This window comes from Sciurus carolinensis, chromosome 7, assembly GCF_902686445.1.
Source record: "Sciurus carolinensis chromosome 7, mSciCar1.2, whole genome shotgun sequence".
NCBI classification, from domain to species: Eukaryota; Metazoa; Chordata; class Mammalia; order Rodentia; family Sciuridae; genus Sciurus; species Sciurus carolinensis.
In genome coordinates, this window is record NC_062219.1 from 90,068,484 (window position 1) to 90,562,966 (window position 494,483).

At 34.7% G+C, this 494,483-nt stretch overlaps 2 protein-coding genes and 1 pseudogene across 2 annotated transcripts; 2 read left to right on the plus strand and 1 right to left on the minus strand.

Annotated features, from left to right (window-relative positions):
* Window positions 1-9,636: 9,636 nt before the first annotated feature.
* Window positions 9,637-330,890, minus strand: Col19a1 (collagen type XIX alpha 1 chain). Its single transcript, XM_047558644.1, has 51 exons — window positions 330,846-330,890; window positions 318,982-319,108; window positions 305,760-305,834; window positions 304,729-304,828; window positions 269,193-269,316; window positions 267,205-267,480; window positions 263,180-263,260; window positions 259,091-259,216; window positions 258,117-258,170; window positions 237,741-237,785; window positions 235,299-235,343; window positions 185,788-185,841; window positions 176,256-176,309; window positions 174,630-174,665; window positions 150,306-150,359; window positions 117,271-117,324; window positions 95,231-95,284; window positions 87,003-87,044; window positions 81,523-81,585; window positions 76,966-77,001; window positions 76,400-76,435; window positions 76,254-76,307; window positions 75,511-75,564; window positions 74,093-74,146; window positions 73,323-73,412; window positions 72,587-72,631; window positions 72,401-72,478; window positions 70,503-70,538; window positions 70,338-70,391; window positions 70,187-70,240; window positions 68,447-68,488; window positions 65,212-65,316; window positions 65,077-65,130; window positions 64,777-64,830; window positions 60,050-60,103; window positions 58,686-58,739; window positions 56,295-56,339; window positions 54,325-54,375; window positions 54,205-54,249; window positions 53,772-53,798; window positions 50,198-50,251; window positions 45,270-45,314; window positions 42,374-42,418; window positions 42,217-42,279; window positions 37,833-37,868; window positions 37,655-37,699; window positions 34,140-34,310; window positions 32,499-32,565; window positions 16,368-16,496; window positions 9,845-9,922; window positions 9,637-9,764 (listed from the first exon to the last, which is right to left on the minus strand). The coding sequence occupies exons 2-51, from the start codon at window positions 319,070-319,072 to the stop codon at window positions 9,637-9,639; spliced, it is 3,411 nt and encodes a 1,136-aa protein (XP_047414600.1). The 5' UTR covers window positions 319,073-319,108; window positions 330,846-330,890.
* On the plus strand, window positions 329,823-378,346 carry LOC124989270 (polyadenylate-binding protein 4-like; annotated as a pseudogene).
* Window positions 378,347-397,115: 18,769 nt separating this feature from the next.
* On the plus strand, window positions 397,116-493,151 carry Lmbrd1 (LMBR1 domain containing 1). Its single transcript, XM_047559331.1, has 16 exons — window positions 397,116-397,352; window positions 402,848-403,024; window positions 410,160-410,220; window positions 434,474-434,571; window positions 437,013-437,080; window positions 442,742-442,830; window positions 449,692-449,765; window positions 457,025-457,150; window positions 461,625-461,777; window positions 466,217-466,281; window positions 467,031-467,133; window positions 467,682-467,786; window positions 469,358-469,507; window positions 470,862-470,940; window positions 492,418-492,509; window positions 492,682-493,151. Exons 1-16 carry the CDS (start codon window positions 397,278-397,280, stop codon window positions 492,793-492,795), a joined length of 1,629 nt encoding a protein of 542 aa, XP_047415287.1. The 5' UTR covers window positions 397,116-397,277; the 3' UTR covers window positions 492,796-493,151.
* Window positions 493,152-494,483: the final 1,332 nt, after the last annotated feature.

Below are 494,483 nucleotides of genomic sequence, written 5' to 3' on the forward strand. Positions count from 1 at the left end.
AACACCCCCAGCTCCTAGCCCATTTTTAAATTGGACTGTTTGATGTTTTGATGTTTATTTTTTTGAGTTCTTTATATACTGTGGCTATACCATAATTTGTCAGATTGAATAGTTTGAAAATACTTTTCCCATTTGATAGTTGTCTCAATTCTGTCGATATTTTAGATTTTGTTGTGCAGAAGTTTCTTAATTTGCTATAATCTCATTTGTCTAATTTTATTTTTGCCTGTGCCTTTGGGGTCCTATCTGAAAAATTACCTGTACTAACGTCTTGAAGTGCTTTCCCTGTGTTTTCTTGTAGTAATTTTGTAGTTTCAGGATTAACATTTAGGTCTTTTCTCCATTTTGAATTGATTTTTATGTATGTGGTAAGAGGAAGGAATCAATTTTTATTCTTCTGCACACACATATCTAATTTTTCCAGCATCATTTTAGAAGAGACTATCTTCTCCACTGTATGTTCTTAGACACTTTGTTAAAAATCAGTTGGTTGCATGAATGGGAATTAATTTCTGGTTTATCTAGTGTGTTCCACTGGTCTATATATCTTTTGAATCCAGTACTATGATATCATATTTACTATAGCTTTGTAGTATATTTTGAAGTCAGGTATTGTGATACCTCCAGCTTTTTATTCCCCTCAAGATTCTTCTAGTTCTTCTGGGTCTTTTGTGGTTCCATATGCATTTTAAGTGTTTTTTCTATGTCTGTGAAGAAAGTTATTGATAGCTTGATGGGAATTGCACAGACTCTATGGATTGCTTTGGGAAGTTTGGTAATTCTAACTATACTGACTTTGGATCCATGAACATGGAATATCTTTCTTTTTTTGTGTCCCCTAAAGTTTCTTTTATCAAAGTTTTATACTTTTTATTATAGATATCTTTTAACTTCTTTGATTTAGTTTAGTCCTAAATATTTTATATTTTTGGAAGCTTTTGTGAATGAGATTGCGTTCTTAATTTTTTTCATTACGATTATTATTATCATTTTTGGTGCTGGGGCCTTGTGCTTGTGAGGCAATCACTCTACCAACTGAGCTATATCTCCAGTCCTGATCATTATTGATGTATAAAAATGATAGTGGTTTTATATGTTGTTTTTGTATCCTGCAACTTTACTGAATTTGTTTATAAGTTCCAACAGTTTTTTGATTGAGTATTTAGATTTTCTGTGTATAGAATCATGTCATCTAAAAATATGGATAATTTAACTTCTCTCTCACCAATTTGGAAGCCTTTTATTTATTTTTCTTGTCTAATTACTCTTGCCAAAACTCCCAGCACTATATTAAATAAGACTGGTGATTTCTTTCTTTCATCTACTAACTTTTGGGCTTGGTTTACTATTGTTTTTCCAAATTTTTGAAGTGCATGTTAGGTGGTTTATTTGAGGTTTTTATTTTTTAATAGATGCATTTATTGCTATAAACTTCCTTCTGAGTACTGCCTTTGCTGTACCCCACAGATTTTGGTAGGTTGTAATTTTTATTAGTTTCTAGGCATACTTTAATTTCTTTTAAATTTCTTCTACCACTCATTGGTCCTTTATGATCATGTTATTCAAATGTCATGCATTTGAATACTTTTCATACTTCTGGTTGACTCGTGGTTTTATACTATTATGGTCTGGAAGATAACATGATGTGATTTCAGTTTTCAAAAATGCGTTGAGACTTGATTCATGATCTAACACGTGGTCTATCCTGGAGAATGATCCATGGGCTGATGAGAAGAATGTGTATTCTGCAGCAGCTGGGTGAAAGGTTCTGTAATTGTCTGTTAGGTCCATTTGCTCTATAGAATGGCCAACTCTGATGTTGTGTTGTTGATTTATCTGTGTGGATAACCTATTCATTGAGGACAGTGGAGTGTCAAAACCCTCCATTATTACTGTATTAGTCTTCTCTCCTTTGAAAAAGCATGTGTTCTTAACAGAAAGATATTCCTTGATCATTCCTTGTTACTATTTACATATCATTTTGGTTTGTTATTTCATCAACATCTACTTAAACTACTTAATGAACTGAATGAACACTGAATGTTACAGTGTGTGTGAGTGACTTGTCCCAGGCATAGAATAAATAGTCCAAAATAGTCAATATATATTCAGTTTATGGAACTCAATTCTCTCAAGTCAAAGGGTGCAATCCCTAATAGGAACTTTGATATCTTTTTTTTTCTTCTCCTGCACTTCCTATACATGTTAACATCCTATTTTGAGTTATTTGTTCAAATTAATCATCATATAATTAGTTTAGAATGACTTACAGCATCTAGTTATATGCTTCTAGCATAACTTGTACTTAAAGGCACAGATTCCAACTTGGCTGTATGTATCAGGATCATTTACTCAGACTGAAAGGTGGTTTTGCTTCCTGTTTGGAAGGTAATTTTTGGAAATAGAAGTATTTGTCATAGGTCCCTAAAACAATCTTTATAAAAATGATACACTTATTCAGGATCTGTGATACATAATCAAAAAGTACAAGAAATGATCTTTTCACCAAAGTGCATTTATTTTAACTGGAGTAACATAATCACATACAACCAAAGAAAAATTAGATAATCAAATATGTTTCTCAGTTCTATAACATTTGTAAGAAAATTTAAAAAAATAAAATTTCAAAGAATTGTTCACTCAACTGTTTTCCAAACCTGATATATATGTATATATCAAGGCTGTATAGCAAGTTCCACAAGAAGTAACATCGGAAACAACCACTTACAAATAGATTATGAAAAACTATCACATTCCAAATGGTAGGAACAATCCATTAAAAATTTTAGTTAAGTAAAATATTTTACAGAAACACTAGATACTTATAAATTGCAAAGAAAAGTACCCAGCAAATCCTCTCCACAAAAGAGAGCTGATAAATATTGAATTAGACCAAGAATGTCTCTCTAGCAAAATAGAAATCTCCAAATCCTCTTTGAAATATCTTTAAAAGTTGGATGAAGTGTCAACTAGAGCACTTACCAAGAGAGGAATGTGTAAATAATTAAAGTTGGTTATAAACCGGCATGTTAATCAAGAGCAAATGATTTTTTATTTATTTCTAGTCAGTGGTTCTATGGCAGTGAGTATAATATGATTTTCATCCTAAAGATCTGACAGGTTGGGTAAGAACATGGAAATCACTTCCTAGTCTGACTGAGCACACAAATTCATTGGCAGTTTTGGTAGCTGTCTTCTGTCTAGAAGAGTATGAATGAGTAGTCATACCAATTTAGATTCTGACATGAAATACTTTATATTTCAAGCTGCCTAAATTAATATTGCTATTAAATATCATTAATGAGATTTGATTATTTGCAACCTGAAATGAGCTTAATGTAAATTCCTGCTTAAGAAGATCATCTGTGATTTATTCTTTAAATTTTTTTGGCTGTTATAGTTTTTCTGAGGCATAAAATCTGAGTTAAAAAATAAACCAGTGTAGGTAGATAATTATTAGAGATACATAAAATCATTCCAAATATCAAGACAATTACTTTTAAGCATTTGCTAGTAGCCTGGAAAAAAGTAGTGATATAATGGTACTAAAAAAATACTAGCAAATTAATTGATGTTTACAAATGGGCAATGGACATTTATTTTAGATTTCTTTCTTAGGAAACCACTAGTTTTTGCGAAATATAACTCAAGTCCTTTTTTTCACATGGTAAACACTCTTCATTTGTGAACTTAGTCTTTTTTAGTAAAGTTGTGATGTTGAATGTGGTGGTATTAAATACATATAGCTCAGTAAATATTACATCCAAACTGGCTGACTATAATACCATCTGCAAATAGGTACGCTCATATGCTATTAAAATGACTAAATAAGTGTAACATATTTGATAGATCTTGTTATAAGGAAGAGGATGCTGACTGATAATTATTTTTAGACTTAATAAATGACAAAATGCTAAATTTCTGCTTAGCATGACTTCACATCTTGATCTTGAGTCCAGAATAACCGGAGGGAAGAACAAATGAGAAAAAATGGCTCCAAGAAACTTTACTTTTGAGGTTTACTTGAATTTGTCTTTGGCCTCCAAGTTGAAATTTTGTGTATGAAATGACAATATTCCTTAGCACCTAGTTAATTTATCATAAGAGAATCTGAAGATAAGAATAGTTAAGAACTATGTAAATCATTACCCATTCTAAATAGACATATAAATACCCTGGCATGTTTTGATATAATTAATTTCTGTTAAAAAAACATGCTATGTATTTAAATACTTATTGCCTATATTTTTATTCCTAATGATTTAAGAACTTACATTAAGAAAAATTATTGATATTTTTTATCTCACTCAGGATCTTCTATAGCAATGAGTCTCTAGTGATTTTAGTGAGGTCATCACGTTGTTTCTGCTTGTAGTTCTCATATGAAATCATTAGACTAGGCTTTTTATGAGTTACCAGGAGAATAAGTTTTAAATTTATTAGAAGCCAAGCAATGATTCATGTGACAGACAAAACTATGATTACCAGCATGGTATAAACATGAACCCTTCCATAGACCAATTAAGCATTCCCTGGATGCCTGTGGGGCTTACCCTTGATATGCAAATGCTTTTGGAGCTTCACTGTAGTTGAGACCTAACAGAAAGGAATTGAAGTGTGGAGCTTCAGTCACAAGAATCGGGGAGAAGTAGATACGGCATTAATAACATCTCAGAATTCCCTGAATAGGGTAACATCCTTTATTGCTGAGATAGACAACAAGCTTATTATGCATAATGAAGATTTAGGAATCAAGGCCTCAAAGCATTATATCCACTTGGGATTTAGAATGAAACTGTTGCCATTCCACTTAAAATGAGAATAATGAATTAAACCTTAAATGGTTTGATGAGGTAAGATAGAGAACAAACAAAATGGAGGAAAATATGTCACAAATGCTATTTTAAAAATAAAGTTATAAAATATGCCATAATACAATTTGAATTTAAATACATTAAAATGCTAAGATGTTTATCTCTAAAATAAACTTTAAATAACACAGCAAAATAAAATGTAAAAAAGTTACATTGTTACACTCATAAGCTTATTCTGGTCAAGTAACACACACACTTCTGTGAAGTCTTCAACAACCTCCTAAGTTTAGTAAGACCTCCCACTTCATCAGTATTCACTTCTGACACATCATGAAAACAAGTAGCTATTTCCTTGAGCTGCACCATTCACAAATCACTATTGGATCTAAACTTGAATTTTTTTTTTTTTTTTTTTTTTGTCATTTAGGCTTTCTTAGACTTAGCTTTGGTCTTATAAGTGTCTTCCAGTTAGATTTTTTTTCTGTGCTGAGACTACTTGTCTGTATGTATTTTCTCTATGTTCACATGGTGCTTCACTCCATTTATAAAATGATCAGTTAACTCTGACATGATATTTTGAATGAAATGTTCAGATCATAGCTCCAACTACTTCAGAAAATAAAAATGAAAATATTTCTCTTCTGTTTCCTGAGACTTCTAGTAGTTGAACACATTTAATGTAATTAATACCACTTTTACCTGCCAACTAATATATGAATACTATTCAATGAGCTAAGTCACCTTGAAGTACATAGGCATACAAGATACTAGTTAAATTCTTTTCTGTGTCTTCTCCTAGAAACCTAGGTAATCACTGTGAGAAGAGAGGTATAGAATTGGAGTGCACACCTCAACACCAGGTAATGTTCTAATGTACTAAGAAACAATGTGGGGAATCATGGCAAGAAGCACTGTGTCTTAAGCAGGTACAGAAGTGTGAAAATGTTTCAGAACAAGAGCAAGGAGCAAATCTGCAACACTATTCTGAGGACTCATGAAAATAACTTCAGCATCTCACTTAACCTCAGAATTCTCAGTCTCAGAATATTATTGCTAATGTTAGGAAAAAATGATATTTGGAAAAACAATGCTTCAAGTTTATATTGGTAAATAGTGATATATTTCTAGAAAAATACAATAATATACAAATATAATTGCAAAAAAAGTTATCTTCAAGATGAAATTTAGAGGTGTGATTTTATAAATTGTCTACTTGTGATAAGCTAAATGCCTTTTGTTGTCAAAAGAGAGTATCTGTTCTATCTAAAAGGCAAGACGCTTACTTAGGTGTCTTCATATTAATCACTAAAGCAGAAAGGTAGAATACAAAGTTACAAAAGTAAACTTGCACTTAAACTGGGTATATAGATACATGTTTATGTGTATATACACTGAAGAAATAAACAGCAAACCAAAGGCTGCTGTGTCTGCTTCATAAAATACTTAAATTAGAAAAAGCATAAATTAACAAAACAAATAAAACATAAATTAACAAAATATTTACAAATAGCTTTTTAAAAAAGTGCAAAGGGCAAAGATCTGATTTAGTTGAACGTTAAATGGTTCTTTGTCTTTACTTCTGAGCTTGCTCATTTCTGAATGAATAGACTTAAACACCATCTTGTGGACAAAAGGAGGTATGTCATAGGTTCCCAGTAGGTGAGAGAGACTGCAGAAAAGTTAAACCTTATTTAATACCTAAACATATTCACTAGAAATAATATGCCAAATATCAAATGCCAAATTTTACAGACAATGTATTTCAAAATAATTACTTAAGCTCTGTAAGTGGCTAAAATTTTAAATTCTGAACAATGTCATGAAATACAGAAATAAGCACCTGAGGTTATTCACTCAATTGCTTTCAGCAAGGTAAGGAGTTAAGAAGTCGACTGGCTATGTATATGTTATGGTTAGAAGTAATACTGTCCTCAGTTGGGAAGAACAATTAACAAAGGTATTAGTTACTCTTCCTTTTTTCTTTCCATTCCAAAGGCCATAAATACTAATTGAAGTCAAAACTTATTCTTTACACAGAAAGATTTTGATCAAATGAGATTTAATAATTCTTTCTCCCTGTTATGGACATCACTGACATCTATGTGCAAGTAAACAAATATTTTGGAATGGCAAAAATGGTACAGAGAAATTGCAGCCATCAAATTATTTAGAAGAGAATTTCCCACCCTACTTTGGGGCCCAAATTATCCACTTTGTTTTTATTAAAGGATTGGGGCATCTGCCAGATCTCCACTTCATCTACTGTTGTGTTCACTACACCCAGTGTTTTCTGCAACCCTCTTTTGCACATTGTGTGAATACAGCAGAGGCAGGAAAAGTATTTGAAGATAAAAAATAATAGGGTGAGAGTCTTGTATCATGTGAACACAGCCCTGTTTCCCTAGTTATGTCAGACTTAGTTAAATGTCCCTGTACAAAAAACCAATTTGAGTCATTGTGACAGTTCCACTTGGTAGTATGCATCATACAATGTTATATTTTTGTCTCCTCCCCTATTCACATTACCTGAATAAATCCAAATCCTTGAAATAGGAATAAACCAGTCAAGCATTCATGGAGTTTAGAAAAACATTCCTAACTATATAATTCATAAAAAAGGATGCATGGCATATTCTGTAGAATTAAAGTGAACAGAATTTATAAAACAAGAAAATGAATTGCATCTTTTATGTATATGAAAGGATCAACTAAACAAAATACATTGATCACCCATCAGAAAAAGAGTTCATGAAAACATTGAAATGATAAAATAAATATTTTTGAACTAGTAAAGAGGCAAAAAGATAAATGACCTAGTAATATGAAAAAATACTCTTTGAAAACATATAAAACGTTTGACTTTATGACAAATTCAAGTAAATTAATGTGTCAGATAAGTTGTGAGCTTTCATAAAATTCAACGAATTAAAATCTCAAAATATACAGATAGCACCAAATTTTTAAATCTATGTACACTTTTTGGGATAAATTATTATTTTGCCAATGCAATGCATATGCAAAACACATATGCATATTCCAATTGTGTAAGTTTAAACCACAGCACCATTGTTGGTATTGCACAAGAAACAAAATGAAAAAAAAATGTATTTAAAGTTAAAAGCAAAATAACCTTGGAAAATAAAATAAATAAACTTGGAATTGAAATATACAGCAAAATTCAATATGAAACAACTAAATAGTTGTATACGTATGCACAGCCATGTAGACAGTACCTGACCAGCAGTTCATTCGTCGATAATAAAAACCAGTTCAAATCATGGGTGCATTTAAATAAACGCTGTCTTAAATTAGGGATGCTCCACAGGCACAACTCTGTTCACAGCTTTCTCCAATTTCAGTGGGCTTGCTTTGCTAAACTCATTTTTCAACTAACAGACCAAAGCAATCATGCCCAATTAGAATCTGCACTGCTCCTTGAAGAGGCGTGAACTCCTGATTTCTGTGACAGAAGGGCTCTGGTGGTGTGTTCTCAGCATCTGTGGGATCCACCAGCTAGGTTCAGCAACATCCTCATGTGTACTACTCTTGTTTTCGAGACCACGAGTTTCTCAGAATGGTGTATAGATAGGCAATAAGAATACCATGTAGTAAAATGCTTGACCATCACTGTGTCTTTGTTTCCTCTCGGAGGATGTGGTTTTGAGGAGTGTGTTAGCTCTTTCATCTGAGTGCTAGTTGCACATGTGGTCCCATGGCTTTCCTTTGCCGTGCTGAAGCTTCTAGAGAAACATTACTCTCCTTGGGAGGTAGTGGGCTTCACCTTCTTGATATCCATTTGCTGACATCACACATTCATCTACTAGGGAAAGTAGGTTTCTTCTTCAGTTGCTACAAATCTGTCCTTGGTTCTGGTGGCTGGTTCTTGTCTTAAAGTCTGAGGGTCATGAGGTCAAAAGGATAACAGGTACAGGGGCTCAAAGATCTTGTTGAGGCCATTAAAGCTTCACGAATACCAAAGATGGCTCCGTGCCTTCACCAACAAACACCTCTTAGGGAAAATAGCATTCCTCTCCTCACTAAATAAGAACTCAGTGAAGGGGAAACAGAGGGCTAGGCTTTCTTGTGGGACTCTTAAATAATTGGCACTTTGTTCCTTTTTTCTCCCCATGCAGTATGTTTTCATGCCAGTAGTGATTGCTTTGAATTAAGTTCATTATATAAAGAATAAACAAAATCACTTCAGCTCTTGGCTATGGTGAGCTTTTGGGCTTCCTGATAAAATAGTCTCCTGTATTTTTTCCAAAGCATAGTTATAAAGTGAAGCTCTTATTGCCTAAATATTTTTCTGCATAAGTAGGATGGATGTAAGATGGCATAAGAATTCTTGTAAAAGTAATCAAGAAAGGTCAACAGGAGAAATGCACAAGAAAGTTGACAAAATTTTTAGCAATGACACTAAATTTAAATGCTAAGAAACTTCAAGTCTGAAACTTTAGAATTCAGAGATCAAAGGTCAATCACATGTTGACAAGTCTATAAAATTTACATCATCATCAGTCTACCAAATCATATGATGCCTTTTTTGAAGAACTAATGACAAGATTTGCTTGCATGTTTCATATAAAACTGAATAAAAATCAGTATTGATAAGGCAAAATGTGGAATGAATTTGGGGAAAATCCAAAATAGTAATTTGCAATTATTGTAGGAACAGGATTCAAACTTTCACATTTAATATCTGACCTACAGTGAAATTTTAAAAAGAAAAGAAAAGCAGCCCACAAACTGAGAGTTTGGCAGAATTAAGATAGCTCCAAGGGCAAGGAGGTATCACCAGGAACCGAGTCTTCCTCAGGTGTACTCATTTCCCACCTGCCCGCTGATGGGCATGAGACACAGGATGGAGGCAATCTTCTGGGTTACATTTTCCACTGGGTCCTGGGGGGCCCTGGGGTCCTGGGGCACCTGGTGAGCCTGGCAAACCCATAGCTAATGAAATAAAAGACCCTGTTAGAATGCAGAGCACATTCTATCCATTCTCTTTCCCTATAGTCAACATGAATCATTACCTGAAGTCCCAGGAACACCTGGACTCCCTGGCAGCCCAATTCCAGGTTCACCTCTTTCTCCCTTTTGTCCTCGGTAACCTAAGGAAGAGATAAAAAGAGTCAGAAAAAGTAAGAGTGCTCTATGGCAACATAGCACATATAAGAACCATTTTCAGAATCATGATGTTTATGTGATTTCTTCACTTAACATAAATCATGTATCTCTTTCAAATGACAACGACAAGGTGTATGAGTTCTCTTCAACAGGAACTTTGGAGGGTAGGACAGGCTAAATAAAAGAAGCATACTAGAAAAGTTCTGTTTAACATTAGGACAAGATAATACAAGACTCTGGATTTTATTTGATTATCAAATAAAGGAAATTAAAGGAACAAACAGCTCATGATTTCAATAAATGACAGCAAAAGTATATGTGAGTCAGTTCATCTTGAGTCAGGTCTTTGTTCAAATTGCTGACCAGAACAATACAATATATTTTTATAATAAAATTAGAACAGCAACCCCATGTTTTAACCTGGTTTTTTATAACACCAAAGGACCAGGAGATTCAACAATGCTAGAAAACAAGGGAAGATTTAGGGATCATCCCAAGTATACTTCATCATCTTAAGATACTATAGCAAGGTTGTGGGTGTGTAGCTCAGTACTTGCCTAGAATATGCAAGGCCCTGGACTCCATCCCCAACACACACACACCCTTTAACAAAAATGAATTAGGTCTAAGATCTGTGTATATGTTTGTCCTGAACCAACTTATGGTCTTCTACTTTCTAGAAAAATAAAAAGTTCCTGGAGGCAAAAAAAAAAAAAAAAAAGACAAAATCATTTTGATTCTAGAATATGCTTCTTGTTGCCTGACCTAGATATTTCAAAGCAATTTGTACCCTGGGAGCCCTTATTTGTGCTTTATAAAAGCCCCAAACATGCTTATATGTTTTGCATATTGGCATTCATATAATAATTTGAAGAAAAGGCTCTGAGCTGTAAGAGTTTCACAGCTATGGTAAATAGTTTTTATTTTTTATTTTTTCATGCTTATACAATAGCTTAAACATTGTTCCTAGTCCTGAGTAAACACAGCAATCACACAGAACCATGAACATACACAGGAAGGATTTAAGTAGGACAGCATCTCAGTAGGAAACAGTGGGCCCTAAATTGACTGTGTTTTGTCATAAAGATTTGTCATTATAACAGAACATGATGGGAGGAGAAAATTTAAGAAGAGCATGTATATTTTTTTCCCATTGCTGTTGAGAGTTAGACATTAGTTTTGGGGTTACCATGGTCAATTCTGACTTGGCCACACAGTGTACACATTATCTAAATCACAACAGCAATGTAATTACCACACCATTATTTCTTTACTCTATAGGTGTGACCTGTCCATGAATGTGAACATAATGGAATAACAGATAAATAATAAAGAAATATGTTGGCATTTGTATAATAATTTGGAGAAAAGGCTCTGAGCTGTAAGAGTTTCACAGCTACAGTAATAGTTGGGAAAAGCAGGACATTTCACACATTCATATCTGAAAACAATGTTAAAGATGATCAATACAAGCCTAGATACTAGAAAGAACAGGGGCTTGAACATGTGGCACAATATCCTAAGTTGATACTTATTCAAATTTTCAAATTTAAAACAGTTCCAGGATTTAAGTGGCTTTCATTTAGCATATGTGAACCACATGAAAGGCTGAACTTAGGGCCACTTCAAAGCACTTTCTAAATCCATTATTTAAGCATTTCTGGAGTAAAATAACATTTATTGCCTGAGGTTTATTTAATAGTTCAACCCAGGTCTTTGTATCACATAAGGATTGTCAAGCTATCTCAAGCTATCTCAATAAGTACTTAATAGACTAAAAAAAGAGGAAGAAAAATAAGAAAAGATATGTGAATTTTTGATTAACAAGAGGATTATCAATTCCAAATGAAAAATATATCTACAACTAAAAACAAAAAACACCTATTTTTCAAAAGCTAAACAAACTACCAGTTTAGTTTAAATTCAATGTTCAGATTTTAATATAATGCAAAAAATACATTATTCCACATGGATTACGGGGCACATGGTATCACAAAACAAAACAAAAAAAAAAACGATAATTTGTATAATTTATTTGTATAATAAGGTCACATTTACCCTCCTCCTGTCAGCTGTAACAATTTCTTTGTACAAATTTCCCAGTTCATTAGGTTAATAACTACCTGTTAGTAACAGATTAAGCCATTGAATTGCACAAACACAGTAGTGCTTTCTACTTTTGAATTTCCTAATAAGGTTCCAAACTGCTGTAAAGTCATAGGATCTTATTTTATAATTGCTTCATAACGAACTATCAGATAGGAGTGCTAACAAAATCATTACATTTTCTCCTTTTCTAGGATTTAGCCTTTCACTTCTTTAGGGTAGGCCCCTCTTTAAATTTGGAAGAGGCTGGTCTATGTGCAAGCAGACCTCTATTTCCATAGATTTTAAGTACACAGTATGACAGTCTGACACCACTGTAGCTTAGGTAGGAAGGCAGAAACAGAAGAGCAATGTCTGAAAGAATGTAGAGGTATTGGCCATTGGTATAACATGGTGCTTGTAACTTTTCAGGAGGTAGGTTGTATTTATTACCAGTAGGGAGATTTTAGTTTTAACTCCAGAGATTTACTTTTAAAATTACACATCTGTACATCTACATGACTATTGGACAAAGGAGGCCAGAAAAAAGGATATCATTGGCATTTTGGAAGAACAATTCTTCATGTGCTGGGGTGCCTCATGCCTTACAAGTTGTCTAGCTTCCCGGGTTATGGTCTACTAATTGTTGGCATTGCCCCTCAATCATTGTGCCCACACTCACAAAAGGCCCCACTGGTAACAGATTTGAAAGGTCAAATCCATGCCAGTCACATAAACTATCCTATGGGCCACTGGATTACAAATAACAGGTTTTCCTTTATTTATAAGCCAATAATACCTAAATTTTAAAAGTTCAAAAATAAGAACAACTACTCCCATAATATCCCTTTAAAACTGATGGAGGGCACATGGAATGGATGAGTCTTTTCCTCCCTACTAACCCCATGTGTGGGGTTCTTTCTGAAGCAAATAGGACTTTCAAATGTGGTATTTATTCCTCAGTGTTTTCATAGCAGTGGATAAGTAACTGTGCAGTTGTGTTTTAAAATGAGGTTAAGTAAAGTTATTTCTCAAAAAACTCATCCAAGAAAGTAAGTGTCAGGAGAATTTGCCTCTTCTGTTTGTAGAGAAGAACCTGGTTGGATCATGCTTCTCAGGACTTCTTTGATTCTGATGTAGCACATTCTCACTCACTATCAGACCAGGTGCTGCCCACCTGAAGTGCAAACACCATGGCAAGTTCTCTCAAGGCACAGTGAGAAGGCAATAGTCAGACCTCAATGGAATGGCTAAAATAAAACTCTGCAAATGCTTTTGATTTGAAAAAGACAGCAACAATGACCCCTTTGAGAGTTTAGAAAAAATGCAAAAAGGTGACCCAATTGCTCTTATTCACTAAGAAGATCAAGGTGCTGAGAGGGGACCCACAGGATTTCATTATCAGAGTCTCAGTAGGAGTATACCTCCCTTTTTCAACCAGGATTGCATACTTCTATTTGTCACACACTGATTTTCTCATTGCTTTCTACAGTCTCCTGCTTCAAGAATAAGCATAGGAAACTTTATGAGGCCCCTTAACGTGTTTGCCTTTCCCTAAACACAAGAAGCAAATAAAGGACTCCATTGTACATGTTTCAAAACAAACCACTTAATTTTAAATGATGGTTTTCTTTCCTTACAAACACTGAAAGAACCATATGTCTTTTAGAAAATTCATAAAAGCCACCATCAAATAGAATCCACGAGTGGGCAGAACACACTGTCCCACATAGAAGCCCCACTTCCTTTCCCTTTCTGTGCTGTTTCTTACTTCGACCCTTCCTCAAATTCAATTGTGCTGTACCAGGATGAAGAGGAGCAGTCCAGACAACCAAACAGGTTTGCATGGTCACTAAGGAAGTGGTTTCATATGCATTTTTTTGATTTCCCTTTCAAGAAAAAAATTTAAATCTACAGAGCAAAGCTTTGAAGTCATACACATGGCTTCATCTTCTGAGCACTTCATACTTATTTATCCACCAAAGAAAAACCCTTCAGTTTCTTTTGCGTTCCTGTTGAGGTACCAGAAATCAAACAGCAAGAAACCTTGTTTTCTTTTCTTCTTGTTCTTCTACACTTTCACTTTTTTTTCCCAGTAAGATTTCTCTGTTCCTTTAGATGGGATTATCAGTACAGCATTAACCATAGGCAAACTTCTATAAAAATGAATCTCATTTTTCTTTACAATTTCTTTTCTGTAGCATTTCTGAAAATTGAACAAATGATTAAAAGGTTGAGGAGACAACTAATAAGTTGTAGAAGAGATGTATCTATTGTCAGAAACCCCACGGAAGGACAGTAGTTTGATCAATTTTGGTAAACCTTGGTTTTAAAAAATTGGAAATCATATGGCAAAATTCTTCAAATTTAAGAACTGCATCCAAAAGCCCTATGAAAAATCAAAGTGGTCTATAGTGTCTTGTAGGTAGAGTAGCATAGAAATCTCTAGAAAAGGGAGGGCAAGTGGAGCAATGAATAGAAGTTTCCAAAAACGTCATTAATACTGCTGACTTGGAATTGACTGATGGACGGGTTTTCCCGACACATGGAAGGTTCCAGGAGCTGTGTTTGTATAAAACAGGTAACTCCAGTTCCAAAGATGTTTCCCCTGGTCAGTCAGTTTTCCATTCTTCCTGTTCTTTTAGATCACCAATGTTTGAAGAATCTGTCCAAAGTTTTCTTCTGTTGTTATTAGTACTGCTTGCTCTTCATGTGATCTGAGGCATCTTCAGTTGAGTTTTCAAGATCTTCATTCCAGTTCTCATATACTCTGACTTCAAAACAGACCCAACAGGTGAAAGATAATAACCATCCATGAATAGTGGACACACAGAAGGCTATCTCTGATTCCACATTTTGCTCTTTCCTCTAACAATTTGTCAAACATCCCTATGATCTAAGAGAAAGGGAGGATACGTGTGTAGAAAACTAGAGTGATCGTGAAGCTGAGCCTTGAGATCAGATCTTGCGTTCAACTCCCTATTAAACTCACCTGACACTTGTCTTCCAAAATAATCAGATGAAATATGTTTTCTTTTATTAGGAGTTTGGTGATTAGCAAAAGGGCCAGGGGCAACCCACTCTAGCTTGTCCCCTGTGTAACAGGTCAGGAGCTGCAAGTGAGCAAACTAATCAATGACAAGGATAGCCCCAGGAAATAATGATCTTTGCAGACCTGAAAAGCATCTTGTGAGGAGGCAGTTACCTCCAAACGCCACTTGTTATGGAAGAGAGGAGCTGTCTCTGGTGAGTCGAGGGATGCAATCTGGAGTCACCTAGGGAAGAAGCACTGAAAATTCTCTTCCCTCCCCATGTGGCTTACAGAGCACTACCATGGGAGTTGGAATAGTTTCAGGACTTCACCCAGCAGCTCAGAACTGGTTCACTGGTGACTGGGGTCCTGCCACTTTGCTAGGCAGGGTTGCTGGGGTAGGTCTGTGCTTAGGGCTGGCAGGATAGTCCTGTTAAATCTGGAAACCAGTTCACTGGGGTGTCTGCTTTTCTGTATGTCTAGTCATCTCTGTGTGTAACCGGAATGGGGAATGTCATGTCTCTAAGTGGAGCCAGCTGGGGCTAATTTTGAGTACATGGTGACTGAAAATGGATTCTAGAATTCAAACTGACCCTGGTAAACTGCCCCCAGAATCCCTAAGAATAACTTTGTGAAGCTGTCCCTTCAGTTACTCTGGTCTTGCCTTTTGTGGTATGTACTCACTGAATTTGGTATTTCCTTATCAAAATTTGTGACTCTTATAAACCTATGCCTATTTGACCACTTTGCTGACTGCTAACCATATTCTACAATATAACCTTATCAGAATCATTTAGTCAAGCCAAATTTAGGATCATGTCTCTTATCAAGTTGTCGTCAATGGAACAATTTTTTTTTTTTTTTTGCTAATTAAGTTTGGCTTTAATGACTGTAGAAATTACTGAGGGTTCTTTAAAGTTCAAGAGTTGCTATCTCTAAGCTCTATTATAGCAGAAGGATTCTAAAATTTCCTCCAAATATACTTTGGACCAAGGAGACTATTTGTAGTAGAATCTTCTAAGTCTCTCAGTCTCCTTAAGATTCTAATGAGTCTTGTCAACTTAGAGCTAAAAGGAGGTATAAAGAACCATAAGATTCATTAATAATGATATGAAAGCACACATTGCTGTTATTGTTGTACTAAATATTTTTAAAATGCAATTAGAATAGTAGGTAATTAAATTTGAAGTATTTACTTCTAGAAAGTCAAATATTAACAAGTTATTCTATATTTTATATATAAACTGTAATTAGCATCTTATAAACACCGGGGATTAAAATTTGGTAAACAAATATTACACTTGAGGACTTACCTTGGGGTCCAGGGTCTCCTGGTGGCCCAGGTAACCCATCCTTTCCTGGTGGACCAGGCCTCCCATGAGCTTGAGCAGCCAACATTGCTGCTGGTAGCTTGAGCTGGGATAGAAACACAGCCATCCTCTCTTCATTTATGAAAGAAAAAAAATATGTAATAAATATTTTTGTCGATTTTTTTCAAAAGATTCTACATGAAATTTAGAATTCAATTTCAAATTTAAGCACATCTGATTTCTGACTACAAAATATTTTTAAGACATAAAATCAATTACACAGTTGTGTTGCTCAGAGGCTTTGAATTCTCAGGGCTCCTGAAATGAAGTAGGTTAGTGGATAGAACACTAGTCTGAAATCTAATTAACTTCTGGTTATGACTGTGGAGAGAATTTAGGTTCCCATTACAAAATGGTTTTAATAACTTTAAAGCACTTTGCAATAATGTTGTAAATATGTGATGATTTAAAATATGTTCACAGATTGTTTGACACTCCCAAAGTTGGGAGTGAGGGCTGAGTTTTCTTATGAATAGAAAAAACCAGAACTGATAATGTGCAACTAGAGAAATACCATGGCTTCCTAGTTGCTGAGGAAGCCAGCTGCCATGTAGTAAGATCACTCAAGAAGTCCCCCATGGAGAGGAATTGATGTCACTTGCCAACAGTCATGTGTATGCATTTAGAGGCAGATCATCCCCAATCAAGACTTCAAATGGCTGCAGCCCTGAATGATAGCCTTACTGTACCTTCATTATAGATTTGGACCTAGAATGACACAACTAAGCAACCTTCAAGTCCCTGATTCATGGAAAATGTAACTTAAAGAATGTTTATTGTTGTAAACCACTGACATCTGTAGGTGTTTTCTTTTGCAGCAACAGGCAACTCATATGATATATGACCATTGTTATCCTTGAACGAAAATGCATTAAAAATAAAGATTTGTTTATTGAAAATATTGCCATTAGCTCCACATTCACTGACTTCACTATTTAAGCTTTATAGTGGGCAAATATTGTACCTTGTCAATAACTAATTTACTTTTTAAAGAAGACATCTTCTTAGATACCCTTATTATTCACTTCTGGTTAGATTTCTAGTTAATGAACCCTTATTCAATCAGGGTTTTAGAAGGACTCTGATTTGGCCAAAGGGGGGAAAATCAGCATTGGTACAAAAGAGCATCCTCTCTGAATTCTAGCTGTAGGCACAGTGAAAATAAAATACTTTTGTACATTTCTGTGAACCTGAAGAAAGAAGTTAAGAACACACAAGTTATGGGAAACTGGCATTATACAGTACACTTAAAAATGTTGACTAAAGATACAAAAATCTTTTTGTGAGTTAAATACTTTTGAAGTAAGCAATGATGATTTCTCAAGGAATGTGTCATTGTCCTTTATTCACCAAACTGCCTGAAGCCTAACTCTGTTCTTTGAGATCCTGGAGAAAGGATTCAGGTAGGTAGAAAGCACTCAAGGTGGCTCCTCAAGGCCAGCTCGGCCACTATTGGTGGAAGCACCTTTACTGTGGGCACCCTGGGTGGCAACTATTAATACTCAGTTATTAGTCATAGGGTTTTAGATGAAAGCATACATTTTAGTAAGTTGGTATATTCATGAAATTTATAGTATACTGAAAATAAAGTCTAAGGAAATATAAATATGAAAATGGAAGAATTTTCAATTTAAGTTTTTGAACAAGATATATTAACTGAATTTGCTAAATAAAAGCAGGACTTTGTGTTACAGATTTTATACTTTCTGCTTTAAGTGCTCTTGTTCTGTAATCATGGAGAGATGATCATTTAAATAAGAACTATTGTCTGTTTTTATAAGCCCAGGTCCTATAAAGATTATTTGTTGATCTTTAACAGATTAGGAAAAGTCTGATAGAACAGATTAGGGATCAGTTAATATAATTACAAGATATTCCTTCTCATTTACTTTTTTGAATGGTCACTTTAGAATTACACATCATTATTGAATTCTCGGTTATTAATCCCACATAGACCATTATTCAGTTAAATTTTGCCTCCCAAGCATATTCAATATTTTCCTACTATTTGGAATTCATTTTGGTAAAATCATTAATTCAGTTAAGGTCTATTATAAATACAATCTATCACTGGGTTATTTATTTTTTATATGTCACCATATATACATGTTATATACAGGGATATAAGCTTGGATATACACATATATATATATCCAAGTTAATTTGTGGGTAACTAGCTTTAAAATAGAAAACTGGAGGGGGGCATATTAATGATGTTTCTTTTCACACAGTATCTTCAAAAAGCAAAATCTTTCAGTAATTCAAGTGATTTCATTTGTAAAGTGTAGAGACAATTTTTTCAAGAATATGTGGAGTATAATAAGAAATATTATATGTAAAAACACCAGGCTGGGTTTCCTTCAGATAAATCTTCCCAGAAGAGTTTCTTACAGATGAAGTTAGTGGTTGTTTTTTTTTTTTCCTAAATAAAGACCAAATGATGGCAACATACTAGGAACTATAGCTACTGGTTAGAAAGCACACAGGCCAGATCATGCAGACTTTGTAAGAAATTACTTCAATTATCTTCAGTCTTCTCGCTCATTTTAGTTCATTAAAAAGTTGAACTGCAAAGATATGTTTCACTTAGATATCCATCTTTTACAAATTTGATAAATTACTTTGGTTTAACACTTGCTTTCCTATGGACTTTCAATTGAAAAAAAATAGAAACAATGTAGGCCTTTAAACTAGGAAGTTAACTTAAAAATTTTTCATTGAGAATTAAGGGAAAAAATCCCAAAAGATGTTGAACATTAGTTGTATGATCAGAGGTTACTACCCTCGCATCCTAAGTCAGAAAGTAAGCAGAATGGAAACATCACAGATTTAATGACAACTGCAAGACAATGTGGATCTGATAATGCTCATAGCAAGAAATGACATTAAATCATTTGCCTTCTCATAAAATGTTTTCTGCCTGGATGTTTCATTGATGTTAATATATTTCATTCCAGTAAATCAATAGATGAAATGAACATGTAATTAACATGCAATTATAGTGTTGCAAATCATTGTGCATGTAAATTAATCATATATTATAAACCGTTTTCTATAGCATGAACTTCAATGTTCACATTTTGAAATGCATAGTGTTGTTCTGCACTTAATTTATGTATTTGACTATTATTTGAAATGTCTTTGAATGCATTCAATGTCTAAACACAAATATTCACAGTACTAATTTTTTCCCTTTAATGTATGAACTGAATTTACAAGTATTTTGCTTTGGGTGGTTTTTAATATTTTTAGCAAAACAATTTAAATCTAGCTATAAATTATCTGACTTTAAGATACTTTCAGAAACAGACATTTAGCATAAGGCTAATTGCCTCTTCTGAACCCTACCCTAATGCTCTATAATTTAAAATAATATGTTTCTGAGCATCTAAATGAATTGTAAAATCCTGTTATCTTAATTGCCTTTCCTCTGTTTTCAGGGATCTTAAGTCAATTAAACTGTTTTTGGCTATGCTTTCTAATGAGGCAGGAAATTAAAGAGTTTAGATTAGAGGTGTACATAAACCAAACACACACATTCCATCTGCCAAGGCAGAACCACAGCAATCTAACAAACAGACCAGTGGCTTGGCTTCCTTGGAAAAAGACATTAATGTGATGATAAATTACATTATTCAGAGTAGGAAGAGACATTCAGATGTCTTCTGGTTCATGTCTATCTTCTGTTACATAGAGGGAATTCATGACTCTATGAAATTCTTTTTCTCCTACTGCTCAAATGTTTAATTACCCATTTTCTTAGTATAACTTCAATTTATTTTCTTTTGTTACTCCATTATGCAAATAGTAGTTATGGAATATTTCCCTTGGGAAATCAGTCATATACTTGACAATATTGTTATTTCTTAATCTTGAGGTTAAATAACTATTATTTATAGGCTTAATAATCTTGTAAGTCACTTTTTGATTTAATTTTTCAAGGGTTTTCCCATATGTCTCCTAAATATGGAAACCAAAATTACATATAGTTTTCTCTTAAGGGGAAGAAGTATCAGAAGAGTAATTTCTTATGGTATCTAACTTCTTAGTTTCATTTTAATTGTTAATTCAACAGCATCATGTGGATTCACATTTATTTTGTGGTTCATCATTTCCAAAGGTTACTACCACATTTATTTTTGGCACACTTCTTTGCTCCTTTGTAAGCATGTTGCTTTGAAATATTATTATGGGTATAGATGGTGGATTGAACACATGTATTTTTTTTAACCTCCTAAATACCTGATAAACAGTGCTAAGATACTTTTAGAAAGGCATAAATACAAGAATGGGGAGTATATGAAATGAGACAATAGAAACAAAATTTGGGGAGTTGAGAATTTGATGACTGTGTGACGTGTAACTTGGATTCAAACCGAACCTTTATACTGAAAGTTGAGAAACAATCTGACGCCACAAAATCCTTAAGAGGCCCAGGAATTGGCAGTACAACTTCCACGGGAAGTGAGGGTAAAGGAGAACTGGTTGAAAGTTGGTTTTTTTTCAAATCTTTAAATTCCACTTTCTACCCCAAATGGATGGGCAGTTGCCTTTCCCTAGCCCCAGTAAAGCCTGAAGGTTTATCATCTGAAAAGGGCAAAGAGACCATCTCTACATTAGGACCCCAGATGCCACTGAGACTCTGGATTCCATATCAGAGAAAGGAAACTAAGTGTACATTTACATGCTTCCTGCAGAGTTGGTAACCAGGCAGGAAGTGGAAGTGTCTCCATTGAGGAGTCTGAACTCTGAGAGACTTAGATACTGAAATTGAGGTCCCCCAACTTAAAAGTCCAGCTAGTGACCCTACAGTGAAGCCCTGCTGTTCACTCACAACTTTCAATCAAATTTTTAGAACCCACACTTGGGTATGAACAGACAATCAAGGATTATTGTTTGTTGAGGAAATTCTATCAATTGAATGTCAGTCCCTCCAAACCAGGAAGCAATGAGTAAGAAGAAACATACTATGTTGTGGAAAATGTATTTAAAACCATATTTCTGATATGTATATATATATATAAATATGTATATACAGAGGACAGATGTTACAACCCTGAAATAAGAGAACAGGATGATATATATTCACACACATTCATATGTATGTGAAATATATGTATGAAAAATGGAGAAAACATAAGGAATTTCCTGAATGCTGGAAATCTGGAAACATCATTGTACAAGGACAAAACCCTAACCTTCCTTTCTCCCAGTTGCAGTTGTGACCTTGTGAGTCTCAGGCATGTCTAAAGAATGAAAAACGATGTTTGCACACATTCTTGCATAGGTTTGTAAATTATTACTGAATGTTGAAATAAATTCCCATGTAGACTAGGGTGGTGTCTTATCAAGAATTATACTTCTCAGATCTGTTAAGAGCAGATCTGAGAAATATAAGATGTGGGGAGCATCTTTGGCAGCTGCAAAGTCCTCATAAAGTCAAAAGTTTCTAACACATGGAAGGCATCTGTTTCTGCCCTGTGTAGTTACTTTGCTTGCAAAAGACCTTGACCTGTTGGTCAATCAAATTGGAGTTTAATCTAACTTTGAAGTGGATGTATATGTGGGTGTTATCCAACTGGAACCTAGCCTTGAGCCTGGTGGAAAGATACCTCCCTCCATGGCTAGGTTTGGGAAGAGGTATCAGGAAGTTGAAAAAGGGTTTAGTGGCCTGGAAAATAGGCCCAGGTGTGACATCTGTGATTGTTGAATCCAAGGGGTCAAAGGCAATTGAAAAGCCCCATGTTTTGGGTACTGGCATAGGGTTTCTATAGAGGCTCCCATATGAACACCTGGGATAATAAAGTGAGACAGCAGGATCTCCCGAGGACTCTCTCAGGCCCTGCTTTCAGCCTGTGACCTGCTCAACAGAGATAATTGCTCCCAAGGCTGTGGATTGCAGGCGTGCATAGACAGAGCTAAGTATGAGCTGTCATTCACACTGTCTCTTGTGAAATTGCTAAGAGAAAGGGAGGTGGATGGGCACTACTGAACTGTAGCACTTTACTGTGCTACTTAACTGTAACTGTTTTAATATGTGAAAATTAATCTTTGCTTTTAAAGAGAAAGCTTTTTGAAAAGGGGCTGTGACCTTGGAGCACTGATTTGTGAAAATGGAGTTTTTCTTTTTCCTTTTTTGTAAATGGTGTTCAGAAGCCATAGAAAAGGTGACTTTTAAGTGGAAAATCAAATGGACTGAATTGAAATGATCTTGGGACAAATTAACTTAAGTGCTAAATAACTAAATTCTGGGTTTCAGGTATAATTTTGTTTGGGAGAAGACAATTTTGCTGAACTGGTGTCAAGAGAGATAAAAAGAAGAATATCATATAAAGCCTCAGATCTTGGAGTTTCAAGAGAAAAATATTTCCTTTAGGTTCTCTTTGGAATATTGTTGTGAGGCTAAGACATCAGTGGCTTCTGATGGAGCACTGGTTCTTGGGGTCGGGGAATGTGTGCAGTCACTCACCTGGATCTAGCAGGTTGGAACAGACTGAGAGGCAGGAGAAAGAATGGGGAAGAAGCCAGGGAAGAGACTCAGCACCTGCTGTCAGCTTCCAGATAGGGAGTAACTCAGAAGAAGAAGGGGCAGGAACTCAGGCAAAGGATGAAGTCTTAGAGGAGTCACTACTCGGAAAGTGCAAGCTGGTGAGCCTGCCCAGGAGAGATGAACAGTGGCTCAGTTCTCCTGACCTCCCTTCTCAGGAGACCAACAGCCATCAATAGGAGTAACTGCAGAATGGCTTAAGAGTGGCAGCATGGGCCTTCTCTAGGAAAAGTGCCAAGTGTCTTTTGTGCTGCAGGACAGGCTGCCAGAGCCCATGCTTCTATCCAGTGTTCTCTGGACTTACAAAATGAACACCTCCTATATCTCTACACATCTTTTTATACTGCTTGGTTATATTTTCTGGCATTCTTAATCAGTCTTCAAAAAGTTGAACTAATACTGAATTAAGTAAGACTTTGTCTAAAAACTTTTAAGAAATTGAAGTTCAACATCAAAGTTTCCTGAGATAAAAGATAATTAATGATACTAGAGCCCATGGAAATAAGGAGTGAAAGGAGAAATTTGGGTTGCAGTTCCAAACATAATTGCTGGAATTATCCTTTTCATGGTGGAGGTCAACTAAAGGTGTTACTCTCAGGTTTTTTTTTTTTTTTTTTTTTTTTTTTTTTTTTTTTAAGTCTCCACATATGAAAGAGAGAGAGACAGACATAGAGACAAAGCTCGTCACTTGTTTTACTGTGTCTGCCTTATTTTAATATAATGTCCTCCAGTTCCATTCATTTTTCTACAAATGACAGAATTTTATTCTTTACTGCTGAATTTTATTGTTCATGGCTCCACTGCATATACACACATATACATGTATATAATATACATATTTACCCATTCATTTGTTGATGGATGCCTTAGCTGGTTCCATTTCTTAACTCTTTTGAATGCCCCAATAAACATGGGTACACAGGTACCTCCTTTGTATGCCGACTTTATTTCCTTTGGATATATACTCTGGAGTGAGATAGCTACATCATATGGTAGTTATATTTTTAGCTTTTCAGGAACCTCCATTTCCCTAATGGCTTTACTAATTTATACTCTCACCAGTAGTATAAAAGTGTTCCTTTTGCTCTATATTCTCCACCAGCACTTCTTTTGTTTTTGGTAATAGTCATTCTAACTGTGGTGAGATGATGTGTCATTGTAGTTTTGATTGCATTTCCCTGATGGTTAATGATTGGGCATTTTTTCATGTTTATTGATCATTTTTATTTCTTTTGAGAAGTAACTGTTCATGTAATTTACTCATTTTTAAATTGAATAACTTGAGTAAGTTTTTAAATTTATAGATCCTAGATATTAATCCTTTGTCAGATGACTAGCTGGCATATATTTTCTCCCATTCAATAGGTTCTCTTCACTCTGTTGTTTCCTTGCATAAGATTTTTAGTTTCTGTAATTGCATCTGTCAATTTTTTTGCTCCTGTTTCCTGTGACTTCCAATCAGAAACTCATTATCTGTGCCAATATCTTGCAATGTTTCCCTTATGCTTCTCTTTAGTAGTTTCAGGTCTTACATTTCAAGTTGATTTTTGTATAGAGTGAGAGACAGGGGTCATGCTTCAGTCTTTAGGATGTGGTTATCCAGTTTTTCCAAGCACAATTTGTTAAACAGGTTGTGCTTTTTCCAATGTATGTTTTAGTACCTTTGTCAAGACTCAGTTGGCTGTCAATGCATAGATTTCTATATTCTCCATTATTTCCCATTGTTTGTGTGTCTGTTTTTAATGACAATACCAGGTTGGTGTTTTTTGTTGTTGTTATTGTGGGTTTGTAGTATATATTAAAATCAGGTATTGTTATACATCTAGCTTTGATAGTTTTGCTCAAGATTGCTTTGGTTATTTGGAATCTTTGGTGCATTCATATGAATTTGAGGATTGTTTTTGAAGAATTCTCTTTGAAAATGACATTGGAATTTAGATAGTGATTGCTTTGAATCTGTAGATCTTTGGATACTGTGAATATTTTAACAATTTTAATTCTTCCAATTCATGAAATAGGGGTGGGGGATTATATTCACCTTTCAATTCTAATTATTTTTGTAATTTTCATCATAGAGGTCTTTTACTTCCTAGGTTTACTACTAGATATTTTATTTTGTGGCTACTGTGAGTGGGATCGCTTTCTTTGTTTATTTCTAGAGAGTTCTTTATTGGTTTACAAAAAAAAAAAAAAAAACCACACTACTGATTTTTGTATCCTACTGCTTTAATTTATTATCAGTTCTAACAATCTTTTGACTTTGGGCTTTTCTGTGTGTGGAAACATCAGAAAAAATTTGACTGACTTTCTTATTTGTGTGCCCTTTATTTCTTTCTCTTGTCTAATTGCTCTGGCTAAACTTTCTAGTACCATATTGAGTAAGATTGGCAAGAGTGGACACATTGTCTTCTCCTGATCTTAGAGAAAATTCTTTCAGTTCTATCCCATTCAGTATGATGTTTGATATGGGTTTGTTACATATAACCTTTATTATGTTGAGGTATAATTCTTTTTAGCTAATTTGTTCAGAGCTTTTATCATAAAGCAATGTTGAATTTTATCAAAAGCTTTTTCTACAACTATTGAGATGATCATGTGATTTTTATCCTTGTATTTATGGGCTATACTGTGCTTTGCATACATTGAACCATTCTTGTAGCCCTAGAATGAAACCAACTTGATCATGGTGTAAAATCTTTTTGATGTGCTGTTGAATTAAATTTGCCAGTGTTTGGTTGAGGATTTTTGCAACTATGTTAATCAGGGATATTGTTCTATACTTCTCTCTTTTCTTCTGTCTTTGTTGGGTTTTGGTGACAGAATAAAGTTGGCCTCATTGAAAGGGTTCCCTCCCTTTCAATCCTATAGAATAGTTTGAGAAGTATCAGAGTTATTTCTCAAGTTTCATAAAATCCAGCAGTGAAGCCATTCAGTCCTGGAATTTTCTTTGTTGGGAGACTTTTTATTACAAATTCAATCTCAGTACTTTTTAATGGTCTGTTCAGTTTTTAAAATATTCTTTGTTCAATTTTGGTAGGTCATGTATATTCAGAAATTTCTCCATTTCTTCTAGATTTTCCTAACTTACTAGCATATATTTTTTCAAAATAATCCCTAACGATCTTTTGAATTTCTGTAGTATAAATTGTAATGTATACTTTTTCATTTCTAGTTTTATTTGGGTCTTCTTTATTTGGTTAGTCTAACTGTAGGTTTGTCAATTTAGTTTAACTTTTCAAATAACTAGTTCTTCATTGATTTTTGTGTTGTTTTTTAAGACTCTATTTCATTTATTTTTGCTTGACCTTTATTATTTCTCCTACTAATTGTATATACAAATTGTTCTTGTTCCTCTAAGATTTTGAGATGCATTATTAGCTTGTTTTAGATTTCTGTATTTTTTTAAATGTAGGAACTCATTATTATGAACTTCCCCTGTTTTCATTGTTTCCTATAGGTTTTGGTATGTTTTATTTTCATTTTCATTTGTTTCAAAGAATTTAAAAATTTTCCTTTTGACTTCCTCAATGATAACACTATTCAAGAGTGCATTGTTCAGTATCCATTTGAATAATTTCTAAAGTTTCTCATGTTGTTGATTTCCAGTTTTATTCCATTGTGATCAGAAAAGATATAGTATATAATTTCAATTATTAAAATTTAAGAATTGTTCTGTGTCTTCATTCTATTGCAGAGAAAATTCCATGCACTGATGAAATGAATGTGTATTTTGCAGGTATTGTGTTGAATGTTCTGTAAATAACTGGTAAGTCCATTTGATCCATAATGTGGTTTAACTGCTTTTTAAAAAAAAATTTTTTTTAACCTGGTCTAGATGACCTATCCCTTGGTCAAAGTGGGGTACTGAAATTCCTAACTATTATTGTACTGGAGCCTTTCTCTCCCTTTAGGTTTAATAATGTTTGATTTATAAAATTAAGTGCTCTATTATTCAGTGTATAAAAATTTATAATTGTTATTTCTTGATGATTTGACCCTCAATCATTAGTGACTCTCTTTGTCTTTTCTTACTGTTTTTGTTTAAAGTGTGTTTTGTCAGATTTAAATATGGCTTCTTTGTTTTCAGATTCCATTTGCTTGGACTAGCATTTTTCATCCTTTGACTTTCAGTCTGTGTGTCCTTACTAATGTGAATTTCTTGTAGGCAGCATATTGTTGGGTCTTATCTTTGGATCCATTCAGCCAGTCCATATCATTTAACTGAAGAATTAAGATCATCTACATTCACAGTTATTAATGAAAGGTATGGACTTGTACCTATCATTTTGTTTTCTTCCGGTTGTTTAGAATATTCTTTCTCCGAGTCATCCTCTTTTGTCTTTGTGGTTTGATGGTTTACTGTATGGATAGTGTTTCATTCTTTTCTATTTCTTATTGTGTATCTATTCTTCTTGTGGGATGTACATTTGCAAATGCTATTATGATGGTGGTTATTTTTCTTTCACTGCTGAGTTTAGGATTCCTTTAAGCATCTACAAAGGTTAGTCTGGTGCTCATAAATGACTTAGTTTTTGCTTATCTTGGTATGTCTTTATTTATCCAATTCTGAAAGAAAAAGCCTTGCTGGATGTAGTAATCTTTGTTGGCAGCTATTTTTCTTTCAGAATTTGAAGTAATATATCCTCATGGTCTATAGGGATTCTTCTTAAAGATTTTCTGTTAGTCCAATGGGTTTACTTTTAAATGTGACTGGGCACTATTGCAGATTTAAAAATTCTTTGTCTTGTACTTTCTTTTTGCTTTTTTTTTTTTGCAGTACTGGGAATTGAACATGGGCTGCTTTACCACTGAGATACATCCCAAACCTTTTGTTTTATTTTTTATTTGTTCTAATTAGTTATACATGGCAGTAGAATGCCCTTTGATATATCATATGTAGGTGGAGTATAATTTCTATTCTTATTGTACATGATGTAGAATCCTGCCATTTTTATAGTTATATATGTACATAGGGTAATAATGTCTGATTGATTCTACTCTCCTTCCTATCCCCATACCGCCTTCCCCTCTCTTCACTCCCATCAACCTAATCTCAAGTAACTCTATTTTTCCCTAGCCCTCCCCTTATTGTGAATTAGCATCTGCGTATCAGAGAAGACATTTGGCCTTTGGTTTTTTTTGGGAGGGATTGACTTATTTTGCTTAGTATGATGTTCTCCAGCTCCATCAATTTATTGGCTATAATTTCATTTTTCTTTAAGGATGAGTAATATTATATTGTATATATATATATATATAACACATCTTTTTTATCCATTTACCTGTTGAAGGGAACCTAGGTTGACTCCATAGTTTAGCTATTGTGAGTTGTGCTACTATAAACATTGATGTGGCTGCATCACTGTAATATGCTGATTTTAAGTTCGTTGGGTATAGACCGAGGAGTGGGATAGCTGGGTAAAATGGTGGTTCCATTCTGAGTTTTCTGAGGAATTTCCAACCCTTTTTATTTTTATTTTTTATTTTGAGACAGGGTCACACTAAGTTGCTGAGGCTGGTTTCCAACTTGTGATCCTCTTGCCTTAGCCTCCTGAATTGATGGGATTACAGGTATGTGTCACCGCCCCTAGTCGTCCTATACTTTTGACAGTTTGATTATGATATGTTGTGGTGAAGATCATGACCAGAAATGTCTATTTGGGGTTATATGGGTCTTGTACCTGGATGTCCATGCCTGTCAAGAAGCTTTCTGCTATTATTTTATTGAATAGATTTTCTATGCCCTTAATCTTTTATTTTTTTCCTTTTGTATATGCTGATGATGTAGATGCTTGATCTTTTAATTATGTCCCAAAGACCTTGTATGCTCTTTTCATTGTTATTTTATTTCAGCATGAATGTGATATTTCAAAAGACTTGTCTTCAACCTCTGATATTATTTTTTCCACTTGATCTAGTCTTTTGTTGAGGCTTCCAGCTGAATTTATCAAGCTTATAAAGTTCTTCATTTTCAAGATTTATGAAGGGTTCTTTTTTGAAACTTCTTTGCTAAATTTCTCACTCATGTCCTGCATTGTCTTTCTGATTGCATGTCTAATTTTAAATTCTCTATATTCTCTTGGATCTAATTGAGCTTTTAAAAACATCTTTTAAACTAATTTTCAGTCATATCATCCAATCTGATATCTAAGGAATCTGTTACTAGAGAGTTATGACCTTTAGTATCCTATTACCATTTTTCCTATATTTCTTGTGTTTCTATATGGAGCATTGCACATCTGATGAAATGGATTCTACCACTTTTGTGAGAAGGCCTTAGTGACTATCTCCTAAAGATGTGTCTTGGGGTATCAATTTGTTATGCAATATTGAGTTTATTTCCAGTTGTGCAGCACAGTGTAATCTTCCTGCAACTTCATTGACTTGATTAGTGAATCTGAGAATAGCAAATACTGTACTGGATTTGGATAAAAACACCATTTCTGTGGGTTATGCAAGAGTGAGGACACTCTAGCAATTCAGACAGATGTAGTGTAGAGAGTGTATGGTTGTACCCTATGTGATTACCCCTGCAATGGGAGTAGTGGCCTCTATTAGGTGATGGAATTTTTGTAGGCATTGTGGATATTGGCCTTTTTATATGAAAGTGTTTCTGGTATTGGCTGCTCCAGTAGTGATGAGGAGCCTGAGGTTCTTGAACTCTGCTTAGATACTAGTGTGGGCCTAGGTCATTCATGGCCAGAGGCAGGAATCACAGAACCCTCTTTGTGGCACTCATGCTGTCTTGTCAGACAATGTATAGGGGTGACGAATGCAGGGGACCTGTATAGGTGCAATGGCACAAAAAGTTGTTTTTCCTCTCTGCTACTACTATGGGCATGTCTGCCTAGGAGCAGGACCTCAGATCCCCTAGGCTGTTCATGCCTGGAAACATGGTGGTAATTGGGGGCTCTACTCCCATGAAGTTTTTCAGTTGTGCATACCAGGGATGGAGCAGGATTGGGTCACTGCTGGCACTGGACAAAATTCCTCTCAGCTGAGGTGCTTGCAGGAGAATGTGGCTGGTGCCAGGGAAGTTCCTCTCTGAAACTTCTCAGGCTGTGTACTTCAAGGGTGGGAGATAGCTGGATGCTTTTCTTTTAACTGTATTGCCCAGCAGGGATTGAGTAGGACTGGGTTATGACTGGGTAACGTTCCTCTCAGCTGAGATGCTCACAGGAGCCAGGGAGGGTGGAACATGGCCACTGCTGGGCAGTTTATCTCTGGATCTTCTTAGGCTGGGTGTCTTAGGGCTGGGGTTGTGGTAGTGTTGTTCAAAACTGCCTCAACACTGCTCTGTGTGTGGGGAACAGTAGAAACTGAATTTTTTCTCCACTGTGTACAGGATTGTGGGGAGGGTGGTAGGAACTTGCAGGCAGCTGTCTTGTTACTGGTAAGTACCCTCAGGAAACTGTATGTGACTAACCACAGCTCTTGTCTCTGAGGGCAGGCTCCCTGATCCCCCAGTTCTTGTGGGTGGCTGCCTCTGCATCACAATGCACCCCTACTCTACTGTGCAGCCCTCTCAGTGGGTCTATGTCAGGTCACTCCACCCAGCCAGATCTGGCTCAAAAGGCAGCTACCTGCTGAGTAGTGCAGGAACATCTGTGGGGTCCTAGTGATGGGGCCATGTAGAGGTTTCTGACCCTTCAAGTAGTCTAAATTCAGGCAGTAAGTTTCTCTCAGGATGGCTCCTGGCTACAGTACCCTGGGGATTTGCCTGAAGATGAAGTGGATTCTTTCCCAAAACCAGACTACTCTGCCAATTTTAGGCCTCTTATCTATTTAATCTGGAAGTCTGCAAAGGGCCACAAAACTTTCTATTTCCAGGATTGTATCTGAGCTTAGAGGTTTCTGGGACTCTTTAACCCTTATCAGTGTGCACTTTCCCTTGTCCTGCTGTGGAGTAATAGATGGTGGATATTTTATTTATCTTGCTATGATGCTGTACTAGCTCTTATTTTTTTCTGTTCTGTTACTGATGCAGCTAAAAGTCTCAGTGTGACCCTGCTCTATCTCCTGTGAAACAAGATAATGTGCACCCAAACAGTGAGACTTTAGTTTCTAATGCTAATTACAATTAAAAATAATCAGGGTTCATTGTAGAATAGCTGATTCCTTGTTTGGAGCAGAAAAAAAAATGAAGATAGACTTGGGGTTTATTATTTTACTCCTTATGAAATTCAATCTATTTTTGGCTTATAAAGACTAGCAGTGGAAGTAGGAACCAGGAGAGCCAATGTGGATTTAATCGCAAAAGACAAATAATTTCCACTTTATTAATCTTGAGTGATCTTGACGTTTAGCAAATCATTTCACAAAATCATGTGATATCCTTGTGAATAGACAAAGAAATGTATTGAATTTTAGAATAACCATGTGGATTTGGACTACTAAACAATAGACAAATAGATGATTTGCAAGTGGCCAGAAGGAATCCAATGACATTTAGAAAAGCTTAATCCTTGATTCTCAACCTTTAATTCAACATTTCTATCAATAACTAGAATGATGACATGCTTATAAAATTTAGATCTGACACAGTTATGAGGGTTGGCCCACTTGCCCTGTAAGAGTGTTCCAAAAGATACCTTCAGGTTGGAACAAGGCATGAGCATGAATCACTCGAAATTTAATATGAATAACCATAAGATCACATACTTAGTTTTTCAGAATAAACAGTCTACAATGAGAAAACACCTAAATTTAAAAAAAAATCGATAAGGAAGACCTAGGGTTGTTAAACTCAAAATATTAATAGTATGATATGGTTGCTTGGAAAAAAATGTTACCTCGGGCTAAATTAGTGTCTAGAGCAGGGGTCATAAAACTTTCTCTGTAAAGGGCCAGATAGTAAATATTTAATTTTTTACTTGGCTTTACGATCTGTTTCAACTACTCCATTCTGCCTTTTTAGTATGAAAAAGTCAGAGAAAATATGTAAAGGAATAAACATGGCCATGTTCCAATGACTCCTTATTTACAGACACAAATTTGAATTTCAGGTCATTTTCACATATCATGAGAGATTCTTCTTTTGATTTTTAGAACTATTAAAATGTAAAAAAAAAAAATTATGCTTAGCTGCCACCCATATACAAATAGGTGGCAGGTGAGTGTGGTTAGTAGGTATAGTGTTCTGACCCTGATCCAGCTCAAAAGGCTAATCTGCCTTGATGAAAATATTTCTGGTAATAAGGGCTATTTACACACTAAGCTAGTCACGTTTTCTCCATAGAAGAGTAAAATGAAGAGCAAGAGGGACATTGAATAACACCCCGAAAGCGGTCGTAGGAATAGAAGATATTTTACCTGTGTTGCCTTACAAACCAACACAATGCCAAGATATTTCAGGGAGGCAAATTTAACTGAATGCAAGGAAGAATTTTGTGTCAGAGCTGCTCCACCATAAAATGGGCTGCCCAATAGAAACATTTTGCTGTTATCTTTCAAGAATGTTGCTCAGGGGATTCTTCATAGTAGTGGGAATTGGTGAAAATTTAGAAAGGTTATAAAGTAAACCTAACCTTCGAAAATCCTTTGAACCTCTTGATTAATATACTTCTTTATTTCTTCAAATGAAACTGCATCAGCCTAAAGAAGGAAAAAGATGAGTCTATTAAAATAGAGTGTAGCACAAATGAATTAAGAATAGAAATATTGAGTTGGCATGCACACTTGAAACTTTTGTAGAGATACATTTATCAAGCAAAATGCTTTTGGCAATTGACTGTACTGGACAATAAATAACTTGAACAAATTCAGGGAATAAGTTGAAGTGCATAATTGCTTTAAAATCTGTGGATTGGAATGGTATTCAGTGATATGGACACATTTTCTATTAATGGAGAAACTAGCTTCATACAGTTAGGAAAGTTTCTGTTACTTCATTTTATAAAGTTAACCTAAATAGTATTATCTTGATGTTCCTATCTCAACTACAATTCAACTTCTAACCCATTCCTTGCACAGGCAAAGTCCTTATCTAACTGATATTTAAGGATATTATAATATCCTTAAAGGAGAGAACCTGGAAGAGAATTTAAAGTATGCTGGATTATTCTTTAAAATATTTTATTTCTGAAAAAATAAAATTTGCCCACTTCATGACAATTCTATAATTTACATATTATAAGCATTAAATGTATTAAGCAATTTTCTGAATGAAAAATGCCTCTTCTCTATAATTAGTGAACCCTAATTTATAGAAGTTATGGTAGGTGGCCCATCATTCTTCACAAATTCCTTCATCCTGTTTCCACTCTGTGCCTGGGTATGTGGTTATAATAATGTCGTGGATTTTCTCGACACTATGGTGCTAGCTTATTTATACTAGTAACTCAATTAGAATCCAAATGACATGATGGGCTCATATGTTGATGATTTTGTTGGACAGAAGAGTTTCAAGAATGCCCTATTCGATTATCATACTTTCACTATATCTAGGACAAATGAACTTGAATGGATATACCTAATACCAGTTATTGACACAGCACCAAGAGTTCGAGTTATTCAGATTTTATTCAAGTGGAGGTTAGGGTAAAAAGAAAGCACTATGAAGATTGTGGGAATGCTTAGTTTTGTGCTGCATTTGGTATTAGTCTGAGGAAAGGATGTCTTTAACTCCCCTATTTCACTCTAGGATCCTTGTTTCTTCCTGACACAGATGTTTTCAGATTAAACTTCTCTCCGGAATAGCCACCCACCAGTCCTCCTGAGGATGTTGACAAAGATACGGGCTTCTTTAAACATTCTTTCTTGAACTATGGCTTCTCCTTTAAGGCAGATTTGTGGTTCTGATTTTGGACAGAATAGAGTTCTCATGTGAAACAGACATGGTTTCTGTGTTGTATAAGGAGAATCATTACATGATTTGGAGTCAGCCAGACCTGGGTTCAACCTACTTAATGATTCTCTGTCCTTGGGCAACTCGGCTTTGTTTCTGCATTTATAAAAATGGAATGGAAAGACACTCCTCTCAGATGGGTTGTGAAGATCAAGTGAGGCAATGCATGATAAGGCTTAGAAGATCTGGCACGAAACTTCAAATAACAGACCAGTTTAAGAGTATTTTGCATATTTTAAAAAGCATTATTGTTGCTTTCATTATAAATGAGGTACGTGGTTGATAAAAGCTGGGAGCTCCCCAAGGACTCAGCACCACTTACCGGAGGGCCTGGGATGCCTGGGGATCCTGGAGGGCCTTGGTGGCCGGGGGATCCCATGGATCCCTTGTTTCCTGGTGGCCCCATGGGACCTACAGCTCCCTTCAGGCCTGTAAGGCCTGGTTTTCCCCGTTCACCTTGTGGACCTCTGTCTCCTGGGATTCCCTGGTCACCCTGTTGGAGGAAAAAAAAAAAGATCTTTTCTACAACCTCATCAGTTGTGGCTTAGAACAAAGTTTCTGGATTCATAGTGGCATTTATTTACTACTGGACCTTGGATAAGTGACTTAAGCTTTGTGCCCCAGCTTCCTTTCTTACAGGAATATTAATAGTATCTACCAACTAGGCATTGTTGAGAAATACATGAATTAACCCAAGTAGTGCTGGGAACAATGTCTGCACCGTGGAAGCACTCAAGATATAATTGTTAGTGACGAAAAGAGTTGTACTCAGTGCCATCCTGAATGATGGCATTTCAGAAAGTCAATACCAGCTGTCACTTTAGGCCTGGGTCTCCTTCAAAATAATAAAGGAAGATTGCCAGTGGGATCTCATCGCAGATCTTTCATGTAGAAAATCTTCAGGACACTCAAAACCTCTCCTATATAATGAGCTTTCATTTTTTCCCTCTCCCTGCACTCCCTTTTGACCTTTATTAGACTCTTTGGGTTTGTCTTCTCTACTTGTGTCTTATCTGTTTGTGTGTGCACATGTATGTGTTCACTGTGTCCTAAATACAGACAGCTGTGAAGGTGAGAGATGAGAGAGCCTTTGTAATGTTTCAAAGCAGTTGCCTGAACAGGAGGGTTGTCACTGAGATAATTTACTCAATGGCATAAATGAACTACAAGAAAATTTGTTGAGTAAGATGTAAAAAAATTTAGGAACAAGATCATATTAGATGTTCCTGAATTTGATGATGAAGTTTCCTTAATGCCTTTTATGCTGCAATATGTCCACTGCTATATGCAAGAGAAGAAGAGAGTGCACACACAGTGGGTGCTTCAGTTATAGTCTTTCAAATATTTAGTTGCACAATTCCAGGAGGTGATGGCCACACCAAATAAGATGAACTGGTGCTTGAGGTTGCCCTGTATTTCATCACATTAGTCTTTCATTTGTAATTATTTTGCAACAGGACAAACTGTATTGTCTTGGTTTTAAACAATGAAAATAAATGAACAATTATAGACACCTTTTGTGATCACAGGATGAGGAGATAGAAGCCATATACAAAGAGAAAACAGATAACTCTAATATTGGTCTACTGTATCTTAGTTATAAAAATGTATCTGTGTCGTCGCCCGCGGCAACAATTGCGCAGGTATTTATTGGAGGGGCCTGGAAATAAACTATTTTTCCTATATTCACTAATTTATAGAGGAAGAGAGACTTTGAGAGAAAGATAGGCTTTGCTTAGAGGAAGAGAAACTTTGCTTAGAGAGAAAGTTATAGAGAAAGAGAGGCTTCTATGCTTATCAGAGATCTATTTCTTCTTAGTTCTGCTGCTTCTTCTATAAGGTGCGTCCTGCATCCTGTGAACTAAGGGTGTGTCTATCTGAGGTGCTTCTTAGTGATGCGTCCCGCATACTGCGATCTACCTATCTGTGATCTAGAGGTGTGTTCTCAATTATCCGCTCTGTGATCTGCCTTCCCCCGCTGCCTGCTGCTTCTCTCTGCAAGCTGCTTCTATCTGCTTGCTGCCTTTTCTTCTTCCTTTCGGCTAGTGGCTTCTACTCTGCTTCTTTCTGCTAGCTGCTGCTCTTACTGTCGCGCCCCTGCCCACTGCCCACTTATATTCCCTCCAGGAGGCGGAGGGCGGGGCCCCGCCAGTTGGGATCAGGTGAGGAGCCAGCTGTCCTATCACAGCAAGGGTTAAAACGAGCAGGCCCTAGCAGGTGCGCTGGGGAACACACCTGTGCACGCGTTGTGCGCGTGGACTTAACTGAATACGGCCAGTGATAAATCACCTGAGTGTGCTTATGTTAATTAACCTCCTCACTGCCGATGTGAGCATGGCACAGCCCCCAACATATCTGTACAGATACATCAACCCAGCACATGTTGGGAGAAATTTCTGAGATTACTTAAAACAAAAACAAAACTAGCACTCCTTGATCAATGATCACCACTCTAATCATGTGCAAAATAAACATAATATCCAATAAAATAAAACATCTTAGTCATAAAGGTGTTCATTAATCACGATTATTATGAAAATTAGAAAGAAACTAACAAGAAGAAGAGGACTAGTTAAGTGAAATAAGGCATTTCCAAAAAGTAGAACATAAAGCCATTAAAAGGTAGATCTAGATTTATATTTACTGACAAGGACAGTCATTATATATTGGTAGATGGAAATAATTTACAAAACTGTATGAATACATTTCAGAAGACTATTTCTTTATGTTGACATGTACAAAGTATATGCATATTATATGTAAGTATATATATATAAGGGTGAGAGATGAAAATATGTCCAAAGTACCAGAGTTTCTCTTGTAGGGAGACGGCATACTTTTTTTTAAAATTGATATTTTTTTCACATTTCTTTTAGTTAACAATTTTTTAAACCTAAACATGTGCCATAATTTTTTTTTTTTTTTTTTTTTTGGGTGCTGGGGATCGAACCCAGGTCCTTGTGCTTACAAAGCAAGCACTCTACCGACTGAGCTATGTCCCCAGCCCTATCATAATTTTTTTAAACCGAAACATGTGCCACACTCAGCATAATAGCAGCCCTAAATAGAATGACACTGGGTAGCAATGCTCAAGTAACTTGCAGCCGCGGCATGATACCAGTGCTACCTGAACACAACCAGGCTTATTGAAGAAAAGAATGGGATGTTTCAATAACATCAGCAACCCAAATAGTTCCAATAAAAGCAAAACACATAAATGACATTACTACGACTTCGCTACAAGTGCACTTTTCCTTTCTGTTTATCTACCTCCTTACACCATCTTCCTTATTCTCCTTAGTATCCCTGTAGGTCAGGGGTTCTCAGGGCAGTTTTGGTTCCCAGTGGTGATGTCTGAAGACACAATGGTGGCCACATTAGAGAGAAGGTGGTGCTACTGCATCTAGCAGGTAGAGGCCAGGGATGCTGCTGAGCATTCTGCCAAATGCAGGACAGCCAGCAACGTCACTTATCTGCCCCCAAATATTAATAGTGCTGAGGTTGAGAAACCCCTCTCTAGGTAAAAGGAACTATGGGCAACAGTTATAGTAGGCATATGTGTCTAAGACAAGAGGTTGGCAAAACTTTCCAAACTGTAATAGCAAAGTAGAATTAGGTGTGTATAAAGGTGAAAGTGGCAGGTTTACCTACCATGTGACCTGATTCTGGGCCTTTTATCATGTTTTATACCTAGTCTCTACTAGTCTCTTGGGTCACATATACCTCGCCTTTTTCATATTGACCATTTGGAGGTATCTACGTGCATAATTTGTGTAATTAACATGATGGTAGAGTTGTAACTAGTTTGAACAGTGATCACAATAGTAATATACATACACGTTCTCCTTTGGGGCCTCTGTCTCCTGGTTTACCCATGATGCCCTGAAAAACAGATGCCAACATTAAATTCACCACTTGCCAAGATTCTTAATCAATCTGATTGACTTAAATGTTGGTAGATATTCTGGATGCAGTTATGTATTAGAACTTTTATTTTACATGGCATTTTCCATACCTGAGCACCTGGTAATCCATCTTTTCCATTTATTCCCTATAAAGACAGAAATTATCAGTACTTCTAATTTTACAATAACAGACATGAACACAACAAAAGTGTAGAGATTCAAGGATAGTTTCTTAATCATATTTCTTAGATCTTGGTGAGTCAATGTGGTAAAATAGAAAACCAAACCAATGCAGACAACACTGAGTTCAAATTCTGACCCTATCATTTACTAGTTCCATCGACCTCAATAGCATCAGCTGCTTCACTTATAAAGTAAGGAACCTGATAATGGACTTACAACTAAGGATTCAGTAAGAAAACATGAAAAATTAATAGCTCCCTGTAAGTAGTCACCAAAGGTTCTTTGCATATCTATTCTCCTGCTTAGATGCATTCTGGGAGATAAGGTGGTGCCCCATGACACTAGGTGGCTGGTGCATAGAATTTTTTGTTACCTTCTAACAAAATTGTCACCTTCTAACAAAAGAGGGTCTAGTACAGAGGGTCTCTTTTAGTAAACCATCTCAGTTGCTACTGAGGGAATTTCATAACATGGCCAGAGTCTGATTTTACTATGAAATAAACAGTCAGCCAGGGAACAATTGTTATTTTTCAGTTAGAAAATACAAAAGGAAAACTAGAGATCTGTAACCATGGTTTTTGAGACTATTAAATAGTGACTTTTTATTAGAAAACTGGAAGTTTGTTGAACTTCAAAAGGCAGTTCTGAAAATGGTAATAAAGTCCAGGCCTGCTTGAAGATTTATAAGACTTGGAGAACTATTGGCCAGGAGATAGGAGGAGGAAAAGTACTCGGGGTCAAATCAAATACTGAGGGCCCAACAGTAGATGTGTTTTGCAGATTTGATTTGAAGAGAGAGCCATCAAGGTGAGGAACATGATTTCTTGGCCAGCAGGCGATTGCATGGGAATATTCCTCTGAAAAGCCTGAGAGACTTTTATTGTGCTGGGCTGGATTCTGTATGGATGGAACTGCAGACAGCTGCATGTCTTCCCTGCTGTAAATTACACTGAAATCTGTCACAGTTGATAACCCAACAGCAGTCTCTGAACCTCTCTGAAATATCCTGGGAATTATCTAGAGTACTTTAACTAAGAACATATTACCTGAAGTACATGGTTCAAAGAATTTATTACATTCAGGAACACAAGCACTAAAGGTAAAGCTGATTAAGGAGGGGAAGTGAAAGACACAATCGTCACTTGAATAAAAGAAGATAGATCTAGTATAAAAATGTAACTTATGTTTTTAGTAATAAAAGAAATAACTATGTCCCTTTTTGGTCTCTAGTAATTTATCAAAGGTTATCACGAGTGTACCCTTTTGTATATAAAGGTGTTACTCTATCCATGGGGAGTTCTGCTTTCAGAGATTTTTATTTTTTTTTTTAACAACTCCTGGGTATTTGCTTCTCTCCTTGCTTCACTTATTTGGCAGAACCCTATACCTGGGTATAAACAATTTTTTGTTGTCCCTACACATGCCTCTGAGCAGTGACTGACTGATGTGTTCTAAGTATATGATGGCAGACTGCAAGCAACCCCTCTGGTAAATGTTATCCTTCCACTGCCCAATTTGATTTCCTTTCCTTCTGTCCCAAAGTACTCTTTCATATATTTTCCTGTCTCTTCAAAAGCATTACCACTCTACTCCTCATGCCTATCAGATGACTCCAGTTCTTTCACTGGGACAATGAACATGAGAAAGCTCCCTCACCTTCCTACAGTAAATAAGAAAATAAAACCTAGGGCTCACAGTATTGCTGGAGATCATTTGATATTACCCATCACCAGCTTGTTCCATCAACTTAGTACTCCAACTTCTGTATTGTCACCTCCACCGTTCACAGTTAAGGGTGAATAAATAGTCTTCCTAGTTAAGATGAATTTTCACCCTCAAGTAGGTGGGGAGGGCAGACAATCTACTTAATATGTCATGAAAATTTCCCCTCAGCTGAACCTTTCTTATCAAGATAGTAACACTGTAATCTCTCCCATCAATGACCTCCACATTTTTAAATCCGGTGGAAAATTCTCAGCTATCATATTTACTTATTTGTATGTTATCACTTTTTACTTAAAACATTTGGTTCACCTGACACCAGTGAAACTCCATTTGTCTGGTTTTCTTCATATCTCATTGGCTGCAGCTGCCAAGTCTTCTTTGCTGGATCTTCTTAATAGTTGAAGTGCCCTCTTCCCTGCCTAGCCACAGTGACTCCATTTTACCCAGATCCAGGTTTAGATACCCACATTTCTCCAATCCTGACTGCTCCATTAATTATGAATGCATATATCCACTGCATAATTGACATTTCCACTGTCCACTAGTGCTTCAAAATTAATGTGTCCAAAATGGAGAATTCTTGGTTTTATATCCAAATTCTACCTCCAATCTTCCCCATTTTGCCAAATGACACTATCTTCACATGGTTGCTCAGACCCCAAACCACAGCTTTGACTGGTGTGTCCCTCACATTACACTTTCAGTCTAGCAGCAAGTCTTGTCAACCTTTAGTTTACCTCCTAACTCATCCTACCCTTAACAAGCTGGTTTCCAACATCCTTATTTCTTGTGGAGGTGCTTTCTAGAGTCTACTCTCCACACAACAGAGTGAGTCTTAAAATGTAGACTGATCGTTTTTGTTCCATGCTACAAGAGTTCCAATGGGTTTTCATTATTTCTCAGACAAACTCCATTCCGTGGCTTAGAATTCCCTGTGGGCTGGCTGCTGCTTACCTCTCACTCAGTGTATCTCCTGTTCTCTCTTAGTTCTTCTTTGACTTCATGCCATTTGCAGTTCCTTGACCTTACCCAGTTCACTTCTATATTAGCCATTTCTTTTTCCTGAAACAATGTTCTCTCCAAATTCATGACTTGATCTCTTGAATGCTTAAAATGCAGGCTGTCTCTGACCACCTGATTTAAATCATACTGTAGTGCTTCACTCTAGTTACTCTTCTACTTGCAATGATGTGGGTGTATATTTGTTGTCTTTATTCTTATACTAGAAGGCAAACCCCATGAGTTGTCAGCACCCAGAACTCTGCTCAGCATGTAGTGGGTGTTCAAGAATTATTTGTTGAATGAAAAATTATTTTTGGTATAATCCTCTGGGGACCCAATAGCAAGATTTTACAAGATGGGTTACAGGGGTTAGGAATGAGGACTTGACAAGGGGAGGTAAGGAGGCAGGAAATAAAATCAATATTTACCAAGCACTTCCCACAGCCAGGCACTGGGAATCCTTCCATATGTCTTGTCACTTAACTGACTCACAAAATCCTTTGGAGTCATAGTTCAGACCCAAATCTTCTGACTCTAAATTGCATATGCTTTCAATTTTTCATATTGCCTTAGGGGATATGGTGTCAAGGAAAATACCAACCCTGATGTTTCAGAGGTAGTGAACGAGCTTCATGAACCCTGTGCTGTTAATTCACCTTCAGTCTTACCCTTCTCCTAAGTTCCCCTTCCAAAACAGACTAGAGCCAACAAATAAGCAAAAGCAGCAGTGACCATCCATAAAGAATAACTCTCAGAGTGGGCATATCTGATTCATCCTTGTATCTTTTCTCTTGGGACCCAGTGCATCCTTAGCAAACAGCAGGGACTAGATGAATATATGTCAAATAGGAATGATTGTTGCAATGTTGCATCAATATTGTATATCAGTAGTCAAGAGCTCTTTTAGGACACAAGGGGATGATATACTCAGCAGCATTGATTTATGAATGTGTAAGAACAAAGCTCATATGTTTAAGGAGGGATTTTGAGCTTCTATTTTAGTCTTTTTCTTCACATACAGATATATCTGTGAATCTTTGGTTTATTTGTAATTTAGTAGATGATAGGCCATTTTATTTATTTTTTAACTCTGTGAATATTAGACTAAAGAAATAATGAGTACTTTCCAGGCACTTAAAATGAAAGTCTTACTTTTTTTTTTTATCATCGAAACATAAAGATACCATATACAGATCTAGGAAACTCAGTGAGAACCCCCATTCAGCCCCCTGTAGAACCTGCCTCCTTTAAAACTGCTTATTCAAATCTCACAATTTCTTTTTTTTAAAAATTTTTTACAGATTGCATTTTGATTCATTGTACATAAAAGGGGTACATCATTTTGTTTCTATGGTTGTGCATGATGTAGATTAGATTCATACCATTTGTTAATCATAAATGTACATAGGATAATGGTGTCTGTCTCATTCCACCATTTTTCATACCCGCCTCCCTCTCATTTCCCTCTATGTAATCTAAAGTTCCTCCATTCTTAAATCTCACAATTTTTGAGGAGATAGGTAAAGAGGTAATGCTTGGAACATGCCTCAAAATGGCATATTTTAAAAAGTAAAAAATACTTACTGGCTTTCCAGAGGGTCCTTCTGGTCCAGGGAAACCTATATCTCCAATAGGTCCCCTTTCGCCCTATAAACATGTCCAGAGAAAAAAATTAATTGCCAATAAATGTTTTAAAACAGCACGCAAAGACAAAACAACTGTCATAAAAGTGGCAACTTACCGGCTCCCCTGGAACTCCTGGAGGCCCTGGGGTACCAGGCTTCCCCTGATGAAGCAGGTCAGAGATGTGTTAGGAGCCAAATTACTAAAGGATGTCATGGACTCCCTCTCCCCACCATGCTTCTCAAATGCTACCAGGGCAGTAGGTCTTTAAGTTAAAATGGAATTCCTAACAGGACAGAGTCCAGGGCACTCTGCACTCTGTACTGTAGACCAGAGTGCTGTTCTCTGTATATTTGTGTGTGTGGGGGTAGGAGGTGGAATGCTTTTGAAGATATTTAACCAGTGTATCCTCATTATTGGAAATGCCCCTTATGCCCACCTCCCCCCTTTTTTTTTCCTAGCAGCTCATTATTATAGGGAGGAAGGGCACAGAGAGTCAAAGAAGTCTCCTAGGTTTTGAATTTCATAATAGGGTTTTTAGGTTCATAGTAAGATAGCTTTAAAAAACAAAACCAAGCACTTGGTTGGTTTGAAAATTCATGTTTTGTTGAAAAGGAGAGGAAAAGATTGCTTCAACATACTGTGGTATGGAGGATGGACAGTGGGGAGATCCTGAAACAGAGAGACCACTGGGAGGACACTTCTCCCCTGAGAAGTGCCAAAGTGTCCAACCCAGGCCTATGGTGTTGCTCTGGAAGGAACCACCTTCTACCCATTGCACCTAACATGGTTGGGAAAACAGACAAGATGGGGATGTAGGTGTGGGGCTGAGATATGGGAAACCCCAGTAAGTTCTGGGGCATATGAAAAGGAAGCATTTTTTTTCTTCTTGCTGTCTAGAATTCTGGGAGGATACTCTTTACAGTACAGAAATGGCAGAGTAGTGAAGTTAGAAAGACACTGTGTCTGTGGGCCCAAGTTGGGAGATAGGTTAGACCAATGTCCAAAGAATCTTGGTATGGGACATGGGGTTATAGAGTGCTGATGTCTTGAGATATAAGACAAAGGAATTAGGGACGTTGGTGGAAGGCAGCAGCTGTCCCACAGGTTACCAGCAGAGAACTCAGAGAACCTGGGAAGAGCATGCTGACCAGATGGCGCAACCTATGGGCAACACACAGATACCTCCTTCTGTGTGCCCACATGCCATATTGGGAGAAGGTAAAGAGAGAAGCTGTGGAGAAGTCCTTGGACAACCCTGACTACACTGGCAGAGACAGAATGGGCTGCTCAAGAAAGATCAGTACTGGGTGGCCTTGCATCTCAGGTGAGTGACCATGTGTCCAAGTGGGCAGATCCCATCCCTGTTTCAGCTACAATAATCATTTAGAATTTGTATAGCTTTCAAATATAGATAATGCAAAATTTACCATTTTAATAATTTTTAAGGGTAAAATTCACTGGCCCTGAGTACATTAATACTATAATTGTACCACTGTTTATAGAGCTTTTTAACATTTCTGAGCCTTAGTAAGGTCCAGTTATAAAAATAAAAGCACACTTTTAATAACAGTTGCATATTTGCAGTTGTAAAATTTTTACTCCTTCATATTTTTCAATCATTAATGATTTTAATTGTGAGATAGTAAAGCTAATTTTTAACTAAGTGTGTCAGATCTTAGGTAACCAAATATGTGACAGGCCAGCTCCTCATTTCAAACATATTATATCCTTCAGAAATTTGGAATGCCTTTTTTTTTTTTTTTTTTGCCTTTAGAGACTGTTGCACATATTGTAAAGACTTTAACTGGTGTTCAGTAATTTTTCTTTGAAGATGGATTTAATTTAGGGCAATAGCAAAAAGTAATTTGTACTTATACCCAGGTGAATACAGTAGAAAATTAAGTTTCATTATATCACATGGAGGCAAAAACAGGATGTGAACATAGGGGCAATTCCAGAAACAGTCCCAAATATGTTGCTAGGAATGATGATGAGAAAGGAGTGGGGAGAGAATGGGCTATGGAGTTGACTATCAAGAAGAATATTCCTTTTGTTAAAAAAAAAAGTGCTTGCTAAAGAAAACATTTTATTGTTACTTTTACAATTATACAAATATTAATCTTGATATAAAGTGAAATAGGGGATGTCATTTTTCAATAAGGAATATAGATTATAGGTAGGGCTTTATTTAGTGATTCATCAGTTAAAAGGATGAAACAGAGTGACTGGGGCTTTGGTAAGTGGTCAGAGTAGTGCTCTTTCTTCTTTCCCATGTTCCTCTTTCAAACAGTTTTCATTGACTTTCTGTACCACTACACTGGACTTGCCCTGCAGGGGCACCTAGCAAGAGGATAAATGGCCTCTTATTCATAAAGCGTGACCACAAAATTTTAATTAGAGCATCATGAATGAAGATCAGAATGATCCCGAGGGCTGGGAGAAATGATTTCAACCTTTCCTGGAGCACTTCCTATTCATTTGAAAAGACCTTGATGAGATTAAAACATTTGACACTAGAGAGCAACAAAAATGATTGAGAGGACTGAAGGGCGAGTTTATGAGGAAACATTAGCAGTGATAAAGCTCCGCTAATAACACTGGGCTAAGGGATAATTCAGGCAGATTGCAGCTTAATAGAAGGAATTTGAAGCACAGGCCTGGGCCAAGAACTCTGCCTTTTGAAGATTGAGAAACCTTGAAATATGACAAGAATAGAGAAACAAAATAAAATTTTAATTGTGCTCATATGTTAATGCAGTCACAGTTAACTGGGCTTCCCCTCCACCCCACTACCCCACCCCAACAAAAGTGACTTGGGAAGGAAAAAGACAGGAAGAAAATGAATGGAGTAGTCTTGAATTGGGAGAGGGTTCTATTGTTTAAACCAGAGGCTCTAGGAACCATGCTGTAGTTATGGTGTGTGCCCCAATCCTCCTTGATCCCTGGCTGTAGGTTTATTGTGGAGACAGAAACATGAACCTACAAAAATAAATAAGATGATCATAACTCACCGATGTTCCAGCTATTCCTGGAGGACCTGCTGGGCCTCGATCTCCCTGTAGGGATTAAAATAAAAATGGCTACTTAAAATGATACCTATGAAATCTTGTAAATGCTCAAATAATTTGGATTTGGTAAGGCTTTTCTTTGGATCTCATAAATGCTATCAATATTAGCTGGCATGAAGTTAGAGGGTGGAGAGGAAAACAAAATGAGGATCTAATTTCACATGTTGTAGCACCCCCCCAAAAAAAAAAAAACACAGAGAAAATAATGGTCTTAATAAAGACAAGCATTCATGGTATTTCTGTGACCTATTTTTAATAAGATTCCATATATATATATATATATATATAGTTAAAAGTTATCAATATTTTCCACATATTCAAAAAAACCCATTACTATTACTTGAAAGATTAGGTCCATTGAGTATCTTCTACAAAGCTTTTCCTATACTTGTCTCATTGGAGATAGGGTTAGAATAAAAAGATCTCAAACTAAGAATTTGTAGTTCTTATTTGACCAATCAGAAGATTCCTTTAATTGCTCAGAAACACTGACTCAACTCTTTTTCAAGAGGCAATGTGGTATTTTAGATACAGCTGACAATGCTAAAATACTAATGGTTACATATGGGATAATAAAATGGCAATTTCATTGGGTTGAATCTATATTTTTTAAAACTTCATAACTTCATTTAAGGACATAAAAGAAGACTCAATTATATAAAGAGTTTTGTTTTGTTCTTGGAGGGTAAGACAATGTTATAAAGGTGTCATTGCTACCCAAACTAATTTATAAACTTAATGCAATTCTTACAAAATTGTAGTTTGATCAAAAGATACTAAAAGCTCACTTCAGATAATATATAAAATAAAAGAAAAAATTTAATATATACTAGTAATACCAATATTTAAACACAAAATACAGCTATAATAATTGCAATGATGGGATACTGACATAAAGTTAAGCAGAATATCAATACAATATAAATCTCAGAAATAGATCAGCATTTATAATACAATGTTAATAAAGAAAGGGATATATAATTCAACAAATAAAGGCTAATAATTGGGCAGTTTCCTTGAAAAAATTTTGATTCCTGTCTTTATATTCCTTATGAATTCTATATAGATTTATGTAAAAATGAAATTATGAACTATAAGAGCTAACAGATGTATTAGTGACTGGCTAAAATGAAAATGTCATTTTATGTATAAAAGCAAAACAAATAATCATTTGTTACATATTTATTATTTATATTTATAATATGATTAAACAAAAATGAAAGGTGAAGATAAATTAGCATTAAAAACTCTAACCTATATGAGAAGTAATGTCCTTAACATATACAGCATAGCCACAGTCAAAAAGAGAAGAAACTAATAGAAAAATAAAGGCAGCAAAATCTCACCCATATCTTAAAAAGTGGATCTCCTAGAAGTAGATAATAGAACAGTGATTTCCAGAGACAAGGGAGAGGAAGGGTGTTGGAGGAATGGGGAGAGGCTGGGTAACAAATACAAACACACAATCAGGAAAAAGTTCCGGTGTTCTATTGTAAAATGTAGGATGGCTATAGTTAACAATGTGTTGTATATTTCAAAATCGCCAGAAGAATAGATTTTGAATGTTCTTGCCACAGAAATGATAAGTGTTTGAGGTGATGGATTTGCTAATAAACCAGATTTGATCATTATAGACCATATATGTGTATGGAAATATTATACACCTAAATATGTATAATTATTATATAGCTATAATTGTAAAAAACAGGCAAAAGTAATCTTAAGTTTCACTATTTCCTTTAAAATATGGAATTTTCACCTTCGAACACACTGGAACTTCTGCTTGTTGAAATATTGTACATGTGATAAAGATTAATGTTAAGAAGACTTCCCTTTGAAAAGTCCTTTCAATGTTCTGATCTCTCATCTCCTTGGATCACTCTCTAGTAATCTTGCTTCATCTTCTCATAGATAACATTGAAGACCTTGTCAATAAAAATGTCTATACCCCTCCAGATTCTCAATGTCATTCATTACAACTTTGGATCACCATTTCCTATCATAACTCACTGCCCTGAGTACCCTAAATCCCAGACCTCTACCTCTTTTTTTTTTTTTTTTTTTTTTTTCATGAAAGGTAAAATTTAGACCTCTACCTCTTGATGGTACAAATTTTTCATTGTCCTTCACTCCCTCAATGATTTCTCTCTTTCCGTTGCCTAGTTTAAACTCCATGGTCACTTGCATAATTTCTCTCTTATATACCATTAACTTTCTTGTTCCATTCTTGCTACTACTGCTCATTTTTTTCAAAAGCAGAACACTGTTTAAATCCAACTTCCCTACTATCCTGTGGCTATACTTGAAAGCCTGTATGTGGCTGAGGAAGCACATAATCTCAATGACTGGTTTCCCTTCAGTTCATGAACATCAACCTCAGTAGGGCCCCTGGGGCTGCCCAATCATCACACATCTATGGTCTCTGAATCTCTCTCTTTCTCCCTCCACCTCCTACGCCCCCCTCTTCCCGCTAGTGGGTTCTCTCTTTAAATCTCAAACCTCTTTTCCCTATCTCACTCTCAGATTTGATCTTTCTCTTCCATCTCTGAGAAAATTTAAGCAATCTGAAAAAAGATTATATATAGACTCCAACCAATATATCTTCCCACACATCAGCACCTGCCTTCCTGTTTTTCCCACCTGCTTTACCACCTGTTACCATAGATGTTAACCAACCTTTCCATTTATGTACTAGGTCCCCTTCCCTCTAAGCTATTTAAAGATGTTATCCCAGCAATTCTCCTCCCTTTCTCCTATATCATTAGCTCTGTCCTCCACCTTTCTACTGGATTATTCCTTTAGCCTACAAATATTCTAGTATTTCTGTGGTCTTAAAAATTCATATAATAAAACCTGACCCTACTTTCTCCAGAATTGTCTGGCCCATTTGCTTTTCTTTGCAGCAAAACTCCTTGAGCATTGTTTGTATTATATTACTGTATATTTTCTCATTCTCTCTTAAATCCATTCAAATCCAGCATTTGTTTCAACCAATATAGTGAAATAGTCATGATTTCACTGGTCAAGGACATCTATGACCTCTATATGGCTAGGTCCAGCAGACAATTCTTGACCATCCTACTTGACCTATCTGCAAAAAAAGAGACAGGTGACTCTTTTTCCTTGACTATTTTCTTTTGTCTTCTAGAACACCAAGTTTTCCTCCTGTCTCTCCATCACATCTTAGTCTCCATTTCTCATTCCTTCATTTTTTCCTGGACCTCTTAATGATGGAGAACTTCAGGGTTTAGTCCTTGACCTCTTCTCTCTCTCTCTTTTTTTTAATTGGTCATTCTTTTAGTGATACTATTCTGTCTCTTGGCTTTAAGATAGTATGTTTAGGAACAGTCAACTTTATATATCTACTTAAACATCTTTTCCACACTCTATACTATATCATACTGTGTACTCAATGCCTCTGTTAATCGGTAGCCAAGTCAAGGACACTGCCTGGATCTGAGCTGGCCAGTTTTGGCTGTCCATCAGCAGAAGCGGCAGTTGACAGTTTATAGAAATGAAAGCCATGTGATAGACACATGTAGATTTAGCTAGGCTATGCTAGTCAGAAAAGATGTCAGTCAGTTTTTCTGGTGCTGAGCTGGTCAGGGGGTAGGTTACTCTCAGAATGAGGAAGTTCAGGTGCTCTCTGTTTTACCTCTACTTTGCTGACTACTAGGCATCTCCAAATTTGGCCCCATGTCCAGAATTAAACTCCTGTTTGTCCTCAATCACTCCAGGGGGTTCTGCTTGTAGCTTTCCCATTTCAATTGATGACCATTCCATCATGCCAGTTTATTCAAGCTATGAGACTTGGAGTATTCCTTGATTCTACTTTATTTGCTTCTACCTATACCCAATCAATCAGAAAATCCTGTTGGCTCTTTCTTCAAAATATATCTGGAATCTGGCCATTTTTCACCACCTCCACTGATTCTGCTCTCACCTGAGCTGACATCAACTCCCACCTGGTTTCCCTGTTTCTTCCACTGCCCCCAACAGCAGGCTCTCTCATTCTACTCGGAAACCACCAAAAGCTCTGCATTTTACTCAGGGTGAAAACTAAAAGTCCTTACAGTGGCTGATAAAAACTTCTTTATTGATACTTCTCCAAACTACCTGAGGTGAAGGAGTGGTTTATTATTTTCTAATACATCACGGACCACAAGATAAGTCCACTGATCACATGTTTGTTAGGAATTTTAGACAAATTATTAAACACATTTTACAGACTTATTCTAAATTATTTACATACTTGGCACCAAACCCATAACTAAGAGTCTGCAGACTGGCACTGGTCCTCTACTGACCACACTCTGAGTAGTGTTGCTCTCCATGATGAGTCTACTCCTTACTTCTGCCCTCACCTCTCTGGACTTGAGATATGTTGTTTCCTTTCTGGAACTTTCTTTTCTTGCCTGGTGCTGGAGATCTATGCCAGGGCCTTGCATATGCTAGGCAAGTACTCTACCACTGAGCTCCACATCCTTAGCCCTTGAACATTCATTCTTTATATGTGAAGGGACTTGGCTAACTCTCCTTTGCTTCCTCAGGTCTTTGCTCAGATCTTGCCTCTGAGATACACTATTCAAAATCACAAACCCCACCCACACCCTCAAGCATTCCAGAGTTCCCTTAGGCTAGTCCACTTTTTCTTTTCCATAGCACTTGCCAAAGTGTTGTTCAGTTTTATGCTTATCCTTTTAGTTTCTGTATCCAACACTGTACTAGACTATATGTTCCATGAGAACAGAAGTTTTTGTTTTTGTTTTCTTTTACATCTCCCCAAACCTAGAAGAGTGTCTAGTATAAAAGTAGGTGATCAGAAACATTTTTGAATGTTGAATGAATACATTTCTAACTTCTGTGCTTACCTTTACACCTGGAAATCCTTCTAGTCCTGGCAACCCCATTGCACCAGGCTCTCCCTGTTAAACATAATGCAGAAGCAATGATCAGAAGGTTTTTAAGCACTGGTTTCAAAAGCAAAAATATTTTTTGCCTACCCTCTCCAACACTGCCTAACTCCCTCAACACTGATTTGTAATTTAACAGGTAAATAGCTTGCTGTATCTTAAGCAATGTATTATTGCATTTTGTGTCCAAAACTAGTTTGAGAAAAAAGCTATTCTCCAGAGAGGTTTGAGTTTATCTTCTGATTTTTTTTCTGATTAATTATCTAATCAGAACTAATCTCTCTAGTCAGTAATAACTCCAATTTCAATAAGAATTAGAATGAAAGGTTGGGCTTCAATAATGTTTGCCAATTTGTGAGGTTCTGGGCTGCTAGATTGCCAGAGAATAAGACTTTTTAAGAGTGGATGAAGATGGAGCTCTCAAAGTAATTTGTCATCCTTAGTATTCTCTGCAGTTGGACATATGAATGCTTAAGAGGATGACCCCAGGAGAAGCCTCTCCAATGATTTTAAAAGTCACTGCTCAAACCAATGCATCATTTAAAGTGGATGGGAAAGCATTTTCCACAAAACAGAACCTTTTACTTTTTCTAGTGTATTGACCCAGGCTAACTGAAGCCTGTAGGCCCTTGAAACATTTGGGAAAGCTGTGGTTAATTGTTTTAATGTATCTATTAGTGCATTATAGTTATACATAGTACTGGGGTTCATTTTGACATAATCATATATATATGTAATATAATTTGCTCCACTTCAGTCTCCATTCTTTCTCTTCCTCCCTTCTCCTGTTCCCCTCCCTCTACTCCACTGGTTTTCCTTCTATTTATTTATAGTGTTTTTTTTAAAAAAAATTAGTGCTTTATAGATGTACATAAAGGTAAAATTCACTGTGGTATACTCATATATGTACAGAGCATAATTTAGTCAGATTCATTTTATCCTTTCTTCCTTATTCCATCCCTCCTCCCTCCCCTTCAATTCCTTTCTTCTACTCCACTGATCTCCTTTCTATTTTCATGGAATCCCTGCAACTGCTTTTTTCCTTTTTTTTTTTTTTTTTTATTCTCTAGCTTCTGCCTGTGAGAGAAAACATTTGCTCCTTGACTTTCTGAGTCTGGCTTATTTCACTTAGCATGATGTTTTGATGTTTCTTAGTTCCATTTATCAACTGTGGTTGATCTGAAATATTGGGGTTAAATATCAGGGCTTTTCAACGAAGAGGTAGTTTGGGGGAGCTGCTTGATGCCTTCTTGTTAATTAGTTAATGTTAACTGCAATTATTTATTTTTTTAGGACACTGGATGCTTTAAACATAATCACACAGAAAAGCAAGCTTCCAAATTTTATTCTCCATAAATGTATTTTTGTACACATAGTTCTAATCTTCAAAAGTATTAACAAGACTCTAACTTCCATTATTTTGATATTGTACCTAATATATAATACTTAATAAGTGAGCATAGCTTGGTACTTTTTGTGCTTCAGAAAATCCTTTTAAATGCTCACTGATATGTAATCTGTCAATCAGAAAAGTAAAGATTAAGAAGATGCTCAGATTCTATTCTGTATAAGGCTCTGCAAAGGGGGCCTTGGGTTATTGACAAATGAAATATACTGATTCTCTCTGCTTACTTTCTCTATAGTCCTTTGATCACCTTTTCTGTCCTATCAATCAATCAGTATTTGAAAGTAGCTAATAATTAAATATTAAAATCATTTATCAATTGAACACAAAAGGAATGAAATGGTTTGCCTCAGAAGACAAAGGGAGCCAATTAGAAATAGTGATGCAGATCTATAATCATGGGACTTGCACGAGGCTGAAAGAGTACATTTCCCCCTGCCCACCTCAAGGCCTTTCAATTTTCTACTCTGTGACCTACAATTTTCCTGCTCCTGGCTTATGTCTAAGGCATGAGGTATTTTTTTTCTATCCAGGGTAAATGGTGAGAGATTGCAAGAGTTGCAGAGTGGGGCTGATGTAGGACCTGAAAGAGAAATCTGTTTTTTTTTTTTCCCTCCTAGATAAGTCTGAATGTTTGCACAGCATTTATTTAAGTTTGTGGTTCTATATTCATTTTTGTGCTTCATGAAATTCACATCTCTAAAAGCAGGCAATACCCTTCAATTAGTTTTTATTCATTACCTTTTGTTTCAGCTAAGAAACTCAAAAACTAATCTCTTCATATTCTTCTCAAATGCATCTTCATTTCTTTGCCAGCCACATTGCAATGCAAGCAAATTATAACTTATCCTTTATCATAGCACTTAAACTTTCTCACCTTATTCTGCAATTAATGCAAAAACTTAAAAGAATGCTCTAGAAAAGTCAGCCAGAAGTCTAAGTGCAACTTTATTACTCAGAGGGGCTGTTCTGTTTATGACTATGGGAGGCAAAGACCAGGAGGAAATTTTCATCAACATGATGAAAAATAATTAAAATGAGAATTAATGATATAGTTGGTAAAAACAAAGTTACAAATGAAGGTGACATGAATAGCAAAACAAAAGAAACTTCTACATTACAAATTTGGGGTTCAGAATATACTACTAACTAGTTGAAATAATGCTTTTAGAGGAAACAAATTGGCTTTCAATTTATATTGCCCAATAATGAAATATAAGCTTTTTAATGCATCTCCTTTGAAAATATATTTAGATGTACAAAAATTATTTTATAGCTTGTTTCTTTGCAGGTTTAAAATTCACATCTTTATCAAACTGTGCTATTAATAACAGGTCTTTAGATTTTTTGATGTGACAATGAAAATGGTTTGAAAGTTTATTTCATTTTTTAGGTATATTTGAGTTTCAAGTTTATACCCAAAGGTTAAAAGGATATACAAATGCAACATGAAGGATGGAACATATGCTTGAAAAGGACATGACAGGAAAAAATGCCAAGGATTAAAGGGAATCTAATTGAATTTGGCAGAAATTTTACAGTGAGACTTCATGGTTGAGAAAGATGCTGAGAACAATTATCATCCTTTGGGTGGCTGGAGGACAAGATCTCCTTCCTTGCTGAGTGTTAACCTCCTGATATGTTCCACCTAATAAGTGGGTTTGTGACAGCATACATTTTCTACAGAATAATTGCCTAAAACAGTCAAAACAAATAAACAGGCCCTTCCTATTTTTTTGTTGGGGAGATGTCAGATGTATTAAGGAATTTCTTTCTTGCAACTATTTCTCTTCTATAACTTACTTAAAATTGAATCAATCATCAAAAGAGGGCTATTAGAAGAAAATGTTCCATTTATCAAGAGCTTTATATGCACCTAAATCACTGGATGATTTTTAAAACACACTGATAGAAAGAGACGAACCTCAAGGGCAGTGACAACTTCTGGACTAATGCATCTTAAAAAAATAAAAAAAAAAAAACATCGCTGGCGTTTCTTCAGTTGTCTGCTTGTTGCCTGACATGTTAATTGATAAACACCTTAGAAGGCAGGCCATTTTTGCACTTCTGTCCAATGTTAACAAAAATCTATTTTCTAAATGACACAGAACATGGGAACATACATACCGCTGGGCCAGGATCACCTTTTGGGCCCTACAAGAAAAACACAGAAGGTCATTTTTAAAATAATGACTGAAACAAAGTTACAGCATTTTGGCCCAATTTATTTTAATAAATGTAGGGATATTTGCAACTTTTACTTTTGTTCAGATTGGATTTGAAAGAATAAGAAACATAACTTGATGGGACTCCTGTGAAAATGAATGTTTGGACATTGATTTAGTCTTTAGATTTACAGTGAAAATACCACTATGCTAAGTGATATTTTTTGGTATTTTGGCTGTGTGCATTTTTCAATTTTATAATTGGTTTCACTTATTTCTTCCTGTTGTAAAAACTGGTTATATTGTAACATGCATTTTCCAGTGAACTTGGTCAATTCCCCCTCTAATACGGCAGTTCAGCTAAAATGTGCTAGATGATAAACAGCTGTACTTACAGGGGGACCAGGTGGGCCTGGATAACTGGGAACATTCACGCCTCCCTTTAGGAAAAAAATAAAGAATTTATGGTAACCTATAACTAAAAAATGATTTAAAATAATTCCATAGGTAAATACCTGAATTTTATATAAACTGCTCATGCCATTTCCTTCATTGAATGGTACACCCTTTGGAAAGAAATGAAATACAGAATTACTCTAATACTTAGCATATCTACCTTTTATCCCTTTACCAAATGGTACTATCCTTATTATATTTTTTTTAGTTTAAAAAAAGTTTTCCTATTTTAGTGAGTGAGTTTAGTATTATAAGTAAAATACAATGTTTCCATTTTTGGCTTTCCCAAATCAAGTGTAGAGAAAGCAATGCAAAGGAGTGAGAGCTGTACCTGGAGAACAGACACTTTCAGTTGGGGCTTGAATAATGTTCAGGTTTGACAGATGAGACACTAATGCATTCAGAGGAAAATATTATTTGTTCATTAAAATTCAGTTCCTGAATTGCCAATTTACACTAACTGTTTACAGCCTGCTGACCTGCGGGCTCTAATGCGGTAGTGCTGATGAAAATGTGAATAGGGAACAATTTGGCTACTGGAAAGTAATCTTTCTCCCAGTCTCTCCATACCAAATAGAAAATGAAGGTAAATGGGAAGATGATGATATTCACAAGCTGGTGTGGATGTTTCTACAAAAACATATTCTTTAGAACCACGGGGAAGAGGAACTCCCTAACAAAAATTTGACATGTGACTATAAATTCCCTAAGTCATCAATGCTTAGAGAACTTATTCTACCGTTTCTAAAAATCATTGAGGAAATAGTGCATTTGAAAATTTCAGGATCTTTTAGCCTTTTAAAAAGTTTTCATAGGATCAATTATCAAATTCACATCTTTTTATAATTTTTCTCATTTTGTTGTTTTTGAATAAGGTGGGCAGTGATGCTTGGTGAATACAATTTGCAAGCATCTTCAAGATCATAGTGGTAGAATAAAATGCTCCGTCTATTTTTACTTCCTTATTTATTTGACAATTGCTGAATGTATGCTATATTTTAGCATGCTAAGTCCTGAAGAGATTGAGGCTACTGAGATTTCCAGAGGAAGTTTCCCAGATAAATTGAATCTGTCTTGAAAGAGAATTCAGAGTGAAGAGTAAGATTTCTTAAGCCCATTATAAAATCATGAGTCCCTTTCATGAGCTCATGTTGAGAATGGGAAAGAGGATCTGCTCTTCCAATGAGGAGGGAGTATATTTTAGAATTTGAACTCCAAATATTTTTGTTTCTTTGTCAAGGAAGCGTGTAACAAAGATGAACAGGTTTTTTAAAACGGTGCCAATCTCGTGTGCAGAGCGTAAAAACTGCACACAGACGAATAACATAACCTTGCTGTTTTCAGAAAGTCACGGTCAGATTCTGCCCTTTCTCTAGATGTTTGCTGCTTAAATTACTCCTACAGAGAAGGGTGGAAAAGAACATTCGGCCTGGACCTCAGCTCTGCTGTGATTTGAGCATGGACCCACAGGAGGGCAGACTTGCCATGGTGAGAGGCCCCTCTCCTCTCCGCAGCCTCCCTGACAGCCTTAACATCTGTCTCAATCACCAGCATCAAAACCTGGATGGCTCTTGTACATTTTGTTCACCAGGTGCTATAGAAATAGAAATTCCCTGCATTATAGACATCATGGATGGGAATTAACACATATAGCATAATACTCTTTTTTTGTAAATCAATTTGCATTGCCAGAAGGGATCTCTTTTTTTAAATCCCTTTTATTTTCTGTGAACAAGGATTACTGAGGTGAAACGACTCTCCTATGGTCCCCGAGGCAGGAGGTGCAGAGGGAGAGGAAATGCTCTGGTTCCCTAAGTCCAAGACTCATAGTACATAAATCTCAGCACTGCACATCAGGGCTGAGCCAAAAGGAGGGACAAATTGAGTCTCCGATGCTGCACTGGCTATTTGTGTGGATACATAAAACACAGAAGACTTTAATCTTTGATAACATCTGTATGTCTGACCTCTGGTTAATAACTCACAAATAAACACATGGATGTTAAATTTTAAACCTGAAACAACTCACAGGTGGGCCAGGTGGGCCAGGTTTCCCAGGAGGTCCTTCACTGCCCTGCAAGGAATGCACAGATCAAAATGAACAGCTTAGACATTTCTACTCCAGTTTATAAACCAGACTGCTTTCTCAGAGAGCCATTATCTGAAATCCGTAGGACTTGTCATTTTGTTACTGCCTCGCCACACCTTATTCAGCTTGGCTTCTCCTAATCCCAGAAAAAGACATTCCTGCACCACAGGGAAGGTGAAGGTCATCTCCCATGCCCGGTCAGATTCTCACTATGAAACCTGACAAACCAGCTGATCCTGCTCTTGGCTTCCAGGGCAGCTGGGGGAATCTCTCCTCCCTTGAGCACAGGAGCACAGCAAAGTTCCTGTAGCTCTGAGATTGTGACTCACTGGATTAGCCCTCACTTTGAGCCTCACCTCTACCACCTGAACCTTTTGGGAACCAGAGGCATCATCTACATAATTTGTACAAATTAGAAAACCAAAACCCTTGTGCCTATAGGAAGAGGAACTTCTTCCATTTCCTAGGTTAATATCAAACTTTATAACCAAGTCAGACATGTTCTAAGGAACAGAAGTGATGGTGGTTTAGTACTATTTAAGAAAATGGTCCATACAACTTGAACAGACTTCACTTCTCCTACAAGCAGAAGTCTAACTGAAAATGGAATTTGATATAAAGGGATTCAAGTTGAAACTTGAAAGAATGGATTTCACTTCATAGTAAACAGTTATTGTCTCTTGATCTTTAACCAATTGTTCCTGTAACTGCACATTGGTTTTAGAATAGCAGCCTCATAAATTTAAATCCCTCTATTTAAAGGGGAATGGAAATAAATAGTTAATTAAAAATGAATCCAGAGAGCATGAAATATAATGCCCAGGAATTTTGAGGAACTTTAGTCAATTTTCAAAATTTGATGCATTTCATTTCAATACTCACCCATTTTCTAATGTCAAAAGAATCATAAAATTTGTATGCTTACCAATAAAAATAAAGTTTTTCTTGTATCTGCCTAAGAATATGTGAGAATGAACAAGCATATTGTGTCTTTTTCCAAACTGCTTTGATGGTGGTTCTCTCCCTAAAACATAGTCATATTCAACTGACTGCTGGCTGTGTCCTTTGGAGAATTATGTCATAGTTCTCACAAGTCAACAAACAAGGAAAAATATGTGCCTATTGAAAAGACGTTTCCCCCTCTGGCATAATCAAAAGTCATAGTTTCATTCTTACTTGTGCCCCTAAGCCCATCTCAGAGTGGAATTCCCATTAACTTCAAAACAAGTCTATGACTGAATAATTTCCATACAGAACAGAGGAAAAAGGCTGATGGGGTTGGGCAAGCTCTTCAGGATATTACAGAAAAAGAAGTGCTAAGACTAGGGTAAGCACATTGTTTCCTTTAAATTTTGTTGTAATTCTTTTGCTCCTTGATGCCATCATATTTCATTTTGTTCAGGGAACGTGTATCCTGACAAGTGGGTGGAAGACACTTATTTCCCCAATCTGAAGAGTAGCATTATTTCAATCATCTGCTGGCTCTGGACCAACACTGCAGGGCCAATTTAGATTCCAAACCAGGTAAACATGAGAAGTCTTCCTGTCTGGGACTCCTCTACTGCTAGTCCTTCCTTCTGACCATAGCAATATGTTTGCCCAATTACTGGCACTCCCAGGAAAGAGTTCCTTAGTGAATTTCTCCTATGACCTTCTAGGGACAGAACTTCCAGACTGTCTCATCAAGATCTTTGGTTATTGGAATCCTTGTGCTGATAGCCATCCAGGTGTCTGGAGCCTTGGCCCTGATAGGGCCTGAATGTTTGTGTCCCTCCAGAATTCACAGGATGAATCTTCAGGGTAATGGAGGTGGGGCCTTTGGGGGGTAATTAGGTCACAAGCAAGCTCAAGGGAACTTAGTTACTTTTGAACTATGTGAGGACACAGCTGGAAGGTGCCATCCACATAAGGAAGCAAGCCCCACCAAACACCAGATCTGCCAGTGCCTTGATTTCATAGTTTCCAAGTTCTGAAACCATGAGAAATAGATGTTGTTTATGAACAGGCAGTTTATAGTATTTTGTTGTAGAAACCTGAATCAACTGTTGCTGGAACTCCCTTGTACAAACCACCTTACCTATACCCTGGGTCTCTGAATCCAGCTTGGACTTTTCCATATGGCACCCATGATCTATTTATCTTTTCCCCTTAGAACATCTCTCTTGCGTTCAGATGATCTTTCAGACTGATGTCCTTCCAAGTCTATTACAAGAATAGCCACTCCCTACATCATTTCTTCCATCAGATTTTATGGATCTTTCAGTAAACTGTCTCACCTTGTTCCTAACCCAAATTCCAATTTGAATGGTAAATGAGGCTTTTCTGCCATACCTTGTCACCCTTTACTCCCATGGGACCAGGATGTCCAGTTCTTCCCACTAAGCCCTGTAAAACAGAAAACTAAGTTTGTTACAAAAACAACTAAATGGCCAAAGGCTATTGGAAGTTGGTTGCTAAAACTTACACATTTTGAAGGTCATTTGATCCTAATTAAATCAGTTCTACAAGCTTATATTTCTTCAGGCTGATACAGCAGCTGTATCCCGCTGATAAGCCCTTGGAAGGGTAAAATTTGTATTTGTGGTCGCTTTTTCACCTTGGCCATCCACATTTAATGACCTTAATTGGAACCTTTTGATACATTTAAGAATCTAGTCTTGCTGTTTAAATGGCAATTTACATAACATTATGCCTTTCTAAATGAGCTATAATTTTGGTAGCGATCAACATTTTAAATACTCTAAGACAGGGCAGAATTAACAATGTGCATATTGAGTTATGTGATCTGCATTTTACCAGTGGAAAATAAAATTTAATTTTAATTAGGAATAGAATGAGCTATAATTTTCATGGTTCCTCTCATAACTCTTTTTCATAACTTTAAATCTGACTACAACTTAAAGTCAGCTTTGTTCTACATATTTTGGTGAAGGCAAAATGATTGAATTATGGCAAACACATCATTAAAAACATTAAGTTAATGAACATGATGTGAACATGATGACATTCCTAGTGTTGTGGTCAAGATTCTATCTGCAAAGGAACTCTAAGAAGGGAAGAGAGAGAAGTTGAGACATGAACTGGGTAGTTAGATTTAGCAAATTAAAATACATTATTTGTCACAAACTTAACACTTATTTCTCTGAAATTCAAATGTAACTCTGTGTCCTGTCTTTGGCCATTCTAGAACAGTAAGAGAGAACTATAAGAGCAAGCGATTGGGTTTGGTAAATGGGAAAAGAAGAGATTCTGTTCTTGGGAGGTCGGGTAACCACATTTGGGTGTCTGAGGGGCAGCGAAAAGTCCTGACTATCATCCTTGGTCTATATTTTCTTCTAGATAATAAATTCTCAGTTATGTTGCCATCTGGATATCTCTTCTAAGGTTAGTGCCAAAACATAACTAAAAAATAGAATGTTCTTTATATCAAATTTCTATTGCAAATGGAAGTTTAATCTCAGCCAGCTTTCTGGTCTGGTAGAGTTCTGAGGACAAGACTCCAGGATCCTGACCATCCTTAAGTAATACGAAATGAAAATCTGAGATGTTGGATAGTTCTACTTTTCTAGGCAATGACTGGACAATCTACATGGAAGTACAGAAAACAAGAGACAATGAGGAATATTTATCTTGTATGATAAATTTTCTACTCACAGGTATGAGCTGTGAGTAGAAAAGTTTTAGCAAATACTTACAGGGGGTCCAGTAGGACCCATAGCACCTGGAATGCCTGGAATTCCTTGAAGACCCTAGAAGAGATAATTTCTACCATAAAATCTATTATAAGGAAAAAAGCATTTTAATCAAATATTTTTATTATTGAAAATTAAACATATTTTAGCTAAACAAGAACCACAATACATATCCTGTATTAATTTTAATTTTTAAAGAGTAAAGATGATAGGTTAAGATGCCAAGATGTGGAATTTGTGACAGACATACTTTTATCTGTTTAGTGATTCAGCAAGCTTTTATGATCTTACAGAGCTAACCCATTAGCAGTAGCATCACTGAAAATCTCATATTATTACAGCATGGAAATACACATTTCAGATTGGCAGAATACCATCAGAGAAATACATGATTGCACTGAAGTTTGCTTCAACTAGTGGAAAAATAGAATATGTTTTATGATATATTTAGTTTAGCTGGTCGGTTCATTATAAGAAGAAATGTGATTTATTGATGAATTCAAATTTGGAATCCTTTTGTGGTTTAAGCATTAAAAAACCCTTCCCCTCCTTGGGTTTGTAGAATAATGCCAGTTATACTAGATAGGATTTTATTTTATTTTTTTGCGGTGCTGGGGATTTGAACCCAGGGCCTTGGGCTTGCGAGGCAAGCACTCTACCAACTGAGCTATATCCCCAGCCCTACAAGATAGGATTTTAAATGCTGATATATTTATACATCAAAGAAGAATTTGCAAGGTTAGTTAGTAACTTGTGTAATAAATTAATTTTGTCCCTTCACCCATAGAATGAGTTAAGTAAATTCACAAAATCTGTAGTATGAAACATTTTAAAACTATCAAAATCATGATTTAGAAAGCTACTGGATGACATGGAAAATGTCACATAGTGTAGGGCCTAAATTTTTGAACAATTATAAATGTATTTCCTAAAAAATGGGATTGATAAACAGACTTTTATTATCATGGCAAAAAGGTAAATGTCTTATCTGGAAACTTCGATGTTAGGTGTGTTTCAGAATTTTGGATTTTCAGATTTCTTGTAAAGGTAACACAGCACCCACTGAGTATTATGCAACACTCCCAGTGGTGCCTGCGGCAGTGCTTTCTAATAAACATGCAAATATTTCTAAGGCAAAACATGATATTCTGATAGAGTGGGAAAAACAGACTAGCTCCGTGTGAGTTCAGGTCAGAGTTCACTGCCTGAAGAATCTGCTGTAGACTTGGGGAAATTTTCTGAGGCTTTTGAGGTTTGGAATTGTGGATAAGAAATTGTGTACCATAATATTACTGTCAGCAGTCTTTCTTGGGAAGTGGGAATAGAGATAACTTTGATCTTTTTAGTACTTTTGTATATTTCCCAAATTTCCTATAACAAACTTAGATCACTTCTATAATCAGAAAAAGATTTCAAATATCCTTTTGTTATTTCAGATAAACTTGTGATCTATTAAGTTCTAGACTGAAGAGCTAGCGGGTGTAGCTCAGTGGTAAGCACTTGCCTCTCATGCACAAGGCCCTGGGATCTATCCCCAACACTAAAGAAAAGTTCAACTTCAAGAGTGAATGGTTCCACTCTTTGAAGATTTGGTTTCCTTTATGGAGCATTTTTTTTTATTATTACCAAGTCATTTTTTATTATAATATAATTGCTTTCCCTTTTATTGTTATGATGTATTAATTTCTATGTATATTATACATTTTAGATGAAGTGAGCATGGTAAAATCACTGCATATTTATTTATGAGCATTCTGTAGGACTGTGAGATGTCTCAGGTTCTTTGCATCAAAGGTTTCAAGGACCAACCTCAGTCAGGTCTCTCCATCCACTGCCAAATGAGATCATATGTTACTTCAGGTTTATTCATATGATATGAAGATATTTTGAGAATCTCCTTGAATATGCTGGAATTCCTCATGAAATAAATCTTGGGCAAAATCTCATATATGCATGTGTTAAAAAATGTAGACATATTTATGTTCAAGATTTTACCCATCTCCGTGGCAATGCTATGTGTGTACGTGTGTAAGTGTGGACTGTACACATCAGTGTGGTGTACTGGCTCTTTTTATATCCCCACCATTAACTTTATCACTTTATAAAAGAGTTTATACTTTTATCAATGGAAAGGAAAATTTTTCCCTTGGGAATGATACTTTTAAATGACAAAATTATTATTACATGTTATACCATAAATTTATTTATCTCAAAATACCTACATTCCTACATTTCAATAAAATTTTATGTGTACATATACAAGATATGTATTTTTTTTTGTTACTTTTAGTCTCAGTCTAGAGATGCTGAGTGAGATTTTTAGGTAGTATAATTTATAAACTTGGGACTCATTAACCTTTGATGACCACATTAAACTTTAAAATAAACCTCAGTCCATAAAAAAAAAAAAAAACATTCTCAGCAGTCTTTCTCTAAACAAGATGAAATTTTGTAGTAAGGGTAAAAGTTACTATGGGTGCATAAAGGGCAATAAGATAATTTTAGAAGACAAGATGATCATTAAAGAAGACAAATACATATTAAAGAGTAGGACAGTCAATTTAGCATACAGTGCCAAACTTAAATACAAATTAAAATTTATTGCATAGATATTCAGGGATCATTAGAGTCAAGTTATTTCTCTGCTTTGATATTTTGATTTTGCAAGGCCTAGCTAAGTGGCTACTAAGATATTTATTTTTCTGTTGCTTTAGTTTATGGCTAAATGACTGACAATATTTTCTAAACCTTATTTGTCAATTATTATCCTAAAATATCGTAAGAAGATTTGCATTACAAGCAAGAATTCACTTTGATGATAAGACAGAGGTCTGTGCCTATTAGCATAAGTTGCTATCTTGAGATATGCAATAATCTCTGTGAAAAAATGTGGAGGATAATGTTACTCTTCTAAAAGCAGTAAGTAAATAGCCATTTTAAAATAGGCAACTCTTGTAAGTTCCCAAACAGATTAAATTGAAGACATTAAAACTAGAGGTCCTAGTTTTAAAGAGAGTGGCTGTCTCGCTAGATCTTTTCCACTAAGAGTAGAATAGATATTTGAGATTTTGTAAGATTAGAGATTGTGTAGTTAATTTAATAGAGTCTGTTGGCCAGTTGAAACTGCATATGTTCTTGGTCAAAATTTTATTTACTTAAATCAAAAAACTGGAATTTCAGGGAGTATCTGAGTCCATGAAGAAGACAAGATTGTTTGTTCTTATTGATCTTTTGGAGAGAGAAAAGACAAAAGACACATTGCCCTATTCCTCTCAAAGGGTTCAAGTGAGTCAATAAGTTACTTCAGGCTTATTTATATTACTCATGTTAAGAACAAGGAAGAACAATCTACTGAACTTGCTGGAATTCCCTATGTTCCCCATGAGTTTGTACAAAATTTCGTGTATTTCACATCAAAGAGCCCATGAGGTGAGCATAGAAAGCAAAGTAGCAGAGGAATGGTGACACTGGATTTCAGTTCATCAAGATAGCAAAGTACCTTGCAGAATCAAAAATCAACTTCCAGTGAATTTTACTTAGAGTTGTTTATACCCCCCATTTCCAATTATTTCCTCATCCTTTTTTTTTTTTTATTACCTTCTCAATTACATCTAAAGCTTACTTCTTGAATCTAGGCAGTTAAAAGCTGTTGGACTATTAAAATCCATTATTATGCTTATACTTTAGTGAAACCTTCTGTGGAACTTGAGGAAGCAAAAGCTCATTAACTTTTACTTATTTTAAAAACAAAATGCCTTTAATGTTTTATTTATAGATAAAAATTAATGCTATATTTCTCATTCTTTAATTTTTAACTCAGGAAAAAGAAACCAAACCGAGCCTCAAAGTTTTCTAGAACAGAATCAATTTTAATTAAAAATAATAATACATGAGGATAATTTGTAATGTGAAATATAACTCCAACTAAAAAATAGATCTACTTTATACCATTATAATTTTCTGCACTAACATCAAGGTTAATATATGCCAGATGGCTTACTTACTTTCATTAAGAACTATTAGCATCAAAACTGTTTAAACTAACAACAATTCATCATTCTAATTGGTTTTTCTAAGAGTTAATGTGAATTATGCAGGACAAGAATGATATCCTGAGCATCATTGTGGCTTAGAGTCAGAAAATTGTATCATTATCTCAAAAGCACATTTGAATTGAATCTTTAGTCTAGGAGGTGAGAAGCTGATCTAAACTAGTCTACTCAGATCCTTTTGATAATTTATTTTCCTCAAGATTATGGATATTGAGTAGAGAAACAAACAAACCAAGATCATTAAAACTGAATCATGCTACAGCAGTATCCCAGAGAAGTTCTTTGGAGTTTTGGTGCTTCCCTTATTATTGGGCTGGCGCTTCTACTCTTCCTTCAATCCTCTTAGCTACCCTGGTTTCCTTTTAGTAAGTTCCCTCTTCCAGCTTCCCCTTATTCTTATTGTGAGAGAGCTGGAACTGTCATCTGCTACATGGAAACAGAAAACCCATAGGTGACATATTAACTTTGTGTCTTGTCTCTAAACCTGTACCACTGGTAATAAACATGAACATATAATTGTTTTAAGTGAAAGTTTTACCATTTATAAAGACCTACATAGTCATTTTTTAAAAATCAGTTTTGGCATTAATTCTGAGCTATGGAAAAACCGGTGTCTTTCTTCTGTTGAGTCAAGGAAAGAGAATCAGCAATAGGACTTTTAGCAGAGAAGACTCTTACCTCTTCACCTCTCTCCCCAGGTATACCAGGGTAGCCCCGCTCTCCTTTACTTCCCTAGAAAGACAGTGCGTTCAATAAATATACTCAATCATTTTGTTATCTTTTGAAACAATGAAAAAAAAAAAAAACAAAACTCTTATCAGGACACTTGGGGGATGTAATTTGTGCTGGGTCAGGGAACAAATTGATTACAAAGGGCTTTTACCCCACTTTTAACCCATATTTAAAAGTAGTGTAATTTAAAATGGGGATTTCTTTTTTCACCCAATTGAGAGTCCCACAGAAGACAAACTTTCTTACTTTTGGTCCCTCTCTGCCTGGAATTCCTGGAGGACCCCGTGGTCCTATATCACCCTAGAGGACAGAGAAGTAAAAGAACTGAGAGAATGTACCTGTGCTCCACAGGCTCCCTAAACACTCAGTCGGCCTTCTTACCTTCCTGGAGATGGAATCATACTTTCCAGGCTCACCAGGACCTCCTTCATCTCCTTTGTTGCTTTTCAGCCCAGGGACACTGGCTTGGCAGTTGCCACAGAAATTCTAATGAGTATAAAAATAAGGCTACTGAGAGATATTAAAAAGTGAGGTTGGTATATAGAAGAAAGAAACTAGTTCCCTATCTCTCACTCTGCACAAAAGTCAAAGTGAATCAAAGACTTAGGAATTAGACCAGAAGCTTTGCAACTGCTAGAGGAAAACGTAGGGTCAACACTTCATCATATTGGTGTAGGCACTGGTTTCCTTAACGAGACCCTTAATGCTCAAGAAATAAAACCAAGAATCACTAAGTGGAATGCCATCAAATTAAAAAGCTTCTGCAGAGCAAAGGAAGTGATTAAGAGCATAAAGAGAGCATCTACAGAATGGGAGAAAATCTTTGCCAGCTTCTCTGACAGAAGATAATATCCAGAATATATAAAGAACTCAATAAAGTTCAACACCAAAAAACCAAAACCAAGGGCTGGGGATATAACTCAGTTTGTAGAGTTCTTGCTGTCAAGCACAAAGCCCTGGGTTCAATCTCCAGCACCACAAAAAAAAAAAAAAAAAAAAAAAAAAAAAAAGGCAAAAGAACTAAACAGACATTTTTCAAAATAAACACAAATGACCAATAAATATATGGAAAAAATGTTCAGCATCTCTAGAAATCAGGGAAATGCAAGTCCAAACTACACTAAGATTTCATCCCACTCCCAGTCAGAATGGTAATTATCAAGAATACAAATAATAATAAATGCTGGTGAGAAAGTGGGCAGAAAGGTTACACTCATACTTTTCAGTGGGACTGCAAATTATACAACCAGTCTGGAAGGCAGAATGGAGATTCCTCAAAAAAATTAGGAATGGAACCATCAAATGACCCAGCTATTCCACGCCTTGGTATTTATTTTAAAGAAACCTAAAATTAGCATACTATAGAGATATAGTCACAACAATGCTTACAGCAACACAATTTATAATAGCCAAATTATGGAACTAGCCCATATGCCTGTCATTACATGACTAGATTAGGAAAATTTGGTATATATACACAATGGAGTTTTACTCAGCCATAAAAAATAAAAGTATGGCATTTGCCAGTAAGTGAATGGAAATGGAGAATACCATGCTAAGTGAAATAAACCAGACTCAGAAAATCAAGGGTCAAATGTTTTATCTCATATGTGGTAACTAGAGCAAAACAAGGGAAAAGAAGGGGTGGGGGGGATCAGATATCATGAAGATATAGGGAAGATCAGTGGAGTAGGAGAAAGGGAGGGAGAAGAGGTGGGAAAGGGGAAAAATATAAATATACCACAGTGAATTCCACCTTTACGCATATGTAGAAAGTACCAATCAAAAATAAATGAGCAACAGGAAGATTAGTAGAGTAGAGGGAGGAGAACGTCAGGAGAAAGGAGGGGTGGGAAAAAGGGGGGAACAGGGATGCAAATGGAGTAAGTCAAATTTCAGGCATGTATGATTTTGTTAAAATGAACACAACTACCATGTATAATTATAATGCTCTAATAAAATAATAAATTGAGTCTGAAGGATGAATGGGTCTGCTAGAAAGCCTGATATAAATTAGCAGACCAATTAATACTTGTTGAGTGAATAAATAAATACATAATCAGGGGTTTTCAATTAAAAAAGTGAGGTTGATCTGATTTGAGGTTATATCGAATCTCTGTCAGAGATGAGTGATATAGCAATTACAAGGTCACTCTGCTTTCAGAAACTTATACAACTTGAAAAGATGTTCGTTTGGAAGAAGAAAATTTTCAAAGTTGATCAGTAATTTTCTGTGATATTGGTGAGGATTTATTTTAAAAATATCACTCTGATTATGTTTAAATGGAAGGTTCCAAATAAATAAGGAAAGGATCTATAAGTCAAGAAAAAAGACTTGAGTTTCAGTTGCTTAGCAACATATTTAAAAAGGGAGGTGGTATTAAAGTTTGGAATAAACAAGATTACAGGGAACATACAGTCAATAACATAGGTCATTAAAAGGCAAAGAAAAAGCTGGGAAGAAACAAATTAGTTGGAAAACCTTCCACAGGGCTTACTAACATTTTATTTGTCAGTGGAAGCACTCATGTGAATAAGTCACCGGAGTGACCTGGACTTGACTCCAATGTCACATCCAAGAGAAGATCAGAAATCTAAGTGGAATTACCTTTCTGTTGCATTCTCTGTAACCTTTAGCTGGTCTGGAAAGGCTTGAATTTATGTGTCTGAGCTAACAGGATAAACATAAAACTTATCACATAGCTAAAGGAAATGGGTGTGTGAAAAACCCTGTAAAGACTTATTTTTAAACACTGTAGGAATAAGAATATGATCAGGAAAACTCTAAACACCAAATACATACTTAGAACTTGAATCTTTTGATTGATTCAATTCAGTAAATATTTCTGCTGGCTTATTGTGCAAATCATTGTGCTATTCACTCGGAATATAAACTAAATCATACGTACACATCTACAGCCCAAGTGTTTTTGCGTGTGTAGATGTGCACACTATCCATTCATACATAAATAAGGGGTGAACATAAAGGACAAGATTTTCATCTGAGAGTCACTCAGTGTATCACGAAGAAATGATAATATAACCTTATCAGTCCCTCAATCTGTTTTACAGATAAAATATAGGAAGAAAAATTGTAGCAAAATTAATTCTTTATAAGCTATATAATAGGTAGAAAAAATTTTATTTAACAGGATAACAGGTGTTAGGGCAATTGTTAGCTTTGAATTTTATAGCTCATTTTGTAAAATCCCATGACATAAAAAATAGCCTTGTAAGCTAGCTGTTTATTGAGCAGTCCTGGTTTTCATCCTGGAACTGACCAGGGTGATATAGTGAGAAAGGATTAGATTTCACAGTAGTGAGCTAGGGTGGGTAAACACCCATCAAAGGAAAGCTGTGGCTTCAGAGGACAGGGTTATCTCCTCAAGGGGGTTAATGACATTGTTCCTTCCCTGTGGCTCTCAGAGTGCACATCCACCTCCATACCCAAAGGTTAATAAAGAAGAGAATGGGGAAATACAGATTAGTTTTACTATCTTAAAGATGTTCTGCCATTTAAAAACCAGACCAAGCATTAACTCAATTTCCAGTAAATATTTTCTTTTTTCTTTTTTCTGGATATTAAACCATAACTTTTTACATAGCAACAGAATACCTTGAACAAGGCACCGATGTCTCCCAAGAGAGGAAGGGCAATCTGTGGTTAAGGAGAAAAATAAAAAATATATTGTTATATACTGTTACGAGTTGGATCTCGAAGTATCTCTCAAAGGTCAGTTGATGGCGCTATTGGGAGCTGGTGGTACTTTTAAGAGGTGGAAGAAAGTCACTAGGGTGTGACTTTGAAGGGGATACTGGCACCTCAGCAACTCCTTCTCTCTCTCTGCTTCCTGGTCACCTTCAGGTGAACAGCCTCCTCTACCACATGCTTCCCTCCATGATGTTCTATCTTACCACAGGTCCAAAGCAATGGGGTCAAAGGGATATGGATTGAAACTTCTGAAACCATAAGCCAAAATAAGTTTTCCTTCCCTGAAGTTGTTTATCTCAGGTATTTTGTCACAGTGATACAAAGCTGACTAACATGTATACATGTACATAAACACAATACAAAGCAAGAATATAACACAATGTAGATTTTTTTGTTTTCAAAATGTAATGTCAGTTGAGATTCAGAACATGGGGCTTCTAAAGTCTCACTGTCAGGATAATTGGCTCAACATTATGCTTCATGTCAAGAAACAGACTTGACACTGATGGAATGAGAACTATTTTGAGAAACATTCACGATTCTTTCACCATGAACATGCAAACTTATAACTGTTTTGATTCTACATCTCTACATTTTCATGACATGGCAACCTTTGTTACTGGTTTTAATACCACAAAAAGAAAAATAGTTTATTACTAGGAAATTACTCCTCTGCCAAGCACGTTATTCGGCTGTTAGAAACATGAAGAGTACAGGAAAAGTTTGCCTTGTTCTCAAGGAGGTTCAAAAGAGCCTTCAGTTGGAATAAGTGATGGACAAGACAGACACAAAAGGAACTTGGGCTATGTTTTGACCATATGTCTTAAAATGTGCTTTCTAGAGACACTCTATAAACTCAGGTAACACTACAAGATTCCCAGATGAGGCACACACATTCACTTGATTGTGGAGGTAAAGTAAGGCCAGACTATACCTCTGCATGTGTATTACAAAGGAACATAAAGCCCAAACAGTGTGGGAGGTAGAAAGGATTTGTGAGGCTTAGAACTGAGAGGCCAGATTTGGATTTTGTTACACAAAATTCTTAATACAATGTCATGTACCATATGGCCTGTCAAAGTATAACCACTGATTCTGAAGTTATTTAAAGGGATTTCGCTGTCACTCAAAGCAAGGTTTAACCTAAAACAAAACTTTGGGACACACATTTAGTGCCTACACCCATTTTCCAAGAGCCTACTCAAGCCAGTTTTCATAATTTAATCCATCTTCGCATTTTAAAGCCATAGAATCAGTAAATATGTACTATATTGTAAGTAACTTACCTGCAAACTTTCATTTAGAAAAATGAAATTCATTTAGTCAATAGCATTAGAAAGAATAGAAATTGTGGCTATACATTTTATTTCAATTTTCCATGGAACTGAGATATTATATGCTAAGGCTCAGCCTGGGGCAAAATTGTATAGCTGAATTATACCCTTAGGAAATAAGCATTCATCACACACACAAAAATGCTGACCCAGCTTGAATTTTTTTCCCTCTACAAAATAATGGGGATAAACAAAATCACCAAGCAGTCACTGAACATTCTAATTAGTTTGGACAGCAAAATTTGCTTGGTAGGCTGTTGGCTTCTGGGTGCATTAATGATACATAAATCAGGAAAGTCTGTGTACATACCGGGTCACCTGGGGGGCCTGGCAGTCCTGGCTTTCCATCCCTCCCGGGAGCTCCCTGAAAACAGAGGCGTCATGTTCAAATCTTTGCAAGTTGGCATAGTTGCAGATTAAAACAGAGGTGGGGGGAGGGGATAAATAAAGAAGGTTCTTACATCATTTCCTGGAGTCCCTGGAGTTCCTGGCAACCCAGGGAGACCTCGAGGACCCTGGAAAGGGAATAAAATGAAAGTAGTTATTTACAAGAACATTCTTTCAGTAATTTCCCCAAGAAAACAAACTAGATTTGTTTTGTTGGATAACTTAGTTAAATAGCATACCTGAATACCTGGCTCTCCAGTTGGTCCTTGGGAGCCCTATGTAAAATGAGATAAAATGATCAAAATTCTACCAGGAATGCCCATGAATTATCCCACTGAGATAAAAGATGAAGTACTATAATTTACTTAGTGGCCACCAACCACACTCTGGTAACTGTAAAACTGACTACAACTTTGGGTGGTAGATAAACACTTCACCAAAAACCTGTTGCTAAAAACCTCATAATTTTGCTCAGATACCTGGGATGTCTCTCATTCCATCCCACATGGCTGCACACTCAAGAGTGCAGAAGCAGCACATCCAAATTCTAACTGACCATAAACTGACCACCAACAGGGATAACTGGCCAGGGCTGCCTTTCCCTTTCTTCATTCTACTTTGAGTCTTTTCTCTTTGAAGAAATGACCAGAACTAGGGTTTGGTGATGGGAATGGGAAGTAAAGCATCAGTTATTATTTTCTACTTTTAGAAAATTGGAATTTGGAATAACAACAATGAGGCTGAGATGATCAGAGAACATAGGATACTAGTTTTATCCCTATTAAATGTTCATGGACCACTGAATTAGCAATTTACAACTTAAGTGAAGAGCTACTTTCTTAGTAGTTGATTTCAGTAACTGTTCACTGAAACTGTTCTTTCTTATATTTTAAAATATATATTCATATCACTATTATTATCAAAATCTTTGGTTCCCTTTCTATCTATACTGTGTCCCTAGTGATTTTTTCTTTAAACTCAACACCTCCTTAATAAATTCATGATTTGTGTGCACACATACAGATGTATCTGGGTGTATGTGTGGGCATGCTTTGTTGTTGCTTTTACTTTATTTTTTCATCTCAGTGGTTTTTTACATTTTGTTGATATGGTTTGAACGTTTCCTCCAAGGTTCATGTGTTGGAAACTTAGTCTCCAAATTCATTTAATGTTAATTGGAAGTGGGACCTTTGGGAGGCAATTAGGATTAGATGAAGTCATGAGAGTGGAGCTTCCATAATAGTATTAGTAGTTTTATGAAAAGGTGAAAGACCCAAGCTAGATAGCTAGTTCTGTCTTGCCATGTGACACCCTCAGCCATGTTATGATGCAGCAAGAAGGTCCTCACCAGATGCTAGACTTCCCATCCTCCAGAACCATAAGCTAAATAAACTTTTATTCTTTATACATTATCCAGTCTCTGGTATTCTATTATAGCAACAGAAAATGGACTAAAACATTTGCCCTAGAAAATCAAACACCAGTCATATACAACATAACCTATCAGTATTTATGCTTGTTTTTAACTTTCATGACAATGTCAATATAAGGTTGTGATATTGTGATATAATAAAAATATGTATTTGGTCCCTGCCCTTGTTTTCTGGCACAGAGGATCCCAAACCCTCAAATATCTTTAGCAATAGGATTGCTAGAAGAAACTGTAGCATTTCATCTTTGAATCTGGTTTCTGACAGAGAACTCTTAATATCTAGGAATTTCCTGGGTAATAGGAGTATCTTTTGTTCTAATGAGGTGACTCTATATATACTTCATCACTTTAAATATTAACTTCTTAATTAAAAATAAGCAGTGATATTTAATAACCTAATATGAGGCATTTATATCATCTTAAGAACATGTATTTGTACTTTCTAGTATATAAATAAAAGTATAAAGGGTTAAATGATTGCTAATCCAAAAATCAGTGTATCTCTAACCAGCAGCTTAAAGTCAATCAACAGTGAACATTCTGTCTACACTTAATGATGGACCTTCAAATCCCATCAGTCCTTTCTGGATATTGATCATTTGTATTCCCTCCTCTCACCTTTGTTTTCTTTTCTCCTTATTGACATTGGATTTTGTTTAATAATATTGGATTCCACAGTCAAGAGCTCAGCTGAATTCCACTTACTGTTTTGCCAGGAATTCCTGCCCCTGGTGGGCCCATGTCACCTGGGGAACCCTGGACACCTGGCAGTCCTCTTTCACCCTGTGAAATGAGGTGATTCTGTTAGGACAAGACTCAAGAGACATAGCTTTTTATATTATATTTTGCTTATTATTAATTCTTTTTAAATTGGCTATAATATTTTTATACCTTTGGCCCACGTGGACCAGGTGCTCCAGGATTACCATCTAATCCCTAAAAAAAAAAGAAGTAAATACATTTATTTTTTTAAAAAGGTTAAAAATATCTTAGAAAAAGAGGTTTGACTGCTCTTCATTTTACTTGAATGGACCTTGTTTTATAAGAGGAATAGGAATAGGAAACAAATTTTAATAGGCTATGGATTTTGTACAGTTACTTTAAAATATGAAGCTATTATCTCATTAAAACTATTATCATCATTATTAATTAATATAAATGGTTCAAAGAGATGAGAAAAAATGCTTATATAACTGATGATTCAGTTTTCTATGTCCTTGGAAAAGTCTGGATCACAGAGACTTTCTGCAAATGATAACCTGTGGCGACATCTGTAAAACCTCCAGAGGGAAGTATCAGGCAGTTCAGTTTTAAGAGAGTCCACAAAGGCTTATACTTTAAAAGAAGTGTTGTACTTTACTTGGATCCATAGATCTCTAAGGAATCCATGCAGAAGGTTCAGGGGAGTCTATGAATCTTCCAAATCATATGAAAGCATTGTGTGCATGTATATTTCTTCAGAAGAGAGCCTTTCCTTGCATTAACCTTTAAAAGGGTTATAACTGTGATCTAAAGATGTTTCTTCTTTGGCACACTTAAACTTACACTTGTGCTCTAGAACTGGGAGCCCATATGAAGTCATTAATGAACTTACAAGGGAAACATTAGAAAAAGGGCTGGTACTTACTGGTTCCCCTGGTAGGCTTTTTCCTGGAGGACCGGCCTCACCTTTTGGACCTGGAAGCCCAGGAGGGCCTATAATCCCACCTGGATCTCCCTGAGGAATACAAGATAAGATTCTTACTTTGTTGCTCAGGTTCATGATGGCAACTGGGAAAGCAATAGTTTTCACTGTTTCAAATTGTTATCATAACCAGGCAAACCTTATTCAACTGCTCAATAATATTTACCAAGTGCCTAACTCACAGTAGGCACTGTCCTACTTATCTCAAATACAATGAAATTTTGTAGTGAGTTATATTGCAATAAATTTAGCAGTATCATGTAACATAGACATGTATAAATATAGGCACAAAAGGGGCATATCTATTTGTGAGGTTCTTTGGATAATTCTTGTTCTATTTCCTAATAATGATTCAACATAAACATGCTATTTCCACATAGCATTAATATGCTGTGTCCATGGAAATCCTGAAAGATGAAGAGACTTCTGAGATCTATACCAGAATTGGTAGCTGAGCCTGATAGAGTCTCTGAGTCTTGGCATCTTCATGTCTAAGTTGCTTCATTTTGTCATATGTCATTTCTAGGCAAGAATCAGAGCAGCAGCTGGTACACACCCCCAGGGGAACCATTCACATTGTAGTCTATATGCCAAGCTATCCAAGGTATAGCCCCATGAGCCTGTGCTGTCCTCTCACCTCCCCAGTGTCCTTATGATCCTTGGTCTGTTCCTCCTACCTACCTAAAAGAGAATGAGTAAAATGTGAGCTATACCTTTTCTCCTTTGATGCCTTGTTTTCCTGGGATACCATGTTCTCCTGGCAATCCCTAAAAAAATTCACAATTAATGGGAAAGAGCAATGAGAACATCTCTTATGATAATAACATTTACATATGTACATCTTTACTAAGTGTTTTAACATATTATCTACAAGGGAATGGGTTGATTTTGGCTTGGTAGGTAAAAACATGAGTTGAAAATTTGTAACATGTTGTTTCCACTGAAGGCATCTGAATGTAATGGCTAAGCACTAACAACCAAGGAGAACTGAAGTGTCTTAGCCATATTATTGCCAATAAGTGGGAGAAGGATGGTGGTTGGTAGCATCATGCTATGCTTCAATAAGATAATAGGGTGACTGAGAAAATAAGTTTTTACTGTGTTTTGCCAACAGTGGATCTTTCCCTTTTGATTTTACTCTCTTTTCAGCTCCCACCACTATCATTTAATCTCACTTGAGCATCTTGTGGCCCAGAATTTTCTCTCTTTTCCTAAGATCTTTCCACAAGGTACCTCTGCTGTGGTCCATTAATTGGTGTTAGTGGAAGGAGGTAGCAATAAAAAGCTTTGCTCTGTGAATTAGGATGTTCAAAGTACTGTGCACAATAGGAATGTTGATCAATAGACTCTGAAGGCTCAGGCAGTGAGCATGCTGAACACAGAAAGAGGTCCTGGGCTACTCCCAAGAAGCTGGAAAAAGGGGAGATCCTATATGTTGCCTAGAGATAACTAATAGCAGTCAGTCAGTGACAGAGGAGTGGTGGGCAAGGATTTTTTTTCCTTTTGCTTAGGTGTGGGTTGATGGTAAGCTCTTCATTCCCAAGTTGTCAGAAGGGTGTGGAGGTTGTTCAAGGACCAGAACTGATCTGGGGGAAGAAATGGAAAAATGATTTTGAAGAGCATGAAGGTGTGTATGAGAGAGAGAGAGACTCCACTATACCAAGGTTATAATACAGTCTGAAGGTCTTCCTCCAAGTGCATTACATAAATACTTTCAGCCAAAAGACTTCCTTTTTTGAGGGCTCTTGCTAAAAAACAATAGAAGCTTTCAAAGTGTTTTCTGAGATGAAGATTTGAACCAAAAGCCAAACATATGGGAGATTTTTGCTTTCTCTCTTGGTTTTCCTTATTTATTTTGATATTTCCTATCTCATTGACTATAGGTACACCCTTGACTAGCATGTCCAAGATGATAATTTAGTTAAATTGAGTTTCAAAGACAAATTTGTTAGGGTAATGATACTCCAAAGCACCTCATGTGAGTGTATGAAAGGCCCAGCCTTCAGAAGTGGAGACGAACCAGGTCTTTGGGAAATGTAGCATAACTCAATTACAAGATGTTGACATCTTAAAAACCATATCTTAGTTTTAATTTCATTGAATTAATGAAATTAATTGAAACTATACATACTACATCTCCTGGTGGTCCTCTGGGCCCCATGGAACCTTCAGGTCCTTGCTGACCCTATAAGAGAAGGTGATACATGCTATACCTTTCCTTAAAAATCAGAAAGACTGTACTTGAATATTTGTAAAACATGATGTGAGCTTTACCTGCAGAAAGACTATCCATCATTCCACCTTATGTGTAATTACACTGAATTGTGATTTGGGCTTCCAAGATAGTTTCTAGATGTTTTCTTCTAATGGGTCTGTTTTTTTATCAGCAGCTGATAAGTGGGTAACTTGCCCTACCCACTGGCTGAGAGCACATCACGCTAATCTCTCCTACACCTCTCCAAAACTCTTCTTTCTTAGAATATTCCTGCAGAAATTACACATGGGAAACTCAAATACTCAAGGTTGCAGAATTTTGGTTTAGAAATGAATCCTGACTCCAGTTCCTTTTAAGAATACAGCTAAGGGTCATGAATTTAGCTGACATTGTTTACTCTTAAAGCTTTCAAGGATGCTATAGTGACTATGCTCTGAAAAAGAATTTTAAAATTCTCTGAACCAAAAGGCAGTTACTATGTGTACTATGTGTGTAATAAATGCAGCCAGTGGGGGTGGGGTGGGAAATCACCATGGAAACAAGATCAAGTCTCTGAGAACATCTGTGAAGAAAATGAGTGGCATCCCAAAGCACCCTTTAAAATACAGAATGGCTATAAATTCCAGATTATTTCTAATATAGCATTGCTACTTATATACCTTCAGTCCTGGGCTTCCTCTTAAACCAGGGGGACCAGGATCTCCAGGTTCTCCCTAAACATGTGAATGGGAAGAAAAGTTAAATGTTACTATGGTTCTCGCCATCTTATTAAGCTTGTAGACAGAATTGAAAAATTCCAGATCACCTTTATTCCCTGTGATCCTATTATTCCAGGTTCTCCCTGTAAATAAAATAATCACCATATGGGTAACACATAAATTCATATGGGCCTGGACATCTCACATTTTAATTGAATTTCCATTAATTAACACACAATAAAGGTGGAATTTATGGGAGATGTGAAGAAACCAAGGAGGGTTCATTTTACAAGATTTAAACACTTAATCCTAATGAACAACAATTCTTATTTTCTTTCTTCTTTATACCAAAGGGATTATACCAAAGGAGACAATACTGGCTATAATGAGTTTGCTTTCTTATTTTCCATGTCTTTTATAACATGCCTGTCCCTTCACTGGCAGTATAGGGTTAAAGAAAACATATCTAACCCAAACCAAATTGTAAAGTATTATCCCATGACAGCACTTAACAAGGTTTAAGATAAAGTCAAAAAATCACAGAAGAAAAAGTAAAAATGCTCTGGAAGCTTATTTTATCAAATCTATTAGACTCTAAAGTAAACATAACAGAAATCAGAGAGAGAAATCAATGAAGTAGAAAGCCCCAGATAGTGATAAAACATCTACTTACTCTGTCTCCCTTTTCACCCTTTACAAAAGGTTCCCCCTAGGAGACAGGTAGAAAGCAGAATTAATTATAAACACTTTTAGAAACAAACCCTCCAAAGCTGGGAGTGGACAGATCCTGCAGGCCAGGCTCTCACCTCCACACAGTCTGCCTTTGCAGTTGAAAGGGAGCATATGAGAATTTACAAGCTCCTTCACATTCCCAAATGAACACTGAGTTAATCATTCTAACACTATTTAGAGAATCCCCAGTGACTGACAAGTTGAAATGCTGCCCAGGGCCAAAGCTTCCTGGTGCCTGGTGATGATGAGGGATCACACGCACATGTGCAACTGGGGGCAGAAGGCTGTGACCGAAACAAGATGGCGGGCGGAAAGGCGTTTGTGAGAATGCTCCCAACTGGTTAGCTGTGCTTTAAACACACAAAAGCATTAAAAGTACTTTTCCAGTTTTCATTTTTACTTTAATGAAAATGACTCAAAGGGGTTAATTAGGAGGTAAATAATAGTGTGTGGAACTGATAACAGCTCTTACTGGATTGAAGTATGTAGAGCCTGAGGAGCCAGAGAAGCTTTGGGGGCTGCCCCTGTCACTGAGTTGCTATTACTGCCACCCGGTCGTAACCCATAGAGACACATGTGCACACACAGGCTCTCTCTTACTAGCTTCTGATTTGATCTCATTTCATCTTCATAGCTATGCCATGAAAAGGAATTATTGTCCCATTTCAAGGATGAGGAAAGAGACTCACGAAGGTTCGGTAACTCTGAGTTGTCATAGCTCCCTCTATTTCCCCAAATTAGTATTCATTCCACTTTATGTTTTCTAGTTTATCCTGGCTATACCTTTGGGAGTGTAGGGATATGATTAATCTTGATACTCTTAGCACCTCTCGTTTCTTGTGTAGACCTTACATCTCTGGCATCCAAACAAAATTTATTACATAACAGAAGTAAAGTAATGCAGATATAACAATAGTAGCTAACATTTATTTAATTCAATACAATGTATCAAGCACTGTTCTAATCATTTTATATATATTCACATAGTTAATCTTCAGGTATCACTGGGGTTAAGTGCTATTAGTAGAACCATTTATAGATGAGGAAACTCTGGCACAGAGAAGAAAAATTCTTCAAGGTCAAAAGATGGTTCAGGAATTAAACCCAAGCAGCCTGACTTCAACTCCAGTCTTCACTTATTCAGTCTGTCTCATACTATTTGAACTGAGTAAATTACTTTTTTGGTTTGAATTTGGGATGTCCTCCAAAGGCCCATGTGCTAAAGGTTTGTCCATTGTAGCAAAGTTCAGAGGTAGGGCTGGGGAAGGGATTGGATCATGAGGGCTCTAACCTCATGGAGGGATCAATCCATTGATGGATGCCTAGCTGAATGGATGACTGGGAGGTGGTGTGAACTGCAGGAGGTGGGACCTTGTTGAAGGGAGTGGGCCCTTGGGGTTGTGCTTTTGGAGAAAATGTGAGAACCATTTTGGTATACATTACTACTCTCAAAAGTTCTCTTAGGAGCAAGGTACGGTGGCACATGCCTATAATCTCAGCCCCTCAGGAGGCTAATGCAGAAGGATCACAAGTTTGAGGCTAACCTGGGCAAGACCTTGTCCCAAAGTCAAGGAACAAAAAATATCCAGTTGGGAGTAGGTGGCTCGCTTGGTGCTTAGTGGTAGAGTGCCCCTGGGTTCAACCTGGATTCAATCCCCAGTACTCACGAATTGCTATTTTGATTTTTAACTAAATCACTCATTGGAGATAAGCAGTTACTAAATGATCCTCTGTGCCTTTCACCTTGTATCCTGTTGTTGGGGCTATGGGCTCACCTTTTCCCATGTTTCCCACATTCCTTAAAGTTTCATGAAGCTATGTAGCTAATTCTGGCAATAAAATGTAACCAGAAATGACATGTGTCCTTGATGAGGCAGTGAGAAGCCCCTTCATAATTCTCCAGACCCACTTCCCCTACAGGGGTGACGAAGAAGATTGTAGGTGCCAGAAGACAGAGCTGTCTGATGGTGATCAGCCTGTAACTGAGTGTAATGTGAAACAGAACACCTACCCCTCTCTACTGAACCATTCTAGAAAGGAGCCCTAGAGAACTTTTCTTGTACTAAGCCACAGAAATTTCAGGATTAATTTGCTACTTAGCATAACCAAGCTTACACTGACCAATAAACCACACATCTACCCAACATGATGAAATATTCTATTATTGGTTAATTTCTACATAGTCAATCAAGGATTTATTTATATTTTTGCTTTTGGGTTTCATTCTAAAATTCAAGTTAATTTTTAAGATTTGACATGTTAATTAAATATAAGCAAGGGGTCATACTGGTTAGGTCAGTGCTTGCTTATGATCATGTTCTTGATTGTTTAGAGTCACTGTCCTGCTCAAAATCCACACTGAATAAAGTAGCTTGCAAAAGAAAAAAAATCCAGGAGTCTGGTTTTATAGAGACTTGATATTTAGTAGTCCTAGCTCCAACTACTACTATCCAGAGCAAATCACTTAAACTATTAGAACCTCCCTTTTTCTATAAAATCATGGGGTTTAACTAGATGATCTCTTATGTTTATTTTAGCTCCAGTATGTTGCACATCTTGTCATTTTCTGAATTTCCAGTAGAGAGGGACAAATTGCCATTGACAGTTGCTATACAGGATCAGTGGTTCGGAATTAAACTTTGGATAATGACTACTGTTCTGATTGGGCCTTCTGGCTATTATGCAAAGATAAGTCCAGATCCTGTTCTGGAATAAAAAGATTGATACCACAAAGAATTAAACTGCTCTGCATAATTATGTAAAATTTATGGTATTTTATGTGGGAGCAGGGAGGAAGGCAAACAGGATGAATAGAGGTGGTAGATGCTTAAAGGATTAAGAGGGAAGTGGCAAGGAGAAGAGTTAGAAGGAAAGGAAGCTTCTTCCTGGATAAAGTACACTGAAGCAGTCCCAGTGGGGCCAGGGGCTTGCCCTGAACACTAGTGATGGGACAGGAAGCCAGAGGGCATCCTGAGGAGGGAAAGGCCTATCACCCCAGAAACCATGAAATTCTCCAACCCTTGCTTCTCAGAGTGGGTCCTTGAACCATCAGTATCGGCATCATCTCAGAAACTGTGAGAAATGTAGGCTCTACCCCAGATCTATTAAATTAGAACAGCAGGATTCAATCACATATTCCTGTTTGAGAAGCACTGCTTGAACTCATTGAAAGTTTCTCTACTCTGCTCTTTTCCAGTGGAATTTGAGAATATCTTACTGCCAGGTCCTTCTTGATCCACATGGCAATTAAGAGAAAGTGGATGACAGGTGTTTAGGCTTGAAGGGGACATAATGGCCACCTAGAGAAGCAGGTAGGAGAACCTTCAAGTGTGGAGCATGAGGAGTGAGTTGGCAAAGGGAAGGGGTGGTATCCACCAGGTTGCACTTGTGGGAGGAATATTAAATCCTGTTAGGTTCTGCACTGAAGTAGGGAGGTTTGGACTTGGTACTAAGGGCTAGCATGACCCCTGGGGTAAAATAACTGAGGTTCACAGGTACCATTCTGATTTAAAGTTGTCTGGGATAAATTATTGCCATTGCTAAAGGTGCTTAAATACTGGCACTGAAGCATAGGGAAAACCGACTTCCTAACATTAAATACCTTTACCATTGTTCCCTCTTTTTATGCAGGCATTATTAGTGACCTTTTCATTCTTCATCCCCTGGTCAACCAATATCTCTAATTTGCTCTGACGAGGAAATGGGTAAATGATTTAAAAAGATGCATTGCATTTTTAAAAAAACAAAGCCTAATTCTTGCTGATTCTTGAAGGCTGCTTTTTTTTTTTAAATGAAAGCCATAAATTTTCTTTCCTTTTTTGGTGACTAGGTTTTCTCTAATCTGTTTAGGTAGTCCTATTTGAATATAAGAGATGTAGTAGATAGTAGGTTTTTTGTTTTCATTTTTTAATTCCTCACTGAAAAAACTAAGTTTTAAAAGAAACTGGCCATAGCAATATTGAAAAGTGACTTGGAGAAATCTCTTTGCTCTTGCAAAATGTAACTTCAGAAGGTAGACTGAGAGCATTTGTTTGAGTAGATAGATAAATGTTTCTGAGTTTTTATATAAACTACTATCTGTCTTTGCTATTCATTCTAACTATCGTGTTCAGTTACAGCAGGGCAACTTTGTGATTTGAAACCCCGAGTTTAGCTCACCTAGGTGTGATTCATGGTTCTAATACTTACTGGCTATGTGCTCTTGGGAAAGTTGCTTGACCTCTCTGTGCCTCATTTTTCTCACCTGAAGAATGAGGTAATAATAGCTTACCTCATGGAATTTTTTAAAGGATTAAATGAGTTAATTTATGTACAAGACTTAGTGCCTGGCATAGTATATACTTGCTTAAAGATCTGATCATACTGTTATTCACCATGATAGGGTCAAACAAGGTATATGAAAATTGGGGCTGATCTGGAAAAAAAATTTAATTAATTAGGTAATCTTTTTTTTTTTTTTTTTTTATTCTTACTCTGCCCTCCAAGTTAAAATACTTACAGGTTCTCCTTTTTGTCCTTTAGGGCCAACGGACCCTGGAAATCCTGGCAGTCCTGTTTCACCCTTTGAAGGAAAAAGCAGAAGAGAGATTTGCATGAGAGTCCATAGGTACTATTTGACTGTCAGGACCAGAGGGTTGCTTGCTTCCACTAACCATAGAATTTATCTATTACAGTGCAAGAAACAAGGTGAAGTGCTAAATATGGTTAGGCTATTTGCATGAGTGTGATTGTAGGCACGTCAAAAATACCTTTAGATCATTCAGAGATCAATAACATTTTATTATGATATTTAAAATTAATGTAAAAAATGTTAATTATTTTTTCAAGGAATCTACAGGAGAAAAATTCATTTTGTTTTGGGGTATCAAAAAGTAATTTTTTTGTGATTTCAGTTTTCAGGCCCTTTAAAAGACACAATTGCCCAGACTCATTTTATTCTAGACACTTCTTTCTTTTTATAGGCAGGGTGGAGGAGCAGGGGGACACCAGAGTCCTGTGAAGAAAACTGAGTCCTGCTGTCCCCAGTATTTGTCCTGCTTCTTAGATGCCTGACTGTGAACAAAGAAGGCATTCTCATCTGTGTGGTGACAGCAGCAGCTTAGAAATGTCTAGGACGTCCTGGTCGAAAATCTTGAAGAGGGATTTGTATGTGACATATAAAGAGTATTTCCAGAAAATACAATTTGTGAGATAACACTTATGGAAAGGAATTATATCACTAATCGGACTTCAGAGAAATTCCAGCATTGTGTTCCTTCTAGCGTTTACCAAGATCCCTGAATAACCACCTAATTCTTAAACATAGCTGTTAGGAGATATGGAATTCTGATTTTTTTTTTTTTTTTTTTTTTACCTCAAGAGCATTTTTGTAAAATGATATTCACCATTACATTTTTGCATTTCCGGGTACATATACTTCTTGCCATTGTTGTATTTCGTTTTATTTTAACTTACACACAAACACACACACACAGAAAACATAGGGTTGAATATGCCAAACCTTCATATACTAGGCTCTTAAAATGAAAGTTAATTAAAAAATTTACCATCAAAGATAAAATCCTTTGTATTTCCCTCTGTATCCCAGAGGGAATCACTCTCATGAATTTGGTATTTATCTTTCAGTCCATATGTTTGTACTTTTTACTACATTATGTGGAATCATAAACAATGCATATTTTAAGTATGTAAAACAAATTCAATCAATAGTTTTATCATGTATATAGTGGTTTGTGGCTTGTTTTTTTCCCAGTGTCCATTTGTGTTGATATGTGTGATCTTGCTCATAAGGTACATAATCTGCATGACATGCTGATGCGCTGGTGGCCAGGCCTTATGCCAGCCCCACTGATGGTCACTCAGCTTTCTTCTGTCTCTAGCTTTCCTCTGTCATGACCAAGGAGGAAGTGAATGTCCTCTACTTGCCCCCTTGTGTGGAGGTATCTCTGTCTTTATTTTGAAGCCTCAAACAACTGTCTACCTCAAAGTACTTCAACTGCAAATTTATCACAGTCCTCAAATCTTGGACTTATTTCTACAGTTTCTATCACAATCCATCTTTTGGCATTTTGTGGAAAGGATAATCATGATTGTGTTTTTATTAATCAGTTTTTTAGGTTTGTGAAATGTATTTTGTAAGTGTAATCTTGATTCTATTGAAATTTTTAAACCTCAGTATTGATTTTTTTGTATGACAGACTTCCTGTCAGTAATGTTAGAGCCCTATTTGGGAAAGCCAAGAAACCAAATGGAGAAGGAGTCAACGCATGGACTTGTTACTATGCATATTCTATAGCAGGGTTTCCCAAAGTGTGCTCATCTGCACACCAACTGTATAGTTCTTTCTATGTCACATCACCTATACAATCGCGGCTTATTTCTTCTCTAGATTTACTTACATTTTAAATAATATGTTCTTTGAAGCAATACCCATGTAATTTAGAATTTGGCTAGATAGATGTTTTTGTCTTAATACAGAGCAAAATAAAGAAATATTTTTCCTTCTAAATCTCTAAACACCTAGTATAACCTCAGTTTATATTTACACATTGTAAAATATTTTTTCTATAGACAGTAAATTATAACCAAAGTATGGAAAGAATTGGTGAATATTTTAAGGCATCCATTGTTGGGGGTTGAAAGAAGAAATAAACAAGACCTGAATAGGCATTAGAATGACCTTCATGTTACCTATCAGATAGGTGCTAAATTCCCCAGTACATAAGTGTGAAGGGAAAATATGATTAGTAATTAGACACACCTAATAAAATAAAAGGAGAAAGTGGGGAAATGGTCTAGAAATTACTTATAAAAATCACCTCAGCTCAAAAATCAAAGGAGGGTAGGAGTGTTGGCAGAAGAATAAAAGTAATTATATTCAAAGATATTACATATTGGAACAGATGTAAATAGTGCTTCAATGAAACAGCAAGAACAGAATAGGGTGTGATCTGTCCCCAGGCATAGTCCCTGTGTGAGGCTGGGCTTGGAATAATCCTTAGGACCATGTCCTTCATATAAAATTATGCAAACAAAAGTGTTTATACCCAAACCTCAGAAACACATGGGTTGTATTTCATATTAAGAATGAATGTTCAATGATTTATAGATGTGAGTTGAAAGACAAGTAATGAATTTACTGAGCATCAGCAAAGACCATCCTTTGGTTTGATACTTTTGTGCTATTTAAAAGGTCATTTGCTGTTGAGATTCCATCTTGTCCCCCTGATAGTCTGCTCAAAAAAGAAAACAACAACAACAACAACAAAACACTGGCTATTTTCTCAGGAGTCCTTATTCTGCTACCTTGTTCCACTGTCTCTATAAAGCAGCAGCTCTCCTTAAGTTATCTACATATACATGATTCCTTCATTGGATCCTTTCAGCCTCAGGCAAGCTACATTAGCGGAAGTCATTATTTCAATTCTACTGGTCATGTGGAGGTATGGCCTCCATTGCCATTTACTGCCAATATCAAATTGTTTTTCCTGCTGGTTCTCCCTGTCTTAGTATGTTTGATACAGGAAGCAGCTGCTACACTGGAAGTGATTTCTACATACATTCTAAGACTGGTTGAACTTTTCTGGTGCCTCGTTTTGATGTTGGGTTCTGAAGAATAGGTTGTGTAATTCTACTTTGTGATCAGTGCATAGAGAAGTGGCATGTTGTACAGCCACAATAAGTCATGTGTGTGTTTAAGTTACACTCTGGTTAAATCTTTCATTCTATAACACAAGTTGAGTCCATTCTCTGTTGAAATTGTGGTGGCAGATGCAAAGAGCAGCAAGACAAGGCACTGAGGATGGTAACAATTAGTGCCAAACAAAACAAAACAAAACAAAACTAAATAAGACCTCATGAGAGGGAAGAAAGTTTAAGAGAAAAATACCTAATTTTTAGGGAGGGCTTCATATGTGTCTGGAATTGTGCTTTTGGGTAAGTTCATCTCATTTGATTTCATCCTCCCACAAACTCTGATAGCTAAATTGAGGAAACTGATGCTTACAGAAATGAAGTGGCTTTCCTAAGCTGACAAAGCTATTAATGCCACAACCAACTTTTGACCCCAAAGTCCATGCTGGTCCCATCACTCAGTGGCTCTTATCCCTGGCTGCATGTGAGAATCATCTGAAGCACTTTTAAGTGATAGAGCTGTTGGTGTCACCCCAAGGCAAAGTCTCTATGGGAAGGATGGATAGGGCTGGAGCAGGCATTTCCTAAAAGCTCTCCAGGTCATTCCCATGTGCAGCCAGGAATCTGGACCCCTGGAGTCTCCACAGGCATAAAGCAAAAGACCTGTGAGAGCAACTAGAGGAAGTTCTAGAATTTCACTATATTGACCCTTGAGCAACACTGTAATTTTAAAAACAAATATATTGATCCAGAATAGATAAGAAGTGAATGTTAAATAGAGTTCATTTCACTCTCTAGCAACTGTTATGCTTATGTCTTTTAATTTATTTTATGTGTTACTTATAGGCAGAGGCTTTTCCCTATTAATTACAATTTAAAAAATCTTTTCATATGTACATTTATATCAGATACTGTATCAAGTTCCCTGTAGGTTCTTCTAAGTTATTTATTTAGATGGGAAGAGGGAACAGTTATGCCACTGGCTTTGTCTAATTCCACTTAAGATTCTGAAGCAATTAGAAGAGATTTTGAGCACTAGAAAAGGTCCTTAGAGTTTGAAATACACCTGTTTTACAGAATCAAATTTCTCATCAGTGAGGTCTTACAAATTCCTAAGTAACATATGTTTCCTAATGAATATAGCAAAACAGAAGCCAGCTGTTTTGTTTCAAGGAATGAATCATCATTTAAATGCTTTAAAAGTGTCACACTGCTCTCCTTTGCTCAGCTGTTATATGTGACAAGCTTCATGGCTTTCTCTCTGCCCCCTCGCCTGCATGTGTCCAGCAGTAATTGCTTAAAATGTAATGCGTTTGTTATGGTGGGTTATGGTTTCTGTAAGCTATTGGGTTACAGGAAATAATGCTAATGTACTAGCAGTAAAATCCAAGACACACAAGTGACTTGCACTTGTAATCATTTTTTAAATCTCTTTCAGAATGTCAAGGTTTTATTTATTTAATTATTTTGCAGAAAATTTCATTTTCAATGGCTAATCTAAAAGAAGTTCCTAGTTTCTGTTGAGATTCTCTTTTAGCAGTATTTTCTAGTGAGGTATGCATGATCTTTTGAATAGATTGGTTGCACGGCTTTATAATGCACAGAGGTCATATTTTCTTGGATTCATATTGAAATATCCTACCCTCAATCAAGACAGTTTTTACTGGGCGAATGAGTGAAGGTGGCATTCACCAGCCACCTTCTACTTATCTTGGTAGATTTAATGTGCTAGTTTCTTGTTTTCCCGGACAATGGCACATTCACACGGAATCCAAGGTCATGGCAATTTTACAGTCAAAGAGGAGTGAAACATCTTTTCTAGTAGAAAAGTGAATCTGTCATCTTCACAGTTAATAAAATCAAGCTTGTGAATGATTAGAATTAAGTGCAATGGAAATTCAACAGCACTCTCATTTTAAAACTGCTTTTGGGATTATTATTTGGTTAAAACACTGCTGTACAGATTGAAACCCCATTAATAAATGTTCCAACAAAAAAAAGTTCCAGTTTTTGTTTAGTACTTACAAACACATGAGATGGGGCCTGAGACTGAGGCATTTCACCCAAGGGGTCTTTGGACTGTTTTTGCTACCCATGCTATTCACCAAACATCTAATGATAAGCCAAATCCTGGGGCCTAATTTATTTTACCTCATTATAGTTATTTCCCCTTGATCTGTCCCATTTCTTGCAGCCAACTGCTGCTGGGCACTGGTCACTGAGGAGTTGCCTGGTCAGGAGGCAGGTGAAGCTCTTGCTTCCTGCTAAGGGGACCTGACTGCCACAGGGGGCTACAGGTTGGTACAAAACACTGGGTCTTTTAATTCTCATTGAAAATCTTATTACCTTTTCTCCTTTAGGGCCGCCAGCTCCAAGTTCACCATTTCCCTAGGTAAAAATAAAAAAAAAAAAGTAACCAAGAAAGAAAAAAAAAAATGTCCACTCATTTTTAATGCATTCAGTCTTGAAAAGTATAGCCAGTTATTATGTGTCAGCTTTTTATGGATACTATGCGAATTTGACAGACATTTTTGTCTTCCTCAGCTTTGGTTAAATGGTCCTATTAGATGTTCTGATATAAAGCTCAGATGTTGGAAACCCCATCTGTCTTCTCTATGACTTCTCCAGAAGATGGCTTCTAGAGATACTCCACACCCAGTGGGGCAAAGCCTCCCTTCTTCACATTCACACCTGGTACTCTCCACTGACCCCAACTATGACTGAGTTCTCTGCTTTCCCTCTGCTCAAATCTTCTTTGTTGTTCCAAGACCACTAATTTGATTCTTTTCCCTGGGCAGATAACTTTTCCTATTACCATACTGAAAAAATACAAATTTTCAGGCAGCACTTCAAATTCCTGTCACCAAATCTACAAACCCATGCACAAGGACATATGATGGTGGCCAATGAACTGTCCCTCCTTGTATCTTCTATAAGTCCTATGAATCACATGCCCTTTGCCTTTTTGGGATGTTTTCCTCATTAATGTTACCTATTCCCATTAGATGAAATTGGAAAATTTGTGAAAATTAAGCAAATGTAACTAAAACTGGCAAAATTCTTTAATGTTTCTCTTTCTCTCTACCTGATTTACCTTTTTCAGACTTAACACTGAATACACAGTTCCCAGGGTACACATTTCTCTTAAGCTATCTCTCTTCTTTGTTCTTGGACAATTATCTCAAATGGCCCTGAAATATTTTTGTGTGTCCACTGACCAAAATGGCCTTGATGTTCCTGTAACCTGGAGTACACTTTAGACAGGTTCTTTCTGACTCTAAGCCCTGACTTCCCTTTTCTTAAAGCACTTAATTTAGAAAACTTGTGGTGGTAAATCCTTTTCCTACCCTTTTGAGATGGAAATCTTTTTAAAAGCTTCCCCTTGGCTTACCCCTGAAATATCTTTCTCAAGGACCAGGAGCAATTCCTTTGAAACGTAGTCACTAAGAAAGATGTAGTCCAGTTTCTCCACCTCTGTGGGAGGGTGGGAGCCGAACTTCAGCCTTGCCCCACAGTGTAAACCTTGTTCAAAGATGTGACAAAATTTCTTCTTCTTTGGGTAAAACCACAAATACAGTCATCCCTTAGCATCCATAGGGAATTGCTTTTAGCTCCCCTGCCGATACCAAAATCTGTTGACTCTCTAGCCCCTTATATAAAATGTTACAGTATTCGCATACAACTTATTCATATTTTTCCCTATACTTTAAATTATCTTAAGATCACTTAAAATACCTAATGCAATGTAAATAATATACAAATAGCTGTTATATTGTGTTATTTAGGAATAATGACTAGAAAAAAGTCTGTAAATATTCAGTAAAGATGTAATATTTTACAAGTATTTTCCACCCACAGTTGGTTGGTTGAGTCCTCGGATGTGGAACCCATAGGTAAGGAGGGCCAAGTGTATCTTTGTTCTCTCTCTCACTTCAGCACTTTAAAGCTCCCCTTTGTTTCAGTGAAGCTGAGGTCAGGCTGAGTCTGGCCTTTCTCCTCTATTGCAAAATTCTTAAATAACTACTTCCTTGCTTCTTTAACTTTGTCAGCTGAGTTCCCTTTGCTTTGATATCACTTATTCATCTCCAATTTTTACCTAACCTCATAGTAATGTGACTTTGGCCCCAACCACTCCACTGAAGTGACTCTAAGTTGGCAAGCTTTCTCTGCTGTTCAGTGAAACGGACTCTGCATTAATGACCTTTTGGCTGCACCTGCCACTTTCTTAGCTTCTATGATCTCATTTCTTTCTCTTTCACCTCTTTTGTTTTTCCCTCTTTTAACTGCAAATGGGCTTCCCCTGGACTGTCCAGGCTCTCTTCTCATGTGACTCAACACTTTTTCTCAAGCGCTCTTATCTGTCCCCATGTCCCAGGCATCATAAACACAAAGACAAATTTGTATACCCATCATGCACCTTCTGTCTGAATTTTAGATCTGTATATCTAATTTCCTGTTTGATGTAATCATTTGTAAATTCTAGAAGCAATTCAAAGCTGAAGTAAAAATATGCAATAAATACACATATAAGATAAAAAAGAAGAGAGAGTTACATCATACAGATAACATTGGTTAGTCCAGAAGTGGGAGAATGATAATTAATGTCTTCCCAATTTAATTCTGCAGTTTCTCTTTTTAAATAAGCAAGTAATTTTATTTTACAGTTGAAAAAAATCAAGGAAAGAAAGACAACCCGCATTCCATAGAACCCTTCTTCCATAGAACCCTTCTTCCATAGAACCCTTCTTCCTTCAGTCGTTCCTTCAGTCAGGGTGTCATTCCTCCTACCACCCTTTCTTTACTCCTCATGTACAGTCATTCAGTCTCCTTGACTCTTCCCAGATTTCTTCTCTGGGCTATCTGCCTTCATCCTAGGCAGACCACCATCATGTCTCACCAGGATCATTGCATTGGCTCCCTAATTGGCCTTCTGCAGTTCATTCTTATTTCCCTGACACATACATTCTCTACACAAGGTAAGAGAGATACCTTTTCTAGATGTTCTGACTTCTTTGAAAGCCTTAACAGAGGCATCAAACACTCTCCAGCATTATCTGGGCCATTCTTCTCCCTCTGAGGTTCTGGCTACAGTGTTCTTCTTGCAGCTTCTCACATGGACCAAGATCCTTCCATCTCAGCCTCTGGATCACTACTCTTTGGCTTTACTTCTTTTTCTGTACTCCCTCTAGTCTCAACTATTGTAAAGTTCCTTTCATGGTCTCCTCAGTCTTCCAGGTAAGTCCTCTTCTCATACCCTCTCACTGAACATTGTATTTTCCTCTTATAATGCTAATTTTATTTATTTTTTGTGCATACTTAAAAGTTGTTTTTTTTTTAAAAAACCTCTTGCACTAGAATTTAAGCTCCATGAAGACCCAGAATTGAATCCTCCATGCCTATTTAAGTAACTAGCAAAAATGAAGCATTCAATAAATTCTTGTTGAGTAAATAAGTCAATAATTCTAATTCATATGGTTTCCTTTTATTTTCTGATTAAAGATACATGATTTGGCAGAAAAACTAAAAGTACAGAAATGTTTAAACAACAAAAATGCTGTCACCAGTTCAGATCACTATTGCTGTATTTTTGAGACCTTAAAAGTACCTTCCATGTTATTCACATGCTACTCCAATAAGAAATAAGTGGTTTATAATTGATGCTGTTATTGTTCTTATGATAGATGTCCTCTCAGTTTTTCTCTGTAGCTTCATGTTGTTCTACCAACAGGATTCATTGTTCTAAAATCTTGATTTTCTGGAGGTATTTATACCCAGGAAACAACAGGGCCATCTATTGTGTATCAGAGCACCCTATAGTTGCTTTACTCAATAGCTAGGCCAGGAAATCCAACTATTCAAAGGCCATCAGGGGCCTCTGGTTCTGTTATCCACGCCTGAGTTAACACATGAGGCAGATTCAAACTTGAACTTCGGTACCACTTGTTCACTGAAGTGTGATTCTTCTTTCCACCTTCACTAATACTAGAGAGTTACCTGGCTTTACAGAATATTAGAAACCGTTTTTGTGTCTTTGGAGTTGCAGTTCTTTTTCAGATGCTGTTTTGATTTTATTTGATTATTTCAGGTATGCTTGTTGCCATTGTGAAGGTTCTTGTGAGCCTTCAAAATAAATACTTGCACAGTTTTGAATGTGTTTATTAAAAGTTCTTGAGATAAAATGGTGAGAGGTCATGATGTGAGGGCGGGAATCTGCCTGATCATCTCAAGAATTATGGCATGTCAGCACTGTCTTTTGTTCTTTTGGGAAATAGTGAACAGAACTTTGGAACTTATATGTTCAGGCAAGTGGGAGGTCTTGTGCTGCCTTGAAGAGTGTATTCTCTGGAAAGGAGAGAATGTACCTGGACATGTATGGGTTGAAGCACAGGAGACAATCATTTTTGTATGCCCCCAAAACAAATACCAATTTTCTGTGGCTCCACTAGTGTAAGAAACCAATGACATGAACTCTCTTCCACAACATGAGGTCATTAAAAATACCCCAGCTAAGACCTTGGGGAACTTGCTATAATATTCCTTGTATGAAGAGACAAAGTTAAAAAACCAAACCAAAACAAGAAGTTATAAAACTGTGTAACTCCTAGCCCCATTCAAATGTTTAAGTCCTATTCCCCAGTATTTCAGAATATGAACTCTTTTAGGCAATGGTATCATGGCAAATACAACTAGTTAAGCTGAGACTATAATGGAGTAGGGAGGGCTCCTAATCCCATATGACCACATCCTTAGAAAAAGGGAAATCTGGACACAGAGACATGTGCACACACGGAGAATGCCATGTGAATATGATCAAAGAACTACCAGAATACCAGAAGCTAGGAGACAGACCTGGAAATTATGCCTCCCTGGTACCTTCAGAGAGAGCATAGCCCTACTAGCACCTTCATCTTGTATTTACAGCCTCCAAAAGTGTCAATATACTTCTGCTGTTTAGGATACTCAGTTTGTGATATTTTGTTGTGACAACCCTAGCAAGTTAAAACATAAAATGTGGCCTATGAACATTGTACCAACTTGAAATGAGACCTAAGGGTGGCCCAAAGTTCAACTTCTCATTACTTGCAAGAAAACATTGTATCAGTTGTGAAAGGGAAGGGGAGGACCCAGGTAAGTTTTGGGGCTCTCTCTAATCAAACTAAGATCTGAAAGCATCTGGTCTCTGCCCAAGTCCATGATGTTCCCCCAAAGACAGTGTGGCTCTTGGGTCACAAAGAAGGAGAGGGAGGAACTTAGAACTTGGCTTATTGTTAAATCTTCTGGGACCAGAAGCATTGCCTGTAGTATTTCCAATGAAGCCTTTGTTTTATGTGTTCTTGTTGGGCTTAACTCATTGATTGGAAAGACCCCAAATATTTTTTGGATAAAGGTTTTCTGTCCTTTCTAGACTGTGAATATTAAAATGAAGTTATGATTTGACATATGAAAGGAATAATAGACTATTTAGCTAGCAAATGGGTTTTTTTTTGGATCAACAATTTGGAGAAGTGAACACCAGAACTGGTTGCTGGGAGGCATGGCATCAATCTCTAACAGCTGAGACAAAGTGTGGTGATGTAAGGTAACACAACTATGCATTTTCAATGTGTATCTCTGAAAAACAACATCAAATGTGAAATCCACCAGTACTTGGCCGTCACAGATGACATTTTTTTCTCCATGTAGGGAGCTGATGGCTTTAGAAATTGACAGAGCCTATCAAATTTTTATTAAAATCCCCAGAGCTGGAAGAGCAGTTTGCTGGATCATGAGCAGATTTTCCTTAAGGGGAAGAACATGTTCAGCATTGTTGTGTTTTGGCAAACAATCTTGCAGAATGGGAGCAGCTGTTTTGCAAATTATTTTTGTGATGGAGAGGGAAATCTTCTACCTTTTATCCATTGCATTCCCAATGAGCATGCAAAAATACACATGAACACACATATAATCTTTCTGACCTCACTTCTTTGTCTCTATCCCTCTATTCCTCACTGTCCTTTTTTCCTTCTATGGTTGGTTTATACTGTGAAGGGAGAGGAATTCTTGGGCCTGAATTTCCCCCTCCAGGTGACACAAGGAATTTGTAGGTAAAAAGATCAATTCCTGTACAAAAGCCAAAGGGCAAGAGAGGGTTCCAGGGACAAGGGACGAACAGTGGGGTCTTTTAATTTAGAACAGGGATAGGTTGTATATGAGTAGTCTGCTATTCATGGTCCCTGGGGGAGCTGCTTCAGCAGAATCTGGGCTGCATGACTGTTGGAACTGCTGCTAGCTTAGGAGCTAAGGGCCAGGGCTCAAGTGCAGACATCCCATAAATCAATGCCAATTTAAAAGGGAAGATTATTTTAACCTTGGAGTGTCACTTTATATGTCTCAATACATGGTCCATTATTTAATCTCCAGGAAAGTTTTACGCAGGCCCCCCCTTCTTGCTGTGCTCATTTGTTATAGCCAGGCCATCGGGCGTGCAACAAACTGAAAAATGAAACAACTTCAGTATCCAAAAAACAGATGGGGATGGGCACTGAGGACATCACCAAGTGAAAACATGTATCTCGCTCATTGCAGCACAGTTCACCCTTTCCTCTGTGAAGCTCCGGGTGAGGAGGAGGTGGTCACAGTGCAGAAACGTCAGTGTAGGCACTGGAAAGAGGAGGCATCTCCTCTGTCCATCCTGGTGGGACCTTGGTGTCAGAGCTCTAAATGCTCTCAGAAGGAAGCAGAATGAAGTGTTTGGCAAGTTATCTCCGTTAATTCCCCGTGTCTAAAGCTTTCTGATGCATTTTAGTAAATTGCAAAATTTGCGGGGGGGTGAGGGTGAGGGTGGGGAGCTGTGGTCCCTCCTCTTTATCCAGTTATCTTCCAGCTCTAAAGTCACATTCAGAGCACATGTGGACTAGATACTGTGAGCCTCGGAACTGTAATGGCAATAATGGATAGCTGGAGTTCTTTTAAGTGAGACAATAGCCAAGTTGCAAATACTGGTTTGTGACTAACAAGATTCCACTCAGCTGCTATGGTCAGCTCATATTTTTTGAAATGCTACCTTAAAGTTTAAAAATTTAGATTCTCAACTTTAGACTCTAAAATATAAAGGCTCCATATATTTTCATTTAAGGAAAAACTGACTCATTGGTAAGATAAACTATGTACTGAAGTAGTATTGGGAGACCTGTAAAGATACAAGCTTTAAAAGTTTTGCAAATGTTAGCAAATATTTAAGTAGCTGAGTAGCAATTTGGTAAATTTTACACCAAGGGTGAAAGTAATATAGTGTATGTTTTAGTTTTTTCTAGCTGACATTGTGACATGAGAGCCAACTTATTCTCATTATTTTGAAGCATATGTAAGTCCTACTTTATAACTGTAGGTGTCATTACATTGCTTAAGTTTAGATATCGTTTAGCTTACTTTTTTCACTTGTGCCAAGCCCTAATGTTTTGAAAAGGCTTGTACAGACTTATTTAAAAATGTTTAATAAAGAAACATAAAATATATCACAAATATTTCTAATGAAATATAAACAAATGAGAAAAGATAGGATAACCATCTAAAATTTATAAAGCATAACAAATTGTCTACACATTTAATTTTAAATTTGTGAAATGCAAACTATCTAGGTCTTTTTATTAACCTTAATTTGATGAATGAAGAAGTAGAGTTTTTTAATTAATTAGCTCATTGCTTAACATTTTTTGAGCACCAGCTGTATTCAAGGCCTGGTCTGGAACACAGTGTCTTTGGGATTTGTAAACAGAGAGGTGCAACAGTACTCAGAGGAATTTATAGGGAGCAAAAGCAAGAAAACATAGAAAAAAAGACACAAGGGGGACTGTCTCTACTTTTTTCTGTAACACATAATATCAGTGATAAGCCATTGTGCATAAAAGGGCTCTAATCAGTGGACATAATGCATCACAAGAAGTGATCAGATCACAAATATTTGTTATTGAGTGATGAATCCATCAAGGACTTCATTTAGACCTTTGGGTCAGACATGGTTACCAATCCCTGTTCTCTCTCTGTAGCTTCCTTGTAAAATCAGGAGCACAGTGGGCTTGCCTTTGCACTCAGAGACCTCCACATCAGCATTCCACTTACCCCAGTTGTGATGAAAAGACTTTGGGGAAGTTAAAAGTTGCTCCTTCACAGGTGGGGGCTCCTGCTACTGATCTATGGTGTGAGCATGTTTACTTGGGATTTGGGCGCAGCACCTACCAGTTTTGATAAGAAATTCATCACCTGCTGTGAGACCCGGAGCTTCCGGGCAGCAAATAATTGCTTTCTGCCCTTAGAGAAACTAGACAAAGGACATTATCAATGTCTGAACAACTGAACTTTGAATTAAACTCTAATTTATAGAAATAGAACTCTGGGCTTATGATAATATATGGAGTAAAGTAATACACACATACATAAATGTTATTTTTGCAAACAGTTTTCAGTATTGAAAGATGTTTCAATATATTTGATCATATTTCAAGGTCTGAGAAATTAGGATTTAATACGTTTTTTTTCAAAAATATAATACCATAAAATCACAATGTATGCAAGTTGTGGGAAAAGAGAAGTCATACCTTGTTAAAATATCCACCAAGAGTCTGTTGTACTCCTTGTAATCCAGGAGGTCCCTGTATTAGAAACAATTCAAAGACAAATATACAAGCATTTACCAAGACAATGTGCATTTAAGTAACATACTCCTAAGAATCTTTGAAATCATATAGTTAAGAAAAAGGAACATTCTGTTTAGTCAAATATTCTATTCATTAAAAAAATTATGGGGATATTAACTGATCATCAGGTTCCTAAAGATTTTTCTAAGTTAGGTCTTATATGAATCCAAAGAGAGAACCTAAGTGGGAACATGTAACATTTTACCAGAAGGTCAATCTTCAGCATGTTCTTTATTAAAAGGAATTATACCCACAAGAATCTTCCAGGGAAGAAGCTGTAGCTTCATTTTATTTTTTTATTCTTCTCCGAGGGCTTTGATCAATGTGTTATAGAAATGTGTGCCTCCACATGTTATTAACTTAGAAAATATGGGGGAAATATTTTTCTATTGCTTTACAGTTTTGAGTAAGTTGTATGAAAATGGGCTGGACATGGACTCCTGGGCCAGAAAAAGATGTCTTCTATAGAATCTCAGACTTAACACATTTAAATACTGGTCAATTTTAGTTGCCCTGGAACTATTTCCTAAGCATTGTGCTGAGAGCTTGGGGTGGAAAGGAAAGAAGTGAAGACATCTGTCCATCCCTAAATCTTCTAGGGAGGGAAGGAGAGAAGAGTCTTCCAGAGATGACATTTTTGGGGTGAGGACCATAAGAAAACATAAAGCTTAGCATTATTTTAGATTAAATAGTTTGAGCCAGATAGATTTAGCTATCTCAGAAGAGAGGTTGCATATTTTATTTAGACTTTAAAAGCTATGAAGAGAGAAAATATCATAGAGGCAAAGTTCTTTGGAAGGTAAGACACAGGAAGAGGAGGATTGAGCAAACCAACAACAGCATTATACAAGGATTATATTGTTAAAAAGGGAATGAAAGCTTTGAAAAGTGAAAAATTTTAAGGAACAATTACTAGCTGTACTCCTTGATGTAGTAAATGCCTTAGGTATATAGAGAAAAATTAACACTGGCAAACACTTATACTAGATGCTTCTTATCAATGGCTTGTGACTGAAGATCTCTTTTAATATGAAACCCTTGCATTGTGCCACTAAGCCAAAGGACACAAGGATGTGGTGATGGATGTTTCAGAGCCGTTTGGTATAACTCTTGAGAAAATAATGGGCCTCACGAGTAATGGAACTGACTATGATTAGAAAGACAAACGATGCTGTTACCTTGCTGAAATAAAAACAGAGTTAATGTCAGAAAACAATTCTCATGACATTATATTTTTCATGTTATTTTTCCATCAGTCAGCTTTGCGTAAAGTATTCTAGGTCAGTTAGATGAAATAATGAGGAAAGCAATCATTGAATTGGGGGTTGATGCATAGTTTATAGCCAAGAAAATGCAAGTTAATAATTCGCTTTCAAAATTCAGAAGACATGCAGTTCCATACATTTTGATCTTGCTGCAAATATTTGATGAGGCAAGTAGGAATTTTAGTCACCGTAGATAGGAGCATTGACAGGTAGCTTAGGGGTCTATGTATAGCAGGCATTCAGTGAATGTGATAAGGCCCATTAGATCAAAGAACAGTGATGGGGTGGATACACCTAGCTTCATATACATCCTTTCCAGTAAAAAGTGAAAGTCTTAATAGTTAGGGCTCTCAGATATAGCAGAACAATTGATAATACAGTCTCTTGAATAGAAGAATCAATCAAATAAAAATAGCCAACATTTATATAGTGCTAATTGTATGCACAGTTGTATATGGATGAACCCAGAAAATTCCTACAATGACATCAAGAAGAATGCACCATCATCATTATTTATGATTTCCAGATAAAGAAAATGAGAGCTGGAAATTGTTAATTGACTCAAGTTCCTATCACTGGTTAAGTGGCAGGGTTAATATCAGCATTGTGCTCAAGTCTGCTCTCATTTACTCTATCTTAACATAAAGACACACTCTCAGTCTAAAATTGTGCTTTTAGTAATTTTTAAAAATTACAGTATTAAGTTGCCCTAGAGAATATGAATGATCATTCTTCCATGGTCTATGCACCCTACTGAAATTGAAAAAAAAAAATCAACAGAACTTATACTTAGCACTTCTTATGAGCCAGTACTGTGTTTAGGGCAGGAGGGGAGGAAATAAGCACTTTGCCTTTAGATGCAGCCCTACTGTGTAGCTGAGGGAAGGAGACAAGCCCCTTGCATCCTTGCATCTATCTTCATGCATATTCTCAACACATCAGGAGATTATGCCTGAATATTCCAAAACACAACTGTACTCAGAATGAATCCTTTGTTGGGAGAGCAGTAGTCAAGGGACATCAAAAGCAGAGAGCTTTCAAAGGGGGCTCTAGAAGACAGTAAGGAAAAAGCAGCAGAAGAACAAACAGCATGGCAGGGGTTTCATGGCACAGAAAAATTAACTGTGGATGAGAAGAGTATAAACAATAAGATGGCGATAATTTTTAAAGGATTGGATGAGAATTGGGTATGACTCTTAATAGACTGGTTATTTGCCCACGTACTTGTGGAGTGTAGCTGTATCTCATAAACACAGAATACATTCCTCATCTAGAATCTGGATCTTGCTGTTGAGTTTGCCCTTGGGATGGGGTGAGAGAATCTGGGTGGCTCAGTGAAGCTGCTTCCTCTAAAACAATGGCAAGAGCACAACCCTCTCAAAAGAGCCAAGTGCCAATAGAAGAGTTTGAATAATGTTATTCAGATCCCCAAAAGATTAATAAACCCACAAAAGTGACTTCCATATTTTCATATGTTCCTTTCTTGCCATAAAATGTCAAATCCACAAAGTAGGACTCCAAATGGGTTTGATCTGAAGCTTTAGGCTCTACTATTTAATCAGATGATGAGCATTTATGATGACATTTTCTTTCTTACTCTTTTAGTCACTAAGATACTTTGGGTACCATAAATTCCAAGATTAATGTAATAGAGATTTACAGTTAACAGTCCATGTGCAGGCAGTACTTTATGCAAACTCTCCTAGAGGGCTGAAGAAACCCTGCAGAGACTGAAAGGAGACACCAGCATAGAGTGAGAGTTCAGGAAGTATAGGTCTATACTGACTGTAGTTAAGTGTAGCAGTGACTCACCTGGTTATTTTGAAACTGTCAGAAAGAAACAACTTCAATCAAAGCAATGACCATGGATAAACTCTAATACATAAATGCCAAGAGCAGCTCCCTATTTATGGTTACAAAAACAGTACAGACCTTGGGGGTCTTGGAATGAGTAGCTATCCTATAGCTACATCACCCACAGATGTGCTCTTTTTCTATCTTCTGTTCTGATTTGCAACATGGTTGGAGAAGATTCAAGGAGTCATTTGTGTCTAAGTTTAGTAAGAGCTGTCAGTCTTGTGGACTATCAATCAATTCTGAGGAAGCAGAAGTTAAAGATTTGTGCTAAGTGACAGGTCTCCTGACTTCACAAGTGCCACTGTTATTAGTAGATGCTCTAGGGCACTTGAGAGGGAACTTTCTCTGAGGTTTGCATTTATAAAGGCCCATCAAGAAGACAGTGAGATGACCCAGGCCCAACGTAAAGGCCAGCTACAGAAGGCATGTCAGCCTTGGCTAATGCTCTCAGGAGTTCTTCTAAGAAAACTGGTTGAAGGTTTGTCTTGCTCACAACAGAGTATGAGTGTACAATATCTATCTTTTGAGGAATCTCTTTTACTCTACTTGTACTGGATTGGGAATGTTATGGTTTAGTGTGGTATACTCTAAAAGCTCATGTGTGAGACAATGCAAAATTATTGGAGGAGAAATTATTGGGTCATAGCATTAACCTAATCAGCAAATTCATCCCTCATGGGATTAACTGAGGGGTAATTGGAGCTGATGGTTTGCGACTGGAGGAAGTGGTTCACTGGGGGCATGGCTATGGGGTATATATTTTGTATCTGGAAAGTGGAGTCTCTATCTCTGCTTTCTGATCCTGATGTGAGTTGCTTCCCTCTGCCACACTCTTCTGCCATGATATTCTGCCTCACCTCGAGCCCAGAGGAATGGAGCCAGTCTTCTATGGACTAAGAACTCTGAAATCATGAGCCCTCAAATAAGCTTTTCCTCCTCTACGATTGTTCTGGTCAGATCTTTTAGTCACAGTGGTGAAAAAGCTGACTAAAACAGGGAAATACAGGACATTTGAGTTAAAGTGAAGACCACACTATTATAGAGCAGCTTTTAAATATTAATGAATTCCAGGGAGACATACTTGTTCAGAGCCCAACTGTACTGACATGTCTTATCTGAGAGGTCTATAAACCTAGTGTGGATAGAGATCCTGAGGTTGTTTCCTACTGCAAAGAACCACACCTGGTGTGATGAAATGAATTAAGGTATATGTAATTTGGGAAGTACAAACCCTCAGCAATAGCTATAGCAGCATTTAAGAAATTTTTGGCTAAAATCTTGCTGGAGTTAGAAAATAGAAAACCATGATGTCCTCCACCAGAGTTATCAGAGGCATAGCATCAAAATGATGAAGTGTTTGTACCATCATCCCCTTAGTGGGTTTCAGTATTGGCTGCACATTCCCAAAGTTTAAAAGATGGAAAGAGTCCTCTGTTAAAGAAACATACTTCCTTAGACCTGGGCTTAGCTGTACTCTCACTTTTCTGTCAATGCACCTCGTATGCTTAACTCATATTTTTGCCTTTTCCCCCTTCATTATTCTTTGCCGTGGGCTCTATGTGCACACCAGGGTTTGAGTCTTTTGGCTCAGCTCACCCTAGCCATGTAAATCAAGACCCTCAGTCATCTCATATGCTTACTCACTGAACCCATTCCAAAACTATTTTCCTTTCTCCCTTTCCTCTAAAAGCACCCACTAGTCCTTTATAACTTTGCTGACTGAGCCTCCTTGAGCCATCTGGATGCCACTTATCTCTATGCACCATAGCTCTTCAATTTCCTATTAGGAGTTTCTCCCAAGATTCACAAATACATATTTTTAGGTTATATACAACTGCTTTTGGTCCTGTGGGTTTCCAATTAACTTCAGTAATGACCTTTGAAATACCTCTGTGAAGGAAGTTGTAATAATCAACTCTCTTTAAAATATGCTAAAAATAGCTTTGCTTTAAGAACAGATAGGAAGTCTGTTATTGGAAAGTCATTTGGACTCACTTTCAAGAAACAATTCTAAAGTTCTAATGGGTGGTGGAAAATAGAGCAATCAGTAATTATTTTTTTGTACCTGTATTTAAAAAAATTAATTATGAAGCCTAAACTCAGACACAGGAATAGCAATATGAAGCAACATAAAGGTTGGAAAAGTTAAATGTCAAAATGAAATTTTTTCATATGTTTCCATCCATTACACATTATATATAATTAGCAAAGCACATTTACATTAATTATAGTGGCTTGTGTGCATGACTGTACTTCTAGATGGAATGAAAACTCATGAGGGCAGGAGTTTCAATCCTTCTAAACCCATCATAACACAAGTTTGGTACTTAGAAGTTTCGCAATTCACCACTCCACTCCTAGCACCAAATGTTTGCTGAATTCAATGAATCACTGCTCTTACAAGAAAAATTCTGTGAGGAAAGTCAATTTCTTGCTTGTTGGTTTTGGTTTTAGTTATAAATGGTTTCAAACAGAGCAAAGGGCTTGCTGCTTCTAGATTTACAGAAGATAGGACCAACAGATTTAGATTTCTCTAAGAATCTGACTAGCTAATTGAAAGCAAGGCTATATAGTGAGTTCCAGATAAGTTGGAAAAGAGTTCATGGATAGATTTTTGACCAGAATTACAAGGTATAAAGTTGTACTGTAACCCTGAGGGAGGAAAAAAAGTCAATAATGCTCTTTAGATAGAAAATATTTGAGAAATCAATTTTTCCTTTTAGAAAAAGATCCTTTTATTTGTCTTAGTATTTGCTCTAAATGAAAATTTTTTCAGTGTCTCTTGGGATTTCACTTTATAAGTTAAATGGTTATAACAATTATGGATTATTTTTCTGAGAATGCTTCTACTGCAAATTTTTAGTAAGTGAGGAGATGTCAACACCTCTTCTCCCCCATCCACCAAAAAATTTACTAGAAACTCTAAACTTCAAAATATGAGTTCTGAAACCAGAATATTTGAGTGTTTATATTACATCTGCATTTCAACACATTTTCAACACAGTATTTGCCTCGTATTTGAGATTATCCTGGGTCACTTTAGGAAACATGCAGCATATATTATATATTGAGGGAAATTTTAAGGTTCCTAGGAGGAACTCTTTTTCCTCCAAATATCCTTTGAACTATGGTTTATACCCAAAATTCCATAAAGGATCATTCATTTGGTTTTATTACCAAGACATGTTTGATTCACTAGCTAATAGAGTCATGAAATTTGAAATTCTCTCATTTTAAAATAGGTATTTTCAAGTGTTTTTGTTCACATTAAAAATGAGTTGAGACCATTATGTTAAGTGAAATAAGCCAAACTCAGAAGATCAAGGGCTGTATGCTTTTTCTCACATGTGGAAACTAGAAGGAAGAAGGAAAAGAAAGGTGGTAGGGTGGTGGGGGGGAGGGGTGTCTCATGTAAGTAGAGGAAAGGAATTGGGGAGGAGGGAAGGGAAAGGGGAAATACTGAGAAATGATATCGGCCAAATTATATTGTTATATTGTGTGCATGTATAAATATGTTACAACAAATCCTACCATTATATATAACTATAATGCACCAATAAAAATATGGAAGAAAAAAACAAAACAAGAAAAATTCTGTCATATAATTTGAGTGGCTGGAACTGCACTGCCAATAAAGTAGTCCCTAACCACATGTGACTCTAGAAACTTGAAATAAGGATGGTCTGATTGAGATGTGTTAGCAGTATAAAATACACAGGGGATTTTAATGAGTTTGTATAAAACAAAGTAAATTCTCATTAATAACTTTATATTGATTCTATGTTAAATAGTGTTTTGTATCCATTACATAAAATATGCTATTATGATTTTTTAAAAAAGAAAGGAAAATGAATATGTCTGCATATATTTAGGTCAACATTCTTTGATGATGAAATTTATAGTCTTGAACAAAGAAAATCAGGAAGGAGAGAAACAAAGCAGAGAGAAGAAAGTTCCTAAGCAGATGTTAATGAAAGAATCAGGAAAAGTATCAACCCTTTTTCCCTGGAAATGGTAGGCCCTGGAATAAATTCGGGGGGGGGGGGAGACAAAAATAATAAGATGGCAAAAAAGTGATAAAATGGGGTACAGATAACAATAACATTAGCAAATAATAGTTATCCTTGAGAGTAATAGTCATTTTGTGTTGTTATAACAGAATACTTGAGACTAAGAAATTTATAAATAGAAGATAGAGATTTATCTTCTCACAGATCTGGAGGCTGGGGAGTCCAAGATTGAGGCTCTGGCATCTGGTCTGGTGAGGACCTTCTTATAGCATCCTTACATGGCAGAAAGCAGAAGATCAAACTACCAAGCTACAAATGCTATGGAAGGTTTTTTAAAATAAGGCCTTCCTCATTAATAAGATAAGGGCCAAGAGATTTAGATCAATCTAAGAATTTGGCTAGATATTTGAAAATGAAGCTGTAGTAAAGCTTTGCATTAATCACCTCTCAAATCCCCCACCTCTTAATTTTGGAGGTGCACATTAAAATTATAGTATGTACACATATATTATTGCATTTAATTCTTACAACAATCCAACAAGGAAGTATTATCCTTATTTAACACATAACAGAAGGCTAACTATCTTATCCAAGGTCATACAACCAGTAGACAAGAGCTAGCCTGACCCTACTCTGATTAACACTTGATCTTTTAATCATTCACTTATATTGCCTGATAATGAGCGGGTGCTAGAAGAATAAAAGATCACAAGTAAAATATCACAGAATTTCTCAATGAGATAGAGAGTCAATAAGGGCCAAGCAAAGGAAGCTCTGAGACATGGTGTAGATATGTATTTTTAAAGACGTGGAGGACAAGAAGAGATGAAGAGGAAAGCAACCAGAATGGGAGAAGGCAAAGGTTAAAAGAGAAATAACAAGGGCACAAAGAGAAACAAACACTGAGGATTTACATTAGAGAGAGAGAGAGAAGAAGAAGAAAACAAGCAAAATTAGCTGTGGAGGGAAAGGAAGGAAGTCAGCAAGATATTAATCAGCATCTTAAAATAATGTGAGGTTCTAACACCACCAAATATGGGGCAGAGTCTTAGAATTTATGATATGGTAGAAGAAAAATAAAAATAAAAAAATAGTCAAATGAAAAAAGACTAGGTAACTAAGACAGTGATACTACTTGGGGATAATTTTGATGAACATGAAATCACAGTGGATAGTGTGGGGACGTTGTTACACAGAGAAAATGGAATAGCCTTCTAATAAGTACAATAGTGCCACTGTATTCTGTTGCGGAAGGGAGACCTGTCTGTCAGTAGCGTGGGAATTGGAAGGATTTAAGTGATAACAATATACTGGTTTAAACATTCATCAAGGATCTCTTTTGGGGATTTCCCTTACAAAGGGCAATAGAAGTTTGGTTGGCAGCCAGCAGCCTGTGCTCATTCTCAGTGAATCTCTGGAAATTCTGAGCGGTACTGTGATCCATGATCTTCTCACGGAAGGAGGTGTCTAGTTTCTCCTCCCAGTGGCATGTACCTGCACCATTCTTGGAAAGATGGATAGCTGCTAAGGGTCTTGGTGTAAGATATGGCCAACGTCCCCGGTTCAGAAGTTCAGAAGCAGTGTGATTAGCAGGTGAGGAATTGCAGCTAAGGCGGCTTCTGGATCTTGAATGAGAATTTTTCACATCTGCCACTTTGGACATTTTTCAAACTCATTCCTCTGTGTATTCCAGGAAAGTGCTCACTCGAGCTAGGCTTGTCTGCTTCTAGCCTGCATACTGAGCTGTGTAATTGAGGGAACTCAAGCATAGGCAGTTTATGGTTGTATGAATAAGCAAAATACTCAATATGTGACCTGATTGTTTTCCAAAATTGCACAGTCCCTGGTTTCACTTGTCATTTTGGAACAGTAGTGGGAGGACGAGACTGTGACAGTGAATGCATTCAATGAGTATAATTAACCCATTTCATAAAAGCAGATTTTCTAAATTATACTATGGCACTCATATATGTTTAACCCTTTATTTTCCAAGGCAGGAAAACATCACTGTTGAAGGCACATGTTTTCCCAGGTATCAATCTAGTCTGCCTAAACCCCACTGCATTATTGATAAACTGGGAGTTTTCTGAACTGATTTCCATGGTTAGAAAAAAGAATGATTCCTCCCCTAATGCTGCCATTCTGCTTATCCATCCATAAAATGTTTCGAACTCTTCTCTCCCCAGTATGTTCTACAAAAGGAAAATATTATTTGTCAGCTTCCTGCAATATAAGGAGCAGCAGGAGTCTTTAGAGTGCCTTGCCACCCACAGAAGCAACATCAGTGATCCAGTGCAAGGTGATAAAAGCCACAGGGGCATGAAAGCTAGCAAGGATGTGGATGTGAGAAACAAATTATTTGTATCCAGTGGGGTCCCTTGAAGATCACCACCAACAAAAACCACACCTTGGGAACTACTGTGTCTCCGCCTCCTTGTCTGGTCTCAGGAATCTCTCCACATGCCACCCAAATGAGGAAGAAAGTCATCTTACACAGACCCCATGCATGGCCTCCTCCTATCAGAGCTCTCAGTTTGTTTACTGTAATTAAGAGATAACATTCACTTTCTTTAAAAGTATTTGTGGGATGACAATGCTTCTTGCACAGAGAAAATGTGATTTCCAAGGCACGCTGCTGGGACTTAAGATACCAGGCTGATGGCACTGCTCACATACTGCCAAGTTATACAGAGGCCAAGAGCATGTGCAAGATTCAAATAGCTGGGGACATTCAGGATCCCTTCAGAAGAAAGCAAAGTGAAAAATCTGCAGGTATTATTTTGGGGGTGATTGTAGTCTCCACTTTCAACTCACATATCTGATATGTTTGTATGTTGTAATTCACGATAAATCTAGACATGACCAATTCTTGGCTCAAGGGAACTACCATGGTTACAGAAAGTACATGCAGGAAAGGTCCAGGAAAAAATACTCAATGATTTTAGTTTTCACTTAGTCCCTTTTCACAAAGAATTTCAGGCAACAGAGAAAACACTGATGATATCAGTCAGTGAAGAAGTAACTAGTGATCATAACCTTTACTAATCCCACAGGGTGGGTTTCTCATTTTTAAAATGAATTTGGAATATTATGCTGAAAGTTATGATCACACAATCTAATGTTTTGAAATATTACCAATTTGTCATATTTGTCTCACATATTTTTACTATTTAACAAAATCATTACAGACATTCCAGAAGCCAGCTTGGACCTTATTTCCCACCACATTCCCTTCCACATTGAAGGTCCCCAAGACAATGGTGAAAATTGTTACTCCTTTAGTCACACAATTTCTTTTAGTCTTTTCTTCAACCATACCAGATGGTAGTTACTTTTGTGCAGAGAAAACTGCTTGCATGGATTACACAGAGCCCCTTATTTACTGGGGCCCTGAGTTTTCTTGTTAAAATAGTCTTCTTGTCTACTGCACAAAGCTACACTATGATAAAAGGACTATGTAGAGTTATTTTTAGAAACTACACCATCAAATACAAACTATAAGTTTATTTTAAAAATACCTCCCTGTTTGAATAAAAAGTACTCTAATAAATTTGGTTGACTTTTGATTCCTCAAACCTTGGTGTTTACCCAACACAAAGTAATGATGCTTAATTTATGCACTGGCCCAGCTAATTACAAGTTTGGTAACTACATATCAAGGATTTTAAATATTCTGCCCTATCACTGGTATAATAACATAAATTGGTCCAGATGTCTTTAAATTTGCTTTCAAGAACATGATCCTATGAGGATACATAATGGGGGGTGGGAGAGAGGCAAGAATGGAGGAAAGAGGGACTGTACAGAGGGAAAAGAGGGGTGGGAGGGGTAGGGGGGAAGGAAAAAATAACAGAATGAATCAAACACCATTACCCTATGTAAGTGTATGATTGTACAAATGGTACGCCTCTACTTCATGTACAGAGAAACAAGATGTACCCCATTTGTTCACAATAAAAAAAAAAAAAAAGAACATGATCCTACATGAAAAACTAGTTAATGGCTATTTGAAGGTAAAGTCCTTTTCCACCAGAAAATAACCACAATTAATAAAACACTTAGGAAATCAGAAAGTGATTTATAATGTCCCATTGCTGCTGTTCATAGAGAGAGATAAAGAGAAGTAATTAGGAAACCAAACCCAAGTGCTGATTTTTGAAATCTCAACCTGATACCCCCAGCTGTCTCACATGCATGTCTATGTATTCTGTAGTCACACAAGGTGACACTGGAATTTTAGCAATGTTGACAACAGCTGTTTTGTCTGGGACTATGACCCCAGTGGGGGACAAGTGGCAATAAAAATAATTAACTGGCCATGTCTCCATTTACAGATCTTGTGTGTCTATATTTTTAAATCTGAGGATGTCATCTTGTTTTTAATAGGAAATGAAATTATTGTTCCCATTGACTCAAATAAATGGTTTGGTTCATTTTCTCTGAAGATATTATCATTAGAGTGCATGGCCTTTACTCATTTAATAGACAGAAGAGTCGAGTTCTTTGTTGAAAGGAAAACCTAGAATTGTGACAAAGCCTCGATCAAGGCTTCTAGACAGGATGCAAAGAATATGAATTGGATTTCAACAGAGACCTGAGATTTGAAATGCATACAATCACATACAGGATATTTTAATAAGAAATATTTCAGTCAGACATTTTTTTGTCATCTGCTTTATTTAGCACTCCAAAATGTGTTTTGGGATATTAACTTGTTTTGGAGAGGACCTTGCTTTATACAGGAAATAGTAATTTTGAATCTTGAATCTTGAATTCTCAGTTCTGGGTAAATAAAGTTCAAGATGGAAAATATACAATTTGAGGAAAGTGATGCATTATAGGTACTAGTGCATTAGTTCTATGATGTTTGAGGGCTTGCATTTTCATTGTTACAACTGTTCATCTGACCCAGCATGTGGCCTATCAGAAAGGAACCTCAGGGTTAGATGCAGGGACAAAGAAAACACTAACTTATATGTGATGGAATTCTCCATCTTTAATGAAAAGTATAAGTCCAGTGGATTCAGACAAGATTGAAATTAAATGGGCTACAACCAAAGCTTTGCCATTTTTTAAAATGTTTTCTCAGCAAACAAGTCTGTTGCCTATTGTTATGGTTTAGATTTAGGATGTCCTCCAAAAGCTCATATGTAAGAAGATATGAGAAGATTTAGAGAAGAAATGATTGGGTTATGAAAGTCTTAACCCAATTGGTGATGGAATTAATTGAGTGGTAACTGAAGGTGGGTAGGGTGCAGCTGGAGGAGGTGGGTCTTTGGAGATGTGCCTTTCTGGTATATATTTTGTATCTAGTGAGTGGAGTCTGTCTCTCTGCTTCTCCATCATGGTGTGGGCTATTTCCCTCCAACACACTCTTCTGCCATCATGAGGTCCTGCCTCACCTCTAGCCCAGAGGAATGGAGCTGGCTGTCTATGGACTGAGACCTCTGAAATTGAGTCCCCATATAAACCTTTCCTTCTCTACAGTTGTTCTTAACAGATCTTTTAGTCACAGCAGCAAAAAAAGCTGATTAAAACACTGTTCTACTCAAAGATTAAAACATGATGGGCTAAAAATGATATTACCTTCAGGGTAGGTAATTGATTTGAATCAGCAGGAATAGTGATTTCATCACATGAAAAATCAAACAACCAAAATTAAGCACTTCAGATTAACAACAACAACAACAACAACAACAACAACAACAACAACATCTGGTAAATACCAAAGGGAAATGTGATCAGTTGATTATTTTCATTGCCACCTGCATCTCCCCACCACTTCCATTCTTATAAAGCCACCCAACTCCTAAACATTTTCTGGTCCTACTGTTCTCCTAGCTCCTTTATTTTACTAAATGCATCAAGATTTCCCCCACCTAGAGCCTTTTGCACGTCCGAATCTGATTGAACCCTTTTTGTTACCTGCTGAGAGAGCCCTCCCCGGGCTCCCTTGACCACAGCAATGCCTCTTCCTTCCAAATTTGTATCCTATTGCCTAGTTTGCTCCTCTACAGTGCCCCACTGTCAACTGAAATTGTTTTTTCTATTACTTAATTGCTTAGTAATCACTGCTACACCTTCCCCTCCTTATTGCAGAGTGTAAGTTATTAAAGGTAGAGAACTTTTCTGTAGCTTATTTGCTATATTGGCTTTCCAAACCCCTGTATATCCACTGTTTAACAGCAAAAGGAAAATCTACAAGCGTGACAAATCCCTGATCAGATCAAGACTGCTAGACAGGATGCTGAGAATATGAATTAGATTTCTATGGAGACCTGATGAACTTTAAAATGCATTTGGTCACATAAAGGATGTTTCAATAAGAAATATCCATATGTGAAATATGGTAGATTATCAATACATATTTATTGAATACAGTATTTTCCTCCCATCTGAATTCATTGTTTTAATAGTGATTAACATCTGGTAGCTGGTCAATAAGTGTTTGTTAATTTACAGTCTTCCCTCTCACCTGTATCCATTCTAAGTCCTCAGTGGATGTCTAGAAGCTGTAGATAATACCAATCTCTCTAAATTTTTTCTGTACTGGGGATTAAACCCAGGGGAGCTCTACTACTGAGTTACATCCCCAGACCTTTTCCCTTTCCATTTTGATGAAGGTCTCACTGAGTCACCGAGGTTGACCTCAAATTTGTGATCCTCCTGCCTCAGCTTTCCAAGTTTCCAGACACCATGCTTGGTCCAAACTCTAAAATTTAATGCCTTTTCCACCATGCTATAACTTTAGTACTCTGAAGTACAATGGCAAAATTAGCAATAGTTTCTTTTTCCTTCTTCAAAATTTCACAAAGAGAAGATTTGTTCTTGTCATAGATCTCAGAAATCTCAGGTTCCCCTTTTTTCCCCTCTTTATTGAGAAATTTCCCCTTTTACTTGACAGCTTCTCTTTGGAATACTTCAATTGCCAATATCACCGTTCTTGAGCTTTCGGGTCATTATCAAGTAAGATAAAGGTTATATAGTGCGAATTCACTGGACAGAGGTGATCCACATCCTGGGTGGGACAGAGTAGGATGATGTGACCTTTCATCATGCTAATCAAAATGTGGCATTTTTAGAACTTATGAACACTTATTTCTGGAATTTTCCATTTAATATTTTTGAACCATGATTGACCATAGTTCACTGAAACTATAAAAAGCAAAATCACAAATGGGGTCACTTTTGCAAATGAATCCAACTTTATACCCTAAATTTATTATTTTACTATATAAACTGCTATATAATCATACCTTTTGAGACTATGTAATGATTCATGCTTTAAAGGTAAAAGGTGTTCCACTTAAATGAAGTTAAAATTAAAGTAGAAATAACATGATTTTGTATATTTTAAATCAGATCAGTGTTTTAGAAAAGAAGTATAGGTTTAATTGGAGTACACTCCTACTAAATTAATGCTGCAGAGTTTTGCAATGGCCATTTAAGAGGTCCATGATCTAAGTAAGGATTTTTCATCTCAAGTATTATGTTGACATAAAAAATGACTCGAAGAGATGATATGTATATTTAAAGTAAAAGATAAACAGAAAATAAAACAAAAGGCTGAAAATAAAATTTGAAAATTGTATTGATTTATAACAAAGCCTCAAACCCTGAAAAATTTATGTATCTGTCACATCCTTCAAAGGTCTGTGAAGTATCACTTTGCTTAGAAAATTTCCAGTAGAAACAGTAGAGGGCGCTGCTGCCCTATGTTATACATTTCTTGACTTTGTTTTCAACCTAAATTGCTATGCACTGAAATGTGACACATTTGAGCCCACTGCATGGATCTCATACTGCAATAATGAAACAATGCACAAAAACAATACCAGAAAAGAAAGAAAGAAAATCAAAAGCACTGTCTGTAATATAAAGAAATAATAACATTTTAAAATTAATGTGGTCTTTAATAAACGCTCCTCAGAGTGATGATGAATGAGAAATAAAGTTAATGTCAAATGGGTAGGCTAATACATACTTCCTTTAATGGCTCATTAGTTAAATTCTCTGGCTTTTCCTCCTGCTTTGCCTCATTTCCAGCTGCTTTCTGCTCTTTTCTAAAGAAACTAAAAATCAGAATACTTGAAATAAAATAGACATTCCAAGTCTTAAGACTTCCCAAGTCACCTTATCATAATACGAGGCCACTATTTTCCATTGCACATGCTACTGAGAAACCAGAAGGCTTTTTATAAAAGAATTTTATTAGAAAGTATGAGGAATAGTAGTTGAGACTTGAAGAACATCACAATTAAGAAAACAGATCATGGATAAACAAACCACACAAGCAAGCAAGAGGCTGTAAAACTGAGGAGAAAAAATATCACAGAATCTCTAGACCCAAGTTGCTAATGCTTATTTGGGAATAACTTTTCTATCTCTTCAAGAGTGGAATTATATATCTAGAATAAGTATTCCATAGGTAAAGTAATAACTGATTTAAGTAATTTATTGATAGACAATCAAATTTTTGTTAAAGGTTTTTGGTAAAATTTTAAAGAAAAAAAATGGGTTGGTTTCATTACAGATTCAAGAGCAGCTCTTCTGTGCTACAATGTAAATGGGCATTCAGAATGACATTAATGTATCTAAGTTACATTTAGAGAGATTTTCACATGTAGAGGAAAGTTTTTGCACATACATGACATTTTCTCCTTCTAGCAACTATGGGAATTAGGCAGGGCAGGTATCATTTCAAATTAATAGAGAAGGAAATGAAGACATGGAATGTTGGGTAAATTGTCTAGAATGGGCTAGTGAGGGGTTGGATTAGGTTCCTCACTGACATCCTGTACTGTCTCTGTCCTGAAGTAGTATAGTGCCATGGAAAATTCAAAGAATACTTTGTTTATGATGTTTAAGGGTCAATCCAAGTCAAATCACAAACTAGAAACTTGTCTTTGACACTCTTGTCTTTCATCATCACTTGATGAAGGTGAGTTTAGGAATCAGTTCCAAGGTCTTAATTCTGGCTCCTTCTCTTAGACTTGTGTGATGTTGGGCAAGTTATATGATGTTTACATGCATCACTTATCCCATAATAAAGTGAGGATAACTTCTTCACAAGGTATCTGTGAGACTTCCTAGAACATTGGAAGTGTCATATCTAACCAGAGCTGGTTCAATAAACTCTCCTGGTTTAGTCCATCCCTCTTTCTTCTGCACTGTTTCCTCTAGAGTGAGCACTATTTCTTCTCCTAAGAAGTCATTCAGCACTTTGATTCTCTGGGTATCAAATAATTCTTTGACAGTATTATTAATCTAAGATGTCTCTACTTAATGGTTTCCCTCTGCTACGGATTGAATATGTCCCCCCAGATTTCAGGTATTGGAAACTTAACCCTAAAATTCATCTTAATGGCATTTGGAGGTGGGATTTTGGAAGGTCATTAGAATTAGGTCATGAGGGTGGGGCCATAATGCAGTTAATGGCTTTATCGGAGGAGGAAGAGAGACTTGAGCTAGCAACTAGCTCTGTCCCAAGCGTGGTGCTCTCAGGCCTCCCAGATGGTGGCATCATGCTCTTGGACTCCTGGGCCTCCAGAACTGTGTGGTTAGTAAAGCTCTATTTTTAATAGACTACTTGGTCGATGGCAGTCAGTCATAGCAAAAAAACACAGAGTAAGACACTCAGATTTGCAGAATATTTGTTTAGGATAAAATGGCATATTTGGAAAATGTGGGAGCTTTTTCCTTTGTATGATCAGCTTTGTTTTTTAACAGGAAATTGAAAAATACTTTTTGAAAAATACGTTCAACATAAAGGCTCATAGCCAACACTGTTAACCAGTTTAGTTGCTCCTCAGTTACAAGCACTTTGACTAATTTTATTATATGCTGATTACATATGTGTAAATTCCAATAAAGTCTTCTCTAAAGACAAATTTTCCCTAAAGATAATATTGCTATTGAATATGGAGAGCTAATTTGGAGCAATATGTATGACTTTCATGAAATACTGACTCATGAAGACAACTTAATAACGTTAGTTCAATAGAATTACTTTTGTAAATATCCCCTTATAAGAAATTGGCTTTTTCCCTAGGAGTAGTGTTTCATGGAGAAAAAGTTATCCTTTCACACACAAACACACCCATTACCCACATTTCCCCCTCCCCACAATTAGCTAAATAGAAAGTTGTAGGAAACTATTCTTTGTAAACAACTTGCCTTTTTGGTACAAAAATTTCTTAAGAAAGCGAGAAAATTCAAATTTGGCTTCAGAACAAAGAATCATAAGTGGAAGAACTGGTTAAAGCATTTTAATTATGTGAGTTGCTTCAGGCCCGCAGAGACTTTTCCTTTCAGTTCCATTTCTTTTAATCTCCATCGACACTCCCCTAAATAACAACACTACCTTTGATTTAGGGAACACCTCTAAATCCCCAGAGGGAAGAACATTTTCTTGAGGACATTGATCAAAATGTGCTGTTATCAAAGGATTTGTGACTCCTGATAACTCCTATTCCTTGGTTCTTTTCAGACAAATCACACCAACTAGAATAGTTTTCTCCCCTTAACTTTTCTAAAAATGAACTGCTCAGGCATAACATTAAAATTATATAAAATATTCATTCATTTGAGGAATATTTTAATTAATGTTTGATAAAAGAGATAAAATTAAGATTATTTTACATTTCACATAGGCATAAGAAATTCTAACACATGCTTCAGGGATCTCACATGTGAGTCATAACCATCTCCAGTCCCAATTAGAATTTTAGCCCCTACCAACTGTTCTCTTGTTCTCTTAATTGCCTTCCTTTCTGCTGTGAGATAGGGCTCATGTCACACAGGGTACAATGTTGGAAAAGACAAATAAATAGAAAATGACATTTGATCTAAAAATGTCCACAAACAGACTGGGGTTTCTCTTGAAATCTTCCCTTCTCCATCCCCTCCATATATATAATTTATATTTTTCTATATAATGTAAATACCTCCATGGGACTTGCAAATAGAGATAACAAGTACTCTGTTAATACTTTAGAAGTAGTAAATACTATGATAGCTCCAAAGAATCTTGCTTACTTTCTTAGCAGTTCAACTTCAATGTGCCTCTAGAGTGACCTATCAATAAAATCTGGTCATGGGGCTCTCCAGCTTAGAATTCTCATACTTTTTCATGGGTTCGCCTGACATGAAGAGCTTTCCTGTGACCCTACCTGCCCTTGGCTTCACCACTGCTGGCCTCCTGCTCTGTCTCCACTGCATGTAGCTCCCCACCTCCCTTGCCAGAGGCTTAGTACTCTGTTTTTGTCCCCACAAAACAGTACCTAGCTGCCAATAGTACCTAGTACCTAGCATGCTCTCTTCTCCCTTTCTATCTGCTTTGCTATGTAATCCTCCTCAGTCTTTACACTTCGGCTATAAATTCCTATGGAAACCAACCCTAAAAATTAAATTCACTAAATTCTCTTCCTAAACTTAAATCTCCTAGGAGGCAAGGACAATGTCTTACTTGGTTTTGCAAGTCCAGCTGCTAAAGGAGTATTAGGCCCACAGCAAGGCCCTCAATAAACGTTTGTGAAACAGTGGAACAATGTGAATTAGGAACAGTTAGATTTTTTTTTTATGAGCTCATTTCCTTAAAATGTTAGTTATTATGACTTCAAAAGGACTCATTTTGAAGAACTCACTTCATTTCTAGTCATTTGGGAAATAACAGTTCTCTTTATAAAGTATATTATGTTTAGAAAAATTAATGTGAAGGTGGCACAGAAAAATGTGGGGAGCCAATTATTTTACTTTTCTTTTCAATGCTGTCCTCAACCAAGCTCTACAAGTATGGCTGGGTGCTCCATGGGACTTTTTGCAGCACATGATTATACATGTCGTCAATTTAACCTATGATGTGAACAACTTTAAAACATCCAAAAGCTGATGATAACTGTACCCTAAGGTGAAGTTTTGATGATAGTTATATGAGAGCAAAGGTATTTCAGTCAGTCAGAGGCATCAGTCTCAGAATCAGAAAGACTGAGAGATTCTATAAAATACAATTCTTAAACAGAAAATGAGTTGAGTTTAGCCTAATGCTTTTCAGGTATATATATTTTCTACATAAAGTTTTTCCCCTTATGCCTTTAGTTTAAAAAATTGAGTATCTTATTATATTAAAAATGTTAACAAACCACTATTATTTTAAAAAGTTTCTATTCAGGATTTAATGAATACTCTATCAGATCCATAGCTAAATTTAAATTCTAAATTTAATACTTGAAATAGTTCCCCCAAATACTCTGCGAAAAACAAACAAAAAACCTGTGGAACTATTACAAATCCTTTCATATAGTCACTTCTCTTCCTTCCCTTTCTTTCCTTCCCTGCTCCCTCCCTCCTCTTCTCACCCACCCCCCACTTACTTCTTATTTGTAGTACTTGGGTTCGAACCCAGGTGAGTTCTACCTGTGAGTTATATCCTAGTTATTTTCATTTTATTTTGAAATAAGGTCTTGTTAAGTTGTCCATGCTGGCCTCAAATTTGCCATCCTCCTGCCTTGGCCTCCCAGGGAGCTGGAATCATAGGCATGTGCCATCAGGTCCAGGGCATATTTCTTAATCTTCTAAATTCCTGAGTGAACTCATTTTATCAATAGTTGAGAACTCATTCCAGAATTCAGTGTAATCCTCTTCTCATAGACAGTTGGCAAGCTTGTCATAAAGACCTTTGTCATTCAAATTCCTCCCCTGAGACAGCAATTATCCTGTCTTATAAAGGAGCATCATACATTGAGAAAAATGACACCAAGGTCTAATCTTGCCTGTTAGCATTCATCAGCTTTCTTTTTTGAAACAAAAGTATTTGAAATCTTACAATATGTTCTCTATTTTGCCAAAAACATTGGAATAAAAATCAATGAAACTGATACCTTGAAAGACTGAATTCTAGGATATCTAAGTTATATCCCCTTATTTAAATACCATATTAATTGACACAATGCCTTGCTAAGAGTATAATCCACTTGAAAAAATAAAGTGAAATGAAATAAATGACTGGGCACCAATTATGTTCATTTCTGGCACGTGACCAAATCCGAAGCAATACCTAAGGAGCTGGGTGTGGAGTCCTCTTGTAGCAAAGTAAAGTTCTGGTCTTTAAAAAATCACTTATCTGGTCTTAATTGTCTTTTCTTTCTTTCTTTTCTTTTTCCCCCTGGTACTAGGAATTGAATGCAGGGCCTTGCATATACTAGACAAGCCCTCTACTACTGAGCTACATACACAGCCCTTCATTTTCTTACTTACAAAATATATTCATTGGTTTTTTCACTCATTAAATAAATAATCAATCATGAAGATAGAGGAGAACATTTGCAAGGCATGACATTTTTGTGATAGCAACAGAGGATTACACTGCAGATTAGGAAGGAAGGAAGGGCATGGAGGAGGGGGACAATGGCAGATAAAAGGCGAAACATGAAGGGCCCAGAATGGCAGGTAAAAGACATGCATCTGTCTTTCTTGCAGGAATAAGAAACTATTAAGTCATTGTAAGCAAACTAGTTTTGAGTTATTAAGCAATTTTAAGCCATTCAAGTCAGCATGGATTTACATGGTCAGAGTCATGATTTAGAGCTATTACTCTACTTAGACAAGGTAAAGGCAAAGAGACCAGCTGTTCAATGGCCACAAAATATATAGATACAAATTGCCTAGGCCTCAATTAAGGAGGTAGCCAAGAGGATGAAGAAGAGGAGATGGAATAATAAACTATAGGGATACAGGTTTGGCATGATTTAGGGATTGCATATATAGAGGGTGAAGGAGAAAAAAATCTAGAATTAATTTTAGAATTTTTGGGCACACTCCTTTTGTAGTATCCCTAGGAGACTTCCACATGGATACTAAGCCATAAGATGTAGGCCTGGAACACTGGAGGGATATATGGGTAGAATTAAAAGTTTGGGATTTATTAATACATCCAACAGTGATGGGGACAGAAGGAAAGTTGTTGAGAAGGTAGACTGAAGGGATGGCCCTAGAGTTAGGAGAGAAAAATAAATGTTACTAAGTCATGAGAAAAGAGGGGTTCAAAGAGAGAACCATCCACAGGGTAAATTCCTGTGTGACAATGAAGTAAGATGAAACCTGGAAGTTCCCAGGGAATCTAGCAACTCAGAGATGGTTAGTGACAAGGAGTCCACATCACTGGAGTAGCTTGGACACAGACCAGATTCTGGCAGGTTAGAGTTATTAAAAGCACAAGAGATGGAATCCTTTTTTTCCAGAATCTTGGGGTAAATGAAAGAGATAAGTTAACTCTTTTTAACAAGTATGTTCTATGACATTCTACTAATAACACAGCTTTGTATGGAGAAGAGTGGATATGCTTCCCCAGTTTGCCTGTCTTACAACCAGCCTGAATGTTAATTAAGCATTTGAGATTGAGCTCAGTCAGGCTCATAACAGGTTTCAACTGTTTGTACATGTGGCTTGGGGAAGCCCAGTTGTTGGATGACTGTTGAAGATGCTCAGTTGGGGGTGCTCACTTGATCTTGCCCATGTAATAAAGAAGATACATAGTTACTTAAGATATAATTAGAATTTAGCTCATTTTGAAGTGGGAGAGTGTACAGAGAGCTTTCAGCTGCCTTTCTCTCCAGGTTTGGGTGGTGATGGTGGTGGTGTAGGGAGTATGAACTGTTCCTACAAGTGCTGAAGCCAATCATTTTGAGCAGTACAAAGAAGGAAATTATTCTCCACAGGGGAGCAAAAGAGCCCTGAGGTCACACATAGAAGTAAAAATCCAGACAGAATAGGGACAGAAGGACAGGGGACAGTCCTCCTATTGTTTACTCACAGGTGGTCCTGGGGGTCCTGGTTTTCCGGGTGGTCCTGTTTTTCCTCGTCTTCCCTTGAAACCAAAGAAAAACAGATAATAAATGTTGTGATCTCACTTCACTATAATATAAAACAATATTAAATGGCAAAAGGAAAACAGTAAAAATTAACAAAAATTAAAAAAAAAATTTCTAAGTCCATATGATTCTTAAACATCAGGGAATTCTAAAAGCTCTGGATTAGTTCCTAATGACCACAATGAGAAATAAAGTACCTGAAATGAATATACCTTAATCACTGTCTAGCTCTACACTCGAGCAAGTAATGTAAAATATCTGAAAGATGACCTAAGATTGGCATTTTATCTGATGAATTTGCAGTTTAGATGAAATAATAAACGTATCTGTCAACTTAGGTTGTTGCTTCTCAAAGGGGGCTCAGAATTCTAATTTCATAGGAGCTACCTAAGGGTGAAGTAGGTCAATAAACATGCCTATTCTGGGGCTTTACTGGTTAGAAGCTTCTGGGGATGGGAGCTATGAATCTACATTTTAGAATTACTTCAGGTAATTCTTATGCTCACTAAAGTTTGAAAAGCACTGTGCTAAGACTTAATTACATATTCTGTCTGAAGCACATTAACTAGCTCTTTTCTTCCTTTTGGATGGTTAAGCTGTTTTATAAGTGAACTAAAATGTATAATTCTTGCATATTAATCTTCATTATTGTAACCGAATGTTAACTCTACCACTTCAAAACCAGCTAAATTCTAATTGCATCTTAAGTAACTATGTATCTAATATTATTTAAGAGCATCTAGTTACTTGTTATATAATTATTTTCTTAAGCTTTTTTTTTTTAAGAAAGTAAGCTTAGGTTTTAGAAATATACAATTTGAATGAGAAACATTTCTGAGCATGTTGCTGAATATCTTCATTCTAGTTCATTATTAATAACAATTTGATCACCTTATTGATAGAATTTACACATTTTAGGGCTTAGTGATAAAACATAACAGCATTGGGTTGATCTTTCAATGCTTTTTGAGAATCATAAGCATAAACACAGAAAGGTCCTTTTTATTCATTAATTTTCTTACTCTGAAAGTGTCAGGCAAACTTTTACTTAATCTTCTGGCTTTTATCTAAGCTTGGGATGATATAGGAAGTTTAAATGCCAGCTGGGACTGCAGAGTAAACTTCGAGAGGTAAGCAAGCATATACTCTGCAGTGATTGGATGAGAAATGTGCCCACTGTTACTGGAGGCAAGTTAAGGGCATGCCACCAAGGACTTCTCAAAACAGCACCCATTTTCATAAATCATCCTAGCTAATATCTACAGAAGAGAATTTAATTTTTTAAAACTTAAAACAAACATAATTAGAGGTGTTTTTGTGTTCTTTCATTTTAGAGACCTAAACATTAGAGTTCTTTGGGGAACTATAAAATTGGAATGAATATACAGTTTGATATTCTATATATTTAATACAAGTTGTACACCATTTTCTATTCCTGTAGTTTACATTTTCTGAAAATCAACACATTGGGTCTTTTAGTAAATGTAAGTCAATTAGCTTTTGAGGACTAATCAATGATAAAATGTTTACTTAGAAAATGGAAGCACTGTAATTTATTAATTCAGAAGAGCACAAAGAAACTAAATCAATGGTATCCAAGTAAGCGATTGGTTCTTTCTTTAAGCATGCATTACGTTGAGGTAAGTTAAAACCATAGGATCAAGTTCTGTTTACATTCCCCGTTCTTCAGAGGAGACATGTGTATTGATTTGGGCAGGATGTGGGGAAAATGAGGCTAACTATTGGTCAATTTTTACCACAGAGTTAATGTTGAAGACAAATTGAGTGTCAGATATTGTAAAACAACATTGACATGTGTTAAGATGAGGAGCAAAAAGCATTCACAGTTCAGATCCTTGCATCTCTCTGCTGATTTACATGATCATTTAAGTCAGCCTTGCCACTGTCAAGTGTACTGATGTGCATGCCACAAGACTGCAGAGAGAGGGCTGAGTTCATTTACACAACCTTTCTAAGAGTGGATAGCAGGTAGAATATTTGTGAGGATTGTTAAGTTAATGGAACACGTTTGTGCAGATAACTTCAACTAGCACGTATTTTCAATTTAAACCCCATTTCCAGGCCTGAAGTTTAGTAATACTTTGAAGCAGATTTGAGCCATTTTTAAAGATGAGTTTTACAAAGCAACATAGGCACTTAGCTGTGTCATCAAATATATCACAGAACCAGGTAAGGGACTTCAGAAATAGGTAAGGGACTTCAGAAACAGGTCTCAGTGCCCTGTTGAGGGCGCTGTGACAGCACAGAACAGGGATGGATGAAAGAGAAATAGGCACAAGCTCTTGAGTACAACTGGGCTTGAGAGCTCTATTAGAGGCCACAATTTCTATCATCATAATGGTTCAAGGTCGCTCCCAGACATTACCTTCCTTCTCCCTAGAAAGCCCCAGGAATTAACTCCCTTGTCTCATTCCCTGCCAGCAGCACTGAATATAGCTGCACAATCTCCTGCTCCTCCAAAAGTTCTCTCTTTCATTTAAAAGCATTAAGGAAAGGCAAAAGTTTATCTAAGAGTTAGCAGATTCTTGGTAGGATGAATTTTATTATTTAATCAAGACAATTTGAAATATTCTATTCTTAATAATTATGTAATGAGGACATATAATGGGGGGTGGGAGGGGTTAGCATTAGGTTTAGGGTTAGGTTTAGGGTTAGGGATAAGGAGAGCGGTAAGAATGAAGGAAAGAAGGACTGTATAGAGGGAAAAGATGGGTGGGAGGGGTGGGGGGGAAGGGAAAAAAAAATAAACACCATTGCCCTATGTAAACGTATGATTACACAAATGGTATGCCTTGACTCCATGTACAAATAGAGAAACAACATGTATCCCATTTGTATACAATTAAAAAAAATAAATAAATATATAAAAAAAAAATATGTAAAGACCATAGGTAGAACCACAGCTCTCATTCTAGACTAAAATCAGATTCCTCCATTTTTCAGAGGAAAGTGTGATGTGTGAGTCCTTGCTGTCTTCCTCACAAGTCTCTGGGAAATTGGACCAGGACATCTGGGCCCAGGGGCTGTTGACGGTAGAACAGGGAGAAGCCTGTAACGCTGGCAGAAGGAATGGCTGATGTTAGTTTCCACATCTGTTTCCACTGTCTCCAGCTATTTCTCTTCTTTCCAAGGCTTACTGCCGACCCACTCTAAAGGGAGGGAGGTTTTTGTATGCGATTTGCTAAAATTTTGTTGAGAATTTTTGCGTCGATGTTCATTAAGGATATTGGTCTGAAATTTTCTTTCCTCGATGTGTCTCTGTCTGGTTTAGGTATCAGGGTGATATTGGCTTCATAGAACGAGTTTGGAAGGGTTCCCTCCTCTTCTATTTTCTGGAATACTTTGAGAAGTATTGGAATGAGCTCTTCTTTAAAGGTTTTGTAGAACTCGGCTGAGAACCCATCTGGTCCTGGACTTTTCTTTGTTGGTAGGCTTTTGATGACTTCTTCTATTTCATTACTTGAAATTGGTCTATTTAAACAGTGTATGTCCTCCTCATTCAGTTCAGACAATTCATATGTCTCTAGAAACCTGTTGATGTCTTCAAAATTTTCTATTTTGTTGGAGTATAGATTTTCAAAATAGCTTCTAATTATGTTTTGTATTTCAGTCGTGTCTGTTGTGATATTTCCTTGTTCATTCCGAATTTTAGTGATTTGGGTTTTCTCTCGTCTTCTCTTTGTTAGTGTGGCTAAAGGTTTATCAATTTTGTTTATTTTTTCGAAGAACCAATTATTTATTTTGTCAATTTTTTGTATTGTTTCTTTTGTTTCAATTTCGTTGATTTCAGCTCTGAGTTTAACTATTTCCTGTCTTCTACTACTTTTGGTGTTGGTCTGTTCTTTTTCTAGGGCTTTGAGCTGTAGTGTTAGGTCGTTTATTTGTTGAGTTTTACTTCTTTTATTAAATGCGCTCCATGAAATAAATTTTCCTCTAAGTACTGCTTTCCATGATCAAGTGGGTTTCATCCCAGGGATGCAAGGTTGGTTCAACATCAGGAAATCAATAAATGTAATTCACCATATCAATAGACTTAAAGTCAAGAATCACATGATTATTTCAATAGATGCAGAAAAAGCATTTGATAAAATACAGCACCCCTTCATGCTCAAAACACTAGAAAAAATAGGGATAGTGGGAACATTCCTTAACATTGTAAAGACCATCTATGCTAAGCCCATGGCTAATATCATTCTAAATGGTGAAAAACTGAAAGCATTCCCTCTAAAAACTGGAACAAGGCAGGGATGCCCTCTTTCACCACTTCTTTTCAATATCGTCCTTGAAACTCTAGCCAGAGCAATTAGACAGACCAAAGAAATTAAAGGGATACGAATAGGAAAAGAAGAACTCAAACTATCCCTATTTGCTAATGATATGATTATATACTTAGAGGAACCAGGAAATTCCACCAGAAAACTTTTAGATCTCATAAGTGAATTCAGTAAAGTAGCGGGATATAAGATCAATGCACATAAATCTAAGGCATTTATATATATAAGTGATGAATCTTCAGAAAGAGAAATTAGGAAAACTACCCCATTCATAATAGCCTCGAAAAAAATAAAATACTTGGGAATCAATCTCACAAAAGAGGTGAAAGACCTCTACAATGAGAACTACAGAACACTAAAGAAAGAAATTAAAGAAAACCTTAGAAGATGGGAAGATCTCCCATGTTCTTGGATAGGAATAATTAATATTGTCAAAATGGCCACTCCTTGGCCTATACCCAAAGGACTTAAAATCAGCATATTACAGAGATACAGCCACATCAATGTTCATAGCTGCTCAGTTCACAATAGCCAGATTGTGGAACCAACCTAGATGTCCTTCAATTGAAGAATGGATAAAGAAACTGTGGTATATATATACAATGGAATATTACTCAGCCATAAAGAATGATAAAATTATGACATCTGCAGGCAAATGGATGAAATTGGAGAATATCATGCTAAGTGAGATAAACCAATCTCAAAAAACCAAAGGAAGAATGATATCGCTAATAAGTGGATGATGACACATAATGGGGGGTGGGAGGGGTTAGTGTTAGGGTTAGAGTTAGGGTTAGGGAGGGGGGCAAGAATGGAGGAAGGAAGGACTGTATAGAGGGAAAAGAGGGGTGGGATGGGTGGGGGGGAAGGGAAAAAATAACAGAATGAATCAAACAACAACAACAAAAAAAAAAAAATAAAGGGAGGGAGGCAAAAAGTGGGAACTTGGATGTCAGTGGGGGAGGGTGACTGTTCTCAGGTGGCCTTTTGTTCAGAAGCAACTCTGAGAAAGGAGAGTCTGGCTAAAACTCCTAACATATGGAGTGCTGTTTTTCCAGCTTTGTTATAATTGGGCTGATCCAACACTTTCCTGAAAACTGAGGTATAAAGTACAAAACACAGATTCACCCGATTAGTTGTCCTGGAAGCTCAGAGGTGTTCAACATGTCAGTTTCCAGTTTGACAACGGTGAAAAGATGATTAGACAACCATTTAGATATCTGCCTAAAGATCTCAACCCAGTGATGTTCAAACATGATCATGCATCCGAGCACCTGGAGGGCTGGTTGAACTGACTGCTCTCCCCTCTCTGAGCTTCTGATTCAGTAGGTCTGGGGTGAGACCTGAGAATCTGTATTTCTCACAAGTTCACAGTAATGCTGAGGATGTTGTTCTGGGGACCACAGTTTGAGAAAGCTACAGCTCCTATTTTACACTTAATGTCAGGAAATTCTATGGAGCACCTTACATTTTGTAAATACAGCTCAGAGCAAAATGACTCAATTGATTTTGTGAGTATGTGAAACTCTGAGAATAAATTTTTCATTGTCAAGTTCAGAACCACCTGGACTGGAATCCCTACTTTTTCTTTTATAGACACTTTCTGTGCAAAGATTGCTTTGCTGTGAAATGATATTTTATACTTTGCTACAGGTTTCTTGAAGGATTAAAAAAGGGGTCATTTATAAAGTTCCTGTCATGCACACCCATTAGGACGGTTACTACCAAAACCGCAGACAAAAACAAGTGTCAACAAGGATGTAGACTGTCAGTAAGATTGTAAAATGGTACAGCTATTATGGAAAATATTGTAGAGCTTGTCGGATAATTAGAGAACTACCATATCATCTCCCAGTTCTATCCCAAAAGAATTGAAAGTAGGGCCAAGGAGAAATATTTGCACGTCCATGTTCACAGCAGCCTTATTTTCAATAGCCAAGAGGTGGAACCAATTCAAATGTCCATCAATGGATGAATGGATAAGCCAAATGTGATCTTAAAAAAGAAATCCTGCCACATGCTATAACATGGAGAAATTCTGAGGACACTACACTGAAATAAACCAGTCACAGTAAGACAAATGCTAAGTAACTGCATTTATGTGAGATATTTAAAGTATAAACACAAAGCAGTATGGATGTTACCAGGAGGTGGGAAGGAGAAAGGGAGAGATGTTTAATGGGTATAGAGTTTCAGTTTTGCAATATGAAAATGTTCTGGAGATCTGCTTCAAAATAATGTGAATATACTTAACACTATGAGACTGTACACTTAAAAATGGTAAAGATGGTAAATTTTTTATGTGTATTTTTTAACATAGCTAAAACAAACAGCAGTCCTACAGCAATGTCTGGTACATGGTGAAAATAATAATTGTTAGTTCCTTTTTTCCTCTGTCTACCACTTTTTATCCAATTTTCCATTTTCTTCATATAAAAACATCTGATAATATTTAAAGGAAACTATCTAAAATAGTTAGCATCCTTTAAAATGCAATCAACTGTTAACTATGCATATGGAATATTTAAAAATATGTAAATTAGGAATCAAGATGCCCATTAAAAGGGGAAATGAAAAGCAATCAATTATGATTTATTCATAGTATGGAATAGTATATAACAATTAAAATGAATAGAATTTAACCAAACACTATAAACTCTGACTATTTCTCACAAGCATAATGCTGATCAATTTATAAAAGGAACAAAAACAGGCAAAACTAGTCTACACTATTAGAAGTTATAAAGGGTTATCCATATGGGGTGGGGAGTGACTGAAAGAAGTCATCAAAGGGATTTCTTGATGTTCCATTTCTTGAACTATATGCTGATCATACAAGTAAATTTATTTTGTGAGTAAACAACAGGTTGTACCCTTATGGCACATACATTTTAATGAATGCATATTATATTTCAATAAAACTTCCAAAAATAAAACCAGGATCCCATAATGGAATAATTGTATTTAAATGATCTAATGACTTCATCTATCTGCATCTGCAGTATTCAAGGCCGCAGAGGATCACTATTATCAGAAAAAAACCAAAACAAACAAGAAAATGCCAGCCCAAACAGGCTATATAAATAAATGACATCTACAAACTTTCAACAGTGAAAATAACCTGATCCTTCCAGGATGACTTGCAGTAACAGATCATGTGTATCTTAAATTAGACACTTGATTACTTGATTTATAAACACTTAACCCTCCAGGGGCATTACAAAATGAGGAATGCAGGGCTGGGGATATAGCTTGGTGGTAGAGCATGTGCCTAGCATGTGCAAGGCCCTGGTTTCAATCCCTAGAAATGCACAATAAATAAATAGATAGATAGATAAATAGATAAATAAATAAAAGAATGTGAATAGCAGATGATTGGTACTTATGTGACCTGTTTTTGTTTTTTGTTTTGGTGAGGCTGATAAGGGTAATCAGTAATCAGATTTAAATAAAGATCATTGTGTAGACCCTAATCCTACAAGATAAAACACATGTCTCTGTAGTCTCTCTGAATTGCCAGGTTTTATAAATATAGTTGTTTCCTTTAAAATACTTCCCTGTTTCCATGTATATATTTTTCAAGCTCTTAGGCATCAGCTCAGCTTGAACAAGGTATCAAGGAAATGTCAAGGAAGAGGAGACAGGGCCTTGACTGGCACACACAACTGTGAATGAGGTGTTAATTACACAGGAAAACATTACAGACTATCTGGAAAGTTTTAGTTTTCTTTTTTTACATTGTGAACGGAAATAAGATTTATGACTGATGTTGTAAAGAGTTACCACATTTTGAAATCACTAATATGTGCAAAACTGGGAATGGAATACTTGTGTGAGGAATGCATAATATCTCAAGTGCATTTTACATCTTAACAGATATTTAAAAATACATCTATGACAGCCACAGCACTCGTCATAAAGGTCTCGTTACTGCAGGGATCAGACAAGTGGCTCTTGTAAGGACATGGGAAGAGGATGTAATTCAGTAAGCGCAAACAATTTGAAATGGGTTTGGAGCACAGGAAAGATGATTCCATACTGTTGCCTTCTTCATCTAGGTTGGAATCCTAACATTTTCAAATCACTTCATAATTTCCCCATCCTTCTGTCCCTTTCCTTTCTTTTCTTTAAAAGACTTGCATTGATAACTAATGTGCCTTTTCAAAAAAAAAATTAGAAGTTTGTGACATTATTATCTAACCCCTCTGAGCTATAATTAAATAAATGGTAATCTAAATAAAGTAACACTTGATTGAACAGAATTAAAATTTGTCTGGTTGAATATTCTGATAATTCACAATTTAGGTTACTTTGCTGCTGTAATTGCTTTCTTTTACTATTATTATTTTAGATTGATGCATAATATTTGTACATATTTATGGACTAAAGTATAACTTGATATATAATACATGCAGTGATCAAATCAGGATAATTAGTATTTCTATTTCTCAAACATTTATCATTTCTATGCATTGGAAAACTTTAAACTCTTCTAGATATTGCATAGACTATAGTTCCTGCCTGAGCTATCGAACACTAGAACTGGTTTCCTTCCATCTAACGGTACTTAGTATTGAGTTATCCAACTCCTCTCCAAGTCTCTCTCTCAGGCACTCCCTAGCTTCTAGTGACCACTATTCTCTACTTTTATGAAATCAACTTTTTTTTAAAGCTTTCACAATGAGTAAGAACGTGATATTTTTGTGTTCACACTATAAAGTCAGACTTTTTAAGTGCCTCATTTGCTTATCACTTTTCATTTGTAATTTAGGTCTTCCAAGTTCTCCCCTGCTTGCCTGATTTCTGCTTGTCTCACCTCATGCTCAACTCTGACTCTGCAGGCCAACCCAAACTTTCCATTTAGATTTGTTGGGATGCCCTAATTACCCTGCCAAACCACCAACAGCCTCAGTCTCAATTTCTGGCTCTGTTTTCTATGCCTATCAGGTCAATCTCTGCCAACACACTTGACTCATCTTGGTATCATGAGTGGGACAGCAGTAGGGTGTGTCTAAACAATTTCCTGAACATGCTGTGATATATTTTAAAATCCCCGTACTGCATTATGAGGGTGGAAACTGGAAGTGCATTGTGAAAATGTTCTTTCCTACATATCTGGAATGCTCCTAGGCTGGAGAGGGAAGCAGATCTTACACACTGCTTTGCTGAGAACTATGCCAGTCAGCTTACACATCTCCAAAACCAAGCACATTTATAAATAATGCCTCATGAATGTAGAATTTTATCTTTCACTTTTAATAAGGGAACTGTTATACTTTTAGAGCAGACAAAATCAACATGTAGAGGGACAAATAATGTACATAATTCCAGGGGTTGGGGAGGCTGAGGCAGGAAGATCATGAGTTCAAAGCCAGTCTCAGCAACTTTGCAAGGCACTTAGTAACACAGGGAAACCCTGTGTCTAAATAAAATATTTAAAAAAAGGGTTGGGGATGTGGCTCTGTGGTTAAGCACCCTTGAGCTCAATACCAAGTACCAAAAATAAATAAATAAATAAATAAATAAATAACATCCTATTTAGTAGAAATAAATCAAATTCCAGATAGGTCAGAGTCTAGGCCAGTAGAACAAGAACATTACCAGTCAGCATGGAAATATGAAGTCATTAATGATATTTCATATCTTGATTTTAATTAATGTAAAGTTACAGGATATATTTTCAATATTTTTGAGTTGTATACTTTAAAAGACATATATTTAAGGCTGGAATTTCAGAATTGTGTGTTCAATCTGAAGAACTGAATTGACTAGCAATAGTCAAATCCATAGAAACACATTTGCAGTTAATCAATACATGTTTGACAAATGAAAAATAAAAACCAGAGGATCCCTAAGATCAAACTGTTAATAGTCACCTAAATTCAAGATTGTTGCACAATTCTCAATTGAGGTGAATTTAATGGATTAAATTGCATTGGATATTTAAATTTGACTTCAGAAATAAATCTGATCAAAGTTAAGCGAGTACATGTTGTTCAGCAAAAATTTATTGTCTGTGTTTTAAGTACTGGTGTTAGGGGAAAAATATTGAGATGACTAAGACCTGTATCCTGCCTTCAAGGCAGAAGAGCGGAGGGATAATTACAATAATATTTGGATAGACTTGTTTGTTCGGCTATAGGTGAACTCAGGAGTTCCAGTGAAGACGAGTAAGAATTAAGTTCCTTCTCAAAGGTGCTTCCTTCTAATCACTCTCCTCAGCTTTTCCTTTGGAGCAGAGGGGTCATGTGGATGGGAAGGTAAAAGGGAGAAAAAACACTGTATATCCTCAACAAGATGGGAATAGAACACTCTGGAAAGTTCCCTGGACACTTCTGCACCAACATGTCTCAGATGTGTGCATCCTCTTTACTCCTCTTTTCTCACCAACTTTAGATCAAATGTGTTTAGAAGGCATTTCCTAGCCTGTCCCTCCTTTTGCTTGCACAATTGATTTAAATATTGGGAAAATATATTGATGACCTTCAAAAACTGAACATCTGAAGATATACCATTGCACAAATACTGAATTTTTTTCTTTATTAGAGTGCTACTTTTCATTTCCTTAAACTTAACATCTAATGTCAGTTGAAACCATAACTGGATAAAAGCAATGTGGACTCTATTTAATCTACCTTGCTAGGCTCCTGTCAGTTCCAATCCCCAGAATAAGACAGAATTTTGAGAAGACTGGTAGTGCCCCAGTGAGCTTGTCAGCCCCAACTGTGGATCACTAGCCAGATTCCTTTTACATCTCCTTTGACTTTTCCTCTGTTCTCTAGGGAAGTGTCCTTTAGTCAGAAATCCCCAATACATCTTGTTCCCAGCATCCTTGCTACATATAGTACATATGTATATATATATATAAAATTTATACAGCAAAGTTAGCCTTCCAAAATACATAAAATTTCCATTATGATTTTTATTGTGATTTTTAAACTCATTTGTTTACATGCTGTCACTATAATTTTTAGAACATTTTCTCCACTTTCAACCAGCACATACTCTGAGTCATTAATTAATTCAATAAACACTCATGGGGTCCCTAGGATGGGTAGGTATTTTTGTATGTTTTGGAAATACCCTGAATCCTATCCTCACAGAATTTATATTCCAATAGGGATGATAATAGTAGTTAATAACACAAGTTCCCTAGTAAATGCCAGATATCATCCAAAATCATTTACATATATTTAATTATTTAATCTTCAAAATTTCTTTGAGGATTCCCATTTTATGTGGAAAAGAGTGACAAAGTAACTTCTCCAAGGTCATATGGCTAATAAATTGTAGAGTTAGGACTTGAATCTGGACAACCTGGCTGAACACTTTCTGATTATTACCATTATGTTGTATTTAATTGCATATCTAATAGCTAAATCAATTAAGATATGAATTTTTGAAGGATAACAATTATCATAGGTTAAGTTAAAACTGCCACAAACTCATCATTTAATATAGAAGCTCAATAGAATGATTTGAGGTTATCTGACTTAGATTGTTTATGAAAACACTTCCTTACATTTGTGCAGATAATCCAGAGTTATGTGTAAGATATTTTATTGACCTTACATCAACATTTTATATTATTGGATATAATATCTTTTTTTTTCTGATCTTTATCCAGGAAAGACACATGAGGAAGTGAGATCTATTTCATCTCTCACTATGAACGATGGTTTTCAAAATAGAGAAAGCTACATTGTGTAAGTAATCCTACAAGACTTATACAAGGATATTAATAATTTAATGAACTCATACTCAGGGGGAAAATGTTCTTGAAACATGTCAGAATGAATTTTCAAGGGAAAGACCTAATTAGCAGTGTCTGAAGCATATGTCATCACACTTAGAAAATAAGAACTAGTCCCTGTGGACAGAATGGTAAGTTAGATTTCAAAACGTTAACTACTACAGTTAATATGTATGATTAATGAGCAATATGTCAGTTGGCTGGCCTAAGTCAAGTGAAAGACCTTACAGGGAAAAAAAAGTTAAAATCAGACACAGAAATATGCAAATGTAATTTATAGTCTCATTTGTATTATGATCAAGCAATAACTTAGTGTCCTTATGGGAAATGAAGCCATAGTTTAGACATCTTTTAAAATACAAGATAAAAATTTACAAAGATGCCCTAAGATAACTAAAGGTCCCAATGACAACACAAATGAGAATGCTGAGAGGTTAATGAAAGAAAAGCCCTCAATCCTGGATCATGGCTAAGAAACCAACAACTGAAAAAGTATGAATTTAAGGAAAGTTATGCCATTTTCTTTCCCTAACATATTTACCAGATGATTATTTGGAGAAAGTCATATAAAAGAAGCTGTTTTAAATCCATTCCGAACACAAGTAGATGAAATCTATTTGTTGTCAAGACCTTCATAGGCAAAAAGAAAAGCCCAATCACTTTATGAAACTCTAAATGTAAAATTACATGGTACTATTCACATGTTCATTTGGATGGTTGTGCTCCTTAAGATGGAACTTTGTTGTAAATCTTTCAGAATTATCAATAACTAAAACTACAAGAGCTCAAATGGCAAACAATCGAAATTACAGATTTGTTTATTACCTTAATGAGAAACCACCTGCCAATGAAGGACACAAGTGAGGAGGAAAATAAAGAAGCAAAAAAGCAGAAAATGTTGAATCACTGATAAACCTTTGTGTACTTATTAAATACAGGTTAGATATTGGAGTTAAAAGAGAGAATTACACACAGATCCCACCCATGAAGGGCTTACAGCCTGGTGTTAGAATATTTCTCTTCTCTCTGTATCATTCACACTAAAAGATAAGGCAATTTAAAGAGAATTGTAGTTCAACATTATTTCCAGGAATTACAAGTTACATTGAACTTGAACATACATGAATGGCTTTGGATGTCTAAAGTAGCAGTGTTCCTATTTACACATACTTTGAATGTATAGTATACTTGTTGCCTAAAGTCACGTTCTACATTTTAGAAAGGTATATGCTACATTGAGGTATATGTAGATTCTGTTGTATGTTTATGACAAATGTAATTGCTCATTGGCTTAACAATTAAAAATAAGATGGAAAAGAATGTACATTACAAGAAGCCAGAGAACTGAACACTAGAACTTTCTCTTATTCATTAACTTATAAGCAAACCTGACCAAGTTACATAATAGCTCAGCCTCAACTATTTCCACCTGAGAAATCAAAAGGAACTAAAAACAAACCTGTCTAAAGATGGTGGGTTGGTGTATGTGAATATCCATGAGATATTTACTTTAAAAGAAATATCTAAATTTTTAAAGAGATTTCTGTAATTTCCACCCCATCCTTAGACTGTAAACTCATTTGACTCTCCAGAAATATTTACCTATTCTGCCAAGAAGGGTCTTAGCTATTCCCAGAGGAGTGAAATTGCATGTAGGCATGGAGAAGGTGGTCAAAAACATTCACATGTATATATATATACCACAGTTTCTTTATCCATTCATCAATTGAAGGACATCTAGGTTGGTTCCACAATCTGGCTATTGTGAATTGAGCAGCTAGGAACATTGATGTGGCTGTATCTCTGTAGTATGCTGATTTTAAGTCCTTTGGGTAGAGGCCGAGGAGTGGGATAGCTGGCTCAAATGGTGGTTCCATTCCAAGTTTTCTAAGGAATCTCCATACTGCTTTCCAGAGTGGCTGCACTAATTTGCAACCCCACCAGCAATGTATGAGTGTACCTTTTCCCCCACATCCTCAACAACAACTATTGTTGCTTGTGTTCTTGATAATTGCCATTCTAATTGGGGTGAGATGGAATCTTAGGGTAGTTTTGATTTGCATTTCTCTTATTACTAGAGATGTTGAACATTTTTTCATATATCTGTTGATTGCTTGTAGATCTTCTTCTGTGAAGTGTCTGTTCATTTCCTTAGCCCATTTGTTGATTGGATTATTTGTATTCTTGGTGTAGTGTTTTTTGAGTTCTTTATATATTCTAGAAATTAGTACTCTATCCGAAGTGTGTGTGGCAAAGATTTTCTCCCACTCTGTAGGCTGTCTCTTCACATTGCTGATAGTTTCCTTTGCTGAGAGAGAGCTTTTTAGTTTGAATCTATCCCAGTTATTGATTCTTGTTTTTATTTCTAGTGCTATGGGAGTCCTGTTAAGGAAGTCTGGTCCTAAGCTGACATACTGAAGATTTGGACCTACTTTTTCACTGTGGTATATATATATATACACACAACAGAATATTACTCAGCCATAAAGAATGATAAAATTATGGCATTTGCAGGCAAATGGATGAAATTAGAGAATATCATGCTAAGTGAGATAAGCCAATCTCAAGAAACCAAAGGATGAATGATCTCACTAATAAGCAGATGATGACATATGATGGGGGGTGGGAGGGGGGCAAGAATGGAGGAAGGAAGGACTGTATAGAGGGAAAAGAGGGGTGGGAGGGGTGGGGGAAGGGAAAAAATAACGAATGAATCAAACAACATTACTCTATGTAAATTTATGATTACACAAATGGTATGCCTTTACTCCATGTACAGAGAAATAACATGTATCCCATTTGTTTACATACAAAATAAAAAACATTCACATGTAGATCAATGAATCAATTACATTCCTGCAAGATACCTATGAAAAATTAACCCCAAATGTTCTATTTTCAGATTAGCATTATTTTTATTACCTTTTTTTTTTTTCGATGCTGGGGAATGAATCCAAGGCCTTGCCCATGCCAAACACACACTCTACCACTGAGCTATACTCCTAATCCCTAAAATTTAGTATTATTGAGGCCAGCTTATTAGCCTAAGATAAAGGCTTAGATAGCTTATGTCAACATGAATAGGTTAAGGGCAAGAGAGGTCACGGAAATGGTTTTCAAATAATGGTGGGCTGCAGTCACCAGCTATCTTGTTCTTTTCCCCCCTTGGCAATGGTAAGGACTGACAGGATGACTGTCAGGGTTATAAGTGAAGTTTTCAGAATCGACAGTATTTTACTGGAAGAGGTGGCATCCACAGTGTTATCCTCAGTGTTTAATGAAATGAATACTCTAAATTTCACAAAGGACAATGAGGACCCTTACTCAGTAAGTTGAATCCCTTATAACGACCTGCCTGGCTGGGTTCAACCCAGCCCCATTGACTGATTTCCTCTCTTCTCTCATCCCATTCCAGCTACACTGGCCTCCTGAAGCTCCTTGAAAATTTTCCCTCAGAATTTTTCACTTGCCACTTGCCCTGCCTGGGAAATTTCCCCAGAGTTTCACAGGTCTGTTCTCTCACCTCTATGAGATCGTTGTTCAAAGGTCATCTATGCAAGAGGCCCTCTCCGACAATACTCCTTATTCCCTTCCTCTGCTTTCTTCCACTTGGATGCACGTTACCATACAGCACACAAAAACTTATTTATTATTTTACTGTTTGTCTCTGTTAAAGAATGCGAATTCACAGGGGCAGAGATTTCTTTATGTCTATTGCAGAGGTTGGGAAACTTTTCCTATAAAGGGTAAGATAATAGATATTGTAGACTTTGTGAGTCATATAGTCTACACAACTATTCATCACTGATAGAGAGCATGGAAGGATATAATATAACCAAAAGGGCATGAATGTGCTCCAATAAAACTTTATAAAAACAGGTTGTAGACCAGAGTTTAGTCTAAAGTATTTATAACTCTATCCTCAGTGTCTACAACTGTGCCAGGTAAACAACTGGTTCTCAGTATATATTCTTGCTTTTGGACTGAGTTAATAACTAAAATGGAATTCAGTGTAACTTTTTGAAAAGGTACAGAGAAGTGAGGAACTTGTACTAATGAAGAGAACACTGGGATCACATTCATAGCTATACTTTTAGACAAACATCAAACCAAAACTGTGAGATTAATTGTGTCTTAAGAGTTTTTTAGAATCTAGTGATATTTGTGCTGTTATTTTGTTAATGCTGTAACAGACTACATACACATACAAAACTTTGTAAGTAGTTTGAAATTATTTTGCTCAGAAAAATTTAAAAATTCAGATATATAAAAAGAGTAACCTAGCAAATGATTATTTTCACACAGCATAGAAATAGCAACTGGCAATAATTTGCAATATTTTTTCAAGTCCTTTTTTTTTAATAAACAAAATGTTTCAGGTTAAATGAAAATTCTTTTTGAGCACCTCTAGTCCTATTTCCCTTTCCTCTCCAAAGGGATAACTACCATCATGAGTCTGATGTTATCTTTCTGATCCATGATGTTATTCTTCTGATCTACATAATTTGAGATGTATATAACATGTATCTTTTTGTTAGTTTAAACACCTGTCCTAGGGTGTATGTATCTGTAGTTCATTATTTTCAAATCACTATTAATGCTGAATTTCATTGTGTATAGATAGCATTTCCAAATGAAAATATTTTGAAGTACAAAAATATAGAAATACAAAAATTGCAAAACCATTTATCATATTATAGGGCAAAGTCAATTATTTTTTGAGATTGTGCATACTGAAGTCTAGTATTGCTTGTCTTTTACCCAATAAAAGAATTAAAAACCTAAGGAATTCAGTTATTTATCATCATTTTAATTTTCTCTGCTAGAAAAAACAAATGTCATACAAATGTCAATGTAATTATTAACATATGGGCAAGTATTGCATAACATAACTCACTTCCAATATTTTAATTTATCCAGCTCAATTTTAAAACACAACATTGGGTATCAGATGGGAATTCTCTCTAATAACACAATAATAGCAAATATTTTAAAATGGAGTTTAAAATATAAACTTATATAGTTGAAATTAAATCTAGGTCCACTGATCCAAAGTATCAGTTTCTTAGAGCCTTGAAATAGAGTATATTTTTGTGCTTGTAATGGTGACCTTACAAGTACTTTGACATATTTCATAACATCAAGAAACAGAAGGGTAAATAATGAAGAATCCCTATGAAGTATCTGAAGTTCACAAAACATTTTAAAAAGTACCATGTTATCCTATGTTATAAATAGTTTAGTTTCCATGTGCTTCTGGTTTTACAAGCACATATCTGATGGCAAAGAAAAGAAACTCGGAACTGTTTGAGAATATCATTAGAATAAAAAATTATTTTTTTTAGGGGGACAAATATACTAAATACTTATTTCCCTAGAAGTGTATTAAGTGGGAAAGTCCACCAAATGGCACTTCCATAGGATGATACTAACTGAGCCAAAAGGCAGGGTCCAGTTAGCATATAAGGTTCATCTGTGCTAATGAGGAAAAGGCTTTTGAGAGCTGTAGCCTGAACTGAGGCCACAGTTGGTCAATGGGGCTGCGGTTAGTTGGCTAGGCTGGATTTCATCCAGGTAGCTGTTGGAGGATCATACTTCTTTAGAGTACAACCTGGGTAATTGTGGTAGGTAACAAATACAGAAAAATCTCTGAGATTCTAAAAGAAATACTAAAATTTCCATGGTTTTAGTACTAGAGAATTTCATTGTGCTCAAATACTAGAAGTTAGTATTATAAGTGTAATAAAATATTAGCAAGTATGAACATTTGCCATATTAGTATAGGCCCTCTAAGACTACTTTACATATATTTCCCCAATCATTGCTTTGGGCTTTGCATCATTAATTATCATTAACATTATTTTGATTGTAAAATGGAAGAGCTGAGACTCAGAAAGACTAGAAGATAAGTTCCCTGGGTCATTGAGCCAGGCCTTACCTAGAAGTCTCCATGACTCCAAAATCCATGCCCTTAGAGAATGTGCATCGGTAAAGTTATACAGAGATTCACATTTTGTTAATAAAAAAGTCAAGGAACCAGGTCTTCAGACAAGCCACTTCTTCCATTGGCCTAGTTGTTGGTTGCTCTGGCTTCACCAACACCACCCTACTTAAAGCACAGGGAGCCTTTCTGAAATTTTGAGGTTTTTTACTAAGTCAGCTTTAGCCATGCCAAAATTAGGTATATTCATCCTACCTAAAAAAGGAAGAAGAAGGAAACAAAACAAAACAAAACAAAAAACCAAGCCTGGGAGTATAAGCCTAAATTCAGCCCTGGAGTTAGTTATCTTCACAAGCTCTTCCCTGGAAGCCTTAAACTGTGTCGTATTGTTTGTCTGTCGTATGTCTGAATCTATCACATAATTGCCCTTTATGCTGAGCTCTAAGACATTTTAGCTCTGAGTGGTCATACAGTAAATCATCTGTTTAATTCCTTTGTGTTAGGTGGATCTTCAGATCTTTAAAAGATATGTCAGACTATTCTTCTTACTTTACTTATTCACTTTCATTTTATGTTCTTTCCTGCAAGAGTGAGGGAGGGAATGGCTTTGTCCTCTTAGAATATTTTCAGAGATTCCCTTTACAAAAATCACTTTCAGCCCCACTGGTTGTCTTGCCCTATGTATAGACTCCGGAGAACTATTCTAGGTACCCAGGAATAAAGGAGAACAGAGAGTGAAACACGTTAGCCTTACTTTAAATAGGAAATGGCTGTCTGCGTTCTAAGCCCTGTCAGAATACATTGCATAGCTGAGAACTCATTGCATATTTACTGGTTAATTCTGAGAGTTGCCCTGGCCAAGTGCATGTTTGTTTGTTTTTTTTTTTATTACAAGATTTGACAATTTGAAAAGCTAAACTAGCAGAAAAGTAATTCCTTCTAGTAATGAAAGTTTTTGTGGTTATAATTTTAGCTTATCTAGAACCAATACAGCTCATATCAGAGCTTCTCTAACTCAGTTGTGAGGGAGGGACTGGTTTTTAAAATTTCCATTCTGTCAAGGACAGTACTTTTATAAAATACAGTAAATGAACTATTAGAAAAAAAAGGAAAGTAAAAACATACAGAGTGCAACTCCCAATGTTTATTATTGGATTCAGCAGAAATAAAATTATACTTTAATAAATGTAAACAAACAGGGGAAAAAGAAAAAAAAGAAAAAAAAAATTACAAAATCTGTAGCCATTGTTGAAAGTGTGTATATAGGCTAATAAAGATTCTTCATTATATTGGTAACTTTTATTATTTTGCAATAATAATAAAACAAAAAGTTATGAGTGAAACAGTTATTCTCACATTAAGTACCTATATGCACTCTTTGAACAAATAACACATATTTATATGTGAAGTTTTTGATGTAAAAAATGAGCCTGCTTCTTGATTGCTATCATTTCTAACCTATGCTGAATTATAACAACCCTTCTTATATGGGACAACTTTTATCTAAACTGCTTCATAGTTTTGTTTTAATGACATTCAGTATAGCAATAAGTTTAACAGTATGTTGAAAAGATTGGGAGAAGATATTCTGAACTAATTTTAGCAGGCTCAGAAGAATATTCTTTATAACTGTAATTTTAAAAAGTGGAGCGAATGATGCTGTATTTAAAAAATTCATCTTCAATCCTTCATTAGTAGCCAGTTTCAGCAACCTACCCTATGCATTTTTTATTATATTTAAATGATCTCCCAATAAAGTAAATGAATCTAGCTTCCTGGAATTCTCAAAGATGAATCTTCTTTTGCTGGAATATAAGATTTGAAACATTCAACCAGATTTTAAAAATCCTTGATGATAACTTTCACAGATGTATAATATCCAGATCACCACTTATTTTCTTGATAATTATTATAAAGTCATCAAAATATATTACAGTATTCTTTAGAACCTTCAGTTTTGGTTCTTTAGTATTTTTCTGCAATTGAAAAATATGTCACATTCTTTCTTCAAGTGGATGTTTTGATATTTGATAATACCAAAAATACTGAATGTATCAGTGTTACGGTTTGGATGTGAGGTGTTCCCCAGAAGCTCATGTGAGACAGTGCAAGGAGGTTCAGAGGAGAAATGATTGGGTTGTAAGAGTCTTAACTCAATCAGTGACTTAATCCCCTGATAGGGATTAACTGAGTGGTAACTGAAGTGGTAGGGTGTGGCTGGAGGAGGTGGGAATTAAGGCATGGCTTTGGGTGTATATTTGCATCTGACCAGTGGAATCCCTCTCTCTCTGCTTCCTGATGATGTGAGCTGCTTCTTTCTTCCACACTCTTCCACCATGATGTTCAGCCTCACCTCGAGCCCTTAGGAATGGAGCCAGACTTCTATGGACTAAGCCCTCTGAAACCGTGAGCCCCCAAATAAACTTTTCCTCTTCTATAATTGTGCTGGTCAGATCCTTTTAGTCACAGCAGCAAAAAACTGATGAAAACAAATCAGACAAGTAGGCAAGTCTGTCAAACTGTTTAAATTTGTTTTAGATGGGTAAGTCCTTTTCTTAACTTGAAGGAACAATGAGTTCTTTCTTTATTCTAACATTCTTGAAAAAATTTTCCACTTTATGGCAATGGAACCTTATTATGCAATAATATTTGTTGGCAGCCAATTTCTATATAATCACCAAAAATGTCAAATTTAACAATCTTTACAAATTCACAATTTTTATCATGTCATTAAACCTACTGCTTGGTTCAGTGGACATTTCTTTGTTGCAAGGCTTTCTTGATGAAAAAAGTCATGTGCTACATTCTGGAGCAAACAGATCCCTTAATGTGGGTGACTGATTCAGGATGTTTTCCTATTGCTGTAGCTGCACCATCAGAATATATTCCTGTATGAGAACTGAACTCCAAACTATATTTCTTGACAATGTGATCCTTCATAGTTTTCTACAGTGCAGAGCTAGTTACAGTTGTAGGCAAAAAAGCTAAAGAAAAAAATTCTTTAATATTGCCAAAGAATTGTCACATGAATGTTGCCAGTGCATTTATCAAGGTACAATAAATATATTTTGCTACCTTTATTTGTTTCTCAAGTTGCTATTAGTTAGTTTTTGAGCATGTCAAGCAATGGAATCTTTTCTACATATTCATTTAATATTTCTAAGTAAACATATCTGATGTCATTGGTCACAATTGCCTCAGCAATTGTTATGTTTATTTTTTAGTCTCAGCAATCTAAAGAACTATTTCATAAGGCATCTCTAAAGCACGAATGCTTAAATATGCAGTATTGAACATTTGCTTTAATTGGTTTTTTAAATTAATGTTCATTCTTCCAAAAATCCCTTTGGTTTTGAACCTATTTATTTTTGTGTGTAAATGTTGCTTATAGCTTTATGGTTCAATTGCTTTATCAGCCAGTATACAATGGCAAATAACATGCTGAGATTTAATGCTTTGCCATCAATAACTGAACTCAGTAGGTGAATGATCACATGTCTTAGTAAAATTAAAATCAACTATTTTGGTTTTCATTTCTTTAGATTCACTTCCAAGATGCTTATTTAGTTTATTTCTCTTGTTACAAGATATCCAAATGTTTAGTGAAACTTGTTTTGTCATAAGTTAGGGTTAAAAATAAGTTTTCCTTCTTTACCTTGATTAGAAATGTAAATAAATTTAAAAAAATGATCACATCCTCCAGATTCTTGCAGAATACAGTTTACATTCTCACTTTAAAATGTCACAAGTGATGTGGTCATGTGTTCATGACTCAGAGGCAACCTGACTCTCTGAGTCCCACAAAGGATGCACCATGTCCCATTCTACCTGGCAAGTTCATGATCACAGGCTGATTTACACAGAGATACCAAACTGCTATATATAAACATGTATTTCACTTTCTGTACTTAACACAGTCTGGTAGCAGAACTATAGTTGAACATGATTGCACTACACTGAATTGATGATTTAGAGACTCCTGTCTATTTAGAGGGGCTGATCCTCTCAATTCCTCTACTTCCTTATAAATTTCTTGAAGTAGTTGGAAAATAGTCTGTATTATATTTTAAAAGAAAGCAAGCACAAGGTTAGCTATGGGGAAAATAGATAAGGTCAGTCCGTTTTCCTCCGTCCTTATCCCTGGTCTTCTTTCATTGTCCCATAGTTCTCACAGGGATTTTGTAGGCACAGTGTCCATGGTCCCCTTTTGCCATTGGTTGACTCTTCCCCATGTAATTAATGGTGGTTTAGCTCATTTGCAATATCTCTAGAAAATATATTTTGTAATAGAACCAAACTAAGGTTATTTAGCCATAGAATTATTTTTTAAGTCTGTCCTTTTTTTTTTTAAAGAAAGTCTATAAAATGTTTAAAATCTGGTCATGAGCAATAAGATCTGTTCATCTTCCTAACTGTAATCATGCTGAAAGATATGCCTTATTGTTGGAAATGATGTGGCAAAGGAAAAAAAAAAGAGAAAAGAAACAAATTGTTTTTAAGAAAACTCATTTTAGGTAATTAGATTTGAAATTGAATAGTGAAATATAAAAAAAGAATATAGAGGTACAGCATGAGGGAAATAATTAGGAATGTTATAAATCTTAAGAATAAAATATTAAAAATGGAAGTCCCATCTACTAAATGCTGTGGGGAATTCACCTATTTAAGTTTTTTAGCTTCAGTTTTTCTTATATGAGAAATTATCTAATAAAAGTATATTAGACACACTTGAGTCAAGCAATTTTGACAAAATTAAAATGAAAGGGAATAGTGTACCATTTTCAATATTAAATGAGAAGCGTAACTTTTGAATTAGTAATTTTTATGCCATCTCCACTTTACTTTGAAAAGGATTTTATCTCCATGACAACCACAAAGGAATACACCATGTTCATTCCTCTCAGCTGCCAATGAAAAAGATGCTTAGCTCACAGTAAGTTAGCAGTATGGTATACAAAGAATTGTAACTATAACCATAAGGATTTATTGATAAGAGACACAGGCAGGACTACTTATAAGGTAAACCAGTCCCTTGATATTTCCTTGTTTGGGAAAGATACTTAATTAGCATTCTTCAGAAATTTCATATCATTTAAGGAAAAAAATAAATGATGCTTTAGAGATGAGTACAGAGATATAAAATGTGAAAATTGCCAGAAGCAATAAAGATAAGAACAATTTAATTTTGACAATATTTTACCCTGACATCATTTGTGTCACACCAATAAAAGTTTTCTAAGAAGTTAGAATTATATTCTAGCAAAATGGATTTGTAAAACAAATAAATGAATTCAGACAAATGGCAGATGACAGAAATGCTCTTCTAAGATACAGGGTAATTTACAAAATGAAAGATGGGCAGAAAGAAGGGGTAAAATGAAATGACTATAGTTTCACCAGTATTTCAAACAATCTAACAAAATTCTGAAATTGCCATGATAGACTTTTTCTTCTCTCAGTGTCTCCACTTTCTTTTAGGTCAGTTTCTCAACTTTATTCCTCTACTTTTACTATACTGGCTTGGGCTTGCTGTTCATGAAGGGAAAAATTTGTAGTGATAAATTTTATTGACCTGAAAACAATGAACAATCTTGAGAGCAATATCTCTTAGAAATAGCAAAAGTTTTTGTCACTCATACTTACTCTGAAAACTTTTTTCTATATGAGATGACTATGCGATATGCTCTTATTCTCACTATGCCCCCTGAGTTAAGTGCTCATGCTCCTCTGCCCTTCTCATGTGTCTTCCACACAGAGGGGCTGACTCAGGTTTATATGTGAGCCTTGCACTTCAACCTCCTCTGGGTACATATGGGTTATCTACTATGGTTTCCTGTTGTTTGCACTTTCAGCTTCTCTATTCATCAATTTCCTTGCTTTAGCGTATAAATGTTAATTCAAGTATGAAAAGAAAATCTTTTCTTTGACTTCTCCAAATGTGGTCTTAGACCATCTCTCTATATATTCCCCTTTCTGACAGCAATAGAGCAATAGAGCATAATCTGACTTTCTCAATGCATATTATAGTCCTAGAAACTGTGAAATGTCCCACTGCCTCTGCACAGCACAGCCCCTCCTGGAAATTAGCCTCCTTCAAGATCACCAATGGCCTTTCCTCAGGTCCTATCCTCCCTGATAATTTTACCCTCTCACTCACCTCCCAATTCATTCCTACTCTAATTTCAAGATTCTGCCTTCAAGTTCTTTTCTTTTTACAGACTGTCCTTTGGCCACTCCTCCCACTCTGGTAGCTTTGATTATTATTCATAAACTGATGACCTCCTAACAGTAAATTTTGTCCTTTTTCTTATGATCTTAACCTAGGTTTTAAGGGACTGATGCACTTCCAATTGCAAGTCCCTTTTACAGTTCCAATGCTATAGGCTTTAAACGAACTCATCTCCAAAAGAAAGTTTTCCTCCAGTGTTTTCTACTTTGGTTAAGGACACTATAATCATTTCAGATTTGTTATGTCAGGGATCACTTTTGATCCTTAAGTTCATTGGTCTCTTTGCTCAATCATTTGCTCCCCTCAATGTCTGTATCATCTAACCACTTCGCTTGCTTTTATAAGCATGTCTTGAATTTAGCCCTTTTTCACTTATTTATAAGACTGAAAGAATAGATCTATGACCTGCTCCAACATAAAAGACTCTCCCTGTGTCATTGTGAGGTTAGTATTATCAAAGTTATTGTCATGCCTTCACTGCTGCTCAAAAGTCATTAAGATCCCTGTCTTCATGATGTTGAGGATTGTTTTATTTCTCCTCTAGAGGAGAGGCAAGGATGACTTGGTTGGTGCTGGCTGCCTTGGATATTGATTGATACTGGCTTCTACTTGCACATTTCCCAGTGGACGGCTTTAGTCTACAGGGACTGTCATACCTGAAGATATTTATAAGGAAGTTATTATCCATTTCTCACCCAGGGAAGGGGGCATGTAGTTTAGTCCCTTGCTTTAAAGTGGGACAAATTCCATGGTGCTCCAGAATGCCTTATGGGATCGGGCTTAGATGAGATTTCTCTCAAAACCATATTTTGCTGATAATTTCCTCTTCCTTCTTTTCCCCTCTTTACTATTGTACAGGTTTCACTTGTAGAAAAATCTCAAGAATTCTCTGCTTTTAGAGAAACTCAACTAAGGCCAACTTCCATGTTACCTCACACAAAACAGGCTATCAAATATTTCTTGAGTAAATAAAAGGGATCTCAGATATCTCAAAGGGGAGGTTTTTGATCAAATGGCATCATTTTTGCTTATTTTTGCCTTTTATTCTCTACTAATTACTCTTGTCTTTTTCTTTCAGTGTAGAGATTTTGGCTTGATTATATTTATAAATGCTTTGGAAGTTAAACTGGAAATATGATTAAGTCAATGCACAAAGCTATGGAAATGGTTTTGTAAAATATTTGGAACACTGAGCTAAACATGACCAGTTGAAAGTGTGAAGATGTGGCTTTTAATATGACAGAAATAAAAGTGTCATTTTCTTCAATGGTAGCTTCCTCTTTTCATTATGCATTCTAGGGTTTGTTTCTTAAGGTGACATTACTGAATAAAAGTAAAATAACATTATTTAATGCAAATAAATTATATGTATTCATTTTATTGAATTTTATGTGCATTCTAAGGACACCTTTCTTTAGTCACTCTTCTTCATAGTTCCATTGATACATTGCTAACATCTCTGATTCAAGCAATACAAACATCAGGCTTTGCAAATGGTCAAGCTGTGTATTGTTTAGTGATGTTGGAACCATGAATCATACATGATATAATGGTAACAGCATGCTTTATACTATTGTGAATTTAAAAAGCATAATGGACAACACAGTCATGTATATAAACATGTAAGTACAGAACATAATAAAAATGTCAAATGGATATCAAATGTATCCCTAACTATGCATGACAAAAATCCAAGTAAAAGTTTACTGGTTTTTAAGGAAAATGAGGAAAAGTAGTTAAAAGTTATTTTAGCAGAATTCAATAACTACTCCAAATATTATTATGCCCAGAAACTATTAATTAAATTACAACATGAAGAAGACAAATTTCCAACTTTTCTTAGAATTATTGTACCATATTTATTTTTTAATTGTTACTCACCCCTGAGAATTTTAATATAACATATTGATAAAACTAAACTGCTATAAAGTAAAACTTGCTTTTGAAATCCTGTGCTGTTACCTAAGGTAACTCAAGCTACTATGGAGTTTTACAAACGTTGAGAGCTTGATTATTTATTGGAAACATAATTTGCTGACTTTCAAAGTCATTAGGTCATAAAAGTGTTTCATGTTCCAAATGCTTTGCATTTCTGAATACTTATTTGTATTTCACAAATTGATTAATAACTTGTGGATAAATTCTTGGTTTGGCAGTCACCCACATGTACATTCACTGTCTCTCAAATGGATAAATAACTTTCTACTTGACATTTCCCATGGCAAATGCAGCTAATGGTTGCTAAGGTGTTCACTGAGCTGCAGATCCAGTTAAGATGCGGATGCAGGAATGACAGCAAGTTGCCATGCTGGCAGAGTGCTCTCTCCTATTCCCTTCACGTCTCAGAAGTGTTTCTGTGGCTAAGTGGGTAACATTTATAAGACACTTCTACACACACCTGTCACCAGAGTACATTCAAAGTGCTTCTGGCTTAATTCCATAATGTACCTGAGGGTTAAGCTGTGATAAAAACAGATAAATTTAGATTAGAATTTGAAATTATTTGCCTGCAGTCATGAGTTAGTCCAATCTCACAGATGGAAGAGAACAAGTTAGACTCCCAGCCTCAGATCTCCATTAACCAGGCAGTGATGGTTCCCAATTGCTAGTGTAGGATAAGCAGGGCCTGGGGACGAACATGTGCTTTCCAATGTGTGGGGACCCCAAAGTGATCAACTGTACCTAGTTATGCTTGTGCTGTATAATGCACAGTATTAAGAAAAATAAAGGTGGTTTTAAGTCAGTGCTTTGATTAAATTCTCAATATTTTCCATTTTAAAGACATATAAATATATATGAATTTTGGTGCAGGACTACAAAATAGTTATTGCTTCCTATTATATAGAATGAAGAGGATAAACAGCCTTGAAGCCTTAGAGAATTGTTGTATTTTTCTGGACCTCAGTTTCCTTCTTTGATGGACTGAAATGACACTATCATTTCCTTTTGGCTAAAAAATATGACAGTTTGATGTTCCTGAAATGGGTCTCTCCTCCCAAGTTCATCCCTCTGAAGCTCTCAGCCTATCTGGGCCTCAGGAACTGAATGTCTCCACTTTAAAGGAGCCCTCATGAGATGGTATGCTTCTTCCATAGCAAAAAACAGCTCCTGGGCTAATGCACACAAATAAGCAAGCCATTCAGTATCAGCATCATCTTTGAAAAAATATGAAACACATCCTTTTTACTAATCCAAATAATAGAGATAATTGATAGTTACTTTGTCCCAATACAAACAGTGTCATTTGGTTCTTTGTTTAAATGAATGTAAAAATTTCACCTCATTGTGGTTTCACTAATAAGTACTATTGGAACAAAACCATTGGTTACTATCTTTTATTTTTTTTTTCTACTCTCATTGACAGTCTTCCCAGGGCATTTTTTCTCTTCTACTTTAAAGCACACTGCAGAGACCGTTAATTAGAATGAAGATCACCACAATGGACTACAGGCACACTGTCATTAGCTGTGATATTTAACTTTATCTAAGACCTGTTCACACAAAGTCTGCACTACATCTTGTACTGTCTCTTTTCCACCTGATTTTTATTAGACTGAGTGAGAAATTGTCTCCCAACATCTTGTTCTGTTGATATATATTTCCCACCAGAAACAAAGTAAGAGGCGAAAGTAGGGGATTCTCATCCTTGTTCCTCAACTACACTCTTGCAGACATTTGCTTGACATTAATGTGTTTTATCTTCTTTCCCTCCTTCCTGTGTTACTTCATTGCTTCAGCAGCTGTATTTCATCTAACTTTGGGAGCCAATAGTCACCCAAATTCTGCTAGGAAACTCTGCAAATAGGAATGCAGGGATAAGAGCAGATTTGGTCATTTTTATCCATTTTTATCCATATTTGGTTTTGTAAATTCAAGCAAGGTATTGGGAAAGTTATGTATCTCTTGCCTAGGACCTAATCAGGTACACAATTTCTTAGTTGTCCATCTAGAAATGCTAGACTGGCTAACAGAGGTTATCTCTTATAAACTCTCAAAATAATCCCAACACAGATATCCTGAAAAAATATCATGGAAAGTCAGTGGAAAAAGACATCATTTGTATGCTAGGAAGTTTACAACGTGTGCAGGAAACACGAACTACTGGTTGTAGAATCCAGAACCTCTAAGATTTCACCAAAATATACATATTTTATATAATCCAAGTTATTAAAGATGCTTATTTTCCTACGTTTTTGTTCCACTCAGAACTGGAGTTAAAACTATTTTTTTTTTGATTGGTAAAATACCTTCTTGGTACAAGGACACCAGTCATAGCTCCAATGGTGGAGCATAAATTATGGATACACCCACTGTGCATTTTAAAGGTCAGTGCTGGTTTTAATGCATAAAGAAGATGAAAACTTTATATTTCCTTCTCATTTTCTATGTAATTAATCAAACATTTCCTGATGTTGAAATTTATTACTATTTATGCTTTTCTCTGTAAGTTTCCTCCCCACAAATCAAGCCTGTGCAAGGATGTGCAATTGCAAACAATTTGTGGCCTCTATCAGACTCTGAATCTGCTTTGTTGGAACTGTGAGGTGATTTGCATTGTTTTGAAGTTAGCCCCTTGGAATAAACCATCCTGAAGTAAGTAGAAATGTTTTTTTTTTTTTTACTGTATTGTGAGGCAGGTCTGACCTGCTCTTCTGTCTTGCTATATTCTATAACGTTTTCAATGAATATAGCTGGGTTATAGAGGCAAAATTTCCCTTGAAAAATATACTAAATGCCATAAAAACAAATTGTTTTAAGGAATATTTTGCTTGGATGAGTCCTGTAGTATGTGTTGATTTCCTTAGAGCAATGATTTTTAAGTACTTTTTCCTCTAGGGATCAGTAAACGCAGTAATTATTAAAACATAATTTATGTTACTTGTTTTGTCTTACATAAAGCATATAAGCAAATTCAAAAACAAAGCTAGTTGATAAAAACAAGGTCTTGTTTCATGAAACTACTGGTAAATTCATACATGATGAACACAACTTATTTATAAAACAAATTGAGCCCTTGGCTACTCTACAATGAGGATATTGATCTTCATTTCTTTAAGGGAAAGGAAATCATCTATTCCACACTTGTAAGCTTTTATATATTCTTAATTTTAATACCAGACTGGATAAACTCTGGGCCTCATGAAACTTCTGGGGCATTAAAACATAGTAGCATGGACATCCAGATAAAGTTAAGAATTCAGGTAAAAGTTAAATAAAATGGGTTCAGTGAAGCAGTAGTAAAAACAGTGACTTCAACAAATTCTCTTGATTTATTTATTATGTATTCTCTTTAATCAAGTCCTGATATTCTGATGCTGGATGCTTGCTTTCCTGTCTACAAACATCTTTGGGTCACTAATCTGGTGTGGAAGTAATGAAATACCTCATGCCTACTTGGAACACTCCTTATAACAGTTCTGTTGGGTAGGTATTAGTATAATCTCCATTTTCTGAAGTGGGAAACAGGCAGAGAGAGGATGTTGAACTTACCCAAGATCACACCACTAACAAGTGGCAAAGCTGGGATTGAAATTCTGGTAGGTCTGGCCCAGAGTCTGTACAGAGACCTCCACAGTGAGCCTCAAGGTGCTTGTGCTGTGCAAGGTAGACATGCTGCTGTCCTGTCCTACCCATAACTCTGTAGGCTCCCACCTCATCTAAGAATGGGACCCTGTAGTACGCGGTCAATATTTAAAGTTAGTTGAATTCTAAAAATCGTGTTGAACTATAAAATATGTGAAATTTTAAAATGTGCCATCTAAATGTTTCATTTGCAGGACTTCAAAGAGTTAATAAAGGAAAAAGGAAAAAAATCAATATTATATAAAATATTAAAAAAATAGGTTAAGAAAATCAGTGTATAAATTCCAGATGTACATTGTCACCATACATTGTTGAAGAGCAGTTGTTAGAAGAACATTACTACTACATTTTATTAAAATGAACTTCTTATAAGTGAAGATTTAGTGGCTTACAAGACAATGAAAAGATAAAATCAACTAAAATTTGAAACAGAATTCTGGTGTGGTACTTGCAAAATATCACATTCCTATCATACTCATGGAAAAATTTACACAGAGTTAAAGAGAAAAAGAAATCAGTCTATCAGATTCCTTGTGTAATAAAAATAATATTAGTAATATTAACATGTTTCTATAATGTTGGTTATTTTTCAAAGTATAGAGCAGTTGCTATCATCTATTTAATCACTGAGGAAAACCAAGATGTTAATGATTTGTTTAAAATTAAATGTTCTTCTTCAACACATTATGTCTAGAATTAAAGTACACAGGACTTGCCACATTATATTTCATTAAAATAACCTTAATGATAGTAAATTCATGGTCAAACACCTGTAACCAAAATATGAGAGTCATTGACAGTGGTTCAATAAAATTTTTGTTTTTAACTCACAGACTTTTTTCTGATTATTGTATCCTATTGCAAACTGCTATGAAATGGAAACAATTATTAGTATTTGCTCTCAAAAGGTATTAATGTGTGTATATACACACATACACATATGAATGTATGTTTGTGCCTAAAAGCTGAGTGCCACCTAGCTGGAATAGAGAAGAAATGGTGACACCCTTTAGTGCCACCCTTATGTTTAGGTGACCACCTGTGTAAGAATACTTATTTCTTAAAGTAATTTGCTTCTCATTCAAGTAGCTTATAAAGTAGAACAAATCACTAAACATAGTTGGAAATCATTTATAAATGTGTACTATGTACATCAATAATACCTGTTCTAGGTACTTCCCTTGATAAACATGATCTTTGAGTGAGAGTAGAAGCAATAATGACAAACTAGCCTATCAGTGACCATAAAATTCTATGATATTCTTTATTTTCTGACACTCTTACTCTTCATAGAAAAGTAATATAAATTTTTCTGGACTATACATATTTATAAATGAAGTAAATTTGCATCAAATGGTGATTGAACTTTACAATTCAAATAATCGCCTCCATAATTATCATGAAAAATACATAAGCTTAATTTATTCTTTAACCTATCTTCTTCTGAAATGCAAGCATTGATAGGGTACAATTTCAATTTGAAGCATATTATTTTTAAAAAGCCTCATTTGAATATATTTTCATTTCAGCTAGTATCTGACATGTCTCTCATAATTATCTTACAAACCAAATTAAGAAATGTGGGTGGGGAGGAGGTAGAGTTCAAGTGCATTGTACATGATTTGATTATCGTGTCACAAGAACATCAATGGTAGAAAAGAGGGAGGGCCACAGATGCTACACAGGGTTGTCAGGCCCTTTCTGGTTAGGATTTATTAATGATGCAAATGAAGACATAAGGTGGGCTTATCCAATTTTAAGGTGACACAGAGCTGGGGGCTATTTCACTGGAAAACAGGATGTAAAAATTTAAACAACAACATAGCCACAAAAAATTCCTAAGCAATAAAATGTTATTAGGGACCTAAATCCAGAAGATGAAACATAACAACATCAAGGATAAGTTCCTATTGTAATTCAAAAAGCAGCTATATAACACAACAGGATGAGGGAAGATCTGACTGCAGAAGTTTTCATTAGAGCAAAAGGGGGGCATTTAGTCGACCACAGGAAGTACCAAAGAAGCCCTGGCTCAATCTTAGGTTGGAATAGACAGAAATACATTGCTTCAGGTACAGGGCCTGCTTGCCACAGTTTACTCTGCTCTAAACGAGACCACATGGGTCCAGTCCCATTCCTGACACCTCCCAGTCAGTGAGTGTTTTTTGGGAAACAGTATCAGCCTGTAAAACAATCAGGAATCCATGTAGTAAGAGAAAGAGTTAAGAGAAGTAAGATTTTAGTAGCCTAAAAAACAGGTAAACCTTGATAAAATATAACATTAGCCCTCAAATATTTGAAGGACTCTGAAGTACTTGAGGAAACAGATATTTTTGCAACAGGACAGAACTGACTTAAGAATGGATTTGGGGTTAATATGTGGGGACAGTAAAAGAAAACATGGGATTCAGTGTTACAAGTTCAAGTTTAGGCAAGTCATGTAAATCCCTCAGTTACAGAATCCTCATCCCTAAGGTAACAGAAGTCCTTAACCTTAGAATAGTACCTGTTCTATTTAGCACAAAGACTTCATAAATAATCAAGTGAGAAAGCTTATAAAAATGTTCTAAAATTTCAAAATGATTTGAAAATAGTAATAACAATAGTAAGCCACAAGAAAGCCAGTTGCAGCACCACAGCAGAGCTACTTTTTACTGGATGATGAGGAGACTGGACTAGAGAGAAGGTCATTGCCATACTCCCAATTGCACTTACAATTTATTCACGTACTTCCTATTTTACTTCAGTTAAAGGCAATAAATAGTAATGAAAGGAAAGTGACAAGAGTTACTAATACCAATAATTTAATTTGCTAAATAAAGTGGTTAATAGCCACAATTTTTAGAGAATTCATGAACTGGCTGGACTTCTACTATGACATTCATTAACTTAACAGAAAATATGACCAAAGTGGTCTAGATTAAATTAGAGCTAATTCATTTTACCCAAATAATTACCTCTGCACTTGTGGTGCCAATCTTGAAAAAATAAAGAACTTTCTGAAGTAAAACCTGTGTCAAAATCCCTAATCTTAAATTTCAACCTTTGGATAGTTGATACTCTGTATAAGCTCATCTGCTTGCTATATTTTGGTTTTATTTTATATTTCTTTTAGTATGCAGAAACAACTATCCCCTGAGTTTGCAATGCCTACCAGCTGTTCCAAGTGTACTTACCCTTTGACCTTCTTTTCCAGGTGGACCTTGGGGGCCTTGCATCCCTTTGGAACCCTGTAAAGGAAAGAGGACACATGTTGATACAGATTTGCACACACCTGTCTCACAAAAGAATGTTGTGAAAATTAATACACATTTCATTCATCAAAACAAAAATTTTTAAAGTGATTTGAGCTCTTCCAAGGTTAAGCTATGCAATGTATAAATAATGATAAATTGACTTTCACTGACTGGTTTATCTTTGTTGCTAACTCCAGAAAAGAATAAGAGGAAGTTCCAAACCAGGTCTGAGATGAAACATTCACTCCCAGTTAAAATATCCCATACAATTGGAACTGTGTTTCACCAAATGACCATAAATAAAAGGTAACAGTATCTCCAAGCTGGAAAAAAAATATTTCCTTATATATTTAAACTTTCTAAGTAAAACATTTTTTTGTGGTGGAGAGTAGCTTTGTATCTTTTAAGAAAACACATTGACTATGACATTTGTTTAAAACATGTATATTTATAATATTTAACTTTTAGTATTATAGACATTATTTAATGCTTTCTCATAATATTGTCAAGTGATAGGAAAAAGAGTAGTTTTTTTCTAGATCATAAAAAAGTCCCAGGAAATCAAAGGTATTGAAAGTCAAGTCTCTAGATTTTTAGATATTTACATTATACAGGAATTCCTACTCAATCTGATTAGTGCTTCTTAGTCTTTTCCACTGCTTCCTCCTTTTTTCCACCTGCAATTGTGATTTAATATAGGTGATTTTAGGCTCATTTCCTTTCAGTTCACATGCTCTCACCATGATCTCATCTGCTTGTGGGCTTCAGATTCTCTAGATCAGAAATCATTATTCCTACATTTATAACCTTAGTTTATCTTCTGGGTTGCTTGCAAGTCCAATGTGCAATTACCTGCTTGATATACCCACTTGTCTATCTCACAGGCATCTGAAATTTAGCACATTGAACACTGAACTCAGGACTTTCCTCCAAAACTGGACCCTATTCCAGCACTCCCCACCTCAATAAATCCACATGATACTCTCCTAGCACTTTCCTCCTAGAAATCTAGAACTTAGTCTATGCTCTTCCCTCTCAAACTTCCCCTCATGTCTAGTTACCAAGTCTGGTTGATTTTTATCTACAAAGTATGTTTGGATCCATTTATCTTCATTCCTATTGTTCCACGGTCATTTCTGCTCATCTGAAGAGCTTTCTAGTGAACTCTACATCACAGCCAAACTGTTCTTAACAAAACCCTGCTTCACCTTCCCTGAGTCTCCACAACAGTTGCCTATTCCAGTCTTAGAGTGCCTTGTAGTTGTCTTTTAAAGTGTCTATCACAAATTTATTTAAATGATTGTTCATGTATTTGTTTTTCTCAGCTTATCTAAGTCACAATAGGTAGAATCTGTGTCTTTACACATCATGGTGTGAGCTTGTTAATGGATGAATGAAAACAATCCAAATTGGGAAATCAATGTACTCTAGTAAAAGTGCATTCAGCCTTCTTTGGTTGAAGACCTTGAAGAATCTCCAAATACTTATAATTAAACCTATTGTGGTACTTATGCAAAAAAATGGAATTGACCCTAATTCCAGAAAAAATATTCTCTTGTTACCTATTTTAAAAAATAATTAGAATTCTTTCTTTTCTTTTCATATGCTTGGGATTGAAATTGGAGCCTCGCACATGCTAAGTAATACCTGAACCGATGAGTTATGACTCTAGTCCCCTAGGACTCACTTTTATAATATGGCCTTTTTCTTTAAAACTCATGACTATATTTAAACTGAAACACCAGATATGTTTGTGGTGACCCATAATTATTTATTACATACATATTCATTTTTAATTTTTTTCTAGAAACTTAATGCCATGCATGCATAATTTTACCACCTAATTTTGCTTTAAGTAGAAAAAGTGATAGATATTTTAAAATTTTTCATTCAAATAGCTTTCATTTGACTAAAATTATCCAAGTTCAATATAAATTATTATATAATTTTCAAAAATCTTTATTACAAAAAATTCCAACTGTCACCAATTCTCAATGTTCCCCCAAATCTTTCTGACACCTGGAAGTATCACTTCCACTTCTTTTGTCTGCTTTTGGAACAATTTAATGTTACAGAAGCACAGGAAGCCTATATTTTATTGATTTAGGCAGAAATAAAAACCAAGAGTTGAATAAAACAATCCGTTTTGTTTGTAATTAAAAAAAATCACCTGCTGAATGATATATAACCAAGGAGAGTTGGCTGATTAGGCCAACATTAGGATGGTAAATTCTTAATGCTTATAAGAAGAACCAATGTTAAAATCCTAATACACCAAGTATTAATTATAATATAATTACAGAGAGTTGTGTCAGTTTTTATAAGACTGACACAATCTTGGCTCTAGATTAAACTCTTCCTTCTTACCCTTAGGAAAACTATTATCATTTCGTGAATAGCCAAACTAATATATAACATCTTTGATGTTCATCCAAATGCTGACAGCTCTTTCAGTGTTTTTAAACATGAGTTACTAAAGCACACACATACCAAATGTCATCAAGTGAGTCTACTTAATTCTGAGAAATATAATTAAAAATCTATTCCCTTTACTAGTTGGAATAATTATATAGAAGTCTATACAATTCGAGAATGTTAAATTTTATTTGGAATGTATTTAACTGATTAAAAATATTTATGAGAACCTTTTGTGTGCAAAGTCCAAGGAGTAAGATATGGTGCCAACTCATGTTCACAAACCCATTAGCCTGACTCCTGAAGGTTCACAACTCTGAATTTCTCTTCAACTTTGCTAGGTCTAGGATCCAGCCAGGAGTATGAGATGAAAAATTGCTAAGTTCTTTTTAGTATCTAACAGTCATTTACTATTTGAGTGATCCATGTTCTATTTTTAATCCTAGCCATGTTACCCTGATATTGAGATTATTTTCCAACAGTCTTTATTAGACATCAGTTGATATTTACAAAGAAAAATAATTTTGCATTGATATTACTAGAAATTTAATGAACTATACCAAAATAATATTTTTACCAAACTAAGAAATTATAATTTGGGGATGATTCATTATTGTCACTATTTGTTTATCGCTCACTATGAAAGTTACAGAAATAGGGCTTAAGTTGTACGAGAAGGACTCAGCATTTGTCCTAGAAGCCCTTTCACTCTTCTCTCCTATTCTGGCTTTGTAAATGTCATTGTGTGTGTTCTCTACTCATCTTTTAGTTGCCCATGCGTTATAGAGGACAGAAGCTCTTTTTCATTCTATTCTCTACCTCACTTGTAGAAGAGGCTCAATAAACACTGAGTAGATTGGACCATAGAGAAGAAAACACTGACCAAGATCAATATTGTGTACAGATGCTGGAGAATAGCTCTCTGCTCTCTATATAATTATTCTTATTTTCATAACTTGGACTTCAATAACATACTGTAGAACTTTAAGTCCTACCTGTCTTCCTTATTGTAACCATTCCATTCTCTGATGTCTAGGATTGCCTTATTGTTCATTTAAGAATGAATAATTTACCAATGGTAACTTCCTCTATATTATGAAACTTACTGAAACCTTTGAAAACTACCTGAAATTTTACGGATTTATAGATTTTTTTTTTCCCAGAAAGTCATATTCTCAAATATCTTGGTACACATAGCACATTTGTATAATCTGTGCTTTTTCTCTTCAACTTACTATGTCCAAAAAATACCTATCCATTTTTTCTTCTTTTTCCATCTATTTAGTTTACTCATAAAATAACTATAAATTGGGTTAGTTCTAAAATCTTACATACATGCAGATTTATTACGTTTCTGAAAGAGAAGTTTGAGAGCATATTTAGGATTTTCATGAAGTAAGCATCTGCATATTTCTATATAGGCATTCATTGTCTCCCCCCAGTGCAATTCTGGATATTAAAAATGTTGACAAAGAACAGAATCCGTAGAGCTGTTACTTCTTTTGGATAGGATAAAAATATGAAAAAAAATTGTTCAAGCTAGCCAAACCCTTTTAAGTTCCAATGGATAGCTATTACAATGTGTTGCATTTTGCATAGCTCTCTCCGGACAATCTGCTGATTATTTAAGACAAACTAGGGCTTATCATCGTGGAGGCCCGTGTAAATATTTAACTGAGAAATTACTTAGAATTAACTGGTTCAGAACAGAATTTTGAAGTGTTTAACAAATATAGCAGATGTTTAGTAGAACTAATAGGGTAGATAAATTGCATTCAAACACATTTTCATTTGTGAGAGGAGGCAAGATATATTCATAACTTCTCAATTAAGGAAAGGAACTGAAGTAAAAACTGGGAGTTTTGTTTTAAAATATTACTCTCACTCCCTTGCCAGGAATGTTGCAGTACATATGATACCTAATGCCCACTTCAACAGAAATATTATGTGAGTAAGTGTAGTTTAAGTGTTATGATTATTACTTTAGAATATGCCTCATAGACTTGAAACATAAGATTAAGCAGAATCTGCATAAACTCTTAAAATACTAGGGGATTTTCTGTTTTTCAAATATGATACACAAAATTAAAATGGAAACAGGGTTTGTTTGTCTTCATAAAAATAATCCTGCCTTTTATGTAAGAACAGAAAGAACAAATTTTAAGTTGGGGGCACCTGAATAAAATTTTGTTTTATATGTATATTGGTTCTTTGGAAACAAATTATTCATTTTCAAGAAATTAGTTTTATAAAGGCAAAGCAAATAAGTAAAAAATACAACAGACATATGGTTCAATTATGGAAGTTATTTTCATTCCATTTTTGAGAAGAAGAGTTTAAGAATGTTTATATCAATAAGTTAAAGGAATGATCAGTTTTATTTCATAGAATTATCGTGACACAATAAAGGGTTTTCTTTAGGATATGTAAGTTTCAGAAAATGAACTAACGTTTATATATAAAACCTGTCACTTTTTGATAAACAGTTATCAGGACACACTAGGAATAGATGTCTTCAAACTGAAGAACAATAGTGTCTTCTACATACTAAAAAAAGCCCTTAGGAAGTTTCCCAGTAACACTGATAAGGGAACAATAAGAAGAGTTGTCACTGGAGATAAATCTTATGAAATATTAGCATAGACAGGGATGATTCAACCATTATCAGTTGCAGTAAACAAGTTCCCTAATTGGATGAACAATTTTATCCTACCTTTAACAATTTAAAAGATAGAGGTCATATATAGTGCTTTCAAGGCTTAACAATTCCATTTAAAACCCTGGAAGCATTTCCACATGGGATGCGGTAGATTATGATCATTCCCTGAGCTTCAGGGATCCATGTTAATAATAATCTTTCCCCATTTTTTCTGAACTCAGAAAACAAATTTCTTTTCATTATACAGATTCTGAAATACCTTCTTCTCAGTCACTACTCATTCATCCTGTAAAAGTGGAACTATTATAAATTAAATAATACAGTGTACAGTCTGTGAATCTGAAATGCTGTGAGACATCTGAACTTCCTGCGCACTTTCCTCCAATGGGAACTTTTGCTCCTTTCTTGAGACTTTCCATTTGTATGTTGTATGTACATTCTCCATTCCTTTCCACTCTGCATATTACCCAGCAATGAACTGCATTTAGCAGATAATGAATGGATGAATAGCTACTGAGATTCTGATTCTTTACACTGGGTACTTCTTTAGTAGTGAGAATATCATCATAGATAAAGAGAATTCAATTTAGATAATTATATTCTTCATCTGCAAATCCTACTTGATACCAAAATAACCCAAGTTATTTTTATTTCTTATGTGGTAGTGTTGCAAGATAGATGCTATACTTCCATTTGGAAGAGTTTTCCCATCATTGTAGGAAGAAACATAACCTGAATTCTGTAATTTGTCACACATTGATGAGGATTTTTTTTTTTTTTTTTGGGTGCTAGGGATCGAACCCAGGGCCTTGTGCTTACAAGGCAAGCACTCTACCGACTGAGCTATCTCCCCAGCCCCCACATTGATGAGGATTAAGCACTTGCTTTTGAAAAAAAAAAAAAGTGGAACTAAAGAGATGAAGGTATCATACACAACATTACTTAGTAAGAAATAAAACCAATTAAGTTTACTTAAAGTACTTATATCATTTTAAATAATGTGGTTTCATATTTGGTAATTATTCTTTATTTGCTTTCATTTATTTATCATAAATACTTTCTTATTTTGGTAACTTCACCTTTATAATTTTCTTGATTATTACCAAGTATTTATAGATTTGTTTTATTTTGGTTCTAACCTAATTAATGAAATGGCTAGATTTCAGTTAATTCAAGTCTCTGTCAACAGATAAAAAGCTGGTAGGCTGTGGCCTGTCAAATTAATTTGTTTTAATAATGTATGCAAGGGATCATATGATAGACTTAGTTTTAAGAGTCTGATTATGATAACTGTCTGGATTTTCAGACTGATTTTTCTATAAGTCACTGGCAACATGGAAAGTATTCTGCATATAGAAGGGCCAATCTATACATATTCTACTTTTAAATGTCTTCTAAAGAATGGTCAACATAATAAAATATATTCAAAATTCAATGTCATTAGTAACTTTTATATTGGGGCTATGCCAAAAAAGGTGAAAAAAATCTAGTAATTTTAGGATTAAAAATTAAATCAGAGGTTCAGGCTGGAGGATTGCAAGTTCAAGGCCAGCCTCAGCAATATAGCACTGTCCTAAGGAACTTGAGTAGACTCTATATCAAAATAAAAAAATAAAAAAGGGCTTGGGGCTGGGCATGGTGGTACACTCCTGTAACCCTAGCAGCTCTGAAGGCTGAGGCAGGAGGATTGTGAGTTTGAGACCAACCTGAGCATATTAGTGAGGCCCTAAGCAACTTAGTAAGACCCTGTCTGAAAATAAAAAAAATAAAGAGGGCTGGGAATGTGGTTTAGTGGTTAAATGTCCGTGGGGTTCAATTCCGGGTATAAATAAATAAATAAACAGGTATTGAGATATTTATACCAAGTAATAAGAGAAGAAAAATGCTCCGTACTCTAACAAAGAAATAATGAAAAGTATAAAAACAAACATTGAATTACTATTCTCATTTTAACTTCTTTCTACCAGCCTTCCTCCTTTTTGCCAGGGACTTCCATTTTGCATGGGAGGATTGTTTGTAATAGTTTAAGTATAAAGTTGTGAAAGAGTCAATATTTGACTTTCGGTATCAAAGAAAGGATTGCTGAGTTCACACAAAAGAGTGATCTGGAAGCTAGTTCTATGAAGAGAAGAGTGTTTCTATATATCAAGTTAATTGCTCCATATCAGGAGATGCCCTAATTGCCATGTTTCAGGAGATACAAAGAAAGGGAGAGGTGTAGGGATTGTTCTGCCCCAAATGAAAGGGGATGCAGGGAATGTCACTTCCTGAAGGCATGAAGAGTTCTCAAAGAAGGGGAAATAGCCAGACACCATTATTCTTGCTTTCCTGCTTCTTAGGAAACTAAGAGGAACAAGAATCCTAAAGGCTAATACTAGACTTCTCAGCAGCAACCCTGAAGCCAGAGGACAAGAGTGGAAACTTTGATTCTGAGGGAAACACTCTTCAACCTGGAATTCTATACCATGACAAACTACTGAGTGAGTGTGAGAGGAGAATAAAAAACAACCTAAGACAGGGTGAATATTAGAAAATTTACGATCTGGTATTGTGATGCCACCTGCATCACTTTTCTTGCTAAGGATTGCTTTGGTTATTATGGGCCTCATATTTTTCCAAATGAATTGTTTTTTCTATTTCTATAAAGAACATTATTGGGATCTTACTAGGAATTGCATTAAATCTGTATAGCACTTTTGGTAGTATGGCCATTTTGACAATATTAACTCTACCTATTCAAGACATCTGAGAGCTTTCCATCTTCTAAGGTTTTTTTAAAATTTCTTTCTTTAGAGTTCTGTAGTTTTCATTGTAAAGGTATTTTACCTCTTTCATTAGATTGATTCCCAATTATTATTATCATTTTTTTTGTGGCTATTATGAATGGGATAGTTTTCCTGATTTCTCTTTCAGTTAATTTGTCACTGGTGTATAGGAATGCAACTGATTTAATTTTATATATTGCTACTTTGCTGAATTCATTTATGGGTTCTAGAAGCTTTCTGATGGAGTGTTTGGGTCTTCTAAATATGGAATCATGTCATTGGCAAATAGGGATAGTATGTTATTCTTTTCCTATTTGTATCCCTTTAATTTCTTTGTTTTTTTGGATTGCTCTGGTAGGGTTTCAAGGACTATGTTAAATAGGAGTGGTGAAAGAGGGCATCCCTGTTTTGTTCCAGGTTTCAAAGGAAATGCTTTCAATTTTTCTCCATTTATAATGATGTTGGCCTTGGATTTAGCATAGATAACTTTTACAATGTTGAGACATGTTCCTACTATCCCTAGTTTTTTAGTGTTTGGGGCATGAATGGATGCTGAATTTTGTCAAATGCTCTTTCTGAATCTATTAAAATAATCATGTGATTCTTGTCTTTAAGTCTATTGATGTGGTTGAACCAACCTTGCATCCCTGGAATAGAAGACACAGAGAAAAACCCACAAAAATACAATTATCTCAGCTTAGAAAAAGGTGCCATAAACATACATTGGACAAAAGATAGCTTCTTCAACAAATGGTGCTGGTTAAACTGGAAATCCATATATAATAGAATGAAATTGAACCCATATCTCTCACCCTGCACATAACTCAACTCTAAGTGGATTAAGGACCTAGGCATTAGACTAGAGACCCTGCACATAGTAGAAGAAAAAGTAGACCCAACTCTCCATCATGTTGGCTTAGGAACTGACTTCCTCAATAAGACTCCTAAAGCACAAGAGGTGAAATCAAGAATTAATAAGGGGATGGTATCAAACTGAAAAGATTCTTTACAGCAAAGGAAACAATCAAGAACGTGAACAGAGATCCTACGGAATGGGAGAAAATCTTTACCACCTGTACCTCAGGTAAGGCATTAATTTCCAGGATATACAAAGAACTCAAAAACTTAACACCAGAAAAATAAATAACACAGTCAATAAATGAGTAAAGGAACTGAACAAACACTTCACAGAAGAAATACGAAAAAATGTTCAACGTCTGTAGTGATTAGAGAAATACAAATGAAAACTACACTGAGATTCCATCTCACTCTAGTCAGAATGGCAATTATAAAGAATACAAGTAAGAATAAATATTGGTGAGGATGTGGGGAGAAAGGTACTTTCATACTTTCTTGGTGGGATTGCAAATTGGTGCAACCACTATGGAAAGCAGTGTGGAGATTCCTTAGAAAACTTGGAATGGAACCACCACTTGACCCAGTTATCCCACTCCTTGGTTTATATGTCAAAGACTTAAAAACAACATACTACAGTGATGTAGCCACATCAATGTTGTAATAGCTCAATGCACAATAGCCAAGCTATAGAAACAACCTAGGTGTCCTTCAATGGATGAATGAATAAAGAAAATGTGGTGTATATACATGATGGAATATTACTCAGCCATAAATAAGAATGAAACTATGGCATTTGTGGGTAAATGGATGGAACTGGAGAATATCAGGCTAAGTGAAATAAGCCAATCTCCAAAAAACCAAAGGCCAAATAGTCTCTCTGATATGTGGATGCTAACTCAAAACAAGGGAGGACAGGGAGAGGAATAATAGAAATCCATTGGATTAGACAAAGAGAAACAAAGGAAAGGGAGGGGGGAGAGGAATAGGAAAGACAGTAGAATTAATCAGACATAACTTTCCTAGCCTTGTATTTGAACACATGATCAGGGTAACTCTGCATCATGTACAACCACAAAAGTGGGATCCTAAATAGAGTAAGTTATATTCTATATATGTATAATTTGCCAAAATACATTCTTCTGTCATGTATAACTAAAAAGAATCAATAAAAAAAAGAAAGTTTACTTTCATATTGTTTTCATAATTTGCTGGAAGATATGTTCACATAAATGAAGGGATAAAACCAAGAAAAGGAGATGACAAGGAAAAACAGCAGTAGTGAAATCAATTCAGAGAAAAATAAAGAGAATCACAGAATGAAACATCTGCTCTTGGCCTATAAAGCTACTAACTGAGGATACAGTAATAGGTCTGAATGGTGCTCCCAGAAAAAAAGTGACAATGAGAAAAACTGAAAAGAGAAGGTAATCACAGGGAAAACAGACAATCACAAACTCTGAAAAAGGAAACAAGACCTAACAACCACCACCACCAAAACAAAGCATTCAGAAAAGGAAAAGTATACTTCTCAGCTCTGAAAATAACATTCATAGTCATGAAAACATAGACATTTTATATTTTTAAGACAAAAGTAGTTCTATAACTCTACTAACCATCCAGCTGTAGCTGGACCTCGAGGTTATTTCTTTCACTATTATGAACAATGCTGAAGGAACAGCTTTGGACGTGCACAATTTCATAGAAGAGTGGGAAATTCTACTGCTATATTTTCTGGTTCCCAGCAAATTTGAAATTTTGATACAATATCAAATTGCCCTCCATAGCAATTGTAGCCAGACATATTTTACCCTGAATATTTGTGTTTCTCTACAATTTTTTTTGTCAACATAGTATACTATCAAACTATTTGACCATTTATAATCTTTTAAGTGAAAACTAGTGTGCCAAAGCGGTTTTGGTTTACGTTTTTCTTACTATGAGTAAATTTAGATTTCTTTTATATGTTTAAGAATCATCTTATACATTCTTTTTTTATAAACTCTTTTTCACATTCCTGTCCAGTTTTTATTTTAAACTGGGTTATTGGTCTTTTTAAATAAGAATTTATTATGCTATAAATTGTAAATTTTTTTTTCCATTTGCCCATTTGACTTAATGACTTTTCAAAAAAACCATACAGGAGATGTTTGTTCCTATTGTCAAATATATTAGCTTTTTTCACTTATGCCTCTGTTTTTTTATATTTAAAAAGTTTTTCTTTATCAATTATTTTAAAAATTCCAATATTTTCTAGAGGACTTGTCTTATTATTTATTTTTTACCCTTAAAATCTTGGTCCAGGCAGTATTTTTACTGGCAGAGTTGTCATGAGAGAATCCAGTTTTGTTTTTCTAAATGTTATGTAACTTTCCCCAGTCCCTTTATTGTAACGACATTTTTATTATGAGCCTTTCACAGTATGTTGCTCGAATTTTAACTTCACAAATGTATTGATTTGAAAAGTGTCAAAATTTTATTTAATACACTAAAGGTAAGGCAAATGAGCTGATTTTCAAAGATTACTTAATGCAGGCATATTCAAATTTAGCACTTAAAATAGTTAGAACTGCCTTAAGTTTCTTATCTGTCAACTTATCCTAGAACATGCCGAAGACAATTTGCCATTAGTGTTAACAGAAGCTATTCTTACATTGCAAAAATTTGCTATTAATTTGGATAACAGACTGGCTATTATTATCAAGTAAAATATATTTATAATCATTGCTTTATCATTAGACTCAATTTGTGACAATCAGTGACAGAACCAAGGAGATGGACTCTACAGATTTAATAAACCTTGCTGCACACTATTTCAGAAAAATGCCAGGGTGGCTTCTTAAATATTGAATAGCTATTTTTTTTAATTTTTTAAAAAAATTTGATTCATTGTACACAAATGGGGTATGACTTTCATTACTCTGGTTGTACATGAAGTAGAGTCACACTGTTTGTGTAATCATACATGTACATAGGGTAATGTTTGTCTCAGTCTATTATCTTTCCTTCCTCCCACCCCCTCCTCACCCTTCATTTCATTCTGTATAATCCATCCTTCCTCTACTCTTGCCTCCCCCCCATCCCCCATTACGTATCACCCTTATCAGAGAAATCATTTGGCCTTTGGTTTTTTGGGATTAGTTTATTTCACTTAGCATGATATTCTCCAACTTCATCCATTTACCTGCAAATGCCATGATTTTATACTTCTTTATGACTGAGTAATATTCCATTGCGTGTATATACCACAGTTTCTTTATCCATTCATCTACTGAAGGGCATCTAGGTTGGTCCCACAATCTAGCTATTGGGAATTTAGCTGCTATAAACATTAATGTGGCTGTGTTACTGTAGTGTGCTGATTTTAAGTCCTTTGGTTATAGGCCAAGGAGTGGGATAACTGGGTCAAATGGTGGTTCCATTCCAAATTTTCTAAGGAATCTCCATATTGCTTTCCAGAATGGCTGCACCGATTTGCAACTCCACCAGTAATGTATGAGTGTACCTTTTTCCCCACTTTGCACCAACACCTATTGTTGCTTATATTCTTGATAACAGAATAACAGACATTCTAATTCAGGTGAGATGAATAGATAATTCTTTAAACACAATATCACTAAGAAACAGGTTTTTTTTTTTTTTTTTTTTACAGATGAGAAGATAAATTCCCTAAGATAATGTTACAAATAAATAATGAAGTTCAACTTCTGGCTCAAAAATCTCCGAACCTCAAACTCTATTCTACTTCTAGTATATTTGACTTCCTCTACCAAGAAATCTTTGGAGCTAAGAATGTATTTGAATACGCTTCATCTTATCTTATGAATGGGGATTCCAATCAATATTATCAGAGTTAAGATATGGGATGACTCTTGATATTTCTGATATATCAAAGTATTAAACTTATAAGACTATATTATATGGGGAAACTAAGAAGTGGTCCTGAAATTGGGTGACATTCTATAAGAAGTGGAATGACTAATCAACAGCATGGACTAGAGAGAAGTAAGACTAGCAAACCACCAGAAGAGTCCTCAAGGATTAGGGCTGATAAGACACTGAAAAGGTCAGCAGTACAATTAGCAGGGATATGTTCAACAAAAGAGCAACCATTTGCTAATTTTTGGAGGGAAGGAGGGAAGGAAAGGAAAAGAGAGAGAGAGAGAGAGAGAGAGAGAGAGAGAGAGAGAAATGAATGCTGGTTATTGGCTACAGTTCTCTATGAGTCTTCTGCATTTCTAATGGTCCTGTGAGTGAGGTGCTAACTCCTTATTTTTCCACCCTCAGGAGGAGGCTGAGCCAAAAGGAATCCTGGAGGATTAACATTTAATTCTGCTTCAGCCACCTGGATGCTTTTGTTGTCTTGAAATGGTCCCAGATAAAGAAAAGATGACTTCTTAATCTAATACACTCCTTGCTCAGTTCCCCTAAGTCCACATAAGCCAAACTAGGGGACAGAAAGGGTCTATGAAAGTTTTATAAAATGTATCCATATCCTTGTTGATGTGCCTGGATGCCTCAAGTCAAGGAGGAAGATCAATAAAGAAACTTAGTAAGAAAACCATATGGCTTTCTAAGGGAGACCTAACTAATTTAAGGAATTTATTCAGTTTGTGGAATCTGGGATTCTGGGACATGGGGTTGAAGTCAATATCACAGGTTGGCCTCATCTACCTGCTTGGAGTCCTGTTAACAATTTAATTAAATGGCATAGGAGACAAAGTGAACAGTATTGGTTCCAGTCTGTGTTGGTAACATTAATTCAGGTGGTTGATGGGAGTACATACTCAGGAAAATGTGCCAGAAGCCAAGATGGTATAGAAATAAGAAATGAACATTGTTGGGAGATAACAGTTCTTTCCACGGATCTTTTCTGTTCTGCGTGTCTTGAGGAGGTACAAATGCCTTTTAGTACTGAACTATTTGTGTGTGTGTAGCGGGTGTGGTGATAGGGACTGAACACAGGCCTCATACATGCTACACAGGAGCACTCTACTCCCAGTCCTGGACTGTCTTTTTCCAGATATTTATATAGGAAAGCAAAGGGTTTATTTGTGTTTAAGATTTTTAAAAATATTTTTTAGTTATAGATGGACATAATACCTTTATTTTATTTGTTTATTTTTATGTGGTGCTGAGGATCAAGCCCAGTGCCTCCCACATGCAAGGCAAGCGCTCCACCACTGAGCCACAACCCCAGCCCCTGCTGTTTTAGATATTAAAGACAATATCTGCCTCAAGGCAAAGGATAAGTTTCCTGGTAGTCCATTATAAAATATTTGGGTTCCCTGAGCTTGGATTTGTTTGGTTCTGATGTAAACACACTTCAGATGCAGCAAGTGCCTGGGATGCTCCTGGAACTTGGGGCAAGAGTATCCATGTATACATGAAGCTCATGCTGCTTGTTGTCATGAGTAATGCCTCTTTATTTGACTCAGAAGTCTCATATCTTCTGCTAGGAAGATGAAACTGCAGTAGGCTAAATTGTCACCTTTCAAGTAGGGTAAAATCTCATATTTTTCACATTTGACACTGGCAATCCTTTCTCTGTAAAGGGAATCTGACTTAATTAAGATATTCCTTATGTTTATTCCCTATCCTTTTTAAGATACTGTAATGAAATAAAGAATTTTTAAAGAAAAAATTTTGAAGGGATATCTATTCAGTGACATGTAGCTAAAGGAATTCAAATTCCTGAGGAACCATTAAGGAAGAAATTTTAGAATTTCTAGTTAGACATAATCTTCACAACTGTGTATTAAATACTAAATGTTAGAGACATGCTTAAGGGAAAAGTAATAAATAAATAAATGGTTGCACATTTCAGGATAGAAAAGAAATTTCTTGACCTTACATTCAGTGTTTCTTTAATCTTATCTCAAAATGTGACATTATTGATGGTTTCAGCAATATAAAGCTTCTGGTCAAGTCTGCAGAATATTGAACAAAGGATAGGATTGTTTAATTAAGGAGATTTTCAATTGATCACAAACAGCATTACTTTCAAATTGATCCAAGATGATAGGTAGTAAGTGATGCCATGATAGTTATTACTGAACACTGTGAGTATGGGAGGAGGTGCTAAATTAATTCTAAATTAATTGGCCTGTTGTAGCTACAAAGAGGGGATCTGATGATCCTCACTGTGACATTCAAGTCAGTGATTTTATTATTTTCTGTGGATATTTTCACCAAAGCATTTAGTGATACTTTACTATAATAATGTTTTTGTCAGTGAAAAATATTTGTTGCCAGTACTTATGAAGAAGAAATATTTATTGAGTACCTATACTGAATCAAGTACTTTCAGTTTCTGGGGATGCAGCTATAAATAAGATAGACAAGGCTCTTGTCCTCATGGAGGTTATACTGGTGGTAGAATAACCTAGAATTTGCCTTCATTAATTAATAGTATTCCTAAAATGAAAGAATTCCACCCATAAAACAATGGTTTTACTAAAATTCTCCTTAAATGTTTCTCAGCAATTACCTTGATCTTTACATTCATTCCTATTGATATTTTTGCCATTCATGTTAGCACAATCACAATGATAACAGTGTTTACTAGTAGCCCATCACTGTTCTAAAATCTTTCCATGTGTAATTCATTTAATCATCACTAAAAAACCACGCAATAGGAAATATTATCCTACTTTATAGATGATGAAACTAAGACATAGAAAAGTCAAGTAACAGTCAGGTTCAAACCCAGGCAGGCTGGATTCAGGTTCAGGATAATTCCTGAGATATTCCTGGGTTTTGGTTTGTTACAATCAGTGGAATAGTTAATTGGAATGAATACGATTCTAACAATTTTTAGAGAGCAATTATTTTTAGGTTTTATTTATAGATCAATATAAGGATCAGTCATAAATATTTTAAAAATGTTTAAATAGTATAAAATTGAATTAAACTAATTTTAATGTGGATATATGACTTAAATAAAAAGGTACTTTGGTACATATAATTTTCAAAAATGTTTGCCCAGTTCATCATTTTCTAATGTCATTGGTGATACATTTTAATTTATTTTCCTAGATTGCTGAGTATTTCAACATGAAATAAAATTATTCTTTCATAAGAATCTCAAATTGCCAATGCAGTTCACTTCTAGGAGGGAAAGTTTACTGTTGAGGTTTAAAATGCATAATTTAGACGTTTGATGAAAACAATTTGAAGTGTCTTTTGAAACAGAAGCAAACAATAAACAGAAGGGCAGAAGAAGCTATTCTGAAATCATTCATGTAATGAAAAATATATAAATCTCCTCCATGTCAAATGAGCTGACTGTAAGTTTTTCCAAAACATAAATCTCTCTGAGGCTAAAACATAAATCTTTTTAAGGCCTTAAGTATCAACTTGACTGTACTTCTGCACAGAATAGATAAAAATAGCTTTATGTTATAGAAACAGCTTCTATTTTAATCAACTAATTCATTCATATAAATCTTTTGCCATGAAATAAAAAAAGGATTGATTTTGAAAAATAATTTCAACTGCCTTTTTTTCTACTGGTCCACAGTACTTAAAATCCCAATATTCAGTTGGATCATGAGTTTTAGAAAGTTGAGATTAAATTAAATAAGAATTATGCAATTTCTTAAGACTAATAGCACTGATTCAAATTTAGATAACTCAGAAAAAGACACATAAAACTCAGACTTTTATGTGAGAAATTTAAAAAAATTTCCCTGTTAATTACTATGTACATATTAATATGAATAATACTTATATGCTATAGGGCATATATTTATTCTAGTCAGAAAAGAAAGAGGATTGTGTTTTTTGGACATATAACAAAAATCTTTCTATTTTATTTATCTAATATGAGAAGGTTATAGTTTCTTAGGAATTTTAGTAAGAAAGCATTATTTAGTAGATGAGTCTGTGACTTAAATGTATTTAGAGTAAGAAGATATTTAAATGACAATATAAAAATCTAATAAAAACGATTTTCTTTGAAATAGCTTGGTGTTTGTGTGTAACAACATAACTGTAGTTGCACAGATACTTGTAGAAAATTTATAGACTAATTGTAAGACATCAGTTTAAAAATGATCAACTTTAACCAACTGGTTGCTTAAGCCAGATAGTTTCCATGGAAATAGTCAGCATAGCATTATTTCCTGTATTCCCAGTATTAGCACAGTATCTGGCATGTAGAAAGCATTTAACTAAGTGAGTATGTAGAAGGGAGGGAGAATGAATCGGTAGAAACCATGTGACTTACTGAACAATTGTTTTTGCTTCTTGTATAAACCAACTTAGAAAAATAATTGTTCCAAGGCACTCCCTATGTGAATACTGTGTGATCTTTTGAGCATTAGTACTATCTGTTAATTGGGTGTCATTTGATTTATGAATGACCAGCTGAGTTTCTCTCAGTTGCTTATGATATTTAAGGTAGTTTTCTTAGAATGAAAGCTATGCTCTTCTCTGTGCCTAATTTTCACTGAAGCTGGATTTATCTGGGCCCCAAGGAGCTGGCATTTAAGTGTCATTTAGTAAGCATGTCTATGGCACTTCTGCTGCAGACTGACTTAACCTTTGGCTTCTGTGTAAACATTTGGTGCCATCTGGATGAGTTTAATAACTCCCCAAAGAGACAAGGCCAGAGCAACACAGTCACTTTCCTGGGAACTAAAATTAGTGAATGTATTACACAAAATAGCAATGTCCTACCTTCCTTCACCTGTCTTTCTTCTGACATGACCCACAAAGTCCAGAAAAGGAAAGAGGAAGGAGGCAGGGTATTAGCCAACTGACTCACTTCAGTCATTGTCCCTCCCTTGCTTCTGAAGCTGCAGTCATGTATTTTAGTAAAAAATTACTGTGAAAACAGGAGTACACTATTTGTTTGAAGGGAATTTTGGAATAGCAGTCAGTAGAATATTGAGCATACACAATTTTGAGGAGCTATAATAAATTATAGAGAAACTACATTTAAACAAAATTAGGATTTTTTTAAACAACAAAAGAAAAGTAAACCTAAAAATTTGAGCTTGTTATAATTTGCATATTTAAATGTAAGGATTTATGTCTGATATTTAAATATGGGAGATTTTAAATTAAAATATCATATAATATCATCCTTAATAGAGAACTTCTAGGTCAAAATCTTCATTATCTGAATCTACTTTTAATTTAAATTTTAATTATGATCTTAGATAAATTAATTTTGATCAAGAAAATTTGGATGCTTATGATAAAGGTTTATTCAGAGTTGCTTTTAGCTCATATAAATCTACTTAGTAAATTATAAATATCAGCAGAAGAGATATTTTAAAATTTATCAATGATTCACTGGTTAAATGTCATCTTGAAATTACTCAGTTTTCCTATAATCAGAAATTAATAGGGAAAACACTGATTCTGAATATAGTTTAATTAATATATTATTTAAAATAATTTTAAAAGGAAATATTTATTCTTTAATAAGCTATTCTAAAGTGGTTTTTTAAATCTGTCACTATTGTGACTGAAGATATGCCAATAATATTAGAAGTAGCACCATTCTAGGTATGGTGGTATTGTGGTTTGGATATTAGGTAATCCCTAAAAGCTCAAGACAATGTGAGAATATTGAGAGATGAAATAATTGGCTTATGAGTTTTAACTTGATTACTATCACTGATTCATATTACTGATATGAATTAACTGGATGGTAACTGCGGGCAGGTAGGATGTGACTGGAAGCTGCAGATTTCTGGTACCTTTGAGGTTTATATTTTGTCCCAGGTGAGCAGAGTGCTCTCTGCTTTCTGGTTGCCATGTCCTGAAATGCCTTTCTTTGCCATGCCTTCTGTCATGATGTTCTGCCTCACCTTAAGCCCAGAACTATGGAGTTGACCAACCATTGACTGAACCTCTGAAACTGTGAGCCAAAATAAATTTTTCCTCCTTTAAGCTGTTCTTGTCAGGTCTTTTGATCACACCAATGCCAAAGGTAGCAACTAAAGAACTTGTGGAAAAATATAATTTAGTGATTATAATGAAAAACTCACATAACGGGTTGAACCATTGAATGGAAATGACAAAAGTCTGAGTGAACTTAACAGTAGTTTACTAGAAATGATGTATTTCTAAGAAGAGGGAATTAAATGGAAAAAAATACACATAGATGCATCATAATCAAATAGCTACAAACCAATGAGACAAAGAAGAATATTGAAAGCAGCCTAAGAAAAACTGGACACTGCACACAGGGGACAATTAGTGGATGGACTGTTGATGTCTCATCAGAAATAATGGAGGCTGGAAGAGAGTACTATGAAATACTCAGAGGAAAGAAAGCAGAAAGGAATAAAAGAAAGAGGAAAGAAAAGAAAAAGAAACTGTTAAAACCACAATTCCATACCCTTCATGAATGTAAAACTATTCATCATTAGCAAGTAGATCTTATCCTAGTCCAGGTAAAGCTTCTGGAAAATCAGAAACAAAAGGAACATCTCTTTAATAAAAAAAAAAAAAAAAAAAAAAAAAAAACCAATGAACAAAATGAAGCAAATTCATGCTTAACATAAAAACTCAGGGTACTCATATGGAGAAAGTCCAACACCACCATCTTCTTTACCCATGGTTCTCTAAACCACTCCCAGAGTAGACAAACACAAGGAAAGTCATATTTAATGTGAAACTTCAGAGCCTCCATATCTGGGCCAAGGAAAAGACTGGGTAATAAGGATGGATATCTTACAAAGGAAGAGATAAATGGTCCCAATTTGAGGATAGTGGAGTTATCCATAAGTAAATATGAGACTATATAGATAAACCATTAGAACTAATTTGGTATTTTAGTAAGGCTATAAATAAAGGTCAACACTCAAACAAAAATATTATGAGAGAGGGATATTTTTCTGCCTTTTGGAAAAATCAACCATCCCAGTACAATTTTTGGAGTACTCTGTTCTATCCCCAACTAATTTGTAAAGTTTCTTTTTCACAATTCTGAAAGCCCATATGTGCTTGTGTTTCTGTGCTCTGTGGGTATTAAAAACCAAAATGTCTAAGAATGTTAAACACTGTGGAGATGTGATTTCTGGGAGAATTCTCATAAACTATTTAAAATACTGATAATTAGTATAACCACTTTGGAAAGAATAATCAGGTAGTATTTTGTTAAACTGAAAAAGGATACACTTTCTTGCCTAGTGATTTCACTTGTATGTTTATAACTTAGAGAAAAAAGCTCATTCATGTACAATTTATTGTACATTGTTAATAAAAGAAAAAAAGTGGAAGAAACCCAATGTTTACCAATACAAAAATGCCTAGTGGCATGACTATATGTCGGAAGACTACAGACCAGTTAAAAAGAATGACCCTGATCTACAGCATCATCATGGATAAAGCTCAAAAACAGTATGATAAGGATAAAAATTGCAAGTATTTATTTACAAAAGAATGCCACTTATGTAAATGAAAATGCAGACTATACATCTTACTTTAGCTGCATATCTCTAGAGGTAAATGTGTAGTAACACTAACATCATCGCCAATACTGTAACTCTTTGAGGATAAAAAGAGAGAACAGGCATCTAGTAATATTTTTGTTCGTCAAAAAATCTGAAATAAATATTGCAGGTTGCTATCCATTGTTTATTTTAGATAGCCAAACGCATAGTGGATACTGTGCATTACATAATCTCCAAGTAGCTTTTAATTTGATTTTTATTTTATTATTTTTATTTAGCTTTTAATTTTTTACAGACTGCATTTTGATTCATTGTACACAAATGGGGTACATCATTTTGTTTCTATGTTGCACACAATGCAGATTCATACCATTCGGGTAATCATACATGTACATAGGGTAATGATGTCTGTCACATTCCACCATTTTTTCATACCCCCCTGCCTCTCATTGCCTTCTATATATTCTAAAGTTCCCCCATTATTCTCTCATTTCCCACCCCCATTATATATCATTCTCCACTTATCAGGGAAAACATTCAGCCTTTGGTTTTTTGGGATTGGCTTATTTCACTTAGCATGATATTCTCCAATTCCATCCATTCATTTGTAAATGCCATAACATTATTCTTCTTTACGGTTGAATAGTATTCCGTTGTGTATATATACTAGAGTTTCTTTATCCATTCATCTGTTGAACTGCATCTAGGTTGGTTCCACAATCTAGCTGTTATAAACAATGATGTTTGCCTCTGGGATTGGGGGTGTTGCTCAGTAATAGAGAGCATGGATACCTTGCACAAGGCTCTAAGTTCAATCCCCAGCACACACACACAAAATATACCATTTGTTGTTGCTATTATTTAGAAGTATTATCACTATTACTGTTACTACTACTTTGGATTTAATAACATATTTTGTTAATTTTGTTATCAGTTTAATATATAAAAATCATAAGGAAAGGATGATCAATTAATTAACTTATAGCAGGTAGGAAAATTTTATATTTACTTCTTTAGAACTTCAAAATTATACTTATTGTAAGTTTCTATAATAGCTTACTATGTTTATACAATAGTCAATTTAGTAGCAAACTAATTAGTGAATTTGGCATCTTCCAAAAAGAGGCTGAAAAAAAAATCAAAGTGATTTGATTAAATTTTATATTTTCAACCAGCTGTGTTTGCTGAAAATATGACTAGCAAGAGATACATGGAAGTGTATTTTTGGTGGCAAACAGTTTTGTTTTGTTTTGTTTTTCTACTGAGCTGAAAAGAGTTTCATTTCTTCTTGCCATATCTCTAGAGGATATTTTGTAAAAGAAGAAAATATATAGGGAAGAATCTTAGACATTGTTTTATAAACTACTTTCCTGATGTTCTACTTACAGATTCACAAGATTGTTCTTGAGCCTATTCCTTAACATTTTGATGTTAGAATAATCTGGAAAGACCATAAAGTAAAGAAGGTAACTAGGAAGATGGAGAACCACTGATCTTTGAAACAAGGCAGTATGACTCCAAGTCTTATCTAAGGACCAGCAGCATCTGCATTCCCCAGAAACTTGTTAAAAATATAGAATTTCAAGTCTCACCCCAGACTTACAGAATATTTATTTGAACAAGACCACTGAGTGGCTCCTATGTGCATTAATCATTTTTAAAATTAAAAATTTTTTAAATTTGTAGGTGAACACAATACCTTTATTTAATTATAATAAAATAAATAATGTTTTTCTATTTTTATGTTGTGCCGAGGATTGAACACAGTGCCTCACATGTGCTAGGCAAGCACTCTCCCACTGAGCTACAACCCCAGTCCCAGGTATTAAGAAGCATTAAGGCGGCTGAGCCTGCTGAAGTATGTGGATGGCTGGGTTAAGGCTGTAGTTAAAGGTACATTCCTAGCCCTAATCCCTGCTACTTAACCAAGCGGACTTCAATCTTAACTTGGTTTTCTTGGTATGCCTCCCTAATGGGAAGAAGTATTTCTTTATTACTGTGTATTAAGTCAAATTTCAAAAGAAAGTTAGGCTTCTCTAATAGTCTAAAAGAATTTTCTAGGTTGAAGAAAATTTGTTCCATTATAGTTTCTACAAACTATGATTCTCAACTTCAAATGCAGTTTTAGATTTGTCTGGGAAGATATAAAATGTACTGTTCCCCCATCAGATCCACTGAGTTAAAATTTCTGGAGGTGGAGCCCCAATACTTGTATATTTTAATGCTCTTCTTTGGATTTTGGTATATAACCAGTTTTGAGAATCACTATGGATTAACTCTAAGTTTATTGACTCCTATATATCACCATCTCATTAAATCCAAATTAAGTGTTGTCAGTCACTTTGGCTTTCTAGAAAACAATTACTAGTGACTTCAATAAATAACATATTAAACTGCATTATAAGGTTAACTAATTATTTAGTGCGTAGAATGTTGTTATTTATTTCAGTTCATCCCTATTTTATGGTAACAGTTAATTATCTATTTCATTAAAGGAAGTAACAGTAAACATATAAATAATAATACTCAAACAATATTAACATTTTACTTTATGAAGTAGAATACTCATTTCATAGTGTTTTTGCCTTGTTTTATCTTTTGACAAGTATGAAAATTAGCTTGTATTCCCTAAGTGCATCCCAGCTGAAAGGTGCAAAGAGATACCCATAAGGTGTTCCTTGGCAGAAAGAGATCAGCTGCTATGAAAAACCCACTAAGTAGATATAGTCCAATGAAATTTTCTGGGCAAGGGGCTAAAATTAAATTTCAGTTGAAATGGTACACAGATTGCATACTGGTATTTAAACATGAGGTGAAAATAACTAGAAAATCAAATAACTAAGTGAAGTGGCTGGACATATAACTTAGCTGAAGAAAAGAGGCCTGTATCTTGAATGAAATGATCAGTCTTACCTCTAAATCACTGCCAATATATATTTTTAATTCCAGTAAGTTCAAAAAATTGGAGTATTATACAGGTAAAACTTCATGTAAAATAGGTTTATTCCCATCTTGAAAATAAAATCTTAAAGTACAGATTCCCTTGTGAATTAAATTTGGTTTTTCCCAAGTAAGTCACCTTTTTGATTCCTTAGGTTTTCTACCAATCAAGAAATATTTGTTCTTTAAATGACAGATGTAAAGATTATTTGAATAAGACATTATTAGCCTATTGTTCATAATGGAATTTTCAAATACAGAGATAAAATACAAATGTTATCCAAATTACCAAGACTCTGAGTTACTATGGTTGGCTGACAGGGAGAACCCACCCAGATTATAGGAAGACTTCTTTAAGTCTGATCTTCCATGATTAGGAGAGGCCTTTGAATGCTGATGATTTAATGTTTAATTTATGTCATTAGGTAATTCAAGAGACCTCAGGCTACAAATAATCTTTAAACAAAAACAAAAAACAAAAACCCCTCTTTTCTACTAAGCTTAGAATCTTTCTTAGACCAAATCTTTAAGTTAAATGAGAATCTTCACTGGCCTCTGAAGAAATTTATAATAGTAAATTATATCTAAATATAAGACCATTATATATTTATGAGTAAATGCTTAACAAATGATGATGATCATTTAATTGAGAACAATCCCATTATGTGCACATTATAAACTCCTCAAATCTGCTTTTTGAAATATTCCCATTTTACCATTTGGAAACTTAGGAGCAAATCAAATAGGAAAATGATGGTAGTAGACAGGCTTGGTGGACTATAGCAATCAACATAAATAGGTAGTGTTTTACCCATTGGATTATTATAGTTTGCTTTTTTCTTCACAGTGTTCAGACCAAGTAGAACTACTTTGCTTCCATTTACTTTTAATGAAATTTTTACTTAACAAAGAATGCTTAATCAAACATTTAAGGGACACAATTATGAACTCTTTGAAGGATAGAAAAAATTGCTCAGGGTAGATACTGATTACAGACTTTTATAGTAACTACCTGTAAGACCTCAGGTTAAATACTTCACTGTTATCGGCAGACACCCCATATTTAAAAAGTGAAGGTTTGGCTAAATGTACTCTAAGGTCATTTTCATTTTTTAAAATACTCTGTGATTTAAATTCTAGTTTAGTCATGATGTAATATAAATAATAAGCAGAGTAATAGATTTCAATTTTAAATATTGATTTTAAGAATACTTACAGTTAAGGTTGGTGGTCCTGGAGGCCCCATATCCCCCTAAAATAGATGAAAGAAAGTTAAAATTACCAATAGTCCCTTTTTTGCATATTATCTATATGTTTCTGAATAGATAGAAGCAATATATGTAGATAAATCTTGAAGGACAGAAAAACTGAATTTATCTTGATATAACTTGCAGTACAATGAAAAATTTATTTTATGCCCTTTAGTTCTCATGATATAAAAATTGCCTTATGCACCCACATGCTTTTTTTTGCAGCAGCAGAACTTGTTTTGAAAAGCTAAAATAATCTAATTTTCTATTCTTTTGACTACTAATCCAAAATTAGAAAAAAAAACCTCTTTTCAAATATGGTTACTTGCCAATGGAGCAGCTGGGAAGTGTCACAGCGACAGATAATTTTTCTGACAAAGTTAGTATAAGGATCAGCAGAAATAATAAGTGGATCTCCCCACTTCATGCCTCCAGCTGCAAGAAACAGTTCCCACGGTCTCTTCTAAGCTCTGCTGATTTGGCACTGCCCTTGCCATCAACTGTAAGGGGCTCTGCCTATATTTATGTATTTTCAAATGTTGAAATTGCTTTGCTGACCTATGTGAATACAAATTTCCAGGTGTATATGTTAATAAGCCATTCAAAATCTTTAAAAATGCTTAAACTAAAAGCTTGCTACTTTTCACTGTCTGTGTCACTTCTGTGTTTATTGTCTCAGGAACTCTATTCCATAAGAACTCTCAATCATTGAACCTGAGCATCCTGGCTTATGGCTCTTGTTTAGTTGAATATTATAGGGTCCATAAGTCTATGTTGTGTGGCATAGTGCACTAGGATTTTGTATTCTCATTTTGAGAGTAGCTTTAGATTTAGATTTTCTCACCAAATTTAGCTAACTCAGAAGTCAAGACTTACCATTGTGGGTTTTTTTTTTTTTTTTTTTTTTTTTGTTAAGGGACATTGATGTAGCTTAAGTCAGTCACTAGAAACAAATTTGCAAGATCACCTTGGATACAGAGATAAATATTGAAGATAGACAAGAATTTTTAAATGTGCTGAGGATGGAGAACAAAATACAGTGCAAAATATACACATAAACAATTTTCATCAAGTTGAGGTCACCTAATGACCTTATTCAACACAACTCTTGCTTGTACTATTCCTTAATTCTCTTTTCAAGGTTACTGCCAGTAGGCCATTAAGAAATAGCATATGGGAAGACGTGGCAGGAAATGGAGCATTTAGACTAAGACTGAGATTTCAAGTTAGCTTCTTTATTCCCAAAGCCACCTGCTTCACAATTATGGTGGCAGTTCAGTATTGTTGGCTGAGTTCCCCAATATAGGACATCTTTGCTAATTTGGGATTGAATACTACAAGCTGTTAAGCAAGGGTAAGAAAATGGAACTCTTATAAACACCAGTTAAGTCAACTAGCAACTGCACATTTAGTCTCTTGAAACTAATTAAATGAACCAAAAGATTTTGTTGTTGTTCAGATGCTTTTAATGTAAGTCTCTGGTTAATTTTAAAATGTCTTTGTCAATTAGATTGTATCAACAAGAGGTCACTGCACAGGTTTCTGAGGTTTTCTTAAGAAAAGGTTGATATATTTGGGGGTTAACACAATACCTTTTCTCCTTTTGGGCCAGGTGGACCACGAGGACCCAAGTCACCTTTCAAACCCTGTACAAAGAAGACAACCGATATGATTTCTTTATACAGGTCATAGAAAGCTTCAATTCTAACAAGTCATTAGTAACAAAATAAATCATAATTTAGTGAACTCCCAAATCCCATTCTTCCTTTTGTGGTATAGAGAAAAATAAAGACAACTGGCACTAAAATGATAAGCAACATCTGCGCGGTGGTGGGTACAGATACATTAAATCAGCACGAGTTCTCAATACTGCATATTTGTGCAACTTTGCTTCCTGCTAAAATGACATTAATTCACCATCTGGGAGAACATCATTTAGATCTATATGAGCTTTTAAGTATCCACTTTGGATTAAATTTGTGGATGTTGTAAATACCTCTGATTTAGCATTGATTTGGCCTTTATAAAGCTTGCCAAAATATTCAAGAGTTAAATCAAAAACAGTTTTACATTTCTATCAAGAAATCTAATTGTGGGGAAAAAGGAATGAAGGATGCATTCTTTTTCTGTCAGTCACAATGCAAGGGCTAAAATGTAATCCCTTTCCTATTTAAAAGTGTGCTTTAGTGTTCTAATTCCTTTCTTTTTTAAAACCTGGATTTATAAAGATATCAAATGGGACCACAAAAGACATAGACAGAATATCAGATAAATATTTTCACGAATCCTCTGGACTCTTTGGTGTTTTCATGGGTATTTAGTTGATCTGACTTGGAAAAGACAGTTTTCGTGAGTACCACAATAGATTTCACTGGAGGAGATCAGTTCTACAGCTGAATGTATTCACAGTGTAAATGGAAAGAAAGTTAGATAGACACAACCTGACTCTGTGGTAAATAGGAAAAAAAAAATCTTCCTTCATCCTTAATTTAACACATTGGGTGATGGAAGAACAATGATGGAAAAAGAAAATATTCTGAAGCCACGACATGCACGGTAAGCCCAGGCGTCTTACTGCTTCCTCACTCAGGGATTCAGCTATTACTGCCCTGACATTTTGTAGTGAATAAATAGTGCCAAATGTCAGCACCTGTAGCTACTCAATCCAGAAACCAGAGATGAATAGAAAGTAACAAAAGAAAATTGGATACTTAAAATGATCTTGCTGGAGAGAGCATGTGGAAATTTGAATCTTATACATCAAGAACAGAGTTTTAATGAATGAAAACAACATCTAGTTGGTCAAAAGATTTGGTATTGTTGCATAAATGCTTTGTTGACAAAAACCACCCTTACATATTTTTTCTATCATTATTCTGGAATAGTTAAAAAAAGAGTGAAAAATTAAACATATTTAAGGTTATTATTATTTGACATCCATTGCTTCCAAAATCATATGTTTTCAGAGAAAAACTTGGTGACGGCATATCCTAACCACATGGGGAAGACAGTGGCTATTTCTGTAAATACATTTTTATTATCTGTTCACCCATTTATTCAATAGACATGTACTATCAACCTTGTGTGCACTCACTCTTCCAGGCTTCAACCTGCACTGTCTAATACAGTACCCCAAGCACATATAGCTTTTGAGTCCTTAAAATGGGACTACTGAACCGAGATGTGCTATGAAAGTAAAATGTCATTAGGTTTCTAATATTTGCTATAAGAATATAAAATATTTAATTAATAAATTTTATATTGATTATGTGTTGATGTGTTGAAATGGTAACATTTGAATATAATGGATTAACTGAAATATATTTTTTAATGTAGTTTCAACTGCCCACCCCGCTTTTTTTTTTTTTTTTTTGGTACAGGGGATTGAACTCAGGTACACTCAACCACTGAGTCACATCCCCAGTCCTATTTTGTATTTTATTTAGAGACAGGGTCTCACTGAGTGCTTAGTACCTCTCTTTTGCTGAGGCTGGCTTTGAACTTGCAATCCTTCCGCCTCAACCTCTTGAGTGCCTGGAATTATAGGCATGTGCCAGGTTTCAACTGCGTTTTTCTGACTTTTTCTGTCTTTAGCCTGCTCAGCCCAGGTATAGCAAGAATCTTGCTAAGTTCATTTAGGAAAAATCTCCCACTTTTATTTATTTATTTATTTATTTATTTATTTTATTTTATTGTAAACAAATGGGATACATGTTGTTTCTCTGTTTGTACATGGAGCCAAGGCATACCATTTGTGTAATCACAAATTTACACAGGGTAATGTTGTTTGATTCATTCTGTTATTTTTTTTTTCCTTCCCCCACCCCTCCCACCCCTCTTTTCCCTCTATACAGTCCTTCCTTCCTCCATTCTTGCCCCCCTCCTTAACCCTAACCCTAAACCTAACCCTAACCCTAACGCTAACCCCTCCCACCCCCCATTATATGTCCTCATCCGCTTATCAGCGAGATCATTTGTCCTTTGGTTTTTTGAGATTGGCTTATCTCACTTAGCATGATATTCTCCAATTTCAACCATTTGCCGGCAAATGCCATAATTTTATCATTCTTTATGGCGGAGCAATATTCCATTGTATATATATGCCACAGTTTTCCCACTCTATATCTGTTCTTCATCCTCTTCCTTTGCTATTTAGGTTACTGGCCTGTGGTTAGTAAGAATTCTCCTTAGATCAGGTCAGCAAGAATTGCCTCACCCTTACTGTCTCCTCTTAGTAAGTTTCTACCCACTGGCCCCCTTTACTCACCAACTATAGAATGCCCCCTTGCCCTTGTTGTATTCAGATTTGAGCCTAATATCTCTCTCTATTGAAGTTTCCTTACTGCAATAGTCTTGAATAAAGTCTTTCTTCCCACTTAAAAAAAATAAACATTAGAATAATTTTTTTTCTTTAACAAAATCAAGGTTCCTGCCCTTATGAAACTCATGTGAGATGGACAACAATAGGTCAACGGGCTGACTGTAATAAGTGAAGGAGAGAGCTGCTACTTCAGGCAAGGTGGTCAGAAACAGCCTCTGTGTGCAGGTGGCATTTGTTGTTTCAGAAGACTCCACCTATACAACGATCCTGGAGAAAAGTGTAAGGGTGGTGGGAACAGCAGGCACAAAAATCCCCAAGGTGGAAGGAGTGTCGCTGGATGCAGATGAAGAGTGGGATGTTCATAGGTCATGGCACACAGAGAACTGCAGGCCATGGTGAGGAAGATGGAACTTTAAAAGGTGCAGCGGGAAGCCATTTAAGGGTGTTTTAAGCAGGAAAATAACATGGTGTGACTACTTTAACAGTATTGCTTTGGTTATGAGGTAAAATGCATATTTTAGGCAGCAAGAGAAGAAGTAGTAAAGGGGTGATGACAGCTTTCTGGGCAGGAGAGCAAGATGGCTGGGGTGGGTGGTGACAGTGGAGATGGAGAGCCAGTGGGGATGGTCGGAGTGTGCACAGACTGGCAGGCAGGACTAGTGGATGTGGGGGCAGTAGGCTGGGAAAAGGAGCTGGGTTAAGTAGCTGCTGGGAGGTTAGGCCACTTACTGTGCTAAGAATTTATTTAAAAGAGGCTTTATGCTTTCTTGCTCATGCAAAACTATACAGATAAAGGACAAACATGACAAAAGAAATAGCTGATAAAGACCCTGAAATCCATTTACTTAACAAAAATCATAGGAACTCTACAAACATGTAAGACTAATCTATATGTTCCTTACAAACATGAATATGAAAACATTATTCTTGAAATCAGAAGAGAACAGTAAGTATAACATTTAGGTAACTGAGTGGAATGGAGGTGGGATGGAAGAACTATACAGGCAGCTTTTGAGGGGAGGATGATTTTTAGTTCTTAAAATGAGTTCTGGATTTAGTGGTGTCCCAGCTATAAGTACCATTCATAACCATTATGAACATTTCGCATATTATTTCATAGGCATAAAATAATACATTAAAAATTTTAAAGGTTTTTTTTTTCCTGGTAAATCAATACCAAGTGTAACTTCTAGAGAAAAGACTTATTGGTAGCTGAGTCAGCTAACTTTCTTGGATTCATTCAACCATGACCAGGCAAGGGCGAGAGATAACAATTACAAGTACTCAGTATCATTATGGATTTCTACAGCAGGTGTGAAGAGAGAAGTTCCCCAGGATGCCCAATTCTACTAGAGGTGCTTAAGACTTCAGGGGAATTTATGGAGTTCAGAGGAGTCAGGAGAAAATAGCATTTTATGCATTATCTTGGATAGTTTACTTAAGCATCCCTATAAGATAGGTAAAAGTAATCATTATTTTGAATAGTTCTTTTGAGAATCATGCTGTAAAAACATTTAGTACATGGCAGGTACTTAACAAATGCTGCTTTTTATTCTTTAAGTACAAGCTTAAGGGATAATTAATAGTTCTTTCTGTTCTGTTTTGTACTCAGTTTGATGGATAGGTAACAACTGTGCTTTAACTCGCAGAGGATAAAATACAATTGAGGAGCACTGTATTCATCAAGCTTCTACTTTTAAGGCCATTGAAGTGGACCCATGTAACTCATGTCCTCCTGTGACAAACCGCAATGTTGTTAAGGCCATGGCATTGTAATAGGCTCAGAGAAACAGATCAGTAATGTTTTTCGTGGGGACAGTTTTTCTCTTTATGTTTCCCTGGGGAAACTATCAATGGTTATTGAGTGCTGGGGAGAAAAGACACAGTACTCTCCAAAGAGGATAAAGCACCAAAAGAAACAGACACCAAATTTAAGATTGAATAAGATGGGTACCTACTATGAAATTTTCAATACAATTCATGTATGTAAAGATACTTAAAAGCACAGCAGTTGACTGCATGTAACGTGGAGACAGAAACTCTTATCCAAAGGAAAATGGAAACTGAACTGGAATTACAAAAGCAAGTAGACAATGAAATTTTTACTGCAAGAACTACTTCTTATGAGTTGCAGCATCCTTAAAAATCAGATGATACAAAATAATGTTATTTGTTTAAATTTTTAACCTATGAATTAACTCTGTCTCAGGTTCCATTAACTGCACCTTACTTCCTGCAGTGGCAACAGCTGTCACCAGCTGATAGCTCTGGGTTTGTGATTTCAATATTTTTGTGTTTAGTAGCACAAGATTGCATTGGTATAAGGAGATTAACATGATTATTTTAGAAACATCAGATGCTATAATTCTGATAAGGGATGTTTGGAAGACCATAATAAAGATGCAGAGGATGACACTAAACTTACTGATGGAAATCTATTTTTCTAACATTACATAACCTTACAAAAACAAATAAGTGAAAAGAGTTATCTATTAGAGCTAAATGTGCTGTATTTAACCCAGTTTTTAATAATGGCAACTGTTTTATAGCTCTTTAATATATGGAAGACAGTGTTCTAAATGCTTAAATGTGTAAATCTTTGGATCCTCCCAAAAAATCCTGTGAGGTAAGTACCATTACTATTAAGATACCATTGTGCAAATAAATACAGAAAGAATAAATAATACTATGCCAGCTATACTATTATTAGTGGCAGAACTGGGACTTGAATCCAGGTATCATGACCTTCAAAGATAATAACTATACAATACTCCTCAAGTCTGTTCTAAGATATCATTTGTTGAATGTATCTCATATTTAAACTATAAGGGAACTATATCTATTAATACCATTGGAGATCAACCAAGAGTGGACTTGCTCACTGTCTTTATACACACACGGGAGGTGGGGGAGAAGGGGAGGAGGGAGAGGGGGAGGAGGGCGAGGGGGTAGGGAGGGAGAGGGAGAGGGAGAGAGATATGATTAGGGGCTGTTATGGGTATTTAACATTATTGGTAAGCCTCAAGTATGCTAAACATTCTGCTTTTGAAAGACAAATCCACATGGCAAAGAATTGCCTTGCCCAAAACACCAGTAGTGCCTGTTGAGACTGAACTATTATATACCTCTCTTTAATTAAGGTTTATACTTTCCAAAGTAAGCCTGCCCATTTTGTGGGAAAACTGGCATAAAGAAAATTATTATAAGTTACATTGACATTTAGGCATATGTAATATATTACAATAAAGACTATAAAAAGAAGGCTGTAGGAATATTAAATCATTCCAACTTATTGTGACTTAGAAAGTAGTTCAAAAAGGAGTGAGCTGGCCCATTGAGCTTGTTCACTGTGCACTCTAATAGAATATTCTTGAAGTTACAATCTCCATCGTGACTTGACTTTATTTCAGATTGAAATTGCCATTATAATATCTTCAACCCCTAGGAATGTATACCTGCACACACTGACGGAGTGAACTGTCATAAATGCTGAATTACTTTAGTCTGCAGAGGCTGTTATTTATTTTAGTACTGAAAAATAGGCAATGATGTGTAGCACAATTTAGTGGGAAAATGAGACTTTTCAGTCAAACGTTGAGGGTTAAAGGATGATTTTACTATTTTCTAAAATAAAGTTGCTTAATTTGCTAAGCCTCCATTTGTTGCTTCTGAAAATAAGGATGTTATTACTCCCTGCTCTAGCTACCACATAAACCTGAGTGAAGGCTGAATTTTGAATTTCTTTTGCAAACAGTTTGTGTGCTACAACACAATATTAATATCACCACTACTGATGGAGCATTGTAGATTTTTTACTGCTAGTGATAGTAGAGGAGAAAGAGGAGAAATTTCATTACTTTTTCTTACTTCTTGATCATGACTCCTGAATATCTTTGGCAAAATTAAGCAAAGGAAAATAACACCATCTACATATCAATTAAGTAACCAAGTGAGAAAAGTTAATGTCCTTTGTCATGCTTTATGGTGTTCTTAATGAGCAACATTAAGCAATTATAGTGCTAAAGAAATAGCACCTCTGTGTTTTGGGCCTGTGAAGGACTCCTGCAGGATCCCTCCTGGGGGAAAAAGGTCACAGTCACAGTGCCCATTAGGCTCTGGGCCCTCCCAGCAAGTTTGGTTTTGCTGAGATAGGTAGCTCAACAGTGGCTGCCGGAGCATTTGGACATGCAGTAGGTACTCCAATGTATGCATGTATCAATTGATTAAAATATCTATCAGGTTACTTTCAGATAACATTAGAAAATTTCCCTAATCTTTAAATTCCAATTTTATTCAAATGTTTGGAAAAATTCTTTCTCTAATGCTCTTTCAGCTCTAACATTATCTTTATGAACTTTAAAAAAATTTCATTTTCCCCTGTGAGAGAGCTCACATACATGGAAGGTGGTTTTCCTTTACAACACTACAGTTCATCTCTTTTGATGCTCTTACATTGCTTACAAGTTAGAATCCTTTCCATAAAGAATGGTCACAGTGTTGGACAATTTTTGAGTTTTCATTCTGGTCAAGTGCCAAGTTTATATAAATGAATGAATGATATGTAGATCTATTTATCTATTTATCTATCTTATCTGTCACCTCTGTAATATCTCTCTGTACCTTCCCCCAAACACTACTAAAACTGGTGTAACAGGGACTTAGACTCTTCATTTGGGTCTGCAAATGTCTGATATTTAACTAAAAGCAGGATTAAAAAACTTGGCATCTCCACCTCCAGGTTGCAACTGTCTCCTTTTCTTTGAGTTGCCTTGGATTCCAGGAACAACGGGTCTGACCCATAAACATCTTGAGATGAGTTGAAACTACCTTCTGGCAACAGTAGTGTTCTAATCACTGGCAAGGCCCTGCGTGAACAGTCTTGAGATGATGGGCAACCATACCACTGTTTAGCCAAGTCTGCTTAGCGATGAATATCTCTGGTTCACCTCATCTAAACAATGTGGAAGCTGATTTTTAGTACCCCTAAAGTCAGGGCTGAGGATGTGGGTGCCCTTGTCTTCCTGGTATAGCTACAATGATTAAGGCTCCTTTCCTGCTCTTAACCATTACTTTTTCCATTTGGTTTTTGAGGTGAGTGGATGAATCTGATTTGTTGGGACCCCAGAGTGGGAACTCTGGCATAGGACTCTGGTAACACTAGGGATTCTAAGACATAGTCTTTGATTTTATGGAGAAACAAAAGGAAGAACAGAAAACTAGGCAAGGGCCCAAACTACCCATTTTAGGACACATTGTAAAATGAATCTGCACTTAAACACGGCTTGGGTCATATCTCCCCTGTGTTCATAGAAAGAACAGACATTCTCAAATTCAGTACTTCTACACTCTGGCTCCTGCTGTTTTCTGGTTTTGTTTTTCCCACAGTACCTTACATATTGCAAGAATTAAAAAAAAAAAACAGAATGAAGCTTCAAATCTCTTCATACTATTCAAGTTTGAAATCTTAATAATTTTTTTATATAAAATCAGAGGATATTTTCATAATGGGGATGTAAGTCAGTCTAAAATCTAAGTCTGTCATTTTAGAGACTCTGAGAAGTGATTTGCTCAGCCAGTGACAGAACTGGTATACAAACTGGGTGCTCACCTTCTTCTCCAGATTCACTAGTAATGGGTAGGGAGGCAAGTCTGATACTCTAAACATACGTGTCAGTGTCCAGATGCACTAAGGTGGTAGAGAAGTGAGTGACTCCCCAGGTATAAGCCATTGGTACTAGTGCCCATTCTTGGATGTAGGAAAATCATTTCAAAGAAGCAGGGTAACAGGAATGAGGGTTATATTTTAGATGTGAATGGAGCTTTCTGGAAACTAATCAAGATAGTAAAACTATGTGTGAGGGGGTGGTGGGGCAGGGGGTCAGAGCCTCAGGCCAGTGTTAGCTGAGTTAACTTCTGGGGACATTCTTTGGGAGGGGCGTCCCTCAGGGAGCCCTCTTAATGTCCACCACAGGCCCCAAGGATCGGTCTTCAGCATCCCTTCCCATTGTAATGATCTACTGCATAAATGATGGGTTATATGATACCACCAGGCTTTAGGGAAATGGACATAGTCTCATGTAGTGTTTCCTTAATTTATCCATAGAGCAGGTAGTGTGGTCTTTTAGGTCCTTATGCAAGTGAGATAAGGAAATCAAAAGAAAAAAAAAATCTTATTTTGGATACTTCCCCCAGTAAAGTTAGCATATCTATATCAAATGGGGTGTTTGATGACTTTAAATGAGAGTATATTTCAGAGAAAAGCCCAGATTTGAGTATTCTTCAAATTTCTTCCTAAGAACTGGGATGACATTCTGGGGGGTGGGGGTGGGGGTGATGACTGTTTTGAGGTAACAGGAAGGAGAAGACTAGGAAGCAGGATGTCACTGGCTGTAGCATTACAAGGTTAGAAACTGGTGTTCAGGGAGCAGTTCAGATCAGTCTTCCTACCCTTCTCACTAATGGGGATTTGGGGAGAGAACTTGGGGTGATAGTACAGGCCATTGCAAAATATATGTAAGAAGAAAGAAAATAGAGAAAGAAAGACTTAAAAAAATGGACCAGAAAGAGCAAATCCAAAAAAATTGCTAAAGGTATGCACAAGTATGAAATACGTAAAGCCAAAGAACGAAAAGACAAACAAACCAACAAAACAAAACCCCCCCAAATCCAAAAAACGGCCTTGATTCTTAATTTTGCTTCACTGTGGTTAGTTCTGCCAAGGGCAGTCAAATCTTAAGCACTAGATAGACTATTTCAGTGGCAAAATGTAAATAGAACATTAGAAAAAAGAGAGTTAGGCTTACATCTTGTCCATTAAGGCCAGCCAGACCTGGGTCTCCTTTTACTCCTTGTTCACCCTAGAAAGAAACAATTTATACAATGAAAATGTTACATCCGAAAACCTTTACTAAGAAAAAACCAGGAGAGGTATGTTATTTGGATATTTATAACCAAGTGAGTACTTGGTTAATCCCTTAAAAGAAACATTTATTAAATAACAATCTGGATCCTAAAACCAAAAAGAAGTTTAAAGGTTCAAAGAAAGGCTGAAAAAAATTGATGAAAGGGTAAAACTAGAATAAGATTTATTTATTTTCCTCTATAAGCAACAGAACTTTTTAGAGGGTAATTTGGCAGTGCATATCAAGAATATTTAAATCTTTTATTTCACTTAGCCTAGTGCTTTCACTTCTAAGAATGTATCCAAAAGAAGAATCAAGGATGAAAAGTTTAAGGCACTACTATGTAGAGCACCACCAAATTATAAAGGAAAAAAAGAGAAGCATCCTAAATGTCCATTGATAGAGAACTGATTAAATAAACTATGGTATATAGACACAAGGGATGGATCATAATAGAGCCACTAAAGTCATGTTTATAAATTTTATTTTATAAGAAAATTCTCATGGTATAAAAAGTAAAATTTAATTAATCAATAGACTAATTCAGTGAATAAATGTTAACCAATACCTATTTTATTACTTTAAAGTTCCTAATGTTCAAAATGGCTACTAATACCATTGTAGATGACACACCCATATTAACTGTTTTTTTAAAATTTTTTTTGCTTGATTTCCATCTGAAGGGTGTATACATTTATTAGCACACTCTGCATATCTGTAGAACATTTCATTTTCTTAGAAAATGCCTGTCTGCCTATCCATATCTATTCACCAGTACATCTGTCTACCTGTGGATCTAAGAAATAATACTGAGAGAAAACAAACCTAAACAATAAAAGTTGTTTAATATTTTTAAGTTTCAGTCTATCTATAAACATACATTATCTGCATAATCAGTAAATATTTAAAAATAAAATATTCTATATAAAAAAGAGTCAACCAAGTCTACTACACTGTGCATGTATGTATATGTGTATACCTGCTTATGTCACTAAGGTGATTTTTCTCTTTTATATTTTGTTCTTTTTTTCTTTTGCATTGAACATTATTATTTCTACTTGCAAAACATTATCAAAAAACAAGCATCCCATTTTAAGAAAGAATACATTGACTACTAAAACACTCTACAGAAATACATGTGCTTAGTCCCAACCACTAAAGAATATGTATAACAATTATTATATTGAAAATACAGGAAAATAGTAAAAATAACTTGATCACCAGAATATAAGAATATATATGCATAAACAGATATATGACAAATGAAAGTGCACAAATCATGTTCAGTAAAATAGTTACAATGAAGCCAAGGATTTCCATCTGGAAACACAGGACCCAGGAGTTACTTTAGAGCTATGCCACCAGCCACATGTGTGGCTATTTAAATTAATTAAATAAAAAAAAATTAAAACTCAGTTCCTCAACTCCTAGACACATTTCAGGAGACCAACAGTGCCAACCCATTAAACTGTGCAGATGAGGGCATTTCCATCTTCACAAAAAATTTCACTGAATAGTGGTGATGAAGAGGGTGTCATTTAGAACAGAAAGCAAAGAGGCTGTTGGTAGAGATCAGTGGGAAAGTGCTTGCTTACCTACCATGCACGAGGTCCTGGATTAAATACACAGGACCTCAAAAATGAAACAAAACAAAACTTAGAAGCAAAATAACAATTAAGAAACTCATAAGGGAACTAAATAATATATCTAACTAGTTAGGGACTGAGAAATAATAGTGTATAAATGTTTTTATAACAAAATGAAATGAATTTTTTGATATATGAAGACAACTGTAATTCCATGGATAGCATTATTAACTCTAGAATGTAACTGAAAATGAAGATAGTCTTTATTTATGAAAAATGTTTCTGAGTTCAGGGGACTAGCTTAGTGGTAGAGCATGTTTTTAACAAGCACGAAGCCCTGGGTTCAGTCCCCAGCACACACCCCCACACAAATAATGATTCCCGTAGATGCAAAAAATGAGCACTCAGTATATTAAAGGGCTATGTGTCTACAAGGAAATACGTAATTTTTTAAAGTTAAATAACAGCATATTGAACAGAGTTGATCGTCTGATGGACTTTATGCTATATGGCAAAAGAATAGGTATGGGAGAAGGCTAAAGAAGAAAGATCCTGCTTTAAGTTGGTGCCTAGCAAAAATCTACAATGGATCTTTTAAAGTATTTTTAATATAAAAAGCAAACAGGTCACTGTAGTAAGGTTTACTGAAAACAAGTTATTTACTTAATTATTATCATTTTCATCAAACACATTTATAATGTTTACTATGTGCCAGCTACTGCTACAAGCATCTTGAAATTCTATGACACCCCAGGGTAAACACAGGATTACTACTTTCATTTTACAGTTTTAGAAACAGAAGGCAAAGAGGTTAAGTCATGTGTACAAGATCCCCAGTTCAACTCAGACAGTTGGTATACAGCCTGTGCTCTACAACCATTAAGATGTGTTTTTAAAACACATCAGGAATAACTGGATTTCTTCAAAGCAGGAGACAAAGTTTCTCAAAATGCCCTTCAGTATAAGGAATAGAAATATAGTTGGGTAATATTGCTGAGTGTATAACTGGCAAAGGAATGTTATATAGTGAACATCTATCAATCAAACAATCACGGATATCTAATGTATCTTGAATATACACAGATTCATGATATAAAATATTGCAAAGGATAAAACAATATGTTGTAATAAAAATGAAATAAAATAAAATGTACATAAAATCTTGCATTTAAGTTAATTCTGGAAGAAGTAAAGAGCTGAATAAAAAACTTTAAAGGACTAGAAGAAAATAGATGTGAACATAGCTCAGAGTTCAGGGTAGAAAATGTATCTAAGCATGGAACAACAAGAAACAATTCAAAAGAGAGAAAACAAAGTATTTGACAAAATATTAACATATACTCAAGGCAAAAATAAACTAAAAGAAAAATAATAATTTGGGAAAAAATCATGTGATGGATTAATAGTTAATATTATTAATATGCAAAGGATCTTTATCATTCATGAGAAAAAGAATAGCAGGGCGTGGTTGCGCATGCCTGTAATGCCAGTCAGTCTTGAGGCTGAGACAGAAGGATTGTGAGTTCAAAGCCAGTCTCAGCAATGGTGAGGCACTAAGCAACTCAGTGATACCCTGTCTCTAAATAAAATACAAAATAGGGCTGGGGATGTGGCTTAGGGGTCAATTGTTCAATCCCCAGTAACAAAAAGACAAACAAACAAACAAAAGAATAACATTCCAATTTGTTGTCGAGCAAAGGCTATATTAGGCAATTTACCACAAGAAATACAAAAGAAATGCTAGATGACAGTATTATTTTAACTATAGTAATCAATCAGGTTTTATATTAGGGTATTAGGATAGATGATCTGCAACTCTTCTCCATTTTAAATTCTATCACTGTTTGTATTTTAAAAAAGTGAAGCTGTGGGAGTTCTATGTCCAGACAGACAAAACAAAACAAAACAAAAATCCAAGTGTTGCATATTTAATAAATTCCAAACAAAAGAAAGCTGATAATAGTAACCAGCTGTTTCTTTCTTTTCACTGAAAAGAAAATGAGTAAAAACAAAACTGCAGCATTAAAGATTTAAACTAGAATTAAAGAAAACTTACTTGACATCAGAGGATGTTTCAAAGTAGGATGCATTTAGATTGTTCCTGAATGTTTGGATAAGTTCCAAATTGGGAAATTTCAAAAATAAAACTGATAGAACATCTGTGGATATTTCTTTGAGATCTGTCATTCTAGTCTGATAGAAACTTATAAGCAATCTTAATCAAAGGAGAGAATACATGAGAATTAGACTGTGTTTAAGATATTCCCATTACCTGTTAATTCATGAAGCTAATTTTAAAACTTTACCACAATTTAATGACCTTCCAAACATAATTGCCATGACTAGGCATACAAGATGTTATAGTTAGGTAAGTAGCAAAACCCTTTTACAGAGCTTGACTTAATCCCTTATTATTCATAGTATATGTAGTTATTAACATTTGTAATATGTATTTCAATAGATTATAGCATTTATTCTATATGCCTTATTGTACACCAGGTTCTGTGCTAACTAAGCACCTCACATAGTAGGGATAGTAGGGACTCCTTTTAATTCTATCAGTAACCACACAAGGTGTGTACTGTCATCTTCATTTACTGATGATAAATTAATGACTCAGAGAATATAAGTAACTTTTATGGTCAAAAAACTCCCCCATCACCTCCAATTATTTGTTCAATTGATTTAATTTCACCTTGAACCACATCCGCTGACCTACTTAGGTTTTCAGCTGAAGCTGTGGTGGACAGTTCCTGTGCATCCTTGGATATGTTGAATTTCACTTCGAGCTCAACTTTCCCTACTCTCTTCCACTTTCTGTCTTTCATATTTTTTCCCGAAGTCAAGGAATTTATTTAACCCTGGGAAGGTAGCCTAAAAGAGTGGGAAGAGTTAATGCTCCACCGAAGGGTGAAAAGTTAGTGGACTGAGGTGTCAGCTTCCTGGCTTATAGGGGAAGGACTCTGAGGAACTTTCCATAGAGTCCTAAGAGGTCTCCAGTGGGACTCAGTCCCAGTTGCCTACAGTGATAAGTGGATCAAAAATACACCCTTTAGTTAGTTTCTCCTTATTTCCTATTTTCCTCATTCCTCACTCCTGTATCCCAAGATCCCTCCCAAGTGACCTGTCCTTAAGTTATTGATTCCAACTTTGTTTCAGGGGAATTCAAGGGAAGACAACCTCTATGGGTGCTTGTGTCAATTTGTACAGTACTATTTTCTGCCTCTTTAATTGCTCTCTTACCACTACTCTAAACACCCTTGCCTTATCAACTTTCTGAAAGAACTACCCCAGCAATTCAAATGTCAAAGTGCTTTTTTGTTCCTAGGTCCTTAACTACTCCTAGAGAAAATTATGTTTGTACTATTTTTGTAAATTCATAATCACCAACCTCATTCTACATCCTTAAACTGCACTATTCTCAAATCCTTGGTATAATGAATTCTGCTCTTACTTTCAGATAACCTTGTTTCCTACAGAGAAAACATAAGCTATCATATATGCCTTCCATCAATGCCATGACATCTACAAATTTACTTATATCAATACCATCCATCCTTTCTTCTGTTTTTGTACATGAAAGAATTGTCTCATGCTGTTTAATGCTAATCTCTCAATCTGTGCTTCCAATCTGGCCCTTTTCTGTTTTCTCTTGGAATTGATGTTTAAGAGTACGCTCCTCTTCTGAATCTTCAAACTGCTTTCCTCTACTCCACAACCACAATGTGCTAGTGAACCTTCTGTAAAAATTCTTGCACTTTTGTCTCCTGCGCTTTCCTGCTTCATCTGTTCCTTTCTTTTTCAGATAAACTTCCTGAACCAGGCTTGCTCTACTTCCTATCTGCAGTCCTTGGCCACCCACAAAACTGTAGCACACTCTGATTGATTTCTGCCCTTGCTGCTCCTTAAAAATGGCTCATGCCTAGGTCATTCTCAGGTGACCATTCAGACACTGTTCGGGCTTTTTCTTCCTTGGTATATCAGTAGCATTAGATATTTCTTAGACCACCTTACTTCCAAGAAATATTCACTTGCTGAGACACTACATCCCTTTGGGTTTATTCTATTTCTATAGCCACATTTCCTCATTTTTGTTTTTGCTGGATTCTTAAAGTATTGTTTCACAGAGGTCTACCCCACATTCTTTATCTCCCAACATCCCCTTTCCCTTGATGTTTTCTCTACTTCTACAGCTAAAGTGATCATCTATATACTAATGATCTTCAAATTTCTAATTTCAGTCTAGGTATCTTTTGCATTTTTGAACAGTTTTTTTTAAGACATGAGTTACATACCATAACATTGACATATTTCATATGTATAGTTCAATGAGTTTTAGTAAGACTATATAATTGTATAACCATCCATCACCATGATCTAGGATTAAAATGCTTTAATTGCCCCTCATATTTCAGCCACTTAAGAGCACTGAGACACTTTTTCTCTGTATTTTTAATTTTTTCCTAGACATTCCATAGAAATAGAATCATGCAACATTTAGACCTTTTGGTCTGGCTTCTTCGATTCATCAGCATGCTTTTAAGGTTTAAGACACAGTTGCATGGAGAAGTAGATTTTCTTTTTAGTTTGGAGCTAATATGTGTTTGTGTCTGGGTATGTGATATTTTGTCTATTAATTTATTCATTTTTTTTAGATGTTCTAAATAATGGTGCTGTGAACAATGATATTTACACTTTTCCTTGGACTTAGGTATTTATTTATCTCAGGTAAATACTTAATAATACAAATGCTAAACCATATGGTAAATGTTCAACTTTTTAGGAAACTTCCAAACCAATTTCCAAAGTGTCATTTGACATTCCCATCAGCAATATATAAAAATTTTAAATTTCTATATATCCTCACCAATAGGGGGTATTGTTAGTCTTTTTGATTATGATAATTTTAGTGGGTATATAGTAGTATTCCATTGTAGTTTTAATTAAACTTTAATCATTTATTTAATGATTAATGATCTTATCTTATACTTATTAATCATACCTATATTTCTCTGATAAAGTGTGATAAAGTGCCATTTCAAATCTTTTAAATTCATTTTAATTAGTTTGTCATCTTATTGAACTTTAAGTTTTTAAATGTGTTCTTTATACAGGTCATCATGATATATAATTTGCAAATATTTGCTCCCAGAATATGTCTTAATTTAGTTTATGTTTGTAATAGTATTTTTAAATTAAAAAATTAACAGTTTTACTGAGGTATAATTAAATGCAATAAACTTTCATATATAGTGAAATATAATTTCATAAGTTTTAACATAAGTGTACACTCATGAAACCATCACATTTAAACTAGCAAATATCCCCATGTTTGTTTACATTTTCCCAATGATTACTATGTTGAACATGTTTGCAAGTTTATTTGTAATTCGTGTATATTTTGGGGTGAAGTGTCTGTTCAAATCTTTCTTACTCATTTCAAAAACAATTTGCTTAAGATATTTGTACATTCTGGATAAAAGTACTTTATTATATAGGTTATTTTCAAATATTTTCTTCTATGTGGTTTGTTTTTTCATTCTTAGCAGTGAATTTCAAAGGACAGTTATGTTGATAAACTCTAATAATTTCTTTTTTATTTATTGCTCTTTCAGTGTCATAACTAAGAAATTTTGCCTAATTCAAATGCATAGAGAATTTTGTTTTTTTCTAGAATTTTTTATTATTTATATCCATTATCTATTTCAGTTGATAATCAGCTATCTCTCTCTCTATATATGTGTGTATATGTTTTTTTCTTTTTAAAATTCTTTTCCATTGGCCTATTTGTCTATCTTTACATTAAATCCACTTAATTATCCTCTTAATTATCTTTATGATAAATGATAACATCAGGTGCTCCAGTTTTTTTTTTAAGCCATTTTAGCTATACCAGGCTATTTGTATTTCCATAGGACCTTAGATCAGTTTGCTGACATTTAGCAAAATGTTTCAGCAAATGAGAACAGAAATTCAACGTATAAAAATCTCTGGGAGTGTATGAAAGCAGTTTTAATAGAAAATTTATAGCATTCAGTGCTTATAATAAAAAACAGAGGGATCTCAAATAAATAAGCTTATGGTTCACCTCAAGACATTAAAAGAGAAAGAAAACACAAATTCCAAAATCAATAGAAGGCAGGAAATAGTAAAAATCAGAGCTGAAATAAATGAAACTGAGAATTAAAAACACTACACAGGATTAGTGCAACAACGAGTTTGTTCTCTGAAATGGTAAATAAGATTGACAGACCTTCAGCCAGACTACTCAAAATAGAGAGGAGACCCAAATAAACAAAATTAGAGATGAAAAAGGAGATATCACCAAATAACTCTGAAATCCAGAGAATCATTAGAAACCATTTTTAAATATGTACTCCTCAGATCTAGAAAATTAGAAGACATTGGCAAATTTATAGACACAGATGATCTGTCCAAATTGAACCAGGAAGATATAGAAAATTTAAACATATCAATATTAAGTAATAAAATTGAAAAAGAAATTAAAGTCCAGACCAGATGAATTCTTAGCTGAATTCTACCAAACCGCTAATGAATAACTAATACAAATCTTTCTTAAATTATTACATGAAATCAAAAGGGGAGAAACATTCCCTAATACATTCTATAAAGCCAGAATAACCCTGATATCAAAATCAGATGAAGACCCAGCAAGGAAAGAAATTACAGACCAATATTCCTGATAAACATAGATATAAAATCCTTAATAAAATAGTAGCAAACTATATTAAAAAACATATCAAGAAGATAATACACCATGATCAAGTGGGTTTCATCCCAGGGATGCAAGAATGGATTAACATACACAAATTAACAAATGTAATTCACCACATAAATAGAATTATGGATAAGAATCATATGATCATATCAATAGATGCAGGACAAAGCCTTTGATAAAACATGATGAACATTCATGTTAACACTGGAGTAACTATGGATAGAGGGAACTTACTTCAACATTATAAAGGCTTTCTATGGAAAACCTAAAGTCCAAGATTATACTGAATGCAGAAAAACTGAAAGCATTTCCTCTAAAATCAGGAATAAAGACAGGGATGTCTACTTTTACTACTTCTATTCAATGTAGTTGTTAAAACTCTATAGTGAGAGTAATCAGGTTAGAAAAAGGAAATTAAACAGATACAAATAGGAAAAGAGGAAGTCAAACTATCCCTGTTTGCTGATGATACAATCCTGTATCTTGAAGACCAAAAACAAACAAAAAACCCAAACCAAAACAAACAAAAAAATTCTACCAGAAGATTTTTAGAGCTGATAAATGAATTCAGCAAAGTAGCAGAATATAAGATCAACTTTTATAAAATAATTTCCTATATATGAATAGTGATTTTACTGAGAAAGAAATCAGGAAAACTGTCCCATTCACGACAACCTCAAAAACAAAAAATAACCAAAGCAAAACTTGTGAATTCATCTAACCAAGGAGTTTAAAAAGCTCTACATTGAAATTTATATAACACTGAAGAAAGAAATTGAAGACCTTAGAAGATGGAAAGACCTCCTTCTTGAATAGGCAGAATTCATACTATCAAAATGGTCATATTAATAAAAGCAATATGCAGATCAATGCAATACCCATCAAAATACCAATGACATTCTTCACAGAACTAGAAAAAAACAGTTCTAGAATTCATTTGGAAGAACAAGGAGCCCAGAATAGCCAAAGCAATACTGAGCCAGAAGAGTAATGCAGGAAGCATCATAAAACTTGATATACTACAGGACTAGTAACAAAAACAGCATGATATTGGCATCAAAATAGGCACAAAGACCAATGGAATAGAATAGAAGATACAGAGACAAAACCATATACTTACAGCCATCTGATACTTGACAAAAGTGCCAAAAATATGGGTTGGAGTAAAGACAGTCTTTTAAATAAATGGTGCTGGGAAAACTGGGTAGCCTTTTTTAGAAGAATGAAACTAGACAAAACTAGAAATGAACCCAGCTATCCCACTCCTTATTTACCCAAAAGAGCTAAAACTAGCATATTAAAGTGATACAGCAGCATCAGTGTTTATAGCAGCACAACTCACAATAGCTAAATTATGGAACCTGCCCAGATGGCCATCAATAAATGAATGGATTAAGAAAATGAGGTAAATATAAACAAAGGCATTTTATTCAGTCATAAAGATTGAAATTTGCTGGTAAATGAATAGAAATGGAGAACATCATGATAAGTGAAATAAGCCAAACTTAGTAAGTTCAGGGTTGAATATCTTTCCTCTCATGTGCAGAAGGTAGAGAAAAATAAGGGAAAAAAGGTGTCGCCGCCAGCAGCAATTTGTTACCGTTTGCAGCAACAATTGCGTGGGTATTTATCGGAGGTGGACTGGAAACTGAGCTATTTCTATTATCTTTCTCTTTAGTGCACTGCTTTCTTGCTTGCTCACTTGTTCCCTAGCTTATAGAGGAAGAAAGGCTTTGAGAGGAGAGAGAGAGAGAGAGAGGCTTTGCATAAGAAAGAAAGAGAGACTTTGCTTAAGAGAGAGACTACACTTTCAGAGATCTATATCTTCTTAGTTCTGCTGCTTCTTCTTAAAGGTGCATCCTGCATCCTGCGTCCTTCACTCTGCTATCTAGAGGTGTGGTTTTACTTCTCCATTCTGCAGTCTGCAACCTGCATTCTGCCCTCTCATTCTGCCATCTGCCTTCTGCGATCTATCAGAGGTGCTGCTTTTATACTTTGTGCTTCCTATAGGTGGGTGTCTTATAGACCTAAGGCAGCCATTTAGCTTAGGATTAGCACAATTGAGGCACACCCCTTGGTACCAATCAAGAAAGAATGAGGAATATCTGTTGACCACTAGCACAAAGGAGACATTAACTAATTAGGTAAAAGTAGATCACACCGTGTTAACATTAATTATGTGCCACCTCTTGGCTCAATGCCACCCACCATCCTAGGGTTACCCAAACATGTCTTCTGCAAAAAGGGGGGTGAGATTGGATATCACAAAGATATAGGGAAGAAAAGTGATATAAGATATACTCCATCTTTGTATAAATATATCAAAATATAGTCTAAAAAAACAGAGGAAATCTGAACCCAATGGTAATCACTCCCTATTCATTCCCTTCTAGCCTCTGGGAAGCACTTTTAAAGTTTCTGTTTCTATTATATAGCTCTTAGTCATTTGTTAAGGTTTGAATAATGGTTTATAATATCATTAGATATGCTTATCATTTAAGCTGGTACAAATATAATATTGTCAATGTATAATAATTTCTAATAAAAATATTTTAATTGAAAAAATAAAGGGAAGAAGAAGGAATAGGAAAGGGCAGTAAACGTGGAATGAATTTGACAAAATCATACTATCTGCATATATAAATATACCACAGTGAATTCTACCTTATGAATAAGTAGAAAGCACCAATCAAAAATAAATAAAGGATGCTAACATGCGCAAAGGCCGCGGTTCAAATCCTCCACACCTCAGGTGGAAATAAAATTTAAAAAAATGAAAAAATGTTCAACATCTCTAGTAATAAGAGAAATGCAAATCAAAACTACCCTAAGATTCCATCTCACCCCAATTAGAATGGCAATTATCAAGAACATAAGCAACAATAGGTGTTGGCAAGGATGTGGGGAGAAAGGTACACTCATACATTGCTGGTGGGGTTGCAAATTAGTGCAGCCACTCTGGAAAGCAGTATGGAGATTCCTCAGAAAACTTGGAATGGAACCAATATTTGACCCAGCTATCCCACTCCTTGGCCTGTACCCAAAGGACTTAAAATCAGCATACTACAGAGATACAGCCACATCAATGTTCATTGCTGCTCAATTCACCATAGCCAGATTGTGGAACCAACCTAGATGTCCTTCAATTGATGAATGGATAAAGAAACTGTGGCATATATATACAATGGAATATTACTTCACCATAAAGAATGATAAAATTATGGCATTTGCAGGCTAATGGATGAAATTGGAGAATATCATGCTAAGTGAGATAAGCCAATCTCAAAAAACTAAAGGATGAATGATCTCGCTGATAAGCGGATGAAGACATATAATGGAGGGTGGGAGGGGTTAGCGTTAGGATTAGGGTTAGGGTTAGGGTTAGGGTTGGGGTTAAGGAGGGTGGTAAGAATGGAGGAAGGAAGGACTGTATAGAGGGAAAAGGGGTGGGAGGGGTGGGGGGAAAGGGAAAAAAAATAACAGAATGAATCAAACAACATTAACCTATGTAAATTTATGATTACACAAATGGTATGCCATGACTCCATGTACAAATAGAGAAACAACATGTATCCCATTTGTTAACAATAAAAAAAATTTTTTTTAAATAAATAAATAAAGGAATAAAAAGAAGATCAGTAGAGTAGTAGAGTAGAATAGGAACTGAAATGGAGTAAGTAAAATTTCTTGCATACATGATTTTATCAAAATGAACTCAACTATTATATACAACTTTAATGAACTAATTTTAAAAAGTTTCTGATTTTCATTGAAATTTCATTAAATCTATAGATCAATTACATGAAGGATTGTCATCTTAAAAATACTGGGTCTTCCAATCCATGAAAATATCTCTTCATTTAGTTCTTCTTGAATTGCTATTAGCAATAATTTTTTAGTTTTCAGTATATACATTAATCACTAAGCTGCCTTTAAAATTTTCACATAAATAATCTATTCTTTTTAATGCTCTTATAAATGAAATTGTTTTCTTAATTTCATTTTGATTAAATATTGTTAGCATTTGGAAATAAAGCTGAAATCTGAACACTGATATTGATTACTACAGCCTTTCCAAACTTGTTTAGTTCTAGTAGGCTTTTTTTTTTTTTGACATTTCCTTTAGATAATTTACATATAAAGTTGTGCCAACAAAAAACAAACCCATATTTCCTTATTCTCTTGATTTTTAGCTTTTACTTTCTCTTTCTTGTAGTATTACACTGGCTAGAACCTTCAATCCCATACTGAATATAAATTATAAAAGTGGACATTCTTACATTGATTTTGACTTAGGTTAAATAATTCAATTTTTATCACTAAGTGAATGATACTAATAACTTTTTAAATTTTCACAGATAGCCTTTATCAGAGAGAGGAATAATTCTTAGTTTAATGAATGGGTATTTCATTTTGAAAATTGTTTTTTTCTTCATCTACTGAGGCAATCATACAGTATTTGTATTTTTTCTGTTTGTATCATGTTTCAACTACTTTTCAAATGTGAAAATAATATTTCATGTGTGTAATTGTTTGTATATTTCTGGATTCATCTGAACGTGGGCTTTTCTTTGTGCCAAAATTTTAAAACTCTTATTACAACATATATAATTAAAATAGGTGTGATAATTTTTCTATTTGGTCTTGGGCAGTTTTAGTAATTTTATACTTTCTAAGAATTAATAAATTTCATTTGTATAATTTACTTTCACAAATTGTGAATAACATTCCCTGGTAAACCCTTTAGTTTCTGTAGGCTCTATAGTTGTATCTCCTCCTTCATTTAAGTTACTGGTAATTTTTGTCTTCTATTGTTTTCCTGATCAGTCTAGCTAAAGATTTATCAATTTGGTTTGTATTTGCAAAGGATTGGGTTCTGATTTTGTTGCTTTCTTCTTATACTATTCTTTTTTTAAAAAATATTTCCTTTATTTTCATTCTGATTTTGTTTTTTCTGCCTTCTACTTACTTGGGGATTGACATGCCTCCACCCCGATTCTTGAGGTAGATGCTTAGATGCTTAGATTATTACTATTAGATCTTCATTCCTTTCTAATATGAGTATTTAATATTGTATATTTAAATGTTTTTATTTTCATTCAGTTCAAAATGTTTTTAAATTTTCCTTTTGATTCTTTCATTAACTTATGGATTATTGAGAAACATTTTGTTTCAAAACATTTGAGAATTTGACAAATGTTTTTTCTGGTATTTTTAATTTAGTTCTATTGTGATCAGAAAACATTTTATATGCTTGGCGTTCCTGAAACTTATTAAGATTAATTTAATAATGAATAATACAATCTAGCTTTATAAATGATAATTTTACTGATGGAATATTGCAAATTTCAAATATAATTAATTGTTTCTATTTATTTCAAATTGCCTATTCCCTTTCATTGCTACCAGTCTATGCTTCATGTACTCTGAGTTTCTGTTAGAAAAATGCACATTTATTGTTACATCTTCTTGATATATTGTCCCTTTTATAATTGTAAAATAGTTTTTCTTGTCTCAAATATTGTCACAGAGTCTATTTGTCTATTTTGATATTGTTATAGCCATTCCACATATTTTATTATTTCTTGGATATCTAGTATATCTTTGGATGTTTTAAACTCAACCTATTTGTATTTAGCATCTAATCTGTATCTCCTGTAGGTGGCATATAATTAGAGCTTGCTTTCTAAAATTCAGACTGACAATCTCTGCCTTTCGTTTACAGTATTTATTCTGTTTACATTTATACCTGCACAAACTGAACTTTGATTCATTAATCACATCCTATAGAAAAATTAACTCAAATGGGTTATATACACAAATGTATAATCCAAAGGTATAAAATTTCTAGAACAAAACATAGAAGAAATCTTTTGTAATAATGGGACAGATAAAGGTTTCATTTTGTTATTTGATCTATACACCTCATGTCTCTTTTCATTCCCATTTCTTCTCTACTACTTTCATTTGATCAACAAATACTTTAGTCTACTATTTTAGCTTTTTTCTCATGAGGTTATAGCTTTTCTAAATTTTAAAAAGATTTTAAAGTGTCCTAGCACTTACAATATGCATCCTCACCCTCATAAAATCTATTGTTAATATTTATTTAATTTCGGTAAACTATGGCAAAGTTTAATTAATTTTAATTTCCTACCCTTCTTTGTATTATTTTGTCATATTCATATATCTCTCTATGTTATAATCCTAACAGTACATATCATAGTTATTGCTTTAAAATTATATATTAAAAAGAAATTAGAAGAAAATATAAATGCATAAATATTCATATATCACTATCACACACACACATATATAGTATATTTACATTGGCCATATATTTATAATTCTAATGTGCTTCATTTCTTTCTGTGGGTCAAGTCACTGTTGTTATTTATTTAAAGCCTGTGGAATTCCTTTAGTAATTCTTTTAGGTCGTGTCTGCTAGTAAGAATTCATTTTGCTTTTTGGTATTTGGAAAGGTCTTTATTTTTTCCTTCGTATTTGAAAGCTTTATTAAATACAAAATTATTCGACATCTTTCTTTTTTAATTTTTCACTTTGAATATGTCATTCTATTGCTTTCTGATCTCTACTATTTCCAAAGAGACATTTGCCATTATTCTTACTGTACTGCCATGTATATGCTGATTTATTTTTCTCTGGGTGTTTTTGAGATTTAGTGTTTATATTTGTAGTTGACTTTATCTAGAAGTGATTCTCATTGTGTTCATTGATTCAGGATCAATATATTAATATTTTCATCAAATTTTTCAAGCTTTAACTTGTGTTTTCCTCTGTCTGTTCATCTCTCTCTTCTCCTTCTGGAAATTCCATTACATAGAATTTGGTATGTTTGGTGTTGCCTCACATCAAGGTCTCTATGGCATTATTTATTTTTCCTTAATTTTTTTCCTTTGTTTTCTGGATTGGAGAATTTAACTAAACTATATTCAAGTTTACTGAGTTTTTCTTCAGTCATCTTAAAACTGCTGTTAAGTCCAGCTGTGGATTTTTAACTTGGGTTATTAGATTTTTAAGCTCTAGTTTCTCAATCACTTTCCCAATATTAAAAACATGTATTTTCTCAATCACGTTTTTATTTCTCTATCCTGTTAAAATCTACCCCCATGCGCGCATACACATACACATGCGCACAATACTGCATATAAAGATTGGTTAAGAAAAGGAAGTTATAAAACAGAGTTTTCCTTTCCCAAATGAGAATTTCTAATCTGACTTAAGGATACCTGAGGCTTACTTAAGATTTTAACATAACTTACAATAGATAACTAATTTAGTGCTTTGTTGTTGATGATGATAAAGAGGTGACTAGCTGGTATATCTCTGGCAGCCAAACATAAACTAAGACTGTAAATTTTCCAAAGTTGCCAAGTCAAAGCAATAGGCTCTATTTGTGATTCAGGTCTTGAAAACAGGAGGCCTGATTCTAATCTCATGGCTGCCTGTAGCTGTCTGAATTTACATATATTATTTCCATTATCAATCTTGAGATATTTAAGGGATAAAAGGAAATAGCTCCTGAGCAATGCTGAGGTTAAAAAAATATATATATGTAAGTGAATATGTTATGAATTATATTCACCTCAATCCTTTTAAAATGATGACCCTATAGGGATGAATCAAAGTTTGAGACAAATTTGTGTTTAGAGGCCAGTGTTCCTCCTTTTTGAATAACTGACCTCAAAGAGACTTTGTCTTGATAAAGACTTATTTGTTACATTACTATTTGCAATTCTTTTAACTGAATGGATTTGAGCCAATATTACTCACCTAATTGCATTTGTGACATAAATCTAATTTAAGTCCTTTCTCCAAGAGGATAAAACTTAATCTAACAAAATAACTTCTGTAAAATCAGCTTATATAAATTTTCTTTAGTAACTACAAATACAGTTATCTTAATAATTATAGGCTGCATTGCAAATTTTACTTTGCTCATATTTTGTATTTGAAAAATAAATCTTCTTTCAAGAGACACTTTCACTGAAGTACCACAAAATACTTCTACATTCTAATTACAATAGTCTATTACCTCAAATAATTTTAAACACAAAAATGCCAATATAATTTAAAATTTTAGATGGTCATTAGAGTTCCAAATAGAAACAGTTTTTGCTTTGATTTGCTAACTTGCCCATGGTATAGTTCTAGTTAAAGAAACAAACAGATTTACTTAAACTCAAGCCTTCTAATGTCAAGTCTCCCTAGTCTTGGCTACCCAATTAACTTGGCTAATTGCTATGGTAGAAAAGCTACCCAGTTGATATTGTGTGGATAGTTCAGAAAGTTAGAAGGTTAGACTCTGGAGAAATCTATTATTAGGCAATGATCATTCACAGTTGCTAATGTAGTCTCAGAATTTTTAGGCTTCTTAACTAATTTTTGTACAAGAACAAAGGAAACAGTCATAACAACTTCTTTGTCATTATAACTTCTTTGGTTACTAAAAGATGGCAGTAAACTAACACATTAATAGAAATGGTCCCAATGTGACATGTTGGCAAGGTGGTATGCCATAGCCTATCCCTCCCACATTGCTTAAAAATATGGTTACTACAAGTAGGATTGACAAATAATAAAAGCCAAATTAATTTCAGATTCAAAGAGGGTAGAGGGAGAGGGAAAGAGAAATACTTGATTTTAAGCAGGGAGGCAACTAAGTCCTAGGACATGAAGTACAACAAGAAGGTGCTTCTTTTGGGAACCTGTAAAGGTTAATTTGAATTATCAACTTGATTGGATTAAGAGATGCCAAAGATTAAGAGGCTTCTGGGTGTGTCAATAAGGATATGTCTAGGAATGATTGACATGTGGGATAGTGAACTGAAATGGAGACGCTTCTTAAGCATGTGCAGCACCATTCAATAGGATGGTGGCTTGGAGGGAATAAACGTTGAATCAGGAAGCAGCAGCAAATTCTATCTTGGTTCTTCTTGAAAGGGATCTTGATTTTGAGTAAAATTGCCTGAGGATATCAGACTCTTGCTCCTTCACTCTTCTAAAGCAGACTTTGCCAGTGTTTTTTTTTTTTTTTTTTTTTGCGGTGCTGGGAATTGAACCCAGGGCCTTGTGCTTGCAAGGCAAACACTCTACCAACTGAGCTATATCCCCAGCCCGCGCCAGTGGTTCCTTGGGGAGTTCCCAGAAGTCTTTATCTCAGACTCAGGTAGCATATTGATCCTCTTGTTCTGAGGCTTCTGCTTCTTGGACTTCCCAGCTACTGCTTCCTCCAGCTCTACAGTCTGCAGATGGTCATTATGGACTATCCAGCTTCTGGTTGTGTAAGCCAATCTAATAAATCCCTTTTATAATTATACTTTCTGTTGATTTTGTTCCGTTAGAGTACCCTAATACAGAAATCTAAGGTGATGTCCGAGGAGGTGGGTAGATTGTGGGTATAGCAGGATGTCAAATCAACTAATATAGGGCCATTCATCAAAATCATTAGGCTAGCCCCTCTTCTCAGAGGCACCTATAGGCAGAGGAACTCAGTGGGTTTCTCACAAATGTCTCTTGAAAGAAATAATACTAGGAAAATTTTTGAGTGAAATAATGCCATTTTAAATAACAACCTTTCAGGCTTATTTGGAACTGGTACCACATCTAGAATGAAATTTCAAAACTGCCAAATCATCTTTGTACTAGAATGACAATTTCCAAATTAGAGCAATGTCTGCAATAATATTTTAGGCCTGTTCCAAAATTCTCCATTTTATTTCATTTTGATGATGAAGAAAGGAGATGAAATTTTATACTCATCTGGGAGAGACAATTTAGTCTATCACAGCTGCTGCCTGGGAATCTAGGGAGAATGACAGATCCAGAAGGAAATTCTCCACAATCATCACAGGCAAACCTCAACTAGGTCCAATGACTCATCACTCTCACTGCTGTTTCCAACTTGCTCCTTATTTAACCAGGAGAGGTGGATTAGAGAGTTTTTCTTAGAATGTTTGGACAGTAATTAACAGATGTTAAGAGCAAAGAATTTTACATTAGTAAAATCACATTTTTTTCTGAGCTGCAATTTCTGTATTTTTTTTAAATTTATTTTTTATATTTTACAGACTGCATTTTGATTTGTTGTACACAAATGGGGTACATCATTTCGTTTCTATGGTTGTACACAATGCAGAGTCATACCACTCATGTAATCACATATGTACACAGGGTAATGATGTCTGCCTCATTCTATGATTTTTCATATCCCACCTCCCTCTCTTTTCCTTCTACATAATCTAAAATTCCTTCATTCTTCTCTCATTTCCCACTGCCCCAACAACCACATTATGTATCATCATCCACTTATCAGGGAAAACATTCGGCCTTTGGTTTTTTGGGATTGGCTTATTTCACTTAGCATGATATTCTCCAATTCCATCCATTTATTTGCAAATGCCATAACATTATTCTTCTTTATGGCTGAATAATATTCCTCTGTGTATATATACCACAGTTTCTTTATCCACTCATCTGTTGAAGGGCATCTAGGTTGATTCTATAATCCAGCTATTGTGAATTGAGCTGCTAGAAACATTGATGTGGCTGTGTTACTGTAGTACACTGATTTTAAGTCCTTTGGGTATAAACCGAGGAGTGGGATAACTGGGTCAAAAGTGGGTCTATTCCAAGTTTTCTGAGGATTCTCCACACTGCTTTCCAGAGTGACTGTACCAATTTGCAACTCCACCAGCAATGTAAAAGTGTGCCTTTCTCCCCACATTCACGCCAACATCTATTACTGTTTGTATTCTTGATAATAGCCATTCTAATTGGAGTAAGATGACAATTTCCTTATTTATATATGTATTCTTATTCATAAACTGAGCTGCTTCCTGTGAAAGGTGTTTTATTTTTGTCAAAATTGAAAAATGTATTAATATAAATTTATGAAACTGGTAATCATGCTATAGATATATAGGATAATATTCCTATTCCTAGAAAATACATACTCAGGGCAATTATTTAAGTATCTTATTCTCAAATCACATAGGAAAACATCCATACTCTTTATACACTATATATTTCTGTGCAATTCTGATTTTTACAACTGTTTTGCAAACTTTAAGCTATCTCTAAATATAAAGTTTAAAAAATTATTTGGTGGGTATTTCTACTATAATGTTGGATGCTTAATTCTACCCTTGAACCTTATGTAAAGAAATTTATTCATTTATACAGTCAAGACCAGAAGATGCCTTAAAGTATCTTAGATTCACAAACCTCATAATAACTAAGATTATTCCCATAAAATTCTTGATAGATTTATGTAATTATAAGAATGCTTAAAAAGAACAGTTCTAGGTAATCAAACAAATTGATTGCAGGACAACTTTATGTAAGACTTTATGACAAGCACTGGGGATATAAAGACTCAGTGTTGCTGTGCGGAAGACCAGTCTCTGATAAATGCTAAGGGAGTCCAAACATTGAGACTCAGGGGCTTACAGATAAAGTAAGTACAGGCAGTTGTGATCAGGAAGTTTTCATTTTGCAGGCAAAAGCAAAGTCAGCTCTAGCAGTATGGCTAGAAGTGAAACAATGTCTCGGAGGCTGTAACAGAGCATCCTAAAAGACCAGAGTGGAAGCTGTCAAAGAGGTGTGGTTCATGGTGAAGGGACTCAGAGGTTAACTAGACTAGGTTCTTTCTTACTGACCAAGAATGGAACAACTTGAGGATAAATAAAGGCATTAAATTTAAACAGGTCATAATACTAAAAACAAGAAAGCAAAATGAAATATAATTGGTAATCATTTGGAGATGCTAGAGAACTTCCTCATTATTTTGAAAAATGGTATATAAATGGGAAGAAGCAAATTCTACCAAGACCTTTCTTTGTAAAAGGTAAACAGAGAATAAATGGGGAATTTTTAAAAATATTTTTCAGCTGTAGATGGACACAATACCTTTATTTGTTTACTTATTTTTATGTGGTGCTGAGTATCAAACCCAGTGCCTCACATATGCCAGGCAAGCACTCAACCACTGAACTATAGCCCCAGCCCCAGGGAATTCTTTCTTATAGAAATATTTAGCTAATGAATATAGGGAGAATGATGAAATTAAAATAATGCCATTTTGGAACCCTAAAATGAATTAATGGGTCTTAGTATTGATGATCAATGAATGTTTATCATCCCCAAGAGAGAAATTTCCATTCTGTGGATCTTAGCAAAGGAACACCATACAACTTATGAAGTAGTCTTGCCACAAACATCACACATAAATCTAATCTAACCACCATTTAAAGGAAACACAGAGGAGGGAAGGCCATATTAAATTATATCATGATGATGCAATCAGCAAAAACAGATTGTGTAGAATTCTTCAGGACAAATGATCCTGATTCTTTAACAAACAATATAATAAAAACAGACAACTAAATGAGAAAAAGGGGCCACAGCAGATTGATAGACACTGAAAAGCTCAGCAACTAAGCAGAATATAAGGAGCTTATCCAGATCCTGACATGCAAACTATTAAAAATTATGATTTTATGGTACTATTGGAAATCTGAACACCAAATAAGTAGATATTAAGAAATTATTTTTGGCTATGGTGAATTGAGCAGCAATGAACATTGATGTGGCTGTATCTCTGTAGTATGCTGATTTTAAGTCCTTTGGGTATAGGCCAAGGAGTGGGATAGCTGGGTCAAATGGTGTTTCCATTCCAAGCTTTCTGAGGAATCTCCACACTGCTTTCCAGAGTGGCTGCACTAATTTGCAACCCACCAGCAATGTATGAGTGTTCCTTTTTCACCACATCCTCGCCAACACCTATGTTGCTTGTATTCTTGATAATCGCCATTCTAATTGGGGTGAGATGAAATCTTAGGGTAGTTTGATTTGCATTTCCCTTATTACTAGGGATGTTGAACATTTTTTCATATATCTGTTGATTACTTGTACATCTTCTTCTGTGAAGTGTCTGTTCATTTCCTTAGCCCATTTGTTGATTGGATTATTTGTATTCTTCGTGTAGAGTTTTTTGAGTTCTTTATAGATTCTGGAAATTAGCGCTCTATCTGAGGTATGGTTTGGCAAAGATATTCTCCCACTCTGTAGGCTCTCTCTTCACATTTCTGATAGTTTCCTTTGCTGAGAGAAAGCTTTTTAGTTTGAATCTATCCCAGTTGTTGATTCTTGCTTTTATTTCTTGTGTATGGGAGTCCTGTTAAGGAAGTCTGATCCTAAGCCAACAAGTTGAAGATTTGGACCTACTTTTTTCTTCTGTAAGATGCAGGGTCTCTGGTCTGATTCCAAGGTCCTTGATCCATTTTGAGTTGAGTTTTGTGTAGGGTGAGAGATAGGGGTTTAATTTCATTCTATTGCATATGGTTTTCCAGTTTTCCCAGCACCATTTGTTTGAAGAGGCTATCTTTTCTCCATTGCATATTTTTGGCCCCTTTGTCTAGTATGAGAAAATTGTATTTATTTGGGTTTGTGTCCATGTCCTCTATTCTGTACCATTGATCTACCTGTCTATTTTGGAACCATTACCATGCGGTTTTTGTTACTATTGCTTTGTAGTAGAGTTGAAGATCTGGTATTGCAATACCCCCTGCTTCGCTCTTGCTACTGAGGATTGCTTTAGCTATTCTAGGTTTTTTATTCTTCCAGATGAATTTCATAATTGCTTGCTCTATTTCTGCAAGGTACATCATTGGGATTTTAATTGGAATTGCATTGAATCTGTATAGCACTTTAGGTAGTATAACCATTTTGACAATATTAAAATCAGCATACTACAGAGATACAGCCACATCAATGTTCATTGCTGCTCAATTCACCATAGCCAGATTGTGGAACCAACCTAGATGCCCTTCAGTTGATGAATGGATAAAGAAACTGTGGCATATATATACAATGGAATATTACTCTGCAATGAAGAATGATAAAATTATGGCATTTGTAGGCAAATGGTTGAAATTGGAGAATATCATGCTAAGTGAGATAAGCCAATCTCAAAAAAACTAAAGGACGAATGATCTCGCTGATAAGCGGATGAGGACGTATAATGGGGGGTGGGAGGGGTTAGCATTAGGTTTAGGGTTAGGTTTAGGGTTAGGGATAAGGAGAGCGGTAAGAATGAAGGAAAGAAGGACTGTATAGAGGGAAAAGTGGGGTGGGAGGGTGGGGGTGGGAGGGAAAAAAAAAAACATCATTGCCCTATGTAAACGTATGATTACACAAATGGTATGCCTTGACTCTATGTACAAATAGAGAAACAACATGTATCCCATTTGTATACAATAAAAAAAAAAGAAAAGAAATTATTTTTGAAAAATTTTAAGTGATAACAGTATAGGGGTTATGCAAGGAAAAGTTCTTATAGAGACACATGCTGAATTGTTTATCGATGAAGTGTATGCAGTCTGTGATTGCTTCTAAATAATATGACATGGGAACCAACTGAAACAAGGCTGGTTGTAAATTGAAGCTAGCTGGTGTATATATGCAGGTTTGTTATCCTCTCCTACATAGTTTTGTGTTTGTTTCAAATTGTGCATAATAGCAACTTCTTTATTATTCTGAAGTACAAGTCATTTTATATAAACTATGTTCACAAATTTAAAGACATGTCATTTATTTACATTAATTGTTAAACATTTTTTACACTTTTAAAAATACATTTTTAATGTAATTATTAGTGTATTGTTAAACTTTTTGATGCCTATATAAGAATTTGCCTAAACATGACAAAGACTTAGAAATGAAGCAAAACTGTTCATTCACAAACGATGTCTTGCATTTATATGATATTATATGCATAAGACACTGTTCTTAGGACTTAAACTCATTTACCTCATCACAACACTGTGAGGTTAAGTACTACTATATTATCCATTTTATGGTGGAGGAAACTAAAGTACAGAAAGGTAAAGTATGTTAACACAGTTAATAAGAGGAAGAGCCAGGATCTGAACTCAGGCAGTCCTGGTCTAGGGACTGGCTCTTAATCTTTAGCCTGTATCTTCTTCTGTAGCTAATTATTAAGTAAGTTCCCATGTTTTAGGCAAAACCTAGATACAGAAAAATGGGAAAGGTTATGCCAGAACAAAAGGGAAAGGTGAAAGTAAGAACACTTACAAGGCTCAGCAAGTTACTGGGTGTGGGTAAAGCATGGCATTTGAACAATAGAAATTCTAGGAAAATAAGTTGGAAGGGAAGGCAGGATTAGGTTGTGGAAAAACAAGAAGATAGGGGTGTCTGCACATCTTGTAGCATTGGGGAGGCACTGACTTCATAAGTAGAATCCCGGCATTGTACGTTTTGGAGATTGATGGAGCTAGGCCTGTAGGAATAATTATTGGGAGATTATAATTATTGGTAATAGTAATTATTACCTACTTTTAATATTTTCCCCCTGGGAAAAGATTAAAGGTAGTTAAGTCACAATCCAGGCAAAGAAAGGCTGGAAATTAGGATAATGGCATGGTAAAAAAAAAAAAAAAAAAAAGATGTCAGTTATGAGAATGAGATGTGATAGGAAAGAAACAAGAGTTAACAAAATGACAGGTTTCAGACCTGGGGAAAGCCTGGGAGGATGGTCAGGTCCTCCTCACAAATAGGCAAGAATAATGTTGGACAAGAAGCAGATTTAAGACAAAAGAGGAAGAGCTTTGTTTTGGATATACAGAACTGAACTATGGGAATAAACAGGGCATCCAGAAGGATATATCTGATAGGTAGCTGGGCAAAGTGGACCAAACTCCAGGAAAGAGCTCAGGTTTAGGATACTGATTGAGGAAGCCTCCTCCTGAAAGCTGAGAGGTGGATTGGCAAGACAAGTTGAGATTCCTGAGTTTTGAATATTGAACAGTACTATGAGTCTCTCCTCATGTGGATGTTTTTTTCTATTTGTTTTTTATTCGTCCAGAGCATCTAGGACAGACACAGTGATCTTTCATACTGGATTCATGGAGAGGTATAAGAAGTACTAGGAGTTTTTGCATAAGCAATGTGTGATCTCCCAAATGACCCTAGTCTAGCATTTATTTTTCTATTTGTTTGCTTCTTTCTCATGTGGGAGCTAACTAATAAGGGAAGGCCAAATTTCAAAGGCAAAGTTACAGTGAAGATCAGAAGATCCTTCCCAGATAATTCACACATAAAATCCTACTTTAGACAGTCACCTTAGTCTTCTGGCCTATATTATTTGAAGAGTGATGGTGTCATGATTTACTGTTGAAGTTTTGGTCAAATCCAGCAATAGGAGAAGTAGAGAAATGACAGGTAACTTTTCCCTTCTTTTGACAACCTGATGAACCACTGATAAGGGTGCATCAACTAAGAACCCACAGGAATGGAGAAAAAACATGGAAATAATGCTGTACTTTTGCATATTTAAATAATTTCTGTTTGAATTTTAAAAATAAAGATCTGTTTCTTAGAACAGAGCCAATAACCATTTTTCAGTCTTTTCTGGAACTTATGAGTCAGATTGTTTAGTTGAAAGCTTTAAGGTTTCAAATAATTATCTTTTTACATACTCAGTTTATTCCTCCCATGTCAGAACTAGGTGTTCATATTCAACTTCAAACTTACCACATTTTCCATTTACTGCAACCTTGGGCTGAGAAAACCCATTACTTGAATAGATTTTATAGGGCACTTTTATGGTATTAACAACTCTATTCCAGTAGGGGTTCTCTGGAGAAGGAAGAATGTCAGAGGGCTCCTGAGTAAGCACAGCTGGGAATCCTTATCAACAATCAAAAACCAACCACACAAGGCAGTTAAGCACAGCTGGGAGGCATTGTCAGATTCCAGGCTTAGAAGCCAGTGAATAGAAGAGCTGAGATACACATGGTGGCACTTACGTCTTTAACTTTTGGGAAAAATGTCTGCAAGCACATAAGGGCCTCTGGTAGTCTATACATTATAACACTGTGCTGTTTGTGAAACCAGCAACCAGGTAATACTTTAAAGGACTTTAAGCCTCTAGTGTGAGATTTATTCAAATTTATTTTACCCATGAGAACTGATGATTCTGCATAGCAAAGGAAGAATTTTCCTCCAGTGTAGCCTTGTGTCTAGGCCACAGACACAATTTTCACTGAATCAAGGGGCTATTGTTCGCACTTCTAAAAATGAAAGAAAACAGGGAACAAAATTTAGAGATAGGGTTATTAGTTAATATAATTTCAGGTTTTAGCATTTCATTTTGAGAAAATGCATAGAATGAAAGAACCTGACAGGGCTTTTATTTCTTGTGTTTTTGCTTTGTGTTGGTGTAGCTATTGGTGTGTAATAAGTCAGTCGTAATCACTGAACATCCATAGGCTTTGAGCAGAGAGCTCTGGGGTAGTACTTTTTGATTCTGAACCATCAAAATGGGTTTTAAAAGACATCCAAAATCTTAGCAGTGAAGAGAATTTCTAGTGGATCTGTATTTAATACCTTTCCTAACAGGTACTACAAAGTTAGAACTCTGTGTTACAGCCACAAAGCTGGGTGGCTTCCATTATAAGTCCAAAGAGGGTACTGCAGACCAAGACCAATTTCAAAAGAAGCATTCTTTGAGGAATATTTAAGGAATTGTCAGCACATTCCTGATAGGACTCCAGGTATAACTGCCTATATGTTTATAGATAAAAATAACTACTGCTCTCAAACTTTTCTTTTTTGTGCAAGATCTCTGAGGGCATTTATTACAGTACAAACTGGCCTGGCTAGACTTCTGATCCAGTGATGTGGAGTGGGGTTCAGAAACAGGTATTTTAAGCACCCAGGAGATTTTGGTGTAGGTGGTCTACGGACTTTGTTGTGAAAAACACTGGATATAATTTATATTTGATACTTTTAATTAAAATATATACATTGATAATTAGCAATAACCTCAGCTTAATCTGAGGTATGCATTCTCTCACATATTTGACACATAAAAGGAAGATTATTTTATACACAGTAACATGTAATTCATTAAAAGATTTACTGACTGCTATTATTTTTTAATTGACACTTTTCTATGTATGTTATTTAAAATTGAAAACAATATAATTAACTGCAAGATTTATTTTCTTTCCAAGTTAGTAGACTGTCTTACTGGAAAATTTTATTTTTCTATTTTTATTTTTTCATGACTAAGCAAGACATACATTCAAGCTCTGGCTAACTAGAACAAACTTTCTAAGAAAAACATGATATGGAAGGAACATACGTCTTAATAAGGCACTGAACTGTGTTTTCCAAAGACCCTAATGGGCCCACTGGAATTGTTGTAATCTATTAAATTCAATTTACATAGGTGGAAAGCCCTTAAATATGTATTTTGTGATAATGTGCATTTTAAGATGTCCCCTGATAATTATTATACACACTACTAGACTAATGATTATTAACTCAGCAAAATTAATAACATGTATTTTTAAACGATCTAAACTTTCAAAGACTCCCAGAGAGACTTTTTGAATGAAATATTTGAAATAAGAAATTTCCATAATTTTGTGTTCAAAGAAATGAAAGTTTAAAGAATTTTTGAAAATGTTCAGTAATGATGAAATGAACTCAGATTTCAGGACCCTGAATATTTACACTCACATTCAGCTATTTTTGAAAAGTCATATTTTAACATTTTTATTGCCCTGTCACTAGTTTCTACTCTTAATATTCCTTTTTTAAGTGGTCCTAATTGTTCTGAGTTACTCTCCAATAGACCTAAATGAAATGTTCCTAAGTTTTCTCTCATTCTTTGTCACCTTCTCTGACAGGGTTGAATTCACCATTGGACCATGGACCTCTGGATAGCAATAGAAGTAAGAAATTGCATTGCCTCTAGGTTTGGAATATTCATCTTCTATCGATTCTTGTAGGGTCTCTACCTCTGAAAGTCAGAACTTGGCTACTCAAACAAGAGGACTCACTTAAGGTGAAGATTCTAAAAAAAATCCACACTACAAAACCTAGGTTGGATGTTACTTTTAATTTTGTACTATCAAAATTTCAGCAGTGAGGAATTTGTTTTCAAGTTTATAATACCCCTGGAAATAATTCCTTCCCTAAAAGATGTTTTGGTCCCAGCTACAAGCAGGTAGGGAAGTTTTTGTATTTATCGGATTAAACCTTAATCAATATTTTCCCTAAAATGCTAACTGCTCTCAAGTGCAGTCTTTAAATTACATAGTTGATCCTTATATTTACATTAATTCTTTCTTTAAAGTGAAGAATATTACAATCTCTTATGGAAAAATTTTTATACTGGCTGGTCTCAGGTAACTGCATGTCACAATCAACATTCAATACTGAATATAGACTATGGCTAAAATATCACCAAGGAAAACACGTAATGTAAATCCAACTAAATTATCATTAAAGTATAAAGTTAAAAGCAACTTTTAGGAACCTCTACACACTCGCTATAAATTTTGCATGAAGTAACTACTGACAAGACAAAATGAGCAATCCAACAGAATAATGCAAAGTGCAGGCAAAAGAAAAAAAAATGAACACAGATTTCATTTAACTGTACATCTAAAATTAAAGAAAATCCAGGGCCTGTGGTTGAAGAAAACTATATAATACTGTAAATACAGAAAATGTTGAAACTAGATATCTAACAAAAATTAGGGAAGAGAAAAAGGGAGTGGTATATGGTATAGAAAAATTCTTTATCTTTTGTAATGAGATGTTAAAAGATTATCTTTAAACCCACCTTAAGTAACAGCAACAAGCATGTTAATATATGAAGGTAAAAACTAAAAAAATTTAAGTCGACAGTAGTAGGGTGTAAGAAATGAAAACATGTTAAATCTGCATTTGTGAGAAGGAAATCAATTGTCACTAACTGGATAAATAAAGAACTTTGTAAATTTCATGTTGCTCTAGTCATAAATGTAACTATCAGAATAAAAATTTTCACATTTCCAGGAGGAATTCACACAAAGCAATTAAATAAATAATTAAATCCATAATAGAAAATCTTTTTACAAAGAAACCTTGAAATCTTATTGGTTTTATTGGTCAATTTCTAAAAATAGTGAATAAACAACTAACACAATTATTCCATATACTTCTTCATAGAATGGTTAAAGAGGTATCAGTTTTTAATTTATTTTACAAACCCCATGAATGATGATACCAAAGACTTGACAAGGAAATTACAAGAAAGGAGTTTTTCATAATATTTTCATAATATTGATGCAAAATCCTAATCAAAATTACAGCAAATTGATTCTAGTCATACAAAGAACAATATATCATAAACAAATGAATTTTATTCCAGGAATCCAAGGTGGTTTAACACCTGAAAATCAAATTCTGTAAGTCCCTTTATTATTGGAAAAAAGAAAATCATGTTACCATCTCATCAGATGTGAAAGAGACTTTTAGCATTCAGTTTTTTGATTAGGTCATCTAAGGAAAAATCAGCAGATTATATTTTTAATATTCTTATTGCTGAGGAAGGTTCTCTACCAAAACCTACAGCACAGTTATTGGAGAAATACTGAATCCCTTCTCCTTGAATCTAGAAAGGACAAAGATGTGCACAACAGTCCTTTTCTTTAGTAGTGTGGTGGAAGTCCTAGCTAGGAGAGCATGGCAATCAAAGCAAACCAGAAACAAGAACTGGAAAGGAAGAAGCAGACCTGTTTATCCACATTTGCTATAGTATCCTCTAAACTTCTAGAAGTAATTAGTTCAGTAAGCAAGTTGCTGGGAACACATCAAAAAATAAAACTCAAGTGTATTTCAATATTAGAGTCACTGGAATTATAATTCTAAATTGTTTAAAACAGAATCAAAACATCAAATACCTAGCAATCATTTTAATAAAGGTTATGTAAAAATTCTATGGTGACAATTACAATACATTACTGAGATAATAAAGCCTAAATAGATATACTATGAATTGAACAATTCTACCTTATCACAAAGTATGTTCCTCCCAAAGAATTTACAGACTGAAAGAAAACTCATCAAAATCTCAGGCAGGTTGTATGTGTATGAATGTGGAAATTGACATGTTGATTTTAAAATGGATATGGGAACACCAATGGCCTGGGTTACCCAAGACAATTTTAAAGAGCATAATGGCAGATTTTCATTACTGGATACTTGGAATAAATATTAGTCTTTTTGGCAGTGTTGTGTTGGTACAAATGTAGACAAATAGACGAATCATAACAGAGAATTCTTCTTCCCTCCCTTCTCTCTTTTTTCTCTACTCTTGTTAAATTGCTCCCATTTCTGCCATGATCCTCCCATGACCATTGGTATGATGGCAGTGATAATGGGAAGGATTCTGCCATTATTGTTGTCATAATCGTAGTTCATTTTAATTTATGAATATTGTAGCTGTTGCCTAGCTGATTTTCCTAGCATTAGTTCATTTTTTTGTGTTATATTTTTAAATTTAAATTCTTCTAAAACATCTCATGATTTTACCTTAATGCCTGAACACATAAATCAGCATACATTAGCACAGAGTTCGAAGAAATGTTTTCTTATGAAATATTGATACATGAACAATAATATATGTAGTATATGAACCTAGAATTATCTGTAATACAAATGTATATGTTTATACATATGTTTTATGAATACAAAATTTATAAATATAAAAACTATAAAATAAATGTGAAATGCTTTAAAAACAAAGCAATAAATCACACTATTCTGCCCTAACTTTTTTTTTATGTTGCAAACATTTATGACTTTGAATCACAAATGAGACTCTATGATAGGTATATTTTGCCTAAGATGGCTGGTAAATGTGCATTGGTATTCCAATATATGTATTCACATGTATGTATGCATATACATAAAGATCTATACACATTTTTGCATACATGCATGTGTACATTTACTTGTAATTTACATGTACTTTTTTTTTCTTCTTTTTTTTATTGTAAACAAATGGGATACATGTTGTTTCTCTGTTTGTACATGGAGTAAAGGCATACCACTTGTGTAATCATAAATTTACATAGGGTAATGTTGTTTGATTCATTCTGTTATTTTTCCCTTCCCCCACCTCTCCCACCCCTCTTTTCCCTCTATACAGTTCTTCCTTCTTCCATTCTTGACACCCTCCCTAACCCTCACCCTAAACCTAACCCTAACCCTAACCCTAACACTAACCCCTCCCACCCCCCATTATGTGTCATCATCCGCTTATCAGCGAGATCATATGTCCTTTAGTTTTTTGAGATTGGCATGATATTCTCCAATTTCATCCATTTGCCTGCAAATGCCATAATTTTATCATTCTTTATGGCAGAGTGATATTCCATTGTATATATATGCCACAGTTTCTTTATCCATTCATCAACTGAAGGACATCTAGGTTGGTTCCACAATCTGGCTATGGTGAATTGAGCAGCTATGAACATTGATGTGGCTGCATCTCTGTAGTATGCTGATTTTAAGTCCTTTGGGTATAGGCCGAGGAGTGGGAGAGCTGGGTCAAAAGGTGGTTCCATTCCAAGCTTTCTGAGGAATCTCTATACTGCTTTCCAGAGTGGCTGCAATAATTTGCAACCCCACCAGCAATGTATGATTGTACCTTTTTCCCCACATCCTCACTAACACCTATTGTTGCTTGTGTTCTTGATAATTGCCATTCTAATTGGGGTGAGATGGAATCTTAGGGTAGTTTTGATTTGCATTTCTCTTATTACTAGAGATGTTGAACATTTTTTCATATATCTGTTGACTGCTTGTAGATCTTCTTCTGTGAAGTGTCTGTTCATTTCCTTAGCCCATTTGTTGATTGGATTATTTGTATTCTTGGTGTAGTGTTTTTTGAGTTCTTTATATATTCTGGAAATTAGTACTCTATCTGAAGTGTGTGTGGCAAAGATTTTCTCCCACTCTGTAGGCTCTCTCTTACTGATTAATACATTACTGATAGCTTCCTTTGCTGAGAGAAAGCTTTTTAGTTTGAATCTATCCCAGTTGTTGATTCTTGCTTTTATTTCTTGTGCTATGGGAGTCCTGTTAAGGAAGTCTGATCCTAAGTTGACATGTTGAAGATTTGGACCTACTTTTTCTTTTATAAGATGCAGGGTTTCTGGTCTGATTCCGAGGTCCTTGATCCATTTTGAGTTGAGTTTTGGGCAGGGTGAGAGATAGGGGTTTAATTTCATTCTGTTGCATATGGATTTCCAGTTTTCCCAGCACCATTTGGTTGAAGAGGCTCTCTTTTCTCCATTGCATATTTTTGGCCCCTTTGTCCAATATGAGAAAATTGTATTTATTTGGGTTTGTGTCCATGTCCTCTATTCTGTACTATTTATCTACCTGTCTATTTTGGTACCAATACCATGCTGGAGAGATAGCTGCCCTTACTTTTTAAAAAAATTTTTTTAACACTTCTCTGGAGTTCAGACTTTTGTCAACTTCGTATATATCCTTCCATTTTTTCCTCTAAAGTTATGTGATCATAATTGTATACATGCACAATGTAGATCATCTTTTTTGTTTTAAAATCTGGCTATATTACATACGCTTTTGCTTTTAAATTTATCCCTCAATATTACTGATTAATCAGTTTAGAATGTCCAATACAGTCCTGATTCTCTTCAATAGTTCCGCAAAACACTATGATACTGATCTATTATAACTTATTCAAGTATTTTCTGTTAATGATATTCACTGTTTCCAGTTTTCAGTCTCTATGACTCCTGCTTCAATAAACATCATCTCATTCCATACCAGTAAGAACTCTATATGGTTTATTTTTGTGTACTTAGTTAATATTTATGTTATGACATTTGTGTGCCAACTTAGAAGAATTGTTCCAGGAACTTAGTAAATGTTTGAAATTAATTGCATTTGTGTTAGGAGTTATATTAAAGCTTACACTATTTTAAAAAAAAATACCATCATGTACTTGATATACTTTATATGGGCCAGATTCTCCAGAAGGTGATTGCTAGGTAAAAGGATAGTTTTCATTTTTTATTTTTTAATAGATGCCGCCAAATTGTTTTTCCAAAGAGTCTATATCTCTACACATACCACCAGTAATGTATGGGAAAGCCTTTGTCCTTGAATAACATCCAGCAACAGGTGCCAGAGTGATAAGTGTAAAGTCATATCTCATAATTGCTTTAAATTACATCTCACTGATGACTAGTAGTCAGAGGTTTTTTATATGTTTAACATTTTGATTTTACTCTTTAATGAACCACTTTTTCATAGATTTTGTTCATTTAAAATATTGAGTTTTTTTCTCATCAATTTTAAAAACTCTGAAGAATACAGAGGTTAATTGGTTGCCTAGTAATTGTAAGTTTAACAGAACTATTATTTTCTAATTGATTTTGATTATACTCTGTTACCACTAAAATATTTAGTTTCATAGATGTAAATACATCATTTACTTTATAGTTCCTAAGTGTCAAATCTTGGTTAAATATAACTTGGTCTTTAGATTTGTAAAAATGCAAAACGTTTATTTTGTTTTGATTTTGCATAAATCTTTGATATATCTGGAATTTATTTTTGTATAGGATTAAGATATTTTTCACATGGATAGTAAGTAGTAGCAGCACATCTATGAAATAATTCATCCTTTCCCATTGAATAGAAATACAAAATGTATTAAATTAATATAAATCTGAGATCAATTTATAGATTCTGGATTTTATTTCATTAATCTTTATACCACATGATATAGTATTTATATTACTATAGTGACATTATATAATATTATGATGTCTGGTAAAACAACACTTACTCTTGTCCATTATCAAGAGATTTTAACTATATTCAAGTATTTATTTGTCCATATACACTTTAGGAGATTTATCCAATTGTAAACATTTTTAAAATTTGGAATTCCTATTTGTATTGTATTAAATTATGTATTAATTTGAATCACTGAATTGTTTTGTTGTCATTTTAAGAAAATGTTATCTATAGATGTTGCTAGTTTAAGATCTTGTTTCCTGTTGTCTAATATTATTCATATATAGCCTGACTCTTTCTGTTCAAAATTTCCCAAAATTCTTATTTCTTTTGCTACTTACATCACTAGATTATTTCTCAGATTTCTAGATATTCATGGCTAACAAAAGAAAATCTACTTTTTTCAATATATCTCTAATATTCAACCAATCTTTCCAACTTTCTTCTCAATTAAAAACTTCTTGTGTGCCAAGGTCTCTTAAATTTTCTACCTCTACAGTCAAATTTTCAATGAAAAGGGATAGGGTCATATGTTTTCCCCATACTATACACATTATTTAATTTTCTCGTAAAGCAATAGTGATAATAATTTTACCTCCTTAAGTATTAATCTTGCTTATTTAGTTTTTAATCTAATTTTGCCCTTTTTTAGAATAATATTTGTCATTGGATTTTTAAAAAAATGTTGCATCAATTTCTACTTTACTGGGAGATTTTTATTAGGAACGATTATTGCATGTTTTACAAAACTTTAGTCTCTAAATATGTTCATTCAATACCTTAATGAGTTGATGTAATTTATTATAATGACATATAATTCCATAATTTGAATCCTCCTTGACTTCCTAGTATTATATCACTTGATCTTTTACTGAGTGATTAAATTCTACTTGATAATATTTTATTTTTAAAATATTTGTATCTATGTTCATAAATAAAATTTGGCTTTATTTTTATTTTTTATTAGGTTTGGTATTAAAATTATGCCAACTTCTTGGAAGTTGTCTATCTTTTCTTTGGCCCAGAACAGTTCAAATAACATGGGCTAGATAAATCCCTGCTGAAAAAACCAATTTGTCCTGGTGCTTTATTTACTGGTAGTTCTTGAATCATCTCTTCAGTTTCTTCCACAGCAATTACTATAGTCATATTTTCCAGTCATTTTTGGTCAATTTTTTACATTTTTACTAGAAAACCATCCATTTTCTCTAGGTTATCAAATTTGTTTCCTTAGAATTATACATAGCAGTTTCTCTGAATTCTTTTAGTCCATCTATCAGTGGTCATATCTTCTTTCTTATTGTTTTATTTCTATTTCCTAGTTTCTATCTCTTTAGTTGAGTTTTATTTATTTGTTTTATTGGTTATTTGGTAAACCAGTTTTTAAATTTATTTTTTCCTTTCTACAGTTTTTAAATGTTCTGTTTCATCCTTTTTAATGATCATATTTATTAATTCCCTTCTATTTTATTTGGAGCAGTCTTATTTATATATAATAAAAATTAGTTTTGTATTTCATTCTTTAAAATAAACAAGATTTGTACTATGTATTTTCACTCTCAGTATAGCTTTTCATATATTCCATGCTTTGGTTTATTTTCCTGAGCATTGATTTCTATTCATTTGCTCTTTGGTTCAAGTGTTACTTAGGAATGTTTTCTTAATTTCCTGATTTATTACTAATTTTTTTTTTTTGGCAAAGGAATCATACATTTTTCTAAATGTTCTATGAACATTAAAAAAATTAGATAAAATATGAAAGTCTCTCTCACCCCTCCTTCCTTCCCTGTGACTCTCAACAGTGGGATTGATATACACACACCGAGGGCTTTATCTCACTTTATTAGATATGCAGCAAAAACTCAGGAGTCAGCTCAAATTATACCTGAAAGTTCTTATCCCTTTTCTCGGGAAACAAGAGGGATAACAGCAAGGCCCACTGTTGACTGGACTCACATAGTGAGCAGTTCAGAGAAGTAACACATGCAGAATCCCTGAGGATTCTTGTGATAATTTGAAGAGCAACATCACAGGAAAAGACTGGATATCCAAACTACAAGTTGCTGGAGTCAAAACCAGTAGAATTTGTGGTTCCTTTGTAAATATAACTCTAGATTTTTATTAGCAGGTAAAGCCAGGAACTCACCACTTAGACCTGATCATCAAATGCTAAATTTTGTTGACGCACAGAATAAGTAGCTATATTTCCTCTCCTTTCTTCAAGAGAGGATAAAATAATTTGGATTAAGTTGCCTTAGGACCTCGATTAGCTGAATAAACCAAGACTAGAGACCAAATCTATTTTCCTCATTAGACTTAAACATGCAGTTTCTATAAATCACAAGAATAAATAAAGTCAGAAGCTTCAGAAATTCCTGGAATATGCCAAGGAAAAAATTTAATTAAGTCCTACTTGTACCAGCCTGAGGCTTTCAAAGGGATACCATCTTTTAATCTTGTCTGGAGATTTCAGATGGGTCTTCTAGTTAGAGAATTCTACCAGGAGCTTCATGGCTCCTCAACATATTGTTGCTTGTCACTTTTGGGGAGAGTGACCAAATAGGTCCACACCTAATGCTCAGATAGACCCTCTTGATATTATTTCCCACCAGTTATCCCCCTTGGAAGTTTCACCTGCAGCTGTGCTTCATTCAGTCCCTTTCTAAAAAGTCCTCCCTGCGAGGTGGACATTACCTCTGATTTTGACACGCAATGCACTCCATTAATTTCCCTGAATATCTTGTACCTTGTCCCACTCTGTACATTTTTGCCTCTTCCTTTCTCCAAGAGCCCTCACTTATACCTTAGGGCTCACTAATGAATCTTACTTTCACTCACTTTCTCTCCTTTTCTTCCTCCCACAGCATCCAATACAAACCTCTTCATACATACTCTGAAAGCAGGGTTTGTCTCTTTCATTCTGTTATTCATTGGACACAGTATCTTATATAGAGTAGGTACTAAATCATGTGTTTTGAAGAAATTCAGTAATATTTTAGGTTCTAGTAGACATCAGTCTTGAAAAATAAATTGAAGACCTTTTAATTAATTGATTTTAGCTAACCACCCTTGAGACCAAAGACAGGCATTAAGATAGGAGAGGACAGATTAAAGGCAGATAGCTAAGGTGCTCATGGAAATTAACCATTAACTTGAATCTCTGAGAATTCTGGAAAAGGAAAGGCTTAGACACAATGTTTTTTCATTTGAAAAATAGGCAGGAATGATGGGTATTTTAAAATTGATCCTAGGTGGAATTCTGGATTTAATTATTAAATAATTGGTTTTATCAAGAGGGAATATCATGTCAAAACCAAAACTCAGGGAAGTATTATGTCATTAGTTGATTTAATTTAGTAAAACATTTGGCAAAGGATGTGTTGGCTAGATGTGGGTTAAATTTCAATGAGGTAAATGATTAAATAAACATACTCATTGTATCTTCATTTGTGTTTGAATGTCATCTAGAAAGTTACAGTACTCAAATGCGTGCCACAGCACTGAGTTCTGGGCTTTTCTTGTTCAATATTTATATTGGTTACTTAAGGACCAGAATTCATGTATACATGAGAAATCCATGACCATTACAGAGCTGAAAATAAGATGACTAATGTACTAGATTCCAGAACCAACCGTTAAAAGTTGACAAGTAGGAATACCAGGCTAAAAATCTCAAAATAAAATTATCACATATACATGTAAATGCTTACATTTTGATTCAAGAAAACATATCTGAAAGTAGTCATAGACTTTACAGTTGAGCCCAGAGACTATAAACCTGTAATCCTGTGGCTCAGGAAGATGAGACAAGAGGATCACATATTCAAGGCCAGACCCAGCAACTTATGAGGCTCTCAGCAACTTCATGAGAACCTGTCTCAAAATAAAAAGGGCTAGGTATGTGGTAAAGTGGTAAAGTGCCCTTGGGTTCAATCCCTGGTACCAAACAACAGCAACAACAAAAATATACACCCTACATATTTTGAGATTCACTCTGCTTCTAAACACTTGTGATTCTAGAGGTAACTAGTCTCATTGTCTTCTTTTACAGAGGAAGATTTTGAAATAGCCACTCAATTAACTGGAGTTGGAACCAGATTAGGACTCAGGTCTGCTAAATCTAAATTCTTTTACTCTGTTATGCAACCTAGATTATTCACTGCTCAAAATACAATAGAAAAATTCTATTCACTTCAGAATATTACACTCTCAGTACACTGATGAGTTATGGTATTATGAGATAAAGGCTGTAAGGAATATGACTGATCTGTGAACTGTGATCCATGAAACACGATGAGATACTGACTGCAACCTGAGAAGTGAGCATGGATGTATTCAGGAAAATATACAATTGTCTTGAACTCTCCAAAAGGCTGTCAGCCAAAGAACTGGAAAAGACTGATCAAAATATGTAGGGAACATTCCTCAAGTTTATCTGCCAGCACTCACTGACACCATTTTCTAAGTAAGCAAAACAGTCTGAACAGAGAAACTGAGGTAATGGTAAAGACTCGCCATGGAATGAAGGTCTTTGCAGCTGTTGAAGCTAAGTTTGAGCTGAGGGGAGGCCTCGTTCTGACATGCGTCACAGAAAGCTGTGATGTAAGTCCACGCTACCTTGCCTCATGCTGTGTGCTGGAGCCTGCCATTCCCCCAGTCCTTTGTCTCAGACCTGTTGCTGGGCAGAATTGCTTAGGCATGCTTGATTTGTTTACACTACCTGGACCCTCAACGGTATAGTTCACCTATAGGCTGACTCTGTTATAGTTTAACAAGCATGTTAACCTGATTGGATAATGTGTCCCTATATGTCCTGTGCAACCCTAAATAAAATTAGATCTGTGCCTTCAGAGCTCGATCTCCAATGCCTGGGTAAGCGCGCTGGGTAAGGGTAGGCATCATTTGTCCTCACCCTCAGCAAACTTGTCTCTGAACATCTACAAAAATACAGGGAATAGATTGGCTTAAAATAAAGAAATTAAAATTGTCTATTATTAGCATTAATGAGCAGAACCTGGTAAACCATTTGTTAAAATCTGAATAAAGAATGAGAGTCAATATAGATGACCTCCTAAGTTCCCACTAAGAAAGGACCTTTGATTAGACTTGTGCTTACTGCATACCGTGGTGTGCCCCAGTCCTGTAGTTTTACTAAAATATCAACCCATGATTCATCTGTACACACATGTAAACCTTAAGTGGGAGGCAAGATCACTATCAGTAAGCCCCTGGAACACAGCCAGCTAAAGCCATCTGCATCACCACACTCCCCAGGGCTGGACAAGTGCAGGTACTTAAAATAACATTCCACTAAATGTTTGCCCAAAGCATCAGTGCTTTATAATTTTGTCTTTATTTTTGATATATGGTATGATTATCAGCAGAAAATGAGGAGTAATAAAGAAAATGCAGAAAAGACAAAGCACATGCTAATCATTTTTCTAGGTCTTGTCTCATTTACCCTGGATTGCTGTTACAACAGATCACTGATGGGAAGTTACTTATGTGGCTTAAGAGGGATTGTGAGGATTAGCAAAGAAAAGTAAAAACCAAGGATAGTTTCTTAAAGATATTAGGCTGAGAAGCAATAGATGATAAGCCTAGATGATAACTTCTTATACAGCCAGTCCTTGCACATCATTCACTTGGAAGAGCAGCTGCACCAACACCTCTATCTGCTGTACACTGGAATTCTGCTATTTCAGTCTGGTGGGATACACTTGTTCATCAACTCCTATACAGTGAATTGCTTTTACATTGATTGTGAAAGAAGTTCACATGCCAGCAGCCTCTAAATAAAAATGATGCACCTGTCACTAATATTTGTGACACTCAGTTAATTATTTTCCTTCCATCTGGAATGTATCCCCAATAAAGAGATTTGGTTTACAAAACTTTTATTAACTGAGAAGTACTAAAAATAGTTAAAATAATGAATATTTGATGATTATGTTAAGCAGAAGCAATTTCTTATTTTTAAATACATCCCATAAAAATATCTAAAAACCACATCTTTTTAAATATACATTAAGAACACATGTACAAATGGGAGTGTTGCCTTTACCTCACTCTTAATTTAAAACTCAGTTTCATTCAGAAGTACTCAGGGGTGGCAGGGAACTGCATAATAGCTCTTTTCCTTGTTTTAATGCAAAAATGCTTTGGAGTCACCTGCTTGTGAATTCACACATTTGTATTAAAAATTATCATCTCCTCTTAAAGCTACTAGAAATGAAAAATGAAAGAAAGAAACCTGAAGAGGAAATCAGACATGGATGGGTGAAAGTAAAACAAGTAGAAAAGAAAACAGCAGAGTCCTGAGACAAATCAGAAGCTAAGGAGGGGGTCCTGGCAGAGAGCTACGGAAGCTGAGTGCAAGGCACAGGCAAGGCACAGGCAGGCCCTGAGCAAGGAGAAAGTGGGAACCAAAACCTAAGAATGCAAACCCAAGGCAGCTCTAGAGCCTGGGGTGAAGAAACAGGGTAGCTGGAGTAAAGAACAGATAAAAGCAACATTCAGGCAAATTGAAAAGCCACTCTTTTATACTCAACACAGATTAACAAGAAATTGTCAAAGGTCAGGTTGCCATAATCACTGTGCAAATGAGGATCACACCTTTCCTACTCATCTCTCCTTTTGTGCTCCCAAATTTCCATATTTCTTTGTCCTTAAATTACATAAAATTGTTAATGAATAAATTTCCTTAACAAAAACCAGCCCAAGGTCATTACAGTTAACAAGCCAAAGTTCCTCTGTAAATGCAACTAAAAATCTTGACACAGGAGGCAGTAGATGACATTTAACAGCACCACTAAATTTGAAAGACATGGTCATATTTGGTCTTAAAAGAAGTGTATTTTTTTTTTACAGAATAAATAATGCCTGCAAAAAGACAATGCAAATAATAAAATACTGAAATACATTAAACAATTTATTCTGTGCATATTTTAGCACACTATTGAATATATTAATGTTTTATATATTGTCTTTTTAAATCACAATTCCAAGGATAATACATATAAAAGTAATGTGATCCAGCAAGTATATGTACATAAACATTAAATATGCTGTACATATAACTACACCTGAAAAAAATAGGGTCTGAAAAAAATAGGGTTGATGATGACTGTACCAAAATAGTAATTATTAGATACTTTAGGAAGTATCTTTAGGAAGCCGAAGAAAAAAATACTACTTGTCTACACTACTCCTTGGTGATGATGAATTAATTATTTGAATTTGTTCACGTGCTAGGCATTGTGTTTGGTGTGGAAGCTAAAACACAGAGATAGATGAGGTTCTACTCTATGGAGAGGAACAGAAAAACAAAAATATCACATCAGGAAACTTACGAATTCTGATAAAAGCTCAAAGATGAAGTACAGTGTTAAAGATGCAATGAGAAATTATAACAGAAGGAACAAATTAATTAATTAATTTTGCTGCACTGGGGATTGAACCCAGGAGCTTTCTACCACTGAGTTATAGCCCCAATCTCTTTTTAAAATTTGAGAAAAGGTCCTGCTAAGTTGCCACAGCTGGCCTCAAACTTGTGATCCTCCCGTCTCAGCCTCCCAAGTAACTGGAATTAAAAGTGTGCAACATCACACCTGGCAGAAGGAATGAATTTTAACTTAAGCATAAAGAAAGCCTTGAAGAAAATGACTTTTAAGATGTAAATGAAAAGAAGTGAATCAAGTGAATGGGAAAACCATCATAAGCAGTGGAGACACCAAAGGACAAACTTGGTACAGAAGAGAGCTTGGTGGCATCGAAAAGGTAACAGAGATTGGTGTGGCTGGAGCAGAAGAGGACAAGGGTGAGGAGGAGAGGTGAGTTCCAGCAAGGAAGTGCAAGAAGATTGCAGGGCTCTGTGGGATCTTAATGGGAAACAACCAACATGTTTTAAAAACAGGAGACAAATCATTAGTTTTTAAAGATTCACCTGGCCTTAATTTGGAGAATGGATGTAGAAGAACAAGAGTAAAAATAGGTGGTGTTGGGGAAAATGAAGATAAATTGATAAGTTTAAATTTTATTTGATTTGGAAATAAAAATGACATTGTCCAGAAATAACAAAATACTGTTAAAAAATAATGGTGATACCTTTGTCTTGTTCTTGATTGCAGTGGGATTTTCTTAAATATGAAATTATTACTGGCTTAAGTCCTTAAATCCTTCCTAATCCGTAGGAAGTATAAGACATTTGTAATCCTCTGTATAATGACTTTGGTTTGTACTTTGCTTTTTGTTCATATCTTGCTATTTCCTCCCAGGGACCTTGCTTTGGATTTTGGTGCATTAAGTTTTCTCCTTCAGTAAACCATATTCCCTCCAGCTACTGCTCTATTTCTCTGATCTCCTTTATAAACAGTTCTGAGAGGGTGTTCTGCATGGTCTCTTTACTCTGTCATCTATGTAGTAATTAACTCTTCAACATACTCCAACTTGTTTTCTGCTCTCATTTTACCAAATTTACTCTGCCCAAATCACCAAAGACACACATGGGAAAGGATTAAATTTACAACTACCAGGGAATGGTTAAATATTATGTATTCATCAAGGGAATGGTTAAATATCATATATTCATATAGTGTTGAGAATGCAATCATTGAAAATAATTCTTTAAAAGACCTCAATATTCATGAAATTTTATGGTCCTTGATAACTATTCTCATTTGTGTATCTCTCTCGTTTTCTCTCCATTTTTTTCTAGAACTACTAATAAGTGATGCAAAAATAGAGGGCTAAATGTTTCACATTAATTAATTATTCACTAGTACTATAAGGAATCAAGAAAATTACACACAATCTGTAGCGACTAATGTTAAGCCTCTGGCTCAGTCATGGGATTGCCGTTACCATTTCCCAATTGCCTGCTTCCATGGGTAATTGAAAGTTGGCATGGTTACTCCCATACCAGTTTTCACTGGCCACAGATAAATTGTTCTGATTTTTGAAATCATAGTTATTATTCTCCTCCATCTGTTCTCTTCATTTTTCAAGTCAGCTGTCAAATCAAACAAGTAGGTCCTTACTAAAAGTTGTAGAAGTTTTACACATGTTATCAGGGTACAGGAAATAATTTTATAACAGTCTGTTGTTGAGTAAAATTCCACAAGGTGAACCAACAGAGAATTCACAGGAAGTAAGGTGACATGTTGACAGCTGCTTTACAGTTATGATGGGAAAGTGCTGTATTTATAATAACAGCATTTAACATTCTTGCACTCATTTTGAATACTCGGCATAATTGCCAAGAAAGATTTAATTGTGAGATCCTAAAAATGCATTTCAACTCTGACCTGCTTTTACCATTTATTCCAGTCTCAGTTTTACTTTAGCTAAAATTAACAAGCTCATGATATCAAAGTAAAAAATTATTCCTTTTAAAATTATTTGATACATTATATTTGTTAGTAGTATAATGAAGAATTTCACTTTTTATATTTTCCTTTCATATATAAAATGGTTCTGTTATTTCAAATTTGAAAATATATTTTGACAGAGTATCCAAATCTCACTTTGTATACACAACTAATTATATTTCAGGATTTGAGAGAACAATAAAATAGATAAAGTAGATAAATCAACCCAACCTGTTTATTCTAAAGGAGATTTGATAATTTAAAAATATACTTTTATATTATTTGTGTTATATAATTACAAAATGTCTGTCCCCTTTTTCCATCCCTACATATATCCATACCTTTTATAATCTATGATTCTCTCAACAATAGGTGGGATCTACTTTTTGGTCTTTTATTCTGGGCTTGGTTTGGGACTTCCTTGAGCCATAAGAATGTAGCGGAGGTGAGGGTATGCTCGTTCTGAGCCAAGGTTCTCAAGATGCCTCGCATTCTTTTTATTACTCTTTTTGGATCCCTGTCTTCACCCTGAGAACAAGTCTGGGAAATCTCCTGGAGGAAGGGAGATCATCTGGAGCAGAGACACATTATCTAGCAGAGGCCAAACTAGACCAGCCTCCCTCATCCAACCTGCCAGGACAGAAGAGATATCTGCGCAAACTCAGACACAAACAGTTGAGACCACAGAATCACTGAGCTAAGCCAAGTATAAATTTCTAAGCCACAGAATTATAAGCTAAGTAAATGAATGTTGTTCTAAGTCACCATGTTTTGGGTTGATTTGTTACATACCAGTAGCTAACTACTATATTCTCTTTTTTATTTTATTTACTTATTAAGAAGGAAAATTAGGAAACAGTATTATGAAAATTAAAAACTTAAACAATTACATTAAACATATTTTCTCAAGCTTTCAATAGTTTGTAATCCTTCATATTTTAGCTGTTGAGAGTATAAATATTTATAGAGCACTTTTATTCACTAGGCATTTATTTAATTCCTACAACCACACTATCAGGTAGGAATTAACTTTATTATAAAAGACCTTGGTAAAGAAGCAAGAAGCATGTCCAGGTTCCCACAGCTGGCATAGCACAGGTAGATTGGGACACAGAAAATAGGAATATGTAAATTAATTTAGTCCATCATAGGTCTCCACCAGCTCTGCAATAAAATAGCAATCTAGGCTCTTTTTGGAAGAGTTCTTTTCTAGAAACTAGCAGTGTATGTTCCCAGTTTATTACTTTAAACATACTTGAATATGGCTTATTCAAGAGTGATGCTTACCATGGGCAAATATATAATAACAAATTCTTACAAGGATTCAAGATGCTTCAGTTAGCATGGACTTTTCAATTTGAGGATTTAAAATGATCCAGTCTTTTGAAGGACAGCTGAATGACCTAAATGCTGCCCTAGGATGTACTGAAAAATAGTTTATGTACATCCTATAGACGTCTTAATTTGGGCATTTTCATATTCAATTCTATGTGGCTAAAGATCACAGCTATCCTTTCAAATTCTCTAGTTCTTTGTACCATTATTACAACAACAATTGAATGAGAAATTGACTAAATGAAAATATTTTCTAGTGTAATATGTCCTGATTTTTTGAAGTCATAATTTTTTTGTAGCAAATGATTACTAGTGATTGTCTGATTGATTCATGATATTTAATGTTAAAGTCAATATTTTAGTTATGTTCTGGCAGATGACACAATATATTTTTGATACTGGTATAAAAATAAAGTCTTATCTTCTATCCTTGTTTATGAGTTAAATATAAGATAGAAACCTGTCAGAAATAAGTGAACAATATACTACTGAGTGTCCACCATGATTGTTAGCCTAGCATTTGTACATTGGTATTGCTGGGAACACATCACAGGTGCTGAAAAAATTTTAATGGTGAGAATAAAGAGTGATAGAATAATAAGAAATGGCTCAATGCTGCAGCTTGTAATGTCCACTTGACTAGAAACCTCTAGGAGTGATGATGCTAAGCAGGTGAGTGAAAACACTTTCCAGGAAACCCGTTCCATTCCTACCATATCCTCCAAAGCAACCACCAAAGGCAAAAGGCTGCACGTGAAATTAATGCTAATAAAATCAACATTAATAAAATCAACACAGTCTTAAATATATTTTATTTTAGGTTAGTGTATGGAAATTTGAATTATATAATCTGAAAATTACCTGATGTTGACTACTAATAAAATAAATACAAATGTTTGGATATATGGCTTAATTATAAATAACACCAGATAGTTTTGGGGTTGTAAAGTATACATGTACTTTATTCTAGGTTATGATATACATTTTGTTCACTTGAAATATCACATTTTATACAGAGTTTAAAAATGTGTTTTTAAATAAAGAATAGGAATTGTGAAATGTTTCTCCAGTGGATTCTCTCAAGTAAAAATATATGCAACTGCTATAAAACCAGAGTAATAGACATTTAAACATAAATTTCTGACCTAAATATATATTATGTGGCATTTTAAGACTTAGCACTCTGGTAACAGCAAGACAATAAAAATCACAATTTGCTGGAAATTCACAATGACTAGTTTCCAACAACAGTTTTAAGAGATGAGTTAAAGCAAACCATTTGCATGTGTTAGTGTTGTGGTCACTTTATTGTTATTAGTTTAACCAAGAGTGGAAGAAGACAACAATAAACATGGTGGTCAAATACATAATGTTCATAAGTCTAAAGGACAGTAAGTCAGAAACTAAACAGCTCCACGGTGGACACTCACAGCTACAGAATATGTCAAATGTTAGATGCTGTCCACACCTCCTTGCATTGTAGTTCTTGAGGAAAAGCTCATTTGATTGTTGTCACTAAGCTTAAGAAATCTTCAAGAGACCTGATCATTTCAATTCCCCAAATGGAAAAGTCCACAATAACTGAAACATCTCAGATTCCTGTATGAATTTGTTAGTATATATGCCCATGATAAGCACCACTCTTGAATGAACCCAAATCAATTATATCTTAAATAATAAATCAGGAAATATGTGTCATAAATGACAATTGCCACTGGATGTTTTTCTTAAATATCTAATGACAGGGTCAATTTTAACTGAGAAAAATTAGTTCTTAAACTTCAAGATAGTCAGAACTCGAATGACAACACAAAAGAATGATCATCTTAAAAGCAAACTAAATTGCACAATTTGAAGTAATTAATTAAAAATATTGAATGTTATACTGAAAAAGGTATTTCCATTTCTTTTTCTATTTTCCTTTTTCTTTTCATAAATGTAACCAAGTAATATCTCTATTTTCACAAGGACATAAAGTAAAAACCTAGGTTCAGAATTTAGAAAAGAATATCACTTCAATGATCTGTGAAATGGTCTTTTTTCTAACATGATGTTAATTAAGAACTTATTTCATGCATTTACATTTGGGTATATAGCAAGAGTTTGACTAATTTCTAGGAAAGCTGGTAATTTGGGAATAACTGTCACCTCAAGAATAGGCTGTCCATTTTGTTCTTTAGTAGTAGTAGCCCAATCAGCACCTATAATAATACTGAAGGAACCTAAGGAAAATCCCCCAAAGACTGCTCCTATAGAAACTGAGAAAAAAGATGTCAGGTATGGGAGGGTCCCTCAAATCCCTGCTTCATGACGTATGTTGCTAGAGGGTCCAGGGATTCTTGAGTGATGCACACCTCATTTTGCCATTCAGGACGGGGGAAGTGGGAAAGGTTCATTTCAATGTACAAATGATAAATCAGAGCATGGTGAACCAAAAATAGCTGTCTTCTGGGGATCCTATGAGTATAAATAGTTAAATTTGGAGGAGGTGGGTACTAGGATTAAACCCAGGGGTGCATTATCACTGAGCTATTATAAATAAGTTTTTTACTTATTTATTTTGAGACAGAGTCTCACTAAGTTGCTTAGGGCTTCACTAAATCGCCGAGGCTTGCCTTGAACTTGTGATCCTCCTGTCTCAATCTCTCAAACCACTGGGATTACAGGTGTGCACTACCTTGCCCAGCAAGTAGCTCATTTATGAAAGAACTAACCACTCCTTAAGATAATGTTCACTTTAGGATTCACTTAGCTGAACGGTTTTTGCTCAGTAATGTATGAGGCTCTTCCCTATTGTCACAAGTAGCTGCAGATTTAGGAGTATACAGTCAGTCCTCTAAATATGAGGGTTCCACATCCTTGGATTCAACCAACTGTGGTTCAAAAATAATCAGAAAAGAAACTGTATCTACTGAACATGCACAGACTTTTTCTTGTCATTATTTTTAAAATAATACAGTATAATAGATACTTGCATAGTGCTTATATTCTGTTAGGCCTTATAAGTACCTAGAGACGATTTAAAGTATAAAGGAGAAAATGCATAAATTACATGTACCATTTTGCATAAGGGACTTGAACATGTGCAGATTTTGGTATCTGTAGGGAAGTCTTCCAATCAGACTCTCAGCTACCAAGGGTTGACTGCACTTCCAAACAAGGTCCTTGGTTCTTGTTCAGATTATACAGATTCCTCTCTGGACTAAGGACTGCATATTCTACTTTTTGAAGAACCACTTGGTCAGCCTATTGAGTTAAGTTATCCTGAAACCTAGTGTTCTATGCATAATGAAAAGTAACAGATTTTTCTACTTAGTTTTCACTGGATTATAGAAATATCACCTGGAAATTATCACATAATACTTTATCTTTCAAAGTTGATACAGTTTAAAATTTTTTGACCAGTAGCCATGTGTGTCTTTGTAGATATGACATCTCTGACCAGCAACAACTTCCTGAATTATTTTACTGTGTTACTCAAAACTTACAAAGTTTAAACAGTAAAGGTTATAATAAAGTAATCTAAGAAGAAAGGTTGGTATTTTTATAATTATATACTAAGCTTTCCATAAGAAATTTAAATTTAATTTAGATTAACTTTGTTCAGAAACAGTATGTTGAAAGCAATTCAAGTATCTCATGTTGTTATTACACCAAAGTGAGCACTTCACAGACTTTTCCAGTTTAATCTAAAAACGGAAGTCAACCACAGGACCTAAATTATTTACCTTATGGGAAAATGCATATGACATGGGCCAGAATACATGTATTTTCCAGAACATAATACTGTAAAAGCTCAAACATTTAATATACAGAAAATAATAATCAAAACAGAACACATTTTAACATATTATTACATGAACCTTACATCTTACTATAAATCTTTAGAGTTATGATTCTTATTCAAGGTGCTGTCTTTTCAGTTTGATGCCTTCTTTCTGATATCTTTCAATTATTCTCCATAAATATTTTTACCTTATAGTGAAATTGGCTATTTGAATACAACAGTTAATAGATATAAGGAACACCAAGGGAAATCTTGGGAGCAGAATATAACAAATGTTTTTCGATATATTTATAGCCTATGAGAATCCTTTCATTACCAAGTAGTACCAACTATGTATAAATACCAAAATAACTATTAATATTTAATAACTATTAATATCATTGACTAAATTATAGGGAATAGATCTGTCTTTGCTGAGCTGAACTTATTCCTACAGGTAAAATCCCACTAATAAATCAAAACGTGTAAATGAAGTATGTATTTAAAGGCACAGCCTTGCAAAGACTGTGACTACAAAACAAAAATGTTCACGGGATTTCAAAGAGAAGAGACCCACTTTAAAATAGTCATAATTTAATGGAATTCTCCTCAATTGCATGGTAATGATATGGCTATCTTTTTTCCTCCCTCACAGTTCAGTGAGGAAAAGTAATTATCATGTAGTTTACAACATGTGTAATTTGTGTTTTAATTATAAGAGATGCTCATTGTCTCTATAAATACTTATTGAAGCAGCAAATAACTGATCACTGCCAAGAAAGCTAACTGCAAGCAACACTGTCTAATTTCAGATTATCTGTTCCTCTTTCTAATCCTTCTTGCTGTCCAATTTTATGGCATTTGATGTATACAAAAGTAATGAAACAAAAGGAATGGTATTATTTCTGTTTTTGAAGTGTAGACAGATTCAAATGATCATCTAAAGGTAAATTTTAGATGACCAGGCACTTCTATTCTTGGTAACTTCAATAAAGACTATACATTTGCGAAACAATGATTGTCTAAATATTTTTAAAGAACTATCAAATGACTTTGGTAGTGATTTATTAAAATAAAATACTTTCTTAAAATGCAAAATTAACTGCCCAGAATTTAGTATTGTGAGAAGGTAACTTGAGATAGCATCTTTTAGGATAGGGGGCTGATATCTGTCGTTGGTCTTTCCAGGTCCACTGCCCACCTTTATCCATCCTGCTTTGGTCTCTGGGAGGCTGATCTCCATGGGTAGCATCCCTTGGCTCTCAGTTTGGTTTGGCCAGTGGCAGTCACAGTGAGAGCTCAGGCTAACGGACAGTGTAATGGGGATATTTATTGTCCTGGCTCCCCATTGGGATTGGCGACCTTATACGCATGTTCCTCACATGTTCCATCTGTAGCCTCTCCACTCAGTTCTCTCTTCCTCAGTTTTGGGTAATTGTGTTGTAAATTAATCCAGTATACTGCAAATTCTTGTTCTTTTCTTATATTTTGCTGATACCTTTGTAAACCACCTTTTATAAAACTCGTTGACATTATTCTAATATTAGTGTACCTTCCCTTTCCTTGAGACCCTGATGGTTACAGTTAGTTCTTATTTATTCCTGATCAATTCCACTGATAAACCAGGTATACATATGAACAAACATTTAAAGATTCAGACATTGTAGATTGACGACATAACAAAAATAAAGCACTTAATGAATGTTTGAATCATTTATATATCCATGGAATGAATTTAACTAGAAATATCTACCTACCATCTAAACATTTAGAAGATTTCTGACAATCATCAACACATTAAAGTCTATTTTAATTGAAGTAAATACTTTTAGTTATCCCTATAAAATTATTGAATTGCTTAAATAGAACACACAAAAAGCTAGAGTCTATGTTTATAAATATTTTCAAGAACAAAATTTATCTTTACAGATGTATATATCAGGAAAGAGATTTACCTTTTCACCAATTTCTCCTTTGCTACCTTCAAAACCTTGTTCTCCCTGTAGAAGAGGAATGTGGTATATATAATAAGAGAATAATACTTGTAACACATGTAATTTTAAAGTAAAAATAATGTTGCTAACAATGAAAAAATCAATAATATAAAAATTCCTATTATGTAAACTGTAAGCCAATATTAAATAACACAGAATTTAAATATTCCTAAATTCTGAAGAAACAATTTTCTAGTAGCTTCACTACTTCCAAGGCAATTTAATCTTCATAAGCCTAAATGTCCCCATGTATAAAATAAATGTCTCTAGTAGCACCTGCCTCATTGACTTATTTGAGAGTTAAATGTATCAGCACAGAGCTCAGCACAAACTGAGTCATTCTTGTTATTATCACTACTTATTATATGAGATTCAGGAAATACACTTCTTGGAAAGCTGACGTTGTGACATGGTTCCAGTGAGAGTTTCACAATGGGTAAGTTCAGGTTTGACGAAGTTCAGCTCCTGCTCCCTCCTGCTCCCTCATCAGCACCATGCTTTCCACTGCCCCTCTCTCCTGCCTCTCAGCCACAGACAAGACTGGTGGTCACAGGGCAGCTGGCTCTCAATCTCCACATTTATTCTGAAAGGTGTTAAGTCCCCTTTTCTTCAACTAAATCCTCTCCGATCCAATGAGCTTACTTCCCCTCTCAACTGGGTATAGATATTGAGAGCACTAATGTTCTCTCCATACATTTAACAAACATTCACTGAGTGCCTCCTCCATGCCAGGTGCTCAAAAGCATAGCCATCAAATGACTATTGGGAATGGGTCATGTGCACCCCTCTACTCATGAAGCTCCTTGACATAACAAGCATTTAGGAAGTATTTCCTGAGGGCACCAAGGCAAGGAGTCATGGGTCTCTTATCTCTAGTTTGTCTGTAATGCCTCTACAAGGTGACACCTGGAATAATTAAAATTCATATAAATTATATGAAAAGGAATGCCAACTTAATACTGTATATATGATTTGTGAATGTGTAATTTGATATGTGTACATACAAATACATGTGACATGCATGTATATATACTATATGATTAAATAATTAGTTTTGCTTCACTTACTCTCAAAAATACTACCAGGGAAGAAAATAGCTAAGTTGAAGGATATTTTTACCACTGAATGCATGGCCTACCTTTTTTTCCCTACCACTTTTCCTAAAATATAGACTTTAATTTGATCTGTTAATTCAAGCTGACATTGAAGCTGCTAAATGCCTCCAGTACATCAGCCACAATGTCAGCATGATGCAGCCACCACAAACAGCTGCTGGAAAGTCCAAAACTATTTCCCAGCAGATAAATCTGCACATCCCTTGGCTTGCAACTTGACTCGCAGATACAGCACATGGTGTATCAATGGGTTTTGTCTAGAACTACTGTGAAGAAATTCAGAAGCTTACCATTTCATCACTGCCAATTCAATTTTTATTGGGCCAAGTAAAGGAAGCATTTATTTTTTTAAAAAGCTGTTAACTACAAACAAATGCATATCTTTTAAAATGATATTTTTAGCTATAGAGAAAAACCTAGTGCCTAGTAACTCCTGATATCTTATTGCTAAAATCTGTAAAACTTCTCCAGAACATAAAAATGATATGCTTGGCTTTTCTGGGCATCTAATATTGCATCAATAATGCTGTCCCTATGGTGGGATTATCTGGATTGTATCATGACAGCTGGCCCCACCTGAAGTGACTCCTATCCTTCCAGGAAACTGGAATATACCAATCTATGTGCTTGCATCAATGCTGGTCAAATACAATCATGCTCTTTCCCAGAAGAGAAAGCAAAAGAGTACAAAGGATGTTTTGGACAGCAAAAGAGTACAAAGGATATTCACTTTGTTAAAGACAAAGATGCTAGGCATTGAAAGAAGCAGCCTCTGTGAAGAACTTCTTGTTTATCATGCATTTGTCATTCTGAAAGACATGTTTTGGAAAAGATTGTAATGACTTTGTAATATTTAATATTTTGTCACTGTAACTATTATGTTGAGCTCACTCTGGAATATACAAGAAGGATAAATAAGAAGTAACCAAATCCAAAGGCATTAAAAATTATTCCACCGTACATTTTAAGCTCTGATCACAGTGAAAATGTTCCCAGAGAAGCTATCTGCACTTTCAGTATTCCCTGTACTCAGAATACACTATTGTTGACTTCTTTGAAGAAGCATGTTGCTCGAGCCCTCAGATTGCCTTGTCTCCTAAAGTGGTCTCTTTGAGAAGGAGTTTCTTCCATAGGTTCTCTTTGGAAAGACTTGTAAATTACTATGAGTTTTTGATGAAATTTGCTTTTATCAAATATATTTTCTGAATCTCTATTACAGTATGTTCAAATTCAATTGTCAAGTTGCTAAAATTCTTAGTTCACATGAAACATTAAACAAAACTTCTACCTTTTGACCAGGTAAGCCTGGAGCACCAGGTAAACCATTTTCACCCTAAAAAAAGAAACAGATTAAATTTTATTAGCCACAAAACAAAAAGACTTGTGTGTGTGTGTGTGTGTGTGTGTGTGCGCGCATGTAGTCTTCAATAAACAGCACTACTGTTGTGGGGGAAGGGTAGCCTAATATTGAATACCTATCATGTGTACGGACTTTCCAACTGTCCCCTAGATTGCAACTCCAGGACTATCATCTCAATTTTAAAATAAGGAAATGGAGTCTCTTATAGGTTAATAACATGTTGAAGGTCATTCAACTTGTAGCAGTATCTGAGATTTGAAATGAGATCTCACTGACCACAGCCTGCTCTTCCATATGCTATTTAGCATTGTTATTTTATATTCTTTCTTTCAAACCTCTGAGCACAATATTAAAGTCTGACACAGAGTTTTTTATGGGGCAGGTGCTAGTCCCCTAACAAACCTATCAGGTTGATATTATCACCACAACTGTCTTAAAGATGATGACACAGTCAGTAGGTGGTGGAACTGGAATTCCAATGCACACACTTCAGCTCTGTGTGCCTCACTGCCTCCTCCCACTGTCTCTGGGAGAAGATTTAATTCTGACATGTGTCTTGTTCTTCTTTAGTTGTAGATGAACACAATACCTTTATTTTATCTATTTATTTTTATGTAATGCTGAGAGTTGAACCCAATGCCTCACACATGCTAGGCAAGTGCTTTACCACTAAGCCACAACACCAGCCCATGTGTCTTTTTACCTAGAGTCTGAAATACATATGTATGCATGTATAAACACACATATATACAAATATTCTTATCACAAATGTGAGTATGTTTACTTTCTTATCTATATCTGCTGATTGCCTTTAGATCAATTTTGTAGTTATATACAATGCCATTTTACATGAAATAATCACTTGGAAGAATTTTTAGTTCTTTCCATTCTTCTGGTTCCTGTCTTGGGTATAAAGGTTTTCAGCAGATGGCTATCAGTTTCCATTGCTGGAATTCACGGGTCGTCTTTGACAAGTCGTCTGGTTTGTGAACAGCACACTAGCTAGAATGAGATACCTCTGGGAGGATGTGCATGTTCTCAGTGGAGTCTTAGGAATTTAGCTGGTTACAGGAATTTACTTTGGCTCCTGAGTTTCCAGATTTAGGCAGCTCAGAATTAACTATTGACCTACTCTATTTCTATCAAACATAATTAATTTTAAAAATAATTTGCCTTAAGCTTTATCTATAAGACAGTTAAATACCATTTCTAAGAATTATTTCAACAAAATTCAAAGATGTGAAGAAAAAGTCACATCTTCAAATTTTAAAATAATGATAGAGTCTGTCTAAATCTAAAGAGAACTTTAATTTCTGATAAATGCATTTTTAGCAAGTTTTGGGAGTTTTTAATAGAGGTGTATACCTTTACACATGCACACATATGAAAGACGAAGATTTTTCTTAGATTAGATTAAATTATCAAAGTATTCTACAGTATAACTTATCATCACAGTAAGAGCAAAACTTTGTTGCTAATGTAATGAAGTGTTGAAGCATCAATATAATAAAATACTTATCTATATAAATATTTCTATCATTTAAAAATTATTATAGTTCTAGATGTTAGACATCACTCAAGTCTATTAGAAACTTCCAAATTCATGTGATAAAGTGATAGCAAAAACACACTAAGTATCTGATGCCAGAGAACATTCTATGGAAATGGAGCTTCTGTTACTCATCACAGAAGTATGTCCACTTGTCCATAAGAAGCGGATTATTTTCATCAGTTGAGCCAATATAATGTTTTATATTGTACTACAAGTTACACATAACAAGATATGGCATATAATCCACTAAAGTACATATTTATATTGCCAAAAATACTGTTTTGAAAGATAGAAATAGTGACAGTACCTCCATTTTTTCCTTTACTCTCAGTCCATTCTCAAGTATTATATGCTCTGAGTACTGGCTCCCAAGTGCCCCCTCAGCCCTGTGTCAGGTTAGGGTTACACCCAGACACATGGTTAATTAGGCACCAAAAGTCTCTAAAGCTGTGATATTAAGAATGTGTCTTTAATTGACACAGGTTTTGTGATTTTTATAATTGAAATATGTTTTCCTGTGGTTAGTGTTAATTAGTCTCTCCTCTTTCTGGATTGGAGTTTTTTTTTTTTTTTTTTTTTTTTTTGTAAAGAAAATTCTAGATTCCAAGATAACCCAATTCACCTATGAGATTTCTTATCTCATAAGAAATGAGCTGGCCTGAGTGACATCAACATGTATAATTTATGAAATATTGTTGATGCTTTGAAACTCAAGTTTGGAACTTTGGTATTTCCTCTTCCTGCTTTTCTTGAAGTTACCACAGATGACCTACTTAGAAACTTAAAATCATTTCTAAAAAAATTTTCATTATTCTAGCCCCTGAGGGATAAATCAGTATATTTGTTTTTGTCTTTATCTCAGAAAAGGAAAGATTTATTAATTAGTGTTAAGAACTAAAGAAGGAACTAGTCCTAAAAACTAAAATTTTCTTTAACAGATTAATGGACCATGATATCCTCATCAGAACTTTATCTAAAACCTAATTTGTGTCAGAAAAATGAGTCTATCTTTATGTTCAAGCTGAGGCACAGGCTCAACGCCCTGAGGGTGCAGCTTGGGTTCATATTTATTTGTACCTATAAAATAAACATCTGCCTAACATTACTGGAAGGGTACATATTATTTGCCTTTTCTGAACTCCTGCTGTTTCTCCTTTCCAGTTTCAGTCTAGAGAAGAAATAAGATGCTTCTCCTTTATCTTCCAATTAATATTTTAGTACATTAATGAAAGAAAATTATAATCAATGGTTCCCAAAGCAACCCTAATTTTCAAAATATGTTTCTGAAGCATGTACTTTCTACTATAGGTCTTTCTATCAGAGGATTCATATCCTTTTGCAGTTACAATCTCAAACTACAAAAAGGCAAATTAATAAATACGTGTAATAAAAAACGGCAAAACTCTACCAATGCTGCTGACAGTAATCTTGCCAGTGTTACTGTAACACACAGCCTCTCTTCAACTTGGAACAAACAAAAAACGCTCTTCTCAGAAGTCAAAAGAACCTTTTTGAGAAGCTTTTGGAAAAAATTTAGGTGAGATTTGGGGCTAGATGATCAAACCCATTTCATTTAACCTCCTTTTTATCACTGTGTATTATAGCTGGGCCTAAAACACAAATCATTAGTTTTCCTGATTCCTTGCACATTGGGTCAATGTCTTTCTTATTATGCAGGATATATATGTTGTCTGAGAGACATCTGATTAGAAATCCCATTCACTAGGGCTACCATTAAGAAACCCAGTAATAAGACCAAGCAAAGACAGGTAGAATAAGCAGGTAAACTAAACATTTGCAAATACCTACAATTAGACTGAGAAAGCAGAAAGTCACATACTATGTTTTAGTGATTATGTCTTCAAAAAGTTAGGCATTCAACCTTTGATTAAAAGGTCTGGTATCTTATAACTTTTTTTAATTAAACTATAAAATTGGATCTATCATTCCACCTAGGGTGCATTTTATACAAACATAACCTTTTATGTGACTTGAATATACACTTGGAAATACATCAATATTTCCCCATTAATGAATTTTCATTAAAAGGAAATTAAATGTTGAATGAAATAGCTGGAAGAAATTATCTGAAGTGGAATTCCAGAATTCTAGCATGAACACCAATAAAACAGAGAGCAGAAAGTAAATCTGATTTTTGCCTCTGTGTATCACTAATGCCATATCTACATTTCTGACGATAGTCCTGATTTATTCAGTCATAATTTTCAGAAATTGAATTCTTATAAGGTTCCTAAATTGCTGAAGTTCTAATAAACATTTCAGAAAATAAAAACATACCTTTTTTTCAGATATCTTATTCAATCTGAATTCTTTTTTTTAGGAGGAGAATTTTTTCTTCTTTATTTTGAGACTTCATTCCAAGGGATAAACTGTCAAGTCAAATCCCTATATCTATATCTATATATATATATCATAGAATTTAAAACTTGAAACATTTTGAACTAGACCTTAAAGCAGCTAACACATGGAGAATATCACATTTACGCTCAAAATAAGACCAATTTGATACATTCCTACCACAAAATTGATGACACCCTATTATTAAGTATTCTTATGAGTCATTTAGAGAAGAGAAAGCCAGCCACCACATGTAAAGTATGATTGATACATGTCTTATTCATAGCAGTGTAAGTATTGTTAATGAGTACCAACTGAGCTCAATTTTTATTCTGTCACAAATCTATTATCCTGAGGGTGTATGTATGTGTACAAAAGTATATTCAGGTACATGTACCTATAAATTAATCATGATAGATAGTCCTAAATATAAGAAAAAGCATAAAGTCATACATTTATATTCATACTGCCACCAAAGATCTAATGAGGTACTAATAAAAGCTTCTTTAAGTCAGGTACACTTGCTATTTAATTTGCACTGTGGAGAACAAAGGAAAAAAAAACCCATGTATGGTTACTGAATCAATACTTTCTGAACCTAAATTAACCTTCCCCAAATTTCTGCCCATTCATCTTAATTCTGCTGTCTGCAATTCCACAGCAAAAAAAAAAAAAAAAAAAAAAATCTTATAGGTATTATACATGACATTCTTTTGTGTTACTCTCAAATCTATTCAGTAAACCATTAATTTTTTAAATCACAGTTTGAAATTAATATTATGATCCCTATTCTTTGGGTATACACTAGTCATCCAATATGTCTTAAAATGTGGTACTCAAAACTCAGCATAGGATTCCAGAAATGACCTTACATAAGAAAGAGAACAGCCCTACCCTTCCCCTCCTCAAACACACACCCTTATTCTGGACACTCTATTTCTATTAATCAATTTGCTTTTTAAAATATTTTTTTAGTTGCAGATGGAAACAATGCCTTTATTTTATTATTTATCTGTATGTGGTGCTGAGGATTGAACTCAGGGCCTCACACATGCTAGGCAAGCACACTACCACTGAGCTACAGCCCCAGCCCTCAATTGCAATTTTTGGACAAAATTGTTATATATACTGAACTTGTAGTCAACTACAACCATTAAGTTTTCCATTCAAAGGAATTTTCTATTACATGATCCTTTTGTAGTTTAGCTAAATGAAAATTACAAGGAATCATTCAAATAATAAACAAAAAACTAAATAATTTTGAAATGATTTGGACCAATGCTGTAGGACCTATTACAAAATCTGGGCTCCTATGCAGTTGTGACGATTTTCTTAAAGAGGCTCTGCCAATGAAAAGGGTTTGGGTTGCTTATTGTTATGAGACTAGCTATTGTGATATTGTTGAAACTTCAAAAAATACTAGGGAAATATGACATTTAATGCAAATTACCACCTACTGAAATATCTGAAGTATAGTAATTGACATCTGAATCAAGTATTCTAACAAGTAGAAGATGATTTAAGATATACAGAAGAAAGTGTCATCAGTCAGCTCTAATTGAGGACAGTGATCTACCCGTCACTACAAACTATTTCCTGTTCAAAGTATTCCTCGTGATGAGTAATTTATAGTTTGACTCCATATCAATTACTTCAACTGGAGCTTAAATGCACTAAAGTCTTTGGTTACTTATCTTTAGCCCTGTGGTAAATTGTTGTGAGGACTTAGAGAAATACCATGTCCTCGCAATATTTTAAGACAGGAAATTTTTTTGAGTTTGGACAGAAAGAGAGCAAGAAAATGAAGATTTATGTTTTAGAGAAAACGGAGAACACAGTTTCTCCAAGAGAAAGTGGGAAGCAAATTCTGGAGGTGCACACATTTCTATTATATTTCACTGTGGGAAGCAATACTTGTAAGTTTTACCAGGTAGAGAAGTGATTCTCCTTCCTCCTATTTTGCTGAAGTGTGCACTACAATAAGTATGGAATATTTGCATGGAGGCATCGCCACCATCAGCGGTCTTTTCCAATTTCCCCTCAGCATAGTTTTCTAATGTTCATCCCCTATTTTTCTTTTCTATATCTGGTCAGGGCTAAATCCTTTTGAGTTCTAAACAACTCAACTAATGTTTACGAAGAAGCAATCAGGCGCCCAATGCTGGGCCAGGTGCTGGGGTTACAGAGATGAGGGAGACACTAAGTCCTTCTCTGGAACACACATTTTAGCAGGGGATATAGGCACACTCTCTATTGGTGGTATAAATAAAGTGCTGTACGCAGAATGGAGGAGTTGTTGATTCTGAAGGCAGGAAGACTTCATGAAAAAGATGCCCTAGTTTAGTATTTAGTAATCTGTGAAAATGCAGTGACAGTGGTCAGGAAGAAAGGTATCAATTGTCTGTGGACATCCTTTTGAGTCTTCTATTCTTACCTGACAGGTTCGTCTAGTACCTGACACCTCATACAGCTGTCCCTGGGTTGGCTGGCTAGCAGATCTTTTAGTCAGACACTTGAAGAAAAAACTAATATATAAAGGTGTAGATGTCTTTAAAAGATACCAATTATATCTTTAAATCCATTCTTCAGTATCTGGGAAATCTACATCAAGATTAGTCACTAAATTATGTAGAGAAACTGTGTGACATTTTTTACATCAATATTTTATTATTTATGTGCTAGATGCTGATAGTGCACTAAACCAAATAGGAACATTAGCAGACTAGGTTCTTGAAATCTGGCTAACTGTTTAGTAAATAAAAGTCAAGTGCTTGGGTGCCAGATACACTGCATGTGTTGAACTTGTCATCCATCTGTTGTGTTCTCTGCCAACTGCTCTACTTGGGATGTGAGTGGAAGGCATTAGAAGGGAATAAGAAACCATTAAGAAATAAAATCAGCTGCAGAGTGAGCAAGTTTCTTTTTCTTTTTCCTGTCCTTCTATTACCTTTGTCCTTCTTACATTTCTGCTTATTTTAGTGCTATACTGTATCAATATGTGCCTAGAGATAAGACAATTCAAAGATACTCCATGTGTGAGCAGCAATTTCACACTGAAAATTTAAGTTTCATTCTTGTAGCTATATAAGTGAACCCAACAAGTAGGCTGACAACACTTTTTTCTTTGTAATCTTTTTTTTCTAATATTGATTATGGTAAAAAGTTCCATCCTAAGTCTGGGGACTGTACTTCCATTTATTACAGAATTTCCTAAAATACAGAGGTATGCAGATAATTAGTAGGGGTTTCTCTAACACAAAACTCACATTTGTTTTTGGCAATCTTGACAAATTCATAGGAAGGAAATATCCTACTATTAGAGTAAAACTGGATGTCTCTTTTCTCCTCATTTAATGGTTTCAATTTCTACAATGAATTACCACATGCAAATAGGTATTTTAATTTTTTTTTTTAACTTTGGGGAAACTCTAGAATTAAGTTTAATGTGAACATCCATGAAAAAATTAGGGTAAACTAGAAATACAGAGAGGAAGCCAAATAACTTAAACAAAAATTCTTTTCACTAAACGCCTATAATTTTCTGCGTCTGTGAGGCATTAATGCTACATCTGGACAGGGCTGTTGCAGAATTCATTATAATTCACAACAGCTATTAGTCTTGTCTGTGCTTATACAAACCATAACAGCATCTGCCTCTATTTCCTGAAGTTTCAGCCTTCTCACAAAACATATTTTTAGGGAAGAATCAAGACTCAAAGATCACAGTCATTTCACTTTCCAACAGAAAAGAAACACAAAGACTGTTTGAGAACAAAAGATCTTCCTCATTCAGTTTCATCCCAATACAACAACTAGGAATTTATGGGGGAAAGACTCATCATGCAAGGCACCTCTTAATGAGAATAGTTAGTCAGGCTATTTTTGAGTCATGCAAGTTGGCAACTCTATCATCACATTATCAGATGCACTTCTTGAGTGCATTAGTGCACATGGCTTTTTACTTCTGGAAGTCCAATTTATTTTTTCTCAAATGAAGTCATTATACTTACATAAGATCTTTTGTTTTTTAATAAAATGAATATACTTTGCATGTGTATGTTTATTAAAAGCATATTTGGTGGAGAGTGCAAAGAGAATTTGCTAGGCTAGGTGTTGAATTGAGGATAGTCTGGAAAGTGGCCCTGGTTGGATTGCCCTGAAGGTGGGTGTGCAGTGCAGTTTGAATTTGGAAGGCAAAATAAAACCCTTATTTTCATAATACTTATTTCCAAAGATAAAGCTAGACAAAATCCTTTCATTGTGTGAAATAAAAAATGTTTGGTGACTCTTAAAAGGTGGACACAGTCTTCTGAGGGTGGAGGAGTCAGAATCCTTAAGGTTAGGTAGTTTGAGAGAGGTTCACAGACTTGAAATACAAGGGACTGAGCCTTCCCTGAAGCAGAATGGAGAAGGCAAATTGCACAGTTCATTCATTAAGCTGGCAGGCAAATGATTTTAGTATCTAATGTAGAACTATTTGTGTAAAGAAAACTTGGATATTTGGGCACTGTGCAGATGAGGTAATATGGTAAAGGTGCAAGAACAATAAATTCATATGAATTCACATCCTAACTCCATTATTTACAGGTTATGGAACTTAAGAGAAGTTTTAATTCTTTCTAGATCTTAGTTTCTTAATCTATTATATAGTGACAATAAATCTTACCTCATAGAAGTAAAAAAATGAAATCAAACAATGTAAAGGAGGTTCTTGATTGTGTTTAGCACACAATAATGATTGAGTAAATGGCTGGTGCTATCATTATTTTATATAAGTTTACACATATTTGAGAGAAATTCATTGGCTTTTCAACATCCATTTTATTTTAAAAGGTCAAAATTACAATAGATATATGATGTTTAACATTTTCCACTACATAAATTTTGAATAAATAATATAAATTTCATCAAATGAATTCTAATTTGGTCTCATAGTAAGCCAGAGTTTAGAATAATGGTTTTAAATTGTTTGCCTTTAAAATGACATCTATTCTTTACCAAATTCTTATATACCAGGCATTGAGCTGGAACTCTCATGAATAATCTATTTTATTCTTTGAGATGAAGCTAAGGCAGGTATAATATAATTTCCATTTTATAAAATAGAAAACTGACACTAAGTATCATGGTCTAAATTAAATAATAAGATTTTGAGCTGGGATTCAAATCCAGGCATTTTAACTCTGGATATTTATTAGCATGTAATAATAATGACGACTAGTATTTATTGCATAACTAATCCATGAGGAACAAAATTAAATCAGTAAAAGTTTTGCCATTAAGAAAACATTTTAGGACAACTTCTAAGTAATTCAGCAGATGGAATATTCTTTTAACATAAATTAGGCTCTATTTGTTCAAATTTCACTATTAGATTTTTAAAATTAGAAAATTATTATTTTAAAAAATCCCCACTTCAAAAATCTTATCTTTTACATTGACATAGTGAAAAAGGCAATGAAGCAATTTTTCATATGAAAGGATCAGGTGATGAGAGCAAGCATGGTTTGAGTGTTATGTTTGAGGGTAAAGTGGGCAGGATTTGCTCCCCATATCCAAATTCTCATCTTGTTTTCTCACTTCATGCCAGGAGGATGTAGGTTGTGCAGGTGAGTATGGATGTGTGCTTGTGTGCATTAATTCATTCACTTCTCTTGGAAATTGAACCGTTCAATTTACTCATTTTGATGACAGTGCCTTCTGTCCATCCAAGCTTACCAGAAGTCACCAACTACCTAATAACACTTGCTATATAGAATAAATGTTCTTACATGAAACCAAAACAGAAAATTTGACAAATCTCTTAGGCAAAATTATAGCCATGATAGATAAATGTAAAGGGAATGGTTATTTTTCTATAATGTTGACAGTAAGGTTATATAAATTAGGTTAATAATGTGCAGTGCTAGTCTGTACTGGGTGATAAGTATTATAATTACAAAAAGAATATAAGTAAATGCTATACTTCTTCATTCTTAAAGTCCCCATGACTACATTTTCCATAAATAGATTTCATAAAAGAGTTGTTTATTGTACTAAGAACCAGGAAAAAAAATGCCATCTCAGTTAACTAATGCTCTATTCAGGGTCTTGATTTAAAAAGTTTACTGCTACCACCTTATCAAACTACAAAAGTGTAGGTTTATTTTAAACTAATGGGATATATGCATTCATCATTTAAACTGTTACAGTATCACATTGGATGACAGTGTAAATTGATGCTTATATACAAATTCTACTTCATATCACTCAGAATATGCTTCACTCCATTAATATAAATCAGTTTTCTAGCCTTAATACTAAACCTTAAAAAAAAATCACCTTAAGAATATGGTACTGGAAATGGGCATCCTATGTACTTTGCTTATGTTCTTGCTCCAAGTAAAACATTCAAACAATTCATCTTTTGGTTTTATTTTTACCAGTAATCTTAATGACTTATAAGGGAAAACCTCAAAGAATCACAAATACTGAAAAGCAGAATCAGTGTTAAGCTCAGAGATGCTGTATGGAAATTCTGGAAGGTACACATACATCACATTGAGGCAAACATAGGAGCGAGAGTTCTGAGGATACATACATTTTAAGAATTGATATTTTTTCTTCAGAAATTTACTAGAAAAAAATCAAAGAAGGTATTTTATCATAAAACAATGGAAGTATTTTACCCTACACATAAACTTTAAAAGTATGATTTTTAATTTTTGAAATTTTAAAAATTTGAAATTTCTTCCTCAAAGTCAAATATTTTGCAATTTATAAACCATACCATCAGATACAATAGTGACCTTTGTGTTATTTTCGTTTTGCATAAATTCATTTGAATCATTTTAAATAAATGGTAACCTGTGGATTACAGAAGTGAAAAATATTCCTAAGGTGATATTTTTTCCCCACTCATGAATGTTAGTTACATCCCTTCCACAGCTAAAGAAAGTGACAAATTAGAAGCCGAGCTGTGACTGAGACCTTGGGAAGAGAACTGGCCAAAGACAAGGTATTTCTATAGATATTGGGGGGACACCAGTCACTAAGTAGGGTCTCTGAAGATGTATGAAACTGGGAACCAAGAGTCAAGTGTAATCTGATACCACGTTTAGCACTAAAAATTCCTTATTTTCTGTGATAGTCTTCAAGAGTAACTCAAGTAAGTCAAACCAAGAAGAAAAGTGCTTGAGGAAGCATGTAGAATATTGGCCAGGACAATTTCACCAAAGTTTTAGAACACCATAAGAGCTTTTTTAATCACATCACTTTCTCAAGTTCTCTGAAGACTGGCCTCACCAAGGCCCTGATGCTCATTAACTCATTTTGCAAAACTACGTCACCATTTTGACCAAATGGGTCACAAGGACTGAGACTCCCAGTTCTCAGAATGACTTGGCCCAGCTAGATCAGCAGCTGGTATGTTCCTTTGTATTCACTGAACTTTTACTTTAAGTGGAGTACAGGATGAATCATCACACAAGCAGACTTCTGGGAAAAAAACAAGATATTTAATTCTGGGTAGTATTTGTCTCTGCAATACCATGTCTTCTTCCAGTTCCTTCATATTGCCCAAATAACTTTTCTAAGAATTCATTTTTATTATAGAGAATTTCTTCACTTTCATACTTAACTTTCTAAACCACTTCACTCTTCCTCATGTCTCTTGATTGCCATGATCAACTTTTGAGTCTCTTGGTTGCTTTGTGTTTTTTTTTTTTTTTTTTTTTTTTTTTTTTTGAATCTAGTCTAGTTATACCATCTTTCTAGGAACTGTTCTATAGCCAATCAATAGCCGTTTATACTTGGTTTTCACAAGTAAGGATCCAAGAAATGTCACTATGGAGTACTGAAATGAATGGCATTTTATGCCAATCTTAATAAGTTCTGTTTTAATGTATTTCAGGGGAATTTTATTGTTTTCTCCTAATTTATCATGTAAACATATATGTCCTACTTTGTATCCCACAATAAAGAAATCCAAATATCTATTCCCAATTGAAGCACTCAATATTCTACATTTGTTTAAAAAAAAAACCCAAAGAAAAGATTTCCATATTCAATATAATTTGAAAAATCCCAGTGATCTGAAATCTAAACAATCAGATTATTATGATGTATTTTAGGAATAAAATGGCAGAATAATTATTTAAGGCAAATTTGATTGGAGCCTTTTGGAAGGAATTTGGTGACTGGGTAGTCTTTTCTAGGAAAAAGGTATTTTGAAAATTAGACCCTTAAACAAGTGTTTAAAGAAACTTTTGCTTATGTCATTAGTGCCAGCAAGCTTAAGCAAGAGCACAGTGACCCACACAAACACTAACTTGCAGTAAAGTATGATTGTTCAGTAAAGTTAGTTGTATTTTAGAGTCCAGTGGTTACCTTCCTAGGTAGTAAAGAATTCAGATTGAATAATTACAGAAGGAAAAAGAGTGGCAGCAATAAAACAGTCACATAACATACACACACTTAAGAAAGTCTCAAAAAATATCTGCCTGACAGACTCAACCTCCTACCACTTCAGCTTCAGTTATTCCTGTGTCAGATTTAGGAAAGTAAAACCACAATGGTCATGGCCTTCGAGATAATAAGGCACCAGGGACCCACTTGATCATTAGAGCAGCTAGAGCAAGTCCAAAACAAACCAAGTCTGCTTTAGTGAAGAAAATTTTCTTACATCAACAAGTAAAAACAATTTAGGAAGTTATTAGTATTAGTATATGTATATGTAGTGAAAATGAGTAATTATAGTTTGATATATATTTTCCAAAGATTGCATGAAAACTGAACTTGAATAATAGATTGAATTGCAATACTGAAAGTCAGCCATGTATAAGCTAAATACTACATTGCAGTATTTCATGATAGGCTGAAATATATTTCTTGTACTTTTAATTATAACAGCTCACATTGTACTATATTGCAAAACACAGTAATACTTAATTTTTGTCCCCAGTGAAATACATACTAAGATAGTATATCATAGATATCAGTACCTTAAATAGTAAATTTAAGAAGCTTTTGGACGAGTAGGAGTCAGCAAGCATTTTCTAGAATTTTAGCTTTTTTTAGAATTTGAAGGCCATATAGCCTCTGCCACAATGTGTTGTATAGCACAAAAGCAGTGTACACCATACACAAAACCAAATGAATTTGACCATGTTCCAATAAAACTTTATTTACAAAGTCATAAATCATACAGTGAGGGGTTTTGGCAGCCCTACCATAAGGCAACGGTTTGCTGATCCCTGAACTCTAAAAATTGTTCTGTGTATTTTTTCATGCTTAGCTTTTTAAAACAGTCATACAGTTTAATCACTAGCAAATCAACATACCTTTTCCCCAGGAATTCCAGGAGCACCAAATTCACCTTTACTACCAGCTGTACCCTAAAATATATAAATTTTTCATTAGATTTTTTTAAAAAATATGAATTAATAACTAATGTCAAAGAGAATCTACTGCTTCATACATGAATTGCTTTTGTTTGCACCAAATTTGTGCTTCAAGTTCTGTCCTTACATTGTACATAAGTTATTAAACTTTTGACAACGAATAAATTGTCAAAATCAATAATAAATATCTAATAATCAAAACCAAAACTAGATATTATCCACACAAGTACATGTAATGCAGTTTTGTTATTTCTTTTTCATTTATCAAAGATGAGGAATGATTTTATTGCAGTTACTCTATAACAAAATGAGTTTGAGCTAAAAGCTACTTCCTACTCAATCCTTTCAATTCATATAAAGTCATGAGATAACAGATTCTAAGATACCCTTAATATTTATATCATTTATGCCTGACCTTCCTATTCTTCCTTTAGAAAACTCTGAAGCTGGGTCAATCTGTTAGCATGGCTTCTCTTCTACCTACACTGCCAAGGAGGACTGGAAAATCTATCCCCATGAAGTCAATGTTCACCTATGAATGCCTTACTGGATTTATCAGAAATTTGGTCTAATAAATTTATCCTTGAAAATACAAACTTTATGAATGAGTTGCTCTATCAGTAATGCCTGGTAGAGATTAATGCCATTGTTACATAGGCATTATTTGTTAATTTCACAATTAAGATACACAAGCATATTTCACTCTTAAGTTCCTATAGATTAGATGAGATTATATCAAATTGGAAAAAAAATTATTTAAAAAAATATCTGCCTATTAATCTAATATATTTATGGAATTTAAGAAAAGAGGAAACATTTCTTATATTAACTTAGGCAAAGAAGTTAGAAGCATGATATTAAACCTTATACTTATGTGATGTTAAAAAGTCTTAATTCTTTTAACAAATTATGAACATATTTTAATTCAGTTAATTTTTTTGATGTACTATGGTTATAGGATAAGCATAGTAATGGGATATTAGAAAGAAAATAAGGGAAACTCAGTAGTAATCTTTGGCTTAGCATATCAGACTATTAAAAATGAAAATTCTATAGTGGGAGTAGAGTGTGATGGAAGTTGAAAGCAATCAATGCCAGTTTCTGACCAAGGAGTCAAATAAATTAACTTATTCCACTTTAACCGTTTTTTCCTCAAAGTATATAAGTAAAGCATTTATTCATAAAGTGAACATATTTTGGGAAATTAACTGGAGATGTGGATGATAATAATGTGAAAATACACTGGAAAATTATTCCCCCAAAAAAGTTCCAATCACAATCCTTCCTTAGGTTCAAGAAAATCAAATTTTCTCTGCTATTTTACAAAACTCTGAAAGAATTTCCACTCTGATAATGTTGAGGGTATTGGAAAGGGTCTTAAAGAACTAAGTAATGCGGTTGCTAAGTAATTAGGTTGCTAACTACACTTACTAAAAAAAAAGGGAATTAAAAGATTCAGAAAATTATAATAATTGAGTCTGAATGAAAGAAAAGTGTTAATTATCATTTTGAACAATGTCATGTGAAGTTTAGTCTTGGACAGAGAGCATGATTAGAAGAGTTTCATCAGGTGTTCCTGATATAGAAAACACAACTAGGTGTTTAAGCATAGCAGTGGGAATTTCATGAAAGGGAGGGCATCGGCTTCATGAGAAGAAAAAAAAAAAAAACAGTAAATCATATTAATTAAGATAATAGTATGGATGAGAAAAGTAGACAAATAACAATAAACCTTATATCATGCCATAACTTGTGGTTTATTTCAAAATATTTGTGATTCTTCATTTAACTAATTGGAAATAAAGGTAAAATTGATCAGATCAATATGTGAAAGGAATTTTGATTTTTTTATAAGGAAAAAGTGCAGCAGAACAACATTGAATAATATCACCCTCTTATGATTATCTTATTTAGTGTTTCCTATAACTTGACTCTGTCTTGCTTGGTGGAATCTCCTTGGCAATTGTGAAGCAGAACTTACAGGTTCTATAACTCAAGCTGATGATTTCATCTTTCCTTGATGGAGAGTATTCATTCATTCATTTAACATTTTTTAGCTCCTACTATAAAGGGGGTTCTATATATGGAGCTCACAAAACTCATATTCTAGTGGGGAAACACAGATGCTTGATGATAATGTGTCAGGTAGCAATAAAAGTGCTAGGAAAAGTAAGAAAGAGGTGGGATGGACAAATACTTTTTATAAAATGATATCAGCATAGATCTTTTTAAGTGATTTCTGAGCATGGGTATAATTGACATGAAGGAGAGAGCCAAGTGGATATCCAGAAGAAACTTCTAGGTATATGAAACCTGGTACAAAGAACTTGGAGCTGGAATAAACAACAGGAACAGGTGGTCGGCAGTGTAGAGTAGGAGTGGAATAGGGAAAGCTCTATCAGCCCATGGAGCCAGGTTGGGGTTTGTCTTAAGGGAGACAGGAAGTCATTACTGGATTTTGGCTCAGGTGGGACAGGATTAACTCATAATGTATTTAAAAATCTGTTCTTCATAAAGTTGCTACATTCCAGTAAGAATTCTCAAATTTTAACACCTTTAGAAATGTTGTGATGAGTAATGCATAATTTAAAGCGATCTGGAAGCTGTATTCTAAATTTTTCCATTATTTTATTTCACTGGGTCAAAAATAAAAAGCATCAAAAGACTAATAGACTATATCTTATGGCTAATAGAAAAAGTAAATTATATTGAGGTCTGGATGACTTCTCACCCACGTTATCTCAGTATGACAATGCAAAACAATCTTTCCAAAACTAGTGAACTCTATTCAGAAAAGGTCAGAAAACATTTGGGACAAAACACACAGAGTCAAAAATTCACATCATTGATCTTTTGAGGGAATGAATTATCAAATATTAATATTATTAAATATTTAGTAAATGTAGCATGTAATAACTCAAGATTTTTGTATAGTAAAACACCTAATAGATTGAAAATTATTACAAAGGAAGATTTTTGTTTTTGATGGAGTCATATATAAAATTCAACTCAGCCTAAAAAAGTAGATTCTTCTTCAGTATGTGACCAATTATGTCATGGACAAGAAGAGAAAATATATTTCTTGAATGTCTAAATATGCCACTTTCCATTACTAAGTGCTTTGCATACAGTATGTTGTATTTCTTTTTCACAATCAACAACAGACTAGGTATTTTCATTTTCAAAGCCACTAAGACATGGACCAGATTCAACCCAAAGTGTTTCAAGTTCCAAGGTGGCTACTCTTTCCAATATACTCTCTTTCTTCCCCAAATTATTTTTTCATGGGCTTACAGATCAAAAGTAAAAATCTTTAGAACATTTGTCTGGTTCCCTTAGGAACACTGAACTTCAGATCATTTCATAAAACTCACTATTCAACATGCCCAATCACAACATGGCTTTGGATTGAGAAGTTAAGCAAGCATTCTGTGCACCTTTTCTAATAATGAAAACTATGTGTCAGAATGAAACACTTCAGAAAGCCTTCTTTATTTATTGAACAGTAAAACTGCAGGATCACACAGTACAATAGGAACAGGAACAAACTCATCAACTCCTTAAAATGTAAGGAGACATCCATATTTTTATAAGTGTCAGGAAAGTGAAATGCATTCGTGGCCATGGTTTTCTGAAGTCATTTTTACAAGGCAAGGATTCTACTGGTTTAATCAAATAGTGGTGCACATACTGAACAAATAAAGGAAGTGTATTTATTTTGTAGATTACCAACTTATTTGATCCCAGCTGTTTTTACCCCATCACTAAAATATCTTGCTATTATAAATTGTGTGTATCCTGACGTTTTAAACAAATTTTAACACTTTAAAAAGATAACAAAGATGGGATGTCATATAATGCATTATAAACCTAATATACATTTTTGTGTAAGGCATTTCATAGATTTGACTTACAAATCTATGTCTATTTTCTAATATTTATCATCTTTACTGGCTTATTCCCAACCCTTTTACACTGTTTTTTTATTTATATATAATAAAGAAATGTTCCTTAAACAAATCATCACAAGATTATAAACTCAGCACAGACCCTATGCTTTCTGGTTTTAGCTATAGCCCCAGCATCTAATCTAGCACATTTTTTGTTATAATATTAGGTCCTCAATATATAGTTGTTGCTGATGAACCAAAAACAAATAGATACTTAGATTGTTAGAGTAGAAGACATTTTACTTAAAGAGAATATGTTTTTAAAAGGTGTAAACTCTAACAGTTTAATGACCAACACGCATGCAGTTTCTCTGTGCTAGTAATCCTAATTGATAAATCAAAAAACAGGAAAGTCAAGTTAAGGAGTATATATATGAATGTGTATCACATCACAGTCTCCGGCAATTAAGCCATATATGCCTTTTGAAGCATTTATGTGACCTTATGATATAGTTAGATACCCTCCTTACAGAAGAGGAAAGTGAAAGATCTGCAGACTGGGTGGTTTGGCCAAGTGGTTTGGCCAAGTTCATACTGCTAGCCACATAGAAGTCAGGATTCAATCCAGAGATCTTTCTACTCTGTAAATTTTCTTAATCATGTTACCTATACTTGGTTCTACCATCTGTTAAGATGAGGGTAATACTATCACTGACTTTCATTGTCACTGGCTCTTTGTGGTGCCAAATCTGCGGGTATTTGTCACCGCCTGCAGCAACAATTTGCACGGGTCTTTATGGGTGGTGAACTGGAAACTGAGTTACTTCTGTTTCTGAGCTACTTTCTTACTTGCTTGTTCCCTGGGCTATTGAGGAAGAAAGGCTTTTCTTAGAGAGAGAGAGAGAGAGAGAGAGAGAGAGAGAGAGAGAGAAAGGAGAGAGAGAGAGAGAGAGAGAGAGAGAGAGAGACTTTGCTTATCAGAGAGAAAGAGACTTTGCTTAACAGAGAGAGACTACACTTTCAGAGATCTTATCTTCTTAGTTCTGCTGCTTCTTCTTAAAGGTGCGTCCTGCATACTGTGAACTAAGGGTGTGTCTACCTAAGGTGCTTTAGTGATGTGTCCCGCATACTGTGATCTGTGATCTGCAACCTAAAGATGTGTTCTCAGTTCTCCGCTCTGCGATCTGCCTTCAGCTGCTGCCCCTACTTGCTGCTTCTATCTGCTTGCTGCTTCTTCTGCCTTTCTGCTAGTGGCTTCTACTCCTCTTCTTTCTGCTAGCTGCTGCTCTTACTGTCGCATCCCCACCCACCACATGCTTATATTCAGGAGGCGGAGGGCGGGGCCACGCCAGTTGCGATCAGGCGAGGAGCCAGCTGCCCCATCACAGCAAAGGTTAAAACGAGCAGGCACGAGCAGGAGCGCTGGGGAACACCTGTGCACGCATTGTGCGTGTGGACTTAACTGAATACAGCCAGTGATAAATCACCTGAGTGTGCTTATGTCAATTAACCTCCTCACTACCGATGTGATCAGGCAACGTTCTGGCTGGCACAGCCCCCAACATTTCATTATGAGGTTATAAGGACAGAATAAGATATTGCAAAGAGGCAAGTACCGTGTTCACAGAATGCATAATGCTGAAGTGCTTCTAGAAGATAGAGCAGACTTCAAAATGGATACTGGTTAAGAGAAGGACACTGGAGTCAATAGGCCTGGGTTCAGATCCCAAGTTGGTCTCAAGCTACATGACCTTGGGCAATAATTTAACTTCCCTAAAACTCAGGTTTTCCATCTATAAAATGGTTATACTTATTTGTAACATGAAGACCATTCTGAGGATCAAATAAGGTAACATATCTAAAGCACTCTTCTCAGTGTTGGGCACAAGGTAAACACTAAACAACTACTAGTGCTATAATGATTTGTATGTTTAGTTTGATTGAAAATCATTAAACTACTTGTTTAATGATTTTGATTTTTCATATAATGATACTAAAAGCAAAAGTACCTCAAGAAACTCTGATATAAATCATCGCAAATGACTTGTTCCACCTCAAAAATCTCTCCTCCAGCTCCCGCTAAGGTGCCACATGTTCCCATGCAAGGTACCATGGGCAGACATTCCTGTGAGTGTCACCTGACTGTAGCTTTGTTGAAGTTTTGAAGAATGTCACCTCCCAGACATTAGCCTCTGCCTTTTAAAGAAGAAGTCTGGCTAGATTATGTAAATAATTTGGAATTATGGACTTGCAATTTAAGTCATGAGAAGAACTGAAATCTAATTCACCTTGGAAAAATTACCAAAACAGAATTCCTAACCTTAGTACAAATTAACTTACCTGACTCAAAAAAGTGGAAAACATTACAGTTAAATCTGAGGTGGGGAAAAGGGAAAGGCAAATATCTAAGCAAGAGATACTACCTAAGACTACATACTTAGACATTCAACTCAGTGACCACCTCCTCCATTAAATTCTTCCCAATCTCCCCAGGGGGTTCTTACGACACTTGGACTCTTATAGCATCTAACAAAAATTGGTTATTGAGCCAGACACTGTAATCCCAGTGGCAGGGGAGGCTAAAAGCAGGAGGATTGTGAGTTTAAAGCTAGCCTCAGCAAAAGCAGGTGTTAAGCAACTCTGTAAGACCCTATCTCTAAATAAAAATATTAAATATGACTGGGGATCTGACTCAGAGGTCGAGTACCCCTGAGTTCAATCCCCCCCCCCCCACCGCAAAAGGTAACTACTGAAAAATCCTTAGTGGGAATATGTTAGTATTCAAGAAAAACAAAGAGTTCATCAAGTATTTGGAGAAGACAATGCTAAAGGCTAGAAACAACAAAAACAGTACACCTATGTTGTGGTTTTGTTTAGCACTTATAAGCTCAAAGACTTAGTTCTAGATTTTTTCAAACTTCCAGTCTGCCTTCCAATGTGATCTCGAATGCAGCCCTGAATACTGTTGTACTCCTTTTTACTTCAGTAATCAGCATCTTAATATAGTCCTTGAGAGCCTTTTACAGAAGCATGTTGGTATGGAACACAGAAAAATGAGATGTACACATCTTTTAAGTCACTTTTGAACAAACTCCTCTGTCCCAAGAGTATTTGAATGCCTTACCGGCTCTCCTTTTTGCCCAGATGAACCTGGAGTTCCTGGTAATCCTGCTTCTCCCTGAGGAAAAAAATTGAATTTCTGTGTTAGCAAACATTCTGTCACATTGATCTCAAGCCAATTTGTATATAAATATGAGGTTGGCAATTGTAAGCTAAAGCTTTGCTCTCCTCTGAGCTAAGCTCATCCCTTCGCCAGAAGCCTTTCTCCTCTCCTTCATGAGAATCCTTATTCCTCATGCTTCCAAACACCACTTAGTGTCATCTCCTCCAGGTGGCCTCCATGGGCTGGAGCACAGTCTGCTCCTCCACTGTGCAACCCCATTGTTCTTGTCTTTCTTATGGAGTTTGCCATGCAACTTTGCTCATGACAGGACCCTGCCTGTTTTTTAGCCCAGATCCTAAGACCGCAATTAACATCCACAAAAGAAGTTCACGTAGGTCCATTGGTCAAGCCTTCCTGATCAGGGGACTATATCAGGGTCAGTGAAACACATTATTTGAGTAGCACCTCCTCCCTGCACATATACTGACAATTAATGTGGGTAGCTGGAAATTTAGGGATACCAAACAAATATTATATACACACAACAAAGAAATACTATCTAATGTGTTTTTGTGTATATTGGTTAAAGAGCAGGCATTGTCTTTCCTTCAACCCTGAATTCCCAGAACTGTAGCCTACTCCTGGTGCATGCTAAATACTTAGTTCTTGCCTATTGAGGTGGTTCCCCCCTTTGCCCTTCTATCAATACTGATTAACACCGTGGAAGGAAGGTCAGGGAGACTCAGAACTATCCAGGTGAAAGTCCAAGAAATTCTATCTTCAATCAATTTTTATTTTGTATTTTGATGACCATGTAGTATAGGAATTTGATTGGACTAGCACCCAAGGAGAAGACACATGCTGTTCACCCCAGGCCACAGTCAAGGAGCCAGGTTTTCTGGCTTGTCAGTGGGCACAGATTAAAATGAGCCTACCTTGCTTGGAACACACTGGCACAAGTCTCTGAGTTCCTGCCTTGTGGGCAGAAATGCAGACATTTTACTGGCATGAGCGGTTATGGATGATGACGCAGTACTTCCAAAGTCATCCTGCTCTGGGCACTAAAACCAAAAAAGGTGATTTAGAGGATGGGTTCAGCTCCAAATGATGACTCCCACCACACTAGGCCTGGCTGGTTGCCTGTAAGAACTTCCTTCTTTTAATTTCTGGTGCTGGGGGTCCAGAACTTCCTTCTTATTAACCATACGCTGGCACCTGTGTGTGAAATTGTATCATGCCTTTGCTCTGTCACTGAGCCCCGATGTGTTTAATTACACCGAAAACACATAAGGAATGTATTAAAACTGATGATGTGAGTGAAGAGTTCTAAAGCTTTATTAGATGACTTTATGATTCAGTAATATTGTACATTTATAATAATTGCATTCATATGATAAAAAGATTTCTGCAAACAACATGTGAGTGTGTATTTGGGGAACAAAAATTAAAGTTAAAGCATGTAATTTGAATTTGTAAAATCTAGTTACTTTGACAAGATGATTATAAAGGCCTATAAAGTTAAAAAAGTAATTTTTTATACTCTAAGATACTTAGTGAAAATATGCCTTATTCTAGTTCAATATCCTTTAAAGATATTTAAAAGGTCGTCACTATAACATATAAATGATGGATTTACAATTGTTCAGAGAATTTAGAACATGGGAGACAAGATGAAGTGAAGTTCAGTTACAAAGAAATGAACTGTTTTTGCTCTTAAAAACTTAATCCAGATGAAGATTCTGAAGAGATTTTAAATGTATTTTTTCAGTATCATGTATTAGGCTTCTCACCATGGTTAACTTTGAATTTGCAGTTTAATGAAGGGAATGCATTAGGGAAAAGAGTTCACGTGTTACTTTCTATATTACAAGTTACATATGCCTGGGAAAATAGTTTAAGGATATAAAATAAAATACTATCAGTGGTTATCTACTGCGTTGTAAGGTCGTAATTGATATCTATTTCTTTTTTTTTTTTTGTATTTTGGTGTATTTCCAAAGTTTTCTAAGATAAACATGCATAACTATGTAAAAAAGAATTTATTTTGAATAATGGGTAGTACTCTAGGGCTTGTACTAATAAAAACAGTAGCAAAACTAGCACTCAGAACTACTACCACTGGTTTCCTGTTTTGGATACTAGTTCTTTCATACCTACTCTCTCTAGACTTAGTGATTATTAGTTATCTTAAGAAGTTTCCAAATTCAAAAGCTTAAATGCTGTTTTCAAATGAAACAAGATTATCACCAATGCAGTTTATTCTTCCCATGATTAATTATTATTTTCTAGTCAGTTTTTGCTCCATTGGTTCCTGGTGAAATAATCAAGATCCCCTTAGAATTCATAATTTTACCCTGGATACTTGAGCAATTAAATTGGTGATTTAAACTACTTTAAAATCATGTCTTTGGCTTACTGTAAAACTTCCCACCTCTCCAAAAGTGCCTAAAGGCAATAGACACATATAAGTAGAGACGATGTCTCTCATAAAAACCTCTGGTTTTGATTTGACACATGCAGCTAATTAGCCCTTATAATTGTAATCACATTTCTCATTTATTTTCAACAAATGTTGCTGATCTCCTCTTGTAGTTGTTCTTTTTTTCTGTCTACAGTTATGAAACTTGACTGTTTCAGAAGCTGATGTAATTTAATAAAAGTGAAGTGGCATGTTTAAAGGTGATCTTGAATAACTCTCACCTTTGAAATACTATGTAAAACACTGACATAAAAAAATCTGTGATTTGAAATTCCAGGACAAAATTAGATTTTTAGACACATTTACTAACATTTTCTGACTTCAAAACATTTTAAAAAACAAAAATGAAGAAGGAAAGGAAGAAAGAAAAAAGAAAGAAAAGGATATAATTGGTATCGAAAGTTGGTGCATTTAAATGTACACAACTATCTTTCTAACTATACACTTCTATTTTCAAAATGTAGCATGCTTCTATTTACTAAGAGTAGATGATGATACCCCTACCCCAAATAATCAATATGAAAAAATATAGTCCTTGGTTATTTTTTTCTCATAGTTGGGGTGAATTCCTAATTTATTTTCTACTCTAAAACTAATCACCAAATTATCTTCTTAAAACATGATTAAAACAATTTTTGTTTGCAATGTGTGATGTCATGTCACTGCTTTTAATTAATAAAACACTTCATCAAATCCATCACTTAAACCTCCTTAAACATTTTTTCCCATTGGAATTTAGGTTGAAAATGTGTTATTATATAATGATACACAGCAGTGATTATTGGTCAAAAATACAATGTTTAGATTTATAAAACTTCATTGTGTTGCTTCTCAAAGACTTTTATTTTGAGAACTTTTACATCAGAAAAGCATAATTAATTAAAGGAAAATTCTGGAAAATTAATATCTTTGAGATTTATATGAGTGGCTCCAGGAAGTCTTGGAATTTCAAGTCTGAAGATTGGCATTCTAAATTATCTTTTTAGATATTTATAGAAAGATATTTGGCTAGCTTTCATTTTACTTGAAATGAGAGCCATAAACTGGATTGGAGCTGTACTTTATAAGACCAATTTACATAAGTAAAACATATAATATTTTTAAGACCAGCTATGCTTTGAATCACTGGGCTACATTCTTATTCCAATACCCAAAGAACATGAGAGAAGTTACAAATATTTTTGAGTTACAAATTACTGATTAAATTTTCATGTAACTTTTCTCTGGCAAGTGTAGAACTTCTAGGAAATCTAAGATCTGAATAGAAAGCATTTTTCATTTTGTACTTTTCACATGTTCTTTTGGTAAATTTTTTAGAATTACTCCCTTTCCTTTAGCAGTTGGTAAGTCCACAAATCAAGAAAACAATGCTTTGGCTAACTTCTGTGAACAAAACACTAGAAATAAAAAAAAAAAAAAAGTGAGTATAAAAGTAAAACTTCCTTCTCTGAGTATAAATTGAACTTGAATAAATTAAAAACCAATATAATTGTATCTAATAACAAGATGGCACATGTGAACAATACAATGAAAGAAGTATCAAATTCAGTGCATTTATAAGAATGAATTATAGATATAAAAAAGTAATAGTTGTACAATTAGGTTGAGGATATTTAGAATAAGAGATAAGGAACTGGATTTTTATTTTGTTGTCAACAAATAATCACCTAAGGTTTTGAGAAAACATGAATAGACAGGGAATCTATTCATGTTTGTTAGCCCTGTTCATTAGTGCAGAGTCTAAAACATCTCTCTCTCTCTCTCTCTCTCCCTCTCTCTTTTTTTGTTTTTGTTTTTGTTTTTGTTTTTCAGTGCAGGGGATTGAACCCAGGGTGCTTTATCACTGAGCCACATTTCCCCCTTTCTTTACTTTTTATTTTGAGACAGTGTCTTGCTAAATTGCTGAGGCTGGCTTTGAATTTGCAATCTTCTTGCCTCAGTCTCCAGAGTTGCTGGAATTAAATATGTGCATCATCATGACTGGCAGATCAGTGTCTGAATAATAAATATTTGTGAAACAAGTGAGTGAATATACAAAGTGGTGATTCAGAGACTTAGTCTGGTTATCTATATTCCCCACCCAAAAAAAGACAGGAAATGGGAAAGGCTATGACACAATGATGAAGAGGCCAGGCACAAGGTAAAAGTGGACTTTGTCAATAACAGGGAAAAGGAAGATGAGAATGAGAAGTGTGTCACAAAAGGAAAGCAGCCAGGATGGGTGCTAGGCTAGTGAGAACTAAGTCTGATCACAGATTTAAAGCTCTGTAAGGAGAAAATGAAGGCGCTACTGTTAGAACACGGTTTTGGGCAAGTGATGTTGTCTAAAGTGAGGGCATATCATCCCCCAAATTCGGTGTGAAATTCTGGGGTTAAAACTTTGTAAACTGTGGAAAAGCACTAAGAAGGCTTCCATACCTGGAATAAGTTAGTCCCCTGACTTCAACAGAAGACACCAGGTACTATCCTATGTTTGGACCATACAGACTATGCAACTAAAAGATAACTGGCCTTCATTCTTCACATGCTGAGAAAATTAACTTACCTTAGTAGCTGATATTTCACAACATGTTTCTTGAGTTATGAAGTTTGCATTACAGTAGATTTTAAGCTGGTGAAGTTCAATCTATTAAAACAATTGCAGTAAGACATCATTAATATTTTAAGAATCATATCTAGGCAGTCAAGAACTACATTAATTTAACTGAAAAGGAAGCTAATACAAATTATTGGTAGATATTTTTAATATCTTTATTTAATTTAGGATTCATTATTTTATGGATCACTTGGAAAAGAGAGTCAGCTATACAGGCAGATATATAGATAAAAAAATGAAATTAATTGCAAAGCTTGGCTAATTTTTTCCAACAATAAAAAGAAGTGTTTAATTAAAGAGAGGTATTGGTAGGCACTACAATGAAGTATATGTACAATATGAGGACATTTCAATATAAATTAATTGGAGAAAAAAGTGATGTCTGAGGTGTGAGTATGTGATGGAAAGGCTTTAACTGTAATTCCAGATCTCTTATTTAAGGTACTGAAACAGATGCACAGAACTCAATAAGAAAAAAAAAAAAAGGTTTTGTTTTATGTATGCTTCAAAATTCTGCTTAGAACCTATGGATTTTATACTATATTGGTATAATCCTGAGGAAGACACTATCTTTTTAGAAAAATAATTGATTCTTTTTGCTCCACAGATTCACTTCCTTTTTTTTTTTTTTACCTAAAAAGGTATTTGGACATGAAATTAGAAGCAGTAAAAGTAAAGTATAATCATGCCTGTAAATGAAAGATCAAGTGATTGTCTAAGAAAAATAGGACTTACTGGTAAAAAAAAAAACCACCAGTATACTAAATGATTAAATAGGATGAACTCCTTAAGCACTGATTTATTATATTAAATAATAGTTTATGTAAGTAGGTATTTATGGGACCCTTGAAATTAGATTGTTGTTGGAAATTTATGAGTTTAATCAATAATTGTGTGATGATATGATTATAATATGGGTTAAGAATCTTCCCCCTTCCCTTCTTCCTTTCTCCTCTCCTTTTCTCTCTGGCTTTCTTTATGTTTCCCAATGTAATAGAGCTATATTATGCATTGCTTTGAGGTTAATCAACAAGTACTTTCTATAGAAAGACCAAATTGTACTGTTATAATATTTTTTTATTATTTTTTTTATTGTAAACAAATGGGGTACAACTTGTTTCTTTGTTTGTACATGAAATAGAGGCATACTATTTGTGTAATCATACATTTACATAGGGTAATGGTGTTTGTTTCATTCTGTTATTTTTTTCCTTCCCCACCACCCCACCCACCCCTCTTTTGTACTGTTATATTAATCTTATGATAATAGAAGGCAAACATCTTTCATTAGTTGTGAATCTCTAAAAAAAAAAAATTAAAATTAAAAAAATCTCTACCTTTTACTGTGCACTGAGATGAACAAAATCAAAATCAGTTTGGCTTCAAGGAAGCATTAGGAGCTTCAAAAGACTTGTGGAATAATGAGTATCTTAAGATTTGCACATAATGTGTTAGTGAAAACTCACATCAACATTGTTATCAAAATGGCCAATAAATACTGAATTCTTATTATTTGCTATCCACTGTGCTAGGCCTGAATATGAATTATTTTACTTAACTAAAGATAGATTATTAATTTTCAAAGGATTAGAATTTAACCCAGTAACTATGACATTGAAACTACAATCAGCTCTGCTAATTTTATTCATTTGATACATTATAATCCTCACTGATAGTGCTTTAGAAAGAGAATGTATAGGGCTTAAGTCACATATTGACTCTTGTCAAATTAAAGATTTATTTAAAGAAATCTTTTACATCAGCCTCATCACCTGTGTGTTTTCTCATAAACACACAGGTATAGTAATATAAAAGCCCAATCACTGGGAGGTTTTTTCATACATGCTTCTGAGTAAATTAAACATTGTCACACTCCAACAGGTCTTATGGATCAGAGAACTTGTATTGTATACAGATGATGAAAAATCAGTCCACTTGAAGCTTTAGTAGGACCAGGAATCTTAAAAAAATATATATATGTATATGTATTTCGCTTGGTTGTTCAGTCCAGTGACGATCTCATGACATGCCTTAATTTCATCCTCAACTACGAGCACACGTTAAAGAATAAAATCCACACACAGTAGTGGTGAAAGTGCTCTTCATTAATACCATAATTTTGACATTACTTTTTATAAGGACATGGTTTAGGTTCTGGGGTCAATTCTGTCCTCAGGTGAGAAGTTAAAGAGGCACAGGACAGAGAGCACTTCAGAGGTTTAGCTCCACAACTGTTGCCACTTCAGCCATAACTCACTCCTCTCTTCCTGCCACCCCTCTTCCCATGAACTTATCTCCATGTGCTCTTTGGTTCTTCCAGGAAACAGAGCCCACTTTCCTCTTCCTAATCTGGTGAGAGACCTCTTTTCCTTCCCTGGTCTGAAACTCACGGTCTCCTGAGATACGTGCTGGTCCCCTTCCCCACTTTTGCCTTGGACAGTCCTTGCTGAAAGATCTGTCTAGTACTATTTTTATTGTGATTAATAATATTAGTAGTAGTAGTAGCCATCATTTACTGAAAGATTTTAATCCTTTCGTCAAACTGATATTTCAAGAGCAGAAACAATAGTTTGTTGTTTTTTTTTGTTTTTTTTTTTTTTTTTCACTTTTTCTTTTTTTACCTTCTTATGCCAGGGCTGAATGCCATATCTGGTCCTGAATAGATAAATGAATTTATAGAGAACTGACCACACATTAGGCACTACTGCATAGACACAATAAAAATTATAACTAGCAACTCCATCTCTGTTTTATAACTGAAGATATTGAGGCTCAGAAGAATGAAGAGTTAAAAATCTCATGTGTCTGAGCCTCAAGCCACTCAGTCTCCCTTGTGCCATCAAGCCCTGTCCTCAGGATGGTGGCCTCTGCTCTGACCTGTTTTGATGTTCATCACTGTGACATGGTTATAACATTCTAAATGATTGCTCATTCCCTGTCTCTGAGAGGAAAGACTTGAAAAATAATAGTTTATTGAATATATACACACATATACACACAGTTATGCATATATAGCGTAGTATGTATATATATGTGTGTGTGTGTATCTATCTATATATATATATATACATATATATATAGATAGATACACACACACACACACACACACACACACACACACACGGGCACACTTCCAGAGGGTTCTTTAGAAATAAGCTTGCCCAATATGTATTTGCATAAAGCTATATTTTTTAAATAAAATCAAACTGTTAAGTGCTTTGTGTTAACAGCATCGGAATTCCTATTGGTGATCAGTGGTCAGATTTTTAGGGATTTTCCTACTATCAAATTAGTAGTGCATAGCCATCAAATTTAGATATATCTCACTTTTTAAAAGATCACAGGCCTTTCTTTCTAGGGAAATCAATAGTAAATCTATATCATCTTAGCTTCAAGTATAATTTTAAAGGAACTTTTCATCTGAAAGAGTTTTTCTAGCCAATTTTTCTCATCCAGATGACCTACTGATGCATTCAGTGATTGTATTTCTGTCCAACAGAACCCTGAAAAACCATTATAGGCTTATAAAAAGTAGTCTGCAGTATAAACCAATTCCTATTGTGAGGGTGAATAAATAGCCTATTGTTCTTGAGTGAAAATACCAGATAATCTGAAACCATTTAATTTAAAGTTCATCTTTTTCCATTCCTTTCTATTCAAAACATATGGACTTAGACCAAACTTAGATTTTGTGTGTCCTGTTTTCAATTTTTATTAAAGTTTACTTTTAGTCATCTTATTTTTTAAGGCATGCCCAAATTCTTTTAAATTCACTGACTAGAGAAAATGGGTGAAAATAGAAGATAATATGTATGAAAATATAGTTGGAAATAAATACTTTCATACAGGGCCAATTAAACAGTGATGAGAAGGGGATCATTTACATAGTAATTAGCAGGAGACATTTTCAAAAAAGATAATTTGTTTTTACTTGGAAATGGTGCTAGTTCTCATTCACCACCACCACGACTTACGTCCACAGGTTTGCCATCCACAGCTCGTGCAGCTAGAACTGTCCTTCCATGAAAATCCACAGTGTCCTTCTCATTGGTCTGCTGGCTTGCAATTAAATTGCAATCCACAAAGAGTGAAAGCACCTGGGATTGTACGCTGAAGCCAAGTTTATGCCACTGCCGGTCAAACAAAGGGCGGAGCTCCCGATTTTTAAAAATGTAATTCAACATATCTCCCTGGGCAGCTTGGAACATAAACTCTACCACCTTCTTCCCACCATCAATTACGATAGAAATCTGGAAAAAAAAAAGCAAATGATTTTTGAATGTTTTAAAACTCAATGTTCGAAATTATCAAAATACCTAAATATAAGCTCAAGATGCTTGTTAATATAACTGAAGCATTTCGTAAAATATTTTAGATGAAACCTGTGGCCACCAGATTTGTTAATGAGAAAGAACAGTAAATACCTGCTTCATAAGTGAGTTTGACATGGGCTATTCTGGCAAATGTAATACACTCTTTCTTGAGAGAACATCTAAGAGTGAGTATGTGTCTATAATTTCATAACTATTATATGTTTTATATTTATAAATAAAAGTGTAAATTTACCTAAAATACTAGATTGCATTTGAAAGCACACTGTATAAATTATATACTTTCTCTAAACATAAGCTTATATATAATTTATTGTTTTGTGTGAATAATTCAAGAATTCAAGTTTACTAATTTAGTGAGAATATGATCATTTCTTCTTTGCATGCAAGTTGAGATCTACTTCTTTAATCTTTAATAACTTGCATGACAAAAAATATACATGTGGGAAGGACATACCCGCCTTCCTCCCTCAATCTTCCTACTCCACTGATCTCCCATCCATTATTGTCATTGTTATTTTAATTAGTTAATTACATGACTCATTGTGGTTTACTTTCACATAGACACAACACAATTTGGTAATTTCATTCTGCAGTACCTCCCCATGCCCATCTTTCCCCACCCCAGATTCACTTCCTCAAATCTATTGCTCTTCTTTCCATTTTCATGAGATTCCCCTCACCCCTTTCCTTTTTTAATCTCTCTAGTTTCTGTATATGAGAGAAAATATTTGACCCTCAACTTTCTGAGTTTGGCTTAATTACTTAGCATGATGTTCTCCAATTCCATCCATATACCTACACATGACATAATTTCATTCTTCTTTAAGGCTGAGTAAAACTTCCTTGTGTATATATACCACTTTTTCTTTCTTTCTTTTTTTTTGGGGGGAAGGAAGGTTACTGGGATTGAACTCAGGGGCACTCAACTACTGAGCTATATCCCCAGCCCTATTTTGCATTTTATTCAGAGACAGGGTCTCACTGAGTTGATTAACACCTCGCTTTTTGCTGAGGCTGGCTTTGAACTCTCGATCCTCCTGCTTTAGCCTCCCGAACTGCTGGAATTATAAGCATGCACCGTGCCCAGCAGCATGTTTTCTTCATCCATTCATCTACTGAGGGACACCTAGGCTGGTTCCATGATTTGGTTATTATGAATCGTGTGGCTATTAACATTGATACGAATGCATCATTATAGTATGATGATTTTAATCTTTCAGATAAATACCAAGGAGCAGGATAGCAGGAATGGTGGTTCCATTCCTAGTCTCTTGAGGAATCAACAAATCACTTTAAAAATAATATAATATCAGAGATGATAGGAGATGAAGAAATTATTAGGGAAGTGGAGTTAATCAGTGAAAGTTGCAAAGGAAGAGCAGTTTCGACTTCTTCAGACAAAATATGGATCTCAAAGTTAAAAAGAACCCTGTCTCACCCCCCAGATCCTCATATTACAGATCTCCGCAAGCCTATCCTAATTAGAAAACTTGTATTTGCCTCTTAACAACTCCTGTAAAAGGATATTTGAACACTAGATCAGTTCCTAAATTCGGGCACAGAGTTCAAAGACCCACCTGGTCTGGAACGCAAAAGAATTAATAGGCACAACTCTCATGGCATCTTACCTGTGGCATATTTTGCTGGTTTAAAACCTGCCACAGAAACCACCGCTCCTTTTTGGTGTTTCTTCTTACACGAAACACAGCTGTTACAGAGAACTCCTCAGGAAGACCCTTGGGAAATATCTTACTGTGGGAGAAAAAGAAAGAACTATTGTGGGGAGACTGAAGATGGCAAGGACAGAGAAAAAAGGTATGAAGTTCCTTGTACCATGGTATCTCAGTCATAGTTTGCTCAATGAGTTTATAATTTATTATTCAATTTACCATAATCAATTGAATGGAAACGTGGAAGCAATCATGACTATATTACCTATGCAGTTTTTATCTCATTCTCTCCCTTTTTGTAATCATCTGGTATGGTGTTGCTAAAGCTTGAGGTATATAAACACAGTGGATAGGCTATAGAACTATGTTGCTATATTTTCTTATTCACTGAGATGTTCCAACATATGAAAATTTCAGAAATCACTGCAGTTCAACAAATAGTAGCCCTTCACCAGCACATAAATAATATTTTTTGATATTGTTGGTAGAGAGGTATACAAAGAATTTTAAAGAACACTGCAAATAAATAAGTGCATATTTTCCAAATAACTTTTATCATATTAAACTCTTGCAAATAAGTTCCTAATACAGATTTTCTGTTACTAATTTATGATATTAAATACAATGAGGAAATTTTAGTTTTATTTTTCATTTCTACAGAAAAAAATTTAAAAATCTAGGTAGCAAAAATCTAAAGACGGTTCAAATATTCTACCTCAATCTTCCTTCAAAATACTGGTCTCACTAAAATCATCATAAAACTAAGAAAAAAATTCACAATGAACATATCTTGAATTTTACATTCATTAGCAAATGAGAAATATGTTTCTTTAAGATGATTTTTAAACTTATTCCCATTGTATTTAAAAACTCTGAAAGGCAGGAATTCTGCTTCTCTTAAGAAAATAGTAAGTAAGCATCCTCTTAAAGACACACATGTAAGTTTTATAAAAAAATAAAATGCCATACATTGTAATGGTAACTGCTATCTTTGAATATTACATTCAGCTCCACTGAAATTGACAGTTATTGAAACTGACAAACTGTCATGAAGGATACTGAAATTTTCTTTTTACTTTCTGCATTACAAAGTCACATGTGGTAGAAAAATCAGGAAATAATATGAAAAAGCTGTCATTGCCCAAAGTTCTTTTTTGCTTAGTTAAATACAAACACATGTGTATATATTTATATGTACAAATACATACATACATATATAAATATGCATGTTTACGAATGTATGTGTGTGAGGAGAGAGAAAAAGAGAAAGTGGCCAACTTAGGATGGTTTGATTTACAATATATTGACTTTATGATGGCGTGAAAGTGATATGCATTCAGTAGAAGTTATATTACATAGAATGTCAAATTCTGATCTTTTGGGGTTGGAGATGTGCTAGGTACTATGCTATATACTATACTATCTTTTGTAACCAGGTAGCAGCAAGGGGCCATAGCTTCCAGTCAGTCGTGTGATCAGGAAGGTAAACAACTGATACTCCATGGTGTCCTGTGTTGCTAAACCGTGATGTATGGTAGATCAAGTGTGTTAAAGGCATTTTTGGCCTTCAACATTTTCAGCTTAACCAAAAGCATCCCTGTGTGTATAAATATAATTATATATACTCTAGTTTTATCTTCTCTTGAAACTTTATTGCTACTCCATTATAATGTCCCTTCTTAAGTAAGTAAACAAAACGAAATTGCCAAAAATAGAATTCACTCTGGAATGTCAATAGTAATAAACTAAATTTCACTAGTGACAATTACCGTATTGATTTAAGTAATATTGCTTATTTAAACAAAACAAAAACCCAGCCTTTGGTGTCTTGGTGTCATTTCTCTTTGGCACTGGAGATAAACCTGAAAGATGGGCACATGTAGAGGTAAGGGGTAACACCAAACATACTTCCAACCTGAAATTCTGAACTGGTTAGTTATAGCAAAATTACTTTTAAAGGAAACCTCAAACCCACAGCTGTTCCTATCACATGCAATAATAGCCTGGGACTCCACTTTGCTTCCAATTTCTTGCCTCTGTTCTGCCACTTTTCATATTGAAGTTCTTGGGATCTGAATTCCATCTCCAGTGTTCTGGAATTTGACAAAGTGTTATTCTGGGCATTATTTTTTTCATTTACTGTATTGAACACATCTTTTAATATATATTGTGAATTAACAAGAATTTTTTCCTATTATTTTCTCCATGCCATTTTCTCTTATCCCCTTTTTAAGGAACTCCACTTTTAGATATCTGTTTAACTACTGAATGACATAGTGTTCTTATCCTTTTTTCTTGTATTTTTCCATCATCTTCTAATTTTACTCTACTTTGGGGGCTATTTCTGATTTTTCCAATCTTAGTACTCAATGTCAATTATATATATATATATATATGTATATATATATATTATATTATATTTTGCTCTTTTCTTCAAGTATTCTTTTTTAAAAATATTTTTAGATGTTGATAGACCTTTGTTTTATTCATTTATTTATATCTGGTGCTGAGAAGTGAACCTAGTACCTCACATATACTAAGCAAATGCTCTACCACTGAGCCACAACCCCAGCCCCAGAATATAGTATTCTAATCTATTTGACTTTATCAAATACATAGGATTCTCAAGACTTTTTTTTTGCATCTTTGTATATCTCTACTTCATCTGTGCTAGTTTTTCCTTTGTGACAGTTTGGTTTCTCTCTTCCATTTTGAAATGGTACTCTAATTTCTGTTGACTTGTGGAAGCCTGCTCATATTTATGAGTGAAGCACTGATTGCAAATGTGTATTCTGTCATGGTATGTCAACAAGCAAGCTTCACTGTATACATGATAACTGGCAGATATCAGAAAGGGTTCCTCAAATGTAAATATGGGGTGATTATTTCTCTGGAGATAATGGGTTCGTCCAAAGAATCCTTCTATTTCCCCCTTGGTAAGTGGAATCTACCTGACCACAGGCATTCTGGAAGCAGTGCTGTATGAAGGAGCCCCATAGTTCACTACAGAATTCACTCTTGCCTCCTGTTTTTAGTGTCAACCTTATTCCTGTCCTTGCTATCTTATTTAGCCTCAGTCTGGCTCAATTTCTCTAGCTAATAAACTTCTTGCTTCCTGTCTGGTTAGATGAGGATGGAGGAGGTAACCTGGAGCCTTATGCTCTCATGCTCAACACACACACACCACTTAGTGGCTTCTGTAGAGCCTGTTTCCTGCTAATCAAGAGTCTCAGAAGTCCAGTGAAGAAGAGTCCCTTCTCACCAGCATTCCCAGAACTGCAACACCTCAGTTCCAGTCTTTTTCTACTCCTTGAGTCATTCCCCAGTCTTCCATCTGCTTTCTGTCTTCCAGAACATATTGTAATATTTTTCTGTTGTTTCATATTCCATTCTCTACTCATTTTTGCATTTTAAATCTTTAATTTGTTCCTTTCCAATGGTCCCTTTATCTTGATTTACCACAGATAAAACTTTGTCCAACCTTCCTATACCACTGTTACCCTTCCATCTACCAACGAAGCTGTTCAAATGAACACTGAATAGTTACATTTTTACCAGTCATTTGCTCCTGAACTTCCCCCTCCTGCATTCTGAAAGCATATCCAATCGGACAATTCCTTGGTCTTAATCATCAACCCCTTCCCTCTTTCTGCAGGTGTTAACACTACAGACATCTTCACTCACATAAACCAAGATTCACAATAATAGCCCTAGGGCCCAGCAAGGAAATTTGGATTGCAAGCTCCCAGATTCCTTTGCCTAACCTACTCACCTTTTTGTCTCCATAATTTAGAACAATTATTATTACATAACACTAGTAACTGAGTTCAGCATTGTGTGTGTGTGTGTGTGTGTGTGTTTGTTGGTACGAGATTGAACCCCGAGGTGCTTAATCACTGAAGCACATCCCAGCCCTTTTTATTTTTTATTTTGAGACAGGGTCTCACTAAGTTGCTTAGTCCTCACTAAATGCTGAGGCTGATTTTGAACTTGTGATCCTTCTGCCTCAGCCTCCTGGGCTGCTGGGATTACAGGCATGGACCACTGCGCCTGATGAGTTCAGCATTTTTAAAACATAAAAACACTTGGTTTTATCACAGAGTCTAGCATTGGTTTTTCCATCTTGGATAGCATGTAGGAAATTTTCACTCCTCTCTTAGCACTTCTATAAGAAAAACAAATAGAGCAAGTGAGTTAATAATAGCAACTGACACTGGTACTCATATAGAGGACACATGTGGGGACTGTGGGAAACTGAGAGCCCAGCCCGTCTATGGTGGCAGCTGCTATGTAGTGCCAGCCAACTGTTACCATATGGGAATGTGGAGCCAGTGTTGCCAGATCATCTTATTTTTCAGAAGAAGCCCAAAATCTAGATTTTTATCTGTCAAGTTTTGGGTTTTAAGTTTGGGTGATTAATTCAGATTTATGAAAAACATTTCTAAACCAACACTGTAGAAGTCAAATAAAACCAGTGAATGCTGTTTGGCAATCTTGGATTTACATAAGCACTTGTTGAATACCCACTTTGTATACAGCACTGTGAAACTTACAAAGATGGGAAAAGGATGTGCCCTGCCCTGCCCTAATTGCTGCTTAAAATTAGTTGAGAGTAGAGAAATGATATCAAGTAGATAAGAGTATAGGGAAATACTGAAGATGACCAAAATTAGAACTCCAATTGTGAATTGGAAACCTAATGTTAGGAATGAGATTTAAAAAAAAAAAAATCTTCTTAACAACAAAGCGGGATGGTAGCTGTTAGAAAATCCTACATGGATCTGAGGGAAAGGCAGCAGCCACTTAAAGGAGTATGGGATGCAGATGCTTAAAAATGCTCACCTCAAAGTCATGGGTCCCAGATGAACACACACCATCCACCCCCAGGCTTTGCTAGTGGCCCAGGGTTTCCTACAGCCACTGCTATTTACTATTTTAACCACAGTACATATGCTTACAAAGGTTATTTATTGTCTCAACCACTTCTCTCCATAAGACTCCTCACTGCACTGTTATTGCCTTTTCAGGGATGATACTGAAGTCTGCATTTCCATTCCTAGTACATGCACCAAACCAATGTTATTTTAATACTCCGTGAGCTCTGGGGGACAGTGTCTCCCTGTAGTATTCATGGTTTAATACGAGAGCCATGGTCCAAGAGCAAACCTCTCATGAGATGTACTATAAGAACCTTGAATACGTAAACTCAAATAGAACCCTTGCCACTTTCCCTTCTAAGTTTGTTCTTTTACCTTGTTCAATATCTGTTAGTAGCACCTTTTCCCCACTCTGGAAGTGATGAAGTCATTATTAGTGATTTTATTAACTCTGGGTACTACACTTAGTTATCAGGTTCCATAAATTTTACTTTTACAGTCTCATTCATTTAATGTGACTCTTTGTTCCTCTCATGGCCACCACACCTTAATTCTGTCTATTTCAACCCTCACCTGAATGACCACATTCACATTCTTCTGATTCCCTTGCTTCTACTTTCTTCTATGTTCTTCAATACATTCTAATCTACTATCAAAGGAATTTTTCATCTGAGAGTTTTGATAGTACCTCCTTTTTGCTTCAGAGTTCTTCTAATGCCCAACTTGTTGACCTGCTACTTATAGTTCAAACTTTAGACTCCCTAGCCATTTATTTCCATCTCTTTCTAAAAATATTAAGAGTATGGTAAAAACACACGCTTTTATTTCTTTCCATGCTCTGTGTACGTCTTTCCTCTTTTTCCTTGCTTACAATATTTTCTACTCTAGACTGCTCTTCAATCCCATCTCACCCCTTCACAGGTTTCAAGGTCTCAACCTAAGGCTATATGCTCTACTCAGTCTTTCCCAATACTCCCAACAGAGATGCTTTCCTGATTCATCTTTTTCATTGAAGTGAGCCGAGGCTACACAAGAGTGGCAGTGGTACGCGCATGCTAAGACTGACCTAAAGAATACAAGATGCTGATGCCCCTCTTGAAAGACTGTTTCCAAAAATAACCACAACAGCAAGCATCCCATATGATTTTTTTCAAAGAGACTTCAGTATTTCTTTCACCAAGAGATGGAATCCATTGTTCCCTCAACCTCGGCTCTATGACAGCACCAAAACTTGCTTTGACTAATGGAGTGTATCAGGTGGTGGTGCAGCACTTCCAAGGTTAGGCATTAATAAAGATTCTGGCAATTAAAACTACACTGAGATTTCATCGCACTCCAGTCAGAATGGCAATTATCAAAAATACAAGTAACAATAAATGTTGATGAGGATGTGGGGGAAAAGGTGCATTCATAAGTTACTGGTGGGACTGCAATTGGTACAACCACTCTGGAAAGCAGTATGGAGATTCCTCAGGAAACTTGGAATGGAACCACCATTTGACCCAATTATCCACTCCTCAACATATACCCAAAGGGTTTAAAATCAGCATACTATAGTGACACGGCCACATCAATGTTTATAGTGGCTCAATTCATAATAGCTAAGCTATGGAACCAACCTAGGTGCCCTTCAACAGATGAATGGATAAAGAAAATGTGGTAAGTACACATAATGGAATATTACTCAATCATAAAGAAGAATGAAATTATGGCATTTGCCTGTAAATGAATGGAAATGGAAACTATCCATGCTAAGTGAAATAAGTGGATCCCCAAAAACCAAAGGTAGAATATTCTCTCTGATATGCAGATGCTAACACACAATAAGGGGTGGGGATAGAAGTACTTAGACAAAGGGGAATGAAGGGGAAGGGAAGGGAATGGGAATAGGAAAGACAGTAGAATAAATCAGACATTGCTTTCCTGTGTTCATGTATGAATACACCACTAGTGTAACTCCACATCATGTGTGACCACAAGAATGGGATGTTATACTCCATGTATGTATAATATGTCAAAATATATTCTATTGTAATGTATAACTAAAAAGAACAAATAAATAATTTTTAAAAAGAGAAAAAAAAATAAGTCTGCTGGCTTCTGCTTTCTCCCACTTGGAAGCCAGTCACCACATAATAAAGTGAAGCTACCAAGGTATAGGGAAGTTCCATTCAACCTCATGGAGAAAGCCCTGAGGCACCAGTACCACCTTCTTTTTTTAAAAAAACTATAGCACATAATTCTCATATCATTAAAACCAGACTTTAAAATAGTACAGTCAGTGGTTTCAGTACATTCATAAAATTGAGTTAAGTATTCACATTATCTAATTCTAGAACACTTCTATCACCTACAATAGAAACTCCTACCCAGTATCAGTCACTCCCCATATCCTCTCCTCTAACTCCTCTATCATTTTCATCCTTCTTCTTGAGATTTAGTTTGCTCTTTGTACTTATTTTCTTAAAGTGGGACATTAATTATTTGAGATCATTCTTTTTATAAAAATAAATCTTTTGAGATGGAAGTCCACATAACATAAAATCAGCCATTTTGATGTAAATAATTCATTGGAATTTATTACATTCACTGTTTACCATCAGTGCCTCTTGTCTAATTCCAAACATTTCCATCACTCCAGAGTAGAACCCCATACACATTCAAGAGTCTCTCTCTATTCCCCCAGTTCTTAGCAACAAGTAATTTTTTTAAGTAGATATATCTATGATATATTTTTCACATGGATGGAATCATGAGCTATGTGACTTTTTTTGCTTGTGTTTTTTTTACATCTCATATTTTGGAAGTTCATCTCTGTGGTTGCACATATCAGAACTGCATTCCTTTAAACAGTTAGATATTATTTCATTACATGTATATACCACACTTGGTTTTGTACTCCTCCGTTGTACTCCTCCTTCCATTGATGGAAATTTGGACTATTTCCACCTTTGAGTTATTTAATAGTGAGGGTATGAACATACTTGTGTTTAATTATCTCTCTTTAGTTCTTTAAGGTATATACTCATGATTAGAAATGCAAAATCATATGTAATTCTCCATGTAACTTTTTGAGAAAAAAGCAACACTATTTGGTACAGCAGTTCAATCATCTTACATTCCCACCAGCAAGATTTGAGGATTCCAAGGTTTTCACATCTTCACCTAGAATTATTTTCTGTGTTTTTTCTTTATAACTGTCCTAGTGGGTGTAAAGTGGTACCACATTTTGGCTTTGATTTGCATTTTCCTAACGACCAATGAGGCTGAGCATATTCATGTAATTCTTTGTCTTTTAGTTGTTGAGTTTTGTAATATGCATGTATTGTGGGTACTGGACCCTTTTCATGTATAAGATTTGCAAATATTTTCTTCCATTCTAGATTTTCATTTCACATTCTGGATAATGTACTTTGATGTACAAAAACTTTTAATTTTGATAAAGTATAATTTATCTATTTGTCTTTTGTCTTATCTATTTGCCTGCTTTTGTGGCTTGTATTAAGACTCCATTGCCAAATTCAGGCTTCAAAGATCTATCCCTGTTTCCCTCTAAGATTTTGCTGTCCTAGCTCTTAAATCTAGATTTTTAAAATCTTTTTTGAATTAATTTTTGAATATAGTACGAAGTATGGGTTCAACCCAATTCTTCGGCATGCAGATATACAGTTTTCCCAGTATCTTTTATTCAAGAGACTCTTCTTTCCCCATAATATGGTTTTGGACCCTGTCTGTCTCTTTCTGGAATTTCTGTTATTCATATGTTAGCATGCCTAATGGTATCATATAGGTCTTGAGGATTCCTTCCGTCCTTCCTTCCTTCCTTCCTTCCTTCCTTCCTTCCTCCCTCACTCCCTCCCTTCCTTCCTTCCTTCCTTCCTTTCTTTCTTTCTTTTTCATTTCCCACCCCCAAAACTGAATCATTTCAACTGACCTATCTTCAAGTTCTCTGATTCTTCCTTCTTCCACCTTAAGTGTGTTTTTGAACTTTTCCTATAAATTTTAATTTCTGATTCGTACTTTTTAACTGTGACATTTTTATTTGCATCTCATGATAATCTCTACTGATATTTTCTATTTAGTGAAACATTATTCTTATACTTTCTTTCAGTTCATGGGAGTTTTCTTTAGTTATTTGTTTTTAAATAGCTGACTTAAAGTCTTTGTCAAGTAAGTAAAATCTCAAGATATTCTCAGGAACAGTTTTTCCTTAAGAATGCCCTTTTCTCTGTGTATAGTTTTGCGTATCTACTTACTTTGCATATCTTTTAATTTTGTTCCCTTCTTTTGAATATATTGTAATTTTTAAACTGAAAAGTAGATATTTTAAATAATATATGAAAACCATCAGACTCTCCCTGTCAGGGGTGTGCTGTCAGTTGGTTATGTTTATTGGTTTTGTTATTATTGTTGCTGCTATTTGTTTAATTGCTTTCTGCAACTAATTCTGTAACGTATATATTCTTTGTCATGTGTGACCACTGAGGCTTCTGCTTAGTGAGTTTAATAGTCAACTAATGATTGCACAGTTAATGCCTTTGGCCTGTTGTCATCCCAGGCCCTGCTGAGGAGATATGTGTGCATATTGGAGAATGACTGAAATGTTCAGGCAGAGAGTTTATTGCCTTCCTTAGCCTTTATCTTCTGCTTTCTCAAAGTTTCAAAGTTGGCCAGAGTCAAGAATGTTGGGTCTTTCCAGGTCTTTTTGGAGTTTGCACACAGTTTTGTGCATACACATAGGTGTTTGGGTTTCCATGAATGTGTTGGAACTTTCCAATCCTCCAACGAACCTCTCCTTACTCAGTTTATTCATCTACGGTTTGGGGAGTGGCATCTTGTTTGCCCCAATAGTAAATGCTGCTTCAGACAGCTGCCGTGTTAAACAACTGCTACTCTGTTTTCAAGTAATGTTCAGTGGAAAAGGCTATTCTCACCAAGCAAGCTCTGATCAGGTAAAAGACAAACTGTAAGCCCAGGTTTTCAGGGAACTACCAGTCAGGTAAAATAATGCAATCCTCTCAGAACAGGGCCCACAGTAAACTCCCTACTCCTCTTCCTTCCAAGATGCTACGCTGCATTTTTACTGATTCTGGAGCTGCTGATTTTCAAGTCTAACATAGTGCTGGGGAGAGCAATCAGAATAGGACAAATTAAAAAGTCACAAAACCTGCTAGTCTTACTGAGGTTCAATGTTTTCTCAAATAAATGGTCATTAGATTATATAATATCTTGATTCATTTACAGAATTCTGAAAATATTAATTTTGACAATTTTTGCCTGTGTTCACACTGCTTTCATGGAAAAGTAGATTTTCTAAAATCCTCAGAAACAATAAATTATCATTTTACATCACTAAATTTTGTAGTGGTTTATAACAAAGCCAAAAATAATGAAACAACTTTATTGTAATTTTTTTTTTACCTAGGACTATACACATACAGGCACCTGCTACAGTTCTTATTGCCATTTCAAGATCTTCCAAGGAAAGAATAGTTTTTTATTATATTTTTGCTACCTATAACACCTAAGTACAATGGTACCACAGAATTCTATATTTGTTGAGTGAATGAGTGATCCAGAAAATGAAATAGACAAACACAAATTTAATTTTTAGATGATATTTTAACACTTCATAAATAAAAATTAAATATATTTTCAATAATTTATAACCTAGTCAAAAAATTCAAAATATTTTGCACCTCATAAATAGTTTTTTCTGTAATGAAAAATAAAAAGAACACAATTAATACATAATAATTACATTCTTAAAAATATATTGAAGTGAATTTAGTTATCTTTAAAGAAGAATTTTTTTCTTGATCTAAGTTCATAATGAATGAAAATCCTTCTAATTACTAAATTTCCCTTTCAGAAATTTACATTCTTTTTTTCCAAGCCAAAAATGATTTTGCTTTCCAAGACTAATTTTTGAAGGAAAATTTCTTTGTTTTAAGTATAAAATGTTTAAAAATATATCTATTCTTACCAACTATGCTTCTTGTTTATACCTCACAAGCATACTTAATGTTACACATAATAATTTCTCTGGGTCTTGCCAAAGTTTCTATTATAAAAGAGGTCATATTGGATTACTGGGCTGTTACCAAAGAGATATAATAACAGTTTGCCATGTCCAAGGATATCCATGCTTGAATGTTTTTGAATGGAGTGTAATTTCCTATAAGAAATCCTATCCTATCTATTGCTCATTCAGTGATACTCCCATTAAGAAAAATATTGTTGATCCTTACTCACCAAATTCATGCCTAAACAAACACACACACACTTAGGCTATAAGTTCTCAATGGGATATTTTCTGCCTTTCCTCCATTTTATACACATCACATACAGTTTGATATCAATAAAGGAAAAAATTTCATACATATATTAATAGTAACCTACATTTGAAGAGCCCAGGCTCAGTGGAATTTAAATGTAATTAACCATTTATTTCCCATTGTCTATTTTTTATATATTAATGAAAGTCACCTAAATATTCATGGACAGGTGGTTTCACAAATGCACCAAATTAACAATGTTCAATATAAAATCAGTATTTTAAAATGTGATTAAGCAAAAGTCATAGAGAGCCTACCTAAAGTTGTTCCAAATTATTCAAAGGTGCCAAGTAAAACCTGTCACTTGTGGTAGTGCCAATTCTAGTGCTAGATAGAATCTGGAGTGTCTCTGAAGCCTTATAATTGACACATCTTCAATTTCTTTAAGCTTGTAACTTACTTTAATGTTGTAAAAACCTAAAGTGTAGTTTCCATCTGCTCTCTGAGTTCTTTGTCTAGAGCAGCCATCTATTCAATCACAAAGTGAAAGAAAATGGTATCAAATTGTAGGGAAAGTGGTAGACAATCGAAACTGGGCCTCCTTAAAGTGATCAGCTGTAGCAGAAGGCAGCATCCAGATCTAAGAACCAGTATCAGAAAGACTTTAATCACCACTCCCCAAAATTCCTAAAAGTCAACATTATAATGCCTTCCTCTTAGTGTTAAAATTGAGAGATTTTAATTTCCTCCTTTATATTTTCTATACTTACTTTACAAGGAGCATGGATTATACTAATGATCATTAGAAAACATAACTATTTCCATTTCTGTAAAGAATAATCTTAGAGGTTTTCAAGATGGCGGACTAGAGGGTGGCTGCATTTCACGTAGCTCCAGGACGCAGGATTCAAAAGAGGAGATAGTGAGAGGCTTGGGACCAACTCAAAGCCGCCGGGTGAGTTTCTCCCTTTGGGGAGGCGTCCCGGATGAAGCGGTAGCCCCGGAACGCAGGGAACTTTGTGAAGTAGAGTTGCTCGGCGAGACGCCCCTCCCCCCGCTGGAGCGGTAACATGGACCACTGGGATCATCGTAGAGGAGGCGGCTCAGCACAGCGCTTGGACTCGGAGCAACCACTGGGGCTCCGGGCGGCTGCCTGAGGAGGAGCTGCGTGGCGAGCTGTTTGAACTCAGAGCGAGCGCTCCTGAACACCGGGGGGTTGCCCGGAGGAAGAGGAGGAGCACAGCAGGTCGCTTGGTCTAGGAGTGACTGCATCAGAGCCACAGGCGGTTGCCAGAGGAGGAGCTTCGTGGCGAGCTGTTTGAACTCAGAACGACTGCTCCAGAACTGCTCCGGTGGCCTGCCTGGAGGAGGAGCGTGGTAGGTCGCTTGGTCTCGGAGCCACCACTCCTGAACACCCGGGGGGCTACCCCGAGGAGGAGGAGGAGGAACAGGGCGGGTCACTTGGACTCGGAGTGACGGCCTAGGGCTACGGGCGGTTGGCGGGAGGAGGAGACTCGAAGTGAATTGCTTGGGCTCCTAGTGACTGCGTTGGAAACCCGGCCGCTGTCCGGAGGAGGAGGTGTGTGGCGGGTCTCTGGGTATCGGAGCTATTGTACAAGGCTCCAGGTGGCGGCTCAGAGGAGGGGCCGCATAGCCAGGTGATTAGGTGCAGAGCAGGGTCCCAGGAGCTAGGTGGCTTCTTGCTGGAAGAGCCCCACAGAGACACGCCTAGGGGTGGAGTGAAGTTTCCAGGACTGCGGGCAGATTCTCTGGGAGAGGCAGCCTAAGGAGACTCGCCTGCGAAGGGTGAGGCTCCCAGGCCCAGGAGGTAGGTCCGGGCCCCTGGGAACGTTGCAGAGGAAGACAGCCCAGCCCAGGCGGTAGTTGTAGATTGAGGGGAACCTCTAGGTGGGGAACTAACCAGCGAGACATCCCCACTGAGTGAGTCTTCCCTGCCGGGGAGGTTTTCCCACAGGGATGGTAAAACCAGAGACACAGGCACAAACAGGACTTGCCTCAGCCCACAGCCTAGTTCCCCATTGGATGACCATTGGTCAACAAGTGGAGGCACCTCTGCCCACTATCAGGGAATATACCCCACCTGAGGGTCACCACCCTAGAGAGGCAGCTTCTTCGTGGAGCTCCGCATTATCAACTTCCTCCAAGACTTCAGGCTACTGAAGAATAAGAGGGGATATACTAGCAATCTTCAGGGACATTATAAGTCGATAGAGGAAATCTGCAATATCTTAATGACCCACTGATTCCTGAACAATATGAGAAAACAAGGGAAGAAAATGCCCCAAACAAATCTAGATGTTACATCAATAAAATCCAACGACAGGATGGCAGAAGAAATGACAGAAAGGGAGTTCAGAATGTACATAATTAAAATGATTAGGGAAGCAAACGATGAGATGAAAGAGCAAATGCAGGCATTGAATGATCACACCAATCGACAGTTAACAGAGCAAATTCAGGAAGCAAAAGATCATTTCAATAAAGAGTTAGAGATATTGAAAAAAAACCAAACAGAAATCCTTGAAATGAAGGAAACAATAAACCAAATTAAGAATTCCATAGAAAGTATAACCAATAGGATAGAACACCTGGAAGACAGAACTTCAGATATTGAAGACAAAATATTTAACCTCGAAAACAACGTTGAACAGAGAAGATGGTAAGAAATCATGAACAGAATCTCCAAGAACTATGGGATATCATGAAAAGGCCAAATTTGAGGATTATTGGGATTGAGGAAGGCTTAGAGAAACAAACCAAAGGAATGAACAATCTATTCAATGAAATAATATCAGAAAATTTCCCAATTCTGAAGAATGAAATGGAAAATCAAGTCCAAGAGGCTTATAGGACTCCAAATACACAAAATTACAACAGACCCACACCAAGGCACATTATAATGAAAATACCTAACATATAAAATAAAGACAGAATTTTAAAGGCGGTGAGAGAAAAGAACCAAATTACATTCAGGGGGAAGCCAATACGGATATCAGCAGATTTTTCAATTCAGACCCTAAAAGCTAGAAGGGCCTGGAACAACATTTTTCAAGCTCTGAAAGAAAATGGATGCCAACCAAGAATCTTATACCCAGCAAAACTTACCTTCAAATTTGACGATGAAATAAAATCATTCCATGATAAACAAAAGCTAAAAGAATTTACAAAAAGAAAGCCAGCATTACAGAACATTCTCAGCAAAATATTTCATGAGGAAGAGATAAAAAGCAAAGAAGCAAATCAGCAAAGGGAGGAATTATCCTAAAGGAACTGACAAATAAAGGAGGAACCAAGATGTGTCAAGCATTTTAAATATGAACCAAATGACCAGGAATACAAATCATATCTCAATAATAACCCTGAATGTTAATGGCCTGAATTCATCAATCAAAAGACATAGACTGGCAGATTGGATTAAAAAGAAAGATCCAACCATATGTTGCCTGCAAGAGACTCACCTCATAGAAAGAGATACCCATAGACTAAAGGTGAAAGGATGGGGAAAAACATACCATGCACATGGACTCAGCAAAAAAGCTGGAGTATCCATCCTCATTTCAGATAATGTGGACTTCAAGTCAATGTTAGTCAGAAGGGATAAAGAAGGACATTTCATACTGCTTAAGGGAAGCATAAATCAGCAAGATATAACAATCATAAACATCTATGCCCCAAACAGTGGCTCATCCATGTATGTTAAACAAATCCTTCTCAATTTTAGAAACCAAATAGACCATAACACAATAATACTAGGTGATTTTAACACGCCTCTCTCACCACTGGACAGATCTTCCAAACAAAAATTGAACAAGGAAACCATAGATCTCAATAGCACAATCAATAATTTAGACTTAACAGACATTTATAGAATATACCATCCAACCAAGAGCGAATACACTTTCTTCTCAGCAGCACATGGATCCTTCTCTAAAATAGACCATATATTATGCCACAAAGCTAATGTCAGCAAATACAAGAAGATAGAGACACTACCTTGTATTCTATCAGATCATAATGGATTGAAGTTAGAAATAAATGAAAGAGTAAAAAACAGAAACTACTCCAACACCTGGAGATTAAACAATATGCTATTATATGATGAATGGATAACAGAAGATATTAGGAAGGAAATTAAAAAATTCTTAGAGGTAAATGAGAACAAAGATACATCATATCAAAATCTCTGGGACACTATGAAAGCAGTACTTAGAGGAAGATTTATTTCATGGAGCGCATTTAATAAAAGAAGTAAAACTCAAAAAATAAACGACCTAACACTATAGCTCAAAGCCCTAGAGAAAGAAGAACAGACCAACACCAAAAGTAGTAGAAGACAGGAAATAGTTAAACTCAGAACTGAAATCAACGAAATTGAAACGAAAGAAACAATACAGAAAATTGACAAAATAAATAGTTGGTTCTTCAAAAAAATAAACAAAATTGATAAACCTTTAGCCACACTAACAAAGAGAAGACGAGAGAAAACCCAAATCACTAAAATTCGGAATGAACAAGGAAATATCACAACAGACACGACCGAAATACAAAACATAATTAGAAGCTATTTTGAAAATCTATACTCCAACAAAATAGAAAATTTTGAAGACATCAACAGGTTTCTAGAGACATATGAATTGCCTAAACTGAACGAGGAGGACATACACAATTTAAATAGACCAATTTCAAGTAATGAAATAGAAGAAGTCATCAATAGCCTACCAACAAAGAAAAGTCCAGGACCAGATGGGTTCTCAGCCGAGTTCTACAAAACCTTTAAAGAAGAGCTCATTCCAATACTTCTCAAAGTATTCCATAAAATAGAAGAGGAGGGAACCCTCCCAAATTCATTCTATGAAGCCAATATTACCCTGATACCTAAACCAGACAGAGACACATCGAGGAAAGAAAATTTCAGACCAATATCCTTAATGAACATCGACGCAAAAATTCTCAACAAAATTTTAGCAAATCGCATACAAAAACATATTAAAAAGATAGTGCACCATGATCAAGTGGGTTTCATTCCAGGGATGCAAGGTTGGTTCAATATCAGGAAATCAATACATGTCATTCACCATATCAATTCTTAAAGTCAAGAATCACATGATTATTTCGATAGATGCAGAAAAAGCATTTGATAAAATACAGCACCCCTTCATGCTCAAAACACTAGAAAAAATAGGGATAGTGGGAACATTCCTTAACATTGTAAAGGCCATCTATGCTAAGCCCATGGCTAATATCATTCTAAATGGTGAAAAACTGAAAGCATTCCCTCTAAAAACTGGAACAAGGCAGGGATGCCCTCTTTCACCACTTCTATTCAATATCGTCCTTGAAACGCTAGCCAGAGCAATTAGACAGACCAAAGAAATTAAAGGGATACGAATAGGAAAAGAAGAACTCAAACTATCCCTATTTGCTGATGATATGATTGTATACTTAGAGGAACCAGGAAATTCCACCAGAAAACTTTTAGATCTCATAAGTGAATTCAGTAAAGTAGCGGGATATAAGATCAATGCACATAAATCTAAGGCATTTTTATACATAAGCGATGAATCTTCAGAAAGAGAAATCAGGAAAACTACCCCATTCACAATAGCTTCGAAAAAAATAAAATACTTGGGAATCAATCTCACAAAAGAGGTGAAAGACCTCTACAATGAGAACTACAGAACACTAAAGAAAGAAATTAAAGAAAACCTTAGAAGATGGAAAGATCTCCCATGTTCTTGGGTAGGAAGAATTAATATTGTCAAAATGGCCATACTAGCAAGAGTGCTATACAGATTCAATGCAATTCCAATTAAAATCCCAATGATATACCTTACAGAAATAGAGCAAGCAATTATGAAATTCATCTGGAAGAATACAAAACCCAGAATAGCTAAAGCAATCCTTGGCAGAAAGAGTGAAGCAGGGGGTATCGCAATACCAGATCTTCAACTCTACTACAAAGCAACAGTAACAAAAACAGCATGGTATTGGTACCAAAATAGAAAGGTGGATCAATGGTACAGAATAGAGGACACGGACACAAACCCAAATAAATACAATTTTCTCATACTAGACAAAGGGGCCAAAAATATGCAATGGAGAAAAGATAGCCTCTTCAACAAATGGTGCTGGGAGAACTGGAAATCCATATGCAACAGAATGAAACTAAACCCATATCTCTCACCATGCACGAAACTAAACTCAAAATGGATTAAGGATCTCGGAATCAGACCAGAGACCTTGCATCTTATAGAAGAAAAAGTAGGTCCAGAGCTTCAACATGTCGGCTTAGGACCAGACTTCCTCAACAGGACTCCCATAGCACAAGAAATAAAAGCAAGAATTAATAACTGGGATAGATTCAAACTAAAAAGCTTTCTCTCAGCAAAGGAAACTATCAGCAATGCGAAGAAAGAGCCTACAGAGTGGGAGAAAATCTTTGACAATCATACTTCAGATAGAGCACTAATCTCCAGAATCTATAAAGAACTCAAAAAACTCTACACCAAGAATGCAAATAATCCAATTGACAAATGGGCTAAGGAAATGAATAGACACTTCACAGAAGAAGATCTACAAGCAATCAACAAACATATGGAAAAATGTTCAACATCTCTAGTAATAAGAGAAATGCAAATCAAAACCACCCTAAGATTCCATCTCAACCCAATTAGAATGGCGATTATCAAGAATACAAGCAACAACAGGTGTTGGCGAGGATGTGGGGAGAAAGGTACACTCATACATTGCTGGTGGGGCTGCAAATTACTGCAGCCACTCTGGAAAGCAGTATGGAGACTCCTTAGAAAACTTGGAATGGAACCACCATTTGACCCAGCTATCCAACTCCTTGGCCTATACCCAAAGGACTTAAAATCAGCATATTACAGAGATACAGCCACATCAATGTTCATTGCTGCTCAGTTCACAATAGCTAGATTGTGGAACCAACCTAGATGTCCTTCAATTGATGAATGGATAAAGAAAATGTGGTATATATATATATATACAATGGAATATTACTCAGCCATAAAGAATGATAAAATTATGGCATTTGCAGGCAAATGGATGAAACTGGAGAATATCATGCTAAGTGAGATAAGCCAATCTCAAAAAACCAAAGGAAGAATGATATCGCTAATAAGTGGATGATGACACATAATGGGGGGTGGGAGGGGTTAGTGTTAGGGTTGGAGTTGGGTTTAGGGAGGGGGGCAGGAATGGAGGAAGGAAGGACTGTATAGAAGGAGGGGAGGGGTAGGAGGGGTGGGGGAGAAGGGAAAAAAATGGCAGAATGAATCAAACAACATTACCCTATGTAAATTTATGATTACACAAATGGTATGCCTTTACGCCATGTACAGGCAGAGAAACAACATGTATCCCATTTGTTTACAATAAAAAAAAAAAGAAAAAAAAAAAGAATAATCTTAAACTTTAAAACGACTTAAAAGGCATCTATGTATTCATTGAGGCAGAGATGAGGGAGAATTAACACAAACCTACCCAAATCTCCCCAAAGACCACATGCCTCAGTATGTTAGTGATGAGGGTATTTTGTCTGTGGGGAGGGGGAGGGGCAGTGCTGAGGACTGAATTTAGGGCTTCACAGATGCTAGGTAAGAGGCAAGTTCTTTAAAAACTAATAAGAAGACTAACAAATTCTATTTTCTTCTATTATGAGAGATAAAAATTCATCACAAAAAGCTATAATTCTTACTTTACACTGAGGAAGGCACTGACTCAAGAAGAGATGAAAAGCTGGGCATAGTGGCACACACCTGTAATCCCAGCTGCTTGGAGGGGTGGGGCAGGAAAATGGTGAGTTCAAGGTTAGCCTCAGCTACTTAGCGAGGACCTAAACAACTCAGCAAAACCCTGTTTCTAAATAAAATACCAAGAAGGGCTGGAGATGTGGCTCAGTGATTAAGTGCCCCTGGGTTTAATCCCTGGTACTAAAAAAGAAGAAGAAGCAATGGAACAAATTTCAAGTGTAAATTCACCTATGTTAATATTTCCCCTGTATATTTAAAATGGACACACTAACTACATACAAAGTGCTAGTATCTATACATGTGGAAATGTATAAAAATTAACATTTTATTACCCATGAAGGAATACATTGTATAGGATTTTAATAATAGATTATATTTGCCCAAATCTCTTATTAACTGTATTCTCTAGGTTTTCTTTCCTATCCGATTAATTAAAAATTTTTTTCTAGTTGAAATTTATTCAAAACCATTAAGAAATGCAAACAAAATAATGAAGTCTAAAAAGTTTCTGTAAAGATCTTTTGAAAAGATACTGGCATGTGATGGAGGACGCAGTTAATCACTCCTGTATATATAATCACTATTAAATAAGATTGCACATCCAAAGTCTTTTGGATATGTGCTATGCACTCAAAAAGTATTGGAAGATGCCAATATTTCTCCCTAATTATGAAGTGTTTTCATTAAAAGCCAAAACACTTAATAGTCCACTGCTAGAGTTTTCTACCTCTCTGAAAAACACTTGTGTTTATAAAATACATGCTCTGTTAAGATTAAACTAGTCCCAAAACACCAGACACACATTACTAACAAATTGTTTAATAATTAGTTTCGACCTTGGAAAGCACAGAGCAGTGATCTGCAGGGATTACAGTAAAGGAAGGAAGTTTTAATGAGGAAGATAGAGGGGAGATAGAGACCTGGTTACTGTTACTTTAAAGTACTGGGAGTTTTGAGAGCAGAGTTCCAAAAAGGAAGAGACATCCAAGGGGAGATGCAACCAAAATAAGCATTCTCTATTTCCTTCTGCTCTAGACTCAGGTATCCAAATCCCTGCTTGATGTCTTTTAACCTACTGGATGTTAAATGCATCTCTGTTCAAATAATTGAAATTGAGTGTATTTTTCTGCCCAAATACATCCCTCTACAAGGATTCTTTATCTTTGCACAGTCATTGACCCAGGTCTCCAATAAAATCCCTAGAAATCATTCTTACTTCTTCACTTTCCTTTATTATCTCCCACCCTATACACTGGCATTTCTTACTCCGTCACCAAAATAGACACGGGTTCAATCTACTCTGCATCTCTACGATCACCACCCTAGTCAAGCTGCCTCATCTCTCCTCTTGGCTCCTTAGTGTCCTTTTGTCCTCTCTCCTTTTTTGCCTTGCAGTCCACAATAAGCTTTTGAAGTCAGACCAGATATCTTCCTTACTTGTAAGTTTTTACATGTGTCCCAAGGTTCCTAGAATAAAATGCCCACCCCTGACCATGCTTGTGGGTCTGAAGTGATCCTGCCTCTGATGCATCATCTGTTCTGGTATCTGCATGGCACCTAGGCTCTAGTCACAATGACCTGGATTTTGTTCCTTGAACACACCAGGTTCACTGAGTCCTTGGGCCTTTGTACTTCCTGTTCCCTCTCCTGGGACAGTCTTTTCCAGAGGTCTTCATTTCAATGGATTCTTCTCCCTGTTCAGCTCTCAGTTCAAATGTCATTTCCTCTGAAATGTCTATAGTTGTCCTCATCCCAGCCACCATCTAACATATTACCTTGTTCTGATTTTTTTCATCGACTTGTAACTATCTGAGTCTCAAATAATTTATTGGTTTATATATGTATTGCCTATTTCCAGCTACCAGAAAATGATTTCCATGACAACAAGGCCCTTGCCAGGCTTGTCACTATAAATCAAATATCTATACTATGACCTGGTATATTGGGAACATTCATAAAAATTAGTTCCATTCACAGAAGGCCCATGATGATGCCTATGACTAGTCCCAGTAGGTGTTAAACACTCATTTTCAGCATAAAATCTGTGTTAGCTTGTATAATGCTTTAATGTTGAGGCCTTATGAGACTGTTCTACATCCTACTCAGCAGGAAAATAGTAGGAGGAAAAATCAATTCCTGTGTGATTCTAGCACAGGTCAATCAAAACTTTGAAAAACAGTCCAAGAAAAAACATATCAATTTCTTATTTTCAAAAAGAAATATAAAATCCCTTCAGACTGTAGCAATATATAATAGCTACTCCAGAAGAATTTCACCAATGGTGTTATTCAGCAGAAGTCTTCTAGTCCTTGGAAGTATTTTAGTCACAAGAATCACCCTTAGTAGTTTCCTGTAGTTTCATACTTCTAAAGCTGAAAGGAAACTGTCAGTAATTTAGGTCATCCATCTTATTTTATAAATGAGAAATTATAGCCACAGCATTTAAATAGCTACCCCACCATCACTGTGCCAGGCAAGGGGTCAGGATGGGACTTGAACTCATGACTCCTAATTCCAAGGTCAGTTTTTTCCAGTATATCAAGTTGCTTGCATCCTCTTGGTTAAGAATAAAATTTCCTTCATTATTAACCACCTGATTGAAAGTAATCTTTTGGGACTCTGAGGAAAAAAAGTCTGCTTTGTTTTTAATACTAGAGAGTGTGTAAAAACATATAAAATGTTAACTTCTAGAAATGAACAAATAATTAAAATGCTTATAATCACACTATAATAGTAACAGTAACATATCATATTTTGGGCTCCAAGTATTCATTATGACATTTGTATATCTTAGGTCACCAGTATCCCTGAGGGGTAGATTACTACAGTTCCTTCCCCTAATGATATTTTGAGCACAAATCAGGAAGTATCTGAAAACACAGAGTAATATCTTAAAAATAGGGATTATTGTCTATTGAGTTCTGGAAAAGATATATATGCTAAAGAAGGTGGAAATCAGGAGTATTTTCTCTCTATTAATTAGAGATGTTAGGAGCTTTTGCCAAGTATTTCTTTAAAAAGGAGTACATTTTCAGGAAGTAGTGAAAACCACAAGAGCAATATAGAGAACCCTTCACAGATCCTGTGTTATTGCTTTCCTGGCACAGAGGTCAGTATAAACTCCATTCCACTCATCTGCCGAGTTGTAAAATCAGTGCCTGACATCGCTACACACAAAGCTAACTTAATAAAGGTGAAGTGTCTGGTCTCTCAGGGACAGAGGGTATCAACTGCACAAATGGAGGACATTCAGGCTGTCCAATTAATGAGCAACCAATAAGATCTGCTGTAAGAGGACAAAACTGATTTCACTTCCCTTCCAGATGGTGAACTCTGCAAGCATGGAAAATTCAGGGAAAATCAGAAAATTTAAAACATAATTCACTCTTTTTAAGTACACACAAATATTTAGTGACATAGTTGTTTTATGTAGAAATGTAAGTAGGGAATAGATTGGATTTATTCCCATGATAAGGCTCTGGTAGTTTGTTGTCAAGAGAAATAAAAACCATAGTAAAGCTCATAGATTTGTTTGCTTCTTAGTAATGTGAAATAGTAGTAACTTCATTGTACAGCAAATTCAATTTGATGTATTTGTTCAATATTCCTAAAATAATCTTAGTTTTTAATGTGCCACATTATATCTTTGTCTCACATATAGTAAAAGTAAAGGATTAAAATCCAACTATGATCAGAAAGAAGAACACATGATTTTTAGTTTCTTTTTTTGTTGTTTTTGTTCTTTTACTTAGCTATATGAAATGAAATGTGAGGCAAGGAATAAAATATAAAAAAAGAACGAAGACTAACAAACTTTCACAATGTCAGAACTCATAAACTGAAAAGGAAAAGGACATACTTATTTTAGAGAAATTTCATTTTGCAAATGATGTTCCAAAAATTAAGTGTAGTATACATTCAGATAGTAATGTGTTCAAAAAATGTAATTATGGATTCCAGTGGTTCCAGAAGTAATTCTTCAATCAATTCACAGGATAAGTCTTAAAGAAAACCCCCCTCCTTTTTTTAAAAGTGCTATTTTGGTAGAGCTAAAATAAGTTTTCCAGATCACATTTAACAAGTTGTCCTTTGCTTATTTTTTTGCTTTTAAAATGAAATGGCTAAATGGAAAAAGACCTATTTTTAAATATTAAGAATAGCTTCCAAATTAACTCTTCCATTCTGAATAAGCGTGAGGCAGCGTTTATGAAGAACTTCCGTATTTTCAAGTATCAATGGGGCCTCTGACTTGCTGAATATCTTCCAGGAAGAGAAATATGACACAAGTTACATTTCCTGAGAGTGAAGTGAGAGATGCTTGGAGTTTATAGTAAGTCATTTCTTTCCCAGCTGACATCCACCATCACCTGTCGCGTTACGAGCAATTTGGCCAGCAGGGCTGGAGGGTTTGTCTGAAATGCCTTCCCCAGGCTGGGTGATGATGTTTGAGTTCCACAGCCACAGAGACTCTGAAATCTTAGCCTTTTTGTGTTTGCTGAGGGGATTCAGAGAGATAGGTTGTTAATGGGAAAACAAAGCTTGGATGACGCTCTAATAATCTCTCGCCTGTTCTGATGAGTCCTTGTTCACTGTGGCATTGTAAATGACTTCCTGCTGAAAATCAGCTCTCCTACTAGATGTCATTCAAGTAACAAAAATAGATGGTGAATTAGAGAGGCTGCTCTTCAGAAAGGGGGTTGCTTGCAAAAGTTTTTTAGGTCCTTCCATTCACTGATAATGGAAATATCCTGGATCTAACCCAGTCTGACCCCTGAAGGACTCTGAATTTCGAAATGTCCTTCTGAGATCTCAGGGTTTAGTTCCCATTTCGGGATCAATTCGGGAGGTTCCAGACCTAACTAAAAGCTGCAATTTTCCAAATAGCATATAGTTGGCTGCTTTTTCTAGAATTTTGCTATTGTTCCCACACCTTCACATTTTTAGATGAATAAAGTTCCAACTCCTCAGGACAGCACATACGGCTTTTCAGAATGGTTCACATTTCAGCCTTCTCAGCATCCAGATGTTTTCACACCTGTGTTCCTTAACTACACAGGATTTCTCTGTCTCCCTCATACTGCCTTGACCTTTAAAACTACTATGATAATCCCTCTAATGACCACAGTGCACACTGGCCCCCAGCTCACCTGACAAAATCACACATCAAATCTCAACTTTTCATTTCCTTTATGAAGTTTTTCCAGTTTCATTTATTCTCCCAGATTTTATCACACATATATCTAAAAATTACTACCATATTCCACAGTATCTAATTGTTGACTTGTCTGTCTTGCCAGACAGAAATAACTCAATGGCTGAGATTGTGTCTTTATTCATCCTTAAATTCTAAGTATTCATTATCACTTGAGAATTGAATGAAATACTTTGTCAGATTTCTTTTTTTCATTGACATCAAAGCTGAACCTAAAATAATAGTTGCAGTATATCATAGAATATTTTTGTACGTAGCCCTCTTAAGCAAAGAGATTTTTACATTCTTATCTTGAGTAAATCACAAGAGAGCTAGGCGACAAGAGGATAATAAAGAAGATTGCTTGTCTGCATCTACTAGCTTTTGAGCCCTACACAGGAAGAAAAGCTAAAGTTGATGGAGACATTTATTAAATACTCTGTGAGGCTCTGTGTTCAGCCAGTGTGGCCTCAGCACCCAGGAAAATTAGAGAGAGGGTCATTGGACACCTGCAACTACCCTTCAAAATGCACATTCATACACGCACACACACACACACACACACACACACACACACACTTCACTCAGTGAAAAGTCACAGGGCAATTCTGACACCTAAGGAATGAGGATGAGTGGCCATGAGCAGAGTTTAGCTGGACCTTGTGAAGCAGCATCTTCATGGAAGGAGTCCAAGTAAAGGCAGATAACATGCACTGTCAAAGATATTAGAAAACAAGAGCAGAAATATACTTGCTTTTGAACATGGGCAGCACCCATGGGGCTCCAAGAAAAGAAAACATATAACCTCTAAGAGGGAGCTGAAGTTCTATAATTGTACAGGCAGAGAGTAGGAATCATAACAACAGAGGCTCTGGTGTTGATAGGATACCATCTGACCCTCCTATGAATGAGACCTGAGAACGCTTTGATGATACAAACCAGAATGAGATAAAAGTTATGTAAAAACTATAGAAAAAGTGTTACTGAACCACAAAAAGAAAATAGAAAAACAAAGGAAATTTGACCAAGGACATGGGAGAGAGATGTATGTTGAAGGTAGGATGTGTACTAAGCTTTCTAAGATACACAGACTTTCAGAGGCAGACAAGGTGGTCAAAGATATGACAGAGGGAAATAGGTTCACAAAGGCAGCTCAAATCAATGCTTAGGGCATTAGCATTAGAAAAAAGACAGAGGCCACTAGCAACTTTGAAGGAGAAATAGGGTTCAAAAAGTCCTGGTTGGCTTTGAATGGGTTAAGGGAAGTAGGAGGAAGTTCAGGGGGTCAGTAACAATTTATTTGAGGAGTTTGTGAGTGAAGGGGATTGTCAAGAGAACATGTTTCCAGAACAGGGAAGGATTAAGTATATATTAAGGATTAAGTATATATTTGAAGACTAAGAGGCCAGGATACTGTGGAGAGACATGTTGAAGACAAAAGCAAGGGGATCCTGGGTGGTTCAAGGTCTGAGAGGAGGCTGGCAGGAGAGGATTAAGAACACAAGTAAAGGGGTTAAGCTTTGAAAGCAGGAGGGTCGCCTTGAGAGAGGACAGCTGAGATTCTGAACTCCAGAGAGAGAGGAAGTTGAGATGGTTCAAATACGAGGAATAATTTGGTCAACTCAGTCTCATATTCAACCAAGCAGATGTTAATAGTATACAGCATCACCACACAGGTCCCTGTTAATTAAAATTTTCACTGAACTTGTGATCACTTCCAAATTACATAGATCTAGTTTAGTCATGGTAAAATGAATTAATCTAGTCAATTATTTGGATATTTATTTCTTTTTAGCTTAAAAGCATAAAAAATTTTCCTTAATCCAGAATGTATATATTTCAGGAAGCCTTAGCACCGACTAAAATGAAATTACAGGCAAGGTGTACCTAATTTTTGTGTCATGTAAAATAAGAAAAGCATGTTTATTTTCTGATTAGCCTAAGCTGAAAGAATTAAAATGATAATAAATTAATGACTTATTATCTGGCACAATTATTCTTCCTTGATTGACATAAATTTATAAGTTTGTTATTAAAATTGTGATTATATCTTACTATTTGATTATGTCCAAGAGGGAGATCAGACCATTTAATGCTATTTTATGAAATATAGAATCCTATCAACATACAAAGTCGCCAGTTATACAACATTATTCCTAAGCAGTGGTATAACAAAACATCATGTATTACTACAGTTAATTCTCAGGTTAATTCATAAATGTAAGGTCATGCTTCTCTGTTTGTAGGTTTACAATGATTATAAAAGCAATATGTTTGCAAATGCCTTATGTTAATTAGTAATTAATCTTCACAGCACTTTTATGGGCCAAATATTAAAGATGAGGTCTGTGATTACATGCCTGCTTTCTTTTATATAATCTGAAAATCTGCAGTGCACACTCCACAGACACATTCATACAACCCTCTCCAGACCAACGCTCAGCTGCTCTTTATGAGATATGAGTCAAGGCAGAAAAAGATGAGTGAAAAGAAAAAAAAATCTAACACATAGAGGTAGATTAATCAATGCCTATTAAATTAACACAAGTAATTACCAAAATAGAGCAGCTTAATTTCATTACTTTACGATGACATTTGCATTATTATAAAGGCTAAGTAGTACATTTAGCAGTCTGGTACTTCACTACTCTCAAGGTAGATGCCACACAGACATTTTAAGATAAGATAATTCATATATAATTAGCTATAAAACAATAGGAAAGGAGGGTGGGAGAATTGAGCTCTTGATTCAACTGTTCCATATACCATTTTTTGAATTTTAGGCAAACTACTTAATTTCAATGAAACACAGTTTTTGCATCTGTAAAATGGTGATGTGATAGCCACATCACAGAGGTTATTGTAGTACAAAATCATATAAGAAGGCAAAAAACTCATAAATCACAAAACATTTCACAAATATGAAGTGGTACTATAAAGGATCAATACCATTGTTGGACACTGGAAAATTATATGTGTGTATAATGAGATAAGGAAATAATAGGAATTGTTATAGTTGTGTGTTATGTAGTAATAAGCTATATTTGGTATTTGCCTGGACTTGTAAAACTAAAATCATAAAAGGCGCCTGGTGACATATTTGCTGTGTGGCAGGATGACACTCCTGAACAATACCAACATGAACCTTTATCTTTGATTTGAGTGGTGGCTCCTAGTATAGTTGTGTTCTGGTCTTTATCAATGAAGACCAGAGCATGACTGGGCTGAAAATCACTACTTAAACCCCTGGACTTTTGGACCAAACTGTCAGCAGCACCATGACCACAGGACTCCACGCCGCTCTGTCTCTTGACTGCCCCGGCTGCTGCCCACACTATCACTGATTCCTGATAGACCACTGTCACCGAGGCCAGACGACTGACCACCTCTCCCATGACGACGACTGCCACCCAGCCTCTGGCTTATTGGACACCCAAGGACAGCCAAAGACATCTGAGGAGCTGAGAGAGGCTATGGCTGAGAAGAAACCCCTCGGTCTTGTTGACTGACTTCTTGGCTAAGAGACGTTGCATTGAGTAAGTCCATGGGGATGGGACTCTACGTGAATAAGGGAGTGAATCTTTAATGTATTTGTGACTTGCTATTATTAGGAATGTTGAGTGTGCATTGCATGAATAAAATCCACTTGTGGGAACCAAACTTGATTGCTCTCTTACCCACTGCTCATGACAGTGTGTTACCCTGAAGTCCTCTGTGAAGGAAGATCAAGTAATGGAATGGAATTAGAAGTAATGTACTTTATCTTTTCATGTGCAAATGAAAAGAAATTCTTGGCTGTCAAAATATGCAAATAGCTATAAAATAGCTATATAATCTACCAATAAAATTAAAACACCCCTATAGTAAGTACTTCTTATGATATATCAGGCACCACATTGGATACAAACACAAATCACTTGAATGTAATCCCTAACTTGCTAAATTTATAAATCTGAACAATTACCTTCTCTATCCAAAGAATGGGAGTTTTGATGGGGATAATGGAGTCTATAGAAAAATTATATATTTCCGGTCATATGGCATTTTTTGAGAAACTTATTACCAATTTTCAATGACCATAGATTTTAACGAGAACTTAAATCATCTGGATGTTGTAGGAAAAATTGTATTAGTTCTCTAGAATTTTGCCAGGGGTTTAAGTAATGTCCAGGAACATAAGGAAAAAAAAATCAAACTGTCCTCTACTTTTGATATAGACAAATTAAATTGTCAATGTTTTTTGAGTATTGCAGTTATCTCATATAATATTTATTAAATTTCTCCATATCTTAACTTTCAAGGCTCCATGACTTAATTAATGGAATTTGATCACCTGGGAAGTTTTCCATCTCCCTACCTCAGCCACTTCTGAGTCAGTATTCCCTTCAGTTTTTAAAACCCAGTTCAAATCCCATCACCTTGAAGTTTTTCTTTTTTTTTTTCTTTATTTCTTGTTTTTTTATTTGATTTTTATTTATACAGACAGCATTTTGATTCATTGTACACACAAGGGGTACAACTTTTCATTTCTATGGTTGTGCATGATGTAGATTCACACCATTCATGTAGTCATATATGTACATAGGGTAATGACGTCTGTCTCATTTCCCTCTACGTAATCTAAAGTTCCTCCATTCTTTTCTTACCCTCCACACCCTGCTTCCATTATGTATCATCAACCACTTATGAGGGAAAACATTCAGTCTTTGGTTTTTTGGAATTGGCTTATTTCACTTAGCATGATATTTTCCAAGTTCATCCACTTATCTGCAAATGCCATAATACTATTCTTCTTTATGGCTGAGTAATATTCCATTGTGTATATATACTGCAGTTTCTTTATCCATTCATCTGTTGAAGGGCATTTAGGTTGGTTCCACAATCTAGCCATTGTGCACTGAGCTGCTAGAAACATTGATGTGACTGCGTTACTGTAGGATGCTAATTTTAAGTCCTTTGGGTATAAACCGAGGAGTGGGATAACTGGGTCAAAAGGTGGTTCCAATCCAAGTTTTCTGAGGATTCTCCACACTGCTTTTTAGAGTGGCTGCACCAATTTGCAACTCCACCAGCAATGTAAAAGTGTGCCTTTTCCCCCACATCCATGCCAATCTATTATTGCTTGTGTTATTGAACTCTTAAAGCATCAACAGTATGCTCAGAAATGTAATTTTTTTTTTTTACATTTTTTGCCCCTAAGGGAAGATATCACACATTCCAGAGGCTAGGGCCACACCTTACACTTCCCTCTGCAAAGCCTGCATTACTAGTGAGCGACAGCCCTGTGAGCGTGTTCTGTTCTGTGTTTCAACAAATGAGGAATGACCGTTTTTTCCTCAGAAATAAGAACTTAACCTCTTTTCATTCAAAAGTTTACATACATTTAATGCTAGAAAGTGGTTATTTATAAATAAATTATAATTTCCCGCTTTCATGTGAGCCTTTTTTATTTTTTGATAATTTAATTGTTAAGAATACATTCTGAAAGCGATAATGAAGGCACAATTGTTTCCTACTTGTGTAATAAATATTAAATATAATTAATTAATATTAAATCCATTTATATTTTCTCCATCTACAATTCATGTGACACATAAAAATATTTTTATTTTACAAGACTTTTGGCTTCTAGCACTCACAAATAGACATTAAACTTAAAAAAGTATCTGCACCTTAAATATTATTTATCTCAGGTTAACAAAACAAATATTCAGGAAGAAGAAAATATTTAAGGTGGTATGAATGTTATAGGATCATTCTACATGTATTATCAATTACCAATACATTCTACTTTTTCAAAAATAATATTGAATTATGAGAAATCTGGAAGAGGAAAATCATAACTTACTGATTTAAATTTGGTGATGATAATATGATTATAATATGATAATAGTTCAAAACCAGTAAACAAAAATACTGAACTAATAAGACTTCACATTAATTTACATTTTAGTAGTCACTTCTATACTAAGAAATTTGTTATTGGTACATACTAACATTTCTGAATTTTCCAGAAAAAAAAATAAGTTCTTGTGATTATATAGTCTTAAAAAAACTGTAATCTTAAACTTCTTTTGCATCTAATACATATAATTTTGCTAAACTGTTGAACTTAAATAATTCAGTAAATGTGAACCTAACAGGTTTTTCTTTTCATTTTAAGAATGCATGGCTTAGTAGCTTACCTCGAATTCTTGGAATTCCAAACTATAATTAAGGAAATACAGTGATGACATAAAGAATTATGTGTAACCATCAGTCAATCTCATAAAAACAGCTGGACAACTTTTTAACTAAGTCACATGCCCTTATATAGAAAACTTTTTATCTACAAATGAAAGAATGCCCAAATGAAAACCCAAGGGATGCATAAATAGTCATTCTCTACAGCATAATGGAATTGTAAAGTAATCCTCCTGAAAAGTCCGCAATTAGATGCCTCAGTATTAGAATTCTGAACATAGTTTTGAGCCTCAGCATTCAACTGGTTTTGAGTACTTGGAGAGGACTCAAAGAAGAGCAATAAAAATGGAAGATGGGTTAGAAAATAGACCCTTATGAGGGGAGGGATAAAAACTGATCTGATGTATGATGCTTAAGGAAGTTTAGCCTTAACGAGAGAAGGGATGGGTTTTGAGTCACAAAGCAGTATAACTGACAAAAAGTAATACATTCTCAGTTTCTTCTCAGAACAAAGCAAGAAGGAAATACAGTTTTCCCTTCCATTCTGTGTCTCTGTAGCAGGTTCCAGGATGACAAGAGGAGACCCTCATTCCTCCACCAATGCAAGTTGCAGCCCATACTGATGGTCAAGAAATGTTGAATAAAATGATAAGCTCTCCATCATACTGCATTTCTTTTAGTGACTTACCAAAGCTACCTCTTAACTACCCTTTAGCCAAACAGAAATATTTTGAGAATATCTAAAATTCATACAGTATACTACAGTTTTTATTTGTGATTCCATGAGTTTTAAAAACAAAACACAAAAAATTAAAACCATAACGTCCAGTGCTACTGAAGGTTTGGGGGATTATGTGAAATGAATGGATAAGACCATGAGAGAACATAATTAGTAGTATCTATCAAGATACCTAAAATGACTTTCACTTCTAACCATTAGTCTTGTAAAAATAATTCTAAACACATGTAAAACAATTTTCCTGTATGTTGTACTATTTTATACCAAAAAAAAAATCTAGAGGTTGAGTAACGGCCGATGTAGAAAAGACATGGTATAAGATAAACCATTCAACAGTAGCAAAGACAGGTTGAACCACCCCATTATATACAAAACAGCTTGCTCATACTTAGGATTATTTCCAAAGAAATTGTGAAAGTCCAGATATCTTGAAAGATCCCCCCAAACCATACACATCTTACAAATATATAATTTGAGATTTTCTATTTACTGAGATTACGTTTTTAAAAACATAAAAATTAGAATAGCTTCTATCAAATCTTTTTTCTTTGAGATGTTCATTTTTGATTTGTGTAGAAACCATTTTCTTAACTTTTTCAAATTACACATTGACACTTCTTTACTGTCAAATGTGTGACAAAAATATTTTAAAATTTTCAGTTGTATTTTGACTTAAAATTTATTTTTAACTGATAGATAAAAAATAAAAATCAACTGGGCATAGTAGTGCACATCTGTAATCGTAGCAGTTTGGGAGGCTGAGGCAGGAGGATTCCCAAGTTCAAAGCCAACCTCAACAATTTAGTGAGGCCCTAAGCAACTTAGTGAGAACTTGTCTCAAAATAAAAAATAAATAAAAGGGCTGGGGGTGTGGATCAGTGGTTAAGCACCCCTGGGTTCAATTCCTGGTACTAAAATAAATAAACAAATAAATCACATCCATGTTAATGGGAATTATGTAACATTTAGATATGTGTCTACATTGTTCTGTATTTAAATCAGGTTAAACATATCTATCTTCCCAAACATTTATCATGTCTTTATGATGAAAACTTTAAAATCCTTTCTTCTGGCTTTTTAAAATGTACAGTACATTATTGTCATCTGAGGTCACCCTTAGGTGACAATGTGCAATAGCATACCAGAACATCTTGTTCTTATCTAACTATAACTTAATACCCATTGATCAACCTTTCCCCATCCCTTCCTTCACCCCACTCTTCCTAGCCTCTGATAACTATCATTCTATTCTCACCAACTATCTCTTTTTTTCATCTAAAACTTTGAAACTAAATATCTTGCTTTCATAAACCACCAATTTAATAAAAGAGACAGAAAGAAGACTCCACTGGAGACTTGTGACAAAACCTAAGGGGACCATATCCATCATTTATGTCACTGTGTCTAGTCACATTATCCAAACTCATAAAATATTATTACATTTAATCTGTGTGTTTCATATGTAGCCTCAATCTCCCTTACTCTTAGGGATAGCTTCAGTGGCAAAAGTCACCAGCTTATAGGCATCATCCTAAATCAAAGAAGTCACAAACTTGAAAGGAATGTGAGCCCGTCTCTCCTTTCTCTTTTCCCTAATGGATCATAGCTCTTTAATTCATTGAACCCAGTGTGGCCTCAGACTCCTTCTCACCACAGAATCATCAACTGTTGCTAACTATCAAAAGCCGGAGGGCTAAGGCTATCTACCATACTTGAATTCAATAATAAATCAGAAAATTCATTTGCCTGGTACTTTTGAAACTGATTTCTCCCTTGGTCAATCAAACTATACCCCTTCAGGATCAGCAGTACACAGAAACTCAGCATGTGTCAACTCTTCTAAAATATTCAATACTAAGCCCTTTTATTTGAAATAAGTCTCTATAAAACACATACTGAAAGAGAGACAGGAGCTCTATTACATTAAGAAGATAAGGTTCTCTATGGTGTGCATGTGTTTGCTATCATTTCTCAGAATTTTACCAGTTTACCCAAATAACTGACAAAACACACTTAAAATAAAGAACGATCTTGTGGGACACAGAACTCTATAGGTATAAAAATAATGAATTATTTATTTTACATAAGTGGGCGTACTTGTGGATACAAGAAGCCAAGGAAATTTCCTATAAAAGAGAGTCCTAGAAAACTAGGTAACATGCCACCTAGATTCTTTTAAAACCCCCAAATACTTACTATTTGTTACTCCCAAGAAGTACTGAACAAATAAATATGAATTTAAAACAAAGCAAAACACATTACACCCCTCAGAAGTTGCATGAGCCTGTGCCACCCTAAGTGTTTCATGGTGTTTATCTGGAGGGCCTCTGCCAAAGAAACCTTTGGGAATCCCACATTAAGCCAGGCTCAAGGCACTGAGTGTGCCTAACAGGTATCTGACCAACAAGCACGCTTATGAGATCCCTTCCCTGGTGAATCTCACCTGAAATATGCCAGAACAATAAAAGCAAACGTAGGCACAGAAAACATCCCCATTTTCCACTTAAAATAGCATCTGTTTTCCCATGCTGACTCCGCAAGGCAGCTTATTTACAAATATATAAATAGCTGCAACTTTACTCCAGTCTCATTGAAAAATCAAAATGGCATCATGCAAGAGAAGCATCCTAGCATACTTGGCTCGATGAGTGAAATGTAAGTGGATATGAGCCAGCTACTTGACACTCACTAGTCAGCTTAACCAGATACCCTCCAGTTTCCTGTAGTGAAGGTCCCAGGGTTTTGCTCCACAGAGCCAGAGAATTCATTTATATTGATTGCCCAGGGATTGGGTAGCGATTTAGAGCCAAAGCTCAGGAAACAAATTTCAAGTCATGCTTAATAATTATAATCTCATGGATTCACAGGGGAACAGCATTACCTAAAAGTGGCAGCAAGGTTTCCAATATAGCTACTTAAAATTAGTTAAGTCTTCTTTCACTCAAATCCAATGAATTTTAAAAGGTTTCACTCCAACCTTTTTTCCGCCTGACCAGAATTACAGGAGTTTAAATAAGCAGGAGGGAAAATTGCATTTTAATTTTTGGAACAGAATACATTTCCTTTCCTAAAGTCATTAAAGGTATCCACTACTAGTTTAGAAATACATATTTGCATATATATATATATATGAATATATGTATATATATGTGTATATATATGTGTGTGTATATATATGAAATATAATGGATCTTGGCTTTTCTTTACTGTGTATGCCCACCCAAACATGGAAATGCTGTGCTGTCCTCAGTGCCTATCTATTTGGCCACCTAAATAGCAGCACTTGACAGTATTGGTTCGTACAGTTACATCTGCTAAAGTACCCTTCCTGAAAGTTAACCACCAAGTCCCCAATATCAAATCCCTTTTCCCTAACACTAATGTGTTTTACCAATTAATGGGTAGTTTACTTATAAGGAACCATGTTATTAAAGTAAAATTAAAGTATCACAAAATAGGAGGTTCAAAAGAAACTTTTCTTAAGGAAAAAAGTGTAGCTAGGTTATTCACTGCATCTGAGATGATTGATGCTATTTCCCTTACAGAATTCAAATGCTGAGATTCTCAACAATTTTTTCTTTAACTTAAGTAGAAGGTTATCCATCAGGAAATGGCAGCATTCATAGATTTTCCCACAAAACATCTATGTTGCATGTTAAACCAAGTGGATTTTGATGCTTTTATCATTGCAATGTTTTCATACACAGGGCTGCTTATGCCTGACTCAAGGAATAAATGTCATGACTATATATGTTCCCTGCCTTCCTGGTGACTCAACTTTCTGAATGACTATCAACATATCCCCCAAGTATTGCCATATAGAAATTATTATTGCCCTATCCGGTTCCTGACCAATTGCCATTATTTAAAAGGTAACGTTCCTTTAAAAAAAAAAATCTAGGTGTAACCATAGGAAAAAACAAAGACAAAATAACAATGGAAAAATGGTAAATTAATTTTTAAATGAAGAGTATCAAGATAAAAAATAAAACTGCAAAACAGTTTATTTTAGTTTGTACTCTATGTACTACATATGGTGAATGCCTAACAGCTAAATTCCTTTAACTTATTGTGACAAATGGTAAATATAGAAACAAATACAATGGATCTCGGTTTTCTCTCTCTGAATCTGCATTGTGTCTTGGGTTTCAGTTTGTTCACATTTTAAAACCTAATTTCTTCAAAAATTATTTCATTACCATCCTCTAACAATTATGGCTCTGCATGTATAAGAGGTATTTCACATACTATAGAACAAAGATCAGATGACAAAAATTTTCATAAACAAAAAGTACATATGCAGCACAGCATTTAAGTAGGATAACAGTATTGAAAAGTTTTTGCATTTTTTTAAACAAATCATTTGAAAATTCCTTAGAAGTTAGCTTAGTAGCAATTAAAAGACAAAGAAAAATTATTATTTTACTCACATAGTATCTCTAATAAGAAGTGCACTTCCCAATTTGAAACAGGTTTTATCACCTTCACAAAATGCACGTCTCAGAGAAAAGCTCTCTCCTAGATCAAAACCTGTAAAATGTGACACATTATTTAATCCAGCAGTTTTATTAAATTTAATATACTCAGAGAAATATTGATTTTTTAACCAGAATTATTTTGTTGTCTTTATCTATAGTCTGATTTACTTCAAATAAAACCCTGCTGTTTGGGATCAGCAAAATTCCTTGATTTCATCTTTTTCTCCTTCTAGGGTACAGAAAGATGAAACTCATTTTGTATACAGAACATATAGCCTTCTTTCTGAAGAAAGGTTCACAAATACATTTCAAAAGACAAAAATATTGGTATCTTTTGACCTACAAATTATCTAGGTAAATACAGTAGCTCATGGTTGCATCTCTGAAGTATTGACAGAAAATTAGACAAAAAAGTTCAGTCATTCATTTAAAATCTAAACAGCTCTTTAAAAATTATACTTTAGAAGGATGCATATGTGGGGAAATACTGGGAATTCAGATACAATACATGTATTATTAATATGTTTGTGTGCATGTGTGTGGGTGTGAGAGAGAATATGAGAAAGAGAGAAGGAAAGAAGATGATGATGGAGGGGAGGAGGAGGGAGGAGGAGGAAAAGAAAAATTGTAGGAATGTTATGCTAAAATGCTAATGGTGGCTATATTTGGGTGGTAAGGTCTTCTTTGTCATAAATTTCCCTTTCTCTTTTAAAAATTTCCATGGTGGATAAAACTTTTATCATTTTAAACAACTTCTTTCCCCCAACAGTTTGTGGTATTATTGATCTTAGACTAAATGATACAGAAAACTACTTTCAGCATTTTTCTGCATTATCCACTTTTAATTTTTATATTAATGTTGCAATCTTAAGTTGCAATGTCAAAAATCACCTACAATGTATGGTGATAATTTACTATATATTACTGCACATATGGTGATAATTTACATAAAATCCTACTTTATCAAGGATTATAATGCTTACCTGAAACTTCAAGTTCATTTCTGTTGTCTTGTGTAAACTGATATCCCACCGTCCTCAGAATAGGACATTGTTTTTCTATTAAAAAAAAATGAAAGTATAAGTTATTTGTACCACATTTTCCATCCAATTTTTCAAATAAATTTGAATCCTACCATATAGTCATAAACTTAAGATAAAAATTAAAACAAAACCAAACAGAACCACTTTCTTAAATTTCTGTAAAATGTGGATAAAGGAGTACCCCACCTGGATTTGCGACTCTGAGGATTTCATGTGGTTGCTTATGTAAAGTGCCTGGAATTCTGCCTGGTCCGCAGAGAGTACTTCTTAGTGTTAGCTATTATCATTACCATCACTATATTCTAACACTTCAACTATTCCTGTGTATTTGACATTGGAAGTTAGCTGACTTTAACAAGGTGGTTAAACTTTTATGTCCAAAGTATATTCAATAGTTAAACAAGTTAACCACTACTATATTTTAACATAACTTTGGTTCAGGTTTTGGGGTCAGATGACATTAAACTTTTAGAACAGAAGGGGACATGCATGGAAATAACTAAAATATAATTTAAAAGTCCAAAAGCAATAAGCTCTGCCATACAGAAAGTAGTCTCCAATGAAAAAAAATGAGATTAAAGCACTGAAAAAGTGTTAATTGTGTGCCAAGGACTTAGTGATATTCAGAGAAAAAAGATAAAACCAGTCCCTACTCACGGTGAATTTACCACACCACAGTAACACTGTAATGTATATACATACATACACTAATATTTAACATCTGGGTACATATTTAGATCTAGTTCAGGCTAGGTACTGTAAATGTAGTAATTAATTCACAAAAAATTGTAGCCAATTTTTGGATTATGTAAAGGTAACTATACAATAAGATGGCTAAAATCTTAAACCAAATCAACAAAATATTTTGGCATCAGGTAATCATAAGTTTAATTTGCCAGGTCTAAAATTTATGACTGGGTTTCATGACTCTAAAGTTTTTCATATAGAAGGAAATAAACTGTTTAAAATCAAATTGATCTTCTGCTCTGGGAGTAGAAGTAGTGGAGTAGAAATTGCTGATCCTCCAGTTCAATGGCTGAGCTCCTCAGCCCTTCATTTGACAAGCATATCACAGGCCTTACGCATGGTGGCAAAGCATCATCTTAATATATTTAATATAAACCACATTCTGAATTGTACTGTCAATCAGTTTTAAAAGTAAGAAACAAATAAAATGCAACATACATTCTGAATACACAATCTGTAAAGTGCAATTATAGTACTAAATAATTTTGGAGATTACTTAGGTACTGGGGAAACTTGTACCTCAGAGATCTTATGATGGCATATCCTATTCTAAATAATAGTAAAATCACCAATATTTTGTAAACATTACTGATTTTTGCCTGAATTCATAGTTTTTTAAAATAAAACTCAAATATCTATCTCATCTAAGATTTCTACACTAAAAACTAGAGAACATTGCTAACAAAAAAACTAAAGATCTAAATAACACGTGGGATATACCAAGTATTTAGGTTGGAAGATGCATTATTATTAAGATGTCAATTCTTAGTTTTATCCCTAGATTCAGTGTAATGCCAATTAAAATTCCAATAGATTAGGGTGTGTGTGTGTGTGTATGTGTGTGTGTGTGTGAGAGAGAGAGAGAAAGAGAGAGAGAGAGAGAGAGAGAGAGAGAGAGAGAGAGAGATCCAACAAGCTGTTTTTCAAATTAATATGGAAAAATTAAAAAAAAAACAAAACAACTTGGAAAACTTAATAAGATATTAGACGTTTTTAGTATGTGGTGTTGATATACATATAGAAAATACATCAATGAAACAGACTAGAGGGTTAAAATATCTATGTACATATAGTCTCCTTATTTACTACAAAACAACCATTGCAATTCAGTGGGAAAAGGATGGTCTTTTCAATCAATAGTGATGGTCAAAGAGATACATACAGAAACCCACTGAATTTTAATCCTTGCTTCACACCATGCACAGAAATTAATTAGAGATGATCATGAAGATGAAAACTAAGACAATAAAGCAGATGCAGGTAGAATAGTAAATCTTCACAACTTGTAGCAAAGATTTTTTGAAAGGAACATAGGAAGCATTACAAAAGAAAAGATGAATGATTAAAATTATTTAATCATTAAAATTAAAATCTTTATTAATCAAAAGATATTAGAAGAGGGCTGGGGATGTGGCTCAGTGGTTAAGTGCCCCTGGGTTCAATCCCTGGCGTCAAACAACAATAACAAAACCAAGACATTAGAAAAGTGAAATGATAAGTCATAGCCCAGGAGCAGGTATTTGGAACATATATACCCAGTAGAGCATCATATCTAGAATATGCAGTGAGTTCCCACAAATCAATAAGAAAAAATATTGAAATGCTTATTTTAAATATGTGCAAAAGCTTAAGCACTTCAGGAAATAACATTCAAATTGCCAACCTATATCTGAAAAGGTACTAGATAGCATTAGTAAACAAAGAATATAGAGTAAAACCACCAAAGAGATACCATTAAATGGTTGAAATCAAAGAACTAATAGCATCAAGTCCTGATGAGGATGTGATGAGGAATGAATGGAAGTAGACATTTGCAGCAATATCTATGTACATATCTCTTCACTAAAACAATAACTGCCCTGAACTGCTTGTGAAAGTGGAAATTACTACAACCACTTCAGAAAACTGTTTAGCAGTATTTACAAAGGCTACATACACATGAATTCTATGACTTGGAAATTCAATGAACCAAGAGAAATGACAGCAAATAATGAGTGTAAATGACCCTTTTAGATAAGATATTCATGGTGGCATTATTCATAATAGTCTAAAACTGGAAACAGCCCAACAGTTCATCAGTAAGATGTTGGTGTATACAACAATAAATTGTATTGCAATAAAAATAGAATGAACTAATGATATATGCAGCAACTGGATGAATCTCACAAATACAACATTAAGTAGAAAAAAATTATCATTACTCCCAAAATATGTGCTGCCTAATTCCATCTACATGAAGTGCAAGGACTGCATAACTAATCTGTCAGAGCGGGGGTTACAGTGGTGGGGTGTCAACTGGCCAACTGGGGGAGTAAATACAGAGAAGCTTTCTGAGGTTCTAGAAAAGTTCTCAATTTTAATCTGAGTGATAGTTAAAGAGATCTATAAATACATATGTAAAAACTCATTGCACTATGGACTTAACATTTGTTGACTTTAGTGTGTATAAGTAACACTTCAACAAAAGAAGAAAACAGCATTCTATAAGAAAATACTTGAAGCTAAATGTTATTCTTATAAAATAAACAAAAATACTAAGCTCTGATCAAATTTTTATTAAGGCCATGAATGAATATAACAAAGAAGATTAAAGTCTTTACAATATATGTATGTCTGAGTAGATGATTGGCAAAACAAATCTTAAGACAGCAGAAAGGAACTTGCCACTGTGACACTTTTTTAATGAGGGGGAGGTAAGTTGGCCTATTTCCAATTTGGAAACAGTATATATCTTATTTAAATTCTTCCAAGGATTTAGTGAATATATGATGAAGTCAATGAAATAAACCTGCCACTTTGAAATGAATGGAATTCAACATTTCCAGTCATATTTATGTATTTCTCCATTAAAAGTCTTAAGCTTATTAAAATCAAATGCCATTTCATATCTTTAGAACATGCTTTGTTGTGAAAAGTTGAGCAGAACAACTTAAAACTAAATGTTAATTATTTGTAACTTAAGATTTAAGGCACAATAATCTGAATGTCTGAAATTTGATGAATGCATTGCATAAAGTAGCAAGGCCGGGAAGTGGCTATCACAAGTGGGATATGCTAATTTGTTTACATATCAACATACTCATTTTAACATAAAGTGAAGCACAGTTTAAAGTAAATGTAATATGTACCTTAACCATTTATAGGTAAGATTCAAATATGCAAATATTGTGTCAGGTAGACAGAGACCAAGCACTGTAGCAGTGTTTCTTTAAAAGTCCTCTGGAATATTTCAAAAGTAATATCTAAAATTTTACTCCAAAAAATGTACTGCTTAGCGAATCCTGATCAACAGATTTTTTTTTTCAAAAGCAAATACAAATGTCTTTTAAAAATTCCTGCTAAGACGTTAATGACTGTCAGACCCACTTTTCTTCTTTGGAAGAAAAGTTCTTTACAGGACTGGAGGGGTATTAACCAGAGCCAAAGGAAACAGAATGCTAGGCAGCTAGATCAGATTTGTGTAGTCCATGGTTTTAGTTAATTACCTACAAAGAGAAGACAAAATTCTTTTTAGTTTTTGAGCCCTCCTTCCAAAAATTAAAATCCTTTTGTCATCCAAAGGAAGCAGATCACATGGCCATCATTTTATGTCAGGGTTGAAACACAACAAGTTTCCTATAAGCCAACTTATTTTCCTCTATTTTCAACATTTCTTCTCAAAAATACATGTTGAATAATAGCATACCTAAGAAACTCTTCATTCTGTTTTGCCCATCTTTTTTTTTAAACACCTGCTGGAAAAATAAATCTCTGTTCCATACACATCTACACACAAACACACACACAAAATCACCTCTCCCCCTAATCTTTAAATCCTTGTACTATGATCCAGTCTTCTGGTACATTCTCCTCTATCATGAGATTAGATCACATCTTTTCTCTAAATTAATTTTAACTGATACATAGAAACATAAAAAAATGTTCATATTAATGGGATAACAGACAAGAATTTTGGGGGGAAGACAAGGAAAGCAGAGGAAACAAAAGCAAAAGTACACAAATGGGATTGCATCAAACTAAAAAACTTCTGCACATCTTTTGATACATATTCTTCTTATCAATGTTCTAGCATTTTCTATACTTAGTTATATATAAAAGTCTTCAGTTTAATACAGTATTCACGGATAGCATGTTAAAATTCTTTTTTTTTTTTCACTTTCATTCTTATTATTCACAGAAAGTACATTGAGTTCCCTTTCTGCTCTCAGACAATTAATACCAACTAAAATCTATTCTTTCAATTTTTATTATTTCCAACTGATATAATACCTAAAAGATTTATGAATGTTGCTGATGCTTACAATGAAAATGGGCTAGTCACCTTCTGTGACTCTGGGTTTAAGGGGCTCTGACCTTAGGAAGAGCCCTGAGGTGAGGTCATTCCTTGGGCTCTATAAGACAAAGGAAGAAAACAAAGATTTGTGAAGATGGTAAAAAATAAATATAAACAGGTTGTATTTCACTCTTTATGCTTTCTTCATAGTTCCTAATGTTATTTATACTATTTATATGCCACTTTACTGATTGCAGAAAAAGAAAACATGTAATTTAGCAAAGATAAAATTTCCATTTTAAATTTGCTAAAATGTACATAGCTCTACACATTTGTACTTTAATAATATATTATGAATAACACTTCACAGTAATCCCTTAACCAAGTTTTTAATTTCTGTGAGGTCAACTTGAGGTGAACTGTGATCTGAAAATATTAAATACAAAAATCCAGAAATAAATACTTCTTAAGCTTTAAATAATTTTTGGAGTATATTGTTATAATTGTTCAATTTTATTATTAGTTATTGTTACTGATATTTTGCTCCTAATTTATTAAACCTTATCGCAGATATTTATGTAAAGGAAAAGCAGAGTATGTATCAGGTTCAGTACTGTCCATGGTTTCAAGCATCCACTGGGGGTCTTGGAATATATTTCTCATAGTTAAGGGGAGCAAAAAGTAGACAAATATTATGGTATTCAATTAACTGTGAATTAAGGTTTGCTGAGAGATACTACAAAATATAAATTTGGAAGTCTGACCATTTGTATGTTATCTGGGAATAATAGTACTGGGCAATGGCAATGACTGACAGTTTTCCAAGAGGTCTCTTAAGACCAACTGACAAGGTCAGTTAATTAATTCAACTGACAAGGAATTAATATCTGGAATATACAAGGAACTCAAAAAACTCAATAGTACCAAATAATCTAATTTAAATCTAATTTACCAGAGTCCAAGATCTGGCCTTCAAGACTGAGTTTCAGACATCAGATTTTTGACAATACACACACAAAAAATCAGTTTCTCAGTAGCCCCCCCAACCCCCTGCCCCGTGATGCTGGTCCCCGAGCGAGCCTATCTTGCTCTTTCTACCATGGGCTGAGCACTCCTCTGCCGCCAGGCCTCAGTGCTGCTTTCTAGGTGTTCATTGTCTTACTCTCTCATTACCTTCATGTCTCTACTTAAATGTCCCCACATGAGGGCAGCCTTCCCTGACCACTCTGTAGGATAAAATAACTCCTCCTCCCCTAACATCACGTAGGACTGACAGCATAGCAAATAAAACACAGGATTTCCAATCAAATTTTAATGTTAGTTATATAACAAAAATATTTTTCATGTAAGAATGCACCATGCAATGCTTAGGACATATTCATACTTGTTGTTTACCTAAATTTCAAGTTTAGCTTGGTGTCCTGAGTTTATCTGGCAACTCTTCTTGCTTGCCCAAACTCTAAGTATTATGTCAGTGTAGACTAAAGATGAAGTGAAGATGGGGAAAAGCAGGGAGGAATTGAGATACCAAAATTAACAAGACATGATAATGACTTGAATATAGGAAGGAGGGAGAGTTGTCTTGCTTAACTAGATAAAGGTTTAGTTTACTGAAATAAATCCCTCAGAGAAATCAATAGCAGATTTGGCAAAGAGTAAATTAATCGATGGTGGAAGAGAGGAGGAGTTAAAAGTGTTAAGCTTGAGATGCCATTGAGAAATTCAAATGGTGAAGTTATTGAATAGATGTTTAGAAATAGGGATATGGGATTATATTAAAACAAACTTCTGCACAGAAAAAAATCATCAACAGAATAAAGAAGCAATATACAGAATAACAGAAAATATTTGCAGACAATTCAACTGACAAGGAATTAATATCTGGAATATACAAGGAACTCAAAAAACTCAAAAGTACCAAATAATCTAATTTAAAAATAGGCAAGTGATCTGAATTTTTCAAAAGAAAATATACATTCAACATCTTTAGCAATCAGGGAAATGCAAATCAAAATTACACTGAGATTTCATCTTACTCTAGTTATACCGGCAGTCATCAAGAATACAAATAATAATAAATGCTGGCAAGGATGTGGAGCAAAGGAAACACTTAAACACTGTCAATGGGATTGGAGATCAGTATGGAGGTTCCTCAAAAGACTAGGAATGGAACTACCATATTATCAGCTATACCATCTTTAGAATTTATCCAAAGAATTAAAGGTGGCATACTTTAGTTATACATTCGTAGCCATGTTTATAGTAGCATGATTCACAATAGCGAAATTATGAAATCAGTCTAGGTGTCCACTAACAGATGAAGGAATAAAAAAATGTGGTAGCTATGCACGATGGAGTTTTATTCAGTCATACAGAAGAAAGAAATTATATCATTTGGGAAAATGGATGGAACTTGAGAACATTATATTAAGTGAAATAAGTCAAACTTAGAAAGTCAAGGGTGGTGTGTTTTCTCTCATCTGTGAAAGCTAGGGAGGAAAAAGGAAACAAAAAAACAGGGATCTCATGAAAATAAAAGAGAGACCGGTAGAGAAGTGGAAGGAGACTGGGATGAGGAAGAAGAGGGAAAAGGAAGGTACTGGGGAATTGAATTTATTAAATTATGTTATTTGCTGTACGAATATATAACAATCAATCCCACTATTAAGTATAATTATAATGCACCAATAAAAAACCCTAATACAGTAAGCACATAAAAAAGAAGACATAAAATGACAAGTATATGAAAAATGCTCAACACTGCTAATCAACAGGGAAATGCAAATCAAAACCATAAAGAAAGATCATCTCACCCCAGTTACTTGGCTATCACCAAAAGTACTTTTAAAAATACTCTTATACTGTTGTTAGGGATGTTAGTATAGCCTTTATGGAAAATAGAATGGGGGTTCCTCAAAAAAACTAAAAATAGAACTATTATATGCTCCAACTATTGTATTACTTGGTATATAACCAAAGGAAATGAAATAATTACATAAAGAGACACTTGAGCCAGTTGAAATGGTGCACACCTGTAATAGCTACTTAAGAGGATAAGGCAGGAAGATTGTAAATTTGAGGCAACCTAGGCAACTTAGTGAGAACCTGTCTCAAAATAAAACTAATGAAGTGCTCAGTGAGAGTGGTTGCCTAGCATGCATGAGGTCTTGGGTTCAATCAATAGAATAATAATAATAATAATAATAATAATAATAGATACTTGTACTCCCATGTTTATTGTAGCACTATTCACTAGCCAAGATACAGAATCAATCAAGTTGTCTATTGACAGATGAATGGATAAAGAAAATGTGGTGTATACAGAGAAGGTGCAATTTTATTCAGCCCAAGAAGCATGAAATCCTGCCATTGGTGGCAATACTGATGGAACTGGAGTACACTTTTAAATGAGAACAAATACTGCATGTTCTTGCTCTTAAGTTAAAGTTTAAAAAAGTTGTTTTCATTGAGGTCATCACTAAAGGCTATGAAGGGTAGAGGGGCCAGGAGATAGGGTAAAGTTGAAAAATGGGTACCAAAATATTATTACATAGGAGGAACAAGTGCCAATGTTTTACAGCACAGTAGGGTAACTATAGTTGAAAATTTATTACAAATTTTATAAATTTCAGAAAGTAGGAGTTCAAAGACTTGTGATGCAAATAAACCATAAATGTTTAAGGATATGGAAATGCCAGTTACCCAGTTTGATCATTATACATTGTATACATTTATTAAATTACCACATCATCATAAATATGTAAAAATATTATATGGCAATTAAAAATCATTTATCAAAAAAAGAAAGAAACAGGTGTATGGAACATAAAAGAGAGATCCAGGTTGTGAAGTAAATTTATGAATGATTGACATATAAATAACATTTAAAGCCATAAGGGAGCTAGAGTTGTGGCTCAGTGGTAGAGTGCTTGCCTACCATGTGTGAGGCACTGGGTTCAATTCTCAGAACCACACATAAATAATAAAATAAAGGTCCATCAACATCTAAAACAATACTTAAAAAACAAACAAAAAATCCATGGGGATGGGTGAGATGATGAAAATGTAAGACAAGAAGAGAAAAGGGGTGAGCACTATCCCCTGCGCAATTGCAACATCTCTCTCCTCGTCAATATGCATAGGAATACACATAATGTATGTGGAATTTGTATACTTGTAAAACCCCAATAAAATCTGCCTGGTTGCATTGGAAGTTTTATTTGTCAATATTCTCTAACCCATATCAAAAAATTTGTTTTCTTTACCTATTAGTGTCAAAAATCATGACAGCACTCTCCAAACACTATACTTGGGGAAGGTAAAGAGAAACATTTACCACGGATGGAACTGGTTTATCTGTTTGCTTTTCATAAATGGAGACAGTACAACCTTTAGGTGTTTTTCATGCTGTCAAATGTTAAAATAGACTTATTGGAGAGAGGGGAATGCAGGTTTTATCATTTCATTGTCACCAGTTGCCCTCAGGCCCCCCGTGCACTTGATACTTTGCCAACAGGTCTGATAGAAGAATTTCTAATAGCCTAGGTTGGGAGAAAATTTGGTTAACAAAAATAAGCTAAGGGCATTGACCCAGAATATAGCAAAAACAATAAGAAAAAAGGAAACCAAACAAGAAAAAAATGGAAACACAGCTACATTAACAGAGAGGTCACAGAAAAATCACAAAAGCACCTCACTGCTTATCTTTGATCCAAAACTGTTTCTTCAAAGGAAAATACCTGGTTAGGAGTCATCTTCTTTATCTAATTATTGTGAAGCTTTCTTCCACTTTCCAAATTTAGGAATTGTAAAGTATATTTGTAAACATTAGGAGTTTTACTTGGTGCCATACTAAACACTAGGATTTCTTAAAAATGCAAAATTCTCTATATGATAGCAAATTTTTCTTATTTTAAGAGTAAGGTGCCTTTCATTTAGTAAAAGTTATGTTTCATAACAATAGTTTTTTCTTATAATTAATAGAAAACTAGATTAACAGGGTTTCTGTTTTGGGCTTTGATCCCATGTTTATAATAATTATCTTGACTTTTTATGTGAAACTTTAAATTAAAAAATTATTATTTAAATGGCATTCTGTCATCTCTAACCTGTTTTCTTAACTCTGGTTTTCTGGGTTTATTTTTTTGTTTTTGTTTTTTTTAATCACTTCTATAGATAATTTAGTGCTTAAGCCTAAGAACAAATTGAGGAAAAGAGAAGAAACTAAGTATTTGATACAAAGGTTTCAATCATAGAATAAACAGTTATGCAATCAATTAAAGCAAATGTTAAGATTATCTAGCATTTTATACATTTTAATACATCTATTTACCTCACCTTCCTTTCACAGCTAAATAAGCTGAAACTATCACATTCAAGGTAAAGTTCACTGGCAATACGACAATACACAAATATGCCTTTTCCAATAATATCAGCAATAATAGTAAAATTGCTAAATGAAGATGAAATGATGGAATTCTTAATAACTCAGAGTTTCTAAAATTTGTTATTGAATCTCCGTTACTCTTGAATTTTGTCCTACCTTGAACAATATTCCAAGTAATCGTTAACATACTATACCTAGGACTAAAGTAGAGCAATGAAAAGACTCAATTTATCTTTCATATATTTAGATTTAACAGTAAACTGTTGACAACTTCCCAGACTCCAGAGCTGAAACCCTAGCCTCCCTCTCAGATTTGTTATATTTTATTTTTAGATGTAATCACTTCCCTCCGGTAAATGGTAGTGACCACATGCACAGGTCTGCACATGAGGAAACTAAATGGGAACCTTGCATCGTGAATTAGATACAAGACACAAGACACAAGAAAAGGCCCCTGCCAGGCCATGCCCCGCCTGTCTTACTTTTCAATAATCCCTTGGACAGAGCTGTACTGGCATTTTCAATTAAGGCAAATGATACGAGAAGTGAAGAAATTTCCAAGGCACGTTTGGCATGTATTGCTTCATGAACATCTCCTACCAACTGGCTTGGTTAAAATCAACTCAAGTTTTTTCTTTATTAATTTTCTTTAGTGATACATGTTCTGTGAATCTTGTTTGAATTCAGATTAATTTTGACTTCATGTTTTCAGGAAAATCTTTTGAATATATTAATTGGGTAAAGTAAATTGGACCAGAATATATGCATTTTATAGTTCATTCTAACAATATAACCTGTTTAAAGAACTGAGATACTGCAGCAAAAGCCAAACATTCAGGGGAATTCCAAAATAGTGAAGTCGGTCTATGTAAGATGACTAGGTTCTACAGATATGCTGTAAGCACTGTGCTTATGCTTGATAATACTGTATTGTACATTGAAAGTCTGTTACAAGGGCAGATATAGTGTTACGTGTTCTTCCTACATTAAAAATATAAGACTTACTATAGGCCAAAACCAAATTAAAATAACAAAAGATAAAATAAAATTAAATGCAAGATAAAAGGAACCTGGTTGCATAAAATGAAAGGTAATCAACTGAGAGGAGGGGAAGAAAGAAAAATGAAATTTCAGTAAATTTTTTCAAAGGCAAGTGTTTCACCTAGTGTTTTCCCCAGAAATCCTTCATTAAATTCACCTGGGGCCTTTATTAAAGACATAAATTACCGAATTCCACCCTAGCTGAACCTGCACAAAAGGAATCTTTGAATGGAACTCAGGAATCAATATTGTAGGTGATTCTTGCTTGCTTGCTCTAGAACAATTTATGTAGACCTTTCAAATCACTGTTATCATCAAGAAACTTTATCACAAACTAGCACGTGCCTAAAAACTGTCCTAACAAAAGATCCACTCTCCTTTCTAACTGAAGTCCTACCCTCCCCAATTAAATTGCAAGGCATCTTAGTGTACATTAAAGACATATAAATTTAGAAGAGTAGCAACATTATGAGAAATGAACTCTCCTATCCTATGTATCCCCTTGTTTTTGTTTGTTTGTTTGTTTGTTTGTTTTTTTGTTTTGTTTTAGCATGGCTATAGTTGCTATGACTCACTTTTGATTTATTTCTCAATGAAGGAAGAATTTTCCCCCAGGATTACATGACAGCCACGGGATATCATTTATATAGTAATAGAATACCCAAATTCTCATGTGGACTATTTAGGAAATGTACCTCTGCAAAGTTAATGAAAAATCATAAAAACTTCCATGAAACTCTGAAAAATTAAGATTTGTTACATCTTTACAAGTGACTGTTTTTATTTCATGGGTGCCTTAAACTCAAAAGTCTCTATGAGAGTGAGTTTATCCCTGTTTAGCAAAAATGATTAAAGAGCTCTTCAAAAGAATAAACACAGTAAGACTTAGTCTTAGGGTGCATCACTACATGTGCTCATCATCAAAACACAAGCTGCATGATCCTTTGCATGGAAGACGTGGCAATGTTTCTCTTTCCTTAGTGAATGGCTTCTCCCATACATCTAATTCCAGTTTGTAATATGAAGTACACCTAGGACAGTAATTTAAATGTACTCAATGTTCATGAAAAGTCTTCCAAATTAGCTACATACAGTAATTAATTGTAAAAATCACAGATAGAAGTAAATGTTTCAAATTGCCTCTAAGCCCTCTGGAAATATTTGTGAGAAGACTGATAAACTTAACAATTACAAATATAAATATTGTCTATTTAGTTCAAAAGATACTCTGAAGATCTGTCAACCTTTTATTTTTCTCATCTGAGATACTACAAAATTGACATGTAATTAAACTACCTTTTTATTTACATTTCCTATTCTATTTTTCACTTTCCCTAATTAAGATTAGAGTATGTTCTCTTTAATCATAATTAGTGATGAGTTTCTGTACTTTAATTTTAACAAGAAATTCTTAAAGGGGAAAAGGAGAGACATTATCATATATATGCACATACAGACATATATGCATATATTTGTATTTGTAAATATCAATGACAGGAAAGGATAGCTCTATGTACAATATGCACATAAAACATGAGCTAATAAGCATTATGTGAAGGTCAGCGGTGGAAAACAACAAATTCTTATTTATTATATACTAGTAGATCTAATCTATGACTGCTTTAACCTTAATCAGATTGGTTTAATGATTTTTAAAAATGATTTAAGGACTATAAATAACATTTGGCAACTGGGCAAAGAGGTCGCTTGGATACCTGGCTTGTCCCTGACAGTCACGGAAGTAGAAGCAGGAAGCAGGAACACTGCCACCCAAGGCCAAAGCTTCCAAGAGCCAGTGCGCCTCATTGTGTCTTGAAACCATGTGAACAAGTGGCCACGGATCTGCAATGAAAAAAAAAGTTCAAATTTGTATTCTGCTTTATCATATCCAGAAATCCTCATCACCAAAGAGAAAACAGTAGATTTTTACACTGTATATAATTATACAATAGTATATATGAATATATATGTAATTATACATAATATATCAATACATACCTAATCTTTATGAAAGAGCTTAGAAAATATTTTCAGGTTAGTTAGTAGTTACTTATCAATTTGATACAACTTCTTCCCTTCTTTAAATGGTTTTTAAAACTATACCACTTACAATGACATATTTTGTTACTTTAAAAAATTATGTAAACACACATAAAATTTACATTCTAAGCTATTTTTTAACTTAGTGGAATTAAGTACATTCACACTGCTCTGTACCCATAACTATCATCCATCTCCACAACTCTTTTCATCTTACAAAACTAAAACTCTATACCAATTAAATGACAGCTTCTCATTCCCCTCTCCCTGTTATCATTCCTTCTGCCTCTGTGAGTTTGACAACTCTAGGTACCTCATAGGAAGAGAATCATTCATTCTTTGACTTTCTGTGACTTTCTTTAATTTAGTATACTGTTCTAAAAGTTCATTCATGTTGTAGTGTCAGAATTTTCTTCTTTCTTTTTATTGTAGGTGGAAAGATACTCTGTTGTATGCAAACTCAATATTTTATTTATCCATTAACTATTGGACATTTGGGTTGCTTCCATCTTTTGACTGTTCTGAATTATACTGCTGTGAACATGAAAAATCTCTGAGTCCCTGCATTCAATTCTTTGGAATATGTACCCAGACATAGAATTGCTGGATCACATGGTAATTCTAGTTTTAATTTTCAGAAGAATCACCATGCTGTTTTTCCATTACAGCTGATCATTTTACATTCCCTCCAAAAATGCACAAGGCTTTTTCTCCATAACCCTTGTTATTTACCTTCTTTTTGATAGATACCATACTAATGGGTATAAGATGTTGTCTACGGTTTTTATTTACATCCTCCTATTATTAATGATGTGAAACATCTTTTCATGTGTTTATTGGCCATTTGTATGTATATCTTCCTTGGAAAAATGTCTAATCAAATCCTTTGCCTATTTTTTTAATCCAGTTGTTTGTTTGTGGTTAAGTTGAAGGTGATCTTTTGTATTCTGGGTTTTAATCACTTAAAAATTTATGATTTGTAATTATGTTCTCCTATTTCATGGGTTTCTTTTTCACTTTGTTGATTATACCCTTGATATACACAGATGCTGTTTTTTATGCAGTTCATTTTGTTTTTCTTTTATTGCCTATACTTTTGGTGTCGTATACAATGATTCACATTTTAAATATAATTTTATTATTTATAATTCTTTTTCTCTTCTGATTATTAGTTTTACATATTTTGACCCAATTGAAACCATATTTTCTATAAAAAACTATATTTTCAACTGAATTGAATAATTACTACTCCTAGAGGGACTACTGCACATGTGAAAAGTATTTTTTCACTATATTTATGGAGAAAAATGGATATATGTAATACCTACCTCACCCAAAACTGCCATTGACATCATATTTAACATTAATACATTATGACCAGGCACAGTAACACATGCCTGTAATCCCAGTGATTCAAAAGGCTGAAGCAGGAAGATCTCAAGTTCAAGGACAGCCTTGGTAACTTAGTGAGACTCTCAAAAACTTAGCTAGACCCTGTCTTAAAATTTAAAAAATAAATAAATAAAAAGACAGGATGTAGCTCAGTTGCAAAGCACCCCTGGGTTCAATCACCAGTTAAAATAATAATGATAATAATGTGTTATATCCTAAATAGTCTTTCTAAAATTATATTCCTACTCTAAAGATATTACAATAAAAGATTCAGTAAATACAATTCTTCTAATGGAAAATGGAAATAAATGACAATTACAATATAATGGCTCCTTCAGTGTATTTGACAATTGTAGTATTACTAGAATAGCCATTCAAGAGTTCTAATATGCAAATAAAATTTATTCTACTTATTTGCCATCCTTCAAAGTTTAATGAAAAATAAAATATAAAAGAATTCATCTTACCAATGTCTAAATTCTGTTAATAGACTCTCTTTAGAAAAAAATAAATAAAGCCACCATTTTGGGTGTATCCTACATGTGCCAAATACCCCAAGATCAGCATTTTAAAATTAATTCAAGATTTTAGATATTTATGGATGAAATGCTAGGAGCAGCAGCAATTGCAATATTAAAACTGTACGTGTGGTTCTAAATATCAAACAGCTGGTTTATGCCTTTTTTCTTTTTGATTCCCTCATCTAGTATAGTCCCAATCCTCATATGACTTTGCAAACTTACCCTATTATTTCATGTCAGTTGGTAACTGTTAAAGAAATTAATTCTATTTCAAATAAATGAGCTATCAAATATTGATCTAGTTTTCAGAGAGATCTGTGTTGTTTTTAACCAAAGTTATTTCTGTTGGCCAATAAATTAGCAGTAAAACATAGTGATTTAAAAAAATCAAGATTTCAGCTGGGAATGGAGGCCCACAAAGTATAATCTCAGTGACTTGGGGGACAGAAGTAGCAGGATCACAAGTTCAAGGTCAGCGTTGGCAACATAGTGAGAACCTGTCTCAAAATTTAAAATATGAAAAGGGCTGGGAATGTAGGTCAGTGTAGAGTACCACTGCCGTTGAGTCAATTCCTAGTAATGCGCACACACACACACACACACACACACACACACACACACACTCAAACACAAAATCACGATTTCATGTTTGGGTTCTTCCATTTCTGATCAACATTTCTCAATGAGTATAGAACTTTTCTAAGTCTTAATTTATTTGTCTACAGCTGGGAGTACTAGGAATAATTTGTTTAATTCATGGAAATTGTATAGTGTGTATGGCTTTGAACAAACTAAGTGTTCTAGAGGTACCTGCTATTACAATTGTTTTCTGCACATATTAATAGACATTCAGTTGAAATTTATAGTTAAACTCTCTTCAACCTGAAGTTGATTTGATATTTGAAAATTAGAGAAGCACCAGAGCATCCTAGAAATTTATGTTCATTGAAGCTTTGGCTCCTGTTATAGTAACCAAGAATCAGAGAGCTATAAAGTCATAAGCATATGAATTCAATTTTGACCTCTCCAATTTCTTTGCGCCACTTAGAGGATGGTAGCACTTAGCTTCAAACACATTTATCCAAAGTGTTTGAAGTACAAAATTTTATGGTTCGTTGACCAGATGTTCTAGTTACTCAAGAATTTCCACTCCAATACTCCATTGACATGTCTCTTAGTGATTCAGCAAGAACTTGATAGAAGAATTCTTTCTTCTCTCTTACAACTCATCTCTCAGTGGTGTTTCCGATAGCTGACCATTCCCTCCAGTAAGCCCTGGCTCCTAATGGACTCACTTACCTCACAATGTCTGGAATTCCCTTCCATATCTGCTTCTTAGACCTTATTTTCTATCTGATTTCTTAATATTGGGATCTGTGGGCTCTTCTTTCCTCTCTCTTTATAATATCTCCCTAGGCAATTCACCTTTCTTTTGGCATTAAATACTATTTGTAAGGTGATGAATCTAAAATGCACATCTCCAGTCTAGACCTCTTCTGTGAACTTCAGACTGTGTATCCAGCTGCTTATCCAACAGTCACTTTTAGGATGCCACACAGACTTCCATAACCTAATAGTCCAGGTTATACTCATGATACCCAACCACAATTTGTTCCTCTCATGCTTTTTACAATCTTGATGATTATAATTTGTTAAAATGTTCAAACCAGAACCCTAGAATCACATTGATTTTTCTTTTTTGCTTATCTCCTTCTCCCACATCTAAACCAACAAGTCATGTCTGCATAATCCCAAACACATCTCAAATCCATTCATTTCTTGCTTTTCCTCTGCTCCCATCCTAGTTTAGATCAGATTTGTCTGTACCCCTGAACAGATTCCTATATGGTTCCCCTCACCATTACTGACTGTTGACCAAATTCATTCTTTGCATACTAATGAACTTTTCTTAGTGGAAAAGTTGGCACATGTCACTTCCCTGCTTCCAACTCTGTAATGATTTTCCATTGCACATTAAATGTAATCTAAAAAATCTTCCTATGACCCAGAAACCCTGAATAATTTGACTCCTACCCACTTCTCCAACATCATATGATACCATCCTTTTCCCTGATATCAGTTCCTCAAATTCTCAAACTCAAGGTTTTTGTGAATGCTATTTCCTCGCCCTGGAACACTTTGGGTCCTGTTCATCCTTCATCTTTCAATTTAAATGTTACCATGTAGAAGAACCTATCCTTATCTGACAAAGAAATGCCTTTGTCTCATTAGTCTCTAGCTCAGTCTTTTTTTTTTTTTTCTTTTGTCTGTGTATATATGTTTACTATCCCCACTTGACTTAAAACTCCATCAGGACATGGACTGTCTGTTGTATGCATTACTGTATCCTGGAGGCTTAGCATAATACCTGGAAGAATGGAGACTCAATAGATATTTGTTGAACTTTTAAAAAGTAAGAGACCGTCAATTTAAAAATCTTGAGATACAGTAAAATATGCTTCTTTTTGAAGTTATAGTGATAATATTCTAAAATTTATTTTGTAATTCTTAAGGTATTTCAAGGTCTTATAATATTTCAAGGGTCATTATCATGAGTATTTCTTCTCTTTGTATATTTCAAAATGTGCTTACTATTTGAGGTTTCTGTTGTTCAGATGCTAATTAGATGAAAATATAGTCCACCCAGCTAAGGACTTTTGAAAAATTTTCATTAAGGTATAAAAATAAATCTTCATATACACTTAAAAACACCTTTTTCAGATCTTCAACTTCTGCTGGAGGCTATTTTCAGTACTGATCCCAACAAAATTATCAAGAGAAAAACTTCCCTTGTGGTCTTTCTGAACTTCTTTTCCTGTTCCTTTTCCTGCACCTAGACACTGCTGCCCTCAAGCTACTTTTGGCTGACCCAGATGCACCTCTGGTGCCCTCCTTAGGTTTCTCAGTTCTTGGTTTTGTCCACACACTTCCTCATCAATACTTGCTATGTTTCTATCCTATCCCATCAGGTCCCAACTAGGTGATTGTCAAGATAGTTTTTATTAATGGATCCAAGTCAACAGTACCATTATTTTGTGTGTTGCTCTTCCCAGATAAAGTTGAATTTTAACATAGATCTTCAGTGTTTTCCAGTGGAGAAAAATATGGGACCTGGAGATAATAAATGTGAATGTTGAGGCTTTCTAAAGTCTTCAAATGACATTTTGCCTAGCTTATACAAAGTTGTTTCACAATACCTTTTCAAGAAGGATATGGAGAATATTGGTCCCATGTGGCCTCATTTTCTAAGGTAGAATTTCTTTTATATGTGGCATTTTATTTTAATAATTATAATGATTTGAGAGACAGGGATACCTGTATCTAACATTAGCAGGGTCCAGGAGAAGAGGTCCACATACCATATGTCTAAATATTTGAAAGTTATAAATAAAGTTAGTAGCATTGATAAAAATATTATTTCTCCTTTTACAACACGAATACCTTCATGAAGTCCTGAAAGCCCAGGTCAAGTTTAAAATCAAACAGAGTAGGCTCTGTAGGATAAGCTGGCCTCTATCCTAGACAAAAACTTATCCCTCATTTTTTTTTCTTCATTTCTGATTCCAGTTGCAGCATGCAGTCTCACTGCACATGTGTGAATCTGCCAATAAGTCTAAGTTCTGTCTATAGAGCCTGCACAATCACCATCCTTTGGGTCTAGGCATGTTTATAACAGTAGCTTGGTCTGTCCCCAGGATTAATAAATCAAAGAAGAGGTTTTCCAGGTCCTTGAGGAGGCTAAACTTCATTCAGTCAAGGAATTTCAGGATGGCAGAGAGGTACCTAGATCCTGATCTAGGCTTTGTGTAGTAGCTCTGTGGACTCTGAGCCCTGAGTGCAGGTACACATCCAGAGAAAGGCCATATCACATTAAAGTCTTCTAAAATGCAGGACACAGAGCATAGACTCTCTTCACCAGACCTAAGAGATCTTGCTGAAGCTAGATTTCAGGTCCCAGTTTGCTGATAGAAAACACTAGAGCACACTGAGACATCCCAAACTTGGGACTCAAGTTCGGGTTTGTTGGACTAAAAAGCATTGGCTGTTATACCATAATGTTTATATCAGGATAAGGAACACCTCCCCTAATACTTCCTCTTAAATATTGGCTATTCTCTATCAAAAAAATCCTGGACAGAATCCAGAGACTCCTTCTTAATTCTACAAAGTGCCCAAGTCATAGCTGTGATCGTGCTCAACACTGACAGCCTTGAATACTAAGGCAATGATCAAAATTAAGAATATTTGAATCAGGAGATAGATTTTTAAAAATCATTCCTTATTCATCTATGTTTGTGTACATAAAAAACAGATGGGATAGAAAAGAGTAATAGGAAATTTTAACCTTTCACTTCATTTCATTGATAGGATGATGTTCCTACTATGTGCCAGTCATTGGATATAAAGTGTGAGTCAAATAGAAGTTCTTGCTATCACTCTGGTCAAGGAAACAAAAAGTAAACAAATTCTTACATTATCTTTAAGAGGTATAATAGGAAAGACAGGAAAGCAGAATAAGTAGACAGAATGATGGAATGGTAGGCTTCCTAGATAAAATGGCCAGGAGTCTCTCAGTGAGCTCTTGAGCAAATCAAATGAAATCTACCTTTGGAACAAGAATAATTTCACTGTTAGGCCATTTAACATTTTTTTAGGTTCATCATGCATCTTTGAAATTTTGTATTAGTTAAAGGTTCAGAGGATTAGAGACTGAAAGAGCATTAGAGCTTTCAAAATAGAAAATAACAAGGAAAAGACAAGGGTAAGAAGAGAAAGAGGACAAAATGAAAAAGGAATATTGGTTCTTTTTATCTAGGCTATAAACACAATTATCAACTTTGAAAATGTTACTAAATGACTGAAGGAATTTATGTTTTCAGAGTATTCTTTCTAAAGAGAAATGCTGTGTGATTGGGCATGGGATCAGTTTTTAAATCAGACCTTCTTGACTATCCTGCAGTGTGCCTATACAAATCTCCATCAGGAAAATCTTGTCTCTAGTCATACTGTTATGAAGTGAGGCATTGTGTAAATAAGCAAAACAACAGGTGTTACACATCTGTTCTTTCACCAATGGAGACTCTCTTTAGTGAAGCTATAGTAGAGAATATAAACTATTAGCACAAGCCAACTGGAAAGTCACACAGAGCATTAAAAACCTACATCAATAATTAGACAAATATCCCCAAGAGCTTAGATCTAGGTCTAACATTATTGTACAATTTTATCATTAATTGGAGTAATAAAGTAAATTTACAGAGGTCTTCAGCAACTTAGCAAGGTTTCCACCCTTATTGTATTCTACAGAAACCTCTGAACCTTCATACTTTAGTTACAAGCATCATCATTAACTTAGGAACACAAGTAAGAAATTTCAGAATCACTGTTAAATTCTTCGTCACCTCCCAATCAGTTCTCTCTATCAGTGTCTATCAAGTCTACTTACAAAATGTCTTTGGGAGTCACACAAACTTTCTCATCCTTGCTGAAATCGCCTTTGTTCACCTTCTTATCATTTCCAGTTTTGAAAATTGCAAAACTCAACTCCCTTCCTCCATTCATTTCCCTTATTTCCAGTTCCCAAATGCTCAAGAGTTGATTTCTAAAACAAATATCTACTCACTTCAGTGCCCTCCTCAAAGATTTCTGGTGGCTTTTCACTGTTGACTCAGAGCCCTTTCCAGTGAGGTTTCTACCCACCCAGTCTCACTTTCTGCTACCTCTTTCCAAACAAACTCTACTCCATCAAACCATCCACAATTCCCACAAAGTACCACCATGCTCCATGTTCTCTTTTTGATAACTAGAATGTCCTTTCAATCATGTCTCCATCTGGGAATTCTTCCTCTGCTTTCAACACACAGTTCAAATGCCACATCCTTTTTGAAATGCCACATCCATGAGAACCATCACAGTACTGGTTTAGCACCCAATTCTGTACCATTCTGCCTCTGTACAGTTCAGACTGCAGGAATAACTTGTTTGCATTGTCTCTAATCCATATTGAACATCTTAAAGAAAAAAGACTGCTTTTCACTCAAGTTTCTTTTTTTAACTTGGCATTTAGATAGGGCTGGGGATGTGGCTCAGTGGTTGAGTGTCCCTGAGTTCAATCCCTGGTACCAAAATACATAAATAAATAATAAATAAACTTAGCATTTAGTAGGTACTTATGTGATCTGTTTGTAGAATGACTATAGTCTAGTGTGATATATTTGGACAAAATTAAAGATTAAGAGTTTTTAACTAATATGTCCAGAAGTGAACTTAACTAATATATCCAGATAAGAAAGATATATGTAAAGTAAAGAATTATAGAGAAGTATAGGAAAAATACTAAAAAAAGACTCAGGGAACATAATTTGAGTTATTTAGTGAGACAAAAAAAAAAAAAGAGAGATGATACTATTGAAGTTGCTCTTTGCCACCACAGAAATCATATTCCCTAGTTTTTTACATTTTTACTCCTCTAAAACTGACTTACTCTATCACATTCCTTCAAGGTCCTGCATGATTTCTCCACTTCAAAACTAGTGCTTACTTTCCAGAAGGTCTCAAACTCAGGTTCCCTTTGAGCATATTTAGCTGGGTCTCAATTTGTCTGTTCAATTAACTTACATCTCTGAACTACAGTTGTCTCCACCAACTTATGCTCAGTTTCAACCATCATAACTGACCTACATTTTTTCTGACTACAGTTGTCCTGTTCTGTTTTCCATTGCAACCTATCAACAACCATTGTCACCTAAAATTTTAAATCAATATGGTATATTTTTCCTAATCCATCTACTTTTCTAATTTTTTTTTTCATTTGAAGGACTCTACTAGCTTTCTAAAATGCATACAACCTCATGACTATCTGAATTCTCTCAAGGACAGGGGTCAGAGACTCTTTTCCATTCACATTCTATGCATGGATGAGAAAGGTCCATTGGTTCATTCTTGAATTCATCATCTTTCTATCATACCCAACATGCAACTTCCTCACCTTATTATCTTATTTTTGGCCTATACAATAACACCCTAAAGAGCCCATTGCCTCTTAACCTTTGGCAGGTGCCATCTGCTCTGCTCCTCTCAGATTTCACCCTAGCTCAGATTATATGTCTTACTAGGCACATGACTGCTCACTCCCACCTCTAAACCTTCACACGTGCCATTCCTTCTGGTTGGAATGCTCTCCTTGCTTGCTCTCTTCTGCTAAGCCCCATTATTCTCCTGTTTAAGATACATGTCCTCAACATAGCAAGCCTCAAGCCACCCCTTTCTGGTTCCATTCATTCGGTTGGTTCTAGCTTCCTTTCAGGGGCATCTCTAGAGTCCTGCTTCTTTGTATTTCTGTTATTTTCAATTTTTCACTAGAATTTGCATTTATGATACCAATTAGCCACACCACTGTAGTTTTTATCTCTATATCTTCTGCCTCTAGAACCATTCACTTTGTACCCACTGAGCATTTCCACTTGTCTCAGAAAATGAACTAAAATTGCATTAGGAGAGATTACACTGGAGAACCAGAAAGTTGATGGAAAGTTTCCATTTCTGGAAAGAAACACAGGCTTTCATCTGTTTCGGATGGCTTCCTTAGATAATGATTCAGAATCAGAGACAATCACATTGGGTTTTCTTTCATCTCTTGGATATTTCTTTACATATCCATATCAGAGTCACTCTCTATTGCTACATCTTTTCCCTCCTTTTTCAGGAAGCCTCACTCCCCCCCTCCTCCACCACCACTTTGAGCCAGGACAAAATCTCAGGCAAGCACCTGTCAGTGACCTTCTCCATTTTCTATCCCCTAGGAAGAGAATTATTTTATAACCTTAGGCCTACCTCCTCTTTTCTACCTTAAAGAGATATTCCTACCTAAAGGACACCTCAACCTTCTCCAGAAGGGGCATTTACGTTTTGCATCACCTGAACACCTACACATTTCTGGTTCCTCTTTTGTAGGGTCACATCAAAGATTCCAACTTTGTCCTACGGGTGTTGCTCACCTACTAACTGGGAGATCCTAAAAGATCATGTGTATCCGCAGGGGTTTTTCTTTAATCTCTTAAGGAGGTACTTATTTGTGAGGAGAGAGAGATACCCTTGTTTTCTTCCTTTCTTTGCTCGGTGCAGATAGAGGATAAGAGTAGGAGTACACTTATTTCACCCACCGCAAATCAGGCACACCTATATGTAAACTCCTCTCAACTTCCTTACCACCCTCACATCTTTTTCCTCCTTTGACATCTCCAAGCAGAAGATGGGAACTACGTTATCTTGGAATTGGGCATAGGGTTGGGGGTGTGGAGAGAGTAGCACAATTTATTTCTGCTACCTTTCCGTTTCCCACACATAAGCCGTGGGTGTTCGTGAGCCACAGCAATTCCTGGATGGTCCTATTAAAACTTTATTTTCAACATTCTAGGCCACCTTCTTTTGGCTCCTAGTTCACTGTCCCCTGAAGCTGGCAATGCCTTCTTCCTCTCTACCTTCAGGAAATAACAGCTCCTCTGGGGCTGGTGTATAACTTGGCTTGTCCCTCAGCCCGTCTGCCCACCCACTGTCTTGTTTCTTGCTCCCTCGATAATATCTATGGGGCGGGTTTTGCTTACATGCCCGCCTGCTTCAAACGAGCTAGCGTGCCGGGTGGCGTGCTTGGTTCCGGGCCAACAAACTTCTTCGGGACCCTGCAGCGCCCTAGCTGGGCTGCACAGCGCCGCCTCCCTTCTCGCGGCTGCGGTGGCGGCAGCGCGGGCGCGTTGACGGCGGTGTCGGCTGGATGCTCGCAGGCCCGGCGGCCGAGGCTGGGCGGTTCTCCCGGGAGCCCGCACCCGGACCTTCCCGCGGCTGCGGCGGCGGCGGCGGCGGACGCGGCAACCAGGACGACGGCGGCGGCGGCGGCGGCGGCGGCACTGGGTCCGGCGGCGCTGCGCATGCTGCAGGGTAATTAAGGAGCAGGGTCGGACGCTCCGGGGCAAGCGGGGGCTGGGGTGGCTGGAGCCCGGGATCCCCACCCGCTCGGACCCTGCCGCCCCGCTGAAGCCGCACTTGGGAGAAATGTCCGCATGTCCGAATAGGTAACCCCTGACCAGTGAGCAAGGCACCGGAAACTCGCTTCTGCTAGCTTACACCTCTAAACTGGATGACATCTCTAGGCATAGATCAAAATAAAGCTCTAACAGCGTGAATTCATACTGAGATCATTCCTTCTATGGCTTTATCCCCGCAGATATTTTTTTATTTGATGTCTATTTTCACCCGCATCAGCATTGCTCACAGTTCTGCTTCACAATCAATCACACATAGCCAGAAAAACCACCTAGAACTAAAGTGTAACGCATAAAGCCTGCATTATGTGAACATATGAACGCGAGGCACATTATATGTAGCATATTAAAGTGGCTATATGGTATCGGACGTTTTTTTTGGCCCTATCATTGAGCTCCCTATGGGAATGCGTAAATTGCAGGTATGCATATTTATCCACCGAAACATATTTACATATGTAGCACAGTTTTACGTTTTCTTGAGAAGCAGGTTCGCGCTAATGACCAGAAACATGAGCAAATGACACAGACCGGCCATGTGTGAGAGAGATCAAGTGAAAGGGCCGGTCGCAAAGCCGCGCAGCTTACCTTGAATTGTGTTTGAGCCCCTCAGAGGCGCAGTGGAGTCCGGACAGGGCTGCCGCACCGCCGAGGAGTGGCCCGAGCGAGCTCCCTGCGAGTGGGGAAGGGGGACGCATCTCTGCCCTTATTAGTCTCTCCCAGTGTGACCCTCCCACTCGGTGAGGACGGAGGACTCCGCAAGACAGTACTCAGCCAACTCAAGCACAGGTTTTCCTTAATTACAACAATGTTGCCTTGGACCCGGGAATAATGTCTTTCAGGTTTGCGTTTTATTAGCAGTTTCACAGATAGAATGACGGATGAATGCAGATGCTTAGTTTCTCACTTCTGATTATGAAGAAGTGTCTTCGAAGTATTATATGTGGCATACATTTACAGGCAGATAATTGGCTTTTTAACAGTTGAACTAAAAAAGGATATTATTTATGTTTCATTTTTCACTTTTATGTCAAGGGAGTTTATGTAAAGTTATTCAAGAGAATCTGCCCGTCTTCTAATCATGCTCATGAGTACAGGTTTGTGTGGCTTGATTTGTCTCGGAATTCACAAAAAGTATTTTGTGATTTTAAAATATCATATCTTTCCATGGATTGGTGCTACAAATCTTGGTCTTCAAACTCTTTGAGATCCCTGAATATGTGAAGGCAGTATTTTTCTGCGGATCTGTGTGTGTATGTGTGTGTGTGTGTGTGTGTGTGTGTGTGTGTGTGTGTGTAGGAGTATGTAAATATTATATAAATTCAGGTATATATAGTACACCTATATGACACGTATATATGTATATTTGTAGGTCTTTATACCTTGGTGGTGGACATATATATGTATATATATATGCACACACACATACATTAGGTAACATTTTGGTTTAATGTTTTTAGTTTAGTATTAGCACAGCTGGGAAAACAAATTATATTTTTGATCCATAATGATGAAAACCATTTAGCTTAAAAGTTACCTTAGAACCATAGAAACAAGTTTCACATTTAAGGGTTCATAAATCAGGGAATAAGTGAAAACAGGCTTACAAAAAAAATTAAAGTGTTAAGAAAAAATTTAAAAGATAGCTCATTTTCATTTCATTAGAGTGAAACGATTAACTGCAAGTGTCAACTAGTGGTTTTTAAACCTTTCATTCTAATTAAAATACTTGCAGTTTTAGTATTTACATTCATAGTGATACAAACCATGTTTATGTGTCAGGACTTGAAATAGCCTGATGTATTTCCTTCTCATATGATTTTATTTCTCATTTTTGGTTGACTGTGGAAAGAAGCCAAGGAGAGAGAGAATATCACAAGTCAGTCAGCTTAAAGGGCCGCTTAGGAATCATGATTCACAAGCTTTCATTAGACATTTGATGGTCAGTTTTATTGTTTTAAAGTATTATTCCTATTCAAAAATTTTCTCCCTAGTAGTTATGTTTTGTATATCTGCTACTGAGTTGAACTAAGAGCATTTGAGGTTTATTTTTCTCACACTCATAAATCCACCTACTTATATTTAATTGATTGATGCTATTTAAAATAAGGTGTTAGAACTACCTAACAGAAATCTCACAATTTTGTCTTAATACAAAGAAATCATCTTCATTTCAGCATTATTCTATAGATGTTTTAATAATTTCACAACCTCTATATTTAAAAGCTAAATGCATATTTTTGTTTCTATCTCAAAATGCTCCTTTGCCTATTCATAACATAGACCCAAAGTTTTGGAAGAGTGAGAAATTAATAAATAAAAATTTGAAATTATTATTATCTGTTGCTTACTTAGTTTCTAGATACACCAAAATTCCTAGATCAATAAAGATTTATTTAGTTTTCTCTCAGAAAAGGGCTGGAATCTAGATTGGTTTCATGATCACAACTTGTATCCCTAGGTCTTGGAGTTTTATTCAATTTTTTAATTGAATTTTAAATTGACTTTGAGTAGAAAGAGCAATTAACCAAATACCTTTTATTTATCTAAGCCAAATACAATTATAAATGATCAGACTTTCCACTTTTTGCTTCTGAAACTACCACTGGTGAACAAATATCTGAAAATAATACGGGAGTCTGACGGGACTCTAAATTCCAACAAATAACAGTTTACCCCTCTCTGTCTCTGTCTCTCTCTGTCTCTGTCTCTCTCTCTCTCTTTCTTTCCCTCTCTCTCTTTCTCTCCCTCTCTCACTCTCTCTTTCTCCCCCCTCCCTCTCTCTCTCCCCCCTTTTTGTGTACTTAACATTTAAAAGATTTATAAGCACAAACTGCTTTTGACATTTATGCCCCATGGAAGACAAAATTTAACTATTTTTATGTCAAATGAGCAATAAATTCCATTTAAAGCATTAAAAGTGGTTCCATATTTGTAATGCCTCATATAAATTGAACAATTTAAAATGAACATTGTACTATATTTTGATAATTTGGATATAATAAATTTAAAGAACATGTTTCTTCTAAACCTTGCTTCTCAGTGTCTTCTGTTTAATACTTCTTTTTTCCCATTTCTTTTTTTTTTTTTTTTCTGTAGTTCTGTACTCTCAGGCTGCTTTTCTTTTTCCCTTTTATAATTTCTTTCACTTTCCTCCCCTTCATAGTTTCCATTTTTCAAGAAGAAAGAATTTCAGCATTGCCCCCAGCTAACTTCTTAGCTACCAAACCATAAAAGTGTTCATTCTTTATTGAATTTACGGGGCACAGCCACACATGACTTCCACACATATCCATGGAAATACTTCAATGCATCAGTAGTGGATGAACAGACCTTACTGTTAACTGTAATTACCAAAGCTGACTTGTCATCGCACGCACTTCCCATTATGTCCTTTTTTAGGCCAGTACTACGTGTGATATTCTTAAGAGTAAAGAAAGTGTTCATGCTAGTTCTAAATTCTTAGTAATTGTCAAAAGTAGGTTAGGGCATCTTTTAATTCCAAATTCTGGTTTTATCCTTGTTTCTGAAAATTCTACTCAGAGAAATAAGTGTGCCACTAGTTCCTTTTATATTTGCTCTATTCCTGGAAGACATTCTAGCTTGTGACACTCAGTTTAGAAATGAGAGGAGGAGGGGATCACAGATGTGACTTTCATTTAGTTTATTAGACCCTCTTCCTCTAGTTAAGTGACGCTGAAAGAAAATGTGATAAAAGACAGGGATTGACTAGGGAAATTGTTTAACATGCATTCAGTTCTCAAAAACAATTTAAGAGACAGGGAGAGAAAGGCCCTAGTTGAAAAATAAGCAGAGAGAGAGAGAGAGAGAGAGAGAGAATCCACAAAAGAAATGTAAAAGGTCAATAAATTCATGAACAAATATTCAACTTAATTAGCATATGAAGAAAGGCATATTAGTAAAGGAACTATTTTCTCTACCCATTTTGTCAGGATTAATATTAGTAATTATATATGGTGTTGGCAGAAGTGGAGATCATTCTCAATACCTCTAAAAGGAGTATAAAATAGTTCAGTGTTTCTAAAGGGCAAATTAGCCATGCATATTAAAAGCTTAAAAAAGTGCATATAGACCACATTATCTATTACTCTAAAACAGTAACTGTGGTTATTTCTAGGTTAGGATTATGGGGATTTTGATTTCTTACTTTTGCTTATCTGTAATACATAAAGTTTCTACAGTGAACAAGATTACTGTTGTAGTAAAAATAAAGCAAATATGAAAAAGCATGGCATATTTTTTCTAGCATGTTAATAAAGCAGTGGTCTTAAAAGAGCCAAGATATTGACTTAAAATACTGTTTTCAATATTTCCAGCAAGAATCTTTCAGGTAAAAATTAATATGCAACTTAAACCTTTTAAATTGAGCCTAAGGAATTCACCAAGAAACAGATCTTAATTAAACCACTCATTCATTCAGTACATACCTTTTAATGCCTCTTAGGTAAGCACTGCAGAGAACATACAGATAGGTTGAACGTGGGCCCCACCTCCTGGATTTTAACATTTGGTAGGAAAAAGAATTACCTGCACACATATATAATGATAATATAATATGAAAATGTAACATGCAATAAACTTATAAATAAACTTACAGAATCATTATACTTACAAAATAAATATACTTACAAAACCATTATAGTATTGTAACTAAATAATTGTGAAATTATGCGTTTATTACTTCTTTAATATATCAACAGAGAGCATGGCCATTTCTCTCCTCATTCCCTGGAGAAACATGAGGTTTCTTATTTCCTGCTGAATTAAATTTGTTCCCTGAAACTGGAGGCCATAAAAAGTGACACTCTGATATACTCTTATCAGTTCCTTAAAATGTTCATTACGCTGAAACCAGATTTAATGACTTGTAACCACAGAATGGGCATGTCTCACGCTTACTCATGTTGCTTCCTCTGGTTGAAATGTGAAATGGCTATTGAAATTCTGCCAATAATTCAAGGCTTATTTCAGGTGTTATCTATAACATGCTTCCTTTCCTGCCCTCTTCCCACTGAACAAACCCTCCCCTGCCTTTAAACAGCACAGAGCACAATTTGAGTGTCTTTAAAGACAATCTACATTCTTCTGCCTTGCTTCACAGATGTTCCTGCACCTGGCCCTTTGACTTCCTTGTAAACTCCCTGAGGACTGGAATTGTATGTAGTTTTAAAATATTTATTAAAAGGAGACCTGTGAAGGTTAAGTAACCACAGAACCCAGGGCATACAGTTTTGTAATGATAAAGTGTGGCTCGAGTATTAGAATGTGATGGAAAGATGATAGGTTACTTTTTGTATTATATATAATGGAATCAAGTTACTCAGCTGATAAAATAATCATAGAAAAGTTATTCTCACCTATAAAAGAGTCCCAGAGCAAGGACTCTCAGGACAGCAACACATCAAGACAAGATTGTCACTTGTTGAAAATATTGTACATTCTCTTTACCCTTTCTCCAAATTTAAGGTTAGCTTACATTAGTTAAAACTGGAAGGCAATACTACTCAATCTTATTATTCTTAAAACATGAAAAATAATCTCTAATTAAACTTTATTCCAACTCCTGAATATTTTTAAACAACCAATCCTATCTACAAAAAATTTTTTTTAAAGAATAATTTAATGTTGGCACATCATAAATGATTACAGTTAATAGGTCAAATTTATGCCTATAAAATGGTGATTCATTTCATTGCAGCTTCTTTTTGGAACATTTATTTTCAATTTAGAACTCATTTAGCTTATTCCATTATCCTTATAGAATATTTTTGTTTTTAAAATCACTATATACAACACATGGTCTTAAGTAGTTTACATATTTTATTTTTCAAGTCCTTCGGTGATCCTATTGTTATCTTCTTATAGTTTAGAAGTAACTCTGTGAACAAATCCCTGACAGAGTCAAGATTTACACCAAATCTGCCTCATTCCAAAGTCCAGGGCCTTATTTCCTAGGCTCTAGAAACTTTTCTTCCATCACTTTTCTTCAAACATTCTATAAGTATCTGTTTGCAACCCAGAACTTCAAGACTCAAAGGAAAGGCTCAGGAGGTGCTCAAGCAAAGCAGAGGCCTCAGAGTTACATGACAAAGTTGTATCATTTCCCTTATTAAATATTAACAAAAAGAAAATTAGAAAATAAAACTATAGATCCTTGTTTAGGACAGGAATTGATTTAAAATTTTTTTTACTCCATCTGATATTATTTTATTTATTTATTATTTTTGTTTATTTATTTTTATGTGGTGCTGAGGATCAAAACCAGTGCCTCACATGTGCTAGGTGAGCACTCTACCACTGAGCCACAACCCCCAGCCCCTAGGAATAGACTTTAATGAAAAGAAAACCATGAACTAGATTAGTTAGACATAAAATTATTTAATTTATTCAGATGCCATGCTGAAACATGCTTTAGTTAGTGCTGACTTAAAAGGAAAAACAATCATCAGAAAGCAAACTAGACAAAGAGTTTGTCTTACTTAACTATTCAACTAAGGTAAAGTAAGATAAATTTGACTAGACTCTGTTCTCTATCAACAGTGACAGATTTACCTGCCTTTTTGATATTCAAGAACATTCTTGCTGTCAAATTATTTTACCATAAACCTATTTTTCCGATCTGAAATATAAACCTCTATGTTTATAAAACCCTTTCAAGTAATTATGAGAGGTCATAAAACATAGCTAGTGAAGGAAATAATGATAGTTTATAAATCTATACATATTTTAAATCACATCATATGTTAGCTAATAGCTACGGTTTTTTTTCATATAGAGCTGCTTCATTTTTAATGAAAACCTCATAATAACTTCTAGTGTTTCAGATAGCCATCATTAAAATTTCCTAAGTTGAGCACATTTTTTTCAGGACTTGCTCACGCAGGCCAACTAATAGGTACTCTCATCCCAATCCTGTCCCTGGCATGGTGGCTACTCAGCTGGTTCTGCTATGGTGCCATCACTGTCTTGACCTCATCCAATGGGGATATTGGCTACATCAGGAATCAGCTGTACTAAAGCAAGCACAGTGGTCCGAATATGTGTTTCTCTCTAAAATTCATGTTGAAATTCTAACCCCAAGTTTATGGTATTAGGAAGTAAGAACTTTGAAAGAAATTCACAAATGAAATTACTGCCCTTATAAAAGAGACTGTAGAGAGATCCTAGGGCTTTCTGCTGTGTGAGGACATAGCAAGAAGTCAGTCATCTGTGAAGAAGCAGACCCCTTCCAGACACTGAATCTACTGCCACCTTAACCTTGATCTTCTCAACCTCCAGAACTCTGAGAAAAAATTTCTGATATTTACCCACTGTTATTATTTGGATCCAGAATGTTCCCCAAAGGCTCATGAATTGAAGACTTGATCTCCAGCCAATGATAGTATTGGTAGAGTAAGCTGCTCATTGCATGCTGACTGAGAAGTGCAATCTCCATTGAGGACACAACCCAGTGAACCAAGAGCTCCCACTAGGCTCTATCTCTCAAAGGCTCCACCCTTCCCAATAGCATCATGGGTTGGGGACCAAGTCTTTAAGACCTGGGTTTTTAGGAGATGTTCCAGTTCCAAACTATAGCATCTATATTATGGTAGTATGTTATAGTAGCCCAAGTGGACTAAGACACAGAGGAAGGATCTGTTTCCTCCACCCCGGCAGTATAATGTTAGTAATTTCTATCGTGATGACAGTCCCATAGTAGATGCACAAATGACATTCTTAGGTAGTGTCCAGTCTTTTAACCCTATGTATCATTAACTATTGCAGCATAATAACCTAACCCAAATCTCAGTAACTGAAAGCAGTAACCATTTAATATTGTTCATGAGTCTACTGGTTGAGGTTCTTCTGGTCTATGTTAGGCTGGGCTGATCTTGTTTGTGTTCTTTCACATGGCTACCATCACCTGGCTGATCTGAAGAAAACTGGCTGGCAGAAGAGGTATCAGTTGGGAGAGTCATCTCTCTCCACATAGTCTTTCATCATCCAGCAGGCTTACCTGGCCCAAAAGATCACAGGATTCAAGACACACTGAAAACTCACAATATCACTTGAACTTAGGCTTAGAACAGGAACACAATCACTTCTACCACATTTTATTAGCCAAAGTAAATCACAAGGCCACATTAGTGTCAAATTTCCATCCCTTGATAGAAACTTCGAAGTCACACTTTAAAGAATATGGATATAGTAGGATGGAACTGGGTACATTATAATTTTGTATGCTTAGGAGGTACATGAAGGGCATCTTCACTCAGCCCAGTGGTTTGACTCATATCCTTTTCTTGTTGTCTGTTACCTCCAGAACTGCCACTAACAGCTTCCAATGCAGCTCTACCTGTCCCATCCTTCAGCTAATTCCAGTCATTCTCACTTGAGACCATAGAAACTGAAGAGGTCCCCCATTTTCTCCTCCTCAGTGGTATGGAGAGCTGAGTATGGGCATTCCTGCCTTCTTTATCTTAGAAACCCTTGACTATAATCTGCATATGCGCTACCAGTACAGGGTAATCAGAAAATTTTCCTCCTTCAGAAATGGAAAAAACAGATTTGCTATTAGTTTTCAGAAACTCTCATTATAAGCCTAAGGACAGGTAGATCCAGCACCATGAGATGATGATGAGTACTCTTCGGCATTTCTTTCAATCTCTCTCCCAGAAGAATCCCTCTTTGTCTTGCAGCTTCCATTTCTTTGCTGGTGAAAAAGACAATCAAGCCAGTAGCTTTATTAAAACCATGAGAGACCTGAGAGAGTAAAGGACCTTTGGCCTTCAGCCTCTGAGAATCTAGCATCTTTTTTTTTTTAAGCTGCTCTCTACAATAATGTGGAACTGATATGATAAGAAGTTTATAGACAGCCATGCAAGAAACAACTTTAGACAGCAGAGATATAGAACGCCTCTCTAAGGTGGTAATGTTGTAAATGAGAGTGAACTACAGTAAGGAGCCAGATCTGCAAAGATCAGAGAAAGGGAACAGCTGGTGCAGAGGCTCTGGGTGGGTAGAGCTGGGGCCTGTTCAGTGATCATAGATAGGCTTTCATGCCAGGAAATGGGTGCACAAAAGAGGGCATGCAATAAGGAATGATGTAGTTTGGGACCAGATACTGCAAGATATATTAAAATGCCAGGAAATAGTTATATTGTATATTTAAAAAGTAGGAAGGTATTAGAGGTTTTGAGTAAAGAAATTATATGAACTGATTTTTGTTTTAAAATTATCACTGTCTTCTCTGTGGAAAAAGGAGTAGGGCCAGGCAAGAATAGAAAATAAAGAGACTATTTCTGAGGCTGTTTTTTCTGGGAAAGAGATGATGGTGGCTACAATGAGGGTGGTAGTTATAGAAGGTAAGAAGTACACAAATTCAATTTTAGAGCCATACTTGATAAGAATTGCAAACAGGCTGAATTTAAGGACTGAGGAAAATAGAGAAGAAGAGGACAAGCCTGTATCTTGGGGATACTTTGAACCTTAAGAAATAATTGCATCAGTCACATTACTACGCACATTTTAATCAGTTAAAATTAAATTAAGAATTATTTTGTTTCCCCAATGCTCATCCTTTAGAGAAGAAAGGAAAGGGGGAAACATCCAATATAAATGATGAAGGAAACCATGCCTTGCAATTTTTATTAGGGTGTCAAGGAAAGATACTATCCATCCCAAATGACTCCCCATCACATTGGGTGTGGAGGGTACCAGATAGGAGGGGTGATCTAGAATCCCATGAGTTTCTCTAAGTTAAACAGACTGAAGCAGCAAGTTCTGCAAATGAAACCAGATTTTTCCCACAGAAGGAAAGTTATTAATAGATCTTCCTGGTCCCTAAACTTCAACTCGAGTTGCTACAGCTCAGGATGATTCCTGTCCACTCACCCTGGATAAAGTGATGGTAGGACAAAAGGGTGAAGGAGATTCCAAAGAAAGAACTTAAGTAATGGACTTTTTTACTTTTCATGAATCATACTTAATTATTAACACAGAAACTCTTAGAGTCATACAGAAATGAAAGGAAAAATTAAACTCCATATTTTAAAGTTGTTTTATAAGCTTAGAAAAATAAAGCAAACTTTAAAATGCTGTGTTAATACAGTGTTTAAAGTTTTATTTTTTTTAAACCAAAGCTACTTGCCAAGATACTATTTTAATAATCTCGTAATTTTAATCCTAAAGATCTGAGCTACCTTTAGGTCATCCCAGAAATTTCCAGTTTTGTACAAATACCATAGATCCTGCAATATTAGGTTACAATCAGTGAGAAAATGCTCTCAATTCCCTAATGTGTCTTTGCTGATTTAATAATTCCTCAATGTATGGATTATTTGAAGTAAAGACAAAGTGATTATAAACCAGTCATGAAAGACTACTATTTGATATAATCATTATTCTAAATATTGAGGTCTCAGTAGTATTCATATGAATGAGATAAAGCAAAAAATTATTCATATTTAAAATCATTTAGATATACACATTAAAACATAGTTTTGAAATTATTTATAAACAGAAAAATGTATTCTTTTATGTGATCAAAAGTAAATCAATTCTTAGGCCTCTCTGTGTCTTTCATCTTAATGCATCCTTCCAAGGGTGTGGTCTGTAAAAACAAGATCTGAGATGACTTCTGCCTTTGCAACAAAGACACTTTTCACTTGATTATCCACAGTGGGGTTAAAATAGGGTGGCCAGATAACTTATTTCCAAACAGGGACACTTTCAAGAATGAAAGGCGGTTTTATGAATACTGTAACAGGACAATATGCATGAATGTCTGCATGGTGGCCCAAGATTTAAAGCATACGACAGACCAACAAAATGTCAAAAGACAGAAGGGCCTAGCATAATTACCTTTAGATTTAGGATTTATTTTCAAGAATCAGATTTGGGACCTAAGTAACTATGGATTAACAAAAGCTTTTGATCACTTTCTGAGCATTGTAAGCTTCTGAACAAGTATTATTAATTTGTCACCTTTTCTCCAGGGCATACCACTCCCATAGTGCCTGTGTTATTGTGTATTTTACAGTTCCAAAATAACTCCCTGGATGATTGCAAGAGTTAAGTGCTTCTCTAAGCACCTCTACCAGAGCGTGACTTGTGCTCTAAGCAAAACTGAGTCTCCAGTTCTAACATCTGTCAGTTGTGTATTTAAGGTAATATTATAGTTCTTAATAATGTTGTCCAATGTCTTCATGGCTTCATATTGGCACCCACAGAAATGACTTAATTAATATCACAGGTACTTTTTATGCAGAAAGCAAAAACCTCAGTCCTATATTATGTTACTACATGCTATGTAAAAACAATGGATTTTAGAATGAATTCATGTGTGTGTTTTCTTCAGAGAATGTTGAATTCATTTTTAGGTTTAAGGAATCCTCATAAAGATAGATTGTGTACTATAAACAAAATTAGAAGGCATGAACAAGAGAGATCAAATGCTATATAACACCAAGGAGAACACATGCCCAAGTTGTCTTCTTATAAAAAAAGGGCATTTATAAGTTGCAGCTGGCTTTGGTTAATACCTTGGTAATTTACAAGGTTGAAGCATTTGGCTTTCAGTTTTAATTGGAAACACAAGAGAACATAGAATCTTTCTTCACCACATAATCAAGAAAACAGCTTTAATGTCATAGAACTTTGTAAACAGTAGTATATGAACATAACAAGTATATTAATACACACATATTCTAATTCAAAAGTCCTTATAGTGTTTTTTTTCTTCTTTGGAAACATCCATCAGCAGGACAGAAAAGATTCCCTGTTCTTTGCAGGATGGTGAGGGAAAAGTTCATTGAAATGGAGACAATTTAAAACTTTTCCATTAATGCTTCTGGTTTAGCCAGTTACAATTTTGCATAATGGTTTTTCTAGATGAAATAAAGGCATGCAAATTTTTTTGTGTTCCGCTGCTCTGTTCTAATTAGAAAAATGAATTTAATTGAATTAATTTAATTTAATTTTGTGAATAATTATCTCCAAATGACTTAGAAGTGTTGAAAACTTCCTGAAAAAAAAAAATGCTTTCCTATTATGCATTCAACATGCATTTCAAGAAATGAGTGAATGCTACCATGTGCCAGGCACTGTTTTGATCATTGAGATACAAATGTGAACAAAATGAATTTTCTTCCTTTTTAGAGTTTACAACCCAAAGAAACAGAAGAATAATAATTGCAGAAACAAGTCAATAATACCTAGTATGTTGGACTATGATGCATGCTTTATTTTCTACATGCAAGTAAAGCACACAGAAGAAAGTTGTGCTGAGGGTGGGGCAGGGCATGGGTTTCTCTTTGATGAAATAGTATTCAGGGAGGCTTCGCTGAAAAGGTAACATCTGAGCAGAAACCAAAGGGAGTGAAACATGGAGATACTTGAAGTGGGAAGGGCTAATATTGGAGATAGAAGGAAAAGTTAGTGCAAAAGTCCTGAGCTGGGAATGTGCTTAATGTATTCAAGAAGCACAGTGAACAGAGACCAAGAGAGTAGATGGAAGAGATTGAGAGGGAGGGAGAAGGTGAGGGCATGGGGAAATACTGGGGAATAAAATCTAAATTATGCTATGTCCATGTATGAATATACACAATGAATATAATGCACTAATTGAAACAATAATAATAACAGAAGGGAGATCAGTAGAACACAGCAAGCAAATTGGGGGAGGAAGGCAGCGAGGGAAAGGAAAGGTACTGGGGAATGAGATTGATCAAATTATGTTATGTGCATGTATGAATATGTGCATGTACCAATTGCTATGTGGTGGTCTACTGAAAAAGGTAACATGGCAATAGAAAGAAACCCTCATTTAAGTCTGTTTATCCTGGTACATCCTTTTTAGTCTCTTTGTTTCTAATCCTCGTGATTAAATGTGTCATCCTCAGACTATATGTGCAAAACAAGATTTCTTAACTTTGCTTTCCTGATATTTTTAAAAAGTTAATTTTTGGCAAAGGGTACAACATCCATCCACTCACTGATGTGTCATTCAAAGAAGCAAGAACATTTATTCCAGTTCTGGAAATCATGATATATTTAGTTGCTAGACAGTGAAAAATTTTCTTCCTGATCTGCTATGTGAAGAAAAGATTTCTTTCTCTCCTGCATGTGTATAAATGTATATGTAATATATAGTTTTGCATTTAAAAATGTATTCCTAGCCTATAAAGAAACTAACTCTGTCTAAAATTGCATAAAATTTTTTAAAATTCTGTATTTATTGGTGGTTGGGTTATGGATTAATAAGTACAAGAATAGATACTTTCTCACAGGAGGGAAAAAGCATCAAAGAAGAAAAAATAAACTTCAAGAGACAAAGAATATTTCTCATTTTTATCTTCCTATATAAATCTTTATACATATATAAAATCCTTTGCTTTTATCCATATCTATCTATATTTATATATGTGTTTATAGACTTTAATTCTCCATTAAAACACAATTTTTTTCCTGTCCTTATGCTTAAAATCTTAGGTATTACAGAGCCATGGTTAAAAGCTTTAGGGTCAAAGAAACCCAAGTTTGAATTCATCTTTTGCTACTTTTAAGCCTTGAATACTGAGTGTAGATACAAAATCCCCACAGTACATGGCACAGTGCCAAAACACTGGGGATATTCCAAAAGACCCTTCGACTTAGTCTTATAGAATTAGAAAAGAACCTAGATGTAATTTTGTATAAACCGCTTCCTTTTAATTAAAGTTTGTAGCTAAGCACAGCTCAGTATCACAAGGGTAACAAGAACTCTTTATTTGGTACATGAGAAACAATAAACTAGGGAATTTACTTTTGCCAATGCTAGAGATAGGCTAAGAGGAAGTATTGGGAGGTACTGGACTTAACAAACAACTTTAAAATAACTATAAATAAGATGACCAAGAAATTAGATGAAAAGATGAAGAATTTTAGTGGAAAATGAATTTATGTAAACAACAATCAAGTAGAAGTTCCAGAAGGAAAAAAACACACAATAATTGACTATAACAAAATAAATGGCCTTATCAGTAAATTAGACACATAAGAGAAGACTGGTAAAACTGAAATATAGTCAGTAGAAATAACCAGATTGATGGGTAGAGAACCAGGACTACAAAATTAACAAATTTATCTGAGACAAAATGAAATATCTAACCTATGTAATTAGAGTTTCAAAGGAGAAGAAATAGAGAATATATTTGCAGAGAAAATAGCCAATATTTTTCCAGTACCAATTAAAGACATAAAGCCACAGATTCAAGGAGTGTTATAAAACCAAAGTAGGATAACTACAACATCATAGTAAAACTACAGAAAATTAAAAGCACATACAGGGGATAAAAAGACATAGTTTCAAATGAGCAACCTAAGATTGACAAATTTTTCTCAGAAGAAATAATATAATTCAAAAAGCAATAGAATAAAATCTTTAAGGTATTGAACAGAAATAACTTTCCTAGAATTCCAGACCCAAAATTTATCCTTTAAATCAAAGAGGAAACAAAAACATGTTCAATAAAACAAAAATGAGATATTTCAAAAACCAATACATCCTAAGAGAATGAACTAATTGAAATTTTTCAGACAGTGGGAAAAAATTGTAGACGGAAGCACAAAAATTCAGAAAGAAGGAAGATCAATGACAATAAATGTATAAAATGAAATAAATTTTGACTGACAAAATCAAATCATAATGAATTGTGCTTAAAATATATATATATTTCACATATATCAAATATAGAAATTTGTATTTTTATATATATAAAATGCTACAAAAGGAGAAATATATATTCATATAATAACCACATATATTTATTAATATAGATTTTTAAACATAAAATAAATAAATAATGTGTCCAAAGGTCATTCAATTGTTTGGGGATGGTAAAAGGGTAAAACATCTTGGGACTCTAATAAGGTAAGTATTTGTGTTTTATACTTTAGGACAATCACTTTGAATAATACATAGCTAATGGGAGAACAAAGAGAGAAGTGAAATTTAGAAATGAATAATTTAAAATAAGGAATAAAAAACATAAAGATTAGAAATACATAAAATTCTTATTTTTCATAGATAAAACATAATTAAATGATAGAAATTTCAAAAGAGTTTTTAGAGACAGTAATGTCTCCTATCCACAGAGGATACTTTCCAAGTTTCCCAGGGGACATCTGAAATTGAACATAGTACCGAAACCTATATATATATAATATGTTTTTTTCCTATACATACCTACCTATGATAATGTTTAATTTATAAATTAGCCTCAGTAAGAGATTAACAATAGCAATGATGTATTATAACGATGTATTCCAATAAAAGTTAGGTGAATGTGGTCTCACTCTCAAAATATCTTATTGTGCTGTGCTCAGCTTTTTTCTTGTGATGATGTGAGATATAATGCCTATGTGGAAATGAAGCGAATGACATAGGTATTGTGATATAGCATTAGGTTCCTATTGACTTGACAACATATTCATCTGTTTCATTTCAGATGGAAATGGCAGGAGATTTTTATCACACTGCTTAGAATGGCATGTAACTGAAAATGTATCACTTATTTATGTCTGGGATTTCCCAGTTGGTATTTTCATACTATGGTTGAAACCATGGAAAATGAAACTGAGGATAAGGAGGCACTATTACATATTACTAGAATTGACAAATGAGTTCAACAGTGTTGCTCACTAATATGTAAACATTTATATAATATAAAATGAATTTTTGTTTTTTAAAAATGTACAATAGTTTTAAATAAAACTTACAATGCTAAGGGGTGACATGTATAAGATTGATCAAGATCTGCACATAGGACACACATACATTAAACATTACGGTGGTCATTTTAAATATCTAAGTGGATGAATGTAACATGATCGAGATATGGTAAAGATATCAATTTTCCCTAAATTAATCTATTTAGAATTTATTCCAATCAAAATCTCAGAGGTTTTTTAAAAATTTTTTAATATTTTACAAACTGCATTTTGATTCATTGTACACAAATGGGGTACATCATTTCCTTTCTATGGCTATACATGATGTAGATTCATACCATTCATGTAATCATACATGTACATAGGGTAATGATGTCTATCTCATTCCACCATTTTTCACACCCCCTCCCTCTCATTTCCCTCTACGTAATCATCATCCATTTATCAGGGAAAACATTTGACCTTTGGTTTGGGGGGATTGGCTTATTTTACTTAGCATGATATTTCCCAATTCCATCCATTTATCTGCAAATGCCATAATTTCATTCTTCTTTAAAGCCAAGTAATATTCCATCTCTCTCTCTCTCTCTCTCTCACATACACACACACACACACACACAGATACATATGTAGATGGAAGCACAAAAATTCAGAAAGAATTTGTGTGTGTGTGTGTGTGTGTGTGTGTGGACTTACACCTAGGTTGGTTTCATAGTTTGGCTATTGTGAGTTGAGTTCCTATAAACATTGATGTGACTGAGTCACTATAGTATGCTGATTTTAAGTCCTTTGGGTATAAACTGAGGCGTGGGATAACTGGGTCAAAATGGGGGATCAATTACACACTTTCTGAGGAATCTCCACACTGCTTTCCATAATGGTTGCACCAATTTTCAGTCCCACCAGCAATGTATGAATGTTCCTTTTCCCCAACATCTTTGTCAACATTTATTCTTGCTTGTATTCTTGATTATTGCCATTCTGATTAGAGATAAAATCTTAGAGTAGTTTTGATTTGCATTTCTCTAATTGCTAGAGATGTTGAACATTTTTTCATGTGTTTGTTGATCAATTATACATCTTCTTCTGTGTTCAGTTCCTTAGCCCATTTATTGATTGGGTTATTTGGTTTTTGGTGTTAAGTTTTTTGAGTTCTTTATATATCTTGGAGACTAATGCATTATCTGAGGTGCATGTGGTGAAGATTTTCTCCCAATCTGTAGGCTCTGTTTTCACATTATTAATTGTTTCTATTGCTGAGAAGAAGCTTTTTAGTTAGGAAAGATCTCCTATGCTCTGGATAGGCAGAATTAATATTGTCAAAATGACCATACTAGCAAAAGCATTATACAAATTTAATGCAATTCCCATTAAAATCCCAATGACAGTCTTCATAGAACTAGAAAAAGCAATCAGCAATTATGAAATTTATGTGGAAAAATAACAGACCCAGAGTAACCAAAGCAGTCCTCAGCAAGAAAAGTGAAGCAGGAGGCATCACAATACCAGACTTAAAACTATACTAAAGAACTACAGTAATAAAAACAGCTTGGTATTTACACCAAAACAGACATGTAGACCAATGGTACAGAATAGATGACACAGAGACAAACTCACATAAATACAGTTATCTCATACTAGACAAAGGTGCCAAAAACATTCACTAGAGAAAAGATAGCATATTCAACAAATGGTGCTGAGAAAAATGGAAAATCACATGTAACAAAATGAAATTAAACCTTTATCTCTCACCCCGCAGAAAACTCAACTCCAAGTGGTTCAAAGACTTAGGCACTAGAACAGAGACCTGCACTTACTAGAAGAAAAAGTAGGTCCAAATCTTTACCATGTTGGCCAAGGATCTAACTTCCTTAGCAAAATCCTAAAGCACAAGAAGTTAAATCAAGAATCAATAAGTAGAATTAGTTTTTAAAAAATATTATGCCTATATCCAATGATGAAATAGAAAAAGTAGTGTCATATAAATACTAGAAAAATAGAAATTTTTTGAGGTAATAGGGATCAAAACTATGGATGCTCTACCACCTAGCCACATCCCCAAAACTCTTTTTCTTTATTTTTTAAATTTTGAGGCGGGTTCTCACTGAGTTGCCAAGGTTGACCTCAAACTTGCTATCCTCTTGCCTCAGCCCAGGAGTAGCTGGGTCACAGACATGTGATTCCGTGCTCAGGTAGAAAGATAGGATTTTATGCATGCTTTACAATTCTGAATTAAGACACTTAAAATTCTCACTTCCTTCATGTTAATCCTTTCATTATAATCCCTTATAAATTTTCTTCCCAAGTTTCCATCTGTCCATCATTTTGACACCATAAAAATAAAAATGAACCTACTTTCTTAATAATAGTCATTTAAAATCTGAATCCATATATGTGGGAAAAATAATGTGTCAATAGGAGTTATCCAGCAGTAGTAGACTAAAATCTTCTGCATTTAAGAATAAGGTAGACATGTTTTCCTATTCAGTATATTACTTCTGGAAACATCATCTGGTTTTCCTTTCAAGAATCAGCTCTTTTCTACTTTCACTCTGTGTAGCTTGAATGGAGTTGACCATGGTTTCCAGCCAGGAGTGGGCATGCAGTCTAGGCTGATCTGTGAGCATATTCCACTTCCTTTGTAGTAACAATTGGTTCAACATAGATGTACATGATTCCAGTCATCTAGTATTGGGAATTTTTTTGAGTTATTCAGAGAGAAATCTATTTTCACTGAATAGTTAGCAATGAGCCTAAAGTTTCTGGAGGCCACTTCAGGCAGATGGCTAGCTTAAGGAGTATAACCAACATAATATAGATTAGAGCTGGGACATGAGAAAAGAAAGATGGCTTCATTTGACTTATGAATTTATCAGTCCCTGAATCTCTATCATTAATCTGTCAGGCCCCTTAAAGGCAAACTCAGGAAAAACCCTTGTGTTTTTATGATGCTAATCAATGAATTCCTTCTTGGCTTTAGTCAATTTGAATTTAAATTTCTATCACTTGCAAATAAAAAGACTGCTAAATAATAACATTACATATGGACTGTAATATTTCTATTGCATATCACACAATTTCTGGGAGTTTATCTACTTCCCTAACAGTTTATTTTCTTTCCATAGGACAAAGATTAGGGAGAAATTATTTTGTATTTCATTGACTCATGTAAGAGAAGTAGAGTTTCTGGCTATCATCCCTCAAGAGGCATTACTGAATGGGGTAATAATTTGTGCCTTGAATGTATATATTCCATTTATTTTAAAAGTGAATAGCAATAACTTGACCAGAAACTACAGGCTAAACTGTGGTGGCCATATCATTTCAAATGCAAAGGCAACACAGTCATGCTACTTCAGTTAAAAATGCAAGTCTAGTGATGGAAATATAATCATTAGCAGGAAAAATCAGTCATGATATTTTAAATATGGTAATAAAGTTTAAGTTGCATTTAAAATATATGAAGGTAGGTACACTGTTAGGTAAATTGAAATCTTTCAGTAGTATTTGTTTGGAAATCAAGACTTTTATTCTAGGACATTTTTGTGCATTACTAGAAGACTACTGGCCACTTTATTAACTTTTACAATTGGCAAGAGTCTTTAAACATTATTAAAATTGCCTTTGTCTAAATTAGGACTTCAATGAATGCTACAAAAGTAAAGATTTCTGTGTGCAATAATTCCATTATCACATGTAGTATATCTAGTTCATAAACATAAGTACCAATACAATTTTAGGATTTTGAAGTATCTCAGAAATAAAATTTATTTTAAAAATATATCACATGTTCTACTTTTGGGTTGCTGAAGGTGAGAAAGAATAGTCTACTTGTATCTCATTGCCAGAATTTTTTGACAGGCTGACCTCTTTCATTGTAACTGTAGCATGCACATTATATATCAAATTGTGTACACTCAGTTTTTATTAAAATTAGACATGCTAGAACTATTTCTAAGTCTGCTTCAAGCATAACAATTCTGTGTAGTCTCATTAGAAACAAAAATGGAATGTTTTCATAGTTCCTTATTGCTATTTATATCTTTGAAAAATAAAAGAAATGATAGGCTTAATAAATGGAGACTGAGTATTCTGTCACCAAAATTTTAATATGAGAAAACCAGCATTATAGCAATTAATCAAGTTTGAAATTCAGTTGTTATTTCAAAAATGTACATATATAGACATATATATATATGTTTATGTATATATATATATCTATATATATTCACTTAATTTTAAAGATACTTGGACTTAACACTCATTATCTGAGTTCATTAATTGAGCCACATGCTGCTTTCTTTCCACTCCATGTAATTCAGTTGGCAATATTTTATAGACAATAACCTCATATCTCTCTTTATAAAAATTGTCAGTTGGAACTTTCTTTTTATGAATAATTGATATAAGCAACCCATAAGCCTTCATAAAATGACTAAGAAATTATATTCTAATGAAACAGTAAAATTGGTACTATCTCAAATTTTGAGTTTTCTTTAAAAGAAAAAAATAGATAATATAATAAGATGCAGCAAGTTGTTTATGAAATATTTTCTGAAATTTTAATAAAAATGAATCCACCTAACTGATTTTATCCAAGCCAAAAATGTTAAACGAAACAAAGCATTTGAAGCAAAATTTGTTTTTTCACCTACACTTTTAGTATAACAGCATAAAATGGAAATCTTTGTCTGTTTATTTAAAATGTTATTAATAATATTTTTAAAAAACTGTATTATCATTGTGATGTGATCCAAACCTCCTCTTCAATTCAGGAGGCTACATGCCAATGCATAAGAAGCATTGATCTGGGAATCCCCACCCCCTGATGATTACTCCTTTTTCTATCTTCTTCATTGGCTTTGTGCTTAATCTGTTAGATCGACGTGTCAATTTTGGTTTAAAATTGTACAAGAACAACTTTGAGAGCAAATGATAATTCATTTTGCATTCCCAGTATTTTGTATGTCCAGGTGCATTCAAATATTTATTGGAATGACTAAGCAGACAGAAAATTGAACAAAGATGAAGAGCCCAGGTCTACATTTAGCTCTGTCAGTTAATATGCCAACAACATTGGATAAGCCATCTGACCACTCTGGGTTTCTATTTACTAAAGTATAAAGAGGTGAAGTTGGACTAGATGACATCTGAGCATTTCCAGACCTAAAGTGTTATGGATCCTGGGAGGATCTATAGTCAAACAAATCATACATCTTTGAGGCAACCATCCCTAAAACATATGCCTTATTCTATTGTTTCACAACCTCATGATAACAAAACTCCATAAACTTAATATCTCTTTGCTATTATATTTACCCATTAACAACCTCTAGAATATATTCCCTCCCATCTATGTGATTCCAGTAGTGAATAAATTTAGTACAACTATAGGCTCTAGGAAGGCAAATTCCATTTGTGCTTCTACATCTTTAATATCTGCTTAGTGATGGAGAAATCCAGATTCAACATCTGTTTAGTGAGGAACTGGCTACAGAATCTTGTTCTATAGACTTTTTCTTCCCTATTTTATGAAGCTTTAACATTTTTCCATTTTTCTTTTTTAGTTGATATTCCCAATTCTAACTAGGCAAGGGTCTACTTACATGTTAAATCTGTATCTCTATCAGTAGTATAAAATTTTTAAAATTTAAATGTGGATAATTATTGACTCATGAGTCTTGCAAATAATTATCTATGCATTTTGCTAAAGAAAGAGGTGAATAATTATACTGCAGAACCTAAGTGTTACTTTAGCATAACTGAGCCTACACACATCTGCTATTCACAGATTGAAACAGAGAAAATGATTAAAAATAAGAAGTAAATCAAGAAAAAACAATCTGAGAAGGGATTCAAGCAAGAGAATGAAGACAATAGCAATTTTCTTTAAGGCTAAAGGCATAAAAAGATTTGTGCATAGTGAAAAGAAAAAAAATACTACAGAAAAAATTCATTCTGAAAAAGAATACAGAAAAAAATGACCCAAATCTGTGAATCTAGGCAAATATTGTTATTGGAGACAAATATCTTAGCTCCAAATATTTTTCCATTTTTCTTTTCAAGTAATTAAAGTAAGTGAAAATGTATTTTGAACTGATGAGTAGACAAAGATATTGCAATGCCTGTAAGCACTGGATCTTATTTGGAATGGAAAAAAAAATATTAGGATGTCCCATTACAGAGCCATTAAGAAAAAGTAAGACAGAAGACAAAAAAAAAAAAAAAAAAAAATGAACTTCTGGAATATATGGAGAAATTAAAGTACAGAAACTCATCAAAATCAAGGGCATGGAAGACGGATGATTCTTTGGCCATGTTCAGAAGCTGCAATTGAAGAACAGGGGGTTCTGTGAATAGCAGGTTGAAATGTAAACAATTCAGAGTCTGACTGGTGCTAAACAAGTCACCACACACACGCGCGTGCACACACACACACACACACACACAGAGCATAAATAGATGGTAGGAAGGAAGGAAGGAAGGAGGAAAGGAAGGAAGGAAAGAGAAGAGAAGAAAAGAAAAGAAAAACAAAACTAGAGTCCCACACATTAGCAACAAGTTTGATAATGGCTGTCAGCTTCTATTATGAACATAGATTAAAAAAAATTAAAGAAGAATTGGAAAAGAATTCATCTTAGATGGGTGAAAACAGAGAGTTGTAAAGCGCAAATATTACCAAGTGGTCTTGTGGAAAGACTTTAGATATGATAGGAATTACAGGAACTGGTTTTGATAGTCCCAATTCAACCAACTAGCGAGTGTCCAGAGGCAAGATATTTATTGTTTAGGATCATTGCATAATGTTCATTCCAGATAGTAGGTATTCACCTCTGAGCCGGCACCACTATGAGTGAGAGGTATGTGAAAGAGGACACAGAGATGAGTGGGGCTTAGATGCTAAAGGAATAGACAACCATGGGGCAAAGTCCTTCTGGTTAGGGTGGAGAGATTTGAGTGATCCACAGAACACGGAGTTTGGAATAAATAAACAATTCTTCTCTAGCAGAAAAGTAATGTTTTAAGCTGGGTTAGAAATACAGCATAAGCAAAGGTGCAGAAGAAACAAAGTATAGAGTTGTTTAAGAGGCTCATGAGTAGATTGGTGTTAACCAAAGTGTAGGAGGATGCAGGTAAGTTTGGAAAATTATTAGAGGCCTTACAAGAATTGTCATGTTTTATTCTCTTTGCAACTTGCTGCAATGACAAAATGTCTTATAACATGTAATCTGATCTAACCAATGATCTCAAAAATTGCTTTCAAAACCGACTATTTCAATAACTAAAAGTACATTTCTGACTATTTCAAAGGCTATTTAAATAATTATTATGCCATTTGAAAATTGAAAGGTCATAAAGCACATTATTTAAGGACAACTCTAGAGTTGACCTGACTTGGCTCAGATCTCATGTATGCCCCTGTCTTACTGTATGATTTGGAGCCTGTGATTTAACCTCTGTTCCTCAAATCTTCATTTGTAAAATACATGTAGGCAATATAGCAATAATTCCATAAGGGCAGGCTCTGTAAGGAAAACAATGATCACTGTAATGATTACAAAAAAGGAAGAATAACTAAGGTCACATGCAAGTAAAAAAAAAAATGCATTAATTGCTGCTTACTGTTTTAAATATCTTAAATTTTAAAACTTATTTCCTCATCAAGAAAAGCAAAAAATCAGGAACTTAAGTATATATTATATATGTAATTTTAACTCAAGAACAGGTAAGTGAATAAATAACCTTATTTACATACACAAAATTATCAGTTCCCAAAGTGTGGTCCCCAGGATGGCAGCAACAGTCTCACAGGGACCTTGTCAGAAATGAAAGTTCTTTTGCTCTGCTGCAGATTCACTGGATCAGAAATTCTGGTGATCAGTCCTGCATTAGGTCCTTCACAAACTCTTTAGGTGATTCTGATCCTAAATGTTTGAAAATCAATGTGTTAGGGTTTAGGCTTCACCTAACTTGTGAAAAACCATTCCTAGATACTCAGGGAGAGAAATCCTTTATTTAAAAGGTTATAAATCCAATATATATGATAGGCAAAATTTTTAAATGTGAATACTATTTGAGAATTTACCTCGTGTTCCAGTAAGGACATACCATGCCACAGTTATGTCTAAAATATTTACATATCACCTTTTGCAGAAGATCACCTTTTGCAGAAGATAGGACACTTTTTTAATATGAGTATACTTTGGTCACGTACTTTTTAAATTAGAACTAATTAGCTAAGTTCATTTTTGGGGGGGCAGGTACAAGGGACTGAACTCAGGGGCACTCAACGGCTAACCCACATCCCCAGCCTTATTTTGAATTTTATTTAGAGACAGGGTCTAACTGAGTTGCTTAGTGCCTCCTTTTAGTTGAGGCTGGCTTTGAACTTTTGATCCCCCTGCCTCAGCCTCCCGAGCCTTGGGGATCAGAGGCATGCACAACCTCGCCCAGCAAGCTAAGTTCATTTTAGTGTCGAAGACAACATAACATTTGTACCGAGATTAAGATAACATTTTAATGAAAAATAAATCCTCAAGAAACAATCCATATTCCTCCTGGAATAAAACAAAGGAAAAAAGTTCCTTGATACTGGTCTTAATAATGATTTTTTTGGATATTGCACCAAAAGTTTAGGCAATAAAAGCAAACACAAAGAAGCGGGACTGCATCAAATAAAAAGCTTTTATATGGCAAAAGAAACAATCAACAAAATATAAAAGCATCCTATGTGATTGAAATATCTGATAAGGAGTTAATATCCAAAATATATAAAGAACTCACACAACTCCATAGTAAAAAACAAACAAACAACAAACAAACAAACAAACAAAACCAGAAAAAAACAAAAGACCTACAGCAAAAAATAACCTCATTAAAAAATGGGCAATGAACCTGAATAGACATTTTTCTGAAGAAGACACACAACTGGTCAAGTATAATAACATCCCTAATCATGAGGTAAATGCAAATCAAACCCATGTTATCACTTCACACTAGCAGTGATGGCACAAACTTGTAATCACAGTGCCTCAGGAGGCTAAGACAGGAGGTTCACAAGTTTGAAGCCAGATTCAGCAATTTAGGGAAATCTTATCCCCCAAAACTAAAATCAAAAAGGCTGGGAATGTAACTCCTTGGTAGAGTGCTCTGGGGTTCAATCCCAGCATGGCAAAAACAAACCAACCAAACAAAAAATATATCACTTCATACCTGTTAGGATGGCTTTTATCAAAAAGTCAAGAAATACCAAGTGCTGGTGAAGGTGTGGAGAAAAGGGAACATGTCTACACTGTTGATGGGAATGTAAATTGGCACAGTAATTGTGGAATACAGTATGGAGGTTCCTCAAAAAATTAAAAATAGTAGTACTATAAGATGAAGCAATCTCTTTCTTGGTATATACTGAAAAAGAAATGAAATCAGCACCTCATAGAGATATCTATACTCCTATCTTCTCTGCAGCATTATTTTCAATCCCTAAGTTAGAGAAACAGACATTTTCACTCCTATTCCAGCTTTGCCCAAGTTATAGAAATAGACTCAGAATCCATCAACAGGTGAGTGGATAATGAAACTGTGGTATATATCTACAACAGAATATCACCCACCTTTAAAAGGAGATATTGCTATTCACAATAACATGAATGAAACTAGAAGACATTATGCTAAGGCAAACACAAAGAAAAAGTACCACACCAAGTCACTGATGTGTAGAATCAAAGAAAGAAAAAAAGATGAAAAAGTTAAATAAATACAAACAAAAGAGTAGAATCATGGTTACGAGAATCCAGGAGGGAAAGGAAATGGGAAAGAAGTAGGTCAGAGAGTATACATTTGAAGTAAGGTAAAATGAATAAGTCTACAGATCTATTGCACATCATGAAAGCAATAGTTGACTGTATTATACACCGAAAATTTGATAGAAGAGTATATGTTTAGGTGCTCTTAATAAATTCACAAACGTACAAAAAGAGTGTTATGGTTTGGATGTGAGGTGTCCCCAAAAAACTCATGTGTGAGACAACGCAAGAAGATTCAGAGGAGAAATGACTGGGGTTATGAGTCTGAACCCAATCAGTGAATTAATCCCCTGATAGGGGTTCACTAAGTGGTAATGGAAGTGATAGGATGTGGCTGGGAATTGGGGTGTGACTTTGAGGTATATATTTGTATCTGGCAAGTGGAGACCTCTCTCTCTGCTTCCTGATCATCATGTGAACTGTTTCCCTTCACCATACTCTTCTACCATGATGTTCTGCCTCACCTTGAGCCCCAGGGAAGGGAGCTGGCCTTCTATTGACTAAGACCTCTGAAACTGTGATCCCGCAAATAAACTTTTCCTACTCTATAGTTGTGCTGGTTGGGTCCTTTTAGTCAAAGCAGCAAAAAACCTGACTAAAACAAAGAGCTAAGGAAGGTGATAGATATGCAAATCCAATCATCTCACTGTGCTTATATATATCAAAATATGTTCTATGCCTCAAATATATACAACAAAAACTTAAATAAGAAACAATAAATAAATAAAAGTGAATATTAAGTGGCCATGATAAAAAAAAAAAAAACCCTAAATGTCTGCAAAAGCAACCAACTTTAAAAATCTCTCTTGTCTCTTAAATAGTAAAAACAAGTAGAATTCGCTGGCTAAAAGACACTGAAGCAAATAGTTTTGTAAGAGTAAAAGAGTGATAACACATTTATATAGCCACGAATAGAACTAAGAGTTATAGAACCTAAGATTAAAATTATAGGGACTATAAATCTTGTCCTTTAAGGTAAACTGCTGGGATTAGAGAATAAATTTATTTATGATTTAATACTTCTGAAATTTTAAGGGTCTTTTATTTTTCCATTCTATTCCAGCTTTGCCCAACTGTACTATGGCGTTTGGAGGATATATTCTATATATCTAAGCATGATCTTTATTCAGTGTCTAAATAGTAAGTATTCCTTATTAACACATACTACCAAAATATAGCTACACATGAGTAAATTTTGAGTCCAAATCCTTGTTATTTCAGAGCACATCACAACAGGAAGTTGAAGAAAATTCAATTAGTTGTGTATGTGGATTGAGGTGTTTTGTCAACCAAGTGAGACTTGGTGAACTCTGCTGAGAGACACCATGTTCATAAAACACAATAGCCAAGTAACATCTGTGTAAGCCAGTTTTATATAGACAAAATATAGCAGAGCAGGATTACAAGAATAAATGAAAAAACAGGATGCTTTCTTTGGCATCATTTATTAAGGGTCCTTCAGTTCTATCCACAAAGAAAATCAAGTGCTGAAGAGAGACAATGATCTGGTTATCCTGGGCAATAAAAGTTTAATTTTTAAAAGTTACTTCAGCTACTATTCTCCACTTTGGTTGTTTTTATTGATCAGATTCACTGGATAATAACCCAATTCCCCAGGCAGCTTTGAGTTATAAATGGACATAAGCTGTTTACTCAAGGCAAAAATAAATGAGTTTTCCACCATGGAACAGATGGAATTCAGAACAGGAGTTGATTAGAACTAAATGTCCTAAAAAGCTTGATGTAAAAGTATTGTCACAGTTGCAGTGACGTACAAGTGGAGGTGATGCTAAAACAAACAAACAAACAAACAAACAAAAAAACAAAATAAGGAGAAAAAATAATAATCTTTTGATCAAATTTCAAGGTTTATACAATCCAAATGTAAAAGATTTTTTAAAAATTTTATATAAGCTTCTTGAATTTCCAAGTAGTCAACTTGTTAAGCCAGTCTTGATGAGGTGATAATTAAAAAACAAATACAGAAGTAGAGTATGGAATACTCCACTTAATAATAATATGGAATAGACTTGTGCCCTTTAGTTATTTGCATTTCCTGTCCTTAACTTTCTAATCTTGGTTCCTAAATCTTCTAAAGGAAATTCTATAGTGGAAATGATAAACAGTAAATGAAGCTACTCTCAGGTTCTGTCCGTTGATCACAGTTTTATATGCTTTAATTGGCTGGAGTGTGCCTACTAATATAATATATTGTACTTCATTTCTGCCCTCAATTTTCTCCTCAGATACACTGATAAACATTTATTCCTTACAGATTACAAAGAGCCATGATACATTTTATGCCATTAAATACTAACAATGCTTCTATAAAATACCAGATTGTCAAACCTATCATATGGTAAAGTCAGTAGAACAGAGTTCAGTCTTAAAGTTGAAGATAACTTCTGCCACTTAGTAAGCTGTGGGAGTTTTAGAAGTCACTTAAACTCTTGGTGCCTCAGTTTATTCATCTGTAAAACAGACAAAAGAAATAACTACCTCAAATACTATTATTGTGAGGTTTGAATTTGGTAATGACTAAAGCCATACTTGGAACATAGTATGTACTAAATACATACTAGCTCTTAATACCCAATTTGAGGTAGATCTCATTTTGAATTTCAGTTCCATAGGACTTACTAGCTGTGCACCTCTGGAAAATACTTTTACTTATTTGATCCTTCCTTTCATCTTGGGTGACTCAGAGATTTAAAAAAAATAAGAAATAAACATCATAGTGGTGTAATAAAGATTTAGTGGAATAAGTATATCATGGCTCTTTGTAGTCTATAAGGAAGAAAAGTTGACCCTGGTGGCTAAGAACTTTTGGTGTCAGACATTAAATGTACCTACATGGTACTAACATATCTAGACACTAATATTCACTGACTTTATGACTCTATAGGACATTCCAGATCGGTCTGGTAATACAGGAAAGTAAAACTGATTGTTAATTCATCAAGCAAACCAGAATCTAGCATTAAAATGGCAATATTAAAAATTACACCTCTGACAAAGTTACACATTGACAGTAGCTTTCCATTTCACTGTGAGCATCATTCCCAGTTATGTGATAATACTGTAATCAAATGTTGAGAAAAAATAATGAAATACTATAAAATGTCAGGTGTAAAATTAATTTTAGTGGAACAAAAAAAGTTAAAAATAAAGAAGTAGAAAAGTGATGTTGGTTGGGAATAAGACCTCCTAATAATCAGCCGTTGGAAAATGTTTCATTGGGCATAACCAAGGTCACACGGAAGGTAGTGAATAAGGTTCTGGACTATCATGAACCAGAAAATGAACAGTACTCAAAAATCAGTGGAGAAACTCAAGATTTTAGGCCATGAAATATAATCAAGAATGAATTACACTTTAAAGATAAATGCTTTCTTTAGGTCTTCAAAGTACATGCCAATTGTGACAAGTTAGGCAGAAGTAGATGAAAGGTTAAGAAGGGAAGAAACATAGCTTTCCATCTGGTGAAGGAGCAATTTTAAAGATCCCTATGCAGATAGGGTTTTTTTATATATCATGCAGGAAATGGAGGTCTTACCCTGAAGCCGGTGGCATTTCTCCCAACATTTCTCCCAAATGGCAAGTGGTTTCCCCAGGATTGTGTCCAAAGTCACCCATCACTGGCTGTGGAAGTAAGTGGGTAGGTTCCTGTACTTTAGTCCTTTTGATCAAGGGCTCTGCTTAGTCATCCTTTCACTTCCTGCAGTTTCTAGGACAGTTTTGCAAGTAATTGTTAGTGAATATACAAATGTTTAATGAATAAATCTTTACACATGTATTACCCAATTATTTATTCACAACTTGAAGGAAGAAATCAAACTTCTATTTATGTTCTTTACAGTTTATATGATATAATAAATCTAAACATAGACAATTTTTAAGATTTAATTAGAAGAGTTTTTATTTGTTTTTTTTTGTTTGTTTGTTTGTTTTTTGCGGTACTGGGGATCGCACTCAGGGCCTTGTGCTTGCGAGGCAAGCACTCTACTAGCTGAGCTATCTCCCCAGCCCTTTATTTGTATTTTTGAGGAGTTACTTTGTATTGATGATGTGATGACTAGGAAAACTGAATCAAGATACTTTATATTAATTATAACAAATAAAATAAGAAACAAAGAGTTAAGAGTTGCCTATTTTCATGTGCTTAATTTCCATCTTAAAACAGAAATTTATTATCAAAAACATAGGCTTCTATTAGGGGGCACTGTCACTAGCTGGCAATTTAAACTTGGAAATTTCACTATTTGTAGTGTAACAGAGCTATTAGTCGATAAAAAAAAGATAATATGTGGGACAGTACACTGTGCTGTCTAAATCTAGAATTACGGCATTTTTACTGTAGATGGACACCAAGAAATAGACTGACCAGTTTTCTTGGACATCCCAATCATAGTTGTAGAAAACTCCATTGGTTCTGAAACTCCAGAGAGTTGTGACCAAATTCTTAACTTTCACTTACTTTCTGACTTTGAGGAGTTATTCATTGGAGAGCCAGATTCCTCATTTATAAAAGGGAGGTCATTCATTCATGCTACCTTTGATTGCTTTAAAAATAGAAATGTGTGTAAAATACTGATACTCTACACAGCTTGCAGAATATGCTATGAGCTTTTTTCTCCTCTTCTAATTCTTCCTTTTGTCTTTTGCCAACAGATTCTCAGACGAGTGGACAGGGGACAATGAGGAAATTCAGGGAAGGGAGTAAAACCTATTGTGGTGACAAAAGGAACCAGTGACCAAATTACATTCCTGTCCCTTCTTTTTTCCATAATAAACTAATCTGACTGCCCTGATATTTTCTCACCTTGTAGGTAAGGTATCTGCTCTTTATAGGTCAAAAACCTGAAGGTTAATTCTGTCCAAGAGTTTCACTGGTTGTTTAACACTGACTATTTCCTTAGACTATTACTCTAGGACTTAAATTTCTTCAACCCTAGTTAAGTCTGATGTCACAGGTGGTGAATGAGGGTTGGGGCGTGGGGCAAGGAACAACAAAGACAATGAAGAGGGACAACATGACTCTTTCCTCCTAAAAAAAGTCAATGGAAGAAGACAGCAGGAGGGGTCAAATCTGAAATTCATGAAATGCATCCTTAAATCCAAGTGCTCCAAATGGCTATAAATTGACTTGGAGTACTGACAACTGTAGAGCACCATCTAGTTTTGGTCACTAGAACTGCAACTGAGTTTCTGATTCCCTAAGGTATAGAATGTAAATCTCAGAAGGGCGGGGACCTACATTTCTGAGTTTTCAGTCCTTAAATTATTAAAATTCTGAATTACAGCTGTTGATTCTCTACGCCCTCAGAAAAATAAGCACGTTCTGCATCAGTTGCTGTTCATTTGACAAATTAGAGGTTCTCATGAAAAATAAATGATCCATAGGTACATGATCTATATAAAACAGATCATAGCATCAGAGGTTTATGTATATTTAAGATGATGTTAGTGCTTTTATTATGAACTCTTTCCAGAGCTTATGAATCAGCTGCATAAATTTGCAGTACGTTTAATCTTGGTGTATAAATTCAAGTGTATTTTAGAAACAATCCAATTTTTTATAAAAAGAACAAAGTTTCACTTAACCCAACAGTTTAAATTTCAAAAGTATCTTTTAATCTTAAGTGAAAAATTTATAGTTCTTTGAAAATATTTTAAAACAGAGAATGTTCTTGCCATTTTCATTTTTTCTTGACTTAAAAATTACATTATATATTTCAGTTAATCATGTACACTACCCTTTTTGGTTAATTTAAATACTCTTTCAGTTGAATTTATTGTGCATATGTAACTATTTAGGAATAATTAAAGGAAGGGAATAAATTTTTTAAGAAGTAGTTTTTAAAGAATAGAAATACAGATTGATTTGGTTAACTTGAATTTCATTTTTTATAAAGGTTCTCTTCATGCTTAGAAACTCACCATAACAGTCATGTTATGTTTGTATATAAGCTTTAAAAAATATTAATTAGTTACTTTGAGGATTATTGCCTTTTAGTCTGACAAAAATCTATTTTTTTTCCCCTTGGGTACAGGGGATGGAACCCAAGGGTGCTTAACCACTGAGCAACAGCCCCAGTCCTTTTTTGGTTTTGATTTTAAGATGGGCTTGTGAAATTGCTTAGGATCTCACTAAGTTGCTGAATCTGGCTTTGAACTGGCGATTCTCCTGCCTCAGCCTCCCAAGCTGCTTCATTAATATAGAACCAAAAACAGAAACATATGTAACTTTGATCAATTCTGAAATTATTTCTCTTGGGAATATATAAATAAATATACCATACCTGATCAGAAAGAATCCTAAAACAAGTGTCATGTTTTGGGAACTTCTCTTTTTGCTTGGTATTTCTTAAGCTGAATCCTATCCTTCATTATTATCGCTAGAAGGAGTTTTTCTCTAAACCTAAATTTCTCCTGGGACAGCAACTTTTTGTTAGTACAAATATTATTTAATTTTCAGTGATATTTTTAAATGAAAGGTGTTCCATGATAAATGTGTGCATTGTTTAATGATAAAACAACTTAAGTCTTAAATTAAATGGAATCTTGTTGATACTGATTTACCGTCAGAGGGTGGGCAGACAATGATGAGAGGAAGAGTTAAAAAACAGGAGGGAAGAATCTGCTTAAGCTCAGAATTCTCAAAGCAGCAGAGGCCAACCTGAGCAGCAAATCACAGCTGACAGACGGTGTAAAATGCTGCAAAGTAGGATGAGATATGTCATCTCACATCTCCTGTGAAACACAGCACCCCACACATGTACATGTAGATTCAGTTTCCCACTGATATCTGTTTACCTATCTCCTAGCCTTGGCAGCACATTAGAGGGCTGCATTATTCAATCCAAGCATTTTCTCTATTTATATATGCCATAAAATAAATTGCATGACAAATGAAAACAAAATATTAAAATAATTGAAAAACTCAAATCTATCAAATTTGTATATATTCCTCTTGTATATTATATTCCTCTTGTATCTACTGAAATATTCAGTGGTTCTGGAGTTTGGGGGGACCTTATTCATATCCTATGCATGAATTGCTTTTACATGTTTGCTTAATTCCCATCATGTGAGGTGAATATGCCTTCCAACATAAAAGGCAAAAATATGAGATGTTCTCTTTCTCAGTTAAGTGTAAAATATGAGAGGCAGTAGTGCTCTTCCAAGCCTACTTTTATGGAGTGATTTAGTCATTATTCCTTACTGGATAGCCTTGGAGAAGTTGTGTAAGTTACTGAGTATCTGTTTAAATCACCCGTTTTCTGCTGAACTCAAGAATTAGTTTTACCTGTTCAATGATGGAGCAAGTAAAGAGACATGGTTGCAGAACACCATCTGTCATAGGAAAGGAGGGAAGATTGGGTGTAACATCTGGCCTACTTGGAATTGAAAGCAGTGAAAATCCAGTATGTATAATTGACAGAATTTCAGAACTCATAGCATCGGAGTATTTACTGGATCACTTGAGATGAAATACACATTGAAGACCAGGGTTTAAACAATCAGGTAGTTGATCCTCTGGAACAGTAAAAAGAGCTTGAAGAATTAAAGGACTTAATTCTTGGCAAGGGCTGATATTTTTAACAGCCCCATATAGCTTATACATAAAGAGAGTGACAAGGTCAAAGTGGTAGGCCACAGACCTGTCTGCTTTACATTTGTGGAACAAGTTTATACATTTGCCTGTATGTGCTCCCTGGCCTTATATTTCCCTCCAGGAAACTAGAAGTGCAAAGAGTGCCTGGTAGAGCACTAATATCAATTAAAGCTACTCTTTTCACAGACGTCCAACTTGAATTTTGCTTTATTTTTCCTCACATTGAAAAAAGTCAAGAAGATACCTTTTAGTTATACACCTGAGATAGGCAAAGAAGAGAATGCCTAACCCTTAAATGTGTCAAAATTTTTAACTCCAGATAGGTGAATTATGTTGCCAGTTAGGCAAGTTAAAATACAAGGAATGTTCATGTTCTTGAAAATGCAGAATGAGGTAGAGAAGTTGGAAATAAAAGAGTGAAAAGAAAGCTGAGTACAAGCATACAGAATTTGTCAACTAGAGGAAGCTAACCCTGACTGTAAAAATTAGTCCCTGTGAAAGAAATGACTATTCAAAAGGGCTTGAACTAGACTCAGGCAAGCATTGACAGCAAACAATGTAATCTCAAAAGTAGGGTTTAGCAGCAAGGGGACCTGTTTAGTTGTATAACCCAGTCATTAGAAGAATCTGCATTCCTTGACTTTTCCTAGGAATGGGGCATTTAATAATTAGCTAAGTCAATGAGGACTCAACTATTAGCCTGGTTTAAATTTAATGTCTCAGGAGACAGTAAAAGTTGACAAAAGAACTAAAATAACAAAGAACTAATATATAGTTATGAAAGGGGGACTCCAATGGAATACAAGGATTTAGTATTGACATAGGTACCTGATTGGCAGTTCAGAGTTTTGGAGCAGCACAGCAGTTGTGCAGTGCAATCTGATTTGTACTATAACAAGGCTATTTCCAAATTTCCTGTCCAAATTAAAAAAAAAAAAATGAACTCCTGAGAATCTAAATTGATATAGATTTTTAAAATTGTGTGACATCCATTTGTTTGATCCAAGATGATTGAAAAAAGAGAAACTAGACAAAGGTTTAAAATTACCTCAGAGGTAATCTTGAGGATTTTGTTGTCATGTTTTAGCAATCACATAATGTTAGTGGTGTGGAAGAACAGAGATGAGCAAATGCACCTTCAACTGTCAAAAATGAAAAACAGATAAATCACTTAAAAATTCAAAAGTAGATTTAAAAATAGAAGTAGCCCTGACTTCCTTGAAAAATTTTATTTGGATTAGTAAGCAGAAGAATTTTGAACCTTTTGAAAATAATGTAGCAAATGCTACATGAATTAATAATTCACTTAGATAAGATACCAAGATAGCATTATTTCATTTTTTTTAAATATAGGAGTTCTATAGCCCAGGTGCCCATCAGTAGGTGAATGGATTTGAAAAAATGTGGTACATGTACAGGATGGAGTTTTACTCGGCCATAAAGAGGAATGATATTATGATCAGACAAAGGGGAAAGAAGGGAAGGGAGGGGGAATGGTCATAGGAAAGACAGTAGGATGAATCAGACATAACTTTGCTAAGTTGATTTATGAATATACCACCAGTGAAACTCCATAATATGTACAACCATAAAAATGGGATCCTAATTAGAATAAGTTATACTCCATGTATGTGTAATATGTTAAAATACTCTCTGCAGTGATGTATAGCTATAAAACAAATTGAAAAATAAAAATAAAAAAAATTTTAAAAATGAAATTATGGCATTTCCTGGTAAATGGATGGAAATGGAGAACCTCATGCTAAGTAAAATAAACCAGACTCAGAAAATCAAGAGTCATTTTCTCATATGTGCAGAAGCCAGTACAGAGTAAAGGGGGAAAAAAAGAGGGGTGGTTGGATATCACAAAGATATAAAGAAGATCACGAGAGTAGAAGGAGATCCAGATGGAGGGAGGAGGAATGAAAAAGGAGAAGAAAAGCAGAATAAATTTGACAAAATTATGCTATGTGCATGTATATATACCACAGTGATTTCCACCTTTATGTGTATCTATAAAACTTTAATTAAAAATAAAGAAATAAATGAGTGAAAGTAAGATAGTAAAGGAAGGAGAATGGGGGGGAGGGAGCAGGAGAGGTAAGCTGGGTGTACCAGGGACTGAAATGGAGTAAATTAAATTCCATGCATGTATACATTTGTCAAAATGTATGCTATATGTATAACTATAATGCAATAATAAAAGAAAAAAAGTAGGGGTTCTAGCCTGGTGGCAGATAAAGTAAAAAATACATGTGTAGTTTATCTTGAGTTGAGCAAAGCATTTGATCCAAGGCCCTCTTGATAGTCTCAGGGAAAAAGCAGTGATTCATTAATTAATAGTGCAGATATTAGCAAAGTAAATTATTGGTAAAGATAACATACATTGGACGTGAAGTTGAAACATTTTTTCTGACTATATATAATGTCTTCAGATATTAAATACATAATTTATTTAAGTGTTTAAGAAATATAATTTAGACCAAATCGTCTTAGATAGAGTTAGTGCAATTAATTTAGAAGTATATATAGTCATCAAATAACATATTTCTCATTCTTTTTAATTTTAATATCTTCATCACAATTACTTCTATAGTAAATAGGCTTTGATGGGGAAGAATCAGATATATTTGAGATATGTTTTATCTTGCCTCAGTCTGCATTTTATGGTAACTTGTGTTTTCTTTGTAGATGTATTATAATGGATACCACTTTTTATAACATCCTGAAATTTCTCTGAAGGACAGGGCCACCTGGAAGACATTCTACTTTCTACTCTGATAGCAATTTCTCTTTCTGTGAATGGTTTTTGTGACCCTGCTGCTTCTTTTGTGTTCATATGTAGACATTCATCCTAAGTTGTGCACTTGGAATTCAGCATCGTTGATGTTTGGAAGACTCTGAAACTTTTACCAGGCTAATGATAGTTCATGAAGACAAACACAAGTCATAAATTTTGAGTGGAACTCCAAAAAGTTCCCCACTTGTCTTTCTGGTAAGAACCCACCTGTTATGCATTGGGGAATGTGAGATGGGAGCCTAAATTGGAATGGAGGTGGAGAAGATATTGTGTTACAGTAGGGATTTAGCTTGTTTTAGGTTTGGGTCCTAGGGGTGTGCCTGTGGGTTGACATCCTGAGGCCATTTTCACAAGTCTTTGTGAGTCACACTGAACTGTGTTTTCTGCAACCCTCAGCTTCTAGAGGGGGACAAAACCTTATTTTTAGTGCATTGTAGTTATACATAATAGTGGGGCTCATTTTGACATAATCATGTATGCATGAATTACAATTTGCTTCTTGTAAGTCCTCACTACTTCCTCTTTTCCTCCGAGCCTCTCTCTTCCTGTTTCCCTTACTCTACTCTACTGGTCTTCCTTCTATTTATTCATTTTTTTTTAAAATTGGTGCTTCATAGGTATACATAAAGGTGGAATTCATGGAAGTACATTCATATGTGCACACAGCATAATTTGATCCATTGCATTCCATAGTTCCTCCCTTCTCTTGTCCCTTCTCCTTCCCCCTCAGTGTTCTTCCTCTACTCCATTGATGTCTCTTTTATTTTCTTTGTGTCCTCTCCCCTTTTCCCCCTTATTTTGCTCTAGCTTTCCTTTATGAGAGAAAACATTTGAACCTGACTTTCTGAGTCTGGATTATTTCACTTAGCATGATACTTTCCAGTTCCATCCATTTATTAGCAAATGCCATAATTTTATCCTTTGTTATGACCGAGTAAAACTCCATTGTGTATTTATACCACATTTACTTTGTTCATGCATCTGTTGATAGGCACTTGGGCTGGTTTCATAAGTTGGTGATTATGAATTGCACTTCTGTAAACACTGATGTACCTATATGTTATGGTTTGGATCTGAGGTGTCCCCCAAAACTCACGTGTGAGACAAGGCAAGAAGGTTTGGAGGAGAAATGATTGGGTCATAACCTTAACCTAATCAGATAATGAGTCCCTGATGTGATTGACTGAGTGGTAACTGGAGGCAGGTGGGGTGTGACTAGAGGAAGTGGTTCATTGGGGGTGTGGCGATAGGGTATATATTTTGCATCTGAAGAGTGGAGTCTCTCCCTCTCCCCTCCCCCTCTCTCTCCCCCTCTCTCTCCCCCTCCCCCTTCTTCCTGATCATCACGTGAGTGGGATAACTGGGTCATATGGTAGCTCCAAACCTAGCCTTTGGAGGAATCTCCATACTACTTACCAAAGTGATTATACAACTTGCAATCTCACCAACTTTTTATGGATGTACCTTTTCCTCCACAACCTCACTGGTATTTATTATTATTTATATTATTGATGGTTGCCATTCTAACTGGTGTGAGACAAAAATCTCAATGTATTTTTGGTTTGTATTTCCCTGATTGCTAGGGATTTTATACATTTTTTCATACAACTATTGACCATTTGTATTTCTTTTTCTTTGAGAAATGTTGTTTAGTTTTTTTGCCTATTTAATGATTGGTTTATTTGGATTTTTTATGTTAAACTTTTTTGAGTTCTTTATTTTTATGTAGGTTTTTTTGAGTTCTTTATATATTCTGGGTATTGATCCCTATCAAAGGAGTAGCTGGCAAAGATTTTCTCCCATTCTACACGTTCTCCCTTCACACTTTCCTTTGCTGTACAGAAGCTTTTCAATTTGATTCCATCCACTTATTGATTCCTGGTTTTATTTTTTGAGCTTTAGGGATCTTATTAAGGAAGTTGGTGCCTAAACCAATGTACTGGAGTATTAAGCCTATGTTTTCTTTTAGCAGTTGCAAAGTTTCTGATCTAATTCCTAGGTCTTTGACCCATTTTGATTTAACTTTTGTGCAGTGAAAGATAGGGATCTAGTTCCACTCTTCTACTTATGGATATCCAATTTGCCTGGTACCATTTGTTAAAAAAGGCCATCTATTCCTCCAACATGTTTTTGGCACCTTTGTCATATGTGAAATGACTTACATATACATGGGTTTGTCTCTTTGTCTTCTATTCTATTCCATTGGTCTCCATGTCTGTTTTGATGCCAATACCATGCTGGTTTTGTTACCAAAGCTCTGTAGTATAATTTGAGATCAGGTATTATAATGTCTCCAGAATCATTCTTCTTGCTCAGAATTGCTGGATCTTTACTCTTCCAAATGAATTTTAGGATTGTTTTTTCTTTAAAATTGCAATTGTTCTCTGAGGCTTCCTTTTTTTCTATTTTCCTTATATGACTATTTCTCTATTATTCAACAGTTACTCTTGCTTACCAATCTCCTAAAGGGTGAACCCTCTCCAAGGAACTTTTTTGCCTACCAACCATTCCTCTGTTTTGATCTTATCTAATCTCTTGTCTCCTGCCATTTCCCCTATGAGGATGACTCCCAAATTCTCATTTCTTAGTCCTGATCTCTCATCTAACCTCCAAATAGTTTGAACCGTCTGTAGCTTGACCCAACACTCAACTCAGCAAATTCCAAAACTTATTCTCTGTTTCCATACTCTCCATTCTCAGAAATAAAAAGAAATCTTGCTCCTCCAACTAAAAATAAGAGTTTTTATAAGTGGTATTACTAATATTGCATTCATGTTCATTAAACATGAAAGTTCAGAATTTTTAAACTCACCTCTCAAAGACTATATGCCTTGTAATATATTTTACTTTAAAAATTAATTTTATGTATATCTTTTTGTTCATCCTAAAGCTACTCCCTCATTCAAGCCCATTTTGCTTAGACCATTTAGATGGATTTCTACTAGATCTCTCAGTTTGAAAGCAAGCCATATATGGCAGCAACATTTGTTCTTAAAATATAGGAATAATCATATTACTTTTCTGATTATAATACTGAATGACTCCCATGGCAATCCAAAATGAATATGAAATTCTTGCCTGATTTCTTGACAGTACCCTTCATCCTACCTTTTGGCTTCATCTTCCATCATTCACACCAGACATGGGTGGATAAAGTGTTTGCATCACTTGGCACAAATTTCTGGATGCTTGGTAAAATTTGTATTTCTAAGGCTTGATTTTATTTAGCAGTTACATTTTTTGGATATACATGACAGTAGAGTGTATTTTGACATATAATACATACGTGGAGTATAATTTATTCTAATTAGGATCCTGTTCTTATGGTTGTAAATGATATGGAGTTTCACTGGTGATATATTTGTATATGAACATAGGAAAGATATGTACGATTTATTCTACTGTCTTTCCTATTCCCATCTCCTGTCCCTTCCCTTCATTTCTCTTTGTCTAATCCACTGAATGCCTAATCTCCTCCCCACTTTTGTTGTGTGTTAACATCACCATATCAGAGAAAACATTTGACCTTTCATTTTTTGGGACTGGCTTATTTCCCTTAGCATGATAGTCTCCAGATCCATGCATGCTTTTTTATGACTGAGTGAATATTCCATTGTATATGTGTATCAAATTTTTTTTATCCATTCATCTGTTGAAGGGCACCAAGGTTAGTTCCATAGCTTAACTGTTGTAAATTGATCTACTATAAACGTTGATGTGGCTGCATCACTGTAATATGCTGACTTTAAGTCCTTTGGGTATATGATGAGGAGTGGGATAGCTGGGTCAACTGGTGGTTCCATTCTAAGTTTTCTGTGGAATCTTCATACTGCTTTTCAGAGTGGTTGTAACAATTTGCAATCCTACCAGCAGTGTATGAATGTATGTTTTTCCCCACATCTTCACCAACATTTATTGTTGCTTATATTCTTGATAATTACCATTCTGACTGGAGATAAACTTGTAGTTTTGATTTGCATTTCTCTAATTACTAGAGATGTTGAACATTTTTTTTTCATATATTTTATCATTTGTATTTCTTCTGCTGTGAAGTGCTGTTTGATTCCTTTGACATTTACTGATTTTTTTTCTTTTTTTTGTTGGTGTTGAAGATTTTTGAGCTCTTTATATGTCTTGGAGATTAATGCTCTATCTGAAGTACAGGTGACAGATTTTTCTCTCATTCTGTAAGTTCTCACTTCAAACTCTTGATCATTTCCTTTGCTGAGAAGAAGCTTTTTAGTTTGATACCATACCATTTATTGAGTCTTGATTTAACTTCTTGTGCTTTAGGAGTCTTGTTGAGGAAGTAGGTTTCTAAACCTACATAATGGAAATTTGAGCCTACATTTTCTTCTAGTGGGTGCAGGGTCTCTATTCTAATGCCTAGGTCTTTGACCTACTTTGAGTTGAGTTTTGTGCAATGTGAGAGTTAAGGGTGAAATTTAATTCTGATATACAGAATATTTCCAGAAAACTGTATTTCCAGTTTTCCTAGAACCATTTTTTGAGGAGGTTATCTTTTCTTCAATATATGTTCATGGTTCCTTTATCTTGTATAAGATAACTGTATTTATGTGGCTTTGTCTCTGTGTCCTCTATTGTGTTGCATTGATCTACAGGTCTGTTTTGATGCCAATACCATGCTGTTTTTGTAACTTAACTCTGTAGTGTATCATGATGATTCTTGCTTCACTTTTCTTGTTAAGGATTGCTTTGACTATGTTCTAGGCCTCTCATTTTCCAAATGAATTTCATGACTGTTTGTTTTTTATTTCTATGAAGAATGTTATCATTGGAATTTTAATGGGATTTACATTGAATCTGTATAGAGCTCTTGGTAGTATGGCCATTTTGACAATATTAATTCTGCCTATCCAAGAACATAAAAGATCTTTCCATCTTCTAAGGTCTTCTTCAATTTCTTTCTTTAGTGTTCTATAGTTTTCATTGTAGAGGTCTTTCACCTCTTTTGTTAGATTTATTTCCAAGTATTATATATTTTTGAGACTATTGTGAATGGGATAGTTTTCCTAATTTCTCTTTCAGTGGATTCATCATTGTATAAAAACACAATTGATTTATGGATATTAATTTTATATCCTGTTACTTTGCTGAATTCATTTATGAATTCTATAAATTTTCTGGTGGAATTTTTTGAGTCTTCTAAATATAGAATCACATTTTTGACAAATAGGGATAATTTGAGCTCTTCTTTTTCTATTCATATCCCTTTAATTTCTTTCTTTTGCCTAATTGCTCTGGCTAGAGTTTCAAGGACTATGTCAAATAGAAGTGATAAAGGAGGGCATCTCTGTTTTTTTCCTGTTTCTAGAGGGAATGTTTTAAATTGTTCTATGTTTAGAATGATTATGGCCTTGGGTTTAATATATATAGCATTTACAATATTGAGGTATGTTCCTACTATCCCTAGTTTTTCTAGTGTTTTGAACATGAAAGGATGCTATATTTTGTCAAATACTTTTTCTGCATCTATTGAGGTGATCATGTGATTCTTGTCTTTAAGTTTATTGATGTGGTAAATTATATTTACTGATTTCCTTATGTTGAACCAACCTTGCATCCCTGGAATGAAACCCACTTTATCATGGTGCACTATCTTTTTAACATCTTTTTGTATGTGATTTATCCCATGCCTACTTTGAATCTACTAGAGCAAAATTTCTATGAGAAGAGGCTCGGAATATTTAGGATTGACAAACTTGTACTCTTTAAAGTTGAGAAACAGTTATTCAAGATTCATCAAATTATTATTTACTTATTGTAATTATGTCCTATATACTCTTGCCTCTATTTCTTTGTTCATGGTTTTCCCTCTTTCTGGAATACTCCTTCCTTCCAATCTCTATTTACTTAAGTACTAACAATTCTTCAAGAGCAGGTCAGGCCCAATGTAGGTATTCCTAGTAAATGAATATCTTTTTTTGACAAGTTCCTCAACTATTTTAAGACACCATTTATCACTGTCAAAAAGATTGATTGTTTTTGTACTAAACGATTTCTAAAGTAACAGTTGTCTTCCAAATTGTAATTCTCACTTTTACATCTCTCTTTGTATTCATCACAACCTAAAATTAAATATTTGTATACTTGTTTTTTCACCTTTGTACTATAAGGACCTTAAGAATTCAAAACTACTTTTATTCCTGTTAATACGCTGAAGTGCTTTAAAAAATGCTTGCCATATAGGTTATATTCAATAAATGACTGTTTCATTAAATTTATTTAAAAGAAGTAGATACTTAAGTTTTTACTGGACTTTTGCATCCTGGAATGTGCTGCCTTGACCATAATAACTTAGGCATGCTTGATCTGTGTTAAGAATGAATCTGAGGGCTGGGGTTGTGGCTTAGTGGTAGAGCACTCATCTAACAAGTGCAAGGCACTAGGTTCGAGTCTCAGAACCACATAAAAAATAAATAAAGCTATTGTGTCCATCTATAGCTTAAAATACTTAAAAAAAAGGAATGAATCTGAGATTCCGTCTAAAAAAATTAAGTGATTTAGTATTTATTGATTAAATATTATACTAAGAATAGAACTTACTGTGATATGAACATTAAAAAATGTGAATTGTGAGACATAGAGATCAAAACTCTGTTAGATGCAACATTTTCAGTTTCCTTCAGAAGTGTTTTGATAGTTCCATGTGTTTATGACATAGTAGCCCTTTAATATGCATACCTGATCAACTGCAACGTAATGTTATCCAAGAAAAATAGCTTTATTTGAAAGAAATCAACACACTTTGAGTTCTGAAATGCAAGTATGCTAAAAGTTCATGCTTTGTATCTGAATATTTTAAGAAATATGTCTGAAATTTTGCCTTCAATAATAATAGACTTAACGAATTTGAATATTTCTAGAAAAATGTAGTTATATGCTCTGATAAAGAGTAAAGATTCTCACTAGATTATTCAAGAAAGAATTAAATAAATTATCTATAGTTGGAAGAATGGCGGTTCAATATCAGGAAGAACTTGACATCACCATAATATAAAGTCAGATATAATATTTGAAGAGGGAAGTATTCAGGCTCTTTATGAAAGATGAAAAGATTATTATCGTTCTGTATGCATTATGCAAATAGATCACAAGCACATTCCAGTTATGCCAGTTGTACAGATCTAAAGTAGAATTTATTAGGGGAAAACTTACAAAACGAAGTAGTAGAGGTCACACAAACCTTGAACTCTCATTGTCCCATGGCTTACACAGAAATAGTTTGTAAGTATCAAGTCCAACCAAGACTCCTTTCCCCAACAGTCTAAAGATTTATAGACTGTAGAAGCATAGGAAGCATCTGTAGGATGCCATACCAGTGAAGCCCTATTTGAGTAAGTGACCTTCTTAGGAAGGGGTACATTTTGGAACCCAGCACCTGTTATCAGTCAGCTCTTCAGTTCACTAACTCTGACCTGCAGACCTTGCTGAGAAGTCACTGAAGGAAGAGAATGTACTTCTCTAAAACCATTCCATTTTGTCTTTCATTAGTCCTCTTGACTCTTAGGGATGCACTAAATTTAAGTATTTCCATCAGTTCAAATGACTACAACTAGTAATGTCTTCCACATTGTTCTTGGAGTAAGGCATTTCTGCAGGAGTAAAGCATCATTTCAGATCCTGCATCTGACAGAAGTGCCAGCCAAGATGAGGGAATGCACTTATTTCTATCACTGATTAATACCAGAAACTCTGGACAAAATATCAAAGAAATTACCTAACGACTCTAAAAAATAAAGAATACCAAGCAGATTAGGGAAGAAAACCAAAATTTGAAGAATGATTAGTATAGTGCAGATGAATTTCCTCCTTCCCTCCCTTCTTCCTTTCTTCCCTGATTTTGATCAAACTGGGCTGAGTCAGGTGGCAGCATATATTAAAAACTCTAAGAGAACCCCCCCATTCTAACCAGAGGCCCAGAAAAATGGGCATCTGTACCAGTGAGGTGGCAGGGAGGATCCCTTTTTTTCTGTCCTTCTCTTTTTTCCTCCAACCCTTCTAAGGTCAGCACTAGTTGCAGATCAAAGTGCCTACAGTTTGAAACCTTTAGTGAAGAACTTACACATGTGGTGATGATGCAGGCAACTAAAACCCTGAATATCTGGATAGAAAAATTAGGAAAAGGATGGGAAAAATCATTGCTACTAAACCAGCATTGCGTACAAAATGAGCCAGAACTTTATGAAAACAATTTTTTAAAACATTAAAAAATTCTCCAGAGAACTTTAACAGGACCCAAATAACTTTTAAAATTTCCAGGACATAATGTAAAGTTACTTAACATACAAAAATATAATTAATTTTCAAGGGACAAATTCAGCAATATGTTTCAGATGATAAAACTCCAAATGATTCAGATGATAGAATTATCAGACAAAATTTTATTGTAGCAGCTATAGCCATCATCCTTGAGGTAAAGCTAAACACTCTTGAGATGAATGGAAAACTAGACCTTCTGGGAAGATATAATTTTGTGAATGCTCTCTGCTTAGAAAGAAGGTGTGTAGACTATGTTTATTGGTTGCATATACTACATATATCTCTCAGATCAAGCATGTTAACTGCATTCTTTAAAGCTTCTGTATCTTTATTAATAGATTTGTTTGCATTTTACAACAATTTCTGAGTGAGATTCTGTAATTGTAGATGTTCTTTATATCTCCTTGTGGTTCTGCCAATTTTTGATTTATAAATTTCAAACTCTTATTAAATGCATACAAATTTAATATTTGGCATCTTGTTTAGAAGTTGAACTTCAGCATTGTGAAATTATTTCTCTTCTCCTTATATGTTTTAGAGCTAAAATATATTTTTATATCAATATACCATGTTAATCACATTAAATATATAAAGACATTCATCCCTTACCAATGGGGATATATTCTGAGCAATGTGCCATTAGATGATTTCATTATTGTGCCAACACTCTAGAGCATGTAAACTGGAATTGCTACAATGTCACTAGGTGGCATAATTTTAAGATACTATCATTGTACATGTGGTCTGCTGTAGACCAAAAAGTTAGTAACATGTAACAAAACGTGTAGTACATGTATATAATAAGCATTATACATGTTAAATATATAGTTAGTTTTCTTTCATCTGGAGTCTACCTGTTGTAAGTTTATTTCTTCATTTTCATTTTTAAATTTATCTGTATATTTAGTTTTTATATGTCTATTGTAAAAAGCATACAATTAAAATTTAAAAATACAATCTGACAACATTTGTCTTTTATGGAAGCGCTTGACTCATGAACATAGAATATAATTAATGGTATGGTTAGGCTGTTGTCTTCCATCTTATTTTCTGCTTTTATTTGTAATCTGTTCTGTATTTCTTTTTTCTTGTCCATTGGAGTTGATTGTTTGTTTCTTTTTTTTTTCTTTTTTTAATGTGTGTGTGTGTGTGTGTGTGTGTGTGTGTGTGTGGTGTGGGATTGAACCAGGGCCTTGCACATGCTAGGCAAGTGCTCTACTACTGAGCCACATTCCCAGGCCTTGAATTGATTATCTTTAGCATTTTATTTTTTCCACTATTAGCTTGAAAACTAAATAGTGTGTTTTTCTTTTGAGATTACTCTAGATATTAAAATATATATTACTTCTCAAAGTCTTAAATTAATACATATTTTTATTATTTGAAAATAATGCTAAGATCTTACATCACGTTAATTACATTTATCTGTATTTAATCCTTTCTCTAGTATAGTTGATAATATCTGTATGTTCACACAGTCCTTTTATTGCTTCAACAGGCAGTTTGTAGTTTAAAAAATATTTTGTAATTGTGTATATGTAACTATTACTTTTTTAAGGAGTGGGAACAAAATTAATACTCAAATTTCCCTGAGCTTACAAAATAAGCTTTAAAAAGCTGGTAAAGTTTTCTGTGTGTCATTTCCTACATCAGCTTCACTTTTACACAGCAGAGGAAACCATTATTTCATGTTTATCATGCCTTTGCTTTCCTGATAGCTTTCCCACATGTGAATTCCTAAACAATATATTGCATAATTTATTCATTTAAAAAATTATGTTGACAGAATTATGCCATATATATTCTTTGGGACCTTGCTTTTTTGTTCACCATCAATTTCTGAAATGTTTTCACAGTTACGTACATAATAGTTTATCACCATGTGTCCTATTTCATTGTATGAATGCTCGATAATTTATCAATGTAAGGGGAAAAGCATTTGATGAACATTTGGTTTACCTCCATCATTTTGTAATTATCTTCAAAAGTGCTGCTAAATGCCTATCAACTCCTAGCAGCCAGTCAACTTCTAGCATAGTATCCAGTGGGCCTTGGATACTATGAACTTCGATATGATTAAGGTAAAGTCAGTCTGTATTATGTGTTCTTAGTGGAATCCCTCTTTGAGAAAATCTGGTGTGGGAAATATCTTCATCAAGAAACTGTACAAGGTTTGGGGCTATAGCTCAGTGGTAGAGCGCTTGCCCTGGGTTCAATCCTCAGCACCACATAAAATATAAATAAGTAAAATAAAGGTATTGTTTCCATCTACAACTAAAAAAAAATTTTTTTAAAAACCAAAACAAGTACTTCATAAACTTAAAAAAAAAGAGAGAGACTATACCAATCAATAGACAACAAGGCACTTTATGATTCTTCCTTTACTTTGGGCAATATTCTGTCCTGCAAGGTAAAATGTAATCAGAACAGCTCTAAGGGTTATGCCTTTGTCCACTCCAAGACCCAAGAGGCTGTGACAAGGCCTTGGAGAAGATGAATGGTATGCTCCTAAATGACCATAAAGTTTCTGTGGGCAGATTCAAGTCTTGAGAAGAGCAGGAAGCTGAACTTAGAGCCAAAGCTAAGGAATTCACCAATATTTACATTAAAAACTTTGGGGCAAAGGTAGAAGATGAGAGTCTGAAAGTGCCATTCAGCCAGTTTGTTTAAGAACCTGAGTGTCAAGGTGATGAGACATCCCAGTAGGAAATCCAAAGGCTTTTTAGTTTTGTGAGTTATGAAAAACAAAAGAATGCCAATGAGGCAGTGGAAAAGGTGAACGGAAAAATTGAAATCAGGGGAAAAGTCACATTTGTAGACTGTGCACAGAAGAAAGTAGAATGGAAGACTGAATTAAAATGGAATTAAGGCACTGAAACAGGAGAGAACTAGTTTCTACTAGGGGGTGAATCTACATTTAAGAACTTGGATGATATCATTAATGATGAGAAATTACGTAAAGAGTTTTCTCCTTTTGGATCAATCACCAGGACTAAGGTAGTGCTGGAGGATGGAGGAAGTGAAGGGTTTGGCTTTGTTTACTTCTTATCTCCTGAAGACGCAACCAAAGAAGTCAGTGAAATGAATGGATGCATTATGGGCTCTGAGGGAAGGAAGTAAAGCTCACCTGACCAACCAGTATATGTAGTGGGTGACTGGGATAAAAGCACTCCCTGCCAATGCCATCTTAAATCAGTTTCAGTCTGCAGTTTGTAGCTACTTCGTGTCAGCAGTTCCACAGGCTCAGGGAAGACCTCCATATTATTCTTTTAACCATTTAGCACAGATAAGGCCTAATCCACACCGGCAGCAAAGTGGGAGACCTCAAGGCTTCCAAGGAATGCCAAATGCTGTACACTAATCTGGGCCTTGTCCAACTCTTCACCATATGGCTCCAACTGGGTCTGAGTGCATGGACTGCTTTGCTATGGACTTTGGTGGGGATGGTGCTGCCCAGGAAGGGCTGACTGACAGCTGTCAGTCTGGAGCTGTGCCAAATCTTGCACCTTCTGCTGCCATTGTTGCTGCTGCTGCTCTGGCTGTGATACCATACACTTATGCCTCCAGCATCTGCAGCCCTCACCCTGCCATACAGCTTCTGTAGGCACCCCAGCCTGCCGTCCATGTACAGGGGCAAGAGCCCCTGACCTCCTCCATGCTGTCTGCAGCACCATCCCAAGAACAGAAGCAGATGCTGGGAGGTTTGTTTCTGTTCATCCAAACAATGCATCCAGACCTACCTGGGAAGATAGCGGGGATGCTACTAAAGACTGAGCTGCTACACATGCTGGTGTCCCCCTGGTCTCTCTGCTCTAAGGTAAATGAAACTGTGGCGGTTCTACAGGCTCATCATGCCAAGAAAGAAGCTGCTTAGAAGGTAGGTGCTATTGATGCTGCTGCTAGCTCTTAGACAAGGAAAATCTGGTTCAAAAGTCAAATAACCCCTGGTGGAAATCAGTTCAAGGTTTGAAGACTTCCCAGCTTGTCCTATGGACCTCAACATCAAGAACCACAAGTTGCAAACTTATTAGATAATTTTGTATCAAAAATTCAATTGTGAAATGCCTGGAATTTTTCAATTATAAGAATATATTCTCTGGGTTCTGCAATAACCCAGACAGTGTTAAATGTTTCCCCCACCCACCAGAAATTGGTTTAATTTGATGTACCCAAGTCTTAAGTTTCTCGATATAAAAAAAAAAAATTCTGTTTAAAAAGTGCTGCTAAAACAATGATGCAGGTGCCTTCTGGTGAACATGTGCAGGAATTTCTCTCACGTGCAAATCTAGAAGTGAAAGTGCTGGGTTGTATGGTATTTGCCTATGTTCAACTTCATATCATCATAATATCATATTTTTTTCCAAGATGGTCATATTTTCCATGTTCTAGAACAGTTTTCATTTCTATAATATTTGCCAATGCTTGACAGATTTTGAGACTTAAAACTTTTCCCCATCGAGTGGATATGAGTAATATCTCAAATGCTTGTTGAATTGCATTTCCATGATTATAGAGTTGAACTTTTTTTATATTTTATTGAGCACATAAACTATGTGGGTTACATAGTCGTATTAAACTCAAAAATAGACAAAATTATGCCTATAAAGGTTATAATATTAATTACCATGTAAGGAGGAGATGAGCAGTTGGTCCTAAGGAAGATTTTTGGAGCCATATGTGATCTGAGTGATGTCTACCAGATGTGTATTTAAGTAAAAATTTGTTGAGATGTAAACTTAAAATTTGTGCACTGTATTATAAATGTTATATAGTAATGAAAGAGGAAATGTTCCCAGATGAAAAGGTGGGAAAACAAGACCTGTAAACAAAGCACTTTTTTGTGTACAAATGTACATGCACATAGTATAATATATATACTGCCACTTTTGTAGATAGACTATTATCAAAACAAATGAGATATTTTGTTGGAAATGCTGCTCAAGAGAATGCTGGGTAGTCAACTGCTGCTCTGACAGGCAAGAAAACGGGTTCTGTCTTTGTTCTTTGTTACTGGAGCCACTATTTTGAAACAAGATTGAGGCATGTAATGGAATGATACCCAAGAATTGTTCACATAGGTAAACCATTTATTGACCACCTACTTTTATCTTCAGTGTTTGGGTAGACAGGATAACCAGTTGTCCATGATGTATTTTATCTGTGAATTTACTTTGCTGCAGAGACACTTGTAACTGTTTCAGAAATGAATATTTCTGCAAGGCAGATGAATAAACAGACAAAAATGCCGTTAAAGGGGACAGTTGGAGTTAGCTTCATGTATAGCTATGCAATCTATATAGTCACATGGGGCCTCACATTCAGAAGGGCACCATATTTAATTTAATGCTCTGCTGTCACTATTTGGAAATTCTTCATAATTGTAGATTTGTTCTAATTTTGAATTTGAATTTCTTTAAATGAATTTCAGTGGGGAAATGGAGCCTATGAATGAAGAGAAGATAGGTGGTTCAAAAAGGGTTATAATTTAGTACCTTTAAGAGTTCTTTGTCCTGCTATTAAATAAAATTATGCAGTTTGGAGTACAGTGGTAATGTAAAACTAGCCCTTTCAAAAATGAATAAAATAGATATTTGAAGTTTGTGTTAAACATCAATGATTAGTAGTCAATAGTAAAAACAATAGCTGTTGTGAAGTAGTAAGCAGTTTTAATTTAGCAAAAATGGGGTTGTCCACAGGATTGAACTACAGAATAAGAACACATTATAGATAATATATCTTTGATAATGCATCCATGATGTTTTATTAAGGAAAACCAAAACATTTGATGTGGAACACTAACCTTTGAAGAGTATAATCCTGGCACATCATTTGTGCCATGCTCTGAGGAAGAATAATAGAATAGAAAGTCATAGCTCCACATAAAAATCAATGCTTTAAATGCCTTGGAATTTGGAATTTGGAGACTTCCAACCTGTCCTTTATGGTCACTGGATAAGGCCGGGGAGGTCAGGCATGTGTGCCTGGAATATAGCATATGGCTTAGAGAATTTTTAAAAAAGTGGCAGCTGGGGTACCCCCAGAAAAGGCAAACAGAGCAGATGGGCATGTGACAGTAGTAGGAGGGTGCATTGGGAAATGGGCAGCAAGGCTGCTGGTTGGCTCCAGCCCAGGATGTGTGGGTGTAACAAGCTGGATAGCATATCACAGCAAGAAAGATAACATTCCCTTTTACAAACAGCTTCATAAAGAAGGAAGGAGAGCAGAAGAGTCTGTAGGGGTGAGAAAAGACCAAATGTTAATAAGGAGGCAAAATTTATACAAAGAAGTAATCTAAATAAACTGTTCCATTAAATTGCAGGGTACTATAAAGTCATGTATCTTTTAGAATTAAAAGGAGTTGTTAAAAGTCCAATGTGTTTTCTATCAAGAAGTTTAGTCTCACCCTCTTAAGGCTTTACTCATCTGCCCTATACACCAATCATCCAATAACTCCAAAGGCATACTTATTCTGAATGAATTCAATATTGCTTCTAACCATAGAGAAGCGGGCCACAGAATGAATACAATACACAACTCTGTTGCTTTTACCTATTGTTTAGTGTTGTCTGAAACTGACTTGGTGTAGTGCCAGAGTCCTGCCCATTGCTACAGGGATGCTCTTATTGGTCCAGTCATGTATAAGTCATAATGGTGCCCCGCCTGGGGAGGAAAGATGGTCTCTCTTCCAAATTAATTTCCTCTTACTTGGTCTTTATCTCTAAATCCTAATCACCTTCTAGGCCAAGTCACCTTCTAGACCAAGTCAGAGTAGATTCTTACATGAAGCAGGAGGACAAACTTATGCATGTTGTTTCAGAGACCTGATTTTCCCAAGATGATTTTATTTCCAAGGTTTCTTTCCCCTCCTGGAATTCTAAGGCCCAATTCAAACCACTGAGATGAGTTTCCCAACTTCATATCTTAAGGAGCAGACTTTGGGGATTCATCCACTATTTTCCCAGAAGACCTTGGATTTTCTTCCCCAATAACCATCTTTTACATGCCAGGACCTCTAGGGAGGGGAAGAGTTGGTCAAAGATAGAAGATTCTGTAAGCTCATGGTCCACAAATGATGGAGGCAGGAGGCATGAAGCAAACCTTGGATCAGCAATTTCTCCTTTATTCTGCAGCAAAGTCAATTGATCAGGAAAAGGAGAGCTCATTTTCTTGGTATGGAGATGCCCCCCACCTGGGTTACAGAAGGAGTCTGGGTTTTATAGTTAACAATAAGGGTGGATTAATCATTGGAGACTGCAGATGTGCAGTTTGGACAGTCAGGGAAACAGTCGTGTAGGTTAAAATTTTAACTCAGGAAGGCAGTTGTAAAAAGTTTGACACTCATTGTCACTGGGAAAAGCTCACAACTCAGTGTTCACTGCTTATCTTCCTTCCTCTAGGATCCATTGATCCCTAGAGCTTCACTATTGACCTTTCTCCTTCTAGCACTCATCTGCAATGGGCAATGGTAAAAGTCCAGGGCCCAGAGTTTCAGTATTTGCCTCCTTCCTTCAAGATCCACTGGGGTTAGGAAGGGGTAAATGTTTGCTTTTGGTGGGGATGCTGGGGATGAACCTGGGAAGGGATCAAAGTTTGCTTTTTCCCATGGACCATTGTTACTGGGAAAGGAGGTACTAGGAGAGGTTTAATGTTTGGCTAATTTCCGCTCCCTCCTCCCAAGTCACACTGTCCCTCTGTTTTTCTTGGGGAGCTGTCTTGTAGGGATATTATTTTCCATAACCCTTCAGGTTCTGTTGCACATTTTCCCATGCTTGCCACCAAGCAAGTCAATTTTCCCTACTCTTTTATAAATGAGAAAGACCTTCAGTGATTCTTCATAGGAAAAATAACTGCTGGAGATTTACTTTGTCTTGCCTTTCTGAGGTTACCAGAAGCAACAGCAACTTCTCTTATTAAAATACAAAATATGTATAACTAACTTATCTGCCATACCAGGCATACTATTTTGCACAAACATAACACTACACCTATAGGTGATTAAAGATAACTGTGTGTGTTTGTAGCTTTTCAGAGTGGCTGTTTTACTCATTTATTTGACAAGAATTTATGGACAATATCCTATGGGACAAACCTAAGGATACAGACATCAAACAAAGCTCAAGCCTAGAGATGCAAGTGGAAGAAGATGTAGTAAGTGCATATGCTGGCTAATGAGTACAGTGTTGTGCAGTTATATGAAAGGTTTATTAATTATGTCTTTTTGTTGTTATGAAGACAAGGTTCCCTGAGAATGTCTTAAGTCATGTGGAGTCTATTAAAGGGTTCCAGGTGGAAATAAGGAAAACAGAAATTGTGTCCATTCATCTTAGACTCCAATCAATCCAGGAAATGGCCCCAAACCAAGACCCAAAAGAACTGAAATCTTTTTCCACAGTACTAGATTTCATGTGCTTTAGAACTGTAGAATTCATTCAAGATTCAATCCTTCTATCCTCAAATCTTCCACTGTGTGATTTTTTTCATCCTTTGTCTTATCTGCTACTGCTGATTCAATTTTCACTTACTTCCTTCTTTCTGATTCATAGTTTGTGTTTCTTGCTCCTTTCTCCTGATTTTTGGTTATTTGCTACTTCTGCCTGTGACTTCTATTGCCAGATGTTGGCTACTGCCTTCTTTTTGTATTTCTCCTGCTGTTTACTAAGTGACCAAATCTCTTCTCTCTCTCCTGGATCCAAAACTTCCTGAGTTTACACTGTTTCTCCCCCATTTTCATTTATGAGCAAACCTCTTGGGGCTGTCTTTCTCATCTTTCACTGTCTAGTCTACAGACTTGTTTGCTTTCCTCTTCCTCAGCTTTGTTATCTGGTTAAGGAACCAGAATCACACAGGGCATAGTATGGACACTACTGTGTTCTATTCCCTGAAATAAAAGGTTATGATCAGGTTCAAAGGGCCTGTGGATATGAGAGGCATTTAGAGATTAAGTGTGACCAACACAAAGATGAATATCAATATTTATATTTTATGAAATACAGAACACTCAAGTTATCAATCACAGAATTTTGATCAATCACAGAACTTTGTTGGAAATATAGTAGTTGTACAGAGGATGCCAAGATATCTTTTTAAAGTAAAACCCAACAGTTTTTAGACTTCTACATAATCTAAAATTCCTCCATTCTTCTCTCACTCCCCATACCCCACCCCCATTATATATCATTCTCCACTTATCATGGAAAACATTCGGCCTTTGGTTTTTTGGGATTGGCTTATTTCACTTAGCATGAAAATTCCATCCATTTAAGGAAATGCAAGGGAGGGAGGGTATGAAAAATGGTGGAATGAGACAGACATCATTACCCTATGTACATGTATGATTACACAAATGGTATGAATCTACATTGTGTACAACCATAGAAACAAAATAATGTACCCCATTTGTGTACAATGAATCAAAATGCAATCTGTAAAAAATTTAAAAATAAATAAATAATATTAAAGAATAAATTAAAATTAAAATTAAAAAAAAAAGTTTTAGGCTTCTATCTTACAGATTCCAAACTCTTGACATGAAGCCAGAGATGAGTGGGTTTGTGTGAATAACTTTACGTGAGTCATAGTGTTAAAAGTTTTTGTTCTTTCAGGTACTCACTTTGGTCTAGTTTTATTCATACACTACACACAAATAAATAGATAAATAGTTGTTTTAGGAGTCTATGATATTTAAACATAACTATATGACGGGCAAAACTGATAGTTATAACTTTAGGAGTAAATTTATCAAAAGCATTTTTGTAATCTTATTTAGTAAAGCTCACAGTAGTTGTGAGCTCTCAAGTCAAATTTTTATTCTTCATTTCTATTTTCATAAAAGTCTTACAAAATTAATACAACTACATATTGAGTCATCTGAATCAGATATCTAAATTTTTATTTTCTGCCTTATTTGCACTGACTAAAAGTCAGATGCCAATAAAATCAAATATATCAAAGTGATTCTGTAGCTGGAAAAGAAAAACCTGATGGTAAGAATGTATTGATCCCATGACACACGCTCATGCGGACTTGCTAATCTCCCTAAAACCTCTTTGATTGGTCAGTGTTATATTCACATTGTGAACAAATGGTTTTTAAGATCCTACGTTAACGTCCCACTTGGTATTACTTCATGATCACAACATATGCAAAGACAAGTGGTTCTAGTTCCAGTTCCAGCAGTAATTGGATCACATACCCACTTCATGCAGGAGTGTCAATATCTACATTACCTCTAAGTAAAGAAAAATTTACACAATTGTCTCATGACTCCACTTTAAAACTGGCACTCAAAAATTATTCACTAGCAGAGATTTAGTTAGGCACAAAGTATGATTTTACTCAATTAGCAAAAAAAGACAGTTATTCGTACCATTTTGTACTATGTATGTATGGGAAAAGACATCTTCTAGATTTGTGTTAGTGAAATAAAAATCCCCAAACAGATTAGTTATAAAACCAAACACAAATATCTATTTTTCTATCATTAAATCCAGGATTGGATGATTTTGTTTCAGCAAAATACCATAACATTACATTATTTTAAAATAATGTTATTCACACAGATTTGATCTCTCTTTAAGTTTTGTTTGAATTTTTAGTTGTTTCAAAGGCATACAAAGTCTATAAGCTTCAGATATTTATACATAGCTTTAGACTTTCATTTATAAATAGACTCATAAAAATAATCAATGAATATTATATTCTCCCAAGATGTTGCCCTCCTTCAAAGAGATCTATCCATATTTAACTCAAATTTGAGAAACACTGGCTAATCATGTATAAGTTGGAGGAATTTATTCACATTTAATTTCAAAACAGAGAGCTACCTCTGAAGAAAAAAAGGAGTAGTCAGAAAAGGGGAAAAAGACTCTTAACGAGAGAACTGTGGGTGGGAACAATGTACATTAAGTAGGAGGTGGTACTTAAAAAGCCTGCCTGGCTGGCAGGAAAGTGTTCTAGGAAGGAGCCAAAGAGAAGGAGGCAAGACTATTTTTCTCACCTGTAAGGCATTTCCAGGAGACAAAAACTTCTAAACTCTAAATAGGTGAGGGTCCTATTTTTTAAAAATATATACACTGTGTGTGTGTGTGTGTGTGTGTGTGTGTGTGCGTATTAGAGTTTTTTAGATGGACATGATATTGTTATTTTATTTATTTATCTTTATATGGTGCTGAGGATCCGACCCAGTGCCTTGCACATGCTGGGCAAGCACTCTATCACTGAGCCACAACTCGAATAACTCCAGCCTGAGGGGAGTTCTATTTATAAAAATAAAAAGAATTAAACTTATGAATACAAAGTTAAATTAAAAAGTAAATTTTTATTTAGGAAACAAAAATTGGAAACATTTAACAGCTGACAAATACCATAGATATCACAAAATCCAGAAAAAAATCTGGATTTGATTCTGGCTCCAAACTTTCAAATTTGCGTCTCCTCCATCACCCACAAATTTTTGGTATTGGGCACAATGAGATATATTCTCATAATACAAATGGCTGGTTTTGCCGTTTGTATCATGGTGTTCATGTAATTGGAATAGTGGGCAATAAGAATATTCCTGGAAGCCATTCCTTATCTGTAAGCTAGCAATAATTTGACTATACTTGAAAGTATCTACGAGCCATATGAACATATCTCACTAAACCTAAACTAAAAGTACCCTAGATCTACCTAACCCTTGCAGTATCCTCAGAATGTCTGGGGCCACTCAAGTGACATTCATATGAGGGATGAATAGTTAAGTGGAAAGAGACAATGGTCTTAACAGACTTAAGTAAAAATACATTATTTACGAAAATGTTACAGAAAATTAGAATCATGTGAATACATTGGTAGGGACTCTGACAGTCATGGAAAATGCCTATGTAAGTGAATCATTGAATTTAAGCTTCATTACCATCACAGTAAACCTACCCCCATAGACATTTTAGAGTAAATGAGAGTAAGATCTCAAGAGGACTTTAAAGCAGTGTAATTACCCTAATTACCCTTTGGCAAGAGACTGAATAAAGATTTCACTTGCTTCTAATATGTTTTTATACCCAACAGGTGTTTCTTTGAATATGAGTCCATAAGACTGAATTTTGAGTAGCCCTAGAATCACATAGGTTATAAGACAATTAGGTAGTCATAAACAGTCAATTTGGGTAGAGAGTGGAGCTAAAGAGGGAGTGGTATTCAAAAAATTTTGCAAACTTGAATTTTCATATGGTTATCAAAAATAAATATAGCCTGAGAAAAAAATAAGTTATAATTATTAGAAGTAGGACAAATTTCTATCTTGTACAAAGGTCCATCTTTCCTTTAATATTTAGTACATTCTAACACTGTTTAGATATTAGTTGGTATAATAACTTAGCAGAGGTAAAGAAAAACAAGGTTTATTTTTAACTTGTTTAAAAGATAAAAGAAGGAAATACCTTTAGGATTTTCTACAAAACTGCCTTTCACTTCAATATGAGAAAGAAATCCTCTAAAATGACAATCAATCCAGAAAGTATGCATATGGATGGATGTTTACATATTGAAGAACTTAACTTTAAAAATCAAATTTGATGTTTCATTGATTATAGGTCTTTTTTTTCCCATAAAGTTTCCTTTGTAAAAATAACATATTAGTTTTTTTATTTGGGATAATCCTTAAATTTTGTCTACTAGCTAAAGGTTACTAAAATGGTGCTAAAAATGAAAAAGAAATAGAATCACCATTACTCACTTCACTTGATCTATTAAGATTTGCCTAATTACATCAGAGAGCCCCCTCCAACAAAATAACCAAAATTTAAATAAACATTTAACTTCAAAATTAAGTGGAAATATTAAAGACCTACAAAATTTTAACAGTGTTTTCTTTTCTTTTTTTCTTTTCTTTTCTTTTCTTTTCTTTCCTTCCTCCCTCCGTCCCTCTCTCCCTCCCTCCTTCTTTCTTTCTTTCTTTCTTTCTTTCTTTCTTTCTTTCTTTCTTTCTTTCTTTCTTTCTTTCTTTCTTCTTTCATTTTTTGAGGGCTAAATCTAACCAGTAGTCATTATTTTTTAAACCATTAACTTATTCATATTTATGAAACAAGCATCCTTTTAGTAGAAGAGCTGTATTTGAATATAAAGGCTAAAACATGTGAGCAGTTTAGTTTTTCTGCAGAGTATTAGTATCTTTTTTAAACCATAGATATTACTCGCTGTCTTCATTATACATAATACAAAATGAACAATGAAGTTTAATTCAAACAAGGTTATTGGGTCATTTCTTATTTGGAAATATCAGTTTCTCATTAACTACACACAAATTAGAATAGCAATTTTTTTCCACATTACCGCTGGAGCGTATCATAGAATCTGTGAAAAATGCCTTCATTGTCTTTACCAGGAGTCCCCTTGTCCAGGGTCCTACTCTCTACCTTTGGTGAGTATCTTCCACCTGCTTCCCCAGATGTATTTTGCATCCTTCTTTGCTTAAATCTGTATCCCAGGAGGTTGATCATTATGCTTTGCATTAAATAGACTATCTTGCCCTCTAACTTCTTGTTAGTTCATTCAAAAGTGCACATCACAGGAGATAAGCAGATGGAAGAAGAGAGGGGTCAGGCCCTGGTTCTTTCCTTGGGGGTCTGAAGGTTAACAATAGCTGCTGGGCAGCTGTTTCCTAAATTTATCAGTCTTGCCAGATTATAACAACTTCTCGTTAGGGTAAAAGAAGTATCCTTTCAGGTATGGTGGCATATTCTTGCTAACCCTACTAAACCTAGGGTCAGTTTCCCTTTATCCTGCTCACATCTTTGTAGTTTGGGCATTAAATTCTCTTGAATCACCTCCCTTGAATGAACTCTCTGTTCTTTCCTGGAATCCTGGCTGATTGATTAGTCTCCTCCCTCTTACCTCACTACCTCAATCCTTCAGAGTTCAAGTTGTCAAAAAGATGATCTGATAACCATATTTAGGTTCATTTGCTAAGGGTGGCATATTTCTCTTTATCTTAGACATAAGTTCAAGTGTGAGTCAAGTCTAACAAAACCCCTCTGGCATCATTCCCTCTAGCTTTTTTGTTATTCCATCTCTCTTTAACCAAACTTCCTTAAATTATAGTTTGTTTTCATAATCCCTCTGATGTTCTGATTCTCCTTCATTTCTCAATTCAGTGAAACCTTCTTCTAATCACTGCCTTCTTCCTAACCACTACTCTGAAATCATTCTGGAAAGGCCATTAATAACTTCCACATAGCTACACTGCATTTAAAACTGACAATTGCTCATTTGTTTCCAAAATTTTCTTCTCCCTTTGCTTATAAGACATATTCTGACATTTTTTCTAACTACTCCCTTTCTTTTGTTCCCTCCTAAAGTTAGCTGTATTTTAGGGTTATTTAGCTATTATTATTCTCACTTATATCTGTTTTCCCTGGGAATTTCATCCATTTCCACTGCTTCAGCTTTCATTTTACTATAGATATCTCCCCAAATCTTACTTCTGTGGCTGATCTCTGTTTCCCACCTATATATTTTGTGAACAGGAGCTATTCATGTCTGTGTTAGTCAGCTTTTCATTGTTGTAACCTAAATATCTGACAATAACAATGTAGAGGAGAAGTTTATTTTTGGCTCATGTTTGGTGGGCACACCCCCAGTGGCCTGTTTCCTCCAGTCCACTCCCTACCTGCCTACTGTTACCACATGGAAGTCCATTCAAATTGTTAATTCATCAAATGGATTAATCCACTGATGAGGTAACAACTCTCATCATTGCCTAAAAGTCCCACCTCTGAACTTTGTTGGGGACCATGTTTTCAAAACACAAGCCTTTGAGGAGACATTAAAAATATAAGCTATAACAATATCCCTGAGATATGTTAAATTCAAGATACCAAATTACACCCACTGCTTTGTTTCCTGCAATCCAGTGATACCATCGTTTGATAAATAAATTAAGAATAAAACGATGCCTTTATAGTGATAAGATGCCATCAATTTTAAGGTGCATCCTAACATCAGAGATGTTAAACTGTAAAGGAAAAGAGTACATCTTAGCAGCTATGAAGTACAGCATATTTTTGAGTCATTCCTTACCCCCATCTGCTCTTCCTCATGTATTTTCTGTCTTAATTATGGTACCAACATTTTCCACCCCTCTAAGTTCAGAATCCTGAAAGGCATCTCTAGTGGTCAGTTTAATGGGTCAACCTGGCCAGTTATAGAATTCAATTATTCTGACCCTAACTCAGTATTTCTGTAAAGGTATTCTGTAGATATGACAAATAGCACAAAAATATTCAGTTGAATAAGCAAATTAAATTATTATTGATGATCTGGATAAGAATTATTAGTCAATTAAAAGGCCTTAAAAATAGTACTCAATTTTCCCTCGGAAAGAAGAAATTCTATCTGCGTACTATCAATGTCAGTTCCTGCCTGAGAGTTTCCAGTCTGCTTTTTCTTGATGCCCTCCTATGTGGATTTCATACTTAAATAGTCTGCCACCACAAAATTGTACAACCCAATATCTTACAATAAAGATCTTTCTCTCTCTTTATGTCTTTCTCTACATACCAACCTTCCTACATACTTATCTATTTGCCTGTCTCCATTCTACTAGTTCTATTTCTCTGCTGGAACCCTAATACAACATCTTACTTCCTTCCTCTCTTTTCTTCACCTTTCATACATGGACACCATACCATATCTTGCAAATTGATTTTTATTACTATCTCATAAATTTATCGTCTTCATTTAACAGCCTTGGTTTAGTGTCATAATCTCTTGCATTGACTGTAGCAAGTGTCTTAATTGAAATGAATCCTTGCTTCTAGTCTTACTGCCTCAAAACCAGCACTCAGATTCCCTTAAAGGATCTTTCTTAAATGAAAGACAGATTATATCTCTCTCCTATTTAGAACTTCACTGTTTCTCATCACCTACAAGATGAAGTCTAAGTTTTTTGGTGAACACATGCATCAATTTTTGATCTAGTCTGGAATTGGCTAATTCCTGCCACTCTCACCCAGATTACTCCAGACTGAACATGGTACCTCCAGCTTTTCTTTCTTTGTACATGCTATTCCCTTGATGGGATGTTTGCTTTTCTCCTGTCTGCTGGATAAACTCACTTTCATCTTTTAAAACCTAGCCCAATGTTAACCTACTTATAAAAGCTATTCCTAATCCTGATGAATATATTTCATATTTTTTCTGAAAATATTTTTAAAATCAAGATTCAGATAAAATGCTTGAACATGCCTTCTTTATATCTCTATATAATTGCAAAACAATAGAAAATTTTTCTGAACATACTCAACATTCAACAACTAAGTATAAATATCCTTAGTGTGTCAATCGTTTAAAATCTAAAGATGAACTTTAAATCACATCACATTGTGCAACAGTTACAATTATGTACACATGAGCCACTTCAGCTCCAGAAGTTCTAAAAAGACCAAAAGGTTTTATAAAATTTTATGATCTATAAATCATTAACAGGTGAGAACTGAATATCCAATGTTTTACTTTGAATTTGAATAAAGCTGAGAACGTCTGTTCATAAATAAAGCAAACAAAACCACACTATGAAAAAGAATAGATGTTTGAGTCAGAAGAGGAACCCTATTGTTAGGGGAAAAATATAACATATGTTACCCACCTCCCATCCCCCCACAAAAAAGCATCCTTTGTTAAAATTTGAGGGCATTGTGGATAATTTTTAAAAGCAGTTTTTATCACAATTTTTACTCATATTTGTAAACTGTACATGCAAGTTGATTTTTTTATATGTTAAAGTACATAAATACCAGGTTCTTAAAGTAACACAATGAAAAACACTTGGAGGTATTAAGTGACATTTTAACATGTCTAAACTATGAATAAATCATTTCTTTCATAGCCAGAAGAAAAATATCTTAAGAAGAAAACTAACACGTATTACCAGTTCATGTGGGAATGCTTATTTCAGTAGGAGAAATTTATAAACAGTATCCATCAAGAGTTTATACTTGTAGAAATAAAAAAAAATGTGAATTTCACAGTTCAAATTATGATACTGTGTGCAATCTAATTTTAGGATGACAAATTGGAAAGTCACTGATGTGTCCACAAATCAAAAACACCCAGATATTAGCAGTTCAGTGGCACTTTCTTCTTGATATTTTTTCCATTTAATGACTTATGCTTTTTACATATACTTTATTCATTTGCACTGAAAACAAAGTATATAATTTGTATATATCTTATATATTTGGGCTCAATGAATGAAAAAAATGTAGACTAGACCATAAAGCTAATTTTTCATGAATTGGCTCTTGTGCAAAAATGTCTTGCTCCCTACTGGGTTAAACATAAATGAGAAAATGTTCTGGAAGAACCAAATGGGCCTCTCAACCATATGTGCCAAAGACCTTGTAAACACAGTTTAAGTCCTTTCACAAAGAAAATAAGAAACTTAGGATCATGATACTAATTTAGTTGGATGACAGTGGATGACTGAGAAGGCAAGGAGGTAATATAGTACTGGGAAGAAAAGGCAGGCATGGTAGTGCTTCCTTAGGCCCATGTGAATATTCACCCCAGATCATTGTTAAATCCTCTTGATAGAAGAGAAATTACAGGAGGTACATGGTACACAATAGAGAACTAAATACTAAATCAACATATTATGGAGCAGGACAGACATGTGCAAAGTCACTAGGCAGCAAGACTTAACTGTAACCCGACTGAAGGAATTAAAATAGCTAAAGAAAGTAGTTGTCAATCAGAAAAAGGGTTATATGAGAGTCACAAAAGTACAGACAGAATGTCAATTGGACATTCTGTTATTGAGACTTTCTAAGTGTCTTATTTGGACTTGGATAGTCCAGTGTTTTTAGTTTCCAGGAAGGTAACTGTAAGGGATCCCATGGAAATCACACCAGACACGGGAAATCACATAAGGGAGTTTATTAAGCAGAGTGTCTTCCTGCAGGGTAAGAGAGAAAATGAGAGGAAAAGAAAGGGTGCACACAGGAAAGTGTGAAAGCGAGGAAAGAGAAAGTGAGTAGGAAAGAGAGAAAGATGAGGAAAGATGGCGGGGTAGCTATAGTAAAGCAGTTGAATTCTGCCGGGCTAACAGGGGACCAATATTGGAGAAGGATATTTGCAAGCTGACTGATGAACCAATAGCTAGCTAGGATGTTCACAGATTGACAAGTGGTTGGGAGGTGGGGAAAATGACTGCACCGGAAAGGTTAGGGGGAGCAGCTTTGTACATTACAGTAACAAATTTTTAAAATGCAATATATAATAATGATCCATTTAAAAAAAGCAACATGTTAAAATTCTGTGGTGAAATATTCACAAATTAATTTGGATGCATAAATAAATTTAACTGTGGCTTAAATATAATTTCAGGGTACAAACCATATTTACTAGCAGAGTTCCAATCATGCAGTTAGCTTGAATAAGTTTTTTTCTTTTTTGGTACTGGAGATTGAACAAAGGGGCAGTCAATCACTTAGACACACCCCTAGCCTTTTTTTAATTTTTATTTTGAGACAGAGTCTCACTAAATTACGTAGGGCCTTCGTAAGTTGTTGAGTCTAGTTTGAACTTGTGATCCTCCTGCCTGAGTCTCTGGAATTACAGGTGTGTGCCATCATGCCTGCCTTGACTGTTTTCAGGGGCTGAGTTTTGAAGTCATTTGCATGGGCATCTTCTAGACTTCAGACCCCTCCAGTAGCGTGAGTCATCCACCCTTCTACATTCCACCCTTCTCCATTTCCAGGCCTACATAACTCTCTGTGTCTTACTTCTTGCTTTTTGGGTTTTGAGAACTCTCCCTTTCTTTGTTCTTATTACCTACCCTGTGTTCCATTAACATAAATATTTCTTTCAGGCTTTTCATCTTTCCTCAATATTATTTTTGTTCTTTCTATCAATTCCTGTGCAAATATTATTATAAATTTTATTTCTCATTTTATATCATTTAATCATAATCCTACATTTGATTTACTAGAAACACCTCATGGAAGGATTGAATAACAATTCTCATGCATCCTGGTCCATAAAGCCACCTCAAGTTTCCAGAGGAGGGAAACCCTTCTGAGTGCTATGTGGATAGGGACAAGAGGAGTGATTGTCCTTGCTTCATGAACACTTTCATTGAGGGTTTTGACATCTAGGTTTATAATATTTTTCTGATTTTGTTCTGCCTTTGTCTGGTTTTGAAATAAAGTGAACTCTCTGTAGGCTATTACTACCTGGTCCACTTAGGATTGCTCCCTAACTTTTAACTGTCCATGTGTTCCTAGTCTAGGCAAAGAATAGTCTCAGGAAGGCCTCCTACAGTAGAGATTGTTATATCTCTCCTTAGTCATCCATAGGAAAAAGCACATAGTAAGTGATTCTCAGGAGCAGTGAGTTCAAGTTTGCCCAAGACTTCAGTACGTGTTTTTTGAGAAGGACAAATATTGGTAGGAGCTAATCCATACAGTGAGTTCAAACTCGCCCAAGCCTTCAGTGTGTGTTTTTTGAGGAGGACAAATATTGGTAGGAGCTAATCCATACTCCTTCTATACCATGGAACTTCTCAATACAGGTCTTTATGTCAGTGTAGCATCAGGCACTTCTGTGACTCAGCCTCCCTTAGCAGTTGCAACAAGATGTAGAACCTCTTCCCCAGGCTACATCCTCCAAACATGTGGGTGATCTTCTTGTATGCCTTCCCTCAATTGGTTTAAGGTAGAGGAATTATTTCAAAGCTGAGAGACAGAGGAATGAGGGGAGACATAGTTGCTCTCTTTCAAACGATTTTTCCTTCAAAGACCTCTAGCACTCCTAAAATAGTCAAGGGAGTCTAGGTTTTGACAGATCTTCTGGAATGCCTCTCCTTATTAAACCACTTGGGATTAATTGACTTTTAATGGCCATTTCTTTGAACATAAAATGAAGCAGAGTCTACAAAAATGCTGGTACTTTTCTAGAGTTTTTGGATGGGATATAAAGTAAGTACATTCTATAGTAACTCCATGAGAGAAACAAAGGACTATCTACTGCATTTCTACATCCTCACCAAACATATTAGATTGTGTCTACAAAAAAAAAAAATCTTGAAGTTCTTAAAGAAAAGAATTTTAGGTTGAGGAGCATTGTGTGAATTCATAAGAACCTTTCAAGCTTCTACATTGTTCATGTTTGGAATATTTATAAATGAGTATGTATTCCCTTTGTAGTTGTAAACAACCAATAAAGATTACTTTACAAGAACTCTGACCCAATTCAAAGCATTCCTACATTTAAGAGCATAACCAGCAGAATGTGTTTAGTAGTACTTTTTGGTCTAGTCTAAGATGTTAAAAGATTAGTACATCCTGACTAAACTGAAGAATGGCAACAGGGTTAAACTGCATACCTTTATCTGCCCAGATGCCTCACTTTCTTTTCTCTTCATCAATTTTGCTGATTCAAACCCCCATGTTCTTTGTAACTAGAAATTCTTGTCAATAACACAGTGAAATAAAGCTTTTCTAACATGGAAATCAATCAACTTCCCAAAAGTACTTCAATACTTAGGTGGTCAGAGGCAGCAAAAGGATTAATACAAATTAATGAGTGGGCTTAATCAGCAGAGTGTACAAAAATACTAAAAAATATTCAGTTCAGACTCAGCAAAAGCTCTAATTTCATATATAATTATAAGTCCTGGGAAAGAGTATGGGTTTCAATTCTTTGTTTCCCTTCTAGCCATGAATTTTCCTGTATGTGCAGAGTTAAACAGGAATGCAAGAATTCATTCTATATCTCTTGGATCACTCATCTAAATGAAATTTTGATAAATGAATTTGAGAGGATGAGAAAAGAAATTAATGAAAAGATTTCTTAATGGGAACTGCTGCTCATTTGTGGAACCCTACCCTTAACTCTGTGTGTGTGTGTGTTAGGGGAAGGGTTTCAGTGGGATGTTACTCCAATCCCTAGCCTAGTAAGGGAGGTACTACAGTTTGGATATGAATGACAACCAAAGGCTATGATTGATCCCAAGTCAATGGTGTTATTGGAAGGTGGTGAAATATGTAGGAGGTAGGGCTTAGTGGAACTAAGTTAGGTCACTGGGGCCCCAGTCTCTTTCTCTTTCTTGCTTCCCAGTTGCCACAAAGTCAAGAGTCTTCCTCTGCTACACACTCCTACCATGTTGTTCTGTGTTATCCCAGGTCAAAGCAACAGGTCCAGGATATCATGGATGGGAACTCTGAAACCATGAACCAAAATTAAACCTCCCTTCTTACAAGTTGTTGTCTCAATGACAGAAAGCTAACTAACATATGAAGCCTCAAGGGACCTAGTTGGAAATTTTGAAACATGGCCCCTGAAAGTGAGAGACAGAGGGTGGGTGCATGACTTGTGTCTGAAATAACTACAGCTGACTCCAGTGGCCATATCCAAGAAGGGCTGATTTTTGATGATAGAACTAGGAAAATGCAGGTATATTGGGCATGCTTGCAAAGTTGTTGGTGCAAAGTACGTATAGATCATTTCAAATAGAGGGGATTTGAGCTATGTTGGGGGAAATAGGGAGAACAGGACTGGGGTTGTTCTCCAACCCAGAGAGATCCTAAGAATGGATTAGAAGACTTTAGCAGGAAGAATCAAAACTGTACTACAGTATGCCTTGGGAATGTTAGAAGAACTCCGACTACCTGGAATAGAGGTGTCTCTTCAAGGAAACTATTAGAGAGAGGTCTCCAGAGTTGTGAGTGTACCACAGTAGAGCCAAGTTCAAACATCTGCAGGCACAGAAAGCTTGAATACAGTTTATGATGATACCGGTTCACGTTAAAATTGCATTCTTTCCTAGTCTCTTTTTCCTTCCTTATTCTGTCCTGGCAGAAGCACCAGCCCATTCTTTAACTATTGAAGGTTTCCAGCCAGAAAGGGGTCCTAGGTAAGTGATAACACAAGAAATTGTAAACAGATGATGATGTTCATTCACAAAGTTGTGTTTGGCCTACATCACAGACTATGCTTATTCAATTCAGCGGTAAAATGCACACTAAACACACTGGTGGACTCAGGCAAGCCATCCCAAGAGTTCTCTTCCTCTGCCTCACTACTGACCTATGGCAGTATCTGTCTTGTTCACGTCTGAATATTACAAAAGCCTGCCACTTCATTAAGAATATGAAGTGAGATATCTTCAGTGCATAAGCCATCATGGAGATTCACAGGTATGCACAGGTCTAAACAAAAAGGTCATAACATCACATGATAAGGCAACGTCCAGGCAAGTAGGTATCCTGCCTGGGCACCACCGCCAGCAAATCAGAAAGTCACTGGGGCAGTTGGTAAACTTTTGGTCAGAGTCAAACATTCTATTGCTGCATCTGGTGAGTTCCTGCTAATCACATCATCCATTCTGCTTTTTACACTAGGAACAAACTACATTTTCGGGAAATGGAAACCCGTAAAATTCGGTTGTGCCTCCAGACTTCTATAGTCCATCCTTTCCAGAGTCTCTTGACTCTCTCAGTCCATCCGCTTAGGCGAGGTCAAACATTCCAAAAATGTTGCGCTGCTATGCGACGACCTCCTCCTTCGGAACCCAGACCCTGTGAGGCAAAGCAGCTCCATGATGTCACCGCGTCCGGACGTGCCCCGCCCCTAGGCCGTTCTTCCCGCCCCGCCCGGCTCGTCGCCAGGGGACGCTCGTGGGTCGGATCTCCTAGGCAACCAGTTGCTCCGCCCCCTCCGCCCCTTTAACCTTTAGGGTGAGCGGGTTCCGCGTCCCTCGCCCTCTCCCCTTTCCCCCTCCCCCTTCCCTATCCCCTTCGCTCTGGCTGTCCGGACCGGAAGCGAAGATGGCGGCGGTGACTGCTGGCGCGGCTTCAGCCGAGCTGGTGATCGGCTGGTGCATATTCGGCCTCTTACTACTGGTAGGGGAGGCGCTTGGAGTTTTCCCAGTGTTTGCACTGGTGGCAGAAGAGAGGGGCTGGTCCTCCAGCTGGCCTCTCCAGGCCCTGGAGACCCTCTTTGCCCCGCCCTGCTTTTAGCTTGTATTCGGGGCTGGTCTCCATCGGGGGCGGGGGCGGCTCTGGGAAGGCGAGGAGGGGGCGCTGATTTCCGGCGTCTTTTGCTTCCTTTTCACCGATGACGTCTAAAGTGCAGGTGTCATTTACCGAAACTCTTGCTTGATGCCTTGATTGAGGCCTGGGGGTCGACGAGACCCTCGGGGTTGAGAAGGGTGTGGTGGCCTTCCATCCCCAGTAAGGCTAGAGCCCTGGGTGTGAGGCGGCAGCCCCGGGAGTTTTCCAGTTTAGTAGGCAATGGCGTTGTTGACTGGTCTGATTTTTTGAATGGTTTTTTTTCCCGGTGTTCCCTACCCCTGGTGTTAGTTAGTAAGTCTCCAGCCTTCAGTGCCCATTGTGCGATTCCGCCTTGGTGACGTGAGTTGCTCGTTCTGACTTCGAGGTGTCACATTCTTTTCCAATCCTTTTTGCTAAGTGTAGAACAATTGTAGGGTAGAGCGGTAACCCCTTTCTAGGGCCAGTGCCAGGATATGCTACTCCTGTGTCGCCTCAAGGGCCGTCGACAGCTTTTTGTTTCTGACTATTCCATGGGTCTGTAATGGTCCCAAATGACCTAGTTCTTATTTCCCTACCCTAAAAGACAATTCGTTTTTTTTTTTTTTTTTAAATTTGTTCTTCCTTAAATCCTTCTACGTTCTCAGAATTCTTTCCTCATTGCCTTCATCCTGTCCTGTTGTTTCATATTCCAATGTATTTTGACTTCTTGCAAAACAAAAGATTTTTACTTCTAGAAATTTGACATTTGAATTTAGTTTATCAGATGCCCTAGGACTGTCTCCAATATGTTCTGTTAGTAAATTTTTTCAGCAGAAACTCCTATTTTTTTTTTTTTTTGGTGTGTATGTGTTTGTGTGTGTGTGTGTGTGTGTGTGTGTATGAAAATGTGAAATGTAAGGAAAGGCTTCTCTTGCTGCCTTCACTTTCACACATGCCTTTGCACCAGAACATGCTTACCCGCTCTTGAAGGAACTGGAAACTAAAGGTTGGCTGTGGCCTTCAGAGCCATCTACTCCTATGCTTGGAGAATTCCCAAACTTTTCCAGCCCATCATATTCAGTTTATTTAGAAGAAAAGAAACAAGCATATAACCAGTATTGAAGTCCAGTGCATTTAAAACACAATAGGTTTTCTGTTATCTGTAGAAGGATACAAATGAAACAAAACATGGTCTTTAGCAAGGCTTGGAGATAGCTGGGAAAAAGAAAATTCTTGAAACATGTATTTTAAGCATGAAAGCCACAGTAGGAGTTTATAAAGAAGTAGTATTTCTGAGAGCAGAACAACTTTGATAGTAAGAATTGAGGTAGGTTTTAGATAGATGAAGAGGGGATGGCATTTTATTTGGTGAAAGTATAGCAGGAACAAATAAAATAAGAAGGCAATTAAGGAACCAGAAACCTGGATGCTTCATATTTTACCCACAGTATTTAAAAAAAAAATCATGGGTCAAAATTTAATAAATTTTTTACTGCTTTTTTCAAGCACAGTCTTAAGTTACATTGCCTTTTTTTGTGTGTGTGGTGGTGGTGAAGACAATGACAACTAGCAGTTTGGTGCCATTGTCTTGATTCCTGGTAATGCACCAACAGTTTTTATCTACTGTGACTTATGAACCATGAGTGAAAAGGCAGATGACATCTTGGTGTATTGAGTACTCTGTAAGAATAGAAATATAAGGCTCAGATCCCAGTGAATTGAAAACAAATGAGAATAGTTTTCAATTTTGAATCTCTAGAACGAGTTTTAGGGACAAGCAGGGGCCTGGGGACTTCAAACTTTTAGAACTACTGCCAGACATCTACTGAAGAATTGTGACACTGTGTTCCTACTTTTGTGATGATCTTGAGCAAACAGAATGGATTTCAATTTCTTCTACCACATAAAAATGATTAAATTTGGTCTTTCATGCTTATAATGTGTTTACTGTAACAAATCTAAACTTTCTACTTAATTCCCAAAGTCTTCAATAATTTGATTCAACCCATCTTTCAATTACCTTTTTCAGTACTATAGAGATGATCTCCATTTCTGTAAAACAAGTTTATCTTTTTCTTAAAGTGTGAGTATCATCTAAACACTGGTTAGAAATATAAAATATATTGCCCCAACCCACTGAATCAGAATTTGCTGTTTAACAGGATCCCAGGAAGTTTGTATGCTTATTAGTTTAATGCCTGCTCCTTTATCTTTCCTTAATTATTCAGAAAGTTATATATTAATTTATTTTATAAATAAAATGCTCTAAAATATTATTTCATATGACACTTCATAATAATTCCTATTTGCTAATTAGTTACTGTGGCTAACCACTGGGCTAAATATTTAATCCTTATAATCTTCTGTGAAAGTATTCTTATGCCTATTTTATAGGACATTGGTTTATTTATGATACAGTTATATTGCTAACTACAATATAACCTACATAAACAAGATCTTTCGGGTTCTTTTAAAATGTAAAGGAATTCTGAAACCCAAAAGTCAAAACCTGTGCCTTACCTATTTGCCTGGTTGTCTTCCTGATGCTGGCACACTCCTTTTTGATAATACCAACCACTTTGAACTTTACAAAAGTGCATATTTTTCTTGAAATCTATCAAGACTTTTGTTGAACACTTTGTGTTGAGTACTCTGTAAGAATAGAAAGATCAGTCTTGGATGCCAGTGAATTCAAAACAAATTTGAGGAACATTTAAAATATTTATTCATTTAAAAATTTAAAATCAAACCCAATATATATTAATATAAATAACATTTTATGTTTCTCAAAACAAAATATTAGTAAACTGTTGAACCAGAATTTAAATCTAGGTCTTTTTTTATGTACTGGTGATTAAATCCAGGGGTGCTTAATCACTGAGCTGCATCCCCAGCCCTTTGTATGTATTTTTTTTATTTTTTATTTTTTATTTTGAGACAGGGTCTTGCTAAATTCCTTAGGGCCTTAGTTGCTGAGGCTGCCTTTGAACTTGAAATCCTCTCCCTCATCCTCCTGAGTTGCTAGTTATAGCTTACACCACTGTGCCCAGCTCATAGGTCCTATTTTTATTGTTTTTGTTTTGTACCAACATCTGAGTTCCAAAGTCTAAGTCTTTTCTTACCTATTTTTTTCCTCTGTTGATCTGTCACCAGTTGAAATGACAGCAATATGAAGGAATGACTCATAACTTTGATTTCAAATGCATTATGTTAAGTGAAAGAGGTCAAACTCAAATGACAATGCTGTATGAGTACCTAGTAACATTCTAGAGAAGACAGAAATTGTAGAGGCAGATAACAGATTGTGGTTGTCAGGAATTGGAGGTAAAGAGCATGGTTAACTACAAAGAGATAAAGGGAAATTTTCTGGGGTGGTGAACTCCTCTGGATTTTATTTAGAATAATGGTTTTTAAGTTTGACTGATTAGAATCCTCAGGCATTTAAAATACTGATGCCTGGAGGACCCCCCTCCCCCCACTAACTATTCACTTGATGGGGAGTTGGAGGGGGCAAAAGGTATGCATTTTATTTTATTTAATTTTATATATATATTTTTATTAGAGTCATAGTTATGAATAGTAGTTGACTTCATCTTGGCAAATTTATACATCCTTGGAATTTGATGTCAGTTTATGTACCCCTCCCCCCATTTTCTCGCCTTCTGCCTCTGCCCATTCTCCTTCCTCTACTCTACTGTTCTTCCTTTTTCTCATGTATTTATTTATTCTTGTTTGGTTCTTTCTAAAAAGTTCATTTTGCATTTCCTCCCCTTTCCCATCGCTCTTCTCTCCCTCTTGATCTCCTTCTTTACTGACTTCCTCCATAGGTTTACGATATCCAATCCTACCCTCCTTCTTTCCTTTATTTTGCTGTAGCTTCCATATAGGAGAAAAAACACTGGGCCCTTGATTTTCTGGCTTATTTCATTTAGCATGATGTTCTCGATTTCCACTCATTTATCAGCAAATGCCATAATTTCATTCTTTATGACTGAGTAAAATTTCATTGAATATATACATACCACAATTTCTTAATTCATTCCTCTATTGGGCCTTGGGACTGATTCTGTAATTTGGCTATTGTGAAGTGTGCTGCTATAAACATTGAAGTGACTATTTTACTATAGTATGCTGATTTCAGTTCTTTTGGATAACTACCAAGGAGTGGAATAACTGGGTCATATGGTGGTTCCATTCCTAGTTTTTTGAGGACTTTTCATATTGCTTTCCAGAGTGGTTGTACTAATCTGCAGTCCCACCAGCAGTGTAGCAGTGTACCTTTATCCCCATACTCGCACCAGCATTTATTATTATTATTTTTGTGTTCTTTATAATTGTCATTCATTTTGGAGTGAAATGAAATCTTAATATAGTTTTGATTTGCATTTCCCTGATTGCTAAAGACATTGAATGTTTTTCATATATTTGTTGACCATTTGTGTTTCTTCTTTTGAGAAATCCCTGTTTAGTTCCAAAAGATATTTAAAAACTACCCAGGTGATTCTAACTCATGGTCAAGGCTGAAAAGCATTGATTTAATATGTCCTCAACCCCATATAGTTGAAATATAGTCCCTGGACCAGTAGCAGCAGCTTCTGGGAACCCATCACTAATGCAGATTTTTAGGCTCACCCTAGGCCTCTTGAATCTAAGACTCTGGGTTGGGGACCAGCATTCTGTACTTTAATGAACTCTCCACTTGATTCTGATGCTCCCTAAAGATAGAGAATCACTTTAATGATTCCTTCACTAGAAGAGTCTTTATGATAAAGTTATCAAGAATACCTGGTTGACAAGAGTTTCACTTCAGTATCTCTGGGTGTGTTTTATCTCACTTGCTCTGCACATGAATCCATTTTCATTGTTGACTTTTCTTTATTTAATATCCTTTAAAATTTGAATTATAGTAATTGCATAGTAATTATTGCCAGTTAATCTTTTGAACTGTCATAACAAGGCAAAAGTTAATTTTGATCTAAGTTATGTTCTATGATGATTCAGTAATAAGCCTAGGATAGGACAATAACTAGTTATATTTCCTTTGGACCAAGAGATCCACAAGAAAAAGGGAGTCAAAGCTGGTTATAATTATGATATTGTATGTAACCATTAATGGTAACACTGTGTTTTATAAGGACATATGTAACTGAGCACTGTTATTAATAATGTGTATTTTAGCATCGAAGCAAAGTTGTACTACATTCATGAAATAGACTTTGAAAATGCTAAATTTTACAAATGTTTCCTTATACATGTAGAAGCTTCACATTACATAATGTTTCCTACTGGAAACCTTTAAGCACATACAAAGTCAGTGCTGGAAAATACATAGGGGAGTAATGAGCATTCTTTTTGTTCTATTTCAGGCTATTTTGGCATTTTGCTGGATATATGTTCGTAAATACCAAAGTCAGAGAGAAAGTGAAGTTGTCTCCACCATAACAGCGATTTTTTCTCTAGCAATTGCACTTATCACATCAGCACTTCTACCAGTGGATATATTTCTGGTTTCTTACATGAAAAATCAAAATGGTACATTTAAGGTATGTATTATCATACTATGTAATTTTTTTTCTTTCAAGTTCTGAGCAATTAAATCCAGTATGTTTTGTGTTTCCTTTTTTGTATCTGAGAGTAAGAATAGAAATGCAGCATAAAGGCTAAGAATGCAACATGATAAAATAGAAGCAAACTATTAATTGACATAAGAAACTATTAATTCAGTAACCTTGCAAATGTGAGAAATGCCTTTTGTTAATCTGAAAATATTTTAAGTAAGCATAATAGGTTTTATTTTTGTGCCTCATAATTCTTGAAGCTAATATTTGTTGAATATTTACCATGTGTCAGTTCCTATTTTGTTTTTTACGTGTATTAACATCCTTTGATCTCCCAAACAACCCTATGAGGTAGATAAGATTATTCATAGTTTTAAGGATAAAAACCAAGTTTCAGCTTGTCAGTGTTGGTGGTGCCCATTTTTTTAGTAGTCATTGTCTGCATCATAATTTTTATTGTTTATCATTAATGAAATTGCATTATACTCATTTGAACAAGATTTTAAGAATTCATCCTCCTTAAAAGCAAAAATATTACTTGTTAAAACTAAGGCTGTATATTAAATTTCTCCTAAAAGAAGAAAATACACAGATGTAATTCATGTGCTTACTTTATATTTATTAAATATAAATGTGATATAAATAACTAGAAGAGCACAAAATCTATGGTGAATTTTTCCTACTTAATAAAAAACTTTTAAAAAATATTATTAGGATATTATTTATTTGGAAACTGTAGGTTCTCCATTTTTTAACTTTTCTTTATTTGTTTGTAGTTCTGTTTGTTTTAGTCTCTTCAACTTAGACAGCATATTAGGTTTTTTTTGTTTTTGTTGTTGTACTTGACACTTTTTTCTTGATACCTTGAAACATTCTTTGTATGTCTTCCTCCCTCTGTCTTCCCCTTTCTCTCTCTCTCCTTATCTGCTCTTTACAAATGAAATTCTCAGTTTTCATTTGGAGTCAGCTAACTCTCAAAAGTAGAACCCCTCCAGATTTAAAAACTTCTCCCTGATAAACTTTTTTCTCCAAAAAGCTATTGCTGAATCCTTTTCAGGTACTTAGCAAAAAACAAGTGTAAAGTATTTAACAATTAGTTCTTCAGGTGTTGTGCTATAATTGTAATATAGTCATGTTCAAGCAAATATTTGCCACAATGGCTTTAAATCTATTCTAGGTTTATTCATTGGTATAAATGTGTATTGGTTAGCAATATGCTGTGGTATTGCTTTCCATAGTGAATGATACTTGTATTCTAATGTTCTTTTCTCTCACCTCCTCTACACTCTCCTTTCCTCTCCTCTTCTTTTTTTTGGTACTGGGGATTAACCCCAGACTCTACTAAATGAGCTACATCCCCAGTTCTTTTTATTTTGAGGCAGAATCTCATTAATTGCATTGGCTGGCCTTGAAATTTAGATCCTCCTTCTTTGGCCTCCAGAGTAGCTGGAATTACAGGCAGGTGCCACCATGCCCAGCTCCTAATGTACACTTTTTATTCCTAAATCCCTCCTTTCTCCGCCTTCTTATAGAAGGTGTATATTACAATGTCCAAGTTGTTTCTGATTATATTTCTTTTAACATAAAGCATTGTACATAATTTTAACTAGATAATTGCTTAGTTTCTAACTTCTTGTGAAATAATCTACTTTTATATAAAAAAGAACCTTAAAGCTTAGCTATAGATCCTCTAGTAAACAGTCTTGTGTAGTTTGAATAGTGAACTATACCATTAAAAATGATAAATTGACACTAGTGTGAACAAATATTCTTTATTTTATACAGCATGTAAAAAAAATTTAAAGTTAGTAATTAAGATATGGCATCAAAACAGTATTTTCGTGTTGTTTATATCCTACTCTTATCCCCTAGTGATTAATCTCTTTATGGCCTGTTGTTATAACATATGTGGGTTGAATGTTATTACTTTCTCATTTCTATTTTCAGATGGTGGTTATTATATCTTAGAACTTTGTCTTCTTCTCTGAACCTTAAATACATTTATTTATTTAACATTTATTATTTAAATGTTATTATTTAATGTTTAGCACATAGTATGTGCTTGACAAAGTAGTTTCTGGAGATTTTGATGAAAACAAATAAAGTTGCTATTTTCATGGAGCTTAGAGTATGTAACGCCAGACAAGTAGTCAACAAATAAATAAAATAAGGTAACATCTTAGTGATAAATTCTGTAAGGATACATAATATATTGATATGAGATTCTAATCAGGTTGTGGGTAATGCAGAAATGAGTGAGATGAGACCTGAATAGGAGCCAGCTCAGAGCCAGAGAGAGAAGTCTCAGCAAATACAAAAGCCCTTAGGCAGGATGAATTGGCTTTTTTTGACTGAAGTGTGCTGTTGAGGTTTTACTTTTGTTTAAGCTAAGAACCAGAGGAAGACAGGGATCAAATGGCTTATAATTTTCATGTTAGTAAATTTAGATTTTCTCCTAATAGAAAATTAGTGAAGGTAAAAGGTGCAGGTGAGTTGAATTGGAGTGGTGCTATTGGACAGAAATGATTAAAAGCAATATATATTTTGGAGGTAGAACTTCTGGATGTGTTTATGGATTGGATATGAGAGGGTGAAGGTAAAAGAAAACTGGAGCACTGATACCTGGGTTTTTATACAGCTTAGAGAAATAGGGAAATCTAGAGGAATAATGGGGCATAAGCATGCACATGGGTATATGAGGGAGCGTAGAGAAAAAAATGTGTTGTAAATAAGTTATCTTCAAAGCAACTATTTTATATTTGCAAGTGGAGGTATCAAGTAGGAAGTGAAGCTCTGAAGAGAGCTAGGATTGGAGAGAAGTATTTGGGAGAAAACATTTGAATATCATTTAGATCTGTAGACTGGTAACTAGGGAGACTGAGTATTGAAAGAAGACTTGACATTGGAATATTTCAATATGTAGAGGCCATCAAAGGGAAGAAGGTGGAACCTGAGAAGTAAGAGGAAAAGTAGAAAAGGAAATCAGGAGAAGATAAAATAGTTAAAAATAGTTTTTTGAGTGTTGTTGAGAGGTGAAATGAAAGGGATAGAGAAGTGACAACTGGATTTGGTCATTGGTAACTCTGAAGAATAATTTTAGCATAGCAGTAGGGTGGTCAGGTTGGAGTCAGTTAAATATGGACAGTGAGGTCAGGATGTAGTGATAGGGAATACTGTCAACTCTTCAGGAAGGTTTGTCCTCTAGGGAAGTAGGGGGTGGTGGTTCATGTTTTTATCTGTGGTCGTAATGTCTTTGTCTCCTTGAGATTAATGGGAATTATAGAGTTTGTATACTTTAAACTACAGTAGAATGGGAGGAATTTTTGAGAATGGAGATAATGTGTCATTGCAAGGTGTAAATGCTTGACAGCTGTGGAGGTAGCCAGACCTCTAAGTCAGTGGTTCTCCACTATTGACATTTTGTGCTACGTAATTCTTTGTGGTGGGGGACTTAGTTTTTCAGATGCCTACTTAATAGATGCCTGTGGCACTCTGATTGCGCCTCCCTCTGGCCAGTATCTCTAGACATTTCAAATGCCCATGGGAACAAAATGGATCCTGAATGAAAACTACTGATCTAAGGTAAGGTTATCAGGCAAAAGTGAGGAGAGTCATGCTGGAATTTTAGGTTGGACACTGGGTTTTATAAAGTCATCTTGAAGGATAGGAAAAGGAATTTACATATGTGACCCCACTACATTTTTGTTCTATGGAATTCATATCATTTTCCTTTCTTCTGAAACATTCTTCTGTAATAGTCTCTATTTAGTATTAGTTTTTGAGTGTCTTACGTTCCTTTGGGTCTTAAGTGATTGAAGTTTCTTTTTGTTTCTACTTTGGGAGGCAATAGTTTATAAAACATATCAAGGGTATAGTGGTTTTCAAAAGTAAAAGAAGGAAGGTTTAATAAAGTAAGCTGTCTTGACAGTAAATCAAATGTTTTGGAGGCGAAGGAGTGTGTAAAAGCCAAGTACACTAATAGTACTTGAGTGATGTTGTATATATTACACATATTTGTAGCTTTAGAATAGTAACAGTTTTACTCTCTATTGCCTAGAATTGGTTAGACAAAAGAAACTTCTAGAGTAAAAGATGTTAAATTTGAGTGATTATTTGGCTATAAATTACCTTCAAAGTTTCTACTTTCAATCCCCCCCCACGTCCCCCTGTGTTTGGACTCTTGTCCAATTTTAAAGTTTGAATTTTAAAAGTGTTTCTTAGAACATTACTACTTCCTGGGGCTATCTTGGAAACTAGGGACTCTTTATAAATATGTAACAAGTGGAAAAGCTATAATTATCCTCTTAGTCCATTGATAAATTACTCTTCATTTGATCATCTTCATCAGAAATCTTTTTAAATTTCCAATTTGATGCATAAGCAATCACTAAAGAAGCACCACTCTTAGGAGCTGAAGCTTTGGTGGTTATGTATATATGCATTTGGATACTAATTAAATCATTGAGAAAAAAATTTGAAATCATTATATAGAATTTTCCTCAGTGCTTTCCATTCCAATTGGTAAGCACTATGTATGCTTTCTTTCAATTTTTAAAAGTGTTTTTAGGTGTTTCTTTTGTTCCCTTTTTTCACCCAAAGAGATGGTTGCATGTGTTAAAACTATTGGTAGCAACATGTTCTTTTCTCTCTACTCAAAAGTACTTCATGTGTATGTTTCTCTGCCAGTTTTTTAAATAGGTTTTATTGTTTTTAATGTCTGTGTGGTATTCTCTGCTATGAATATACAATAGTATGTTTTACCATCTTTCCTGTGGGTTTTTAGATTGTCTCCAGTTTTAAAAATGTTTTAAATAACACTGCACTGAATATGGTTGGTCAAAGAAATTTTAAGCAAAAACCATAATTGTTACTTGGTGCAGGCTAGCATTTACTGGGATAAGGATCAGCAAGTGCTCATGTTCATGTATAAGCTGACATTATGCAAGAGATAAGCTCTCCCATAGTGCAAGTACTTCAGTACTTCAACACCCTTTCTTCTGTCTTAAAGGGCAAGCAGAAGAGTGGTCTTATAGATAGATAAACACTTGGGACTAGAGTATCAAGTAGTCTGAGCTAAGTAGGTACAAGCTGTTCATAGGGTCATTAGGACATGTTCATTAGGACATTCTCATTGCTGAATACCTGTTGAAGACTGTGGGCTCCTTCGTCACAGGAGTAGTTGAAATTAAGTGTGGTTTCTCTTGTGTGGGGAAGGGAGGCCCTGTTCAGGCTACCTTGTTGCCAGGGAAATCAGAAAGAATCCCAGGGTCATTCATTAACCAATGCTACTTTTAAATCTATCCCTATACTGATATCTATCTTAACTTGTGAATATTTGTAGGATAGACTCAACAAAGGATATCTAAGTCATAGACTCTCCTCCTATTAATGCAAAGGAGACGCTTTTGACTTCACATTTTGCCACTACTTCATATTATTAATGTTTTCTATTATACCAGTTAGGATGAAACATTATTAAAATTATTATTATTTTCATGTTATACTAGTAAAATGTAATAATTGAGAAATTTCTTATCGTTGGTCTTTTTCAAATTATTTCCTGGAGTTTGCCTGTTTTTTCAGATAGAGTTTTAGAATCAACATATCAATATGCTCTACCCTTGGTACATTGGAATTCCTTCTTTCCTCCCTCCCCTTTCCACTTCCCTTCTTTCTTTCTGTTTTCTCTCCTCCCTCCCTCCTTCCTTTTCTTTCTTTCAAGAGACAAGTTCTTGCTTATTGCCCAGGCTGTCACTGAACTTCTAAGTTCAAGCAATTTTCCCACTTTAGCCTTCCAAGTAATTGGGAGTATAGGCACATGCCATCACGCCTGGCTCACTCAGAACACTGGGGTTTTGATTGGCAATATATTATTTTTATAGATTAATTTGGAATGAATTAGTATTTATGATCTTTCATGTTGGGACAGGCGATTTTCCATTTATTTAGGTCTTTTACAGTCTATAGTTAGGTTAGTTTTCTTTATATAGTTAATTTTTAAAATTTGGCTTATTAAGCTGTATTTTTATAGCTCTTTGGAAAGTGCTATTGTTTGTTTTGGGTCTCGGTTTTGCACTTGCAAGTTTGGATTTTCCACAATTTTATTTTAGTTATTTATCTGCAAGAAGTTCATAGATGCTCATTGTTAGATGTGTTTATAGGAAAAAAACAAGAAAAATCCTAAATTATTTTAAGAAAAGTAAGTGTTGATAATTTCCTTAACAGCATTCATAGTGGGATGTTGACACTGACTTGAATTCTTGAAATGTTTATTTAAAAAAATGACCTGCATTCTAATTTGAACCTTGCTACTTAATATCAATGACCAGTTCCATAGACTCTCCAGGTTTAATTTTTCACATCCATAGAATTTAGGGTATGAGACAAAAATATTTGATATTATACCTCCATTCTGATTCAGTAGTGCATAGATTTTTTCCTATTGACAAGATTAATTTGAATTATATCTTACGTAAGTTTATTAATTTAAAGAACACTTATAAGGTATGAATACAAAGGAGTTTAGATAGACTTTTATGTATTTTAAAAATGATAATCTGTTCAAGTATTTATAAAATACAAATTACATTTGTTAATGTCTGCATAAATTCATCACTGTTTTCCATTGCCTTCAGGACAAAGTCCAAAATACTATGACTCACAAGTCTCTCCAGCATATGCCCTTCCTTTCCCTTATTCCACCTGCTTTCTCTTACTTTTCTAGTGAATCTGCAGTTTAACTTCTTGCGGTTTTTCTAACTCTTCATGTATATTCCTTTCTCTTTCCTCTTTCATCTCTTTCTTTCTATCTTCTCTCGTTTTCCCTAAGAACATCCTCTCTTACCTTTGGTCTCTCATTTTAGATAATTTTGGGGAAGTCATTCCTGATCTTCAGTTCAATTGGGTGCCTTTTGTTTCCTCAGAACTGTTGTCTTATTTAAGCATTTCCCTATTGAAATTTATCTGTTTACTTGTCTGTCTCTCTTTTATTGAAAACATAGACCATACCTTATTTGAGTTAATGATAAACTTTAAAAGTGAAATTCTGTCAAATTAAATCTTAACTGTTGGGCAAGTGGATGTTAAAATTAATATTGCTATTGTTTCTTTACTGTCCTAGGACTGGGCTAATGCTAATGTCAGCAAACAGATTGAGGATACTGTATTATATGGCTACTATAGTAAGTATCTTTTAGTTATATTTCCTATTTAGGCTGCTGTCAGAATGTAGAATAAAGCTACATTTAAACTTTTAATTTTGATATCACATATGAGATTACTATTTTCTGAACCAGGAATAAATAAATAATATGTCTTAATTCTCAATATTCTAAAACTTTTAGTGCCTACTTTGCATCTTTTGGGTTTGCTTATAACACTTCTTTATGATGATTCGATCTGGTTACTTTAAGTTTCATATCTCTTGTGTTAGCATTGCTGATTTCCCATACTTACTTGTGCTCTTTATTTAAAAATCTGTTTTCCAGAATTTTTTTGGTAAGTGTTGACAATAGTAGAGCACTCTCCCTGAAGAATTTTCACCATTAACTTTATTGTACTCTACAGAGGCATTTAATTCAGAGACTATGGTTGATTGGTACCTCCCTTCCTTCCCTTTCCCCTCCCCTTCTTTGAGTATCATATTTTTTAAATTTACAATAACCACCTACATTTTTATTTCTTTTCAAATAATCATGAGACTTATGCTATTAAAGATGTATAATTTCTTATTTATAGAAGAGATTCTATTTCTACTCCTCGGTAAATAAGATGTATAATATTTCAGTTGGAAACTTAAAAAATACAGATATTTCTATTAATGGGAATTTTTTTCAAATGTTTCATTGGATTTTAATTTGGCTATGTTGGTTCTAACCGCATTTTCTCCTGATCTAAAATGTACAGGACCCATTGTGACATTCTATCCTTTGGTATAGGTTTTGGAAAGATTTTATAGTATTTTAATATAGAATTTAATATTTCTAAAAATGGCATTAATAGGGAAAGTGGTGACATTTGGGTGACTTCTTTAGTTACTAGTACTGTATTAGCATTAATTTTCTTGTTAAGTTTTGTATGATTACATAAAATGTTACATTAAAGGATGATGGCATAAGGGTATGTGGCAACTCTTGGTACTGTTTTTGCAACTGTTCTTCATGTCTAAAATTATTTCTAAATAAAAAAAACAAAAGGACAAGAAAGGAGTTTATTATTTCTGATTAATACATTAAATATGTTATAAGGGTAATTGTGAAATTGTTGATAATGGTTCTTAGTAAGTAGACAGTTGCCTTTTCAGTAAAAATTTATTGGAAGGATATAGATTACTTTTTCAAAAACAATTTTGGGGGACAAGTCTATAACTTTTTTAACACTAAAGTAAAGTTATCCTGTAGACATGTGACAAGATAAGCCAACTTTCCTTGTTAGCAAAGTCCAAGTCCAGGAACTATATCTTATCATTGAAACTAGAGGCCACTGAACTAATCTATTAAAACCAAGGTCACAAAAGACTTGTAAACCAGCATATTACTTCATCAGCTCTTTTCAGTTGGTTCCATGTAGGGAATTCAACCTACAGAAAAGTATTTTAGTATTTTTTCAGTTCTTTCAAGGAGAGTATGTCTTCAGTCCTCATGAGGATAAAGTGACTTTAAAATAGAATTTAAAACATGTAGGAAATGGGTCAGTCCTTACAAATAATAGGTGCTTTAGGGGCTTAGTGTTAGTGCTATGCAGAACTTAGGTTGTGCTAAAAAATATAACTTCTTTGAGTTAGGATAGTTGAGACACGCTGGTCTAGGGAAGAAACGTGCATGAAAAGCCAAATTATGAGTAAAATTTTTGATGACTATGAAGTCAAAACAATTTAATTGGATAATATTAATGGTTATTATTATAAAGTTGGTCACATCCATCTAACTATCCACCCAGGCCTTTGGCTTTAACTCAGTGGTGTCCTACAACTAAGAGCCTGAAATAATTGTGCAGTTTCTAAAATAGTTATTATCCTCAACCCCAGCTATTTCTTCTGAAATGCTAGATACTATCTGGTTACCTCTTAGATAGATGTCTTCTGAATTCTGAGAACTAAAAAATTCATAGCACTATATTTATCTATTGCCTCCATCAGATTTTACAGTTGTCTAATCTCTGCTAATACATTGGCACATTTTCAGTCTAGCCTTGCCAGGCACTATGCAAGACTTTTACATTCAGCATCCTTTTTAATTTTCATAAGTACCTGTCTCCTTACCATCCTGCTTTTCTTTTGTATTTTCTACCTTTTACAGAGGAAGAAATTGATGTTAAAGATCATCTTGTTAGTGGCAGAGCCCAAAGTAGAACTTATTTCCTAAGCTGGAGCTATTTGCCTTTAAGCAAATGATTCTGGAGATGTTGCCTATGGGAGTGGTCAGCAGCATTGAACCTCCAGAGCAGCTTCAGAAATTTTCTGGGGACATTTTAAAAATTACAGAATGCTAGATCGTGTTCAGAAGTTCTGTTTTACTTGGTGTGTAAGGCAGCTTGGTAATCCATTACCGAAATGTTAATGGTGCTGTTTCTGATTTTAACACAGGTAGGTTTAGGCAGATGTGGTGGATTTCATAAGGTGTTTCAGGTGCATGAAACACATGCATGAGAGGTTTGGGGCATAGGGAGGCTAAGCATTGAATCCATGAGAACTAGTAGGCTTTTAATTGTCTTCTGTGTTGGGGTTCCATGTGTGCTTTTAAAAGAAAAGCTATCTGCTAACAAAGCATTTGACAGCCTCTTTTCTAGCTTATTAAGGTTAATTTTCAGATGTTAATTAGTGATCATTTAGAGTAGACTGTATACATGTTTTTTAAGAACAGCTGTTTCAGGGCTCTCCTACCTTTGTCAGGTTTTTTAGTGCCAGTAGGTTTTTTAATATGCCAGTTTCTATGAAAAAATCTGGTCACAAAGGTTTAAATTCTTATTAAAGTTCTCTTAAAGTAGTTTTAGTTGTCTTCCTCCATAAAATATTTAAGAATGCTAACTTACAAATTACTGATTTGAATTTATATGTTCACTGCCTTTTTATTCTTTATTATGTTGAAATTCACTGGTCCATTTACACTTTGAATCAGTCTTTTACCTGTACATGATTTTTTGATATTTCATTGCCTTATTCATCTGGAAAATATTGGTTCAATGAATAATATAGGTCTTTCAAATGTTGACACATATCATTATAATTAGTAATTACATTTAGCAATGTCACCACTATTTTTATTAGAAAAGTCCTTTTGTATTGGGAAGTGTAAAACTCAAGATACAAAGGTGATAAATTTAAGTTTTCCCAAATTCTGATTTTCTCATGAAAACTTGAGTTTTATCAGGGTTAACAAGTACTGTCATGTATTTACTTATTTTCTTTGCAGTTTCTTTTTTGTTGTTGTTTTGTTTGCTTGCTTGTTTTTTGATATCTTGCTATTTGTGCAGGATGGCCTTAAAGTCCTGAACTCAAGTGATCCTCCTACCTCAGTCTCCTGAGTAGCTGGGACTGTGGTTGCATGCCACTGCGCTCAATGTTCACTGTTCATTTTTGACAAAGAGTGCTATATAATTAAGTCTGGAAAACCATTGCGCATTGGTCAGTTGTTCTTTCAAGCAAAAAAAGAGGATTTAAAAAAAAATGTGCGTAGTGAATCTCATAACTGCAATAGCATGCTGTTGAGACATTTATAAGACACCAGTGAATATGCTTTAAGTATACTTCTTGTCCCACAGAATATTAAAAGATACATATTTAAGGGTAGATGTTTAATAGACATTTTACTTTCATGAATAAAAGTCCCAAACTCCTTCTTCCTCTGAAGGGTACAAAACAACTGCTAGTATAGTGTGGGTCCACTGTTCTCATTCCTTTTAAAAGGCCAGCAGTTTGTCCACTGTTGTTTCTGTTCCATCAAAAATTTCACATTTAATTTGTTTTGTTTTGTTTTGTTTTTTTGCAGTACTGGGGATCGAACTCAGGGCCTTGTGCTTGCAAGACAAGCACTCTACCAGCTGAGCTATTTATTTCGATAGATGCAGAAAAAGCATTCGATAATATACAGCATCCCTTCATGCTCAAAACACTAGAAAAAATAGGGATAGTGGGAACATTCCTTAACATTGTAAAGGCCATCTACGCTAAGCCCATGGCTAATATTCTAAATGGTGAAAAACTGAAAGCATTCCCCCTAAAAACTGGAACAAGGCAGGGATGCCCTCTTTCACCACTTCTATTCAACATCGTCCTTGAAACTCTAGCCAGAGCAATTAGACAAACCAAAGAAATTAAAGGGATACGAATAGGAAAAGAAGAACTCAAACTGTCCCTGCTTGCTGATGACATGATTATATATTTAGAGGAACCTGGAAATTCCACCAGAAAACTTTTAGAACTCATAAGTGAATTCAGTAAAGTAGCAGGTTACCAGATCAATGCTTATAAATCCAATGCATTTTTATACATAAGTGATGAATCTTCAGAAAGAGAAGTTAGGAAAACTACCCCATTCACAATAGCCTCGAAAAAAAAAAATACTTGGGAATCAATCTCACAAAAGAGGTGAAAGACCTCTACAATGAGAACTACAGAACACTAAAGAAAGAAATTCAAGAAAACCTTAGAAGATGGAAAGAGCTCCCATGTTCTTGGATAGGCAGAATTAATATTGTCAAAATGGCCATACTACCTAAAGTGCTATACAGATTCAATGCAATTCCAATTAAAATCCCAATGATGTACCTTACAGAAATAGAGCAAGCAATTATGAAATTCATCTGGAAGAATAAGAAACCCAGAATAGCTAAAGCAATCCTTAGCAGAAAGAGCAAAGCAGGGGCTATCACAATACCAGATCTTCAACTCTACTACAAAGCAATAGTAACAAAAACGGCAAGATATTGGTACCAAAGTAGACGGGTAGATCAATGGTACAGAATAGAGGACCAATGGTACAGAATAGAGGACACGGACACAAACCCAAATAAATACAATTTTCTCATATTAGACAAAGGGGCCAAAAATATGCAATGGAGAAAAGATAGCCTCTTCAACAAATGGTGCTGGGAAAACTGGAAATCCATATGCAACAGAATGAAATTAAACCCCTATCTCTCACCCTGCACAAAACTAAACTCAAAATGAATCAAGGACCTCGGAATCAGACCAGAGACCCTTCATCTTATAGAAGTAAAAATAGGTCCAAATCTTCAACATGTGGGCTTAGGATCAGACTTCCTTAACAGGACTCCCATAACACAAGAAATAAAAGCAAGAATCAACAACTGGGATAGATTCAAACTAAAAAGCTTTCTCTCAGCAAAGGAAACTATCAGCAATGTGAAGAGAGAACCTACAGAGTGGGAGAATATCTTTGCCAACCATACTTCAGATAGAGCACTAATTTCCAGAATATATAAAGAACTCAAAAAGCTCTACACCAAGAATACAAATAATCCAATCAACAAATGGGCTAATGAAATGAACAGACACTTCACGAAGAAGATGTACAAGCAATCAACAGATATATGAAAAAATGTTCAACATCTCTAGTAATAAGAGAAATGCAAATCAAAACTACCCTAAGATTCCGTCTCACCCCAATTAGAATGGCGATTATCAGGAACACAAGCAACAGTAGGTGTTGGCGAGAATGTGGGGAAAAAGGTACACTCATAAATTGCTGGTGGGGTTGCAAATTAGTGCAGCCACTCTGGAAAGCAGTATGGAGATTCCTCAGAAAGCTTGGAATGGAACCATCATTTGACCTAGCTATCCCACTCCTTGGCCTATACCCAAAGGACTTAAAATCAGCATACTACAGAGATACAGCCACATTAATGTTCATAGCTGCTCAATTCACCATAGCCAGATTGTGGAACCAACCTAGATATCCTTCAATTGATGAATGGATAAAGAAACTGTGGTATATATATACAATGGAATATTACTCAGCCATAAAGAATGATAAAATTATGGCATTTGCAGGCAAATGGATGAAATTGGAGAATATCATGCTAAGTGAGATAAGCCAATCTCAAAAAACCAAAGGAAGAATGATCTCGCTGATAAGCAGATGATGACACATAATGGGGGATGGGAGGGGTTAGTGTTAGGGTTAGGGTTAGTTTTAGGTTTAGGGTTAGGGAGGGTGGCAAGAATGGAGGAAGGAAGGACTGTACAGAGGGAAAAGAGGGGTGGGAGGGGTGGGGGGAAGGGAAAAAATAACAATGAATCAAACAACATAACCCTATGTAAATTTATGATTACACAAATGGTATGCCTTTACTCCATGTACAAACAGAGAAACAACATGTATTTCATTTGTTTACAATAAAAAAAATTTCACATTTAGCATAGTAGAAATGCAAATAACTACTTAGTATCATTATAAAAAGAGTTTTTATTTATAGATGCTCTTTAAGGATCTCTATAAATCCTAGGGTCTGGAAGCTCCATTTGGGGTGATCTTCTGTTATATTAATGGAATTTGAGTGTTTTTTCCTGGCTAGTTTATAGAAGTCAGGATGACTCTGTGTCTACCTATGGATACTCCCAACCTGTTGGTTATTAGCAATCCTATTAACTGAAACTGTACCTGCAAAATAGATACAGTTTCTGGGAGCTTGCTGAAGGATGAAAGAGTGAAGTTGCTCATTTCTGCCCATTTCCCTTATGTGCAAGTGATCTTCTAATCAAGAGGAGACTCCCTTCGCTAGAGATGTTCTATCCACCCCAGCAGCATAAACTCATTTTGTCCTATCATCCCAAATGTTTAACCTTATAAAAACTTATATGTAACAGATAATTATATAACATATAATATAATTATATAATAGGAATATAATTATATTATGGCATAATAATTAGCATAATATTAATATTAGTTAATATAATTATATATAAACTCTAGATTATGATTTCCAACCTAAAAACCTGTGCCAATTTTGTTGAAATGTTCATAGAATTGAAAACTTGAGATTTAATGGGTTAAAGATTCAGTCCTGTGTTCCTCTTTTTAAAATTTATTTTTAGATGTTGATAGACCTTTATTTTATTCATTTTTTATATGTGGTGCTGAAAATTGAACCCAGTGCCTCACACATGCTAGGCAAGTGCTCTACCACTGAGCCACAACCCCAGTCCCCCCTTTTTCCTTTTAATAATTTTATTTATTTATTCATTATGTCTTCAAATTTCTTTGCTATTTTCTTTCATAAAACTGCTCTTGTATACATTGTAGTTCTTAGTTCTGTTCAATTTTGTGTCCTGTTTCATGTTCCCTTTTCCCCTTTGTAAAAGAAAACATTGTTAATCACAGGGGATGTTTCCTAAGTAATTTCTGGTTAAGTTTGCTCAAGAGACTATCTAGATAAAAACTCCTTTAGACCTAAATGCATAAGAATTTCTTTCCTCATTTCCAAGTGTAAATATCAGGAAAATAAGTAATCTCATGACTTTACAGCTAGTGTGACTTGTGAGAATTTGTCACATTGGTATCATAAATCTTCCTCCAAACTCCAAATTGTGAAGAAAGAAACATATACTCTTGGTTTTTTCTTATGTCCTTGATCCTACCTTTTGAGTTTTCTTTGCAGGTTCTTTCTCTTCTTCCTGACCTCTTTAATGTTTAAATGCCCAGGGTTTAATCTTCAGATCTATTCTTTATCTCAATTAGTCTTTTGTTGATTTTATACTGTTGCTTGTTTCTAAATACCATTTATATGTCAAACTCCCAAATTCAAATCTTGCAAACTTCTTTTGAATTTCATATTCTTGAATATGAATATATTCATATTGATGCAGCTATCACAGGAATTTCTACCAAAAAAACCTCAAATTTTACATGTTCAGAGCAGCTCAATCTTCTATATTCTTATTTTCCTTGTTGTAGTATATAGCACCGAGAAGGTTAGAATTACTTGGGCCAAAATCCTTGGAGACTATCCTTGAATCCATTTTTTCACATGTATATCAAATGTAGCAGGAAATTCTCTTGTATTTGATCTTCAGAATTCTTTCAGAATCTACTTCTCACTACCTCCTGGCTACTACCTGTTTAAGATACTGTTGTCTCTTTTTAGGTTATTAAAGGAAACTTCTAATACATTTCTTTCCTATCCCTTTTTATTTATAATGCAGCATTCATAGTGATTTTTTAAAAACATGCCAAGTAATACTTTCCCATTTCACTCACAGTAAAAGACAAAGTCATTACTAAACCTGTGGAGCCTTGTGTGATCTGGCATTCTTTCCCACCTCACAAACCTCTCTGACCTCGTTTCCCACTATTCTCTTGAGGTTGGCTCCCTCCTAAGATGGCCCACAGTGCCTTCTACTTCCTAATACTCATGCCTATATATAATCTTCTCCTCCTAAGTGTGTGTTGAACCCCCTAATCAGCTTCTAACAAGAGGATGTGGCAGAAAGGATGGGATGTCACTTCTGAGATTGTTATAAAAGATGGTGATTTCGTTTATATTCTCTGGTTCTTTTCTCTTCCTTTCTCTGATTAAGCAGCTCCCCTGTAGTATACTGCCTTATGGACAGACCCCAGCAAGGGACTAAAAGCATCCTCTAGCTAATAGCCAGTAATGAATGGAATCCTGTCAACAACTGTGAGCGAGATGGGAAGTAAGTTCTCTCCCAGCTGAGTCTTGAGAGAACTGTTAGATGACCAGTATCTTGAGCTCAGATTTGGGAGAAATCCTAAACTAAAGAATTTAGCTAAACTGTGCTCATATTCATGACCCACAGAATGTGTGATAATAAATGTTCTTTTATTTATTTATTTATTTTTATTGTAAACAAATGGGATAAATGTTCTTTTAAGTCACAAAGTTTGGGTAATCTTTTTGCACAGCAATGGATACCTAATATATCTCTTTTTCACTGATTATATTAATGTTGCTGTTAATGTTCTTAACATTCCAGGTTCATTCTTCCCTTCCATCCTTCACTTCATGTTCCTTTTGCCTCACATGCTTATCTTCTACTTATCTACTTGATTAATTTCTTTTAACTCCTTTAGCCTTCAAGTCTTTGCTTAAATGTCATTGAGTGTGAAAGAGTCCTACCATCTTCAACCAATGGTCCCTTTTATCCTGGTCCATTTTATTGTATTTTTTTCTTGTAGGCCTTAATCATCATCTCATGCACTATATAATTTAGTTATATTTACTGTTTTTATCCTTCTGCTAGAATTCATACTATACTAGCAAAAATATTTTTTGTTTCTTTTGGTCCTTGATGTATTTCAAGCATTTAGAACGGTTATTGACATATAGGTAGTAACTCAAATATTTGTGAAATGATTGACTCTTTTATTTGCTGGGTAATGTAGGAGAGCTCACTTAAGTTTTTCCATTTTTGTTAATGAGAGAGGGTTATGCGTACTTCCATGTAGTTAAGGTTGAACTGGAGGTGGAATTTTAGCCATGGCCAGGTAAGAAGGTTGGCAGATTTTCTTCCCTAAAAAACAATCATAAAGCTGGGCAAAAATTGAACAAAAACCAAAAATATAGTGCTTTGGAAATCAGACAAAGGCATGTAACAGTTTGAAAAGTGTTTAAGAAATGCTGCAAGAATGTTGTAGTCCATTGTCTTAACCTAGGGCTGCTGTGTCCTGCTCCCAGGTTGGTTATTACAGATGATCTCCAGGGCAGGGCAGGCAATGAAGACCAGAGGCTGTTCTGTTCTGGTGGAAGGGATTCATTGAGTTGGGTGGTGCTTTTTTCTAGCAGTGTTATTGGTAGAACTGATAATCTAAGGCAGCTAAGTGGAAAAGGCCAGCAGTTCTACCAGCATGGGGCTGTGGTTATGACAGATAGTCATATTTCCAATTGATGCTGTACAGATGTATATTAGAGAATGCAGAGGACACAGGTTAGTCATACACTTCTGTCTACCTAGGGACTGTGTATACATATGCAAAAGACCACAAAGAGCCCAGCAGAAAGTAAAAACCAGGGCCAACTTAAACATGACTTGAACTCTTAATGTACTGTCTTGCCAACTACAGATTAATTGGCAAGTGTTAGAAGCCTTACTGGCTTAAGGCATTTGAATAAAATTTCTTTCTGGTCATTGGTTGATCATTAAGCTATGTAAACACTGGCAAACCCTAGAAAGTGAGTCTTGAAAATAAAAAGAAGAACTAAAAAACAACCAGAAATAAAAAAAAAAAAAAAACTGAGTAAATCAGCAGCAACTTGATACTGTATTACAAACATTTCACAGATATAATTCTGACAAGCAACTGAATAAAGAAACAAACTGTAAAACAGGAATGATGACCTTCAGGCATAATGGCATAATCCAGAGTTGATATAATATATTGTCTAAAATGTTCAGTTTCAAAAAATTTTTAAGTATGTAAAGGAATAGGAAAATGTGACCCATGCTAAAGGAAACAGAGTTAGCAGAAATAGTATTTCTAAATTTAAAAACAAAGGCTTCAAAACACCTGTTATCAGTTCAAAACAGAAAGTAAACTATTTAAATAATTAAATGTAAGTGTGACAAATTGAGATTTTCAGTGAGGAGATAGAAATTATTTTAAAAAGAGCCATATAAAAATTCTAAGGTTGATGGAGCTGTAGCTTGTAGCTCAGTGGTAGAGCATTTGCCTAGCATGTGTGAGGCACTGGGTTCCATCCTCAGCACCACATACAAATAAATGAATAAAATAAAGGCATTGTGTCCATCTACAATTAATTTTTTTTTTTAAATTCTGAGGTTGAAGAATATGGTAACTAATGAAAAATTCATTAGATAGTACCATTAATAGGTCTGATATGGCAGGAAAAAAAAACTTAGTGAAGTTGATGATGGAAAAGTTTAGGAAGTTCAGGAAGGAAAAAAGATTGAAGAAAAATCAACAGAGCCTCAGAGACCTATATGTCAGCATCAGGTTTACCTATTCATGTATAGTGGAAAATTCAGAAGAAATCCATCTTGGAAATCCATAAATATTTGGAAATTAAATGATGACTTCTGAATAACCCTTGGGTCAAGATAAAATCATAAGGCAACTGGAAAATATTTTTACATAAAAAAATGTAACCTCTCAAAATTAAAGGTTGCTGCTTAAATGGTGCTTAGAGAAATTTGGAACTTTAAACTTTTTTTGTATTAGAAAATAATTCTCAGGTGCCTAAATTGGTACCTTAGGAAAATAGAAAAAGAAGAGCAAACTAGACTTTAAGCCAGTAGAAGAAGAAAAATAAAAGAGCAAAAATCAGTAAAATAGAAAACAGAAAAACATTAGAGAAAAATTCGTCAAACCAAAGTAGCTTCTTTGGGGGGGAACAAAAGATTTGACAAATCTTTAGCCAGATTGAGGGTGTGGAGCAAGGAGAAAGAAGAGAAAGAGAGAACAAAAATGATCAAAATGAAGAGTGGAAGAGATGGTGTTACTACTAATTTTGCAGAAGTTAAAAGAATTATAAAAGAATGTTATGAATAACTTTATACCAACAAATAAGTCAGATGAAGTAGAAAATTCTTAGAAAGATTCAGATTACCAAAACTGATTCAAGAAGAAATAACTCTATTGCACATAACAAAATTGAATTAATAATTTACTATATTTCCACAAAGAAAATCCCATACATAGATTACCTCACTGGTGAATCCTATCATATATTTAAAGGAGAAATTATACGAATCTCTCACAAACCATTTTGGAAGTAGAGGATAGAATACTTTCCAACTCTTACCTTGTCACCAGAATCAGACGAAAGCATAATGAGTAAAGGAAACTTTGGAATAATATTCTTCATGATGTAGACACAAAAATACTTGACAAAATTTTAGACAACCAAATTGGCCATTATATTCTCGTTCTTGGGAATTCATCCCAAAATGGAAGACTGGTTTAATCTTTAAAAATCAATTCATGTAACATATATGTTAAAAGAACATAGGACAAAAAAATGCATGATTGTCTCAGTAGACACAAAACAGAATTTGAGTATCCATTTTTGATAATAGTTCTCATCAGAGAAGTTATAAAAGAGAACTTCCTCAACCTGACATAAGACATCTATGAAAAACCTACAAATAACATTGTATTTAGTGGTAAATATCTGAGTGCTTTCCCCTAAGATTAGGAACAAAGTACAAGTATCTGCTCTCATGACTGATGCTCAGCATTGTTAGGATTCTAGCCCATGCAGGAAACAAAATATTTGTTTAAATAAATATATCCAAACTAGAAAAGAAGAATTAAGACTTATTTTCATACATGACAAAATTCTGCAGGTAGAAAATCTTAAGGTACCTATATAAAGACAAATAAAACCAATAAAAAAGATTGACAGAGCTACAGAATGCAGTTTTGACATGTAAGCTAGAAGCATAATTAAAAGGAAATGAGAATGTAGGTCCAGTCAGAAACCAGATGTATTAATGAAGGAATGTTCCAAGTAGAAATGATTGGATTGTGAGAGGTATAATTTAATCAGCACCCAAGTTTGTAGGCAGGTGGGGTGCCCTTTTTGTGGCCCCTTCCCCCACTCCCTGATTCCTGGTTGCCTTGAGGTAAGCAGCCTTCTTCTACCTTGCACTTCCATAAGGATATGCTGCTTCATCTTGAGCCCAGAGCAGTGGTATTGGCCATCTATGAATTGAGGTCTCTGAAATTGTCCCAAATAAATTTTCTTCCTCTAAATTGTTCTGGTCAGGTACTTTGGTCACAGAAACAAAAAACTGAACAAAAAAATCAATATTAATAACTTTGTCTTTCAAAATATATAGTTTAAAAATTGATGAAAAGTCTGGTGTGGTTGCACATGCCTCTAGTCCCAACTATTTAGGAGGCGGAGACAAGATAATCACTTATCTTTGAGTTTGAGACAAGTGTGGGCAACATAGACAGAGTGTTAGATAAAGTTAATCTATAAGCAGAAAGAAAGCTATCTGTGAATCATATAACAGGAATTGTATTGAGAATCTCTTACCAATCATTAATAAACACAAACCACTCAATTAAAACTGAGCAAAATATTTGAATTGGCATTTCACTATTGAAGATATGAATGGTTTGTGTTATGGTTTGGGTGTGATCTGTCCCCAAAAGCTCATGTTTGAGACAAAGCAAGAAGGTTTAGGTTGAGAGCCTTAACCCAATCAGTGAAGTAATCCCCTGATAGGATTAACTGAGTGGTAACTGAAGGCAGGTAAGGTATGTCTGGAGGAGGTGGGTCATTGGAGGTGTGCCTTTGGGGTTTATATTTTGTATCTGGCCTGTGTAGTCTTTCTCTGCTTCCTGGTCATCACATGAGCTGCTCTTCTCTGCTACACTCTTCTGCCATGATGTTCTTCCTTAACTTGAGCCCCAAAAAATGGAACCAGCCTTCTATGGACTGAGACTTCTGAAACCATGAGCTTCCAAATAAACTTTTCCTCCTCTAAAATCGTTCCCATCAGGTCTTTTAGTCTTAGCAGTGAAAAAGTGACTAAAGCAGTTTTTAAGCACATAAAAAGATACTCAACATTATTAATCATTAGGGAAATGCAAATTACATTTCCAATGAAATATATAACGTATAATCTAGAAGCAGAGACTGTTCAACAAAATATAATAGACTGGGTCAACTAAAACAACTGATATTTATTTCTCATAATTCTGGACGCTGCCAGTAGATTTGGCTCCTGATGAGGGTTTGCAGATAACCATCTTCTTGTTGGCTTCTCAGAGTAATACACACTCTGTTCTTTATTCTTTGTCTTATAAGGACACTAATCCCATCATAGCACCCTTTTTTGTCCCCTAATCTATACTTTATTACTTCCCAAAGGTACCAACTTCAAATACCATCACAATTGGAATTAGGACTTCAACATACTATTTTGTGGGACTGAATTCTTTCCATAATATTCCACCTTTGGCACCCCAAAATTCATGTCCTTCTCCTATGTAAAGTACATTCATTCAATTCCAGCATTCCCCAAAACCTAAACTTATTCCAATATCAACTCTAAAATCTAAAATTCAGAGTCTCATTTAAATATCATCTAAATCAGGTATCTTTGAGACTATTAAGTAGTTCATCCTGAGGCAAAAATCTTCTCTGTGAACTCTAAAACCAGATAAGTGATCTTCTTCTAAAATATTTATAGTGGTAGTACAATCATAGTATAGACATTTAATTCCAAAATGGAAATATCAGAAGGAAAAGATCTCAATCAAGTGCAGAACTTATAAAGGCTATGTTTGATGTTCTGCCTTTTGGACTCACTCACACTTGGATGCTGGCTAACTTTAAGCCTCCAGGTTCTACTTCGTAGGGTTTATGCTCCCAAGACTTTGGGCAGTAGGCATTTGACCTTTGAAACCTGAGCAGTGCTACCTTCCTCCACTTTTTGAAACCTAGGAGGCAATCTTAATGATGGAATAGCCTTTGGGGTCATTATTCCCTTGTCTTGTGGAGTAGTAAACTTCAATCATCAAACAGTTCTATGGTCTGGTACTATAGGATCTTAGAAATCTACCATCCTCCCTTTATGTTATCTTATATCAATCCCCTTTGGTTCAAACTGTTTTTGCTAGGGCAGCTGAGTAAATCCCTGGTTCATATCTACACTGATTTGCTTATCAAATACTTTTAGTTTTTGATAAAAACTAAGTTTTGGGCACCCCAAACTTCAGTACACAGAGGTTATTTTAAGGAACATGGACGGTATCCAGGTGTTGACATGTACATAGAGAAAATACAATCTTCAAGTTCCACTATTTGGGAATGTCAAATGGTACCGTTGCTTTGGAAATTTTCTAAAAAAAATTAAACTTAATATATGATCTGGACTTCCACTTCTAGAAATCTATCCAGAGGAAATGAGTACAGTGTGTACACAAAGATATGTATGCTAACATTCATAGCAGCATTTTTTGTAAAAGCCTCAAACTGGAATGAATCCCAGAGCTCAACAGCTGAAGAATGTTCAAGTAAAACCTATGTCCATATAATGGAATATATTCTGCAATCAAAGTTAGAGATCAGCAAACTGTGGTAAGGTCTCTGAGTCTAATCTAAATCTAGCCATACCTATTTGTTTACCTGTTGTCTGTGGCAACTTTCATGCTAGAAGAGCACAGTTGAATAGTTGTAACAGATGTATAGACTGCAAAGCAGAAAATATTTATTATCTGATCCTTTGTAGAAAAAGAAATTCCAAACTTCTGGGCTTAGTAAAAGAAGTCCCAGATGACAAAGACTGTATATATAAGTCTATGTATATATAATATCCAGAGAGATGTAAATCTCTGGAGATAGAAAGCAAGTCAGTGGTTGCCTCAAATTTGGGATGGGTGCGGCAATTACTTACAAACTTTCAAGGCAACCTTTTGGGGGGTTATAGAAATGTTCTAAGACTGGAATAGGTAATGGTTGCACAATTGCGTGAATTTATTAAATTTACTGTATTCAATTTATGTGCCTACATTGCATAAATTTTGTGATAGTAAATTGTCAAAGTTGTTTGTAAAAGTATTTAATTACCTAATGTAAATAGAGTATAATACAGTTTTGTGTTTGGTAGATAGTAAAGGATAGTTATGTTACTGTTCTTGGAGATCAGGTATTGGTCCTCATTCCCTCTGTTTGAAGATTAAATAACCAAGAAATGCTAAGGCAAGCATAGAAAGCAAGTTCTATTTAAGAGGGAGACAGAGGCAGCAGACTTTTCTGGAGAGAAGGGGGCCCAGAGTTGGATGCTTTTGGGAGTGGGTGTGTCTTGCTCTTTTATAGACCCCAGAATACCCCCTTTAATCCCTGTCTCACTTTCTTCCTTGTATACGTGCTTAGGATGGGAAGAGGCAAGAGCACAGGGTGTAATTGCTTGTGTTGGAAAGTGCCATCCCTGGAGGTGTTAGCAACCCCGTGAACTGGAAAGTGTGATCCCAGAGGCTAGCTCTTTGCAACCCTCTGTCACCCAGCCTTCATTTTCTCTGGACCCCCATTTATCTACACTGACTGTCAGACCTTCTGCCCCCTTGCCTCAGTTTGTTGATGAGTGTGATATTTCCTTCCCCTCAGACAGGTGGAACTGCAGACAGATTACTTTTTGGCAGAGAAAGCATGTGGGAGTCAGTACAGTGGGCTCATTTTATAGAATTATTCTCTTAACCTCATGTTCCCACCATCCTCATCTATTTGTCCCCTTATAGTTGCTATTATTGTAACTTAAAATTTTAGAGGACTTGTGCTATGGTTTGGATAAATGCCCTCCAAAGATTCATGCTTTAAAAGACATGGTCTGAATAGGGTGTTAATGAGAAGTACTATGGACCTTTAGGAGAAGGGGTCTAGTTGGGAGATCCTTAGGTCACTGGGGGTGTGTCCTTGAAGGGATTTGGACCCTGACTCCTTCCTCTCCCTTTTCTTTGCTTCCTGGCCATGCAGTGAGCAGTTCACTTCATCATGAGCTACTTGCCATTGCCATCCAGCACTTATAACAGAGTGCGAAAATGATGGGTCCATTGATCTTGGACTGGAATCACCAAAACTGTGAGCCAGAAGCTAATACAGCTTGTGATTTTATAATTTCATTCTGCTCTCTAGCATTGGAATCTTTAATTTACAGATGAAAAAATGAGGCTAAGAAGTTATTCTGTAGGAAGAGAAGTATACTTAAAGCATACTTGCTGGTGTCTTATAAATGTCTCAACAGCATGTTATTGCAGTTATGAGATTCACTACACACATTTTTTTTAATCCTCTTTTTTTGCTTGAAAGAACAACTGACCAACGAGCAATGGTTATCCAGACTTAAGCATAAAGCAATCTTTGTCGAAAATGAACAGTGAACATTGGGCACAGTGGCATGCAACCATAGTCCAGTCACTTGAGTCCAGGACTTCAAGGCCATCCTGGACAACATAGCAAGATCTCAGAAAACAAGCAAGCAAACAAACATAACAACAACAACATAAAAGAAAATGCCACAAAAAAAGTAAATACGTGACAGTACTTGTTAACACTGATGAAACTCAAGCTTTCAAGAAAGGTTAAGAAGTTATGAAGACAGGTTTATCAATTGAAATGTGGTTCTTTGTATACAACATGACCTCCAAGAGTAATCTATTTGTAATACTAATTTGTCTCATGTTTTCCACATACTGTTGTTTCTGTATTTCTATGTAACTTTGGAGTCACCATTGTAGTCATCAGCTGCCACTCAGTTATGAGTTATACCATGAATTGCCTAATTTTTTTTGTTGACTATTTAACAATTCATTGTTATAAAACTGGCATTGAAGTTTGAACCTTGGAATAAATACTATACAGAAGTGGGGAAAAAAAGCCATAAGACCCCTTCTTCGGAATAAAAATTTTGAGTTAAAGCCTAGAAATGATTTTATCCTCCAAGGTATATCATTTCAGTATATATGCCATAGAATGTTTGAAAGACTTTGCTGTACTATCAGAAGTCGTGCTATTTATTGTCATATAACAAATTACCTCAAAATTTAGCAGTTTAAATCAACAAACTGTATTTTGCAGTTTCTGATGGTAAGGAATCTAGATGCATCTTAGCTGGGTCTTCTGTCTCAGGTTCTCTTGAAAGACTAGAATGAATGTGTCTGTTGGAACTTCAGCTATCCTGCAGCTCCTCTAGCGGGGAGAGTTGGTTCCTAAGCCTCCTCACAAGGGTATGGGCAGGTCTCAGGTATTACCTGTCTGTTGACTAGCAACATCAGTTTTGAGCCACATGAACTTTCTCCCAGGGTGGTTTATAACATGACAACTGCATTTTCTTAGAACAAGAGAGAGATAAAGTGATTAAGAAGGAAGCCAGTTTTTTATAACCTATTCTCAGAGAAACAGTCCAATATTTTTGTTACATTTTCTTCATTAGCAGTGAGTCACTAGGTCTAGCCTATACCAAGTCTGTACTATTTCATCCCCTCCTCCTTTAGAAGAAACCTATATTTTAAATTTAGCTTGTGTTCATCCTTTGCTTTGCCTTATAGTTTTGCCAGGTTGTATACTTATTCAATTTTGCACTTTTTGAACTTTACACTTAGTGTTCCTGAGATTCATACATGTCATTACATACAGTGTAACTTTTCATTCTATATGAATGTATCACATATTAGTGTACACATTTTTTTTAATTAAAATTGTACAATGCAGTGAAACACATTATTTTTTCTAAGTGTTTGTACTAATTTATTCCCAAATAATCCTTTTAGTTGCTGCATATCCTAAACTATGATATTGCCATGCATTTTTAGTCTTTGTCAGTGTGGTGAATATGAAATGAAGCCAATCTGCACTTTATTTATTTTAAAAGAAGTTGCAAGTCTTTATTTGTTGACATTTCAGTTTTCTGCTTGAAGGAACTATTTCAGTTGGTTTTAAAAATTGATTTTTGGAATATTTTTATGTACTCTGAGTAGTATATACTATAATTCTAAATATTATGGTTTTTCCTCTTTAGAATTAAGCCTCATGAGAGTGGGGACTTCTGTGTTTTGATGTAGTTTATATGCATGCCTGTGGAATGTTGGCTGAAACTGAAACATACTGAATAAGTATTGGTTAATTGAATACATTTTTCTTAAGGGCTTTTTCTGTATCTATTAAGATGACCATGTAAAGTTTTTGTTTTGTTTTTATTCTTTCAAGTAATATATTACATACCATGTAGCTAGATTCTTCTTTTTCCTTTTCTTTTCTTTCTTTCTTTTTTTTTTTTTTTTTTTTGAGGCAGAGTCTCCTAATTTGCACAGGACCTCACTAAATTTCTGAGGCTGACTTTGAACTTGTGATCCTCCTGCCTCAGTCTCCTGAGCTGCTGGGATTACACACATCCATGCCCAGCACAGCTAGAGTCTTCTTAAACCAACTTTGCATTCCTAGGATAAACCCAAAATGGTCATGATAGTGCCTTTTATTTTTTCAACTTTTGTAATGTATTACTAAATTTGATTTTGTGCTTTCTCATGTAGGATTCTTTTTGAAATCCACTTACAGTTGAGACTGATCTGCAACTTTTTCTTGGTTCTATTATTCTTGTAGGGTTTGAGTTTTAAGAGTCACCTAGCTTTATAAAGTGAATCAAGAAGTCTTTCCTTATTTTAAAGAATGCTGTAGACCCCTGAGCACAATATAGTTCCCTTTCTCCCATAATCTATAAATGTGTTACTAATAAATAAGGGATGGAAGTAAATCATGGCAGTTTACACTGTTAGTCCTGATTCATTAGTGAGTAGTTCATTTATAAGTTGTTTATTTTTGAGTATTTTATTATTTACAAAACTTTTGCTTCTAACCAGGCATGCTAATTTTAAATTCTTAATACCCATCTGGGAGTACTTATAATTTGGGATGAAATAGTACTTTCATTGAATTGGAAGGTGTGATTTCTCCTGGTCATTTTTGTTTCCTTATTCCATTGAATGGGAAATAAATAGTTACCATGTCAGCAGGAATGGTAGTCTAGCTGCCAGAACTGGTATGTCAATACTATGACATGAGGGTCTGATATTCATTTCTCATCAGCTTTCCATCCTTAGCACATGATTACCAACCACCCTAAGGAAACTACAGGGTCCAAAATGATGTTGGGAGTCAAGCCATCATATATCAGTTTCAAACAGGAAGCAAATGGAAGGACAAAAAATGGGATGGTAGCTGAAAGGAAAATGGTATTCATATACAACTATCATCCTTGACCCCAGATTTCTTTAAGTGAATAAGTGGATACTTTTAAGAGACTTTAGGGTTCCCAGAATATCTTTATACCTTGACCTCTAAAATGAAGTTTTTAAATGACTAAATTATTCTCTCACAATGACTTGTTTGACTAAGTTTTTCTAAGTTATTCTTAAACCATATGTTTTGATTTAGAGGTTAGCTGCTTTCATTGGTAGGTAGAGGAGTACATTTTTAAAGTTTTACTAATTCAAAAGCCTACAATATACAATTTGATTTTCATGAGAATTGTAATTTAATGATACACAGCATTTAAAAGTCGATTTCTTGCCTTGTATATATTTTTAAAAAATCTTAGGAATTATCCTGTATTCTCTGCCAGTTTTTGTTGTTGTTCATGGCTATTTAAAAAAATCAGTGGTCTTCTATTTACTTGTTTTTACTAGTTCTTGATAAATTTTTTTTTTAAAGAACTTGTTTTATGAGTTTAATTCTTGTCAATTTCTGTGGACATGAGATTTTAAAATTTGCTCTTAATATGTTCTATTAAACCAAAAATCTGTTATCTTTTATTTGCTAGTCTTTTAACAAAAACATTTACAAGTAAAAAATCATACTTTATAAAGATGTCAGGCTATGAGAATGTCATAACTGTTGGAGTTAAGAATAATTTTTCTTTGAAAATAACTATGAGTTTGAAGTATGATTTTAAAAGAAGCAATTTCTCTATTTCATGATAATAGTAGACATGGCAATATTTTTTTCATTTACAACTAATTCTTTCTTTACATTTCAACATTTATGGGCTAAAGGAAGAAATCTTTATGAAGCATACTGGAAAGAGCACTCATATTACCAGAAGACAGCTTAGAATGTGATATCAGGGAAATAATGAGTTAGGGTTGTCTAAATCAATTTGAATCATAAACTACTAGAGAGATATTAGAGAGTCTTCATAATTTTATCTGTTCCTCACTAACTTCCATAGGTGGTGATTGCTAGAAATTGTCTCTTTTTGAGCACTGCTATCAGCAGCTTCTCTTTAGCATCAGAAGCTGCCCCCAAGCACTTTTGTTTTTTACTTCCTTTAATAGTTTGTCTAGTGCTAGAATTTTCTTCAGTCATTGGAAATGTACTCTTGTGTCTGGGCTTATTTTATTCTGTTTTATTCAAGCATAAGGTTGTGAAATTTATTTGTCTCTCTCTTTTTTTTTTTTTTTTGTTATTGCTGCTTGGTAATCTTTTGTATGAATACATTCAGTTTGTTTATCCACTCACCCACTCACCTATTGATGGACATTTGGTCATTTTCAGGTTTTGATCATTACAGATAATGTTGCTAGAACATTCCTTCTGGGAAAGAATGAGTGTAGCTGAGCTACTGCTCAGCTCTTGTCTATCTTCAGGAGGATCAACTTGTGTTGCTGACCCTTGACCAACTCATAGGAGCCTAGCCCTTGCTATGTTTCCTGTGCTACTAATTAATAAGGTGGCTTTTTACAGCGGTGATACTGCCCGTTATCAGTGACGAGTTCTGCTTCCTCAAATGTTGAAGTTTGAACATTAGAGAAGCATCTGAGGCAAGCATATATAGAGTGGGTTTTATTTAAAGGTAGTAACATAGACTTCTTTCCAAGGGAGAAGTGGGCCATGGCTGGTATTCTGGTGTCCAAGAAGTAAGAGGGCCCTGCCCCTTTTATTGACTACTGTTTCCTTTGTTCTCCTGCTCTCTCCCCTCTTATCTTTCTCCTTCCTGCCTAGTGACTAGGCCCAGGAGATACCATGGGATGGCCAAAAGGTGAGAAGCAGATGGGTAGGGAGAAGGGCCAAATGGAATGATCTAGGCAGGTAGCAGTGCAGGGAGCATTAATTAGCAATTCCCTGTCTGCATCCTTTTGGGAGGAGTAGTATAGGCAGGTAATCTTGGTGATCCTTAAAGGGCTTTGGAAACATTGATATTCTAATCTCCCAGGGGTGTTCTCCAACTTCCTGGATCCAAACTGGCCTCCATTTTCTCTATCACTAACTGCCTGTTTTAAAATCTGGCTTCAGTGGGATAAAAAACCTTGTACTACCACCTTGCTAAATTTGTTTCTGAAAACCCTGATTTTTTGTGAACTTTTATTTTCTTTCTTGGAGTCCATAGTTTTGGTAATTATAGCTGGTTATTCAAACAGACAAACCTATGTTATACGTCTCCAGTAAAAACCCTAGACTGTAGAACTCAGTCTTCCCTGGGTGGAAACATTTTGTATATATTATTGTACTTTATCACTAGAGCAATAAAATTGTTGTGTCATATTGTAGGTGTTTACTTATCTTGATAAGAAACTATTAAACAGTTTTCTACAATGTTATACCCTTTTTCATTTCCACAGTAAAGTGTGAGAATGTTAGCTGTTTTTACCTTTTTGTTAATACTTGGTATTGTCAGTTTAGTTTTAGCCATTTTAGTAGGTCCATATTATCTTATTGTGGGTTTTTGTACTTTTCTGATGATTAATGATAATGAGCACCTTCTTAAGTATTTTTTGGCCATTGTATATTTCTTTTGTTGTGAAGTATCCGTTTAAGTCTTTTCTCTACTTTTGAAAACAGATTGTCTTTTTTTGTTTTGTTTTGGGATGAAGATGCATATTTGTTGGTATGCAAGGTGTTTTATAACATAGTCATAAGCCAAAGAATCACATTTCAGGACAGCAGCTACCATATGATAAAAACAGTTGCTTTTTACTATATTACAGGAATTTGTTTTAGCCCTATTATGCTAATTGAATATGATGGTAACTTCTGCAGTGAGGGTAATTGTGTTTTATAACTGGTCTCCAGATAAATGAGATAGTATGAGCAAGTATTGAGATCATATTTAAAAATTCTGTAACTCATGCAGTCCCTCCTTCCAATGGAATAAGTAACTTGATATTTTATCATATATTACTAACAAATGCTTTCTGTTTTTTCTAACTTTGAACTGTGGCAAATTAAACACAAAAATATTGACAATAAGCCATTTTGTGTATATACTTCAGTGGTATTAAATACATTTATAATGTTCAACCATCAACACCATCCATTTTCATAAGTCTTTTTATCTTGTAAAACTGAAACTCTACACCCATGAAACAGTAACTCCCCAATCCCTCCTTCCTCTCAACTTTTGACAAGTACCATTCTGCTTTCTGACTCTATGATTTTGACCTAATTATCTCATATACATGTAACCATATAGTATTTGTTTTTTTTGTGATTGGCTTATTTTACTTAGCATAAAGTTTTCAAAGTTCATCCATGCTGTAGTTTGTGTCACAATTTCCTTGCTTTTTAAGACTGAACACTATTCACTTTAATGTTTATGCTACATTTTGCTTCTCTATTTATCCATAAAAGGATGCTTGAGTTTCCTCCACATTTTAGGTATTGTGAATAACGCAGCTATAATCATATATAGGTTATATAGGTAACTCTGTAAAAACCTGTTTTTTGTTCTTTTGGCTATATACTCGGAAGTGAAATTGCTGAATGTGCAGTAATTCATTTTTTTTTTCTTTTTTTTAAAGGAAACATCATACTGCTTGTCATTTTTTGTTCCCACCAACGCTGCACAGGGTTCCAGTTTCCATCACGCACTTGCCAGCACTTATTATTTTATATATTTTTTTAATAATAGCCATCCTAATAGGTGTGAGATGATGACAAATACTTTCTTTTACAAAGGAATACAATGTTTAGCATTCTGCATAATCACACTGATGCTATTATTTTTCATGAATGGTATAGGCAAGTAAATCTTAATACCTAGACTTTTTTGAAAAAGATTTTTTTAGGCTTATGTCCCTAAAAAGTTGTTTATACTTTTTTTATTCTTCTTCCTTTGTGTGTGGACTGGGGATAGAATCCAGGGGTGCTTTACCACTGAGCTACATCCCCAACTCTTTTTATTATTTTTTAAATTTTGAGACAGGGTCTTGCTAAGTTGCTTGTGCTGGCCTCAAATTTGCAGTCTTCCTGCCTCAGACTCTAGTCTCTGGATTACAGAGTTGTACCTCTGCACCTGAAGAAAGCTGGTTCCAATATTAAACATAATATATCTTGGACTATTCCAATTTTTAACTTTAGCTCAGTATCAAATTAATTTGATTACTGTCTATAAAACTATCTTAAATCCAATATTTTAAAACAGAAAAACAGTAATTCTCACCAGTTAACTTTGAATATAGTTTCACTGCTTTTCTTCTTGCTTTGTATAAGATCAATTTCATATTACTGCATATTTTAAACATAGCATGGGGAAATTATTTATATCAAAAGGGCAGTAATATTTGTAGCTGTTTTTTTAACTTGCCAGAGTGACTGGCAAATGTTGGGTCATCTATGCTCAATTTTAAGTTGGAATGAATGCCAAAATTAGTTTAAATGAGATAGTCCACGGGAAGTTCATAGCACTGTAGTTCGTACATAGTAAGAACTCAGCAGTTAGCTGCTGTATGTGTTGTTGGTACAATTATTTTCATTTTTTGTTATAAATTGTCCCATAGTTAACTTGATATGTTAGTCTGATAGTGGTATTGATTTCTTGAGATGAGGAACAGCAAAGCCTGTTTGAAAATCACATGTACAAAGTTATGAGTATAGGAAATCAGATAGGGAAGTGAATTTTGGTAAGTAAATATATATATATATACATGAAGACATATAGTCAGATAACTGAGTATGTATGTATTCAGTAAGACTTATTTTTTATTTCCGCAGCACTATATTCTGTTATATTGTTCTGTGTATTCTTCTGGATTCCTTTTGTCTACTTCTACTATGAAGAAAAGGATGATGATGATACTGGTAAATGCACTGTAAGTTATCTCTAAAGGTCTAATTTTAGTTAAAAAATTATTTCCTTCTTTTACAAAGATGATATTACTCCATTTTAGTTTATTATACATCAGTGTTGTCTAGTAGAAATATAATGTTAGCCCCAAATGAAATTTTAAATTTTCTAGTAGCCACATTAAAATAAATAAAAATAAATTAATTTTAATTAAACATTATAGTTAATGTTTCACTTATTATAATTTCAGATATAGTCAAACCATATTATTAATAAGATACTAAATTTTTTTTCCACATTAAGTCTTTGAAATTTAGATTACAGCAATTTGAACCAGCTATATTGTTCAGTAGCCACATGTGGCTGTAACTGTTGTTTTAGACAAAGCAGTTCTAGAGTAAACTTTTCTGTGAAAGCCAGGTAGTAAATATTTTAGGCTTTATGGGTTATATGGTCTGTGTCTCCACTATTCAACTCTGTCATTATAGTGTTAAGTATCTGGAGACAATACTTAGTGAACATTTTGTGAATGCATTAAAATAGAAGGTGGGTCAGAAGTGGTACAGTGGACATAGTTTGCTGACCCTTGTTATGGGTCTTAAGGAAAGAATCCTTGCAGGTAGTTCAGACTAAATAACACTGATACAAAAACATGATAAATATAGCACCCATACTTGTCTAAAACTGCAGACTAGTATCACTTAAATATTAGCATAAAAATCTTTAGCATTAATAAATATAATCTTGAGGTACCTTAAAAATATATTGATGTTGGGACTGGGATTGTGGCTCATTGGTAGAGTGTTCACCTAGCATGTGTGAGGCACTAGGTTTGATTCTCAGCACCACATATAAATAAATGAATAAAATAAAGGTCTATTAACATCTAAAAAATATTTTAAAAAATATATTGATGTTTTATAACCAAGTTAGTTCTATCTCTAGATTGCATGAATGGTTTAGAATAAAAATATACTATTATGTAGTAATTAATAGGTCATGGAAGATATTGTATGTTGAAAGTTATTTATCAAAATAGAACATTTTTTTAAAAGTTTAAGGCAAGAAAGCAGTATAATAGGAATAAATATCTCTTTCAAGTTATAGAAATTTGTTTTGTACTTTGTTTTACTTTAAATAGAAAAATGCTAACTCAAAGACCAGCATCATGCTTAATAAGGCTTAAAACCTTAATAGCATTTTGAATTAAGATTAGGAGCAATTAAATCAGCATTTTATTTATTTTTTGCATAGACTGGGGATTAAACCCATGGTTACACATGCTAGGTGAGCATTCTACCACTGAGCCAAATCCCAGCCCATAAACCAACATTTTAAATGACCCCTAGAGTGATAAAGAATGTGGTATATTAGATGTTTGTTATAAAGAGAATCAAAATTATTATTTACAGATACTATGTAACTTCATATTTAAAATGTGTGTAAGGTAAGGTGGCTGGTTATAAATTAAATAAATCTCAATGGGGTATATTTTGTCACCTCCCCCAACCTTTGGTTGATCTTGAATGACTCCTTACTTTTTTCCTTAACTTCCCCCCGACCCCAGGAATATCTTAGAAATAGTGAATGCGAACTTACCATATGAAACATGAATTTAAGTTTTAAAAGGCAGTTTTTAGAAACTTCATTAGTTGGACAGGACAAATAATGTTTTTTCTCATCGATTTAACTTTCTCTTTGAGAATATTAACTTTTCTATTCATGTTCACAATGTCTGACTCTCTCTTTTTCTTGCAGTTGTTTGATGTCTGGATTATATTTTGAATACCAGGCAAATTAAAACCTTTAAATTTCCATTTCTTTTTTTAAGTTCTTGTTTAATCATGTACCTGTACGACCTAAGGCAGATTATTTAACTTCTCTGAATCTCAGCTTTCTTATCTGTACTGTAGGAATGAGAGCACCTATCTTAGAGTTGAGAATTAAATGAGTTAACATATGTAAAGTTCTTAAAATAGTGCTTGGCAGGATATATGTTTACATATATATATTTAAAGTATATAATTATCTAAGTTTATATTATTTACATTTTATGTATATGTATGCTTGTACACATATATACATTAAATTTTTCTTATTTTAACCCATTTTGATGATTTGGATAGGGGCATTGTACGTTCTGATTGCTGCTTGTTTGGGGGAATATTTTACTAAAAATTCTGATAATTTTACTGAAGATGCTCACTGGACAATAAACTGCTTTCAGTGTGTTGCTTTTACAAGGACCTAACCATTGAAAAGACTTTAAAATCTTTTATATTTTGCAAAGACACTTGAGGTGATATAATGATCATTTTTCTTTAAATGTTGTTTTTTTCCCAAGAAGCAAAATTTTATATTGTTGATTCTAAATGCATATTTGATTCAAAAGTATAATTGTACTGTTGCGAAAATTTTTTATATAATAGTTTACTAAATGATATATTTTTCACCCCTGGCATCTAGCAAATTAAAACAGCACTCAAATATACTTTGGGATTTGCCGTGATTTGTGCACTTCTTCTTTTGGTTGGGTAAGTCTTAATATTTTTACGCTCACAATGGAAATATAATTAATTGAATAATAATTACAAAATGTTTATTCAGAGAAATCTAGGAAAGGAAAGCAAATGTGATAAAAAGACAAATCACTTTTTATACCATCACTGAACAATATAGCCAAAATCAACATTTTTGTTTATATTGTTCCATGTAGACATATTTCATGCTTAGATGAATGCAGAGTACCTGTCCCCCCTTCCATGCACCCTCCATATTTTAGTTTTATAGAAGTGTGATTATATTTCATTCAATTCTTGCTCATCTATTTGTTATAGTATGGTGGGTACCTGTTTAGGAAAGTCCATTAGTTTTGTCTATATTGCAGTCCTTTTTTAGGAAACAAAGGTTTATTTGAACGATCTAAGGGATGACTGTAAACTAAGGAATGACTGTTTACAGTTTTTCATTATTATAAATAAAACTGTGGTAAAAATTCTTGTCTGTACATCTTTTTAGATTTGACCCTTCAGTCAAATCTTTGTCAGTGAGTTCCTTCCTTAGTTGTTCTTCCTTAAGCTTCATACTAATATCAGTATATTTCACATGTTTGTTTATACATCTGAAATTTGCCCTTGTTAATGGCAAACATTTATCTTTGTTAAAATAGTTCTAGATTCCTTTATTTTTTTATGGTAGAGATACATTAGGGGCTAATAAGCCTTTAAAATTTTCTTTTTATAATTTGGCGTCACAAGTTTCAATAAATAACTTTCAATAAATAAAACATTTTATTTATTAAATGTAATTTGTGCTGGGAATGAAATTGATCTGTAACTTTTTATAGCTCCAGGAGTTGTTAGAATGCAAGTGTTTTGTAGTCTAGTCATGTTTCCAATTCCTTTTGCCTGCCTTTATGTGTCATGAAAAAGAGAACTTATTGAATGGATTTTTTTAAGTGTTTTGCTATTTATTTTAGCTTTCAAATTTATCTTTTAAAATCTTTTTTGGTTTTTAAAGAAAGCCAGCTCTACTTTATTCACTTTGTTAATGTGGAAGTCCCTTGTCTGTAAACCTAAATTATCTAGAACAGAGATCAGTGAACTCTTCATGAGGGGCAGATAGTAGTAAGCATTTTGGATTTGCAGTCTGTTTGGTCTATGTGGCTTAACTGTCCTCTTGTAGCTCTGAAGTAATCATAGACAATACATAAGCACAAGGTATTCCAATAAAACTCTATTTATATAAACACAGGCAGCCAGTAGTTTGGCAATTCCTGATTTAGAACGTGACTGAGAGCCATCAGTAAAAATACACGTTTATAGCAGCCAGAGTAACACAATAGTGAATTAAAAGACTAGTAGTGTTTTGGTTACCTAGTATAGTGTTCTTCTCATTACCATATTTGAATGAGGCATACATTTAGGTTAAGTGACTGATTAAATTTCTTGAAATTTCCTTGAAGGTGGAATACAGTTGTTTCTTTGAAGTGATGCTTATTTATTTTTGCTGATAAAATTTGAGATAATTTTATGGCAAAGATATGGCCTGCATATAATATTCTTAAGCTCATACATTTTTGGAGCACCTGTGTGTTAGGTGCTGTGCTAAGTTGTAGGGCCAAAAACAAAGTCTTGGTCTCTATTCTCAAAGTTCACACTGGGAAAACATGCAAATAAATTATTTAAATTATACCGTTTAAGTGCTCTGATAAGATATATGCCAGGTATGATGATGAAGGAACAAGTTCTTACTCTGCCTTGTAGAATCAGAAGACCTAAGAGAAAGTAATACTTGAATTGAGATTTGAAGGGGTGTAAATTGGTTGGAGTGTTTGAAGAATGGCATAAAAGTATGATATGAGGGGAAATACTGGAGAATGATATCACACAGATAATATATGTGCATGTATGAATGTAACAGTGAATCCCACTATTATGTATAATTATAGTACACCAATAAAAAAAATTTGTAAGTTTTTAAAAAGTATGTTGTGAATTCAATCCTTCTCAGAAAAAAAAAAAAAACGAAACCCAAAACAAAACATAAAGTATGATATGATGTTCCAAGTATCATGTGAACCAGTGGCAAGACATGACTAGCCAGGTAGGCTAGGCTATGAATCTAACATGCAAGTGTTTAAGGAATTTTGATTTTTATCCTGCTGAGCAATTGAAAGATGGTGAAAATGTACATGTTTGTTTATGTCACTGCAAGAAAGGAAATATGTATGACCTTGCTTTAAAAGTTAAAGTAATGTGAAGGAGTCATTTGGGGGTCAAACTGGAGAATGATACATTAAATGATAGGTAGTCAGATCAGCTACCTGGCCATTTTAATAATTCAGGTGAGAGAGAGGATCAGAACTAGAATAGTTACAAAGAAAGCAGAAACAGATAAGCCGTTTGGAAGATAAATATGACTTGACTTGGTGATTGAATGTAGGAGGTAAAATTCTTATCTTCAATTCTGCTGAAATTCATCATTTCAATTTCATATCTACTGAAATCCATTAGCATTTTCTTTGTCTTTTCCTGAAGAAATAATCTGTATTAAGCTAATTCAGTGAGTCAGATTGGGTGTAAAATATTTTTAGTAAACAATTTTTCATTTTTATTATTTTCAAGGGCATAAAGAAAGAAACATAATCTTACTAGACTCCAGTTCTTATTTTGATCTAGTTTTGTATCTTCAGAAACTGAGGCACTTTGTATTCACATTTCGAGAATAAATGAGATTAAGAAAACATCTTTGTTTCACCTGCATAAATCCTGTTATACAGTAACTCTTGATTACTGTAGTATCATCACCACTTAGTAAATGCCTGATAATCTTATTAACTGCTTTTTCCTTCCTCAAAACAGATATATCTGTATTACATCTTCATTTGACTTCAATTGCCTTTTTATCTGTTAGGAAGTATTCCTTTTTCTTTTTAGATCTTTGTATGCAGGGCTGATATTTGATTAATGAGCAGTGATTTGTTTCTTCTGATGGTTAGAAGGTTGAAAGACTTCCCTACCAGTCAGTTAGCTGCTGTCCTGTATTCCTGAGTCTCCTTACCTCACCCCAGCCCCATTAAAGGATAAAGCTTGATTCATGAGGGTCCTCTAGAATTAAGGCCAGAATCTGTGCTGTTTAGTACCTTTGCATACTGGTTGTTAAATGCTTTGAGTATTATTGCTCAGGATTTAAAGATGTATTTAGTTTTAATTATTTTGAGTTCTCCTTATGGATGTGTCTCTTAATGTATATGAAAATAGTTTTGGTTTGTTTCTTAGATTTTAAAATCCTAGTGGTAAGATAGTTGACAAACCTACTTTGAATTTGTGCTTTAGTTTCTGCCTAAAATAATAACTAGTGTTCAAATATTAATGCTCTGAAGGATTTTTTCAAAGTAGGTATTTTCTGATAATTTTTTGGACCTTGTAATTATTTTAAAAGATTGCTTGATCATATGAGGTTTCTTCTCTTCTTTAAAGACGTGAACTGCTGAATAGCTCTGCTCTGAAGTTTAAACACAAAAGATACTTCATTAGAACTAATTTGGCTTAACCAAGAAATCTAAGGGAGGATTAATATTAATAAACTGTATGTCATTCAGTATAGAAGAAAATATGATCATCACCTGAAGCAGTACTCCATACATTTTAAAGGTTCAGGCAAAACAAGAACTCCTTAACTTGATAAAGAATATCTACAGCAAAGTAATTTTAATAGTGGTAAGATTCCCACAGTCACATCTTTGAATCACATAAACAGAAGAAGCCAATGAAGACAGAATAAAAATTTTTTTAAATATTTTTAAAATGTTAAAATAATAAGGAAGAAATAAAACTCATGATTTGCAAAAGTTACTACAAGACATTAAGTAATGTGTAAATTCAGAAATATAGCACATTCTTGAACAGGAATGTCAATACAGTAAAAATGTTCATTCTAAACTGATGGGTAAGATTTAATTTAATGTAAGATTTAACAGTAATTTTTGTAAAATTTGACCAGGTAAATATGCCATTAAATCATTGTATTTCTGAGTTGTAAAAAATAACAAAAAACAAACAAAAAACCAGTATATTTGCCAGCAGGATTACTTAATTTTTTTCCCCACCACTGTACAGTACCTTTGATTACCTGAAATTACATATTAGACTGAACTTCCAGAATATGAATGCTAGTTTTAGATATTTGCAAGATTTCTATTTTAATAATATTTTAGGTGCTATTTTGTATAACATTATTTTTTCCACACTCACAGATTGGTTATTCCCAACCAACAAATTTAAAACATACTTTCTGGGATATATAGAAAAAACTGTTTAAATAAAAGTATATAAGTAGTATTTTCTTGCTAAATTTATATTTTTTAATTAAATATTATTACCAAATAAGTTAATATTATAGATATGTAAAATATAAAAGTTATTTAAAATTTTCTTCTATCTCACTATCATTATTCTTTTATTTATTTGGTTTTGTAGCTAGGCAACAAATAATGAATTGTTTTTACATTTATTTTTTGTTCTATATATTTTAGTCACTTTTTTCCCTTCAAGTGGTGAGGTTTAAGTCTCTAAGATTAAGATGAGTATAATAAAGTCAACATGAATAGTTAGAAATTTAAATAACATCCTCACATGTTCTTCCCATTCACCTTTTTAAAGAATTGTTAGTAGTACCAAAGAATAAAGGTTTTTTAAAATTAAAAGCAAAATTTTAGAACAATTACTTTGTTTTACTTGAAATTTTTATCACAACAGATACCTTAATATATTGTTGAACTCATCCAGTATTTTCTTTTTATAAAAGTGGATAGAGTTTATAGCTTGCTTATAATTAAAATTGGGCCAAGAAGGAGGTAGTATTAGAGTAACTTTTTATCCTTCTGTTTGATTTTCGACATATACAATCTAATGAATACCCAGCCCTTTAATCTCTTGATTATCACTTTTTTATGATCTGGCCTCAATAATAAAGTGACCACTTATTTATTTTATTTTCCATTTTTTCCCATTCTAAGCTCATAGAGCAATTCCTAGAATACTAACTCTGTGTTATTTTAGTGGTTCCCCCTTAGCTGTGGACTGAAAAATAAACTGAAATCATTTTTGTTATTTTTATTAGGCCCAACATTGAAAGTTATAAAGAAATGAGAACAAAATGAAAAATGCCCCAGAGCCCACAGTACTAAATTTACTGTTTATTATGATGTATTTCTTGTCTATTATTTTGAATACATATAAATATATTGAAATAATTGGATATGCCTCTACTTTGTTCTACTAACTTAACACAGAAGTCCTTAAACTTTTCTTATGCCATGGACTATTTTGTCCATCTTAAATTTATAGTACTTAAAAAATATTTTATTTATTATTGTTTTATTTTACCCATACTTATTAAAGTTTAATTGAAAAATAAGCCAAAATATTTTTAAATACAAAATAAAATCTATGGGCTTACAAAGGAAGATAATTTTACTGAATGCCATAATAAAGCTATTAAAACAAGTTATAACATAAATACTTAAATAAGAAACTTCTCATACCTCTGTATGCGTGGTGTAGATTTATTAGTTTTTCAGGGGAAAAGTTGATCTTTGTTTTAAAACATTACTGAAATTGAGTTTTAAACCATTTCTCTTATTCAACTTTTTTATTTTTAAAACCATTGAATAGCATTATTTTCTGTTTTAGTGCTTTTGTACCATTGAATGTTCCCAATAACAAAAATTCTACAGAGTGGGAAAAAGTGAAGTTCCTATTTGAAGAACTTGGAAGCAGTCGTAAGTATTCTTTTTCTTTTCTTTTCTTCTTCTCCTGTTTTATTTAACCCACCCATTGTAATTTATGTATCCTGATCCTTGAGAGTTTTCTTTGACAAGTTGGCCTATTCTTAGCTTTTCTATACTCTAATAATGAATCTGCTGAGAAAGAAACCAGGAAAACAATTTCATTCTCTGTAGCCTTAAAAAACAAACAAAAAATCCTGGGGGTAAATCTGACTAAGGAAGTAAAAGACCTCTACAATGAACTAAACAAAAGTCCTAAAATTCATATGGAAAAATAAAAGACCCAGAATGGGCAAAGCAGTAAGAACTAAGCAATAAGAGCGATGTTAGAGATAATTTCAAGTTGTACTACAGAGGTATAGTAACAAAAACATCATGGTAAGGGCACCAAAACAGACATGAAGACCAGTGGAATAGAATAGAAGACACAGAGACAAACCCACTTAAATACAGTCATTTGATCCTTAACAAAGATACCAAAAGCATATGTTGTAGAAAAGATAGCCTTTTTAACAAATGGTGGTAGGAAAACTGTATTCAAATGTAGAAAAGAAAGAAATTAGATTCCTGTGTCTCACCCTACACAAAAATCAACTCAAAGTGGATCAAAGACCTAGGAATTAGATCAAAAACACTGAGACTGATGAAAGAATACATAAGACCTTGCCCCAACATATCAGCACAGGTATCAACTTCTTTTATAAGACTGCTAAAGGCCAAGAAACAGAATCAAGAATCAGTAAGTGGGATGGCATCAAGTTAAAAAGCTGCACAGCAAAGGAAACAAATAAGAAAATGAGAAAGAGCTTACAGAATAGAAGAAAATCTTTGATAGGCTACTCTTCCAACGGGGAATTAATATCCAGGAATTATTAAGAAGTCAAAGTAGCACCAAAAACCAAATAAATCAATCAAAAAAAAATGTGCATGTGAACTAAACAGACTTTCTTAAAAGAAGAAATACACATTACTGATTGTATCCTTTGCTGAAAAAAAGCTTTTTAGTTTGAGTCCATCCCATTTAATGATTCGTGCTTTGATTTTTGTGCTTTGGGAGTCTTGTTAAGGAAGTCTGATCCTAAGCCAACATGATGGAGATTTGGGCTTACTTTTTGTTTTCTGTTAGATGCAGGGTCTCTGGTCTAATTCCTAAGTCCTTGATCCATTTTGAGTTGAGTTTTATGCAGGGTGAGAGGTAGAGGTTTAGTTTCATTTTACTGCATATGGGTTTCTAGTTTTCCCAGCATCATTTGTTGAACAAGACTATCTTTTCTCCATTGTTTTTAGCTCCTTTGTCTAGTATGAGGTGACTGTATTTATGTGGGTTTGTCTCTGTGTCTTCTATTCTATACCATTGGTCTGCCTGTCTATTTTGGTGCCAATATCATGCCATTTTTGTTACTATTGCTCTGTAGTATATTTTAAGGTCTGGTATTGTGATACCTCCTGCTTTGTTTTTTCTGCTTAAGATTGTTTTGGCTATTTGAAGTCTCTTGTTCTTCTAGATGAAGTTTATGATTGCTTTCTCTATTTCTATGAAGAATGTCTTTGGAATTTTAATTGGAACTGCATTGAATCTGTATAGCACCTTTGGTAGAATGGCCATTTTGACAATGTTAATTCTGCCTATGCAAGAACATAAGAGATCTTTCCATCTTCTAAGGTTTTCTTCAATTTCTTTCTTTAGTGTTCAGTAGTTTTCATTGTAGAGGTCTTTTACCTCTTTTGTTCGATTGAATCCCAAGTATTTTATTTATTTATTTTTTGAGGCTATTGTGAATGGAGTGGTTTTCCTAATTTCTCTTTCAGAGGATTCATCACTTATGAATAGAAATGCATTAGATTTACACATATTGATTTTATATCCTGCTACTTTGCTGAATTCATTTATTAGTTCTAGAAGTTTTCTAGTGGAGTTTTTTGGATCCTCTAAATATAGAATCCTGTCATCAACAAATAGTGACAGCTTTAGTTCTTTTCCTATTTGTATCCCTTTAATTTCTTTGGTCTGTCTAATTGCTCTGGCTAGTGTTTCAATGACGATGTTGAATAGAAGTGGTGAAAGAAGGCATCCCTGTCTTGTTCCAGTTTTTAGAGGGAATGCTTTCAGTTTTTCTCCATTAAGAATGATGTTGGCTGTGGGCTTAGCATAGATAGTCTTTACAATGTTGAGGTATGTTCCTACAATTCCTATTTTTTCTAGTGTTTTAAGCATGAAGGGGTGCTGTATTTTATCAAACGCTTTTTCAGCATCTATTGAAATAATCATATGATTCTTAACTTTAAGTCTATTGATGTGATGAATTACATTTATTGTTTTCCGGATGTTGAACCAACCTTGCATCCCTGGCATAAACCCCACTTGATCTTAGTATACTATCTTTTTAATATATTTTTGTATATGATATGCCAATATTTTGTTAAGTACTTTTACATCTATGTTCATCAAGTATATTGGTCTAAAGTTTTCTTTCCTTGATGAGTCTTTCTCTGGTTTTGGTATCAGAGTGATACCAAACTAAAAAACTTGTTTCAGCAAAGGATATAATCAATAATGTGAAAAGAGAGCCTACAGAGTAGGAGAAAATCTTTTCCACATACACTTCAGATAGAGCACTTATCTCCAAAATTTATAAAGAACTTACAAAACTTTACACCAAAAATACAAAGAATCCAATCGATAAATGGACCAAGGAACGGGACAGACACTCTACAGAAAAAGACACACAGGCAATTAATAAATATATGAAAAAGTGTTCAACATCTCTAGTAATTAGAGAAATGCAAATGAAAACAACTCTAAGATTTCATCTTACTCCAATTAGAATGGCTATTATCAAGGACACAAACAATAATATATGTTGGCGTGGATGTGGGAAAAGAGGCACACTTTTACATTGCTGGTGGAGTTGCAAATTGGTGCAGCCACTCTGGAAAGCAGTATGGTGAATCCTCAGAAAACTTGGAATGGACCCACCTTTTGACATAGTTATTCCATTCCTTGGTTTATACCCAAAGGACTTAAAATTAGCATACTACAGTGATGCAGCCACATCAGTGTTTATAGCAGATCAATTCACAATAGCTAGATTGTGGAACCAACCTAGATGCTTTACAACAGATGAATGGATAAAGAAACTGTGGTTTTTATACACAATGAAATATTCTTCAGCCATAAAGGAGAATAATATTATGGCATTTGTAGATAAATAGATGAAATTGGAGAATATTATGCTAAGTGAAATAAGCCAGTCCCAAAAACCAAAGGCTGAATGTTTTCCCCGATAAGTGGAGAATTATATATAATGGGGGCCCAGGGGTGGGTAGGGAGTGAGAGGAGAATGGAGGAACTTTAGATTATGTAGAAGGAAATGAGAGGGAGGGGAGGGTATGAAAAATGGTGGAATGAGACACATCACTACCCTATGTACATGTATGATTACATGAATGTTAGGAATCTATGTCATGTACAACCATAGAAACGAAATGATGTACCCCATTTGTGTACAATGAATCAAAGTGCAGTCTGTAAAAAATTAAAAAATAAAAAATAAATTTAGTTAACCAAAAAAAAAAAAAGAAGAAATACAAATGACCAACAAATATATGAAAAAATGTTCCGATAGTCTTAGCAAATAGGAAAGTGCAAATTAAAAGTACAATGAGGTTTCTTCTCAGTCCAGATAGAATGACAGTCATCAAGAATACAAATAACAGTAAGTTCTGGTGAAGGTGTGGTGAAAAAGGTACACTCATACCTTGTTGCTAGGACTTCAGATAGTACAACTTTGGAAAGCATTATGATGATTCTTCCAAAGAGTAGGAAAGGAACCACCATATGACCCAGCTATCCTACTCTTTTGTTATTTATCCAGAAGAACTGAAATCATGTGATAGTGATACAAGCAGTTCATAGAAATATTTTAGCAGTAAAAGTCTTAAAGTTTCTATTTGATCTTTAACTCATTTATGATAATATAGAATCATTTGATAGAGAGCCATACATTATTCTTATTTTAAGTGAAGTAATCTTTTATGTAGGATATAAATTACAGAGAATTCATATGCATTAAATGATGTTTTACTATAAATTTATCTCAAAACATTTTGGCATTACTTTTTCAGACATTTTAAAATCAATCCTTGCAACTTAGATTTTAATGGAAAAATTATGTTTAGGTGCTTAGGTTAAGGAATTGCTTAATTGTTGAAAAATAACTTTGCAATTACAAAGTGATATCAGATAAAAATGTGTATAATATTACTCAACATTTCATGTGCATTTGGACATAGTTACTTTATTTTCTATGAAACCTAGAAAACTTATTTTTATAAGCACCATACTGAAAAATTTGATTTCTTTTGTGAGTATTCTTTCTAATGTGTATCATATTCTTTGGTTAGGATGTCTTGTTTTTTTATCAAGATATAATATTAAATAATGATTAAATTGTGACTTGGTAACTGCATTACAACTTCTTAAATATCTAGTTTTTCACTTAGAGGTGTCATCTTGTGAATTGTCTCCATTAATATCTTTCTGAAACTAGCAAGAATAAGGATAGCAGGACTGGCATCTACTATTAAAGAATTTTCAAGGATTTATGCACCTCGATCCTTTTGCTCAGAAATAAATAGCTTCTTTTCTTACAGTTAACTCTTTCAGGTTTTTGACTCCTTCTGCCTAAACATTATTTCACAAATTATACTAATCCTTGAGGTATTAATATAACTTGAATCAGTGATTAGATAGGCAACATTGTTCTGATTTTGTAGTCTCATTCTCTTTAGTCTCAGCTTTTTCCTCAAATTTAAATACCATATTCTAAATTACATTTCACTTCAGGCTTGTCTTCTTTTTAGGTTCGAAACAGTGACTTAACTGTTCTTAATTTTCATTCTTACTGTTCCTCACCACACCTCCCTATATTTTTTTAGGCATCAACTTTATGCCTAAAGCTTTATGGCATAAACTTTAGGCTTCTTTCTTTAGGCATTTTAACTTTTGTAAAAATGTACTTTACCTGTAGTGAAATGCATATGGCTTATGCATTCATGTATATAATCAGTGTAACGAATTGCAATCAAGACACAGAACATGTCCATCATTACAGAAATTTCCTCAGTGTGCCCATTTAGTTAATATCTCTGATAAGAGATACCACTGTTATAATTTAAGTCACTATGTATTAGTTTTTTTTATTATCATGAGTGGAATTATACATCATGATTCTTTTTTGTGTATGTCTGGCTTATTTCACTGAGTAATGCTTTAAATTTGTGTTAAGTAGTTGGTTCTTTTTATTGCAGCAAGTAATGCATTGTATGACTATACTACAACTTCTTTATCAACAAGATCTCTTTATGTATATGTTCAGACCATAAACCCTGTCTTATCTAGAGAGTGTATCTTCAATGTCTTTGAGAAGTTTATTTATCCTTTACCAAAATGGGAATACTTCTAAAAGATTTATTTTTGAACTCTTTGGTTCAAATGATTTTGACTCTTAGTAATATTAACTTTCTGATTGGCTAACATGTTAACATAGTACTCTTATCAATTCTAAGATATATTTTTCACATTTTATATCCCTGATGTTGGTAAATATTTTATAAGTGATAGTAAAATTACTGTCAGCTGGGTGGTGGACCTTAGTGGTTTGGACACCTTCTATTGATACTTCTGTTACAAGAATATAACAACATCAAAATATCTTTGATTTGATAATATGTAGTTTTAACATGTTAAGGCTTAAAAATTTGCCTTGCATATTTGTGAATTTATTAATGTGTTTTCTTTATTTTTTATAAAACTGAGATGAGTTTTAAGAAGATCTAATTTTATTAATAGTCATTGAAATATTAATGTTAATACATTAATTTAAAATGTTGTATTTGACCTTACTGGAACTGCATTTAAAGTAAATTACTACAAGCCCTATAGAACCTGTATTAAAGCTGGAAAAATTGTCACTTCTTTTAACAATAGTCAAATTTTCATAGTATTTCCTATGTATTTGATATGTGCCACTTCAGCTTCTCAAGTTCTAAGTCCAACTTGTTAACAGTGTTACTCTTTTTGGTGTTAAATTTGAATTTATTTTCTGTTTTTATTTTTCTGCCAAGTGGGCAAGCTCATCTTTTCAAGTTAAAAAGTGAAGTAGAGTCTTTTAAGATTTTAGTTTTAATCTGGGTGTGGTAGCACACACCTGAAATTCCAGCTACTCAGGAGACTAAGGTGGGAAAATGGTAAGTTCAAGGCCAGTCTGGGCAACTGAGCAAGGCCCTGTCCCAAAATAACATATAAAAAGGGTGGGGATGTAGTTCAGTGATATACCTCTGGGCTCAATCCTCAGTACAGGGGGAAAGAAAATATTTTGGTTTTAGGTTATATATTAAAAATTTAATTAAAAAAAAAACTGGAAGTATCAACATTGTGAAGAGAAGGGAGAATCAAGGTCAGTGGGTTTCCTATGTATTTTATTTATTAGTGTCTGCCATTGAGAAAGGCCAGGTAGTCTTTTTATCACCTTGTGAACATCTAACCATTTTATTAATCTCTATTTAGGGCAAATAGGCCCAATAATTAAACACTAATTTTTCTCTTAACGTTAAGAGATGAAGGAAAGAAAATTTTAACTAGTCTGAAAGATATTTTTAAAATCAGTTTGTGAAGAGACCTTTACAAAAACTTTTCCCCATTTGAAATTGGCACTTGAAAGCCATGGCAATATATATTTGTTTTATTACATCAGAATGTATAAGGAGTCTAATTTCATATATTTACACTGATTTGCTGAATATAAACTTGTGAGTAGTACATATGTGTGTTTCAATCTTCTTTCCTCTCTGCAGATGGCTTAGCTGCATTGTCATTTTCCATTAGTTCTCTGACCTTGATTGGAATGTTGGCAGCTATAACTTACACAGTAAGTGTAATAATGGTGGTAATTGAGTTAAAATTAAAGATTCACCCTATAAAGCAACTTTTTTCACCTTAGTAATCAGTTCAACTTAATTGTTTTCCTCTTTAATGTTTTAGTTTCTTCATTTTTTCTTCAATTTTCCTAAGAGTATGATAAAGTTTTAACTTCTTGGTCACAATCATTTTATCTCTATTTGTAAACTTTAATATTCAGAAACAAATTTTGTTATTGTGAACCTTAAAGATGGTTTTATACTATAAAAATAATAGATTTATTTATGTATAAGCAACTAGAACCTTGACCTATAGATCAAGATGTATTACTGATGAACTGTCTTGTTAAGGATGCAAGACTTTTAAAATCAGATATTTTATAGAACTTGATATTTTTCTAGTATAGAAAATCTAATATATTGTCTGACAGTTTGTTTTTTGTATTTCTGAAAGTGACATGGTGTGAATTATAAATGATTGACAAATTTATGTATAGACCGCTCTTTGAGCCTTTAGCCCAAATTATAGAGGAAAAATCAATTATAAGTGCTTGTTACATCCTAGAGTTATAGAAGCAGTCTTAAAATTATCTGGAGCTTTTTCAGGTTATTAACTTTATGTTTGGAGCATTTTTGATTCCTGCAAAGATGAAAAATACTGTGTATAAAGTAAACTTGTTTGGATGTTTTCCTTTAGACATAAAAGAAATAGACTATTAGTATAATAGCATAATCTAGTTTGGTTACATGCACATTCATTTACATGCACAGTCAGGTGTCATAATGTATAATAAAAGAAGTCTAAATGACATGCATTTTAATATCTTCCAGGTGCTTCTATAAGTACTGGGTTTTGTTATTTATTGGTACTTTTCTGTTTTTGTGTGTTATTACATAGGAGTTTGCCATTTCTTTCAGTGGGTGATTATCCTCCCATCTCACAGAATATACGTATAGGATGTTAGTTGTCATTTAAGAAGCAGTCACAAATTAAAAACAAATTAGGAGTTAGACCTGGAACCCAAATTGCTATTCTCTGACTGGTTTGTTATGCTGATCTTGGGTTTGTCTTTTTTTCTTTCCTGGGTCTGTGTCTTCCCTATTCAGTAGGAATAGGATATATTTTATACGAGTTTTTGAAGGTCAAATAATACTGTTTATAAAGGACTTTGATGTCTATAGGGAAATGAGATAGCAGTTATGGAAGATTCGGTAAGAAAAACAAATGGAAAAAGAGAAAACCAACATTTAATTATACTGTCAATAACTATGAGGAACCAGGTGCATATGCCTATAATCTTAAAGACTCAGGAGGCTGAGGCAGGAGTATTTGCAAGCTCAAAGCCAGCCTTGGCAATTTAGCAAGGCCCTAAGCAAGGAGACCGTGTTTCTAAATAAAATATTAAAAAGGGCTGGGGATGTGGATCTGTGGTTAAGCACCCTGGGTTTAATCCTCAGGACCCCCACCAAAATGAGGAGGGGAACTATGAAGGGTCTAGAATTTCATTTTACTTATAGTCTGCCACAGTTTTATGGACTGTGGTCAAAGATACAAGACTTCTTTCTGAGTCAGAAACAAAGACCCTTCTCATTCACAGCAATGCACTAGCTTTAGGATTGGCATTTTCTTATTCTGTTTTCCTGCATCCTAATTCCCACAGAGAACTGAGAGTAGAACCATAGGAAACCCTACATAGTGGGGTGCATTACAGAAGAGGAGCTCTGAGGTTAGGGAAGCTAAAACTTTTGTATGAACAGAAACCATACCCTTTTTTCCAGGAGAGGATAGTATGTACTATATGACATTCTTGAAAAAATAGTACAAAGGACAGGGAGTAATTAGTGCCTGGCTTGCAAAATAGACCCACTGAGAATTATCTCCCAATGGTCAAGGTATAGATGCTATGAAGAATAATAAGGCAGCCTAAGGGGTTAGATAATAATGGAAGCTAATGTTACTATAAGGTCAGCAGTGCCTTTTCTAATAATGAACAAAAGACCTCTAAAGTGGAAGTGAGCCATGACAGAAGAGTAAGTGCAAAGATCCTGCGGTTTGTACATGTATGCTGTTAGAGTACCAAGGAGGTAAAGCCCTGTGGTGGGAGCTCAGTTAACAAGGGAAAAGAGGAAAAGGTGTAGACGAAACGTGAGAAGTCAGATAGCCTTATAGACTGTGGTTAGGATTTCAAATTTTATTCTGATTGAGGTTAGAAAGTCATTAGAAAGCTTTCAGTGGAAAACTAAATGGTTTTGTCAAACATTCTAAAGGTATTAATCTGCTAACTGAATTAAAGAAGCTATTTTAATGAGCAGTGGAAGTGGAAAAAAATGATTGAAATTATTAAAATTATCTGGGAGAGAACTTTCCTGTAGGAACAATATTCCTGTAGAGGTAAATATTTTAATGTAATGTTTTGTATCATTCAAATTAAAACTTTAAAAATGATCATTTAATCAAGTAAACCACATATAATAGTCATGTGAATTAGTTATCAGTCTGAAAGTTTTGCTTTTCTAGAATACAGAGGGCTGAGCTTAAGGACATTGATAAAACAATCAGAGAATATTATGGTGGGACTGAGGCTAAGAACCTGAAAGACAAGGAAGAGTTACTGACTAGGTGGAGAAGGCTGCTAATTCCTGATGTCAAGGAAGAGATTCCAATAGAATAGGATGAGATCAGACAACCTAGAAATTACGTTTTCTTTTAAGTGGCATAGCAACAGAATCATGTCCTTGGTGGAGAGAATTAAACATGGATATGAAGTTCCTGGGTTCCTTAATGAACTCATTTTTGTCATCTTTAAAATAGAACTAATATTTAAGAAATAAGATAGTTGGGATTTATTGTACAATCCACCAAATGTTAGGATCTAAATATTCAGTTTTATTTGGATCAAACCATAGTTTCTGCTTCTTTTCTGTGAAAGTCACCAGATGCTGAAAACAATTATATCACAATTAGTGAAAATTGTGAATTTTTCAAAGATGAGTAAGTCAAAGAGGCATTCATAATTGTATGGTAGTTGGAATTGGGTAGGGTATGGATAGACAGATAAATATCATTTAGACAACACTGCAAGGATGCTCAAAGCTCAGTAAGAGAATGGTTTACTACTTAAACTTTAGTTATATGTAATTGAAAAACTTATACAAACTTTCATAAGTTAATTGAAAATTAATAATTTATAAATAGGTGTGGTTTTATTATGAATAGCTTGTTAACATTATTAATTTTTATATTTATTTGAATTTCAGATGCATAGTTTTCTCTTATTATGGAAAAGCTTGAGAATTGGGCTTTTCATAGCGTATAGCATGAAAAGGGGGTATGTAGTACATATTCATGAGAAGTAGAAGAGGTTACATTTTAACTAAGGTACTCAAAGTAGAAGTTAATAAGGAGATTATTTTGGCCCTCTCTACAAAGAATTACTTAAACCTAAAATCATGTCTTTTGCAGAATTTGTTATTTTTTGCTTTGAGACTACAGACATTTTTGTACTTTGTTAGTCAAGTATGGATTTCTTAGATATATATTATTGTTTAGTTTGGAAACTAGTTGATTATTTAAATTGTACTTAGCTTCTGACTACTGTACAATGTCCTATGGGATAGTGAAATAATTGGGCATTCAGTTTTAGGAGAAGACTATCCAACAATATAGCTTACTTATTATTTTAAGCTTAAACAAACAAGAAATCTGATACTGCTTAAATTTTTAAAAAATGAACCTCTAAGAACAAATCCTTTGTAGATATTTTAATTTTTTTTGGTGCCACCAAGTGGGGAAATGTTGAATAATGATGTTTTCATGCAAAATGAATTATATGGGCCAGTGAAATGCTCATATGAGAGGTTAGCAGAAACAGCTAAACTTTTTATTATGTGTCATGTTAGTAAAGTTTTTAATATATTCTCCAAGATGTTTGTGAATTACAAATAATGTTATTATCCTAATTAATGTACATTTAATATAAAATAAACTAATTGATTAAAGAAAATTAAAGTGATAATTGAAGATTCAAATATAGAAAAAAATGTTTAATATTTTCTTCTTGTGCTCATTAAAGTTTGTCTTAGTCAGTTTGGGCTGCTGCAAATGTACTACAGACTGGGGGACTTAACAATAAACATTTATTTCTGACAGTTCTGGGAGCTGGGATGCCTAACATCAAGATGCCAACAAATCGGTTATCTGATGAGGGTTCACTTCCTAGCTTTCAGTTGGCTGTCTTCTCATTATTTCTCATATAGTAGAGAGTAGAGAGAAAGCAGACTCTCTTGTATCTGTTTTGTGTCACTAATCTCATTCATAAGGAATCCAACCTCATGATGTAATTACCTCCAAAAGGCTCTACTTCCAAATACTATCACACTGGAAATTAGCTTGAACATGAATTTGGGCTTAGGAATGTGGGTTGGGGTGGGGGTAAGGGACAAACATTTAGTCCATAACACCTATGAATGGGTATAGTGGTTCTCAATAATACTGAAGATAGAAATCCCCTTTAAAAATAAAATTTGTCACCATTCATGTGACATCACATGAATGTGATGTCTGTGATACTTATAGGAAGATGCACCATTATTTTATGTGCATTTTTACCATTGTAAGGAAAAATCCTTGACAATGATTTCATTATTAATATTTTCCTACATTCAGAAAGAGAAGCTTCTTGGTTTCATGTACTTTTTAAAAATCACATCAGTCTTCTACACACATAACTAGGAAAATGAGTGAAAGAAATTGGAAAGGTATTTCTAAAACTACACATTTTATAAGAAATTGTGAATCATTTTTTGAATTAGTTATTGATGCTTTTTAAAAATGAACAGTGCAAGAAAGTATAAGAAATGTTTGTGCTTTGTATAAGTTATTTTAAAATATTTCTGTTGGCAATTTATTCTTGGAAGTCAAAACAAACAACATAGGAGGCAATTATGGCCAACCTAACCTTTTAAACTGTACAATCTTTTTAGCCTTGTTGATTTTCCAGAAATTCACTAGAGGGCAGTAGTAAGCAATAAAAATTTGGTTTTTGAAAATGTGTTTTAGTACATTTTTTCCCAAAGAAGTTTGAGGATAAATTAAAAAATGTTTATTTTTAAAAATGTTTATTTCAAGCTTACTAAAATCTAAATAGTATGGTTAAAGTTCCCAATTATCATTGAAACTTAAACATGCAATCTATAAAACAAACTAAATACTTGATGAAAAAAACAAAGATTACTTACTTACTTTTATTTGCTATATTCAGAGAATTAAAAATTTAGAAAAAGGTGATATAGTCTGGTCTCATGTTACTACAAGTTGTTACCAAGGACATATTTTCATTTTCTAATCTTTTATATTAAGCCATTTAGGAATTCGGTTCAGCTCTTTTAGTAAATGTATCAATTTCATGTAAGGAAATAACTTCATGAATTAACAGTTCTCTCTTCTTAAAATAGTTTTGGTCAGATATTATCTTCTTATAATAATTATTTTATTAACAAATATTTGTTCCTTGAATAACAAAGGATTTGGACTTGTTTTAACATACCCAGTAGTCTCCTGTGGTTGTTAACTAGTTGACTCACAAATCTGATTAGTCAACTTTGGCAGATCTATTGAAAAAACAAGTGTGCAGACCAATACTCTTAAATATGTGTTGTTATGTAGTGTAAGCAAGGGACATTTACAAACCAAGGAATGTTTCTCAGACATAGTATAATTAAGCTGAAACCTGAGTGGCATTCAAATTTGCTAATGAAGTTAAGAAGGTAGGCATAGATGAAGGTACTGCATGTATTAAAGTATGAAAGCCTGAAGTAGTTTAAAATTTGAGTGTTTTAAGAACTCTGAACAACTGTGAGGTGCAGGTAGAATATCTCTGACTGACAGAGTGTCAGCAGATCACTTTCTTATCTCCATACTGGCCCTGGAGGCACCTTCCCAAAAGGTGCCCCTAGAGGAGTACTTTGAAAAATGTCCTTCCTGGTCCTGGAAAATCTTATAAAGGATACTCATTAGAAGAATGACATAATCTGACTTGGGTGTTCAGAGTGAGATCATTTTGAAAATGGTATAGAAGATGTATATGTAGAGAGTAAGAGCAAGAGAACTTAGATGACCTTGTATTCTTATTTGTTTTAGTTGTAAATGGATATAGTATCCTTTTATGTTATTTATTTTATGTGGTGCTGAGGATTGAAACCAGTGCCTCATACATATGAGGCAAGGGCTCTACCACTGAGCTACAACCCGAGCCCTAGATGACCTTGTATTTGACAGTAGATTATAAATAAAGGCCATGTTGTTAATCTTCTTAGACCAAAAGATTCCATGGGAAACAGTATTGAGTACTGAGGTTAGTACGTTATAAGATTCAAATCCATTCAACATAGAGTTGGGTTAAGCCTAAGAAGTGGCATTTATCCTGATGCAATCTCATGACCCTACCTATCTCCAGGGGGCCCAAGGGAGACTAGGTAAAGGAGTTTGTGTGCTCAGAAGAAAAATGGAACAAATTAAAAATTACATTCATGTATCTGCTTCAGACCCTGTTTTTGCAACCAGCAGATTACATTTGTCATTGTTTCTTCTAGGAATTTAAAGTCAAGAGATTCAGAACCATGGTCATGTGGCAAATGCCATTGACTGTTATGTTAATGGTCATAATAAAAAGTTATTATTTGAGGCTGGAATATGGAATTGAGTAGTATATATAATAATATGTTTATTTTTAATGACTAATACTTAAAAATTCCTTGTTGGAAAATATTTAAAATACTTAGTAAAAAGATTGGTTATAAACAGGTAGAACTTTTAAACAAATTGTCCATATAGATAATTGGATGCTAATCAAGTACCATGTATATATTAGGATAATATCTTTTTCTAAAAGTTTACTGAATATACTTGGAGGAAATTACTGTTGTTTTCATAGAAAATAATTTTATAAATTGTTCTTATTAATTCACATTATCTTAACCTGATTAACCTAAAGTTGTAACTTATTTAAGTATTATATTTACATTAAATGTGCAACTTGTCCTTTGAGGAATAGTTACTATTTTAACATAACTGCATAAAAGTAAGTATGAAATAAACAGAATTATTGGATAATATAATCATGATTCACTTTCCTATAACATATTCTTCAGTGTGACTGTTCACTGTCACTACTGCTCACTTTCAAATTATTAAAGGACTTGTTTTTCGTAATAATTGTGTTAATCTGATTAAAATGAATTTATTAAAACATTTCAATTTTGTTTCTTTTAGGCCTATGGCATGTCGGCATTACCATTAAATTTAATAAAAGGCACTAGAAGTGCTGCTTACGAACGTTTAGAAAACACTGAAGATATTGAAGAAGTGGAGCAACATATTCAGACGATCAAATCAAAAGTGAGTTGGTGTTTTGTTGTTACTGGGAAGCATAAAATTACTTTAACTTTGAGCTGCTTTCTCATGTGACTTTGTTATTGGGAAACATGCACATTTTTATATTTTTGATAGTTTTGTAATATTGTTCAAAAACCATACCCCTATTTTTGAAAATTGATCTCCTATATAATGTAGGACATTGGCAGTTTTAGAATTTCTATCAGTGTTCTGTCAATTAAGAAGCAAAACTGCTTATTTATGATCAAGCCCTTTCTAGTTCTCAGTTATCCTTATTCCATGTGTAACATCATATTTTACTGTGTAACTAGTGTTCAGTTTTATGTATTTAGTTGAACAAACTAAAGATTACATGTAATCACTTGCCATCTAAATGGACTTCTAAAAATAAAATAATTTTTTTCTTCCTTTTTTACCTCCAAATAACACTTTAATCTTAAAGAGTAAGGAAAAATAATGAGCTTTCTGAATTAGTCCACTAAGCTAGCATGATCCTGCTTTAAAAATTTTTTTAAAAAGAAGATGGTAATAGCACCCAAAAAGGAAACATACTCTGTTTCATGTGAAGGAAGAAGCAAGTATTTTAATATAAATACAAATATTAGCAATGAAAACGTATGCTGTAATAAAAGACTATATCATAACACTCAGACTAGGTTTATCTCAGAAATAGGTTTATCTTAGAAAATATATTAAAGTAGTTTAATACATTGAGATTAAATGAGAAGTATAAGCATCTTAATAGATGCCAAAGATTTAATTGGTAAAAGTCAATTTGTAGTTAGGATTTTTTGAAAGCAAAAAGAAATCTTACCAAATTAAGAGAAGAAAATCAAGGAAGCCTCTGGTGAACATCATACTTTAATAGTGAAAGAAACATTCCCAAAAGAGTCAGGTAAAGGACAATAATGTCTATCATTGTCACTCTTTAGTATATTCCTGGAGATTCTAGTCAAATAAAAAGGAATTTAAATAATAACATTGAAAGAGGGAGAGAAAAAAAGAAATACAATCTTTGTTCTTTGCAAATATCATCTACCAAGACAATTAAAAGAATTAACTACAAACTACTAGAACTAATAAGAATTCTTCAAGGTATCTAGATACAAACATATTAAAAAATCATTAACCTGTTGGAAGATGTTGTAGAGAATTATCTCATTGATAATTTTATAGCACAAGCTATAAAATATTAAGAAATGTTAGTATCTACCTGATGGAAATTATAAAATTTACTGAAGCACATATAGGAGATTCAAATAAATGGAGAACTTCATTGGTTTGTAATTGGTTAATTCAATATTATAAAGATGAGTTTTTAAAAAGTTCTTGTATAAATTCAGTACAGTTTATACAAAACAAAATTAAATTTGCATACAATTTCATAGCGTATAAAACTGGATTCTGAATTTAAATCAAATATAAAGTTTATGAAACACTGTAGAAAGTGAATTTATCTTGGTGTGAAGAAGTCCACTCTAAAATAGACACAAAACCTAGATGCTTTTTAAGAGAAGATTGGTTAAGTCTTCAATTTTTATGTTACAAAATATTTTATGAACCTGAAAAGGGCACCTAAATGAAAGTTAAAGACCAACAATTGTATGGGAAGAACTTGCAATGCAGTTGATAATGATAGTAAGTAAAAGGACAAGCAACACACAGAAATAATGAAAGACCCAAAGGTAGTTCACTGAAGGAGAAATTAAACTGTTTAAAAAAAAAAAAAAAAAAAAAAAAAAAGAAAAAAAAAAGGGGAAAAAAATAAATTATGCTTAAAACTTAAAAAAAAAAAAAAGAAATTAAACTGTTCAGTAAAAATATGAAATGAGGTTCAGGTAAATAGTAAATATAGCTTGACTAAATGTCCCAGTTTACCTGGGACCTAGGACTTTCCAGAATATAAAATTTTCAGTGTCAAAACCAGGATAATTGGTAACCCTAGTAATCAAAAGTGTAGACATTAGAATGACTCAATATGTATTTTTTAATCATTTGAAAGTCTTTTAAATGGTTACCTGTGTCAGGAATTGATGAGAATTAGGGGGATAGGTATATTGTTTGTGGGAATATGAGACATACAGCTTTTTAAAGAAAATGAAATGTGTGATGTGCACTTGTATATACAAACATACACTACTTAAAAATGTAACCTAACAGTTTATTTATGGGAATCTATGTGTTTTGTGTATTATATGTACACATTTGTATTCAGGTATGTAAAGATAATTATGGTGCATTGTTAATGACCCTCACCAAAAATTTTTTTAAAAAGGAAACAATCTTAGTGTTCAAAAGTAAGGTATTTGTTAAATTAAGATACCGTGGTGTAATGTGCCATGTAGTGATAGAAAGGTATGAGGTGGATTTATAGCTTGAAAAATACATCTTATAAAAAAATCAGACTATCTGACTTCAAATTCTGACTTTTCTGATTATGCATATTACATCTCTAGTCTTATTTTTCTCATGTAGTAAATGAACATATTGCTATTATTTTGAAAATTTAAGTAGAATAAATGTATAAAGAAAAGACCAGTTTTTGGCATAAGAAGGGTGCTCAAGGTATGTTAGCTATTTTGTACAAAATATATATAAACACATTGTTACATATGTGCAGGAGTCTGATCTGCTTAACAGTGATAACCACAGGAAAGAGAGAGATAATAAACTTGGTAATTGGTCATGGTGTAAAGCTTTTACATTTTATTTTTTTAAAGAGGGTGTGTGTATTTACATATATTATAACCACATTATTTTTTCAAATGAAATAGACAGTTGCTTTAGAATTTCTGTCCTAGCTTTTGTTTCTCTTACCAAAACTATTCTTCTATTAGTCGGTAATGCAGAGTGGATATCCATCCCTCACTCCACTGTATTCACCAAATAGATACATAACTTGTTTTAAGTTGACCCTCAAATTGGTTTACTAGTTTTTTTTTTTTCTGACATGGCTAAATCCAGCAGTAAAACACAACTACCTCATTGTTTGTATCATTTTAACATCAAAATGGAAGTTTTGAGAAAATTTATTATAAGTAAGATATAAAGTGCTGAGCCCTTCTCAAATCACATACTTGAAGTATTATTGCCTGGGTCTCTCTTTCAGAAGGGAGTGTTTTTATTCCTCTGATCTTCAGAAAATATCTTTCTGTAAGTTTCCTTTTCTGGAATCCAATTTGATAATACCCAGTGTATTCAACTTAAAAGTAGTTGACTTAAAGGAATGAAGATAGTAAAATATGGTCTTATGAATATAAAATATGGCCTCTGCACCAGTGGCATCAACATTTATTGAGAGAAATATAAATTCTAGGCTCACTCAAGATCTAAATTATATTCTTTGGGGAGTTGGGCCTAGAAGTCTGTTTAATGAACTTTCGGGTGATTCTTAAGCATGCTAAAGTTTGAGAAGCAATAAGATAAGGTATAGAAGAGGATAGTTAGCTTTAGAAGAACCTGATAGTGTGAATATGTAAAGGGCTTTTTATAACTGTCAGAATCTCTTTATTAAAGGGTTTTGGGCATTGTCTTCATTATATGATTTCAAATTGAAGCAACACTAGGCTATGCTGCAGAGCAGTGTTTTTATCTGCTAAGAACCCATTTAAACTTTAATAGGGATATTAAAGACATTATAGTCTCTAATGTTTTTGCATTCTTAATATGTAGTCTTTTTTGTTGCTTCTAATAAAAGCAAACAAATCTGCATTTCATTTTTTTTCATTTAGCAGTTTTATTCTACTTTATTATTGTGGTCAGTTAGACATTTTGGGCAGGGAAGTTCAAGTAGAAAAGTGTATCTGTGAGACACCATGGAAAAGGCACTACTCATGGTTTCCCAAAGTGTCACATAAAAACAGATGGAAATTATCTGTGAGATAGATTGGCCAAAGAAAGTGTTACTCATTTGCAAGTGTACTTGGACAACAAGGAAATGCCAACTCTTAGCAGTTGTTATAAAAACTCCTGCATGTAACCTATGCTTGGTATTGCATCACTCTGCTGATATTTGAGTTGGACTGAGAAGCATCAGTTCAAGGAACAAAACCACTAAACTAAAGGGTGGGAAGGGGCAGGACCAAATAAATTAAAATAAGGAATAGTTTGGTTTGGAGGTGAGGAAAAATAATTACTGTGCCTAGTAGTTAACTTCTTTTAAACAAACACCTTTTTATAGGATGTTTTACAAATAAATATCTCTACATATCTTTGTCATTTGGAATAAGGGAACAAGAGAAAGGTCAGTGATAAATGTACATGCATCTACATTTTGATGCTAATCTTGGTTCAGAGACATTTACTGTTATATTGCATTTGACTTTTATTAATTTTGTCAGTTTGCCTAAGTAGGGTCCAAGCTAAAAGTATTTTGTTGCCAGATCTGCCAAATCTGGTGGGTACTTTATTAAGACCTTAATGGTGGGGGGAAAAAAATCCTACCCCAGAACCTTTAATTTTGTTCTGTTATTTGCAGAGTAAAGATGGTCGACCTTTGCCAGCAAGGGATAAACGTGCCTTAAAGCAATTTGAAGAAAGGTTACGAACACTTAGGAAAAGAGAGAGGCACTTAGAATTCATTGAAAACAGCTGGTGGACAAAATTTTGTGGTGCTCTGCGTCCCCTGAAGGTAAATGGAGTTTAAAAAATAAATTATGCTGTCACTCTTCTCTCAAGTTTTTGTAGTGCCTCTCAGAGATTGAGTTCTTCTTTTGAGGCACTACAGAATGATACTTAAGAGCATGGATTTTGGAGTTCATATACTCTGGTTTTCAATCACAGGTCCCTTGTTTAGTTCAGGCAAGATATGTGACCCCTCAGAGCTTCATTTATTCTTGTGTAATGTATTATTCTTGTGTAATGTATTATAATGGAGTTTTTAGGAAATTTAAATAAAAATAAAGGTAAATAAGTTATAAGCTATTAGCATATTTTGCAAGTTTGTACTTATCTATAAGTAGGAGATGCGAGACTCACATTAGAACTGAAGAACCCTAACTGGAAATTATAGAATTTGCCTCATTGTTAGATGTTAGATGATATTTCTGAAAGTATGTAAAAAGGTATTATTGAGATAGAAAACATTTTGTCGGGGGCAGGAAGAGGGAACCATTGTTTGCCAGCCTTGAATTCTTGGAATTTTGGAACCTGAATTAAGTACATAGATTGAATTAAAGCATTATAATATGAATTAAAGCATTATAATATGACTCAGACTAAAAGATAACTAAAACTTCTGTCCACAGACTTCTAAATTTGCATGTTGTATATATGGGGGCATTTCAGAGACCAGAGCTTTGTATAATAGTATACAGGTTGTAATTCAGAAAGTACGGTGAAAAGACTCATTTGAAGAAGGCAAGATGGAACTAGAAGATGTGTTTTGGTTAAATTTTGAGAGAAATACTTCAGAGTACTTTTATCAAAGACAAATGAGTCATGTTTAATTTTGGTGCTACTTTGTCTCTCACAGTTAGAAAGGAAATGCATTAACTGTTCACCCTAAAAACCTCTTTTTTCAAAGAGTTTTTTAAAAATATACTACAGTTATCTAATTCTATGTGACTACTTTTTTAACCTTCTGTTACAGTTGTGTGTATGTGCGTGTGTGTGTGTGTGTGTGTGTGTGTGTGTGTTGCTGAGGCTCTAACCTAGGACCTAATGCATGCTAAGCACTCTACTACTGAGCTATACATCCAGTCCAGAATAAATTGTTTAAGGACTCACTCCAGTCCTTTTACCTAAGGTAATTTGTCTTCATAGCAACAAAGGTGTACAAAAGCCTCTTCAACCCTTATTTTAATTCTAAATTTTTTATAATGTCTTATAAATATTCGTAACCTGATCTCAGTCATCAACTGCCTTCCTTTAAACTTCTGTTTCATTTCACTGAGCATATGTTTGGAAGGATTTTTAAATTAACTATTAAGTTTACAGATTGATTTTACCAAATATAGTTGTATAGATATGTAGAACATTCATATCACCCCCAAAATCTACCATCCCCTCCTCCCTTGAGCTCAGACCAGGTAACCACTGATGTTCTTTCTGTCATTAGAGTTTAGTTTTGCACATTCCATAACTTCATATAAATGGAATCATGAAATGTAAAAATTTTTGTCTATCTTATTTGGCACAGCACAGTATTTTTCAGATTCATTCACAGCACTGCTTTTTTTCCCCAGTGGTCATTCCATTGCATTGTTGAGTAGTATTCTGATATGTGTCTATATCACAGTTTATTTATCCACTCATCTGTTAGTGGATATTTTGGTTGTGTACAGTATTTCTTCAAATTTTTTTTTCTTTCCTTTTTCTTTGAATCCCTTGTTTGTGTTGGTTTGCTGATGATGTCCAACATCTCTCTAAGACTCTTCACTTCTTTGTTTCTTGTGTACTCAGATTGGGTCATCTCGATTTATCTTCAAGTTGCTAACTTCTCTGCTTCTCAAATAACCTTTTTTTTTTTTTTCAGTTTTTTTTTCAATTCCAGAATTTCAATTCACTCTTTTTTGTTTTTTTTAATGTCTTTATTGGTATTCTTTATTTGTTGAGACTTCATTTTAAGACATGGCTTTTTAGAATTTTTTTAATATATTATATTAAAGCATATTTAGAGTTTTTGCCTGGTAAGTATAATGTCTGGGTTTTCTAAAAAGTGCCTATCAGTTGCCCTGCTCACCTGCACTTTTGGTTGCCAATACTTATGTTGTTTTTGTTGTTAAAACTTGAACAGTGTTACATAATATAATACGATAACTCTACAAATCAGATTTTCCCATCCCCAAGAATTTGTCATTGTTACCCTTTCTGTCATTATTTAGTGACTTCTCTGACCTGACTCTGTAAAATTTCTACTCTTTGTTATATGTGATCACTATAGTCCCTGCTCAGTTAGTTTGTTAATGGTTGGCTAGAAATTCTTAAACACCTGCAATCAGTAAGTCTCCTAGTCTTTAACTAGGGGTATTCATATGTGTTGGTACACTACTTCAATACCCATGCAAACACTTTACAACTCAACCTTAGCCTTCATTTCCTCCATGTACTGAATGCCTGTCAGAGGTAGATTTTAGTTCTCACATCTTTCCTGATCATGCACAGAGCCCTGAGCATACACAAGACCTTCTAGATTTCCAGGGATATATCAGAACTTTTCAAAACCTTTATTGGTATCTCTTTTCCTGGTCTTTTGTTTTAAACTTTTTAGTTAGTGTATATTTTTCTATTGTCCACTGACTTTGAGGTCATGAAGTTCATAAATTGCATGTAAATTTTTTTTGGCCAACACTCCTGTGAAAAGGCTTTTAGCCCCATGTGAACACCAATCCAAGTCAAATACAAATAGCTTTGCAAGTGGGGGCTTCCAGAGAAATACTAGGCAGGCCAAATAATGACAGTTCTATGGGAGTGCATCTGTAAAAGAGGGTCAGTCCTCTTTGCTTTCTTATTTGATTTCTAGGATGTTGGCTTTTGTGGCTATTTTTCAAGGTTGCCATGGCAGTAGAGTGATAGAATTGGGACTAGAGAAAGTTTGAATGTCATAATGCTCTGTATTTTGAGATTCGCCATTTTTCTTGAATAAATGCTGCTGTATTGCTGCATACCTTTGGTTAATTCCCAGAATGTTGAAAATGTTGATTCTGATCATTTATGCTAGTTTTCTTAGTGCTTTTATGGAGGAGAAAATTTTCAGAGGTTCTTACTCTTCTATTTTACCGTGTCACCTTTGTAATTAACTTTTATTTCAAAATGACATGATTGCTAGAGCATACATTAATATGCCTTTTAGGTTAACCCAACATGATCATCTCTGAAATGATTCTATAAGTACTAACTCGAGTTCTTATATTTAAATATATGCAATTTTCTTGATCTTTATAAAGTACTTATCTTTTTTTATATTTATTCTGTGCTCTTTTAAGTAACCATTTAAACAATCTAACCCTGGTTGGAAGATAGCCAAGGATATATTGCTTTTTTTCTTTTTTCTTTTTTTTTCTTTTTGACAAAATAGAGATCAAGGGAAGGGAATTTTAACATGATACATTTCTATGTTATATTTCTTTACTACTAATTGGAATCTGGCAAGTATATTTTCTAATACCACAATCTATTTCTTATTAACAGACAATTAGGAAGTAATATGTTTTACATACTTATTTTTAGTATAAGACCATTGCCCTACATTTCACCTAGGTATCAAATATAGGTACTAGAATCTGATAGAAGAAAAATGTGTAACAAAATGAACATTTATTACTATAAAAAAGCCACTTCAAAGTTCTATAGAGATTAAACCCTTTTTAAATAATGAATTCTCATGTGGAATCCCAGTATGTGAAGAGATACACATAGTACTATTATTTCAAGAAATGACTATAGATGTATTTAGTCCCTTTTTGTTGCCAACTCTCTCCTTCCCAACAAGCTCCAAAGGTATCCTGTTTGGATTGAAGAATTCTCTTGAATACAGACCTAAAATTATTTCCAAAAATCATCTTCCTGTGCCAGATAGAATGATACATTGTTATTTTACTTCTTTTATCCCCTCTATTCTAAAATAAACTTTAGCAGTCATGTGAAAAACATTCATGAGTTTATCCATCTGTTTCTATTAATTCCAGTTGAAGGAGAAGCCACTTAACATATGCTTAGTAAGACTCATTTTTTCTCTGTTCTTGCCAATTGTTTAGCTCCATTGTCCCTGGAATTTGGGTAAGATATCAGGGGAAAAAGAGTCCATGATAGTGCTACCATCAATTTCACCTGTTTTTTGTTTTTTGTTTTTTTTTTCCTTTTTCCCTTCAGAAACAGTTTCATAGAAACTCAGTCTCAAATATTTCATTTCCTTTTTTCCTACCATCCCTAATAAAAAATTGAAACAGTAGAAAAAACCCACTTACAATACTCAACACATTTTTGCACAGATTCATTATTTTATATTAGTTTCTTTAGTGCTTTAGTTAGATCATTGTTACATGCTTGCAACTCATTGAGCATAATGGTTTTGTGCTTTTAATATCAACTTTTAGAACTATATTGTAATGCATATATTTTTGCTTTTAGATCATATGGGGAATATTTTTCATCTTAGTTGCATTGCTGTTTGTAATTTCTCTTTTCCTGTCAAAGTAAGTATAGTACACACATTTTTTTATTTGTCCTTTTTAGATACACATAACAGTAGAGTGTATTTTGACATATTATACATACATGAAGTATAACTTATTCTAATTAGGATCCCATTCTTTTGGTGAACATGATATGGAGTTACATGGGCCATGTATTCATATGAACATAAGAAAGTTATGTTGGATTCATTCTACTGACTTTCCTATTCCCATACCTCCTCCCTTCCCATCATTCCCCTTTGTCTAGCCCAGTGAACTTCTGTTCTTCCCTACCTGCCACTTATTGTGTGTTAGCATTTGCATATTAAAGTGACTATTCAGCCTTTGGTTTTTTTGGATTATCTTATTTCACTTAGAATGATAGTTTCCAGTCGCATCCATTTACTGGTAAATGCCATGATTTCATTCTTCTTCATTATGGCTGAGTAATAATCCATCCAGAGCACACATTTTCTAAAGCTTACAAATTCTGTGATATACATTTTTTGGTGCTGAACTCCATTAGTGTATCTGTTCATCTAAAATAGCTACTCTACAGTATTAATTCAAAGAATGACTGAAAGTCTCAATAACAGTATTTCTTTATATCAGCTGAATAATATCTGAGATATTTAAGTGACACTTAATTTTCCATGTTTTTTTTATTCAACTGTATTTGCATGTTTCAGTTATGAGATATTCTTTCTAGAACAATTGAAAATGTGATAGTAAAACATAATTCACTCTTTATAATTTTTTCATTGTTTTAGTTTAGATAAAGCTCTTCATTCAGCTGGAATAGATTCTGGCTTCATAATTTTTGGAGCTAACCTGAGTAATCCACTGAATATGCTTTTGCCTGTACTACAAACAGTAAGTAAAGTATCAAGTCATTTTATGTTCCAGCAAACAGATTCTGATACTGTTACATTTAAAATTAGTATTTTGAAAATTTGTTAATACTTTAACATATGCTATTTTCTCTGCTAATTTGACTTTTTATTGTATATACTTTCTACATTAATGTTGTTTAAAGCTTATTTTATCAATATATTACTAGAGTTTTAGTTGAACATAACTTGATTTGGGATATATTATATAAGGTGAACTTTTCCAAATAATTTTTGTTTTTAATTTTTAATAAATTATTTTATATATATATATATATATATATATATACACATTTAATTTGATGCTTAATTTGTTTAGAATTTTTCTTAGGATAATCATACTAAATGACTTGGTAATACTTTGCATTTTTGAGGATTTTTCTTTTTTAAAGGTATCATAGTAACCTAGTCTAAATCAGGGTTGATATTTTAAATATCTTTCAAATATAAATAATGAAATTTTCAATTAATTTTATATGATTCTAGAGCTTTCATAGTTTGTATATTAAATTTGATTTTATTTTTTTCTAGGTTTTCCCTCTTGATTATATTCTTATAACAATTATTATTATGTACTTTATTTTTACTTCAATGGCAGGAATTAGAAATATTGGCATATGGTTCTTTTGGATTAGAGTAAGTATATGAAGCATTATTATTTTGATTTTTTTCTCATTATTTTATACATGATCTCCATTATTACAAAGTATATTTAGAATGTATAAGTTGTGTCTTGATACCAAGAGTAATGGTGATATTAAACTTTCTCACTTCATGTTAACATAAAAGTGTTTTTTGTCTAGAGCAGTACTTCTTAAACACAAGTCATTTTGCCCCCTTCCCCTGGAGATATTTGGCAATGTCTAGAAACATTATTAGTTGTTATATAGCTAGGGAGTGTTACTGGCATCTGTTAGGGGCTGGAGATGCTGCTAAACATCCTGAAGTATACAGGGCACAGACTAATCCAGTCCCAAAGTCAACAGTGCCAAGGTTGAGAAACCCTTGTCTAGAAGATACATTGTTTTCCTTAGTGTTTTGCTGCATGGAAACACACTGATGATCAAAAGATGGCCTTCCTTGTTAGGAGTTATAGATTACTACTGTCAGCCCTCTATATAAAAGCCCTGTGGATTTAATCAACTGCAGACAGAAAATGTTTGAAAAATAATTGCATCCATACAATATTTACAGAGTGTTTTCTATGTTATTCTTCCCTAAATAGTATATCATAATAACTATTTCTGCAATGCTTACATTATATTGGTTATTATAAGTAATCTAGAAGTGATGTAAAGTATATGGGAGGATGTTCAGAGCTTATATGCAAATACTATGCCATTTTACATAAGAGACTTGAGCATCTGTAAATTTTAATATCATAGTTTGTCTGGAAACCAGTTCCCCCAGACATTCATAAGACACAACTGTAGGTTGTCATTTTCTTCTTATACTCATTTTGAAATAATTTGAGAATTTTAAAATGAAACTGAGTCAGATACTACTTGCAGATGTGAGTAAAAGAAAACCCAGTTAATTAGTATTTTAATTAATGAAAGGCTTCTTATTATGAAGGTTATCATATGTTTTAATTTCCCTTTAGTATAGATGTATGTGAAAATATAATTAGATTATCATAAATTATCATAGATTACCTTTTGTAGCAGAATATTATATGAGTATATCATGAGTAGTTCATAGAAATGAATTTTTATAAACATGTGACATGTTTTTCTATAATAGTATGCAAAATAATACATATGTAAAACCATAAATATATTACTAATATTTAGAATTTAAACTCATACTTCTGATCTTTAGATAGGAGATAGTTCACAATTCTTAGTTCTATGTACTTTTAACAGATGCTATTGTATAGTAAGTCTGGAAGCAGGCCACATGAACACTAATAAATTCTGTAGGTGCTTAGTTTTTAATGGATCGTTTATAGGTTCCTTTGGATATAAATGCTCTCCTATTATTTTAAAACAAACACAAAGCTAAATCTAAATGCTTTAGAGGGAAAGAATTATCTTTTTCATTCTTCTAATTATTTGCAATGGCTAAGACTTTTTAGTATTTATTTTGGAACAAAGAAATGGCTGACTGAATTGTGTAAATTATTTCCCATAATGCAATAGAAGTACTTAATACTTTACAAATAAAATATATTGCTGAAATTTTGTCACTGTCTTTTTTCTTTCTAGTTATATAAAATCAGAAGAGGTAGAACCAGGCCTCAAGCACTTTTATTTCTTTGTATGATACTTCTGCTAATTGTTCTTCATACTAGCTACATGATTTATAGTCTTGCTCCCCAGTATGTTATGTATGGAAGTCAAAATTACTTGGTAGAGGTAAGTGCAATATTTAAAACTTGATTATTTTTATATTTTATAGACAGTGATGTTTAAAGGCAAATTTTAGTTTTGATGGCTTGCATATTAACTCATCAGATTAAATTTAATATTGCTAAAACTGGTTTGTCATTCAGTTTTGAGTATATTTATATTCGTTTTACTTTTTAAAATAAAACACAGAATTTTGTTATCATTGTTTCTTAAATGGGTCCTGTTAGATAAAGCTCAGAATCCTGAACTTTATCTTAGCACTTTAAGTGATTTTAATTATATGATTTCCCCCCAAAAGCTTTGGTAAGCATAGTATTTCTATTCATTGATTCTATCAATTGCACAGGAGAGGCTTTCTGAATATTTTATTTGTAAATTACTTGACTTTCTTTCAATATGATGGGTATCCTTATATCTGATTTCTTGATGATATTGATCTCCCAAAAACCAGTTGTTTTTTGTTTTAAGTGGACAGCAAATTTAGATTTTCTCACAATTGACTGAACCTTTGTTTAGTTTGTTTCTTCATTCTAAATTACTTCTTTGCTTTATTTCCTAACAGTTCAAATCATATTTGTGTTTCAGAGCCTATTTCAGGCATTGCTTTAGTGGAGTCTTGCATTGCTAACTTATGCTGCCCAGATTACTCCTTTTTTTTTTTTTTAAATACTGTACTTCCTCCATTCTTCCTTTACTTTAACAAACGTGTAATTGAAATGAAAAACAAATCTAAGCACATCAAACTGTAGGTTGATACCATCCATAATATTGCTAAATATTAAAAGGCTAGTTAGTTCATTGAAAAATTTTAAAAGTAATTAATAATTTAGGTGGATTAGAAAAGGGTCAGATTATAATGGAAGTACATGAACCACTTTTATTTGACATCCACTGTATTAGATGATTGAACCGTATTTTTCACTTTTTGATGCCATTTTATCCTCTTCCTGCCTTATCCTCTACACCTAGTATACTAGGTCATGCTTAGTAAGCATTTGTCTGTGAAGGAAGGAAGGTAGGTTATGTTTTGTAAGGACAAAAGACATTCTTTGCCAGCTTCACAAGTCTAAAATTAAGTACTCTATTTCTTTTTAGATGCCATGTTTAGACTAGACATTTTTTATTGATTTTATATTTGTTCTGGAAAGAAACTTTGTTGTTAAATTGTTGCAAAAAGACAATTTTAAATTTACCATAATTCTTTTTCTTCTAATTGAAATTTGCATTAAACTTGCCATTTAGAATATTAAATAGATGTAATTAATAGAAAAGAGTATAAAGTTCATAATGTAATTATTTTTTTAATCTAGGTATAGTAATAATATAATATTTTCACTTTAAGTATATATTCATCTTTCAGAGCAATGTAACTTCTGATGATACCAAAGGCAATTCAACTCTTTCTGTGCCAAAGAGATGTGATGCAGACGCCCCTGAAGGTAAAGCAGATTTTTTGAACTGTCTTGGACTTTATCATTCTTTTAGAAAAAGAATGTGTTTTGCTGTTAATCATTTAATATATCTATTTTAGTGTGTGGTAACAAAGGAACTTTCAGCAAGTAGAAGATTTTAAGTCTCTTTAACAGAATTTCTTATTGATGGAAGGATTTCCATTAAGGAGTCAACCATTACCAATTAGTTAGTTAGGAAGTAACAAAAGTTAGTTATTATTTATCACATTTACTAATAAGCAATTACTATTAAATGATTTTTTTTTCTTAGAAAACTCCAAGAGGGTTTTTTGGACTCTGTAAGTGCTGAGACCAAAAGTACCTATCACCTGGACAACTTTTAATCCATTCTTACTACTTTATAGTAATAGTTTTAATTATAATAGCAGTTAACTTTAAAAAAATACTGTGTTCAAGCACAGTATTTCACCATTTTGACAAAATCTCTGACTCTGCTCTTAATCACTGTATATTCTAGAGAATGATTTTTTCCTATTTTCTGTGAGTTGTTCAGATGATTTTTTTTTTGTTTGAATATTATAGTATCCAATTCTATGGGACTCCCAATCGATTTTTTTCAAACTTTATAAAAAAAATTTTCTGTTTGCCTTCAAAATGCTTTTATTTAATGGTGTTAAATATAATATATTTCTTCATAAGACATTCATGTATACTATTATGAAAAACATAACTTCTGAGGTTTTATTTTAGATAGTTGAACTATATAATGTGATAGACAGTAATAGGAACAAGTACAGAGTACAGGAATAGCCTAGAGGAAGATGTGAGTAGTGCTACCCTATTAGAGATTATTGCAGAGTGATAGTCAAGAATAAAAGTTTCAGCAGAGATACTAGAGCTGCATTTCAAGATTAAAGAATTTATCTGGTTTGTGTATCAAGGTAAGGCTGTTCTATGCCAAGAAGAATAATGCAGGAACAAAATTAAATTACACAGGTGTATATTCAAGAGGTTTTAAAACATTGTTTTGCTTTGTTTTTTAAATTATAGAGGTAAGCGAGTGACGGAGGAATGAGATTGCAGAATTGGGAATCAGATCATAAAAGATCTTAGATGACTAAATAGCCAATAAAGAGTTTTAAGTAAGAAAATAGAAGTTATGATCTGATTTATTTTCAGTGGGTTAATTATAATAGTTATACAGAGAAGGGATTTGAGAAATTGAGACCAGGGCATGGAAATAAGTTAGGGATAAGGGATCAATCTACAGTTATAAGATAGTAAAAACTTGAATTAAATAGAAGTCATGATGATAGAAAATGATGAAATTTAAAGAACTTCTTCTGACTGCTTAGATCCAGAACAGTGATGAAGGAAACATTCTTGAATGACCCTCCAGTTACTGAGTAGTTTTGTAAATTTTGATATTGCTACATAATATAAAAGTTACTAAGATTAGAGAGAGATGTAGGATATGTTCAATTAACTTGAGGTGTCTCACGGACATTTGGTTGGAGATCTCACAGTTGGATATAAATGTAAGGAATTCAGAGGGCAGAGAGTGAGAAGAGAATGGAGACTGGAACTCAGGAAAATCATTTTAGGGCGAACAGATTAAGAAGGTACAGGGAAGACAAAAGAAAAATACTAATGGAGATAAAATTAATTTCATTGAATAGAAAGGAACATCAAGTAGTCACAATTCATATTACTTTATTGAAATTATTAATAAATACTTAGATTGGATGGAAACTAGAGAAAGTATGCATGCCAAGTGACATGTTTTATTTTTTAAGATTGGGAAAGACTTTAGGGTTGATAATAGATTTGAAGTATTGGAGCAGAAGATGTTGAAGAAAAATGGCAGCAAGACTGATTTATAGACCAGAATCATCCAGTTCTGGAGAATATGATTAAAAAGGCATAATGCTTTAGAAAGAATAAGGGATACCTCTTTCTCTGGATCACAAAGGAGATAGGAATGTATGGTCTTGGATCGTACATTTTTTATTCTCCAAGGGTGAGCAGGAAGTGATATTTCTGTATTTCTTAATGAGCTGTGAAATATAAGTTCATATCATCTACTGAGAATTAAGTGAACCATGAGGTAAACAGTTGAAGAAAGTGGCAAAATTTTATGATAATCTATGAAGGAGAACAGATGGGTTCTGACTGAAGATAAGGCAAATAGGTAAAGGGACAGAGATGGAATTATCAGTTTGTATTTTTGTTGAACAAATCTGAACAATTGGTATGATTGTTATTTATACCAGTTTGGGGAAGGTATGACTTGAGGAATTGAAGTGGAACTGGGGATGTAAGTGTGCGAAGCAGAGTACACATGGAGGGTTAGAGCATCAGCTGACTAACCAGACTCCAGAAGCATAGGAAATAAGGAAAGAGATTAAAACTAGAGAAAAGAGTGAAGCCAAAAGATGAGACAGAAAAACCTGCTAGAGATTATTTTACCATGTATGAAGAAATTATAGTTTAAATGTTGCTAGTATGAGTATTACTTAATGTTCAAAATCTACTTTATTAATGACTTTATTCCTAAATATTTTATTATGAAATGCATTTATACATCACAAGAAGGATCAATAATTGAAGTGCTTTGGGTTATCATCTTTAGCTAAATGAATACAGAAGGAAAATTAGTGTTAGTTTAGTTTTTTTTTTTTTTAAACTAAGAGAACAATTACCTTGAAGATCCAAAGTAGATTCTGTTTCCCAAATTGTTATAGTAGTCTTGAAACCTTAGAAAAACAAATAAAAACAGATTGAGGTTTCAAGAATATATTTTGCTGTTAAAAGGGGATTTTAAAATGTCCCTTTGTTGCTGAACTGCATAAATTAGTATATTATAGGTCAGTAAACTTTAGTCAAGTGATATACTTGTTTATAACTTTTTATGAATCACATTCGGTATTTTTATTTTTCAGTCTGATCTAACTTACTGTGGTTGAAATGACTCTCTTTGAACTGCCATTTTTCTTCAACATTTTAGTTGTCTCATCTTTTGAAATGTTACTTTACAGTACAAAAATGCACCCTTTCAGTTTATGGGTTAAATTTACTTTTCCTAATCCTTTTTTTTTTTTTTTCTGTATCACATGTCTAAACATTAAATTTGCTTGTGCATGCTTGGAATAAGATGGTAGATATAAGGTAATTAAATTTAGGGTAGCAGGGTAGTTTTTTCTGTTTATTGTTTTCCCCCTAAGAGAATAATTTAAATGTTGGTAGGGGAAGATGAAGTAGGACATGGTATTAGATATTTAAGAATAGTGTGAAAGTGGCATATATGGTGAGAGACTGGTACGGTAGTATCCATTTAAATGAAAACTAAGAAATTTAACATGTAGAGAAAAAATTCCGCACTGTTCTTTGTGACATTTTGGTGAGAACATTTGACTAGAGTAGAAAGTATATATAAAGCATATGATAGTATATATAAAGCATAAGATATTTAATGTGATCTTTTGCAAGTAATGGAATTTTTGTTGTTTTTGTTGTTCTGTGGTGCTGAGGATCAAACTCGGGACCTTGTACGTGCTAGACAAGAGCTCTGTTGCTGAGCTACTGCCACCCCCTACACACACACACACACACACACACACACACACACACACCGGCCCCAGCAAGTAACAATTTTAGAGAATGATTTTTAGATTTAGAAATGAAATAATAGCATGATAATTTAGGTTATTTCTAAGAATGCTAGTCTCCCTAAAAAATTGAAGACAACAAATTCTAAAAATATATAAATTTGTTTCTTATTAGTATCAAGCATATTTTAGAGACTTTTTACAGTAATAGTTTGTTCATGTGTGGGGTAGTTAACATTTATTAAATATAGAAAATGCTGCTAAAAGTTTTGAGTGTTTATGTTTGGAATTGATAATCATTTATCAAAGAATAGTTTACATTGTGTTTAAAGTAATCTGTTTAAGAACAGAGTGATTTAGCAATAATCCTATAGACTGCTTACTATGTTTATAAAGTTCTCTTAAGATGATAGTAGTACTTAATTTATTCTGACATGTGTTCTGCATGGTTTGTATGTTCAAAGTGAGTTAATAGAGCAGATTTGAAGTCAAATTTTAAATTTCATATGCAAAGACCTTTAGATTTCTATTTTTATATTCCTTAATTGCTACTTAATTTAATAAGGACTAGTACATAAATGATTTATATGTTGATGTGAGTAAAATAGTTTAACTAGCAATTATTAAAAGGAACATATACTTTCATAATCATAAATATTTGAGTGAATATAGGAAGATGAAAGATTAATGTGCTCTAAAGAATAAACACAATAGACAGTACTGAATTAGATTTGAAGAAAGAGAAAATGTCAGAGGAAACACTTATAGAGTACTTCCCTTCAAAAAATATATTCTAATGGAACAGAGTCTAAAAATAAATAATTGCAATAATTACAATTGGAGGATAATAAATGATAAACTATAAGAAATTATAAACAAAATCCTGTATAAAGACAGAAGGCATAATGATTTATTCTGCCAAGGAGGCAGTGTAACATTTTGGTTGGACCCAAAAGAATAGTTAAATCTGAATGAACGAACAAAACAACCTGAAGATACTCCAAGTGGGGGGAAAAAAAAGTACACTAACAACACATAATGACATAAATATATTTGGCATGTTATAGTAACAATAAATTGTGGCAGGAGCATAGATTCATTTGAAGATTATGGGGAGTGGTCAAACAGTGTGTTCCCAAATGACCAGTTTTAGAAATCTGTGAACCCAAAGTCTCATTTCTACTGTTTCATTTAATTATTTTATCTTTTCTTAAAGTAAATTTGTGTGGTCTTATTTGGACATTAGAGTAACTAGAATGCTCTCAGGATTAAATTTCATTTTTGTGAATTTATACTGATTATTCATTAAGATAATACACATAAAAATAAGAGTCTTAAAAATGATCAAATGATCCATAGGATTAGGTTTTAGCTTGAAGATATGTTGTTATTAGGACAAATTGACTCAAGTTAGTTGCTAAATAGGAGCTGATACGTTAAACCAAACTACATGAATTATAAAGAAAAAAACTGAGCAGACAAAAGTAAAATCTAAAGGAAACTTATAATTGTATATAGGAAATATGAAGGAGGAAAGTGAGAAATATTTTGAATAATAAAAATGTTTGAGAGAAAGTAAAATTTGTATTGCTAACTTCCAAAGTAGATGAACACTAAGTTTTGTAGTAAACAAGTCCATCATCAAGAGATGATTCAAAATACAATCTCAAAAATAAAACTTGTTTATCAAGCCATTTTGCTTTGGCTAACAAATATCAACTACCTATCCTTCTGAAACCATTTACCTAAGACATTGCATAGTTTGGGGTTAGAAAATCTATCCCGTCCCCCGCAAATTTTTGTATGGAAGGCATAGAAATGAGAATAAAAGCTATAAAGAGCCATGTAGATTTTAAATAATTTTCTACAATATGAACTAAAATGTTAAAGAATAAAGCCTTCCTAGAAAGATCATCTAAATAATTTAATCTCTTATTTTGCAGATGCAGAAAGTAGGGCTCCAAGAGTTAAGAGTTACAAGTTGCACAAATAGTATCAGACTTAGATTTTAATGCCAAGTGTCTGGATTCCAAGTCTCTTTTTTCTAAATGTAACATTTTTGTGTTTTGTTTGAGAAAAATAAAATGTAAAACTATTGCATCATCTGTCCTTTAAGTTTTAAAAATAAGGTGTTATTGCTTTTTAAATATAGTGGAACTGGTTGTTTGAAGCCACAAGATAATGAAAGTCACAGCACACAGAAAGTCAGAAATCAAAAGGCTAAATCTAGGTTGTTGGAGAAGACATAAGTTTGGAAAATGAGAGATGAACCAGTAACTAGCATATTAATACCTAAAAAATGCCATGTCTAGTGGTCAATAGTGTTGATGCTTTAGAGAGATATTTAGATACTAGCAAATAAACTGTTGAGAATGCAGTTTTGATAGCATAGAATGACCTGAAGTAATTATTCTGCAACTCAAAAGTAATTTTCATAAAAAAAAGTAAAGTAAGTATATTTTTAAGTGAGGAAAATTCCTTAATGTGTTTTCAATTGGGGATTTTTACAGTTTCTAAATAGCATTTAAAAATCCTACATATTGAATGTCACATGAACTAAAAGCATGTAGATATTGTTAGTAGTTTTATATACATCTGATTTTTAATACAGAATCATACCAAAGCATTCAAGAACTTGCTATTTGGGTAATTCCTCTTGATTTTTTTCCATCAAATTAATGTTTTTATGTCTATTTCCCTAGTTCATGCATTGAAAGAGAGCATCATTTAGGTTTGAGCATTTTTTGAATTATTCATTAAACATCCAAGTAGAGATACTGAGTTGGCAGTTGAGTTGGATCTAGATTTTTGGAGAAAAAGTTTATGCTGGCTTAGTCAGGAAAGGATGGGAAGCAAAGTTGTGAGACTGTGATAGATCACCAAGAGAATGAGTATAAATAGAGATTTCCAAAGTTCTGACTTTGGGATTACTGACACAGATCATAGAATAGCTAACCAAAGGAAAGGAGTAAGGCCAGCTCAAAATACTGGCTGGTAACAAAAAACTATTTTAAAATGAATGAATGTATCAATGAAACCCTAGCAGACTTACAAATGGCCCAAATAAGACATTTACAGATAAATGTAATAGTAGTTAATTGAAAGTAAACTCAATGAAACTATGGCTTAAAACCACAAAGAGATCTCTCCATAGATTTTTTTGTTGGTATAAAGAGGGAAAAATAGTAGCTATATATCAGAGAAATTGGGCAATATCTGCCTCAGATGATGAAAATGAGCATCACTGAGGAATAAATCAGCTTTTTGTGCCTCATGAAATGACACCCTGAGAAGAATGGATAGTATGACTCAAATCATAAAGAAAGATCAGACAAACCCAAATTGAGGAACCATGCTATAAAGTAATTGTCCTGTGTGCTTTAAAAATGTCAGTGTCATAAAAGACAAAGTGACTGAGGAACTGCTACAGATGAAAGAACGTTAAAGAGACATGATAAAATACAATGTATAAATCTGGATTGGATTTTGTACTTGAGGATAAAAGTACCATAAGGAATATTACAGGTGGCGCACACCTGTAATCCCAGCAACCTGGTAGGCTGAGGCAGGAGGATCATAGTTTGAAGGCAGCCGCAGCAACTTAGAAAGAACCTGTATCAAAATAAAAACTAGGACTGGGGAGATAGCTCAGTTGGTAGAGTGCTTGCCTTGCAAGCATGAGGCCCTGGGTTCGATCCCCAGTACCGCAAATAAATAAATAAATAAACAAAAAAATGGGTTGGGGATTTAGCTCAATGGTAAAGCATCTCTGAGTTCAATCCCCTGTACCCAAACAAAATCAATTAAAAATAAAAAGAGAAATTACTGGGACAGATGATAGAATTGGAAAATGAATGGAGAGTAAATAAAAATATAATATCAATATTAAATTTCCTCAGCTTAATACCTGTACTGTAGTTATGTCAGAAAATATCCTTCTTCTTAAAAAATGCTGAAATATTAAGAGGTCAAGGACCCATAATACATGGTTCAAAAAAATTTTGTGCATATGTTTAGAGAATGATAAATGAGGAGAAAAACCCACAATGAGAACCACTGTGTACCTTTAAATAGCTGCTCTTTTATAAAACTTGTAATACCTAGTATAGACCAAGATGTGAAACTGCTGAAGACAACATTTCTAAATATCATTTTAGAATATTATATAGTGTTATTTGTGTAATTATGTATTATCATATGTATTTCAAGTGTTTACATTTATATGCATTATTTTTCTTAACTTCTGTGAATGTAAGTTTGTGTCTCCAGTGGTTTAACATGTATTTTGTCCTACAAAATGACAGAATTTATTTTGTTCGTTAAAGTTAGTACAATGCTATTTGCTAATTTCCTATGCAATTTAGATGAAAAGTAAAACTTCTTATGAAAGTGAGCTAATATTTTGTTTACTTTTAATTTTGAATCTGCTACAAAATAATTCATTCCTTATATTTTTATATTTCTAGTATACCTTTTTAGTATCAAATTTTGATTTAATTGTAGACTAACCCAGTCATGTAAAATGAATCTTTCGGGCTGGGGTTGTGGCTCAGTGGTAGAGCGCATGCCTAGCATGTGTGAGGTACTGGGTTCAGTTCTCAGCGCCACATATAAATAAATGAATAAAAATAAAGATCTATAAACATCTAAAAAATATTAATAAATAAATAAATAAATAAAATGAGCTTTTGACTAAGTTTACAGGATATATTTCTTTTGATACTGAATTGGGAAAGGGCAATTTAAATCCACAAGGAACATATTTTAAACTCTTACAAAATTAAACTTCTCTAAACACACATAGTACTTTAAAACCTATTGAAGAATTTTTTTCATAGTTTTAATTAATTTATGAATTAAAATGAAAAGTTGGTGTTCTGTATTTGATGATATAATCCAGCTTCCTTAAACAATTGAGGATTTTTCCATGAATTTCCTACCTATTTTTTAATAATAGAATAGTATTTAAATTTTCTAATGTGAAGATTTTATTTTGATAGCTATGAATAGAAACAAGCAGATTTTCTAATCTAAGTAGTTTCATATATATTATCAGCAAGTTGGCCTTCTTACTGGTTATTTTCCAAATTCACTCTGTCAGCTCCAGTATATTGTCCATCTCAGAGTATCATGTTTAATTTTAACAATTTATAATAAAATCTAAACCATTCCCAAGTGCCAATCAGAAATTTTTTAAAAGCTTTTTAACCCTCTGAAATGTGTGTAGTAGGTGACACCAATGCTACGCTGAGCAATACTGAATGTAGGTGTATTCCCCTGTCCTTATGCTAAGTAATATATTTTTAAAAAACATGGTTAATCTACTTGCTGTAGGAAATACTTGTGTCCAAAACCACTAAAGTAGCTTATTTTAGCAAGATTAATTGCTCAATAAGACTTACTTCAGGATTTTCCCCTTCTATTATGCTCACTAATCCAAAACTATTTCATCATGAACTTTGTCCAGCTCTAGCAGGTTCCCCACCTTGCAAGATGTTGAGTGGTCCAGCCCACCCCATCCCCTAAAACCTTATAAATATTCTTCTTAGTCTTTCTTCTTCATGTTCTCTCCCCATTGTAGTTCATCTAATAAATTTAACTTTGCTTGGTCAATGATATTGTTAAGTGATGTTTGGAGAATTGACAGTTGACATGTAGTAGTTACTCATGCTGAGTAGTTAAAGGGGGTGAAATTGAGAATTCAGAATCTTAAATTTCTGCTCTTATTTTCTCACTGCCTGCTAGTTAATCAGTGGGAATAAGCATGTCCTCTTAACTGCTGAAACCTAAAGTCTAATATTGAGCTCCTTTCCTTTTCTCCTTCCACTTTTTTTTTTTTTTTTTTTTATCTCCTTTCACTTTTTTATCACCTTCCCTAGTCATGGGTTGGTGAGGAGTGGTCCTATTCCTTTTCTGATATCTAAACTACTTATTCTAATGGAAGTCTTAGAATAATATATATATTTTCTCTCTTCCAATAATAGCTAACCAGTTTCCAAGTCCTACCAAGGTTAGGTAAGAAATAGCAAAACCAAAAGATAAAACTGTGTATTTATCCATTAATGATGCTACTTTAAATAACAATATGTAAAATGTTCAATACAATTTTATATGTTTTGACATAGAAATATAAATACCATGAGATGGTAGGTGGAAGAATATATATATATAATCTCATTTTTTGATGCTTTTGTGCATAAACAAAGTCTAAAATTTTGGTTTTGCCTAAGGCAAGCAAGAAGTAGATATTCACTTTGCTTTTTAAAATAAGTACTTTTTATTAATTCTCTAATTTTTTTAAAAAAGCACAATTAAGCATCTTTAAGGGTAAAAGCAGTGAGAGACAACATAGTAATGTGCATCTGCCAAGTAAATGTTGATTTTAAGAAGATTTTTGTTCTTTCCAGTTTGTTAAAAAGTGGGAATGTATAAGGTAGTTACTGAGACTTTTCAAAGATTTAGTTCTTCATTCTTGTACCATCTTTTCTCAGAACATGGAATATTTCTTTCTCCTTGAAATTTGGAATTCCTCAGAATTTTATTTTGAAGTCTTTGTAACTAAGTAACATTATTCATATTTACATTGACATATATACAGTGGATTGGGGTGGTTTTTTCTCCCTCCCCAAACTTTGACCTTGAGGCAAAGAAAAGAAAAATCTGTTTTATACATTTTACTTGTATTTAAAACCAATATTACAAAAAGAGTTACTACAGTAGTTGATACTTGGCATTTGATTTTTATAGTTATAGATCAAATGTTCATTTTAAGGAAAACCAGTTTTAATCAACTGAAAATGAAGCTAGTTGAATGATTTCTTTAGAAACTAAGCCTTAAGTGATTTGGTAGAAAAGTGACACTGGTGCTTTGTGATGATGGTGTTTGTTAATGTCATCTTTGATGCTCTGTGTCCAGTGGTGGTTCATAAATACAATTTGAAATGAAAGCAGTGGAAGACTGTTACTGTCTTGATTCAAAAGGCAGATCTGAATGTGAACTATCTACAACACCTTCTAGTACACATTAGGTGAAGCTGTCCAAAATTTTATAATTAACAAGATGACCTTCGTTAGGAAAATAGAAATCATTCAGTCCCTCAGAATCAAGAATATGGGATAGTGGTCTTTTAAAAAGCTACATTTGGCTAGGTGAGGTGCTCACTCCTATAATCTGAGCAGCTCAGGAGGTTGAGACAGGAGGATCGTGAGTTCAAAGCCAGCCTCAGCAACTTAGGGAGGCACTAAACAATTTAGCAAGACCCTGTCTTTAAATAAAAAATATTAAAAAAGGATGTGGCTTAGTGGTTAAGTGCCCCTGGTTCAATTCGTGTTATTAAAACAAAACAAAACAAAAAAAAAACACACACAAAGAAAACTGTATTTGTCCTTTCGTTTTCTAGTCTACAAATTTGGGGATGGAAATCAAAAAGTTAAGATAATCTATAAGATGAAGATAAGTCAACTTTAATAGAATTGTGATAATTTTATTTATTTTTTATTATTAGTTTTATTTAGTTGTACATGACAGCAGAAAGCATTTCAATTCATTGTACACAAATAGAGCACAGCTTTTCATTTCTCTGGTTATACACAATGCAGTGTCACACCATTTGTGTAATCTTAAACATGTACATAGGGTAATAATGTCCACCTCATTCCACCGTCTTTCCCGTCCCCATTTCTCCTCCCCTCCCCTCACTCCCTTCTGCCCAAACTAAAGTTCCTCCATTCTTCCCTTGCCACCCCCCTACCCCATTATGAATCAGCATCCACATATCAGAGAAAATTTGGCCTTTGGTTTTTTGGGATGGGCTTATTTCACTTAGCATGATAATCTCCAGCTCCATCCATTTACCTGAAAATGCCATAATTTTATTCTCTTTTAAGGCTGAATAATATTCCACTTGTGTATATACCACAGTTTCTTTATCCATTCATCTGTTGAAGGGCATCTAGGTTAGTCCCACAGTTTAGCTATTACGAATTGAGCTGCTATAAACATTGAAGTGATTGCATTGCTGTAGTATGCTGACATTAAGTCCTTTGGATATAGACCAAGGAGTTGGATAGCTGGGTCAAATGGTGGTTCTGTTCCAGATTTTCTAAGGAATCTCCATACTGCTTTCCAGAGTGGTTGCACCAATTTGCAGTCCCACCACCACTGTATGCATGTATGTACCTTCTTCCCCACATCCTCGACAACACTTATTGTTGCTTATATTCGTGATAATTTCCATTCTTACTGGAGATGAAATCTTAGAGTAGATTTGATTTGCATTTCTCTGATTACTAGAGATGGTGAGCATTTTTTCATATATTTGTTGATCAGTTGTATATCCTCTCCTGTGGAATTGTGATAATTTAAAAAAACTTTAGAAAATAATTATATATGAGGGATAAAACATATTAATGGGTATGTTGTAATTCAGGCATCTTTGGAAGTTACTGGCATTATCTTCAAATCTACTGAGGGCTACAGTCCAGTTAGTCTTGAAATTATAAGATAAATTTTATATGATCTTTTACTTCTGTTTATTTTATCATTCCTGTGCTTTTTGTTTAACACATTTGTTGATGTCTGCTATGTGTCAGGTATTATTCTAAGTGATAGAGATACAGTAGTGAACGAAACAGTCAGGAATTCTTATCCCCATCAAGCTTGCTTTTAATAGAAGGAAACAGACAAATAATTCTATCAGGTGATATGTATTATGGAGAATAATAAAGTGTCAAAGGAGGAGTAGGTGGTGCTCAGAAGGAAAGATAGTTCACTGTTTTTAATATAGTAGGAAGGAAATTGTTTCTGGAGGATGACATTTGAGCAAAAAAGGTCTTAAGGAAGTAAGGGGCAAACTAAGATATTTGAGGAAGATCGAAGATCATTCCAGTAGAGATAACAGTGAGTATGGTATGGAATTATGCTGAGAAGGTAGAAGAATAGCAAGCTGATAGTCTTAAGGACTTTGCCTTTTACTTTTAGAGGAACGTATTTGGAAGATTGCCAGCAGAACAGGGGTATGATGTACACATGTGTTTAAGGGGTCACTCTGACTGTGTTTCATGTAGTCCAGAACTTGGCAAACTTTTTCTGAAAAAGGGTCAGATAATAATATTTTAGGTTTTGTGGAACATAGTCCACCACAAGCATTCCGCTCTGCCTTTGCAGCATGAATACTGCCATAAACAGTATATAATGGATGACTGGGCCTATGTTCCAATAAAACAAAAAAGTGGCAGTCCTGACTTTTCCTGTGTGTCATATTTTGCCAACCCCTGATGCAGACCATAATGAACCAAGGACAAAAGCAGGTGACATGAGAAGTTTTTTCAATAACCAAGGCAGTGCTTATGGTAGTGGCAGTAGCAACAAATGGTCAGAATCTAGAAATATTTTAAAGATAGAGCCAATAGGATTTGCCAATAGGATTTGCAGGTGAGTTTAGGAGTGGATATGAGAAAGTGGTCTGAGGTGATGCCCATGGTTTTGAGTTCTAAATAGAAAATACTTGCCTAATATTTCACCTTCTATAAGGTTTGATAATATCTAGAATAATTATTTTTAAAATATATTTGCACCTGTTAAAGGTATTCATTTTTTTTCCCTTTGAGCCTATTTGACTTTGTTTTGTTCTAGGTATTCCTTCATAAATAAAGAAAAAGGATAACCCAATAACTTCTCAGAGCCACCATGGGTCATTGCATATTAACTCATTAGTTTTTCCTTATGACTGAAAGCATGTGTGTAGTTGGAATGTATTACATCGGTCAGTGGGTTGCATTATGGGCAAGGAAAGAAAGATATTAGCCAGTTAGCCTGCTATGGGTAGTTCTAAATGAGATTGAGCCATTATATGAAATTAATATACCAAGCCTTGGTAATTTTGGTAATATATCTATAAGAATGTTTAAAGTGAATAGTTCTTGGAGAAGATAGTACAGACTATTAGATAAGGACTTACACTGAGTGACTTCACTACCCTCATTCTTACACTACCATCATTCTTCAAAGCACAGTTATCTTTATTCACTCTTACTCACACCTAGTTACTTACTAAGGGATGCAGAGTCTGTTGTCATAATCGTCTCATCTCACCTTCATTACATCTCACTTAAATTACTTTATGTTTTAATTATTGTTGCACTCTGATTTGTACTACACACTGATGTTAGCTTAATTGTTCTGAAAAACTAGTTCTCAAACTTGTATGCATCTGATTCACTTTTAAGGCTTTTCAGACACAGATTGCAAAGTTTTTGATTTAGTGGTTCTGAACTAGGACCCGAACTCAGAATTTTCTCATGGTTCTGGTTTGAGGACCTATTGTAGAAACCACTGTTTCAGAGTATTCTGGTAATGCCATTTCATCAATAATAACCACAAGTCCTCCCCTCTCCTCTAATCTGATAAATTCTCTGGGTTTTAAGGACTATCACTGTTACCTATCTTGCAAGTTTCTTGCTTTTTAAAATATGCTTTATGGACATGACCATCTTTTCTATCATTGCTTTTCAACTGTATTCTTAGAATGTCATAACCATTCTTCACTCTATCCCTCCCATTTTCATTGGTCAGAATCCTAATCATCTTCTAAGATTTATTTCAAACCAAACCTTTTTAAAAATCTCCAAATGTGTGCATTCTCCTTTTTTCTTTGATTTCCTAAAACATTAATATTTCTTAAAACATCATCTTTCTCTTAATTTATAGCTGTCCTGATCTCTTATATGAATGTAAGTGAGCTCCTTGAGAATGATTTTTATACATTCATGTCCTCTCTCTCTCTCATAATCTTTGTTTCCTTTAAACAATATTTGTAGAATCAAACCACCCTTTTTATTTATTCCCTTTTCCACTCTTTGAATAGTATAATTAAAATAGCATAAGACATTAATATTAAATATGCCTAATACCTTCTAGCTTCTTTATCTGTTGGATAAAACTCATTGTATAGACATGAAGACTTTCTTCTTGGAACCTACTGACTTTCTCTTTGTATTTGGATCGATTGCTGTGATTCTGTTTTACAAATTGTAATTACAAATTTTTAATGCTATAATTTCTGTTCACTAAAATTTTAATGTATTGTAAATAATCTCTTCTTGTTTTCATCTTCCATGTCTCTGGTCTTGCTAGAGTCAAAAAATGTGTGTGTGTGTGTGTGTGTGTGTGTGTGTGTGTGTTCATGTGTGAGAAATACATATCTGAAAAGTATTTTGGTCTCACACTTGATGAATAGTTTGGGCTTAGAATTCTACATGAGATATAATTTTCCCTTAGAACTTAAAGGCATAGCATCATCTTCTACTTTGATTTTAACTGATGAGAAGGCTAATGCCAGTCATTTTTTTTTTAAGCTAACATCATGGTTTCTATTTCCTATTTTCCCTTTAATTGCAGGGTATCTTCAATTGATCATCTGTCTTATCTCCTATTTCATGTATTCCGCCTACCCCTTTGTTCTAAATTCTTAAGTATATATTCGGCTTTACCAACTATATTTTGAATTTTTTTTTATTTCATATAATGCATTCTTACCAAGTACTTTATGCTTTTGATTGTTCTTTTCCAAGCATTCTTAGTATTATGAATGTAACATCATCTTCAGTAGCTAAAGATACTAAACATTTTCCTAAATTGTTTTATTTAAGTAAAATTACAGTTCTGGTTATCTTGGAACATTTCTTTTTATCTTGGAAGAATTCTGTTTATTTTGTTCTTTTTCCCCTCATACTGATAGATTTCTGTATATCTGATGATCCATTCATATTTATGTCAGTGTATATTTAAGTGTCAGAAACGTTGACATCTCATTGCTGGGAACTCTGTGCATGTGACTGGGAATTCTTGATCTTCAAATTATGTTTTAAAAGAAGTGGGAGGAAAACCAACTGTTTTACTGGAGACCTTAAGTATGACTTTTCATCTTCTAAATTATTGTTGATGGGCCTACTTCCATTCTCTTCACAGTTAAAGGATTGCTCCTGGCTTTATTTCTTTCCTATAAGTTTAATAAGGTCTTGGGACAGATAAGAAACAAAATGACTGTCATTTTGAACCAGAACCTTTGTTTTCAACAGATTAAAATAGTTCTTTATTATTAAGTACTTTATATTTACATATAATCTTTCATTTCACAAATAATACATTTGGATGGATAACCTCATTTGATTAAATTTTAATAAACCTGTAAAATGGGTAGTACAATATTAAGGTTAGATTAATGAGATAGAGAACTAACAATTACCCAAAAACTACCCTATCTTGGTCCTAACATGTATATTTAACTTTATGTAACCAGAGAGATGACTAATATATTAGCCAGATGACTTTATTGATTTACCACAGTAATTGTTAACAATTAAAGAAAACTAGAGACTCAGGATTAGTGAATTTTTACCAGAGAGAGTCTATGTGAAAAGCCAAATTTATAGTCACACAGTTTAGGTAAGCATGGAGGCACAAAGAGGGTCTCATTGATCTTATTGGCTGGGATCATCTAGCTGAGATAGCCTGATATATTATATCCATTTTCAGGCAAGGTTGCCATGTAGACCAGAAAATTGAGTATTGATCATAACATCATTTTTCCTGGATTTTGCTAGAAATTGAGAAAGTTTCCTAATGTGGAGTTTCTTTTTCTAGGTGACATTTTGATTGTGCTGATAAAAGTTCAACTAAGACAGTATAATGAAGTTAATTAGTTATAAACTTTCTCAGTTCTCTAGAGTCCACACCAGAGCCAACTTAACTAATTTTGTGAAGTTTCTCAGCTACTTACAGATTATTACTTAAGATTGCTAACTCTGAAAACATCAGTCTTTTCCTGTTCTTTTTTTTTTAAATCAAATGTAGATTTCTCTCTAAATTTAAGTCTCAGAAGGTTGATCTAGCCAATCACCATCTAACATATGTAGACATTATCTATGTCACAAAGAAACTGATCTTAGAAGTTAAATGACTCACCCCCGAATCTCACAGTATGTTAGTGGCTGATTCAAGACCTAAATCTCAGTTTTCTGTGTCTAATATTTTCAAGTATACCCCTTAAAATAGTTTTGTTTTAACAATTACCAGCTGTTCAGAGGGGAGAATGAGGCTGAAGGATTGCCAGGGAGCCCAGCCTGGGCAACTGAGCAAGAGCCCTGTCTTAAAACAACAGAGTACTGTAAAACTTTTTTTTTAGTGCAAAATATCTGACAAGTCCTATCTTTATTAGCCCAATATAGATTGTATATATTTAAGATAAAATAAAAATATTTATTTTCTTTAGACTTTCTGTGATCGTCGATGTTCATCATCTTTTTCCCCTTTATGGAGCAATCCCATGAGATTTAACAAAACATTTATTTAACTATGTAGTTAGCTAATTTTTTTCCTCTGTTACTGGGGATCGAACCACTAAGTCATACCTCCAACTCTATTTGTTACATTTTTAAGTTAAATATATAATATTAGCTTTTACTATGTATTTTCATTTTTTTCTGCCTTCCAATTTATTTGGATGTATATTGCTACTCTCTCAAATATTTTATGTGCATGTATTTCATATGCTGTAAATTTATTTGACAGTAAAATGATGAACTGGGGTTTTACTTCCTAAAAATCTTTCAGATTCAACCTTCTTTTCCATTCCTACAGCTAATTTTTTCACTTGAATTGTCTCCTTAGTAAGCCTCTATTGTCAATTCCCTCCTCCAATCTATATTCTATGTTATGTCCTATCTTAAAGCCATTTGATGAGTAACTCCCAATCATATGAAAATGAAGTCCAAATCTTCTAGTCCTATAGTTAATATGTATATGTCCATTATACTTCAGTAGTAGCAAGACCCTAATCAGAAACCACAGTTAGTGTAATCATGGACAACCATGAGACATGAAATTGCATTCAAAATAATCTAAGTTTTTACCAGTTTATTTATTTTTAATTTTTTACTTTTTGTTACTAGTCAGATGAAATACTTGCTTGAAGATTATTCTCCTTGTACGTTTTAGAAATGCTTTCTAAAATGCTTTCTAAATAGAAATGCTTTCTATATCTATGCACATAAGGATTTAATAAGTAAGTACAAATATATAGTGTATTTATAAATGATTTCAAGTAACATAACTCATTTGTGACTTAAATCAACAATAAGTGTTTTTTGAAAGTACATTTAAAGGAAAAGGCAATATTTATTATAATCAGTGACGAGAGTTATCTTAGTGGCAGTAGCAAACATTAAGAAGGACATAATAAGTACACTAAGAGGAAACAGGAATATATATGTAAGTTATCAGGTAAAGTTTCCAATTGTATGCCAAACAATGGTTTCATTACATTTTTCTGTTATTTCTCTGATGATATAAGCAAAGAGGGAGGAAGGGTGGAAGTAATGAGATTTAAATATTTTTGATTGTATTCATGTACTTAGATATCTTTCTTGACTTTATAAATTTTGATTTTTTTTCTTTTGGTGTCAACATTTAGTTGTCAGTTTAATTGGAACTTCTAATATGTTTTTTTGAGTTACAACAGTCAGAAGTCCATTGAACACAATCCCTAAATGGAACATTGACCAATTTTAAAATTTCCTTTGAAGGTAAAACCAAGTTTAGAATGTCCTTTATAACTTTCTCAGATAACTGTTGAAAGAAATTCATAAATCTAGATATTCATGATTCAGGTGAGAAGCTACAAGTTGACAGATGATAAAAAAAGAAGCTCCCCTCCATTTACTCAGTGTGGAATCATCCCTTAAATTGGAAATATGTACATGGAACTTATTAACAAAAATTCTTCTGTGGGTGTATGGCATTTAATATAAATAGAATTCAATATATTAGACATAAAGATAACTATAAAAAGCTGTTACATACTTTTATGTGTATACTTTTAGTCATGATGTAAAAAGGGCTACTAACAATGATTTTTTTTTTACTTTTATGTTATTTTGGAAAGCTGTGTTAAAGTTCACAACCTTTAAAAATAGTGAACATATAAATAATGTAATAGGAAAAATATTTAAGATATAGTTTTGATGGTAGTCCAAAGAATCTGATTATAAGCCAGTGTAAAATGTCACTGAATGAATTATTAGACCACTAAGGAAAAATAATTTAAATTTACTTGCTTCTGGCAGCTCACTCTCTGACTTTTAATCCCTATTGTGGATCTGAAATTTCTAATTCAGTCAAATTTTGATTCACAGACTGTCTTGAAATATGAAAAGATGTAATAGATTTTTTATATTGTAAGTTTAGAGTATTGTCACTATTGAGAAGATTGACTTTTTTCAACCAGGTTTATATTTGTATAGCCGAGTTCATGGTAATACTTAAGCCATGAGATATACTGTTCTTATTTTTAAAATAATTTTCAAGAGTAATTTTTTTTTTTTGGCATAGGTCCCATACTATATGTCTCCCTTCCTTTTGGAAACATCCAAAGTGATTATTTTATTTAAAGGATTGTACTTTGCAGCAGTATATCCTGTTGCTGAATTATACACATTTGAATTTTGCTTAATCTACTCGTGTTTATTTTAACCATAAATAGAGAAAAGTGACGAACATATACAAAGTAGTCGTGGTACTGATGCCTAAGTAATTCTTTTCCTTACTACTCTTGGACATATATTTCTGAAAACTTAAAATTAGTTGTTCTTTGCAACTATTTGAGCAGCCTTTAGGAGCTGTGTTCTTTATCTGAGGTTTGGGTATGCTTAAGATAAAAAAGAAGAAAATAAATATTAATTGGTGTTTTGCACATGGTTTTGATATACCTTATTTGGTCTTTACAAAAAGATGATGAGATCCTCATTTTACAAGTGCACAGGCACCACACTTCTGATTTGCCCTTGCACATGGCAAAGAGAACAAATGGTAGTCAACTCCAGTGGGATGGAGCACAGAGCCATGGCTCTTCTTTCACCATGCTGGACATTTTATTTATACTTCTATTTTTAAGATAAATTCAAGATAAATTTATTGATATTTATTTATTTTAATATCATGGGAATCATGTCAGATTTTAATTCAAAAAATAGAAAGTGTGCTATTTAACAGTATACATTTAAAATAAGATATTCCCTCTCTTAAATTTAATTTTGCTTCGCCAGTCATGTTGAATATGAATGAATAGGTGTGCTCTGATGGGTACTTTAGAATACTCAGGCTTATCGAATAGGAAAAATGGCAATTGAATAACTATATTACTCTGAAGTAAATTCTGTAATTGAAGTGACAATAAAATGTGGTAGGAGCAGAGTAAGTGACAATGGGATTTCTTATCTAGGAGTCTCCTCTGGTATACTGAACTCCCAGCACCTTGTACTGTAATATTTTGTGCTTATTACAGGAAGGCAGGGAAACAAATATTTGTTCAACCACTACTGCTTGAAGGCTTTTTGGCTTTCTTAGAGAATGTGAATAGTCCTTCTAGGCTCTCCTATTGATAGAATAAAAAGAATATGAAAGTAGCCCTTTGGAGATCAATAGAGAAGGATTAGATTGTTAACTGTTGGAAGGAACAGGTTGCTTCTCTATTAAATTGCATGTTTGCCAGAAAAAGAGACAGCTTTGTCCCGTTTAGTATTGAACAATTCAGAAGTAAATATTGAAGTACAATGTTGAAGTGGAAGGTCCTAGAATAGATAAGATTTAAATGCTCTAAATCTTTACATATATATGTGATAAGCCTTGTATTGTGGTAAAATATAACCTAATTTCTACTTTTCAAAAAATCATGTATCAACCAAAATTATTTTAGAGTATATTAGATCTTTAATGTAAAAGCTGAACTATAAAACTCCCAGCTCAATTTTTGTTTTATAGAAAAATAGCACTTATTGAAGCTGAGAAGACAGTTCATAAAAATAAAATATGTATTTCCTTACAGCAGAAAGATGTGATGTTGGTCTTCTAATTGCATGTAAGATGTTTTGCTGTTATCCATTTTGGCTAAAAATAATGCAGAAATCAAAATCTCTTTTGTAATTAATAGACTGATAGGAAGTTGCCTTGTAAGATAAAAGTTTTCTTTTGTAGAGAATAAAGACCACCTAAAATATGTGAGGTTGTTATCCTCTGTCAGCTGCAGCAAATATAATTTTTCTCACTGTTACGTTATATTTTTCCAGCCAGGACTTTCTGAATAGCCTGAATAAGCAAATATTTTCTTAAACATCATTGACTAGATATGTGTGAATATGTATAGATAGATGTTTATAACCTAATGGCAATAGTGTATTTAGATAATACTAATATGAAATCTGACACAAATATCAAAAAACCAGTCTACTACCTTATGAGTTGTATTTTATTTGTAGGAGAAAAATATATTATTTATTTTTAATTGCAGCTATAATGCTCTGTAAAATTTAAACAGAAAGAATATCAGCAAATAATGATCTTCATATTTTTTCAATAGCATTATTAAAAAGGAGAAGGTTCAAAAAAGCCTTCTCATTTTTTATCTGTTCTGAGAATTGATTTCCTAGAAAAGTGTAACTTGATACCAACCAAATCTGATTACTTTGTTCAATTTTTCCTGATTTTCACTGGAAAAGTTTGTCTTTGTTTTATTTTGGGATATGTCTGACACTCCAGGCTAAAAGTATTTTTCTACTTCAAATAAATTAGTCAAGATAATGTTTTTTTACACTTAAATCTGTATTATAATGGTGGCACTAATTTTTTAAAAATATGTCATAGGGTTTGGCAGTTTAACACTATATTAAGGTGATTGAGAGTGGGCTTTGGAGAGAAACTTAGGTTTTAGGTCTCTTAACGTTTACTGACTGTATGTATGATCTTGACCATTAGCTTTGACTAATCACATTTTAGATATAGAATGAATCATCAGTTTTAAGAAGAAACTATCTCACCATAGTTCTTTGTTTTGCTATTTTCTAGATCAGTGTACTGTTACCCGGACATACCTATTTCTTCACAAGTTCTGGTTCTTTAGTGCTGCATACTATTTTGGAAACTGGGCCTTTCTTGGGGTAAGTACAGGTCTCTCAGGCATGATTTTCCTTTATAAAGTTCAGTGTATAAACTCCTTGTTTGTATATCAGTAGTCCATTTGTATCTCAGTACCGCCATTGAATTTTAAATGCATTACTTCTAAATGATTTTAGATTTGAGAAATAACACACTGCTTATTTAAATTTACAGGTATTCTTGATTGGATTAATTGTATCCTGTTGTAAAGGGAAGAAATCAGTCATTGAAGGAGTAGATGAAGATTCAGACATAAGTGATGATGAGCCCTCTGTTTATTCTGTTTGACAGCCTTCAGTCTTAAAGGTTTTATAAAGCCAGCTGAGTTATCTGTTATGCAATTTTAAAGTTTTAAAGTTAAACATTAGGATAAACTAACTAGCTTTCATCAAAAATGGGAGCATGGCTGTGAAAAAGAACTATATTTTTTATGTTTCTGAAGGTAACATTATTGTATCATAGATTAACACTTAAAATTGCTAAAGTAATACTGTGTAAATATGAAACTACCGGCTTTGTGAGGGAATGTTTGTGGAAAAAAATTTCTTTAATGTATAATAGTGTTAAATTGATTAAAAATCTTCCAGAATTAATATTCCCTTTTGTTGCTTTTTAAAAACAATAAAAAATCACTTGTATCTGTGCCTTGGAGTCTCCAGAGTATTGTGAAATTTTAAAGTATGTGTATCTGATTGTCTAAAAATAATACTCATAATATAGCATAATAAACACTACTCCCATATGGAATTTGTTTTTAATTTTTTGCATAAAATTGTTAGTGCCACTCAGATTTCATGAAAAAATTTCAAACTGCCTAAGACAGTGGCATTTTAAGATGTTTGTTATATTGTTCAAATAGTAACCATTAGGATTAACCATTAGGTATGTTTCCACTTCTACAAGAGCATTTAAGACATAAATGCACATAAATACACACATATATGTATACACATATACATATATAGAGAGAGATCTATCTGTTACTATGGGTGGCATTTATTTTATAGATGACCTCAGAACTTGCCAACATAAATGGAAGTGATGAGAATAATTCTGAAAAAAATTAATTTACCTATCTATGACATCATATTTAAAAACATGTTTTCATTAAAGATTGAAATTTGCACAAAAATATAGTGAAAGCTATATATCAGTATTTTGAATACATTCTGAATAGTGAAAAATAATCACAAATGATTATTCTAAATTTATGAATATAAACAAATTACAATTCATCAAAAGTATAGACATGATCCTTGAAGTAAAATGCTAAGTTTCTGGAAAAGATTTAAGAATTAACAGTCATCTCCAACTGAATCCTTCTGTCCCTTAATTTTTGTACCACTTTTTTTCTGTTCTCATTTTTCACTTCTCTTTTGTTTTTGGCACCAGGGATTGAACTCAGGAGCACTCAACCACTGAACCACATTCCCAGCCCTATTTTGTATTTTATTTAGAGACAAGGTCTCACTGAGTTGCTTAGCACCTCACCATTGCTGAGGTTGGCTTTGAACTCCCAATCCTCCTGCCTCAGCCTCCTGAGAAGCCACCGCACCTGGCTTCTTTACCTCTCTTCACATACCTTTAAAGCCTTCATGTTTGACTTCTGATTCTTTATCTAACCTTTAGTGTCATTCACCGGGATTTCATTCTTTTCTGTTCTTGTATTACGTTTTCTCTGTGGACAGTCTCACTGTATGCCCTTAGCTTCCATTCATATTACTTTTTTCTAAGTTCTAAAGTTTTACTTCACTCTCAACTAGAAATTACTGTTTTAATTGTATCATATTGACGATAGAACTAAGACCCTCTCAATATTTTTTTTTTTTGACAAATGGCCTAATTTTTCAAAATCAGGCCCACCTAACTGTCTTAAACCAAATATCAGGCAGACCTTATGTCTTATGTATAAATGACTCATCAACTAGTAAGTCATATTGATTTCTATTTCATATCCATCCTTCAGCTTGTCTCCT

What these genes read in the sequence shown, in the direction of transcription:
- Col19a1 (XM_047558644.1), bottom strand. Translation starts at nt 319,072, where the DNA reads ATGAGGCGCACTGGCTCTTGGAAGCTTTGGCCTTGGGTGGCAGTGTTC. An exon ending in GCAGTTTATATAAAATTCAG is followed by an intron (nt 54,250 to 54,324) that starts GTATTTACCTAT and finishes TTTTTCCTAAAG; the next exon opens with GGAGGCGTGAATGTTCCCAG. An exon ending in CAGGCATCCCAGGCCCTCCG is followed by an intron (nt 32,566 to 34,139) that starts GTAAGTGGTGCT and finishes TTCCTTCTTTAG; the next exon opens with GCTGATGCAGTTTCATTTGA.
- Lmbrd1 (XM_047559331.1), top strand. Translation starts at nt 397,278, where the DNA reads ATGGCGGCGGTGACTGCTGGCGCGGCTTCAGCCGAGCTGGTGATCGGC. An exon ending in TTTTGCCTGTACTACAAACA is followed by an intron (nt 467,134 to 467,681) that starts GTAAGTAAAGTA and finishes ATTTTTTTCTAG; the next exon opens with GTTTTCCCTCTTGATTATAT. An exon ending in GTCAAAATTACTTGGTAGAG is followed by an intron (nt 469,508 to 470,861) that starts GTAAGTGCAATA and finishes TTCATCTTTCAG; the next exon opens with AGCAATGTAACTTCTGATGA.